This window comes from Netta rufina (assembly GCF_964035555.1).
Source record: "Netta rufina genome assembly, chromosome: 1".
Taxonomy (NCBI): domain Eukaryota; kingdom Metazoa; phylum Chordata; class Aves; order Anseriformes; family Anatidae; genus Netta; species Netta rufina.
The window spans coordinates 1452551-1943544 of NC_140123.1; the positions used below are offsets into that span (position 1 = coordinate 1452551).

The following is a 490994-nucleotide window of genomic DNA, read 5'->3' on the forward strand; positions in this document are numbered from 1 at the left end:
CTCAGGCTGGGATTTGGGTTTGTAAACGGGGTTTTTTAGGTTTGCATGTGCACCGAGCGTAACGCTAATGTATAAAATGGTAAAATATGAGTGAATATGACCCAGGAAATGTTAAACTGCATGGTTTGTGTGGAAAAAGGCTCTGTGCTCCGCAGCGCAGAGCTTATAACCTGGTCTCTGGGGAGTCCCTGGGTGCCTGTGGGCGAAGGGGAGTCCAAAAGGGAACGCAACCGGTGGATGCAAACAGAAAAAGGGACAGAAAAAGGCTTTTAATAAAGAGGGACTGTGTGCGGTGCTTTCATCACTGGGGCAGCGTGAAGGGAGCGCCCTGAGGCGAGCCGCGGGCCACGAACCCCAACCTCCCACCGCGGCCCCGCGGCCGCTGACAGAACTCGGGGGCCGCCCCCCTCTTCCTTATATCCCCTCCCCTCATTAATATTCACGAGGGGGCGTGGCCGCCGCCTCATGAATATGGAGATGAGCCCCGGGCGGGCGGGGCCGCGTCCCCTCCAAGCGTGAGAAGATGGCGGCGGCGGCGGCGGGCCCGGGCGGCCGGGCCGCGTTGGGACGAGGGCGGCGGCGACCGGGAGGGCGACCGGGGCCGGCGGAGAAGCCCGAGGATGAGGCGATGGCGGCGGAGGAGGCGGTGGCGGAGTGCCCGGCGTGCCGCCAGGCGCTGGCGGAGGCGGTGACGCCGCCCTGCCGCCACTCGCTGTGCCTCGCCTGCTTCCAGCGCTGCCTGCAGGGCCCCGGCCACCGCTGCCCGTTGTGCCGGGGCCGCCTCGCCGCCGCCGGTGGGACCGGAGGAGGAGGAGGAGGAGGAGGAGGAAGCGGAGGGGGGGAGCAGCAGCAACGGGCACCGGACCCAGGTGCGGCGGCGGCAGCGGCGGCAGCGGCGGCTCCCGCCCCTCCCCCAGCGCCAACCGCCGCCGCGGTGGCTGAGGGAGGGGGAGCGCGGGGCGGGGCTTTATATAGGCGGTGGGCGGGGCTTGTATGGGGAAAGGGGCGGGGTTTGTGGGGAAAGGGGTGGGGCTTGCGGAGGTGGGCGGGGCGTGAGGGTGTGAGGGGAGTGGGGTGGGCAGTTGGAGGGTGGAGGGGCGAGGGAAGGGGGGTGTTTGTTGAGGGCAGGGGGTTGAGGTAAAAAATGGGGGGGGTTAGGTAAAAAATGGGGGGTTTAGGTGGGAGGAGGGGGTTATAGGGAGTTTAGGGAGGTGTTGCTAAGGGATGGGGGGTGGTGGCATGGGTGGTACATGGTCCCAAGGGGGCTTCCCAGCCCTAATGGCTGCAGGGTTCTCTGAAATTCCTCCAACTCTGACTGGGGTTCACTGAAATTCTTGGCCCTGAGGGTGGTGAGGCGCTGGCATGGAGGAGCTGCGGATGCCCCAGCCCTTGAGGTGTTCGAGGCCACGTAGGATGAGGTCCTGAGCAGCCTAATCTAGCGGGTGGTGTCCCTGCCCATGGTTTGGGTTGGAGCTGGGTGGTCTTTGAGGTCCTTTCCAACCCAAAACATGCTATGAAGGGGCCACGATTGCCTCACCACCACCAGGGGACATGGGACATAGGGTTCCTCACCCCTCCAGCATGAGAACCAGCCCAAGGTGAAGGGCATCAGGACCCCATCCCCTTCCCTGGGAGCCCCTCAGTGGTGGCACTGGTAACGGGAGGGATGGGGCAGCATCGGGTCACCTCACATCCCCACGAGGTGCCACCAGACCATCCGATAGGCAGCAGGCAGTTATTTTGGGCATAACACCACCCAAAAAATTAATGGTTATGGAGGTGCTGGCCGGAGGGATCAGTGAACATCAGGCAGGTTTGTGCTTGGAGAGAGGAATCGTGGAGAAGTCCTGGTCCTCGCTGACAACGAGTCCATCATCGCTGAGCTTTTTGCATGGAATTTCCTCCCCGTCCCAGCTATTTCCTCATGAATTTCCTCATGAATTTCCTCATGAGCTCAGCACCACCGGCACGCTGCTCAGCCCTGGTGCTTCTGATGACTTTTTGAGGGGCTGCCTGGAGGGGAGATGCACGGCGCTGGGACAGGAGGGCCAGCCACCAGCCCACCTCTTCGCCTCAAAACCTCCCAATGAGCTGGTCCTTGCTCCTCGCTGGTTGTTGGCCCTGCTTGGTCTGCCCTTGCCTGGAACATCCACAGTCCAGCAACACTTATATTTGATGAAAAAATGAGTTTGGGCTCCATGCTGGTCTCACGTTGTCTCAAGATGTGTGAGCTTTGCACCTGGTAATCGCCTTGGCCCTGCAGCCACCTTAACCACCCCGGCAGGAATCCCAAAAAGCGTTTTCGGTGTCGCTACATTTCACTTTGTGCCCATTGCCTCTTGTCCTGTCACTGGGCCCTGCTGAGAAGAGCCTAAAATCATCGAGGCAAGCCCCGTCCTGCTTTGCCCTTCGTAAATCCACGGTGGCTGCTCCCGATCTCCTTCTCCACGTGCCTGGAGGTGGTTTCCAGGATGAGTTGTTCCATCACCAGGGATCGAGGTGAGGCCTTCCTTTTTGGACAGGGGCAACGTTGGCTTTCTTCAGAGCACCAAGGCCCTCTCCTGATTGCCGTGGCCTTTCAAGAGCGGCCTCCCCATGACGTTGGCCAACTCTTCGTGTGGGAGCACGAGCAGCGTCCCCCAGGGGTGCCCCCAGGTTCTCAGCAAACACTGAATAAGCTGACGCAATTAAATCACTTGAAATGATTTAGAAAAATACTTTTCATGGTTTTTTTTGGTTGGTTGTTTTTTTGTGTGTTTTTTTTTTGTTTGTTTGTTTGTTTGTTTTTTAAACACGAGAGATGCTGCATGAAGCTTCCAGCTCAAACTGGGCAACCAGCACTGGTTTTGAGCCTTGATTTCGGTCCTTTGCTGGGATTTGAACACAGCAGTGGACTTGTGGAGACCCTGGCAGAGCTCAGGGATCGAGTGCTGTACAAATACACAGGAAGACAAAGTCCTCGTCGTGGCGCTTGCCAAACAAAAGGGGACGGAGGTGAGCGGCGAGGAGGCGCCCGCTGCCCTTTGAGCTCCTGTTTCCTCCCCCCGAGCACCCGTGGGTCCCACGTGGCAGCTGGAAAAGCTGGAAACGTGCCCCTGGATGCTGGCCTTGGCCTGGATTTGGGGCAAAAGTAGCCGAGAGGAGCAAAGATGCACGTGCTACCTTCCTGGAGAGCTGCTCAGGCCGAGAAATAAGAAATTAAGGATGCTCATATTTCTCTGAGGATGATGGAGCGCCCTGCAGCGAGACAAGGGGAATGAAATTCGTGGCAGGAGAGTGAGGAGTGAAGCAGGAATTCAGTTTTCCAGGGAAGAGGCTTGTTACGCATGGCAGGAGCTGGGAGCTGCTCGCTGGGGACATGGATAATACACGGCTAATTTCAGCAAGAGACCTGCAGGTGGTTTTGGGAAGCCATGGGGAGGTTGTTCTGCCACACTGAGGTCAAAGTTTGGGAAAACATCCCCAAAAAAAGGAATTCCACAGCCATGTTTGTATAACAACCTAAACACACGCTTTCCCTCTTGTCCTGCCGGCCTAGACCAGTCAAGCTCTTGAGCGTTTCCTGGTGATTCCTTAATTTCCTTCCACTTCTGCTTTCTGTAGCCTGTCCCCAGGTTATTTTTTCCTCCAGAGCACAGCCCTGTGAGCCTACAGACAACACTCCTGGCGAAGCACTGCATGAAAAGCAAGGATTCACTCCAAAAACCCAATTGAGAGCTGCAGCATCGGAGGCTTCAAGTGACTTAATTAAGCACATCCAAGGAGCACCACCTTCCTCTTCCTCCTTGTTGTGTTTAATCATCCAAGCTGCTAATGAAGGGACTGGTTAGGAGCAGACCTGAGCTAGTCCTGGTGACGACGTGGGATGCTCTCCTGGCTGTTGATCGTTGGCTCTTGGAAAATAATTATTGAGTAAATTGGGCATCCTGCTGAGAAGTGGTTGTAGCCGGTTACGTGGATGGGTTTTTTGTGCTTCTGAATGCAAAAGGTGGCCTTTCACCTGCTTATATCCCCACAAGCCCCCCGAATGTTGTAAACCCTCACAGAAGACCTGTTCACAGCCACCAGGAGCCAGGGAAACCACACCAGTGCCACAAGCAAGCAACAAGCAGGAAAGCTCTTCCAAAACGCCTTCCCTTCTTACATCTTCGTTATTTATAAATTGTGTCCAATGCTCCTGTTCATTTTGCAAAAAAATCTATGATCACAAACGCCGAAACATTTCATATCTCCAATATTTTCATATTATTTCACCGTCTCGTTCTTTCTCCGCCCACTGTTCCCATTCGTTGGTGGATTTCTCATTTTCCATCCTCCTTTTATTGCGTGCATGGATCTGTTTTGTGGCTTTGTGTGCCTCTACCAGCTCCCCTTCGGCTTGCAGGAGGACGGATGGGGAATTGAAGGATTTCTGCTCCAGGGTGACCTGTTTGGGGTCTGTTATTCCACCCACGCTGCTCAGGAGTGCAAATGAACGGCACCTGGCCACGATGCCCCCTTTTTTTGGGACGAAATCGAGAGGATTTGAGGCGTCGAGGGGTGTTGAGGCTGCACATCAAACGCCACTTATAATGAGAAATGATGCTAAATAATTAGGAAACGTGCTGTCCTTTCATACGGTGCAGGAATCGAGGACTTTTTGAGGCTGAGCACTGCAGGATGAGGCCCCTCTGCCAGCTGCAGGAGCTGGGAGCTGAGGTTGCCCTGGCACGGGCACCGGCCCCAAAGCAAGAACGGGATTTTGGAAAGAAGAGGGCTGGGAAAGCACCACTGTCCCTAAACCCTGTGCATCTGGGGGTAAAACATACCTTTTAGTGGTGAAAATAAGGTCTGAGCTGAGCCCCAGGCGCTCAGAGGTTGCTGTAGGAGCATCGCAGATGGAAATTCAACCCGATAATGCCCGCGGGGAGCTCGGGGCCACGACCAACACCGCCTGTGGCTGTTCTGCAGCACGGGGAGGGCATTTCTGTCCTGGCACCAGCTCTTACAAGGTGAAGCAGCAGCTTTTTTTAGGGACAACACGGCCTTTTAGCCCATATTCCACCGCAGGAGGTGTGTTTGCCCTTGGAGCACGCGAACCTCGCAGAAATACAGCGCGATTTGTTAAATTTGGGAGCTGGCGGCGCGCCTGCTCCCTCTCTTACCGGGCTCCTGTTGGTGAAGTTAGGAGAAAAATGGGGGCAAAGAGGGTTTTTATCAGCTTTTAGCCTGTGTCATCCACCTTAGACTGCGTTGGGGTGCCCGTGGGTACGAGGCTGGCAGGCAAAGGTCTGCTAGAGCTGCGGGAGGTGCTGGGCGAGCAGTGGGGCAGCGAGGCTGAGCAGCCCCAGCCACCCCCACTAAAATGCCCTTCCTTCTTCTCCTTCTCCTTCCAGATTTCATATTCCGAGCGCCCATTAAGCTGAGCAAGCCAGGGGAGCTTCGGGAAGAATACGAAAGCCAGCTGAGGAAGGTACGGTACTTTTTTTATTGTGGTTTTTCTTCCAGGATTCCCAGCAGGAACGCCATCCCACCTGCAAGGACGATGAAGGGATTTCAATTCCTGCTCTGGAACAACGTCCCATTTATCCCATTTCTCTGCTCAAACGGTTCAGGGAGGTGCTGGCAGCTATCAGGCATGCAGGAGATGGTTTCTGGTGCCGTGAGCTGCCTTGCAGAGCCAGGAGATGGGCACAGACCGTCCGTGGTGGACCTCACACAGCCCTGGGTTGTGTGGGGTTTATCAGAGCATCCCTTCTTGTGGATAAAATCCCATAAAAAGCCAATCCCATAAAATGTTTTGCAGCATAAGGCTGCTTCTCCTTGCTCCTGGAGTAACATCCTTCTCCTTAACCATCCTTCCCAAACTCGAGCTTTCTGTCTGTTCTTGGGCAGGAGAAGACGTTATTGAAAGGCAAAAATTAAGAGGGGGAGAAAACAACTTTTCAGCTATTTTGGAATTAGAATCTGGGAAAATATTTTCTATCTTTAAACTAGGGATTGATTGAATCTAAACCATCCAGTCCTTTATGCAAGCTGGCTGCTTTGTAAGTGAGAAATGTTGCAGCGAAAGCAGCGGCTGCTGTAGCAGAGTGGATAAAGGTTCAATTAAATCAAATTTGCTTAAATCCCACATCCTTAATCCCATCCTGTGCCTGGACTCATGCGTGGCCCTGCCGGAGCAGCACCTTGGTCCTTGTGGTGGTGTTTTGGGGTGGTGTTCTGGTGTTCAGGTGGTGTTCTGCCAGCATCGAGGCTCTCTGTTGAAGCAGAGGTGGGTCAGGCAGGTGCAAGAGTGGGCATGGAGAGACAAAAGTCTGGTTTATTAATTAACTTGGACGTAGATTGCTGTATTGGGCAATTTATTTGCACTGGGACCCGGAGGATGAGTGTACTCGGGGTGTCGTTGGCTTAGCAAAGAAATAAAGCTGCTCCTTGCCAGGTCTGGGGGTAATGCCTGCAGGAGCAGCTTTATAAATCTCACTGGGAGATTTATGAATTTATAAACCCTCTCCAAGTGGGAGACTTCTTTTGGGAGCCAGCCCCTGGTGCTGTGAGGCTCAGAGGAGCAACCTGAGCTCTGGTCGGGCTGCAGCAACCCGTAGCAGTTCTGGCATCTGCTGCTGGACCTCAACAAGAAGATGCCCCGTAAGCAAGCACCAGCACTTCTCCCTTCCCCACCCGCCAGGAGGAAATGCTTGAACGTCTTTCTGGCATTTTGGGGATGGTTTTGTCTCCTTCCTCTTCCCCTTTTTGCTCGCCCCAGGGAAAAGGGCAGCGTGGCCTTGCCGGCAGCGCGGCGCTGACGATGTGCTCCAGCTTCTCCCTTGTTCCAGGGGGGAATTTTGGCTGCTGCTTCACAGGAGGAAGAGACTCCTGGTGCTGGTGCTTTGGGGAACCTGAATGAGGCAGAGGACTCGGATTTGGGAACTGAAGCTGGCATGGAACCGGGCTTCCCTCGGTGTCACCCAGCGGTGCCGTGGGGACTTCTTCCTGAGCCTTCAAGCAGCTGCTGCATCCCCCAGACGTGTGAGTTGTTTTCCTGGCCCTGCTGCCCAGCCTTTTGCACTCAAAACCAAGCAGTCAGTGGAACAGCACACCGAAGAATATTTATTCAAAGTGGATAACCTCGTGGTGGGTTTTTTTCAGCACCAGGGGTGACCTGGCTCTCGGAGGAAGGTGAAGGGTTTGCTGCCTACGCGCAGGATAACAAGAATAATTTTCCTTTTACACAGCTCTCTTGGTGCTCTTGTGTTTTATGTGCTTCCCAAGGAGGATTTCGTTTCCATGTGCTACAAACAGAGCTCATCCTGCTACGTTATCCTGTCGTGAGTGGCCGATTGCTTGCAGTAGGGAAGCTGCTGCCAAGGTGCGTGCTGATGCTCGGCTTCGTGCGGCGAGGAGGAGAGGTCAGGCGTGAGTCTACCAGACTTTTTTTCAAGCAGCAATGCTGAAATTTCCACATCTTGAGCAAAAATTGCCATTTAAAAATCAAGCAGTGGCTCGTACGGCACTTTTTAAGTGCCAAATGTGATACCTGAAACGGCGACGGGAGATTAAAACCCGGTGTGATAACCCTGCTGCGGGCAGCAGCTGATGGGGCAGCACCCAGGAGTTCAGAGGTGCTGCAGAGGTAACGTCAGGTACTTTTGGGAAAGAATCACAGAATCAGGTTGGAAAAGCCCTCTACAATCATCGGGTCCAACCTCAAACCCACCGCTGCCAAGTCCACCACTAAGCCACGCTACCAAGCTCTACATCTCCACAATTTTTGAAGACCTCCAGGGAATGGTGGCTCACCCGCATCCCTGGGCAGCCCGTTCCGGTGCCTCACAACCCTTTCAGGAAAGAAATTTCCCTTAAAATCCACCCTAAACCTCTCCTGGTGCAGCCGTTCCCTCTGGTCTCATCGCTTGGTGCTTGGGAGAAGTTTCACCCTGGCTTGCTTCAGTTCCCACTCCTCGTGTCCTAGCACGGTGCTGTAATGTAATCACCTTCTCCAGGAGATAATCTACACGAGGCTGCTTGAAGTGATGTTTTAGGATTACTGTGCCTCTCATCGTTAGTGCCTGGCTTCGTTTGCAACCAGCAGGGACAGAAATTTGGCCACAAGTCTCACACAAGATGTCCAAGGATGCTGGCACGGACCCACTTGCTGAAGGACCTGCTCCCTGTTGTCTCCAAAGCTGTCTGTCCACGGGTTTGCCTAAAATTAAATATTCCCGTGCATTTTTATGTGTGCTTGTGGCTTCACATTTGGGAGCTGAGTATAATTTTGGACGTGAGGAAAAAAAAAAAAACACAGAAGACTTCCACCTAGCCTCATTCTATAAAGCTGAAAGCCCCAGCAGCGTTGGGTAGGACCCGGCCAGCCCAAGAAGTCATCCTCACGACGAGCCTCGATGCGACCTCTTCCTTCAGATCCTTCCTGAAGGCCTCTGGAAGCGCAGAAATATTGCTGAAAGCTCACGAGATGTGCAGCAGAGCTCTCCCCACGTCTAAATCACGTGGTGATAATCTCTTCAGCAGATGATGTGTTGTAGTTCTCGCTTCAGATGGGGAATAGATGGGGAATTTCAAGACACATCTTAAAGCATTGCTCAACCAGAAGTAAAATCTGCCTTTGAAACCGTTTGCTGAACACCCACAACCCGCCAAATGATGATTTTTTTTACATCTTTTTCTACCTTCTCTTCTCCTCCTCTCTCCTTCGTCCCTAGGGGTTTGGATTTTGTAGGGTTTGGGTCCTTCCTAATCTACAAACCCCGCTGTGCTGTTCCTGTAACACACTGAACTCCGTTTCCTTTCTTTTCACATTTTAGGGTAGCTTCCCTTGCATGTCTATGCTTTTTTTTTTTTTTTTTTTTTTTTTTTTCTCCCCTGCAGCAGGGAACGAGAACCCTGAGTATTTTTGGCGAAGCGAGGAGCTGTCGCAGTGTCACCCACGCTCTTCGTGCGCGGCGCCGTAGGACGAGCACCCGAAGCTCCCAGCAAAAACCACCCGTGCCCAAAGGCAGTGCCCCGGGAGAGAAGAGGGAAGCCCCCAGAAGAAAATAGGGGAAATTCGGGGCAGCTCCTCGCTGCCAGAGCCTCGGCACTCGGCTCGAGCAGAGCTTGGAGGTGTCGGTGCTCAGGTTGAGCGGCGCGGTGGAGCTGCAGCTCTCCGAGGTTGGGGCTGGTAGAGGAGGATCACCCTTCACGGAGGTGGGTGGAGGAGGGAGGAGCAGGTCCCTGCACGTACCTACGGGGTTTATTCACGGCGTTACGTGCGAGCTGAAGCTCGGGGAGAGGTGAGAAGCTGGGCAGCCAAGGGAGGAGAGGCGAGGGTGATGCTGCCCCGGGCGGGCTCGGCCCCGCGGTGGTGCCGAAGGCATCTGCAGATCTCCTTCGTCGGGAAGAGGTGGTGGAAAGGAGGAGAAGAAAAGCTTTGTTGGCTCTCAGCAGAGCCCGTGGCCACGTTGGGATAACCCCCGGGCTCGGGAAGGCTGAAAGCTCTGCGCCAGGAGGAGCTGCTGGAAAACAAAGGTCGGCCTCGGGTAATTGGAGGTGGTCGCTGGGAGGGCTCCTGCTTTAGCCAGGAGGGCAGGGGAAGGGCTGGCACTCCTCTGAACCCCACTGCTCTTCTTCCTGGGCTGCACAAGCTCCGAAATGGGGAGGTAAAGGAGCATTTGGGACTGGAAGGGGCATTTGGGACAGCATCGGTGCAGGGCACGGATGGGAGATGCTGCTGGGGCTGCCCTGATGTTCTGTGGGATTTCTTGTTCAGTGATGTTCTGTGGGATTCCTTGTTCAGTGATGTTCCTTGGGATGCCTTGTTGAGCCTTCAGGCTTGGAAAACGCGGCAGTGCAGCACGTGGGGATGAAACAACGTCACCTCGTAGCCTTTTGGAATTGCTGCCGGTGGTAGAAGCAACCTGAAAACGTCTAAAACCACGTGAAAATTAGAAAGAATTAAAACTTCAGGCCTCCAGTTGGAGATCTTCGGGCCTCCAGTTGGCCGTCAGAGGGTTGGACGATGTCTTTGGGTCTTTATCCCAACACATCCCTGGAATTTATTGGAGAATTGCTGTAACCAACTTGAAAAAGACTTAAAAAAGACTTAAAAAAACACAAAAAAAAGAAGCGTAGCTCGCGTGAAATTGTTGCATATGTGCTTTGCCTTGCATATTCCTATTTCTCGTATGATATCCCTCGTTGACAGCCAGGTGTGGCACCCGAGACACTCCGATGACTCTGTCTCCTTTGTCGTTGTTTTTTCCAGATGAGGGAAGAAAAACTACAAGAAGAAAAAGCGTCGGAGGAGCTGATCCACAGGCTCGTGCTGGATGACATGGACGTCGGGAAAAGAAAAACGGAAGAGCAGCAGAAAAAAGACGAATCTGCGGTGCTCAAAGCGAGCCAGGAGTGTGTAAGTAAGCTCGGACTTGGCAATCCACATCAGAGACACTGTCTGGGGGGGTGAAATTACTGCTGAGATCCAGTCGTGGGGCAAGAATTGCTTTTTTTTTAAAGCCTTTCTTCCTTTGACACTGGATGTTGACGCTGGGTGCTTTCCAGGATTGACTTCTCTATAGCCTCGAAGGGGATGAGCTAAGAGTTTATAAAGATCCGTGCTATTGAGAACTATTTTCCAAGTTATTTTTATGACTACAGACGTTCTTCTGGGGGTTTTTCTCCCCTTCTGCTCACCCCGCTCAGGACTGGAGCTGCAGCTCTCCCAAACACATGGGTGAAACCTGCAGAGGTGCCCACTTTATTTTGGGTCCTCAGGCCCACGGGTGTTCCTGTGGGCACATCTCCTGCTGAGTGGTGCCAGTTTCTCAGTTCAGCTCTGAGACTCCACAGGAAACGCTCTGAAGAATTAGGGATTGGCAGCGGATTATGTGGGCACTGAATCACCTCCCGTAGTAGTTTTTGTGGAGGGATTTTCTCAAGCTTCCTGTCCATCCAGTGTCTGATCACTAAATTATCTTTGTTCAGTGAGTCACAGCTCTCCGGAGGAGCTGCGTGCTTATTTTTTGCCATTATTTATGCTTCTGCAACCAGCCTCTGAGCTGTTACGGCTCCAGTGAAGAGAATCCACGAGCGTTTACCTTGCTGGGAGGCTGCTTTCTTGGCTTATTTCCTCTAGGTGTAATCACAGCAGAGGCTTTTGGAGTCTTTAATACCTCTGCGAGAAATCCCTTTGTTTTCCAAGTGATTTTTTTTGTCGTACGTGTCAGCTAACTCTTCCTTGGTTGACTTCAGTTTCCCGAACGCCTCTCGGATTCGGAGAATGAAGAACCCTTCCAGGGCAAGCAAACGCATCGCTCAGCTTTCGTGTCCAAGACCAGTGCCTACTCCTTTGCCTTCCTTTCAGGGTAAGATGCTGAGGCTTGATTCGAGTTTATCAATGTCCATCACAGATGTAAACATCTTGTTCTCCTTGCTGTTCTTCTGTACATACCTGAGAAGCTTTGAATTTGTTAAAATCCGATCCAAATCCAAAATAAGCAATAACTTTTCTCAAATTTTAGCATTGGTAAAGTGTCTGACTTCCTCCTACCTGTTATAAAATCCTGGGGGTCAACACATTTCGTGTTCATCCCATGATGCAGAAAAGTCATTGACTATATAAATAATATAAATATATATATATAATAAATATATATAAATGTAAATATATATATATAATAAAGTCATTGACATTATAAATTACAAAAATCATTGAAGAACAGATTTTTTTATGTTAAACTCAAGCTTTTTGTCAAACAGCTCCTCAGTGAGACCTCACACAAGCAGCCCATGGGCTTCTGCAGTGCTGTCGTTAGCTCTGACCTCAATTAACTACAATTAGGGGAGGCGTTGGGGGGTTCAGTGGGGAGACCCTGACCACACACCGGGGCTCTGGGGTGTTGTGGTCAGGAGAATTCATCCCGACTGCTGCTTCAGCTCCCTCGACCCGAAGGTTTCCCTGCCCAAAACCCTGGGCTCAGCAGCTCAGCGCTGCGGCAGCCCCAAGGAACGATGCAGGCAGGTCCCTTTGGTCCCTATTTCTGCCTAATAGGGAATAATTTGGCTGGAAGGGACCTTCAGAGATCATCTAGTCCAAGTGCTTTTATCAATGGCTCCATTTTCAGTCTGGTCTGGCTCGTGGTGTAGCCACACGAGGCAAACCACGGCCACGAGGCAGCGGGGATGAAGATGATGAGGGTGGGGGACAAGGATGAGGTCCTGGCACGGGGGTGGGCAGCATCCAGCTGTCCCAGCAAGCTGGATTTGGGGCTCTGTCCACAGGGACGTGGTCAACTCAAGGCTTTTTGGGTGTCCTGTGCTCAGCCCCAGCCTCTCCCGGGACCGTTCATCGTGCCGGTGCCGAGACGGGGAGTTCACATCGACTCTTATCAACCCTTATCTCGTCTCAACTGCTTTCCAGGAACCTCACCTCCAAGGTGGAGAGGAGTCGCAGCTGCACTGACACCATCCAGGAGAGATCAAAGAGCAGGCAGAGGTCAGCCCCAGCCAGCAAAACAAAGGTACGGCCGCTTCCACGGCGCGTGGCGGGGCGGGGAAGGCTTTGATGTCTTCCCTGCCCTTATCTGAGGTCATCCAACGCCAGCAATCTGCAGATACAAAGTCCTGGTGCTCTGGGGTGTTGCTGGGGCCGCGTTGTTGCCCTGAGGCTGATCTGCTCCCTGCAGCTCACAGCAAAATCCTGCGAGGTCGGGAATTACAGAGCAGGAGGGTTGGACGGCTGGCAGAGCTCTTTGTTGGCTTTGTGGCGTAATTGGAAGGGCTCTTTCCCTCCTTTGTTTGGTAATTCGTTTTCTTGCCAAGGCTGAATCTCCAGACAATTAAAGAGATTATTATTTTTTTTTAAAGTTTAGAAAAAAAAATCCTCTTTCTCCCCTATTCTTTCCAAAGCTGTTTAAGAGGAGCAAAACTCACTGCTCGCCTGGTGCGAGCGCGCTTTCTTTTGCGCTTTCACCGAGCTCTCTGCCACGGGAAGAGTTGGCCAGGTCCTGCTTCCCTCAGATCCCAGAGAAAAAGTGAATTTTCTGGTGGCTGCAGCTTTCTCAAGGGTCCTGGTGGCTTTGGGCAGTGCAGCTTAGCAGGGGAACACCGGCACTGGGTGTCACCACATCCAAAATGGGAGATGTGGGGATACAACGTGCTCCAAGGCCATGATGCCATGACACCCATGAGGTTTTCTCCTCCCTCAACCACTTTCAGAAGGTCAGCTTGGTTGGGGGATGACATTTGGGATCTGGTGACATCCCCGTCAGTACGTGAGGTTGACCCCAGTGGGCACCTGGCTGGCGTCCCCAAGGTTTCGGGCATGGACCTTGGTCAGTCCCGTGTTAAAAGCCTGGTCCAGTCCCTGGGGAGGTTGACAGAAGATAAATTGAGCTCAAAACACGGGATCTGTAATTCCCCTGCCTCCCCAGGCATTTTTTTTTCCTCTTCAAGTAGATGTTTCGTGGGCCTGGCCAACGAAGAGTTGCCCTGCGAGGGTGTTCCACAAATCTGTTTTGACCCCAAAATCATAGAAACCACTCTTCCTTTGGCTGCAGCAGGGCAGGGCTCCCAGGTTAGCAGCTGGGATAAAATCATTTCACCTCGAAAAAAAATAAGAATGCCATTTCCATCAGTGCGTAAATGTATTTGTGGCTGGGTTCTGCCGCGTCCCGGGCGTAGGAGCAGCAGGAGGTGGTGCTGGAGATGCTCCTCGTAAGCTCTGCCAGAGCCCTTCCCTCCTGGTGGTTTGCTTAGGAGTGAGATAAACCCAGGCTGAGTATTTATTCCTCCTCTCCTGTGGGTTCACAGGGGACAAAAAACCCTTGAGGAGCTTCCCTTGAGGAGCGTGGCTTCCTCCAGCTGCCTCTCAGCTTCTCGCATTGCTTCAGGCGTGGGTTTTTTGGGTGGGATTGCTGCTTGTGTGCGCCCAGCAGCCCAAAGAGCAGCTCTTATACTAAAATAAACTCAAACCTTGGGTTATCCCGGGGTCTGGTGCCCCCTGCTTACACCCCACATCCTCCCTGCTGTGCCGTAAGCCGCGGCGGTGGCCGCTCCTCTCCCTCGCTTGCCCAAACCCTCCTCCCCGAGCAGCTTTGTGAGCGGTGCCGCCTTCCTTTGCAGGTTCCCCCCGTCACCAGCGCCTCGACGCCTCTGCTGGGCGTTTTGTCGTCCACCCAGAACCACCGCTGCCTCTCCGCCCCCGACCTGACGGCCGAGAAGCGCCCGGTGCTCAGCGCCGCCTCCTCCCTCCCTGCCCTGCACAAACCCGAGCGCTCCATCAGCCCCGAGAGCAACGACAGCATCTCGGAGGAGCTCAACCACTTCAAACCCATCGTCTGCTCCCCTTGCACGCCTCCCAAAAGGCTCCCGGACGGCCGGGTCCTCAGCCCTCTCATTATCAAATCCACCCCGAGGAACCTCAGCCGCAGCCTGCAGAAGCCGACCACCTACGAGGCCAGCCCCAGGATCCTGAAGAAGTGGGAGCAGATTTTCCAGGAGCGCCAGGTGAAAAAGACTCTCTCCAACAAAGCCACCCTTACGTCCTCGGCTTCGGAGCCCGGGGAGGACCCCACGGGTCCCGACGGGTCCAACCTGTGCCACCGAGAGCCGCCAGCGCTTCAGGATGAGCAGCTCCCCCCTGATCCATCGGGAGCTCCTCGCCCCGAGCTGGATTTCTTCCCTTCCATCAGCCAAACGACGCCGGGAAGAGGGAGCGAGAAACCCCGAGATCCCCAGGCCTTACCGACGGGCGACAGCCTCGCCTCCCTCCCCCCGCGCCTGCCTGAAGCCCCCGACCCCAAAACGAAAGCGGCGGTGGAGAAATCCTCCCTGCCCCTCGGCCCCAAAACCCTGAGCAGAAGGCTCATGGGGGTGAGCGCCGCGCTGCCCGACGGCGGCGCCCTGCCCGTCCCCGTCAAGCCGCCGGGGAAAAAACAGCTGAAATACCTGAGCAGCGGCGAGCAGATCCACGTGAAGAACAGCTCCTTCGAGGGCATCATCGGCGAGCAGCCGCCGGCGCTGCGCCGGGGGAGGAAAAGGCGCTGCAAAACGAAGCACCTGGAGCACAACGGCACCGTCAAGAGACTGCGGCACGCGGCGGGGGACGCCGCCTTGGCCCCGGAGGAGAGGCTGGTGAGGGAGGTGGAGCAGAAGCTCCAGCAGGAGGAGGAGGACAGGAGGCTGGCCCTGCACCTGCAGAGGATTTTCGACAGCGAGAACAGGACGGTGGAGAGGAGGAAAGTCCGGGTGGACCGCTACCTGCTGCGCTCCAAGAGCACGCTGGGCGCCAAGTAGAGTAGCGCCGCCGGGCGCCGTTGCCTTTCTTAGAGGACGATGAGGTTTCTGGGATTGTCTTAGAGGAAAGCTATTTTTTTTTTTTTGTCATGCTTCCACCCACGCCGTTGTTTTGTTTCTGTTTTTGGTTGTTTTTTTTTTTTTTGGTTTATTTTGGTTTGTTTTTTTTTTTCGGTTTTCGGTGGTAAGGCGTTTGGAGGTCCGGTTCGGAGAGGAGCCAGAGTCCTTACAGATTTCAAGAAAAAGGGGAAAAAAAGAAAAAACACAAAAACTCCTCCAGCCTTGGCTGGTCCATGGGTCTGAAAGAGGTCCCTCAGCCCCCCCGAACACACTGCAACGCGGGTGCCTGTGGGGTTCCCCTAACAAGAAGGGTTTTATGGGGTCCTGGGTCCTCAGCACCCCGCTCTGAGCAGGGATTGGACCAGACGGACCCAGAGGTGCCTCCAGCCTCAGCCTCTGGGCGAATATTTTGGGGTTATTATTTATGTTTTGAGGTTATTGAGGTTTTTCTCACCCGAAGGACCTCGTCCAGGCGTTGCCTCGCCATCCCGCTGTGCCGGGAGCACCCGGAGCTCTGCTCGTGGGGAGGAAAGGAGGTCCTGGGAGGAGCGAGCTCCTCTCCGCCTGCCCCTTTCTCCTGATGCTGCGGTGATCAGATTTAATATTAGCCGAATATTTGTGCATCCTGGCTGGATTTAAGCTGAAAGCAGGCGGGCTGTTGGCGAGGGAGGCCTGGCTTTGTGCTGCTGTAGCAGTGACAGATGAACGCGCCTCGCTGGCTGCACGAGCCGAGGTTGCTTCATCAAGTAGGAGGCCAAAATGTAGCAGAGAAAGGACGTAAAATCAGGATTTTACAGGACATTTTATGTTCGTGGTCATGACAGCGGGAAGCTTGAGCTCGTGCAGCTTTTCTCCCAGGGTTTCTTCTCCTTCCTGCTCAGGGATCCAAGGGGGAAGGAAGGGAGGAGGAAGGAAGGGGGACGCTGGCCCTAAGGAGGAGGTGGCGGGTGCCCTGCAGGCTCTCGGCACCCCTAAGCCCTCTCCCAGCACCCGATGAGTTCCTGGCAGGGGGTTTGGGGGTACACAGGGTGAAATCTGCCCTCCTTGTGCCCCGAGCTTGCCACCCACAGGTTGGAACCACTACGAGAGCTCAGGCGAGCGATAACACTACAGATTTCCACCTCGGGGCACGAGGTCGGGCACGTCTCTACCCAGACGTGGCCTCTGGTTGCAGCCGTCCTCCGGGCTCTGCTTCCTTTCACCTCTCTTCCCCATCCTTCGGGGTGATTCCTTGGGTTATTTCTGGGAATCGGGCTCTAAAAGTGCTTGCAGTGTGTTCGCTGGGGACCCTCGGTGCCAGGGGACAAGGGACATTCCCAGGATGGAACCAAAGCACGGGTTGAACGCCCCGTGTCCACGGCACAAAGGGGTTGTACAGACCCAGAAAATCATCGTTGCCCAAATTCCTCCCGAATTTATCTTCAAAATGGCCCAATTTCTCCCTTTTTTAAAAAAAAGGGAACTGGTTTTCTTTTACTCTCCCAGCACGCTCGTGGTAACTGCAAGGACCCTGGCGCGTTTTCCGCCTCGAACTGGATTTTTTTTTAAAAAGGAAAAAAAAAGAAAAAAAAAAAAGAAATCTTATATTTTAATGGATAAAATTTATATATTTTAAATACTATATTTCAACAGATCGACACTTTGGTTTTGAGAAATCTTATAGCAAGGATTCCGTAATATATATCTCTATCTATATAACCCTGTATCTCCTTACACACAAACTACTGGATGGCCGAAGCCGAACCCAGCCCCGGTCGCTGCCCCCTCGCACGGTGCTGCCGCATCAGGCGCAGCTCTTCGGACTCCACCCGAATCCTGCTCACGTACCTGGAGGTGAATTGGGATGAAAAGGAGTCGTGAGAGCCCGACTGGACCTAGGAGAGCGGCGCGGAGACGAGGAGCCGTGGCCCGAATTCGCCCTCTGCAGCGGTTTCTGAAGAACGAGCTCAGGATGCAAACCCACAGCTTTTACCCAGAATTTCTTCTTATTTTTTTTTCTCCCCCCTGCTGTTTTAACTTAAAGCGTGCACTTCCTGAGTCCATCCAGGTTTATTATCAATCATACAAATCCCCTGGGCTCTGCCCTTTGCCTGCGGTTAATCCCTTGAGCCCCCAGCAGCCTTCCCTCGACGGTTTTCTCCTTTCTGGCTGCGCTGGTTCCCTCCGTGCCGGTGCTGCCAGCGCTCTCTGAGCAAGCCTGCACATCCCAAACTACGTTTACAGGGGGGTTACACGCTGAATGTATCCTTTCCCCCTCCTAAAAACGATTTTGAAGTCCAATGCACCAGGCCAGTGTCTTTAAATATCTTTTTTTTTTTAAGAAAAAAAAAAGGAAAAAGGTTATATAAATATTTAGGGGTTTTTTTATGTTAATTTTCTTGACCTCTCGCGGAGCTCTGTGCCTGCAGGATCCCAGCCTGCTGACTTCAGCCTTCGGAGAAAACCACGGCTCGATGGCAGCTGCTTAAAGGTGGAGGCAGAGGCTGGCAAGGTCCCGCTCCCCATCCAGCTCCCGGCGAGCTGCTGGCCTCGAGTCCCCCCCACGTCGCTGCCAGCTTCGGGGATTCGGGGTGGTTTGAAGCGACGACGAATGTCTTCTTCATTTAACGCCGTGTGAGGTCATTGGAGCTTGCACAAAAAAATAAAATAAACAAAGAATTGTACAGAACTTCACGTGAAAGAGCAGAGATTCCCAGCCTCGCGCACTGCAGCGGGCAGGCGCTTCCTTTGCGTGCCATCCAAGAAGCAAAATATTTCTTGCTGGATGCAGCTCAGGATCTGCAGAGGCCCCTAAGGTGACACCGAGGGTTTCTCGATGCTTGCTGGGCAGCAATTTCTCACCCTCCTCCTTCCTGCAGCCGCCTTCTCGCCGGGACAGAGCCGTCCTCGCCGTCCTCGGGCGCTGCGCGTCCTCCCACCACGTGGAGCTGTCCTCGATATCCCACTCCTAGGAGCAAAACCAGGGCAAAAGCTGGCTCGAGGCACCCCCCCGGGGCTCGAGGCACCTCCCTGAGACCCGAGGGGGCGATAACCCGGTGGCCAAATCTGCCAAAGACACCACCAGACTCCGCAAAAAACACCTCGGACTCCGGGGAGCTCTCCGCACCACCAGTAAAATCCCGTGCTCGGAGGCGGCCAGGACAGCCACCCGAAGGAAAAGTGCCAAAAAAAAAAAAAAGGCTTCCCACGAGATGATTGTATGATGTTGTTCTATAGGCTCAGTATTTTTATTTTTCCTCCACCTGCTCTTGTACATGCCGTAGTCCTGCAGCATCGCCTGAACCCGCGCTTCTGTGGATGTGAGCGAGGGCAGCAAGGGGGAGGGCGAAGCCTTAAAGACTCGCTCCCCGCTTTCAAACCAGCTGCTCTGAGAACCCCGCGGAGCTCCCAGCTCCTCGCTGCTCAACCAAAAGCCTTCCCCTCGCTCCTTTTCGGGGCTCGGAGGGATTGCTCCTCGCCGGCGGCGGCGCTCGGCGAAGCTGGGCCGTGGCAGCAAGCTCCAGGCGCAGTGCAGCTCTGATAAAAACGGTGCAAAGCTCCTAAAAAAACCTTTTCCCCTCACCTTTTAAAGCACGGCGAAGCGCCCGACGGCTCTCGAATTAGCTCCTCACTATGCAAACAGGGAAATCTTTGACTGCTGACCAAGGGGGAAGGGGGGGGGGGTTGCGTCTGCCTGGTTTTTCTCGGTGTTTCCTGTCAAACTGTTAAAAAAATAACAAAAAAAAAAAAAAACAAAGCTAGATGTTGCTGCACTTCTCTCCCACCGCGCTTGCAATCGTTGTGCTTTAGTGTTCTCAGCTCGCCGTCGGGAACGCCGCTGCGGTGAAAGACTGCGGTCGGTTTTTGGGGTCTCAGCTGAACCCCCTCCCCTCCCCGTGGCTTCCCCCAAATGTTTTAAAAGTGCTGGAAGTTACCGGGAGGCCGTTCACTTGCATGTGTAAAACGTGGGTGCGAAACGCCAGGCGGGCGTCCGTCACGGCGTCGTGGCTTCCGCGGTGTGGAGCCGAGCGAATCCTGCTCGCGGGCGCTCGGCCCCGCGGACTCGAAGCTGCAGGACGGAGGCAGAGGTCGAAACGGAATAAAAGCAGGTTGTGCCAGCGAGCTGCCTCTTTCTGCTCGAGTCGCCGGGCGGGGAAGGCAGCAGCATCCTCCTGCGGGCTGCTCTGAGCGGGTCACGGGTGGTCCTGGCTGGGTGAGGCTGTTGGTGAATATTTTGGGGGAAAAAAAAAGGGGTAAAGGTGAGTATAATGACATAATCATCGTGTAGTTAAGCAGGCAGGGGGTGCTGCTTATCCTCCGCGTCTCCCCTCGTTCCTATTAGCTGCCCGACCCCTTGGTTGCATTGATGCAGCTCTTTTTGGGCTAGATTTGGGTTTTTAACGACTGGTTTTGGGCTCAGCTCCCCAAGCACATTCAGGTCCAGCAGGCAGAGCCCCGAGGCCAGCCCTGCTCTGGTGACAACAGGGACACGGTGACATTCAGAGCAGGCAGGGCGGGCACCGTGCTGCTGCTCGGAGCTGCCAAAACCTCCCTGCAGTGCCCAAGGAGCGCAGCAGTTCTCCTACAGGTCGGGTTGGTGCAGGGATGGGGAGCACGCACCTTATTTACAGGAGCTGCAGAGCATGACAGCGAGCAAACAGCTTTCCCGTGCCACCATCGAAGCATTTCGGGTGTTTTGGTGAGGTGTTTTGGGTGCTTTTAAGCTGGAATTTGCTGGCTGAGAGCCTCGGGTGAACCTTTTCCCCGCTCTCGATTTTCCAATCTCAGGAGGGGAAAAATGATTCCAAATAAATTATAAAAAAAAAAGAACAAATTTATCCATGAAGGCAAAGATCTGGGCGCTTTATTCAAGCACTGGCTGTGCCGCAGCCTTCCTTTTGGGCACCTTCTTGGCCCCTTTTTTCCCTCGCAGCTGCAACTTTTCAGGGTTCCCCTGCTTGGAAGCTGCCTCCGCCAGCAGAGCTTTGATCACCGGCACCTCATCCAAGAGCCTGGCCGTGCCCGGGGCCGGCTCCTCGCCGCTCTCCAACACCTCCTGGAGCTCCTCCATCAGCCTCAGCGCCTCCCGGTACGTCCTGGGGCTGGATTTCCTCTTCTGCAAAGCAGACACTGGAAAAAGTGGGAGCAGAGCGATGAATCCTGCCAGCAACTCCAGCCCTGGAAACCCAGGGGGCTCAGGGAGCGGGGCTGGGAGAGGTCCTGAGCAATTCCAGAGGGAATACAGGTGTCTGCGTGGCCTCTTAGAGCCTAATTTATTCCCTTTTCCACTACTCTTTCCCCAATTAGTGCAGGGGGGAGGAGCCAGGTAGGAAACATGGGCTCGTGATAGCAGTTCAGGATCGTGCCACCACAGGGGCTGGGACAGATAAAAGTTGGCCAGTGCCCAAAGACCCAAATCCTGCATCATCTCAGGGGCAAATTCCACGATTTTTTTCCCTCGGAGACTTTTATTCCAAGATTGTTTCCCTCGGAGACGGGTATGGGTTACTCTAATTGTGGGGTTACTCCCAGTTGTGGGGTTACTCCCAGTTGTAGGGCCCAGAGCCTCCAGCAGTGTCTGCTCTGCGTTTCCTCCTCCACAATCCCACAGCTAGAGCACCAGGGGCAACATTTTGGGAGGTCGAGGGGCTCAGGGACGTGGGGTGAGGCTGCAGCAAGCAGGCGAGCCTCCGTTCCCAATACCCGCCAAGCTCGGGGCCACCTTTTTGCTCAGATCCTGCCCCAAAATCTGCGGTGAGGTGAAGAGGAGAGAGTGGGAGGGTGGGCACGTACCCAGGGGGATGCTGGTGACGGTCGAGGTGTTCCTCATGGCCATCAGGATCCCTTCCAGCACCTCGGCTTTCGTCTTGCGGGCGGGAGGGCCGGGCATCCTCCCGTGCTGCAGGGAAGGAAGAGCAGGAGGCTGCAGCGTGCCTGACGGCCGGGGACACGATCCTCCACCTCCTTCTCCTGCTCCCTCTCCCAAATTAACACAACCCTGTGCTTCTGCAGGAGGTGGGTGAGATGGACTCTAGTTTTTTGGGCCGAGCTGGGCCATTTTAGACACTGAGCTAAGATGATTGATGTGTTAAGCAATACTGGAGCAGTTTTCCACCACCCCAGAGCTGCAGCGTTGCTTCAGGGGCACTTCCAGACACCAACAATGCTGTTCTTCCTTCCACATCTGCTCCCTTTACCTTTTTTCGAGGCACGTAGGGCTTCTGCAAGCTGTCCAGGCGTGGCTTGGCATCGCGGTAAATCAGGGGGTGATTCAGGATGTAGTAGAGGGCCTGCACGTTCTTCTGGATCCCTGTGAACCAAAAAGGGGACAGCAGCAGCTTTTGCTGCTCTTTTCTTGCTCAGAGCAGACCAAAGCCCTCAGCAGCCTGCTAAGAGCCCTCTGCTCTCCTCACTCACCAACTGGCTCGATAAAATCGGGGTCGGTGTCCCCCCCGAGCAGCTCCTCGTAGCCCTTGTAGCGCTCTGGAACAGCCCAGGGGGTCTCTTCCTTGCTCTGCTCGCTCCTCTTCTCCAGCCTGTCCTCTGCCACGGGTCGTGGCCGGGGCCCAGACACATCCTCCACCTGGGAGAAGTAAAAAAAAAGAGTTCACAGCGGCATTTTCAGCAGGAAAAATCAACCAGAGCCTGCCCTGCTGGGGTCAGAGAGGTCTCCTGGTGGCCCTGAGCCACGCAGCCACGACCTCACGGTGGGAGCAGGCACTGGGAGGGGGAAAAGGGTCCATCCCCATCCTCTGCAGACACACACCTGAGTCATGAAGAAGGCTTCCACCTCCTCCGGGGCTGTGCTGGGAGGCCTGGAGCTGTGTTTCTGGTGCCCCAGCACCCCCAGCTTGCTGCTGCCACCTTCCCTGCTCAGCGCTGTAGGTGTGGGGTCAAGGGGGGGCAGCAGTCGGGGCAGATTCGGAGGCCCAGCTCCTCTCTCGGCTGGCAGAGGCTTCAAGGTTTCAGCAGGAGCTTCCAGCAGCTGCTTCTTGACCTTGGGGAGATGCGACGAGACCTGGAGGGACACGGAGGCAGTCAGGGGACAGCCCGGCAGCAGCTTCAGCCCCCCAAAAATCCCTCAGATGAGGCCAAGGGGCAGAATTGGACCCAAAAACACAGTTACAAACCTCATCTGGGCAATGAGGGAGGAACTGGGGGTTGGACACCCCAGCCTGATGCAGAATAAAACCCCTCCAATCCTTCCCTCCACCCTAACCAACCCCACTGGGGTCCTGAAAGCTCTTCCCGTGCCCCCCAACCCCCGCCCCAAAGACTGCAGCCAGGGTTTTGTCCCTGCCCTAGGACAAACCCCATTTTCCCTGCCTCACCTTGCGGCTGGCTTTGAGAGGGATGGAGAAGTGCCAGCGCCCCGCAGCCAGGCTCCTGTGGCGAACGAGTTTAATCCCCAACCTCTGCTGGAGGAGCCGGGTCAGCAGAGGAGGCTGCCCTGTTGGAGGCAAGGGTTCATCAGGATTTATCCCCTTGGAGGAGGAACCTTGGATTTTCGGGGGATAAACAGTATTTGGGGAGCAAAACTGAGCCTGAAACTGCATCGTTGCAGTCCTGGTTGGGATTTTAAGGGCTTTTAGGGGCCAGGAGCAGCAGCAGGGCATTGAAATGGTGTTTGCAAGAGCCCTGCTCATGGAGTTGCTTTTTCACAATCAAAGCACATTTTTGGGGGCCCTGGGCCAGCAGGGCAGGGGTGTCCAAACACCGAGTGACAATGACAAAGGGGTTCCTGTCGCAGAGAGGGGACAGAAGGAGGGACAGGAGGGCAGGAGCACCCCAGGGAGCCAGGTTCCCACCGTACCGCTCCGGGTGGTGGTGAGGGGGTTGTTGTGGAATGTCAGCTCCTTCAGCCTCGGGAAGAAAGCCACGGGTAAGAGGGCTGTCTCAGCTGCAATCTGCAAGAGAAAACGATTTACCACTCAGCTGTCACCAAATCGGTAGAGTTTCACCCCAAAAAACACAGCCCTCCAACACATCAGGACCCCAGCACTGCGCAGATGCATGCAGCAGGGAGGAGAGGAGGAGAAGGGAGGTGGCATCCCAAAACCAGAGATGTTTTGCAAGCAAGCAGAGCTGCACGATCACACCGCAGGGGGTTGGGGTGGTTTTACCCTGTTGGACAGCTCCAGGTTGCCCAGAGCGAGGCAACTCACTCTGCTCTCTCACTCAAAAGGGAGTGAAAAACTGTCCTCAGAAGAAGAGGGGAGGGAGAAGAAAGTGTGCTGGGAAATAAAAAAAAAAAAAAAAGAAGAAAAGAAGAAAAGAAGAAAAGAAGAAAAGAAGAAAAGAAGAAAAGAAGAAAAGAAGAAAAGAAGAAAAGAAGAAAAGAAGAAAAGAAGAAAAGAAGAAAAGAAGAAAAGAAGAAAAGAAGAAAAGAAGAAAAGAAGAAAAGAAGAAAAGAAGAAAAGAAGAAAAGAAGAAAAGAAGAAAAGAAGAAAAGAAGAAAAGAAGAAAAAAAAGAAAAAAAAAAAGAAAAAAGAAAAAGGCTCATGGGTTGAGATAAGGATAATTTAATTAAAGGGAAAGGAAAGAGGGGGAAAAAAGGAGAGGGAGAAGGAGGAGGAGGAAGACAAAGAAGAAGAAAAAGACAAAGACAAAGAAGACAAAGACAAAGATGAAGAAGTCAAAGAAGAAGAAGATAAAAAAGAAGATGAAGACGAAGAAAAAGACAAAGGAAACGAAGAAGAAGAGGAAGAAGATAAAGCAGGGGTTTAGACAATCTGAGCACAATTCAGCTGCCTTGCAGGTGTCCTGTCCCACCTGAGCAATGCTGGATGCCTGAGATGTCCCCGTCGGTGGCAGATGGACACCAGGGAGAGCTGTGCCCCCCTGCCTCAGGGGCCAGGATATCTCCAGGGGAACTAACCTGGGGCTCAGGCAGCTGAATCTGTGCACCCACGCCGAGCCACGGGGCCCAAATCACCTTGTTGAAGGCCAGGCTGAGGCGCTGCAGCTCTGGAAACGGAGCACAAATGTCTCTGCGCGCGGAGGGAGCAGGCAGAGTCTTCGAGGCAGGTGGTCCCCCGTCCCTGGAAACACCCTAAAGAGAGGAAAAAGAGGGTGAGGCACCGCTCCAGAGGCTCTGCAAGACACAGCAACACCTCCACGAGCACTGAAACCATTAATATTGGTGCTTCCCCAACTGCTGCCTGCTGTGCTCCAGAGCTTGGGCTTGTGGTAAAAGCCTCTGAGGCAGAAATCAGGTAGAGAGAGGCAGCACGTTACCAGTCCAAGGCTCCAGACAGGCTGGAAATTGGTGTCTCAAATCACAAAATCCCTTTATAACCACGGTAAGGTGGTGACTCTGAGCCAGCTGGTGGCAGTTGGGTGGCAGCTTTGTTCATTCCACAGCTGGTGGCAGATTGAGAAAGGGCCTTTAAAATATTTCCTTAGGAAACCAGTGCCCGCTCAGCAGGGACACGGCAAGGGGAAGCCAAGAGCTCTCATTCCCTTCCTGCTCCCTGCTGCGTGCCTCGAAAGCCCTCAGAAGCCTTCACGTGAACTCCAGGCACCTGAGCTTCGGTCCTTACCTGAGCTGCAGAGCTCACTGCCCCCACGCAGGGAGCCTACGTGTGTGTGTTTGCATGAGGAAAGAGCTCCCCAGCTTCCATTTGAAAGCAATGCAAGTTTAAGCTCAAATATTTAAGGAAAAACTTCTTTATGGCAGACAATAATTACTTTTAGCACCCAGAGTCTGGGCAGTACTGGTGAGCTTAAAAAAAGGGGGTTGAAGGGAAGGGGAAGGGAAGCTTTGGAGCCTACACCCCAAACCACAGCTCAGCCAACGGTTCTTACCAGCACCGGGCATCCCTGAAAGCCAGAATTAAGCAGGACCTCTGAAATAAAACACAAAGGGAGGGTTTGGGTGTGCAGTGCATGAAGCTGAGGGCTCAGCTGGCCCCGACCTGGAAAAGCCAGGCTTCAACCGAGCCCTGTCCCACCAAAACAGCCTCAGCGAGGGCAGGGAGAGGCGTGCACTGCTCACCCCTCCTGGCTGGATCCCCGTTGTTCCGTGATATGAAATATTCAAGCTGCCCTTTCTTCCCTTCCAGCTCTTCTGGCACCTCCGTGCCCCGGTGCTGGGGCTGCTGCTGGAGGCTGCTCAGGGACTGGTACCACTCTGCCCTAAAAGTGCCATCGTCCAGCACGGGGTGGAGGAAGAAGTGCCTGCTCTCTGCTTGGTGCAGGTAGGGGACCGCTGAAATCCCGTTTCTGTCCAGATTCAGTTCCCTCAGGCTAGAGGAAAGAAGAAATTCACACACACAGAGCCATCTGCTCCTCCTGGCAGCCGCAGGGCAGGGAGCTGGCCCTCGAGCTGCTTCCTCGCTGGGAGCCCAGCAGCAGCTCAGAGCCAGCCCAAAACCCCCATCCTGCTGCCCCAATCCCCTCCTCTCCTGACGCATAAAATCCAAACCCTGGGTGTAACATCACCACTGGGGCCGCAGGAGAGCTCAGGGAAGAGCAGAAACCCAAAACTCTGCACGCCACTCCCCCAGCCTCAGCTTCTTTTGGGAATATCCTGGCAGAGCCAAGAAGCCAGGCCCCATTCCCACCTCCAGGTCACCAGGTGACATCAGGACCTCCCTGCACCCTACCCAAACCCTTCACAGCTCAGCTGAGGGGCACATCACTGCCCCCTTTCCTAGTGGCTCCTCTCTGGCTGAACCACGAAAGCCCATGTTAAAGAACAGGAGCTGATCCTCAGCCTTTCATAGCACTGCTGTGCTGGAACTAAGGACAAATTGGGGCAGAAAAGGGAAAACGGAGAAAGCAACTGCTGTTTTCTCATATCAGACCTGGAGATCAGCAGACAGCCAGGGCAGGATCTGATTTAGCAGCCATCTGCTGGGTTTGGCCGTTTGCTACCACTCAGTAGCATTTGGGTGTACTCAGGGAAGGACCCGAGTGAATCCCAAAGATTTGGGGTTTCTTTTAAAGGTTGTTCCTGTGCGGCAGCTGATGGAGGGAGCCGCCAGCCCCCAAAAGCCAGCGCTGCTGCTGCCAGGTGCTGGCTTACCTGCAGAGATTAGAGAGGCTCAGGAAGACGCCCGGGTCTGACAGGTGATTGTCATCCAGCACCAGGACCTCTAGAGATGGAAACCTTAACTGAGCAGCGCTGTGAATACAGAGAGGCTCGTTAATAGCAAGAAGAGGCTCGTTAATAGCTCATTAACAGCATACTCAGGCAAAGAGGGGTGAAAAACACATCATCTGCTGGGGGAAGATGTATCTTGTCCCTCCTCTGAGAGACAGGGCTGGGGCTGTCAGCATTTTTTGAAGAGGAAAATGATATTCTCCCCTAAAAGCAGCTAAATCCAATCAGTCTGAAAGGCCACCTTGCTCAGAGCCTTATCTCTGATAGCTGCACACATGCGGGCAAGCTCCATGGGAAGGGTTTAATTAATGAGGAATAAATGAGCACCCTGCTCATGGTGCTGAATCACTGTCTGGAGGTCCCTTTCTGGGTGAGCCATACCCTGGGTGAGCACAATCCTAGCTCAGGGCACCAGGGCAGCCCCACAGCTCCATCCCCTGCTCACCCAGAGCATCCCCTGGGCACACCAGGAGCTCCCAAAGCCCCGTCTGCTGCTTGCACTCACTGCCAGGAGCCTGCCAGGTCCGGAGGCAGCGTCCGAAGCCCGTTGGCCGTCAAGCGAAGGATCTTGAGCTGGGACAAATCCCCCAACGTCCAAATATCCTCAGGGGATAAGTTGTTATAAGAGAGATCCAGGTCCTGAAGGGAACAGAAAAGAGCACCTGTTGGGGCAAAGAACCCTGGCTTTCCCCAGGTGGATGTTAAATCCTTACAGAAAACCTTCCAGCACCTCCCACCCCACGGCCAATGGCAGCGACCAGGCTGCTCAGGCAGAGGCACTCAGGGCTGGCCAGGGTCCAACCCAGCCTCACAAGCCTTGGAAATTCAATTCCAGCACCTGGGCTTGTGCTCACGGACTGAGTCACACGCTGAGCGAGCTACCAAAAGCACATCGGAGGCACTTTGGAGACGCTCTCCCACGTCTCGTGGGTTTTGAGACCTCCCGAAGCCTGCAGGCAGGAGGGAGGCCAGGACCACAGCAGCGCGGTGAGCCAGGCTGGCAGAGCCTGCAGAGCCGACCGCCAAGCCACAAACCATTCTTCTGGATGAGCCGAAAAAGAAGCTTTTGAAGGCAGAACTTTCCAGCCAGCAACAATCACAAACTGTAAACAGTGAGAGAGAAATCCAGGCAGGGTCACCTCCCTGAAGAGAGCAAACCTCGGTGAGGTCAGGACCACTCCAAGCTGGAGGGAGAAGACAACGTCTCGGGCACATATTTAGGATCTTTTTTGTCCCTTTTTACTTTTTTTTTAAACAAACAAGCAAAAAAAAAAAGACTTTTTTTGCTGTAGAAAGGCAGCCTGTAACTCAGGGATACTGCACAAACCTACCTGGAGAGGAGGACAGGATGCAGGGAGGTAGAGCAGGGCATGGAGGAGGATGGGGATCTGCCAGGGATCATACAAAATCGGGTGAAGGATGCCACTGGTGACTGAAAACCTGCCTGGCACTGCCAGGATGAGGAATAAAAGAAGGGTGGAGGTGAGGAGGACAACAAGGTCTACTGTGGGGAGTCTATGATGGGCTGAGTGGAGAGGATCCCACAGCAAAGGGGGTTGGCACGTGACGGGGAAACAAGGAGTAAAGAGCCGAGTAGTGGGCATCTGTGAGAGGAAGCAAGATGTGAAGGTCCCTGAGACAGCAGAAGAGATGTCCTGGTTTCACAAGGAAGAAGGACGAGAGGATTACCCTACAATTTAAGAGAACTCACACTGCAGGGACACACGTTAACACTCCGCGTTAGGCTTCGGTGCTATGCTAAGAGGGAGGAGATGAACAAAGTCTCAGGTCCCCCCCATCTTACTTCTAAATGCAGGAAGTCTCCAGCAGTGATTTTCAGATTTCTTAGGCCGTTCAAGGAAAGTTCCAGCTCCCGCAGCCCCGGAAACTTCCGAAATGGCTCTGCAAGAGGAAACAGTCCAGCGAGTGAAGACCAGCAGTAACAGAACAAGCCAGGTCCCACCCGGGTCTGTCATGGACCAAAACCAGCAGGAACAAGCAGGACTCTGTAATATTCTACAATTAGCAGTTGGCAGATTTTAAAACAAAATGCCAAATCAACTAGACAATTGTCCCTACCACATATAACGCCCCAACAGCCCACTCCTTAGACATCTGGTTTGCTTTCGTGCATTTCCTTCCTCCCCCAGCTGGATTGTTGCTCAAAGTTACTGACAGCACATTTAGCTTATACATTTTACTAGCCATAAACAGATTTCCTTCCTTCTTATTCAAATTAACTGAGCCCATGACTGGATTTGGATTCACCTCCCAGCTCCCCCATTAGCCTTCTGAGCCTCTGGGACAAGTTGTTTCATTATGCCATGTTTCTATATATTAAGTGGGGATTTTCTTTGTAAAGAGCTTTGTTTCTAATAACAAAAAGGGTACCACAGCGGCACGCGATTATCATCACTAAAGAGGGAATTAGTGCAAGGATTTCAGCTCAGTAACAGAAAGGAAGCGATTCTGCAAAGAGCTGTATGTGTACCTGAAAACTCTGTAAAGCTCTAGACCCGAGTTTAGACAAGCTGCCCTGGCTTGAAAAGCAATATCTGCTTTTTGGTAATGCAAAAAAAGGATTTATTTTTTACCTTACCTAATGTCAGCAGGTTTTCAGCAGCATTTATAAAAGCAACACAATCAAATTTCTCAAAATCATCTTCTTCAGCCTGGAAAAAGAAATAGATACGTATATTAAAACCAAAGCAAAACAAAATGAAACAAACAAAAGCTGTGAAATGATCTGAAACGAGTAGGTCTCTCCGTGTCTCGTAATGCCTAAATCATAGCACTTTGTTAGGTCTTCCTTTGGTTTTCTGTCTAAGGAGAGCATTTAAAGCACAGCTGAGTTGGTGGCTGGCTTCCAGAAGACCTGGATTAGCTGAGCCCCAAAGCAAAGCCCCCTCTGTGCCCCCACTGCTGACCTTGCTCCCCTGCATGTCACAGGGCTCCTGGACCACAGCTGATGCCCACAAGTTCCGAGGTGTTTTCTCTGATTTCTGGACTAATGTAGTATTTTTTTTTCAACTTTCAAGGCAGTTCCCTAATATTTCTTGAGCCTCTGATACTCACAGAGACGAGATTTTGGCTGCTTATGTTCACGGAACACAGGTCAGAAGGGTTCTTCAAACAGTGGTGCTTCATCTGGAAGAAAAAAATAAAATAAAAAAAGGAAATGTTAAGGCCTGCATCACGTCTGTAAGCAACCTCGTATGTCTCTTCCTGGGACCTGAACCCCAAAACCAGGCCTCAGGTGTCCCCCTCCTCACGGAGGGATACCCCCAGGTGAGGGTAGCATCTGGAGCCTTGCTTGGGTCACAGCAAGGGGGAAGAAAGTAGCAGGGAGATGAGGAGGGAGAGGCTCTTACCAGAAATGGCTCATCCAGGACATTGTCTTCATTATTTTCTTCCACAGGGGCAGAACGTGGGGGCTTTCTCCTCTGCTGTGCTGTCTCCCTGGTGGTTCCTGGCTCAGCCCAGGCCCGCGGGGTGGCGATGGGTGCCAGCAGCCAGCGCCCAGCCCCTGGCACAATGAAAATGCACAACAGAAATGCAGGGATATAAAATGCTGAGTGACCATATATTTAAAATAAGAACATGAAAGCTGCAGCCACAGCCACAGAAGAGGAGACGTAGAAATGTGGGCTGAAGAGCCTTCTGGAGGTCTCCAACCCACCCTCCCACCCAAAGCAGGACCATCAGCAACACCAGATCAGTGGCTTTGCATAGCAATTCCTCCACCTCCCAGGCTAATTTGGCCTGCACCTCCTCCTAGTGCAGCAGTTTCTGCTAGCATCCAACCTAAACCTGCCAGGCTGCAATTTTTGGCCTCTTTGTACCATCTGCCACTACTCAGAGGAGTCTGGCTTCGTTGTCTTTGTAGCTGTGCTTCAGGCAGCTGTAAGCTGCAATCTGGTCCCCCCTCGAACTCCTCTTGGCAAGACAAAACAAGCTCAGAGCCCTCAACCTCTCCTAAAAGGTGATGTGTTCCAGCCCCTTGACCTCTCCACTATTTCTCAAATACTAGAAGGCATTTCTGCTATTCCTAAGCATTTCGCAGATGTGACTCTCAAACCCCAGAGATGAAGAAGCTCTGGCTCAGAACTGATGAAGAACCATGCCGTGCTATCCATGTGCCTTTCCTGAAGCTTAGATGTTGTTTCCCCCCTGCCACAACGTTGAGATGCCTGCTGGAGCCCTCACTGAACAGATGCCTTAGACATTCTGCCCTCTTCATTTCACTCTTAAACAATTTTAAGACTTTTTAGGCCAGCTTAGGCCTAAAATGTATCTGGCGTGGCTGGTGGATCTGCCCTATGGGCACGCCATAATTCTGCAGCACTCAGCATCACCTTCCTTACTGCTGTGCAAAATGTTTCTGGCAGGAAAGCAGTTAGTGGCATAATTGCTTCCATCACCCATTTTATAGAGTCCCGTTGTAGCCATCTCGACTGCAGTATTCCTGGGAAGAGTGGGAAACAAACAAATGGGTTAAAATTTTGACTGCCTCTAGCATTGCTTTGCTGTACAGAGGTAGGCACAAATTAAGTGTCAGCTTGTATGCAAAGGAACGCTGTTAGTGACACATGAAGAGCATTGCTTCTAAAATGGAGAACAAAATGAGGTGATAGGCATATGTCTATTATTTTCCATCTCAGGAGAGCAAAATGCAGACACCAGAGAGTGTGGGGGTCAGGCTGTGTGGACAGTGAGTCAGGGAGTTTCGGCTTTACCCATTCCTCCTTCCCCCAGCTCTTTTCCATTGCAATCTAAGGCAGCTCTGGGAAAAAAATCACACCCCTTTTAACCCCTGGAACTAAAGTTCAGAGGTGCTACATCGTTAATTAACTGTAGCATGAGGCACAGCACCAGCAGTATGGGTGAAGATGGTGCCTCAGCACCCACAGAGGTGCTCAGCGTGATGCTGCCACTGCTGGGGTCACAGCAGCGAGATGGTGGTGGCACAGGGCACACCAGGGGCATGCAGTGACACATGACAAAATGCTTTTAAATCTCAGGATTTCTGAGGTCTTGCTTCACGGGGGTACAGAGGAAGAAGGCTGTGAATTTGGCATCACAGGAACGTGAGGGAAGTCAGCCAAAAGCAAGGGTAAGGTATGGGTGTGCTGGAAATTAAGTGCCTTGTGGTGAGTGGGTCACGTTAGGAAATCTCTGAGGTTCGGGTGTTTGTGAAAAACACGTGAGACTTGCTTCTCTTTCAGCTTGAGGTCGGACGAGGCGAACTGGGAGAACTGGAGAAAAGGTGGCTCAGGGGCGGCCTTACCGCTCTCTACAGGTACCTCAAAGGAGGCTGTAGCGAGGTGGGGGTTGGTCTGTTCTCCCATGTGCCTGGTAACAGGACGAGGGGAAATGGGCTAAAGTTGCGCCAGGGGAGTTTTGGGTTGGATGTTAGGGAGAACTTCGTTACCGAAAGGGTTGTTAGACATTGGAACAGGCTGCCCAGGGAAGTGGTGGAGTCACCATCCCTGGAGATCTTTAAAAGACATTTCGATGTAGAGCTTAGGGATATGGTTTAGTGGGGACTGTTAGTGTTAGGTCTGAGGTTGGACTCGATCTTGAGGTCTCTTCCAACCCAGAAATTCTGTGATTCTGTGTTTTTCCAACCTAAAAGCTTTGGTGTGTCTCTGACCAGCACCCCCACATCCCTGCACCACCACACCCCACGCACACCCCTCACACCCCACCTTGCACACACATCTCCCTCAATCCTGACACACTCCTAACCTGTCCCCTACAGCATCCCAGACCCCCAGCACACCCCAGCACCCACATAATACACACACAAAACCCACACAGAAACACACATACCACCACCTAAACACCCCCACACAACTCCCACAGCCCCACACGCGTCCCAGGCACACGGTGACATTTCCATCCGTGCCCCCGCAGCCCTCATCCCCCGCTCCTCACCCCGCAAGCCCTGCGCCGCCCGCCCTTTTCCCCCTCTCCCCCCTCAGCCTCCGCGCCGCGCCCGCCATTTTCTCCCCCTCCCCGCGCCGCGCCGTCGCCATGGCAACGGGGGGGCGGTGGAGGACTACAACTCCCAGCATGCATCGCGCGATCAATCCGCTGTATAGAGCGGGGGAGCGTAGAAAACTACAACTCCCAGCATGCCTCGCGCGGCCAATCCGCGGCGCCCAGGTCGGCTGAGGAGGAGGAGGAGGGAGGCGAGAAGATGGCGGCCAAAGGCGGCAGGAACGGGCTGCTGGATAAGGTGCGGGGAGGGATGGGGGAGCCCCAGGGGCTCTGCCAGGGCTTGTGGAGGGGGTAGGAAGGCTGGGGAGGGGCTCTTGGTCAGGGCTGGGGGGATAGGAGGAGGGGCAGAGGCTGGAGCCTGGCAGGGGGGAGGCTGCGGGGGGGCGTTGGGGGGGATTCTGCCCCCTGAGGGGCTGGGGGGGCCCAGGCTGACAAGACTTTAAGGTCCTTTCCACCCCAAACCCCTCCCTGAGCCTCATTTGAGCAGCAGCTTTGGTCTCAGCTCTGTTTCAGGTCTCGTGGCACAGCCCCTTTGTTGTGTTTTTGGGTTGTTGGGCCCCTCTGGCAGCTCAAACTCAACATCTGGGGGCTTTTTATTCCATTTTATCCCCCAGAAGACAAAAGCAGGTGCCTCTGTGTCAAGAAATATCTTCTGAGACCTTGTCAGAGTGGTTTACATGGCATCTTCCACTCAACTTCAAACTAAGGATGGCTGCACTTGAAAACACTTCAACCCTGTTTTCATCTTTTTTATTTTTATTAATCTTTACATACTCCTAATTCCTAACGAGCGCCGTTTCCTCACGTCTGATGAAGCTGAAGGCCCCCTCGCAGCGTTATCTGTTGAGGTCGCCCTTACCATATGCAGCACCTGGTGGCGTCCCTTGAAATCGGTCGCTTCACCCCCTGGGTAAATGCTTTCAGGGGAAGGCGCCGATGAAATACCTCAGGACATCTCCCAAAGGTGTGCTCAGAGGTTTGAAACGAGAGCGTTTTGTGGTTGTGCTGCAAGTGTCACGCTCTGGAGGCATCCCCGCGCCCTCGGCCACGTGCTGTGTGCCCAAAGGGTGGGTATTTCGGAAGGAAAGGAGGTTGCAGGAGCTGAATTGCTCTGGAAGAGCTCACTGAGAAGTTTTATCAGCGCTTCTGCACGTGCACACTCGAGGCTGCTCTGTTTTCAGCTCCCTTTCTTCTCAGTTCTGATCCAGGTGCCTCCATTTCCTCCCCCTCGATGACTTAAACAAAATTTGGCCATTTTTGGGAAGTGGGCTGTCCGCTGCAGAAATATTCCTGGAAATTTGTCTTCCCAGTCCCTAATTGCTCAAGTTTTCCTCAAACAAACAGCACCAAGGCTTGAAAGTCCTACAGCAGGCTGCTTGTTTCGCACACCTCTTTGTACTTCCCTAATAAGCTAAATCAGGGGGAGTTTAGGGAGGCAGGCACGTTAATTACCTTCTTTTTTCCTCTCTTTTTGTCCTTCTGGTGTTCTTTCAATGTCCCTGAAAATCAGGCAGCTCCTCCTGTAACCAGGGCCACCCCGGGGCTGACTTCGGGGTGGCGTGGCAGCGACCCTCAGGCCCTCAGCACCTTGAGGTTTCACCATACTGTTTCAGAACTGAGTTCACAACCAGGGCCTCGGCCCCTTTTTAGGGTTTGCAAGCCACATCCTCGTTCCCAGCCACTGCGGATGTGCCTTCAAGACCCGTTAGAAGTCCCTGACTGTCGGGTTTAAGAAGGGGAAGCTGCTTTCTTTCCCCCTTCTACTAGAAAACACGAACCAGGTGCAATTCAGGGTGTTGGTACAAATCTTTTTTCTTTTTATGACTTCGTTGTTTACGTGTGCAATGCCCGAAGCCTGCTGTAAGCTGCAGGGTGATAATCAAAGCCACGGGGTGTGAACGAGGCTGAGAGGAGAGCAGAAGGAAAGAGGCAGGGGGGAAAAAAGGTGAGGTTTGTGCTGTGCCTCGCTTCCGAGACGTCTTGGAACTTCCCCCAGGGTTTGTGTCCTGCTTAGGAAGAGTGAGAAGGGGTTTAGGGGAAGGGGAGAGCTTGAAAAGTGAGCTGTGTGTGTGCTCGGAGCTGCTGGGACGTTTGCTTCCCCTGGGGAGCTTCCCCTGGTGGGGAGGAGAAGTCAGGCCTCTGTTTTGGTGCCTTTTCACTCGATTTTTAACTGAAAGCAGTCAAATCCCGCCTGCTTGCCGTCTCACACCGTGTTGCTGTGCTCTCGTGGACCTTTTTTGGCTTCCTTTAAGCGCCTCCCTCTGCTCCTCTCCCACAGCCTCGGCCCTGAGCGCTGCCCGCAGCCCCAGCCCTGGCTTCTTCGGCCCCGCAGGTCAGCCCGAAAGATTTAGGGAGGAGTAACCTCAGGGAGCACCGAGACAGAGGTAAAGGGAAGGCCAAAGCTTCTCCCGGGCTGCAGATGTGTCCCCGCTGCGAGATCCTTTAGTTAAAAGCTGTCACCAGGGCTTCACGTGTCACTTCTGGAAGTCCTGCTTCTCCTCCCGGGTAGGGATCAATATCAGACGCTCCCCTCTTCACAAATCCCTTCTCGAAGCGTAGCGTTAGCGGTCCCGTGCCTCCAGGGATGGTTTGCAGGCACCTGTAAAATCCCTTTGCAAATCCTCAGGCTTTTACTAACAAGCCCGGGGCTTTATTTTGAGTCATTTCCCAACTCCTGAGCTTTTCTCGTTGATATTTTCCAGCTATTTTCAAACCTATCTAGCGAGCTGCCGGCTTTATTTCAGAGAAGAAAGGCAGGAAGCTGAGCCGGCAGCACTGAACCCGTCCTCTCAGGCTGTAGGGAGAAGAAGCAGAGCTCAGCAGACAGATTAAAACCCCCCCGAGGCCTGACAATGAGGTAGATGCACCGGGCTATGATGCCGGGCAAACTGCTGTTGCCAGGAGGCGAGGCTTCACACCGAGAAAACCCCATCCCTGAGGTAAGAGGAGATCAGGGCACGGCCACCAAAGGGGACACGGGGACATTGGGACCTCAGCAGGCTCCCGGGGTGCTGGGTGTTATCCAAGCTGCCCGTTCCTCTTGTCACAGAGCACTTTGGCTGATTTTAGGGGGTGATTCCCCAGCGAGAGCTCTGCGGACAACTTCAGAAGGTGTCAATGCAGCTCCCTTTTTGTTTAAATTCCCCGGAGAACCTCTGGCTTCTCGCTCTCCTTTAGGAGCAAGCCTGAGAGTGCCGGGACGTTTTCCATCAAGGCTGTCCTCTCGTAGCTCTAGAAACGTGGGAAAACGTTAATCTCAACTTTGGCTCAGTTTTTACTTCTTCAAAACGATTCTTTCAGTGGTCTTTGGGGAAAAAAAAAACAGAGCTGCACCTCAAGGTAGGTCTGGTTTGGGGAACCTGCCGCTGGCCCGCTCAGGTTCCTGGTGCTGGGAACTCCTCCCCGTTTATTTTGTTCTTTTTTCTCCACAAAAAGCAGCAGGGGGAGGGGTTGGCCAGCTAGAAAGCCTCTTTGGGAGGTGTTTTCCCAAGAAAAAACATCGGCAATAGGAGAAAAACATCGGCAAATAGAAGAAAATCGGCATTTTTCCCTCTCCCTACTCTGTCTCGTGATACTTCTGTCCTTGGGAGTTGCAAAGGGCGAGGCATAAAGCTGCTGTAGGTGCTTTTAGAAGGACAAACCAGCATTTGGAGGAGTTCTTCTGTATTTTCTCATGGAAAAGGGTTTGGCTTTCGGTTGTCCCGTGTGCTATAACCTCAGAAAGTGGCTTGAAAAATGCAGCCCAGCAGCTGCCCGAAATATTTCGTAACATCCACCGACAGGAGAGCTTTTGGTTGTCTGTTTCAACGCTTCTGGCTGGTTCTTTTGCCCCTCGTAAACCACCCTTGGTGGCGTTTACTGTGCCCCTCATCGTTCCTAGCATGGATCCTGGGAGGTGAGCGCGCTCTTCCCTGTGTGGACACGGGGGGGAGCAGGTCGGGTTTTACATCTGGTGGTAAAACGGTTTCGTTTGTGTTGATTTCCAGAGGAGGAAACAAGATTTTCTGACAGGTAAATCCAGCCGGGGAGCTCCAGGAGCAGGAAATAACACGAGTGAGGTTGGGAACTGCTTCCAGCTTTAACCAGTGGGTTGAAATAATGGACCCCTAAAAACGAAGAGGGCTCAGACTCACGTGTCTGACTGCGGCTAGAAGGAATTGCCTCCAAAAATAATAAATTTCAGAGGAAAACTAAGGCCTTGCAGCACCTGAGCCCTCGTGTCTGGGGTTCCTTGTTGCTGCAGGACCTGATTCTGCAGCCCAGTCTGCCTGAAACTTCCTTTTTTTGCTGTGCCTTTGTATTTGTCTCTCGTACCCAGGTTGCTGAGGGTCCTTTGATGTTTTCCTCTTGTCTTCCACCCCCGAAGGGGTCCGGCTGTAATTTCTTTGCTCAGAAGCGCTGAGCCCTCGCTGAGCTTTTTGGGGGTGACAGCAGCAACACAGCAAGTCCCGGTTAGACTCGGGTCCCAAACAGCAGCTGGCCTGTAGGATCTTCGGGTTTCCTCTTCCCTTTGTGCTCCCGACAGGAACAAGGGTATTCAGATGCAACCCTAACCCCTCTGCCAAACTCTCCAGGGGCAATTAACTCCCTTGGCTTCCCCTTGCAGTGGAAGATCGACGACAAGCCAGTCAAAATCGACAAATGGGACGGGTCGGCTGTGAAAAACTCCTTGGACGATTCTGCCAAAAAGGTACGTCCTGCCTGGAAACACCCCGGCCTGGAAACACCCCCAGCCTCTGCCTTCTGTAGTTCTAATTCTGTGGTTTGTTTCTTGATTCCCGTGGATCTGAATTGCTAAAGCAGCATTTGTGCTTGCGGCAACAGCGATTATCTGAGCAGATATTAATTATGCACGAGGTTTCTGCTCAGCTGACCCGCACAAAACAGGTGGTTTTGTCTAAAGCCCTTTCAGAAGGTTGGTAAAAACGGATTAAAAAATGTATTAAAAAGCACAAAATCAACCCGGCTGCACGATTCGTCCTCAGGTCCTCCTGGAGAAGTACAAATACGTCGAAAACTTCCGCCTGATCGACGGGCGCCTCATCATCTGCACCATCTCGTGTCTCTTCGCCATCGTCGCTCTCATCTGGGATTACCTGCACCCCTTCCCTGAATCCAAGCCGGTCCTGGCGTTCTGTGTCGTCTCATATCCTTTACCTTACTGGGATCCCATTTAGGATCCCATTTAGGATCCCAGGATATCCCAAATCGGAAGGGAACCCCAAGGATTATCGAGTCCAGCTCCAAATTCGAGTCCAATCTCGAAGGATTTGGACCCGATGATCTCCTGAGGCCCCTTCCAACCCTTCCAATTCGGTGATGCTGTGGAATTTGCACCAAAAGGGTTTTATTTTCCCCACAAATGGTTCCTTCTCGGTATTCCCACGGGAATCCTGCTGCCTGTGGCGTGGTGATCAGCTGATTCCCAGCCCTTTTCCGTGTGACGGGCAGCACCGTGCCCGTCTGGGTGGTCGTCACCTGACTGTCACACGCTTAAATCGGGGGATCTGTGTGCCATGGGGATCCAAACTGCTCCTGGAGCAGAGGTTGGGCAGCAATTCAGCTCGCTCCGGAGCACACAGCAGCCTCTTGGGCAGCTGAATCGCCTCCCTGGCTGCACTGGGCACGTTTCCTAAACTGGAAATCAGCCCTGAACTCCAAAATACCAAAAAAAAATGAAAATAGTGCTCCTAACGTGGCACTGCTGGGTGTGTACACGCACGTTTGGGCACTCAGGGTCAGCGTGCCACCAATTTCTCCGCAGCTCCTGCAGGAAAACAGATGTCTGTGGAGGTTTTATGACATAAATCGATGTGGAAGAGGTTTTACAACACAAAAGGATGTGCCAGAGCTGCCCACAGGGCTGCTCTCAAGGGCGTGAGCTCTGGGATAATTCATCTCACAGCATTTGGGGTGATTTCCTTCCAAAAAATGAGGAAAACTGCTTGATGAGTGCCCTGTGCCAGTGCAAAGATCCTAAGGAAGTGCCCCAATAATTATTTAGCTCCCCGTGCTCGTGGGACTTCCACCAGAAAGCTGGCTGGGAATGAAAACACCACGAGAGAGGTGGTTAAAAGGCGCTGTTTCAGGGGACCCCAGCTCCTTTTCCTTCAGCGTCTCGATGTCCTTAACCTTTCCCAACATATTTTGTGATGATGGGCATCCTGACCATCTACACCTCCTACAAAGAGAAGAGTATTTTCCTGGTAGCTCACAGGAAAGACCCAGCGGGGATGGACCCCGATGACGTGTGGCAGCTCTCCTCCAGTCTCAAACGGTACCGGTGCTTCGCTTTGCCTGTCGTTACCCCGTGCTCCACGGCGGGGCAGGAAAGCTGCATTTTGGGTAACTTCAAACAAAATGGGGGAAAACGCTGGTGTCACAGCACAGGGGACGCGAGTTTTCAGCACTGGCTACTGTATCGTGCTCTTTGCTGCTTCCCAGCAAGCCCTGGTTAATATTTGCCACAAAATTACTCAGAATTACTCAGAGCAGCCATGAGTAAAGCTCCTGCCAGTCTTGTGTGGGCTGTTTCCATCCGTGGCTCTGTGGGATCATCCAAAATATTGTCCCTTAGTTTTATACCTACAAATCTCTTTTACCCCATGAAGATCCCGTCCCTACAAATGGGAGTTGTCTGAGCAGTTCTCTGCCACGAATATTCACGTTTTGCTTCTTTTTAAATGGGGAGGATCCCTCACAAAGAGGATAAAAACCCTTTAATTGTGTTATAATTCGGGATATTCTGTGATAATTAAAGCCTGGGTTCGTGCTGGGTGCTGGGACCCCTCCTGGGGATTTCCTCGTGCCAAAAACGAGGTTTCCCCGTTGGCTTCACCTCCGATTTGGGCCCAAATCAGCCAATTCTCTGAATTCTCCCCGCTCCGCCCGCAGGTTCGATGACAAATACACCCTGAAGCTGACCTTCATCAGCGGGAAAACCAAGCAGCAGCGAGAAGCCGAGTTCACCAAATCCATCGCCAAGTTCTTCGACGCCAACGGGACGCTGGTGATGGAAGCCTACGAGCCCGAAGTCTCCAAGCTGCACGACAGCCTGGCCCTGGAGAGGAAAACCAAATGAATCCCCCCCCGCCGCCGCCGCCGCCTGCCTCCCCGGATCATGCTAAATTAATACCAATAAAGTCCAAAAGCAAAGCTGATTGCCTCGGGTTTTGTCCTGAAATCCTATTTCAGTCCGGAGGAGCCCCCCCGCTACGTGTTTGGGGGCTGCTTCATCTCGTTGGCATCGCCTTTTCGCCGCCTTTTTGCCTTTCTCCTGATGAGCCCTCGGTAGGAATTCAGGACAAAACCCACGTAGGGAACCACAAATTGTCCACCCGCAAACGAGTTTTCTTTATTTTTGTATTTAATTGGGGGGTGGGGAGGGGATGGGGGGGGGATTGTTTTATATAAAAGCCTTGTATGTGTTGGGAGGGGGGGGGGGAAAACAAACGCTCTGCTTCCGATGGGGCAGGAGAGCTTGCAAATGAGGTGCAAATAAAAGGAAAAAAAGAAGGAATAAAAGGGTTTTTGGAGCTGGGAACGGCGCTGTGCTGTCCAGCTGCCCCCCCCTTTTTACCCCCCCTCCCCGAGTCCCCATCCCACACCTCCCGCTGTACCCCGGCTCCTTTTCTAAACGGATTTTTTTGCAATAAAAGGGTCGAACCGCCTCGAGCCTCTGCCTGAGCATCTCTGGGGTGGGTTTAATTTTTTTTGGGGGGGTCGGGGAAGGTCCTTTAAGGGCCCCCCCCTCGGTGAATGGGGCCGGGCGGAGCTAGGGGCGGAGCGGGGCGGGCTCGGAGCGGAGGAACCGGGACGGGAGCGGTGGAGGGGGGGGACCGGGAGCCGAGAGGTATTGGGGGGGGGTCTTGGGGTCCTGGGGATCAGGGGGGGAGCCAAAAGGTTTGGGGGTGCAGGGGGGTATAGGGGAAATCGGGCCCGGGGGAGGGAGGGGGCAGGGAGGGGGGGTGCGAGGGTGTTTGGTGCCGGGGGGGCTGGGAATTGGGGGAAATTGGGGAAATGGGGGGGGAAAGGGGGGTGTTTGGGGAGGAATTTGGGGGGAATTGGGGAAATGGGGGGGGATAAGGGGGTGTTTGGGGAGGAATTGGGGGAAATGGGGGGGATAGGGGGGTGCAGGGGGGGTACGGGGGTGTTTGGGGAGGAATTGGGGGGGAATTGGGGAAATGGGGGGGATAAGGGGGTGTTTGGGGAGGAATTGGGGGAAATTGGGGAAATGGGGGGGGATAGGGGGGTGCAGGGGGGGTACGGGGGTGTTTGGGGAGGAATTGGGGGAAACTGGGGAAATGGGGGGGGGTTAGGGTGGTGCAGGGGGGGTGCAAGGGTGTTTGGGGAGGAATTGGGGAGGAACTGGGGAAACTGGGGGGGGATCAAGGGGTGTAGGGATGGGGGGAGTTCACCCAAAAGGGGTTGTGGGGGTGTTTGGTGTGTAGGGGGGGGGAATTGGGGGAAATTGGGGAAATAGGGGGGTGGATTAGGGGATGAAGGGTTTGGGGGGAGTCTGCACATGGGGGTGTTTGGTGCCGGGGGGGATAAAAGGGGGGAATGGGGCTTATAGGGGAGTGGGGCCGGGGGGGGTGGCAGGGGTTATGGGGGCCGTACGCAGGTTTTGGGGTCTGGGGGATGTAGGGGGCTCTAAATGGGGCTTGGGGGGGGGGGGTTTGGGGACGTCCTGGGGGACGGAAGAGGCTTTGAAGTAATGGGACCGAGGGGCTCTGACCCCCTCCCTGCTCCCACCCCTCTCAGGTCCCTTCGGGGACAGGGACACGGAGCTGCCACCATGGCCCAGGCCGTCACCTGGCTCAAGGTGAGCCCTGTCCCCAACCCTACAATGAGGGGGGGCCCACGAGGAGCCAGCCCCATCCTTTTACAACCATTAAACCCTTTTCCCCCCCCACCCGCCTCCTCCACGTTCCTCCCCAGCGGCTGTGGGGGTCCAGGGAGCACCCGCAGCCCACGGGGACCCTACTGAGCCCCCCCAAGGAGACCCTATTCAGGCAGGAGGCGGGCGGGGGGGTCACCTACCGCATCCCCGCGCTGCTCCACGTCCCCCCCCGCCACCTTCCTGGCCTTCGCCGAGAAGCGCTCGTCCACCCGCGACGAGGACGCCGAGTACCTGGTGCTGCGGCGGGGCCTCCGCAGAGGCCAGGCGGTTGAGGTAAGGCCCTGAAAAAAGCAAAAAAATAATAATAATAACAAAAAAAGCCCAAAATATTAAAAACTGGGGCTGTCGGAGCGGGGTGGTGTTGAGCGCGGCGAGTTTGGGGTTTCGGCGGCGGGATCCCAACCCCGTTGTCCCCACCACAGTGGGGTCCCGTGGAGGAGCTTTCGGGGCTGGTGCTGCCCGGCCGCCGCACCATGAACCCGTGCCCGGTGTACGAGGCGTCGAGCGGCGTCGTTTTCCTCTTCTGCATCTGCGTGGAGCGGCGGGTGACCGAGCGGCACCAAATCCTAGCGGGACGCAGCGCCGCCCGCCTCTGCTGCGCCACCAGCCGCGACGGGGGCCGGAGCTGGAGCGCCCTACGGGATCTCACCGACGAGGCCATCGGGGCCGACCTGCCCCACTGGGCTACCTTCGCCGTGGGGCCGGGCCATGGGGTGCAGCTGGCCTCAGGGCGCTTGGCCGTGCCCGCATACGCTTACTACATCCACTGGCGGCTCTTCGGGGTGCCGCTGCCCTGCTGGACCCGCCCGCACGCCTTCATCTTCTACAGCGACGACGCGGGACGGAGCTGGAGCAAGGGCTCCTTGCTGCGGGGTATGCAGACGGGTGAATGCCAAGTGGCCGAAATCAGCTGCGGGGATCAGGGGACGGTGTTGTACTGCAGCGCCCGCACGCCGTGCCGCTGCCGGGCCGTGGCGCTCAGCACCGACCGCGGGCTCCGCTTCGGGCTCCCGGCGCGATGCCCGGCGCTGTGCGAGCCACTGCAGGGGTGCCAGGGCAGCGTGGTGAGTTTCGACGCGCCCGACGGTGCCGAAGACACCCAGCACTGGCTGCTCTACTCCCACCCCACCGACCGGTGGCACCGCCGCGACTTGGGCATCTACGTCAACACCGCGCCGCCGGATGAGGCGGGCTGGAGGCACCCGTGGGTGCTGCAGGAGGGACCCTGTGGGTATTCCGACTTGGCCGCCTGCCCCAAAGGCGTCTTCGGGTGCTTGTTCGAGTGCGGGGCCACCAGTGCCTGCGAGGAGATCGCCTTCTGCCTCTTTGCCCTGAGCACCGGTAGCGGTGCCGATGCACCGTGCCATGGGAATGGACCCGTTTTAGAGGTTTTGTCCCCAAGGGATGGAGACGATGGCGGGGAGACCTCAGAGGAAGTTTTTATGGGTGTGACCCCGCAGGAGAAGCGGGGTCATGTGGATTTTAATTGATGTATTCATTTTTTTAATGGGTGATGTGCATCGTTGGCCGCCGTGGGGTTGGTGGGAGCTGGGTGTGGTGGGACCCCGGCGTGGCACCGACCCGTGCCAGGACCCAAAACACTCCTCAAAAATCAGCATTCCCCCTCATTGTGGCAAAAAAGCACAAGATGGCACAAAAAGCACCGTGGGGAAAATCCAAACGTGAGGTTTTAGTTACAAATTCCTGCCTCCCTCACGTGGCATGAAATGATTCCTCTTTTTTATTTTTTTTCCCCCAGTTTTGCATTCCCTGAGTTTTTCCTGCAGGGGAGGGCGCTCAGGCCTGAGCCCAGCCGCAGGGGACAGGCGGTGGCTTTGTCCTTGGGGGTGATGGTGGCAGCTCAGCACGGGCTCACCTCCCTCTGCCACCAGCAAATAAAATCCTCCAGAGATGGGTGGAATCCGCCCAGTTTCGGGTGACAGAAGGAGGCAAACGGGACAGTGTGAGGACATGGGAGATGGCGTGAAGGGACGTGGGACGGGGAGAAGGGGACATGGAGTGATGGGGACGTGGGACATGGGGTGAAGGGGACGTTACCCAGACCCTGGAGCAGAGAGGCTCACAGCGATGCCCATCATGTCCCTACACCCATCGTGCACTTGCAACCATCGCAGTCCTGAACCTCCCCACTTTTGCAGAATCACCGAATCATCCAGGTTGGAAGAGCCCTCCAAGATCACCCAGCCCAACCTCTGACCTAACCCTAACCAGTCCTCCACTAACCCATATCACTGAGCTCTACATCTAAACGTCTTTTAGAGACCTCCAGGGACGGGGACTCCCCCACCTCCCTGGGCAACCCGTCCCAAGGCCTGACCGCTCTTGCTGAGCAGAAATGTCTCCTCATTGCCAACCTGAGCCTCCCCTGGCACAACTCGAGGCCGTTCTCTCTGCTCCTGGCCCTGGTTCCCTGTGAGCAGAGGCTCCAGGGCCTCGATGTCCTTCTGGGAGTGAGGGGCCCAAAGCTGAACCCAGCACTCGAGGGGCGGCCTCAGCAGAGCAGAGCCCAGGGGGACGAGCACCTCCCTGGCCCTGCTGGCCCCACTGCTCCTGCCACAAGCCAGGATGCTGTTGGCCTTCTTGGCCACCTGAGCACACTGCTGGCTCATATTCAGCCTCCTGCAGACCCTTCCTGCCCTCGAGCAGATTGACACACGCACCTAACTTGGTGTCATCTGTGAACTTACTGAGGGTGCACTCAATGCCCTCGTCCAAATCATCGATGAAGATATTAAAGAGGACCGGCCCCAGCACTGAGCCCTGGGGGATGCCACCAGTGACCGGCCTCCAGCTGGATTTGGCTCCATTCACCACAACTCTTTGGGCCCGGCTATCCAGCCAGTTCCTAACCCAACGAAGCGTACACCAGTCCAAGCCCTGAGCAGCCAGTTTCTTGAGGAGAATGTTGTGGGAAACGGTGTCAGAAGCCTTATTGAAGTTAATGTAGGCCACATCCACAGCCTTTCCCTCATCTTTGTCACAGAAGGAGATCAGGTTCGTCAAGCAGGACCTGCCTTTCATAACCCCATGCTGACTGGGCCTGATCACCTGCTTGTGCTGTAAGTGCTGTGTGATGACTCTCAAGATAATCTGCTCCATGAGCTTCCCTGGCACTGAGGCCAAACTGACAGGCCTGTAGTTCCCTGGGTCAACTTTCCAGCCCTTCTTGTAGATGGGCGTCATGTTTGCTAGCTGCCAGTCGATGCATGGATTATGAGGGCCACATCCTGCTCCCCATCCCCTTCCACCAGCTCAAGAGACTGAGTATCCAGAGAACTGCTCTTGCCGCTAAAGACTGAGGCAAAGAAGGCATTAAGCACCTCAGCCTTTTCCTCATCTCTCGTCACTAAGTTTCCCCCCTCATCCAGTAAAGGCTGGAGATTCTCCTTACTCTTCCTTTTCGTGTTGATGTATTTATAAAAACATTTTCTGTTGTCTTTAACAGCAGTAGCCAGATTGAGCTCTAGGTGAGCTTTGGCCTTTCTAATTTTGTCCCTGCACTGCCTTACATCCTGATAGTCCTCCTGAACAACCCGCCCTCTTTTCCAAAGGTCATAAACCCTCTTTTTTTTTTTTTTTCCTAAGCTCAAGCCACAGCTCTGTTCAGCCACGCCGGTCTTCTTCCACGCCGGCTCGTCTTTGGGCACGTGGTCTTCTCCTGAAACTTTAAGATTTGCTTCTTGAGGAGTGCCTCATCCTGGTTTGGTGGCCTATGACAGACCCCACCAAGATGCCTGCCTTATTGGCCTTCCCCCCGATCCTAACCCATAGGGACTCAACCTTATTGTTCCCAGCCTCGAGTTTTACGACACCAAAATACTCTTTGATATAGAGAGCCACACCACCACCCTTCTGTGCTGCTGCTGAGGACCAGCAGGATGGGGAAAGGATGGGATGGGGACAGGCAGGAGGGGGACAGGGGAGAATGGGGACAGGCAGGAGGGGGACAGGGGAGAATGGGGACAAGAAGGGATGGGGACAGGATGGGATTAGGGACAGGAGGGGATGGGGATGGTAAGGAGCAGCAGAATGAGGACAGGATGGGATAGAGACCTGCAGGAGGTGGGGGGAGAGAGAGGCTGGAGGTGGGTGGGACAGGACAGGAGGAGATTGGGGACAGGGAGGATGGGGACAAGGAGGATGGGGACAGGAGGATGGGGACAGGGATGATGGGGACAGGGAGGATGAGGAGGATGGGGACGGGGAGGATGAGGACAAGGAGGATGAGGACAGGGAAGATGAGGATAGGGATGATGGGGAGAGGGATGGTGGGGACAGGGAGGATGAGGACAGGGAGGATGAGGACAGGGATGACGGGGACAGGGAGCACAAGGACAGGGAGTTTTGAGGACAGGGATGATGAGGACAGGGAAGATGAGGCCAGGACGGGATTTTTACAGCCTGGGGACAACCAGGAGGCCCCAACCACACCGGGGCCAGCCAGGAGGGGCCGCCAACACCACACCGCCACCGGCTTCCCCCCCCTTAACCCTCCTCTTTTCCCCCTTTTCCCCCCCTCCCGGGGACCTCCCCGTCCCTCCCCAGCCTCCCCTCGCCGGCCTCCAGGCGGAGCCGAGGCTGGAGCCGAAGCCGGGGGAGCGGGGGGGATGCGGGCTGTGGGGGTGCTGGGGCTGGGGGCACTGCTGGCTTGGCTGCCCCCCGTCCCTGCCGACACCTTCTCGGCTCTGAGAAGCGTGAGGCAGGCTCGGGGGGTCGAGGGGAGGCTGCTGAGGAGGCTCCGAGCCTACCTGCGGGAGGAGAGCGCCCGCCTGCGCCGCCTGGGCAGGTAGGGACCCCCCAACCCACCCAAGGGACCCCCCCCATCATCCCCTTGGGACCCCCCAGGTGAAGGGTACCCAAGGAGCAAGGCAGGGATGCGCCGAGGCGATGCTGAAATTGGGAGGTCGGGACGTGGGGGCTGCGAGAGGGGAGGAGGCTGCGAGCACCCATGGGTGGCACCGGGGGTGCCGCGGCACAGGGGTGGCCCAGGAAGGAAGGAGACCAGGTCCTGGAGCTGGGATGGTCCCGAACGTGGGCCAGATGCTGAGGCTGGAGGCTCTGCCGTCCCCACCAGGGAGGACACTTTGGGTCTTGGCCCGTTTTTCCCAGCAGTTTTTGGGGCAAATCTGGGTTTTTGGGTGGCCGCGAGTTGGCGCACCACCCGGAGCCTCATCCCTGTAGGTTCTACGAGAAGGTTCGGGCGCTGCACCAGGACCCCGGCGCCTCGGTGGACAACCCCTTGCTGGCCTTCAGCCTCATCAAACGCCTCAGCTCTGACTGGCCCCGCTTGGTCCACAGCGACGAGGCCGCCGAAAACACCCGGGGTACGGCACCGCCGCTCCACCTGGGGTCCGGCGGAGCACCCCAAGATCTATTGGAGAAGGCTCGCAGCCTCCAACCACCACTGAGACTCCCCCCTCACCTTCTCCCCAAGCTCTCCACGATGGTTTCGAGGAGGTGCAGCAAGAACTGCCCGGAGCCGAGGACCTTGAAGGGGCGGCGAGGGCGTTGATGAGGCTGCAGGACGTCTACGGGCTCAGCGTCAAGGGCATGGCCAACGGCGTCTTCCAGCCCGCCGGCACCGGCCGCCCGCCCCTCTACAGCCCCGGCCTCCGCGTCGCGCTCTCCGCCGACGATTGCTTCCACGTGGGCAAGGTAGCGGTGCCGTGCCCTTGTTTCGGGGAAGGTTTTGGTTTTTTTTTTCCCCCCCCCCCCCCCCCCCCTTTCCCGCACGGAGGCGATGAGGCCTCTCTGAGTCAGCCCGCAGGCATCCCGCGGCTCCGGCCCAGATCCGCGGGGTTTTTGCTGCCTCAGGGTTTGGTGTTACAGGGAGGGTGTCTAGACCCCAGTCGGGGGGTGAAAGGGGGTCCCCAGGAGGGATTTTGGGGGTTTTGAGGGAGGTTGAGACATTCTCGGGGCAGAGTTCCCACTGCGGGGGCAGGATTGAGTCACAGAGCTTGGGGTGGGATGGGGGGGGTGAGAGGGGCAGGGGGACGGGGATGGGATGGGGATGGGGAGTGGAGATAGGGGGTAGGAAAGAAAGGGATGGGATGGGGGAGGGATGAGGAGGAGGATAGGAGGGAATGGGGATGGGGAGGGGACTGGATATGACAATGGATATGGTGGATGGGATGGGATGGGATGGGATGGGGATATGGGATGGGGATGGGGATGGGGTGGGGATGGGGATGGGATGGGATGGGATGGGATGGGATGGGATGGGATGGGATGGGATGGGGATGGGGATGGGATGGGGATGGGATGGGATGGGATGGGATGGGATGGGATGGGGATATGGGATGGGGATGGGGATGGGGTGGGGATGGGGATGGGATGGGATGGGATGGATGGGATGGGATGGGATGGGGATGGGGTGGGGATGGGGATGGGATGGGGATGGGATGGGATGGGATGGGATGGGATGGGGATGGGGATGGGATGGGATGGGATGGGATGGGATGGGATGGGGATGGGGATGGGATGGGATGGGATGGGGATGGGATGGGATGGGATGGGATGGGATGGGATGGGATGGGATGGGATGGGATGGGGATGGGGATGGGATGGGATGGGATGGGATGGGATGGGGATGGGGATGGGATGGGATGGGATGGGGATGGGATGGGATGGGATGGGATGGGATGGGATAGGATGGGATGGGATGGGATGGGGATGGGATGGGATGGGATGGGATGGGATGGGATGGGATGGGATGGGATAGGATGGGATGGGATGGGATGGAGATGGGGATGGGATGGGATGGAACAAGATGGGTTGGACAGGTATGAAATAGGATAAGAAGGGGAAGGGATGGGACAGGAGGGGATAAGAAATATGACAGGATAGGAAGGGGATGGGACCGGGACCAGGACCGGGACCAGGACAGGGACAGGGACAGGGACAGGGACAGGGACAGGGACAGGGACAGGGACAGGGACAGACCAGGATGACCCCACGGGCAGCTCCGAGCACCGCCTGCGCTTCCTCGCAGGTGGCCTACGACACGGGTGACTACTACCACTCCATCGCCTGGCTGGAGGAGGCCGTCAGCCGTTTCCGCCTCTCCTACGGCAGCTGGAACCCGGAGGAGGAGCGGGGCAGCCTGGAGGACGCCCTCGACCACCTCGCCTTCTCCTACTTCATGGTACGGCCCCCGGCCCCCTCCCCAGCCCCACGGAGCCAAACTATGGGGCTGGGGCTCCTCACACGCTCTCCGATCCCCTCCAGGCTGGAAACATCTCCCACGCCTTGACCCTCTCCAGGGAATTTCTCCACTACGGTACGGGGCTGAGCTTGGTTTTGGGGTGTCCCCGCCACCTCCGCATGGCACCCCTCATTTCTTTGGCATGGTCATGGGAAATCTCCAAGGACCAAAGCCGAGGAGGTCGGTGCTGGGGATGTGGGGCTTTGGGTGATCTCCCCCCTCCCCAGCAGACCCCAGTAACCAGAGGGTGACGAGGAACGTGGCCAAATACAAGAAGCTGCTGGCATCGGGGGGGGACCGAATGGGGAGCCCCCTGCGGCGCCCCAATGCCACCCGCCTGCAGAGCCGGGACGCCTACGAGGGGCTGTGCCAGAGCCTGGGGGCGCAGGTAGGGCTGGCAACGGGGATCCCATAGCCCCCAGCCCACTTTTACCAGCCTTTTCCCCAATTCTCTCTCTCCCCAGCCGGCCACGGAGCGGCCCCCGCACCTCGGCTGCTCCTACGAGACCAACGGCAGCCCCTACCTCCTGCTGCAGCCCGCCAAGAAGGAGACGCTGAGGCTCCAGCCCTACATCGCCTTGTACCACGATTTCATCAGCGACGCCGAGGCCGAGACCATCAAGGGGCTGGCGGGGCCCTGGGTGAGCTCTAGAGGGGACGGGGATGAGGTTTCCCCCTCCCGGAGGAGGATCCCCAAGAGGTGGTGGCTGGTGGCCCAACCCTGAGCAGGCAGAAATGGATTTGAGTTTGTTTTAAAGCAGGGCTCAGCCAGCGCTTCCCGTAGGGTGGTGAGCCCGGCTCGGCTCCATCCTGCTGCCCTGGAGCCCCCCACAAATTTTTGGGGGGACAAATCAGGGTCTGGCATGCACCTGAACTCCCTCCCTGGTCTCTGGTGGCACCCAACGCGCTGCATGGCCACCGTGGTGCCAGCATCACCCTCGGGGACTCCTTGGGTGGGGATTTTTGGTCTAAACACCACAGTCTGGTCCCCAAAGGGGGTCCCCGCTCGGGGGGTGACCCTGATGGCGGCAGCGTCCCCTCCCCGTGTCCCCCACAGCTCCAGCGCTCCGTGGTGGCCTCCGGGGAGAAGCAGCAGAAGGCCGAGTACAGGATCAGCAAGAGGTAGGCCCACCAAGTCCCCTTGTCCCCATAGCAGGGCCCAAAGTGTCCCCAAAAGAAGCTATGGGGGGGATTTCTGAGGCCGGGTGTCCCCGCAGCGCCTGGCTGAAGGACACGGCCGACCCCGTGGTGCGGGCGCTGGAGCTGCGCATGGCGGCCGTCACCGGCCTGGATTTGAGGCCGCCCTACGCCGAGTACCTGCAGGTGGTCAACTACGGGCTGGGCGGCCACTACGAGCCACACTTCGACCACGCCACGGTCAGGAAGGCTTGGGGTGGTCAACGGGGTGGTCAGCGGGGTGGTGGCTTGGGAGGGAGGTTTTTGGGGGGGACCCGTGGCGTGCGCTGAGGTCCTACGTGGAATAGGAGCCGCGGTGGCGGCCCGAAGGAGGAGGGAGAAGGAGAAAGGGGAGAAGGAGAGAGAAGGAGAAAGGGGAGAAGGAGAAAGGGGAGAAGGAGAAAGGGGAGAAGGAGAAAGGAGAGGAGGAGAAAGGAGAGAAGGAGAGAGAAGGAGAAAGGAGAGAAGGAGAAAGGAGAGGAGAAAGGGGAGAAGGAGAAAGGAGAGAAGGAGAAAGGAGAAAGGGGAGAAGGAGAAAGGGGAGAAGGAGAGAGAAGGAGAAAGGGGAGAAGGAGAAAGGGGAGAAGGAGAAAGGAGAGGAGGAGAAAGGAGAGGAGAAAGGGGAGAAGGAGAAAGGGGAGAAGGAGAGAGAAGGAGAAAGGGGATAAGGAGAAAGGAGAGAAGGAGAGGAGGAGAAAGGGGAGAAGGAGAAAGGGGAGAAGGAGAAAGGGGAAAAGGAGAAAGGAGAGGAGGAGAAAGGAGAGGAGAAAGGGGATAAGGAGAAAGGAGAGAAGGAGAAAGGGGAGAAGGAGGAAGGAGAGAAGGAGAAAAGAGAAGGAGAAAGGGGAGAAGGAGAAAGGAGAAGAGGAGGTGGAAGGAGGGAGAGGGGCTTCCATGGGGACACCGCGGAGCTGTGGGGTGTGACGGGTGTGTGGGGCCGCCGGGTTGAGCGGAGTCAGCACAAACCTGACCTTCTCCACCTTCTTGCTCTTGGGGCAGTCCAGGAAGAGCCCCCTTTACAGAATGAAGTCCGGCAACAGGATCGCCACGGTCATGATCTACGTGAGTCGTCCCCCCCGGGGTTTGGGATGAGCGAGGTTGGGCTGCGTGGCCGTCAGTAGGGTTCAGAGTGAACGGGGTGGCGGAGGGCTGCGGGCGGCCCTAAATGGGATCGCGGCGGGGTATTAAACAAAAATCCAGTGCTGGGAGGGAACTCATGGATTTGGGGCATGGATAACACCTCAGGGGGGGGGACAGGGGAGGGCTCGTGCCTCAGTTTCCCCGTGCTGTGCCCCACGGCTCACTTTTGTGCCCCTTTTTCCAGCTGAGCGCCGTGGAGGCTGGGGGCTCCACCGCCTTCATCTACGCCAACTTCAGCGTGCCCGTGGTTAAGGTGAGGGGGAGCGGGGCATGGGGGGGGACGCACGCAGCTCTGTGGGGTCGCATCTCATGCAGGCAGTCGTGGCTGAGCCCATCCCGCTGCCCCAAAAACCCTGACCTGCAGCTCCCCGATCATTTTGGGGCTCCAAAACCTAACCCCGGGGCTTGTGTCTCCATCCTAATGATGCCAAACCCCAATTGTGGGGCTTCTGGCTTTGTTGTAGGGGCACGAAACCCTAATCCTATAGCTCCCAGCCTTGTTTTGGGGCGCCGAAACCCCAACCCTAGAGCTTCAAACCGCTTTGGGGCGCTGATCCTTAACCCTGGAGCTCCCGCGGGTGTTTTGGGGTGCCGAGACCCAACCCCAGGGCTCTCAGGGCTGTTGTGGGGTGCCAAACCCGGGGCCGTGCCCCCTTTCTGCCCTGCAGAACGCAGCCCTCTTCTGGTGGAACCTGCGGAGGAACGGGGACGGCGACGGGGACACCCTGCACGCCGGCTGCCCCGTCCTGGCTGGGGACAAATGGGGTGAGACTTTGGGGGGTGACGCGGGGCTGGAGGGGGACACGAGGCGTCGGGAAGCGAAAAAATCCTGGATAAAGGGGAAAAAAAAATCACCAATATCAGAGCTGGGGGGGACGGGACGTGCCTTTGGGGTGCACGGGATGGGGGCAGCCGGGTTCTTTGTCCCCTCCAGTGGCGAACAAGTGGATCCACGAGCACGGGCAGGAATTTCGGCGGCCCTGCAGCCGCGATCCCCGGGACTGAGGAGGACGTCGGGGGCTCGAGGACGCAGCTCCTGGCCTGGACGGCGTCACCGCCACCACGGCGGGGAAAAGTCACCCCCGGGGGGGGGGTTATCCAGGAGAAAAAGGGGGTGGCAGCGCCGGGGGGAGGATGGTTTTGCTCCCCTGCGAGCCAAAAGGGGTGAAAATAAAATCGAAGGAGACCGGAGTGGAGTTTGGGGGAGCCAGCTCGGCGTGGGATGGGGGCAAGGTTTGGCACAACCCCAGCCCGAAAGGGCCCGGCACAGCTCCGAGAGGGGACACGGGGCAGCGTGACCTCCCCCCGATGCCATTAACACCCCCTCAGCTCCAGATAAAAACCCTAAATGACTTTTTAATCCTAAAACGACCCTCACCCGGAGACACGGCCTTCCTAGGGCGATCAGTAGGCTTCAGAGTGAACAAAGGGATCACGATGGCCCCGAGGAAAGCCCCGATGTCAGGTTTTACCCAAAGGAACCAGCTCAGAGGTACGAGCGCAGCGGGGTCAGTGCAAAGCTGCTGCCTTCCAGCCTCCCTGGCCCCCAGCCCGCCCTGGCTCGGCCCCGTTCCCCGGGGGCACCGCGGACAAGCTCCCTTTCTCCGGTCGACCGCAGCCCCGACGTGACTGGAAGGCAAAAGAGGCTCCCGGGCTCCCCGGCAGCACCTGGAGATCGGGCAGGGACCCCACAGCGCTCGCCTTGCCCTGAATTAATCCAGGGGACAGCCCCACAAAGGGCAGAGGAGGCTGATATTTGATTTATGGGATCGTGGTCAGCCCCCGTCCAGGAATTCCCTGACTCGTGGGGAAGAAATTAAGGAGCTGTCTCACTGCCACGGCTCTCGGGGCTTCCTTGCAGGCACAGGAATGTGCAGAACATCAGATATTTCAGCCCCAAATCCCAGTTCTGGAGCCTGCCCTAAATTCCAGACCCCAAACCTGCAGCAACCCCAGCACAGCACCATTTATTATTTTCAGCTGCTCCCGGCCATGTGGGAGCGATCAGGCATGGAGGGGAGGGGAAAAGCAGGAGCAGGGATGGGGCAGAGGCTGTGCTGGTCCCAAAAAATCAGCTCAACACCCTAAAACAGAGGAGTTCCCAGCCGAGGCTTTGCACAAATGCTTTATTGGGAGGCGAGAGATGGACACCAAACGAGATAGCGACAGGGAAGCGACGGACAGGGACACATTTTCCTTCGGGGGGGGGACAGACAGCGATGACAAGAGGGCACCTGGGAGCTCCACCCGGCTGGAAATCCTCCCACGGGGCCAGCATTCCCCCAGCAGAGCTCGGAGTAAAATCCCAAAGGGTTATCCCAAGGATTTGGGCTGCTTTGGGGATGCTGGAGGAGCACGGGGTAATGGGGTCTGGCCCAGGCAGCCAAAACAGGCAGGTTTGGGGCATTTGCCAACACAAAAAATTGCTTTTCCAGCTCGTGAGCAGGGCACCGGGCACAGGGACGGGTGTTTTAAGGCTCCAGGGCCACGTGTGGTGGGAAATGGCAACCCAGGCTCGTTGGCAACCTCATTTTTGACCTTAAAAAGCTCCAGGTGGGGATTTTCAGGGGGTGCTGAGCACCCCTTGAACCCACGGGATTCCTCAGACACTTGTTATCTCTCCCAGCCCTTCCACACCCCAGCTAAAAGGCAAGAGTGGAGGGGAGGAGAAGGGGCAGAGCAGCTCCCCTTGGGGCCGTCCTGCCCCCTGCTCACCCCAAGGGCAGCAGAATTTGTAGGTTTTGAAGCCCTGCTGCCTTGGGATGGGCTCAGCAGAGCAGAAACCCAGTGGCTGTGCCCTGCAGAGACGGGAGAAGCTGGAGGGGCGAGAGCTGAAACCACACAGGGCAGGACCAGGCTGGCTTGGGGTCACCCTGTGCCAAAAAAAAAAAAAAAAGGAAAAGCAGCTGGGATTCTCAAAACCCACCGTCTGGCTCTGGGGGAGGAAATCCAGCTGGGTTTGGGATCCTTCCAGCCCTGAGGGCAGCCCGCAGCCCTCTGCACTTTCATTCTTCACCACCAGCGCTCATTTCTTCGGCGTGGCAGAGAAACCGACCTCTGGTTGCAGTCAGCACCGCGATTTTTAATTGTTTTTTTTCGGGAAATCTCCTCCTTGCTTTGCTCCTGAAGGCGTCTGACCTGGGTAAGCCGAGCAGCAAGGCTCCAAAAACGAGGCTGGGAAGCAAGCTCCACGCAGCGAGGCGGCGCGGCAGCCACCTGGAGAGAAATTCCAGCCCTTCAGCCGTGCGTCAGCCCCCAGCAGCAGGGATTTGGCCACACAGCACAGAGCTTAGAGATGTGCAAAGACACCCAGCGTGCTCCCAGGATCTGCATTCGAAGCAGAGCAGATATTTTCGCTCAGGAAATACCTCCTCCGACAGCCCCGCCGCTCCGGGAGCCTGCGAGCCACCGAGGGTTTGGTCCGAGGCATCTGGCAGGATCCAGCCCGGCTCCGGCTCCGAAAAATTCACGAAATCAACCCGCCAGCAAACCACATCAGCTGCTCCTGCCAAGCCCGGGGATTTTTCCATTGTGAAAGTTTCCACCGATGCTCCCTGCAGCCGCTGGAACAAGGGCAAGGGGAGATTTGTGAGGGATGGAAAGCTCCCGGAGTGGAACCCGCGTCCTTTCTGTTCAGCCTCCTCCTGTTTAGGTCTAACACCACGAGAAAAAGCTCTGAGGGCTGTGAGAAAGTGCAACGAGCTGGCAACCGAGGGTTTTTTTCCAGATTTCCCCACTTTTAAGGAGTCCAGGACACTTCTCTCCGCAGCTCCTTCTGCTGTTTGCTGCGTGATCCTCACCCAGACACCATTTATCACTGCCTGTCGCTCCTTCCTCCCAGGAAAAAAAGAGAAGAAGCTGCAAGAAATCTTTCAGACAGAAGCAGACTCTCAAAAATGTTCAGCCCAGCACAGCAGGAAGGGATTCCCAGCCCTCCCACTGCTGCCAGCCTGGGGTTACCTGCTCCGAGGCCAGCACCGCTCCCGTCCCCAGATAGACACGATGCCAGTCCCCAAATTCTGTGACAGTCAGGACCAAGAGCCTGGCGTGGAGTGTTGCCACATGAAAAGCCTGTTGAAGTATTTATTTCTCATCCACTTCTCAGAATTAAATCTGGTGTTAATGTACGAGGAGCCCATGGCACTCACAAACAGCCGTTCCACTTCCAAGGGGGTACTTCTGCAGCAAACTCATCTTTTTCTGCTCAAATGGAGGTGTTTTTTTTCCCCAAAATTTCTCTCAAACCATCAAAACGAGGGCAGCAGACACGAGGAGCTGCCTCAGCGAAGCGCTCCGAGCCAGCTCCTCCAGGACACGAAGCAGGGAGGAACGCGACTTCACCCACATCGCTCACGAGTCTGACAACACGCTTGGTTTTCTCTGCGCGCACGCTGCTGTATTTTAGCCTCCCAATTATTCTGAGCACCAGAGCAACGAGGAAAGGACTGGGAGTTTTGCTAATCTTCAGGTCGCATCTGGAAAAGTGATATTTAGCATCTCGGCTGGCGAAGCTCCATTTAATCCAGCACCAGCTAGCCCGGGGCTGGCTGTAACCCCAGGGTCGCAGTGAATTTCTGCGATAATTAACACAAACTTACAGAGAGGAAGGCCAGGAGCCAGCAATTACTCTTCTAACGGTGCCAGTGGCCTGGCAGAGAGCAGAGCGCTCTGGAATCGGGTGTTCTTGCCTCTAATTCTGCTTTTCTTGCCCTGGTGCGCTGGGGAAGGGGCCACGGCGTGATGCTCTCCCCAATTCCCCGTGCCCCACCTGCAGCAGGAACTCATCGTGGCTCGCTACCCGCAGCACGCCTCAGCAAAACAGCCTTCGAAATGCTGCTTCCATCATACAGCACGGGTGGGCGACGGACACGAAGCCAACCAAAGGAGATTTCAGACGACCACCAGCAAGGCAGCGAGGTCACAGCTCCAACACGCGCCCGCTCCTAGGCTCAGGAGGGATTTTTAAAGGGAGGTGAAAGCAAATCGGACGAAATTGTCTGTGGATGATGAGCCCTGAAGAGAAGTTCTTGGTACAACTACTGATTTACAGGGGAACATGGGAAGCAGGCAGTGGAACGATCTAGGAAGGGACAGGGAACACGAGATCTTTCCTCCAGTACTGGGGGAACACATCACAGCCATCAGCTGCCTGCACCTCGGCGGCATCCACGTCAGCAGGATTGACTCCAAGCTCTTCCAGGATTTATCTACTGCACTTCTTGCATCTTTTTCATCCCAAAGATGCCGATCTCTGCTCAGTCATGTGTAGCAGCTACACAAAGGGAAGCATAAACACATTCCAGAGGCAGAGAGCAGCCAAATAGGCAAAGTGCCTGTTATTCAGGCTCTTTTTTCTCAGTGAGAACTCGAAAATGAACATTAACAAAGCTGCGAGGCTCCAAAATGGAGCTCAGGGTCCCCCCTCACCTTTTTGTTTCCCAGTCCTGGCTAAATTGGCACAGGAAAGTAGCATCAGGCTCCTGCCACAGCTTAACCCTTAAGGCTGACACCGGTGAGAGGAGACTCGAGCTCCCGACGAAGCCAATTCCTCCTCTGCTTTGGAGGGAAACATTTCATGTGTTAAAAAAAAAAACAAACCTAAGGGGCACTTCAAAGAAGTTTAGATGATTCCATGGAGAAATCCCGAAGCCTTTGGATACGCTGCAATGGCCTCGGTGGATCTGGGCTGCCAAACAGCCCCTTTGCAGTTGGGGCCAAGAAAGCCTGAGAACGGATGGAGCTGGGCGCGATCGACTACTTGGGATTTCAGGAGGTTTTTTCCTTGCGGCAGCAGAGAGGAGCCCACTTCCGAGGGTCTGAAGAGCTTTTCACGGTCTTCAAGACGAGCTGCTTCCCAGCAAGGAAGTCCCTAAGCGCTTACACATTCTGGAGAACTAGTTCTAAGGGACGAATCTCACACCAACTTCTCACTGCTGCTGAACCGGAGAGATGAAGAGATATGGAATACATCACAGTGGCCTCTGGTGCAGTTTATTTACAACATGACTCAGTGCTGGAGAACACCAGGGTATTAACAAGCAGGAAACACGCTAGGAGGGAAAAAAGGAGAGTGGGGGAAAAAAAAAAAAAAGGTTACACGTTAAAAAAGGTGTTCCCTGAAGATATTTGGCTCTGCAACGCTCTGATTTAGTAGATTAACCCAAGTAAAACACAGCCAAAAGGAGCCTAACGTGTAAAATCAGCAGTGATAAACTCAGCAATAACTTGTAAGCTACATAATAGTGACAAGCACAAGACCTTAACATGTTGCTGTCGATGGCTAGCAAGCCACCTCACTTCCTCCAACACCATTTCCTTTTATTGAATTTAAAATATGCAGCGCACAGCCCTTCGTTTCTACTGCTTCATCCCTAAAAGCACAGGATAAAGGGGAAAAATATCATTCAGCAATACCTGTTTGGTGTTGCCAGTCCTGCAGCATTAATAAATTTTGAAGCTTAGAGCTTCTGTTGAAGAATTCTTAGCAAAAAAAAAAAAACAGGAAGACTTCTCTGGACTGCTCACTGAAACCTGAAGGATGATCTCGGAGCAGGTTATTACCTTCTGTGAGCGTGGCCCAAGCACTGGTTTAACGATTACCTTTATGATATTGTAGCTAGGACTTTAGGAGCTTTCCAAGCAACCTTATCAATTATAACCCACTCGTGGCTGCATGGCTAATGCCAGAGGGCTGGCTTCTTAGTTCATCATGATAAGAAAAGACAGGAGGTAATTATCAGAAGCCTGCAAAGCGAAGCAGGCAGCTTTACCTGCCTCACCTCACCAGCATTTCCTGGCCAAAGCAGCGTGGTACAAGCTGCTTCCAGAGCACAGGGCCTTGATTATTTACATAAAAACCTGTTTACTCTGAATCCCACAAAGCTTGCGGTTCTGCCTTCTGGCAGGTTATAAAGAAAGGAATCAGCTGGGTAAGATCTGCCTTCCCTCCAAGGAAGGAGGTTTCATTAACACAAGCGAACACCCGAAAAGTTGACAGGGAACACAGACACCAAATAATTACTGGCTGTGATTCAACGCTGTTTGTTTACATGTGGTTTCAGCATTATGCTGAAACTCCGAGCTGCCTCCCACACCGAAAGCCACAAGCACACGGGAGGAGCAAGAGCTCTGCCCGAGGACTGCACAGCCTTGTACAGCACAAAACCTTACCACTGGAATCCACCGATGGGCTCTGTAAACCTGTGACGGATCAGGAACGTCGCAACAGCTTCAGCAACCTGAAGGAGGGAAGGAAAAACCAGTCAGGATTCAAAGGGATGCAAAGCCAAGAAGAAATCCAGGCAGTTCTCACAGGCTGCAGCAATTCCAATTACAGCCCATGGCTGTAGGACCCTCCTGCTGAATCAAGCTTGCTCCTTTGAAACTAAGAGCTCTGTACAACAGCCTCAGGTCTAAAAGGAGATGCGTGCTTCCACGCTTCTACTTCTACTCTAAAACTGATCACACAATCAAGAAGTGACAGAAATTGTCACCATCTTTCTGTAATTCTAAAATAAACCAAAAAAAAAATCACATTAAAAAAAAAAACAACAACCTCTTAAGTTTAACACCAAAAAAAAAAAGTCAGGTGACATCATGACATTATTCCTATGAAGGATAAATCAGCGTCTTGACTCTATTAATACCACTTAGAAGCTTTATTAAAAGGAGCAACTATTTAGATGAAAATACTGATTTCACACTGGTAAAGAGAAGCACTGACAGCCTGGGTTTGGTATTCACAGCGGTCAGCGTCGAACAAGCTTTAAAACCAGCTCAGTTTCCGACCACAGGCTGCCCTGGCTGTGCCACATTCCTGCTGCTGTCAGGACAGGAATTTCAGCATCACAGAAGCAGCCCTGCTCTGTCAGGCTGCACGCTGCTTCAGCAACATTTGGTTCCTATTTGGAAAATCTGAGCCGCCCCAACTCAGCCAAACAGAGCGACTCCAAAAGCTGGGACGAGTGGAAAGCTTCGTGAGGGAAGACAGAAGGTTAAAAGTGATCCACGCCCCATGTGGGAACAGTTAGTTCCATCACCACCAGCCTGACAGTTACAGCTATGACCTAGCCAAGCTCTGCATCTCATCTAACATCAGGCTTTCCAGCTAGCTTAAGAAATCTGGTTAAATCCAAGCTATTTTACAAAAAAAACACAGTTATGGGATCATGCCCAAAAGGTTCTTGCAGTATAAATCCCTGTTCCGTAGTAAGCAGGAGCCCTTTTTGTATTTAGGCTGTGAAGAGCACGATTTGTGCAGCTTCACCCCCCAGTGGAGCTCACCTTGTCTGGAGCATCTTCATGGACTGCGTGGCCGCACTGTGGCAGGACTTGCATCTGGAACTTCCCTGCAGACCAAGAGAGTCAGCGTTGGAGCTGCTTTTTAAGTGGCCCTGCTTTCTAACAGCAATGTTTTAGGCAAGTAATTCTCGTGGGTACAGGAAACAGGCACCGAAACCTCAAAAGGGCTGTGAATTTAGGAACTCTTATTAGGATCTGACATTCTTTACGACCTCGCTACGCCATCTGGTGAAGGGGGAGCAGGGAAGGCAGAGTCTAAGGGAAATTGTACAATCTGCACAACAGCCAGTTTCAACAAAATGCAAGAACTGGATGCTAAATTCATCTTCCCCAGGCATAACTAGAGCAGGTTCCCAGGGGTTCCCAGGAGATAAAACAAATCCAAACTTCTCAGAGGTTCCTGACACAGGTTAGACTAACCTTTCACAGTTCAAACTGTTATCAGATCTACCCTAATTTATCCTGTTGCCCAGTACTACTTTTCAGAATCAATCAACACGGAAATCTATGAAAACTGGGACCAGAAGAACAAAAAAATTTACGTTAATGGGGATGCTGCTAGAAACACCGGGAAAACAGACAGTTTTGGGTGGTCCCAAGTGTTCTAAGCTAGGAGCATCAAGAATCTCACTAGAAAGACAAAAAAAAAAAAAGATAAAACTTATTAAAAAGAAAGCCTCAGAGAACACATTCGCCAGGAGAAGTGTGGCAGACCCATTGCTGGAAACATCAAACACTAGACTGAACAAAAAGCACGGTGGAAGCCTTTTGTGGCTTCTAATTCAACCTTTTCCTTCTCAAATTCTCCACTTTTCCTACAATCACACAGCTAAGGAATATTTGGGGATTCACAAAGTCTTTCATGCCCATTTGTTTTGGTACAATCTGTGCCTGGTAAGAGGCCGTTCCAGCTCTTGTTCGTGTACCCATAGCAACAAGCTATCACCCCAAAGGAGCATTCCAGTAAGGATATTAAATATTTACCTTGCATCTGTCCAATTGTTAGATCTTTATCCAGCCTGTCAACACCTACAATCAAATAAACAGATGTATTGGAGAAGAGCCAGGGAGAACACGGCTGTCTAAGCAGATCTTTACTGGGCGTTTTGAAAGAGACATTTGGCATAAAAAAAACGTGAACCAAACATCAGCTTTGACATTCGCTAGGGTGTTTCACTGCTGCACCTTAAGAGAGTAAAGTGACAGGACAGAATTCCAGCCAAAACTGTAGGAACTCATCCTTTCTACAACTTAAAAGGATGCTTGTCTTGGTTATGCATTGTATTCGCTACCGTGACACAAAAAGGGCCCACAGCTGGCTGTAGAATATTGATAATTTAACTTTCAAGTGAAAATTCATGTAGGAAAATACTGTATTAGCAGAAGCTATCTCGATACTAGAGGATCTGAACTGATTCCAGATCTCCACAGTTCAAATGGACTCGTTTCTGTTTCATGATACGCAGAAAAGCCAGGGTGGAGGAAACAGATCCACTGTTCTCAGATAAAACCATTAGCCAAATGCTGATCTTGTTTTCTAAAATACAAGCGGGGCACCACTGAAGTGAGCCACTGCTGAATTTAAACAAGACACTTACCAGCTAAAAGCAAAAGCTTTGGAGTTGGACAGCTTAGGAAGAGGTTAGATAACCCCCTGAACCAGCCATCCCAGTACTTTTCTGTTTTCGCCAGTTCAATTCGCCACGTGTATAAGTGCTCCTTCTTTGTCTGCAGGGAGGAAGGAGAGAGCTCTGCATTAGTGATCAGTGAAACAGCTGAAGTGAAGCTCAGTGTCACCTGGAAATGCATCTAAAAAAATACTGGCTCCCTCTGGTGGATTACACACTGCCAGCAGGCAGCTCTCGCTCCTTATTTCTTCTCCAAATCACAACCAAAGTACACAAAAAAGGAGCAAGAAAATCAGCAGGAGCTACACCTACAGATTAAGAGAAGACTGCAGCTTTCAGGGCAGTCAATTTTTTATTATTCACTGGCACAAATAGCTCATGCACTGTCTGAACCTTCAGATTTGCCTCTCAAAAACAGTTAAGTGACACAGAAATACAAGGGGCTAAGCAGGTTGCAATGATTTTCCGTAAGGAATTTACATTCTTAGGTTGCAATTGAGCAAAAATACCATGAAGGCTCAGAAAAGAGCAGTCCTCATTCACTACTTAAGCCCCATTTCAGATAATAAGCACTAAATCTGAGAGCATCCGAGGAAAGAAAACCAAACACACACACTTCTAAGTGACAACCCAGGATGGAATCAGTGGAATGAGACCAAGAAGAAAAACACGAGTCTCGATATAAGTTTTCCACTGGAATTGCTCTCATTTATATCAGAGAAAAATTATATATATTTATATCCAAATATATTTATATTTGGATAACTATTGGCTACTTTTTGTGCAGGGGAATATCATGCAAACACAAGCTGAAACACAGCAAGAAACTCCCCACCTCTGTGTCATCTTCCTTCTTCCTTTTGTTGACAGAGCCACCCCCTTCGTCATCCTCTTCCTCCTCCTCCTCCTCTTCAATAATGCCCTCCACTATGGCTTTAGGACATTCAGGACTAGCAGCTCCCTCGCACCTGTGAAAATAAAGCCAGGAACTGATTCCCCTTCCAAAATAAACAAAAAAAAATAGCATGTTTTAAACCTAAAGCGGTCAGAAATTTCTTAAACACTGGCTGAGAAAAATGCCCCCACCAGTTTAAAAATAGCTGTGGATGAAAGAGTCACTAAGTGCCTCTGCAGCACGTGCGTCCCTGTGCAAACAGAAATGCAAACAGCTATTTAAAAAGGACAGAAGTGGCCAAACAAGCAACAACACCTCTTCTTAACAGGGTATTAGAGACCTTTGTAAAGGTTCCAGGTATGTCACGGATTACTGATCCGTGTGCTATGGCTATGATTTGTTGCTGCTGTGGGTATCAAGTGGGATCAAACTAAAACAAGAAATTTATTTTGGTAGAAAGTTCAAGAGCATTTATGCTCTGCAGGGATGGTATTGCAAAACAGATAGGAAGACTTTAAGAGGTTTTAGGAAAAAAAAAAATATCAAAAAGCAACTTACTGTTTGACTTGACCGACCATAGAAACTCTAGCAGATTCAAGATTTCTTATTTGTCCACTTTTAACACTAGAAAAAAAAAGTGAAGAAAGGCAGAAACAGTTACTAAATGTATCAGTGACTAGCAAGCCCAGAAACAGAAGCAAAAACAGATAATTTTACCCAAACCACCTGGCTCCCAGCAGGTCGCCAGGGCCTTTCCTGCACCTCTCCTTGCTGCACCCCAAGAGGTTCCTCCCAGCCCACCTCACCCTCCTGCCCAGGGCCCTCTGGAGAATCTTCTACTCCCCCTATTTTGCACAGCTGGAGAAGTGAGAGTGAAAGGAGGAAAACTGACAAGTCACATAAAGTTTGTGCCTATCAGGAGTCGAGCAAAAATGGCAAGAGATTTTGAGTCTGCATAAGCTGACGCCTTACCTCCACTCGATTGCATTCTCAAGCGACTTGAACGTTTTGGGACGACTCCGTAAGAAGTTCTGCATGCTGTTCAATGCATCCATGGCCGTACCTAAAACCAAATACTTTCACTTTATGGCGTGTAGTGGAATAATTACTGTGTTCATTTACATAGAACCGGCTACCAGGGAGTGCCCTCAGAGAGAGCTGGGGCTCAAAAGGGATTTAATGCAGCTAAGGGAAATATAGCTTAGTGTTCCTAAGCCTACAGCTGTACCTGCTCCCCCAGCAGAGAATTAATATTAGGGCATTCAGAGAGGAGGAAAAAGCAGTAAGCACACATCAGCACCGTGTATTAAATAAAAAAGCAGCCTTCCTCTGAGCTAACACCAAAGTATTGCAACCAAATGACGAGTAAAAAGAGGGGTCCCACTGCAAGGACTATTTTACGTAGGTAATTTCTGTTAGGAGGGTGGAATTAGCTCAGGTTTGTGGGTAAAACCTCCTGCGTTCATGGATTTGGGGAGAAGAGAAAGAGAAGAGCCATGCTGAGGGTACTCAGGCTTACCTTCCACAACGTCTATCATGCACAGACCCAGTAAGCTCGGCACCAAGTTGGCGACCGCCGTGTGCACCGCAATGGCACCCCCCATGCTGTGCCCAATGAGCATGATGGGGGGAGGGAGGTCCCCGTACAGGGCTTCAACCACGTTTCCAACATCTCTGCCAAATGAAGATAAAAATATGGTCAGCACCTTTATTTCTGAAACTGTTCTGGACCAGGGGAGGAGGACGTACAGATCCAAGACAGATGTCTGGCTCCAAATCATCTCTGCACGCTTATTTAACCCCCAGATTGTTGGGACAAGATTATTCCCTTTCAGTTTCATTAAGGCACCAATACAGGAAATCTTTTAAGCTAATACTTCACTGAACAAGTGTGTCATTTCCCTTTTTATAAACAGAAAGTGTTTTATTTCTTTAAATCCCTTAAGCAAACATTTTACATTGGCATTAGGTGGTGGGAGTTTTAAATAAAAGGTGAGAAAAGCATCACATGGAAAAGCACGGAAGCGTAGACTAAAAAATTCACAGTTCTGAAAGGAGAAACCTTCTGCAATCAAACAGAAAAAAATAACCAAGCCCTACCAACCAAGGCAAAGAGGCACTGAACACAAGCAAAGACTGACTCTCTTGGGAGCACAGTTACTAAAAGGCAAGCAGAGGTTTCCCCTTCTCTTTCGTAAGGCTCCTACTTTAAACTGAAGCTGTCACTGCAGTATGTGAATTTTGGCTGGCACAATTCACAAGAAAAAGCATAAAACAACAACATGGCTAAAGACTGAAACCTACTGAAGCGCACAGTATTTTAAGACAGCCTCGAAGATGCCAAAATTGTCTGTGCAATTCAGAGGAACTGAAGACCTGAGCAGCATTGCATCTAGTAAACAGAAAGCGAGTCAAAAGAAAAGCTAGCTTGTTTGTTCTGTCAAGGAGAAAACGATGGGAGGATTTAATAAAAGATGAAAACTAGCTATAATTTAAGGCTCCCGTTAAAAGACTAATGAGGAATAACTTTCAAGATCATTGCTAAGAGGAGAACGAGGTTTAAAAACAAAAGGCAACTCGTTTTCCCCCATAGCAGTGCTGCTGCAGATTGAAAACTCCCAATTATTTCATACAGCACCTCCTCGGGACGCTGACGGATCAGGAGCTGACAAGCTGTAAGCAGCAGCAATGAGGTATACAATGGGAGCCAGGATACATTTCACACATGGCCTCCCCACAACAAATCCAGCAGATTTGTTCATGGGAAGGTTACAAAGTCCTTCGTGCTTTAATTGCAGTCACAGGAAAGAGCCTCTTTGCGTTAAACGTGGACACAACGGGATGTACTTAGCTATTTGCTGCTCACCCAGCTTGTCAAGAAGAGGATTTGCATCCCAAAGCAGGTCGTGAGAATTTGTAAAAGCAAATCCCTCGGTGCTAGAGTCTCAATTCTTGACCCACACTTTGGGGATGCTGCTGGCCCAAGGCAGGTGCAGTTTGAACACTCACTGAAAGAGCAGGAGAACGACCAAACTGGTGTTTTCAAGCTAAAAATGCCCAAATTATGCCTGGGGAAAGCTTTCTCCCTTCTATTCGGAAATCTCTGGCAAGTGTCATTGAGTGTTACAGGTGTAGTGTTTACTACAACGAAGTCACTGATCTGTAATTTGGGTTTAAAACTGATGGGACCTAGAGAACAAGACCACTTTGGAATATGACTAAGCTGACAGAGCTGATAATTTATTCAAAATTAATTTTAAAACTGTCCTAAAATGTTAGGAAAAGAAGCGATAGCTGCCAGAATCACGTGAAATGAAACCATTCTTCCAGCTCCCTTGAATGAAGGTTGTGTGCCCCCTGGAAGTGCAATCAATAAATAAAAATAGATGTGTGAGAAGTGAAATACTGAGGGGAGCACATAAAGCTTCCTTACTTGGACATCGTCTCTGCAGACAGGTCTTCAGGATTCCTAACTTTTGTTTCTCCTGAAAGAACAAAAAAAGCGAAGTTCACTGAAGCTGAAAACCTTCAGACCCCTGAGGACTTCGAGCAGCAAATGCACAAAGCTTTTGGGCACAAAGAGCCCACTTCAGTTAACATGAATAATTAAGAAACCCAGAATTAATAAAAACGTTTGGTACTTTATCACATTATAGCTTAGGGGTAGGAAACACTCCCTGTGACTGTTCCCTATTAGAAATGTATCTTAAAACTGAACACCACACCTTGTTTCTACCAGGAAAAAACACTTTTAGGTCATCAAAATATAGAGGAGGGGGGTGAGGCCAACAGGTAGGAAGGAACAAGTCCACCACTGCCCTAAATAAAGGCACAGGGAGTCTCAGCTGCTGGCACATGGGGTCAGGTGGCTGCAGAGCTCTACAAACCCAAACTTTCCCATCCCTGCCTTGGAATAAAAATAAGGATGCCTTAAGGATGATTTCTCAGCCATTTTGGGAGGGATTCGTTATATCTCCTTTAAAAAAAGGGAGCATGCAATGCGCTCGTGTGATTTTAAATCATACTTACCATGGCCCCGGAGATCTAAAGCCACAATCCTACACTGAATCCTGCTAATGATTGCAGACTGCAAGAAGGGACAAAGACAAGATCATTTGCAAAGCCACACACCTCACCTAAAAAAGGATTAGCAACATTAAACACCCACTGAAAGGACAGCAAAGGCTAGGACTGACAAAACCCTCTGCTGTCAACGAAGGGGCTGAACCTGGAGGTTCAGGTCCCACAAATGATATTCCATTTAAGCTATCCTTAATTAACCAAAGCTCCATCCTTTCTACCATTGTTCACACCATCTCCAAGGACGTTTATTTAATTGTGTGTTAAGATATTACATGTGTTTTCTACCGAATGAGGAATTCCAGCTCTGTAGCACCCCTGAACCACAGCAGTGGGATTACAGATGCTGAAGCAATGCCCCCCCTTTCCCCAAGCCCAACGTGTTCCAAAATTAGCCTCGGCTACACAGCAGGCATGAAGATGAAGCAGCTGCTTCGCAGCACAGATTCAGTTTGCTCTTAAAGAATGGAATTTTACAGGAAAGCTGGAACATACAAAATTGATTAGCCCAAAGAGGTTGGGAGGGAACAAGCGAGGAATCTTTTTAAAGTAAGGCAAGGCTGCCATAGGATGATGCCTCTATTTGTCCCTGACAGCTCAATTTGCACAAGTTATTTCAGGCATCACAGTGATTAACCAGCTCTCTCTGCTGAAAGGAAGACTTTTGTGTTAAGGAATCACTGATGATTTAAATAATGACCCCGCAGGGTTGGGAGAATTTGTTGAGGGACTGTTAATAAACCACCTACGTAATGGGCAGAGATCTGAAAGCTAACCTGTCCTCTTATTTTGGTTGTTCAGCTATTTAAATCCTTAGTGACTGAGGCACTTGCTTCCCCAACAACCTCTGAATCCACAAGTTAATATTTTAGACCCCAGAAGTCACCCTGAAACCTCATTTTGCAAGGTGCTTATGCACCCAAGCAATAGTTTACCTAGTCAGATGAACAGACGACTGCTAAAAAATCAACCTGCTGTCACCAGAGAGCAAGGAAAGAGGGTCGTCAGCGTGATGTGACAGAATGGGAAACCTTCCAGTGCTCTGAGTTTTAGCCAAACAGAAATAGTTTGGGCAAGAAAAGCACAGGCACATCATCCAGGCATTTAGCAGGCCAATAAAGAGAAGAAAGCAGCACCCCTCCCTCCGCAGGCTATTATTAGATGGCTGCACTCAGTGCTTCCCAACTGGAGAGATTCTTCTTTTTCTGTTGTTTCTGGTTGGTTTTGCCATAGTTTGTTTGGCATTTTAAAGATTGTTTAAGCTCTGGTTCATTTATCTTGACTATTAGAACAAGTCCAGAGGAGGCTACAAAGATGCTGGGGAAGAGGAGGCCCCTGCCAGGGCCTGCAGGGGGGGGCAGGAAAGCTGGGGAGGGACTCTTGGTCAGGGCTGGGGGGCCAGGACGATGGGCAGCGGCTGGAGCCTGGCAGGGGGGAGGCTTTGGGAAGAAATTGGGAAGAAATTCTGCCCTCTGAGGGTGCTGAGGGCCTGGCCCAGGCTGCCCAGAGGAGCTGGGGGTGCCCCAGCCCTGGCAGTGCCCAAGGCCAGGCTGGGGGAGGGCTGGGGGCCCTGACCAGGGCAGGGGGTGGAATTAGGTGGGCTTTAAGGTCCCTTCCAACCCAATCCATTCTCTGATTCCAGGTCTGCTTGGCACAAACCTGCTTTTCAAAGCATGCACAGGCAGTGATTTAATACCAGCCGTGCAAAGGCACGAGCTAATTGGGGCAGTGGCTCTCTCCAGATGCGCAGGCAGGTGCAAGGCACAAATTTATGCAAATCTTCTGTGTTATCTTTGTTAGCTGCCAACAAAAAAAAGCCAGTAACTGTGAAGTACAGTTTAGAGCAGGTCCAGAGGAGGGCCCCAAAGATGCTCAGAGGGCTGGAGCACCTCTCCTATGAAGAAAACCTGAGAGAGCTGGGGCTGTTCAGCCTGGAGAAGGCTCAGGGTGACCTTAGTGCAGCTTTTCAATACTTAAAGGGGGCTTATCAAGAATATGAACACCAAATTTTTGCTTGAGGAGACAAGGAAAGGACACTCCAAAGGGAAATGGCTTTAAACTAAGAGAGGCGAGACTTAGATTAGATGTCAGGAGGAAATTCTTCACTCTTCACTTCCAATCCCTGGATTATAAAAGATCCCAACTAGAAATCAAGAGCTGCAAGTGGTTTTTCTTTACCTGCAATCCTTCCAAGTTTCTCTTCCTTAGCTCTGGGGTTTTTGTTTATTTTTAAACACCTTTTAAGCGTTAACGCTTAACGAAGTGCTGTGTGGAAGTTTTGGCCACTGCTGTATAATTAAAGCCTAGAAGATAAACCTTTACCTATTTAATACATATACTTAGACAACTTGAGTCAGGTACATACCAGGAGATCATAAGACACAGCTTTCTGAATTCATCTTCCTCATGCTTAACACAGCTGAACGATCAGCTGCCTCCCATGCTTAGAGGACCACGTTAGCCTGCACGTATACCTGTAAAAGTCAGCAGCTTACTTACAGTAAACACAGCCCAGGAAAGAGCAGAATGGCCTCCACCGTGTAGGAGCAGTAAGACAGGTCCCTCCGAGCCACTTTTGTAAATTCGAAAAGTGTATGAACAGTTAAGGACGTTTCAGAGAGTTATTTGATGTTACTCTGCTGAATGTATTCTGGAGTCTGCAATAGCCAACAGGGTTTTGTTTCCACCCTCGTGTACACAAGGCCTCAATTCTTCCTCTGAGCAATGGGTATATGCAAGGATAAAAGAAGCTAAGTTCTGTACAGGTTAAGAGTTCTTTTCCTATTGTCCACATCTTCTCTATAACCTACACATCTCCTGCCAGCAACCTTTCTCTTCCTTGTGCAGCAGAGAAGAGAACTGAGAGAAAAACAAACCATTACCAGCGAGCGCTATGGAGCAGGTAGTTTTGATTTGGCACATTTTCCTGTTAGATCCAAGAAAAAAACGTCAGGTAAGCCAGTAAAAAAGATTCTTAGGGCAGTCTAACTATCTGGAATATATACTGGTAAAGAAGCTTCAGGATGGTAGCTGATGTCTCCTTACTGCATTTATTTAGACACAGAAAAAAAAATCAGTTGAACTATCACTAAAAGCATTGGGAAAGGCACAGATCTGGGAGTCGTGAGATCTGCATTTAGTGCCCCAAACTGTGACCAAGTGATCAGCCAAGTCACTCCACCTCCTTCTGCTGTTCTTCCTCTGTTCTTAGGGTGCACAAAAGTGCCCCCCTAAATCTCACCACGCTAGCTGAGGGTACTGACCAAGCTGTTCATCGTGGTTCTGCTGAATACTGGAGTGCCCTTAAGATTTCTGTCTATCACCTACCCGAACAGGTCCATTTTCCTTTTTATTATTTGTAAAGCCTCAGGGGTGTGTGCAGCACTGCACAAGGAACACAAACAAGGTGCACATCGTGACCAATTCATAGCATCAGTTGGCACAATTAATGAGAACACAAAATAATGACAAGGTGAATAAAACAAGGGAGAGAATTTTGCTTATTTTAAATTAACACATGCAGGGAAGTAATTATCACTGATATTGGGGCTGAAAGAGCTTGGAAATTTGGTTTTCTTAACGGCCTCCAGCAAGCTGGGATATACATGCTTAAAAACAAAGCAACTAATAAGTTACAGGGTTGTGTTATTTAACCACAGAAAAACATTTTCATTTTGCAGCTAGCTCAGAAGACCTGGAAGTACCTCTCAAAACACTTTTTGTCAGAGCTGGTGGGTACAGGCAACCAGTGAATGTCACACCCAAAGCCAGCTGATGGCCTCTGCCTCAAACTGAGCACGTTAAAGAGGATTACAGACATCAGCTGCACTGATCAGTAACTGGAAGACCTGCAAAAAGGAGTGTGCTTGAAGAGAAGCGTAAAATCAACATGAATATTTGTGAAGGGGGCAGAAATCTTGGAGATAAATTGTTAAAAAGCTGGTGTGATGCAGCCAGAAGTCTCCCTGCTGGCACCACCACCTCCAGCTGGGCCAGAGGGAGAAGCCTCCCCACCTGCACAGCAGCTAGTGGGCTTGGATTTGGGGGGCAACAAGTAGCAACCCACACTTTTTGGGGGTGCACACGACTGTGCTTGTGTGTTTGTGCATGTGTAAGGGAACAGAACTTCCTGGGATCAGTTGTAGAGGGCCTTGGGAAGTTTGTAGTGTTTATTAACGTGTAGATATTCAGTGCTGGGGCCTGGTTTTGGACCACTGATGCTGATTCTGAACACTGACTGCCAGTTAGCTGCCTGTTAATAAATAAATAATAATAAACATATACAGATAAACAAAGAAGATGAGAAGAAATACGTGGAAAAGATTAAAAGAACCCCGATAAACTCAAAGACAGGACACTGCCCCCCAGTCGTTATGGAAAAACGACTGGCAAAAAGGATATATCCTTGCCAGTTTCGTTTTCTACCACAACGTCCTCCATAGACTCGAAGTACTGGCTCCAAAGCACCGGGGAGAAATCACGCTTTCTTCCAGGGCTGCAAGAAAAAAAAAAGATATTTTGGTAAGTCTTTCATTTAAATTGGCACACAGGGGTCACGGCATCCACTGAAGAGGATACACCTGTGTTACAGAACAGTGTAGAATTAGAAGAAAATGATACCTAAGTGAAATTCTTATAATATTAATGAATTTATAGTCAGTAAGGAAATCCATCTTTTGTTTTCTTAATTGTTGTTCCTGTTGAGATCACAAAAATGCACAAGAAAACTAACGGAGACACAGTGAGAACGCTTTCCTCATGAAGCGATGCCAGGGAAGACTGAACAATGGTCACTGAGACTACACAAGACCTAAATCAAGGGAAAATAAAAAAAGAACAGGGCAACGTAGAGATGCTGCCCCCCTACAACCTCCCAGTTTGCAACAACCCGCAGCTCACAGCCTTCAGAGTCAGAGGTGCCTTTGTTTGTCACGGTCCTTCTCTAGCCCCTGCTGCTGACACGACTGGGAGCACTCCAGTGCCTGGAGCGCAGGAAGCCACCCCGAATTTATGACTCAGCCCATGAATCATCATCAAAATAATCATCAAAGCAGCACGTCCCTCTCAGAAGTCACCTTGACACTACACGCTGTAGGTTACTGCCAGTCTGGCGAGGATATAAAAAATTAAGCACCTGATTAAAGACAAAAGGAGTACTTGCCACGAGAGTGCAACGCTTTCCTAGAAATCCCCTCTGATTTTCGGTAGGGGTATCGTTCAAACAAAGTGAAACTGCCCCAAAAGCGGGATTTTTCAAAAAACTTGTATTTTAAATTAAGGACTGTAATGACAGGACCGCGTAATGGATGCTGACAGCTCTGCCTTGGAAGCACGGGCTTCCAGGCTTCGGTTTGCTCCAGGCTTTGCACTTATTAATTTAAGCCAGGTTCCTTTTTCTATCAGATCGTGTGCCAAACGTAGATGAAAGAGCACTGCACCGGGCCCAAAAATCATCCTGGTGGGCAGCAGGGCTGTGCTGTGTTAAAATCAACTGGGGATAAACGATTTGGGGATGGGGGCTGCCCCACCTGCACCAGGGCTGTCAGCAAAACCAAGCGCCACCCCGCTTTGTGCCCTACCTGGGGGGTTTCCTCCTTTCTTGTGGCATTTTCCTGCCCCTGCTCTGCAGGCGAAAGGGAATAACATCGAGGAGAGGCGCTGCCTTCCCCAGTAACACCCCCAGAACACCAGCTGGTATTCCTCACCCGCAGGCTCACCCCCTCGCTGTACAAAAGGCTGGCTGCTGCAGCTCGTTGACGAGCACATCACGAAACTGCTGCAAGAAGCACGCCTGAAATTAGCGCCACGGATCTGGCACCCTGAGAACAAAATCCCCCTGAATTACGGGGTGAGCACTGCCCTTTTCCGCAGGCATCACGCAGTCAGGGCTCTCAGAGGTGCCCTGCTGACAAACCCATTCGTTTTCTGGTTCCATCAGCTCGATTCAAGCCCAGCACCACGCAGGATGAGTAACAGCAGCGCAGGGCTCCGCTGCCTTCCTGCTCCTCGGCTTCTGGGGGAGGCGATCAGCACGAATATGGAAGTCAGGCCCGGGCGTGGGGGGCAAGAGACCTTCACAGAAGAAAATCTCCTCTGCTGAAGGAGGTTTCCCCTCAATTCCTGGCTTCCTAAGGAACAGACAAAGCAGCTTTTTAGTTCTGTCGAAGTAAAACTCCGATTTCCCCTGGTATTTCTAGAAAATGAACCAGAAAACAACCGCCCCCGAACGCTCCAAATTCGCTTCTGTGGGTTCCCAGACTCCGGTGTTGTTCTTGTCGAGCTTCAGTTAAATACAACGAGACGTCACACACCTCCACAGAGCCAGAAAACATTCCTCTCTGCCTCAGCTTCACCTCATTCTTCGATGAGCTTACAAATCACCTGGTTCTTTCAAAGAATGCCGTAGCTCAAAAGGAACAGAGCAAGAGAACAGAGATGAGAAGCTGCTGTAGTATCAGGAAGAACCAAGCACGGGTGTCCAGGTGTTCAAGGAGAGGAGGCCACATTTGATAAAACATCACCAAGATGCCAGCAATCGAGGGTGAATTGGGGAACCTGCTGACTTGCCATTTCTTGAACTTGCTGTGATGGAGCGAGCGGCCCACGGCTCGGGTAATTCCTCCTCTCCTAGGATGAGCAGTTAACGACAACAAATTCCATCATGATTTTAAAAATGCTGCATTTCAGACTTTTCTAAAACGTGTTGCTGCTGAGTTCAGGTTTGATTGTCCCAAAGAGATCCGTGTGATTAATAAATATCACCACCTACCCGGCTGCAACTTCCCAAATAATTCACAGAGCTGCTGAACTGCAGGAACTCCCCGCAAACTCCCCTTTTGTTGTGAGATCTGAACGTTTGAGGGTGGTTTTTCCTACCCAAAACAGAGGCAGAATTCCCACAGGAGCTGCTGGATGATCCTATCCCGCCGGATGAAGGTTCCTGGTTGCGAGACAAATTCCTCCTCTTGTGCAGACAGGGCTACAGCAAGCATCACACAAATGAGAACCAAATGAGACCCAACAGCAGAACACCCCCAGGTAAATTACTTCACCTCCGTTGCTCTTGGGGTCATTTTTTCCCCACCTCTCTCAAGCAGGTCTCATCTTCTGGAGGCCCTGGGATCATTCTGAAGCCTTTTGGAGTGACCTGATGCAGCTCCTCCTCCTGGCAGACACTGGTGGAAGGGTGCTGGTTGGACCACAGGACCTTGAAGGTGCTTTGAACCTCGATTTTAGGATTTTATGAGCTGCTGCAAGCACTCGTGCAGTCACCATAATGCAGGAGGAACCTGTGCTGCTAGAGAAGATTGCTGCCCCTTCGTTCCCCTCTCCTTACCATCTAACTGCTCCCTGAGAAACAGTTTTCCAGGAAAAAGCAAAGCAGAAAAACGAGGGCAGAAACTAGAGACTTGTTTTAACATCTCCACGCCCATTCCTGGTAGCAGAAATCCAACGTGAGGTCTACTGCTAAAGCTCTGGAAGGTCCCCAGACCTCCTCCTGCTGAAATACTCCTGCAGGAGGCAGTCAGATGCTAAAACCAAGATAAAACCCCGAAGGATAACTCACGGGTTGCAAGAGGAGCCCATGAAATCAGAGCTGAGCCGCTCCCTGGGAACTTGTCACTCTGCTTCTTGTCCTGTTTTTGAATTTTTGGTGTTAGTAAATGCTTCAAATTCAGCTTAATAAGAGTTAACACCTCCAGAGAAAACATTAGGGATTATGTCAGAGGGATGAAGTGTCTGGGACCGATACATCCTGGAACTCCTGCTTGCAGGGGAACTACAGCAGAAAGCAGAAAGGACCTGGGAGTCAAGAACTGTTGTCACCTCTGATGCAACTCCATGCAGACCGATTTAAAATCACAATACTTCCCTCCAAATAACGCTGGGGAAAATGCAAGGGGCCTCCGATTTGATCCCAAACCCCAAACAGGGTAAAAATAGCCGTGGAGTTTTCCACAAGACAGCTGGTGACTGCAGGAGACTGGGCAAAGACTCATTTAAAATTAAAAAAAAGGCAGTGCAGAGCTACCTGAACCTGATTTTGTCTCATCTCAAAAGAATTGGTACCTTCCATTCATTCTTCTTCTAGAGCTGCTTTTTTTTTTAGGGCTACATTGCCACGCACCACGTCAGAAGCAAGCCCAACAAGCAGCAGCTGCAGTTCTGCACCTTGCTACGCCGCAGCAGCACTTTGCCGACCAAATATTTAAGCTGTCAGAACTAATTACTGCTTTTTAAAGCATCCGGCAGACCAAAACAGAAGCGGCTCCACCACAATAGGTTTCCGAGAACGAGCCTTAGACTCGAAGCCAGGCAGCCACCACACGGACCTGGAATCCCAAAACAAGTTCTGGGCACGCTCTGCTGCTGGTTTTGGTCTCCTGTGCGGTCTGCCAGGGCACCAGGAGCTCACGTTCCCCCAAATTCCTCATCAATCTGCACTGGGTTCTTCCTTCAGCTATCAAAAAAATAAAACAAGAGTTGTATCAAGCAGGGAGAAGCAGTTTTAGAAATTAATTCCCTTTTCTGTTGACCTCGACTCCGTATTTAGGACTACAAAAGCAGTAACAGAACACAGATACTTAACCCCTGCAGTATATTTGAACCTGAGCAAAATAAATTAAATATAAGCTATTTAGGAACTGCCATGGCTGACAAGTTGTATTTTAAGAAAAAAAGATCTAAAAATTGGCAAGAACAGCGTGGTAAGTTCTGCATAGGGCACTGAATGCACAAAGTGTTTATTAAAAAAAAAAATCAGGAGAAAAAATGATTAAAAAAGGGAGAAACCAGTCACAATTGTCAGGATCAAATTAAGCAGATCGGATTCAATCAAGGCCTTCCAGCTAATTAAAAGATCCCGGAGAACACGCACCATTTTCATTCCCATGCTGGAAAACAGCAGCACACTCTTTGTTTCCAAATCTCATTTGGATGCTCGGCTCTGATTAAGCTGGGTCTGGAAGGAAGCTAATGAAGAACTTCCAATTAAGCTGGGCCTAGAAGGAAGCTAATGAAGAACTTGGAGTAAGATGCACACGCAGAAGCTGTTCCAGCTGTCAGGAGCTGCTTCTGGGGGGGTCTCGACCCCTCACCAGTGGTTTTGTAAGCTCCATTTTGTCAATCCAAGTTGGATTTTATTTCCTTTTCAAGCACACGACTCAAGACCTCAAGATATGAAGGCAATTAGGGAGATCTGCTCCTTGAAATAAGCAGGATCTAAAAAAGGAACGTGAGCTGCTCTCACTGGGGTGCTTTTTGTGCACTGCCCTAGTGAAAGAGAAGCACCACCTCCCTCCCCACAGCTGAACAAAGCAGCCAGAGCGCTTAAAAGAGGAATATATCAGGGCAGCAGCTCACGTGCAGCTGGGAGGGGGCTGGAATTTAGAGGAGAGGAGGCAGAAATCGAGGCAGCGTGCTGGGAGATGCAAAAAAATCCAAGCGTGCACCTCGCACAGCTGCAGGACCCGTCTGAATTCCGTCCCCGCAGCCATTTCAGCTGCCCAGAGCCGTGGTTTTGCTGAAATTTTCACACCGGCGTTGCACAAAAAGGGAGGATTCGGTCTCCTTACTGCCTCACCGTGCCTGTTTGCATCTTCCCGTGCATCATTTCCTGATATACAACGGGAAGAGAGGAGGAGCCTGCAGGCACAAGCAGGGCTGGTGGAGGAGCAGAGCTCCAGCCAGCCCCACGTGGGCACAGCTCAGCCGTTTCGGCCCCTTGGATGACCTGGACGAGACTTCCCAAGAAAGAAACACAAGGAAAATGGCAAAAAAAATAAATAAGACACAAATCTATTCTCACCTACGTGAAGGCAGCAACCGGTGATGTTTTATCTCACACTATAAATATTAATCTTAACAGGGCACGACAAAAAGGCTGTGAGGATTTGTTGTGGCTAAGAAGTCCTCAGCACTTCTTCAGCAAACCTTTAATCCCAGAGGAAGCTGGAAAATGATGGTTTTTTGAAGGAAGCATCCTGCCTACCTCTGTAATTCGCCCTTCAAGTCAGGGGTGGCTGCTGCTTGAGACACCTCGGTGCTGCAGTAAATTTATGTGCCCGAAGCAATCTCACCTGCTCCTTTCCACTCGCCCTCAGCCACCCCATGGAGCCACGTTAACACTGCCTGCCTGGCTGGTAAAAGAGAAAAATTTGAAAGTTAGGGTTAGAATTAAGTAAAAAATGGAATTAGGGGAAAAAAAGAGAACCCAAAACTCCAGTCTGAGGCCTGGGGTATTCGAAGCAAAGCGAATCTGCAGGGAAACCAGCTTGCCAGTGCTGCTGGGTGTTAAATGAAAAGAAACACCGATGGCCCTGCTTCCACGTTAAGAAATTCAGAGCCCAGGAACAAAATGGATTTATGAACACGAGATGATAAAAAGATCAAACAAATCTTCTTCTAATTCTAATTCTTTTTGTTCCCCACAGAAGTTTGAATTTTACAGGACTATTTTGGCATACCTGGGATATTTGCCCGGGCTCTAAGTCGCACAAAGCTTTTCCAATGCCTAAAGTTATGTAGAAATACTTCACACAGATGCAAGCAGCCACGCAGCAAAACTGCAGAAGACAACCTGAGCCGAGAGGTAATCACAGCACTAATAAAAAGAAACCACCGTGCTGAGGTGTGAGCATGAAGTTACCACCCAAAAACGCCCACCAAATTTATCTTTCCAGTCCCCAGGCGTGCGAAAGCCTCTGCTGAAATCCCAGTCCCAGTTTTGGGCCGCTGCCCGAACCCCAAAAACATCAGCTGGGATCTACGGAGAGGTCAGAGGTCTCGAGGGGAGAGGAAACAGTTCCAAGCCAAAGCGTCTGCTACAGCACCGAGACCAGAAGCCATCACCCAGCCCACGTTATCAGACATTATTGGAGCTCTCTGCTGCGCCACCCTGCCCGCCTGGGACGTCCAAAACACATTTAAAAGCTGCACCAGATCTGCTTTGCTCTGCTTTAACAACCCCAAAGCCCTCCTCAGCACAGCAGTTTCGCCTCACCGCTGCTCTCCTCTGTCTGTTGTGCCTTTTTTTCACCTCCTTTTCCTGTTTCAACTTCAAATATCGCCGTGCGAGGCCGTTCTTGTGCCAGGTGTGTGGTGCCTGCCCAACAGGACGCCACCTGTAGAGGGATTTACTCAAGAGTAAACCGAGGATACAAAGGCACGCTGCAGCTCCAAGAGGACTACAAAACACTCCCTGCTGCTTCTAAGGGGAATTTTTGATGCTCATCCCAACACCACACTTCGTGTCAGCGTTTCTGGAAGCATTTGAACGGGAAAAGAGAGGTTGATAACGTCATAAAACAACAGAAAAATGAGTTCCCTGCATCATCGCTTCCCTCTCAAACACAAAATACTCAAAAACCCTCCGAAGATGGGGAAGAATTACATGAATTACTGTATGGGATTGCTGCTAAGCAGCACTCCACCCGCCTAAATAGCACCGAGGTGTGACACTCCCCACAGACACAAGCACAAAAACTGCTCGGCTGTGCTTTGTTCGTTTCCCTGCCACCAGGGAATGAAGCAACGAGCATCAGGGGTGCAGCCTCAGCACCTCATTAAGCTGGTACCTTAACGACCTTCTCTGTGTTTCCTACCCAAAATGACCAGGAGCCCGGATTTCCAGAAGCAGCACCGACGTGGAAAACGCATCCCACGGCACAGCGAAATTTTGCTGAAGAAGCCACTCGCTTAGAAGAATAAAAACCAGCCCGGATCTGCCAGCTTACCCATCCCGAGGTCCTGCAGCAGCCAGCAGATCGCCTGACGGGGCAGGAAAATTAATTTTTGACTTCTTGTCCTTACCGCGGAGGCACCTGGCAGGAGCTGACAGCAAGACAAACCGGGAACTGATTCTCCTCCTGGTGAAAGCCACCTTAACACCAGCATGGGAAGCAGTTCTATTTATTAACGAAGTACGAATGCTTAATTGAACAGGCGGTGAGACGTGGTGTCTATTTATAGTGCCATCGCTGCTTTAAGGGAAGAATTAGGGTGCTGGCGAGGTTTACAACCCACGAAACCACTATAAAACACTTTGAAAACTTCACAAAATAACCACAGAAGGTGAGACTGAGCTCGGCAGGATAATGAGAGGAAGAAATAAGAACCATTTCTTCACCTAAACCAGAAAAATTCTCTGCTTAGTCCCATTTTAAAGGGAGCCAGCAGGAGTAAGTAAGATATTTAGCATTAAATCTAGCCTTGTGGGCACCAGGTCACCTTGAGCAGGCTCCTCTGGAGCACGAGACCCTCCACAACACCTGCGGGGGAACTTTTTGTTCAGTGACCCGTGCACATCTCCACCACACAGCACGACAGCAGGAATCAGAGCCCTTCTACACGGCTTTAAAATAATCCAAATTAAAAAAAAAAAAAAGAGAGAGCATTTAGTGAGCATTTGAGGCTCAGAGTCTGACTCCTAATTAAAGAGCAAAGCTTTTGCCAAGGCTGTCCTTGCCCAGCCGGTCCCTGACAGCTCCCGTCCACGCAGCCCGACGCCAGCCAATCTTCTCTGACACTTCCAGAAGACGTTCTCACTCCTGCTTGGAAGATTTCACATCTTTTTTACTGTCTTGCACTGTCCCAGCTGAAATATTGCCATCACCTGAAGCACCGACTCGCCCTCCGCACAGCTTCACGCAAGCCGGGTAAAGCAGCAGGTACAAGGGAGTTATTACAAGGCTATTTTTGCACTTTTTCCCTTAAAAAGGAGGCAGGCCTAAGAAGACCGGGGTGTGCTCTGGCTCTCATAAGTCCCAGTACCCACAAGAAGCCCCCCCAGCACAGAGGTGCCTGGAGAAGCCTGCTCAAGGCTTCCCTGGGGAGGATCTGGGCAGGAATTGGGCTGGCCTGGGGGCTCGCTGGGCTCCCACAGAACCTCATTATTCACCTTCCTTCCGTGGACACCCACCTCAGGAGGGCTGCAGCCCCCCCAGGCACACCCACACACAAAAAGATCTCTCCTCCACCAGCCCCCCAGCAGCAGACACCTCAAACCCCCAAGGTACACCCCAAACACCCATAAAACCCTTCTCAAAGCTCCCCCAAGCCCCTCAGCACACACCCCAAGCCCCTCAAACCCCCCAAAGCACACCCCAAGCCTCTCCTAAAGCACCCCAGACGCCTCATCAAAGCATCCCACAAAGCAGACTTGAAGACCCCTCAAATCATCCCCCAAGCACCTAAAACACCCCAAACCTCTGAAAGCACACCCTAAGCCGCCCCAAAGCAACCCCACAACCCCAAAATACCCCCCAAGACCCCCCCAAAACACCCTAAACCCCCTGAAAACACCTCCTGAGCCCCCACAAAGCCCCCCCACACCCCCAACGAGCACAGACAGCTCCCAGAACCAACCCCATCGGGGCAGAAGACCCTCACCTTACCCCAAAAAAAACGAGGCCTCACCTCCCACACCCCAAATCTCCTCAAACCCCCCTCAGATCCCCTCGGCCCCCCCCCTGCCCCCATAGGCCCCCCATACCACCCCCCAGCCCCCTCCATCGCCCTCCCATCACTACCCTGCCCCCCAAAATCGCCCCCCATGTACCCCCCCGTACCCCATGCGCATCTTGGAGCCGGCCTGGCCGCCGCCGGGCAGCGGGGGCCGCGGCGGGAGGCGGCCGAGGTGCAGCTGCTTCTCCAGGGCCGACATGGCCGCCAGCACGGCCCGGCCCCGCCGTCCCGCCGTCCCCCTTCAGCCCCCGCCGGAAGCGCCTACGCGAGGGCCGCTGGGAAATGTAGTCCGCGCCTCCATAGGGGCCAACGGGAGCGCGGTGCACGACGGGAGGTGTAGTCCCGGCGGCGCCCCCGTGAGGGCTTCTGGGAAATGTAGTCCGCGCTTCCACAGGGGGCAACGGGAGCGCGGGGCGCGACGGGAGATGTAGTCCCGGAAGCCGCCGTTGCTAGGCAGCGGCTCCATGGGGCCGCGGAGGCCGCAGGCCTCGGGCCTGGCCCCGGGGGGATCCCGGAGGCGGCGGGGGGCGGCCGCTGGGGCCCGGGGGGGCTCCGAGGGTCGCCCCGGTGAGGTGGCCGCTTCCACCAGCCTGCCGCCGCTGGTGCGGGGCCCGACGCGCTGCTTCCTCCGCTGTACGCTGGGCCCGCTGCTGTGGGCAGGCCCCGCGCCCCCTGGCGCGGCCCTCGTCCGCCTCAGGTGGTGGGGGGAGACCTCGGGAGGCACCGTCCTGAAGGTCGGGGGGCCCGGGGGGCAGGGGGCGGCCAGCAGCCGCTTTGCTGTCCGCTGTGGGCCCCGGCAGCTCGCTGCCTATCTGACGGGTGAGCATGGAGGTCCTGGAGGGTGTCCGGGGAAGGGGTGTGAGGGGTTTGGGGCACGAGTCCTGTGAGGGGCTGCTGAGGGACCTGGGGGGGTTTGGGCTGGAGAAGAGGAGGCTCAGGGCAGAGCTTATTGCTCTCTGCAACTGCCTGAAAGGAAGGGGTGGGGAGCTGGGGGGCGGCCTCTGCTCACAGGGAAGCAGGGCCAGGAGCAGAGGGAACGGCCTCGAGTTGTGCCAGGGGAGGCTCAGGTTGGCAATGAGGAGACATTTCTTCTCAGCAAGAGCGGTCAGGCCTTGGGACGGGTTGCCCAGGGAGGTGGGGGAGTCCCCGTCCCTGGGGGTGTTCAAGGAGAGGCTGGACGTGGTGCTTGGGGACAGGGCTTGGTGGTGACATCGGTGGTTGGACCTGATGATTTTGGAGGGCTTTTCCAATCCTAATGGCTCTGGGATTCTGGATCAGGAAGGTTTTGTTGTCGCCCTGGGGGCTGGCAGCCATCCTGCTGGCGGTTGAGGTTTGGGCGGGTCTCCAAAACACTGCCGCCGCCTGTCATTGCGAGGTCAGGCGGCTGTTAGTAGCATATTTCCCACGTTAATTATGCATTTTAATTTCTAAGAGTGTGAAGAGTACAAAGACATTCAGATGAGCTTGTGCTGTTACCAGGGCAGTGCTTTACCTGCTGCCTGATGCCCAAAGAACTTCGTGCCCAGAGAACGGAGCTGCTGAAGGATCTAAGGAACAAGGCTTTTTGAGGAGCAGCCGAGGGAGCTGGGGTTGTTTGGCCTGGAGAGAAGGAGGCTCAAGGGAGACCATGTTGTGCTCTATGATTGCCTTGGTTGGTTGTAGTGAGAGAGGATCGGGTTCTTCTCCCAAGCACTGAGTGATAAGACAAGGGGAAATGGCCTCAAGTTGTGCCAGGGGAGGTTTGGGTTGGATTTTGGGAGAAATTTCTTTACTAGAAGGGTTGTGAGGGCTTGAAACAGGGTGTCCAGGGAAGTGGGTGAGTCACCATCCCTGCAGGTCTTCAAGAGACGTTTAGATATAGAGCTTGGCGACATGATTTAGTGGTTGACTTTAGGACTAGATAAAGGTTGGGCTGGATTATCTCAGTGATCTTTTCCAATCTGACTGATTCTGTGATCCAATTTCCCAATCTTCTAGAGCTTTATGTTAACCTCCAGAATCTCGTTCATTTTACCCGACAGCTTTCAGTCGCGTTTAATCGTGGCCTTGCCGTGTCACTGAAGTGAAACTCCTCCTGATTTTTGCAGATATGGGCGTGCTTGGCCTCGAGGTGATGACCAAACCCGACCACCTTCCGCTTGGCAGAGTGCAGATCACCGAACTGCCCCAGCTCTCTCCCAGCCACCCGATCGGCGGCTTTTTCACCATACTTTCACCGACATCTGAGAAACTGGGAGAGCTGCAGGTAGTCTTTGCTCCCATTTTTGTTGTCCTATATAATGCTATAATGCAGAATAATCAGGTGTCAGGACCTGGTTGTGCTCTGTATACACCCTACAGACCTGCCCCCTGCCCTAAAACATTTACAGATTAAGGTAGGAAATAAAAAAAATGAGTATTAATGATGTTGACACCGTTTCCATTAGAAGGATGTGTGGCATTGGTAGTTCAGTTTCAGTAAGAAAATGTTTGGACCCTACAGCAAGGGTGAGTTTTTAACAGTGGATTTAAAAGTAAATAGTTCTGGATAGTTTCTCTAGATAGTTCTGATGTTTCTCTAGAGCCTCACAGGGCTGATATTTGTAAAATATTTGGAAATCTGGAGAAAAGAAAGTGCACTTCTGGTCTGCAGCCCTGGCTCTGGCTAATTTACGCTGAAAGACAGTTGCCCGTGGTTTGGAAACGTGGAATGTGAAATAAATAGCTGTAGATATGTCCGGGTTTCAAGATGTTACCCAGCTGAATGATAGAAATATCGCTTTGTGTGAAAAAGTGAGAGCTTTCCCTATCATGAATAGTGAAATTCAACAGAGTATGTGCTGCACTTAGTTAAGAAATAGACGAAATGCTATTTTCACATTCTATTTTTCAGGTTTCACTGGTTCTCGAACCTCTGTCAGAAACCTGTGACACCGGCAGCTCTGTCCCAGCCCCAGATGGAAGGTTGGGTACCACTCCTGCTCAGGGAAGCAGCAAGCCCCAGTTTCTTGCTCCGTCACCACAACCTAAGCACACACGGATCCCTGCTGCTGGCCAGGAGCCTGCTGACAGTAGCAGAGCCACAACTCCCAGGTATTTTTTCTTTGCCATAACAAAATTCTGCCTCGCTTTGCACTTCACACTTTTCTTAAATCAGTGAGAATACACTTGTGGATTATGGAAGAGTTGATTTTCTTTGAACACGCCTTTTATGAACTCCAGAACGTTCAGCTTTTAAGAGCCTACAGGGACAGTTTCTCATCTGGTATGAAATTGCATCCTGCAATGACTTAGTTCCATCTATGCTAGTTGAGGTGCCACGAGTCCTTTATTTACAGCTTGAGTCAGTCTGGCTGATGGGATGAGTGGGAAATGAGGAGTCAGTAAAATGAGATGGCACATTTCTTGTTGGAGTGGGTACAAAAGGGAAGCAGCTGCAGCGCTGGGGAGAATTTGAAGAGGTTTGAATCCTTTCACTGCTCCACTTCAAATGGATCAAATACTGTTTTCTTTTTCAATAGAGGAAAGGACCATTTATTCTTTCAAGAGAACTCTGAAAACATAAAAGACATCTCTCCTGCTTCCCACCACCGTCTGATTTTACCAGATGAACATTTAAAAGCGAATCCTTTAAAGCAGCAAGTGTCGTTTCCCACCAGCACTGATCCCGATGCGCCTCCCAGAGCAAACACACGGGTGTTCTCTTTGCATAACCCAGCTACAAAGGACCTGCTCTCAGGTTTGTATGCAGCTGGCAGAGAGAGATGTAAGGAAAAGTGACTCTTGCATGCTCTTGCTGTATTACCTCAAACAGAAAAGGGTAACAAAAAAAATGTTTACTTAAAAAAAATAATATTTTAACGTGCCTGAGCCCTGACCTGGAGGGATAAAGGAAAAGGAGGTTCAGCTTCGCAGCCTGTTTAGTCATTGCCATATCTTCTGAGATGGCCATCAAAGGTGCCACTCCTGCTCAAACAGGGATTGGGAGGGTTTCTCTGCCATTTTCTGATGGAAAATGGTTTCTTTTCCATCGCCTGCTAATTAATTAGCATCCCTTTTCAATCATGGACTGGATTCAAATGAGCAAGTTTCCATATGCATAGTCTTTGGTCTTTGGAGTTTTTATATTTTATCTATTTATTGAGAAGACTTTAAATTACACTGCTGATGAGGCATCCTAAGGTGACAGGCTACTTTTCCATAAATTAATCTTGCTACTGTTTCTTAATTAACACCCTTCTAATGCCAGCCTTGTGTGTGCAGATGAGTTATTTGTACAGCTGTGAGTGGGAGACTGCCAGAGGATTGCTGTCACTCCCAGCTGTGCTTTATGGTGTATGGCATGCACTGAACCTCTATTATGTCAAGATCTCTGTATAGTAGTATAAAATAGAAGGTTTGTGACTGTATCCAGCATGTTTACTGTGTTTACACACAGCTTTTAAACTGCATTTGAATGCTGAGGTTTCATCCTTCCACTTATTTCTCAGCTCTTCTGGATCAAGGCAATAAACTCCGCGATGCCATGGTTGTTTCTGCAATGAAGTCCAGCCCGGACATGGAGATTGAACTGAGTGAAGTGCCTCCTTTTGTGGAGACGGATGGTTTCAAAGCAGCAGCAAAGTAAGCTTGGGAAGGGGGAAGTGAGATTTAGCTCCAAAACGTTAATTTTTGAGGCCTTAGCAGGAAAACTTGAAAAACTGAGATTCACGTGATGTATTTTAGCATTCTCAGTCAAATGGGAAATTAATGTCTTCATCAGGAAAAGTTTCCATTTTGTAAACTGATTTTAATCATTGTGTAGTAAGCCTTGATTTAAATAATTCTGTTTTGCACTGTTTTTATATATAGTACAGAATTATTTCATAATGAAATATCAAACGTTGGTAAAGAGTAGGAGTATGATAAAGAACATAGCAAATTAAATGTTACTTGCTCACAGAGAACAGGTTTTCAAAGAATTTTAAGTAATTAGTGACACAAAGTGAGTGCTTTTGTATATTCTAATTTGCTTCTATTGGTGCCAAAACACCCATGAAAATTTGCATCTATACCTGTGTTCTCAGAGTTAGCAGTCATCATTTATTTATATACAATATTTATATAAATATAGAATATTTATAGAATATATAAATATAGAATATTTATATAAATATATTTATATATTTATTTATATATAAAAATTATCGGTGGCTCATCTTTTGAAGTGTAGATGTGCATACGTGCTTCCTGTGCGATGAATTAATCAGGACAATTACACAAGTTAACATTCGCCATGCACTGAAGAGCTCAGTCTGTAAGAAAAGAAGTCCTGGTGTTTTTGCTCAAACTATTCATTAAAAAAAAAGATGATTTGTTGGACTCTACAGGAAAAATTCACAGAGTGTCACTTATAAACATCTTGACTTTCTCAAGCCCTCTCTCTTCTTCCTTGCAGCAACTGTGTTTAAACTGCAGGATTGGGCCATCTTGACACATTGCAAAGTGTAAGATTTTTGAATGAGAAACGTGACTGGCAGCAGACTGCAGGGTTGTAGGAAGTTTTTGTGTACCTGGAGGTTAAGCTACAAATTGGAGAAGGAAAATTGAATTGGAAAAACCTTTGCTCTTTGCCCTGTTTGTGACTGATATCCTGAGTGTGCCAGAAAGATTTAATACCTTTATTTTTCCTTTTACTGCTCTCTGTGCTTGTTAACCAGGAGCCCAAACATCTTGAACTCGGGTTTTGTGCCTGCTCCTGAAGATCCCCATCCCTTCACATCTGACATCACAAGTCAGCAATTGGACCTCAACTCTGAGGAGAGAGCAATACAGTTACTGCTGGGCAAGTGAGTGTAATGCACTGAAGATTACTGTAGAATTGCCCTTTTTTGTCCACTTTACACTGAAAAATGCCTTTTGACCTTCATATTCTCCACATTTCTTTATCAGCTTGCACTCAGCTTTAATATATGACAACCTGGGTGGCTCAAAGTCCCTTGCTCTAAAGAAGACAGGAAGATTAATCACAATCTTTGATAAAATTTAAGTTACTTAAAAGTTGTAACTGTTGTGTCCTAAAATATTGAAATGGAAGTAAATACAGTGTTTCTGTGAAAAACTTAGTCTGTAAATTAAAAATAGAGAGGACTATTAGTTATTTTTAATCTTTCTCCAAGTATTAAGTTGACCTTTCTCTCTTATTTTGTGAAGAGTAGCAAGAGTACAACCAATGCTTCCATTGTCTCTATTCCAATCAGGGGTAGGAGGCATATGACTTCTGTGTCAGATGTGGTTCAGAATTTCAGTTCCTATGTCCTGTTCCCTGCACTTATTTTTTCTCTGTGATTGCTGGGTAACAGTGAAGAGTTTGCAGGTCATAAAATGGTTTTGAACTTATAGCACAGATAGAAAACACTTAGAAACCAAAAACTAGAAACCAAACAAAACTCAATTTGCTCTAACCATGCTTTAAAGATAGTTTTATTTATGTACTGAAACACAGTTTGTGTTTATTTTTGATTATTCTTAAGAATTACTGAGAACTTAAAGAGACCCAAAAGGTGTACAGAGCTTGTGAATTAGTATTATAGGTAGCTGTTTTCAGATACCTTTCACAATGAGGGTCATCAAGCACTGGAACAGGTTGCCCAAAGGGGCTGTGGAGTCTCCAAGTTAGCAGATATTCAAAACCCAACTGGACAGTTTCCCAATTTCCATGCTCTAGCTTTGAGCAGCGGGTTGGACTAGATGATCTCCAGAGGTCCCTTCCAACTTCAACCGTTCTGTGGTTCTATGTGCATGTATTCACATGTTTTTTATTTCAGATAGGTCCAGAGGTGGTATTGCAAGGACTGTTAGCTGGGCACAGTGCTGCGCAATCATAGTTTGGCTGTTTCCAGAGGCAGTGTAGCACAGATCCTGTATAAAATAGCCAGTATTGCCAGAATTTGCATGAAATGGACTGCAGAAGTTGCAATGCTAAGCTATGTTTGTTTTTTTTTTCTCTTGTGTCCACAGTGCTGACTTATCTCCTGTGCATTTCTGGGATCAGACAGGTTCCCTTTGGGATTCTCTGTCCATTGGGAGCGAGGTGTATGACAGCGAGCTCAATGACCCCCACTACGACCAGAGTCTGCTAGAGAGTCTTTTTTACACGGCTCCTGTAAGTGCAAAGCAAAAGGAAGGTGCTTAAGATGCAGTCCCTAAGGGGAAAGAAAATCAGGAGCCTGTATCACAAATAAATTAAAAAAAATCAGTAGTAGTAAAGTTTAATAAAGTATCGTACAGAAACTTGTAAGAATGTTGCTTAAAATTAGTAATATTAATAATATTAATACTATAAAGACTAAAACGTCAGGTGTTGAATTTGGAAATCGTGAGGACTTAGGCTGTCCACAAAACCTTGTTTTTTATACGTCTGTGAAAAAAAAAGTTACAATATTATTTGTTTCAAATTATGCAATCCATAAGCTGTGGGTTGTTTTTTTCTTTTTGTATCCCTTTTTGACAATAGCTGACTTCTTATTTTGCGTGCATTATTTCCATTTCAGAAATCAGACTCCAGTTTAAGTGATTTCCTCAGTGATGAAGACGTTAACCCTCCCAAAGAAACAGGCAAGACAAAAACTGTGAAGAAAACTGATTCTGCGAATCCCCAGAAGGATTCTAGTGCCTTTGATCAGGATCAGAAAGTGACAGAAATTAAGCCCAGGTAAATAGTTGTGACTCCTTTAGCAGCATCTTGCTTATTGTAAGCTGCTGTTGGCAAGGATGTTATGCTATGCTAATGCTATAACTGTGTTACCATGCTCTGTCATTATCACACAATTTACTGAATAACCATTTTGGTGGGGAATTTTCTTAGCATTTCTGGGAATGATAGAATCCAGGGGTAGCTGTGTGGTTACAGAAACTGTTTTAAAGAGGTGTAATTAGTGAAAATTGCGAGTTTGACAAAAATGCAATGAGCCTAATAATATTTTGAACTGTTAAAATAGAAATGCTAAGGTCTGAGCGAGTCTTTTGAGCTCTCACCCTGTCTTTTGGAACAGTAATCACTTTGTAACCTTCACCATAAATTAGTCCTTGTGCTGGAGAAAGCAGACTCCAGACCAGCTGTGTACAGTCCTGTGGCCTTGTGTATGTACCAGATATGAACAGCTCACATCCTGTGATCTGTCTTTGTGTAGCATTTCTAAGTGTGTAAAACATGAATCCACTTCACAGGAACAGAGATCACAGCAGCAGAGCATGTTTCACTGCTGCTCTGTGTTCTCTTCTATATCAGTTGTAATAAATTTCTTCCATTCTGACCTTAGCTAAATATATTTTTTTGTTCCCTAACACAGCACCAATAAAACTGCAGAATATTCTGGGATCAAAATTACTCTTTTTCTCTTGTGCTTTGACTTTCCCCTAACTTGGGTGAGGAACAAAGTTCATTTTTGGTTTTGTTTGTAGTCAGATACACTTTTGGCATATCAAGTAATTACGAAACTGCACATGCCACAAAGGAGCAAATGTCATGTAACTTAAATGCAAACCAAAAGCCTGAAAGCCCTTCTATTAATCACAGAATCACACTGTTGTTAAGATTGGAATGTACTTTTTGAGATCATCCAGCTCAACCTCCTGCTCAGGCAGGGTCAACTAGAGAGGTTGTCCAGGACCATTTCTGGTCAGGCTTTGAACATCTCTGCAGGTGGAGGCTCCACAACCTCTCTGGGCAACCACTTTTGGTATTTGACCACCACCCTCACAGCAAACAATTTTTTTTCTAGTTATGATCAAGCTTTTTCAAAGAAAGCTAACTCTTATGAGATTTGAAATGAAATTTCTTTAATGTTGAATATATTTTAAAAGTTTACGCAGATTGCATATTGTCACATGTTTTGTTTAAATAAGTAAAAAAGCGTCTGGTTATTTTATGTAATTTACAAAAAGAACCAGTAGCATTATGCTTCTTTGTTTGCTAGTTTGCGTGCATATGTACAAAAGATTCTGGATTCTAGCAAACAGACAGGAGAATTACAGTAAACAACAGTGAATTAGAAGTTTCTCTGTTTTATGTGCTTGTAACTGTGTCCTTCAAAAATCTGGTTATCAAGATTTACTAGTACAACACCAGTAAGTATTAAGGTTTGGATTTTTTTTTTTTGTCCTAATACAGCTCCAGACAATTATTTCTAAAACTTCTTACAAATGCTGCTGTTTTTATATTCAAGTAACATTCATATCTCCAGAGGCATCAGTACAAAACCATTTCCAAGTCAAGCCTTAGAAATACATTGTAAGTGAGATTATAAATTATGACAAAATTCCTGCTGCTGTTCCTCCGCAGCAGTGATGGATCCAAGCTGTTTCTTCAGCTCTTGTGTAGGACATGAAAAAAGCTTTTCTTTTTGAAGAGTTCACCTGCAATAAGCATCTGTCAAAACTCCAACAGCATGGAACGTGCTTTTTTTATTTATTTATTTATACTGCTACTAGTAGTATATATACTACTATTTTATTTATATTTATTATTGATGCTGCATATGGTATGATTTCTGTTACAGAGACCACCAAATTTGTTGTAAAAGGTACATTAAAATGTGTTTTTTAATGATCCAAGAGCAATTTTTAAATAACATCCTGCCAGGCTACAATTTTCCCTTCACACAGTCATGTTAAGAATGTTTGTGTAGACCTGATTCTCAGTTTTGTCTCTGCAGCTGCTCTCCTACTAGACAACTCGCTCCTCTGGATGTTCACACAGAAGAAATTCATGTCGCTTCCTTGAGCGTAGACAAGTTGGCTTTGCTGGGGAGAATACACCTGGCCAGAGTCATCATTGAAAGCTTGAGAATCCCTCCCGAGAGCACCCAGATTACCCCAAGAAAGAAAGGTTTGATGGGGAAGCCTCCAAGGCCTGCATCAGTTAATAAGTGGTAAGGGGGATTGTTTATTACCAGCTTCTTACCTGTGCCTTGGAGGTAGATGTTCCTGAGGTCTGTTTTGTCTCCAGTTTTACCTAAGCTCTTCAGGCTTCTGACGTCCTCCCATTTCTCTGGTCGTCTCGGCAAACTGTATGCTACAGATTTCTAAAAAGTAGAGGTGGGAATAATTTGCCCTGATGCAGTCTCACTTCAGGCTGTATTATTTCTAGTATTTTGGAAAAGTACAAATACAAATGTGCTTTGTACGTGGCTGTACACTGAAAACAAAAGGCATTTTTTAGAGGAGAACCAGACTTGCACGTAACCTATTGAAAGAATAAAATAGTTTAATTCTAAGATAATAGAGTGACTTAATAAATTGTGAATACAAAGTTTGTCTGCTATGTTTAGATTCATTATGTGCAATAGACTTGAGATGGAGTGTGATCACCCATTCACTTTTTTACTCGCAGTACCTTCTTCGTTGAGTACCACTTTCCTGTGGGAGCCTCCAAGAACGAAAAAGGACAGGTCTCTGTGACCACAGAAGTAGTTCGAATAGCTTCAAGTAAAATCACAGACGGTGGTAAGCCCATTCTTTTTCCCCTCTTGTATTTAGTCTTGTTGCTTGTGACATCAGTTAGAAATTAGTAGCGTTTTCTTTGCTGCATGAAAAATATTCTGTTTTGTATTATGATTGGTGGCACTTCCACAAACAGAGTTTGTGCACTGCAGGTAGTGGAATGCTCCTCTCTGGGAAGAAGAAACTAAGTGATTTTTGGTTTTCTTTCAAGAACTAATCACATTTTTTTTTCCTAGGGACCAAAATAGCAGGTCAGTATGTCCATTCCTTCATGTCAACATAAACCCAATATCCTTTCTGCAATAGTACTGAAGGTGATAAAATCTCAAATAAATTAATTAAATAAATTTTTATCTCAAATAAATACCCAGTTTCTCCAGGTACTGAAATATGTCACGTAACATGCAAGAGCTCAGAGTCTCCTGGATCCAAAAGCCCCTAACGAGTCCTACGCTCCAATCAGTAGATGTTCATCTCTTTACTGAGTTACCCCTCCTTGTATCCCTGAGAATGTTTTCGGTTACGTTTCTGTCCTTGATGAGCAGAAAATGATGCATTAGCATCATTCTTTGCCCAGTCTTCCCAGAAACTGGAATTCCAGGGTGACTTTCAAATGCCTTCCCAATATGGTCATTCACTGGCTTCGCATCTTTCTCTATTGAACTAATTCTGAGTTCTCCACCTGTGTACAGACAAAACTTCTGAACCTTGGCTGTTTGTAGCACAGGGCTAATACAGGCTCCTGCACTTTGTCTTGTGTAGGTAGATTCCAGCTCTTTGGAACTTAGAAAAATTGATGAGGCCAGAAATAATTTGAAGAAGCCATCTAGGCAATCCAAAGTCTCCTCATCTTTCCTGAGAGCTGCTTATCTCATTTGTTCAAGATCCTGAATGAGAGTGATTCCTTAGCCTCCCCGGGCAAGCTACAAAAGCGCTGCCCTTCCTGTCAGGAAGCTTTCCTTATATCTAACCTGAATTTTTGTCATCATAAGAATACTTATTTTATTCACTGTGAACAAGGAAAGCATACTACTTGATCACTGTTATTGTACTTCTCTTTTCCAGACTAAGCACCAATCCGTTCAGTCTTTTCTTGCAGATAATATTTTTCTCCAGAACCTGTGATTATTCTTGCATCTCTGCTTTTGACTCTGTCTTTATTCAAAGTGAGCCAAAACTGCCTTCCTGCTATTTCCTGGCCTTAGAAAATAAAGAACAGTTTAATTTGGGCTTGATGCTACTAAGTAATGCATAATTAGATGATCATGTGTATATCGGAGGAGTGATTATCTCCACAAGGAAGTCTATTAGTATTCAATTAATTTTGAATATTTGTTGCTCCTTTGAGAGAGGAAAAAAGTTAATTACCCACTGACTCGCAGCATAATTTAATAGGTTCAAATGTTGAGAGGTTCTTGTTGAGGGTTCTAGCAACAGCTCTTCCCATTTCAGCTTCCAGCCCTTCCTAATCTCTTATTTTGGCAGTTGTGCAAATGCTCTCTGGGTATTTGTCCATCATTGCTGGAAAAGCCATCACTTTTCCTCTCCTGCCTCCTGAACTTCCTGTGTCTCTATTCACCCTGCATATTCTCTGCAGAGACTGAAGATTTCTCTGTTTCTGATTCACTTCAAAAGACAGGTATTGATCCAGCTAAGAGCTCACAAGTCTCTGTCTTCCTTGCAGTGGTGAAATTTCAGCAGCGGTTTGTGTTCCCTGTTCGTTTCGGTGGAATGATGATAGAGCACTGGTGGAGCTCTGACCTTGCCTTTAAAATCTACATGAGAAAAAGCACCCAGAAAAAGGTACTCATTAAAAATTACTTATACTTTGTGTCCTGAAAAGCAAAAAAATACAGTCTTGGTGTTTCAGTTTCCTCCAGATACTTATGTACACTGTGTAGTAGCTTCAAGTCTTAAGCAATGCTTCTTTTTGATTGCTGACATCTCAGCCATCAGAGGCAAAACACACAAAAGCAACGTGGCTTGACTGAGCAGCTTCTTAACCAACCCTTGTAGGTGTTATGTAGGGAAATGACACTGTGCAGATTCTGTAAGTTGAACTAATTGCTCTTGAATCTTGTCACCCAGCTAAATGATTTGCTGAGTTCAAGACAAGCAACAAAAAAAAAGCCTTTCCCTTATCTTTACACAGCAAGAGCTCAGTTTTAAGCATATTGGATCAATTACAAACCTGAGTCTTTAATGAGAGCACAGGTAGTTTAGGTACACACACTGAGTGAACGTGGGTGCACTTGGTATTGTTGCTGTGATCAGGGTAAGGGGAATAATGTGAGTTGTGAGAAACTGGCATAACTTGCGCCTCTAGGAAAAAAAAAATCTTTATTTTGGGCAAATAGATGCAAGTAACCATATTTGCATAATCATCTGCATGTGTTAAAAGTCAGTTAGTAGTGTTAACTCAGCCTAGGTTTTGTTTTCATCACCGCCAAAGATATCTGTTCATCAAAGATATCTGCCCATCTGTTCTAAAAGGAGCTTTTCTTAAAATGAATTAATAAATTTTGTCTTTAAGTATGGAAATCTTGCTGAGCAGTGAGGATTTGGAATGTTAATTTTTGTATTAATCTAGAATTGTTTACAGTAGGTACTGCAAGAATTTTCCTTACAGTTTTCCTAGTGACACTTGAAATTGGAACTAAGGGAAACTTTCCTACAAATCCCTGTAGGTACCACTAATAAAGGTGGGGAGGATGAGTGGCTGACCATGGCTTTCCAGCTCTTTCAGAAGTCTTTTGCTTCACAGTATACTCTAAATTGTTTAGCCCTGACAGAAAGCTTACAAAATAATTTCTTTTTCTACCCTCAGCCAGTGGCCATTGGCTCAGCAGTGCTTCAGCTGTGCAAGGTTATTCAGTCGGAGTTGCTCACTGTCAGCGACGAGATACCTGTGGAAAAAGAGGGAGATCAGATACAAGTTGGACCACTAAAGGTATGGGTTTTACTACACACAGTTTGAATTAAACCACCCATTGTTAATGAATTTGGCCAGATGTTCTCTCTTCTTTTTTCTCTCCCTCTTTCTTTTCTGTTAATTTGCCAGGTCTCAGATATGGAAGTCTGTAAGGCCAATACAAGATCACATGAAACTTCCTTTTTCCATGGGGTTTTTGGAAAAATATTTAGCACGTTCTCCAAGTCTAAGGATTTTGGTGTGTGAAGTTCCTCTGGCTGCAGGGTGAAACAAGAGTCAATAAGCTAGGGTTTGGGTACAGAAACCAATCTGCTGGCAGACTTTGAGTGGCTCCAGGTCTGGGAGCTTTGGCAAAATGAGAACAGGGACACTGCAGCTGGACTCAGCTAATGAGTCCACATCAAACTTCTTCGGCTGTTTCTGACAGATGGTCTTGAATGCCTCTTCTTTGGATGTGCCTTTAATACCCTTTAGCAATAGATACTGTTTGGGATCTTTTCCCCCAATCTCTTGCCTCATTCCTCCTAATTCTTAGGCATTTTTAGAATTCTTAATTCTTGAGTCTGGTTATTTTATTTCCCTTAACTGGGTATTTTATGGCTTGAGTCCTTTCTTTATCATGCTGCCTTATCTTCTGAGTTCAATTTGTTGTTCTTCCTGTCTTGTCATGTGAGGAAAAAATAGGAGCCCAGAGAAGGGCAAGAATTTAGGGCCAGCTGAAATCAGCAAGGAATGCAAAGGTGAAAGAACAGTGAAAGAACTTTGATAGAGAAACACTTCTTTTTCATAATTTTCCTTGAGCAGTAATTGCTGTAACAAGGTGAAGATAATGATAATTATGATGTTTTGTCACAGAACTTTTCACCTTGGCTAATTAAATGTTCAGCGCACTTTTCAGCCACATTCGTGACTGGTTTTACTTTTTTCCTTTATTCATCTGCACTTGTATATTTTTGTACTTGGGTTACTGCTTTATCTGATAAAACTGGTTATTTATCAGCTTATTTTGCAGTTATTTAACAGTTTATTTTGCACTCAGAGCTGTAGCTTGTAGCCAGCTGCATCTAAAGGTAAGCACTCTGGGTGATGATCTAACACAGTTCTGGAACAAACCACACAATGCTTTTTTCTGAGTTCACGTTGCAGTCTCTTGTCTTGGCACATCTGATCAGCTCGCTCTGCCTTGTTCCATACAGGTATCCTTAGAGCTCGCTGCTGACAACAAAGACTTCACCAGCACCACTGCCAGGTCAGCAGCGGCTGCGCAGCAAGTCCCAGCTCATGCCGTAAGAAGTCCCCGGCTGGAATTCCGGGAGCCCAACAGAAATGGTGTAAATGCAGAAAGCTGTGTGAAATTCAGCAGCCGTGAGGACCTGCAGAAGACAGGAGCAGCCAGCACGAACGTTCGGTGGCCACCACAGGCTGTATCGGCCTCTGGGGCCCGTAATCTGATGGCACAAACACCTGCATCTGAAGATTACGGGTTATTGCTGCACGTGCTGCTGATGGTGCCCGATGGGAAGGATTTTATTGCTGAGCAGTACGGGCTCCACTCTTCTTGCAACGTGTATTTAAACTGCAAGCTGCTCAGCACAGAGGAGGCGACAAGATCTGCTGTCATATGGGGCACGACACAACCCGCCTTTAATTTTTCTCAGGCAAGTCACCTTTCTTCCACGTTAAACTGATTTAAAAGTGCTATTCCACCCCGACACCTGTTTCAAAGATGGTTTTCTGTATGTAGGAACCTCTGCTTGGCTCTGTCCAACACACTAAAAGTACTTTCAGCATTGTTTTGGCTGCTTTGCACAGTTTGAAATGCAGCTCCTTGAATCACCCAAATAATAAATGAGACTCGAAATACAAAAGAGAAACAGTTGGAAAAGTTTAGGTTAAAACTGGGCACAAAATTTGATGTCTCCTTTCTCTGTCTTGAAAAGAAAGCATTGAGGATGGCATCCTAATATGTAGATGTAGATTTTTTTTATTATTATTATTTTGTTCCGTTGCTTTGTGTTCTCCTTCTTCATAACAGATTTATCAGCACAGAAGTGGGAGTTTCTATCCTAACATGGGCCAGAGCCTTCCCACAGCAAACAGCAGAATTTCAGATATTTAATAATTCGAGTCTGTGATATTTTCCTGGACATATTTCCTTGGAAAAGTCAGGATGCTCAAATGCATTTGCTTTGTTTTTAGCAATGCCTAGGGATTTGTGAGACTTCTCACTCTTCAACTGAAAACGTGAAATGTACAAACAGCACGAGCTGTCTGAAATAGTTGTGTGAAATGATTTAGCTGTGGTTTAGTAAGTAGGCGTTAAAGCTAAAAGCAATTGTTTTTAAGGTAGTTAAAATTTGTATAAATTGCCTTTATTTTCCTGGCTTGCTCTTTTCCAAGCCTACCAGTTTTCTGACACTTACTGGGCAATTTAATTTTTAATTTCCATTTCTGAAGAACACAGTTCTGTATGCTGTGGAATAATACAGTGCTACCAGAACTCTCTGCACAAAACAAGTAACTTCCAGTGTGTTCTGTGTCTTAATTCTAAATTAAACTCTTCCAGGTGATGCCTTTTTCATTGACTTCCAAGCATTTGGAACGGCTGAAGAACAACGTCATGATTATCGAAGCATGGAACAAGATGGGAAGCCCTGGCAGTGACAGGCTGCTGGGATTAGTGAAACTGCCTCTTCATCAGTTCTACATCTCATTCAAGTAAACAGCTTTGTTCCACGTTTCAGTGGGGCGGAAGAAATTCTAACTTTCAGGGAAAGAAGAGCAGGATGGCATCTGAGGTGTTGTGGGAGGGTTCTTAATCATGATTTATAGCAAAAGGCGTTTTTGTCACGCTCGAGCTCCCTCTGACACTTCTACACTGATCAGTGTCTGCATAAATTATAGTGTCCTGGTACAGAAATAGAAGCAGACAGTGAGAAATAGACCCTGCGCTGCACCAGGCTGGGATCCAGGTTAACTTGTGGATCTGTGAAAGAGTAAAACTGCAAGAGATCACAGTGACTGCCCAGGAATAGTGATGCCACTGGTGATTTTCCAAGGCTGTGACTGATGGAGCGATTTTGTTCTTGGTTCTACTCCGCATGGATCCAATTGTTAGGGATGCTGCCAGTTTGCATGGCACGGGATCGTGCTTGTGGTGTCAAAAACCTGTCTACTGCACGTGTTAATTGTTATTTTATCCAGTGGGTCTCTCCAGAGCTCTTCATTCTTTTTGCTTCAGTGTTTTGGCTTCTTGTTCAGTCAAATAAAGTACCCACTTAAAGTAATTTAAATTAATAGCAATACTGGACAGAAAAGACTCTTTCTAATAGAAGGGATCAGTTCCTTTTATTTTGTTCAAAGTAGTCATAGGTGGAAATCAGCTGGTGCTGGAGCTGGCTTGCCACCACTTTATTAATTGTTAGTGTCCCATTTGTTAGTGGCTGGGGTTTTTTTATGTGTTTTTTTTTGTTTGTTTTTGTTTTGTTTCATAGAGTCATAGAAGGGTTTGGGTTGGAAGGGGCCTTAAAGCCCATCTAATTCCAACTCCCTGCATGGGCAGGGACATTTCCCACCAGACCAGGCTGCCCAAAGAAGGAATTTAAATATAGTTCATGCATATATTTTGCTTGGGTCTATCTTCAGTGTGTTACTAAAGGTTTTTGCATTTCTGCAGGAGATTGTCCCCATCCCTGCTTGTCTTCCTGCCCAAGTCCATCCCCAAAAACATATAACTACCTCCTAAAAATCATATGTGGCTACAGTAAATTAATTAGTGCTGCAAACAGCCTTTTCCAGTCAGCACAATGTGGGGCTGGGCTTTATGAAGGCTGTAACGTGATGGAGCTGAATTTTTGGGGGAGAGAAATAGATTGGTTTCTAATGACATTGAATGTTCCATCTAAAATGAGTTGTGTGATTGTGTTCAAATACAGATGGCTCACTCTCACGCTTTGTTGTTTGTTTGTTTTAATCTGTTCTAGGGATCCAAAGATTTCCCACCTGCTCCTGCAAGCTCAGTATCCCGTGGTTGCTGTGGACAGCTACATGCCCGTGATAGATGTCTTTACGGGCAGTAAAAGTGGAAGCCTGCGGGTCATTCTGGCGATGGGGTCAGCGGATCAAATAGTGGCACTGCAAAGGCTAAAAAACGAAGAAGGAATGGTGCCTCCCATCACCCAGCGCCCTGCCCACTCTCTGGACCCTCCTCCCCCAAAGCCCACAATGGTATTGTTTACTAAATTCCCCTTTTTTTTATATATATATTGCTTTTTTATTTTTTTTTTATATCACTTACATTACTTCTAAGGACACGTGAAAAGAATTTTACCTTTGGGTTCATCAATAGACCAGTGATCCCCAATCTTTTTGATTTGATAACCAACTTAGTTTTGGATAATCATGTTCTGTGCAAAATTGCATTGTTTGTACTCCTTTCTCATCTGCTTTCTCTCCAGTTTGGACATTACTCCCCTTCTTAATGCCCTGCACGTCCACCCCTTCTATTTACATGAAAAATGCAGTAAAAAAATCTAGAAAATTTTAATTTTCGCAGCCTAATTCTGTACCATACAGCTTTTGCCACTACATTGTATACACGTAGACTTTCAAGCTTTTTATGTGCTGTGGGTTTTGGTGTCTGCAGGAAAAAATGCTATCAGGCTTTCAGTATTTCTGTGAGCTTTAGGGAAAAAATGGCAGATGTCTGAGCTTCTTAGCATCTCATGTTCCTAATCCTCGTGTGCTCTTTCCTAAACAGTTTTCCTTTCCGTGTGCATTTTATTTGTTTTATTAGCTGTTAGAGAGAGAAGGGGAAGAGCTGATGGAGCACGTCTTTGAGATTCACGTGGAGAGCGTGAAAGGACTCACCCCCCTGCAGTCCACAGTCTGGGGAGAGGCTGACTGCTACGTGCAGTACCATTTCCCAGTGCAAGAGCCTGGCTCTGGTGCATTGCAGGGAACCGAACTGCACGAGGATGGTAAGTTTTGTTTTATGACACCTCCTTATTTAGAGTTTTGGTTAAATACCTCCTTAGAGATAGCTGAGTGCAGGTACTGACCTTCTAGCACTTGGGTTAGGTCAGTAAATTAAAAGCTTGCTTCAGCTGAGGCAGATGGCAGTTTCCAGCAAAAAAGGTGCCTACTTTTCAATCTATTCACACAGTACAGTTTTGAACAACTTTGCAGGGAACACTAGGACTGTTTACGGTTAAATTCATCAAAGACTTTACATGCACAAGCCTTCTGAGATACTCATTTTTATGGATATGCCAAGAAAAAAACACCTGTTTTAAATCCTTGGGAGCAGCAAGGAGTATTTAAATAACTGCAGTTGTAGAAAAGGACTGCGTGGGCACTGTGTACTTTAAATCATTAATATATGCTCTGTTAAATCATTAATATATTTGCTCTGATTTTGGCCAGGCTTTTTAGCACGTATGTGACACTGCATGAATGTGGCCTCATTGCTTCCAGGTCCAGCACTGCTTTCCTGTCCCTACACAGGTCTTCCCAGCACTTCTGATTCTGTGTTAACTTCCCCAAAACCAGTTCAGGTGTTTGAAACTTAGGCTGTGATTGTCTTCTGATTCTCTGCTTGGATTTGAATTCAGCAGTGGCTGTTTAACCAACTCTGTTTGACTCGTAGGCATCAAGTTAAAGCCTTTTCGCACAGCGACTGCTTTGTGCATTCCCGATCCTGTCTTTAATGATGAGCATCACCATTCCTTGTTGGTTCCTGCCGATGTCCCAGTTCAGAGGCTCCTGGTCAGTGCATTTATGGCACCTGGAGCAGTTGGAGGAGGAATCCAGTTTGAAGTCTGGTGCAGGTACAGAATAACATACATATTCTTTGTAGATGTCGCAGCAGTACAGATGGAGACGTGTCTGGTATTGAAAAATCTCTAGCTGTGGTTATTGGAAAATAACCACAAGGTTAAGGGAAAAATTGGATAACTCATCAGCATCTGGTGATGAATATCTGCATTTAATATTGTTTAAGACATTTGAGCCCTTTTCCACTAAAACTGCTGATTAGCCTTTTCTTCTTACAAGCTCATTAGCAAGAGTGTGCTAGCTAATAAAGCTGTAACAAGGAAAGGGTAACACAGGGTAAGATATTTTGTTATTTTTCCACTTTATTACCAGCATGTTAGTCTAAAAACAATGTTGAAATACTTGGCACATCTACGTTTTAATAGCACCCTGGCAATATGATTGCATTGTTTTGGTCTTTTTCCCTAATACAAGTCACTGGCTTCAGGAGAATACACACGAAAATGTTTATATATTTTATTGTTTTGTATTTCTAATATTCTTCTTAGATCATTGAAGAGTGTTAGCCTATGTTTGTGCCTGTTTGCACAGTATTTCATGATACAGATAAGAGGAAATTGTCTCATTTAAGCAAAGTTCAAATCATCATTTCTTTGGCAACTGAAGCTAATTACTAGAATCAGCAAGTAGAGAATATAAAGATGGGCAACTTTAAAAAAGCCTAATTAAAATAACTATCATCTGTTCATTCTGTAGGAAATGAGCCAAGCTATTAAAAATTCCCAGGTTCATTATTGTATGCTGGATGTGTTCACATTGATGTTGGTAATGACCAAAGCAGCTGAAGTTACAAACTGTTAGTTCCTGGCATCCCAAATTCACACTTTCAGGACTTCAATTTAATCTTGCCCTAATCACTCTCATGTAGTGGCTAGTAGAATTAGGCTCTTCCAGGACAAAGGAACAAATTAATGAGCTGGAAACTTTTTAAGAATTATGTAGACATCTTCTTGCCAGTTTGCAATATTTGCAATGAAAAAAGCTTGCCAACAGATCCTAGTAATTAGGAGGGAGCTTAGATACTGATTACAAGATTCCAAATCAGAGAGTTCTTGCTATGACACCATCAGCATCTAAGAATTTCTCCTAGAAGCATGGCGAGGGTGGGAATAGAAACCAGCAGGTGTACTACAACAAGATGTTGGGACTGAAGTCAGGCAGTGCTCTATTGAGGGCTCAAACAGTCTATTCATTACCCCAAAATGCAAAGAGGAAACCCAAGTCTATGTCACTGCTCCTGAAAACACAGTGGATGCCTTTCTCTGGTCTCCTGGTTCAGTAGATACGATGCCAATACTGTCTTTAAACTGAGTGAAGCAGAGTAGCCCAGTTAGAAACTGTCCTGAGTCACTTTACACACTCACAAACTGGCACCATAAATCTGTTCCACAAGTAGGATTTTGATTTACTAACAGACACTGAGAGTGGAGAGAATATTTTGTGTTAGATCCTTCTCTTCTTTTCCTTTAGGATGCCAATTTTGAGTAGAGTTTTTGATAACTGCCTTGCTCCGACTAGTACAAATGGACGTGTTTAGCATTATCTACTCTGAGCACTTCATCTTTTTTTTCCTTTGGGAATTCACTTATGAGTTTATCCCTTAGCTCTCAGGAGACTAACAGGTCTTGTTTGAAGACACACAAAATAGAGTGGACTTGTGTGTAATTTTGAGAGAAATGATCACTTCATCGTTGCCCAAGTAGCATGACTGATGCTGCTCCTTCGTGTCTTCCCAGGTATTACTACCCAAATGTCAGAGACCAGATGGTTGCCAAAGGGACCTTGCCTCTGTCACGGCTGTGTGCCATGGTGACGATGCAGCATCGCGAGCAAATAGGCATACAGACCTTTAATCTTCCCTTGGTCCCGAGGACTGATTCCTCAGAGGAATTTCACCTGCGGTCTTCAGGTGAGGAAGACTTGTGTTTTTTCTCTCATCTATAAGATGAGAGTCTGCATATTTGCTGCCATAAAATAATAATAAATATATATTATAAAAATAATAATATTAATAATATTAAATTATGTATTATATATTATATATATATTATTATATATATAATATATATATTATATATATTATATATTATATATATATTATATATTATATTATATATATTATATTATATATTATATTATATATTATATATATAATATATTATATATATTATATATATATTATATTATATATATAATATATATTATATATTTAATATTAATAATATTAAATTAATATTAATATATTAATAAATATATTAAATTTATTAATAAATTAATATGTAGTTGTGTTGACAACTGATAATCAACCAGGGGTGGTTTTCCTCCCAAATTTCACTGGACTCTTCACCTAGTGAGAGTTGGTGAGAAATGTGAGTAACCTCAACGTCCTAGCAAACTTTAAATAATAATAATTTTAATAAATAATTAATTTAATAAATAATAATTTTAAATTTTAATCGTTTAAAGTTTAAATAATACTAATTGATAATAATTAATTGTAATTTAAATAAGCCACAGTTAGGGTTCCCATGTAAGGTAAGGAATGGGAGGTCTGAAGGAGGGCTGTGAGTCATATTTGATATGAGCAGAGACAGCTTTCTGTTCTGCAGTGGTTCTTTCAAATAATACAAACATCAGCTCTGGGAAGGCCACTGAGGAAATCTCTGCAACCTCTTTCCACCAGAGGTTTAGCATTAAGTGTAAAAATGAAAAGCAGCTTCCTGGAAGAAGTGGCCGTAAGAAAAATGCAAAGAAAAGCTGTGGTCGCAGAGGAAGTGCAATATGCTTCAGTTATTTTGTAATAAATTAGCCACATCAGAAAATCTCATTGAAGCTTTTGTCACTGCAGTGCTATTAAAAAGATCTGTTGGAACACTGCAGGAATATATTTTAAAACTATTACAATGAACGCACACATGAGGGCGCGTCCGGGTTAAACAGGCCGTCCTCGTTTTACTAGGTCATAAATTTGGCAGTGAGAAGGAGCCATTCTGACCATCTGATCCGACTGCCAGTAGGCCAGGCTGCAGGATGCAGTCCTTAAAATCTCCTGTGCCTCCTGCACCAGGCCATAAGGAAGCAGAGCACTTTGCACAGCCAGCCTTAACAATCTTGGATCCCCAGTTAAACCTCTCTGTTTTTTTCCATGTGGCTTTTTTAATGCATTAATAGAGTAAGTTTTATATTAAGAGTTATAACAAAGTGTTGGTTGTACTGGATGTGCAACTATATAAAAAGCTGACCATTTCCGTGCTTTCTTTCTTTCACTGAATCCAGGCTTGCTTGATGTGAGCGTGAGATACCACCGTTTTGTGAAGACTGCAGGAATAACCACTCAGGCTGTTTCTCTGTCTGTACAAATACACAGAGCAGCTGGTTTGCAAGCAGCAGCCAGGTAAAACCTAGTCCTAAAAGAAAGGTTATTTTTTTTTTCTCTTAAAATAACTTTATCTGGAGGCAGCGGGCTGAAACATTAGATGAGAACAAATTGTAACTGGTCAACTTTCCATCTGCAGAGACCACGATTCAACCTGGGTTCTGATCAGAAGTGAAAATATCTTTATACAGGGGTTATTTTTGTCCCTTGAACAACAGAACAATGTAGTAGTATTCGTTCTACAGAAGGCTTGAGACTGTAATATTGAAAATTAAGTGATTTAGACTTGCAATGCTTTAGCAAAACAAAGAGCTGGGAAAGACATCATGTAGTATTCTCACAGGCAAATCTCTAGCCATAGCTTTTGGTCCCTCAGCCTTTTGTGCAGTATTTCTTCCTTCCATGTTTTCCTACACTGCAGGGTGATATCAAATGGTGTCTATGTGGGCTCTGGATCCTGGTGTTACTGATGCTATTTAGAACCTAGCTAAGACTTGTTTTCTTGAATTTGACTGGGGAAGCGTGGGTAAACTAACTGGTAAATGACACATCTCTTTCCCCCAGAAGGCTGCTGCTGTTACTGCATGGTATCACATGAACTTGGTTCTTGAAAATTGCCTGTACTAAGTATAAAGAAAAAAAGAGGGAGTCAATTCTGTGAGATAAGAGAGGATGACTCCTCTTATTCTAGAGTACTGCCCACTGATCTTTTTTTAGTGTTGCTGAGCTCCTGATCCAAATTAATTCAAGTAGAGTCCTTACGATGAAGATCACTACCATATCATGCTTGAAGTTAATTTTGAATGACCTCCAAGCTCTTTTTACATCAGGTGTATGGCCTGAATAATACCTGGGTCTGTTCTATTGTAAAACACCCCATCTGTTAATTTCTCCTCCTTTTGCTTATCAGATGTAAAAATAATTTAGCTTGGCCATTTACTTCCTTCTGGAGTAGGTTCTCCGGGAAGTTATCCTACAGTTTTGTCTACAGTGTTGGATGTTTTTAAAGGTGCTGAGTACTTTCTCAATGACTTCGATCTCAGATCCTGACAAGGTTAAGAGCACAGCCACCAGCGTTGGACCTCGTCATAGTTACTGTCATCATTTTGTATCTTTTCCTACTGTATTCAGATGAAAAAAATGATGAAAATAATCTGCAGCCAAAAGCATATGTTGTTTTGTCTCCTTTTTTGCCACAAAGACCTGAAAGTTTTGTATTAATCGATTAGCTAATTAATTGAAATTCTAGATTTCTTGTACTTTACATTCATTCTCATCATTGTTTTCTTTTCACGTACTAAATGAAGAGCTGTGGCAGAAAAAAACCCTTCGGTCCAGTACTATGCAGGCGTGGGAGTTAACGCTTATGTCTCCGTGCACCTCTCCTTCCTACCTGAGACAGAGAGGCGCAACACACAAGCTGTGGCTCGTTCTTTCTGCCCAGAGTTTGAGCACCACATGGAGTTCCCTTGTAACCTCATCGTTCAGAAAAGCAGCGGAGAAGCCTCTTGTTTGGGAGAGCTCTTGCAGTCTGCCAATATCGTCTTCTCTGTCTATCATCAGAGCGTGAAGTCAGGTAAGGAGAAAAACTGATTATGATGACTAAGAGGAGTTGCATAATGGTCTAGTCCCTTAATTTTCAGTGTAGAAGACAGATTCCGTGCAGTTGCTAATAGATGTAATTACCTAAATGGTCTTCAGAGAAGGCTTGGGGAGGTACTGTTTCCCTTACACAAAGAGTTAAGGCTTCTGGTGCTCCAGTTGATCAAGATCACCTTTTAAATGAAAAGATAACAGTTGAGAGTAATAGTTCTTAACTCTTTAAGCATGCTGGCATTGTATGTGTTTGCCTTATTGCCTTTGCTTTATGAATGAGGTCATGGAGGTTCAGAGAAACGACAGCTTAAAATCCTCCAAAGATCCTATATCAGATAAGCAAGATTCTTTCATAACACAACAACATAGTGTAGAATTATTTTATAAACAAAAATTAGCTAAAGATGATGTTGTTTCTTATTTCTGGGGAAGAAAATTTACAAGTGGCATGTTGTTAGAGTAGCTGAGTAGTAATGTACACCACTAGCTCCATACTCATTACTTAATGCTCACCTATGGAAACATTCCCCAAAAGCTTCTCCAAATTCAGTGGTGGTGGAGCACATATCCTGTAATTAATGTGCATTGAGAACACTTACAGACAAGCTTTGTTGACACCCCTGGTTCTCACTGAATTTGGCTTCACATTTTCTGCACCATTTGTTTTGTATTTTTCCTTTCTGCAGAGGTTTAAAGCCTTTCCAGTCTGACAGGTGAGCTGTTTGCTGTTGATGTGACACAGATTTCTTTCAGAGCTTCTCAATCTTTTGTTCTAGCTTGGTGTATTTACAGAATTATTTGTTTTCCAGCCACTGACACGTTGGCAGCTCGGACATCAAGAGATTATCTTCTTGGGACAGTTACAGTTCCAACCAGAGACCTACTGAGAAGAAGATCAGGTAATGCAGCAGTGTTACACTACCAATGTTCCATGTACGTGCTATTGTGATTGCTTAAAACAATTTTGATTCCTTTGGTATTTTTTAGACTAAAGTTCTCTCAGATACTGCACATCTTCATTAAAAATTCCGTATTAGAAAGCTCATAAATGAGATGTTGTTTGAAGATCAGTTTTTAGGGTGTAGGATCTGACCGTCTTGTGCATGAATGATTTATACTCCGTGTGGGGCAAGCTGTTGAACTCTGTGATGAGTAAACTTTATATTGATAACATGGATTTTTTGGAAACTGCAAGAGAGCAGCCAGTTGCACCTTATTAAGAGTAAGGCACTGTACACACTAGAAACTGGAGAAACTTGTACCCATCAATTGACAGCTGAACTGCCTGAAGGAATATTAACCTGCTTAATATTTTATTTGGTGCTCTTCATTTTCAAGTTTATGATGGAAAGTTTAAGAGTTGTAGTGTTCAGTGGAGGACCAACTTTTGAGACATCAAAGCTAGAAACAAAAGCTTAGATTAGAAAGCAGTTGAATTAACTTTTTTTTAAAAAAATAAATGTAAGATACAAACTAACGTTAGATAGAAGAGGTAAAAACGATGTGTAATATCTTTATTATCTCTCCCATAGATCAGGTTGCTCAAAGCTCCATCTAGCCTGGCCTTGAATGCTTCCAGGGATGGGGCATCCACAACTTTTCTGGGCAGCCTGTTCCAGTGCTTCACCACCCTCTTAGTAAAGAACTTCTTCCTTATATCTAATCTAAATCCACCCTCTTTAAAACCTTAAACTCCTTGTCCTATCTGTGCACTCCCTGATAGAGTCCCTCCCCATCTTTCCTGTAGGAAATGATGTTTTCATTATCATAATGATGATTTTCATTAACATAATGATGTTTTTGTTATCATCTTGTTTATTTCCACTTTAATTTCAGTGTTGTACTCATTTTCTCCAACCATGAAGTCTTATTTTTAGGAAAATAGGAATGGAAATTTTCAGGAAAATGGGAAGAGAGGAGGAAAAAACTGAGAACACCTAATTTTATAGCTGGAGATTCTTGGGATATAGTTTCATTGTAAAATGAGTATTGTTAGTGAAATGGAAAGTAAAATGCATTTTGGATCAGCACTACCTGTGAGGTTGTCTGAGGTCTAACATTTTGCTGCTTTTTCAGGCTAGAAATGAATTCCAAACTCACAAGAAATAGATGCTTCGAGTACTGGTTCTTGACTGACCAGAGCGCAGAAATTCTTTTGCTGATGTTTTCAGAGGGTAGGAAAAGTCTAATGATGATCTCTTCTCCTGAAGGTATTACAGGCTGGTACCCCGTTACCCTAGCTGAAGACGCGATGCCTTTGCACCGCACGAACATCATGCAGGCCATTGGGGGAGGACTGGAGCTTTCTGTGACTTTTGCTCGTCACGGTGACAGAGAGCGTGTTTTGGAGGCCGCTAAGCTTCTGGGATGGAACAGCGAGGAAAGCCCTGAGGACAGTTTGGATGAGAGTGACGAGTGGGAGCAGAGGGACAATCCGGTGGCTGTGACCATTTCAACCCCAAGAGTGTGGCTGCCTGTCCACTGCGTGCTGCTCGCAGGGCAGATGCACCTGAACAGGAGCACTTACTGCTACCTCAGGTATAAGCTGTACGATCAGGAAGCCACGTGGACGTCACTTAGGAGGCCAAAACTGAGTGAGGACGCAAAGAACGTCACGGTGAACTTTAAGAAACCAAACAAGCTGACCCTCAGGAGGAGCCAAGGGCTGATTTGGTTCTTCAGGGAGGAGAAATTAGAAATCCAGGTGTGGTGGGCATACGGGAAAGAAAATGATGTGGAAAGACCACTCGATACAGATCGTCTCATCGGATCCGCCTATGTTGACCTCGGAGCATTAGCAGAGAGGTCAAGGGCAACACTGAGTGTTGGTGGTAAGTTCATAAAGAACATTGTCACGTTTTAGTCTTCTTTACTTGATGTTGCTTAAATCCATAGTCGAGAAAAAACTGTACTTACACCCTTTATGTCCTTTATATATCAACTCTTCCTTGAAGATAAACAAGGTTCAGATTGCTTGCCCCTCTGGATTCAAAACCTAGCAAGTTCAAATGGGTGCAAAATTGGTAGCAATGATTGATAACAGGGAATGCAATTAGCCTAGCTGGATTAATGAGGAGTGTTCCTTGAGAGTGGCAGTTTGCGCATCGTAGTGGAGTGAGAATAAAATATCTCAGGAAGGCTGAATGTTTGTAGGCAGAGCAAAAATGCAAAATAAATCAGAACAAAAGCAAGAGAAGTTCGTGTGTATGCAGAGGTGCTCTTCACAGGACTCTCAGGAAGTTGACGTGTTTTAAAACAGCCATCTGAACTACCAGTGACAAAATGAAGTGCACCAATTGGAGGTTTGGTCATTATTTTTACCTTTCCAAGCTGAAACTCTTCACTAGGTGATACCTTCCTTAAACGTTACCTTGAAAATCAAAATTCATTCTGCTGAGAGATCTTAAAACAATGAACTGGACCAGCTTTTTCAAGATCCTGTCCTTTGTTTCTCTTCATTACATGGTTGTTTGTGAATTCTCTTGCAGGAGTTTACCCGTTGTTCAGATGCAATGCTGCAGACCTAGCAGGGGCTGCTGTACGTGTTCACATCGCCCTTTCTTCCACTCCTGCTGCCCTGACCAGCAGACTTCACTGTGCTGAGGAGTACAGCAGTGGTGAAGATGAAAGCACAGAGAAAGCACCCGATCCGAGCCAACAGGTCCCTGAAAATAACTGTCAGAATCTGGATATCGTAAATTCAGAAATCAGCAGTGAGAAACCACAAGAAGGCGATGTGGAGTTTCTGGAAAACACAGTTGCTGTTAATATCCTCGTGGAAAGAGCAATGCACCTAAGTTTAAAAGGTAAACCACCACCAGCAGCCTTTTTGTTGTTGTTGGCTTTGTTTTTTTTTTTTAATTTCTGTATGTGTGTTTGTGTTTTTGTTTGTTTCTTGGGTTCTGCTCATTACAGGTACTGCAAGGAGCAATTTTCAGACAAAAAGCCCAGGAATTTTCTTCCATCTTACTCCAGGAGTGAATAAATGCAGCAGGTTTTGATCTTGGCTGGCCGTATTGCAACCCTGAGACCATTGCATCATAGTATAAGTACAGGGGAAGCAGGAATTTAAACTATTCAGCCTATCTCTATGAATAAAAACCAAACTATAAATGATATAATGTTCACTGTTAGAGCTGACAGCTGAATTCTGCAGTTAAGAATTATCTGAATAACTTAACCCCGAGCTCCTCCTGTCTCAAAGACTCTTGCCAATTTGCATTTTTAGCAGATCATCAATTTGAAAAGCTGGCTTATTTGTGCTATCTGGAGGCTGCCAGCCGCAGCACGGAGGAAGGGCAGTGTAAGGGCAGAGCAGTGTGAACTCCCCCAGGCTCGTCACTCTGCTCGGTGGGAATTACAGCGAGGTGGCCACTCACTGTGCTGAGCATGACCAAAGAATTTCCTTTGCTTTAAAATTTATGCTAAGCATACTAAAATATTCCTTCCTAGCGAGCGATGCTTGGTTCTGGATGCAGTAAGGTAAGGTGGGGAGTTTCCAGTTTCGGAAGCCTTGTTTGCCTCAAGTTGCAGTCTATAAATGAATCCTGTTTATTAAAGGTGAGAAGTGTCCCACCCTTCACCTTGGGCACCTTTAATGCTGCACGACTTGCTCACTTTGTGTTTGCTCAGCACTCGGAGTGCTCAGGTTTCTTTTGGACCATTAACATACAGATGCAAATATGCAGTGTTACCAAATATAAATAAGGGACTGACTCGAGGTGAGCTTACTGGACTTGTCTCTCTTAAAATCAACTAGTTCCTAGTCCAGGTGACATGCCAGAAAAAAGTCCTCACCATTTTCTGGTCTCCCAGCTAAAGAGAGTCAAATAGAAGCCATAATTTAATTCATTCTGATCCATAGTGAGCCCCACAGGTGGCTTTTTTATAATCAACAATTCTATAATCCTTTAGAATTCATCATCTTTGGAAACTTGATGCAACATTATTTGCTACTGCAAAGTTTGGGGAGTGATAAGGAGGTGTTTTTTGATGGTGTACACTGTGGCAATGTTTCTGTCTTCAAACAAATTATCTTCTCTTGCTATTTTTGCAAGCAACTCCCTGTGGAGACAATGGATACACTAGAACAGTGCATATAAATAAGCTGGTTACAACAAGAATTGGCATTCTTCAGGATAAACATTTCATTACCATGTTACAGATAAAAAGGCTAGAATACGTTTCCAATCCAGTAGGCAATGGGTGCCAAACTTCCTGCAGTTTTGGAAGAACTGCAAGATGCACAATTTACAAAAATTGAGTCAAGTTACAAAATGTTTTCCCAAGTCTCTTGATATTTTTCTGTATTCTGAAGTCACTTTTCCTGTTTTGTTTTGTTTTTTCTTTTTTATCCATCTTCCAGAAATACAAAGAAACGAAACTAAATTTCATAACATCAGGAAGGAATGAAATTCCTTCTACTTTGACTACAAAAAATTGATTTTATTTTTTTTTTTTAGGTCTGCCTTTACATGCAAGAGGCAGTGAGCTGGTCTAGACAGGTCCTGCTCGTGTCTCTAAGCTGATCTCACATAACCCACGCCTGTGTTTGACTTGCCATGTCTATACTCTTGCCAAACTGAGCAGAGTCCTGTGTGGCATGTTTTAACTGAAGCCATTTTTCATATTAAAAAATAAAAATCAAGAAATCCTCTTCTTAGGTAAATCTTTGTGATTAAGCAAGCAGTAACTCCGTGAGCTACAGCAAACCAATCGCATTTATTTTCATGGCGAATCAGACTGCAGGAGAAAAAAGATTTTTGTAGTTAAATGAGGTTCATACTGGCAGGTTTTGATCATTTTGGGCAGCAAAGTCTTAGGGAAGTCCAAAGCCACATGCAGAGTCCTTGGAAAGCAGAGCCGAGGAAGCAATCTGTAACAAGGGGGCGGTGTTTGGTGGCAAAGTGTGACCTCGTTTCCCCTTGGCTAAATCCTTTTCTCCTAGCAGATTTTGCCGGCTACCGATTCACCATCTCAGCGGCTCCATTAGCAGTAAAAAGCTTCCACAGCTCTGCACCCTAACGCACTGCAGCAAATTAATCCCACTCAAGTGACAGTGACTGAGAGGGACCGAGCCTGGAGGCAGGGTCACATGCAGAGAAGTAGCAGGGAGGTAGAAATCTTCTGATTCCTTCTCTGAATTTCCTTGGCATGTCACTGTCCCCCGCCGAGGCCCTGAGGTTCCTTTTTGAGCTGTAATTCAGTGCAGGTGACTGTGTAATTTCTGCATCTTTCATTCAATGCTTTCTAATCCATAATATCCAGCAGCATCTAGGGAATAATGAGCTCCATCCCTTAATTTGATCCTGTGATCCTCTGATTATAAACTACCTGCCTCTAAGTGCAAGCACAGCCAATTATATCAGGCTAGCTCATTCATTACGTGTTTTCTCACGAGTGTTTTCCCAGCTTATTTCAGGACAAAGGAGGGAGAAAGTGGCCATATATCCAGCCCTGAGCTATGCTTATGCAAGGAATTTCCTAAAGCTTTCATAGGTGCATTGCAGAGTGAATTGCAGCCCTAGCTGCTCAGCTTAGCAATCACAAAGATCCAGTTTGGGTATGGATTAACACCAAATTATTTAAAACCAAATTAAGTTTTTGCTGAAGCTACTTCATACAACTTCAGCTGTGTAGCTCCCTGGACTAGGGCATGAAGATGATTTATTTTTCCTTCCTTATCTTTTGATGTTTTGACCAGAATATTAAGGCCTCATCTACATGAGATTTATTTATTTCATTTTTTTATCAAATTTCCCACTGATGCAGTAGCAGGGCTGGTGGGAGCACACAAGCACTTCCTTAGTAATCAAGTGCTGGAAGAGGGTCCCAGGGATCTGGGCATTATTCCTAGCTTTGCTTCTGACTTCTCAGATGATCTTGGGCAAACGTTTTCTCTGTTCCTTCCATAAATATTCCAGTTTCTGTTCTATGAAAGGCTCATGTAATGTTTGCCCCTTTTTGTAAACATAAAGCATTATCAGCTCCACCAGTGAAAAGGAGCATTTCCTAGATGCTGAATTTACTTGTTAATGAACAGTTTTTAACTGCTGATCTACCTTTACTTATTTTCCACAGAAATTATTAAGAAGCTTTTTATCCTTTGGCCAAATCTGAATTTAATTCCGTGTCATTTCAGGGAGCCCTCTCACAGAGCGTGAAGTAACAGCACCCAGCAGCTGTGTGACCTTCGCTGTTGCTGGCGCGGATGCTCCAGTAACCACCTCGGTGATAGAAAACACAGACTCACCCGTCTGGGATTTCCAGCAGCAAGCCAGGTACGAGGTGTGAACTCGCACAGACGTGCTCACAGAGCCTCTGGGTCTGACAGCCAGTGGCTAAGTGTGAAAATAACACACCCAGTTAGGGGTGCCTTTCTGCTTACTGCTTTATTTCCTGCTCGTGGGTTTTATCAGCCTTAAGCTTAGACTCCCTTTCATTCAGAAGCTCCAGCTTTTTGATCCAGCGAGCTCCAAAAGGTGCTTTGGCCAGCTTTGAAGAGCAGTCTTGTTCAGCTTCTCTCAGCTACAAACGCTTATTTCCATGTTTTACAATTGCCACATGCTTACCCTGGGTAAAAAGTTACGTGAGGAAGCTTGATCTTAAAGCTAACATGAGGAAGGGCATTTTGAACCGTGGCTACACTCCATTTTTCACAGAATCACAGAATTTCTAGGTTGGAAGAGACCTCAAGGTCATCGAGTCCAACCTCCAACCTAACGCTAACAGCCCTCCACTAAACCATATCCCTAAGCTCTACATCTAAACGTCTTTTGAAGACTTCCAGGGATGGTGACTCCACCACTTCCCTGGGCAGCCTGTTCCAGTGCCTCACAACCCTTTCAGTGAAGAAGTTCTTCCTAACATCTAACCTAAAACTCCCCTGGCTCAACTTAAGCCCATTCCCCCTCGTCCTGTCACCAGGCACGTGGGAGAACAGGCCAACCCCCACCTCGCTACAGCCTCCCTTGAGGTACCTAAAAAGAGCGATAAGGTCACCCCTGAGCCTCCTCTTCTCCAGGCTGAACAAGCCCAGCTCCCTCAGCCGCTCCTCGTAGGACTTGTTCTCCAGGCCCCTCACCAGCTTCGTCGCCCTTCTCTGCACCCGCTCAAGCACCTCGATGTCCTTCTTGTAGCGAGGGGCCCAAAACTGAACACAGTACTCGAGGTGCGGCCTCACCAGAGCTGAGTACAGGGGGACTTTTTGCAGCTTAAGACCTTGGTGAGTCAGTTTGCTTCCACTCATCTGTAGTTTCTCCATCTAGAGGAAGGGGCTGGCCATGGCTAAAGGTCTCTTGGGAAGATTCATTAAGATTTGATCAGGTTTATTGGCTTTTTCTGTACATTTTACTTCGTTTCATGCCTCGAAATTACACCCTGCTTCAGGACCAGAGCTCTCAGGTGGGATTCACCTAATTTTTTGTATCTGGAAGTTAGGTTTCTGACTCAGAGTTGTTCACCCTTGGCTTTCTGTGCAGTCACAGAGATGCGTACACCTCCAGTCAGTGTGTCACTTCACCTGTGTTAGAGGCCAGTCTTAGAGCAGGATAAAATTCCTTCCAGGAGCCTCTTTCTCTCCTGTGACTGCAAATCAGTACAGCAAACATAGCTCAGATGGCTCAAACATATCAGAGCCTAGGTTGGAGCAGGTGAATTGACCACTCCAAAGCACCTCAGCTGATCAATTTATACCTAGTAACAGTCAGCAACAAACCTGTGTTTGCAATCTTGCTTCTCCAGTGCTTCTATACCACATCTTAAATTAATGCCAAAGCAACAGCCAAGAGTTTTTTCTAAACTAGGTGAAACAAGTCAGATACAGGCAACAAAAAAGCATATTCAGTTTATTTTGCCCACCACAAAATGCTTGCGAATCACTCAGTGCTTGCAGTCCCTCCTGTGACTGCCCAGGAGTGGGCTTTTTCTACCAGACTGAGTCGGGTTTTTGGCTTTAGGGAATTGTAAGATGAAGGTGAAACCATTGCAGGACTGATAGCTGAAGATGAACGGTTTGTTTCAGAAGTTGCTTATGCCACAACTCGTATCTGAATTGCTTTAAGCAACTTAAAAGCTGCTCTGCTAAGATATCTGTCATTTCATTGTTCAGGGTTTGTTTTGGTTTGTTTTCCAGAAATCAGTTTCAGATATTACAGCTTTCAACCATAACCCCAGTGTTTTGCTGTCTCTGTACTTACTGAGGCATGAGACTGTTTCTCTTTCCTAAGATTCCTTGTGGTTTCCATCTCCTAACTTTTAAATCTACAACAAGACTGAGGAGAGGGAAATAACTTCTTGAATAATCAAAAGCCCAAACCACGTAAAATAGTTGAGGACTTGGCAAATTCTTACTTTTTTTCTGCTCCAGGACGAAACTGATTTGTCTGGGTAAATACAATGGCACTGAATCTTCAGAGACATTTTACTGTACTTGCTCTTTTTCCTACTTCACATAACAAAATATCATTTTCTTCTTCACAGATTATCCAAAGAACTTCTGCTGGATCCACAGCAAACCTTGGTCTTCAAAGTGTGGCACAAAGCAGCAGGTAAAATATGTAGGGCTCTGCTGAGAGGAGAGCTTTTCTGCATCCCTTTCCTTGGGTGACTTGAAGTAAATTAAAGATTGGAATTGTAAAAATACTTTTGGCCTTGCTCTAGAAGAATGTTGTAGATAAATGCACATTGATTTCCTGCCCCTCAGCATCCTTCTTTTCCCTATTTATCTTCTGGCAAGGTTTGGTTCATTTGCATTTCCATTTTTTTAATTTGACAGCGTTTTAGAGGCTGGATTTTCCTACCGAACATACATTCTTTACTGTGTTTTTCATCTGCTATTGCATTCAAATAACGTTATAGTGGCATGGGTATGTTTTAAGAATTATTTTTGTTTCCAGTATTAGCAGTCACTGGGCCAGTTGGAGGCCTAATAACAAATACAAGCTTTTTGTAAGCACTTTTACTAAACCTTCTATGTATTGTTAAATGATAAAAGTTCCTGCTAACGGGTCAAATTGGTATTTTCTTGTCTTGCTGCTAGCCTAGATACGTCAATATTTAATGGATACCAGCCCAGCACATGTTTAAAAGTCTGTGTGTTTATTGCTGGGAAGACAGCCCTACTTCTTTACTTCAAACATCTAAAATGCAATCTTTAAAATCTGGATCTTTTCCCCCATTTCTTTTCATGTATTAAAGTTCAGCTGGCAGAATTTTTGCTTCAAAAATAAACTTCCTGTGTTACTCAGCCTTTCTCTGCTTTATGCAGAGTGCTGTGTGTACACAGCGATCCTCCTGCCAATCCTTCTCCCTGCCCTGGCCTTTCATTGTCTCTGCAGAGACATTTTTAGCTGAATGCAATTGCTAAGATAATCCAAATAACATCCTCTTCTTGGGTAGGATTGTTTGTTCTGCACTTCAGATAAATTTGCAAGACAGAAAAGACAAAATGCTGCACAGGAAATGAAACAGTGTAATGCCAGCGGGCATTTTTTTGAAAGCTTAGGCAACACGAGAAGGGAAGAAATGTGAGTTTCTGAAGTGAGAATGCAATTCTGGAGGCAGAATGCATTTGCTGAGGTCATCAGATCAGCTTTTGGGTTCATTTTTACAAGCCTCTGGCTGTCTTTTATTTCTAGTCCATTTTCAAACTGAATATTTTTCACTTCATTCTAACCCTTTGTTAACTAGTCCTTCTGATAAAGTGCTTCATAGACTGGGAACTACCTTCGTGTCCTTCCTTACACCTGCAGCGAGGCCCCTGTTCTGCTGTGAGCTACCTGTGTCAGCATTCACGTTATCAACAACCACAATAGGGACAGACATTTTGGTTTATCTGCAGGGACAAAGCTGTTTTAATTGCTTGAAACAATTTTTTCTTCTCAGCCAGACACCGTAGGTATCTTAGTTTGAAGGCTGGTAAAAAAAACAAATCTAAGGCTCTTTGTAGTTTCTTAAACCCTATTCTTAACACCACTTTTTTTTTTTTTTCACTCTTTTCTTGTTCTTTACCTCATGAGAGCTGTCAGCCTTTAACCCTTTTTTCTTTTTTTCTTGAGTTTCATGAGATGTCTTTCCCTTTCAAGGCCTGTATAACTGACTTCTTGGCATTTCTGAAAATGTTTCACTTTCATACAGCTTAAATTAATATGTGCTTTATATTCTTCTTCCTCAGAGACTGAGCGGGTGATAGGATTTGCATCTGTGGACCTTTCTCCTCTTCTTTCTGGCTTCCAGCTGGTGTGCGGGTGGTACAATATTACAGACTTCAGTGGGCAGTGCCGAGGACAGATCAAAATAGCAGTTTCCCCCCTTCAAAACATAAATAACCTCAAAGAAGAAAAGCAGGCAAGGATTCGGACCCAGACTCCAAATTCTTCAGTATGTACCTGACTTTCTTACCCTGTGCCTAGCTGCTTAGATTCCTAATAATCAGCACTGACTCCAGGTTTCTAAAGAAATGAACAAAAGACACAAAATCCATTCTTTAAAAATATGCCACATTTCCCTTTTTATGCCTGCTTTATGCAGGAAGGTTGGAACTTTCCAGTTCCGAATGTAAATTGGAAGCTGTGGTTACAAATGAATAAAGGTTTAAAACAGCCTTCCTGTATTTTGATATTTGAATCTGCCTCCTAATAAATGTCTCTGAAATAAGAGTGTTGTTAAGAGGTATTTTGGCTCAGTGATGCAAAATCCTTCGAAAATTAAAATTCAGAAAACTTAAGTTTTTGTTTGTTACCTCAGCAAGACAGTACTTTAATTTATTTATAATTTATTTATTTTCTTACTGTGGAAATCTCACCTGTGGTGTTTCTCTTTATTCCAGGTGAAAGACAGCTTCCCAGTATCTCCCAGTAATGTTTCAAGCTTTTCCAAGCAGATGTCAAATACCTTGTCAAAGGAAGTTAGCGTTCCTACTCGAGAACCGTAAGTCAACTGGCTGTGGGTCTTTTTGATCATTTTGGGGACTCAAAAGTCCACGTATCTGAAAACATAAAGCCCTGTCAGAGGTCTTTTCCTGTGTTTGGACTGAAAGATTTTACCAAATTCCCTTTACCGGTGAGCGGGTAGCCCAGGAGATGGCAATCTTGGGGCCTTTCTACAAAATCCACATCTTTTTCTCACTGATGATACCTGATTGTTGCATTTTCAGCTTTCTGCTTTAGGATTTATCATATGCCAATTCTAAAATTGGCAGTTATTTCTTCCAAGCCTTTATAAGAATATTTTTTTTACAGTAAGAAGTTAAAATTGAGTGTTACTGGTGTATCCCCTTAATTTTGCCATACCTCCTGGCTGGTGAAATGTGGTATTGCACATTCCAGGACTAGGACTGTGAGATATCCTGCAGAAATTCTGCTTAATGTCCCTTAAAACAAGCACCAGCGTGTGTTTATGTAGCTAGCAACATGCGAGAGAGCATGTTAATTCATGCTTGATTTATTTAGCATATGTAAGAGGTGATATTTCTCCTGTACATGCCTTTGAAGTTTAGAGGGTCCGTGGGCCAGCATTATTTGGCCTGAACAGCCAGACTGACAGCTGCTGGTGGGTGTTGTGAATCCCCTATCAGCTGCAGGTTTTTTTTTGTTTTACTGTAAATCTGAAACACTCAGTAAATCCCATTCTTGATGACATTTGGAAAAGGTAGTTTCACCCACCGGTGGCTCTTTAGTGTGCTTAAAGCTGTTGCATGTTTTTAGTGAGCAGGCTTCCCAAAATCAGAGGTTTCAAACTGCTTTTTGTGGTTAAATTGTAGGCCTGTTCCGAGCAGAATTAATTCCCCTAAGACGCACGCACCTCGTCATGAAGAGCATATGCAGAATGTGCGCAGATTTCACGAGTCCTTGCAGCAAGCGGAGGGAAACGCACAGCGGGCAGCCAAGGTGGACTCGTTATCGCTGTCATCACGTGCTTCTCTTCTAACTGCTCTCAGGTAAGGCAGAGCTGTAGCCAAAATAGTATTGCAAAGCCTTAGATTTGCACAGCGGAGCTTGAAACTCAAGAATTCTTGTGTTTTAAGGGAAATGAAAATATACAGTAACTGATTAAAAGTTATCAGTGAAATAGCTGTGATTTACAGCAGGATGAGATGAAATTGGAAAAGCAGGGACTGGGGGGCAACTCAGCATTAGGACTGAGGAGCTCTAGCAATGCAGTGAGTCTCCAAAGGGAAACAGTAAGAGCAGTGTTTTCAAATCTAGATGGAATGCTTCGCTTTATCCATCTCTGTTCATCTGCAACGCAGCACACACTGTTAAGCCAACAGTCCTTTGAGTTTCTTTTCAAGGATAGAAGAACGAGCCTGTAAGCCCTTTCATCGTGTGTGTAGCTGGATGTCCTTTCCCAGCAGGATGCCTTTATTCTTCCTAGAAGCACCTATTTTCCTTTTGACTAGGTTCCAGGTTTATAAATCAGGTCTAAATTTTGGGAGAAAAAAATTCATTATCTGTAGGAATATGGGACTGAAGGAGACTGAGTCATTCCATCCCTTCCCCAGCTACCACAAGCAATATATCATAAAATCCTTAGAACTTCAGCAGATATAAATCCTTAGATTTTTATCATGCTCAGTCATAAAGTCAAAGTAATAACGTTGCCGTTAACACTTCTGCTGGAAGGTCATTTCCAATCCAACTTTCTTTGAGTGAGTACATTTAAAACTAGCTCCTTTTTTTTTTAACTTCCAACCTAAATTTGTCCTTGAGAAAGCATCCTTTTGCTTAGGTAGAGCAACCTCAGCATTCATCTACTGATCTATTTTTCAGTAATAATCCTTAGTCCTGTGTTTGCTTATTTACTTGCAGTTGACTGGAATGATACAAATAGAACCAGCCTGCCGTAGGTTGGTTGTGGTTTTGGGTTTTGCTTTTATCAATTTTTTACCACTGCTTCCAGAAACAACTTGAGTGAGCTGGATGAGGTTCAGAGGTACTTCAGTCAGAAGCTGACCAGGTCTTTTCCTGACTTCAGTTACGGTAACACACCCAAACCAAGCCACGAAGAGCAGGAGAGTGATCATCAAGGCGTGAGGAGCCGAGAAGCACATCCCAACGGATACCATCTTCTGAAAAAGTCGAGTCAGTTGGTGTCTCAGGTCAGCAGCCTCATCAATGGTAAGTTGGCACTTGGCCTGGAATTTTTGATCAGCAGCTGCCTTAAAATATCTTCAGATTTCTCACGTAATCAAGACCAATCCCTGGTGTTGGTCACCAGGGATTAGTCCACTGGGGGAACACTCCAGAGAGATTTTCAGACCTCTGTCAGTAATGATAGCATTGAGTTGAAACACACTCAGAAGTCAACTCAGAAGTCAGGTTAGATGGGAATGAAGGCCCTCACGAGATACAGCCTAAATTCTACCGAAATTTTAGCATCTGTTCAGAAAAAGGGGTGTCCACAGGATGGTTCTGAGCTCAGCCTGTGGCTCTTTGCTGAGAGGAATTGGCATAGATCTGTTTGCACATGAAATTTATGCCCGATGATGAACAGCAAAAATAAAGCTCTTATAGTAGGTGAGACAAAGCTCTCAGTAAGCAGCTTATTTTCTATTTATCATACTCATTCCATTTAGTCCTTTACAGGCATCAGTGCAATTAATTTTCCATATTATTAGTACACAGAAAAACATTCTTAATAAGGCCAGGGGATGACACAAAAGTGAAGGAAGTCATATCTCTTTGTATGCCTTGTTTTCAGATCTATATTATTTTTACTTTGCCTGATGTTTCTCCCAGCTCCATTCTAACTTTCTTCATTAACTGCTTCCTGATTGCACTTAATTTATTTTAGCGTAACCACTCAAGCCACTGTGATGTTACACCAGAGAGAGGCACAGTGAAGAGTAAAACAACTAGGAAACCAAATCAATGCTATTACTTCTAAAATAAAGAAGCTGTGGCTCGGGGAGCTGCCAGTTGGAAAGCTGTTTTGTGCTTTCTGCCTCTAGCTGCCTGCAGGGCAACACCACTTCCAAGAGGTGGAGCTGGAGGGCACGTTTCTGTTATGCCAGAACCTGACCTTTTTGTATTGGCACCTTGATTTTCTCATGTTTTCTTCTCCAGGATTTTGCTTTTTTGTCGTTCTCCTTCTCATCTGTTAATTGTTTTTACTGCTTCTTTACGTACTCTCCTCTGCAATCTGTCTCAAACTCTTCCTTCCTTTCCAAATGTCCTCCCCCCCTTGCAGTGCCTCGTGGCAAGACTTTTTCACTTGCCTCAGAGTAACAGTACTTTCCTCTTTAACCTAACACTGGCAAACTAATTTTTCAGAGAATTTAAGAATTGAATAGGAACTGTTAACTAGGCACCTAAACCAGGTGATTGTGGCTTTTTAAAGAAATAGTAAAATCCCCCGAGATTTCCAGGATTTATATTTTTTTAATGTCAAGGCTCCTAATCCAACCATCTTTTTTCAGAACCTGTGTCTGGAGCACAGGCAGCTCCTCGTTTTCAGTCCTTTTAATTTTGCCACAACAACTGAACAATAGTCTTGAGTGAATTTCTGTTTTATGAGTATTTAATTAATATTTGACTGTCATTTGATCAGAGTTGGTAAGTTGAACTGATTTTCTGCAGAAAGCCCAGGTAAATCAGCTGCAAGGTGAATGGTTGCCCTGTGCATTTACTGATGCTGTTTTTATTAATCAGATTTACAGACTATCACTAAAAATAGTAAAGATTCTTCTACTGGGCATCAAGACAACAGCAGAAAGCCGAGTGCTGCTCGTGTTCCCCACCAGAAGGGTGGAAAAGCCAGAACTGAAGTGCACCAAGGCCAGGGTGAGTCAGACTCAATGAATTCTTGCAGCGATACGCAGCTGCCGTGCTCTTTTGGGAGACACATATTGCAGGAGTTGCTAGACCAAGCTGTCCCTGAAAGCGAGCATCCTTTGCCAACGGACTGCATCCGGAGAGATGAAGGTGTTTTTGGCACCCAGCCCCACAGCGAAGAAGAATACGAGGAAGATGTTATAGAACCACGAACTCTTAATGAAATAACGACCCTGACGGACAAAACCAGTCCCTGGTCCAGCGTGCTCTCCGAGGTGGAACTGGGCGCTGAGCAGCAGCCCCTAAACGTGGGGCCTGAAGATCAGGGGAATGCAGAGTGTTTGCAGAAAGGGAACAGGAGGAGGAGCAGCTCGTTGGCCAGCGTACCACAAGGTGACAACCAAAGCGTGCTCACCGCTCTTAGCTCATGTATTAGCCCCTGCACAGAGCAGAGCAGTCCTTGGGCAGGAATAGAAGGCTTGAAGAGCTTGAACGGTGTCACAGAAAAAACTGGGAAGGAGCTGCTGTGTTCTGCTCGTTTCTCAGAAGTGCATCGAACAGTTGGTGGCCCTGTAGAAAATGGAAGTTGCAGCTGGGATAGAACGTTTAATGCTAAGCAAATAAAGCAAAATGCAGATTTTCGTGCAGCCTCCGAAGAGCTTCTGGAATTTCCAGGAGTCTTTGGTTTGACCATTCCAAAAACCACAGCGAGAGAGAAGGAAAATGGTGAGGTTTTAGGTGAAGATCGTCAAGATGAGGAAAAAAGTGGTTCCAATGAGATCTGTGCAAAAAGTGTATCTGCCCGAGCAGGCTCAGAAGGAAACGTTGGTGCCTTTTCTGAAGACAGCCATGAAGACCCACCACCAGCAGAGTCAGGAAACTCCGAGAAACCAAAAATTGTTTTGTATCCTTCCCCTTCCTTAAGCACACATTGCATTCAAGGAGCATATCTTACTGCTTAGTTAGAGTTGTGTCAGCCTCAGGAAAGAGAAATTCACTGTGTGGAGCTCTCCCCTGTGAAATAAATCCAGAACTGATGGCCAGGAAAGGTCTGAGAAGTCATATGAAGGATGGTTTGGGTTGGAAGGGGTCTTAAAATCATCTAATTAAGTCCTTGTTGTGTTTCAGGAGTGTAGTGAGGACTTCCTTGCCATTTGTAACCAGTATTCAGTGTTCAGAATGATAGCATAATGATTAAAATTAACGAGTTTCACCATCAGGGATCCACTCGGAGCTGTTACAACGAGGCTCATTGCCCGCCTGCAGCCCAGCCGAGCTTTGTGTGGTCACACACTGCCAAAGGTTGTTCCTTAACAGCTCTGCTCAGACCTGAGCCTGTTGTTGTTCCCAACTTCTTCCTTCCACCCCAGCAGATGGAAGCCTCCATGAGGATGCTCAGCATTTCTTCTCGTCCTTCCACGGTAAGTACGGGGCGTCCTTCCCTTTTTTATCCCAGCTTAACAGAATCCAACTGTTCGAGCAGGAATGGAAGCACTTCTCCCTTCCTTTGCCTGTCAGTGCTGAGGTTAGAGGTCGTGACAGCTGCCAAATCAAGGAGAATCTCTCTGATCTCTCTTCTCTCAAGGAGAAGCATTTTCAAATTCATGATTCAACATTGTCAGTGACACTTGTGTTTGTCCGTGTAGTCAGGGGGGTTGCTCTTTTCCTCCCCTGGAGTCGGTGGAATTACCAGGTGCTCCTCACTTTCTTGTGCTTTATCATGATATAGGGTGCCTAATTTGGGGGATACCTTTAATTATGACTAATTTATACCTCTTAAATTGGGATAAAATAGGGAGTTTGCAGCAGAGAGCACCTCCTTGAGAGGCATTGACTCCTGATCTTCGATGGAGGGAGAGGGAGTAGTAGAAGTATTTACACGGGCTGATAATTGCTTTTATTGCTTCATAAATGTTTTTGTTTGCATAAACATTCACTTGTTGCAGGGAAGTAGAGACCGTTTTCTTTCCAGAAGGTTTGTGGCTCGGATGTTTTGGGGTCTAACTGTTATTCCTGTGCAGCCTCAGCAGGGCTGTGGATGTGGATCTCGGTGCTGCACCATGTGGGCCATTTGTTTACTGCTCCCAGAACAGATAACACGTTCGTTCCCCTCCCTGTGACCTATGAAACAAATGCTGTAAGGAACATTTATGTAATCAGAAGCAGCTTGCTTGATCAAACAGAAGAAAAACAGGCAGGGTCTAATAGCTCCGGAGTAGTGGAAACTATTTGAAATTAATGAACATGTTTACAGGCAGGTAAAATGCATGGATTTTTGCTGTTTTGCGTAGTTAAAATGATCTTTTTTCTTATTTACACAAGGCTTATCCTTTTCTAAAGCCTTTGAAACTTGTTCCTGATGAAAATACAGAACTCTGTCAGAGCAGTCGCAGTCACAGTGTGCTGTCAGTGTCCTTGGATGTAGTTTGACAGTAACACCTAGGCTGCAGTATGTCTCAGTGCTTGTTAAGCATACTTTTCGTGCTATATCTAAACACTTCCGATAAAACCCAAAGCAGATCAAATCCCAAAACCCCAAGCAGAATCTCTGCCATGTTTCTCCTGGGGAATCTCCTTTGAATTCCGTGTTCCCCTCTCTCCATACCCCCTTACTCTCTAATTCACTGCCTCTTCCACATTTTGCTTTCTCTGAAAGCTTCTGCTTCTTCCTGGAAGCACCCTGTCCTTCTCTGCATCAGCAAAGCAGAACTCAGACCTACGGTTTGATGTTAATACCAATTTTATTCTAATTCATTCTTGGTGCAGTGCTAAGCTTAGTGGCTAGGAACACACCCCTAAAACTGATCGATAATTAGGGAGGATATTAGTAAGGCCCCGTTTTGGATATAGCTGACCTTAAACCAGCTTAATTCCAGGAGTAACTAGAGCTAATCTTTTGCAGTATCACTTTTTAGACATCTGTTGAGACAGGACTCAGTGCTGCCCCACACCATCAGCCACCATCAAGCACCCGATGTGAAGAGCAGGAAGCTTTACACTTATGCCCACGTTACGCCGCCGTTCAGGAAAGCTGCTTTCTCTTATTTTTCTTCCTAGCTAGCGCCGAGGGACCTCAGTTTCTAAATCTGGGTTTGTTTAGTTTCCGCACAGTTCAGCAAACGCCCAGCGTGACGGCGAGGCCGAAATCTGAGCTGTTATCATCTGAAGATCAGCAGTCCCCTGTCGCTCACATGGCGCTTGGCAAGTCTCCCTCCTGGCCTTGCTGGCGTTCCTGACACCTCTCCCCGTGGTGCCTGACTCCCTGCTTTCCCTGCCTTTCTCCACAAAGCGAGGAAAAACCGGTGAGGAGGCGAAGCAGGTGGTCACCTCAGAGGAGATGGCAGCATTTTGAGACAAAAAGGTTTTCCCAAGTCGTGCTGCGAGGACTTGTGGGTCTGTGGTGAGAGGTGCTGCAGCAGCTCAGGCCACGTGGCAGGGACCTGAATTTTTCAGAGCCTCACAAAATGTAAAAAAAACAAATGTTTGACCTTTTTTCCTCCACCACATCAGATTCATGTCCAGTTTCTTGAGGTCCTTCCCGGCTTTCCCATTCCACTCTTGTCACCTGCTGTGACCCAGCAGGCCAGGTTCGATTTCTGCCCCGTCTCAAGTTCAGGGAGCAGCTTTGCACTTGTCTCCACTCAGCCCTTTTCCTGGCTGGTCCTGATATAACCTGGGGAAAAACTTTGATGCTAAACTTAACAGCATCCAGCACTGTATTGTGGTTACTTTAAAGCTACAACTATTTTTTAATGAATCAGAGCCATTGTGTAGGTGGCCCAGATTATGGTCCAGATCTTCTTAGTGACTGTAACCTCTGGCCTTGCTTCTCCTCCCTCTCTGCCTGAACTGCATTCATATGTTCTGTGCTATTTTATATATTAGTGATGAGTTTTTGAGGCAAAAAAGTCTTTTTAGATAACATCCACTCACACGGAGGGCACTGCAGCGCTGATTCTGGTTAGGGTTTCAGGTAATCACACGCTAGAGCAAAAAATTAAAACATTATTGCAATGAGGTGCTAGCTGGGAAGCCCGTGTTAAGGTTTGCTGCCTTTCAGAGTGGCCCAGTCTACTGGTGTGAAGCTGTCTGGGGGGAAAAACAAGTATTTAAAACCAGGAGAGTTAAACTTTGCATTAAAATATCTTTATTTTTTCCTCACTTCTACGAAAAGGATAAGAAACTTCCATTGCAACCAATTTTACACAGCATAAGGAATTATTTTGTATGGCTGTACCTTCAGTGTAGACTAGAAACAACACTTTTATAACACAAACTTAGCACCTTTGAGGTGTTTTAAAACTGCAGCTGGCCTGCAAAGGTCCAAACATCCTTTCTTGGTTTGTTCTTGATCTGCTCCCCTTTCAGTTTCAGCCGTGAAAGCTCTTTTTTTTTTTCTCAAGCAAGTTCCCCAGAGCCAGTAAACTTCTCCTCTTAACCTGCTGAACAGAAATGCTGACGTTCTTCTTCATTTTCGTGATCAGAAGCTGTGTTCCCCACGTCTGCCTGGGACAGGGCATGCTGTCTGCGTTGGGACACGAAGCTTTTGCTGTCCAGAAAGCAGAAGTAGGTGCAAGGTCACTGCGTTGTAGCCTATTAACACAGATCTGCTTTCACTCCTGCGTCAGCGTGCAGACAAAACTTGTCCTGCTTGCTGAAAGCAAGGGCTGAAATGCTGCTCGCTGCCAAGGTGCTTACCCAGATTCTCTGACCTTGAAACGAGCCGACCCCCAGGACCTCCAAAATGCCAATAAATCCCTGTGCTTTGCTCGAACCCCTGGCGCACAGCAGGTAGGTAAGCCCAGGCTGGTTTAAGTGTCCTGCCGTATCGCAGCCTCTTCTATAAAAAGGAAAGCAAAGCAGCCTTCTGTGCCTAAGTCCTCTTCTTCTCACATTTTTCCGAGGAAAATGCACCCTAAATATGCAGTGCTGAGGCCAAAATGCTTTGCTAAAATCTGTGTGTGTAGGGAATTTACATATTTCAAAGAAAAATGGCTGTAAAGGGAAGTACAGGAGTACTGGAGCAAAAACTGGAGCAATAGGATTTGGGGCACCTCTCTCTGTCTGAAAAACCGTGCAAGTGGTATCTTTGCAAGCCCACCTCGTTTACTGGCAGTCAGGAGTGTACAAACCACTACCCATCGCCTTGGTGTCATCTAACAGCAGCAGGCAGCTGCTCTCCTGTGGTGTTTTCAGTTTAAGAGCACGGGGCTCTTTTGGGGTGAGCCATCGCACCAGGAGCTTCAAAACATGAGCTGCAAAACACGAGCTGCTGCATCTCCCTGGCAAGCTGTGCCCAGAGAGTCTGTGTACAGCACAAATGCTCGTGAGAGAAGAATTTGGGAACCAGTTTCTAGAAGGCAGGTTCTGCACTGTCCAGGAAACTTTTAGTTTCAGTAATGAAATCTCAAAAGTTCTCCATCAGACAATAGAAACCTGCTCCAATAGAAACCCGCATCTCCTGTAGCATCGCACGTAGCTCCCACGTGGGAATTCCTTGCTGTGTTTGGGTTGGTTTGGCTTTTTTTTAGGCCTTTCTGGGTGAAGGGATGAGGCAGTCCATGTAAATTCTTTGCAGCTACATAAAGCTGGTGGTCAGGAGCGGATGCTGCCTTGGCACACTGACATTGGAAGCCTTTCACCAGCCCTGAGCTCTCCCTGTGAACGTTTTTCTCCATGAACAGCTAACGAGTGCTGCACAGAGACCAGAGAGCCAGCGTGAGCCAACACGGAGGTTTCAGCTGTTTCCCAAACAGTTTGCTCAGGGAACAGGGTGGGAAGGAAAAGCTGCTGACCCGTCTTCTCTGGACAGCCTTGAGCAGAGTAAAAAGGAGGTGGGGTGGCCAGCGAGCACCTCTTTTTCCTCGCTTTTAAGCTCCTGATGTTGCCAGGTGTGTGTTTAATACCTCTCAGCTTCTTACGTTTGGTTTAGGCAAGGTTATCCTAGAACAGAGAGAAAAACAAAGGATTCTTGTAAATATCAATGTATATTTTTCAGAATGATAAGAATTGATGCTGTTTTTAGAGGATCACAGGCCCTAGCTGTTTTCCTGGATGGTCTGAAGTCTTTTGAAGCACTCTGTGTGTCATTTACATCATTCACAGTACAAAACGGGGACTTGGTTTTTAGTTACGATAATTTATAGCTGGTTTGTTGTGAGCCTTTTCTGCACTGCTGGATGTGAAGACAAGCGAGCTGTTCCCACCCGTGTCATCCTTTTTATGGACCAGGCAGCCCGCGAGAAGCGCCGTCGTCTCAGTGAGCATTACCCAGCACAAGAAAAAACCAGACTGCTTGCTCCTAAAAAAGCCGTTTTCCTCCCCAAACATCGCCTTGAGGCGGGGATGGAGGAGGCAGCCCGGGGATGTGGGCCAAAGGCCGGGCTGGTGTCAGCTTTCGGAGGCAGCGCCGGCCTCCTGGAGAGCCTCAGCCCTGTGGGCAGCGAGGTCCCAGCCCCGCACCGCACATCCCACACGGGCACCCGGGGCTGGGTCCTCAGCTGCCTCAGCACCCCAAATGTGGGGCTCGTTGGTCTAGGGGTATGATTCTCGCTTAGGGTGCAAGAGGTCCCGGGTTCAAATCCCGGACGAGCCCTTTTCTTTTGGGACACCAAGGCCAACGGCATCGGGTTTGTGTGGCCAGCAGGGCCTCTGCTCACAGGGAAGCAGGGCCAGGAGCAGAGGGAACGGCCTCAAGTTGTGCCAGGGGAGGCTCAGGTTGGCAATGAGGAGACATTTCTGCTCAGCAAGAGCGCTCAGGCCTTGGGACGGGTTGCCCAGGGAGGTGGGGGAGTCCCCGTCCCTGGGGGTGTTCAAGGAGAGGTTGGACGTGGTGCTTGGGGACAGGGCTTGGTGGTGACATTGGTGGTAGGGGGTGGTTGGAGCAGGTGATCCTGGAGGGCTTTTCCAATTAATACGTTAGGTTTTCACTGAAATGGGAGTTTCTTTGCGCGCTAAAAACCCATGTTTAGTGGCACTGGGACATCTGTGAGGAAGTCCAGCTGCTGGGGGGTCCAACCCCCTACCAAAGCAGTTCCCTACAGCAGGCTGCCCAGGTTGGCATCCAGACGGGCCTTAAATATCTCCAGAGACCCCACAACCTCCCTGGGCAGCCTGTCCCAGTGCTCCGTCACCCTCACCTCTTTTTTCGTGTTGGTTTTCTCTGTGATTCTGTAAAGAGCAAAAATCAAAGCAGCACATGAGGGATGGAAACATTTAAGGGGAAATTATCCAACTGGTTACAGCAGCGAGCTGTGGTGGGGAGCATCAGTCCTCCTGCCTGCCAGGCCGGTGCAGGACCAGGCCGGGTCAGCACAGCCGAAGATTAAATTTGGGAGATGTCGGTGTGGGGTGACAGCCTCTTGGCCTTGTCTGTGTGTGGGAAGTGGAACTGGTGTTAAAGCAGCTTTAGGCTCTTCCCGAGCCTCTCATCCCTCACCCTGGGCTCCAACAAGCACAGCTACACCCAGCCCGTGCAGGGCAGGCCGTGTTTTGTCCCACAGACCTCTTTTCCTTCACCAGCAGAGCTGTCACAGAGCTGCTGCTCGGCGTGCTCGCTGTCTGAACCAGGCAGAAGAATAAAACAGACTGCTTGCTCCTAAAAAAGCCGTTTTCCTCCCCAAACGGTGCCCCTCGAGGCGGACAGAGTGCAGGAGGGCAGGGAGCTGCTCACCTCGGGAGCCCTTCCTGCTGTGCTGGGGATTTCTGTTTCGGTGGGGATGGAGGAGGCAGCCCGGGGATGTGGGCCAAAGGCCGGGCTGGTGTCAGCTTTCGGAGGCAGCGCCGGCCTCCAGGAGAGCCTCAGCCCTGTGGGCAGCGAGGTCCCAGCCCCGCACCGCACATCCCACACGGGCACCCGGGGCTGGGTCCTCAGCTGCCTCAGCACCCCAAATGTGGGGCTCGTTGGTCTAGGGGTATGATTCTCGCTTAGGGTGCGAGAGGTCCCGGGTTCAAATCCCGGACGAGCCCTTCTCTTTTGGGACACCAAGGCCAACGGTGTCCGAAGTGCTCGTCCCCCTGGGCTCTGCTCTGCTGAGGCCGCCCCTCGAGTGCTGGGTTCAGCTTTGGGCCCCTCACTCCCAGAAGGACATCGAGGCCCTGGAGCGTGGCCAGAGAAGGGCTCCGAAGCTGGGGATTTTTGTTCAGTGGTTCTGTTTGAAACGGACACTCAGGTATAACCTGGGAAGGAGAAAATGGGGATATTGAGAAGGATGCTGAGATATTTCCAAAAACGAGGAGCACCCACACCCAGTCCAGGCATCGATGCCTCTCAGTGTGCAGGGTGAGAAAAAGCCCTTGGAGGAGAACCAGTGAGCAAGAAAAAACCTCAGGAGGGTGATTTCTGCCTATCCAGCTGCTCACAGGCTGCAAAATGCACATCCAGCACCGGGCAGAGCTCCCAGATCTCTAAAATTTTGTTCCTTCTCTCCCCAGAGCGGACGCGGAGCTGCGCTGGGAGGGATCCCCTACCGAAGGCCGAACCATCAGAGGCCGGCGCTGGCCCCAGCAGCGATCTCAGAAGAAGAAACCCAAAGAATCGCCCGGATTTTCTCTGCTCAGCTCTCCAAGAAGGATTAGTGAGGGTGAGAGGCCGGCCGCAGCAGCTGATGTCCAAGCCACGGCTCCTGCCTGCCACACAGGGAAAGGCTGAGGCCTCCGGGGGAGGAGAAGGCAGCAATTGGCTTCGATCTCTGATATTTAATTTGTCTAATTGGGGTTAATTTAAAGGGAGGCAGAGCCTGGGGGTCAGCCAAGGGCAACTGAGGGACTGCACCTCACGAGGCCAGCTCCCAGGGTGGCACCTGCTCGATTTCTGAGCCTCATTCCTGTGAAATTTCTCCAAAAATTTCTCCACCCCCTTTTATTTTATTTTATTTTTAACCAGCTGGGTGAAGCGCCCCATTTTGGGGCAGCTCCTTTGTCTTCAACCAGAGGAGGTTGAAGCCATTAAAACCATTAAAAATACCTTAAAAATCGGCCGTCCCTGCGGGGAGCTGAGGGCTGCTGCCTCCCTGCCCGCGTGCGCTGGGGACGGGGAGAGGAGATGAGCTCCCTCCCCGCCTCCTACACCCCAAAATCGCTGCTGGGAAGCAGTTTGGTGATCCTGTGAGTGCGAGGTGCTCGTGTAAATACAGACCAAGGGGTCCTGTAAATTAGTGGGGTGTGTACAGAAGGGTTTTTTCGAGCAGTGTGGCACTTTTATAACGTAAATTATTTTTGTACCTGTTTGATAACGGCTTTGATGCAAACCGAGCTAAGTTATTTTTGTACCAGTCCTCGACCGCTGTTTGTGTTTCAATAAAATTAGGATTTCTTCTCTCCGGGTGAGCAGGGCTTGATCCTACAGCAGCCTCGGGGCCCTCATGTGTCCCATAAAGGTCTGTGCTTTGCGAGGGGACAGCATTGCTGCCTTGCCCAAGGCCGTCCTCTCTGGAAAAAAAGCTGCCTTTAAAACCCCACTTTTGGGGTTTTGGGGTCAGGATGGAGGGAACCAGTTTCATCATCCCTTTTTCCCCCCCTTTTCTACACTTTTGTCTTTCATGGGCCAGTCCTAAAAGCGTAATTCACCACCAGTGTCTCTCTCTTTGCCCCTGCGGGGAGGTGAAACCATTTCCAGAGCCCCTTGGGCTGCGCTGTGCCAAACGTCCCCGTACCACACATCCTCAGCTTCCCCTGCAAGAACAGGAGGGCCACGAGGGCTTCCTCCTCCCCAAAAACCCCAGGGTGGGGTCGGGAGCACCGTGCCAGCACGGCTGTGAGTTTTAAGACAGCAGGAAAGGGAAGAAAAGGGATAATTGTTGAGCTTTCATCCCATCCTCGGCCTCCAGCACTGTCCTGAGCTGCACCCCGAGCCTTTGCCCAGCGGGGTTTTGTTGCACAGAAAGGTTTTTGCTTCGGGTCCTTGCCCTGGGGTCGCTCCACGTGAGCTCAGGGGCCACGTTGTGGTGGCTTTGGTGTAGGAAATCCCGCTGGTAAACACGCTCAGCAGCGAATCCCAGCGGGGCAGGAGCGTTTTTGGAGCAGGGATCGAAGCGCAGCAACCCCCTGGTGGATTCCAGGCAGCTCAAATGCCACCGGGGGACGGGGTTTTGCTGTCACCCGACGCCGGCGGCTGCTGGAACGTCCCCGGGTGCTATATAAAGGGAGGGCCAAGGAGCTGGCTCGCAGGGCGATGGCTGCGAGCAGAGAGGTGTGAGGAGGCAGCCGGGGACGCGCTGCCCCCACGGTAAGGCCCCGGGTGAAGAAAAGGGGGAAGGATTTGGCTTCTGAACCTGTCCCAAGGCAGCCGGAGCCACTCTGGGAAATTGTCACCTCTGTCCCCAACCCGGGAGCCTGGACCGAGCCCCTCCGCCTTCCCTTGCAGCCCCTGTGGCCATGGTGGGCCTGAAGCCCCCCGAGGTGCCCCCGCCGGCAGCCGTCAAGTTCCTCAGCGCCGGGACGGCCGCCTGCATCGCCGACGTCTGCACCTTCCCCCTGGACACCGCCAAAGTGAGGCTGCAGGTAAAAATAAAAACATATAAAACCCCCAAACGGGCTCGTTTTAAGGGGACGGAGGGGGTTTTAAGGTGATGCTGTCGGCGCCCTACAGATCCAGGGTGAGGTGCGGATCCCCCGCAGCCCCAGCACGGTGGAGTACCGGGGCGTTTTGGGCACGCTGAGCACCATGGTGCGCACCGAGGGGCCCCGCAGCCTCTACAGCGGGCTGGCGGCGGGGCTGCAGCGCCAGATGAGCTTCGCCTCCATCCGCATCGGGCTCTACGACTCGGTCAAGCAGCTCTACACCCCGAAAGGAGCCGAGAGTGAGTGCGGCGCCATCCGAGACTCCCCCCCGTGTGGTGCCGCGGGTGCAAACCCCATCCCTGAGCTCACCCCGGTGGTGCCCGACCCTAAAACTCATCCCAAATTTGACCCGTGTGTGAATTCCCGCAGGCACGGGGCTGGGGGCGAGGCTGCTGGCGGGCTGCACCACGGGCGCGGTGGCGGTGACGTGCGCCCAACCCACCGACGTGGTCAAGGTGCGATTCCAGGCCCACGGGGCGCTGCCGGACAGCGCCCGGCGCTACAGCGGCACCGTGGACGCCTACAGAACCATCGCCAGGGAGGAGGGAGTCCGAGGGCTCTGGAGAGGTAAAGGGGTCGAGTTTGGGAACGGGAAGGGAAGAGGAGAAGGGTTTGGGTTGGAAGGGAGACGAAAATCCCGCTCAGCCCAGTCTTGGGCGCTGCCAGGGCTGGGGCACCCCCAGCTCCTCTGGGCAGCCTGGGCCAGGCCCTCAGCGCCCTCAGAGGGCAGAATTTCTTCCCAATTTCTTCCCAATTTCTCCCCGAGCGCCGTCCCCGGTGCCACCGCCCTTTTCCTTCCCTCCCTCCCAGGGACACTGCCCAACATCGCCCGCAACGCCATCGTCAACTGCGGGGAGCTCGTCACCTACGACCTGATCAAGGACGCGCTGCTGCGGGCGCAGCTGCTGACAGGTGAGGCCGGGGGCAGGGGACGCCGCTGGGCGCCGTCCCCGTTCCTAAAACCCTCACGGCCCCGTTTTTTTTTCCTCCCTCTCGTCCCCAGACAACGTCCCCTGTCACTTCGTGGCCGCTTTCGGGGCCGGGTTCTGCGCCACGGTGGTGGCGTCGCCGGTGGACGTGGTGAAGACGCGCTACATGAACGCCGGCCCCGGGCAGTACCGCAACGTGCCCAGCTGCCTCCTGGCCCTACTGATGCAGGACGGCCTCGCCGGCCTCTACAAGGGGTGAGTTTGGGGGAAAAAACCCAAAATTGCCACATGCACAGGCACCGGGGGGTAAAAAACGCAATATTACGGCACGCACGGGCACCGGGGGGGGGCTCAGCACCTTTGGGATGCCCCCAGAAGGGTTTTGGGGTTTCGGGGACGTCCCTTTCAGCCCCGTTTTGCCCCGTACAGGTTTGTCCCCTCCTTCCTGCGCCTCGGCTCCTGGAACGTGGTGATGTTCATCTCCTACGAGCAGCTGCAACGCGCCGCGGTGCTGGCCTGGCCGGCTCCTTCCTGAATCCCTCCAGCTCCTCTCGCCAGCGTGGGCGAGGTGCAGGATTTAATTCCCCTAAATGCTGCGGCAGAAAGGGGGCAGCGAGGCCGAACCCCCCCCGGCACGATGGGGACGATGCCGAGGACCAAAAGGGGCCCCGAGAGGGACCAGCGAGGCGGGCGGAGGCGCTGCAGGCGGCCGCTTGTAGGGACGTGGGAGAAAAGGTGACCAGAGAGGAGTTTAGAGGGGAATTAAAAACGTTTGTAGGGTTTCCAGCCCGGAGAGCATCGCTCCTAGGGGCAGCGGGGACGAGAAGAGTGGGATGGAGAGGTGTGGGCAGGTGGGATGGCGTTGAGGGATGTGGGAATGCGGTGATTCCTGGGATTTCCTCACTGATTCCCCGAATAAATCACCCCTATGGGGTCAGAGCGCAGCGGGACTCGGGGTTCCTTCATCTTACAGAATCGTTAGGGTTGGAAAAACCCTCCAAGCTCATCTGGTCCCCCTACGACCAACATCAGGATGTGAGGGGTTCTCCTAAGGAATAACGAGGAGCCCGGCACTCCTGCTCCCCTAAATCTCCCCCCTGACCCCACAGCAGCGCCCCGTCCCCACAAAACCCCCTGGAAGCCGGGTTTTGGGGCAGAAATCCCTCGTTTTCGCACCGGTCTGGGTGCTGGCAGCAGAGCTTTATTGCCTAGGAGAGCAGCGCGCTCTTCAGGAGCATTTTCTTCTCGGGCGTGAGCTGCCTGGGGAAGCAGATGTTGAAGGAGATGAGGAGGTCGCCCCTGCGCCGGGGCTCTTGGGGCAGCGGCATCCCCTCGCCGGGCACCACCTTGCAATATTTGGGGCTGCAGAGCAGAGGAAGGGGGGGGCTGAGGAGCTCCTGCTCCCCAAATCTGCCCTTCCAGAGCCCCCGCTGCTTCTGAGCGAGTTGCTGAGGAGCAGATTTGCTCCCCCCGTGGTTTATTTTCCCCTTTTCAGCTCCGTCCCTGGAGGCAGGCTGCCCCACCCGCCCCCTCCTCACGTATTTTTTTCCCTTTCAAGCCCCCCTCCGTGCCTCAGAAGCCCCCCAAAAAGAGGCGAGGAGCCCCCCACGGGGTGCAGGAGCACGACTCACTGCACGATTTCGTTGATGGGGACGTTGAGCAGCCGCCCGTCCAGTGTCCTCACCTCCACCGTGCAGCCGACCAGCGCCTGCGAGACACAGCAGAGCCCCGGAGCTGCATTTTTCAGCCCCAAAGGGATAAAAAATACCCTTTGAAATAAAATAATAATAAAAATCCCCCCACCAAGCGGCCTCTGCAGCCTCCCAGCACCCAGCAGCTGCTCTGCACCCATTTCTGGAGGTTTTTGGGGCCCCTCAGAGCGCAGGAGGAGGCGGCAGCTCCTCACCCGCTGGCTCCTCACCTTTCCCAGGGGGATGGTGGCCACGTAGCTGAGGTTGTCGTCGGCCCTTTTGAACCTCAGGTGAGGTTTCTCCCGGACAACGAAGGTGATGTCAGCTGGGATGACGTTGGGACCCTGAAAGCAAAGGGGAAAAAAAGGGAAATGGAGATGGAAAAGCTTTAGATAGGGGAAGGTGACGTGACTGCTTGCTCCCTGCTGGCTGGGGAGAAAAGAAAGGGATTTTCGTCATTTAGGGGGAAAAAAAATGTCTTTATCAAAGTCTCCTGCTGAGCCAAAAGGCTAAAAAAATTAAAATCTTTAATATTAAATATATATATATATATTAAAAAATATTAATATTTTAAAAAATCAACTTTTGCAAAGGTGAGGACAGACGGAACGCTGCCACTTTCGGTTCGTTTTATCCGAAGGAAAAGTCAGACGGAAAGAAAAAACAGAAAGAAAAAATGGCCAGAAAGAAAAAAATGGCCAGAAATTAAAAAAATGGCCAGAAAGGGCTCTTTTTTATCAATTTTTTGCTGTGTTCCTGAGCACAGCAGCACTTCTCTGCTCTGGAGGGATCCGTCGCTCCCCTGCGCAGCCGTTACCTGGTCCCCTTCCTTCTCGAAGGTGATCCTGGTGCCTTGCCTCCAGCCTGGCCGCACGTCGATGGTCAGGATCTTGTCCCTGATGGTGCTCGTTTGGCCGTCCTCGTTCATCACCTTTGGGGGCAGATGAGGGTGAGGAAGAGTTTGGCGAAGCAGCAGAAACCCCTCTATAAATTCAGCCCTTCCCGTCGGAATTCCATCATCTTTTGGGCTCAATTCTTGGTTTTTTAGGGCCCGTGGTGCAGGCCCAGCCCCAACATTTTGGGTTCTGCGAGGGGAAGTCCCCACCCTGCTCATCACGAGCCCTTACCCTGCGGGAGATCTTGATCTTCTTGGTGCAGCCGTGGAAGAGATCCTCGAGGGAGAGGTGGTGGAGATCCCGCACGATTGGGGGGTCCCTGCTTCAGCACGCCGCGTCCTCGCAGCCCCCCGTAGGGCACAACCACCTCGGAGCCGTCCTCAGCGAAGAATTCTGCAAGGGGGGGGGGGTGAGAGGAGGGGAAAATCAATAAAAATAAAAATAAAGTAAAAAAAAAATAAAAATATATAAAAATATAAAATAAAAATATAAATATGAAAATATAAATATAAATATAAATATAAAATATATAAAAATGAAAATATAAATATAAAATATAAATAATAAGCATAAAAATGAGCATAAAAAAGAAAAAGAATAAAAATTAAAAAATAAAAAAATTAAAATATAAAAATAAAAAAATAGAAATATAAATATGAAAAATAAAAAATATAAAAATAAAAATATAAATATAAAATATAAAAATAAAAATATAAATATGAAAATAAAATATAATATAAAATATAAATAATAAGCATAAAAATAAAAATAAAAATAAAAATAATAGAAATAAAAAAGAGGAAGCACCGAGGGAGGAAGAGGATGGAGGAGCAGAAGCAGAGCCCCCCTGGGCAGCAACCCCGGGGCACGTGCGAGCAGCTGGGGAGGGAAATGTCCCCAAAAACCTCAAGATTTTGGGGGCTGGAGGTGGCCTCAGGACCCCGCGGGGAGCCCCCAGAGCCCCACGTACCCGCGAAGGGGTTGTCCCCACCGAAGAACTCCCTGAAGACCTTGTCGGGGTTGTTGTGGAACACGTAGCCGCCCGTCAGTCCAGGAGTCATCATCACCGCCCTCGAGGGGGACGCCGCCTTTGAGGCCTTCTTCTCCAAACCTGTCGTAGACGCCTTTCTTCACAGCTAGGGGACGAGGAGAGACATCAGAGTTTTGTAATTTTATTTATTTTGGATTTTTTGGTGTGGATTTGGGGTGTGGCTCCAGCCCCCCCAGCACTCACGGTCTCCGAGCACGTCGTAGGCTTCGGCCAGCTGCCGGAACCGCTCCTGAGCCCCCGGCTCGCCGCACTTCAGCGGGTGGGAACGCAGCGCCTGCAGGCGGTAACTGCGGGGAGGGAGGAGGAGGAGGGTGAGGAAGATGATGGTGAGGAGGGAGAGGAGGAGGGAGATGGTGGTGAGGAGGGAGATGAGGAGGAGGAGGAAGATGGTGGTGAGGAGGGAGATGAGGAGGAGGAGGAGATGATGAGGAATATGAATTTGATGATGATGATGAGGAGGAGGAGGAGGAAGATGATGGTGAGGAGGAAGACAGTGGGGATGAAGATGGAATATGAGGAAGATGATGAGGAAGAAGGTGATGGGGAGGAAGATGATGGTGAGGAGGGAGATGAGGAGGAATATGAAGATGAGGAGGAGAAGAAGGAGAGGAGAAAAGGAGGAGGAAGGTGATGAGGAGGGTGATGAGGAGGGTGATGAGGAGGATGATGATGGTGAGGAGGAGGAGGAGGAGGAAGACAGTGGGGAGGAAGATGGAAGATGAGGAGGAGGAGGAGGAAGATGATGGTGGGAGGAAGATGGAAGATGATGAGGAAGAAGGTGAGGAGGAGGAGGAGGAGGAGGAGGAGGAGGAAGATGACGGTGAGGAGGGAGATGATGAGGAATATGAATATGAGGAGGAGGAGGAAGATGATGAGGAGGGTGATGAGGAGGATGATGGTGAGGAGGATGAGGAGGAAGACAGTGGAGAGGAAGATGATGAGGAAGATGGGGAGGAAGACGATGGGGAGGAGGAAGACAGTGGGGATGAAGATGGAAGATGATGAGGAAGAAAGTGAGGAGGAGGAAGATGGTGATAAGGAAGACAATGGTGAGGAGGAAGACAATGGTGAGGAAGATGGAAGATGATGAGGAAGATGATGAGGAAGAAGATGAGGAAGAAGATGAGGAGGAAGATGATGGTGAGGAGGGAGATGATGAGGAATATGAATATGAGGAGAAGGAGGAGGAGGAAGATGAGGAGGAGAAGGAGGAGGAAGATGAGGAGGAGGGTGATGAGGAGGAAGATGATGGTGAGGAGGAAGATGGTGAGGAGGAGGAGGACGATGATGAGGAAGATGATGATGAGGAAGATGGGGAGGAAGACGATGGTGAGGAGGAAGACAGTGGGGATGATGAGGAAGATGATGATGAGGAGGAAGACAATGGTGAGAAGGATGATGAGGAGGATGATGATGAGGAGGAAGGTGATGGTGATGAGGAAGACGGAAGATGATGAGGAAGATGATGAGGAAGAAGGTGAGGAGGAGGGAGGTGATGGTGATGAGGAAGACGAGGGTGAGGAAGATGATGAGGATTATGAGGAGGATGATGATGAGGAGGAGGAGGAAGATGAGGAAGACGATGGTGGAGAGGAAGATGATGGTGAGGAAGATGACGATGAAGAGAGCTCATCCCAGAGGAGGATGAAGAAGATGAGGAAGATGATGAGGACAAGGAGGAGGAAGAGGAAGATGAGGAAGACAATGGTGAGAAGGAAGATGATGGTGAGGAAGGAGATGATGGTGAAGAAGATGAGGAGGAGGAAGACGATGGTGATGACGAAGATGATGAGGAGGAAGATGATGATGATGAGAGCCCATCCCAGAGGAGGATGAGGAAGATGAGGAAGAGGAGGAAGACGATGGTGGGGAGGAAGACAATGATGAGGAAGGAGATGATGGTGAAGAAGATGAGGAGGAGGAAGATGAGGAGGGAGATGACAGCGATGAGGAAGATGACGATGAGGAAAATGACAACGATGAGGAAGATGACGATGAAGAGCGCCCATCCCAGAGCCCCACACACCCCCCAAACCCCCTCCCACCTCCCAGCCCCGACCGACTACAGCCCCCCCAAGCCCCGCAGCCTCCCCCCCGACCCCCCCCAAGCCCCCCATGCCCCCCGAGACCCCCTCACGCCCGCTGGATGTCGGCGGTGGAGGCGCCGCGGCCCAGGCCCAGCACGGCGTAGTAATCCTGCCCCATGGCGGCCCCGTTGCTAGGGGCGCGGCGCGGGGCATGCCGGGAGTTGTAGTTCCCCCCGTGCTGTGGCGCCGCCGCCATCTTGTGCCCCTTCTAACGGGTTTAGGATGGAAAAATGATTAAAAAAAAAAAACAAACAAACTGCATTTTCAGCAGTCCCAGAATAAAAATCCAGCTGTCCCTGCTCAACACGTGCAAAATATATTCTGCGTATGGTTTCATACGTATTTAGGAACTGACTGTGGTTATTTCAGTGAGCCTCAAGCTTTACGGGGTTCAGGGTGAGATTTAATCATGGCTCTGTGTCAATAGATAGAAACTCACGTATTTAGCCCCAAAACTGTGAAAAAACAAGGAAACCCTGACGAAAATACAGAGGCCTGGAGCTGATGTAGTCTTTTTAGCTGAGAAAATAAGGAAGCAGACAGGTAGCCAACAGAGAGAGGTAGCCTTGAGCTAGCAGAAGCAAGGAAGATAAGGGATTTAAGTTAAAAAATAAGGAGAAAAACAAGCTCCAGACTGACCTGAAACAGCTCCAGACTGCCCTATAGCAACCTTTTTCTCATTAAGGGTCAGTAACGTTTTATAAATTACACCCATCAAAATGCAAATGTGGAATTTGGTGTCATTTCCCCTCCCCCCAGTCCTCTGTAATGTGTAAACTCAGTAGCAATAATTGCGCTGGAATAGCTGATCAAAAGTAGCCTAAGACATCGTTTTCACAAGTTTGCTGTGTCTAAATAACAGTGATCGAAGTCAGAGGTGTGCTTGCTTTGCAAAAGATCACTAAGCACCTGACTCTGCAGAATTATATATTTAATTACTTAATTGAAAGACCTTCATGTGGATTCTGACTGTGTGCTTATTGGCATGAGGCACACACCTACAGACAACATCTCAGCCAGAGCTTTTTTTTTTATTATTATTATTTTTTATTTTTAAAATTCTCATGAAAACATTGTTCCCCAAGTTACCAAAGCAGCTGCTTTATTTCAGTCCATACCACAGTACAGTCACGGCCACCGTGCCCAATCCCAGTTTAATCCCCCCCTCAGAAACAGCAGTTTTTAACAATAGTTAAAAAAAAATGCTGCAATGCCAAGAACCTAACACCTCAGAGCCACTCACCAATGAAAAAAACACAGTTATCTTCTAACAGGGATCCCCCTCCCACCAAAAAACTCCCAATTAACAGCCTCAGACACTTCTATTTACACATCTCACACGCACTGTACAGGAACATAAGCTCGGAACAGCTATTCCAACACAGCTCTGCTAGTCCCTGCTCACAACACCTAGAGGTCAGAAAGCTGGTATCTCCTCACTACCCCATCTCTGCAGCATGTGTAAATCTGCTTCTCCCAAGAAGCCACCTGAAAGGGAAAAAAAAAAAGCAGTATTTAAGCACAGGATCCTTCACGTAACAGTTAAACATAAAAGAAGAGATGGCCAACACCCTGCAGCTTCTCCAAGAAGAGCCTGGATGTCTAGAGAAGATGTGTGCCACCTTAAACTTTCTCTCTCAGAACAGATCTCTTCCATCAATCACCAGTCACCACCATCTGGCAGGAAGCGTTTCCATCTCCCCTCGGTACCTAACAACTCACTGAAGGACATTCACACATACAGGAAGAAGTTTTTCTTTCCCTCGGATTTCCAGACAGCCCAAATACCAGATTTACAGGCAGGCTTGACAACCAGCTCTGGCACTTGTTGACAGAAATCAGATTTCCTTTTGGACTTTATTTTTTTTTAAACCAGAAGGAACAGCAGGTGACCACCTCCTGAAACAGCATTAGCAGGTTTGAAAGGACACTTCAAGACTTCATTCATCTCAGAGATGAGCAGGAAAGCGCTCACATTAACGGGTCTTCTGTTAGATCTGAAGGGGAAAATGGGTTTTGCTCATACAGAGCCAAATTCTGCAAGTCAATTCAGCCTCAGAGTGATGCTGCACGGTAACCTTGTGTTTAGTAGGTCAGAGGACTGTGCAGCTAGTACAGCATAGAACTAGGAGCTAATTTCCATCAGTAACACAAGGTTCGGAGCCCAAGGAACCCCAAAATTACTCTCCCTGATCTGTGCAAGCTCAGCAGGGCTTCTGGACACAGAATTTCACAAGTACCTTCCAGGCTCACACTGCCAAGGTGAAGACAGGCAGCACTGTGCCACCAACTGTTGCTTTTACCCTGCTAATCTTCCAAGCACAAATCAATTCCAGCTTCCCTACAGAACCACGGCTCTGTAAGATCTACTCCAACAACGAAGTTTGCTGCTGCTGCTTCAGTTTTGCTCCTGCACAGCGGAGATAATGCTACCCCGGAGCACAGAGAAATGCTGACGGGATTTGCTTATGCAAAATATTCAGATTATTCAGCTGGGGAAAAAAAAAAATAAGCTGAAAAGTCAACTGCGTGGAGGAATACGCCATGTGGGCTGCCAACTCCTGAGATAAATCAGAGGATCAAATAAATATCAAATAAATGCAGCTGAATGCTAGCTGGTGTCTCCTTCCCCAGCACCTTTTACCTTCGTTAATGTACCCAGCTCCTTACCTTGTACACAGGGTCACAGTCAGCTTCTGTCAGGTCGATGACATAATCGAGGTCTTGCTGGATGATAAAGCAGGTTCCGTCACCTGGTGAAGCAGAGGAGATACCAAGCAAGGAAGTTTTCATGGATTGCTGAAATAAGCCACATTCCCTTTTACAATCAGCACGACAGGCCCAGCAGAAATGCCCAAGAAAAGGGAGCCGTGCTGTGAGGGCACCAGGGAGATGGGAAAAGGCTCTGATGGGTGAGAAGCACCTTGGAGACCCCATTTTGGAGGAACACGAGAAAAAAAAAAATCAAAAAGCAAGCACATAATTCCTACTGCAACCCCTTTGTGCCATGGAAACTGTCCTTCTAGCAGCTGACACCCAGCCAGCGCCCAAATATGAGGGTAACACAGCAAGAGCACAGCACTGCTCGGTTTCATTACACGATTTGCACTGCCACGACACAGCACCCCGGTTACCTTGGCTGGCAACGAATCCATCCCGGTACGGAAGCAGAGAAAGCACTGGCGCTCCTGATCTCTGAATGACCTGGATTGGAGCACTAAAAAGAGAAGCAGAAACAAAGAAAAATTACGGTTTGTAGTCAAGAACACATTGCAGCGCGTCAGAACTGAGCCAAGAACGTGAGCTAGGAATTAAGATATACGAGCAGAAGACACGGGGACTCGATCAGAAGTTAGCAGCCCGTTGTCTAGATGCAGAAGACACAGCACAGTTGGACAACACTCAGAAATATGGTTTAATTTTGGGGTCCAGGAGTTGGATTCAGTGATCCTCGTGGGTCCCTTCCAATTCAGGACATCCCACAAGATCACCCACACCAGCAAAAGCATCACCCTCAGCGCTCCCCGAGAGAAAAAAAACATCTGCAAGGAGCTCAAATGCTCTCAGTGCCATTTTTTGGGCTGCATCCACCCTTCAGAAGAGGCACCATCTGCCAGCACCCGTGGCCTGGTTTTCCTTCCCAGAGGAAAACAGAAATTTGCCGTTGAAATACCCGCAGCCCCAGGCGGGCACTCACTTTGTGTTTCTCACATCCAGCTGGTAGATGTTCCCATCCTGAGTCCCCGCCAGGAAATAAGTACTCGAGAGGAATGTGCAGCAGTTGAAGGCGTCGGAGCCGACAAAGAGGAACACCTGCGAAGGGAGGACAAGGGTCAGGGCCTCACAAATGGGGACAAAGCAGCCAGAGGACGCAGAGGAACAGGAACTGAGTTATTTAGGAGGTCAGCGTGGCTGTTTCTGTGTCACGGCACAAACCAACACGTGGAGCAGCAGGACCACTCCTTTCCTCACACAGCTGTGCCACACGCTCACCGAGGCTGCTCAGCGGGATCTCCTCCGCCCAATTTTCACTCCCCAGAAACCCCACAAGGAATGAAATCTGCTACAGGAGTTTCAGTCCTGCTATCGGCCCTGGTATCAGCCCCCGAGGCCTGCCAGCTGCCTTGCCCTTGCTGAAGGAGCACGCGAGTAATTCTTATTCCTCAAAACAACGGGCTGGGGCCCTGGAGATGGGTTTGTAAGAGCAGTTTTGTGTCTCAGAGCACTTGCAGCAGTTGGAAGCAGCACTGTGTGCACATCACAGCTCCGTGCAGACCATCTCCTCCTGAAAATGGGATATTTTGAAGAGCACGACCAGATCTCGGGCTCCTTACCGGCTGCCTGCTCTGCAGTCCCACTCCCTGAAGCTTCTTGTCTTCTCGAGCCAGCAGCAGGATTTTCCCTTCTGTCCCGATCTCGCGTTCACCTGGCAAGAGGACAACAATGAGCTCCAGCAATGTCCCAGCAGGGAAACTCAATAGCACCAAAGCCTGACGGTTGCGACCACCCCTGCTGAACCCACAGCAACTTTCCTGCTAAAACAGCCTCCAGGATGCAGCGAGGTGGGCCAGTAATCAAAAAACCCTCAGCTTTAATCACTCAAATTGCTTGATAAAGCTCAATTCCTCCCCAGAACCAGGGCACGCTACTCTCACAACCCTCGCGAGGGCACGCGGCAGCACGCCGTGCTCTCAGAATTGTACAGAATCGTACAGGGAAGGAAAAAAGAAGAAGAATAGAGATGAATTTCAGAGAAAGCTCCTCACTGGGAGTTTTTTCGGGGGCGCCCAGGTTCACCGAGTTGTCAGCAGTGCCCACGGCGATGCCGTTGACAGGGGAGCCGCAGTCAGCCAGGACACCCAGGCAGGCGGATTTGCCGCAGTCCCAGAGCCGGGCCGTGCCGTCTCTGGAGCAGGAGAGGACGTTTCTTCCTCGGTCCACAATGGCAGTGTCCAAAATCCCTGCAGCAGAGCAGAATCCACGTTCAGAGACAGCACAGAGGGCAAGAACATATCTGAGAACATCTCAATTTCTCAAGGCACTCGAGTGTGAGCCCCAAGGCGCCGTTCCCAGGGTGCCAGCAGCAGATCAGGGCAAGGAGGCTGCACGCAGGCAAATCGTGGGGGGTGAAACGTGGGGCATGGAGCCACAGCTGCCAGGTTTCCACCTCCAGAACCATCCTCTCACAAGCAGAGCCGTGAGATTTGGTCAGGAAGGAGGGAATTTGGGGAGGGTTTGGGCGTCCGATGCTGCACCCCCAGCTCCTCGAGACTTGCTGATGAAGCGTTCAAGTTTGTAAACGGGATTAAACAGCTGAAGCCTTAGGATAAACCCAGGCTGCTTCCGAAGGAAGGGTCCTGGAAACCAAATCCTTTCAGAGATTACATCAAAGAAAGGCTCTGTCCAGGAACTTGTTCTCAGGAGCCTTTCTGCTAGCTCATTTTCCATCCCTTGGAGCCCTTCACCGCCCCCTGAGCACAGGGAACAGCATCCTTTATGCAAAAACGCAGGGAAGGTGAGGAATTTACTCTGGTTTAGTTTATTCCAGCCCTTTTTAAGGAATAATCGCTTAGGCACAGCACAACTGTGCCTGCCCGAGGCCTGCACGCCCCTAACAAGCTGCTGGGTGCTTTTGGGGGCAAGGGAAAAAAAGGAAGAGGCTCTGGGTGGAAATATGATGAGCTGGGAGCGAGGAGGAGGCAGTCCCAGTGCAGCAGAGGCCACCAAATGCAGGTCAGGGCTGCATCCTCCCCCTCTACGCCTTAATCCGGGAAGGAAACGCAGCTCAGGAAGACCTGGGATCTTTTTATTCACACCCTGGGGGTTTAAAAAAAAGCTCCTTGGGACTTTTGCACAGCACAGAGTGCAGCAGGCTGGTGATCAAAGCCCTCAGGTACGAGATAATCAGCACAGGCAGCACCAGAAGCCTTGGGGAAGGCCGAGCACTCCCTACCTCCTCTGTGACCCTGGAAGGTTACGGCGCAGCTGGCGTCTTCCACCGACCAGATCTTTAGCTGGGCGTCCATTCCCCCGCTGAGAACCACGAGGCCCGACGGGAAAAACCTGCAACAATTCACATCATACACATGGCCTTCCAAAAGTCTCTGGAAAAACAAAGAGCTCCGTGCTAGTTCCGTCGTCGTCACCCTCGCGTCAAGCAGCTCCTGAGCTCGCAAACTCAGGGGAGGAGCTGGCAGCTACCGTCAGCACCCCGGCTGTAAATCCCAACCACCCTTCCTCATTTTCACCCCGCGACTCTCCCCCTCTGCTTGCTGGGCTTCAATTCTTTCTGGAGGAGGCGTGCTTGCCAGCAGACACCCCATAAAACCCCCGAGATGTCAAATTTCTAAGAGCTTTTCAAGCAAAAACCAAATTCTTGCTGGCCCCAGGGCACAGGGGGCGAACAGCCTGACCAAATCCACGGCTGAGTGATTTTAGTAACGGCACAGGCAGGGTTTAAAACACCACAGCCACCCGCTCTTACTCTGATTTCTCCGTTTGCAGCCTGCCAGATTTTCATGGTCCCGTCCGTGCTGGTGGACACGCCGAGCCCCCCGCCGCTGGAAATATCCAGGCAGGTAACCTGCAGGAGGACAAAACAACAAATTTCAGTTTTGGAGGATTCTGTACGCAAGTATTTCTGCTCAAAACCATTTTTTACACCACCTGGAAGTTTCCTTACCCCTAGCTGAACGTTTTCAGCCTGAAAACGGTCTCCTAATGTTTAACATCCTTCAGCCAGGACTCACAGGCTCTCCCCCCTCAAATTCTCAATCCATTTTTTGAGGTTTTAACTAAGCTTTCCCTTAGGAAATCAAAACCCAAGCGGATCCTGAGCGTCAGGCTTCCTCCACAGGAGAGGGACAGCACAAAAAGCCCTCCCCGACTGATCTCCGGGCTGAGCTGCAGCCAGCGGGACTGGAACCCGGCCCAAAATCCCCCAGATTTCCTGTAATCGCCACCAATCTGACAAAAAATTTGCTATTCCCTGCCTGTCTCTCTGCAGAGATCCACAAAGCAGCGAGGGGAAAGGAACGCTGAGTCAGGAGCCTGCAGAGAGAGCAGCCGTGTCGTGGGTTTCCCCCAGGTGAAGCAGGAATCGGGATATTTCTACAGAATCCTGCAGGCAGCCACGAAATAAGCTGGAGAAGTTTCTGCAGCATCCTTTAAAAGCCATCCCAGCCCCGCAGAGGGACAGCTGCCAAGTTTTGCAGGATTTTAAAGGTGCTGGATCCGTGCTTTATCACCTTGAGAAGCTCCCCGGTGATTCTTGATGCACTTTGTGGGGTTTTGCTGAGAGGTGACAGCTCGAGGCCCCAGATTTAAGGAAGATGCTCTCAGGGAGGCCTTTTTAGGAGGTGTGCCCGACTTTTTCAGGCACAAGTTCCCCTAAATAAGCACGAATCAGCCCGAACTGCTCTCTGGGACAGCGATTGCTCACACCACGGTGAATTTAAACAGGGCCCAGCTCAATACTCAACCTCCATTTAAAAAAAAAAAGAGGGATTTGGGGATGAAAACAGGAGTTAGAAGCACGAGGTAACGGCTCAGCCATTACAAGAGCCATTAAGCACATTTACTTACAGACTGCTAACGTTTTCTTTAACCAACCTGTTGCAATTTGCTCCCTCTCAAGCAAAAAACAGCCTGGGAAGGAGGTTTAAGGAGGAAAAAAAACCCTCGTGGACTTTTGGCATGTCCACAAGCTTCCAGGAGGACTAAGGAAGCACGCAGGAGTGCTGAGAACAGGAGGCAGCAGGTAAATAGGATTTATTTTTTTATATTTTTTTTTATTTTTTTTTCCACCTCGGGTTAAGCACTCAGCAAACTCAGAGCGCTTCCCAGCAGGGCCCAGCTACGCCTCCGAGTGAAAAAAAATAATTTTTTTTGGTGTGAATTGGCCATTTTGCAGCACCATGAGCGAGGAGCTGCACTTGGTGTATCCCCAAATGAGTCCTGTGGTTATTGAAACGTGAAGAAATGCAGGAAAATGCTCAAAAAAACCTGCAAGTGCTGCAAAAATCACATTGGGTGCCTGCGGTGATGTGCAGCCTGAGTTTTTGGCCAGAAAAACAGTTAAAAAAAATAAGAAACCAGCCCCAGCAACCTGTTCTGGATCCCAGAAATGAGAAACCTGCCCCATTTCTGGATCCCGCAGCTCGCTGCTGTCTCCTCAGCCCTGAGCCCCGCTGCTCCCAGGGGAGGCAGCCCAAATTTTGAGGGCGCTGTCAAAAACCTCAGCCCTGCACCTCTTGGGTTTCTCTAGTTCTTCAGCTGCCACCCTCAGATTTCTCTATAATTACTCCTCTACTGCATCCCCTTGCAGGAACCCTCTAAAATATAACTCAGAGCTCGCCTCAAGACTTTAACATGAAAAAAAAAATACCAATATCCTAGGATATTCAGGGGAATTGGGATCTTTATGGCTTGAAATCACTCAGAATTTGTTAAAAAAGGAAGATTTTTAGTCACAGACCGAAGCCAGCCCTCGTTATCGGTCCCATCTGAAGGTTTGGTGTCTTACTAGTTTCATTTTTGAAGCCTGCAGTGCCCTAGAATCATGCGCATCACGATTAGTTATGAAAAAAAATGGTTAGTTTTGGAAATCCAGACAAGCATCGAAAGGATCTTGGGCTTTTTTTGGGGAAGTTTAACCCAGATCGTGAGGCTGAAGGCTGGGAGGTGCCGTGAGCTTACGCTTTTCTGGTGGATTCTGGAGAAGGTGGTGAAGGGCGCCAGGAACTTCGTGGAGACGTTTTCGTGAGGGCAGGAAACGAGGATGCTTTTCTGGGGGAGGAGAGGGGAAAAACAGAAGTGTGTTAGTGCTGCTGGGATGCTTCTGAACAGAGGGGCTCCAAATCGGAGCTGGGAGACCCCGAGCAGCTCAGGATCCCTCAAGAGAGGGATTTTGGCTGCCCTAAGACCATGCTGCCCACTCGGCCTCCCCCCAGCCCCGGCACCTTGGTGATTTCGCCGACCACGAAGCCCTCGGAGGCAGCGATGTCGGGGACGCCCTCGGTGCTGAGTCCGCGGCGGGTCAGGCTGCCGTACAGCGTCGGCTTCCCTGCAGGGAGAGGGGCTTTCAGCTTGACCCTGACCCCCCCCAGCCTACAAGGACTCCCCCAGCCCCTTTACAACCTACAAAGCCCCCCCCAAGCCTTTCAGGACCCCCCCAAGCCTTTCAAAACATCCCCTAAAGACCCCCCAAGCCTTTAAGGCTCTCCTCCAGCCCACCCCCAACCTTTAAGACCCCTCTTCCACCCTCCCCAACCTTTCAGGCCCCCCCAAGCCTTTAAGTACACCCTCAGTGCCCCCCAAGCCTTTAATACCCCTACTCCAGCCCCCCCACAAGCTTTATGGGTTCCTCCTCCCCCCCCCAACCTTTAAGGACACCCCCCAGTACTCTAGTACTCTCCCCCTTCCCCTACAAGGACCTCCTAGCCCACAAGGACCCCCCCAGATCCTCTCCAACCTTAAACCCCCCCCCAAGCCCTTAAGAACCACACCCCCCCAGCTCCTAAGCACCCCCCAGCCCCCAAGGCCCCCCCCAAAAGCCCTAAAGACCCCCCCACACCCCTAAGGACCCCTCCCCAGCCCTTAAGGGTCCCCCCTAGCCCCTAGGGACCCCCACAAGATCTCAAAGACACCCCCCAAGCCCTTAATGACACCCCCAAGCCCCTTAAAGACCCCCTCAGCCTTTAACGATCCCCCCCAGCCCCTTAAAGACCCCCCAAAGGCCCTTAAAGATCCCCCCCAAGCCCTTAAAGACCCCCCCAAGCCCTTAAAGATCCCCTCCAAGCCCCTTAAGGACCCCCCAGAGCCCCTTAAGCCCCCCCAGCCGCCCCCTCACCCCCTCACAGCCCCCCTAACCCCTCCCTCAGCGCTCACCCGGGCTCCTACAGCTCAGCCAGGCCTCGCCCTCGTCCCTCCTGTGGAAAAAAAAAGCATCGGGGGTGAGAAAGGGGCCGATTTGAGGCGGGGGGGAAGGGTCCGGGCCCGGCTCCCACCTCAGGGCCCGGCTCCAGTCGCTCTGGATGCGCAGTGCTGCCGCCATCTTGGCGAGGCGCCCTCCTCCTTCCCGTCAGCCCCCGCGCGGCGGAAGCGGGGCTGCGCCGTCCAATCAGCGCGCGGCCACCGCCCCCCTCCTCCCCTCGCCGGCGGAGCCCCGCCCACGGCGCGGGAACCCGGAAGCGGGACTTAAAGGGGCCGCGCCGCTCTTCTCGGGTGCGGGGGGCACCCATGGGTGCATGGGGGGGAGGGTCTCAGGGGGGAATAAGGGGGTGCTGAGCACCCATGGAGAGTGTATGGGTGGTTTGGGAGGTGCTGGGAAGCCATGGGTGTAAGGGGGAGGGTGCTGAGCACCTATGGGTGCCCTGGGGGGTGCTGGGTGCCCTTTGGGGGTGTATGGGGAGTGCTGGGTGCCCTGGGGGGGTTCTGGGCACCCATGGGTGCTCTGGGGGGTGGTAGGTGCCCTGGGAGGTGTACGGGGGATGCTGGGTGCCCTGGGGGGGGTTCTGGGCACCCCTGGGTGCATGGGGGGCGTTGGGTGCCCTGGGGGGTTCTGGGCACCCCTGGGTGCATTATGGGTGCTGGGTGCCCTGAGGGGGTGTATGGGGGCTCCTGGGTGCTTGGGAGGTGCTGGGCACCCATGGGTGCCTGGGGGGGACGCTGGGTGGCCTGGGGGGTTCTGGGCACCCATGGGTACATTATGGGTGCTGGGTGCCCTTTGGGGGTGTATGGGGGGTGCTGAGTGCCCTGGGGAGTACGGGGTACCCATGGGTGTATGGGGAGGGTGCTGGGTGCATGGGGGGTGCTGGGCACCCATGGGTGGTGCTGGGTGCCCTGGGGAGTGCTGGGTGGCCTGGGGGTGCTGGGCACCCATGTGGGGAAAAGAGGAGTGCTGGGTGCCCTGGGGGGGGGGGGTTCTGGGCACCCATAGGTGCACGGGGGGTTCTGGGTACCCTAGGGGGTGCCATGTGGGAGTGCTCAGCACCCATGGGTGCCCTGGGGGGTGCTGGATACCCTAGGTGGTGCACAGGGAGGTGCTGGGCACTCATGGGTACACTAGGGGGTGCTGGGTGCCCTGGGGGGTGCTGGGCACCCATGGGTGCATGGGGGGTGCTGGGTACCCTGGGGAGTGCTGGGTGCCCTAGGTAGTGCACAGGGAGGTGCTGGGTGCCCTGGGGGGTGCTGGCCACCCATGGGTGCATGGGGGATGCTGGGTGCTCTGAGGTGTGCATGGGGGGTGCTGGGTGCCCTGGGGTGTTGCATGGGGGATGCTCAGCACCCCTGGGGATACAGGGGCTGCTGGGTGCCCTGGGGGGTGCTGAGCACCCATAGGTGGGGGGTGGCAGGGTGCTGGGTGAGCGCCCCCAAAATTTAGGGGAGGCAGCACCCCAATGACCCCCACCCCCTTCACCCCAAGCCCATCTCCAGCAGCGGGGCGATGGCGAAGCCCGGACACTCCTGGAACCGCCGCAAGTCCAAAAAGGAAGAAGAGGAGGAGGAGGAGGAAGGCGAGGACCCCGTGGACGCGATGATCGCGCGGACGGGCTGCACGGCGCAGCACTGGGCGCTGCAGGAGTGCATGGCCGAGCAGCGCGACTGGCGGCGCTGCCAGCCCCACGTCCAGGCCTTTCGGGACTGTATGGCCCAGCGGCAGCGCCCGCGCCCCCAAGACCCCGAGCAGCCCCAACGCTCACCCCCAGGGGACTGAGACCTCCCCCAGGGGCTAAAATCCCCCCTTGGGATCCCCTCCCGGGCACCAGCACTACCTCCGGATGAGGCGCCCCAAAGACGGGGGCTGTGTTAAATCATATATATCTGATTTTTCTATTTTTTGCTATGTTCTACCTGTTTTTTGTTCAGCGGGTTGCTGGCGTGGTTAAATCTGTGTTTAATTTGGGGCCAGGAAATTAAATTTTGATGTCGTTCATCCTCCCGGCTCGCGTCGTTCTGCACAGCTCGGGTGTGGAAGAGGTCATGGCGCTGTGGTGATTCAGGGCTGAAACTGGGGGTGTGATGCAGATTTATAAAATCCCAGAATTATTGGGGTTGGAGAAGTCCTCCAGGACCATCAGGTCCAAAAACCCACCACCACCAATGTCCCCACCAAGCCCTGTCCCCAAGCACACGTCCAACCTCTCCTTGAACACCCCCAGGGATGGGGACTCCCCCACCTCCCTGGGCAACCCGTCCCAAGGCCTGACCGCTCTTGCTGAGCAGAAATGTCTCCTCATTGCCAAGCTGAGCCTCCCCTGGCACAACTTGAGGCCGTTCCCTCTGCTCCTGGCCCTGGTTCCCTGTGAGCAGAGGCCGCCCCCCAGCTCCCCACCCCTTCCTTTCAGGCAGTTGCAGAGAGCAATAAGCTCTGCCCTGAGCCTCCTCTTCCCCACCCCAAACCCCCCCAGGTCCCTCAGCAGCCCCTCACAGGCCTTTTACTCAAAGATTTTCTCAAAGCATTCACTTTGGGGTCGCTGGCGATGAGGCATCCCAAAATGGCGGGCTCACACCAGGCCATGTGGGAGTTTGGCGCTGCCCTGCTGTGGATTTCCCTCCTCTGCGCCTTCCTGAAGCTGTTCCTGGTGGCAATAACCTCGTGTCTTGTGGGACAGGGATTTGGGGGATGCTACTTTTTGGGAAACCCCAAGAGGGAAGGGGTTGGGGGCTCTTGTAGGGCCATGAGCCTTCCCTCACTCCTCAGAGCGCAGGAGTGTGAGGTGGGATGCCTCAGCCCCACAGAGCACCACCTCAAGGCCCAAAAGCTGTAAAAATCGACTCAAATCTTCCCCTATAATGTTGAAAGGGGAGTGTGCCCCCAGCTTTGGCCCCGGGTGAGCATCCCAAGGAGGGGGGCTGCAGAGTGGCTGTATTTCAGCAGCCCAAACCCCAAAACTGGGGGACGTTTTTCAGTCCTGGTCAGGAAACCTTAGTGAAGCCGGTCAGCTGGAGGCAGGAGGGCACTGCCTGCATCTGCTGCTGGAGATTTCTGTAGGGAAATGGTTCATTTCCCACTGAAATGTGTCAAAAAACATATATTTTCCTAACTTCCTCTTCGCATCCATCAAATCAAGGGCTCAGACTTGGTTGTAATATACCTGAAAGACGACACAATCAGATCCCATCTCAGCCTAACTAAAAAAAAAAGCCTTCACCACTGGCTTTCGGAATTAGAAATACAAGGAAAGGAGCAAAAACCTCGCTGCTGGGACCTGTTTGCGGGCTCTGGGTTTTATAGGATGGCAAAACGTGGCCAAATTCGGGACAAACCTCGGTCCTGCATCTTGGTGGATTGCAGCGGCGTGGCAGGGCTGATCAGTATTCCTGTGGGGGCGCAGAGCCGCCGGGCTGTGGCTCTGCAACCAGCTCGGAATCAATTCCCTGCCTTTCCAGCTGCTGCAGGGCTGAGATCCTCAGCACCGGGAAAAGCAGCCTGATTTTCACAAGCGTGCTCATTGTAACAGCAGGGCTGAGCTTATGGGTCTGTTTTTGAGGTGAACTCGGCCTAATTCTGCCTTCACAACAGCAGCACGAAACCCCGAATACACGAGAAGCTTCCCTTGCACAAAACAAACACGAGAAGGGATCAAATTCAGATTTTACTTGCCCCCCCTGCCCAAGCATGGATAAGAGGCACTGTCCTGGGAAATTCCCCAACCCGCTTTGCATTTGGTCCTTCCAAGGCAGGCTGATTTCTCCCCTTCCAAAGGGCTGTGGTAAAAAGGAGACTGACTTCAGAGATCCAAGGGGAAACGCGTCCTTTCCGGCCGTGAAAGGCAAAGCAGAAACGGAGGAGGGATTTTGCATACGGCTCCAACCTTCTTGCCTCTGCCCTCCGAGGCTTTGTGCTCTTCAGCAGCGATTGTTCAGCTGCTCAGGGATGATCGCCCCCAGCCCTCCCAGGGCTCTGAGGCTCCATTCATGTTGGCAAAGCTCTGATTTAAGCAGCTGTCCGAGAATAACACGATGTTCCAGCCTTCAGCTGCAGAACAGAGCAGGATGGGCCCTTCTGCATCAGTAGCATCTGGGAGAATTTGCTTGCAGCGATGAGAGAGCGTCTGCAGGAGGCTGTTGGGGCTGGGAGGACGGGCTTCTCCTCGTAGCAAAGTCCCTGCTGGCTGCCACCTTTCCCAGACTGATAAAAAAACAACCAGCTCTCCAATTCTGGATCTCTGAGTCTTGAAGTTTAAGCCCTCAATTCTAAATTTGGGCAGAGATTTGCCTCAGCAGGCAGCGCAGGTGAGCGTAATGACCTAGCGCTTTCTCCAGGGTGCAACCTGCAGAAACACTCACAAAAAAAGAAGCAAAACATGCAGAAAAAGCAGAATTGAGAAAAGTAAAATGAAATTTCACTGTGGACCCTCTTCCCCCAAAAAGAAAAAAAACAGTTATAAACAAGTGTATTTCTCTTTATTAAGACGAGATGCTTGACAACAGTGGGAATTTCTTTTAAGTCACAAATTTATCAACACGGCGCTCGTAAAGCCACCTTCTGGAGGCTTGAGCAGCTGAAGAGGAGGAAAATGATGTTCTCAGGGTGGCTCTGATATGGACGGAGTGTTCTTCCTCCTCTCAGCTCATCTGTGCTAGCAGCTCCTCGAGTTCGGGTCGGGCCTTCAATCGGCTCTTGAAGTCAGCTTCGGTGTGCTGTGGAGGGAGGTGAAAAAACAAGCAAGTCAAGGTCACCTCGAGTGCTTTTTTCAAGTCAAATGGAAGGTAAACCCTCTCCTAAAGGGAATCAACAAAGAGTAAAAGGAAATACAAAGACGAGGCAAGCAGCAGGCCGCGCATCATCACCGTGCGGCCGCTCTGCAGTTCAGCCTTGTCGGCTCCTCCTCACCCAGAGACCTGCTGCAGTGCTGAGGGAGCGACCAGCTGGGGTTTAGAGCATTTACCACACCAAATTTTGGGGTGTAAAGACCACACAGCAAAGAGAAAACTGGGGCAAGCTTTTGACCTTGTGTTAAGTGCAGCTACCAAACCAAAATACGCTTTCTTCAAGAGAAAAATTCCATTTTGGAAGAGCGAGCGTTGGCATTGTGCTCAAGAAGTCAGCTGAAGACGTCCAGACCTGCCTCTTTCTCCTGAATTTTAGAAGAGCATCCCGAAGCTCAAATCTCTTCGTTGCCAGTCTCCCAGAGCCAGCTTGGGTCTTTCCCAAGGGCTTCCTGCCTCAGACCGCAGTGACTTTGCAAATGGCACAATGTCACGGCGCTCCCTCCAGAGACAAAGCCATCAGCCAAAATTAAAAAAAGAGAAGAAAAAAAAAAGCAGTCCTAAGGCAGGGATGGGACCGTGACCAAAGCAAAGCAGATTACTGGACTCGAGAGACCTCCTCCTACATCCCACTTTGCAGATATGGAAATAATTAAACATCCTACAAAGGCCAGTGAAGGAAACTGTTTTCACGTTTGAATTTAGCGTGCTGCTTTCCCTTTCCTGCTGCAAAATCTGCTCCCTGAATAAAAAAACCTCCCCTTCTGCAGAAAAGAAGCAGAACCCCTTCTAGAATCCATCAAAACGGGGCACAATATTTGGCTTTCCCATCTCAGCTTTGCTGCTGACTGCTCCACGCGATTCCTGATCATTCCCAGACGAGTGGCTGTGGGTTCTGACTTGCAGGGAATCTGCCTGAGCGAAGGAAAATAACTGGGAACTTGCCATCCCCTACAAATCTGTGGGACTGGCTGGGAAGGCACCTTCTGTAGCACTAATTCTAGAAGGTTAAAAGGGAAATAAAACTCTCAGCAGGTGTTAGAGGGAACAGTTTTTGATAAATCAAGTGAGGGCCTGGTTCTGGGAGATCTTGGGTATCTGTAAGTCTAGAGCAGAGCTGGTGGCCTCAGGAACAGGTCCTGTGCTTTACAAAGCAAGCTGATAGCACGCGTCACACCCGCTTTGTCAACGTGGAGATGTCAGTAAATGAAACCCACCTCTTTCACTAACAGGTGGACCCCTTCAGGCTGGTTGCTCTGAATGATTTCCAGAAGTATGGGAGCAAACGTGGAGCTCAACCCGCTGACCTGGAAGAAGAAATAAAGCACTGCAGGGGCAGAACTCCAAACACAGAACAGATCTGTTCTACTAACAGCACGGGAAGAGTCCACTTGCACCTAGAGTCCAGCTTGCACCTAGAGCAGGCAAGCACTTCATCACGGAAGCAGGCTCTTGTTTTGTTTCTCCCCTGTGAATGTTGTGCCTCCAGTGCCTCTCCTCTACCTGGGTGACAGCTTTCACCACTTCAGGCTCTACTGTGCTATTCGTTCTCTCAGTGGAAGCACATTTCTAGCCCCTTTTCCACGTTGCATAGATGCAAAGAGTCTTAACCGTGCACGGAAATCTTCTTTACTTCAGGTGAGACTAATAAAAAGCTGCCACGGCAAGCCTGCAAGCTCCAGCATTAGCTCACACTGACTCCCTAGAGGAAAAAGTCTGCCTCAAGGTTTGGAATGTAATTCAGCAGAGCAAGGAACACACTATGAAAGAGGCACAGAAATACTTATCTCAATTAATTGTACAAATTTAAACTGATGCTAGTGGTATTTTTACATTTCATCAAGTTTGCCCAATTGTTCCTCCTTAAAAATGACTTTTCTACCCCTTCTATCAAGCACTCTGCATAAAATAGGTAATTTATGTAGCTGAGGTAGACAATCCAGGAATCCCTTCACTCTCTTCTACTTTCTGAGTAACCTTTAGCAAGAAATCTAATTTAGACTTCTTTGTGCTTCAGTTTATGCACAAATTAGACAAATTTGGGACTTAGCTCCTGCTGTCAGTGGATTTTGAGAGCCTGGCAGAGGAGGTGCTGTACACGGAGCGCAGCACCAGGAGCCAAGCCCAGCTCGTACCTGGATAACCCTCTGGTGGGTGGTAAGGACGGCGTCCAGCTGCATTTTGGAACCTCGCTCTTCCAGGAACAGCACTTCGTTGGTTTTGGTGGGCATGGCGTAGCTGCAGGAAGCACAGGTCAGGGCTTAGGACAGGGAGAGGGGCACTGCCTCACAGGAACGAAGCAACTTCCAGCAGCAGAGAACGTGGAAGGAGATTAACTTTTCATGAGAAATTAATTATGCAAACGATGCATCTTGCAAATCAAGCACTGGCAGAAGCCGGGGGTTTTACTGGAAGGAGATAAGGGAGAAGCTTGCAGCACTAGAGCCAGGAGAAACCTCTTTCAGCTACAAACATCAGCCCAGGAAGAGAACTTTGAATTTCTTTATCGTTGAAGGGGAGCTTTACAGCAAAAATTCTGGCTGAACCACCACACCTGCTCCTCATCTCCCACGCTACTCTGAGCACAACCTCACGACCTCCACCTGCTTCAATTTTTCACCCGGAACATTTCCTTCTCCCCCATTTTGCCTCGCCAATTGGGAGGCTTTTAAAGCACAAATCACTTCTTTCTGCCCACACTGAACTTCTCACATCAAGTCCAACCTCAGAGGGCTCAGGCACGACGCAAGGCAAAGACACTTCACGTTGGAAGCGCTTTCAGTAGCCTCAGGCTGGGGGATTTCCCTGATTTTCCCTTTCAAGCACATCACCGCTGACAGAATTAGAATTTCTGCGTATCCTTCTTGATAGATACCTAGGAGTTGCTGATGCGTCACAGCTTTTAGTGCTAAAGATGTCACAGAGAGACTCCAAACAAGCGATCTGCGGGTACAGCATCTCAGATCCACGTCTGACAGTTCAGCAGAGTGGATGAACAGAAAGAAAAATGATTTTTTGATAGGTTTAACCAGCACAAAGCCGGAATCACTGCTTACACTCAGAGGTGCACTTAAAGATGGACGTTTCAAATCAGCACCACTAGTATTTTTACTTCCTTACAGCAACACAGTGCTTCTCCCCGTGACTACAGAGGCACTGCAGAAGCCAAGGAGCTCTGTAATGCTCTCAGAACTCACTCAGACCATCAGAGCTGCTATCAGGTCTAGATCTGCTTCAGGGATCTGCTGTGCAACTGAAGCATCCTTTATTAAACCACCCGCTACCAAGCTAGCAGTGCTGGAAGCTCTCCCAAAACCTTCACCCTGGGTTTCCCAAGCTCATGCTGGTTTGTTTAGTACCACCTGCTTGTTGCACAATGCCTGGATAAAACACTATAAAGAAAAAAAAAAAAAAACAGCAGCAGAAGTCAGCAATATTTATGCCTGCACCCATGTGCTTAAGCTTTTTTCTCAAAGGAATGAAGCTACATTTCCCTGAGATTTGTTCACTCAGTGCCCAAATAATTCTGTTCCAGCCTTCCATAAATAAAAACTCCACAGACAAACGAGGGAGCTAAAGGAGAACACCAGGCAGATGACATCAGATGTGGATTTGTAGGTGGGAATCGATCACAAAGATTCTCTCCCGCCCTTTACTGCAAGGTACCATCATCTACAAGCCTCACACAGCAACGTGATGGCGAGGGATGACAGAAGCACAGAGCCACGCTCTTTATACCTTTCGCTCACTCTGATGGAGAACTGGTTGCAGAGTTTATGCACGTACTGAGCAAAATGCTCCACGAGACACATATCATAGGAAGTCATCTGGATATTGACATCTCCGTACTCGTGTTCGGTCCCAACGTTTATCTCTTTCATCTGTACTTTATCCTTTTTCCTCTTTGGAACCTGTATTAAGGAAAAAAAAAAAACATATTTTTTTCTGAACGCAGCTGGAAATAAAACGCATTAACCCTTGCCAATCGCAGGAGACTGCCCTGCTCTCATCTGACAGAGGTTTGCTGAACACATCGCAGCCCATCTGTGCTCGTGTTCCCTAGCTATAAAACTGGGCTGACACCATCTCAGCAGATGTTCTCAAGTGGAGCAGTTCAGCTCTTGGATGGCAGAACCACAGAAGTCACACAGCAAATACGTGCCTACCATGATTGATTCCTTCCAGGAGAAGCCAAAGATGAGAAAACAAACTGCTTTTAGTTCAGCTCCTGCCTCCGAGGCAGCTCCCGGGATGAGTTATCGTTACCTCATTTTGCAAAAATTGTCTTCCTTCCAAATTTTCAGGCAATGTAAAAAGTTTAAATGCAAATAAGAGTTGCTCACAACGTTCAGCAATAGTTTGGAGTTGGTTTGTCAAATTCATCATCAGGAAGACATTCCTCCCTCCCCAGCTACTCATTAATTTAAACAGGAGTGTAGTGGACAAGAGAAATTATTTCTGCAGTGCTGAACTTCATGGGTTTTAACACTTTTCACTGAGAGCTGCAGCAGTAAACTGTTACCTGCCTCCATTTTAATGTGGTTCACCAGCCACAGATTTAATAATAACATTTTAATCAGCCTGTAAAGAGATGGGTCAGTGAAAGCAAGGACAGGAAGGGGGTTTTCATGCCTACCTCCTTTGGGAGCAGATGTTTATACTTCCCAATGCCGTGTGTAGGTCGGGATCTGTACTGTCTGTGGCAGCTCACAAGGGCACCACCTTAAAATCAAAGCAGAGCAAACACGTTTTCTCTTGAACAGCACACATCCCTTCTTTCAACAAACAGCCACGGGTGCTGCACGAGCCCAGAATCCTTTCTGGGGACAAGAATTTGTCCTTAGTTCTTTGAGGGAAGGCAAAAAGCAGACCAAGGCTTCAGCGGTCTCTACCCCACGTGAGCAGCCCGTGTATCCCATCATTGGGACAACTCACAGCTGGTTACGGTGAGCAACCAGTAAGGGAGGTAGGGATTAAAAGTGACTCATTTCCCAGGCAAGTTCTCAAGCAAACAAAACAAAAAAAAAGAGTACAGGCTTGTCAGCACCAGTGGATGGTGAGGATCCTAATGAAACATTACATCTGTCTCCTCTTACATGACAGCAGTGATGTTGTTATGATGGATCTGAGCCCGCTTAATTTTAAATCCAGCCTGTTCAAATATTCATATGCTAGGAAGCCAAATCAAAATGGCATCAGCTTTTATTTATACTTCCTTCTCCAGAGAAAAATGAAACCCTCAACAGCTTTCATTTTAATAAACGAAGCTCAGAACAGCAAAGAGAAACTGAGCACCACGGCTCTAAGCCACTTGGTTACACTTTGCCTCCACGTCAAAATCAAATTCTACTTCAAATTTAAACAGAGGACTCCACCAGCTCAACAAATGTTAAAGTAGAACCTCCTGTGGGTATAACAGCAACAGGGGCTGGCTGATGCCACCCTGAACAGGAGCACCTGCTCAGCCAAGAACAGGGAAACAGGACAAGAGGTTAGGGAAAAAAAAGGTAAAGGTGGAAGCGCAACAGCACGCGCTCGGGTTATTTAACCAGCCAAAATGTGACTGAAAAAAAAAATATCAAAAGGAGATGTGAAGGCTCAAATGTGAAGTATTTGTGTAGATAAAGTTTGTCTTGCATGGGATTAATGAGAAGCCTTACCTGCAGCACACAGACGGCTTTCTTGGGGCGTTGCTGCTCTGTAGGAAACAAGACAATTATTATCTGTAGGAAACAAGATAATTGTTAAAACTCCAATCTCACACAGCTATGGAAACACTACAGGTCTGGCTGATCTCCTCAACAAAGGCTCACATCCTCAGACCCATCAGCCACGGATCAGATCCTGCGATCAGACTCTCTCCTCTTCTCATCCTAGAGGTCTTGCAGCTCCCAGATACCAGCTGAAAGTCCTCCCTCCACAATTAGAACACTTTCCTTACCTAGAAGTATTTTTTAAAATCATGTATGCCTTCTGACCCAGTCTGTAGCAGCGATTAAGTGTTCTTAATCCGTTATTCTGTGTTTTATGAAATAATTTGATTTCAAGCCACTCACCTGCTAAGAGCAAACACCTGCTTGAGCAGCATTCCCTTCTTCCAGCAGAGCACCTGCACCAGTCAAAGCAAAACATGAATTTTCAGCAGCACATCCCAGAACATACCCCTCAAAACAACTCCCCAAACCCTCTAAATCTACCAACAAACCTCCCAGCCCACCCACAGCTATTGCTCCCCAAACCACCACCACCACCACACAGAGGAAAGTGATGAGGAAAGGGGAGGGTGATGATGACTACAGTGAGTTTCTCCTGCACCCCCTCGCCTTCCTTTGAAGGAATTGGGGTAGGAGATCGTCCTCCTTGCGGTTACAGATCCCACAACAGATCCCACAGATCCTACAACAGCCACACCACCACCCCCTGGGCTCGTTCCAGCTCCACGTGGACCTGTGACAACGCAGCTCATCCATGGTGGAATAAAACAAGGAGAGTGGCTTTGCTGTCACCACAACCCCGGTGGGCTGAATGGGGCCAACACCCTCACCTTGCCACCACTGAGATATGGGGTGGGGAGATCTGTAGGGTCCCTGATGGCGGTGATGGGGCAGGGGCTGTGCTGCACCCTGTGGCACTGGGGTGGTCCCTGGGCTTCCAGGGAGGGGTGGGGGGGCCCTACACCTCCAGACCCGCCACCAATAACAGAATCAGGGCCTGTCACAGGATCCCAGAGTCATTAGGGTTGGAAAAAGAGCTTCAATGTCACCACCAAGCCCTGTCCCCAAGCACCACGTCCAACCTCTCCTTGAACACCCCCAGGGACGGGGACTCCCCCACCTCCCTGGGCAACCCGCCCCAATGCCTGACGGCTCTTTCAGAGCAGAAACGTCTCCAATTTTCTCCTAATTTCCCCAAATTTCCACCCTAACCCCCCCGCCCCATTACCTTGGCCCCCGCCGCGCTCATCCCTGCGGGGCCGCGTCCGCCGCCCAAAGCGCTCCCCCCGCACCCTTCAGCCCCAGCCCCGCGTTCCGCCGCCCTTCCCTTCTCTTTTTGGGGCGTTTTAGGGCAAAACCCCGGCGGTGGGAGAGCCTTAGGGGGATGGAGGAGGGAGGATGGAGGAGGGATGGCGGCAGCGGGGCTGTGTGGGGGAAATGTCTGCTTGTGCTGACGGGGGAGGGCAGAGACCGCCATAACGGGCATTTGTTCATGTTCAGGAGCAAACAAGGGAAAATTCCTGCAGCGTGGAAGGGAGGACACACTGTCCTTGACCCTATCTTTGCCCCTGTCTTTGTTTTTGTCCCTGTCTTTGTCCCTGTCCATGTCCTTGTCCCCACACCACTGCCAGCGCGGCGCACCCAACCCTGCCCGCTCTCCGCTTCGCATTGCTACCTTCTGCCCGCCTCCGCTCTCCGATTGGTCCTCCGCCTCGCTTCTTGCAGCCTGATTGGTCTTCCCTTCTAATCTCGCCATCCGATTGGCCTTCCGCTGTGTCCATCAAATCCAACCGGTCACCTTTGCGTCGCGTCGCGGCGGCCATCTTGAGTGTGGCGCGCTGAGCGCGGCCCGCCCAACCCCGCCCCAGCGCGGGGCGGCGGCCATCTTGAGTGTGGCAGGCGCGGTGGCCGCCATGTTATGGCGGCGCAGGGGCGCTGTGAGGGGAGCGGGGCTGTGGGGTCGGTTGTGGGGTCGGCGTTTGTCAGCCCTCAGGCGGCCCCACTCCGGCTGTAGGATCACAGCCAGCACCCAGCAGGCTCCCCCCAGCCTCCTTCTCCTGCCTGAGGGGCGCTTGGGGTCGTCCTGGGCTGAGGGGAGCTGAGGAGATGCTGCTGAAGCTGCTCAGGGCAGCCCTGCTGCAAATCGCCCAGAAAAGTTTTATTTTTTAGGGCTTGCAGAGGCAGGACAGGACCTTAGCCCTTAGCAAACATCCACGTAGCGGTTCTAGGGTCAGCTGTGGCCACGCTGGCAGGAGGCCAGGGCCCTTGAGGCTGAAGGAGGGGTGAGGCATTCGGGGCCTGCAGCAGGCCCGCGTGTGGCTTGTGAGAGAAATAAGCAGGATTTTGTTTTATTTTTTTGAAGCAGGGTGCTCTGCTGAGGTAAATCCTGCCTTATTGCCTGTGCTTTGATCCCTGTTGCTGTCCCTCTCAAGGCAATGCCCTAAAATAATTTAAATGGAAGGAGTGGGGCTGGCGGGAGCCTCTGATTTCTATATAATGTCTGTTTATCGCCAAGAGGAGGTCTGCATGGTAAAAATAGCACAATCAGACCTTGATTTCTCTTAAACAACAACAAAAAAAATGGGTGTCAGCTCTTTAGAGTGTAATGGAACTGGAGAAACCCTTGCAGGGTCCCTGTCACCCTCCTTAACCCTCTGCCGCTCCTCTTCTTCCCCAGCCCATCTCCAACCCAAACCTTCATTTCCCCTAAGCTTTTCCCCACACTTTTCCCAATAATTTCCCAATTTCTACCTGGCAGATGCTCCTGGGGCTGAGCCCCCACCTCAGTGCCCTCCTTCCCGGGCAGCAGCTGCCTGGCAGCGTGGTGTCAGGTCAGGATTTAAAGCCCCGGGTTACTGATTGCTGCCCCGATTGCTTTTGGCAGGGCTCATGATTGACTCTCTCACTTTCTCTTTAGGGTTTATCAGCTTTCATGGGCACCCCAAGCCTCCACAGCCAACTGCATGCCTTCTTTCTGCCCTCTCATCCACCCTGCCACCCCGTGTCCTTGCTGGCTGCGTGCACGGAGCTCCCAACGTGCTCTCGACACCACAGGTATGCACAGAAGGAGGAGAAGGAAGGTGAGAAAACAAAATCCACGCAAAACCAGAGCCCCTCCACGCACAGCCTGGGCTCAGCACCACCTTTGCATTCAAATTCAACCTCCCTGCGTTGCGAGGACGCAGGCTCCCGGGTCTGAGCCGTGTTTTCTGGCACTCCCTGGCCACGACAAAGCAGCTCACGGGGCCCAGATGTTGTCCTGCCCTTTGATCTCTTCCCCCACACTGGGGTTTGTTTGATAACCCCAAGGCGCTCGCAGCCAGGAGCGCTGCTGGAGTTTGAGCTGGCTTCAGACCTCCGCTCCCCTTCCGCGAGGGCTGGGCTTCTCCTCAGGGAAACCTTCAAGCAGCGGAGGCAATGCCGTGCTTGAGGAGGGGCAGCTGTGCCCAGAGGACAATTAATTGACCCCATTAATTTATGGGGTGAGGCCGTGACGAGCGCTGCAGTTACAAGCGTGTCGTGCCCACGGTGGTGCTTTGTTTTATGGCCTCAAATGCTTTGTATCCCTAAAATGCTTTGTATCCCCCATCCCTTAACGGCCTGCGGGTCTCGGGGAAACAAAGAGCCCACCCCGTCATTGCAGAATTTCCACGAGGTCTGCCCGAGAATGATGAATTTTAAGGCCGAAGGGGGCTGCTGGATGACGTCATCTGGTTTCCTGCAGGTTGCAGGCTACGTTTTTCTGCAGCCTTGCAGCTGTGTGGGAGCAGATCACCCCTGGATTCGACGAAAGCATCCCTCTCACAACGGCTCCCGCTCTCCATTTCGCTGCTCCCGGCGGCGTTCTGCCAGCCGAGAACGCTCTCGGCTAAAAAACGGGGAGCCAAAATGGGGAGAAATGGGCAAAAAACAGCTAAAGGGAGGGCTTGCCCCAGGTCAGCCGGATGCAGTTCGTCCAGTAAAAGAGGAAAAAGGGAAAAAAAATGACCCGGATTTCCATTTTTTCCTACAAACAAAGGTGAAACCAGCCAGGGGGGGCACCCACATCCCTGGTGGCCGCCTCCTGGAGAAGCCTCGAGGTGTTTTGGGCCGTGTTGGTTCCTCGGGACCTGGAAATGCCGAAGGTCACCAAAAGCTTCCTGAATTTCCATGTGGTTTGGGGCCGCGGCGTCACTCGGGGCCCGGGCACCGGCTCAGGCTCCCCTCGCCATCATTAGGCTCCAGAGTGAACACCCCCCAATATCCAGCACCATCCCCCAGCCCCCATTAGGCTCCAGAGTGAACACCCCCAAAATCCAGTACCACTGCCCCCCCACCATCATTAGGTTCCAGAGTGAACACCCCAAATACCCAGAACCACTGCCATCATTAGGATCCAGGGTGAACACCCCCAGTACCCCGCCACCATTAGGTTCCAGAGTGAACACCCCCAGTATCCATGACCACTGCCCCACTCCCAGCCCTCATTAGGCTCCAGAGCGAACACCCCAAATACCCCGGACCCCCACTTCCCACCATCATTAGGCTCCAGGGTGAACACCCCAAATACCCAGCACCATCCCCCTGCCCCCATTAGGCTCCAGAGTGAACGCCCCCACCCCCCTCAAGCCCCGCCCCCTACCCTCAAACCCCGCCCCCGCCCCCTCAAGCCACGCCCCCATCCCCCTCAAACCACGCCCCCTCCGCCCCCTTCCGCCCATCTGATTGGCTCCGCGGCCGGGGCGCCGAAAGGCGGGGCGCTTAGGGGCTGGGGCCGGCGGCGCGCATGCGCAGAGGAGGAGGCGGAGGGGGCGGTGGCGACAACGGGCGGGGCTCCCGCGGCTGACTGCGTGAAGGCGGGGGCGGGAGCGCGGCCCTGAGGGGAGCGGCGGCGCCTCCAGCTCCGGCACCTCCCGGGAGAGGGGGGGGTGGGAGAAAAAAAAAAAAAAAAAAAGGGGAAAAAAAAATAAAAATAATATACCGGGAGGAGCAGAGAGCTCGCTGGGGGGGGGGAGAAGGCTGCCGGCAACGGCACCATGTCGGCGGGAGGCGACTTCGGGAACCCGCTGCGGAAATTCAAGCTGGTCTTCCTGGGCGAGCAGAGCGGTGAGGAGAGGGGATTTTGGGGATTTTTGGGGGATTTGAGGGGATTTTGGGGGGTTTGGGGCTGATCCGTGTGGGGACAGCCTGTGGGGGGGGGGATTTGGGGGGGTGTTTGTGAGGGGGGCGCCCCCTCTGAGGGGGTGTTTGAGGGGGGCTGCCCTGAGGAGATGGGGTGAATATTGAAATAATTTACAATTTAGGGATTTAGGGGGTTACTTTTTTGATTTATTTGCTTATTTGTATGGGGGGGGGCCTGTAATGGATCCTCCAACCCCCCCTCTCCGCCCCATATCAGCTCCCTTTATGGGGAGCGGGGCCCGGCTGCTGATTCATCAGCCCTCAAAATCCGTCAAAATCCTTCAAATTCCCCCCAAAATCCCTGAAAACCGAGCCAAAAGGGCTTATTTTCCCCCTGGCCTTGTGCATTAAGAAATAAATAACCGTGCTCCTTCCTCAGGAGAGCCCCCCTATGATGTCCCCACGGCAGCGGGGAGTTTTCGGGGTGCCCTCAGTGGGATCTCGGGGCCATCCCCGCTGATTTTGGGGAGGAAAACACAAAATCTGCCACTGTCAGGGTGGGGTGCCGGCCCCCCCAGCCACCTTTGGTCTGTGTGGCAGCAGATGACGAAACACCTCAGCTTTTCTCCCCCAGCGCCTCACAACCTGGCATTTCCTCGCTCCTTTATAGGTGAGCCCGGCCGTGGGGCTGCTCCGAAACCCCAAAAATTTCATTTTTCACCCACCCTTTAACCCGCTTCTTAATTTTTTTTCCCCTTCCCCTTAGCCATTTGGGTGGCACGACTTCAACTGGGTGCTTTCTTTTTGGAGGGAGTCGCCGGCTCGGCTGCTTGGCCAGCCATTTTCTGAGGATTTGGGGAAAGGAGCGTGTAGAGGGGCTGCCGCCGGCTTTATTTCCATTTCCCTTCCGAATAACACCGTAACGCGAATTAAAAACCCGCCGTGCGTTCCCAAAATCTTGCGTTTTAGCGTGTCTGAGCTTCAGTCGGGGTTTGGTGCATCTGAAATCTCAGCAGCCCTCGGATTGCACGTGAATTTCTCACCCAGCCGTTCCCGCAGCCGCATCTTCAGGCAGCTCCTCGCCGTGGTTTGTTTTTTTTTCCCCCTTCCCAGCTAATCGTTTGTGTTTATACCAAGAGCTCTCCGATAATTCCCACGGATAGCCTCAAATCTGAGAGATCTGAGGGGAAAGAGACGGGGTTTTATGGGCGTAAGATGGAAAAAAATCCTGCTAACTCAATCCCTGCTGCTGGGGCCGGCGTGCGGATGCCTCCGAGCTGGCTTTGGGGTGGCCCCGCTGCGGTGTAGGATCGAGACCTGCCTTTGTCTGGGCTCTGACTCCCTCCAAAGTGCTGCAGCCTGGCCCTGCTCCCTGCCCCGACGCCGTTCTGCCATGAGAAAGGGGAAAAAAAAACCTAAAAAATGGCTTTTTCTTTTAGGGCTGAATCTCTCCGGGCGGTGCTGGCGTGATGTAATGCTGTGGGTTTTTTTTTTTTTCCTGGTGTCCAAAGCGTTGAATAGCTCCCCTTACCGTGTGGTTCCTGGAAGAATTCAATGTCCTCAGCGTGCTCCTCTGTGTCAGGGGGGTAATTCGGGAGCATCCCTCCTTCTGCCGAGGGATTTTGAGCGGGTTTTGCTCCCCTGGACCCCCCTCACCCGGTGCCGTTTTGAAGATTAAAGGAAAAAAATCTCAATTTTATTTATAATAATAGAATTTTCGTCAGCCTGCGCGTCTCTTTGTACAACTGTTGCTGCGTTCCCTTCCTGTGCAGCCCAGAGCTTGCCTGCCCTGCTGGAAGGCCCTAATTAAAGCTCTCCCCCTGCTTTTGGGGTGGGTGCTGGATGCTTCAGGGACCTCGAGGTGGCAAAGGAAAAGCTCCCGGAGGGCCACACCGCTAAACATCTGTGTTACAGGGCAGAAACCCTGAACCGAGCCGCTTCAGGATTTTCTCTTCCAACCTCGATATTTCCCCGGTGGCGTGGCAGAGAGCAGGGCCTCGCCGTTTAGGGTCTTTTAGGTTTTTTTTTTTGGCTGCTTTCTGCTGCTCCCCTCAGCCATATTGCGGGTTCTCGCGCCGACTGCGGCGATCCTCCCTCGTTCCGCAGCTCGCCGCTAGCTGCGCATCCTCTCCCCTGCGCTGCCACGGTGATTTTAAGAAGCCTTGCTCCCCTCCCCAGCCTTTTTCCTCTCCCCTGCCTGCCCCTGGCTTTTTATTGTCTGCTTTTTCTTGCGCCAGCTCCTCCGGGCGGCTGCCAGCCCTCTGCAGGGAGGCAGGGCGCTCCCCCTGGGATTTCCTGCAAGTCATCGCCTCGGCCGGCCAGCGAAGCTCTTGCCGCATGCACCGAGGCTTCATCTCCTGCAATACAACCTCCAGGAGAAAGGAAAATCTTCTTTTTCCCTTTTTTTTCGTGTTATAAACTCGTAGTACGAGGATACGGCGCCGGGCGAGGAGGCGGCTTGGCCACCTCTTGCCTTAATTGAATTCCTTTTTTCTCCACGATTGGAGATTACGGAGTTTGAGTAGTTTTAAATATGCTAATCTTTGCTGAAAAGGCAGAGAGCTCTGTGCCGGGGGATTAGATAAAGCTGTGGTGTAAAAAAAAAAAAAAAAACCCAAAAAATGGTGTGCTGCTCACCGCCTTTGATCTTGTTTTATCAGGTGCCTTCCATCAGCCCCAGTGCCTCCAGCTTGAGGGATTCGGATTTCTGGGGCACGTCAGTGAGTGCACACAGCACCTGTGCTGAGGTAGCTGCCCGTAAATGCGGTATTTATACCCAAATCCGACACGTTTAGGCTTATTTTGCCCGCGAGCACGTCTCCTTCCCTCATTTTTTTGGGGTGGAAGGGGCAGAACCGGCCGCTGGGGCGCTGCGGGAGCGACGTCCCCTCCTCACGTGGCTTTATGATGCAGCTTTTATTGGCGAGCGAGTCTGAAGGGCACGGGCACGGACGGAAAGCAAACGAAGGCCCCGGTGCCTCGTGCTGCGTTGCGTAAAGTCCCAAATAAATGAAAAATAAGCCCAAGTATCTGTTTTTATCGGGAGCTGAGAGGTTGGCACCGAAAATGATGGTGTAAGAGCAGGTAGGATGCGACTGTTTGGAAACCAGGCCGTGATGGGCAGTGCTGAGCACGGTAATTAATTAGATAATTGGAGAATTGGAGGTGGTTTGGGTGCGAGGCTGGCCCAACGCTGACCACTACCTCCAAGACAGGCATCCTTGGGCAACTTGTGGCTGGTTTTTGAGGAGTTCCCTGCCTTGCAAGCTCCTGGCAGCCATCAAATTGTCCCCTTTTCACCCGTTTATTTCCCAGGGTGTTGATTTTCTCGGCCGTGTCTTTGTCTGCTTGGTTTTGCCTTTGGGCTGGACGCCTTTTTCACGAGTCACCGGGCTTCGTTTTCTTGGGTTCTTCTCAATGTCGTCCTCCTCTCCTCCATCTCTCAAATAACCTCACCGAGGAGTGTGCCAGGCCTGGAGAAGGAGGTTGGAAATCTTGGCGGTGCCTTTTGATTCCTGCTTATTTGTGGGAGGAAGGAGCCAAATCTGAAGGAGCTGGAGCTCTTTGCAAAGGGAAAAGAGCTGCACCTCTGCACTTCAGTGGGTTTTTCTCTCTGTATCACAGAAATAATTTGTGAATTTAGAAGAATGGGGTCTTCTGATCACTTCGGGGTAAAATAACAGGGTTTTATCTGCAGTTCTTCATTTGGTGCATGCAGTCCAGGTTCTGTGGGGCTGATGGTTGAGCCTTTTGCTGAAGATGTAAGTGGGGCTAAAGGAGGAAGGGTGAGGAACATCGCAGCCCTATGGACCACACAGAGTTCAGTTCAGGTCTATTATGGCATCTGCTGATGGAAACCAACCAAAAAATAACCACCAGAACAACCAAAATGCCTCCCAGTGGTGTGAAACATGGCTTGAAAATCAAATTTGCTGTCTTGACGTGAACGCTAAAAGACTTTTTCCCCTGACAACACCTGAAACTCATCATTTGGGTCCTGTAAGCTGCAGGAAAAAGGTTCCTGGTGACAGCTGAATGCTTCTGAAAGGGTGTGGGAGCTCGTTTCGCTCTTCTGCTGTGGGACAGGGTAGGACAAAATAAAAAAGCTCTTTGGAAACGAATGGATGTAATCGTAATTACGAGTTTTACGTGTTAGTGTAAATTATTTATGCGATAAATAGCAAAAAAAAGGGGCTCAGCAGATGACTGACAGCCAACCAACACGTGGACTGGGAGGGAAAGTGGGATTTTTCGGGTTGGTTTTCTGGATGTGTTTGCTGAGTTTATGTAGAGTTGAAAGCTAAATGGGTTCTGTCCTCGGCACAGAACAAACTCTGCTGGATAAGAAAATATTGAAGGGCCCAGGGACAGTAAATAATCAAATTAGTGTACATCAGGCATTTTCTCTCCTGTTTGAAGCTGGCTAGGCTGAATTTCTTTTAGGATATTCAAATAATGTGAATTGGGGTAGATTTGGAGTGCGTTTCCTTCAAATTCTTCTTACCTGTATGAGGCTTAGTGCATCACAAGGGGAACAATGCTAACCTGGGAAGGAAATAACGAATGAAACTGAACTTAAACGAGTGGTTTTCACCTGGGGGAACGAGATACGGGTTCACACAGCTTCTGGCTGCCTCCTGCCAGCTCTCCTTGGCACAGCCTGCTCCTCAGGTGAGGAAGGAAATCCTGGTTCAGCCGTGAAGCTCAGCAGCAGCTGCGTTTCCTTAATTTGCCTACAGACCAAGGGTGGAACTTGCCTTTGTTCCCAGCCAGCCCTTCTTTCTGCTGGCCTCCTGAGTCAGAGCTGCCCGAGGGCTGGTGCGTGGCTTCCCACCTCTGGAAAAGCTCCTCCAGCTCCTGCTGTGCCCAGGGAACACCACCAGGTTCAGAAGCTGAGGTCAGAGCTTTGACTTTTAGAGTAATTTTTTTACAGAACCAACCCCCAAATCCTTAATTCTCAGTGATGATGAGAACCAGGTAGAAGGAGCCTTTCTTTTTGGGGCATTTTTGGCCACGTCACGACTTCTTTAATCCCATCGCCGAGACCGGAGCTGGCTGGGTGGATCCTGCGTGGCTTTGGCTCCTTGCTGGAGCTCCTTGCTGGCCACTTCAGCGCCTGGGCATCCTCGTAGGAGTTTCCAGAGATGCCACTCAGCCTTGTGGGCTCGTAGCCTTCTCATCCAGACGCGTCTAGGAGTCATCAACACGCAGGATTAAGGTTTTGGTTGAAATCTGAAGCGTATTTACCCAAATCTGAAAGAGCCTGGAGGAAATATCAGCCGTCTTGGTGATCCTGCTGCTGAGAAAATGGTCTTCGCTTCCACTTGGCCTCGCCTAGCTCGTGAATTTCCTTGAACCTTTGTGCTGTTAATGCTTGTGACGGGCTAAACGAGCACTGCTCATCCCGCTGAGTGGTGATATTTAATGATTTGCTTCTCGGAGAGCCCTCAGCCTTTTTCTGCAGCACAACCCCCCCCTCCCCCGTGCTCCACCGTTCCTGTAATTAACTCAGGGCCGGCTTCTTGCATTTCTCCAAACCCTTCCTGCTCGGCTTCCTCCGTCGAGGTTTGAGTTACGGCCAAGGCATTTTCCTAATGTCCGCGATAGGGGCAGCACAAAAGGGAAGGGAAATTCAAGCTGGATGGGCAGCTAAAAGGAGAGGGGCCCTGGCAGGGTGTAGCCTCGCTGGCGGAGCTCCCAGCAGGGGATTTATCCCTGCCAAGGGGTCTGAGGAGCTGCCTCTGGGTTTAGGGAGCAAATTCCTGCTTTAGGGAGAGAGCTGGGGCCCTGCAGAGGCTCTGAAGCTGTCTGCAGAGAAACGGGCAGGCAATATATTAATTTCAGTGCAGAAACATCCTTGCAGCTCTTGGGGAGCTTCCTTTTGTTTTAAGGAAGACGCCGGCTGCTCCGGGAGGAGAAAACACTCCATAAATTTCAGGAAGAGGGCGTTCGGTTCGAAACCCAGGTAAGTGGGGAACATTTTCTTTGGGAGAGGCGACTGGAGCTGCTGGTGATGCTTCCTGCTGCTGGAGGCAGAGGAACAGGGCTTAACTTCCACGGGCAGCAAAATTAATTGGCAGCGAAGCCCTGTGCTCATTCAGAGGAAGCTCTGACCTCTTCTTGCCTTTCCTAGACGGGAACAGGCACATCCTCCTGCTGCAGCTTCGTGGCCTTGTGTTTGTGTTGTCTGTGTGAGATGATTTTATTTTTTCTTTCCCCCTGGTTTCAGACTGATGCGCTTGCTCTTGAAGCACTTCTCGAGCGCCGCGTGTCCTTGGCGCTCGCAAAATGGCTGAAAAAAACACTTCATGGCTCCAGAAAAGCTGCAGCGACTAAAGCTGAGCTTCTCCTGCTCGCTTGGGTGAAGGCAGGAGCAGCTCGCAGCGTAGCAGGAGTCGGCTCGAATTAAAATGGCCACGGAAAGTTTGGCTTTGGCCAGTCACCTCCAGGAAGCGCCGAGCTGTTTTGCCTCTCCTCCTCACCTCCGAATGCCTTGTCGGAGAAAATCCCGGGTTGGAAGGGACCCACCAGGATCACCGAGCCCAATTTCTGTCTCCGTGCAGGCCTGCCCAAAAAAACAGAATTCAGAGAATGACAAAAATGGAAGGAATTGCAAAAAAAAAGGCCTTACAAACAAGCCCCCTCAGGCTCGAGCTCTTCCAGCCCCAGCCCCCAAATACCTTCACGTATTTAATTCCTGATCATGTTCCCTTTCTCTTTCTTCATCCAACTTTCTCATTTTTTTTTGAGTTATCTCGTTCCTCTTTGCTAAGCAGTGAGCCGAGTGCCTTTTATCCGCCACCATGCAATTAACGTGGTGGCCGCGCTCCTTTCCCACTTTATTTTTAGCTGCCTTTAAACCTCGATGGCCCTTGGAGAAGGGGAAAATTTGTCTTCTCCCGAGCCTGCACGAACAGTAGGCAGCTCATCAGGCTGTGTGCCTTAAAACTTACCCCTTTATTTGGATGCTCCAGCGTAAGAGACTTGAAAAAAGCTTTTTCTCAGGGAAAATATCACAATATTGCAATCATTTTTTGGTTTGCTGTTAAAAATTCTCCCCTTTTTCCATGCAGGAGTGCAAGAGGCCGATAGATCACATCTGGTTAGTCAGATCTGCAGGCTCTGCGGGCTGCTGAGGCAAGTTATTTAGCATTAACACAGCCTTGGCATTGGAAATTCCCCAGTTTTGCTTGAAATGACACAAAAGGCTTTTTTTCTTCGGTGAAATAGAGCTGGATTTGTCACTGAATCATCTAAGTGGGGGATATAGAATAAACTTGGGAGCTCTGCAGGATTTCTGCAGGTTTCATCCCAGGAAAAAACAAGGCTTTTGGACAGTGGAGGAGGGAACAAAGCGCCCTGGGTGAAGTATTTCAGGAGTTTCACAGCAGCTCCGTGCTTCTTCCACTGATTTGATGCTTCCCAAGCACTTGCAGGTTCTTGAATCGGGCATTTTAGGCTTTATTTTAGGCTTTTTTCTGCTTTTTCTCCAAGCTGCTTTGATCAGAAGAAACTTCTGTAGTTGGGAAAAGTTTTCTGTCTGTATTTTGGAGAATAAAAATTAAAGCCTGAACTAGTAGGTGTGCTTCAAGCCCTTGGATGAATGAATTTAGCATCGCTGTTCCTCTGAAAAATACTGCAGGAGGAGAATATTTCAGGGTACTGCACCACAACTAAAGCGTAGATAATTCTCTTATAAAGAATTCCCTCCTCCAAACCCAAATTTTCGTATAAATGCTTTTTTTTTTTTTTGGCATCGACTCCTATAATATTCTTCTGGAGCAAACTTCCTAGAAAAAGTCAGAATTAAAAATAACACCCGAGCACTTGGGGCCTGTGTCTCACTTCGGAAGTTTGAGAGGCCTGCACGTTGAAAGGGGTGGCAGCGGTTGTGCAAGATTTTTATTACTTCCTTCGCCAGTTTGACTGTTTTTTGCCCAAAATCTGTCTTCTGGAGGGCAGGGGGAGCAGTGCCAGGTGCCCGTGCTGATGGCCTCGACGTGGCCAAGAGGTGGGGAGCTGGGGGGCGGCCTCTGCTCACAGGGAACCAGGGACAGGAGCAGAGGGAATGGCCTCCAATTCTTGAATTCCTAATATCTTAATTTCCTAATACCAAGCATTTATGGCCCTGCGGTGTCTGAGGAGCCAGGAGCTGCTCTGCCTTTCTGCACATCCTCAGCTTCTGTTGCTAGAAATGAAATATCTCAGTGTTTTTTTTTTATTTTGGTGGTGAAATTTTGGAGCCCTGCTGCTCCTGTAACACACACGGGTGTACACGCTCTGCCCCGAGCTCCTTTCCTCCTGCCTTGCTGTGGGGTTGCATCATTTAGGCCAACCTCTGAGTGGATTTTTTTTTTACCTCCCTGGTTATTTTTGCAGCAGTCCCCAGGTATTCTCCACCTCCACGCTTGTCAGCTTGGATCAGCGAACGCCGCCGGGATGCTCTCAGGGTGTGCTCGGTGTTTTTCCTTCGGTCAGGACTATTTCAGGACCATCTTCAAGCTTCCTTCTGCAGAAATCCTCGCCCCTGTGTCTGTCTGAAGCATGAATTTGAGAGGAGAGAGCCCTGGTGGGAGCTGTTCTGCTGCTCTCACGTGGAAAGAGTAAAGCTCACGTCTTAATCCTTCCTGAGCCCCTTCCTTCTTGCTGTGGGGAGCTCACTTCTCTCTTTTTTTTCCTCCACTTCTTCTCTCTTCTCTTTTTTTTTTTTCCTCCATCCTTCAGGCACGACAAAAATCGGTGCAGAGCTGCCTTTGGGGCAGCGTAGGGTGGTCACAAAAGGAGGGAGCAGGAGATGTGTCCGCCTGCTTTCCAGGTGAATAATGGTGGTGGGGCAAAACTTAAATCTGGTAGGAGATGGAGGGCAGGGAAATCATGAGGAAGTAATCCCTGGGGTTTTAATAGTCTCCTGAAACTTGTTTAATTATTGCTCCAAAGCCTGGAAAGGCTGACTTAGCGTTACTCTTCCTTGTTTTTTAAGGGTCAAATATATTGAGGAAGGCAGTGATCGTGTTCCTTTCAGCTTGTGGCGCAGGGAAGTGGCAGCTGGATTCCTAATCCTAAACCTCTGCTGGTTTAGTTTGCATCAGAACAATGTTTAGGGTCGAAAAGAGGAGAAACTGTTTCGCTCCAGAAGTGTGCACTCGGGTGGCCGCCCATTTTATCTCCTCCTTCGTGCAGCCGTGCTCTGCCTGAGGTTATTTCCACCCTCACATCACTTCCAGGAGCTGCACAAAGTCTCACCTCGTGTACCCTGACACCACCGAGCAGGAATTTCTCCTGCAAGCCAACCCATCTTCTCTCCCCATTGCAGTATTTTGGATGGGATTTTAGCTATTTTTTTCTAACCTCCCCGGGTGGGTTGCATCTCATAGCAGTGTTTTATTTGGATTATTTTAGATTTGAGCTCATTAAACTACACAAATAATAGCTAACACAGGACAGGGGCTGGGAATGCAGAGGACAGAGATTGGGGATTGTGCTCCGCGTGCTCATTTCGAGGGGAAACCGAAAGATCCACGTCTGAAGCGGACTGGGTTCGGACTCAAAGCTCTAACAGGGAGCAGGATTTTTATGGCAGGCTTCCTGTTTACACAAACAGCTGCTGGCAGGAAGGCTGCTGCTTTCCCTGTTTGCCTAGCTCCCGGTCGGGCTGACGAAACTTTCTGCGTGTGCTGCTAGCCCTGGAAATCAAGGGATTGCCTCAAAGGGGTCTAGGAACTGCAGAAATACGGGGTCAGGTAATTGTGGCTCGGGGGAGCCTCGGTGAGACTTGGTGGGATGGGAAGAAAGGGTAAAAATGGATTAGGGCTTGAGCACAACGACAGATGTAGGGGTGAAAGCTGTCCTAAATCTGTGTTTTTAGGAGGGTTTTATTAGGAAGGAGTCATCTGCAGGAGAAGGAGATGAACCAAACTTCAAATCATCGAATATCATTCCCAATTATTACTGGGAAGGGACTTCAGGCTGAAGATGTGTGTTCAGCTGCCTCTGCAGAAACAGGACGACTTCTCCGTGCCTTCCCCGATGGCACCAAGGCAGGGAAAAACAGGTGGGCTGCGCTTGGAAAACTCACAGCAAAATCACAGCAGTCAATCGGAGTCTTCAGAGGGAAGATGTTGAAGCCAGAAGAGCTTTTTTTAACTTTTTTTAACCCCGAGTTGAGCGTATCGACCTGGAGACCCCCTCCAGATGGCAGGGGATGGAGATGCCTTGACGCCAACGGCGCCCATATGGCGCTGAGGTGTGGGCAAGAAGCTGGCTGTGGCTAACCAGGAGGGAGTTCAGAGGTGAGAAAGGGAGAGGATTTCTAAGAGAAACACTTGGAAAATGCACAGAAGCTTCTGGATGCTGAAACAATCCAGCTAAGGATCTGGGAAGTGCTTTTGTTTGGCTTCTGCAGCGGGGATGGTGTTCCTGTGAGTGATGGGCGTTAGGAGGGCGATGATTCCTGCCAAATCCACGTTGTTTCATGGATTTCAAGCAAGGATCCCTTCAACAACGGGCATCCTTCCAGACAGCTTTCTCCAATCCCCTTCCTCGGTGGAATTGTGGTCTTCAACACGCACAATTCCTTTATTCCTTGATGAATTGTCCTAGCACTCCCTCTCCAACCCCACAACTATCCAAAAAAAAGTGCAAACTTTCCATTTTACATCAATGAGGTCCTACCATGGGGTCTTTAGGAGTGAATTAGTGATCTGTTAGCCTACAAGACCTTCTGGTTTGGTTTCATTTGCCTGCTTAGGATCCTTCCCTAACAGTTGCTTGATTCTGCTTTTATTTTCTTGTCAGTTTACTTCCACCTTCATCTGGCAGAAAGTTTCAGGTTCTGAGCCGTGAAGGAGATGGCGAGGGATGCTTCGTGGTCCAGAAATACGTGGGTGATTCAGCTAAACGTAAGGCACGTAGCAGTTCACTTCGTTAATTTAGGAATGACCTGCAGATGCAATAATTAGCTAACTAATGGGATCTGCTTGTCCCAGCGCCTGTGGAGGTGTCCAGAAATTGGGGCTGTGATGCTCCTGAAGACCACCCCACTGACCTTGCTTCCACGGAGCTCTTCCAGGTTTTTATTCTCAGCATTCAGTTTCCTGATGCACTTGCCACTTCTAATTAGTACCCGTCTAGGTGTTCTGTAGCTGTAAACACCTCTGATGATGAGTTAATTAGTCAAGTCTCAAGCTGTTTATTAAACAGAGGCGTTTCCCTTGCCCTGTTTGCAGTGTCTTGTGAATACTTCCAGTGGGAATCTGCTTAGATTTGTCAAAATCTTTGTGCCAGTTGGTGCTGGAGCTGGTTTGCCTGGATAATTTTGGAGATAAAAGGGTATTTCTGTTAATAAAGGATAAACTGCTTAGTCTCAAAGTCTTTACAGCATTTTGAGGACTTCATTTATAGGTTCATGAAAAGGTTCATGAAAACAGTCCAAATAGCTGTCACCTGTTGTCCTCTTTCTCCCCCAGATGAATTGTTTTCATGCAGTCTAGCTCAGGAGCAATCCCAAAGCCACACCTCCACGTTATTAGTGCCTAATAAACGAGCTTCCTTCCTTCTTTAGGATGCTATTGAGTGCTCTTCTGAAAGCTGAAGTTAAAGTTCTGTTTTTAGAAAGCTAAGTTTTGCTTGGCAGTGAATATTGAACTTCATCCTGATTTCTCTGCTTAGTTTTTGGCTATTTGTATGGTTTATGGACAATTTCTTGGGAAATTTCTTGGGAAAAGCCATAAGCATTGCATTAAAGGCTGAGTTCAGCCTTCACTCCTAGTTAAGCAAACGAGTTAATTTGACAGCAGCTGAACGTGCCCTCATCATCAGGAGTTCCCACCAATGTTGAAACAGGTGAACAGCACTCATTGGCTTTCAATAAATGTAGCGTGAAGAGACTTAATAGGGGGCAGGCATTGGTAGGCCTTTGGCTGCAGAAAAATCTGGGAATTAAAATGATTTTAAAGCTGGATTGATTTAAAAAATGATTTTTAAAGCTTATATAACTACCTAGACTTTGCAATTACTTTGAAAAGTAGATTCATGCCTTGGTCTGGAGCAGGCTGCGCAGAATTTTTGGTGATGACTTGTTGGGAAGAAACCTCAAATACGTTTTCTCAATGGTCAGTCTTGTAATATTTTAATTTGTGATTAAACACTTGATGTACAATGATGTGGTTGTGCTCCTAGACTGCTCAAGTTGTGGTTTATCCTCCTCAAATTAAAAAAATGCAAGGCCACTGGGGTTGGGATGCTCTGATTATGGTGAAATCCAACCAAATGAGTGATGCAAAGCAAAACTCGGGATTTCTGAACGTATTTGAGCACTTCTGCCTAGGAAAGAGGAATCTCCCTCCTTGCTGTATCATGTTCCTCATCCTGTGAGATTTATTTTTGATGGTGGCAGGGAAATGGGCATTACTCTGTGGTGCCTCACTGCAGAGATGATGAAACATGATTTTGCAAGGCAATGTCACCGGTGCAATAGGATTTTGAAGAATCTGGAGGAGAGTTTCTTGCGTTGATGTTGTTGTAGCCGATCATTTTGAGCTTGTCTTCGTTTTAAAATTAGTTTTGGAAGGCATGGAGGGTTTATGTGCAGATTCTTGTAGAAACTGGCTGTAAATATAGTTCGTTTTGGAAACAAATACTGTGCTAAAGGTATTTAAGCTAGAAATTTTTGATTATCTTGTATGCTTCTTGTTTCCAAAATGTGGAGGCAATTAGTTTCTTATATAAACTGATGTAAAAGTGGCAGTAAAATTGGGAAATCTGCTTGAAAAGCACATTTCCTCTTGATCCTTTCCCACTTCTTCAGTAAATATGAACGAATATCTATCTGATAGGTGCACAGGCTGTACTTCTTGCTGATACTCCCCTAAAGCTGCCTAATTCTGGAGAAACAGGATGAAGATTTGAGTATTCTTACTCCTCACGCGCTCATTCCCAAACCAGTTGTAATCACACAAGGAGGAGACGATCGTGTTGGCCCTGGCTTGGTACCCAGAGCGTATTTCTGCAGTAGGAAGTGTCATTTTGATGATGACTCTTATTTTTCCCAAATCCTGTGAGCAGGGAGAAGGAGAGGAGCTCCTGACTCTTCCCTTCGTGCAAGAGGACGTCGGTGCAGCACCGGGCACACCACCAGGACCGTTCCTCCAGCACAAAGTGCCTTAATTACCCTTGAGCAGTACATCTTCCAAGTGTTTTAAAGCAGCTAATTAGGTATTTAAAACACTGGGATGTAAAAATTGGAGCCGATGAAGGATTAATTACTTCACCTCTCCTTGTGGATTTTTGCTCGGCGTTGCGCTTGTTTTTAATAAGGCGTCTGAAGGCCAGAGCCCGAACGTAATGCAGGCTTCAAGTGAATTTTTCTCCCCAGGTTTAACTTGTATCAGCTTTTTTTTAGGTCGTGTACAACATCTTATAAGACGTATACAAAGTTATAATAAGCTGCCCCTGCATGACAATAATAAAACTAAATATTGGCTGTAAAAATGTACCTCAGTCAGGTCTGAAATTCTGAGGGAAATTTTATGTAACATTAATGCATAAAAGTAGGAATAAAACAAGTGGAAGCTGTCTGTGAGCTGTTATGGAAACAAGAGGCGGGTTTTTCTTTGTGCTGCTGTAATTGCCTTTCTGCCTGGGCTGAAGGCGTGAGGCTGAGGTGTCTCTAAAAGCCTTTAATTTGTCTCAAGGTGCTTGCAGGAAAGCCGTGGTTTTGGGCAATCTGGAGCGAAGTTAAGCAGATAGAGAGCAGATCGTTGTTCTGAAACATCAGCCCAAGCACCACAATCCAAAATGGTGTCAAAAAGTGAATTACCAAGGAAATCCATACCAAAATGTTGCTGGGACCTCTGAGGCACTCACTGAGCAGGCTGTTAGGGTAATAAGTGAACCTTGAGGAAGGTGCTGCTTTGTGTTAGCAGTAGTTATGCTGAGGCTCGAGGAGCTTCACTGCTGAGGCATCCACGTCCTTTGGAGAACGTTTTCAGCCTAATTGGAAACTCGTTCAGAAAAGGTTTAACTACATAAGATGAGAAGGAAAGCTGACTTGAGGCGGTTGTGAAAAATATCTGTAAGAGACTCTATATGCTGTTTTTTTTTTTTTTCATTCCTGGCAAATAAGAAACAACTCTGCAGCAGTCTTTGAAATGCAAAGGTGACCTGTGAGTACCTTTGGTTAATTAACTAGGCTGTATTGCTCCTTTTCCCTGCTCCTTTTCCCCCTGCTTCTCACACAGTGAGCTAGAAAGCCAGGAATGGAATTTCTTCCCCAATCCATTTCTGGGGGCTGTAGCTGTGGACAATTAGCGAACTAATGCAGACCATTAGAGGAGAAAGGAGCCGTTTGCTTCTGGCTGAGCAGATTTCACTCTGAGATTTCACTCAGAGCACTCTAGCATCAATCTTCCTTGTGTTCATGTCCTCGGAGGGATCCCAGGTGAGTGCCCGAGTGCTGTGGCCAAAGCTGCTTCGTGTCATCCCGAGGACAGGACACAGCGTGGAGCCCTCGTGACTCCTGGGTGTTTTGGTTTTGTGACTTCTGGGCTGTGTTTGTACCACCTCAGTGGCTTTTGTGCCTTATCTCAATTTGTTCTTCCTCCGGTCGTTTGAATGAAGCCACATTTACCACAGCGTGTAGCAATAGCGCGTGCAAGTCTCCCAACCCTTCTTCTGCTGATGCTTGCTCGTTTGCACGTGTTTAGCTGCCTACTTCATGCTTAGAGTCTCAACATCTTCGTTACAGGTCTGTACAAGATTATAAGAGCCTTTTCCAGTGATAAAAGCTCCTAGCCTGCTCTGCTGTAGGCAGTACAAGACAGTTTCTGACTTCCCCACCAGCTCACAGGGTGTCAGTCATCCAGAAACAGTCATCTTTCTGCTGCTTCAGATCCGGCTGCATTTCAGTTTAGGTCTTGGCACCGTTCAGCTTCCGTTTTCTCTGCCTCCGAAGGATGGTCTCTGTACCTGCAGGAGACAACGGGATATTTAGCCTCCTAGTAAAGGCTGGTGGAAGATTCGGAGCTCTAAACGTGAGCAAAACCAGCTGTTCTAATAGAAAACTGGAAGTACCGAATGCAAAACAGCATTGTGTAACTTCCCAGGTGCTTGGTGCTGCACCAGCTGAGGAAAACTGAAATTGCCAGAAGGCTGGGGGCTTGTGACACTAATTCTGGCTCTGGTGTTTTTAGAAACCCTTTAACCATTGAAACTAGCATGGGCTGTGTAATGTGGCTGGCTTGGACCTGCAGAAAACCAGACAACTGACTTCATCTTCCCAACACAAAGCCTGTGCTTTTAAATCTGTTCCGTAGCATAGATAAAATTTCCATGATTTTTTTTGTCTTGACAAAATAATTCTTGACAAAATAATCAAACCATCACATTTTTTTCTAAAATGTTCATAAACGTACAATTTTTTTAACGGATTCTTTGCTTTGGATCAGGATGATCCCAAGATGGACAGGTAGTAAGCGGCCCTCAAAGTCTTTATGTTTTTCTTTTTTTTTTTTTTTTTTAAATGTGGAAAGTTATATAACTGCCTGAATTTCAGCAGCAGACTTCTGAAACGGCTGAGCACAGGGGAGCTGTGAGTGTGCTTCTGATTTAAGCAGCTCCTCGGAGCACCTACCTTCGCTTTGGAGTCCACCGTGATTGAAACTGTGCCCTGGCAAGGGGGAAGAGAGTACGAGCTGAATATTCCCTAGAAAAGAGGAAAAAAAGGGGTAAAAATGCAGCACAGACGTATGCAAACCTTTCTCTTCCTGCTCAGCAGCGAGCATCTTAATTGTTTTAAAAGAAAAATCAGTTTTCCTTTGTGCTCTTTCCTGTTTGGGGAGGAAAAGTAATTACCAACAAGAAACCCTCCCCGGATTAACGAAGCTCTTCATTGCCATGTATTTTTGTCACTGTCACAAGGGAAACTTTGCCCACCCGTTACTCATCAGAGCTGCATGGTTTCAACTGCACCAGCCCTTGTTAGGATTTATCTCACATGAACCAAAGCCACGTGGTGATTAAAAAAAAAAAAAAAAAACAGGCACCAAACTCCAGGTAAAGCTAACCTCAAGGAAATCTGTCTGAAACCAAACAAAATGGGCTTCTAATGTGTCTAAGGAAAGCAAGCAGCTAATGTTGAGTCAAAAAAAAAAAAAAAAGCTAATAGAAATTACATTTTCCTGCCTACTTCTTTCCCCTCTAGCTACTGCCAACCTTAAGTACAAGTGACAATTCCTTGCTTCTCTTGCTGGTCTTAAAATGCCTAAGAGACAGCCGAAAATGCATCCATATGGCAATGAGCGCTGAGATCAGTGGCACAGCAGATTTTTAGCCAGTCATCCTCCAGCATCGAGCTGTCAGCTGTAAAAAAAATCAGTGGTTTTTTTTTTTTTTTTTGGTAGCGTGGCATTTAGCTCTTGGTGGCTCGGTTACATAAAAGGTAGGATCCTTTGGGAGAAATGCTCCCCTGCTTGTTGAAGGCGGCTTCTTGCCCGTTTTGTGTCCCTGGGGATCACGAATGTGAGGTTTAATGTAGGCTTAATGCTATTTAGTTCAGCATATGCAGGTTTTTGAGGAGCTGCAGCATCGCAGAGCCTCGCTGGAGGAAGATTTGGGGTGTGCTCGTTCAAAATGACCTCAGGATGTTCCTGCAGGTGTTGTGCAGAAGGACCCTGGTGCCAGAAAGGATGGTGTTTCGTGCCCAGCCACGTGCCAGGACAGTATTTCTCCCACCTTCTGTGCCCCACACATCCCCAGAAGGCTCCTGGAGATATTAATAGATGATCTCCATCGGAAGATCCTAGTTCAGGGCACGAAACGCTCGAGCATACGCTGCTTTAGAAGAGCAGTGTGAAAATTTGAGCAACCTGGAGACGCTTTGCTGTGAAAATAGAACAGCGAGCCAGCCTGGCTGTGACGTGGAAGGAGGCTTCTAGCAAGATGGAGCCAACAGATTGCTCTCAGAGCTTTTATATCGATGATTGGAGCAGGATCCCATGTGGAAGGGAGGTCTGATCTTATAAAAAGGGAAAGCAACCACGTTGGTACCAAGTCATTTGGTAAATACGTTCAGAAAACTGCAATAGTGTGCAACAGGAATTCTACTGAGAAAAGGTAGAGTGCAAAGTTGAGAATAAAACAAGAATTTAAGGAAGAGGAGTGGTCTTTTAATCGCTGTCGTTGTCTAGCTGTGTGTTCTGCACCACAGAGACAAAGGCATTAAGAGGGTTCAATTAGATTGAAATGCAAATGTGCAGCCAGACTGGAGTGTTTAGCTAATTTAAGGCTGAGAGCCTCGCTTCTGAGACGTGAGCCAGCCTTGAACTGTTTAGATTCTGGAAATCTTTTCTACCCCCTTTTTGGGGTGGATAAGGAGGGGTAAGAGAATAAATTTCAGGATTGTGGAATGGGTTGGGTTGAAAGGGAGCTGAAGGCCTCAAGCTCCGCTGAATTTGTCTGCATGGTGCTGTCAGCTTTTAGTTAAACACGAGGCAGGGCAGAGTTTCACAGACAGGATATTTCCTGCCTATCTCCTGGAGTAAAACCTAGAGGGTTAAAAAGTGGAGCAGAAATCTGACACAACCCAATTCTTCTGTTGGCAGAACCTCTTAAAATCCCCTCAAATACATGCACGATTGTCTCGAGGCAGATTGAGCTCAAAGGCCAAGTTTCTTACAGAGCACGGTACCCCAAAAAACTTCCTTTGGTTCATCCTTCTGTGAAAATCTGTTGCAGATTCCTTCTGGAAGACAGTCGCTGTGGCCAAGGCAGCTTTTCAGTCCTGGGTTTTGCTTTGCTGTAGTCCTGATCCCTCTGAATGATGCACCTGGAACAAATTCATGTATTAGAATAAATTGTCGGCTGTCTGCAGGGCTTTAACTAATGAATGAGTCTCGTTCCTCTGCAGTGGGGCAATGAATGGAGCGGCTGCTTGTCCCTGACAAAATACATCAAAAATCACGCTTTGCTGTTGAGATGACATCCTGTCAAAGTCAGCTGGTGGTTTCCAAGCAGGAATGTAAAAAAAAATGGGAAGAAACTGGAAGTTTCTGCTTTTGTGAGTCATTGTCTAAGCAATGCAAGCATTGCTGGTCGTAGCCGTGAACAAAACCCTGGGAAAAAAGCACTTTCTAGGTCAGAGAAATGCTTCAGCTTCCATTTCCTTCTGTTTTGGGTGAAGTGCTGTGGTGCAAGCAGGGCCAAGCTGCGTCTGGTTGGAAACTAGCACCGTGCTCCTTCTCTTCTGAGCTACTCGGAGAAAAGACTGAATGAAAATGAATGCTAATGAAGCTTTTTTTTCAGGCGAGCCTGTATTTTCGTAGGCAGCCTTTTTTATAAGGCGGTTACTGGAGTGTTAATCATTTGATTACTGGTTGTTGTAGATGAGGGAGTAATTGGTCCCTTTTTGTAACTTAGGGGAATGCTTGACAGGAGAGAGCAGCGGGCACGACAGCTCTTGTTGGCGTGGGTTATTGCCTGACCTGCACCCCTCTGCTCTGACACTGGGGTTGTGACAAAATCGGGTTCCCTGCTCGCTTCTCCGAGGGCAGGGGCACGTCTTGCATCAGGATCTCAAATGCTTGCGAAGCTTTCCTCGTTTTGGCCGGGGCTGGAAACGCAGATGCAGCAATTTCTGGTAGAAGCCATTAAAAAATTAATCTTTGGCTCGGGGAGAAGGGCTGAATCTTCGCCTCCTGAATGACAAATAGCTTTAGTGTGGTCTCTGCTGTCGGAGGGCATCTCACTGAGACAAAATGGACTTAGGGAGCTGCAAATTTCACTGCCTTCCCGGGGCCGTAACCGAAATAGATGAATATTTTTGCAGGGACTCTCTAAAATCCTTTTTGGAGGATCGTGTCGTGCCCTCTGCCTCGGAGAGGGAAAGCATCAGGTGTAGCAGCAACGTGTGTGAGATGCGGGATCACTGCACCTTCTTTATATACTTACTGCTGAAAATTTCTACGGTGGAAGCCGGCTTGCTCCCTTTCTTTGTGTCCCTGCCATTGCAGCATGCGAGAATAAGGCGCAGATGATATCAGCCGTTCACATAATGGCTTTCTGTGTGCTCATCTGCTGGGTAGGTGTCATTCCTTGTTAGATCATGCCATTTCACTCGGCTCCCTTGCTTCCCTTCCTGCTGTTCTGCACCAGACAGTCATAAATATTCATGCAGGCTTCTTAACCATCCATTTAGGCTTGTATACCTAGCTCATGGCCTCCTCGAGTTTGTTAAATGCAGGTTTTTTGTGTGTTTTTTATTATACTGGAGTGCTGAAGGCTGTCTAGTGAGCTAAAAGGCTGATGTCACAGCTTCTCGGTGGTGGAGCTGCCGAGGTAGCGAGGCTTTAAAATGGTTCGCTCGGTTCTTCCGTGACAAATACTCGACTGAAGGTCGAATGGCAAAATGAAAGCTGAAATTTCCTCGGCAGCAAGCCTTCTGGCCCTGCTGCCGCTCGCTTAATTGCAGCACTAAGTACGACCCCTCTTCGGCCCTCAGCTGGAACAAAAACCGGCTTTGCTTTGGGTAGAAACTCTCTAAGGATTCAGGTAATCTAATTCCCAATGAGAAAAAAAGCAATGCTTGTTGCATTTTTATTTCATGCTTCAAAATATTCAGGGCTGTGCGTTGAGGAGGGAAGGGTCAGGTATCGTGCCGGCCATTTCACGGTTTGGTTCGCCAGATGCTGGATCTCTGAGTTCATCGCTGTCGTGTGCAGGGCTCTTGGTTTTCTTACCTGGGGCAATCCTATTCCTGCTGAGCCGTGGGGTGTTACAGCCTGTGTAAAAAGTGATTTTGGAAGAGGCTGAACCCCCCAGCACCTCACCTGGAAGAGAAGTGGAAGATGAGCAGTGCGTCTAAACCTGAGCCTGAGGAACGGGTGTTGATTTTACTTCAGGCTACAAATTTGGGGTTTCAAGGTTAGCAAAAATGTCGTAATTCTAAGTAATGTCCAGTACTATGGCCTGAGATTAAAAAAAAAAAAATATTGTTGTGCTTGTGGGATTACCTCAGGCTTCTGGAAGTCTCTTTTTTTACCTCAGGCTTCTGTAAGTCTCTTTTTTTACCTCAGGCTTCTGGAAGTCGTTTTTCTTCCATTTGATTAATTTCTGTATTTTTTTTTTTTTTTTTTTTAAATTGCCAGTGGTATAATAGTCTTTGAACAACTGTGGTAATGGCTATCCTATGTTACTTCGTATCATTTTGTCAACCTGTGACTAACAGACAGAAAATACAAAAATGCTCGGTGCTCTCTCTTCCGTACGGTTCCCTAAGGTGGCTGCAGGACTGAATTTCAACTGTGGGATTTCCTGGGGTCCCATGAGTGTTTAAAACTCCAAATAAAATGTCCCATCACGCTGGGGGGTGAGAGATGTCCCTGCTACAGCCCACAGGTGGATGAGAAACATGTGTAAGGTGAGGTGAAGGGGAGCCCAGACCGGGAAGGGGATGTCCACAGAGATGAGGAAAGAAGAGGTGGTGGAGCTTAAAAAATCCCGATAGACCTCAAGCTAGTGAACTTCAACGTGTTTTACTAGTGGATTAGTGCCTTGATCTGTCACTCTTTTGATTTGAGGAGGGAAAGAAAGAGAGGAGGTGTCGGAACAGGGGCATGGTGCTGGCCGCTTGAGATGGCTTCCCTCACCTTAGCTGTAAGAGGCTGCTCTGAGGAGGCAGTGTTTGGTGTGCAGTGGCCCTGAGAGAATCCCAGAGTCATTAGGGTTGGAAAAGCCCTCCAAAATCATCAGGTCCAACCACCAATGTCACCACCAAGCCCTGTCCCCAAGCACCACGTCCAAGCTCTCCTTGAACACCCCCAGGGACGGGGACTCCCCCACCTCCCTGGGCAACCCGTCCCAAGGCCTGACCGCTCTTGCTGAGCAGAAATGTCTCCTCATTGCCAACCTGAGCCTCCCCTGGCACAACTCGAGGCCGTTCCCTCTGCTCCTGGCCCTGGTTCCCTGTGAGCAGAGGCTCCAGGGCCTCGATGTCCTTCTGGGAGTGAGGGGCCCAAAGCTGAACCCAGCACTCGAGGGGCAGCCTCAGGAGGGGTGCGAGCACCTCCCTGAGGGGACAGCTCTTCTTCAGCCACCTCCTTCCTTTGAGCTTGGATCCCAAGGCACCCATTGCCATATACCTGCACCTTGTAGGCCTCACAGTGCTGATTCTGTGCTTTTTTGCCTGCTTGTAACCACTGATTTTTGGTAAGCAGAGCGTGCATCCCTGGAGTTCTCCAGCAGCACAACAGGGCGGGTCACAAGCCAGTGATTCTCCAGTTGGGAGCTGCTGGCAGTCCCTGAAGCCAAGGGAATCGATCCATTACTACGTCTAACAGTTCTCGATAGTGCTTTTAATTAAAAAAAAGAAAAAAGGGCATTATTGGGGTGGTGACCTGAAAAGAAATTAAGGCTTGGCAGCGATTCGTTGGCCCAAAAAGGCCCCGTACAGCTGTCTGACACTGTTATCGATCACATCCCCCTTTCTAGAACTGCTTTTCAAGGTAGGATGCCATAAAAGCTGCACACGTATTGCCAAAAAAAACCCTTCTGGACTGGTGGTTGGGCTGTCTGTCCTCCTCCCCCTGCTCAATAACGTACAAACCACTGCCAGCAGCAGCCTTGTTGCTGCTTTTCCCCATTTGTGTTGTTCACCTTCTGCTTTCTGCACCGCTGCACAGGGGTTTGTGGCACCCAGTCATGCGCTGCCTGCTGTGCTTTTAAATTACTTTTTGCGTTTTAGAAGCATCCTCGTGATGGACCACAGGTTCTGCTGAAACACCAAAGAGTACAAGTAAATAAATATCAGTGGTTCGCATCAGCAAGTTACCTGCAGATCCTTGCTGGCCCGTAATACCTGTCTACAACAATCAAGTAGCCACTAATTTTGTCCCTCAAAGAGGCTACAGTTCGAGTGACAAAGCTGCCAGGATTGCATTAATTAACTTTCTAATCAGAGGATGCCTGCTGTTCAGGGCTCTGCTATATTTTGCTCGATCTGAAGTTGAGAGGTTCACTGTACGTATTTCAGTTTCCCTCACTGATCTCTGTGTTTGTGATCTGGGTGCAAGCTTCAGTTCATTATTCATTCAAGTGAATATCAAAACTATAATCAATTAACATCAAGGTGAGTTGCCTCTGTTCTCTGGGATAAAGGGAACAAATACGTTTTAAGTAGAAAATGGTGGAACATATCTTAAATTACTAAAATTACTTAAAAACCACCCTGGTCTTTGTTTTTTGCATCTCATTTGTATCGTTTTCTCTCTCTAGATACTCTGAGTTAGCTTCCTAAAGAAAATCTTAAACTCCTTAAAGATGCAAATCTGTTTAAAAGGATGAGAGTATAATTTATAAATTAAAACTTAATTAGGCTGGGAATAAATGATCTTAGAAGAGGTTATTGGAACCGTTTTCTTTGTGCATAAAGAAGCTATTGCTGCGTTGGAATAACACAGGGACCACCAAAGTAGTACAGAAGCACAATTTTTGGAGTGTTAAGAGCACAAAATATTCTTATAGCCTGGAATTAATGGGGCAGCCATTCCCTTCCAGCAGCAGGGCTGGGAGGGCATCCGAAGCTCTGGGTAGCCAAAACAAGCTTTGAAAACGTCTGATAAATGCACACGTACTATCATACGTCCTTTGCTCTTAAATAAAATAAAAGCTATGTGGCTTTGTGGTTCTGCTAAAAATAACTGATCTTCTTTTTTTCCAGCCTCCATGTTTTCAGATGTAGCCAAAGCTACTTACTGAGGAGAGAGCTGTGGGGTTTTTTAGGGAGGTTTCTGCTTTGCAGGCTTTCTTCTGGTTTTTGTCCCGGATTTGTTTTGATTTATCGGACACTTAAGGATAGAAAATATTGGATTTGATGGTCCTTTGGCCTGACCTCGTCTGGCATCGCGCATCAGGAGAGAAACGGCAAAATAAAAGAGGTTTGACAGCGGAGCACAAGTGGAATCAATGGAGAATACTTCAGGGTAAACAGTTCTTTAATTACAGCCTAGAGGCAGCACGAGGAGGCGAGGCTGCACCAGCTCCTGCTTGTAGCTCTGCTCTCTGCAGCTGGACCTGGTGCTGTCCCCGAGTTCCTCAGCCCTGTTTCGGGTGGATCTGATCTCACTGAGAAGCTGCTGAAGCTGCAGTCTGGCTCCGTTGGTGTCTTTGGGATGATGAATGAGCTCAGTTTCTTGCGCTGGGCGGACCGGTTAAAATTTCCACAGCACGACAGCGAAAAGCAGAGGAGGATTTTTCTTAACGAAGCTGCTTTAATCACTTTAATACAGCATTTCTGTTTTAAGAGCTCAGACTGACATATCTAAAAATACCCCTCTTGATTACTGGTTCGTACAGATCATTTTAAGTACGAGCATCCTTGTTTCAGGGCTTGGTCTTAAATAACAACCTAAAAATGGTTTTCAGGCATCCATAATCCAAGATATTGTTCTCAGCAGTGTTTTTTTTGTCGCCATGCCTTGGGTTGTTTTTACCAGAGCTGGACTAGCACGTTCACAGATCTTCAGCATTCAATCCTTGAGTTCCAATGATTTTTAAGTATTGGGTCTCAGGCACCAACAGATCAGGTCTTGGAGCTGCCCTGCCAGCTGCTTTGAGGGCGTTTTTACAGAAATACTTCCAGGGAAGATTTTGGGGGGAGCTTTGAGAGAAAGCTGCGTCGCTGGGATTTGTCCTTTAACCAGATTTTACAGGAATCTTGCAGATTTGGGGATTATACTGTTACCGTCTCTGTGATGAGAAGCTTTCTTCATCTTCCTCTGCCTCATTTATCCTCTTAGAAAGCTGGAGCTTTGTTAACTGGACCTGCCACCGAGAACTCGGAAAGGTTAAGTGCAGATTTTTGGCTTTATAGTGAAGAAGCTGGATGGATTGGTGATACTTTGGATTTTTTTTCGCTTTACAGATGTTTCTTTTTATTGATTACGATTTGAAAGAGCTAAACAACAACTAGATTAGTAGGAACTCAGACCTCAGTGTGACTTTTTTGGAAGAACCCTTGGACCAGACGCGACTCCCCAACATACGAGGCAAGCCCTAAAGCAGCAGTGCCACGATCCCAAGTCCTTTTTCCTTTGTAGGTCACTCCTGAACGTCTCCTGAGCTCTTTGCACACCCCGCCTGGTGCCAAACAACCTGGAAATGCCACGTTGGTGGCGTCCTGTCCCTAACCTCCTTCCCTGGCTCTTGTAAGAGTCTCCCTGGGGACTCGTTACCTTAAAGCCAGCAGTAACCATCAGCAGGTACTCCACAGGCTCTGGCACTGAGGATTTGCCTCTACCCCCTATTAATCAACGTCATTAGCAGTGCCTGGTGCTGGATGCACCAACCTCCAGCACAGGAGGCTCTGGCAGCAGCAGAACCAAATGAACGACCATCAGGAATCAGATGGACGACCTTGAAATCTCGCCGGGAAGTGCTGGCAGATGAAAAGTCGCTGGAGCTCTGAGATGAACGCTATCGATCCCATCTCGCAGACAAATGCCCGGCCTGGAATAAGCGCCGGGCAGCAGCTCAGGGCTTCCAGACAAAGAATATTGATCAGGTCGACTCAATTAGCTGCTGAAGGCTTTGCATTTGGCCCCCCTCCGTCGTTAGCGGCAATTTCACGGATAGAAACTTCACAAGTTCCCATCTTTTAACTCAATTATGTCTCTCTTTGCTCTTAGCCACCGCTGATTCGGTTGCTGGTTTGGAAGGAGGCTCGTCTTTGCTCGTCTCTGTAACGAAAAAAGGATCCAGCTTCTCTTTTTAGGAGCTCCTTATTTTTCTGTAGCAGCATAAAAGCTTTCTCCCTGTCTCGTGGGATATTAAAACATTGCAGTTTATCAAAATTAAGGCAGATTAACGCTTCCACTTATTGTCTTGTGCAGCAAAACGCTTCTCTCCCTAGGAAAAAGCACCCCACAGGCTGTGTTTTTTGGGTCTGATTGTTCAGGGAATGGGGTTAGGGAGGCAGCTGGTGAGAAAGCCCAGAGCAGGAGCCACCAGACATCCCTTGGACCAGATTTTTCTGGAGCTGGTGTAGCTGAGGAGAAACCTGCCAGCAAGTCAGAGAGCCCCGAGCTTAACCAGCTCGGAAAAGCTTCCAGGGTTGATGTTCAGCATCGGGACAAACGAGGTTTTTTGGTTAACCACTATGGTGCTCCTCTGCTCCCCATCGCCTTCTGGTCATTGTGTGATCCGTGCAGGCTGAGATTTCTTGCCAAAAAAGCTCTTTCTCAGCTCCTGAACCAGAGTTTCTCCTCATTTTCCCCTAACAGAGCCATAAATGCCTCCAGCAGAAGCTCCCTCTGCTCCACCAGAGCCCTGCACGAGGGAAAAAATCCTTTCCCTCTCTCCTTCCCCACCTTTATCCCTCCAGGGATAACCTTAACGCCTTTTTTTTCCGTGTCCCAGCAGCATACCAGAAATATTTTGGCTTAAAGGCTGCTGCCTGCCACTGTGCTGTTGACTAACGCTGCCCTGGACGTGTTTGCATCTTGAAATTTTTCCCCGCTCTGGGGGAGAAATGGCTTAGAGGTGAAACACTTTAAGAAACTCCATCCAAACGTTGGCTGAAGCAGGTATTGAAACGTGAACGAGCCAAGCTGCACCCCGTTTCCCTCCTCTGTGAAACGGGTGAGGGTAGGAGAAGAAGCTCAAGGAACTCATAGACACCTTTTAAAGATTTTATTTTCTAGATTTTTAATTTTCTAATTTTTTTTTAAATTTTCTGGATCTTTATTTTCTAGTTTTTTTTTTCCTAGATTTTTTTTACTTTCTATATTTTTCTAGATTTTTTATCTAGATTTTTTTAATTGTCTAGATTTTTATTTTCTAGATTTCATTTCCTAGATTTTTTAACTTTCTAGAACTTTTTTCTAGATTTATTTTCTAGATATTTTTTTTTAAATTTCTAGACCTTTATTTTCTAGACCTTTATTTCCTAGATTTTCATTTTCTAGATTTTTTATTTCCTAGATTTTTTATCTTCTAGATTTTATTTATTTTCTAGACTTTTTTATATTCTAGCTTTTTATTTTCTAGACCAGGCTCCCTTCGAGACGTCTCAGTGTGCGGTGGGAAGGCACACGATCTGCTGCAAGACTTCCAAATGAAAAAGTGATTTCCCAAAGCAAATCCTTCCATGGGTTTGATTGCAGATAATTCAATTTATCAGGCTGTTTTGGTGGCCAGGTGAGGAAGAGCCACCTTGTTTGGTGCTGCAAAGCCGGCACTAGGATTTAGGAAGTGCTGCAGTGGGAAGGTGTGGGATTTCCTCATCCTTTTCCTTCCAGGTTCTTGTTTTTGCTGGGTTTGGGGTGAAATCCTTGCAGCCCGTGGCTGTTTGTCCTGCAGCAGCTTGTGCTGCTGATCATCGCAGGGCAAAATTGAGCTCTGGCTTCGGGAATCCTGCCTGCCTGAGACACAGCACTTGAGGCCAGCACAACCCACCCAGCTCCCCCTGCTCCTCTTAAGTGCCTGGGAGCTGGCAAATCCCAGCTGCAAGGAGGCCAGAAGACAACGGGAAGGATTTATGCTTGAGGAAATTCGTGTCCTAAATAATCTACGTGCAATTAAGGGGCTTTAAAGACATGAAATTGAGGCAGCTTCAGGTGTTTGGTTCCTGAACATCTCTGGGTGAAGGTGGGACGGGGTAGGGAGATGTCTGGTGGGTGTGAGTGAGGCTTTCTCCTGGCTCAGCTGGGAGAAAAAGCATGGAAAATAACTGTGTGATGGTGATTTCTCCGAAATGAACCTCTGGTTTCTTGGTTTTTAAGAAAAATGGGATTACGAGGGGGTCTGATACCCGGCTGGAGGTGTTTTTAACTATATATATGTGTGTGATGTATATATCTGCGTGTATACATATATATATGGACCTACATACACATAAACACGCAGCTGATGCAGATCCTGGTTATGAAATGAGAACTTGATGGTTCAACACACCTGAGATTTAACCTGGCCGAGCAGATTTGCAATTAGAGGAGCTGCAGCACCTCAAATGGCTGCACAGAGCAGGCCTTACCGGGGTTTTTTTGGCTGCTGGCTTCCAAAATCTGCAAACCTGGCCTGGCACCACGTGGATTTACCAGCTGCAGGGGTGGGTAATGGGGTTTTAACAACAGATCAACCTGCTTGTGCAAAAAGGAGTTGTGGACATCTCGTTAAAGGAAGGGTGAAGGTAATGGAGCGGTGAGGATTGTGTTGCAAGAGCCAACCCTTTCCAGAAAAACATGCACATTAATGAATTTGCATTGTAAAGCCAAATAACTACTCTTTTGTTTATAGGAGGTGTAATTGCACCATGCAGATCTGCAGGACTCTGGGTAAAACTCAGCCCCAAACCATTTTAAAGTCACTCGTTTAAAACTTTTGCTGAAATAGCTCCTTGAATCTGTGTTTTCTTTTTTTTTTTTTCTTGTAGTGGGGAAGACTTCCTTGATCACCAGGTTCATGTACGACAGCTTTGACAACACCTACCAGGTAAGTTAATCCGTATTATCCCCACCTTTTGCTGCCAGACCTAACGCCTCTGCGGGGAAAATGTAGCAGGTACCCGACTCCTAAAAAGAAGAGGCAGAAAGCTGAACTGCAAGAGCTGAACTGCAAGAGCTGGTGCAGGGGGGCTGAGCAGGGACTCGAGGAGCAGAGAGCACTGGATTGTAGGGTTTGGTGTGTTTTAGGACACCATTTTATGCTATCTGCCAAAACAAAGACCTCAGACCTGGTTGTTTTGGGTTGTTTTGGGTTGTTTTGCACTCGTTCCCTGCCCCTCTCCAATTCTGTGACCGTTTACTATGCATATTTCTTAATTAAACCAGGTTGGGGTTGCGAGGTTGGGGCTGGAGCAGTGGTTGTCCTCTTCCAGTCGGCCCTGCAGCCCCGTTGCTGGTTAAGGTTTGGTGACAAGTCCCTTCGAACTGATGCCAGTTGGATTTTGAGGAGCAATTTTTGGCACCCGCTCCCACATTTTGTAGCTTGCCACCTTTCCAGGCTCATCCTAAAAGTACTTTAGTGTCATAAACGGAAGTGTTGAAGTATAATTTCATAAACTAAAGTGGGTCTTCTCCAAGGGAAAGCTTGCTTCGTGGCTTGATGGCACTTGGTGATGTTCCATATTCACTAAATCGAGAAAATCTGTTCCCTGACGGATGCGAGGGGTTTTTTAGGGGAGGTGGGAGGAGAAGCTAATGGGGAAAAGACACAAAAAAAGCCGTGTTTCTTTTGTTACTTAGTGGCTATCCGAGAATCTCTTGATTAAATCTCTTTACCCATTAATGATTTCCTTCCTGCCTCCTCAGTAATTCCTCACTGCTGCTGCTGGGCAAGTTGGGCAGAGCGAGCTGGAAGTTCTCACTTAATAACAGGAGAAGCAAAGCTGCTGTGGTGTAGGAGGGCAGGAATGCACATCGCTGCTCCCAAGGGAGCAAACATCCTTTCAAATTCTGCCCACTGTAATTACATGGACATGTGAATGCAGTTCTTTTATTTAATCTGTGTGTTTTTTTCTTATCCCCACAGTATTTTGCTTTCAGGTCTACTCCTTTTCTCTGCGGAGCTCGCGTCCTAGTTCTTTCTTGAAGAGGTTTGACCCTCTGTGCTGTGTGATAATATTGCAGTCTCCACGGGAAGCCGGTGTGACATAATAGGCTAAATGATTGCAAAATGAGTGAGTGGGGCTTAAAACAGTGAGAAATCTTGAGGGTTTACCAAACACGTGCGCTTATTTTGCGTGTTAACGTACTTGGGATGGTGCCATTCATCCAAACACCTCTCTTCTACTCAAGTCATGACCGAGGCAGGGAAATGTCTCCTCTTTTGATGCAGCTGGAAGAAGGAATGAGTCATGAGAATTGAAGCAATTCAGCCAACATCACGTCACGTTAGCATCAGCTCCGTGCCCAGGGCTTTGTAGAGACCTCTCCAAGCCAAGCACTCGGCTGATAACGCCTATCGAAAGCTGTCCGTGGGTAACTGCAGCTGCAGGTTAGCTGCTGGCTGATTTTGCTCTTTCTGGACATTTCTGATAAATTTTGAATGCCCGTTTTCCGAAAGCTGCCACAAGCTATCATTTGAACAAGGCTTTTTTGCGTTGGGCTGGTAAAAATAGAAGGCTGCTGTTTAATAAAATCTCTGCTGTACGTTGCTTTCCTTTTTGCTAGATAAAAGGAGTTCAGCTGCTGCCCAAATAGCTTATTAATGAGCTGTTTTCGTGAAAGCAGCGCTGGTGAATGAACCAAGAACTCGCTGTACCGTGTCGAGCCCAAACGCCTGGAATAAAATCCTGCCAATTTGGTGTTTTCTGTTTCACCAGGAGAGATTCTTCCCCGTGGCCGTGCTGGGAGAGGTTTTCCTTGTTCTGTGGCGCCGTGTGCGGTGCATAATGAAAGCCCAGCGGTGGCAGACACGGCGACTCTGTGTTGTGCAAGAGGAAAATTAGAAACCACGCTTCCCTTTAGCTTCAGCCTCCTGGAGGAGAAGAGGGGAGGACGCTGCTGAGTTGGAGCCCTGGCCGGTGACTTGGCCTGGTTCTTGCTTTGCCTCAGGCTCCTCGCGTAGCCTTGGGTTGTTGTGTGTCAGCAAGGATTGTCCATAAGGTGGTGTCCTTCTTAGCAGGGATGGGAGGAGAGCTGGATTAAAAGCTGTTCTGATGCACGTTTGCACAAACCCATCCATAACGTGGCCCACCTGAGCATCTGTGCTGGGCCTGTAGCCTTGAAATCTCCAGCTGGGCCTTGCAGCACCTCTCAGCCATGCAGAGAGCATTCCGAATTATTGCTTGTCCTGTGTACACAGCGTTAAACCCTCTTAATTAGGGTAGCTTCACTTCACAGAACCATTTGTGCCCGTGGTTTTGTGCCCGTGTCTTCTGTCCTGCCAGGAATAAGTCTTTTCCTCCCCTCGTACATTGCACAGCTCTTCATACGACCGATCTGTGACTATTTCCCAAGCTTTTCTCCTCCTTTTTGTCAGGCCTGTGACAAAATGTCTGTTAGTAGCTTACCTATTTTAGTACAAGTTTGGGCTGGGGAGTGCCTGGATCCTCTCCTTGCCATCTGCTCCTGGTTCTTCTCCACATCCTTGTGAGCTGGTCCGAGCAGCACAGGTGGACAAATGCATCTGGCTCTCAGCTGTGGAATTCTTGAGTGCAATTATGAAATGTAATTTAATATTAACAAACCTCATGTCATTCTTAAAGGTGCTAGGGGCTTAGAAACAAGAGCTTTGTCACAGCCTGGAAGCGAGGGACCTGCCGGCCTGTTTTTCTCAGCACGATCAGCGCAAAAATTTTCAGGATCTGAAGTGAGTTCTGAGCCTGGCCTTTCTGTCCCACCTCCCACATTTTTGGTGTTCAAGTGCAGGAGTCTCGCTGCCCTGAGGGAGCTGTGCAGCACTCAGCATTTCCAGCAGGCTCACGGGGACTTGATACGGCCATGAGGAAGCGTGAGGTAGGGGCTGAGGCAGGTTCAGATCCCGAGGTGTGAGATCCAAAGTGTTTTGTAGCTTTTTTTCTTCATAGACAAATCAAGGAGCCACAAGGGAACACAGAAGGGTCTTTGAGGCAGTCTTAGAGGAGTACCCTTCACCCAAACCATACAACACAAAAGCAGAAGGGAGGCACATTGCTCTGTTAGCCTCCTAGGGCTCTGTTCTTTCTTCCTACCACCTAAAATACCTGTCAGAACACAGGGAATTAATTATATGTAATAATACAATAAATAATAACAATATATAATGATGGCATAATAGAAGTCTAACAATATAAAGCATAAACAGTAAAATAAACTCTCCATTAGAAAACCCTGCTTCATCATGGGAGTGCAGGGAAGTAGCCTCAAGTCTCTTTGCCCTTGCTGACACTTTGCCCTTTATCTTTTTTAATCAATTCACTTGATTCAATAAATATTGAAGTTGCTGAGGGTGCAGCTGCTTGAGGTGCTCGGTGTCCTGCTAAATCCTGGGCACCCCTTTAGCCTCAGCTCAGTTGTGTCCCTGATGCAAACGACCCCTTTGAGCTTGGATTTGCTCAATGCAGCTGTGAAATACGGGGAGAAGATATTTAAAAAGCAATTCTTGAAAGCACTTAGTTGTGGTTTCCTCTTTTTTCTTTCTCTTAAACACATTTGGAGGTTCGACACGAAGCTCCCACTGGTGTCTAGCAGCTGGGATGCAGTCATGCTGCAGTGGGCTTTAGGATTAGCTGAGCATTATTAATAAATTATTGGGGTGTGGGCTCTCGTGCTGCAGCAGGCGTGAAGCTGCCCACCTGAGGAAAAAGGCTTAAAGGGAAGGTACGTGGTTCAGCTGATGGACACCGAAATACTTCTACAAGAATCCTTGCTGATCCCCACATGATTGTGAGGATTAAACTGCCAGTAAGAAGAAGTTGAGGTTAAGCTGAACAACTTTTGTGTTTCAAGATAATGTACCTGTTAGGGATATTAAGGAAACTCCTAAATGAATCCTAAAAGTAAGAAAACACTTTTTTTTCTTGCAGATCCACTCCAGTTGTGGCAGAAATGCTCGCTCCCCTGCAAACTGCTGCCGTTATTCCGGTGCTTCATTTGAAGTTCTTTTTTTTTTTCTTTCCCTCCAGGCAACAATTGGCATCGACTTCTTATCGAAAACCATGTATTTGGAGGATCGAACAGTGAGTAAGATTTTCCTTGGCACTTCTCTGTGTACAGTAGGAGCGAGGATCAGCATCTGCTGTGACGGTGCAGCGCGCGCGGTTCTGGGATCGCTTGGAAGGACAAGCTGAGCCTTCACCCACCAGCTGCTTCCAGACTGACAGAGCTGTGCAGGGAAATCGCTTCACACTTAACCCCTTCAGCTTTTGAAGGATACAGAACAGTTTTGCCAAATGTTGCTGGTTTGTAGCCGGCTCGTTAGTTCTTAATTTGACTTATTTAAATAGAAAAAGGTTGCCCTCAGTAGTAACCCACAAATTACTCCTGTTACTTAGCTTGCTGCAGCTCTAGTTCCCGAAATGAATGAGATCACTGCTCTCTGGAAGAGAGTCTGTGGTTTAAAATTAGCTCGGATCCTTCATTAAGAAGTTCCCTTCGTTAAGGAGTTCAGTTCAGCCACTGAGCTGTTCGCAGAAGCAAGCTGAGCAGGGCTGCATAAGCTTACGGTTCTGTAGGAGCCCACAACGAATGTGATTGCATTAAAAGGGCTTCAGTGCTGAGAGCTGGTCTTCCCACAGCAAAACGACTCCTGCACATCCTTCCACACACGTTGCTTTTAGGATATTTTGCCTTTTTCTTTCAGAACCCTGATGGTAAGAGACGTTAAACCTCATCTGTGTGCATGTTAATTTAAAACGTGGCTAGGGCTTAAGCACAGAGCGTAACTAGCGTTTTATCCTCCCTGAAAAAATCACGTTAGTAGCTTTTCCTGTGCTTTGACAGCAGCTGAAGGTTTTTTCCTTTAAAAATGGGGTGTGGGGCCTGATTCTTCCACCAGCAACCGGGCTGTTGGAGAGTTAGGTGCTCGAGTCCCGAGGGAGGATAGCAGCAGAGCATGAAAACCTTGTGTAGGCAGAACTGCAGGTGAATATTATTTGCCTTAGTTACCTCCTTGCTCCTTTCCCTTTGAAAGCTGAGCAATCCTCTCTCTCCCCTTCTGGAAGGGAAACATTTTTGAAGAGATAAGGCAGCAGAAAGGGCAGCTGGGTGCACACACCACGCCAGTTTGGCTACTACAAGTGCTTGGGAGAGATCTCTGTAAAGGAGGAGACAGTTGGCAGCTGCTCCCAGCCCCCAGTCATCTCCTGCATGAGTTTATATTTTCCTTGGGCTTTTTCAAAAAGTGCGATTTATTTACTCTTTTTATTTTTTAGTGGCAGTTTGGCTTTTTTAATTTTCTCCCACCCACAGATCAGGTTGCAGCTGTGGGATACTGCGGGTCAGGAACGTTTCCGTAGCCTCATTCCCAGTTACATCCGTGACTCTGCTGCTGCTGTAGTAGTTTACGATATCACAAGTAGGTATATTGCACTGGGTTTGACCTTTTTTCTTATTTTTCTTGCTTGTTTGACTGATTTTGTTAGGTACGGTTGCAATTATGGGACACAGCAGGTCAAGAACGGTTCAGGAGCTTGATTCCTAGCTACATTCGTGACTCCACTGTTGCAGTTGTTGTTTATGATATCACAAGTGAGTGGGGGGAATTCTGCATTTCTAATCCTCTGCCCTTTCCATCCTTTAGCCTAGCTTTGCATGTCCTATCACAGCCACGTGCTTGTTCTTCATTCTGGCATGACAAAGAAAACCTTTTCTTTCACCGTCGTTCAGTTTGAAGCTAGCCACCCTCTTGTAATGTATGAACTGTCCCACGAACGCCCTCGTTTCGTAACCCTTTCCTCTCACATCCTCCCGAAGCCTTGAGTCCTGGCTGGTCTCGTTGCACTTTTTTTTTTTAAACCCCATTTCATCAGCTTTTCGATCACGGGATGACCTCTGATTTTTGGTCCCAAACACCTGCCTCATGTCCGTCGAGGTCTGAATTCTCCATTTAGACTTTGCACTGGTAGCCCGAGCTTGCTTCACTCCATCTGCCCCCCCCTCCCCACGAGGTTTGGGCATGGGCTGGGGGGAAGGTGCATTAACACCACATTTTCATCGAATCAATCATCCACGTTTTGCAATTTGTGCGACTTTAACCCCTGAGCCCTTGCCCTTTAACAACTGCTCTTCCATTTCTTACTAAGGTATGTACATTTTTGTGAACTAAAATATTAGTGCTTTCTTCAACTCTTCTCCTTCTGTCCCTCCCCTCAGTCCAGAGCCCCCTGATTTAGTAGGGTTCAGCGTTTTAAAAGAGCAGAAATTTGATTTAGAGGAATTAAACCTGTAGACATTTCCAGTTCCAAACCAGAACTGACGGAGAGCGATGGCCTAGATCTATACAAATGCAGAAGAGCTTGTCCTTTGCTTTATAAATATTAGAAGATTATAGCAGGAATGAGGGCTTTACCTATAAAATCTTTAATTGTTAAAAATAGCGCTTTCACTTGAGCTAAAATTGCAAGTTAGCCGTGAACCTTGAATTTTTCTCTTACCGACCGAGCAAATTCAGTATTACCGAGTAGTAAAGAGACAAATGAAGACGCTGGCAAATGATCAAGCCTCGCCTGTCTGGCGTGCAATATATTACTATGCAGTAGAAGCCATTAAAAAAAATCAATAACTGTCGAGAGCTGCTGCAGAGCCCCCATTTTCTAAGTGCTGAAAGCCACGCAGGCAACTCGGATGCTCTCGCGTGGCTAACTGGCAAATGCTGGGCTCTGGGGCAGTTTTCCTTATGGGAAAAGGAAATTATTTTTACTAACATGCTGTCTCCTCAGAGCAGGGTGGCTTCCTAAAACTCTCTTCCCTCTTTTAAGGAGGTGTCGTTAAGAAAAAGTTATTATGGATACGTTAAATTTTGTCTTTCTTGTTCCATGCTAATGATCAGGAACTGTTTGGAACTCGTTTTTCAGCAGTGCAGGAGTTGCTAGGAGGGTTTTATAACCCGGATAATTCCTAGGGAGAACCCTAAACCTAGCCAGTGAGAAGTGATTAAGCTGTACAAACCCATAGCTGATATGAAATAGCTTTGAGAAGCAATGAAACAAAACGGGAACTGGTCTAAAAGAGCAATAAGATTTCTCATTTTAGATGCTGTCAAGACCAAGTTAGGGCTAACTCTGTTCATTAGGGGTGAATTCCAAGCCAGGGAGTGAAGTTTGCCCATCTGAAGTCACTGCCAAAGCTTTCCTACACGTCAGCGTGGGGCACGTAGGGTCTCGCTTGCTGGTTCTTCATCACCTTATTGTGCCAATTCCAGAGAAAACGAAGCTTCTATATGAGACTGAGATGTGTTAGCAGCGAAACGTGAAGAATACCTGCAGTGATAATCCTCTCCCCTGTTCTCTGCTAGATGTAAACTCGTTCCAGCAAACAACAAAATGGATCGATGATGTCAGAACGGAAAGGGGCAGCGATGTCATCATCATGCTGGTGGGAAATAAAACAGATCTAGCAGATAAGAGGTACGGAGGAAGAACTCCTCTTTTGAATGCTTTTCTTAGCCTGATGCTATTTTCTCCAAGATGATGATTTTAAAAGGAACACTTCTATTTCCTTCCCAAATGCTCAAGTTTGTTTTAACTGGAGGTGGCTGTGATTAGATAAACCCAGATCTTTAAACTCCTCTCTTTTGGGCAAGCCCAAATTTGCAGCACAGCGCTATGAATGAGTGTGAGAAACTGTGACCCACTTGTTCGGGTGTCAGGAGAGAACAGAACGTTAAAAGCAACCTGCAGCAGTGAATGAATGAGCTGAAGTGGTTACAAACACTCAGACTTCATAAATTTGCTCTGATACAAGTGATAGGTGCAAGTAATCCTCCCATTTAAAGGTCTACAAGGTGTTTTCCTAAGCTGGCAGACTTAAATACTTTTATTAGAAGATAAGCATCCTCAGCTTTAGCTGTGTACTCTGTTTATTGTGTACTCTGCTTATTCTGGGTTTATGGTACTGCTAACACGGAGTGAAAAGCCATAAAAGTATAAAACTAAAGCATGAAATGGAAGTATTTTTATTTGGAAGTAATGGAAGTATTCTGTATTTGTTTGGAATCCACGTTTTCTCAGAGTAGCTTCGCTTGTGACCCTTCAGATTTATAAAATCTGTTATATAAAATCTATAAACATCCTATTAAAAACTGTTCTCTCTCTCTCACTCTCACACACGCACAGATGCCTCATGATTTTTGTTCGGAAGCTCTTGAGACAAAGTTTTCTCCAGATTTAGCGGACTGCTTAATGGGTGGGACGCCCAGGTTGGGGTGAAAACAGCAAAAAGTGATTTGATATGAGATGGTTTTGCTTGGTCCTTCCTTAAAATAGTGCTGTTGTCTGCAGTTTGATGATAGTTATTGGGTATCAAAGTCTTCCAGTTGCTGCCTTTTCAAGCATAAAAGCACAGCTTCCTGGGCAGGGACTTGAAGGAGTCTCATTTTCCCTTTCAGCTGCTTTACTCTGGGAGCCAGGTGTGCTGCTGAAGTCCATCTAAAGGGATGAAATGGTTATCCTAGTGCAGAGCTACACTCAAAATGTGGCATCTGTGTGCAGGGAAATGCTTTGAGAACTGTAATGTAGGAGCTGTTTCCTTGGGTTAAAGACAACAACCTTAATTCTCGAGGTGTTTTTTTTTCTGATTCTGTGTTATCTTCCCCCAGACAAGTGTCCATCGAGGAAGGAGAAAGAAAAGCCAAAGAGCTGAATGTAATGTTCATCGAAACTAGTGCAAAAGCAGGATACAACGTAAAACAGGTGAGTGCCGTGGTGCCTGCATCCAGCATCAGACATCTTCTGTTAGTGCACACCAGTGTGGAAATGAGATCTGCTCCTAGACATCTTTGTGTAGGGTGTTAGAGGGACGTTTGGAGTCTGTACACAAAAGGCAGCATCTTGGAGTTAAATTGTTGGCTGAAGGATCCCTGACCTTGCAGCAAATGGCATGGAACCTCTTTCCTCTTAGAACAAAGGATTTAGGAAGAAGCTTTGTGGGCACAGCATCACGCCTTCCCAAATTCTTGTTGATGCAGCCCCTAACGGTGTCTGGATCGAACAGATTCAGGCACCAACCAAAGCCTGTTCGGTGAATGAACGTGGACAAACCGATGTAGGAGGAGTGTGATGGATTAAAATGCTTCTGCTGGATACTGAGACAGTGTAAGCTGGTGTTCCTGCTCTGTTGGAAGGCACTGAAGGCTCGAGCAAATGCTCTTGGACGGCTTAAGCTGTTTATTTTCGTTAGCTGATGAGCTGCTTTTGAATTAGGGGAAGCAGGGAGATGTCTCGTGAGCTGATGCAACAGCAGCGCAACTCGGGGTTTGTGCTGCGAGACGAGTCAGAATTTAATCAGTTGCCTTAACGAAGATAAAGCGAGCTGGTAAGAGCAGTAAACGCTACACGACTGATCCGGTGTTTACATGACAGAATTGTTTGTTTCTTGTTAGTTATGTCAGCAAATGTGCTTACTGGGGCTTCCTGAATACGCAGCCAGAGCTGTGCATCCCTCCCGGCTCAGCGGGGTGCTGCTTTTTCATTGATCTGGCAATTTCTCCTCTGGAGCCCATGACCACTAAAGCGTTTGGCAGGCGGTGTTATGGCAGGAGGAAATAACCACTGCAAGCTGCAGGAGGCTTTCACCCTTGGGTATCACCACAGAGCGAGCACGTGCATGCGTATGCATAGATTTTTAGGTAAAAAATATCAATCTGCATCTTTTAGAATCATAGGGTCAGGTTGGAAGGGGGTTTATTGTACAGATGCAGCTACTCAAGTAGCTCGTGTACAGGATTTTGTGAGGAGCTGCTAAAGCAGGTTTGTAAATCACTTTGAGTGTATGTTACAGCTGGGACTAAAGGGTCTGTTATTAAAAGGTCCCTTGACCTGGTGTCTTAGCAGCAAAATGATTCCCCACCTAATGGAATGATTAGAAGTGTTAACTCGGCGCTGCCTTCCCGTGCATTAGCGAGCCTCAAAAGCGTTCGGTTCCGGGGGTCCACCAATTACCATGCCACAACACAAAGGCTGCCTTGTAATTAAGGCTTCGGTTTCCTGCTGCAGCCCTTGGTGTTTGCTGGGAGTATTTGGGAGCAGTGGCACTGAGAGGAGTGCTGCTGCTGCTGCTCTGCTCCTTTTTTTTCTTGAGGGAGCTGCCCTGCACCTGCCACGTTCCCAGAAGCGTGTCCAAGCCTGGAAAAGGTAGCTTGGGGCTTTTTGGGGGCTGGTCGATGCTGGTTGGGTTGGGAACCTGATGATTTGAGACGTGAGGAGGAAAATCTAGCATGCCTGTAGCCCGACTTAGCACAAAATACTGTAATTTAATAAAACCTGTGCTTTGTAAAGCCTCCCCTGCCTGGTTTGAGGACGGGAGCTGCATTTAATACGTTACAAAGGAGCCAACTTCACCTCCTTGGGTTTTGTGCCGAAGCCATTTAGGGATTGTGCTAATGAGCTTGTCAGAACATAAAGCCATTTCGGTAGCTGGGGCCTCACTCGCCCTCTCTCCAGAGAAAATTCGTGGCTGTGTAACGGAGGTCCAGACAAATTATGCCTGATTTTAATTGCCGGGTTACATGCTGTAAGGCTCCATCAGTAAGGCTTGGTAATTCAGCTCCAGCAAAAAGAAAAAAAAAGGTGTTGGTGAGTAACCTGGGGGTGAGTTCCCTCTGTTAAATCACAAATTGGGTGTGCAGAGAGGCAGTTCTTGTTCTTCACTAACATCCAGCAGTATTACCCCAAAAAACTCGGGGCTGCTACACATCGCTGCATCACAATCCATAGCGTGAGGGCTTGGCAGAATTGGGCAGGAGACAGATTTTCAGTGACTTTATTCCCTGCAAGATATCAAAACAAAGGATGGGAGGACTTATTGAAAAAGAACGATGAGTGGATTTTCCTTCTAAATTTCAGTGGCCGTATTGCAAGCATAGACTGTGATTTTTAGGAACTTCAGAGCTATTTTATCCTGTAGAATCTTCGAAACTTTGATTTTTATTAGTTTACTAGGCAGTTATTGAAACAATTCTCAATGGATAAGGCTTAAAGCCTCTAGAAATCTAGTTCCTTATTTTCTTTGCAGCTTCTCTGTTGAACAGTGTGAAATTATTTTACCAACTTGCCAACCAAATCTTCCCCAATGAAACAGGAAAGCATGGGGACAGCTGCAGAACGTGTACCCTTCCCATAACCTGTACAAAATCTTCCATTAATGAGCTGAGTGCAGGTTTGGCTTTCCCATAACGTGATAACATCGTTCCGTAATGCATCCTGAGTTACTGTCCGAGGTAACTTTCGTCTGGGATTTTTAATTCCTATCAGATTATTTTGGAAGGGCTCCACGTTTAACGAGTCACACTGATGTACAAATTACGATCGCTTCGTGCTGGCTATCAAATATTCATGTGGAGGTGGATCTTGGGCCAGCGACAAGCCATCGCTTTGTCCACTAGGTTATGGGTTAGGATTCAGCAATTTTCTGAGATACGAACTGTTTTTTTTCCCTTCCATGCAAAGCTCTTGTCTGTCAGTATTGAAACTTCTCAGGCTGCTGAGTGAAGCACCGACAACCCACCAGGACAGCCCAGAAAACTCAATAAAATGCTGATGGCTCCCAGCACAACGTCCGTCTCCTGGCCCTAAATGCTCGGCCCTCTTTTAAAGGTAGCAAACGGCACAGTGAGAGTTCATGCAGGAGATTTGGGATGGAGCTGGATCCCCAGTCCTCTGCTCTTTGTTTCTTCGAATCTTTACCCTTTCATATTAAGCTTTAGGTTTCTCTGCGGTGCTGGATGTGTACATCTTGATGTTACCAGCTCCAGATTCGTCTCATTTCACTCATTTCCACAGCCTCCTCGCTTCCCATCCTCTCCAGCACATAGCTCTGTGTGAGTTCCAGTGTCACTTCTGTGCATGAGTCCTTAAGAAATCACTTGCAGCCCTTCTTCCTCCTCTGCCCAGTGCTGTCTGCAAGGTTTCCACATCAGTATTTACCCCACTGAGGACACAGAAGAAATTTAATTCCTTGTCCTGCTTGGGGAAAATAATGGCCATGATTTTTTTTTTTCACTTTCTTGGCTGTGGCACTGGTTTGCTGGCCTTCGTTCAGCACTTTTGACCTTGGGTGCTGCTTCTGGCTTCTCCTTCATCCTTTTCTGCAGGAAAACAGCACTGAGAGGAGGGAAGGGTGCTGAGCTCTGAGCTCGCTGCAGGCATCCCACAAATCCAGGATGGTTTTATTGCCTGGCTCTAGAAGGTGGGTCGCACCAACACACGTTGCAATGCCAGGATCTTCCAGCAACAGAGGACGTGCTGCCCTCCTGTACTGCTGGACCTCTGAATCTACAGGGACACCGAGCTGCTGGACGCTTCCTGCTCCTTCTGGCTGCAGGGAAGGGGTGTCAAAGGACAAATCAGAGTGAAAACGGTGATATTATCGTCCTGGGGTTAAATAGGTGCGATAGAGGGGAAAAAAAATGGCTTTTGGATCCTCTGGCTTTCAGCTGAGAGTGATCCAGGAGAGCCTTGACGCTGAGACGCTGAGATTCGTGCTGGATTTCGGGGAATCTTCCCGTTACTTAGTCTGGGGGCTTGGTGCCCAGAATCTGTCAGGGTTGGTTTCCCTCTCTTGTGGACAGAGAAGGGGAGAGGGAGAGCCCTGGGGGCCTCCTTCCAGCAGTACCTGGCACACTTCACGCTTCTCAAACAGCCCCGGGCTGGATTTGGGTTTTGGCAGGAGAACTTTCTCACGGCTGAAGGACTGTGGCCCCACAAGTAACCCTTTTTTTTCATCGAGCTGCCTGCATCCAGCAGCTCGGCTCTTTTTCCCCCGCCATTTGATTTTTGCCTGCTTGCTGGGCACGAATTATTCAGCATTGCAGAGCTTGGGGAATGAGAATGAGGGAGGTGTTTCTCTCCCTTGGCTCTGGGGAATAGGTTTTGTGTGGCTCTCAGACCTTCAGACAGCTGCATTTAACTCCTGCTGTGGAAAAAAACCCCAAATCCTCACCAAAACGTGCGTTTTGTGTGTACAAACACATGCACAAATATATAAGCATGTGCACACCACCTTATATCTGCGTATGGCCTGTGACATTTTCCAGGGAGATAAGGGAGCTGGCGTGGGTCCTGCAGAGCAGTGGGGTCCCTAAATAGAAAGGCAGCTTTCTGCCCATCCTAAACTTCCCCTAATTGGATTTGTTCGCCTATGCCGTCGCTGATAAGCAGGAGGTTAATAAGAAAGAAAGTTGATTTCTCCTCGTTGCCAAATTCCTCTTTTTACTCGAGTAATTTAGGGGAGAAGTGCAGCTGAAGGCGTCGGTTTTATTCCTGGCCTTAATGTTAGAAAAAAAAAAAAAAGGATTATTTTATTTTAAACAGCCTTTCTGTCAGCAGTTTTGTCTAAATGCAGTAATTCCGCTTGGTTCCCAGCATCTCAGGGCTTTTTTTGTTTTAAAGGTCTGGTGCTGGGCGTTGTAAAAAGGGGGCACAAACGGTGATGTCCCCGCTGAAAACGCGAGCAAAACTATTTCCTGCAGTGCTGTTTCCACCTGGGATCTCCAAGCAGAAGAGACGTGAGATGTTTTTCCTTCTGTCAGGGCAGAGATGTGGAGCGAGCATCCTCATTCAGGCACAGGACTCTGCCAAACCTCCATACCCATCCTTAAAACGGATGGAGGGCCTCACAAAATCCATAAAAATGAACCTGAGATCACCAAATATCGAATATTTGGGGAGTAGAAGTCATTTTAGGGACAGAGCTCAGTAAAGGAGGAGGGTCAGAGCCTTCTGTACCCACACGTGGTGGAGTTGGGAGCTTTATTAAAGCTTGGGGGATTTACTGAAGACCGTTCAGCAGCTGGAATTTAGACACATCTGCCTTATTTTCTCACTGAATTCGCTTAAATTCTTCGCCGAGGCTGGGTGATGCTTGGATGGGAACGCTGAGCTTTGAAATCATTTGAAATTTGAGCTGGAATCAGCAAAATAAATCAAGTTTTGGCTCCTCCAGACCCATAATCTAGGCTCGGTCTCCGTTTCGGTGCGTTGCCGCTGGTGGAAAAAGGAGCGAGGATGCTGGAAATGGTTTCCCAAGCAGGTTTGAGGGAGATGATGGCAATCGCTGGGGACCGTGCTCAAGTGGTGGGTGAGTGCCTGACTCCTGTGGGGTTGCAGGAGCCCCCTGGCACCTGATTTTGTCCTGTTTTACACCCATCTTGGGGCTGGAAACAGGATAACGATGCAGAGGATACCAAAAGCTGAGGGTGCTAGGAAGGGATTGGGCAAATTCCTGGAAAAATAGGTGTTTTTTCTGACTTTTGGGTGCCTGAGCCACACGTACACGGAGCCTGGAGGGCGACTTTGGGGTTTGTCATTGCTTGTGGGCCCTATTCTGATGTTTTTGTGGGTGCCAGCCTGGCCACTGCCTTTACAAATCCTGCCCCGTGGGGGTCCGAAGGCTGAATATGGGCAAGTTTTGGGGTCTGGGTAATAAATCCGTGCCAGAAATCAGGCTTCCAAGCAGCAGAAACACAGAAATGCTGAAAGGTTTGGTGCTTGCAGGCTGCAACATCTCATCTCCAGCAACAAAACCCCGCTCTGCCGCTCACGAGGAATAAAGGTTATGTTTGGTGCCAGGCTTTGTGGTGCCAGCAGGACGGAAGGATGCATCAGCTCTTTGTTTGAGCTGGATCAAGCAGGGTGCACATCTTAAAGTCCGATTGTTTTGATCTGTTCCCTGTCTTTTTGTTTTTTTTTGCAGCTTTTCCGACGCGTGGCAGCCGCCCTGCCTGGCATGGAAAGCACACAAGACAAAAGTAGAGAAGACAGTATCCTTTCCCTGCCCTCAACAGGGGGTGAAAGCCTCACTCAGCTCACGGACATCCCAAAAAAAAAGAGGGGCACCGAGGCAAACAGCCCCCGAGCTTCGAGCGAGGCTCGGTGAGGTGGAAGGCTGGGGCGACAGGTAAGGGTTGGAGGCTGCTGGGGTGAAGGGAAGGAGGCAGGGAGTGTGAAAACGAGGACGGCTGGATAAAGCTGAAGGGAGGAGGACGGGAAGGTGCAGAGGGGTGCAGCCAAAAAGGATTATTTGGGTGGTTTTGGGACAGGCTGGGTGTGGAGGAGCTTGGTACAAAGAGATGAAGAGGAGTGGCCGTGGTTGCTCGGTGTAGCTCTGAAGGTGAAATTCCTGAGCTTCTTCCCACGTTTTGCTCTGCTGGGCTACAGATTTCTCCTCTTTTTGGTGAAAGGAGGCGGTGGAGGAGCCAGAGATGGGCTCCTGCCAAAACTATTTCCTCAGGCAGGTCACCAAAAGCTTAACGAGCAGCCACCCTCGTTAAGGAGGGGATGAGGGCAGGCTGCAGCATCGCTCTGTCGGGGTTTGATCACCGGTCCCTACACGGGAGGCTCAGCAGGGCGCTTCGAATCCAGCGTCCTGCGGGCTGCAGATAGCAAAAGCTCGACGAGATCGTCTCCAAAACAGCTGCCTTGGGATTAGGGGGGGGATTTTCCACAGGGTTTTGTCACAGAGCTGAAGGATCTCGAGCTGCCTGTGCTCTGAGGGAGCTGCCGGGGCTCGTTTTGAGCATCTCCAGCTCAGCACATGGCCAGGTTTAAAGCAGCCACACAAACAGGGCTCCTGTTCGTAATAACCCCTCCTGCTGGGTGCAGACATAGATATATAAAATAAAATAACCCCAGATAAATAAAATAACCCCTCCTGTTGGGTGCAGACAGCCCCGAGAAGGGATTATTTGCCCAGCTGGGGCGAAATGTAGGGGAGCAGGAGTTTAAGAGGTGAGCTTCCTCCAAAAAAAAAAGGACCCCGGGGGCTTTCTGGGATGGGATCTGACCCTGCCGTGTCCCTAAACATCTCGTGGGAATGGTGCCGGGACAAGAGAAACCTGCAGCGTGGATTTTGGATGAAAATGGTCTTTTTGAGAGCACAAAGAAGCGTTTTAGTGGGAAACGGGGGGCGCTGAGCCGAAAATCCCAGTAAAAACAAAAAAACCAGGTAGGGAGAGCGAGCTGAACTCTGTTTGCCTTAACTTAACTCCTTCCAGTGATCGACATCAAACTGGAAAAGCCTCAAGAGCAGCCTGTCAGTGAAGGAGGCTGCTCCTGCTAATACCACGTGGCTTCTCCCCTTTCTCCAGAACATCACAGCTTCCCCTCCCTTTTACTCTTCATTGACTGCAGTGTGAATATTGGCTTGAACCTTCCCCTTTCAGTAATAACGTATTGCAGTTCATCATCGCTGGCTGTCTCGTGGAGATGATCTATTAGCTTCACAAGCACACACACACACCCACACACACCCACACCAAGAAAAAATGTCAGTGTCTTCATTTATTTATAAGAAAAAAAAAAAAAAAGCCAAAATATTCCAGCGTATTCTAGTTATAACTTGAAAAAAAAAGAAAAAAACGAAAAAAAAAAAAAACAAGAATAGGTACAATTTCTTAATATTTGTTCCTTTTTTTAATATGTTAACAAGATTGCACTTTGAAACGGTGGGAACCCAGGAAGTTTTGAATTGGGCTTAGACGAGCAGTAGGTGCGGAAGAAACGCTTGCAAAAACCTCAAACACCCGGCGAGGGCCAGGCAGCAGGCGGAGGGTGAAGCAAACGCTGGCCTGAACCCCTAATAAAAGACAACGGCGACTAAAAACAAGCTCTAAATCCTTCAGGGTAGTCCGAGGGGTTTCCAAAACCCAGGAGCTTTTTTTTTGGGGGGGGGTTTTGAGAGCAGGCCGGGCTGCCGGGAGCTTTTAGTTCTGGCCGAGGCGAGGCGAGCGCGGTGGCGAGGCGGCGTCCCGCAGGGGGTGGCCGGCTTGCGAAGGGATTTTTTTTTTTTTGGTGAGGGGGGGAAAGGTGGAAGGCGAAACACTTGCAGGAAACAAAAGAAAAGAGGCTTGGAGTGCAAGATGAGTTTTTTGTTTTTTTTTTTAAAGAGCATTTTTTTTCCTTTTAGGTAGAGCCACCGACCGAACGGTGACTGCCCGCCGGGTGGGAGCGGAGCGGGGCAGCCGCGGCTGGGGGGAGAAGGAGTTTGCTGCTTTTTGAGTTTTCTTTTTTTAAAGATAAGGGGGGAAAAAAAACCTTACCCCGGGACTGGGGGCCGCCGCCGAGCCCTGCCTGGGGCCCTTTTCTTTTGGCAGAGGGACGCGGAGCGGCGCCAGGCCAGGCGGGGACGGGGAGAGAGGGGCGGCCAAAGGGGGCTTGGGCCACGCAGAAACGTAGCTGGAAGAGCGTAGAGGGAAAGGAAGGGACTTGTAGGATGGAAACCAACTTACGGTTATGCAGATTAATGCCTTGATTTTTTTTTTTTAGCTTTTTTTTGTTTTTTTTTTTTACGTTCCGTCTTCCGAGTTGGGTTTAGTTTTTTTTTCACTAGAGCTGTATAGTTTGGGTGAATAACGAGTAATTTAGTTTCCTATTTAACTAGGCTTACAATTAACCGGTTTTCTTCGATATTTATTTCCTTGCTTAATTTTTTTTTTTTTTTTTTACGATTTCCAGTATATATATATATATATTTTTTTTTTCCCTTTCGTTGCTGAGGAATCCGTGTAGAGCTTCGCTGGCGTTGCGCGATGTAGCTACCCGATGAAACACAGAGAAGCGAGCACGCTCGAAGTGCACCCTTTTAACCTTTACTAGTCATTGTGAAGTTGCTGTGTAAGTTCCTAAACACAACTTGTAAATACCTTGTTTGCTGGGCGAGTACGGCTGGGTCGCAGTGCAGGAAGGAATTGGGCGAGCCTGGCTTGCGATTGCCACTCCGGGAACAATGGCAAGCGAATATTCAGGCTCCTCCTTCGTTCCCTTCTGCCCCTCTACCACCTAAAATTACCAACCGGGGAAGGGAAGGGAATCGTCCTCATCGATTTTCACCGGGAAACGGGCACGGGAAGCTTTTTGGAGTTCTTCAATCCCGAGACGAACGCCAGGCGCGTGCCCTGCCCTGGGTGTAGAGCAGCTCTGCACACCGATAAGCGAAAGGCAGAAGGAGATGTGGAAGTGCTTTTATTTTTGACGTGGCATGTCTTGAAATAAACATCGACGATATGTGACCAAGGATCATTCTTTATTTAAAAGAAACTCTCGAGGGGAAGGAAACCTGGCTACTTTTCCTGTATTGTACTATTCCTAACTCTGCGAAAACCATCCATCTCGCTGCTTTTTTTTCCCCACGTTGGTCCTTCCATTGCTTTCCACGACCACTTCCATTTGTTTTTTTTTTTTTGGGCTCTGGCCTAACCCAAACCCGACGTTTCCTCGCAGCTCTGAGCTTTAAGCACTGGGTTTGCAGGGCGCTGGCTCGGGGATGTGGGTTTTGGTGATCAGGTTCGGGAGGCGTCCCCGTTACCACCCTCGAGCAAAACCCTTGCAGGGGCTGCGCCCAACACCGCGGTGGCTGCAGGCACGAGGATGAATTTTTGGTCCCCGAGGTCTGCTCGGCACCTCCAGGTGGGTTTCAATTTTGCTGGTCCTGCAGCCAGTGCTTAAGGCGACAGCAGGGCTCCCTCCTGCCCTTCTCCTTCCCAAAATAAAAACCTCTCCCAGGCGAGCGCAGGAGCAGCAGTCTGCAACTTGCTTGCGCCCTGATGCCTCCTGCCATCTGTCTCTTCGTTTTTTTTTGTTTTTTTTTTTTGGCTTCTGGTTTGATTTTTGCTCCATCAGCATGGCCGGTAGGGACCATGGGACCAGGCTTCTGTTGCGACGACTTTGTTTAAAAAAAACACAAAACAAAACAAAACAAAAAAAAACAGCGAAGGTTTCTGCTCTGTTTCTTTTCTCCTCCCCGCTCTGGCTTGATTGTTGTACAGTCCATTCTGCGGCTACCCATCCCTCACTTTTTGTCTTGAATCCGAGTAGTGGAAGAAATTTGTTCTAAAGGGGAAAAAACAAAACAAAAAACAACAACAAAAAAAAAAAGGTTCCTTTTCTTCATGTCGGAATGTCACTGGTACCTCAGCTCTGTTTGATAATATGAAACAACGACGAAATCCTTAGCGCTTGAACTAAATAAATCCCTGTCTCATTGGAAAGCTCCGGCTCTTTTCTCTCTCTCTCTGTGGGGTCTGGGTCAGACGGGGAGCGTTCATCCCATTGCAGGGTCAATTCTTGATTTAGACGGGCGCTGCCAGGTAAATTTGGGCCGGCCCCAGGCTTGGCAGCCTCTCCCCTCCCAGCACAGCGCCCTGGTGCCTCCCAGCTCCCAAATCTTTAAGAAACGAGGCAGGGAGGGGGCTGCCTGGAGCAGCAGCCCCCCTTTTTCCACGACGACCCCAAAAGGAAGAGGAGCAGGGGGTGGGTATTGAAGGTGTAAGATGCTCGCTTGTGGGGTGAGCACGGCAGGCAGGACCCAAAACCACCTGGAGGGCGCTCAGCCTCTGCTTCCCTGAGTTGTGACTGCAGCCGGGTCCCTTTTTCCCCCGTTTTTAGCCCCCTTTTCCTTCCCCGCCGTGTGTAAACCCCAAATGCAGCTTTTTAGGGGATGGATTGGGGATCCTGAGCACAGCCACGAATCCCAGGAGCTAAACCCTGCTGGGGCTGCTCGGGGCTTTTCCTGCTGCCCCCACAGGGCTCCTGCCTCCAGGAGCTGCCGTTTCCCGACCCCCTTCCCATTTCCCAGGCTAAATTTGGGGATAAAAAAGCAATTTTGAGCACTCAGGCATTTCCCTCACATTGACCCTGCCACCGTGAGGGACTAATTAGCGGTGAGGCTCCATCAGCACTAATTAGCAGTGGCGGAGAAGCAGGCTGGTGGCTCGGGGTCCCCAGCGGAGGTGGCTTGGCCCCACTGGTCCCAGTTTGGGGCTGTGCCTCCCGCTGCCTTGGGGACCCCACAGCGAGGTCCTAAAGAAACCGGGGACGTTTCCCCCGGTCCCACGTCCCCCCCAAAACCACCCCCCGGCTCCCCCCGACCCGCTGCCCCCTCCTCACCCTCACGCGCCCGCAGAGCTGGGTCTGGGTTCGGCCGCTTTTATTCGTTTGCCTTTAGGGTTTTTTTTTCTGGTTTTGCCCCAAACCTCGAGGCGCTTCGCAGGACGGGGGTTGCAGCAGCAGCAGCGACGCGAGGGAGGCCGGGGGGGGGACATTTGGGGACGTTCCCGACCCCTGGTGTGGAGGAGAGGGGTTGGGGGGGTTTGGGGCAGAGAAAGCGAAGCCCCCCAGGAGCTGAAGCAGGAACCGGGGCGCTGCTGGGTTTCTAGATTTTGGGTTTCTAGATTTGGGGTTTCTAGATTTTGGGTTTTTTCTCTTGGTTCTGTGATCCTCGAGCTCCTCGTTTCACGTCAGAGGTGGCTTCAGGGCGAGGGGCCACGTCCCGGTGTCCGCCTCGTGCTGCCCCACGCAGAAAGGAGACCCCCCTCGGTGCCACCGCCCCGCATTTGGGGACCCCAAAAAGTGGCCGTCCCCACACCCCAAACCCTTTTTGAAGCCCAAAAAGGGTTTTTGGGCCTCGGGGCCCAGCGAGCGGCGCCTTCGCCCCCTGATGCTTCCCCTTCCCAAAAACCTTGGTGCTGCGTGTCCCCTGTGTGGTGCCGTCCCCCCCAGTGTGCCCGGGGGCTCTTCCAGCCCCAATCCTTGGGGTTTTGGCCCCAATTCCCAAGGGTTTGGCCCCAATTTTTAGTGTTTGGTGCCCGTGTCCCACCCCGGTGCCCCGGGGGGGGAGATTTGGTGCCACAAAGCCTCCCCTGCTCCGGGGGAAAGTGGCGCTGAGCATCCCGCTGCGGTGCTGGATCCCCTTCAAAAACCCTCAAAAAATAAAATAAATTAAAATGAAATAAAATGAAATAAAATGAAATAAAATGAAATAAAATAAAATAAAATAAAATAAAATAAAATAAAATAAAATAAAATAAAATAAAATAAAATAAAATAGCAATTTTGCAAGAAAATGTCACCTACCTCCTGGAAACTGCTTTGGGGGGGGGGCAGCACCCCTCCCACCGTCCCCAAACCCCAAGGTTTTTGCTCCCGGCCCCTGGAGGTTTTGGGGTGCAGAGCGGTGCCGAGGGGGGGGCAGATTTGGGGATTTGGGGTCCCTGGAGCCGCGTGCGGGTTTTGGGATGCAGAAGCCGGGATCGGGGGGGGGCTGGGGAAGCGAAGGGGCCGCGTCTTGTGGGGTTGGGGGGGGTTAAAACCAGCACGGCATCCACATGAAGGAGCCCAGGGCGGCGCCGGTGGCGGCCCCCGCCAGCAGCCCCAAAGCCATCTGGTCCCCGGAGACGCGGTAAGGGTCCTCCCGCACGATGACGTGGGTCACCCCGGGGGCTGCAAGGCAAAACGGGGCTGAGGGGGCACCCCAAAAAGGCGTCCCCCACTCCGTACACACACACAGACAGCGCCGAGGCTCCCCCCGAGCACCCTCATCCCCCAAACCCCGTCCCCGTAGCACCCGGCTCGCGCTCAGCCTCCCCAAAATCCCCAAACCGGCCCCCCCCCAGCCCAATTTGGCGCCCCCAAACCCCAAATTTGTGGGGTGAGCGGGGTGCCGGGGCCACCCACCTCCGTACTGGTGGCCGTAGTGGCCCGAGCTGATGTAGGCGGTCTGGTGGGAGTCGATGGGCACGGCCTGGTAGTAGTCGTCGTCGTAGGGGTCGTAGACGTGCACCTGGAAAAGGGGGGGACACGAGGCCGGCACCCCGGGATGTGAAGGGTTTTTTTTTTCCCCAAGTGGCTGGCGGGGATGCTCACGGTGCCCAAATTTTGTGGGGAGTTGTCTCTGAGGCATCCCGATCACCTCCCTGCTCTTGGGGTCCCCGTCACTCTAAGCGCTGCCTCCGTTCCCCTTAACTCTGCCCCTGCTCCTCTTAAATCTGCCCCGTCCCCTTAATTCTGTCCCTCAACCCCTTATCTGTGTCCCCATCCCCTTAACCCTGCCCATTCTCCCCTTAAATGTGTCCCCATCCCCTTAATTCTGCCCCGTTCCCATTAACTGGGACCCCATCCACCTTAACCCTGCCCATGCTCCCCTTAAATGTGTTCCCATCCCTTTAACTCTGCCCCATTCCCGCTAATTCTGCCCCCATCACCTTAAATCTGCCCCCATTCCCCTTAACTCTGCCCCTGAACCCCTTAAATGTGACCCCACTCCCCTAAACTCTGCCCCCATTCCCCTAAACTCTTCTTCCATCCCATTAACTCTGCCCCATCCCCTGAACTCTGCCCCTGAACCCCTTAACTGTGTCCCCGTCACCTTAACTCTGTCCCTCATCCCCCTAACTGGGACCCCATCCCCATAACCCTGCCCATCTTCCCCTTAAATGTGTCCCCATCCCCTTAACTCTCCCCCATTCCCCTTAATTCTGTCCCCACCACCTTAAATCTGCCCCCATTCCCCTTAACTCTGCCCCTGAACCCCTTAAATGTGACCCCAACCCCTTAACTCTGCCCCCATCCCCTTAATTCTTTCCCCATTCCCCTAACTCTGCCCCATTCCCCTTAAATCTGCCCCATTCCCCTTAATTCAGCCCCCATTCTCCTTAACTCTTCTTCCATCCCATTAACTCTGCCCCCATTCCCCTAAACTCTCTCCTATTCCCCTAAACTCTCCCCCATTCCCCTTAAATCTGCCCCCATCCCCCTAACTCTGCCCCCATCCCTTCACCCCATGGGGGCGGCACCGATCAGCCCAGACCCCCGGGCTCACCCCCACATTTATGGGGCTGCGTTTGGGGCCACCTGAGCCCCTTCCCTAATACCCAACCCCCTTTTGGGGGACGTTTTGGGGCGGCGGGAGCCTCACCGGGGTGGATTTCGCCTCCAGTAGGGCCAACTTCCACGCCCTGCGAACGAAGCAGAGGGAAGAGGGCTGAGGGGGGGGGACACCCGGTGGCTCCCCTGATCCCACAAATCCCCCGTTGACCTGGATTTGTTAATTATTAATTCCTAATTAGCCGGCGTGTGGGGTTGGGGTGGGGACGCCCCATCTGCGTGAGGCAGGGAAATGATGCCTAAATTGGGGGGAAAAGCGGAAAATTGGGGAGTTTCCATCCAGCTGTGATCAAGATCGGGATCCCAACACTTTCCTCCATCCCCTTTAAGCCTATTTTAAGGGTTTTGACCCCAAAATAAAAGTAAAAAGGGATCAGAGCTGACCGTGGGTGTTTCCTTGTGCAGGGCACGGCCCCGATCCCATAAGGATTGGCACCATTTACCGACAAACCCCAAATGGAAACGCGGCCACGGCCGCTCGCGGGTGGCCGAGGGGTGGTTTCTCACACCACCGAGGCTCTTTTAGGGTCGGGATGATTGTAGGGTGAGGGGATTCGGGTGCTTACACGGCGTCGTCCTCGCTCTCGGCGCACAGCGAGGTCTTGGAGGCGTCCCGCAGCACCAGGCTCAGCAGGCACTCGCGGCTCTTCCCCTCGGGGGGCTGCACGTCTGGAGGGGAAAAAGGGTTTGGGGACACGGGGTTTGGGGTCACGGGGCAGGGACGGACTCAGCGAGGGGTAGGGGTGTCCTATAAGGCCCCACAGGGTTGCCCAAAGGGAGCGGGTTGGGTTTTCATCCCAAAAACCACGCTCGTAATTTTGGGGTTTGGGTTTTTTGGGGTTTCCTTCTCTGCTCGGGTCGGGAGCTCGGGGGTTGGGTGTGAGAAAGGGTTGGGGATGTGGGGTTTGGGGTCATGGGGGTTTGGGGACAGGGAGTTTGGGGTCATGGGGTTTGGGGATAGGGAGTTTGGGGACGCAGGGGTTTGGGGCCGGGGAGGATGGGGATACGATTTTTGGGGACATGATTTTTGGGGACACGGGGGTTTGGGGATGGGAGGGGAGGGTTTGGGGACAAAGGGTTTTGGGAACAAGGGGTTTTGGGGACAGGGGTTAGGGGACACGAGGGTTTGGGGATGACACGAGGTTTGGGGACGTGTAGGGTTGGGGACACGGGGGTTTGGGGATGACAAGGGGTTTGGGGACAAGAGGGTTGGGGACACGAGGGTTTGGGGACACGAGGGTTTTGGGGCATCGAGGTTTGGGGACAGGGAGTTTGGGGACACGGGGTGTGGGGACATGAAGATGAGGACACGGGGTTTGTCAACACAGGGGTTGGGGCCAGAAGGTTTTGGGGACACGAGGGTTTTGGGGCCAGAAGGTTTGGGGCCAGAAGGTTTTGGGGCCAGAAGGTTTTGGGGCCAGAAGGTTTTGGGGCCGGGGGGAGTTGCTCGCCTCGGCACTCGGGGCCGGCCCTGACGTCGCGGCAGCCGTGCTTGAGGTGCAGGCGGCCGTCCATGTCCCGCTGCGTCTGGTCGTGGTAGTACAGGAGGCTGCCGTCCACGCAGAGCACGAACCAGTTCCTCTTCCAGCGCCGTAGGATCGAGCCTAAAAGGGATCGAGCATTGGTTGTAGGATCGGGGCGGCCCCTCCCCGTTTGGGGTGCAGCCAACGCCGTCCCCAAAATCCCCCCCCGGGGACGCCTGGCGGCGGCGACGACCCCGACGGCGCGGCCAGGTGGTTTGGGCGATGCGCTTGGACCAAACCCCAAAAAGCTGCCAAAAAAAAAACCTATAGGATGCCTCCGTGCTGCTCTGTAGGATGCGGAATGGCCCCATCCGTGCTCTTGGGGCTCCTCTCCTCTCCGGGATCCCCCTCCCGGCACCCCAAAGCTCCCCACTCACTCTGCCGCCAAAGCCAGCCGCTCTTCACCAACGCCATGGCCACGGGGAGGTTTTTGGGATCTGTAGGGTCGAGGTGGAAACAGTGGGGTTAGGGGAGCAGCTCCCTGTTCTTCCCTTGCACCCCGTTCCCTGTCCTCCTTTTTGGGGTTTGGTAATCCGGGGAGCGCTCGGGCGGGGAGAGCTCCGGCCACCTTGCTCCGTGCCCCTATAATCTCCTTGGGATTTAGGGATTATCATCCCGAGGAGGTAACCACCCCCCTTAATCCCCCCCCTCGGTAACTTTCCACGGCCCCTGCTCGTTTGTTTTCCCTGCCTGGATGGAAATTAGTCCTTAATGAGGCCGTGAAATCATCGCTCCCCGGGGCCCCGAGCACCACCCCATATCCCCATCCCCCTGTACCCCACCCCCTTGTACCCCCACCCCCTTTTAACCCCATCCCCGGTACTTTTATCCCCTTTTACCCCCCCCCAGCACCCTCACCCTATTAATCCCAGCCTGATCCCACCACCCCCTTATCTCCCACCCCCTCGTACCCCATCCCTAGCACCCCTATCCCCCGCTACCCTAACTCCTAGGACCCCCATCCCTTTGAAACCCCATTCCCGGACACTTTTATCACTTTTTACCCCCCAAAACCCGCTTTTTACCCCCTCCCCATTTTCCCCATCCCCCTATCCCCCATCCCTTTCCACCCCATCCCTTTCCACCCCATTCCTTTTCACCCCATCCCTTTCCACCCCATCCCCTGACTCTCCCCTTCCCTCTCCCCATCCCAGTTCCCCCCCAAAACCCTCCCAAAACCCCAAAAACCCCCTTGGGCACCCCTCACCGAGCGGCAGCAGCACGGCGGGTCCCCGCTAAGGGCTGCGCTCTGCTCCCGCTGCCCGTCCCTACCCGCACGCACGGGGTTTCGGGAGCTGTAGTCCTGCTCGGGGAACGCGGCCTAAAGAGCTGCAGAGTCCCCAAAGGACCACGATGGGTTTGGGATCAGGTTTTGGGGTCGCTGGGCACGGTGGTGCTGCCAGCGGGGATGCCCCAGGGATGTTGGTGCAGGGGGGGGATGCTGCGGATGGCCCCCGCATCGCCTGCGGCCCCAAAAGCAGCTGTGGGGTCGGGGTTGGGTTGGGATTCGCCTCTCCCGATGCGAAATCCCAAAAAAAAGCAGGGCTGGGAGGAGCAGGGGATCCATGAGGAGGTTGCGGCTCCAAACCCTGAGCCCCCCCGACCTGCCCGAGCTTTAATCCCCCCTGCGGTGCCCGTGGGGAAAAGCTGGGGAAAAAAAAACCTAAAAAACACTGAGCTCGTGGCATGGGTGCTGTTTTTTTTTTTTGGGATCTGTTGCTGCTGCTGCCACAGGTGGGGGTCCCGTGGGTGCCATAAACACAAATTTGGGGTGACGGAGAGGGGGCGGCAGCCCCAAAACCCAGCTCCTCTTATCCTCTGCTCCTCGTCCATAAAAGCCATACACACACACATAAATCGTGTCTATTCCCACCATGCAGGCATTAAAATCCCAGCCAGGTGATTTATAAGCGGGGTGATAATTAATATTAATATAGAATTAATATATGGGCTGATAATTAAGATGTTTATTAAGCTTTCGGCAGCCCTTAAGGCAAAAAAAAATCATCGATTCCGGCTTTTTACTATAAAAACCTTTCCCCTTCCCTCCCTCCAGCGCTGGCTTTACAGCCATAAATTGGTAAAATTTGTTCGGCCATAAATTGGTAAAAAAAAAAAAAAAAAGACTTTCTTAGGTCGAACTTTGGCTGAAAATTTAATTAATTTGAGGCCGGTGTTGATCGGACCCTCGGCTGGGCACTGCGTTTGGTGCGATCGAGCCCAAAAGGTTTTCTTTTGTGCACCGTGAGTTCTGCCACAGGGATTAGGATAATTTGTCTCCTGGACAGCCAAAGGACTGAAATAAAGAAATAAATAAAAACGATATTTAAAACGGCAGCGGGTTTTCACGGAGTCGAAACCCCCCCCAGCGCTGCCCTAATGGCTTCTGGCTGGCTGCAGCGCCCGGCTGGCTGGAAGAGGAGAGAAGTTTATTCCGAGAAAAGACAAAAAAAAAAAAGGTGGAAAAGAGCAGAAATAAAACCTGCAGGGAGCAAAAAATCAATGCAGCAGGATGCCGTGGCAGGCATCGGGACCTTAAAACCAAAAGCAAGGCCATAAAAACCTCCCCGAATCGCTCAGCTTTCCTCTGGGGACGAACACGGTGGTGGTGCAGGATTTGGGGGGTGGCTGATTTATTTATTTTTGTTGCAAACTGTCTGTTTTTTGGTGTTATTTTTGAGCTGCCTGGGATAAATTTGGGGCACGCTGGCTGGAAACGGTGATTTGGGGACTTTAAGGGGTTGTTTTTCTTTACAGCTGGCAAAGCTGGGAGGGTGGGAGAAGGGAGGTGGCTGTGGGATGCAGTGTGGAAACAGCCTCAAATGCTTGTGGAGGAGGACCAAAGCGTGGCTTTGCCCAAATTTTTGTAGTAATCAGGTGGAGCTAATTAGGAGAAACCCACTTGGAGACTTCCAGCTTGCTCTACCTCCAGGTAGGCTTCCAGGAGGCGCCTGGGGCTGCGTTAGCGATGCTTGGAGTTTTGGGTGTAAAACAAAGGATTTCTGAAACTGTTCACACATCTCACACGACCAAGTGGAGCAGTGAAGGAGCAGGGGGGGATTGGGATGTCGTCCCTTGAAGAATTGCCTTTGTGCCGGCTCTTTGCACCCCCAAATTTTGCCTCAGCCTCCTTGTACCCCCCCAGGAGCCCTTGGGCAGGAGAGGAGGGGATGGGAATGGGCCTGAGGACCTCGGTGAGGCCAGGACACTGCAATATTTGCTTTTTTTTTTTTTTGTCACATATCTTTATAGGTGATTTGGATGAGGGAACTGAGTGCACCCTCAGTAAGTTTGTGTATGGCACCGAGCTGAGGTGCTCGTCCTCCTGGTGAGGCCGCCCCTCGAGTGCTGGGTTCAGCTTTGGGCCCCTCACTCCCAGAAGGACATCGAGGCCCTGGAGCCTCTGCTCACAGGGAAGCAGGGCCAGGAGCAGAGGGAATGGCCTCGAGTTGTGCCAGGGGAGGCTCAGGTTGGCAATGAGGAGACATTTCTGCTCAGCAAGAGCGGTCAGGCCTTGGGACGGGTTGCCCAGGGAGGTGGGGGAGTCCCCGTCCCTGGGGGTGTTCAAGGAGAGGTTGGACGTGGTGCTTGGGGACAGGGCTTGGTGGTGACATTGGTGGTAGGACCAGATGATTTTGGAGGGCTTTTCCAACCCTAATGACTCTGGGATTCTGTATGTTGGGACAGGTCAGTAACTGGGAGTGAATAAAACCTATGTGCGCCCATAGTGTGCTGTTTATGAGCCCCCATATCAGACTGGGTGCTGCTTTGATACAACACTCGGCATCACCCCAGACCAAAATCCCCTGAAGGAACATTTTGGGAGGGCTGGGAGCTTCGGGCAGGACATGGGGACGGGGACATCCCCCTGTGGCACCACAGTCCCTGCACTGGGGTCCTGAGGCAGGTGGCGACCTGCAGGGACTTCATTTCCCACCTCCTGCATGCCAGCACTTGCCAAAAAGCATTTTGTGTTTGATTTTTTTTTTTTTTTTTTTGTGTGTGTGTTTTGTGTTGTAGGAAAGTGCTCCAGCCCTAAAAGTGGGGTGCTGAGTACTGGGGTGCTGTGTGATGGGGATGCACTGCACCGCTGCTGCTGGTCCTTCCTAAAAGGATTTATTTGTTTATTTATTTATTTATTTATTTGCTTATTTATGTATTTATTTGCTTATTTATGTATTTATTTGTTTATTTATTTATTGGTGCCCGCTCCCCCAGGCACGAGACCCCCCCCCCTCCCCTCAGCTCTCCCCCCTCTCAGGGCTCTCCCCGCATGAGGCGATGCGGGCTAACCGCCGCACGGGGGGGTTCAAAACACACTTTTCCTCTTTATTTTATGCTTCTACTTGATTTTACACGCCTTTACAAGCCTGCCCGGCCTCCCTGTGAACCGGGCCGGGCCGAGCCGGGCTCACTGAGGCTGCCCGGGGGGCTGTGGGTGATGGGGCCCGGCCTGACGGGGCCCCTCACAGCCCGGCCACCCTCAGCGGCCTCCCCCCCCCTTGAACTACAACCCCCAGCATGCCCCACGGAACTACAACTCCCGGCATGCCTCGCTTCACCCCCCCCCCACTCTCCGCACTACACCTCCCATCAAGCACCGCGCCTCCCCACCTCCCCCCCTCCTCACGTCTACCCGCGCCGGGACTACGCTACCCATGGTGCCCCGCGGCGGGCGGCCGGCAGGCGGGCAGCGCCCGCGGCGCGCGGGGCATGCCGGGAGTTGTAGTCCGGGAGGCGGCGGTAACGGTCCCGCTGCGGTTCGCCCCCCCCCTTTTTTTTTTTTTTTTTTTTTTTTTTTTTTTTCGGTCCCCGCCTGCCGCCGCCGCCCCCTCCTCCCCTCAGCGGCTGCGGGCAGAGGCAGGAGGCGCCGCGGAGGCAGCGGGAGCCGGGGAGGGAGAAGCCGCAGGTGAGATTTGGGGAGGGGGGGGGGGGGGAGACAGGGAGGGGACCCCCCCTCCCCCCTGAGGCGAGGGGGGAGGAGGTGGGGGAGGGGAGGGGGCGATATGGGGTGTGAGGGGGCGATATGGGGTGAGGGGGGACGTGGTGAGGGGGGAGGAATTGGGTTTGGGGGCTGTGAGGGGTTTGGGGCCAGAAAGGGGCAAAACGGGGTCAGCAGCAGCCGGGGACAGCACCCAGGGGTGCTTGGGGGGGGGGTAAGGGGTGGTGGGGGCACCTAAGGGGGTGCTGAGGGCACCCAAAGGGGCTGGAGGGCACCTGATGGGGTGCTGGGGGCACCTAAAGGGGTGCTGGGGGCACCCAAGGGGGCTGGGGGGGCACCTAAGGGGGTGCTGAGGGGGTTGGGGGGCACCCAAGGGGGCTGGAGAGCACCCAAGGGGGTGCTGGGGGCACCCAAGGGGGTACTGGGGGTACCCATGAGGGTGCTGAGGGCACCTATGAGGGTGCAGGGGGCACCCAAGGGTGCTAGGGGACAGCCCTGGTTTACCCCAGCAAAACCCCGCTGGGATTCCCGGCCCCAGCGGGGTCCAAGCCCAATTTCGCCTCTTCCCCTCGTGCTGGGGGGGGTTCTCGCCTTGGTTTGTGGATGCGCCCAGCCCCGTTTGGACCCCATAATTTGGGTTCGGGATGTCGGCACCGCTGGGTGATTCGGGCAGGCTGCGGGATGCTCCCAGCTTCTTAAAATCACCCCAAGGGGCTCGCCGAGCCGGGAGCGCCGCTGATGCTCCTCTCCGAGCTCCTTGCCGAGGTTTTGGGGCTCCCGTGACGCCACCACGGGGGTGACACGTTGGGGACATCGCCGCAGGACGTCCTTAGCCCGCAGGGCAGCGAGACGCGAGGCCAGGAGGGTTTTGAGCCCGTAGGATATAGGTAGGGGGTTGTGCTTCATTTTGGGGAAGGTTTGGGGTTTTTTTTCTCCTTCGGGATCGTTGCTTCAGCGCTCGGTGCCTGGCGTCGTGGTGTGCGCTTGAGTTGGGGGTTAATGACACCAGGGAGGTGCTGAGCAGAGGAGCCTTGAGATGTGGAAACGAGAGAAATATCCCTTATCGATAAAGGTGCTGGAATATGTTAGATTTTATTTATTTATTTTCCATTTTTCTCCCCTTTTTTTTTTTTTTTCTTCCTTTCTGCTCCTCACGGTGACAAGCTCTCGGGTTGTGCCTCGTATTCCCGTACACCAAATTCCATTCAGAAAGCGTTTTTTTGGTGCTGAATTCCATCAAATGTAAAAAATCGAGCAGGTCGAGTGCTTTTTTTTTTTTAATTTTATTATTATTTCTTTCCTGGACAAAGGCACGTTGTACCAACCGGAGAGAAACCCCACGCGATGCCGTTTGTCTTTTAATCCAAATATGCTTTGGGATGCAGCCGTGTGTTGGTTCTCGCCCCTAAATAGGGATGGAGGAAGCTGGAGCTTTATTTATTTCTTTACGAGCAGTGAGGGCGATGAAAACATCTTTAGGGAAACGTTTTGCTGGACCCGTACGATTTCGGGAAACATTAACCATGAAGTGGTCGTCGATTAGGGCTCAAATCGAGTAGGGAGGTAAAGAAAAAGGAACCAAAGCTGGGAGATCCGATGCTTTTTTTTTAAATATTTCTTTCTGATGTTGAATTTTAACAATTCCTGGGGTTGTCTGCACCTTGATGGCTGAGGACATGAAAACAAACCCCCCCTCCACAACTGTGTGCTGGGTATTTATCCCTGCTAGTCGTTAAAAAGACCGATAGCAGCTGGCTGTGTATTTTTAAGGCAAAATATACATTAAATCTGAATTTCTTCTGGACGTTACAAATATCTACTTGCCTACTTTTTGCATTTTAATCTATATTTTTTTCACGAAAGGCAACGTTGACCATTTTTCGGAGCGAAGGGGTGGGAGAAGCAAGACCGTGAGAGGTTTTTTTTTGGGGTCTGTTTGATCATAGGAGACATCTCACGGGGCGGGACGCCGAAATGACGCACCCCAAAATCCTGTGAGCGCCCTTGGGGTGGTTTTTAAAGTTCATCTTCGCAGCTAGGTTATCGAAATCCCCCCCGATTTCGGCAACCCACCGCAGAGGTCACGGGGAAAGCAGGAGGAAGGTGCTGCTGCTGCTGCTGCTGCTGCTGCTTCCAAATCGCTCCTCGGGCAGGTGAAAATGCTTCGCAGAAGCACTTCTCTTGAAGGCCTCCTGTATCTCAGCCGAAAGCGTAATTAAAACCCTAATTCAATTGTGTCTAAATTGAATTATCTGAGCTGTCTGGAGGAGCTCAGAAGCCTCCCTTTGGATGCCTGAGTGCTCAAACGCCCGCTGTCGGTACGGGTGGCGTGTGTTTAGCTCAGTTTAGTGCCTGATTTTGGGGTGCTGTGGGTGTGACACTCGTGGATCTGCCTTGACTGTGCTCAGAGGAAGGGCTGGGGCACTTTTTGGGCTCACCCAGTCCCCTCTGCTGCTGAATTTGGCAGCGCTGGCACGGACACGGCCCAGCTTTGGGTCAAGCTGGCGGAGGACTGAGACCTTTGTGCCTCCCGTGGTAAGAAACCTTCCCGTTTCCACCCCTCAACTCTCTGCTGATTTCCAGCCAGTCGCGAGCAGGAGCTGATGAGGTTGTCCAAAGGGAAATACAATTTTTATTTCTTCCTTTCCGAGCCCGCTCTTCCCTTCAGCCTGGGCTCGGGCTTTCATTTGTCTTCCAGTCATGCCTTTTGGGCTTGATTGTATCCGCAGAGGCCCTGATTTCCTTTTCCGCAGCACAAGTGCTCTGTGTACTTTCTGTTTCCTCTGTAATTCAGAAAAGCCTCTCCTTAAACTCTTATTTTCTGAGCCGTGGATTGCAGCGAGGGACTGCCTCTGCTCGTGTCCTGCACGCTGCCCGGTGGCAGGAAACCCCTTTGGATGGCTGAGCCGGGGGATCACAAGGTGAGAGAAACACCACGGCGAGCCCATCTCCTCCTCCAGATGCTGGTGTGACAAAAGGGACCCCTCAAAAACCAACTTATTAACCAGCCTGCTCAGGATTGACCCCGGCGTTGAGTTCAGGAGCTAGAAAAGCACAAATAACTGGTGCAAAAACCAACATAATTTTTAAGCCACGGTGCTGGCTTTCCTTTACTCGAGGTGAGATTGTGATTCCAAGAAAAAGCTGGCTGGGAAGGAGAGGTTCTGGCCACCACGTGCCTTAGATGCATCAGTCTCATTTCTTAATTTACCGTCACCTTATCAACAAGGCTACGTTTTGCTGCTCGAAGGTCATCATTTGTGTTCTGCCCCCAAAAGCCTTGGATCCAGAGAGATTTAAGGAGAAAAGTTCTATTTTACGGTATTTTTCAAACTTACCCAGACAGTTTTCTGCTGATTTCAGCCAACGAATCTCTCCTGATGTTCCCAGGTTGCTGCACGCCCTCGTGGGTCCGTTCAATAAAACAGACGAAGATTTTGTTTCCGTGAAAACAAATAATCCACCTAACCATTTTTTTTTGCCCTTAACTCCTCGAATTAAAAACTGTTGGCTTAATCCATCCCCGTTTAGAACTGGGAATAAATTTTCAGGAATTATTTCCATGTGACTCCGTTGCCTGTCAGCGAAACAGATGCAGTTCTCCAGAGGTGTCTGAATGGCTCTACCTTCTTGGTAAAGAAGGCAAAGAGTCAAATCTGGGCTTCTACCGAGGGAGTGCAGGTGATAACGCTTCTCCTTGTATTTTTTCTGGCATCCTGGGCAGCTCTGTGATGTTTGGAGCCCTTTGCCAAACCAAAAGACAGGGGCTGTGGAAGGAAATTTGGTAGAAGAGAAGTCCTGAGCGCCTGGGGAGGAGCTGGAGGTGTTCTGGAGGTGGTGGTTAAAGGTTTTTGTGTAAAAATTGATAGGAAATGCGTGCTAGTCTTGTTGATTTTTAGAAGAACATGTACAGGGCATATATTTTGTGTTACTGTGTGCTGATGTATTGACGCTTTGCTGCACTGGGTGGGTGATCTTGATCTGGAACCGTTGTTTTAGCTCTTGTTGGTTGGAATCACCAGCAAAAGAAAAAGCTGGGAATTTTCAGGGATTTTTTTTGCGTCTCATGCCTGCTTTGCCGTGGGTTTCTGAAGCAAAAATCCCAGACCCTTACCTACAATCCCAATCAGGGATCCTATTTAGGAGGTACACAGAGCGTTTATCAGATCCCCTGGAAGCTGTGGGAGCTCTGAGCATGAACCAGTTTTGAAAACCAAACCTTTCCTTTCTTTTTTTTGTGTCTCGGGCTCCAAGCAGGAACACGAACGCCCAAATCTGAGTCATTTCCAGCTTTCTGGTGTGTCTTCTCTCCTTCCTGGTGGAGCTCCGGGGGGGGAAGCGATGATGGTGGTGATGATGATGTGATATTTCTCTTTCAAAGAGGCACGCAGGGAACGAGGCTCTGCTGGGGATGACGGAGATCCATCGGCTTCCTCGCAGCGTGACTGGGTCTTGAATCATTTTTTTAAGAAGCCCTGAGCGTTGTTTGGTATGGATGTGCCAAAATCCCTGAATTTTGAGGGACTTTGTGCTTTCTGGGAGGAAATCTGCAGGTCTGGTGGCACTCCACAGCAACCCAGGTGGAAAATTATTGCTGTAGGATTGGTGAAAGCTCAAGGAACGTGCCCCGTTCCTCTGCTGGAGATGCTGATTTGCGTTTGGCTGTGCTCTTTCCTTTCTTTTTTTCGTCTTTTTGAGTGAAATGGTCACCTGGAAAGCTGGCAGGTGGGGAAAACGAGCAGGCAGAGCAGAAAAATGGGGTTTATCGTGGCTTTCTTAGGATAACTTGCTCAATAGGCAGCTTAATGTCGAAGGATGATTGCAGCCCGAAAATTTCTGGCTTCCTTGTCTTCGCAAGGGGGAGAGATTTGGGGGGATTATCGAAAGCAAGCTCAGAGTGTTTCAGGAGAGAAGAAGGGAAGGATAGATGCCATCGTGCCTACTGGGCACGTCTAATTCTGTGCTAAAATGGATGAAGACTGCAGACTGCAGCAAAAGTTAAAACGGGCTACAGCATCTTGGGTTCTGCAGTTTCTTTTTTTTTTATTTCCTAGCTTCTAATTTTCCATTGAACTTAATCAAAAAAGATCTGGCTCTTCTGTGGCATCAGGCTGTGCTGATTGCCTGTCAGGAATTAAAGCACGGCCTCTGAGATTTAATGTTTTTTGGGGGTTAGGTACACAGCTCCCTAAATATGATCGAAATATGGATGTTACCATGTTTTATGTTGGAAATGGATGATGAGGACTGGTGAGGAATTCAGGGCAAAGTCTCCCTTTTCCTCTTTGCCTTTTGGTTCTTTATGTTTGAATGTTTATGAGTCACAGAATCACGAAGGTTGGAAGAGACCTTTGGGATCATCTGGTCCAACCATCACCCTACAAGAGGGACAACTCACGTTCATGAGGGATGAGCGGATTTCCACGGTTAGTCCCAACCAATTTCTGATATTTTCTGGCTCTCCAACGATTAATTCAGCTCCAGTTCTCCGGGCCATTCTGTTCAGTGCAAGATTTTGGACTTACCTCCACCCTCCATCTCTCCATATGTATTTTATATACGAGACAACTCAGCTTTTTATTCATGGAGAAGGCAGATGGAGAAACAGTCCCTGACAAATGGCCACGTTAAACGTCCCTAGACGTTTTAAGCTTGGCTTAACCCCTCTCTTGAGATGCTGCTGCTAACTGGAAGAGGTCTCCAAGAACTTTTTGGGTTTGTCCTGCCCGTCAGGTGGCCGAGGAAGATCACTCAGTACTCTTGCTGATCTTTCAACCAAGATGAACGTGATGTCGACACAAACGGGAAGGCTCCGAGGGCTTGTCCCTGTTGAAAATATCCTGAATTAAGCTTGGGAGAATTCAGAGTGCAATTACTTCGGAATAAATGGTATTTATGAAAGGAGTTATTTATTCCATTTTACGGAATGAAATGTTTCCCATGTGAACGTTTATCCTCCGGTCGTTTATTCTGCAAATTATTTGCTTTAGCTTCCTGTGTAGGCACGTCGTAACTTAATAAGACCTTTAAAGGCTTTTGTGAGAACTGCAGCGTATTCCACGCGTTTCCCAGGCCCGGCGTTGTGCAGTATAGGCACAAAATATAATTCCCAGTTAAAGGACATCCAGTGCGTTGGTTGGAGCCCGAGTTGGCCCTCGATTCGTCTTAGATTCACAACAGGGAATGTTCAGAGTCTTAAAATGCAGTGCTGTAAAGTGGAGAAATCTCTTTTCCCTTTTTCCCTTTTTCCCTTTTTCCCTTTTTCCCTTTTTCCCTTTTTCCCTTTTTCCCTTTTTCCCTTTTTCCCTTTTTCCCTTTTTCCCTTTTTCCCTTTTTCCCTTTTTCCCTTTTTCCCTTTTTCCCTTTTTCCCTTTTTCCCTTTTTCCCTTTTTCCCTTTTTCCCTTTTTCCCTTTTTCCCTTTTTCCCTTTTTCCCTTTTTCCCTTTTTTTTCCCTTCCACGTCCCGCTGCTGAGCTTTGCTGCGTGGCCGAGAATTCTCATGGGGAAGCTCAATAAATCAATAAATACCCAATTCTATAAGTTTTAGCTTTTCTTTCTCAATTCCTGGAGGTTTAGCCAAACGTTTGATTTTCTGTACATGATTGTTAGAGTTACCATCAAGAAATAACATCTTAAATGGCTTGAAGCTTTGCAGATCAGTCCTACCTAGAGCTTTGCTGGCTCGTCAACCAAAGCCCTCATTTTGGAAGCGAGTAAGGCTCCTTCTGTCCCAGCTTTTTGGAAGGTTTTTCATGCTGATATTGTACGGACGGGCTAGCTCAGGTTGGACTGGCCTCCTAGAAACCACAAATCCTTGGGTTTTCCCTCACAGTAACCATATTTTGGGCTCCTGTCTCATTTTGGTTTGAAGACGTCAAGTCGTGAAGAACCCGCCACTTCTCTTGGTGTATTTTCAGCAATTAAGTACTCTCTCTGATTAAAAAAACGAGGTCTAAATTGAATTAGTTTCCAACTACTGCTCTCAAAAGCCTTTTTTGGGCTAAATTAAAAGGTCCTTTGATACCCAGTAGCTTTTCCCTTTGGAGACAACGCCGAACTCCCTAACCAAGTGGCCTTTCAGCTTTTATTTTGGGCCAGATAAATGCGTGGGGCTCCCCGGGTCTCTCTGCGGTCCTTAAATGCTCATTGCACCCTGCTCATTTTTCACGATCCCATTTAAATCGTGGGCTGCTTCTGCGACGGTCCCGTGAGGGGACTCTTACCCGAGCAATCTGCGGAGGCAAGATTGCTTCTTTTATGCCTGAAATAATTTTTCAGATCGATAGCGGACCTCTGAACACCACCGGGCTCTTTATCAAGCCCCACAGACCCTTTCTGCAGCTAATTTTGGTGGTGATTTTCCACGGGTGGTTGCTTTCAGTGATCTGTTGGGTGGCCAACTTGAAACCCACGTAGCACGCTGCGTTGACACAGTGCAGTGCTCATTTTTTAATCAAAACGCTCAACAAAAGCTTGTTGCATTGCAGTGATTGCCTTTATCCACCCAATTTTGAATCTCAACTAAGGATAAAATCATCTTTTTTTTCCCCAAGACCTATTTTCCATAACATCGTGTTGACTGCCATGAATTTTGTTCCTGTTCTTTCGAATTCTAGATCAAGTCTGATTCGTTTTTCCTTTGCTTTGCCCAGAGCTGATGGCTGGCTAACTCTGAGTTACTCAACTCAACTTTTTGCCCTCTTCTAAGGGGTATTATCAACTTTGAGCTTTCTTCCACCTTCCAGAAAAGGCTGAAGAAGAACTGTCAGGGCCTCAGAAGTTGGAGGACTCTTTGAGGGCTCTCAGGTGACCCATCCTGAGTCCAAGACGCTTCTTGTCATTGAATCGTGGAGCTGGTAGAGCACTTGCAAGACTTCCTGGTATGTTCTCGTCCTCAAGGCAAGCTAGCATCTCTCTAGAGCACCCCTAATGGGTATTTCTCTAATTTTTCCTTAAAATAAAAGTTCAGAAGGCACTCCAGCCTCCTCAGATGGATGGTAGTTGTTGCTTGGCTGCCGGTTTCGTGAAAAGCTTTTCCACTTGGCAGTGTTTCTCTGGCAAATTCAGCCTCTTCGCTCCCGAGGACGTGAGAAATAACCCGGCTCCGCTGCCGCCCCTGGACGCGTGCTGCGTTCTCCTTCAGCTTTCTTCCATCTAGGCTGAGCGGAGCCAGCTCTCAGGGGTCGTGTCGCTTCTAAATCTCGCCATATTTCTGCTGCTTTCCTCTCTTTGGTTCCCTCTGTACGTGGAATCAGCACTCCGCTGCCTTGTCAGCATTATACAAAATAAAGCGATGCTATTTTCCACCTATCACTACTAAAACAACTTGAAATGCCTCCTCCCTTTTTTGCAAATCCATTGTATCGTTGATTTATATCAATTTGTGATCCGATATACCCTCTTTAAGTTATTTTCTGGTTGTTTTTCTCCACCTGCACCTTGTGCCCAGCTCCTGCACTGTTTTTTTTATCGACTTGGACCTGGCTGTTTTGCTTTGGCACAGTTTGATCTCGATGTACCCATTTCATCACGTCCCGTAGCTGCTTCTATACAGATTACTTCATAATTCCTCTTGTATCTTTCCATTGATTGCAGGGAGGGTTAAATCTCTAATTTGCTTTCGAAGCTTTTCAGAACTCGGCTACGTCGCTGTTTCCTTTTTTGATCCCAAAAGCACTTGGAGGGTTTGCGAGCGACCAGAAGTGGATCATCTATATGCAAATTCCTTAATTTCTCCTCCGCGGAGTTATATTTGTGCCAAATCAACGTCTCCGAAGTGACGCCTCTTTTCATTCTGTTGATATTTCATGAGGGTGATAACCGCAAAGTACAAACGTCAGACGAGTTGAAAATCAATTATTTAAATCAGGACGTTCTGAAGCCCTGATTGAATTACTGGGCGCAGCCCTGCTGAAACGCAAGCCCTGCTCTTCTCCTCGGCTCTCGAGGCTTCCAGCTCAGCGATCACCGCAGCTTTATGGGCTGTAACGAGGTCCCAACCGGTTCCTTTGCGTTTGGATTCAGTCGTGATACACAAAATGTCACCAATCATTTCTGGAAACGAGTCGTGTGTAATTAAGTGCTGCACGAGGCTTCGTACCCCTCCTGTCTCCTCCGTAACCCCACGTCTCTATTACCCCTTGCTTCTGTGCCTGAGGAGTCCCATCCCGGAGCCTCCTCCTGGGCTCCTAGCACGCTGAATTTCTGCTGAGATCCTCCAGAAATTCATTTCAGTTTGTGGTCATCACAGATTGCAATTTCAATCTCAATTAAAGAGGAGGTAAGCCTTTTTTTTTCTCCTCTTTTGGAGATACGCTGCAGCCCCCACTTCTTTTTTTTGCATCTGAACTCCTGATTTTCAAGTCTGGTCACACATCCATCTCACCAGATTTCATTTTTTTTCTATCTGCCAGGCAGAAATGTATTCGTTCTTCGTTCCCTCTTGTTACTCAGAGCCCTTGCATCCATATATAGCAACAGAAAATGCGTTTTCTTTACAGACCCTCTGACTTTGAGCCTCGTTTCTCCTTCCGTGTCCTTCTCTCGCGTTCAGTTCCTTCCTTTCCTGGATGCATCAGCAGTTTCCTCCGGGAAGGTGTCTTTCTAGTCGGAGAGATGCTGGCTCTGCACTTCATGATCCCCGTGTTCCCTGCGGTATGCTTCAGTCTCTCACACCCCAACATCCTCATCGCTTCTTCGTTTCTTTTGCCTTTTTTTCTTTACCTTCTCTTGCAGGCAGCAGTGGATGCTTCAGCAGCCTCAAGTTGTGATTCCTCAGCCTCCCTGAGCTCCCTGCTCAGCAAAAGCCGTGGTGGTGCACGAGAACAAGATGCCATTGCCGAGCAGATTCCCACCCTCTCGGGAGGCAGCTTCTCCCAGCTCCTGCTAGGTTTCTCTTGGCACGCTTCAGCTGGAGCATGGGGAAGAAAAAAAAAAAGTCTGGCACGGCACTGTCGAAAGACTGCCAAACCTTGACTTAAGACTTTCCTTTTCGGTTCTTTTCCAGGATCCTTGAAATAGATAAATATATATATTTTTTTCTCATCTGCTCGGTTCCAGCTGATGCAGAGCTGCTGGCCCCGGCCTGAACGCTTCCTTCTTTCGACCAGAGCGATTAGCCAATATTTGGGATCGTCTGTCGAGGGAGGAGATCGATGACAGTCAGGTATTTCTTGGAGGCAATCTTGCTGATTCACAGAGGCCGTTTGCAGAGGCTGGCTTCTCCGAGCCCGGCCTGAATCGAGCAGCAGGAGAAGATTTTGCTCTTGGTTTTCCAAGGTCGTTTTTTTTTCCTGCCAGCACTAAACACACGCGTGCCCGCACGTGCACACATGTACACGCACGCTGCTTCTGTGCCTGACACCACGGGTGTTTCTCTGGCTGTCCTTGCCTTCCTCGTGCTTTCCTGATGCTCTTTGTTGGTGTTCCTGGCCGTGGCAGCACGCCTGACAGCGTGCATGTTCTCTCCTCTCTCCGTGCCTTGCCTAATTTCCTCCTCTACCAAAACAAAGCCTGACGCTCTGGTGTTCAGCCCCTAGGAAGCTTTTTTGTCCAGGCTGGTTTCTGGCCGGCCTCTTTAGCTTCAACTTTTTCATCCAAAAGTGTTTTCAGTGGAGATTTGCTGGGCAAAACGGGTTTTGAGGAGCCTGGTGCTTTGCTTTCCCGTTCGGGTTATGGCAGGAAGGGGTGACGGTGTCTGCCCTGCCCAAATGGGACAGCAAGGGATAAAGGAAACGTTGGAGGTGCCCTGATACCCACAGCAATGACTTCCCTTCTCCTCCAGGAATCAAATAAAGGAAATCTTGGTTGTGGTCACCTGGTTGGGGTCCTCCAGTGTGCTTTTTACGGACTTTTTCTCTTAAATTTTGCACAGATTTTTAAATAGTGCCAAATATGCTCCGCGTGCATGGAGATGGCTCTTGCAGAAGATGCCTCGTGCCAGCGCTGCAGAGTCTGTCCTGCTGCCTTGCTCCTTTTGGTTTCCAATTCAGGCTGCCGCCGCCTTTGATCTGCGAAACTCTCGATTTGAATCTTATCTGCTCGGGAGACCTCTTTCCCCGGGATTGTGCTGGCAGTCAAGATTAGCCAGGGCTTACTGGGTTGGCAATCTTGGTTTTAAATCTGCGAGGGCTTCGGCAGAGTTTTCTCCTGGGGCTGGGGGGGGGGGGGGGAATTGATTCTGGAATATGTTTTTCTCGGTGTTATCAGGACTCGCTGGCTATCAAGATAAGCTGTGGGGCTTAGGGATCGCTGCATTTCCTTCCTCTGGTGGCGACTGAGAGGAGCGGCGTCTCTCTCTAGCGGTTTTGGGTTTTTATCTGACCTTCCTGTGATTTCACCTTCTTATTCTGCTTCTTATTCTGCTTCTGCCTGCCCTCCTGAGAGGCTGGCACGAGACCAGGAGCACGGGCCCCGCCGAGGGAGGAGAGAACAGCGGGGTCAGCCTGACTTCTTGCTTAGGAGCAGGAGATCTTTGTCTTCAGCATTCAGGGCTTGCTGTAATCAGAAAAAGAGGCCGGAAAATCTGGAGGACCAACACGGCAAATTCTCTGTGAATTTCGTAACTGCGTGGCTGTCAGAGCTAATAACCATGAACACGTCGGGTTCTGTGGGTCTGCAGGGGCACTGGGCTCTTTGGGAGCGAGGTCACCCATCTACAGGGTTAAATTGATGTCCTTTAATATTACGTGTGGCTGTGCTACGTGCCAGCAAGGAAAATGTAAATCCTTAGCACCCAGTGGACAGAAAATACTCATTTTCTTACTCATTTTCTTACTAGCAGCCTTCCAACTTGTCCAGCAATGAATTCTACCTGAAGAATAAACCATAAATTCGATGACCACAAAGCCCTAACCCCGAGATAACTCGGTGCAGAGTGAGCTCAAAGACAAAAGGACCTTTTGCTGCCACCTGAATCTGCGTTGCAGCAGAGCGAGTATCACGATTGTCTTTCAGGGCTGCGCATTCCTCAACGCCGGCAACCAAATCCAGCAACCCTGGCGCTGTTGTTTGAAGGCAAGAAGTTTTGCGTGGGTGTCTGGCAGTAATTTTAGCTCCTTTCCTTGAAGCAGCACCTACCCTCGCTGAACTAAGGCTATTGCTTGCCTGCTGCTGCAAAATGCAGCGTGCTCCAAAGGCTCTTCTGATAGCCAAGTCTCAGGAGAAGGTATTTTTATGAAGCAGCATTTAGAATACGGACTAAAAACACTCCAAGTGCTTCTGTGGCTTCCTTATTAGACCATCCAAGCCAGTTACAAACTGCATTTAACATCGCAGTGCTTTCATGAGGTAGAGAAGTGGTGTTTACCCCAGCTCCCCACTTGTAAATCGTGCATCAGATGGGCTCAGAGCCTGGTTTCGTCGCGGGCTGAGGTCCTTGGTGCTGCAGGAGATGATGTTCTGCCCTCCCTCCTGCGGCTCACACCAAGGCACCGTGTGCCAAGCGGGTCTTTTAGTGAGATGCTGACGGCACCGACTGTACTGTTCCTTCTGCTCGGAGCTGCCTGGTTGTGTTTCCACCTGGTGCGAGCGTCTGGTTGGGAACACACGGCCGAGGAGAAGGGAAGGAAGGTGAGACCGAGCCTTCTGGGAACAGTAGGGACTTCAGTTTGGCTTCGGGAACTGAAGCAGCATCCTTGGGGTGCTTGGGCATGGTCTTGAGATGTGCTGGAGGTAAATAAAGGTAGGAGCCACCTCTCCGCCCCGTTTCTGCCCACGCAGCTGCATCCCTTGCACCATTGGATGCTCGTCTGGCTGCATGGTGAAGGGACTGAGCACAGCGTGCTGGCAGGGCAACAGCCCACAAAATATTTTTCCAGCTCAAGAAGGTGGCCACCAAGAACTTGGGGATCTTGCTCTTTGGTAAAGAGGGAGTGGAAAAAAAATATGGAGGTGAAATTGTCTTAAAATGTGTTCTCAGAGTGAAACGTGGATGCTTTGCCGGAGATCAGTAGTCTCTGCAAATCTTTTTATATAGGAATAATTGAATGGGAGTATCCATTTTAAGATTATTGGGGAGTATCCAGAGTCTATTCCTGGTGCTTGGAGCGGAAATCTGTTTTAATGGCAGCAGATTTCTGGGAGCCGTGCTTCCTGCCAGAGTGGCAGCAGTACGAATGATCGGCAGGCTGCGAGATTATAAACCCCCCCCAGGCATTTTACATCCATTGCAGGTAACCTGAAATGCAGCAAGAAACAGGACAAAACCCAGCAGCACCTGGAGAAACAGGCAGCGTTCAGGAGATTCAGACTGTACCAGACCTGTATCGCTGGGGACACAGCTCCTGGCTTCGCCTTTTGTGGTTTTTATTGGACATCTCACAGAGGAACAAAAAAAATCCGTGCTGCCACAAATAGCACTCGAGATCGCTTTGTTACTTATGTAGAATTAGCGCCGATGGTTTCTTCCTGATTTGGTTCATTTCCGTATTTATAGGCAACGTACAGGAGCGAAGAAACAAAAGCAATTAAAACTAGGAAACGATGACAAAATGTTATCAGATGGTCCGGGGAAGTTAGATAACTGGGAGCCTTTAAAAATACTTTTTTCAGGACAACTGTGTCCCTCTGATTTCAGGAGAAGGAAAGCATGCAGGTACTTTATTTTTAAAACCAATTCTGTTTTCCAGAAGGCCTGGAAAACGAAGCTTAGCCATCAAAAGTATTTATTCAGCAGTGACCTCTTTAGAAGTTTTTCTTGACAGGGAGCCCACAATACAAGTGAAAAACAAAACCTCAGAATTTTGTTCTCGGTAGGTGCTAAGATGAAGAGGAAAATAGAGACTGTATTTAAATAAAAATTCAGGTAATCTGGGATGGCGAACAGTAAAACATCCCATCTAGCAATATGTATTTGTTACCAGGGCTGTGACCTTCATTTTCGTACCCTCGGTATAGTTGGAGTCCTTCTAAAATTGACCTCCAATTCTCATTTTCCTTAACTTACTCTGTTTATTTTCAGACTGATCACACTCCCTCTAATGCATCTGTCCAGAAGCTGCTGATTTTTGTCTTAAAGCTGCTTTCTGTCTGCTGACTGTCTTAAAGGCAGCAGCAGTGCGATGTGTTCGTACTCCCCGAAACTGCAGCTGTTTCCAGTGTCACGTACAGACTCATTAGCAAAGTGATGCTGCACAGTCGCACATTCCTGGGCTAAAAGCATATTAAGGTTTAGCAAGGAATAAACTGCAATTTGCAGGGAACGCTCTAATTCTTTTTCTCCTTATCAGTCTTGAGCGTGCTGGATTTTTGACTGTATTTTTCACATTTGATGGGAGAATCAGCACAGCAAAATAAACCTGTTTTAATGCACGCCCTTATGACAGACACTTTTTTGGGGAATTCTTTTAGCAGAGCACAAAGGGAGCGATAAGATGGAGGCCTGCACTGCAATTTCAGAAAAACTGAAGGAAATTATCAGCCGCTTCAAACCTTGCTGCAGGAGGGGATGAAACGATGGCCGCAATAACGCCGCTTATCTGATAAGGGCTGCTTAAATAGGATGTTTGTCTTAATAAACGGCCTAATTTGCAGGGCTCCAATTACCGTGATTTTATTCTCGTGGAAATAACGCTGTTTGCCCTCGCAGGTCTCCTCTTGGGATTGATTTTTGCGGACGAGGGTGTCGAGCGGCGCCGGGCTCTTCGGTTTGAGTTTTGGAGCTGGCAGGTGCTTACCAGGGAACTAGTTGGCCTTGGTGAAAGTGCACAGAATTGCTGAGAACCCATCATTAAAGGTTAAACAGCTCGTGTTCTTCTGTGGATTTTCCCTTCCAGCCCTTTAGTTTCTCGATACTTGTTACGTTTTTAAAAGCCGTAGAGAGGGGAGGTCTGAAAATCTGTTTCCTAAGTTGTTATTTTCGACTGATTTAGCCAGGATTCTGCCTTTACTGTGTGCCTACGTATAAACAGCTCTTAAAAACATCCTAATATCAGCACATCGAGGGAAAGCCAAACTTCAAATAAGAAAGGAGCGGTGAAATGCTCGCACTCGGTCTTGTTTCAGCAGTTCTGCTTTGCAACTCGCCGTCAATATCAAGCAAATATTAAGTTAATAATGAAGTAGGTTGCCAGTTGATTTCTTTGCTATGAAATTAAATCAGGTTTGGCTGTACTCAAGTTACTGTTTTCAGATTAAGGGGCTGGAAGGAGGGCGGCGGCGGGGAGGAGTAACCCTTGTGCTGCTGGGCCTGGCCCTACAAAACTTTTGGGGGTTCTTCTGGCTGCAAGAAACTGAGCCCTTCTTGGAGTGATTTCCCAGTGAAACCAGTGACTTCGGAGGGATCTTAGTACCGAGTGGTGTTGTGATTAAGAAAATGGGTGGTGTGGTATGAAATCATCGAATTGGAGAAGGAATTGGAAGGGGCCCTAAAGCCCACCCAGTGCCCCCAGCCCCATCCGGCCTGGCCTTGGGCAATAAAGCTGGCAGTAATTGCATTAAGACTAGCTGCTGGATTTTAAGAAATGACTGTGGACAGGTGATTGTGGTCAAATGGATGTGGTTTTAGAAAGTTTTTGATGGATTGGCAATGGCCCCACACATCTTGGGGAAGGGAAGGCCCCAGGGAGAGCTGCCAGGGCCTGCAGGAGGGGCAGGAAAGCTGGGGAGGGACTCTTGGTCAGGGCTGGGGGGCCAGGACGAGGGGCAGCAGCTGGAGGCTGCCAGGGGGGAGGCTTCAGGAAGAAATTGGGAAGAAATTCTGCCCTCTGAGGGGGCTGAGGGCCTGGCCCAGGCTGCCCAGAGGAGCTGGGGGTGCCCCAGCCCTGGCAGCGCCCAAGGCCAGGCTGAATGGGGCTGGGAGGATGCGTCCCTGTCTATGGGATGATCTTTAAGGTCCCTTCCAACCCAAACTGTTCTGTAATTCCGTGACTGAGCAATGTTTTCTGTCAGGGTTTCTGAGGTAGTGGCACTGTTGCTGTTTTATAATGAGCTGGCACCCAGAGCTGGGGCAGCTGGAGCCCGGTCAGCTCTCGTGCTGAGGTGAGCCCAGCGAGAGGAGCTTCTCATTGCCTGCTGCCTTGGGCCTGATGCTTTTTGGTTTGATTTAAGCCATATTCAAGCAAGAAAATAAAGCAGACATGAAGCAAAACTGCTGGAGGGAAGAGCCGCAAGCCCCACTTACAGAATGGGGGTGAGAGGGAGGATGGGGAGAGCTGCATTATGAGTGCTGGAAGGGATTATAGGGTCAGTGGTGGGCAATGCAGGACAGTGTAAACATAGGGCTGATGCTTTAGTGAAAAAGGAGGAAAAAAAACACCAAAAACATGCATTTCCTTCAAATTTTTGAGCAAGAAAATGTTTAGAAGAGAACAAACGTGTGTTTGGCACGGGTGACTTTCATGCAGGAAGGCTGGGTATGATTTCCATCTCAACATCTTGAAATAGCTCTTGGATGAGTTGTAGGGGAACAGAAGAAACACAAAAATAATCTGAGGATCAGAGAAAACACGGCGCCGAGAAGCTTACAGCGAAGTCTGTTGAGCTTTTCAGAGAGAGCACTCGACTGCAGAAACACCACAGGGAGAAAATGCCAGGCGCTGAGTGTGTCCTCCTGCATCTGAGGAAGGCGTACCTAAAATCACTGTTTTGAGAGGAAAATCAGGCAGTTCAGATTGAAACAGAGGCACGGTTTTATTGGGGAGGTGGGCTGCTCATCGTAATAAATAATCAAAGGAAAATGTGCAACTTCTGTCTCTATAAATTTCCATATTTGATAGCTTTAAAAAAAAAATACATAGAGGTTATGTTCTTGTCAAGCACCTTAGGTTTAGTCTGTGGGTAACTGGGAGGTATTTAATGGTATTTGGTAGGTGGGAGATGAATTTCAGTGAAGCTGTGATCTCTTTGGGCCTTTAAATTGATGCATCACCGAACACATCTTTTCTGGGCAGAACGAAAGAATTGGAGGAAGGCACCGGGCGCTGTTAAACAGCGAGGTCGTGGTAGGAGGCGATGCGGTTTGCTAATTGCAACATCACTTTTTACCTAATGGGCCAACCTTTGCATTAAAATTACCATCTCGTTCTAGTTAAAACATCTCCGTACAGGATGGCACCGTGGTCAGGGCGCTCTTGGGCTCACGGCTCAAATTAACAAGGAACTGAAGACAAGCCATGAAGACATCGTAACTATTGGAGTAGAATTGTGCTGCTGTGAGAGTTCAGGGTAAAAATACTGCATTTATTTGTAACGGGGAATCTCTGAGAGCTGTAAAACAGCTTTGGAGGCTTTTTTGAAATGCAGCCACCTGCAAAACTGCTGCTTACAGAGCAGCTGTAAACTTTCTTCTTCCCCAAAGTGATCTCATCCTTGGTGTTTACCTCTGGCTGTCGTGCCTTTGGAAAATAAGCTAGAGAAACTCATAGCGATGGAGCCTGAAGTGCGTGTTAGCACCAGCTCAAGTGATGCAACAAGAAAACTGGAAAGCACGTGAGCAGCGAGACAAAGACTCTCTTTAAATCCGCTGGCTCCGGGCAACGTATTACAGTATCTGGGTGTTTCCAGATGATTTGTTCTGGTCATTAAACCCGCGCTCCACCAAGGTACTGGTAGGACCCCGTTCAGAGCAGCTCTCAGAAAATGTGACACGTGCATTGATCAGTCCTTGCACGTGAAGCCTTTTTCTGCCAGTTCTGCCTTGCAATCAAGGTTGCTGATTTGAGAGAGATCTGAAGTGGTCTAAGAAGCCTTCAGCTGTATTGTCAAGGAATTCAGTGCTAAATAAATTCTAGGAAAGATGGGATCCCAGCAAGCGTTTGGGTAGCATAAGCAAGCTTAATGGTTTTCACCTGTTTTCTGAACAGAGGGACAAGTTTGATCAAAGAAAAATAACTTGGTTCAGTGGCTTCTCGGTGCCAAAACTACCAAGAACCGAAAATAAGCAGTTCAGGTAAGAGAGCCAGGGCTTGGGGAAGAGCCTATGTGCTGGAGGAGTCGGGATGGGAGGCTGTGAAGGTACAAGCTGACAGATTTGCCCTGTGGATCTGTATTTACCCCTAGGGATCTGCCGTGGAAGATGTCTGGCAGGCTAGTGGAGCTTGGGTAGTTACTTTTCATTTTGCTTTTTTTTTTTTTTTTTTTTTAAATCCAGTAAAGAGATCATTCAGGCATTGGTTTCAGAGGCCTTTATGGTGCTGTAAAGAAGAGCTGAGCTCCTCGAAAGCTGGTCTGCTTCGCTCTCTGGGGAAAAACAGAGCTGAGGAGGTGGAAAGCTGATCATCGCGGGTAGGTGGCTGTGTGCGAGTAGCCTTGGAACAAGCACAAGTGCAAATTGTTGTGTGCTTCCCTCCCCACCCTTCCCATCTCCTGCAAGTAACGTTTCCTGCAATTCCTGCCCACGTTTGCTCCTCAGGTAGGGATTCAGGAGCTTGTTTCCATACTTAATTCTCACGCAGGGGAGGAAATGTTGAATTTCCCAATGTTTCAGCGTTACCTGGAGCAGCAGCAAGTAGGTTTGGTGCTGTGGTGCTGATGGAGCTTGCAGAGAGGAAAGGTGAGGCTGGAAACGAGCAGGGGAGCGTTCAGACACGGTGGCCGCTCAGAGCTGTTTCCTCAGAGGCATTTTAGCTGCGTGCTTTTGGCACGGGGAGCTGGGACAGACATTTCTTGGGGCATAAACATAAGATGGAGCGGGGAGCTGAAATACACAGGGCACTTTTGGTTGCAGCAGCGTGAAGGTGGAGCTGGGAGAACAGAGCTGTGGTGTGCAGACCTGGCTTTAAGGGGGGAAGCTGATAAAGGCTGTGCTGGCACCGGATTAACTGGGCTGTACAGATGTTTGGAAGCAGATTACTGGGCAGCAGCACGCAAGGAGTGAGTCAGCCCTGCTGTCAAGGGATGTGCAAAATCCCTTCCTCGGAAGGCAGGTCCGGTTTCGAGGGCAGGATGGGGCCGCTTCGAAAGCAGGAGGGTGCTAAATGAATTCTCCTGGAATGGGTCCCGGCTTTACAAGCGGAGGAACCGAGGTCTGGAGAGAGGAGTTAAGTATTTGTCAGAAAAAATATTTGCTCAGCAGCACCATGTGATGCCCAGGGCGTGTGTTTGCAGAGAAATCTCTGCATCCTCGCAGCACGTCGGGCGTTCACTACAAAAGCTCCGTGTTGACCGCAGATGCGGCTGTCGGGTCTCAGCATCTAAATGGCAGATTTGGCCTCGAGTGTCCAGAAAAATGAGGATTACACATTTTAGTTAATCAACTAGAAGGCAGTGCTACGGCGAGCGTGGCAGAAACTAGGGAAGACCAGTTCCTCGGGGCAGTGTTCGTCCTGATGTGCACCAGCAAGACCATACTTGCTGCTCCTGCAGTTCCTTGTCAGCTGAGCTAGATGCCATCCAGCTTCTCCAGCAGCCCTGCAGCCAACGATTTTATTCACTTTTAAGGGTATTTTGGTCCTTGGACTGATTTACGTAGGTGTCTATTATTTTTTTTAAAGGGACTGAAACGCCGTTCTAAAATATGTCGTGCTACTTCTGGAATTTCTCTTTGTGGTGTTTGGCTCAGCAATCACAAGTGTTTGTTCACCTCGAGCTTTATCTAATGAACTGGAAATAAGAAAAATCAGAAGTTACAGTGTGGAACTACATTGATCCTTAGGATTTTAAATAGGAAGTACAGACCTCGGACATAAATAAGCAGTGTGAGGTTGGTACGAGTTGTGTGAAGCGTTGGAAGGGACTCGTACTTTTTGCTGTTTCTTACTGTTTTAATTTATTTAGTGCTGGAGGCTATCAGGTTGGGAGCCATCCTAAATTCTGGGGACCAAAGAACAAAGTGATGGGGAAACACAAGGACCCTGCCTCTTGAGCTTGTGGGGAGGGAGCAGAGGGCCCACTGCCTGCGTATGCAAAGTGGCAGAGGAGGATGAACTATTCTGGGTTTAATTGTTTAAATTAACACGTAAAAGCTACAGTTTTCATAGGTCTGTTATCTGGCTGTATTAGAGCTGATTTTTCGTAACGTAGTTAAAAACATTCCTTTAACTTTGCTTGGTTTTGCCTAGTCCTTTTTGGCCAAGTCCTCCAGCCAGTTTTTGGATACAAAAGGGCCGGACCTTCGTCGTGTCAGAAGAAGCAAAACAGTTCCAGTTGCTCAGAGCTGAATCCCAGCAAAATACATCTCGAGGCAGACACCAGAAGCAATAAAAATGCCTCGAACGATTAAAAATGCATTCAGCTTGCAACGTCGACGATGCCGAGCAATTGGAAGTGGGAGGCAACCTTTGCTAAAGTTGTTTGTAGCAGCTCCACTTCGGGATACACAAATCTGTGGACATTTGTGAGTAATGCATTGAGAGATGCACGTTCACTCTCTTTACCCAGAGAAACTTGGGTACAAAAATACCGTACTTGATGGAAATGTCATTCTTTGAAGTTAAATTTTGCTGTTCTGCTTGCCGAAGCATGTAAGAGAGAGAGAAACCTAGGAAGACGTTCCCACGTTCCCTAGCATGGGTTTTTTTTCTTTTTTTGTTCCAGCCTCTGTATGACATTGCCCTTGACAGGCAGCACAAAACGGTAAGAGATGCTGCGCTGGCTAATCTGACGGTGCTAGCTGGAATGGGATTTCATTTAGCTCAGTCAAAATATCACGGCTGCGTGCAAGAGAAACAGTTTTATGGGAGTGTTTCAGATAGCATCTACCTTGTCCTTAACACGTTTTTGAACTTAACCGTTTGTGTACACACGAGTCCAAGCACGTGCTCCCTCTTGGGATGGCCGTAGGCTTCTCTTCGTGCTTTTTTCTACCTATCTGCCTGTCTATCTATTTATCTATCCGTTGTATTATGTTAAACAGGGATCAAAAAGGGATTAAAGATGAAAAAGATCTTTTTTCCTTCCTCCTGCCTCTCTTGAAATTGTGTAAGATCTGGGGAGAAGTTTCCCGAGTGAAACCCTCGTCCCTGTTTTGAAGAACACTTGGTATTGAGTAGGACAGCGCGCGCGAAGGAAAACAGAACTAAGTAGTGGAAAATACCACGCCACGAGGCAAGAATTAATATTGCTTACGTTCTGTGGTTTGGAAATATTCGTTTGTAGTACCAGAATAGCCGCTGATCAAAGAAGAGAGGAAAAATTCATGGCTCTTGGAGGAATCTGGGCTCAGGCCCCCAGCCAGGTTCAATTTCTTCTTCTGTCTCCAGGTAAGCTTGGATAGGAAAGGTGGGCCAGCTTCCCTTCATCTGCCTCTTTTTGCTGTCCATCTTCACTCATTAATGATCCTACAACCACGTAGGTCCCGGACAATGGGTATGTGTAACGTGGTCTTGTGTCGCCGAGGTTATTTTAGTTGGTTAAGGTAATCTTTGAAAATACACCCAAAAAAGCATCTGTGTAGGAATAAATGAAGACGTACTCCCTCGATACCCATGCAGAAGGTTGTTCTTGAAGGAAGCATCGAAGAAGAAAGATAACTTAAACCTTTTTCACCATAATTTGTGGAAAAACTGGGAAAAACGACGCGCAAACAGCCATTACTTGTGACCGCTTGCTCCCAGTGCCAGTTTTAATCTGAATCTTTTATAAGCCACTTGATTGTTGAATATCGCAAAGAAACGTAACCCTCTTGGAGGAAATCGAAGAGAATCCTGCTATTGAGTTAATTGGATACAAATTTGAGTGTGTTTTTTATGAAGACTAAGTGATCTTTTTGAACTATTTCAGGCTCTACTTGAGAAACACACACCTGTGTCTGGCTTGCAGAGGCTTTTCCTCATTAATTAAGAGCACTTTCCTTGTGTTATTACTTAATTGGGTGTCACAGGGAACCTGATGAGACAATGAAGCGGTCTTAATTGCATACAAACTAAATGCCTGATACTTCACGTACTGGAGTGTTACATGGCACGACCCACGGCTAGTTATCACCTAACAGTGATAATAATTGCTCAGGAAAAATAAAAAAAGAGCCTGTTTGGGTCAGTATATTGTCAATTAAGCACTTTTTTTTACCTGTTGACAACTTTTCCTATTAATATGAGTTTTCCAAGTTAGACAACAGGCGGTTCTTAAATGTCTAAATGATCATCGTGGGGTGGAGGGAGCGATGCTTTAGCCCAAGGATCCATTTATTCCCCTCCACCTTGCAGCTGCTGGGGCCACGTGGTTTTCGTCCCCCCGTCTGAACCCCAGCAATCCGTTTTTATTCTCTTTCGCCGGAAAAAAATCAACTCTTCCCCGTTTCATGTCTCTCCCTGATCAGCTTTCCCGAGCAGCAGGTAGGTGTGTAAATGCCATGCATTATGGATTTAGCTCTTGTAGCCCACAGAGCTTTGAATATCCAAGTAGAATTAACCACTTTTAGTCTGCCCTAGACAGGAGAGCCACCGATGGCATTGGAAGAAACCAAAACCTTCACTTTTTAAGTGCTCGTTAAGCCTTAGAAACAGATTCTTCCCTTTTCCTCACCTGATTTCTCCTCTCTCCTTAGACACCAGGTCTACCTGTAGGCTTTGGGGCTGCTTCCCAGTAGTTGACCAGCTCTGCTTGGGAAGTTAGTCCTGAACAAAACTAAACCTTAACAGGGAGGAGCTTCCAAACCCTTCCACTGTGGAAAAACGTCTTGTTCAACGGGGTATTTCCCTTGAAAGGAATATAAAAAATTGAGGCTAAGTATGTTGCCTGTCTTGGAAACGAACTCTTTCTCTGTCTACTGAGGTTATTTTTTAGATTTAAGATGAAGGGAGGCTTCATCAAGACAAGGTAAAGACAAAATCATGGCCTGTGATAACACAGAAGATGACTTCTTGCGTGGCTTTGAACAAGAGCTGGAGCTTGTCTGGATTTCTCTTTCACAACGTGGTACGATTGATATTTCCACTGCCAGGCTCTTTTTTAGGCTGCTCAGCTAAAACCTTTGAATGGAAGAGTTACACAGAAGAAAAGGCTTAAGTAGCTCAGGGTTCTGGCTTTGGTGCCACTTCAAAAAAAAAAAAAAAGAAAAGAATTGGTGAGAATTGAGGAACAAATTGGCTTTTGTAGTGAAGTCCTTGAGTACAACCAAAGGCAAGAAGTGGCAGCGAAGCCGCGTTTTCCACCTTCTTCATTTTACTACTTTGGATTTTTGTTAATTCCAACCATCAACATTGAAGGAGGTTGATGGGGAGGAACTGGAGAATTTCTTTTTTTTATTGTTTGTTGTTTTTGTAGCCTGCCTAAGCGTTCCTGCTGGAGTTTTGCCGTGGTCTGTGTGACTGCCTTCTTGGTGGAGAAGGGGGATAGAGTTGGATTTTAGTGATTTTAGCGTTTACTGTCCTACCTGAAGTGTGTGTGTGTTATATTTTGCCTTCCTTACGTTGGTTTCCCTATATAATTATTGGGATTATGAGGCTATTCAGTGTCTGACACACTTAGTCCATAGGTGTGCTCCCTTTTACTTGCCCAAAACACGACGGTGCCATCCCGGGGGACAAAGCAGGAGCTCTGGTTGTGCTGGGCTGCCTCCTCCATTCCATCCCCCGTGTCCCTTCCCATCGATTCACACATCTCCACGGGCTTTGCCAGAGCTGTGGCCCTCTTCCCGTGCCCTGTTTGAGGGCTGCAGGCAGGGCAGAGTCGTTCCCCTCCCTGGCGAAAGGCATCGGAGATGAAAAATGATTGCGCGAACGCTTCTCTAATAACCTTGTCGGGGAGACTTGCCTGCTTCTATTTTTAGGATTATTGCATTTTGCATGAGAGAGGGCCGCAGCAGCCATGATACGTTTCTTAAATATTGGATTTCTCTTAAAATTCCCTATTTATTTGGCAAAGGGGATCTTGGAGTCTCGCCTGCTCGGGGAGGAAGTGATTATTTTCGCCTGTCCTTCTTCACCTCATTTTTCAGACGCGTTCTGTGTGTCAGAGCTTGCTGTTTCGTCCCCTTCATCTGTCCTTCGGATTCAGAGGTGCCTTCATCTGCGTCTCTGGATGGAGTTTAGACTTCTTCTTCATTTAGAAAACGCCGTTTTTTCCTAAAAAAAACATCTGTGCCCGTAGATTGTACCTGGGCATAAATGCAGCGCCTGCGGCTTGACGGAGCAGGTGTGATCAGACCTGGAGGCATTTCCTTAGGGCGACTGCTGCTGAGTCTTCAGGGTCTTGGTTTGTGCTTAAAAGCGGAAATCTGTGGTGCTGTGTCCTTGAAAATAAGCTGTGCCAGGAGGAGACGCCTGGTGCAGAGCTGCCTGCCCCTGGGTTTGGTCGTATCCCAGATCTTTCCCCGTACGCCGAGGTATGATCACACCAGAAAGGTCTTTCCTGGGAAAGCTGCGATGAGTTGTGTTACCTGAGAAGCTGACACTGCACCTATTTATGGGTATTTATAGGCTAATATCAATAAAATTGATTTTTAGCGCTGGTTTTAATCGTATTTAAGTTGAGGATTGCAGAGCGCCGGGGTAAAACATTGGGTTTAAAACTTCTTTTTTTTTTTTAATATCTGTACTCAGATGTTTTCCTAAAGGTTTGTGCTCCCTGGTTGGTGTAGCCTGTCAAATATTGGACACAAATTGCCCTTCCATCGCAATCAGAACAGCTTTATTTTGGCCATTGCTTCTGCCACTTTTTCTTTTAGCAATATAATAAATAATTTGAGATTTTCTTCACTACGGAAGAAGCAGAGGGTAGGTTTCAGCGATGATGTGTGCAGGTAACTGGTGTCAGGCTTCCCTCGGGAGCTGGAATTGGGTTTAATTCACGGAGGAATTCGGGTGGTGGAGCTGCTTTCCACGAGGGATTCCTGAGAGATACAACAGAGCTCTCCTGAAGCAAGCTGCTACGTTAGCAGCAGGTAGTGACTTGACAGAGACGTTTCAGGTAAGAGATGCTTCAGGTTTTAAGTGTTTATGGGGTAATATTTTCGGAAGATATCCTGTTGTGCATCCGTACAGCTTCCTTGGGTATCCATGGGGTGTTTTGGCCATGCCCCCATGCTGTGAAGAGGATTTTTCCTGCGTTTCACTGGCTGTTCCCAAATGTCCCTTACTCACTACTCCACCCACTGCAGCTTTGCTTGTGCACCTTTGCGTGTGCACCTGCACACCCCAAACTCCTCGGGGTCCTGCAGGCGAAGCCTTTTCGCCCTCATCGCTGGGCAGATGGTGTCCTCACTGCTTTTGTGGGTTTGGGACTGCTTCAGGAAACCAAGGCTGCATGAAAGCGCCAGCCTGCCTCGGCTTGTTTGGTGCCGAGATAAACATCAAGCTCGTTCAAATGAAAGTTATTTTCTTCTTTTCCCCTCAGAGGTGCAAGCTCTCTCTTTGCACTTGGACTTCGTGCAGTAATTATATGTTTTTTGCATCCTTGAACATTTACGTGCTCATTTTAAGGTTTTTACGCCAGGCTGTGAGCAGAGAGCTGGGCGGGACGGCGGCAGGATCATGGTGAGGAACGCCAGGCTGCTGAAGAAAAGCTCCAGGCCTTGTTAGGAGGGATTTTTCTCAGCAATAACAACCACCACGGAAGGCAAGGCAGTCGGGTGCCGTTTCCCTTTATTGACACCAGCGATTCCTGCGAGCACAACGCGGAGCAGAAAGCAATTTCAGCATCTGTTTGAAATGCAGCGTGCGGCTCTGTTTGGCATGTGATTCATCCAGCCATCAAAACCCGGGCTGGGGATTTGTCTGGGCTGATGGCTCGTTTCCTCCTGACGTTCTGGGAGCTCCGTGGATGCTTCCAAGTTCCTGGGGCTTTTTTAGGGTCCGGATCTCTCATTTACACCAGCGCAGAGAAGGCTTGGAGTCGTAACACTGCAAGCTTTTGTGGGCTGTGCACGAGTCCCGAAGAAGAATTCATTTCATGGGTTTTGTGGAAATTAAGGTCAGAGAGGAATATTGGATCATCGGGGCTAATTACGAGTTAATTAGCTGACACAAATTTGGAGGAGCAAACCAAATACACGCTTTGGTCCTTACGGGCTAAGCTGCGTCTGAAATAAATGATGGGAGAGGAGAGGGTCAGTCCCAGGACTGCTCTGACAGCTGAAGATGCACTTGAGCACAGCTCCTGCTGCAGAAGAAGAGGGAGAAGGATTCCTTCCTTCTTTCCTTCCTTCTTTCCTTCTTTCCTTTCATCCTTCCTGGACTCAATCTGACTTTCAGACTGATCCTGAGCGTGCTGAGCACAAAGCTCTGGGGGTGCCCAGGGTCACCCCACAGCTCTGTCATCTTTGTGGGTGCCTTTTAAGCACCTGCAGAGCGCGGTTAGGTGATCCTCAGCTCCTTCTTGGCCAGACTAAGCAAGCCCAGATCCCTCAGTTTTCATCCTGGTAGCTCTCTGCTGGGTTTTCTTCACTTTATTTAATGTCCTGGCAGCACGAGGGTGTCCCCCCGTGCTGCTGCTGCCTCCCCAGCCCCACATCGAGGGCGAGAATGACCAGTTTTAAATCCATCTCGACACTTATCCCTGATGGTACTGATTGCCTTAACACGTAGTTGCAGATGATTTAGACGTGATGGGTGTCTCATTAAGAAAAAAAATAGTGATGCAAAATAGGCTGACTTAAATTTACAGGTCCTGAGATTGAAAGGGGCTGACGTAGTCGTGGTTTTAACTGGAAATAGGTGAAAAAATGGAAAATGGGAGAGGAATAAGTTGTTTATTATTATTATTATTATTATTATTATTATTATTATATTTAATATCCAAGTAAAGACACGATGCTTTGCCACTCCGAATAGGCTTTCATCTGTCACTCCTAAGGAACTTTTCTCAGCATTTACCTGCTCTCCCTCTCCTTTTTAAGGAAGTCCCAGAAAAAGAAAGCGAGCTGCTTCTGGCAGAAGGGAAAGGAGCTGAGACTTCCCCGGAGCTGCGTTTCGGACAGGAGAACTGCAGGAGAGACTTCCCTGGCCTGCCGGGGTGGAGTGGCAGGGGCTGATGCGAGATAAGTAAGGGTGGGAAGGCGGAGAAAGTCTGGAGCAGGGTTGAGGAAGAACGGGGAGGAAACGAGAGCGATCCCGAAATGAGTAAGGAGCTGTGCGGGGGCCTCGCTTCTCAGGGAGCAGGCAGGCAGCTGCCGATGCCTTCTGCCAAGCCAAACTTCATGGCAGAAGGGAGGAAGCGCCGGTGCTGCACGATGGAGAGGGGAGGGGAGAAAGGTGCAAGCTTTCACCCTTCTCCTCCCTCCTGCCTCCTTCTAGGGAGGTGTTTAAGATCCATTAACTCATCAGGTCCTTCTGATGTATGCTTGGAAAGCTCTTCTGTCTTGGCTCTGCCTTTTATCTCCTGAGTCTTCAGATGCTTACATTTTTTTTTTTTTTCTTCTCATGGACTTTGTAAAACTCCAGCAAGCCGTTCAGCCCAATTTCATGTGTAAGAAAAATAAAAAAGCATGGTTTGGTTTCAGCCTCAGTCAGGCAACGGTTAGAGAAGTATAATTAGATTTGTAATTGGAGTGTGTCTTAGACAATTAGTTTCTGTAAATGTGTGTAATTTAGCCCAAAGGAAAGGGTCGGGAGGAACTTGCTGGGAAAGGAGTGAAGGAATAACGTGCGTTATTTCTAGGTCTTAATGCCTGACACAGCTGGAGAGGAGCGTGTCCACCTTGTCTACAAGACCCTGAATTAAACCTCCAGAAGCCCAAGGAGTATTGAAGGAGCTGAGCTGTGCTGTTTGGGATCAGCTCCGATCCCAAAAGGGACGCAGCATCGGACCCGCACGGTTACCTAATGGCAGCCTGGCTGTTTTTCTTTCCCCAATCCTTTTGTTAGGAAAGGGGGCAGCCGTTCAGCCTCAGAGGTCAGCCCAGGAACGGGGGCTGCTGCTCGCAGCCATGTGTTACTCATTTGCTCGGCATTTTTGAGGCCGCTCATTACAATAGCGTGCAGCTGCGAGTTCCCAGCCCCTCGTTTCGGGGGTAGGACTGAAGGGTAAGAGAGAAACGTCAAAACCTCTTACTGGAATCGCACCACACCACTTGCACATGTAGTAGGGGGAGCAGGGAACGCGTTCCCAGGCCATAAAAGATCCTGCATCATTCCTACAACCTTTCTAGCTGTAGGAAAAACAACTCAGAGTCCGAAAGAACTGATCAGTGGGGCTCGGGATCGGCTGCACCTGGCTTTGACCGTAATTCTCAGCCCATTATTTATGGTTCCCAGCCTGCGCTGTGTGTGCCCCACGTCCTGTCTGCACAGATGTTGGGGCTGGTGATGTATTTCATGCAGCTTCTCCTGCAAGGAGGCTGGCGGCACGAGCGCACGGCGTGGCGGTGGCTGCAGCACCCGAACGAGCGGCTTCTTATTTATTGCGTCGTGCTTTAATAACAGCAGCAGGCCAATGGTGTGATTAACAGCCAGAGTCCGAAAGCAGCAGGCTAATAAAACGGCGTGGCTTTCAAGCAAAAACCTCAGCTCCTCACGGCTGGGCACCGGGTAGATGGTAGCTGCTGACCCCGCTGTTATTCGCGACCCGCCTTCGACCAACACGTTTTAAGAAAGCGTTTGGTTGAGGCTTAAATAAAACCAACAGCTAGTAATTAATAGAGCATATCGAGTTGAGGTTTGATATATCCCAATCGTGTAAAAATTGATAAGCATTTTCTGCAGAAAACGTCATCAATCCCTCTTGTTTTAATTCTTCCTGCTAGCGAGCGCTCGAGGTGTTTCTTCTTTTTCCGCGGCAAATAATAATAATAATAATAATAATAATAAAAAAAAGCCGTAACCTTTTCTATCACGTATCTGATATTTTATAGAGCAATCACAAAGGGTAGTAAATTGAGTAAAACATCCTCTCCTTGGCAGGATTTCCCTTCTGACTAAATTCAATATGAACAAAGAGGACAAGGGCAAATAACTTCACTTATTCAGGTCATTTTTCATAAGAATCATAAAAGTTAGATAGAAAAGGCCTATTAGATTATCTCGCCTCTCTTCCATCTTGCCAGCTCCGGCTTGTTCTCTGCAGTAACCTTGTGAAATTTCCCTTGTCCGAGTGGAAGGAAGATAATTTGCCGGCTGATGATTATTTTTTTTTGAGCGGAAGGGGATGGATGGATTTCTATCTGGGTTAGCAAACGTTTTTGACACTTCTCGCAGGGCTCATTTTTAACTCCTACAGCTGTCTTCCCTTCAGGAGCTCTGTGCTACCTCTTCCGAGCACCCTGATCTTATCGGGAAGCCTGTTTCCTCCTCTTTGGCCCAGGTTTTTATTTCCACCCCGTTATTCTAGTTGTTCAAGTATCGGAATAACCCTCAGGCTATCTGTAACAATTTCACCCCATTGTGCTCCTGCCCTTCAAGTGCTTGCCAGGATTAGTGTAGGAACAACAACTGATTGTTCCTCCTGCAGAATGGGGAATGTTTATAGTGCTCTTCAGATTAAAATAATTTAAAATCCTCTTAAAGATATATATTTCCCCCTAGGAGAGTTACCAGAAAAGTGTCTACGAGTGCTTCAAAACGAGAGCAGCAACAATCTTCCACCCCAAAAAAACAATCAGACAAATGAAGCCTGTTAACTAACGGTGAAAGAATGTGAGTAATTTGATAGAAACTTCTAAGTTAGGTAAATCTGAAGCTTGTGCTGTGCAGCTTTCAGTCACAAGCGTGTTTAATTCAATTCCTACGTTTTAATTGCTCTGCAGCTAACGAGCTCCTCAGCGCTTGCCTGTAAAGGTAGGAGTGGAACGGTTTAGACATTTGTTGCTCTAAATTACGGAGGTTTCTGTAGCATCAACACGTCCAAAGCAATGCTAAAATTGAGAAGGGCTTGGAAATAATTCACATACAGGAGGTGAACCTGCTTTTCTGCCAGTTAAAATGGACTGAGGACGGAACCAGTGGTTTCTTCAACCATCCCCGTGTCGTGGTCCTGTAGAGGTCCTGGTGAAAGGAAGGATCTCATCTTTCCATCGACATCTGCCTGTGACTGTTCAGGGAACGGGGACGTGCCTCGGGACGTGCCTCGTGTCTCTGGGAAGCAGAGAATCTCGGTGGTTTGATGCCCTGAAATTTTTTGGCACAATTTTGGGGTGTACACCATGCGGCGCGATCCTCTGCCAACAGGTCCGGGGACCACACGCACGGATCTTAATCCCTTCAGTATCTCAGCTGTAAATGGTTTGGGGGTGAATTTTAGAGGGAGAACGAGGGGGAGGAAGGCATCCAGCTTCCAGGAAATAAGGTGCTTGGTTTTAAAGTCCTGGCCTGTCCCCTTCTGGCACCCTGTGTTTGGGTCTCTCCGGCATTACTCTGGATCTTTGCTTAATGGTAGGAAAATCAGGCAAGTCTATAATTTATCGACATGAAATGTACTGGGTTTGGCAGTCGTTTGATGCTTCCCAACATACAGCAGCCCTTCCCCTGTCTCCAAACCTGGTTTCCCCCAAGCAGAGGGTCTCTCTTGGGGTATTTCTGCCCTTCAACATGAATTAGGGACTGCTGCGCTCCGTGCCAGCAGGCAGTGGCTTTATTGAAGTGTTCCTTTTCTGGGAGAGCCGTTTAATTGTGGGGTGGAATGAAACTGCGACGTCCTTTCTCTCCACCCTCCGTGAAGTACATGTATGTAAGGGTTACCTTGTACAGGCTTGCGATCAATTAATTCTGTTTGCAAAAACGCTGTAATTACACAGCTCTCCTGCCAATTTGGCACGGGAGGAGGAGTACAGTCTGAAGCGGAATGCTTTCCCCGTGAAAAGTCTTTCTGGGCTATTTTTCTGTAGCTCGAACCTATTAATCTGATGGGCAAACCTCTTTAAACCCTGAATTGCGTGGCTAGCAGCACGCAACGCTTACCTGGAGGGGATTTATCTTTTGGATTTCTTTCTTTATTTTTTTTTTGCACAGGCAGGAGAAAAGCAAGCTGTGTGCCACCGAGAGCTGCTCGGGTCGTCCTCGTCGGGGGGCTGGCAGGCTGCAGTGACCTGGAAGGCGCCCAGCTGGTGCGTGGCCGCACGGTCCAGCCCCGTTCCTGCTCCCCGTGGCAGCTGCTTGATTCTCCTGCCAAGGAGAGTTTCAGGGGAAAAAGAAAAAAAAAAGAGCTAACAGCAAAGGAAGGAATTGTTTAGAGTATCGGCTCTAAACATAGCTGGTGATGGTGATGGCTGGTTCCATTTTTAGCCCAGCTTTGTAAAGAAATGAGGCTCGCGCACCAGCTGCTAGACTGCTGGCTCCTCGCAGGTTTTGGGTCAACTTCCACCATGTTTGGGTGAAAAAATAGCTTCTGCTCCAGGTTTTGGCATTTAGGGGCTGGTGACATTTGAATTAGCGCTGCCCCTTCAGGGGAAGGGCAGCCCTTCGAGTGCAGCTGAGGTCTGTGGAGGTGAGGAGACGTGGAGGAGAGATGGGCTGCTGCAAGCAGGGGCTGAGAAACGGAGCAGAAAGTGGCTGCAGGGAGGTGGAAGGAGCAGGAGCTGCTGTGGTACGACCCCAAGGGTAAGAATAAAAATGAGGGGAGAGCAGGACCCCATTGTCCCACCACTCGGAGGGCAGCCTCCGGGGTGGGGGCCACCAGAAGGAGCCCAGCTCTGGTCCTGCAGGAATATTTGTGGGGTTGTGGCTCCTTAGGGAGCTCTTCTGGCCATGCTGCTTGGAGCTAAGGTCACAAAGCGATGGTGAAAGCATGTGAACGAGCAAAAATTTGAGGAGAGGAGCATCAGACAGCACCTTTACCTAAACCCAGGTGGTGGTGGAGTCTTGCAGGGACTGCCTGAGTCCTCCTGGTTTCTCTTCTGTTCCTTCCTGCTCTGTTCCTCACCATCCAGCCCGTGAACTTCTCCTGCTAAGCCCTGGCTTGCAAAGACCACGTTCTCCTCCTCTTTCCACCACCAGAGCTGCTTTGCAGGCAGGTGGCCTGGTTCCTCCACCTGCAAAAAAGCCAAAGAATTGTGTATTTAGAAATCATTTCTAATCTGGAGAATCAGGGTGCAGCACGAGCTCCGCAGAGGACTTTGTCTGGGTTCTGGCGGATGCAGAGGAACATTTTAAGGGATTCTTGAGACTTTCATAACAGGGCAGCAAGCTGCTACGGCTGCAAAGGATTCCTTAAGATGCCCTCTCACAGTCTGCTGGGAGCTCTCAGCAGAGAGAAGTGAACTGGTGACCTGGAAAAAGAAAATGAAGGAAGCAAGATTAGTCTGCTCCGCAGGGAGCGCCATCATGGGATTTATTTTGATTCTTGTGCAGGTGCCATTCTGAAAGACTTACAGAGCGAAATTCTCCGTTTTATGGTCAGGGAGGAAAAAAAAAAAAAAAGCATCTTTTTGGTATATATTTTTTATATAGGGGTGTGGGGAAACTGGAAGTGCTTGGGGGAGGCAACCTGAGTTCAGGCGCTTCAGTGAGCAGCGGTGCTGCCGGTCTGCGTGATCTCTAGTGATAAAACCCGTCCTGGGAAACGTCTGAAATCCAGCATCATGAAATATTTAGCGGGCAGTTCACCGCTAATGGGCTCCAGGTCGGCAGCAGGAGCACGGGCTCAGCAACCGAAGGCTCTGCGTACCGATGCCGAGTTGCGTGAGACTGATTTTTATTTTTATTTCTGTTTTTTTTTCTAATTTCAGTGTTTGTCAAAAGCAAACTCGGAGTGCAGCAAGGGCAGGGTTTCATCAGCGAAACCCAGCAAAACCTGATTTTGTTTTTCCCAGCTTGCAGGAGGCCTTGGCTGTGGTGCACAGACCGTATGCAGAAGCGAGTTGTTGTGTTTTTTTTTTTTCAGCAGTAGATAAATTGATGTGAGAAAAAATACACAGTATTGATTTTTCTTTTCCTGTGGCTTTTGAGAGGTTGTTAATGCAGCGAGTACACAAGAGCACTCATATGTCTGTCTGCACAGTAATCTCTAATAAATTGACTTTTTTAGAAACCATTTTTAGTCTGTATTTTCGGTGACTTGATTTGTGGAGTAGATGATATCTCCTGGCACATAATTACTCATTTTGGGGTTGTGTAAAAGGTTGGAGGATAAATTTTGATGCATTATCCGGAGCTCTAAACATCTCTCCTATTACTCACACAAGTTTTTCTCTCTGCTCTTCCCTGTTGGAGTTGAGCAGCGAGGTTTTGGGGATCTTTTTTTTTTTTGCTGGTTGGAAACCCTTTATTGTACAGACACTTCCCAGAGCTGATTCTTGGGTGTTACATGACTATAAGGGCGATGATTTATACCCAAGGAGGCTAAATATTTCTTAGTCTTGGGGCTAAGTCTTAGTCTTGGTCTTAGTCTTGGCACTGCAACCTTTTGGTTCTTGCTTTCTTTCGGGAAAGAAATGAAAATGTGCAGCAGGAAACGTGGCAGGAATCGTATTATTGGTGAAATGTAAGCAGTTTGATAACCCACAACAGACTTTGACATCGAAGGAGCCGCCAGTCCGGTGGTGTTAATGACTTGAGGATGCTGAGGCAGGCAGTGGGCAGATGCAGATATTCGGTCACATGAGATGTTTGGCCGTGGTTCGGCCATGTCATGTGTTGGATACCCACGGGAAGCACTTCAGGGATGGATGACCAGGTAGGGTTTGCTGTCCCAAGCCTTGCCATGTCTTCCTGTTTTCAATTCTGTGCTCTTCTCGTGGTGGTGCTCGAGGTCCTGCCAAATCACCGATCTCCACCTGGAAGCCCATCCATAAGGGACACCCACTGCCTTGAGAACCTTCAAAGGCTTACAGGTTGATTTTTTAGGAATACGTAGCGTTGCCTGGGCTTAGAACTGAGCTGGGACCAGCTGAAGCCAGACCGATCTGTTAGCTGCAGAACATGGATCCCCCCAAAAAAGATGAAGGAAAAATGCCAGTGCTTCTGCCCCTGGTAAAACGTGGAATATGGCTTTCATGACATGTGCTATCATCAAAACTTCAAGTGATGCAGTTAAGTCCACCTTATCTCTTTCCCTTTCGTGTTCCTGCATCAAGAAGGAACCAAAGGCTCAACCTGGGATGCTTCGGCATCTTCAGGTCACCCACACCTCTTGACAGAAGCTGCTTGAAGTGCAAGACAACAAAGGCTTCAAGAACCCAACCCACTGATTGCTGAGAAAGAAGGAAAACTGGTTGCTTTTCCAAACCTGTGCTCCTCTGGGACATCTACTCTCCAGGCCACAAGCAGACCTTTTGCCAGGTTCAATTTGGCCTTATTGCATGGGATCATTTTCTTCCCACTAGCCAGGGGCAGGCAATCTGGCTGTGAGTACCACTTGCACACAGCAATAAAAGTCTGCAGGCTCTGACAGAGACCTTTTCTTATTGCTGGTGCAGAAGAGGAGTAAGACAAAATATTTCTGCAGTGTCCAGATAATTTTGGTGGTGGACAGGCCTTCAGAATAGCCACCGAGCATACCTGGTAGGCTTTACCCTCATGCATCTCTCTAGCTTCACGTTTCTAAATGAATATATTCAGGACTCCAGCTGATTGTACCAAAATGTCCATTTCGTTAATTCACAAATTAACGTTATTGGTACCAGATGGGAAAGTGGGCATTTTTCTCTCCTGCTTTCTCCCTTCTTGTAATCTTGGATCCAGGAGACTGAGTTTTAGAGCCTTGCAACTTACCTTCTGTACACAGTCAATTACACTCTTTACATTTTTGTAAGGAGATGCATTTTTTTCCTATTATTTTATTTTATTTTTATTTTTTTGGACTCGGATGTGTTTGTCATGGGGAATTCTGTGAGCAGAATTCAGCGAGGACGGAGCTTCTGTCTCATACGCTTTCCTCCAGTGCTTGCACTGGGTTCTTGGGCCCTGCTTTGAAGTGCTGCCTGAAGATGCTTCCAGCAATATTATGCAGGAATGTTATTTTACACGTGTGTTTATCCACCACCGCCCGGCGCAGACGGGGCTGGTTGTTCACCCCTTGTTATTAATACTGCTCTGAGAAATACATTGGAATTAATACAAAGCCTTGTAGTTAAAAATGGAGCGTGCTTGATGTCTGGAAAAGGCTCCGCTTCATTTGTCCTTTCCCAAGAACCCACAAAGATGCGTTTTTATGGCTATTGGTACTTTTGAATGAACTTTTTTGGAGGCCCTTTTGTGCTTTAACAGGCAAATGCCCGACCTGTATGCCTTCTGTTTTCCTGCACTTGTCCTGTACGATCCTTCACCTCTCTTGAAGCTGTTCTCGCTCCAGTGCATGTTCATCTCTGTTAAGGACCACCACTTTTTGTCATCTTTCCCTGTTTTTGAAAGTCTTGATGCACTGGATGCAGTACTCACCATCAGAGTGTGAAGGACACAAGGCTGAGCTTCTGGTATCATGTTTTTTTTTTCTTCCAGGACTCAGCTTTGGTAGACCAGTAAACCACCAGAGTGGTGGCAGTTCTGTGCATTACTTTCTCCCACCTGGCTTTTGCTTGGTATGCAGCAGTAAGAAGTGCTTTGTATTTCTCTGAATTGACCCCAAAACCAGGCTGCAGAAGGTCTCATGGGGCCAGGATAGCAAAGGTTGATGCAGAGAAGCCAAGCAGCCTTCCCGTCCTGACTGATGGGATGTTACATCAGCCTGGAGCACCTATTTTTGAGACATAAAATTAAATTTCAGACTTCTAATTCTTGCGACTTGGTGGCATTTCTTTTTACATTTTTTTTTCCTGAAACGCTGATTTTTATTTTTCACTTTTTATGTACTGTTTAGCAGGTAACGGCTTCCATGGGAGGGCCGTGCACGTTTGTGTGGCAGGCTTTTTATTGCGGCAGGCTTTTAGTAGGTCAAGCAAGTGCACATAGGGGGCTCTTAAAGTGGACTGCGAAATCATAATTTGGCTTAGCTTTGTTTTATCACTGCTTTGACAAATCTTTTTTCTCCCCTTAGATTGCAGCTTCCTAAGCAGTGCCAGCAAAGCAGCAATGAGCTGCCAGCGCTGCTAACTTCAAGTGCAGCACGGAGTGTAGTTAATTCAGGTGGTGTTTGTGCAGAAGTGCTTGCTTTTTACAAACACTTATTGCCGTATCTCTTGTCGACGGTACCTTGATGGTGCTGGGATGGGGATGAGCAGCTCTGGGTGTTGTTTCCTTAGAGGCATTGGGGTTTTCCACGTGGTCTCGGCCAGCATCCTGCGCTGAGGTGGGTGGAAAATGGGTTGCAGAGGTCGGTGGTTTGATGGAAGCTGAGGTTGGTTGTGTGTGGCCTCCCTGAGGGATGATTTTTGGGACCCTGAAATTTTAATGTCTTTCTTAAGAGCTTGGGATGGGGTGGGATGGGATGAAGCTCTGTGAAATAGTGGATGTTGCTGAGTTGGGAGCAGTGCTTGTTGTGCTCAAGGGCAGGACTCCTGCTCGGAAAGGATTTACCAAGCTGAGGAGTAAATCTGATGGAAACCCAACCAAGGAAAGGCAGGTGTGGAGTCATGAAATCCCAGAATCATTCAGGTTGGAAAAACCCTCCAAAATCATCTGCTCCAACCACCCCCTACCACCAATGTCACCACCAAGCCCTGTCCCCAAGCACCACGTCCAACCTCTCCTTGAACACCCCCAGGGACGGGGACTCCCCCACCTCCCTGGGCAACCCGTCCCAAGGCCTGACCGCTCTTGCTGAGCAGAAATGTCTCCTCATTGCCAACCTGAGCCTCCCCTGGCACAACTCGAGGCCGTTCCCTCTGCTCCTGGCCCTGGTTCCCTGTGAGCAGAGGCTCCAGGGCCTCGATGTCCTTCTGGGAGTGAGGGGCCCAAAGCTGAACCCAGCACTCGAGGGGCAGCCTCAGCAGAGCAGAGCCCAGGGGGACGAGCACCTCCCTGGCCCTGCTGGCCCCACTACTCCTGACACAAGCCAGGATGCTGTTGGCCTTCTTGGCCACCTGAGCACACTGCTGGCTCATCTTCAGACGTCCTTCCCCTTGGTTGGAACAACCCCATGCAAGAGGCTCCCTGGCACAATGAGGGCAGTGAGGGGCTGAGGGGAGACGAGCAGGAGCCTACAGGTGGCTGCGGGCTGGAGCGTGTGGTGTTAGAGCTGGGTCTGCCCCATCTGGAGAAGGATCCTTGTTTCTGTCTTTTCTGCCATCACCTGGAGGGCGGGTTACAGGGAAGATGGTGTGTGGTGCTCGGAGGTGTGCGGTGATAAGATAAGGGGTGGCAGACACGAGCGTGATATGGGTTACGCAATGGGGTGAGGGGAAAACAACCACAATCCCTGAACTGTTGCCTGAGGAAACACGGGAATCCCCATCAAAAAGGTTTCTAAGAACAGGTTTCAGAAGCACATTTGCCAGGAACAGCTCCAGTTGTTCCTGCCTTGAAGCAGGGAGCGAGACGAGGGCTTTTTCCCCGTTCTCCTTTTCCCATAATGGGCCTGTGGGAGCTCCATGAAGAAAGTCTCATCTCTGCTCCTCAGAAAACAAACAAAAAACCTGATCCAAAATAAACCAAACCCCGACACAACCCACAAAACATCCCAAAAATGCTCTGCACATCTGTATCTGTGTTATTGGTACTTCCAGAACTGGTCGGGCTCTTCCAGCGCGTCAGGCTCTTTGCGGAGACCCCGGTCTACAGGACATGAAAACCTTGGATCCAACTTGGAAACCACGAGGGAAGGATTCGTTCAGGCTTCTTGCTGCACAGCGAAATACAAACAGCCCTCCTTCCCTCCCTCAAGAAACATTCGAGCCTATTTGGAGGAATAAAAGTGCAGCGCAACATTTTAGTCGTAAATTGAAGATTTCCAGCACCGTGTTGACTTGGAGCATATGTTAGCGAAACGTGTCCCTGCTTCGCAGACAGTTTTTTGTGCTGATGCTGTGGCAAGCATGTTTAAAACAAGCAGGGGGAGTGTGCTGCCGGGAACAATCCAGCGGTGATGGTAGGGTCATTCAGATGACTTAATAGGTCTCTCTCTTTTTTTTTTTAGCTATCTGTATTAAGTCAATGATTCATCTAAATGATGCCGAAGGGAGTTAATTGTTATTATCCGGTATAAAAGTTGCCAAACTAAGGGTAAAACTTGCAGGGTAGTGCATGAAATAAAATGGAGTTATGATTTCTGGAAGCCTGAAGGGGCCAAACCTTTACCCCTACCTACAGCAGGAGCTGAAAATGTTGCCATGAAATGGGAACGGAGGAATTTTGGAGGCCGAGGTTGGGAGGTCCTGGCACGTTTGGAAGTTTTGGCACGTTTGGAGGTTCTCCAAAACATGCAGCAAAAAATGAACGTGAAATTAAGCTTTCTCCCCGACCTGGGTACGTCTCCGTTGCCCAGATCTGCAGAGGAATTTAGGAATTTGACTTCGTTGGTTCAGTGGGAGTTGAGCTCCTGAATATCTTTGAGGGATTAGGCGTCTATGTAATGTGGTTTATTTCTTATCTCTACAAGAAGGGCACCGCTAACGTTCTCTCTTGCAGAAATGTTATAAAGAAAATCACTTCAGATGTTTTTTTTGTGGTCAGATCTGGTGAAGATGAGGCTCCGTGGGTATCTTAACGAGGTAGGAACGGGTTTGGCTCAGAATATGATCTGTAGGCACATTTTCAGGGCTGTTTGGAGATGAATTTTAGCTTCTCTGAGACAGGGCACATCACGGGTGTTGAGCAGCCAGTCAGGGCACGTATGAGATGGCAGTGCTGAAAGTAGTGAAACTCAGCACTCTTGGTCACTAAATAATTAATAAGGGATAATTTCTGGCCTGCTCAGTGACCTGGCTGATTGCACGTAATGCAACGTGGCGGTACAGACTTGAGTGCTGTCTGACTTGATCTTTGCTGTGAGGAGCTGGTAGAGGACCAGTAAATAATTCAAGTCCTTAGCAAAAGCTGTTACAGGGCTGGAAGAAAGCTTTTTGTTTTTCTCTTACGTTATCAAATATTTTAAAGGTTGGACGTGGTGCTTAGGGACACGGTTTATTGGGTGACGGCGGTGGTAGGGGATGATCCTGGAGGGCTTTTCCAACCCTGATGATTTTGGGAATCTACATTTATTTATTTTTAATCCTTCTGCAGTACTCGGGGAGGCGAAACACTTGCACGTGTTCGGGGGATCCTTGTGATCCGTTCCAGAACTGGGGGATATTGCTCTAAATTTGGGCTCGCTTCGTCACTGGCACTGCTGCTGTAAAACTCCGCGTGGCAAAGGGAATCAAGCGGAGAAAAATTAGCTCTGTGGTGACAGCTGTGGCTAATGACTTCCCGAGGAAGGAGAGACTGGGACTGCTTTAAACAAGTGCTTAATAGCCCCTAGTGAAAGAAATGTTGACTTAACTGGCTTTTAATTGCTTTTAAGCTTATTTAAAAATGAGTTTGTTATTGAAAAGCAATCAGTCCTTGAAAATTTGTGGCGGGCTTTGGGAACACCTTTATGGAAAAGCAGTTACCCACCTTAACGTTATTTTTATGGCTACCTAATCCGTGTGCCTGGCTCCATAAATTACTTGATTAAATGTTGTTCAGTGCAGGGATGCTGCTCAAGTCATCGTGTGTGCGCTTCGGGCATGGTGGAAGACAAAAGATCTGATAAATGGTCGATTGCTGCTTATGGAAACTTTATGGATAAGTGAAAAATCACTTTTGTGAATCACTTTTTCGACCAGAACTCCTTCTCCCAAGACGTAGCATGGCAGGATTGGGTGTAGGTTCTCGAGACAGAAGGGTCGCTAGCAAAATCATTTGGTCAAAATCATCTGTACTGGCAAAACAATGATTTCCTCACTGCGCCTTGGCTGGCTTTTCAAATGGAAATAACTGAGAGAAGTCTCTTCATCAATACGGCAATCTGCAAATTGATTTTGCTGTCAGGAGGACGGCGGAGAACAGATCACAGGCTGCTTTATGTGGTTGTATTAGCAGGACATGGAGACGAGATCAAGGTCTACTTGTAATGGGTAATTTCGTTGTGGAGTTTGACTAGAAGCCCTTAGGTGGCTTGACAGGACAAAGGATGGATAAAACCATCAGGACTGGTGAGACCTGCTCTTGTTTTATCTCACTGTCCATAAACAGAGTGTTCCACTTGACAAATAAATGTCGAGACCACTGAGGGACTTCATCCAGCACCCTCAGGGCATGGTAAGGAAGAGTCAATGAAAACCAGGCTCTAGAAGCCAAACCTGAGAGTAAGTTTTAGGGACATCTTCTTGTAAATTTGTGGCATGGGCTCTTTTAGGAAAAGTGTACCTGCTCAGAAAGACTTCATGAAGCTTTACAGTTGGACTCGATGATCCTTGTGGGTCCCCTCTGAGTTGGGATTACTCCATGTTGCTAAGCCCACCACGGGCTGTGGATGCTGAATTTAATAGCAAGGTGCTGAGCGTGGCTGTATTGCTTCCCTGCTCTCAAGAGGGCCACAACATCAAGTTGGAAGTGGCAGTAAGTGAAAACTAAGCCTAAAGATCTGGAAAAAAATAATAACAGAAGGTTTTCCTTTGTCTTTGTACTCTATAGATACCTTAAAGGAGGCTGTAGCGAGGTGGGGGTTGGTCTGTTCTCCCACATTCCTGGTGACAAGACGAGGGGGAATGGGTTAATGTTGTGCCAGGGGAGGTTTGGGTTGGATGTTAGGAAGAACTTCTTTACCTAGAGGGTTGTGAGGCATTGGGATGGGCTGCCCAGGGTTCAGTCACCATCCCTGGAGGTCTTCAAAAGACGTTTAGATGTAGAGCTTAGGGATATGGTTTAGTGGAGGACTGGTTAGGGTTAGGTCAGAGGTTGGGCTGGGTGATCTTGGAGGGCTCTTCCAACCTAGATGGTTCTGTGATTCGGTCTTTCCTTTCATCTGTGGGCTCAGAGATGACTTTGGATCTGTGCTGGATGGCTCTGAAGCCTTCCCAGGGCCTGCACCTGGGACATAAAGAGTTGGCCGAGGAAGAAAAAATGGAAGAAAGTTGTGATGGATGAAAGAGGTGATGCTGATAGTTGGGATGACAGCTGAAACACCTTGCTCCTGAGCTCTGGCTTCACCCAGCCTCCCTCCTCAAGGCTGGAGGACTTGAGGCTGAGACCTCTTTTTGCCATCTGGTTGGAACTACAGCTGGGAGTTGTCTCTCTTGGCTTTGTTTTTGTGGGAATCCGTGATACGTGGATTCTTGCAATGCATTTCATGTGAGAACGCCACTGAATGGCATTCAAACACACGTGGACTTTTGTCCATACTACATTTTATTTAGCAGCCTCCAGAGAACCTGGCTGAATCGCTGTCCAGTTGCACTCAGACCTTTAAGATCTCAGCACCTTCATTGCTTTTTGTTTATTTTAATGCATTTATCTACAGAGGGACAACAGCTGTAAGGATGTTGAGGTGGCCTGGCTGGAATTATTGCGGTTTTCAAGGGCAAACCAAAGGTAATATTTAATGTTAAGGCCTCCAGTTTTTCACAGGCTCTTGGCAATGGTCTCTTGATATTTAGGGAGTTGCTATCTCCAGATGATAATTTTCTGCTTTCAAAGCTGCATCTTTTAAACGATGGTAAACACGTAATGTTTAATGTCTTGAGAGGATGAAATCCGACCTTAGAGATCCTGGAGGACTGTGCAAATACGAAAGGAGCTCTTTATTTCGCTGTTTACTGCTTTAATACCAATTTAATAACCAGGATAATTTAAATATGTGTTTGAACCCTACTGCTAGGCAGCGTGTCGAGCCTTGTTACTGCGATAGAGTTTTAGAAATGCAAGAAGAACCTTTCTTCAAAGATGGACTGACTATATAAGCTGAAAGTAGATTAATAAACCAGGCTAGAGCATATGCTTAGAATAGCAAATGGCATTAAAAAAGGGAAAATTGGGTGTTTGAATAAATGTGTTTGTCTCCAGTGTGTATCTTTCTGGATTAAAAAATGAAGCAGGCGTAGTAACATTTCTTTGCAAACTGGCACATTGGAAAGACTGACCTTAGAAGAAATAGTCTTTTTTTTTAAGATGGATTTAAATATAAATGCAAACCAGATCTCGCTTTGTTTATTGAAGTTTTCTTCATCTGGGGATGAGTCCAGATTGGAATAGCTGCCTTCAATTTCTCAAGCCCACCAGTGATGCTGCCGTGTGGGATCCCAGGTCCTGCACTTGGGGGATCCTCTTTGGGGCCGACATCCCAAGCAGAACAGCAGCAGGAGCAGGCAGAACATCACTGGGGTTTCACCAGCAGTTGTCTTTTTACCAGTCTTTGCCTCTAAAGACAACTGCTCCAGTTTGCCCATGGATTAGGCTGTTATTTTTTTATCAGTAAGTGGCAGAACAGTGCAAACGGGGATGTGATTTACCTCGTTTCCTAATCCTGTTCTGCCTTAAACTTCGTGAGAAAGGAAATCTTAACACTACAACAGAAGTGATGTCAGAGGGAGGTGTGGTGGGCTGATATTCAGCAGTGAACGCTGATATTTATCACCTCTATTTCCTTAAGGCTGCAGGCTGGGACGATAGGATGATCCCGAAGGATGGATGCTGCCCGACTTGGCTGCTTTTAATGGCTTCTGCTCTTTTCTTACCTCTCAGTTTCACCCTGATACCCTGTAGGTAAAAAACACAAAACCACAAAAAAAGAAACCCAAACCACACAGGAAAACAAGCAAACAAAAAGAAAACAACCCGAGGTGTGTTTTCATAGTGTTTAATACCTGTAATGGTAGAAGGCCATCGCGTGCCCGGGGATGGAGAGCGTGCACGGAGGCGTGGGGCATCTCCTGCGTGCTCTCCAAGCAATCCTGCTCGAAATGCTTCCCATTTTTTCCATCAGATCCCACCAAAACGCTTTCCCTCGCTCAGCCCTGGCTCGAGGAGCTGTGCTCCTCCTGCTCCTCCTCGGCTGCCTCTTCCCACCTCTGAGCTACCTCGCCGGTGCCGCTGCAGCTGCCGGAGGGGCCATCTGGCGAACCAGCTCAGGCAACAGCAAAAAAAAAGGTTATTTTTAACCCAGATCAGTTCTTAATCTGGTTTGCTGCACGGCCCCTTAACAGTTGCGATGGCACGAGGATGGCAGGCAGTTTTGGGGGAGGAAACATGAAAAGCCCCATGGAGGTTTCCTGTGATGTGCTTGCTCTGTGTTCCCAAATTATTTCTTTCCATGCCTTGCTTTCCTGCTAGGTAGTGCCATGGATGTTTTTGGCTTCCGATTCCTTCAGGTGGATTTCATTTTATTTATCTATATCTATATATCTGTGTATCTATATATCTATATATAATTTTTTTGCCAGTACCACCAGTTTCTCAGGGATTATTTATTTACTTATATATATGTATATATGTATATATATGTATATATTTGCCAGTACCACCAGTTTCTCGAGGATTTTTAAATTTTCATTCGTTTATTATTCTTTTTATGCATCCTGAGAAGAGCTAATCTCTGCTCTGCTCTGGATAACCCGTGCACCTTCCTTAACATTTCACCCCTTTATTCCCGAATTCGGATACTGAATACACAAAATGCTGTGACAAATATTTCTGTGTGGTATTTCCTTGCTCCCAGCTTAATGCCACACCTGGGATTAACACCTTGAAGCTGCAGTCTGTAGTTACTCGCTGTTGGAGTGAAGGTTTCACGAATTAGCTCTCAGCCGTGCATCTGAAGAGGTCGGAGCCCTGTCAGCGCTCGGCCTGATGCCCGAATAGATTGCCTGTCATGTTCTCCTTAATCCCTCTCCTTTAATGCCACGAAGGCTTGTAGGAGAATGTTTTCCTCGGCTTTTTGTATTTTTCTGATAGAGATATAGGGCCAGCTGAGGCTGCTCTAGCTGTAAATTATATTTTTAGTTTTTAAGGTGATTGCTGCATTTTCCTTTTTCACGCTGTTTTTTTTGTCCCGTTTTCTTTTGACAATTCAGTATTGTCCGTGGTGCCATACGTTGTTTCAATCAACATTATTTTTCTCTAATTAACTTATTTCTTTCACTACAAAGTTGTCTGTGACTTAGAAACCTCTAAATGTCCTAGAATATAGGAACTGTACAAGAGAGGGAATAACAAACCCGGAGTGCCGTGGTTTCAATACTTCAAGAACTGCTTTTGACAAATGGATGAAAGCAGGAGGTAGGCAAGTGCTGGCACCTATTTCTGTCATTTTTTGGGATTTTTTCCTGCCTGGGATTAGGAGTGGTTGAGGTAGGGACACAGCTGGGTGCAGGAGGCTCTGCAGGAGCGGAGCAGAAGGGTGGTGATGCTCCAGGACAAAACAGGGTGCAGGTATAGGAAAGGGATGACATGTCCATCCAATATTATCCAATAAATTTTACTTATTTGAGCCCCAAAGTTCCTTTTCTGTGGATACTGAGGGTTAAACTCAAGGTATTATGCAAAAGGATTTAGGTAAGGTGCATGCTTAGGTGCCTGGCTCTGCTCGAGCATCGTTAGACCTCATCCAGCTGGATTTTTAGCCCCTAATGTTTTTCCTCTCCTTCCAAAATCCCAGTCTTGGTGAGTGTCCTGATGGATGGCCGTGCATTTCAGGGTCTCAGTATGGTCTTTGAGACATAAAATTGGCTCACGAGGGAATCTGTGCAGTGCTGTCCGACTGAATAAAGTCATTTCCTTGGCTGTAGATTTTTTTTTTTTAACCTTCCAGCATGTCAGACACTTAGCGAGTGTTTTTATCTTCACTTGATAAGTTGTGGAGAGCATTTTTAACTGAATCGTGCTAACACGAGTTTATCGTAGCAATCTGCAATCTCCCAAGGCGAGTTTTTTTAATCAATACCTTCTAATTAATTCTTAATCTATTTTATAATCCACGTGCCCAGCTCCTGCCACTGGAGCAGGAGGTCATAGGAGGGGGGAGGAGGGGAACAGAAGGAAAAATCTTCTTTCCCTGCCTGAAACACCCCTTGTAGTTGATGAAGATATTAGGCAGCAAGTTCTCTTCCTAAATAGCTGCAGTAATCTTAGGCAACATTAAAGGATTTGAACTTTTTCACACCAAGAAGAAAATGGGAGGGAAGGGAGGACTTGGGGAGTAAGCTGCAGGAATCCTTTGTTAGGTTTCTTTGCTCAGCTCGATAGAGGTAATTTGCTTTAAAAGCTCGAGCATGTAATCTAATAATTAGGAAATTAGAAGTTAATGGGAAACTCGCGCGAAACGTATTCTACCTCGGCGCTAATGAATTTATTCAGCAGGTTTGGAGCAACTTTGGCTCTCCAGAGAAGGCGTGAGAAGGGGTGGGAGGAAGGAGTTGGAAGAGCTTTGACCCTAAACCGAGGGCTTTCCACGTGCAGAAGTCTGGCACTCCAGCAAAGGAAGGGAAAATCTGTGTCCACCAGCTGAAGAGAGAAGGCTTAACGATGCCTTTCCCAGTTTTTTTAACGAGCTGAACAATGAGTTAGGCTTGCCAACAGCCAGGAAAAGAAGAATATTAACACTATGGGGAGGAGAGCCTCCTCCTGCCCTAATGCTCTTCGCCAAGGAAACATTAATAATATTTATGGGCTAGTGTTTGTGGCAGGATAACTAATCCTTTTGGTTATGGGATGGCTCGGATGAAAGCTTGGGCTAGCTCCTTGGGGAGGGGCACACAAATGCTTCAGGTGTATGCTGAGAGACTTTTACACATTGCCCAACGTAGACTTGTAATTAGAAATGCAGTATTCCCATTTTTACATCTACCCCAGGCTCCTCACGTGTCGTATTTTCCCTCGTTAGAATACATTTTTTTGTCCAATTCTCTAATAAATGTCTTTCTGCTTCTACCTGGAGGCCTGGGTTGGGCCTGGCTGTGTTTCTCTGCAAATCCAGGTAAATTGTACACGTGTGGCAGCCAGCCTGACTGCTGGTCAAGAAAAAAGCAGAAAAGGAATAAAGGAAAAAGAACCAAAAAACCCAAAACCCAACACCGAAAAGGGTGACTGTGCTGAGTCGGATGGGACCCAGATTGTTTTTTTCTGTTTCTTCCTCGCCGCAATTGGACTCATTTGTTTAATTTCACAGAACGGTACTGGAGCTTTTTGGAACTGAAACTGCAGCCCACGTCTTCTTGATAAATGACTGTGTGTATTCCTGGAAGGAAGTTAAAATGGGGCTGTGTTATATTTGGTGCCTCCCGAAGCACCGAAGCTACTCGGAGAACAAAATGTGCTCAAAGAGAGCCTAATTTGCCACTGCAGAGCTCGATGTGATGAGACCTGTCAAGGCGCTAGAATTCACTTCTCCCTTTTCTCTCCCTCCTGGAGGCTGCTTGCTGATGAGTTTTAGGGCTGGTACCCACTGAACTGGGAGGCCAGAAAGACAAATCAGGAAGCCTAAAGCCACGATCAACTTCCAAGCAACAAATATACTTGTTATAAGGTGAAAATACAGCAGGAAAGTGCCCGCACAGCAGCTGGATTCCTCCAACGTGGCACCAACCTTTGACTTGGTTCCTCGGAGCCATCTCGGATGGCGTGGTGGGGTTTTCCTCTAGCAGCTGATCCCAGTGAAAACCTTCCTGGAGCTGCAATCAATATTCTGTGCCCGTTTTCTCCCTGTTTTTTTGATTGAAGGGGAGCTGAGGCTGAAAGAGTGGTTAGTGGTAACGCAAAAGGGTTTCATGGAAACCTCTCGGTCCTGGGTTGATGGAAATAAAGAAGCCGGGCAAGGCTGGAAGGGTCCTGGGTTGCGAACTCAGAAGGAGGTTTTCTGTGCCTCTGCCTAATGCAGAAAGCATGTGGAGCTGCTCGGGAGCCTTTTCTGTGCTGCGTTTTGGGCTGTTTCATTTTCAGTTCTCGGAGTTTCTGTCTCAGCTGAGATGGGAGGGGTGTTGGAGAGCCGTGTAAAGCTTTGTTTGCCCAAAACCTGTTTAGTCTACAGTCCTGACAAATGGCTGGCTGGCGAGTAATTAAATAAAAGATCAGATTCCCTTCTTTCCTCCGCTTATGAAAGCCGAGGAGAGCCTGGTTGTGATTTTTATCTTCTTCTGATGCTGTTTGTTTCTAGTTTCTATGCAAACCTGCAGCAGGATGTCAGGAAAGGAAGGACGTGGAGGTGATGGAGCCTTTGTGCAAGTTTTCTGCCCCAAGTCCCAGACCGTATCCCTGTAGTGTGTCCCTGCAGAAAGGTGTCGAGCCTTGGAAGGATGCAAATGTTGAAAATCTGCCACATTTCATCCTGTACCTGTAGCGCTGCAAAATCAGTTCTTTGAGTTTTTGGGGGCTCCGTCCTCTTCCTCTTTGTATCCTGCAGCTCTGCATCTGTGCTTTCTGTCCTGTGGGTTTGCTGGCAGAGCTTCACCCCTCTCCTCTCTCTCTCTCTCTTGCAGCTGAGGACTTGTGGAATGCTGTGAAGACTCCCACTGCCCCGCAGCCCTAGGCAGATCACCGTCGGGATTGTCTCCACCCGAAGGAAGTTCGTCCACGAGAGGTAGCGATCGATTTGTGGTCTTCTGGTTGCCTCGAACGCTCGTGTTTTGGTTTAAATATCCTCCAAACAACTCCCAGACCAAAAAGATTTGGGGGAATAGGGGATGGGGAACCACAAGAGCAAGTGCAAACTGGTGAAAAAGTGTTGGTGTTTGGTGTGGCTCGGAGCCTTGTCTATGTTAAATGAACTTCCATACAGGATCACATTAGATTTTAAACTAATTATGTGATATCTGGGTCAAGAAATGCAGAAACTGCAACTCCAGTAATGCTGCGTGCTTAGCGTGTTTTATTGTGTTGATTTATAAAGTTAATAAGCCCAGGGTAATTAGCAGGCTGGAATAAAATGCGCAGTAGGTACATGCTGCTCCTGTAAAGAATTGAGAGGGTTGCTTTTTTCAGTGTTTATTAGTCTTAATATCATCTTAGTAAATAATTAATTTTTGCTTTGTATTAAGGCAAAAGATACTGCTTGTGTTCGCTGGTGGGTTGGCAGAAGGGGTGATTCCTGGTATAAATTCCCTGGTATAAATTTCTATCATTTGCCTGCAGGCAGTTTTCTACCAGCTTATATTGCAGCCTTTCATAAAGGAAAGGTAGAAATAGTTTTAAAAATAGTTTTAAAAATAGAAACTTCGTAGTGTCATGTTGTCTGTAAATTGTTTGGGGCTGGTTTTATCTTAATTGTTTCTTTTTTGTTTGATGTCTTGCATTGTGAACTGGTCAGGTCCTCTAGGCATTTATGTATAAGAAGATGTGTTATAATAGGGGTATAACGTGATATATAGCTGGCTATTAAATATGAGCACACCACTTCAGGAAATCCCTGAGCTGTTCCAGGCTGGAAAATGTGCTGGGCAAGTGTCACGGCGTGGCTCTCCCGTGCTTGCATTTTCCCCAAGGTGTTCTCAATTCTGTTGCTGCTGCAGAGAAGAAGTTGGGGCAGCCAAAGCGTTGACCTGACCCACTCCAGCTGTTCTCCTGCAGAAGTAGGGAAAACACATTGTTGACATTTTTTATTCCCCTCCCCTTTTCCATGTTTTTTTGCTGATTGCTTAGTAACATAAACTGCCAGGCTACCCGCTGAGTGTTCTGCTCCCACTCAAGGCAGATTTGCCGAAAACCAGCTGTGGGCAGACGACAGCAGTGCTGATGGATGCTCCCCGCTCTCGGATCCGCCGCGTTACGCACGCATCAGGCACTCAGGCATGCAGATCACCCTTGTCTTCCCAATATTTTAGCCTGCAGAAGTGCCACAGCCCATCCCTGCCCTAATTAGATGCCTGCTTTTGGGGTATGGACAAAAGCAGCCTGTTGGTTTCTTCCTCTTCCCACCCTCCTCAACTCCACACGTCTCAGGTGGGATGGGACAGAAAGTGCCAAACGCTTCAGAAAAACTTGGCTTTTGGCAATCCTGCAGCAGCAACAACGACGGGCCCCTTTCTGTTGAATATCAAGCTGGAAAAAAGGATAAAGGTGGGGAAAAAAGGGGCTTTGGTGCTGCTTCCGTCCCCTTTTCCTGCACAAGGAGACACAGATGGGGCTGTGCTGCTTCTGCAGGGTCAAAGAAAGAATTGTAGGGCTGCAGGAGGACTGGAAGGTAGGGAGGAGGTAGGGGTGGGGGCTGAATTGCTGAGAGATTGGAAAAGTGATTGGAAAATTGATGGAAGATGAGGAAGACGAGGTGTTTTTCAAAATGAGAGCAAGGTAAGTGCTGGCTTTGTATCAGAAACAGAGCTGCTGGTCCTGTGGCTCTGTCCGATTCAGCTCCAGATTTAAGAAGCTTAATCTTCAGCTTTGTGCTCTCTGGGTGTCTGAGCTCCCAGTGGGCTCAATGAACATCCTGGGGGAGGAATTGATGGAGCCTGGGGAAATCTGGCCGTGAGCTGCCAGCTGCCTCCTCTGGCCCCATGGGGAATGCCCTGCCCGAGGGTCTCTCCGTTTCGGAGATTGACTTTTGGGTGTCTCAGTCTTGGGCTGAGCCTCCTCCTTCGAGATTCAGGACAGTAAAAAGTGCTCAGAAATCAAAAGATGGAAGAAATTCGGTCAAACTCTTGATGTGTGTGTGTGTGTGAAGTAAACCTCGTAACTTGGTTTACTTAGGTTAGGTTCTTTCCTGCTCGGGAAACAACCCCTCATCCCCTTCCCCTGACAAATCCTAAGGGGAATACCAGCAAATAAATAGTTAACTGTAATGTGGAAAGTCCTTGTGTACCTAACAATACTTCACTTATCTGTGCAGTAGCCTGGTTTGGTGTGAAAGTTTTCTTTTTATGTTATACAACGTGCCTGAATGGCATTTGGATGTGGCCAGGTGCACTTGGGCTTCCTGGAGTTGCTCCCTTCACCTCAAAATTTCAGATCTCACCTGGAAAATTTCTGGCCTTGAGTCTTGGGACCACTCGTGCCAGGTCTGTGGGGTCCTCCTGGGAGTATGTGTGATATGGGAGATGGTTTCCGGAGAGCCAGGCTGTGTAGGGCAGGGGGATCCTATGGGACATCTGAGAATTGCTGGAGGGCTGAAGGGAGAGGGCCACAAAGATGATACGGGGCCTGGAGCATCTTCCCTGTGAGGAGAGGCTGAGAGACCTGGGGCTGTTCAGCCTGGAGAAGAGAGGATTGAGAGGGGATCTCCTCAGTGTGTATAAATATCTGAGGGGTGGGAGGCAGAGGGATTTGGCCAACCTCTTTCCAGTGGTCTGTGGGGACAGGACAAGGGGCAATGGCCACAAAATGGAGCCCAGGCAGTTCTGCACCAATATGTGAAAGAACTTCTTCATGGTGAGGGTGACGGAGCACTGGGACAGGCTGCCCAGGGAGGTTGTGGGGTCTCTGGAGATATTTAAGGCCCGTCTGGATGCCCACCTGGGCAGCCTGCTGTAGGGAACTGCTTTGGCAGAGGGGTTGGGCCCGATGATCTCTGGAGGTCCCTTCCAACCCCTACAGTTCTGGGATTGTGATGGTGACACCAAGGACAGCTATTCGTGTTCCCTTCTTTCCTCTGGGAACAAATGGGTCATATTGGAACACTGTTAATGTTTTAAAAGGCAGCTTCTGTCTTCCCAAAAGGGAAGGCTCAGAGGGACGCGGTGGCTCAGAGGGATGTGGCAGCTTTCTTTCCTTGGGGACACTTCTTTGGCGGTGAGGGCAGCTCAGAGGAGCGATGTGTCCCACCACACCACGTAACTCACCCCATGATGAGCGCGAGATGTGCTTGGGCACCTGGCCAGGATGCTTGCAGGGAGCAGGAGCAGCTCCATCAGGTCCAGTGGATGAAACAGGAGAGTTGGATGCTCTTGGTTGATGGTGGAGAACATGGGCACCCTTCTTCCTCTTGGGCTTCATCTCCTTCATCTTCCCGTGCTCCCAGGGAGTCGTGCCATAGCAAGGCATCTCCTAAATGTGCCTCAGCTAGATCCTGAAGGTGCTGGGTTTGGGGTTCCCTTTCTTCACTCTCCCACGGCAGTCGCAAATAAAGGTGTGGGAGGCTCCGGGACCTGTGGTTACTTCGCCCATCCTTGCTTCATGGGAATTTTCACTTCCTGAAAAGACTTTTGTGCCTTTCTGGACAATGTTACAATGCTGTTTGTGTCAGAAAAGGGCAGGGAAACCCCCCTCCAGTTCGTACCCAAACACACTGCGATAGGTTACATAGGGAAACCTTTTCCTGTATCTTAAAATATGATGAATTTATGAAGAGAATTTCAGCTGAAATTAATATATTTAATGAATGCAGTGAAGCATGCTTGCAAATACTTTCCTTATTCAGTTCTACTTCCTTAAGAAATTCTCTTTTAAACATTTTTGCCTCGGTATTTTGGGGTGGTTGCTCACCAGCTGATGACACGAACATCAGCTATGCCTGCAGCTAGAGGGATAAGGAGGGAGCCATCATTAGGAAGATGGCATTTCCCAGAACGAGGGGAGAAAATCCAATGTCAAAAACTGATTTATAAAACAAAAGAAGGTTTTAATGAGACTTACTGACAAAAGCAGCAGAGAGGACCTCTGACACCAGCCTTTCCAGGACGCTCAGGACTGAATTCCTACTGCTGATCTCTGAGTTTATGTGGCATATTAAATTGTGCTGTAGCTGCTGCACCAAGGTAGGAGCAGAGCGCCCCAAAAAATGTCTCGTCCATCTGCTCAGCCAGAAAGGTGAGGTTAGGGTCTCTTCTTCTTTGAGCCTAGGAAGTGAATCGTATCTATATCGCTTCTTAAAAAATATGTGTGTCTATTGAAAGCTTCGTGGCCCCGGCTTCTTTTTGGGCTCACGTTTAGTGTCAGGCTTTTGAGTCATGGATTTCCAAACCAACACAAAAACGGAGATGTGCGTTCCACAAAACAAAACCCCAACCACGTCTCTTCAGGTGCCACGCCAAAACCAGAGCAGCATGTGATGGAGAAAATACGGAGGGACCGTGCCAAGTAAGTGATGGCAGGGGATCTGCTCGAGCACCCCTTTTCTGCTCCTGCTGCAGCCATGTGGAAGCACTCCCACTTCTTGAAGGCCACGAGATCAAGGTGGGACACTCAGCATGACCTCCACACCTCTCCGTAGCTCCTTCCACATCTCTGCACTCACAAGGGCCCTGCTGGGGCTGCTGGTCCTTCCCTCAGAGGTATAATTTACCACCTCCTCCTGGTGTGCCAGCCTTGTTTGTGCTGCTAAACGAATGTTCCCTGCGCCCAGGCTGCAGATAACGCTGCTCGGTGGCTACGGTGCTGCTCCATCTACCTGCTTCTGATTAAGCACGTTTGAATTTGCGCCTTTGGTTAATAAGCTGCACCTTTCACGGGTTCTTTTGTTTGCTCCTAAAAGCTGCGTGTTCTGATTTATAGTGCCAAAAGGGGTAAACTGACATTAAAAGCATTAATTAGTCTTGGTTGACTGCACAAAGAATGGAGTTGGTGTGAGCCAGCTTTTGATTTAGCCCTTTGTGGGCCTTTGATTTTGCCTAAGCTTGTTAAAGGGCCTAGATCTCTGGCTTTTTCATGCTAGATTGTATAATTAGGGTTTAGTGTGAAATAGTGATTTGGGCTTGAAGAGTGAGAGCCCTGCGCAATTATAAGCAATAAAGTTGTAAAGCAGTTGGCCAGAACTTTACATGGATTTTAATAGAGCAATGTTCTTTGTTAACTCCTGGGTATGATAACGTCATTTGCAGGAAGGATACCAAAGGATTTATCGTGAGCTTTGGGCACCCTTGATAAACCTTGGAAATGATATTCTCAGGATCCTCGGGTTGGCCCAACGAGCAGTGCTTCAGCAGCATGCCAAGGTAATGGAAGTGTTGGAAACCGTAGCGCAGGTTTCACTGTAGGATTTGATGTTTTTTGGTTTTCCCCATACCTTCACCTGTTCCCAACAGGCTAATGGAAATAGGAATTTAAAAGTCGCAGCATTGCCTGGGCTTTTCACTTGGAAATCCTATGTAATTGCGAGTGTGTGCCAGCGTAGGGTAGTTTCTGTAGGACTCAGCTCTGCCCATCAGTTCTCTATACAGAAGTTTGAAAACGAGTTGAAATAGTTATTCTATATTCAATAGAATAGAATATAGAATAGTTATTCTGTATTCAATTTCTATATGGATAAAAATTGAAATAGTCTATGTAGACCTTCCCTAATTATACGTGTCTGCACCCCTCCACCCCTCCCAAGAAAAAAGGTAGAATTGTGATAATTGCCTCTGGTTTGTGTTTCTGAATTCAGATTTCCCTCTGCCCATATAAAATTTCCTTCTTCCTAAGATATTATCACACCAACTGCTAGATAAAAAGCTGATAGATAGATAGATAAAGTCCAGCTTCAAGGCTGGACTGCATTTGCATCCCAGCTGGCTAACGCTGGCCATCAAGGAGCTACCCCTTGCCCTCAACGCTATCTCCACTGCTGCCTCCAGTTCCTTTGTGCAGCAACAGCCACCTGGGGTGATGCTGGCAATGCTGACCCACTGCAGAAATGCTTTTTAAACCTGCAGACATCCACGGACCTGGGAAAATCTACGCCTTTCCCATTGCTCACAGAGGATTTTGGGTCCTAGGTGAGAGGGAGCGGTGGGATGAACCTGAGTTTCCTCAGCTGGGCAAAAAGTGCCTTTGGTTTCGGGCACATCCATGTTCATAAAGGCATGCTGCTGTCCTCTGGGGTGAATGGTGTCTTCCCTCTGAAGTTATCTGACGTTCTCTGTAGGCCATTTCAGGGTTTGGCAGTTTTAAAAGCCGAATAGTGGGTAATTTCCTTCCCCTCACTGTTGATCGTAAGCAGAAACCCCACAGCAGCTGGAGGCGTTCCCTGCAGGTAGGTGTGAGTGCTGGTTTTGGTCCAGGCAGGTAAAATCCTCCAGGCTTTGGGGATTTGGGCACACTGCGAGCCCTCATCTCCCTTGGGATGTCCCCGTGCCCACCTCGTAAACCTAAGGAGGACTGTTCAAAACGTGTCCTCGTGCTACCTTTTGGCACCATGGCTGAGATCTGGTAAGTGAAGGTGGAAATGAACCTCTAATTTTTGACACTTTAGCAAAGTTATAAGGCAACACCAGGATGGGATTTGGGATTTTTAAAAAACATTTTTTTCTCTGGTTCAGAATCCTTGCTTGAATCCATTTATGGCTTGTCTTCCCTGGCTGTCACGGAAAATGAAAATTTTGCCATGGCAAAGAGCTGTGATTATCATTCTGTCTGGTCCAGTGAAGGGTCGGGGTTAGAAATGAACCTGCATTACTTGTTACATGATAAATTGGGATTGCTTTTCACTTTTTTGGGCAAGTTGTAATTTAAAAATTGGACAGCTGTGCAAATTGTTACATCTCCAAAGATTTAACCACATGTCAAGCGTGTACCCAGGCTGATACCACAGCTTTCCAGACCCTTTGTGGAGCTCCTATGGCAAAGGGGCCGTGTCCGCATCACCCCGAGCTCTGAAACGGGCAGCTGGGAGCTCACTGCTTGGGCAGCACTTCTGCCTTGTCTTGGAAATGGTCAGGTGCCAAAAAGAAGCACTTTCAGAAGAGGATGTTGCCATTAAAATAAAAAGCACGGCCTGCCCAGTGCCTGTCCTAGTGCTGGCAATCGCATGTGCTGCTCCACCACCAAATTAATCTTTGTTCCTGGAGGATTTTTGCTAGCGGTTGCCTGCTGAGTATCATCCTCTTGCTCATTAACATCGTTGTTTCCTATTGTTTGGGCTTTTTCTTACACAGTGTAAACAATTTCTAGTGGTTCCTTCCTCCTCTGCTACCAAGTAATGGCAAAGGAGAAAATTAGTAATAGCTGAAGGCTTATTTTTTATGAGGCAGGCTGAGGTTTCTGCTGAGAAATATTTCTCCTTGCCTGCTCAGTTAGGACATTAATAAAAAATTTGTCATCTTTGCAGTGTTTACACTTCTGAAAGTTTAAAGTGTATTAAAACTTAAGGTATTGTGCTTGCTCGTGGCTGTTAGTGTAGAACAGTGCACGTGATGTCTTCCCTTTTCTGGGAAGCTCGTAATCTAGAGTAGACGATGGGAACTAGGAGTCAGAGAATCATAATCATAGAGTGAGTTGGGTTGGAAGGGACCTTAAAAATCATCAACCCCCCATGGCAGGGGGGTTGGAACCAGGATTGGGCTCACTTCTTTGCATTTTGGGGAAAAGCCAGTCTTTAACAGGGATGGAGGGAATGCTGCAAGGCAGAAGAGGATGAGGCAGGGAGAGGACATTGGCCAGTAGAGCCATGGGATTGTCTCTTTGCAAGAAGGTGCATTTTTTTCCCTGTTATCCTTGTAATCCCTTTAAAACAAGCTATCCAATGGAAAATGGGTTTATGCCTCATGCTGTCTGTGTGAGCATTTCCACTCTGCAAATTTGGGAGGCCTGATGAGGGATGGAGAGGTCTCAGAGGTGGATGGATTCCTCCAGATCTCATCAACGTTGCTGCAGGCTGAGGGAAGAGGACTTTTTGTAAGGTGGCCAAGTGAATTCCCACACAGGGAACTGGAAGATCTGCAGGGATATCTTATCTCATAAATGCCCAGCCACAGGAGAAGCTTTGTTTTGAGTTTGTGCTTGTCACCAAAGTCAGTCAATGTGAGAAACAAAGCCATGGGAAAACAAAGGAGCTCCTTGTTTCCTATTTTGTCTTTTGTTTTTTGCCATTGATCTGATTCCTGTTATATTTTACAGCTGCTTCTCTAGGGGAAGAGGTACAAGAATATTTTGAGTGAAGAGGTAGATTATGAGGGTTAGGACTGGGGTAGTTGCGTGTTATTTCAGAAGGGTTTTATCCATTCAAAATACTTACATTAAGGTTCGTGGACAGTGCATTTACTCCTTTCTTTCCTGTTAAAACTGAAACCAAGACCTGCTGCTTGGCAGTTTGTCCAGTTGTCTTCAGGAAAGGGCAGTGAAAGCAGAATTTCCATCATTGTGTTTAATGGGTTTAATTAGGCAGGATTAGGGAGGACAGGTGGCTGGCTTTGGAATTGGTTATAACAGGTCTGAGACAACCTGGAGGGAGCTCTGCCTTTCTGCCCTGCTTTCGTTGATGGTTGGGGGTTGTCTATTTATTTATTTACTTAAATTAAACTGATTTGGTAAATTCTGTAGAGCATTTATACCCCAGAAGAAATTCTGTGTTTGAATGGCAGAATATGGAAAGTGAGGAACCTGGAAGCCAAATACTCACCTCGAGATGTGGTTGTGGAGGACTCTGGAGCATGGAACTGGAAATGTCCTCTGTGCCTCAGGGAAACCGGAGCTACCTTGGCATGGCATTTTTAACACAGCTAGGTTGATAACAACAAGCACAGACAGACCAAGATGAGAGGTGTCTTTAGCAGCACACAGACATCATAGAATCACAGAATCAACCGTCCCCCTACCACCAATGTCACCCCCAAGCCCTGTCCCCAAGCACCACGTCCGACCTCTCCTCGAACACCCCCAGGGATGGGGACTCCCCCACCTCCCTGGGCAACCCGTCCCAAGGCCTGACCGCTCTTGCTGAGCAGAAATGTCTCCTCATTGCCAACCTGAGCCTCCCCTGGCACAACTCGAGGCCGTTCCCTCTGCTCCTGGCCCTGGTTCCCTGTGAGCAGAGGCCGCCCCCCAGCTCCCCACCCCTTCCTTTCACTGCTTCTTCCCTCACGGATCTGTCAGCTTGTGTGGCTCCCACATTTGTTTATCCTGGTACAGTTGATAACATTAGCACTCAAAACAGGGTAGAGTGCAGCTCCTTGACCCGGGGCAGTCTCTGTTGATGCTCCTGGCTGGCAAAGACACAAAATCCTCTGGGCTTGAGCTCAGGCTCTGACAGGTAAAGGCCTTCCCATTCCCTTGCAAGAGCCCCATGCCCTTCTCTCCTCCCTGAAAGCCCCTAAATCCTTGGGGCAAAGAGCTGCCAGTAGCTGCCTCGTTCAGCAGACAGATTTTTGGCCGTGAATGAAAGCTTTTCAGCTTCCATTTTGTCTATTGCTGTCAGTCAGCACATCCCTAGGTCCACCAGCATGCGGCATGGCCGGGACGACATGAGCCCATCATCTGGGGCACGTTTGTTTCCTTCCCCACTTGGCGAAAGTGGCTCTTCACACCATTAGAGGCATTAAATTGCCTCAGCTGGTTTCTTTGCTGAAGCAGCCCTTTGAAGCGAGTCTTTGAAGTTTCCGATAGGATCGGGGATTCGATTAGGCTACTTTTATCCCGCAGTCCCATAACACAGAGTTTATTTGGAAGAACCTCACCGGCTATTTCAGCTCCGACAGGTATAATTGGGGCCGTTACCTGCTCAGATAGCGGGCTAATTGAGGGAGTGGAGTCATATGGAAGCCTAATGAAAACAAGTTCAAATGACGGTGGAATCAATCCAAATCCAGGAGGAGAAGCCCTCTTTTTTGAAAGCATCCTGTGAGGTCCACTCTGTGCTTCATCCAGAAATCTGTCTTTAGATGGCTGCTTTCAAGTTGAGATCTTTAATTACCTAGAAATGCCAGGTATACAACATATTTAGCTTTATATTTTTTTTAATGTGAGTGGAAGGAAGGAGAAGGCTTTTTTAGGTCTGTCACTTTTGATCCTAACTCGCCGAGTTTTCAGCGTTCACTTTTGATGCTTCGCTGGCGCTCGAGCATACCGACGTTATGGGGTCATCCGTGGTATCAGCACAATCTCTCTGGTCAGCTTTTCGAGGCATGTCTATAGCATTAAGTCTCGAATTGGAAAGGTAATCCCCTCTGGAGGCTTGCCCTAGTCTCAGAATTACTCTCCCCTGCTCTTTGGAGCCTTTGGGTCCTGTTCCAATGTTTTTTCCCCTTTGTCAAGACAGCTTCCTTAATTGCTGTGACTGCTCGGCAGAAATCTTACTCTCCTGCCTTACAGACCTCCTTTTCTTTGATTCTCCTGTAATAAAGTAGTTCCTGGAACGTCGCCAAGCCTTTAGCCCAAAATGTCTTCGAGCTTTCATATCAACCAAGGAACAGCGCAGGCAGTTTTCTGTCCTAATCCCTCTTCCTGAAGACAAAGAAGTCGGCGCTGTCTAGACACCGGTGTTCAGAAGATTTTACTCGCTTTAACACGCGGTAATTTAAGGCTGAGGGTTCCCTCTTTCTCCTTTTCATCCCACATAAAAGTCCCCAGAGCCTCCAGTCACTAGAAGGATGAAATCCTGCACAACAGGAGCCTGCGATTTGGGAGTAGCCCCGTGCCCCTGGAGAGCAGAGTTAAGGAAACGACACGCAGTGGGTTTTGGCTGGTGGCCCTCGTGGTGTGGGGACCAGGTATTTGTGATTTAAAAGCTCTTTTTCATATCAAATGCTGTGTTCAGTCATGAGATACTACACAACAGGTGCCAGCTGCTCTAAAACATTTATGCTTGTATGGTTTGCTTATTGCAGCAGCCTTTTCGGGGGTCCACATTGTACAGCTTTTGAGTGGGGAAGTGGATCCTGACACGCTGGAGCTTTTAAGAAGGAAAAGCTAAAAGCAGCTGGTTTCCTGGTCCTTTGAAATTTTCTTTCTGTTAATGGCAGGTTTTGACCTTCTTTTTCGTTGGCAGTGTTCTGCTGGCAAGTTTAGCTAATGAGAGATCATTAGGATCCTAGTTAACCTTGGACGGGGTCTAGTTATGTAATGAAGAAGAAGCCAGGTACTAAAATATTGGGAAAACTGAAGAAAAATTGCTAGGGGAGCAGAAGTTGCCTTAAGAACATTATCCCAAGTTCTTTTTGTCCATGTTCTCCCTTGGAGATGTGTTCTTTACCTCATTTTTACTTAACAGTTTGTGTTGAAGCATGGAAATAGTGGTCTCCAAGTGAATCAAAACAGCCACTGGATTCTTTTGCAGACGTGAAATGATTTTCCCAGTTTCTCAGCCTCCCCGAGGACTGATGGATTGGATCCTTGGAGGTGCTGGCCATCCCGTTCCCACACCGAGACGTGTGTCTGGCACGAGCCTGCAAACCAGATGTGAGATGCTGAGAGGAAGAAATGCAGCTAGGTGAATGAGGTGCTGCAGTTAGGCATCATAAAAACATAAACGGGGAGAAGACGCACAAACTTGAGGCCATTTTCCATGTTATTTCAGCGCGTGCCTTTTGCCTGTCAGTATTTTTGGATATCACAGCTGGGGACAAGGAGAAACTTTGGGTTTTGTGTCTTGTACATCTTGTACACAGCTGAGCCTGTAATTTCTAGTTGAATAAAAGCATGCTGTCAAGATTATGAGTTCAAAAAGCGAAGTGGAGCTGTACATCACTAACTGCACTTTCATTTTGTTCCGTACGTACGTAGAGCTTCGTCAGCGATATTTCTGTCCAGATTTCTCTCTCTAAAAACATCGGGTTGAGCGGTAGGGTGATGTTGGGGGAATGAATTTCTTCTAACTTTTATTGCCTCAAAGAAAAGCATTTCTTTGTGTCAAAATGGGGTGAATTTGCCTCTGAAGTTTCTTGTAATTTCTTGTATGTGGGAAGTCTGGACCACTAGTGTCACCTAAATACTAAAAATTTAAATGAGTGAAGTTAGGGATGATGAACAGTACCCTGAGAGTCTTGCCTGCACTGGCAATGACTTTGCTATACACACATGCTTATTATAAGATCCTTAATCAATTAGAGTGTGTCTACTTTATAAGAAACTCTACCAAGTGTTATAGATCAAATGATGACTTTAGGGATTGTACGTTGACTTTAACCTGTTCTGGGTGGTCAGAATCTTATTTATCTTGTCTTAAAGGGGGCACTGAGAAGACATTAATCTTGCTGAAGGAAGGAAAGCTAATCATAAATTAACTTCTCGAATACAGGGTCCTCCAAGAGCTGGGCAAGACAGATCTTTGACCGTAGCTTAAGCAGCGGTCTTGTTTCTGAAGGGACTTAAAAATGGTATAGGAAGGTGGTATCGCCTTGTTTATGGGCAGGTTGGATTTGAAAGGCGTTTCTTCAGCAAAAGTGCCTGGGAAGAGACTGAAAAATCCCCTTTTCATCGCATGTTGACAGTCAAATGGCTTGTTGATGGGCTGCAAGGGCTGTTTTCACAGGTGTTACTTGAGGATTATTATCTGTCAGTTCATTAAAGGCTTTGATGGGCGTTAATGAATGGATAGGATGATGTCTCTGCTCTGTTTTTTTGGGGATACTCATTTGGGGTTACTAAATACTTTGCATTTAATGTTGGTAGAAGGTGTTACAGGGATTGCAGAGTGTGTCGGCGGCTCTCCTGTTGAGCTTAAAAGGATTACAGGCATAAAACTCGCAGACTACGGAAAGCAATCGAGTGGAATGATGTGGGATAGGAAGACCACGGCCCGCATGTCACAACTGCAGCTTATTTACAGTCTCGGGCTTCCCTTAATGCCTCCCTCCACTTAGGCTCCTCCACTGCCTGATTTACAGCCCCAGCGTGTCACCGGAGCATCCTCATCCCCGACCGACAGCGCGGAGGATCGGCGAGCTCCCCTCGGCAGCAGCCCCGCTCGCTGCCTTTCCCCAGCGTCTCGGCGTAATTCGGTTATGAATCATCGCTTTATTTGTCACGTCAAGCTCCAGCAGGACGGTTTAAAGTGCTTTTAGTCGGCAGTAATTTGAGGCACTCTGCCAAGCCGTTCAGTTGTTGTCAGAGCCGGCGCTGGCTGCAGCTGATGCGACGATAAAAAACGCGTTCAGACTGCAGATTACCGCCGTGGTGGCAGGAATGCTGTTCATTTGTACGTGTGGCAGGCAATAAGAGCTAATTAACAAGCCTATGAATTTGTTGGGTTTATCCCTCTGGGCTGCCGAGTGGGTGTAGGTATTCAAAACCGCTAATGTAGGTATTTTACCGTCTTTTGTGTTTTTAAAAATTCGTTTTCCTGAGTGGTACTTTACGCCGGGAGCGCATCACCAAAATCTGGGTCTCTGTAGTGCAATCGGAATATTTTCCACACGAGAGGAAATATGTATTAAGTTCTTTCTCCTCAAACGAAAACAATTCGTTGGGGAAAAAAAAAAATAACTTTATGTTTTTTTTTTTTTTTTGGTACGAAGGTTTTGTGTCTGCTTGCAGGATCCCAGCTAAGTGCAACGTAGGAATCGGCTGCTGCCAATGCTTTAAAAAATGAGGATTGCGTCGGACCCGAGGCCGCGGCTGCCTGGAGCACCTCACCCAGGGCTTTCGGTGGGCAGTGGGATGGAAGGAAAAGCAATTCCTTCTCTCCTGACTGTTTCATTAAATGATTTTACAGCGGGGAGACGTGTGTCTGTAAAGGAAACCCAGGCGGGTGTTGCTCCTGCTGTCACCTCGCAGCTGCGGCCCTCGCCGTGCCGCACGCCCTGCGGTGGCTGCGGGCTGAGCTCCTCCTCTCTGTCACTTTGCTTCAGCTCTTTCCTTCCCTTCTTGTTAGCTTTGTCATCCCGTGTCCATCCTTTTCTAATTTCTTTCATCCCACCTGCGAAATAGGCGTGGTTTTAAAAAGAAGGAAGCCCGAACGCGAGGTTTGGATCTTGCATCGCTCAGCCCAGAATCGCCACAGCCAGGCCTATCGGCTTCTCCTTTTGCAGAAAGATAAATTTAAAGCAAGGGGGATTAAAATATAAAGGTAATGCATCTGGGAAGGGGTTTCTCACCTCTGGAAGAATTGGTTCTGGCTGGCTGCAGCGGAGCTATTTTATGATAACCAAACGTGCGCTTCAAATGCTGCCGTCTGCTCCCGTTATCTTCTCAGCGGTGACACAGCCCAATCAAAACAACAAATTTGGTATTTAGACTTGGAAATGCCTGGTATGTGATGATGATGCGTGTTTGGGTTGCTCTGTGGGGCTGTTTTCCTGCCTTACAGGGCTAAAGGAGCCGGGGCAGTTCACATCTCATGCCGAAGAATAAGGCACAGCTACAAAAATCTTCAGGCTTAGTGTCTTTGGGAGGGCAGAAATATTAGGGAAGAAAAATGCCTTTTTGTGAGCAGCCTGTTGAGCAAACATGGATAAAATTTTAAGGTTTAGATTGCACAACACATCCTCAATCTCCTTTTTCCCCCACCTCTCTGTGGGCAATGCAATGTGCAAGCACGTGGAGACACAGGGCAGCGAGGTGCGAGGGGCGAACCTCTGCTGCTCCTCCCCACTTCGCGAGAGGTTTAATGCAGAAATCTACTGATTTCTGAATAAAAATCAAGTGCAATGCTTAACATGATTCTTTAATCGCTCCTTTGTCTGGCCACTTGAATTTTGAAGACCGAAGAAGCCCCATCAGGAGTGACCTCGGCATGAGCAGCTTCTGGGAGATCTTTTTGGGATGTTTTATTTGGTGTGTGTGAGTCCCGATACTTGAGAGGTTTCACCTTTAAAATGTGTCTGCGCACGGGAATTGCTTTCAACCCCCAGCCCTCTTTCTGAATCTCACAAATCACAGAATCATAGAAGCTTTTGTCCACAGTGTTTAGGAGCGAGTTTGTTGGACCTGGAGCAAAAATTGGTTGCGTTTTATTCTTGCAGTGTGTGCTGGGCAAATAGTGGCATTTAACTTCATTTCTCATATCCTTGCTTTCAAGATACTGCTCTCATACATGGTATTTTTCTCTCAAACCAGTACAAAACCTTTTTTTTCTTTTTTTTTGGCGTGTTACACAGCCCCTTTGGTCGGCGACACTTGGCTTCCTCGTGTTGCCTTCCACGTCCTTCGTCCGCTTCTTGTCAGCGTTGCTTAACATCTCCGTGTTCAGAAAAGCAATTATTTGGGAAATTCTGTTTAAAAAGAGCCTTTTGTTGTCAGAATAAGAAGCCGCCCGTGCCAAGAAGAGGTATTGCAGCATCATGTGGCAGGATTACCGTGTGTGAGCTGGAGCGGCGGCCTGAATCCCCGACCTTGTACCAAGTGCGAGGAAGGGCAGCGAGATCCAGCACCACTACGGGGACGTTTTCCTGAATTCTTGGACCCCATTTGATTATAAATGATTTAATCTCTGCAAATATTGCCTTATCTCTTCTGCTCTTCCCTGGTTTTAGTGCCGCACACGAGGATCTGCTGCTCCTTCTAAGGCATCCTGGAGCACCTTGCTGAGCCCCTTTTGGCAGCACAAAAATCTGATGTTTAATGCTCGACTGTCTCCAGCTTAGCTGCTTCCTAATCCCTTTTCCTCATATCCTTAACTTTAATTTTTAGCGGTGTCTTGCTAGGGCTTTTCTTGATATCTTTTTGAGGTCACCCTCCCGCCCCTCCACTTCTGGGCTCTTTAGTTATTCCCGTATTGTCACAATCAAGGGATTTTGTCGGAGCTATTTTGCTTCCCTCGCTGTGTCTCTTTATGTGAGTGTCGTAGGGCCGTGCCTCGTTACAGCCACGTCGCTTCCCGCGAAATAAGGCATTGGGTAATTCCCTGATAATCCTTAATACGCTTATTGAAGACAAATACAAGTCTTCTGTTGTTATGTAATGAGTGATGTGAAGAAGCTAGCATATTTTTATAAATATTTTGGAGAGGTCGTGCTATTTTTTTCCTGTTTTTTTCCATGAACAATTGTTGGATTTACTGACTTTTCTCTAGTCTGTGTTTATTCCTCCCATCTTGCATTTCTCCAGTAGCTCCTTGGTGATGCCTAATCTTCCTATACTTGAAAAATAATAGATATGGAGTAGATTTCTAGATTGTTCTTTGCTTGGTTTGGATTTTGACGGGTTTGCTTCCCATATTCTTGTCTTTTAGTGAGCTTTCTCCTCCCTCTGGAGGCTCTGGTGCAGGATCTCCTCAGGTAGACAGCAGAGCCTGTTGTCCCTTCATTTTCTCACCTTTTGACTTAGGGCTCTTCAGTGCTATTATCCTTATTTTAAAATCCTCCTCCAAATGAGTGCATCACATTTCCAGGTCACAGAACTGACAGTCGTGGCTTCCGTGACACCGTGGCTGTCACCGCTCGGTGGCCGTAGCTGTTTCTCAGATTCAGTCTCGTAATTTGTGGTGGTTCTGGACACGAGGTGAAAGTGGCCTCGATTCTTTAATGCAGCAGAAATTGCTGTTTCAAGAAACACTGCTGAAGTAACTGAGAATTTGCTGCTCTGACCTCTGCTGGGGCAGCTGACACTGTTCACCTCGTCCCACGTAAACCCAATCAGATCTTGTGCAAAGAGGAGGTTTTGCCACACCTTACAGAGTCACAGAACCACTGAATGGTTTAGGTTGGAAAGAACCTCAAAGCCCACCGAATTTCAGCCCCTGATGTGGTCAGGGGCTCAGGGAATTACCCGCACGTGTCAGTACTGCTGGCATCCTTCACTGGGAGCGATGGTTGCAATACGTGAGGTCTTGGGGACAGTGCTCGGCAGGCTGCAAACTCAGCCACGAGTCGTGGCTTCAGAGGCATGGAGGGGGAAAATGGGCTTCTGGATTAAAAGATTATTACCTTTTTTAAAGAAAAAAATGTTAAAATTTAGTTTTGAATTGAAAGGTTTTGAAATGGAGGCATTTTATCTTGCTTCACACCCAAAAAGCTTCATGCACAAGCATCGAATAAAGGTGGTTGTGGGGACCAGAAAGATACACATGAGATGGTTTTGATGGTAAATGAGTGATATTATAAGACATAACAAGACAAGTTGTGTTGTAAAACTGTGACCTGATGTGTCTCTTGTCTCAAAGACCTTGCAAACAACTTCAGCTGCAGTTTTTCCTTGTCCCGAATAGCCTTTCACTCTTGACAGTAAGGATCTGAATTCTGTTTGTTATCAGGATTTGCAGTGCTCAGCCCTCTGTTCTCATATTAAAGATAGTTCTTGCTATCAAAAGCTAGATAACAAATCCAGAAAAAGCAGGGAATGTACGATATTCCCAACTTAGGAGCAGCACACGGTGCTTTAATGGTAGAAGTGACGTCTTTCAGATACATTGCAGCGAGAGCTGGAACATTTTTTTTTCCTTCTTCTTTTCCTACTCATCCAGAAACACTTGGAAACAAGAAATTCCACTTATGATTCGTGTCGATTGCTGTTTTCTTCTAGTGTGAGGAGGAAAGAGTTTCCACTCACATCCTCCCAATATCTCGCAGGGACATGGAGCAGGTTTCCATCCGCTGCTCATGGCCAGGGAGGAAACCGTGGAAGAAACGTGGGGAAAGCTGGGGAAAGAAAAGGAAAATCTTAAATAACTTAGAGCACGCACTGTGATGTAGCTAAAAGCTCCTCGTTTTTCGTGTGGCAGTGATGGGAAGGAGTAAAGCAGTCCCTGTGCTGGGTCCCACTGCCAGAGGTGCGTCGGTGCAGAGAGTTTTTGCTTTAGGCTGGGGAAATACCTTACAGCTGATAAAACGCCGGGCTGCAGGATGTTGTGATGTCTTCTGTAGCCATGTCAGTTGTTAATGTGTGTATTTGTAATGTTTTTAATAACAGAAGTGTCTTGGGGAATGAGGTCTTTCGGCCAGACTGGTTGTACAAAGAGATAAGGTCAGTACGAAGCACTGAATGTGCTAAAAGCAGAAATATGCCCATCCTTCCTATTTTTGAACCTGGAAAAAATTCAGTAATCTGGGTGGTCTACAGCTGGTTGTAACTGCCTAAACCTTTTTTTTTTTTTTTTATTTAAAGTAAAAGAAATTTCCAAAATATGGAGGCCAAACGTTATTTTCCCTTAAGTATCATGTTCTCTTAAGCCCTGCTAAGTGATGGTCCATTGGCAGCGCTAGGACTAATTTCATGACTCAGAGCTACCAATGCAAACAGAATGTCTGCAGGATCAGGTTTTTAAAAACGATCCTAGCGAGGTGTCTAGCTATTAAAACAGCACATGAATATTTAAAAAAATAATCAGTAGAATGGGTTTTGGGGGCTCCCTTTTCCCCAGAGCTGTTAAATCCCTCTCCCACAGTATCTGTAAGCTCTCTGTGGTTCAGATCACCTTCCAAAAGGGGAACTGTTGGATCAGATTTTCCTTCTGCAGGATCCTGTTAACAACTGGAAGCCCTTTGGAGTTTCCTGGTGGCAATGCTGCAAGATATGTGCGTGGCAGAGGGACCCAGCAACCTCCGGCCTTGGACAGCCGGAATAGTGAAAAGGCATAAATAAATTTGTTCTTGAGATCCCATTTAAAATCTGGGTTAGGCAATTTTAATCTTTAACTCATTCTGCTGTTAAAATTTGATTATGAATAGGTAAATTCCGCATAAGGAATCCAATTTTCTTCGAGTTCTGCATTACACAAGTTGCTGGACTTAAGCCGAAGACTTAATATTATAGGCTACGTTTATGAATTATTTTAAAAACATTAATTTGCATAGATTGCACTTAGTGTCTTTCAGAAAAACGGAATTGCACACCCCCTGCCTCCAGCTGGGCCTATCTATGATTAAACAAACGCAAAAGTGGGATTCAGGCTTTTGGGAAGATGTGCTTGCCAGACTCTCAAGTGAATTGCCAACAGCAGCTTTGGGATGGAAATTAGTCACGCGCTTGCGGTCTGGTTGTGGGAATGGATAAATGCAAGTGAATTTCAGTCGTGTCGTCTATTTTTCTGGTAGTTTGTATGAAATGGGCATCTAGTGAACATTAAATTGCCAGCTTAGGACTCCTTCATGTGTTTTGTGTTGCTGGAGCTTCAGGGTGATTTACTTCTTGATATAAAATTGGACATTGAAATATGGTGGCGGTGGTCGAAACGTATGACGATTACTCTTCAGCGGGACTGGTTTTGTCCTAGAAAACATCACCTATTTATTTTGCTGAAACCTCTGTCTAATCCTTTGGAAGTTTTTGGGGTTTGACTGCACGAGAGCAGTTGTATCTATGCTGCACAGCCACGATCAGCAGCACTGGGCGTCCTGGCGCGGCGGTGACCGCTTCAAAGCCGCACTGAGCCAACGTCTCCACGAACACACAGAAACCTTGTACTGCCGAGGGTGCCGTCTGGGAGGTAATGTGGAAATTTTAGTTAACGGTGATCATTCAGAGCAAATTCCAGTAAAGCCTTGAAAATCCCGAGCCCTTTCTCAGATTACAGCTGGTTTCTGAAATTGGGAACGGGAGAATTATGCTTTTGGCTGAATTTGTCTTCTAGTTGTATTAAAGCTTTCTTTAGTGTGTGTTTTAGAATCTTAGACTCGTGGCAAATCCTGAGTTGGAAGGGACCCACGAGGATCAGCACAGTTACTTGCAGATGACTCAAACACATGGAGACCAGGGCCAAAAAAAAGCCTCAGGTCCACTGCTCCTGGGAGCCTGTTCCAGTGCCCGACCACCTTTCAGTGAAGAAGCTTTTCCTAACATCCAATCCAATTTTGCTCATATTTTTTTCTACTCTGCCAGTCTTGGAGAACCAAGATTACTATGAAGAGAATAAGAATTAATTGCATAATGATTGCATTAATATTATACACAAGAGCCTCTGTCTTCATTGATGCTGGAACACCAAGCAGACAGGCCACAAGCAACCTAAGGCAGCTTTGAAGTTGTCCCTCATGGGGTTGGGGGGTAAGAGAGGACCACTGCCCGAGGTCCCTTCCATCCTGAATTATTCTGTGAGTCTTGATCCAAACAGAATTATTCACTAAGCTCTTGTTTGTTTCTCTGCAGCCAGGTTGGAGATGGCAGCACAGGTTTACCCGCCGGACTTTTATTGACTGTCGATGTTGAACGCGTGTCTGCATCTGATGGGTGGGAGGGATGGGTGCCTTGGCTCTTGGGTTGCAGAATGGACTTGTGCTAGCAATTAAAGTTTTATCTGTGAAGACGTGACCCCTGTCTTTCCTCAGTCTCAGTCCATGTAGTGCTGCTCTTCAGCAGTACCCCAGTTTGTTCCCAGTGGTGGCTGTATTTTAGAAAAGCAGTAATTCCGTCTATGGGCCAAAACTTCAGGGTTTTGAATAAAATAAAGGAAAAAAAAATGACATACTCAGCACTTAAATGCTTCCTGTTTGCCAAGCATGCTTCTCTTCCACAATGGTTAAATATCCTATTAATGAGGAATAACTGACTCCGTTGTTAATGTTAGAATATGTCGGTGGTTGAATGGGTGCAATCCGTTTGGCAGTCGTAGAGCCTGCTGCCTTGAATAGTCTCAGCTCTTTATTACAGGTCGTCTGAAAGCGGTTCATCCGAAGTAATTTAGTTGTGATATGACCTGGCTAGTCTCAAAATGACACTTCCAAAGAAGTTGCCAAATAGAGCCATCTGTTTTCTTATACTCTAATTGCTCATTCAGCCCAAACAGCTCAGCAGATCTAAGAAACCAGTTAGCGGGGAGGGCCAAGTGTTGATGGGCTGTTCTGAAGCTCTCTCCGTATGAATTAGGACTCCTTGTCAGGAGCTCAAATCCAGAGCCTTAGAGTCCTTTCCTTTATTTTTTTTTAATACCTCCTGACTTATCTGGTTGTGCTTCTGTTCACATCACCTATTCCTCTCCACAGATGAGGCCACTGGGTTTTATTGCCTCCCCTGCTCTCGGAGAAGTGACCTTTAAATTACTTTTCCGGCGGCTTTCTGGGCACTGCCAGCCTCCTCTGAAACGATGTGAAGCCTCAATTTGTGAGGCTTTCAACCTCCTTCTTAGGCCCTACGTGCATTGTGGTGTGTATTGAGGGGTGTTTTAGAAAGGGCAAAACCCCCGTGCGATGCTGTGCTTTGTAATAGCACCGAAGCCAGCGTCCCTCTATAGGTGATGGGTTGCAAGAAAAGGCACCTCCCAAGGCAGGGATCCTGTGGTGCCAAGAAGCCGTGGGGGCTCTCAGTGGGCTCTCCTGTTACCACAGGCGGAGAGAGGGATTAAAACTCCCCACGTTTCATTTTAATTCCTCTCAAAGCAGGGGAGGGCAGGACAAGGTGCAGCAGTCAGCCCCAGGGATCCCCCACGTGCTGTGGGGTTGCTCATGAGGCCTCTTTGTTTTTTTCTGTCACAAATTAGGCCTCAGCCCGTAGCTCCCTGCTGTGCAATGTTTAATCTTTCCTTTCTTTCTTCTGGGAACAAAGTTCAGTGCTATTTTTTTCCACATTGTGCAACATTTGGTGCAGTTTTGGGTGCCGTCAGAAGCGATCGATCAGACTTGAACCGAGGCTTCATGGCCCTCCCGGCGGGACAAATGTTGTGGGAGCAACTCTCTGCAGGAGGCTTTAATCCAGCAGAAGCCCCCAGGGATGCCACAGCAGAGGCTGACAACACTTCTTGAGGACATTTCAGTGTGGAGGGAAGCATTGAGAGGGAGAAGAAAGGTGGAGGTCCTCAGGACAGGCCTCCCGAAAGGAGGTGGCGGGCAGCAGGCCGCCTGCCCCACGCCACCTCAGGTGTGACATTTAAACCAAGCCAAAAGGGCTAAAGAAGAGTTGTTCACTCAGGATATTGTCATGGTTGTGCTTTTAGCAAATGCCCTCCTCCCCTGTGCACGAAATTCCTGTTGCAGACTGCTCTCAAAGCTTTGTTTCGTGACGCAGTCTCTTCTTTGGAAGGGATTTGCTCAGGTTTGGGGGCATCTGCCCATGCTTGTGTCTGTTATGAGTGGAAAAGGTGTCTCTCCTTCCACTGAGCAAATGCTGTTAGCACAAATACTGGGATACCATAGTACATACACCCTCCTGCCATGTCTGAAGGCTGTATATCTATGAAGTCCCGTGTCAGATAGGGAATGTGAGTGATCTTGATGGCTCTTTGCTACAAGAACTGGGGGACGTTGAGTAAAACTGGCAGCAGTCTCCTTAGAAAATGGAGTAGTTCTTTACATACGTGCAGTTTAATTCATAGCCATTGTGAGTTGCGGAGGATAACAGCTTTACATAGGTTAATAGGCAGTGAGAAAAAATTTATAGGAAAGATCTTTGTGGGCTGCCAAATCCCTTCTTTCTCAGGGCGTCTGTGAAGATCACTTTGCCAGAGGTGAGGGGCATCATGGCACACTCATCCTTTCCACATCTCCTTCCCTGCTCATGTGCCTGGCCTCTGTTGGAGAGAGGATGCTGTTTACTGGACTTATGGTGTCTGATTTCCTTGTTCAGAGCATTCCTAGATGTTTGTGCTCCTGTTATCCTAGCACTGGGGTTCAACATGAGCAGACACAGTTCTTCATTGAGGTCTCCTTGAGGATGCTCAGCCCTGTTGCTTCAGGTTGCCTTAATGAAGTCCATAATGACTTCGATGGCCTCCAGAGCCTCTGTGTGGCTGGAGCAGGATGGGAGCAGCAGCAGACTTGGTGCTGCACTCCTGGACATCACTGCAGTTACCGTCTTGTGTTTAGTTATTCCCCAGCTCACTGACGGATTTTGGTTAGGATACTATTTCTTGAGCAGCCTCAGCCCTTGTTAGGAGCTCCTCCAGGCTGCACCTGGGCACCAGGGCCCTGGAAACCTGGTGTGGATGTCCAAAAGCAAGACTTTGGTATGAGGTCAAGCTGCATCCTTCTCCTGTACCACAACACTGCTTGTGTGCTTGAAGTACAACGCCTGCAAGATCAGACGTGGACCAAAATGAAACACCTGAAAGTGCAAATCAAAATGGAGTCTGAGCTCCTGTTGCTGCCTGATACAGCCTATTGCTTGTCCAGGAGAATTGCTGGCATTCTCGGCAGTCATTATTATTATTATTTTTTTTTCTTAAAACCTTGTTCTACTACTCAGAAATCATACCTGTGTTATAACAGAAAGCAGTAAGGACGTTATTTGTGTCTCTCAGTTTCTGCTTTCTGAGCTCATCGTTTTCCCTGCAGCTCAGGCTGTAGCCGCCGGGAGCCCAGGTCCATTTCATTCCCTTTTGATGTGTCTTTTCTTTCAGCTCAATCTCGGACTCAAACAGCGGTTTTGAAATTTTCACCTGAACAAAGGGAAAACGGACGCGTTTCTTGAAAAACAATGTGAAAGACATTTCCTCCCAAGCTCCCCAAATGCAGGACTGATCCAGCCATTTCCAAACACAGAGCTTTGGGACGAGGGAGGCAGGGGCAGCGGGTCGGTCGTTCAGTTATTGTGCTGAGATGGATTTAAGCCTGGTTCCTGGAGCTGTCTGTATAATTCCTCTTGCAGTCTTTCTTTCCTGGAGGCAGTGAAGGAGCTGTGGGATGTGCAGGGCATTCTCTGCTTGAAGAATATGGAAGACGGGTGGCAGGGATATGGTAAGAGGCCCCCTTATCACCTGCAGTAGCTCCAGGAGCTGACAGATGTATCTCAGCCCAACAGGAGCTGCTGATTTTTTTAAGGCTGCTTGAGAGCTCTGCTTGCTGCAGGAGGCTGCGAGTTGGTTTTTCTGAGGCTGCTTTGTCACTGCTCTGCTTCTGAGCTCCCCCATGTCGCAGGTAAAACAGTGGCTGATGCTGTGCAACAAGGCGTCTGTCCTTGACGGGATGCAGCACAGCTGCTGAGACTCTGGAGTGGAAACGGGATTAGTTTCTTCCCAGTTTAAAAGGAAAATGATTCAGTCCTTTGGCAATGGTTTTGCCAAACTACAAGTTTGTATTCCCAGACAGATCTGATATGTGCCCTCCTGGTGATGCTAAATGGTGTCTGTGGCCCATGGGGTAGGTTTGTTGTGTGATGAGTGACTGATCACTTTCTGGATCTTGAGATTCTCCAAGAATACGTGGGGTTGGAAGAAAAACTGGCTGTCTGGGAAGCTCCAACCCTCCTCGTTTGGCCTCTTCTGCCAACTTCAGTCATCTTCCCTGTAATCCTGTTAACCCTCAGGGAGCCTGAATTTCCCTTGAACAGAGAAACTCTCCCACGGTATCCTCTTTTTATTCCCAAACTGCTCATACCCCTTTTTGGGAGGTGCACGACCTCCTTACAGGGTGTTTGCCAGCTTTAAGCCTTGAAGGATCTGTTAATACCACAGGTACAAAGCTCAGCAGAGCTTTAGCTGGGACTCTGTGGAGCTCCAGGTGTCTGCTCCGAGTATGTCTGTAAGGAATTGCCTCTTTTATCATTCCACGTGCTCTTAACATCTTTTGCAAAAAAAGCTTCCCTATCTCAGAATTAAATGCACCTCTGGGAACTAAACCTAGATCCCCTACGACAGTGGCATTTTAACCTTAAATCTTCCTTTTTCTGTATCTTTTCTGACAGAGGTGGAACTTCTACCTCAGAAGGAGGTACCTGACCTTAGATTTTACGGCAAGGCCGTTTGGATGGTAACGTGCGTGTTATTACCTGCAGCTGGCCACCCCCCCTGTATATAGGAACAGGGGAAGGTAATCCCATTTGTCATAGCTGCAGCTCAATGCTTGAGAGGTGATGCCTCTGCTTTCAGCTGGACAGGGCTTGCAGGGTGAGTGGGAGGAGGTTGCAATGTTCGTGTTCGTTATTTTGCATTTTTCACTTGCAGATCTGCTAGCTAAGAGGATAACGCTGGTGCTCCGTCACAGAGATAGTCTAGGAGAGGACTCTCTAAGGTGGTTTCTGTCCTTTGGACTGCAGGTATCATTCCCTTCCCTGTGCTTTGACCGAGTCATCTCTCCGTTTACATGCCTCCTGCTGGCTTTTCACACACAGCACTTTGCAGTCTCTGTGCCCTATGCGTTTTTTCTCATTCTGTGGGGGAGGCTGTTGTCCATCTCCAGTTATCCTTTGATGGCAGCCCTCCTCCTCCTCCCTCACCACGTGATTTCTCCAAGCACGTGCTGAAAAGAGCTACCTGTAAACACCTGCATAACTGCTGCTCCTCCTCCTCCTTGCTGAGAACATATCCCTGTCTGTGACGCTCGTCAGAGCCTTTGCAAGCGATGGTGCCGGTGCACGATGATTAATGCTGGTTGTGATCCCTGGAGCCGCCTTGTTTTACTCTTGGCTACTGCCTCCTGTAAAGCTGGGACGTGCTTTGTGTGTGACAGCTGTCACACCGCTCCAGAACTGGGATGCGTGGCACTCGGCTAACGCAAACTCAAATAAGTGCAATTTGCTTTGCTTTTCATGCCTTGTTTAATAATCAGTGCAAGTCCACAGTTCAGCAAGTGAAAAGTTTCGCAGCATCAGATCCAAATTGAAAATATTCATAAGCTTGTAGCAGAGCCCTCTAAAAGAAATGACTGAGCTCTGCTTTAAAAATTGCAGAAACCAGACTGCTCCTAATGGGGTAGTTTATTTTGGGAGACAGATTAAAAGGCACGCCGATGATGGGACATGATGTATTTCAGGGCAATGCTGAGAGGAGAAATTGCACTTGTTGTCTTCCTACTGCATCCAGCTCTGGAATTGCTTTTATGGTGGTGAGATACCTGCACTTGGAGGGCTGCTGCTCCTGCCAGCCAAAGGATCTGGAAGATTGGAGCTGGAAAAATGAGCCTTTGTTCTGAAAGTCCACGGATCCATAATGATTCATCTTCAGCTTGTTTGCAGTTTAGGGAGCAGAAGAAGGCCTTGACAGTTGCTGACAGCGAGCGTGGGTGAGCTGCCGAGGCGCACTCAGTTGTGTTCTTTTGCCTCAATTACAGGGAGACGTTCCTAGGTCTCCCCACTGATCAGCTTTAATGGGTTCAATAGGTTTTGAGAGACTTGAAGACCTCATATCTAGCATGACTTCTTCTCAGCCAAACAGTAGAGTGCAGTAATGTCTCCATCAGACCTGTAGCTCCCAGGTAAACTAATACACATGCTTCACAGAGCTCTGTACTCTTAATTTATTACATGTTTCCCCCCCAAAAGGAAAACATGACATGATTAAATCAGTCCCAGTTCCTGGGACTACAACTACTACTTCCAAAATAGATTTGGAAGCTTTTGATTAACTTGAATCCTTTGGATTGATCACTGATGGGTCTGCTAGGAATTTGTACCTGAAGGTCATTCCTAAATGATTCTGTGGTTGTATGAAGTCTCCAACCTGTCAGGACATAAATAGGACATGGGACATGGACAAACAGGACACGGACTTAACCAAATCCCATCAAAGCCACCCTAACGAGTCAGGTGGGAACTTCAGCCACCCTGGCAGCCATTTCTATGCTAGCACAAGCTTTGAAGAAACTACCAGCAGGTCAAAACCACATTCTGATGGTAAAAGAGACACATCCCTGTCCATCCCTAATGCAGGGGAGCTAGAGATAGCCAGGGATAGCTGCCAAGCCTTAGGACCGTGGTGGACGAGACGCGTGCGTGCTGTGAATCTCCTGCTTCTGCTGAGCTCAGCAAGAGACGCGTGTCTCGGACGGCGAGGCGCCGTTAAGCACTCGTGAAAGGGGCTGTGGGAGCAGACCTCGAGTTAACAAAACTACAGCAAATTAAGATGTATGACTGCGAAGGGTCTGGTGTCGGGAAAGCAGCGATGCGTGGCTTCACTTTTTTTTTTTTTTTTTTTTTCGGAGCGCCGTAATTAACAGCCGGAGAATTGAGTTACAGTTTGTCAAAGTCGCGCGGGGTAAGAAGCACGGAGAGCAGGCCTGGAGAGCATGCAGGGAAAGAGGTTTGCAGGAGATTATCTGACATCGTGGGCTGCTTCACGGCCGTCTGCTCCTACCTGAAAAGGTCAAAGCCAGCCTGACGGCTATGGACACGCTTCTTTTGTGAGCCCCGTCTTTTGGGGAATCCGGAGAGTTCCTATAAACTTTTCTTGATGGATACTTCAAAGACCTTTCTGTAGCACTCTTTCTTCAGTTTCCTTACCTCTGGAAGAATAAAACACCAGGGTTTGTGCCGCCTTCATCTGAAACCTTACTCTGTGAAAAACCACCAAAGAGCCTTTAAAGAAATGCAGCAAGCAAGAAGCCTTTTCAAGTGAAGTAAGTTCTAAATACTGGACTACAAGATTAGAAATAATCATATTTTTATGTTACTCTTTTTTTTTTTTTTTTTAATTTCAGGATTATATTTAACAAAGGTCCTCTTCAGCCATACCAGTGTTTCATTAGCTTTGCAAGCTAGTGAGCCCACAGTTTTTCCTACTGTGTTAAATTCCTTAAGACTACGTCTTTCTCTCCACGTTCAAGATGGAATTTCCCTTTTATCCTCTTTAGTATTTCATTAACCTATTTCGGGAGTGATGCTCCTGGATTTATACCAAGTGGAGCTGCCGTGACTCAGCTGTGTCTGTGCCAGGTTTTGGACTCGGAGATCCACGAGTCCAAAAAATGCTTCTAATCCAGTCCACTTGTGCTCCCCCATGGGTGTTCTTTATCTTTAAGCGTCTTTGCTGTTGATCACGGCGTTTTCAAGACTGTCACAATATTTTAGAGCTCGTCCATCACGAGAAGAGTTCAGCACCGGCGATTCGCAGAATCCGCTTCGCCATTGGAATTTCATGAAGCCCTCACCTGGCATTTTAATAACACAAATGTCAGATTTGGATCCGGAGGGTGGTAGGTGAGTTGTTCCCATTCTCTAGGGAAATTCTCCTCCTCCACATCTCACCCGTGGAGGGAAGTTCATCAGAGCCACGTCCATGGGCTGTCGGCTTTGGAACTCCATTGCGGGTTTGGTGACGGTTCCTGTCTCAGCAGGAAGGATCTTCCCCCGGGTATGAAGTTATTTTCCAATTTTTATGTCTTTACTTTGAGGGCAGGGTGAATTTAACGCTGAAATCCTCAGTGGTGGCTGACCTAGAGGTGTGGAAGCTACGAGGTGCTCCTGGTGTTGTGCAGAATCCGGGCAGGATCGCGGCGCTTTCCTCCCCGCTGACCTCAGCCCTGCCTGCGTGCTCTGCTCTTAACTGCCACTAAAGGGGCAATTACTGCCCGTCGCGGATGCGAGCAGCTATTTACTGAGATCTAGGCTGAAATCATTAACTCATTTCACAGCCTGGTCGATATCCATGAGATGGAGAGGAGCGGGCTCTGCGCGATGCGACACCAGTGCAGAGGGACAGAGGGAAAAGCTCACGGGAAGCTGCCTGTTGGTGATGTCAGCTCAGGTTTGAGTGGTGGTACAGGGGCCAGAGAATATTTTTACCTCTCATTTTGCCAAGAACTGGCGGCACAGGCTAAGCAGCTCGCTCCCACGTTACGTTTTCTGCATCCTTCCTCCCCTCGATGTCTGCAGAAGGCTTTCAAAATCAGATGGCGACGGTGAGTTGCGAATCAGGAGCTCAGCGTTTGTCGTTCCAGCAGAAGGAGATTGCAATCCGGGGTCAGCAGATAGCTGCACGCCCCAGCTCCTGCTGCAGAGAGGTTGCTGCTGGAAGGGGTGAGAGGGAGAGGAGCTCGTGGCATCACCCACCTGCTGTTCTGCTGGGTTCCTTCTCCAAGGTTCCTTCCTCAAAAGACGTTTCGCCTCTGCCGAGATTTCGCATCCTTCTATGAAAACGAGAGGAGGTTTTGCCTCTCTGCAGAACGCAATCCTTCAAAAAACGTCACTCCTCCTCTTCTGTGTTGCACCTTTCCTTCTCTTTCAGCCGGTGACAGGCAGTTTGCACCAGATGAAAACGCAGCCGAGGTGCGGGCGTGGGCTTCGTCTTTTTTGCCGACGCTTTCGGTGTAGGCTGCTGGGAACAAAGGAGAGATGTGAGACCACTGAGCATCGCTGGCAGCCTCGCCAGAAAGTGGAAAAGGCCCGGCTCATCCACGCTAGTCTGAAATACCTGCGGTTTTGTATGCACCCAGCGTGGTGGCACGGTAATTTGGAAACGAATAGCGCTAGCTGGGGGAAACCTGGGCTTCCTCTGCAAAGTGCTTTAACGCCAAAGGAACGCGTTCAGCTAATTGCTTGCCTGTGGCAAACAGATTGCCTGAGGGTGAAGCAGAAGTGCCACTCCTAGAAAGCTTCCTAATTACATCGACGTAGCCTTCAGCCACGTTGGAAGGCAAATTATTATTTTTTTTATTTCTTCTTTCTGCAGAAAGTGGTGGGGTGCCGGCAGCCGCGGCACGAAGCACCCGGCTTCGAGCACCTTCCCCTGTAATTTGGGGGCGTTGGAGGGGACCCCTTCACCCCGGGAAATTTATACCTGTGATACCCCACGACGTTTCATTTGCTGTGCTCCGGCTTCTCAACACGTGTCCTGCTCTATTGAAACGTTTTAACGTATCCAAAGAAATCCGTGTTACGAATGGAAAAGTAATAGCTAGGGTATTTCAAAGTTAGTGAAAGAAATCTGTTTGGGGAGGGGAAAAAAAAAAAAAGGAAAGAAAGAAAGAAAGAAAGAAAGAAAGGGGAGACTTTGGAGAAATGTCTTGCTGTGTAATGCTGGCTCTTTATGAAGTGTATATTCCCAGGCTCTCCAGATTGCAGAGGTCATGATTACTCTCACAATTTGCCCTCCTCTTCTTTCCATCAAGGACATTTTTTCCCCGCGTTGCCTGGCAATTCATGTGCAGATCTCTCAGGTCCTGCCCTGTGCTCTGCCTCTGTTTTCTGTGCTGGTCACACTGCCAGCACCTCCGGACTGGCCTGCCCGAGGATGCGCAATTCTGGCTTGCTAACGGGACCTGCTGCCTGCTGGGCTACGGGGGATTTTGCTACGCTTCCTACAGTTCAGAGATCACAGCTCCTTATTAGCTCTCCAGAGGTCTGTCTTCCTAGGAAGCTGTCTGTTAAACCTGAATTGCCTGGGAACTGAAAGCAGGAACCCGATTTCTGTTGTTTTTAAGGAAAAAAAAGCGCACCCCACCCGACGTTTCTCAAAACGCTGCCTTGGAGTATCGAGCTCAGGCTCTGAGCATGCAGAGACGAGCGTGCGAGCTCATCAAAAAGGGATTGGAGATGGAATCAGAAAAATAAAAGTCCCCTGCCAGGCTGTGCTTTTCATCCCAGGTAACTTGAGTAGGTGGCATGCACCTGTCGGATGATTGATGCAGTTAATTTAAGATGTGAACTGAATTGTTTTGAAGAACGATGGCAAAAAGCTTGTTATGTGCAGAGATGTTTTTATCAGCCTGAAAAGAAATGTCTCAAATCGGTTGCAAATTAAGGGCCTGATTTCTCCCTCCCCCTCAAAAAAAAATTGCATAAATAAGGGGTGTGCATCTCTAAGTCATGCAGTCAGCTTTGTCTGATGTGCCCGGATCTTTGCAGAATGCACACGAATCTTAGCTCCGAACAGTTTTTAAGGTAAAAAAACTCCTTTTTGCACATCCGTTTGTGCAAAACCAGCTGGGGAATGCACCTGAGCATGCCAAGGAGCATGTCTACAGCCAAGTGTAAAATGGCAGCAGTAGTTAATTCTGGGCACAGTTAATTAGAGGTTGCAGATAACACCTCCCGTATGTATCTATTTGGACATGCACAGGCGCTGGATTTGGGATGGAGATCAAACCACTGCTGTGTCCATGCACAAGGCAGTGGACAGCACATGCTTTGGTGTCTTACAGCTGATATGTTATTTATTTCTGGTACGGAGACTTAGATGCACAAGTTTAATGTCACTGTATTTCAGAGAAGACGTATTTTACATTCTGTCTTCAGCCAAACTTTTGCCTTTGCACCTGTAATAACATGGAAATGATACTAAAAATGCAGGAAGCTTAGGCAAGCTTACAATTAAACAGATTCTGTAGACAGTCAGAGCTGTGGTGGCAGCATGTGTGTAAGATTTGGGATAATCTGTTGACCGTAGATGACCTATAAAAACCAAATTCACTGAATCGGTAAAATTACAAAATTGATTTCTTTATCATAACTAATAGCATGCAATTAAGCCATCGTGTGGCAGATTAAAACTTTCAGACTTTTTTTTTTTGTCCATAGCATCAAAGGGGCACCAATAGATCAAAAATCAGATTTTTATCACTGCTCTGGTGAAAGGCGTTGTAGCGGCATCCTCCGGCATCCTTCGAGCCCGAGCAAATGTGAATGTCAGCTTCGTGAATTAAGGTGATAGCATCTTTGCTGGATGCCCTCCTAATGTTGCATCATCCTTTGACGAGTGAACGTGTTGACTTTTTTTAGTATTTTATCAAAAATTTCAATATTTGCACCTGAAACCGCTGCCTCACTCTTTGACACCGAGTGCGTCACCCCGTTGGATTTGCCGGGGTATCCCACTGCTCACCTTGAAACCAACCACCACAGGTCTGTTTTTTTTATTGCCTACATTTGGATCCCCAAACCCTGATTATCCGAGTGCTTCCACATCTCCTCGGCCTTCCACTCAGGGGGAATCCACTTGAGGCCAATGGAAATGTGTGCGTGTGAAGGCAAATATTTGCTTAGCTGCCTCGGGACGGCAGCCGACAAGTCAGCGTTTCCTTTTCAGCATTTCTGAGAGGCCTGAGCGACTTTTTTTTTGGTTCAAAGCACGAATGCAGTGTCATTTTAAGAAAAAAAGTTAATGACTACTTGTCTCTTTCTTTCTGCCGTGCCATTCAGTCCCCAAACTAGCTTGTATCCCCCCCAGATGGGAAACAGGAAAGCAAAACTGGGCTGTCTGGCCAGCCCTTGTTGAATCAAGTCTTTTTTTTTCTTTAAACTAAGAGTGCTGATATAAACTGCGAGCCATAAGCTCCTTCAGACTTCATTGAATCTCTTCCCACTCTTTAGTTTGGGAAGGAAAATCCGGAAACCTATGAAGAGCGTTAATTGTTGACTTGCTGTGGCCTTTCATCCCTCTTCTTTGTGTCGGCTGTGAAAGCGCGCCTGGCGCTGGCCTCCTGCGCCGGATATATTCACTGGAAACCTGAATGACTATTCAGGTGAATAAAAGCCCTGCAAAATCCTCTGGAATGGCAGGCTGAAAACGAACTTGGCTTTTGCAGGGATTATGAAACGAATATTGGGGTTGACTGCGTACTGCGCGCGTCGTGCGGCCATGTCACGGGCTCGCCGATCCAGGTCTCCTGTCTCTCCTTGCACATGGCTACAACTAACCTTGGTAAAGTCCCTGCTGGATGTTTGGTGTGTGTTACAGCTCTGTGAACATGCATAGCCTTCATTTAAACTCTTCAACAGGTTGATCGTGGTCATCTGATGTCGACTTTCTTTTTCTTAAGCGGGTTACGTGCTATTTCCAAGGTACTTTTGCAGCATCTACCCACAAAGTCTTAAGTTTGCTTGATGTATTGGAAATACCAAGCAGTAAACAGGTCAGATATGATGTGCATTGGATATTTTCTACAGCAGTGATCCCCAGCAGCACTGCTTAACCTTCAAACTAAAGCAGTGCAAGCCTTCTGTGGGCAAGGGCAGAGGAGCAAGCTATAGACCACCCGTTTTTCCACTCCACGCTGATATTGGAGAGGTAGAGGTGGTTAAGTAAGTATTTAGCCTTTAAACAAACTAATTTATGTCGTATTTTCAATGTCAATTATCTGTATATTGATGGCTTTTAGTAATAATTGCATCTCTTTTTCACCAACTGTCCCATATGCCCATGGGAAGTAAAGCACCTGCCTCAGCCTGGCTGTGATTGCTGTAAACGCCTAATTTTCTTAGCCTGAGTTCTGTGTGTTCATCACTTGGCAGCTTTTACACGAAAAGCCCAACGGGCTTCTTTTTTTCCAAGTGGTAACCCCTTTTGCAAAATATGTTAGCCGGGTATTTGCAGTTTTCAGTAGCACCAGGCACACCAGGACCTGGGCTCTGCTCTCCTTCCTTGCACGCAGCTTCCCAAGGAATAGGAAAGGCTTCCACTCTCCTGGGCACGTTAATACTGTTCCTCTTGCCAACGCAAACTTGCAAAAAGAGGATGAGAAACAGACCTCTTGCCAAGGCTCCCTTTCCGCTGACAGATTTAGCATGTGCTCTCCTTCGTCTTGCCTGATACAGCTTTGTTTTAGAACAAAGATTGCAAAATATTGAAGGGAAAAGGAGCTGTTGCGGAGGATCAATCCCCTCTCTGTGCACAGTTCATCTTTTTTTTCCCAGTCTCAATATCCTTGTCCTTGAGGAGAAAACAGAGAGGACAGGCAGGGACGTGGCATGGTGCCCACCAGGGGATGTCTCCGTTGTTCTCCTGCCCCTTGGTTTTCAGTCTCCAGCAGAGAAAGAAGCCTGCGACCACATAGCAGGACCTGGGAGAAGACCACTGGAGGGCACAGAGGAACAACCATGCCTGGAAGTCCTAAACCACACAGCCAGAACCTGCAGCACGATGGATTTCAATGCTGACCCAATAAAACCAAGGGGATTCTGTCCTATATATTATTTATAGGACGTCTCTGCTCTTGTCTGCTTGTAATTCCAGGGATATTGTATTTCTGGTGTTTCAACTTCGTCCTCCATTCAGAAACAACTTCAGATCTTTATCCCGTTGCAGCGTGTGGGAAGGAAAGATGTTTTCAATATTCAGGATATGGCTGGAAGGCGATTCTCCCGTACCGAGGGGAGTAATTGCTACAATCGAAGGCAGGCAATTAGTGGTAGTGGTTGGAAATTTCGGAACAAACGTAAATTAAAACACATCTTGGAGGATAACGTGACTTTTTCTGGTATTGATTTTTTTTTTTTTTTAAATCAGAAGTTGGTTAATACAGTTTAGTTTGAGCCAGTGGAAAAGAAAAGAAAACGCTATATTGTAGGCTGGAGGGAAAGGAGGAGTTTTGTGCACATCCACTGCGATTTGGGTGTGTGGTTTGCAAGTGAGAGTGGATTCTTTGCCCAATCTGAGTCCACATCTCCGAAAAATGCTTAATTACTTGAGTCACCCATATTAAAAACAATGTGCTGATGGCAGCACGTGTCATGCTCTGGAGTTTACCTGGAGCAAGTCACCCCGCTGCTCTCCTTCAGGCTTCTTCTGCAAAAAGAAGCTTGCAGGGGTGATGGATTATTTAATATATTTAAAGAGGGGAAGCTTATATTTACTAGTACATAAATTGTGTTTTACAAATATTATTTTCGAATATTATTTTCGACTAGTTTTATATCTGGCTACTAAACTGGCACTCTCTTAGGAGAAGGAACAACGGCTGGCCGTGAGCAAGGTCTGAAGCAGCTCGAGAAGTCTCAGATGAGAAAGATAACCAACAACATTATTCTGCTTTTTTTTTTACAGTGACAGGATGAAAGTCATCACGGTGATATAGGATAGGAGTTTAAAGTTTCAGTAATTTTACGGTAGGTCAAATTCCCCGCTAGGTTAACTAAAAATGTCAGATACTATTTAGGGCTTGTTTGGCATCACAGCTGATGTGGTAAGTCAATTTTCACGATCTCGGGAAGCATCTTAAAACCACACGTTTTATGGATGAGCTTACAGTATAAATAGTGATAAATGGAAATGTGGAGGCACCAGTCTGTCCCCTGCTGCCCTTCCAAGGCTTCTGGTGTCCAACCGAGTACCAAAAGGTCTTTAGAAAGCAATTAATATCTTTAATATCTGTTTAATATTCTTATTAATGATATAGACAGGGGGATTGAGTGCATCCTCAGCAGGTTTGCTGATGACCCTGAGCTTTGTGGTGTGGTCAACACGCCGGAGGAAGGGATGGCATCCACAGGGACCTGGGCAGGCCGAGGGCTGGAACCTCACAAGGTTCACCAAGGCCAAGTGCAAGGTCCTGGACGTCACATCCAGAGGCTGCGAGATGAGATGGAGATGTGAGAAAGGGGAATTAAAGCACAGACTACTTGGAGCTGGAGCTTGAGTTGGTTGGAGAGGTCTCCAGAGGTCTCCAAATGCTGGCTGGAGACCTCTAGAGCCAGTCCCACCTCATGCTCACTGCAGGGCTCACACCAGCACTGGGATGGGGCAACTATATTACTGGGACAAGTCCAGAAACTCCCTTACACATCTGCGGATCCCCTGGTCCTGCAGCACCCTCCTCATGGCCAACCCAAATCTCCCAAGCCTTCGTTTGTGCAGAGAAAGAGGCAGAGAGAAGAGGCTTCAAGCTGCGTGTTCGGGGAAGGCTTTTTAAAGCAAAACACAGCAAAGTCAGGTGGCGAAGATAAAAAAATCAGGATAATCACCCGGGGGAGGATGTGGCTGAGTTGGAGAGCAGAACGAGAGCACTAAATGCAGGAGTGCAGCGGGGCTCGCTTCAAAAGGAAAAGCCAGCAAGGTCTCCAGTTAAAGAAATTAATAGGAATATATCGGGAAAAAGCATTTGAGAACTACTGAGAGTGTTTTCTGGGCACGCAGGGACAGATATGTTAGATATTTTTGAAAATGCATTTATTTGTTGGCTACCTGCAGGTGAAACCCATCTGTCTTGTAGATATAAAGCGAGGAATTTATAGTGCAGGATTCATCTGCACACAGACATTTTGTTCTCTGGATGCAAGCTAATATAACAGCTTTTTTTTTTTTTTTCTTTTATTTTCCTTTTTTTTTTTCCTTGCTGCAGTTTTGTTGTAGGGGGGCTGGTTTCTCATCTACTGAGGGCCAGGCTGGTGTTTTTCTAAGCTCTGCCTAACACAGATAATCAGAAATCCAGCTGTGGTCTTTTTCCTACATCATTTTTGGGCTCGCTGGTTTGTTGTCACCAAGTGTGACACCTGAATTCAGTAACCATCTGTTCCTTGTTTTTTTTGGGCCAGGACAAGGGTTTCTTTTACTGTGTTTTTATATCCTATCTAGCCTAATTGAATCGTGAGTTCTGTGGATCCTCTGGCTTTTAAGTAGATCATCACTTTCACCAAAGGAAAGGTCAAGTTTTTTCACACCTAAGCGTTTATTTTGGGGCATCAGGAGATCCAGAAGATCCAAACTCCGGAGCTGCTTGGTGCTTATAAATTACCCATTAAATTTTCCATGCAACAAAGACCCCCGAGCTGCGCGAAACCCCTTGCTCCATTTAATTTCCAGGTGCTTCAAGCCTTGCCCTCCATCACAACGGCGTGCGTTCAGCCTGCCTCCCCACTTCAGGCTTCACGTGGGTTGGTCACGTCACCACGTGGCACGAAACACAGGTTTTGGGCATTAATACCTTGCTGTTTCTGTGCTCTCTGCCCAGGTACCTGCTGACCGAGCCTTAAATTGTGAGATTTGTGGCTGGGGACAGCGGCTCGCTGCCCCTCCTGCTCCCAGCACCTCGCCTTCCTGAGCGCCCCAGTGGCGAGACACGAGGGGCCTGCAGGGATAATAGGCTGCCACCCTAATTAACGGGTAATGCAATTTATTCCCACTCAGAACCTCCTGAAAGGCCGTACACAAGCGATGTTGTGTTAATCACTGGCTCCATTAGACGTGTCACTGCATTAAACGCCGTCAGCGTTCATACAGGGAACTGGAATTGCAGCAGGTAATGACTGGGCTTCACACACTTTTTTTTTGGTATTCTCTCAAATTGCGATCTAGTGAACAGAAGGGATATTATTTAAAGCAGAATTAATGGTTTAATCTAAACCAGAACTGGGCTGGAGCATGAAAACACTCAGCGCCTTCCCTCTGCAGATGGCCCGTGCGTGCAGGATGCTGACACCCTGAGCGCGTCCTCCCGAGGGATGCCGACGTGCCAGCCAGTGGAAATCTTCCCCAAAAAAAGGGTCCAGGTCAGAACTGAGAGCAAATGAGCCAGCCCCAAATCAGCCAGATTAACTACGGTACCTGGGGTTACGTCAGGTGAAATAAGGCCGGAGCAGAGCTGAAAGTTGCTTTGAAAGTGAGGCCGATGAGTTGGTGTAGATGAAAAATGGGGAAAAAGGCAACAAATAATGAAATAATTGAAAGAGCAGTCAGGCCTTGGGACGGGTTGCCCAGGGAGGTGGGGGAGTCCCCGTCCCTTGGGGTGTTCAAGGAGAGGTTGGACGTGGTGCTTGGGGACAGGGCTTGGTGGTGACATTGGTGGTAGGGGGTGGTTGGAGGGATCTTGGGGGTCTTCTCCAACCCTAATGATTCTAATGTTCAGGCTGAAGAACGATGCTTTCAATGCGTTTCCATAAAGTCAAGGTGTAGCTGAAATACAGTCAAAGAGATTAAAGTAGACATTGTTTTGTATAATCAAGACCTACTGTTAATAATTTCCAGCTAAATGAAGTCTTCAACTTTTTCTGGAGCCTGGCCTTCCTTTGGTTCCCCTAGTTATACCAACTCATCTTTTTTTTTTTTTTTTTTTTTTTTAAACTGTATTAATAAAAGACGAACCGAAATGGTGTCAATTTTGACCAGATTCTTTTATAAGGTCTGTGATGGCTTAAATATATTGAGATGAGCTGAATCAGCTTCTAGTTAGGGTGTAAGCAGGAGGTGGTATCTGTGAAAACGAGATTGTGCTGCAAACCTCTGAGACCACGCGTGCTGTCACAGCAGAAATTTTGGGGGAGAGGTGGGACGTGGCCCTGTAGCTTGCCCGAGTTAACCTTTAGCAGATGAACGGGATGGTAATTGAATTATTGTTTGGTGGATCCCAAGTGAGGGTCAAGCTTCAAACGACTTAACTGGAAAATTGTCGGCAAATGATTGCGATTTGAATGTCGGATAAGGTCAGGAGGTCTTCTCATGTTCAAAGGGGCTTTGGCTGAATGCTATTAGCATGTGATTTGTGTAAAATGAATTTTAAGCAGCGATGTGCAGATCAGGAGAGAAATAATATCTTTTGGGTTTGTCTTTTTTCTTTGTTCGCATCCTCTAATATTTGGACGTGTGCTGTCTTTTGTACAAATAAATAATTCCTGGTAGCTACCTGCAAGCAGAGGAGACAATAGCACTCCATTTCGAAAGAAAAACACGAGGAAAAGGTCCTTCAGAAGCACTTATGTGCTGATTTCACAAAAGACTAGGGCAAATCACAACCAAACGCCGGGGAAGGCTGAAAGGTGAGGCGCTGACACGAGGACGAAAGCGAAACACGGTGGAGGAGCGCGTTTCATCCCGAAAGGCTCGCCTGTGCGTTGTTTACTCTCCTCCTTGCAATTGTGCTTAAATTTAGATCAACCGTTCAATCTCTCGAGAGCATGAAGGATGTGCCTGTCACGGTTAGCCTCCATCTTTTGAGAAGGCTGTAAAATATCTTTATTTCGAAGTAACTCCGTGTTTATAAATTACTTATATCGTTATCTTTGCGGACTTGGTCTGCAAAGAAAATGAAAAATAGCTTTATAAACTTCCCGAAGCTTGCACGCCACGCTTGTTCTTTTCCTGTAGGATTTTTTACATCTCTTTCCATGTCATCTTTCTATTCCCCAGCTTCTGTACGGTGGGAGTGGGAACTGTCTTCAGATCCGTGCATCGGAGTGGCCGAGGAACGTAAGATGCCACTTCCACCAACGCCTGCATAGAAATACTTGTGTTAAAAACTGTTTACGTGTAAAATTGTTGATTTCCCTCGATGTTTGAAGGCTCAAAGCCTTCAGCTTTGGGAAGCAGCAGAGCTGGTCCCCCACGGAGCTTTTCCACAGGCGCAAAACAAACCGGTGACAAATATCTGGGTGAGGTGTCCCTCGTGCCTTGCGTTTATGGTAATTTCAAGTGACACCAGCCCTGTTTTTAGTTCTGAGTGCTCCCTAGGAAGAGGATTAAGCAGCTGGTGTCCTGGGATGTCACCAGGATGGGGGACAGAGACCTGGGGCTGCTGTGTCCCGTCCTCGCCGTGGTGGCAGCAGGACGGTGCTGTCCAGAGACACGCTCTTGTTTGGCTCACACTCATTCTTCACCATGAAAACCTTTCCATTTTGCTTCTGATGCAGCTTAGTCTGAGCTCAGTGCTTGGCAATCCCCGGTGCAAGCCGGATTTGAGCCACACGTTGGCCGCTGACCTCCCTCGCTGCTCCTGTTTGCCCTTCATCTGGAGTCGTCCCCCGGCGTGATGGGAGCGTCTCGTGCACTTTCATGGGAAAGACAGAAGAGATCCAAATGTAACCAGGTTACAGCCGGGAAGCATCCCGAGACTGTTTGCTAGCAGCAGCTTCCCATGGCGTTCCTGCTGGAGCTGCTCCTTCGGCTTCGTGGTTGAGCCTCAGCAGCTTCTAAGCAACTCAGCATCCCTGCCACGGGGATTAGAAAGTGGTGGAAGCGTCGTGCAGCACAGAAATACTTTGTCTGTTTATAATTCATTTCTATTAGTCTTTTTGTTGCGTATTCATGGCCACGAGCAAGTGCTGCAAGTCATTGTGGCGAAGGAGGTTTAATTTTGCTAATCCTGTTTTATTCCCATTTCAGGGCGGCTGTTCGAACGCCACAATGCGGGGCCTGTAATGAATTTAAAACGGGTTTTTGAATGGTATTGTCTTGCAGATTGTCTTGGAAGCTCGTCTGAATGTGTTTTAATACTAGATGCTAAAAAGGAGGAAAATCATCCAGCTGAAATGCTGTTCGCATGGCTGGAAATAATGCCCTGCATACCAAGCAAGGAGGAAGCACAAGCCTCTTCCTCACAATACATTCATCCCCCTAACGCAATTATCATCTTTTTATCTCAGCTAAGAGGCATTTTCTTCCATCCTTCTCAATAAGTGTGTTTTGTGCTGTTTGGCACAACACTTAGTGCAAGCCAGACATACGCAGCAATAATTTTCACCAAATCATCATTTATTTCTACTCTTTACACCCAGAAAAGCTCAAGTGAGATGATGGCTGTGTTGAGCAGGGCTCTGTAGAAATGCAGTCGTGTCTCCATCTGCCCCCTGTCCTGTTAGGAAGGGACTTGCTGAGATGAACAAAGCAACCAGCAGCCCCTTTGGCTTCTTCTGAACCTGCAGCATTTTTTTTCTTCTCATGCTCCCAGCCACTGGGGTTATGAGGAAAGGTGTGCAATTGCTGCCTCTCCACCTTCTCCAGATCCTTTATTATTATTATTTTTTTTAATAGGTACTTTATTCCCTGCCCCACTGGGCATTTCTTGTCCAGGCTGAAGTGTCCTGCTAATGATTTAATGGTTAATTACGGCCAGGGAATCTTTGCAGCCCTCTGAATCTCTCCTCCTGTTCTCTCAGGTCCTGCTTGTGGCACCTCTGGCATAAAGCATCGCGTGCAGGTAGTAATTCATAGTAGTAATTCGTGTGTAGTTATTTCTGTGTACAAAGTGGTTTTGGTGTGTGTGGGGGGCAGGTTTCTTTCCGAAGCTTCACCCCAGTTGCCCATCACCTTTCCTCCGACCTCTTGCGGGACGGAGAGGCTGAACCCACTGAAGGGCCTGCAGGTAACTTCAAACCATGCGCCAGGTGGGGACGTTCAGAGCAGAAAACCAAATTAATCCTGCTCCAAAGGAAACCCTGAGAGTGCAGTGTGTGGCTGGAGGAGCCTCGGCACAAAGTGCTGTGATCTCCGATCGTCCCTGCTTGCACCAAAGGGTTTGTTAGGGTGGGCACATCCCGGGATTGTCGTGGTGCTGCCTCCTGGCAGGGTGATTTGTGGCCATTAAGAGTCTGAAACACCCCCTTGCCTTCGGATATGGAACCTGCATCGCAGGGAGATGAAAAAAAACATCATTAATGGAGGCGTGGGCAGGGAATTTGGGTGAAAAGGAGGCGGTTTTGGCTGCGGTGGATGCAGCTTCTTGCGCGCTGAGCTGCGCCGGCACTTTGGGGAGCACATTCCCCCACTTGGCTGCTGTCAGATCATCTCCTCATGCTTCCAACTTACTTCTTCAACTACCTGCTCAGAGGAGCAACATCCTACGTCCTCTGGGGGCTCCTTCGGACTCGTTTTATTTTGTCCTGCTGCGTGTGGCGTGGTGGAGAGGTGAGCAAACACATCTGGAAAGGCGCCACGGCTGGGCGCTGCCGAAGGTGTAAATCCTTCCCTCCTGCTTTACAGCCCCGGTTGCTTCTGCTTTGAGAATTGCTCCTTCTGTGCTACCTTGGGGGAGGAGGGAAGGTTAATTAATTAAGCAGTAATTGTTGTCAAGTCGGTTGTTGCCAGCATTTAACATTTGACTTGTTTACTATCCGGAGGTATGGCGGAAGGAGTTAATGATCTATCAAATGGTGCATCCATCATCAGAGGCTTGTTTGGGAAGGACGGCTTTATTTATGAGCTGTAAAACAATGCGTTTAAAAACCCCACGTTTTGGAGAAAGATTGTTGGGGTTCATGTTTGAAATTGTCACTGGGTAGCTGTGGAGACAAATGTGTTGCCTAATAAAGCCTAATGACTGATTTTCCCATTAATCAGAACTGAGAATGTGCTTCATTAAGATAATTAACTGAGCAGTTGCTTAACTGACAGTCGGTAGGCACAAATTCCCTAGTTACTTGCTTTCCTCGAAATGAAAACTCCCAAGCAGGGCCGTGCCAATCTCGCCGTCTGCGCCGTGTCCGTGGGCACCGCTGGGCTGCTCGGCGCATCCGTGTGCAGCGCCCAAGACCTGGGTACGAGGTCGTTGTCATCAGCTTGAGCTGCTCCGTCTCTCCAGCAGCAAAGAGCCTTTTATCTGCTGATTTCGGAAAGGCCAGACCTTATTTCTTGTTGTTTTTGCCACCCTCACAACATCAGCTCCTCCAAGGGGAATTCCTTGCCTGAATTTTCAGCTTTTTTCGCCGCGCGCTAGAAGTGGGGTCGTGAATGCTGAGCCCCACGAAGGTAGGGTTGTGTAAGATGAATCCACTCTGGGTGTATTTGTAGGCAGTATACGCCAACAGTGAAGAAGTTCAGAGAAATAGCTGAGGGATCCAGAACTTGAATTCCTAAATACGCTACCTAGTCGTAACGCCTGGTTGTAAATCCTTTTCTTTGCAGCTCCCCGTGTCTTGAATTATAACGTGGCAATGCGAGCGTGGAGCACAGCTCAGAACCTTTGAACAGAAGCCTTAACACAGGCACTTTTCTCAACTCTGCTTTTCTTTTGTCTCCAGAGTTCCCGGTCTTCCACGATGAACCCTGTTTACAGCCCCGTTCAACCTGGGGCTCCCTACGGAAACCCGAAGAACATGGCTTACACAGGTAGGTCTGGCGCTCAGCGGCTGCTTGTGGACGTCCACGTCTGGTGGTGAGAGCAGGGGCTTGTTAATGAGCCGTTAAACCCCTTAATTAAGGGAGAAACAGGATTCCCACTCGGATGGGAATGCAACTCTTCGGCAGAGTCGGTGCAGTAAGGTTAGCGAGAATAAAGAGACCTCGGTTCCTAAGAAGAGGGCACCTTGGAAATCTGAAAGAAAAGGAACAAAAGGGTGTATATTTAAACAAACAAATGCCCAAGAAATTTCTGGGGCAATCAGCTGAAAACTGGAGGCTTGGCTCCAGAGCTGAACTGAGCAATTTGGGTGCACGTGCTGGAACGGCCCTGCCACGTGCAACGGGGACCCTGCTGCAGAGAGTTGCTGTGGAGGACGTGAAGTTGTTCTGATAGATGGAGGTTTAAAGTGCATTGCTGACTGGTTTCTTGGAAATGAAGATTTAAAGAGCATTGTTGGCTGATTTCTTGTTTCCAGATTGCGCTTTGGTTGAGTTAATCTCGTGTTGGACGGCGCGTCTGATGGTTGGTTGAAGTCCGTCTTCGGAACGGAGGGAATTGTCTAAAAGTGTCATATTTAATACTTGAAAAAGGCACTGAAATTTGTTTACCAGAGTTATGTAACTAGCAGGAAGCTCACATATACAAATACGGAAAGAATTTAGCTCAGAGAGAAATTGTGCTCTGGGAAAAGCAAATCTCAACCTAGGTGTACCTGTGCTCTTCCCTGTGCGTGATGTTTACCCGTAGGTGCTCTTCTGATCTGGTAAGCCCCTTAAACGTCACCCTTGGAAGACTCCCCCTGCTAACATGTTGTTGGATGTAATTAGCCATCAAACGTCGCGTTGCATCAACGCTGCCTTCTTTGTGTTTGCGCCGCCTGTGGTGTGCGTTGACTTGAACCGAACGCGTGAAACTGCTCGGGAAAAGGCTTTTGTGAAGCAAAGTGGTCAACAGCAAATGAAAATGAGCATAAATGCTCTCAGCTACTTCATTTACAAAATATTCTCGTTGACTCTAGTAGCTGTTTCTGATCAGTCGAGCCGGCTGTATTGCTCGAGGAAGCCTGTCTGATACTCTGGAGCAGAGAGTTCCTCAAAGAGGTTTTGCCCCGTTTTTATTCACCCTTTCTTTTTTTTTTTTTTTTTCCCGGTCAAATTTATGCGTGCTGCTTTGTTGGAGATACTGCAGCTCAGGGGAACTTTGGTCTTCCAGCCAAAGCACTAGAGGCTTAGAAAAAAAAAATTCGCTGTGAATAATCATCTCTTCAGGAATATCACCATTGTAAGAGGACTGCAGACTCCAGCAGTGCTGGGGTGATAGAATGAGCTCCGAAGTGCACAGTTATTTTCCTGCACTGGAAAGAGCAGCAATCTTGTGCTTTCCAGAGCATGGATGGTTTTGACAAGAGGCTACTTCTCCCCCACTTTACTTTCTTCGCACGTGTTCAAAACTCCACGCTAATATCCTTTCGGTGTAGGTTTTCCCTGTCTGCTTTCCAACAGTTGGATGTTTTAGAAGCTGCCTTCCTGGCACCGGGTAAGGCAATTTTATTGAAATATCGAGGTTCAGGCTGTGTACAGTTCGTACATTGACCTTTCTGGAGGGAGGAATTTAGAGGGTGGTTTCTATTTTAAATGAACCGAGTCTACATGGCTGCTTTCCGAATAAGTCAGATGGTGACATTAGAAGGAAATTATCTTCTAAAATAACCTGCTGGTTAAGCAGCGTGAAGATTATGTTGTGTATTTCAGTATATGAAGCCATTGTCCACCTCCAGCAGGTTGTGCCAGCCCTGGTCGGTGGCACAGGAGGGAGGACCGGAGGGCTCCAGCCGCGTGTCCTGCAGGGGTCGTGGTGATGGAGGAGGCGGCGGTGGACGATGACCTTGGAGAAAAAAAATCAGAGGCAGATCAGACTTGAGAAAATGTACCAAGGTCTTTGGTTATGTCAGTGAATGCTCCAAAAGGGGGAGATTGGCGTGGCTGCACCGAAGCAGTAACTGGTCCATGGGCTCTGTTCTTACTCCCAGAATGGGTGATAGGCTAAAGGACATGTAAACTCAGGGATATTTTCTTTGCTAGGCAAATGGTATTCCAGAACTTCTTTTAAAAATGAATTTGCTTGAATATTTGGTGGGAAAACTAAATGATATTGTGAAAAAAGGGGAACAAATAAAATGATTTCCTTTAAATAGCAAAGACAAGCAACTGTGGAGGGCGTTCTCAATGACTGCTAGCAGAAGGCTGCCGTGACTGTTGCGTTAGAAATGCCAGGTTCAGCCTATCTAACGCTTGCTTTCTGTCTGAGATTCATTTGCAATGCTTTAACTTGCATTGTTCACCCATGTAGTGGTTTATTTACGTAGCCACAAGCTATTCTGGCGGATATTAAAACTCACACAGACAAACCAAACAGACTTTTCACAGGAGAGACATGAAGCTAAAGGGTTGGTAGGTATTTTCTTCTCAAATTGCTTGAAAATAATAGCTGAGGCGTGTGAGGTGGTAGATCTGGAAGGGACGTTGCCTCCCGGCCCTTGCTCAAAACCTTTCCGTGCCCCAGGAGCTCATTATGGCTTTGAGGTTTAACGAGTTCCTGGGTTGTGATGGTGCCTTGGTGGCCGAGAGCCAAGTGGCAGAGCTCCTTGGGTGCCCCTCTGTTGGAAATAGCAGGGAAGCGAGCTCTGGAGGTCTTTCCAACCCTTATGATCCTTCCTCGAGACAGAGCATGTGGTGTCTGTCCTGAGATTTTTATCTGAGACACAATTTGGGATACGACGCGTAATTTATATAATTTCTGTAAGAGTTAAAAAATTCTTTTTGGAATAGTAGAGGACACTGGAAAAAAAGTAATGCTAAAATAAAATAATGCTAAACTTTATGTCGGGCAAGAAATGGAAATCAGGAAAACCACTGAAGTGTAATAACGTTGAGGTAAAGGTTGACAGCCCTAAGCGATGTTCTCGGTTTGCTTTAGAGTTCAGCTTTTTACCCCAAACCCAGCACAGCACATGTATTACTTCAATTTTTGTCCTGAAAGTTCATGCATAACCCATTAATTTCTAACCTTGTGGAGTACAACTCCGGGGGGATGTAGGCTGAAAAAAAATACAAGGGTGGTAATCGGGATAACGGCACCTTGAATTCTTCTCTCTTGTGGCTTTTCAGTGCTAAATGCAAATTCTTTATAACAAATAGATTGCTTTTGGTTTAAATCATCAGTTTTAATCTGATTTTCTTTTCCTTCTCACTTCTTTGGTATTTTCTGTGCTTGTGAGAGACGTCTATTTTGAGACAAGCAAAACTTTGGTACCAGATTGGCTGTTGTTTGTTGGGGAGAAAGGGGAAACCCTTGGCACATGCTCAAGTACTTGGTGTACATCCGTTCAGTTACTTTATTTTTTCCATTCAGCACTTCCTTAAAGAAAATGTAAAGGGTAGCTTATTTCCTAAGTTATTATTAAAGTGCATTAGATGACTTTTTTTTCTGGAAATTATAATAAAATACGAAAAAAAATAGCAGAAAACCAAAGTTTTGAAGTAGAACTGCTAGGTGAAACAGTCAGAAGTGTTAAATTCATGTGAGATGTGTTTATCAAAACATCCTGTATTTGAAGTAGGAGATTTATTAAATAAATCTTCTTTCTGATTAAAGAAATAAATCTATTAGTTTCTTCTGTAGTTAGTAAATCTAATTTTCTGGGTCCTTAAGAACCACAGATCTATTGCATTGCAGCCTCCTTGTTTTTTTTTTTTTTTTCTTTTCCTCAATTGAAAGAGGCGAATAAGCCTGGTGCATTTTCCAGCTGGTTATGGAGCTGGTCCCAGGGGACACGGGCAGAATATTTTCCCTGAGGACGGGGCTGTGTCTTCCCTCCTGCTCCTGCTTCCCAGGTGCTCGTCGCCGCTTCCCCTCCGCAGGTTCGGCTTGCTTGAGAGCATCAGCAGCAAGCGGTGTTTGAGTATCGTCTGCTGTTTAATTAAAGTAGGCTGTAATTAACTCGGATCTTAATGTAAGCTGTCGTTTTAATTGAGGTTAACTCTAAAATGCGTTTAAGGACTGTCATTTGCTTTTTTTATTTATGGAGAATCCACTTTGCCTATCCCAAACGTGAGCCGTTGAAATGCCTGGTTCTTCTTTGACGCATTTACCTGCTGTTAACTCCGAGTATTTTGCAGAAGGTCACGAGCCTGTTACCCCCTTAACATGCACATCGGTCCAGCAGCCTCCTCTTGCAGCCCTGTGCCACGTCGTTGACTGCAACAAGACCGTGCCATGCGCCCAAGTGCTGGTGATGGGATCCCTTTCAGTGCAGAAGAGTCTCCAGCAGCTGTTAATGCCGTATTCTCAATCCTCTCAGCATCTGGGGATGCCAGGAGATGCTTAATACTCAGAGGAGCCGTGCTACCACCACTCAAAACACAAATGGAGTCAACTTTGGGCAAGGCGCATGTCCTTGGGGCGCGCCAGTCCTGCAGCAAACAGACGAGCTCGCTGGTGTGGCATCAGGGATGAAGAATTGGTCTTTCCTCTAACTTGTTTGACTTGAAGCATGAAACTCTCAGAGTGCTTGTACAAGCTCACACCCTTCTTGTTTTCCCTCTCACAAGCTGATTAATATGCCGATAAGATACTTCAGGAGCCTTGGGTAGACTGACCCTGTATTCACTGCAATCATTACTAAATAATAACTGATAGGAAAGGGCAAGAGCCTGGAGATGGGAAGCTGGTGAGTGAATCTCCACTTCCTTTTAGGTCAGTGAATCTCCACTACCTTCCTTGGAGAGCCTTGCTCTGCACTGCCAGGTCTACAAGGAGCTCACTCTTCCCCTTATTTTTCCCTTGGAGAGGGCAGGAAGGTAACACCCTCCGTTGCCCCTTCTCTTGCTTTTCAGGGAAGATCAGGCAAGCCCTCTTCTGGTCCTGCTGCTGCTGGCCTTGCTCCATCCCTGCAGCTTTTCATGCCATGCAAAGGCTTTTTCTTCTCTCCCCCAGCTGGCAAGGACCTGCATGGGTACGGAGAGCTGGCCTCGTTTCACCAGGAGGAACCTGACGCCTTTTAATAAAAGCCTTTGTGCAACTGGGTTCTGTTCAGTTGCCTTTCCAAAGTGGATTAGCCTAGACTGCCCAGAGGCACTTCTCGTGAGCCACTAAGGTGAAATAAATATTCCCGGGTAGCTGCTCAGCAAGTTTGATCCTGCGCAGGATTCACCAAGAATCGCATTTGCAATTCATCCGTGGTCTGGCTGCAAGACCCAGTAGCTTTCTTAGATGTTCCTCCTGAAGTAAGGATTGCTGCTTCTTCAGCTTAAATAACAAAACAGTCTTATTTCTGGTGATTTAAGGACACATCCTAAGCACTTTGTCATTTGTTTATCATGTCTCCCCATGTCACTGTTGCTCTTTTTGCGCTGTCTGCAAGGGCTGGGTTCATTTCCTTCCCCAGTTAATTGATTTTCCGGCTTCTTCAAGTAGCACCCTCTCAGAGAGATTTTTTGAGAGCCCTAAAAGAAAGATATGATAGTAGCATAATTTAGATTTACAGTGTCATGCACACTTGTGGTTATTGCTCTAAGATTGTGGGATAGAGAACGGGCACGGCTGGTAGGCAAACAGCTCTGTGAGTCGGTGTACTAATTGCTCGTTTGTGTGCTGGTGGAAAGGCATCAGTTTGATTTTTTTCTTTTCTTTTTTTCTGAGTTCTTGGAGGTCTTTCAGGGGGATCCCCAAGAGGGTTACGGAGTTGTGCGAACCGATGCTCGTAGAGTTGTGAACCATGCTGGCACGCGGCACAGGTCTGGAAGCCAAAATCGTGCAGACAGCGGAGCCTAATTCTGTTTGAACAGAAATCCCTTTCCATAAATGCGAGTTCAGCTGTCACGAGGAGACAGAAATCAAACCACTCCAGCCCCGAATGAAAATTATTTTTCTCTGTAAAGGTCTGGGAGGATGTGAGCGAGAGATGCGGAGAACTGCAACGTGCCCACACAGCCCTTGCGGAGTGTGAATTTTCATAGAACCACCGAATTTGGGTTGGAAGGGCCCTCAAATCTAATTCCAACCCCTGCCATGGGCAAGGACCCGGTTTTGTCCCTTTTCCCAAGGTGAAACCACAGCATTTTCTCTGACATAACAACCAGTAGAGGGAATCGGCATCTTCCAGCCATTGGTTTTGTTGGCAGGACGAGACATTTTGGGGCTCTTCTATGTATTTTTTATTTTTTTCTTCTTAATTCATGTATTTTGTGTTGGTCATTGAACCTTGGGCATCGCTGCTGTAGGAGAGCTGACCCGATTTACACTGTCAGCTTTGCTCCTCGTTTAATTTACCCATATGTTGAAAGCCAGTAGCCTCTGATTTTGTCAAAGGCGAAAGGATGTTCAGATAGGATTTCTAGTCGGCCTTTAATCCTCCTTTGCATACTCTTTGTGAGACAAAGATAATTCCAGGCTTGATTTCAGCCTTTCTTAATAACTTAAAATTAAAAACTTGCCGTATTATTCTCTGGCAAGGCTGTGCCTTTGATAGCAGATCAGTTCTTCGGCCAAGAAAACCGAGTTCTTTCAGAATTTTCTGCGTGTGAGGAGGATAAATGAGACTTTTTCCTTTCTTTTGGCGTTGCTCAGCACGTTTGTGGGGAGTCCCAAGGAGCACGAGGCAAACGGCCGTGATGCTGAAGGAGGCAGGGATGCGGCGTTCCCCTCTTTGCCTTTGCTTGGGCTTCTGCATGCATGCCCACCGCTTCCATTGATTGCGAAAAGCCATCTCTGGATTTAATTAGGTGATCCACTGCTTACTGGTTCTGTAAAACAGGAATTTTGAACTGCGTTCAGGGCGTTGAATTGATTTCAGGGTGATTAAAAATGTATGAAGTGGGTACAGTGAATATTTTTCCTCTGGCGTTTCTTCATGTTTATTAATTGGTGTGTATAGAGCAGCCAGGCAAACCGTACTTGACTGGGAGAGGAATGAGCTCTGACTTGTGTAGGCTCTTGTTATTTTTATGTTTAAATGCATAGTTTTTGTACAGCAACACTACCAGGCGACTCGCTGAATTTCTCAGTGCTGGAAGCTGATGGAGTTTCGGCTCTGCTTAGCCGATCACCGGTGGCTAATTCATCGTAATAAATTAAATCGAGGAGTCACAGCAAGTGTAGGCCCCCTCAGGGAATGAGGCACAGGTTTCCCTCTCTGGGGGAGAGACGGAGGACAAAGCAGGGAGCTGTCGGTGAGATTTGGGGTATTTGTGAGCGTGCTGATGTCTGTATTTTGGGCACATGGTGGCTGTGATCCTACCACAGATAGCAGCAGGGCTGGGTGATGGGCAATTGTGTCCCCATGTGCCAGGACGAAAGGCTTCCTTCTTCCCTTTTCATGCTAGAGAAGGAGAGTGGGCACCAACCGATCACCCAGGGCACAGCAAAACATGGAAATAGGGATTGGGACGGATCCTTGCAGGTACTTGTAAGCTCAGCTCCCTCGGAGGTCAGTCCAGCACCGTCAGCCTTCCCCGGAGCATCCTTCGCCCCTCGCTTGGCGTTGCGACTGTTTGCATAAGGCTGGACGAGCTTCTGAGTTTCCCCGTGCTGTAAATAACCAGAATGGTCTCAGAACTTCAAAGCAAACACAACTCAGGTTCTGTGTTCCTCAGTGAGCCCATTGTGTGCCTTTTCATCCCATGGGCTCGCTTAGCGCAGGGAGCGGTTCGGTGCTGTGCCGCGCCGCCCGGCTCCAATATTGATTTTGTTTTTTCCTCGTAGTGAAAAAGAAATAAAAAGATTAAATGACTGGGGCTGAAGCAGACACGTAGAAGGCAGAGAAGAAAAAAGACAAGAGAAGGGAGAAAGAGGTGGCCTTGGAAGTGTATTTTGAAGGAGAAAGTGCCTCTTCATTTAAAGGACATAGGAGAGGAACAGAGGATTTTTTGTGTTGGCCACTGCTGTAGACTCTAGGCATATAATCAGAAGCTCTTCACTCGCTTGGGGAAAAAATAAGCTTTATTTTGAAGCATGAGCTCTGCTAAAGCTCTGTCTTACGTAGCGTGTAGAGAAATTCTCACCAGCGATTTGGGCTTTTACAACGTGTGTAGAGCGTTAAAATTGGTGAATGTATTTTTTTTCCTTTGTGATTTCTTAGAATTAAATTATTTTTTGTTGGCCTTCTTTGTCTGCAGTGTGTTTGCAAGCAAGCTGCGCTTTGGCGTTCTTTGTGCAGTCCTGGTTCTGTGTTTTAGCCCATTTAAAATGTCTCTTCCTACATGTTACTTCAATGCAGCCAGTTGGCTCCGTCTTCTTCATTGCTAATGTTTATGTTTCATCCTTTTATGTTTTTTTTTTTTTTTGCCACATCGATCTGCCTGTTCTCTTGATGACAATTATTTTTCTCTTCCTGAAGTTTTTCCATGCCTTTCATGTAACTAAAGTGCCCAAATCAAAACGTTGAGGGTCTTTCCAAGGCTGATGATGTTGGAAAAGCACCATCACCTTTGCTACTGCCCAACAGAGAGCCTGTAAATGCCATCAAAAGTTCCTGCTGGCCATCCCAGTACCCTTTCTCCAACACCGTGGGCCTTCCTGCCACAAGTCATGCTTGATTTGCCACACATCAAATCTTAAAATTCTCTTAGCCTTGATGCTTCCCAAACCCTCGTAATTATTGCCCTTCCCTTTAAACTAGCTCTGGTTGTCCAGTTTGCCCAGTTGAGAAGAACACACGACCTGGTAATGGTGTGAATTTGAGATGAGGATTGGTAATAAAACAAAATGTCTGCTAGCCCTCAAACCACACGCCTGCCTGGAATCTCTCCGTTGTAAGTTAAACTCTCACCGAGTCTGAAATATATGCCTTTTTTTTTCTTTTTTTGCATATTTTTTTTTTCTGCCATTTCCAGTTTGAATTCATATCCTTTCTTGTTTTTCTCGATGCATATTTCCACAGCACACATTCAATACCTCCTAAATCCTCAGGTGCTTCAATTAAATGACTGAAAATAAACTTCAGTGCTGCCTTATGATCAGCCCAAAACACGTAATATTTGCTGCCTTTGCTCTCCCCGCCTCCGTTTTCTTTTTTTTGCCTGGCACAGCAAATAAGCGGTTAGGTATTTGTTGTTGTATTTTTGTAGTCTGAAAGTAATAAATTAAAATTTTGTGGCTCGACTTCTGGAAACGTGTCTGTAGATTAAATATTGAATTTTTCTCCTCTCCTGGTGCACAATTATTTTTTACACCGTGCGCAGTCAATGCGACACAGCGCAGAGGTCTGTCTTTATGTACAGAAATGTGATCTGGTATGGGGTCGTAAAAGACTTTTATAAGCTTCAGAAATAGTTCCCCGGTTTGTACCAGGTCTGAAAATTACCGCGTCTATTTTTCTACTGTGCTTTGTACCAAACCTCATGGTTTTAGTTCCGTGCGGATCCGCTCTCCCAAAGTGGCGTGGTTTAGCTCTGCCTTGTTAATCTGTTTTGCTGTTTTGTTTGCTTTCTATTTAGCCCCAGCTGAAGCCGAAATGGGGAGTTGCTTATATGCAAAGACATTCTTACACTTATTTTAAAGTGCGTGTGCCTGCCTCTCCCTCTCTACACGCTTGCTGGCATTCGGCCTCGTTTCATCTAATGCAGTACTGGGCTAGAATTTTAATGTCTCTGCGGCCAGAGATGATTTATTAGATCCCAAAGCCCTGGCTCAGAGTGCAGGAAGAAAATATTGCATCAGTGAGCTTGCTTGGCACTGTTCAAATAAACCAGTCCTGAAAGACTCTTCAGTGTTAGGGCCTTTTTTTCCTTCCCTTCCCCTCACCCACCCCAGCCCCCAAATTTTTCCTGATACAGAGAGGTGCTTGCTCCTTGCAGGAATGAAGGCTGCACATTAGCCATCTCCAGATCTTGCCACGATAAATGTGTTTGTCAACAGCCTCATCGTAAAGCTCCTTAAATCCCCGCAGCCACAGCGCAGGGGGCTGGGACAGAGCTGTAATTCCCAAGTGGAAAAAAAAAACGCCGCTTTTAGGACAGGCTGGGCTCCGGGTGATGAACTGTCGGGAATGCAGCATCGTGGCAAACGTAGGAGGCTGTCCCCTGCTCCTTGTTCTGGCCGTGGATTTGGGGTTCACACTGCTAGAGCAGCCCTGTGCATCTCTGCTGCCTGGGGCCCAGCTCTCAGGACCACATCTGGCGGGTATTTACCTGCTGTAGGTTTTCAGTTCTTTGGAAAAGATGTTTTTTTTTTTTTTTTACTGAGCTTGCAGTATCCAATACATCTTTGTTCAGCTGAGAGCCAAATTGTGCTGCTGCTTACACTGTCCCCGCAGGTCAAGGCGTGCTGAGTTGTGCGTTGCAAGTCACTGCATTTCTTTCCTCTTTCATGTGCTGTTGGAGAGGTGACTTAAGAAAGACCTAGGTTTGAGTCTTGGTGTGAAGAAGGAGAAAAGTACCTCAAATAACAGGGAAGTCAGGCTGAGAAGAGGAGCTCTCACAGGACTTGAGATGTGGGCAACAGATACTGGACACGAGGGTTGGAGAGGGAAGTGCAAGAATGAAACCTTGGGGTGATGACAGGTGAAGACCTTTGTATCTCACAGTGAATTAAGTCCCTTTAGTGAGTAAACAAGGGCCTTACACTTGATTTATTGCCATCCGTTTATGCTCAAAAATGAAGTTAGCATCTCTTGTTATTAGAAGCCCAGTGCATTGCAGAGAAGAGCATCCATCTCTAGGGAGAAGGAGTTGTTGGTTGTGGTGGCATTCCCAGGAGGTGCAAAGCACATAATAACCGTGAATGAGATCAGATAGGAGGAAAACAAAAACTAATTTGAGCAGCCTGACAATGAGCTGTTGCATTCAGGAATACTGGAGTGTGTACGCATCTGAGCTTCTGTTTTCCTCTAGTTTCTTCTTATTTCAAATTAGTAACTATTTCCTGAGGTGAAGATCATTTCTTATTGCAGGTGAAAGGTGTGGGTAAAGGGTCGTGTTCTGTTCAGGAATTCCGTTGTTAGAAAGGCTTTTCTTTCCTCATAAACTTTGAGAGAGCTGGGGGTGGTGGGTCTGGGGAAGAGAAGGCCCCGGGGGCAGGAAAGCTGGGGAGGGACTCTTGGTCAGGGCTGGGGGGCCAGGACGAGGGGCAGCGGCTGGAGCCTGGCAGGGGGGAGGCTTCAGGGAGGCCTTGGGAAGAAATTCTGCCCTCTGAGGGCGCTGAGGGCCTGGCCCAGGCTGCCCAGAGGAGCTGGGGGTGCCCCAGCCCTGGCAGCGCCCAAGGCCAGCCTGGGGAGGCTTTAGGCCCCCTTCCAACCCAAACTATTCTCTGATTCTATGCAAATAGGTCAGGAAGCAGTGGTATAATTAACTCCCATAGCAATTTTGAGGTGGACAGTGTAATTTTTCATAGGTGAGAACACAATAATGGCCACATAGTCTTTCAATAGGACATGGCTTGCTTTGAGCCTGAGGCAGGGACCTCTCATCTTGCTTGTTCTGTCCTACTCACACTCCCAAGGTGAATATATTCACAGAAAATCACCCACATGCTGGATGGAGAGTGAAGGATGTGGCCACCAAATCCTCGTCATGGCTCCTGGGCTGGCAAAGGCAGACGGTTTGGTAGTGCCACTGTGCCCTAGGGGATCTGGTGGCCATTGAGAACTTTCCCCTCTTCATCCTGCCTTGCCCCTTGCCCCTTTTCTCTCTATCTGGGTGTTTTATGGCCGTAGGACTTTTATCTTCCCTACTCGAGATGCCTTGAGAAACTGAACATTAATTTTTAATGTGCTGTGGTCTTAAAGACTTGCTAATTGTTGCAGGCCGCTAACACAGCTGCCAGCAGCACGTGCTTTTCTCCTAACCACGCTTCCGCCGTTCCTTCAGCAAATCTGGGCCAGCTGTGCTAGGAGCAGACGCTGGGAGCTGGACACTGCGGCGCTGGGAACACCAACCTCTTGTGTGCTAAGAATGGGGATTTGTTCCTCCAGGCGGGGTGGTGCCCACTCCGCCAGGCACGCCTGCTTTTGGGTTCCCGTTGAAAACAGCAGCCGGACTCTGGCGGGGCTACTCCTGAGCTAGTGGTTGGCAGCATCCCGAGATGAGACAGAGTCTTCAGTGTTTCAAAATGCACCGAAAATGGTGCAAATAAATAATACAGTTGTGAAAAGCAGCGGGCAGAGTGCTGGAACCGCAGCAGATCCCAACGCCAGTGTCCTGAAAAGTGCAAATAGTCTGTGTGAAGGGGAAGAGCTGGCGATAGCATGGCCTAACTGGCTTGGTCCCCTTCATTTTTCTCCATCAAAACAATAACTCGTTCGTGATGCTGCTTCCCTGAGCACTAGTGGTGCTTCAGCCAGAGAGTTTGGCCCAAGGGGCATCCCTGCTCCCTGCCTAAATTATCATTAGTGACTTCTCTTGAGTTGATTTTTCTGCTCCCTGCCTAAAATATTGTGTTGAAGGGCATAGAGGAACGTCTCCCTCCAAAGGCACAGCACACCTCTCAATATATTTTCATCTCCAGCTTCTTTTCTGTCCTAACAGTGCTTTGGTTTGGCTGTGGAGTTCTTTAATTTCTTTCATTTCACCGGACAGTGCATTATCCCTCCCTTGTCTCTCTCCCCAGCTGCCTCGGTCCTTCAAGGCAGCGATGTGTAATTCTCCCATTGTGGACGCTAGACCCATGCTGAATAAAGATGAAGTGGAAGCAGAATGCTTTCCCATTAATTTAAAACTTTGGTTATCATGACAACAGGTTACAACTCTTTTCATTGCCATGACAATCTCCCGCAAAATTGTTAAAATGCCGCCTTTACAGTTATTTTTAGTTTGTCCTCCATTCCCATGGAGACCAACTTTTACTTGAGGCGTTTGATGCTTTGTGCCTGGAGCTGTTAATGAGCCTCGCAGAAGTCTGGAAGTCAGGAACGGAGACCCCCGAGGTCTCCCATCCCTCCTTCAGCCCTTGCATGGACGGGCCGTGCACTTTGCTTTCCCGTTGCATTGCTCTGGTATGTGCCCTCCTTTCTGTTACCTCCCCTCGTGTGACTTTTAACATTTTTTAACATTTACATTTGCTGTTGCACCAGCAAATGCTGTGTTCTTCTTTGCCTACGGCCCTAAAATCCTTCAGGTTCTGCAGAGGACGCTAAGAAAAAACATCTACAAGGGAAGAAGAAACTGTAGGAGACCCTGAGAGCACACTTAAAATGGTCATTTGCTTTTAGCCATGTAGTTAGTTTTGGAAAAAGAGGGGTTTTTTTTTAGGCAAACCCCAGAGGTAATGGGATGATTTCGCTGACAGCACAAATGTAGAATTGCGCTTGGGTTTTGACATGATGAAAAGCTACCTGGTGCAGAGGGGTTCACACCAAAATCAAGTTTTCTTTGTGTCCATGTACGGTTTACAAAGGAAATTTTACTGGAGTAAGGTTTGCTTGATCAGCTAAAAAATTAGGAGCATATCATGGAATATAAGAGCTTAACTCACCTTGCGAGTTTCCCTTTTTTGTGCTTTTATTTTATTTGTATCTAGCTAATTCGTGTAATCATGGGAATCTCCCCCTCGTCAGTTGGAAATAGGAATTAAATACAAATAAATAGCCACAGCCAGTGGTGGCTTCTTTGCCCCTTTCTGCTGGGGCCAGCCCTGGCTGTCTCAGAGCCTTCTGAAGCCATCCTCGGTGCCTCCTTCGCTGTATGGCTGAAATTCATGGTGTAACGTGTAGGATTTTTATCGATGGGGCTTTTCCTTTTATTCCTCTCCAGTGGATGCGAGCACGGCTGCTCCAAAATCAGATACCGTGACATGGGGAGGGCGCCCTCGTTTGTGCTGTGCTAGAGAGGTGACACCACGGGTTATCACGGATGTATTTAAGGCTAGCTGCTTTTCCCTAAAATTTCAGAAAATAAAAAAAAATCCAATGTCAGGGAATTTCCCAGCTATTTCTTATCTATGCTGTGAAGATGCAGATCATCCGAGCATCACGTTCCTTCCACAAAGGTTGCACAAGGAGGACGAGGTGCACGGGGTCTGTGGGCATCTCCTTTACCTTCATCCCCCCCAGAGTGCTGGCGGTGGTCGTCGTTCCTGCTTCTTGCCCTAAAACTCTTTGTTTTAAGAGATGGTGTGGAGATGCAGATAATATTTCGATCGATAATTTTAGCCTTGTTTAGCTCGGGAGCTTATCGTCAGCACCAAAATGTTCTTTTTTGGTTGTTTAAAGTCTTTCCCTCTCCGAGATAATTAAATCCTCTTGCTGTGTAAGGTCACTCTGAATCTTTGTACAGCAGATAAGAGCAATCAGAAGAGTTTTTAATGCGCCTTGTTGGCAGGATCAGAGTCCTTTTGCCTTCTGGTGTGGTCTGACTTTGCATAAAGACTCAAAAAATAACATTTTTGTGCCTTAACTCGGCCTCAGCTCCCATTTTGCCATTACACGGACAGCAGCATTAATTGGGAAGGTGAATTTTTTCCTTCTGCTTCGCCCCGGCTGCGAGCTGTAGGATTTAGCATCCACTTGTGCAACCCAGACAGCGTATGGCACACGGTGCCAGTGAAACCTGGCCATCCAGGTCTTTAACGAGGGAAATAATGAGCTATAAAGCCCTTTGGTAAATTATTCACACTACCACTTGCAGAGGACATTACATAACCACCCGGCCATTACTCACGGAGAGCTCCGTGTGCCGTAAGGTGCGTGACTACCTCTTGAGATGTTCTCCAAATAATTTCTTGGCTTTTTTTTTTTTTTGGCTACGAGAGGGCATTCAGCACTCCCTAACAGCACTTGTTCCTCTAATGGCTGCCTTCACTATAAAATACATATGCCTAAAATAATTTATGTGACTTATTAATAATACCGCTGCTGGTGTTTCTGTTAAGCAGATTTTGTTCCTTGGGATTTTTATTTGCTGTTGCATTGTTCGGTTTTTTTTTTTCTTTTTTGCATTTTTGTGACCAGTGGAGCCCTTCTCACGACGTGGTGGTTAGTGGAGCACCTGGCGATGCGTGCGCTCGCTCAGTTTGGGGCCAGCAGCTCCGGTGAATCACCCGACGAAATCTCCAGGCACATTAAAATCCAGTTTCCTTCCTCTCTCTCGCTTAGCAGGTGTGGAAAAGGCGTGTGGTAATGTGTTATTTTAGCAGGGAGGAGGAAGACAGGGTTCTTCAGATTTCCCTGCTGGAATTCATCTTATTTAAAGCAGCGCAGGAACAAATTAAGTCTGCTCGGTTCCCTTAGTAATGCGAGGGGGCAGACTTTTCAGGGTTTTGTCATCGTAGGCTGTCCTTTGGGGCTCAGATGGCAAAAGACCTCGACCTGCAGCTGGAAGAGCCCGGGCTTGGCAAATCCAGGCTTGTGCCTGGCCTGAAGTGGGGCACCAGCCACAAGGAACCGGGCTCCCTCATGCCAAAAACGGGGCCAGGAGTTTGGGTTCAGGCTGCCCGGGATGCTGAGGGGTCCTCCTGCATCTCCCCTTTCTGACAGCGTGGTCGTGCGATCAATGAAGACTTTCAGGGTGAAGAGAGCTGTGCCAAATCCTTTCCTCATGGGAAGGTTTGCTCCGTCTGCTTACACACCAGCCGCGAAAAGCTTGTCTGGAGCATCGGCTTGCGAAGATTTGGGAGAAACGTAAACTCTCGGCAGCTATTTCCAATATTTCTTGGAAACAACACGGTGTGATGTGCGCGAGCTTCGTCTGTCAGTAAACAAGGATGGCAAACAGCTCCAGGCAGCTGGGGAGTTTTGGATACCAGAGCACTCATCCCAGGCAGGAATCCGCTCTAAAATAATTGTATTTTACCATAATAAACAGATCTTTGAAGCCTCGAGATCAAGGAGCAAGCAAAAATGTTGAGTAACTTATGAAAGTATTACGTCATTCGTGCCCCTCGAAAATACTGCTGGTATTTATTATAGTAATTTTGTGCTAACGGGAGGATTTCTCATCTGTCTGTGGCTTCTTTCACTGCTCAGATCCCTGGCTTGGCGCTTGCAGTGATGGTTTTAGGTCCTGTCCATGCAGGGGCATTTTATTGCCCTTGGCTCTGAAGATACATCGAGTATTGAAGTGGGTCTCGAGCCCAGAGCCTTACATCTCCCTCTTCTTTCTGGATTCCCATGGAAAACCCAACGTGCTTCATCAGAGCTGCTAAACCTGTGGTCGTCTTCAACCCAAGCCTTCATGGAAGCTGTCTGCTTCCTCTTCTTTCCTTGTTTTGTTCTCACTTGGTCCTGAAGAGATTAAACCTCAGTTTAAATAAAAGACCCCCAGCTTGGCTTTCTCACTTGCCATTTTTTGGTAATTTACAGAATCAAAACAAGTCACATTTTGCATCTCGAGGAGACATTTCCCACCCTTGATACTGACTGAATTGGAGATAACATCTCCCGGAGCTCGCTGAAGAGCCTCAGTAAACACAGAATGGGGGGGGAGCAAACTCTTGACTTTATTTTTTAGTTTTTTTTTTCCTTGCAGGATGGTTCTCACTGCTGACTTTGTTGCATTTTGCTGAGATAAACGAGGGCAGCTCACACAACCTCGGGACACCAGGGAAATAGATGGCACACAGCAGACGGAGCTTTTCAGCTCTCCCTCACCACTTCAGCTGCCGTCCAGGCAATTTTGGGGACGTGTGGCTCTGCAGACAAGTGGTTGTTGGCCTGCGTGCACTGCGTGGGTGGCGTACGCAGCTTCTATTTTCTCTGCTAAAGCAGGAAGGGACCTGGCATTCATGTGAAAGAAGCATTCAGCATTGTGGTCTGCTCCGAACGAGCAGAGGGAACGCTGGAGAGAGCGGCGCGAAGCAAGCGGAGGGGAATTCAGGAGGCATCTGCCACGAGCTCGGTATCAAACGCTGCCAGGCACTGACTCAGCAAGCACGCAGCTATCGATTATCCAGCGAGTCGTCCACTTGTGAGCCTTCCAGCTCCTGCATTAACCCGTGGTTAAATCATCCCGACAGCTCCCTGGGGCTCCCTTGGCTAATTTACCACTCGAGGCGGCACGGGGAGGTCCCTGCGGGCATGTTCCTGCAGCACACGGAGCCCACCTGGGGCTTTGGCCGTGGAGAAACCCCTTTTGCTTCCCCCAGAAGAGGACTAGGGTCATGGGGCAGCCTTCAGCTCTGCCCACGTGAACCCAAGCCACAAGATGCTCCCCGTATGATGTTTGGAGAGGTGTCCTTCGGTTGTGGGACAGACCGAACGCCTCCTGCTGCAACGCACCGTGTGGTTCTTCATCATCATGCACGTACTTAGTGGTCCTAGGAGGCTTCAGCTCCTGGCAGATCCCTTCAAAGCAGCTCTCCAAAGAAAACAGAGAGCAGGGCAGCCTCACCAGGCAGGGCACGACGCCCCAAATTTCCATAACCGAGCGGCAGGGCTTGGCATTCTCCTTGATGGAGACGTTTGGTGGGTGTCATGACTCCTCATGGTGCTGGCAAACAGGGCAAGCTGCGTTTATTTGACAAATTTGGATGGGTTTTATTGCCTTATTTCTAGAGACATTTTTATGTTGCTCTCCTGAAAATCAATGGGCTTCACAGGGAGGTCTCTGCAGACCACAGCATCCACGTGCATGCGGACATCGTGCCGCTGATGCCCGCGCTGTTCCTTCTTGCCAACTACAAGCCTTTGCTCCCTTGGACTGCCCGTCCAACACATTGCATCGGCCGAAAAAAGGTCGCTTAAATCCTGCAGGTGAACAGGAGACGTGCCGTGTGCCAGAATCAATACTGATTTGGGGGACGAGGAGGTCAAACCCTGAAGCGCCGGCTTTTCCTCCAGCCTCGCTCCTCCCGCGTCCCCGCGGCTGCTGCGTACAGCAAGCAGATTTATGCAGCTCATTTGCTGCCCCTCCGTAATCGTTCTGAGCTCTGCATTAATGTGCTGAGCAAGTAAAACTAGCTAATGAGAGGAGGAGAAAGGCATCTTTTTGTAGGTCTAATGCTCTTGTTCCTGGAAGCGGAGGGGAGTAATTAGCATTCCAGCAGAGGAAGCAGTTACTATGGCAGTGCGTATTGATGAAACGCAGTGGATACAAGCGAGCTAATTCAAACCAGCCCAAGGCCGTATGTTTAGCTCCGTCTTTGTTATATAACAAGTTTGGAGGTCTTTAAAAATTGCTGGGTAGAAATGACCTTCAAGGAGCCGTTCCAATGAGAAAGCCTTTTTGTTGCCGCTGCGCAAACTCATTAGTTACATAAACAGGACGAAGGGTTTTAATCTCCTTTGGACGTTATTTGCATATTTATGGAGACTTAGCGTGGCTTTTTGTTTGGTATTCCACTGATCTGAAAGTGGAGGACACAGACAGCCGAAAAACCCACCGTGTTTCCCTAAAGTTTCTATTGAGGTAGGTCATCAGTCCTTGAGGTGGGGCAACAGGGCAGCTTTGCCGTGAAATCATCGAAGAAGGAATCTCGTGGTATTTATATAAATATTTATTTACGTGTTTTATTTCCATTTATTTGTATTCCTTGTTAATCCTTAAAAGAAGCATTGAGGCAAATGCTCTTCACTCCAAATTGCCACGGAGAACAGATGTGAAGAAGCCAGGACTGCATCTTGCCCCGTGTTTGCCATCAACGCCATCACTCTGTGATGGAATTGGGATGGTTTGGTGACCGAAGGCGATGTGGGAGCCAACGATGTCCCTGCTACACTCTGCTGCTGCTCCCTGCTGTCCGGAGAGGCTTCCTGTTGGCGTTCCCCGCAGTTCTGGTTGGAGATGCTTCGCTTTGCACGGCCACCACCTTCAGCTGTATCACACCGGGGCACAAACGCGTGGCTTCTGGAAGTTGGAGGCATATTAAAAACAAAACAAAGCTAAAACCCTACACCGAGTATCATTTTCTTAACCACACGTAGCCAGAATGGAAATTGTAGAGACCACAGGTAGGGGAAGGTGCTAGGAACAGCAAGGGATGTAATTAAATCGCACGGTGTCCCTGAACGTGGGCTATTGCGGTGATTAATTTTAAATGCTGTCCTGTAATTATAATCAGACCATAGACTCTGCAGCAACCTTTGTGCACAAGCAGCAAGGAGCTGTTCTGCGTTATTGACTTTGGAGTAGCTGGAGGAAATTCAAAACATCTTCATATAAATTACATTTTGGTCATGGTCCGCTCGTCCACGCTGGCTCTGCGGGCTCCAGCACTCCCAGAATCACAGAAGGGTTTGGGTTGGAAGGGACCTTAAAGCCTACCTAATTCCACCCCCTGCCATGGTTAGGGACGTGTTCCCCCAGCCCAGGCTGCCCCCAGCCCCATCCAGCCTGGCCTTGGGCACTGCCAGGGCTGGGGCACCCCCAGCTCCTCTGGGCAGCCTGGGCCAGGCCCTCAGCGCCTTCAGAGGGCAGAATTTCTTCCCAATTTCTTCCCGAAGCCTCTCCTTTTTCAGTGTCAAACCAGCTGGGGTGCTGTTTCCATCATCATCTCCCACTCCTGGTACAGGTTACAGCGGTGATAAATCTGCTTGGTCTCATTTCTGAGTCCCAACTTTCCCCAGTTTTCTCACTGCTGGGCTGCCACTGGGGCTTTCTGCTGCCTTTGTTCTTTTTGTACAGTTTTCTTTTCCCCAGTTTAAGGGAAAAAAAAAAAAGTAATTAGGGGAATAACCAATTCCCTAGCCACGTGTTTCTTACGGGGCCCAAGGGATGTCTTTTTTGAGGACAGGCACCCTTGCCACCAGCCGTCCCTTCTTGGGCTCCACGTTCATCTCAGCACCCAGGTGCCACTCCTTGGGTTCCCGTCGTCGTCTTCAAGTTTTTCTTCATTTTTTATTTTTATTTTTTTTTTAATGAAAGAAAAAGGAACTCGGGCAGGCTCCGTCGCGTGTCGATCTGGGCAAGTGTTCCTAATAAAACATTCATAATGTTGCGCTCTTTTACGAGCAAAATGGTGGCCTCCATGCTTTTACGAGCACTGCTGTACGAGCCGTCGTAGGAAATATGCGCTCATTTAATGCATTGTAATAAAGAGCTCTTTATAGAGAGGTTTCTTTATAGTTTATTCATCTCTATTTATGTAGAATTCCCTTGAGAGTCTGCGAGGCTTTGGCGTATTCAACCTTTCTTGGCTGTTCTGCCACGTCTCGCTCATCGAGGGGGTATTTACAAGGTACTTAATGTTTATTTATTTGGTGAGCACTGCCAAGCGCTTTGGTTTTGGGATAACACACTCTGCCTGGCTGCTGGGGGAATGGGTTTGGGGGGGATTTGCCGATGGGAGGGCTGCAGTGAGCCCTTTGAAACCCCGATCCTATGGATAAAGGGAGCTGCTGAGCCTCCTGCGTAGGATCCTAGAGTCATTAGGGTTGGAGAAGCCCTCCAAGATCCCTCCAACCACCCCCCTTCCACCAATGTCCCCACCAAGCCCTGTCCCCAAGCACCACGTCCAACCTCTCCTTGAACACCCCCAGGGACGGGGACTCCCCCACCTCCCTGGGCAACCCGTCCCAAGGCCTGACCGCTCTTGCTGAGCAGAAATGTCTCTGCTTTGCAATGCAAGTCCACGCTTCTCTTACGTATGAACCATATTAAATTCAGGAAACGTTTGCCTGACTCTTAAGTGCTTTTCTCTTTTTTTTCTTTTTTAAACCATTGGCCCTTTTATTGCAGAAGCTCAAGCAGACGTCGGAACCGCATTTGATTTAAAACAGGCGAGCAAACTTAGTGCGTGCCGTAAAAGCCAGCTCTGTGTTTATTGCAGGGCTCGTCTGGCTGAGCAGAATTCACCTGCCTTTCCGGGGAGGCGCGTGCCACGCCGGACCCAAGGCTCGGGAGATAAATCAGGGCGCTGGGACGCCTGGCTAATCTCGTGGAGGATGCCGCTGTGATAAGATAACCGACGGGTTGGGCTTGCTGGAAATGATTGTGAGCGCTGGGAAGAGCGGCGTTGCAGCACGCAGGCTGCCCAAAGCAGCAGATAACCCCCTGCACGCGTGGCTTCCTATCCTGCTTTCATGATTTTGGGTTTTCCGCACGTATCAGGGGATAAATTAATGTTTTTAATCACCGTGTAAAAAGCCCAAAGGTCAGATATGTTGTCGTAGATTGGGTTCTCCAAACCCTCCCCGCAAGGGCAGGCGAGGAGGTTGCAGGACCTTGCAAGTAATTAATGCTTTCAGGGGGACCCTGGGGGCTTTTCCTAAGGCTGGGCTGAACCCGTTGGTGAATTCTCCTTGAAGACTCGCAGGGTTTGTAGCAAGGACAGGAATCGAAGCCTGCTCTGGGCTTGGCAGGGGGTTGAAGGACGTGCCGGTCACGCTGGGTGTCGGGATGTGGGCAGCAGAAGGCAGGGAGCTGGGAGTTGTGAAGATACGAGCAGAAACACAAAGCAGGGATGTTTAAACAAATCTGAGATGCTGGGGGACGAGATGAAGTGCAAATTCAGCAGCAGAGAAGAATGGCATGGAGCTAAAATAAACCCAAAGCAGCTCGGGTCGTTAAACGGCCCTTTTTGTTAGCATCTCTTTGTGTCCCTTTCCTCTCCCTAGCAGGTTATTATTATTACTTTTTTTTTGATTGGAACAAATAGTCAGGATTCTGTTAAAGAAAAGAGCCCTCCATAGGTAAAAAAAATAAATTCAAACTGCGGGTTAAAAATGGGTTTCTTCCTGTAACAATACTTCAGGTGTATTCACCAGGGTGGGGGCAGAAAGGGAAACGTCCCAAAGGAGCGAAACCTTTGCGGTGATTTTCGTGAGGAAGCCAAAAATAGCTGTTTTTGGGCAAATAAACCTATTTTGCTTCCAGTTGTGGCTCAGGTGCCCCAAATTCGGTCCTGGCTTGTGCCACGTGCACGACCCGGGTGCTGCAGGATGCTCCTGCTGCTGCCCGAGGTAACGAGGACCATCCTAATTAGCACCAACCTGCAGCCTTTTGGCACGGCTTCTGCAGCTTTCCCAGGGCTCCCGTGAGGTTTGGGTCTGGGATCCAGGCTTGGGGCCCTTTATGGCCCCATTTTGTCCCCATTTTCACCCCCTGTTCTGCCTGCTCCTCCTCCTCGGTGCGGGCTGCGGAAGCAATGTTTCATTTGGCAGGCGAACTGAAAACATAAAAATAATTCCATTCAGTTTGACTAATAATTAATATTTATTCTTCCCCAAACACCCCGCTTGCCTGCCAGCCAGTCTGGTTGCGTTTAATACGAATTATTTCATTCAACCCCAAATGTTTAATTTCCATCATTTCTGAGAAAAAAAATAAAGGAAACAAAGAGCGAGGAGAGGAGCTAATTTTCCCCTTCAATCCCGTAGTCCCAGGGCGAGGGTTTTCATTCGGGATTGGGAAGAAACAGCTTCAGTTCTGAGAAGATCTGAGACCTGTATGCTCTCATTTTAAGAGTGATCACCACCAGGCTTGAGGATATTTTGGGCTGTTTTTCCTATTTATTTATAGTCTAGTGGGTTTGCAAGATTTCCCCAAAAAAGTTCTCCTGACTCCGCTGCCAGGTCATGAAAGGATAAGAGCAGTGGAAATGGAGAATTTCAGCTTTTTTTGTGTGTTTTCCCTTCTGCTTTTCAAAATAGGCTTCTGAGATCCGGTGAGGAGCGTGAATAACATGCCCTGCATGCACCGTATGGATTCAGACAAGCTCCAGAAATAAAAATAACACCAAATTTAGGATGGGCACAGTGGAAATCAAACAGCAGCACTGTTTTGTACGGGAAGATTTAGCATCCTTTGCTGCACTGTTGGTCCGAACGCTGGATTTCTCAGTTTTTTTCCCCAAAGTTTGTAGGATTTGCAGACAAAAAGTTTCTGCAGCTGGTGCTGCTTCGTCAATGGACTCTCACAGCCTCCCAAATTCCTGATGGTGAGTCACCCCGCAGCGAGGGGGAAGGAGAAGCAGCGCTGTCTGATTTCAAGCACGTCCCCATTCATGCCGCTGCGCGTGTTATGTATGATGAGCGTTACATGGCTTTGTTTTCCTAGAATGTGCAATTAGCAGAGATATAAAAAGCTGCTCACAGTTTTCTTCGGTGGCAGGGTGAGAATGAAACAGCTGAAAGAAGGCAGGACAAGCAGGAGCTGCTCAGGGCTCTTTCCTCTCCTAGGTTCGTCTTGGCTTTTCTGCTGACCTGGCTTCCACCAATGCGCCCTTCCTATGAGACCATCGCCCAGAGGTTTTCCTATCTCACCTCATAAAGCCCACCTTATTAGGGTAAATATATACCAATTAACAAAAGTTCAGCTCAGCTTTCTTCCTGGAAAGCCGGCTTGGTCTTGCAGTGGAGCAAGTCTGTGCTGCAGTGTCCTAATTAAATGACGTTCCTCATAAGAAGCAAAAAGTGAATCAGAGCAAGCAGGTGGTGATCATAGCAGCTCCCCGCATCGTGTCCCAGGTAAATCACTAAAGCAGTGCAGTGTGATATTGTCCTTGACTAACTGTTGCACAAAGTAGGAAGAATAATGAGTAAAACTCATCTGTTTCAGTTAAAAATGAACGCACAGTAAGTAGCGAGCATGCTACTATCAGGTCATACATTTTCCTTCCTCGCCTGCGTGTATTCCCCTTATTTTCTGACTATTTCGACAAGAAAAAGCAGCAAAGGTAATTTACAACATCAAAAAATTCAGCTTTCACCTTGTTACAGACGTATACTGGTGCATACATGCCGGGTTTTAGGTTTTGTGCCTGGACTTCTGCTACATACTCATTAATTGCGTGCGTACAACTCAACCTCTGGGACTCAAAGACCTTCTTGAATATTCATGGAATAACTCCTGCTAACGTCTTCAACTTGCATGCCTAATCAGGTGATACATTTACTTTCTTAATCCCTCCTGACCCCCTTGCATATGTAAATGGCACGATCTGAAAGCAGCGCCGGGCAAGAGATCCCTGCCTGCTCTACCAGCAATCGCAGTGCCTCTTCCCGAAACCTCTTGGAAAAATCCTCGGTCTTAAGTCTCGCTTGGCCAAGCTATGGCCCTGACAACTCATAAATTAGTTTTATCCCATTTCTGTTCCCTTTGAAAAGGAACCCACATCTACATTTTCTTTAATCTGCTGAAAGCCTGCACGACTTACACCAAAAAGCTTTTTGGAAAATTGCTTGAAAGCATTACCAAACAGGTAGGAAAACAACTCACAATCACGCTAATGTCTTGGAACTCTTTCCTTTTAATTCTTTTGTGAAACGTCGAGGGTCTGTTCCAGTAAGTTTCCCTAGACATCCCTAATGCCACCATTTATTTAATGCGATTAAATGGCACTCCTCGTTATTTATAAAGCAAACCTGGCTGAGCTAGAGGAAGGGTCTCAAAAGCAAAGGAACCATTTGAAAGTCACAGCGATGAGAGCTTGAGTAATAAGAGTGTGTAATGCCATCGCGGCCTTTCCTCAACTTTCAGGTTACTCTGTGGCTTTAAAGTGAAAATGGAGGTGAGATTCTTTAGGACTTATTTATCTATTTATTTATTTATTTTCCCAAATAATACTGACCAGGCTTCTGGGTCATGATTTTAATCCACCGTGGTTTGTTGGGTTGTATCTTGCCCCTATGGGGCCCTTGGCATCCAGCAGGACCATGTCAGTCTACGTAGACATGCCCGGCTGCTTTTGGGGTTAGAGTCACTGTGGGTTTCAGGGATTTGTGTTGCATCGATCCTAAGAAGACATTCAGGCAGATGCTTCAAATGCATCCCTATTCAGGAGAAATTGCAGCATGAGCTTGGGTACTTTGCAAATCATTTGTTCTTTTTGGACGTTGATGCATTACATTAAGAGGGCAAACTCTTTCACAACGGCAGTGGGACAGCTGTGTGGCCACGAGCAGGATGAGCTGGTCAACCCGTGTTGATATCATGCTTTCTTTAGGGCTTAATAATTGGAAAACCACCCTAAAAAGACAATGAAAAAGATTGTTTCAGAATAAATGGCTAGTGCAGGTTCCTTATGCGACAGCGCTCGAAGCTGAAATGTGTTTATTAGCTCTGTAAGGCTGATAGGTGTATATTCAGCTTAGTGTCTGGTAAAAAAAAAAAAATTAAAAAAAAATCAAAAAAGCCAAACTGGTGTCAGCTGGGAGCTGGGCTCTTCTCTCCTGGCCCGAGTGGGTGTCAGGACAGAGGGTCTGTGCACGAGCCCCCACCACAGGCTGGAGAGAAGAAGGATTTGCTTGTGGGTTGCTCATCCCCACAAAGGTACGACTATCAGGTGCCATGAACCTCACCCCACATAATTAGCTAATCATAAATAATTCATTTATATGAAATACGTTGGAGGTGAAGGCGCGTGAACCTCTGTATAATAACTGATCGTAGACCTCCGTGTAACGATATTTAATTTGGCAAGCCTGTTCCTCGGTACTACTTCTGATCAGAAAAAAAAAAACACACACACAAAAAAAAAAAAAAAAAAAAAAAAAAAAATAACCTGCAAAAAGGTGCACGGGAGATAAAATTGTGGGGTGATGGGTGCGTGCTGAGGTTTGGACTCAAAATGCCATCTCTCAAACTACTGCAGGCGAATTTACGCTGTCATGGAATATGAATTCGGCCCTGTGACACTGATTTCATTATACACTCCAATAAAACAGGTTATTGAGTTACATAGGTTATATATAGTTCTGGAAGACAGCTACTGTAAGGAGTACAGCACTTGCTCCTCTTTCTCTCCTGCGACGGCACATTTTAAGGCAGAATCATCCCACACACGGCAGCTGAGCCCTCGTAGCATCTTGCTCAGGTGAGATGTCAGGACTCTGAGATACGGAGCCATTTGCAGAAGTGCCCACAGAGAAATGCCATCTCCTCTTCGGCCCGTGGTCACAGAAAATAATCCTGACACCGTCTCGTGCCTGGTTCCAGGCCGTGACTACCAGCCCAGCTGTAATTTCCTATTGAAAGAAGGCAGTGTATTTTTTGTACTGGGAGAGGATAAAGGCCACGACAGAAGCTGGTGTCACTTGGCCGGGACATTTGATGGCTTGGTGCTGGGAGGACTGACTACATGAAGCCTGCTCGGTGTTTACGTGCTGGCATTTAGAGGAGCTGGTCCAAAATATGGGCTTAAAACTAGTGGAGAGGTTGAGGTGGCTGATGAATCTCTGGGTTCAGACGTGGCTTAGCTCCTACTCCAGTGAGTTTTCTGACTGCACATGAAGTTCAGTGAAGTATGTGGCAGGGAAAAGAAATGTTCGCTGACCTGTCGGCTCCCGTGAAATCATCTTGCCGGGCTTGGCAAGGCTGCCATGGGAACTGTAAGGATGAGCAGAGCGAGCTGGAGGTCACGTTTGGCACCTGTAATGAAGGAGAGGAGAGAGAAGGAAGAAAATTAGACAAAAATACGAAAGCTAGATTTGGGGTGATGCTTTTAATTGGTCCGTGAGGGTGCTCCTGGGGCGAGAGAGGCCTGGAGCACCTCTGCCATTAGGAGAGCTGGGGCTGCTCGGCCTGCAGGGGAGGCTCTCAGTGGGGGTGCCCCCAGCCTCACAGTCACTGTAGGAGGACTCTTTGCTTATGCTGAAGCTCTTCAGATCTTTACTTTTATGTCCCTTTTCATAACCTTTTTATCCTCCAGTGCGTTTGGGAAATAAAACACTGGGAGGATCCTGCAACGCTGCCTGGAACTATATGAAAAGCAGTTGCCCTGTTTATTGACCTCTGCTGGAAAGCTTGAAAGCGTACTTCATTTTTAGATGTGTTTCTCGTTTCACCACCTATAGTATTTATAATAATCATGTCTTTCAAGTGTGGGACAAGCTGAGAGCCCAGGAATTGCTGGTCTGGAGCAGGTCCTCGTGATCCATCTGGTTCCTCCTCCCCATAGCAGGACAAGCACCAGGTGCTGCAGAGACCCGGTGAGAAGACACGGAGGACTTTTCCCTCTCCAAATACATAGATATTAGATCTCACACTGGGCTCTAGTATTTTGCTTTAAGCTTTCTGGTATGAAATCTTCCATCTCTTTCTATGGCGGATGAGTTCTTCACTAATTATTCACTCAGGTACCTGAGATATTTATTAAATTCTTGATGTAGGTTGCGTAGCCTGGAGAGGACTTCCAAGAAGTGTTTCTTACAACTGCTTCGGTATTAATCACCTTTTGTCTTCATTCAATGGTGCCTTGTTCATTTTGTGCCAGGCTGGGAATTTCGTCTCTACTATATCCTTCTTTCTTGTCTCCTTTCTAAAGTGAACTGCTCTCGAGTTACCAAGGTCTGATTGTCACTGAGCCTTTTCTTGTGCTTTTGCTGCCCTTCCCCGATCCCTGTTAATTTTGTAATACTCCTTTAGAGCTGAAGAGCCTGGCACCACACAGAGAGCCCAGAGGAGAGCAAAGCACTGGTCAACAGAGGCATTGCACTGCTCGCTCTGCTCCCCAATGCCTTGCCTTGTGCATTGTAAGGTCTCATTTGCTTTCTTGGACCCCAGCTGCTCACTGAGCAGACGCTTCCCTTCATCCTGGCACTGCCGAGCTAGTCTCTTCCCTTGGACATAGTTCATTCAGTACTTCAGATGTTCTTTTTTTCTCCCAATAGGCATTGGTTTACACTCATCAGTAGTGGATTTTGTTTGTTGTCATTGCTTATTCACCAAACTTTGTACATTTTTCCCCCTCTTAAATTCCCTACGGTCCTCTCTGATCTGGCTGATTTTGTTAATACATGTTACCGGCACGTTTCCTTTCATACTTCTCACTTTGGTTTATTAATACATATATCAAGCAATTGTTAGTGGCTTTTCATTTTTCTTCTGACGACTAATAGAGAGTTGGGGCTGCAGCAGATTAATACAAAACAAATTAAATAACCTCCTCCATGGGCAAAGGGATATTTTCATCTTTCCCAAGTGTCACAGGCCAGCCCTCCTCTGTGCCCACAGGGCAACTCCTCAGTGCTACAGCGCATCACTGCTGGCTTTTATGAAGGGCTGTGACCTCCTCTGTCCCTGGCCACTATCGCTGAATCAGGACAGCAAGACCAAATGTCCTTTCTTGGCCGTGCAGTGCGGGCTGTTGTTATCGATGCCTCACAGCAACAGCACAAATCAGTTCCAGTGGGAGACAGAAAGTACACCCTGTCCAGGACACCGCGCCTGGGTCGGTTCAGGCAACGCGTGTTTTCCCCCTCGTTAAAACGGGCAGTGAGCTGCTATCTTTTAATTGAGTGCTCAGCGATAGCAGCAGCATGTGTGCTGGGACATTTGGGGTCCGGGAGCGGACAGGGATGCTGCAGAGGGCAGATGCTCATGTGCCTTCCAGCGTGCTGTGCGTTTACTCTTCTACCCTTGTTTTGTGTGAGTTTCCTTCATCCCCTGCCAAACGATTAATTTAATAGCATTGTCATTTCACTATCTCTTTTTTTTTTTTTGCCTGCCAGACCATCTACACTTGATTTGCAGTTAATTTTCCAAAGTGCATGCGGCTCCTTGGACAGGGAGAGAAAGGCTCTGATGTACGATCCTCGCATCGAATCATAAAGCTCCACTTCACGCTGCTCGCTGGCAAACGTAATTCGCCGGGGGAATTCTGTTTGTGGTTCGGGTCCTCGGGTCTAGGACAACTCTGTGCTGTAAGTCATTAGCAAACAGTGGAGAAGCTCTGTTGCTGACTGACAGCTCTGTGTGCCATCAGTCCGCTGTGGTTTATTTACCTATTTCATTAAGCTTAGGCGTACAACTGCCCACACTGAAAAAAAAAAATAGAGTAAATTAGCTTCAACAGGAATGATTAAAGCTATTACCATATTGTAATTTATTACCTATTACCAGGCAAATGAGTGCAGACTGACTTAGTGCTTTCCCTGCACCGTGCACTCTTCATTGCCAGCGTTCCTCCTAATAACGGGAGGTACTTGACACCACTCGCAGCGCAGTGCCCAAAATGAATCCAGCACCTCTTAGCTTCCAAATTCAGGCGAAAAATAGGAGTGCTATCTCCTGTAAATTTCATATAAAGCCATGCTTGCTTTAATTGCAAGTGTGGAATGAAAAGATACCATTTGGAGGGAGAGAGGGAAGACAGAAAAAGCAGGGACTGAAGTGCAGGAGAGGAAGAGAGAAAGCATAAAATAGCAATTATTAAATAATTCTGTGTCAGAAACTCTCTGGCTAATATATTAAATCCTAGAATAATTTAGTTTAGAAGGACTCTCTGAAGATCTTTTTTTTTCCCAGCTCCTGGCTCAAAGCAAAGCCAACTTCAAAGTTAGATGTGGAGTCGTATCCAATTGAGCTTCAAATATTGCCAAGAAGGGATATTTCCATACCCTCTGGGCCGCTGTTTCACCCCCCCGTGGATGTTTCTTCCTAATATCAAGTTGAATTGTGCTTGCAGCAACCTGTGCCCATTTTAGCTCATGCTTTCGCTGCGTGCTTCCAAGCAGAGCCTGGCTCCATCTTCCCTCTAAGCCCCCAGCAGGGAGCTGCAGGTGATATTAAGGTCTCCCATTTGCCTTCTTTTCTGGCAGAGCAAAGGCAGCTTGTAGGCCTCCTGAACCATTTTTTAATTCCCAATTCCAGGAATTACAGGTGCTGGAGTCAGGATGCTGCGTGCTGTGCTCTCATCAGCTGCTGAGCCAGTTGTCTTACTGGTGAGGGCATCAGTCGGGCATGATTTGTGCTTCCCAAATCCGTGGTGGCTGTCCCCAGTCACCTTCTTACCCTTCACATGCCTGGTTATGGTTTCCAGAAGGATTTGTTTCATGGATACAGAGGTGAGGTTGACGGGACTGACGTTCCCAAGTTCCTCTTTGCCCTTGGTGAAGATAAACTCAGACTCATTTAGGTTGGACAAGACCTCTAAGATCATCAAGTCCTACCGTTAACGCTGCCAAGTCTACCATGAAACCAAGTCCTTAAGTACCACTTCAATATGCCTTTGGAGGAGCTCCAGGGATGGTGACTCCACCACATCCCTGGGCAACCCGTTCCCATGCCTCACAACCCTTCCAGTGAAGAAATACCCAACCTAAACCTCCCGTGGCACAGCTTGAGGCCATTTCCTCGATGGAAATGTCATCAGATGGGTGAGCTGGTTCCCTTTTCCCCATCATCAGGGACCTTCCACATTACCATTGGCCTTTGGAGGTGACAGAGAGTGGCAGAGACATCACCCAGCTCCCTTGGCACATCTCAGACACATCTCTGGGCTTGTTCCCTATGGAATTCAGCCTTTCTTGATCGAGGGTCGTACTCGAGTCCTTCAGCCTTGGCCAAGACAACCTGCTCTTGGGCACGTGGGAGCAGAGCTGCTGGTAAAGACACAGCGAAGTCCACCCTGTGACATTAAACCAGATGGGACTGCAGGGATTGCAAAGGGACTCCAGGCAGGAGAAGTCAGGTAAAGCAGCATCTGGAAGGGAATGAGGGTTTTGGTGGGTGAAGAATGCAGGTTTGGAGGAAGCTGAGGGGGGATGCAGTGGAACTTGGCCACAAGGCAGTTGCTGACCGAAGAGGGCTGCCCAGAGGAGCTGGGGGTGCCCCAACCCTGGCAGTGCCCAAGCCCAGGCTGGATGGGGCTGGGGGCAGCCTGGGCTGGGGGCAGGGGTTGGAATTAGGTGGGTTTTGAGGTCCCTTCCAACCCAAACCCTTCTCTGATGCCAAGAAGCTCACCGGGGCTATGGCTACGCAGTTGCAGGTTGACCTGTTGGCTTTTCGCTATTCCGTATCACTTAATTTATTTTGCAGTTGGTGCCTGGCTGATACCTCTCAACTTCTTCTCCAGGAGACCAAAATAAACTCCCAGGGGGAGCTGGTTAACATGGGGAGGGATGATTTTGGTGTGAATTTCCAATCCAGGTCAAGACGTGTGAGTCTTGTGCCGTTGAGCGATGTCCGTCCAGGCGCGATCTTTTCCTTGATGCTTCTCAAAATGTGTGATGCTTCTGCTTCTTCACTGAACTTTTTTTTTTTCCCTTCTTTCTCGGTAAAACTATCCAGCAATGAAGTGCAAGAGGATGTAGGAAGCAGATTGGTGTTTGCTGTCTTCAGTTCATTTCCCGAAAACAGCTGGTAGCCATTTAGGAGAACGGGACAAATACTGCAACTGCTGCCACGCTGAAACTAAACACATGATTAAGGCAGAATTGACAGCTCCTGTTTCCCAACTGATTATTTGTCATCATGCTTTGGTGAAGGACATCGAGATGAAAATTCATTGTTCCTGTGTGCATGTAGATATTATTTATTTGTACTGGCAGAGACTGGATTCATCTGTTTGCCTTGAAAGTGCAGCAAGACAAAGCGTGGCAGTCCCGGAATGCTTTCTCAGCTGGATTCTTCCCAAATAGTTCGTACTTATCATCCACAGATTGAGAAAGTTAACTGTATTCTCTTGTGGAGGGGGAAACGAGCAGTGTTTATTTGTCCTAATTGTGAAATTCAGGGCGATTTATGGTTCGGTGGCTGGAGGTTGGCTTGCACAGGCTGATCCTATGATTCTGCCCCTGTAGTTGCACCACGGGTCTTATAAAACCATCCCAGAGTTTCCATTTTACAAAGCATGAATTCAGACAGCATTTTCGAAAAAGCAGGATATTAAAAAACAAGCAAAACTCCAAAATTCTCCGTTTTTCTTTCAGCAAGACCCTTTTTGTAGGGAGCGAGCCGGTGGCTTCTCTTTGCGTTGTCTGGCTCTTGGGCAAGTTAAGACTTCACGTGGCATCTGCGAGCTATTAACATCTTCCCCGTGCTAACAGCAACAGGATCGCGTGTGATAGTTGTGAATTAGTCCAAAGATTTATTTTTTTTTCCCCAAGAAATTGTGATCTTTTCGAGAACTCTGCCGTAGCTCGTAAAAGCGTTGGCTGCTCCGTGGCTCCGTTTCAAGCAGAGCGGCGTTTCCGATCCGTGTTTGTGCTGCAGCAACATCAGGTGAAGTCTGCTTCGGTTTTAGCCTCTGACAAGGGAAACCAGGGGGTTCTGCCGCTCTCCTCCTCGCTGTCTGCCAGCGTTTACACGCAGTTAACCTCTCCTGATAGATCAGGCCACGTGCCTCGTGCCCGCACCAGCGATGTTTTACATGAATGGGGATCATCTCGCAGATGGGGGGAGGCTGGAAGCGAGATAAAAAAAATCACAGTATTAATTTTTTTTTTTTTCTTCTTAATTCTGAAGGACGACAGAACTTCATTATCCAATATGCTTAAAATTGAACGACCTAATGAAATTTCACACCCACTAAATTTAATCATGGATTACTCATGTGGGATTTGAATCAGATAAAAAGGATGCCTCGGATATTTGGTAGCGCTTGCATAAGGTAATAAAAATCCGCAGTGTTCTTTGTCCTTTTCAGCAAATGTGAATTGCTTGACCTACTTTTTTTCTTCGCTTTTCTTTACTTTTTTTTTTTTTTTTTGGCATTGACTGACCTGAGCCTGACTTCCTCCTGGGCATCAGAGAGCAGGCAGAGAAGCAGAGGAGTCTCAGGAGCGCTTCCTCCTGGATGCTCTTAATGCACGGCGGCTTTTTGGTTTTGCTGCAGTAGTCTGAGGCCAACGCAGGCTGGGAAGATGAAGAAATACATTAGCCTGTGTATAAAAAGGCCGTGCTGATAAGAGGATGTCATCCGGAGGAGGTGAGAGGTGGCTGCTGGGCTCAGGTTGAGCTCAGGGCCGTGTCTGTGGCAGCTGAATGATCTTTTGCAGATCGTTCTCCCCCTCCAAGCCTTGGGTGTGTGGAGCTCGATGGCATTTGGCTCCCAGGGATATTCTGAGCCCAAAGTGATGAGCGGCTGTTTGTCACCACTGTTGCCAGTCCTGGTTCGAGGAGAAACCAGAGCTCACGCTCACAAGCAAAGCGAGATTTGGGGGAGAAAAGGAGACGAGCAGGATGACTGGACTTGAATTTCTCAGGGATCTGCTTGGTGCTTGCACACAAAGGACTGAACACAGCGGGTGCTGTCTTTTACAGGCAAGTTTCCAATCAGTAGCCACTGGGGTCTCATGATTTAGGTGCAGGCTGATGGTCCTGGGTCCTGTCACTGAAAACTTTTAAGCAGGTAGTGAATGAAAGCTAGTTAGCAAGAAGAAATAAAAGGAAAACCTTTGGGGTGAACCTCTTCAGTCCTTCCCATTTCTAAAATACTAAAATAGTCTTAAAATAGATACGCGTTTCTTATTTCTAGTAGAGGAAAGGAGAATGGCCTGGAGAAAGCCAGGCGCTGAGGATGTGGGCTTTGTGGTGATATTCTGAATACACAGAGATGGAATAACAAAGGTTTTCATCACAGCTGGAAGAAAAACTGCTGTGCTGGTTGGGATGTGAGGTGGGAAGGGGGTGGCTGCATGGATGGAGGGAGAAGAAGGCCAAGTTGGAAGGACGCTCAGCACAAAGACTCGAGGACTTCAAACGAATTTGGTGCAGAGAGGTCGCAGCTGAAAGGCAGCGATGGATCTGTAAATGTGAGTGCCAGGGATGGTGCTCGGCACGGGCAGTGCAGGAGTGATGAGACAAACCTGCAGAGAAAAGTCACGTATTTCTGCTCTGAGACCTTCAGCTGACAGGTGGGCATCCTTGACACCCATGAGATGTCAAGCTGAAATGTTATTTGGCAGGAGGAGCCAGGTCTATGTTGGACATCTCATGAGTTTCTGGGATTTAAGGTTTAGATTCCCTTTCTGGAGCAGCTGAAGTTGGCTAATGAAAAAAAAATAAAAAATAAAATAAGGCTGAGAAGCCAGCACAGTCTCCACTTTTTGACAGATGAGGATTCTGGCTGTCCACAGCACGGCAAAGCCATCAGGCCGGCGTCTTAAGATGGAGAAAGAAATGCCCTTTGTTGTCGAACAATTATTCTGAAGCGTGCCTGGTGTCCACTGGGTGCCCTTCATCTTCAGAAAAAAAAAGAAAAGGAGCTTCTGCCTTGCACACGGCTATATAAAAGGATCCATCGGCAAACCGAACAGCAGCTTCAAATGTTTCATCAAGGAATATGAAATCTCATCACAGCTGGATTACCCAGAAGCTTCAAAGTCCTTTAAGGTCAAAACCCAGCTAAATTGTACAGAGCAGCGTGAAACAAGGGCACCGAGGCTTCCTCTGGAGGCATGGAGGGGCGGCTTGTTTCGAGTGCTGCCTTCAACACGGGCCTGCCACGCTTTTGTTCATGCACACAGCCCCTAGCAGCGTTTTTTAGCCGTGCTTTCCTCCCCCCAAGCCTTTCCACACCACCAAAATTAAGGTGAGGGAATTTTCCGGTGAGCAGAAGTAAGGTTATAAAAGTCCTCTGCTGCAGGACGAAGCGTTTGGCTGCAATTCTTTGTTTGATACGATCCTAAAAATGATGGTGGTGGCAGCCTGCAGGGTTTTCAGGCTGTGCCATTATTTGGCTGGCCGTGAACCAAAAGCAAACTGGGATCCAGTCCTTGCCACCAGCCACAATGAATCTCCTGGCTTCCAGCTCTCTGCCTGACGTTTTTGGGGGCCTGCATGTTTGGGGAAAAAAGCAGCCCTTGAAATCGGGTCGGTGCCTGCCACAGGTTTTGTGGTCCACGAAGGAGGAGGAGGCCAAAGGCTGAAGGAGGTGACGGATCGCTTGTAAAGCCCAAAGCTTCTCCTTTTCATGTAAAAAAATGAACGTCCTGCCTCGATGGGATGCAGATTATTTGAATCAGCCTGCAAAGTGTGCTCAGACCTGTGCTGAAGCACCTCGTGCATCATCACGGCCGTGGATTTGCAGAGCAAGGAGTTGGGAAGTGGCAGAGGTGAGACGATGGGGTGGCCGGGGCTGAGAGCAGGGTTTCTTGATAGGCATCTTCGTTGGCTTTTCTATGGGATTTTCCCTATCCCTCAGTATCATTTAGGGTCTCCCTCCAAAAAAGAGTCCTTTAAAAGAGATTCAGAAGCTTCAAGCAGGGACTGGCGTGGAAAAGCATGGAAAAGGAGCTGCAGCAAGCGAGATCCCAGTTATGGCACAGGGAAAGGACACCGAGCCTTAAAAGCCAGAGTGACCGGAGGAAGGAGGATGACCAGGAGCTGCGGGAGAGGAAGATGAAGGAGAACCCAGCAGCGCCCCTTGGGATGGGTGCCCTGAAACATTCATTTTCTCCAGAACCATTTGACTTGAATTTAGGTTTGAAATCTGCCTTTACTCGTTACCGACAGGCTGATGAATGCCAAATCAGTTCATTGCTTTTGGAGTGTTTCTTTTTTTTTAAAATCCTGTCCCATTATCCGGGGTTGCTCCGATCCTGCTCATTCCCAGTTGCCTTTTCTGGCTCTAATTGGGCTCGGGCAAGTACGGCACTAAATGAAGTGTTGATAACGAGAAGCATTGTTCATCTTTCCAAAGATAGTTGAAGATTTTTTATTTTTTTTTCCTTTCTCTCTCGCTCGTGGCGTGCTGAAGGCTGCTCAGCAGTAATTGTTCCGAGCTCTGTGCCTTCAGATGCATTTCATCACTGTCAGTATCTATGGACTGGATGTACCCTCGCTGCTGGAGCACAGGATCTGCAGGAATTTGCCTGCAGAGCTGAAGTTTTTCTCTCTTCGGTTCCTTGGGGCTGGTCCTGAGGCTCGGCGGAGGAGAACAAAATGACCTTGGTACCTTTGGAAAGTTAACTACCGTGTTTGGCTCAATAAGGCAGAAAGGAAATTACTTTCCCTTCCTAAAAATATCTCCTCTCCTGCTGGAGGAATGGGGGAGATCTCCATTTATCAAGCAGCTGAGATCAACAGGAAAATGTTGCCGAGTTCCTGCTGTGCTTTTAATAGAAGATGGAGGCAGTGCCCTGAAGCTTTTCCGTACCCAAACAAAATGTTGGGTAACCCTTGTTAATCTAGCCTGGCAGGGCCAGGGACACCTAGCAGCAGAAAATGTCACCAGAGCCGGCTGCTAAAAAAAAAATAAATTAAAATTATATCATTTGTGTTCCCACGGGAGAGTTCAGGGAGTGGAAATGAAGAGGGCGAGTGGGGAGTCGAGCGAAGGCTGTGCTTAGACTTGAAGGAGGTGAAAAAACGTTCCCAGGGAAAAAGAAAACACATTTCCCTTCCCAAATGTGCGCAGTTAATAAAAAGGATATGCCACGAAGAGGGCACGGCGGTAGAGTTCGAGACCTGCCCTCCTGCAAAATCGTACCTGGGAGGGAATATAGGAAGAAAACCAGGAAGGTAAGAAGGAAATGGTGAGCAGCGTGTTATACCTTTACAAAAAGTGAATGATTTTGTGAATGATTTAAGAGCATCGCCTTTCATACAGCACAGATTCCCCTCTGGATGTGCTACTCTGAAGGTGCCCGGGTAAATATCCGCAGCCCTTGTACCACTGGGTGCCTGCTGCACGTGAAATTATCACCGTGTGGGTTTTTTTTTTTTTTTTTTCTGCGGCACACGCAGCTGAACCTCTGATTTTGCAGGAGCAATTTCAGCCTTTCCCGTGCCTCAATCAATTTTTAATGCGACCAGGCCTGGTGCTCCGACGTGGTGTCTTTATCCTAAATAGCCTGCCCCCACCTCTTGTCAGTTTAAAGCGCAGCAGCTTGGCCCCAACCAGTCCTCGAGGGCTTTCTGGCTCTACACGGAGCCATTTCATTCCTGTGTCTGCTTGAAAGTGTGCGAGAGGGCTTTCAAGATAAAATGCGGTTGTCTCCTTTTCACTCCTCTCTGGTAGTCATACATAGGAAATGCCTTTGTTTCCAGGCGTAGCTGAAGAGCTGCAATTCCATTTGAAAATCCCATTCATCTCCTGCACCCAATGGTAGCGTTAACAAAAAAAAAATAGCAGCCTGGATGGTTTCTCTTCCACGGGCTGCCTATTATTCAGCCTACACCTGCGGAGCCATCGAGCGGGGCTTCCTAAATACTTCAGAGAGAAATGGAGTAAAATTTCCCAGGCTGAAGCTCGCCAGGACGAACCTTTTCCACTCCTTCTAAATCATCTCCTGCGGATGGATGCTGCACTCGCTGGTGGCAGGAGGGCTGGAGCTCTGCGATTTGCCTCTACCCAACCTCCAGCCACGACCAGTGGTGCCCACATCTCACCTCCTGCTCCCCGTAACTCAATATTTGGGCAAATTTCCCTCGGATGAGTTGCTTGTGGCAGCCAAGGAGATGTCACGAGACCTCAAACGCGAGCCAAGGTTTTCATCCTGTGTGCTGCCAACGCGCGGCGGTGTGGAGGAGCTCGGATCACGCACGGGAAAAGAGAAATAAACCCCACTAGAAGTGATTTGGAAACAAACTAAGGTTCTTCGCCCAAAACAGCCCCGTATTTATCTCCAAATTCTTCATAGCACACAAAAGGAAAGAGCTGGCTAGCGATATATTCCACAGATTTGCAGCCATTAGAAATTCAGAAGGGTCCTGGGGAAAATTTGAACTTCAGCAAGAAGAGATTGGAACTGGGAACAAATTTAGCCCTAAAGCTTGGGGCCGTGTGGTCTCATTAGCTTTTTTTTTTCAGATGAACTTATGTTCACCGTTCTGTGGAGGTTTAACTCTCTTTGTCTTCAGCTTGAGCTCTTTCTTAGCTATATTAATCTCATCTTTCCATCAGAAATAGATTTTTTTTAGATATTGTTAAGCATATTCTGCCCCGGTTGGAAGACTCGGAGAGCTGCAAGCTCTCTCTTGTTGCTCTTTAGATATATAATTCCCCAAAGATAAAGTAGTATTAGGAGCAGTCCCCAGTTTTCTCTTGAAAGTAATTTCTGATTTCCATATTAATCAAAAATAGCTTTACCTTGGTACTGCCCTAATCCTAGTAACAACAAGGAAAGAAGATTACATTCTGGAGATGTCAGAAAAGCAATTAAAATTTGCACACGAGGCTTGAGAGGGGGGGAGGAAGATCACCTCTGCACTTCTGTGAGCCGAACGGGGAAGTACCCTGACCTCGAAGTGTTTGTTTCCCATCGGCACCTTTCCTTTTCAAGCACACGATGGAAAAGTCTTTAATATTCAATATAAAATCTTAGCGTTTGGGTAGAAGCAGAGGGTTACCTGCGCTGAGCAGAGACATTTTGGGGAGGGTGAGGAGTGGCTGTGAAGGATATTGGATTCGCAGAGCGAGGTGAGTGGCTATGGCCAGCTCTGTCCCAAACAGATATCCGTCGATCTTCAGTGATGGGCTAAGAAAATGGATTTTGGAGAGCAAGGTGAGGCTGCAAATGCCGACCCGCAGTGGGGTGGCCAGCTGGTGATGCACACATTCGCATGGCTGGATGGCAAGGGATGCATTTTGGAGGTGTTGAGCAGCCAGGATTTGGAAGTTTGAGGCACGGGTGGGATATGGACAGCATTGTGGTGCTCCCCAGGGTACCCATGTGGTGGGAGAGCTCTCGAGGGGGATCTACTGGGGCTTAGCCTGGTCCTCCGTAGGTGCCCCCTGGACAGGGATGCTCGGGGCACTCTGGGGGCTAAGGGGCAGGTCGGCAAGGTTTATTTGCACAGAAGTCTTATGTCCATATCCACTCTGACTTTAACTTAGCTGTGATAAAGGTTTAGAAGCTGGGGAGAAGGAAAAGCAAGGACAGAGCCATGGAAACCCCATGGAAGCTGTGAGTGGAGCACGTAGGTGTGTGTTACTGCGACGTGGACCTTGCGTATGGGATGGGGACTGTCTTTGTCCTTGGTCATCAACAGAGAGAAGCAGCTAGTCTCACACATCTCTTTTTCTCCATTTTTTCATTTTACTAGAGATTTTACACCGATCTTCTCCCGTACCTCGTGTAGTACACGGCACGACAAGGCCCTGCAGATACTGCTCGGCAATTACCGAGCCCGTTGAATTTATTTTAGTCAACGTGTGTAAGTAGCCTCTGGGCTGTAACATCCCGTGCCCGGTAATTCTCTTCCTGATAACGTTTCTGCTGCTCAGCAGAGCCACTGAGAGGCTGACGGGTTGCTCCCACCTGGCTAATCGCCTTGCTCCAGTCCAAAGCATCGCTGCCAAACCCTCCTGTTGGATCCCAGCAGCAATTTCCTTTGAAATAAAGAAGCATTTTTCGTCAAACGAATTTCTCCAGCAACTTGTGTTGGCCTGGCGAGTTCTCTCCACACCTGCAGCCCCTTTTTTATCACTTTCCCTGTGCACAACTGGTTCAGTGATGTTTTAGGTGACGGAAAACATCCAATTTCTGCTTGCCCCATCCCACTGATCCCTACTGTAGGTTAAAATTCATGGCGTTATGTATCAGTTTATTTTATTTAGGGAGAAAATCTGCAGAAGGAGGTGATGGTATCCATGCATTTTGTATTGTATGTTGGGAGGAGAAGTTAAAACCGACTCAACGAGAGCTTGACAGTGACAGACTGGACTCGGGTCATTTCTTCTCCATGACATTAGCAGGGCAGACAGCTGAGAGCCTTCAGCTGCCCTTACCGTGCTGCCTTGCCTTGAAACCACGTGGCAGGAGGACTTCAAATTTCACCATGATGGTCCATCCCTTTCGAAGGTCTGGACACCAAGGACACCAGCCAAAAAAAATCCCGACATGCCAAAGGAGAGGGGAGCTGGAGCATCGCTTCCTTTAGCCGCAGCCAGGTGGGAGCAGAGCTGGCTGGATGCTGACAAGTTAAAGCCTCCTCTGAAACAAGAGCGGTCCGAGAGAGGCAACCAAAAGGGGACAAGGCCATCCTGGAGATGGTTTTCCTTCAGAAAACGTGCTGGTGCAAGCTTTGGCCAGGTTGGACAATGCAGGAGAATAGCGAAGCGCTGCCAAAAATACATCAATGCCTACAGGCATGCGCGTAAAATTGGCAGATAAACAGCTCTTTACACCTCGTAGTTTCCTGTGCTCCATTTTAAGGCTGTGGCCGACTCTAAGGGAAGCCACCGACAGCACGTTGAGGAAATGCAGGCATTTGTGGGTTCTGCAGGACACAGGAGCTGCTTGCAATGGTGGGAAGCCAACGGGGAATGGTCCTTCCCAAAGGCTGCTCATGGAGCTTGGTCACCCCCAGAGCCAAATCTCCAGAGTGCATGGTTGCAAGAGAGAAAATTTGGGCTTGAAGAAGCACGTTTTTTAAAGGAAAACAACGTAAATCTTTATTTTCAGTTCTCTTTATCAAGAAAGAAAGTATCTAGTTGGGAGGATTTTGATCCCATGGATGTAAGCCCTTTGCCCATGTATAGTTGGTCCTTCATGGGACACTGAGAAAATGCCAAGGGCTAGGAAGAAATTTCGGGGGCAGAAAAGAGAATAAAAAGAGCCTCTTTCTGAGACTTCCAAAATAATTTTGTTGGAAGCCACAGGTTGGGGGGAGATGAGAAATGGGCCCAAATGCATCCCTTACACCTGACTGTAGGGAGATGTCTTCTGGGACTTGTCCTGCCCGAGATGGGCGCCCTGTTGGCAATTCATCAACTAGTGATGTAGTCAGTATTAGCCCATAATTTCCCCTCCTACACCTGGGTTTCACAGATTCACTGTCGCTTTTCCATGAGGAAAGTACAGACCCAGTGCAGAAATGAAACTCTAAAAAATTAGTGTTTCCGTTCTTGTTATATTTCTGAATTTCTTTGCCATTGGACATTTCATTTTCATAGAATCCCAGAAGCATTCGGGTTGGAAAAGCCCTCCAGGATCATCTGGTCCAACCATCCTCCTACCACCACGATCACCCACTAAAATTGTGAAAACTTTTCTCAGTCCCCAACTTCTTTTACAACCATAAAGTTTCTGGATGGGTGACTTGGTGATTTCGTTGTTTGCTTTACTCGATATATCAAGTACAGAGAGTTGACAGAGTTTCAAGGTTCAAAATGTTCATGTTGACACCTAAAAGACCATTTATTTTGGGTGGACCTGCAGATGTGTTCATGTAGGCACTGGTGACTTCTCAATTCTCCACGGCATGGAGAGGCTGCAATACAGGGGAGGTGCTGAGGGTCTCCAGGTTGGTTCTCGGTGCCCGTTTTGAGTTCAGCACAAACCCCAAAATCGCGGTGCCCTCACACACAACATCCCTTTGGATGCTGGTTTCGTGGCGTGGCTTTGGATAAGAGGAGGTGAGTTGTGCCAGCCTGAGCTCCAGGAGGCAGAGAGTGGGGTTATCGAGAGCCATGGCACAGCTCCTGTGAACAACAGCTGAGTTTGGGATCTCTGAGCTTTGCTCAGTGCCTTAATATCTCCTTTTGCTTTATTTTGGGATGAAAGCTTGTGTTTGACTCACAGTGACGAGGGGAGGCAGGGGAGGCGTATTTTAGAGTTTCACCTAGAAAATGAAGCTATTATTCACCTGAGGCTTTCCCTACCACTGCTCGCCACAAGGAGCTGTTGCGAGGTGATGACTCGGTATAAATTAATTGTAACGCATCGATTTTGCACTTGTAAATCTGCACAAGTTCATTAGTATCGAGCCAGGCTGTGTGAGCACTGGCTGACCAGGCACCTGGTGGTTATTTGAGCAATCTGCAGCCTGCAGAATCCAAAAGGGGGGGGACTTGAGCATGGCTGAGCTGTCCCCGAGCACCAAGAACTGCCCTGGTTGCCGTGATGTTGGCCAATGGACCCAGGATTGCCACGTGCTCCTGTCTAGAAAAAGCAGCAAAACCTTTTAAGAGAGTTTCATGAGCATAGAATCACAGAATCACAGAGTGGTAGGGGTTGGAAGGGACCTCAAGAGGTCGGAAGGGACCTCAAGAGATTGGAAGGGACCCCAAGAGATTGGAAGGGACCTCAAGAGATAGGAAGGGACCTCAAGAGATTGGAAGGGACCTCAAGAGGTCAGAAGGAACCTCAAGAGATCGGAAGGGACCCCAAGAGATTGGAAGGGAGCTCAAGAGGTCAGAAGGAACCTCAAGAGGTCAGAAGGGACCTCAAGAGGTCGGAAGGGACCTCAAGAGATCAATTTGATAATCTCAAATTCCTGTAGGAATCCCGATTGCTCATTTCTTTATGCTCATTGATTGCTCTTTTTTTTTTCTGACGGGTCGTGTGTTTTGTTTCACTTGATGCTGCTAAAAACTCTTCCTCGTTTCTGGTGACATTTAACTTAACGAAGAAGCGTCCCCTTGGGTTTGAAGGAGCAGCCTCTGCAAACACGGACTTTTTTTTTTTATTATTGACTTAATTCATTTGATAAATAGGAGGCTGACTCCAGCTTTGCTGAGGAAAAGAATACAAATTCAAAATATCATCAAGGTAGTCGGTCCCCTAAAAGCTCTGCTGCGAAATTAGCCACTGGTTTGTATAGTTATGGTTAAAAAAAAATATTCCAGGGGAAATAATGTAGCACGAGGGTATTTTTAATATCCATTTTGCAACCATGTGAAAAAAAAACGCTTCCCTTATAAAGGAACTAGCTTGGTGCATATTTGTAATTTTGTAGGTGTGTATTAAGTGAGTATCTCACATCTTATAAAAAGATCTGGGGCAAGATCTGCAATTGGGTATCGTTGGTCCCGTTGGGCTTTCATCTCTTGCAGACCCTCGTGCCTTAACCCAGCTCCCCCCCAGGATCCTCACTGCCTGGTGCCCTCTCAGCCCCCCTCCTCTGCTCCATCCTTGTCCCTGCAAGCCCTGCAAACCCCATTTCTTTTGGCAACACCGCTCTGCTCCTACAGTCTGGGCCCCTAGCTCCAAAATCTTGCATCACAACAACCCTGCAGAAGCCGGGAGCCAGCCTGGTGCTGTTGTGAAGCACACAAACCCATTCAGACTTTGGAGAGATGAGGAAGGATCCTTAAATGTTTCATATCCCCGAGGCTTTACCATAATTTTAATGCATTCTTTGCACATAGCTTTTAAAAGGACCATCGCCAATGAAATCTATGCGGTGTGTTCTTGCCCTGCTCAGAAGCAGAGCGGGGTTTTTTGCAGATGATGGAAGGTGGAGTGGGAGGAAGGAGCTCGGCCACAGGAGGATTTGAGGGGGCCCGAGGAGCAAGCAGCAGCGTTGCCAGCCTTCTGCGAGGGACTCTGTGCTGTGCCGGCGATGCTGATGTTGAAAAACCGTGCCAGGATAAATACACACTCGTCACATTTCAGCTCTTTTTTTTGTTCCAAAACGCAGGCAGCCTCAGCTGGCACATCGTTTCTCAGCTGCTGCCCCTGACATCCTGCCGCGAGTTTCGGCTCCTCCATCACCTTGACTTCACGCGGCCCCTCTCGAAGGCCACGCAGAACTTCACAAATTTACAAAAGCGGTGTAGAAATGGGAACGAATTCTTTAAAAACGTGGGCGTTGAGGCTGGTTTTGCAGCACTCCCTGGCTTGCAGCACCAGCAAGGAGCCCATCCATCACCCAAACCCACAGTCCGGGATGGTCCCACCGGGACCAAGGGGTGGGCACATGTGAAAGCAGCGTTGTGTTTGGCAAGCCATAGAAAAGAGACCCTTTTGCACCGAGTATTCTGCGATAGTTGTAGGAAAAATCTGTAATTATGCAGATTTATTGCTGTTTTTCCAGTTTCAAGTGCCTCAAATTAGCTCTTCTCGAGCAGATTCTGCTGTGATGAATTCGAGGCAGCTTGCGACTGTTGGCTCTTCTCGGAGCAATATTTAACAGCGTCTGAGAGACTCCTCTGGACAGCTCCTTCCTCTCCTTCTCCTCATTTAAACCCTGGGGTTCTGCTGCTAAATCCGAGGCGTGCAGCTATTCCGAGCCCCTTACTGGTGGCTTTCCTTTTCCTGAGCTCATCGGAGCAGGAGGAGGCTGATGCAAGATGTCTGATTTGTATTTTGCGCGACGCAACGCCTGTCGCTGCTCCGACTTCTGGGGGATTTATTTTTTTTCCCCCTTTCCCGTTTCCATCCGAGCCCGTCGCTGTAATTTGCTATTCCTGGAGGGAGCTGGTGACTTCTTTTTGCAGTTTCCCAGGGTTATTTTTAAGGCAGCCTCACTACCTGCGGCGCGATGACTCAGTGCGGATTTGCACGGTCCCCAGCATTTGTGCAGAGAAGTCAGCCTCTGGATTTAATTCCCGAGGGGATAGTTAGGAGAGCAGCCTAAAATCCCCAAATCCTTTAAGGCTGCTGAAACAAAGTCACCAAATCATCCCTAAATACAACGCGACCGTCTCCCTTCCTAAAATTACGGGGCATAGAGAAACGGGAAACTTGTATTGGCTTTGGTGTGCTGGACCTGTACAAACACGAAAAAATGGGCTTCCTTCAGCTCCAGACCCGTGTGATATAGGGAAAATGCATTGTACCTGATTAGGTCTGGACTTCGAGGACTGCTTTTGGTCATTTGGGAGTCAGGATTGCATGTCGGAGGGATGCAAAAATGTGAACAGCATCAATACTTTGGCACAATTCGGACTCGCTGAAGCCTTGCACTTGTGGGTCCCTTGCAATTCGGGATATTCTGTGATCCTGTGATCCCGTGATCCTGTAATTCTGTAATTCTGTGATCCTGTGATTCTACAATTCCTTGAACCTTTATCGATCTGATGCTGGATTTCGGCTGCTGGGCTCGTGGCATCGTGAACGCGCATCTACCACCCCTGCAGTGCCCACACGGATCTGATGTATTTTAGGAGAGCTTGTTGCGTATCCAACGTTATAAATATTTCAAGATGTGTTACTAAAATCCCTCCCGTTCTCCCACGTGGATGGGCAGCCCTTATTTCAAAAAGCCAGAGCTTTTTGTGGTCTGCTCCTGTGCTGGCTGGGCGTGATGATGGAGGGCACGCTGCTCTTCTCCATGGCTCCACGATTGCCATCCATCCAAGATTTCCAGTTTCCCCGTTTTTCCACCCAAAATACTGCCCCACGTGAGCCTTGGGATTTTTCAGACGAGCCCGATTGCTTCCCCGTGTCGAAAACAAGCAAAAGAGGAGCTGCCACAGATTTATCTCATCTGCTTGAGCAAACAAGAGAGCGCACCTCAACCATAAAATGTAATCTCCTTAATTAGCTGTAATTGGTTTTCCAAGTTGGACTATGATGGAAATCATTGTTTTACGGCAAGCGAATGAAAACGGGGCTGTGCCGAAAGATCCCTGGGCTGTGGTTTTTAATAAGTTTGTAGTTTCTTCTGGGCAGAAGCCTGCTTGTAGGGAATAAAATATTTACAAGACGGGGCGAGGGATTTTTGTTTGCTTTTTCTGTTTCTTGTAAAGCTTTTTTTTTTTGAAGAGAGGCTCTGCTGGAGCAGCTGGTGCAAAAAACGTGACTCTAATTAAAACGTTTGCTGAAATGAGTTTCCGTTTTCAGAGAGGGATTGTAGGCAGGAGCATGGTTTAGACATTTCTTTAGGAAGTAGTGGGATTGAAAAATTCACTTTGTGGAACAAGAGGGGTAGATCCTACAAAACCATGCCACCTCCGTGCCATTGCTCGTCCTGCCTTGCTGTCGGGGGCTGTTCTGGGCTGCTGGTGGCTTTTTTGGGATTTTGGCGCAGCGGCCGGGGACCTTGTCATGGAGTATGGATAACAGAGAATTTGGGGTAAGTGGCCTTTGTGGCATCACTGTACTTCTCCTCTCTCTTGGAGAGAACTTTTGCACTTCCTACCTGGCGAAATTAAGCTTTATTTTTGCTACAGCCTCTTTTTTTTTAAACACCGAGGTGGAGTTTTGCCCATTCAAATACTGCGTGTCCTCAGCTTCGCCCCAGCGCAATTTAAATCTAATCTCCTGGCCCAAATACATGTGAGAGACCCGTTAAGCCTTTTAACACCCAAAAACTGGTTTTGTTAATATTCCGCGTGTGCTCCATCTGCTGCTGTGTTTGCCCAAAGCCGATGTCTTTGGGAGCGATTCGCTCGCTTGGTCTACGGCCAAAATGTCCAAAATACCATATGGACATTTTAAAGCGAATTAGCATTGAAAAATTAAACCACGAATATCAGGGTGCTGTGAACCCTAAACCCGTGACCTTCCTGAGTTTAACTTAAGCTGGCTGGGTTTTTTCAATCTTAAAATATTTTAGTTTTTATCGGGGTAACCCTAGCGAGGGAACATTTCCAGCGGATACGGCAGCGGGACAGTGGCGCCAGGCGTCCCCGCAGCCTGAGGATGCTCCTGGTCGCTGTCACCTGGATGTTTTTACTGAATTTTCTACTGGAATGGCTTTGGGAGAAAGTACCCACACCCCTGTTAGTGCTGCTGGATCTTTGTGCCTCGATGGTGCTGCTCGCCGGAGTACAGCGCTGCGAGAGTGGCATCCGCGCACAGAGCCAGACCCGTCCTTTGGCCACGGAGAACTGGCCTTTTTGGATAATAATCTGTTTCCGTAACACTATAATTTACTAGAATTAATTGAAATTGCAGGTTCGGTGTCCCCAGAGGTCTCGTGTAAGGGTGTAAATCCAGGTTAGCTGCACCGGAGTCAGGAGGGAGATGCCAGTGTCAGAGGAGAGTGTGGGCTGCGGAAAGCGGTGTGAGGAAGCGCGAGGCTGCTCTTGCATTAGGAGAGGCTCAATTACGGGGCAGTTCTTGTGGTTTTCATCCCTGCGTCGTGCCCTGGGGATTCCCAGAGGGCACAGAAGCAGCTGGGGAGCTGGGGCTGGGCAGCACTCCCGGAATAAGGTCGGTCCCACACCGGCAAATTAAATTAAAGCATCTCGAGGAAGAACTAAAAGTAACGCACGGGCAGGGTAAGGAGCTTTCTGCCATCACTCCTCTTTGCTGCAGATCCTGGAAGGTTACCGGCGATGGAGCAAAGCCTGGTGGATGGATGCTCCTCCTGCTTCTGGCAGGAGTTACTCGGTGTTCAGCTCTGCTGATGGACGAGGTGCTGGTCCCACGGCATCTGCAGGTGTTTGCAGCCACGCATCTTCCTGCGCAACTCGCCACAGAAAATATTCAAACTGCGTGCTGGAAAGTGGCATTTCTGTAAGAAAACTGCGTCCTGTAACACTTGGAGGGTTGGGGAGCAAAGCACAAGGGCAGTCCTGTGCCAAACAGCCTGGGCAGGGCTGTGGTCGTCCTCTGCTCCCTCTCCATTCCTGGGTGGCTCGTGGCGAGCTCGCTTCTTTCTCAGCACTCCCTGGCTGTGAACTGGAGCACCCCCTGCTTTCTCCAGCCTTTTAAATCATTTCTTCACACTGCACACTCGCGGGGACAGGCCTGTTTCTGACACATCTGCAGGTATCCAGCTGCTGTCATAGAAACCAGGAATATTTTGGAGCCAGCTGCAGCAAACACACCGAAGGGGCAGGTCGGAACAAAGGAGCGGCAGCAGGAATGTCACACGAGCGTGAATTTCCATCAGGTGCACATGGAAACCTGTTCCCTTCTCCCTGCCGGCAGCGCAGAGGTGTCACGTAGGCTGCACCTGGAACAAAATGCCAAGACCCCAAATTAATATTTTTTTCCCCCGGTGCTGCGGCATACGGCAAGGGAGGTGAGCGGAGCTGGGACGGGTGCGTTGGAAATCGGCCAGGTGAACAACTGCAGCTTGGAAAACACAAAAAACTCTGTTTTCTGAGCAGTCATTAGAGAAACCCAGTCGGTAACCTATAACCTGAGGGCACGGAGAGTGTGTCCTCCTGCTCTCAGCCAGGGAGAAGTGCCTGGCTGCATTTACATTACAAACTACTCCAGAAAGAGCCTACCAGGAATCCTTTTTTCACCCCATCCAGAGTTGCCATAGAAACTCTGCTGCCTGCCTGCCAGAGCAGAAGGGGACCGGGAGCTCCTGCTTCAGAAAGCTCGGCTCTCCTGCCCTGCCTGGGATTGCAGGGGGACGGGGAATGAAGACAGGGAATGAATTATTGAGCTGCATTTGCACTTCTGGAGTGCCGCGCGTGGAACTCGAGCGACTTGCGGGCGGCGCTGGGCCGAGAGCAGAGGAGGGACGTCTCGGGGGGCAGCTCTCTGCATCCCCTCCCAGGAAGGATGCTCTCCCCACCTTGGCGAGGGAAGGATCCCAAGGAGGATGCACTGCTTAAAATCTACCTCTGCGTCGGCCCCGCAGCAAACCTCCACGTGCACGCGGAAAAGGAGAAGCGGAAAAATCACGTCCCCCTCTTTCTTTCTCTTTCTGATCTCCCCACATCTCACTTGACTGCAGTTTTTTTTTTCCCTCCCAGCCTCTGTCTGTCCTGTTGGTCTCTGCACGGCTGCAAACCACCACCACCTGCCTGTAAACCTCATTACAAGCGCAAGACAGAGGCTGGGAAGCGGTGTCCTTGGTCTGGGACAGGGGACAGCACGAAGAAGGGACAGAGTGGGATGCCTTGGGAAGGACAGATGGACTCTTTCCCCTCAAACAAAGAAATAAATATTCATTATTGAGCACGTTAAGTAATTATTCCATTAAAGATACATGACTCGAGCTCGCTCCAGCTCGCTGTCCCTGGACCACAAGGCATCTGTAAGGCAGTGAGAGCAAAAGGCTCCTTCTGCTGGTGATGGAAGCAGATTTGACACTGAATACACCCGGGAAGCCGAGTTTTTCAGATTAAAAAAAAAGGCAACCCAGTCGCTTTTCTGACCATAACCTGACTTTAATTTGTCAGGCTGGATTTGTTCAGCTGCCGTCTCCGAAGCCCTGCTGTGGCAGCCCATCACCTGCCATGCACTCACGCTGACCTTCCAAATGTTACAGCGGCCCTGGAAAACGCTTTCCACGATATTCAGGAAAAGACAGATGAAGAAGCCTCCGGACAGGATGAAAAACGAGCTTCTTATAGTCACTGTCAGCGGGAAGAGGAGCAGTTCCTCCCTTCCCGTCTTTAAATCTAAGATATTGGCTGAGTTCAGGGCCTGATTCAGCTGTTATGCTTCACCCTCATTACTCTGCAGAAAAGCAAAAGGTACTCCTTTGAAGTAATGATTTTTACAGCAGAGTAAGGAGGCAAGAAGTAGGTTATCCTCGGGGCAGTGCGTGCCAGTGCCTCACGGACCTGCTGCAGCTCTCCAAGCACCTCAGGAGGGGGGCTGCGTTTCCAAAGGGGTCAGCGAGGACCCTCTGCAAGGATTTGTAAAGAAACCAAACGTGATGGAAGGAGGGAGAAAGGCCTTTCCAGGATAAGAGATGTATTAAATGATAAAAAGCGGGGGTGGGAGTAAATAGCTTTGCTGGTGCAGGGGGCTGAGCTTTCTGTTCCCACTCAGGAGCAGGGGCCCGGACCAGCCAGCGCTATGGAAAGGCCGTGATTATGAGAGGTGAATAAAATCATGGGTGGCGTGGTCGATAAAAATCAGTCACTCCACACATCTGTACTGCAAGAACGAGGAGGCAGCATGTGAAGGAGCGGGACTGCAGCAAACCCGAGAGGCAGCTCCTTCAGCAAGTCATCGGGCTGCGCAGATCCGAGGCCCAACGCTTACATAATTCAAGGGAAGACTTGACAAGACCACGGGAGAGGAGTCCACTGAGAGATAAATAAATAATAAATAATAATAAATAGATGCACTGGAAACCGTATCTAGCACAGGAACTCCCTGAGCTGCAGATGTGTGGAGTCGGGGAGTGCACTGGAGGGAATTGTAGGCCTTTCATCTTTCTTAATCTCCTCTCCAAGCATCTGAGGCATAGTTTTGTGCCAGGCATTTTTTTTTTTGTGCCAGGGGAGGCTCAGGTTGGCAATGAGGAGACATTTCTGCTCAGCAAGAGCGGTCAGGCCTTGGGACGGGTTGCCCAGGGAGGTGGGGGAGTCCCCGTCCCTGGGGGTGTTCAAGGAGAGGTTGGACGTGGTGCTTGGGGACAGGGCTTGGTGGTGGCATTGGTGGTAAAGGATGGTTGGAGCAGGTGATGTTGGAGGTTTTTATAACTTCCATGAGTCCTTCCAGCCTGAAGTGTCCCTGGGGGACATTACTGGGTCAGGAACAACCAACACTGGCTGTCCCAACGCAAGGCCTGGGCTGTAGGGCTTGGGACACAGCCCTATGGGGTCAGACTGAAGGGCTCTCACCCATCATCCTGCCCCTGACAGTGGCCATTGCGATTTGGGGTTTAAAAACCCAATGCAATGGCTTCGTTATGGAGGGCTCACGCTTTCTTTGGAGCAACAAACATCTCTATTTTCTCCTCAATAAAACACTGTTCATATCTTGCCTTGGATTACTCAAACAGAGGATGAAGTAAATAGTGGCAGGGAGCACTAATAGCGCCTGACCTAAGCAGTTTTCTCCCACTTCTTGTCTAAAAACGGGGGCTGTGACACATATCTCTTGCCCAGGAGTTATAGTGATTGACGGCCTGTCAAGCGCTGTCGCCGTGCTGTATTTATAGGATGTGACTTAAATACTCCCAACTTCCCGGGCTAATATTTTCGGACAGTTGCTGCCGGATTTCAGGATGAGTTTTCCTCATGCAAACGCTTCCTGAAGCCATGCGGCGAGGCCTGGGAGGTTTCTGGTTGTTGCTTTATCTTTTGGTCACGGCCGGGATGCAAAACCAAGGGGAACGGTCATAAAAAGAAAATATTTCTTTAATCTATTTTTATTAAAGAGAAAATATTTTTATGACCGTGCTTGATGGTCCTAAAAAGAAAATATTTTTGCCGGATTCGTGTAGTTTTTTCTTTTTTTTCCTTGCATTTTTCCTTTTTTTATACTGCAGGCTGCAGAAGTACACTTGTGCCTGTGATGCCTGCAGAGCATCTACCCAGGCAGTCTCCAGAGTTGTGCTTGCTACGTAAGAAAAAACCCTTCAGAGAGCTTGCACACGGATCACCAGCACCTTTTGGGTCACGTTATGAGACAAACTGTGTAATAAAAAATGTGGGGGCCCTGCCACGGGGCCCTCCTGGGGCAGGGGGCGAGCAGCAGCACCCAGGAGTGCCCCCAGCATCACCCAGCCTGTGGGGCTGCGATTTTTCCTTCGAAGGCTCCATTTTTTTCCAAAAACCTTCTTTCGATAACGCATCCCATGCAGAATTTCGCACGGTTTGTGACCACTGGTCTGTACTGTGCTTAAAAACAGGAACCACCACCAGAAAGGCTGCAGGTGCCTTGAGGGTCCCCAGGACGAGTGGCTCTGCATGGCCATGGGTAGCAAGCAAGAAATAAGTGATGCTTATATAAAAAAAAAAGGATGTATCAGCTGGAAATAGAACAAAAAAAAAAAAAGGTCTGCAGGAAAGTGAGCAGGTCGTCAAATGCTAGAGCTAATCTTTTTTAAAGCGGTTTCTGTGCCTGGCAAATCCATGTTCGTTTGACTGCTCTGCTCCTGGTCTGATGAGGCTTGAAACAGTAATAAGGGGGTGGCACTTTTTCACGGGAATGAATGTATTTATTATCCTCGGAGACCTGAGAAACGCCGGATTCTCAACCATCCATTAACTCGCTCTTCAGAACGGTTCCACCCTTGCTTTCAGCTTTTCCTCTATTTTTACAGCCAGTTAGCACGAGTAGGATGGAGTGGTTCCACGGCAGGGCGATGAGTGATGGGGCAGCAGGAGAAATAGGGGATGCCGTGTGAAACCTGGCCCCGGTGCTGCCATGATGCTCATCCCTCACCATGCCCGACATTTGGGGAGAGCTCGCCCCATAAATTTATGCCATTGCTCCGTTTCTGTGGGCTTAGAAGAAGAGAGAAGGTTGTGGCATCCTTCAGATTGTGTGCTGTCAAAAAGGGCATCCCCTAGATTCGTGTCATTTAATATGTTAGGCGTGAAAGGGAGTAGAAATCGGTTTGGTGGGGCTTCAGCTCTGCCCCGAGGAGGTGTGGACTGCGCCTGGATTTAGCTTTGATTTGGAAAACCCTGTAAATCACGGGTTGTACACTTTGAGTTTCGGTACAGCAGCTTTGCCTTTCAAAATCCAAGAGGCCAAATGGAGCTCGGGGGGAAGTGAAACCTGATGGATGAGACCCGTCTTGATATTTTAGCGTCGAGTTTGACCCGAGTTCCAGCTGAAGGACAGTGACACCTTTTAAAACACACTGCCAGCCTCACGCGCAGCCATTTGGTCAGCTTGTAGCACCCTACAAGCCCTGAGCCACTTGTGACAAAGGGCTCGCCACCAAAAAATCGGGGACTGAGCTGTGCCAGGGCTGCAGAAGGGAACGGCGTCCTCCCAGTGAGCAGGGGAAGCTCACGGAACAGGAGGACAAAATTTCTTTAAACCTCTGAGCCATAAAGGATGAGACACGATGGGTGGACTTAAAATACCGACGTGTTTTACAGGTGGAAATATTTTGCCTTAATATGGCTGACCCGAAGAGGTGGTCATAAAGACAAAATGTTCCCGGACTTATTGCAGCTTAAACGCAATCACTCAGCGGGAACAAGCTGGCAGAAGGTGTTTAGGGTTTTAAGAGAGAGAAGTAATATAACGGCCCCTGAATTTATCCGTCTCGGAACAGCGAATTACACATTACGGACAGTTTTGCCTGGCTGCCCGGGTTTTTAGTCCCTTGGATGTTGGTCATTAATTGGCTCTAGAGATAGCGCAGCGAGTGTCTGAACCGGGGTCCTTGGTGACAGTGGTTCGATGGGTTTTATACGGAGCCTCGTCCTGCGCCCAGATAAGGGGCTTTGTTATCTGTCCCCGTACAAATCCTGGCGCTACAGCTGCCATTAGGGGCGTATCGCCGCCCGAGCATCGCTGGGAAGAAGAGCGAAGGGGAATATTTCGTCTTGTAAATTAATTTGGGCTGCTCGTAGCAATTTAAGCCGTAATCAGATAACGGCCAACAGGACCTATTCTCGAGAAATTAAACGGCACGTTTTGGAAATCAGCGTTGGAAGTGACAATTAATTGAGCCGATCGTCAGTGGGAGGCTGAAACAAGGACCTGGCTCTCCGGGCTCCCTAGCCAAAGAGAAGCAAACTACGTGTCCTTTCTTCTCCAAGAGATTCAGGAGTATGTGAGTACGTCCTATGGAGACCTGGCACTAGTATGGCTGGCACGTTATTTGGGTGCTCCCAACACTTCTGATCTGCTGCATGGCGCTGAGGTGGGTGCACCGCGTGGGTGCTGCTGGCAGATGCCAAACCCTGGCCTCATGGGCGAGCTCAAAACCACCCAGGTCCAGTTAAAAAGGACTTTGGGACGAGACAGCCAGACCTGCTCAGCATAATAGGCTCAGATCATGTTAGTGGTTCCTTTTTTAATTAGCCCAAAGTGTTTGCTCCGCTCCAGTTTTTAACGTCTGGGGCGGCTGAGCTTGCCCCCACCTTTGGTTGTATTGTTTTAATATTAATTATTAATATAATTGTTTTAATATCAATTAATTAATCCACAATATTCTTCACTATTTTGAGTGTGTTGCAATTTTCCTCCTCTAACTTGTGCGTCCTCATCAAGGCTAGATGGAGCCGACCAGAGGGACGCCAGGGTCCCTTCCACCCTCACGCACAGCAGGTGACACGGTTAGAAGCATCAATGAGATGCCATTTGGTAGGGGCGAGGGGAAACGTGGCCAAAAGTGGCCAAATTCCAGCTCGATGCCACCTGAAGCCTGCAGAGGCAGCCTCGCAGCCTGCCCGAGGTGCTGGTTAACCTCAGAGGAGCTCCTCCTTTCAGTGGTGTCATCCTAAGCCATCCCTTTGGCCGTACCGACGTGCGCTACTGACGTGCAGAACTGCATCGGCCGCAGGGGAACGGCTGCCAGGAGGGGATAAACCATCCCAGAAGGCTGCCAGGATGGAAAGAGCTGTCCTAAAACCCCCTCCAGACACGTCTCGTAGCCTGCGGTGAGCCTCATGTCTCTGGTTGCGAGCACAGAAACACAGGGCTGGAAATAAAAACAAGCCGACTGCTTTGCTAGGGCTCTTCCCAGTGTAATCACAAAGGGGCCTGGGCTAAACAAAGCTGTTGCTTAAAAACATTTGGAGGTTCTGCGAGCCACGCTTTATTAATTTATTCCCTAAAATCCTTTCCGAGCACGTCTCCTGAAGGTGTGTGCCTTAAAAAGGGAGAGGATAGCTCGGGCTTGGAGCCTCAAATCTGTGAACCAAGAGCGGCGTTGCACCGAGGATGGAGCAGAGCTGGAAATAATCTTACAGAAACATTTAGGGATACATGAAAAATTAAAGGTTATTGCGTCGTAATTTTGACACTGGTTCAGTCGGTGCTGCGCAGCGCCGGGGTGCTGCGTGTTCTCCTCGGGGAGAACATGAAAAGAGAGCTCGGTTTCCTGCTCCTATCGATTGTGGAGAGGATGTGAAATTAAAATAAAGCAGGGAAGCAACTTTTGATTTCTTCTCTGAGGAATCTAATAAATCCCGGTCAATGTGGTTTCATCCGATTTTCTTATCGCTGCTGCGATGGGGCCCCAAGCCCCAGCAGAGCTGGGGGTCCCATCACGTGTGGATCTGTACCAGTACGAAATAAAGGATATTTTCTGTCCCTGACCTTCCCATATCTCCAGCCGCAGCCTCCGGCAGGAATCCCTTGAAGATCATCAACACCAAGCCAGCGGTTTCCCCCTCTGTGCTGCTGATTTTGCAGATTGAAGGTGATGAGATGAGGCAGATATAGCAGGGTCACCAGCAGGGACAGGGGTTTAGGGTGGCCACGGGGCAATCAGAGCAGGATGCGGCCACTTGGGCTCCCAAAAACCGCTCCCAAAGCCCGGTCACCGGGGCCGGGCTTCGTCGTGGGAGCTGCAGCTGTGGCTTTCCTGAGGATGTTGGCTCGTGGTCGCTTCGGGGAGGAAGAGGAGCCAACAAACATAAATCGTGACGGCTCGAAGAGCAGGAGGCAAATACGGGGTAAAAATGTCCCGTGTATTTTTAAACCCGGCGATTTCTGAGCGCCGGGGGCTCACAAACACGCTTCCTCTCGCCCCAAATTGCCACGGTTGTGCTGCTGCTTTCTTATATTTCGGTGTGTCCAAAAAAAGGAGCAAACCACGCTCATTTCCCTACCCTCATGATGGAAAGGAGAGGTGTTGTGCTGGAGGTGGGCACGTGGTAAAGGTTTTGGGGTCAGAGTGGACGGCAGAGCCGAGCTGAGCCTCCTGCATCCTTTCACATCTGAACCTCCTAAAGCTCCCTCGGCAGAAATGGCATTTATCTGAGGCGAAATTATGCTGAAAATGCCCATGACTTTCTTTCAAAACAACGAAAATCAGCAAGAGGCAGCCCTGCGGAGCAGAAGTTAAACCCCAAAGAGAGAAAGGAGACGTGTAAATACACGGTTGTCTCCGCCTGCCCGAAATAACCACGCGGTCTTTGAATAATTGGCTGTATGGAAAAGATTACCCAAAGCCACAGCTTTCCTGTGCAGGCCCCTCCCCAGGCCCCCGAAGGAACGTGGTCTGATTTATTTCAGGCTGGTTTTGCACGTATAAACCTAATGTTGAACGCGTTGGTTCGTGGGTTCCTCCTGCGCCATTCGGGCCCTCTTTTGGGGATAAACTGTCAAGAAAAGGGGAAAGGGATTGGTTTCCCCGTGCAGCCATTGCTCATCATCCATGTACCAACCACAAACTACGAGTGAGGGGCTTTGGAGATGCGTGGGGAGGCAAAACCCAGTGGTCGGGCTCTCGGGCTCGCAGGGCAGGGGGTGAGCAGCAGCACCCAGGGGTGCCCCCAGCCTCAGCCAGGCCACGGAGCTGTGAATAGCTGCTGTGTAGAAATGCAGTTTGAGGGAATAATATGGAAAATACGCCTGGTTTGGAGGCAAAGTGGGACTGCTGAGGTCAGGCTGGCCACAGGAGGACCCCGGAGCGGTGAGCGCAATGCAGAAAGCAGTGGTTATCCTCCAAGGAAGCAGAGGGCAGGCAGGGATAGTTCTGATTTAATATCTTCATCATTAAAGCTCTGCTTGCAATCACTGGATCTGCAAATAACTTTCCGAGGAGCTTCCTGATTGCTAAAAGGCTCTATATTCCCGGCTACGTTGACAACGTAGTTTTATGTAGTCTAAAAAAAAAAAAAAAAAGAAAAATCTGTTGCACTGCTGCTTATCCAGCATTAACCACAGCAATTTTTAATTAACCTGATTTAGAAGCCAAATATATCACTGATGAAAATGAGAGGGTAGAACACACAGTCATTTATTCCAGTACAGTGGTCATGATTGTTGAATTAGATTTATTTAAATGAACTTCAAAATTTTGCTGCAGCAGTCGGCGGCGTGCCGGGTTTTGGAAACCTGCGTCTGGTCGCGTAACAGCGTGCTGGGGGCACAGGGAGGGGGAGAAATTGCAGCGTGTTTGTCTTGCTGTTGGGGAAGAGGGAGGAAAGATCCATTCTGGCTCGTATTTAATAAAGCAAAAAAGATGGGGTGTGAATTGCGTGCTAATTACTTCCTCCCGGTCTTTGCTGGCAACCAGCAGCCAGTGGAAGGATGTTGGAGGTTTGTGGAGTCTGCTGTTGAACCAGTGCTGCCTTGGGAAGAGAATAGAAGGGAAGAGAAGGGAAAAGAGGCAGAGAGAAGAGAAGAAGGAAGGAAGGAAGGAAGGAAGGAAGGAAGGAAGGAAGGAAGGAAGGAAGGAAGGAAGGAAGGAAGGAAGGAAGAAAGAAAGAAAGAAAGAAAGAAAGAAAGAAAGAAAGAAAGAAAGAAAGAAAGAAAGAAAGAAAGAAAGAAAGAAGGAAAAAGAAAGAGAAGAGAAGTAGAGAGAAGAGAAGAGAAGAGAAGAGAAGAGAAGAGAAGAGAAGAGAAGAGAAGAGAAGAGAAGAGAAGAGAAGAGAAGAGAAGAGAAGAGAAGAGAAGAGAAGAGAAGAGAAGAGAAGAGAAGAGAAGAGAAGAGAAGAGAAGAGAAGAGAAGAGAAGAGAAGAGAAGAGAAGAGAAGAGAAGAGAAGAGAAGAGAAGAGAAGAGAAGAGAAGAGAAGAGAAGAGAAGAGATACCCATGTCCCTTTGGGTCTGTTTGAGGGATTTACACATGTAGGAAGGGATGGAGTTATTTGAGTGTTACCGTTTTCGCTCTGTAAAAGCCTTATTTTCCCTTGGCTTTGCCAATTTGGCCAATTCTGCCTACTTCTCCAGCGCAGCGTGCCCGCGGTGTGCGGTGGTTTCCTACCCACCGGTGATTCCAGCTGCCCCAGCCTGCACGTAGCTGCCTGATTTCCCCTGAACTCCCTGTGACCGACCCGACTGAAGATGATGGGAACTGAAGATGCTCGGTAACCTGCTCCAAAGTTGCCCATTAAAACCTCACGGTGGCTTCAAAGGCTATGCGCTGCCGTGCGTGTTCCTTCCAGGTGGCTTGGCAGGTAATCGGCTCCCTCCCCAGGATGGCAGCTGTGCAGTGAGGGGTGAATATAAGGGCTGGCATGTTTCCCTGCGACGTCCTTACCTCCCCTTTAGCAAAAAGCTCTGCCTAATGGAAGCACCGAGCGCTCGGGTGGGTGCTGAGCTCTGCTGTCCGGGTGCAAAGTGCTCTCTGCTCTCCGTGGAGAGCGCTCCGCAATCTGGCACCGGGCTGTGGAGGAGTTACAGAATCATTTCCCAGTTTAGGTTTGCTTTTTAATATTTTTAACACCAGGAATTGTTCGCTTCCTGCCATTTAGGGTTAGCTAAACCTGCGAGGCCGAGGTTAAAGTTATGATAAGTGACACTTCAAGCTACCATGGCCGCAAGGAGCCAAGGAAAACCTTTCAGCTCCAGCTGTGCCTCTGGTTTTTGGAGCTGTATTCGGTGCGTGTGTTTTCATGGTAGCTGTCTTCAGAGCACGTCGAACATGCCCATGACCTGCTTTCTGGTTATTGCCCTCATTTTCTAGGGAAATAAAGGCTGTATGTTGATGATGCCACGTGGAGCACCTCCATCATCCTTCTTACACCATGGCCAACTGAGAACACATCAGTGCTTCACCTCTCACCTGTGCCGATGGCCTGTTTGCTCACACCGACTGTTTATTCCTTTCCAGGGATGCTCTCCTCTCCTCTCTTGCTGCTGTTGTTGTCAAAAGCGTGATGAATTTCTCTCTCTTTCTCTCGTTGCAGGTTACCCGACGGGATATCCCACCGCGGCCCCAGCCTACAACCCCAACATGTACCCAACCAGCAGCCCCGGCTACGCCCCAGGTAAAACCACTTTGTGCATGGAGACCCTACAGGGCCTGCAGGAGGATTTGGTGTACAAACCCCAACACCTTCTGTGTCCTTCTTTCCAGGGAAGGGGACTGGGTTAAGCTCTTCCCTTGATATCTCTGCCCTTAACTTCACGCCGTACCTTGGGAATGCTTCTCCATGTTGCAAAGTGCTTTTGAATGAATTGTATCCCACAAGTTTTATCCTACTTGTAGGATTTTTGTAATAGTAGGATTGTATCCTACTACTCATCCCAGGAATTTTACAGTGGCTGTGATATCTGCACGCTGACAGCTCTTAATATTTCTTGACCATACCGTGTGTTATCTCCCCGAGATTGCCTTCCCCTTCTTGCTGCTTATCTTTCTCCCCTTTCGTGTTATAGCTGTAGAAATGGCAGCAACCGTGCCCTGTTCGGTGCCCTCATCTCCCATGCCATGTCTTCGTGTCCTTTCCCCTCCCTGCTGCTCCCCATCTCTCTGGGAAACCTTACATTTGGGTACAAATTTCGGTCCCATCCCTGCACCCAGGCTGTTCCCTGCTGCTCCTCTCATGGAAAAAGGGTTCCCCATCATCTCCATGAAGAAATTTCTTATAGGAATTCCTCCATCAACCCCTTTATTTTTTTTTTTTTACCCACGACAAGATCTGCGTTCGAGCCCAAACGTAGAAATCTTTACACAAGTCTTTCTTTGGAGTTGAAGACTTCTCTTAGGCTCCAATTCGTTAAATAATTGAGCTGAAGTCAAGCCCATTTTTAAGTGTCCCAGCCCGTTGGAAGGACCAAGCAACTGCCTTCGTGCTGCTGAGTTTTTGGAGCATGGTTCAATTCCCTGCTTTCAGCAAAATTATCTGGGGCTGGGAGCCTCTTTGCATGGCACAGGATGTTAGAAACCCAAGTGCTAAGGGGCACTTCCAAAATGTAACTGGTTTGTGCCCGTATCTGGAGGAAATGAAGTGAAGTGCAGTATAAAAAAAAAAGGAAATATCCTATTTAATAGCAGCCTCGAGATCAGAACATCATTTATTAGCTGTGGGTTTTTTAAGCTGTGGCGTGCTATCAGAGCGTTTTCCTCAAAGGATGCGGTCACACAGGTCAAATCCAAGCTTTTGCAGTGCCTGAACTGTGACCTGAAAAGCGTTTCTGAAATCAGGACTGGGCCTTTTTTCACGTTTTTTATGAAAAAGGGCTGAAAAAAAAAAGTCTTGCTCACCCATCTCCACGCAGACTTTGGAGATGAAGAATTAACGCCTCGTCTTTGGGGTTGATTCCCTGACTCCTTGGCTGTCCGAGCTGTTTATTCCGAGCACGTTGCCTCGAAAGAGCTGAGGGATTTTAACTTTGCACCCTTTCAGCGGCGTGCTCGGTAGCCGGAGGGAAATGGATGCTCGTGAAACCAGCGCACAGCAGGACTTGGTGGCGGTCCCACTAAACCCTTCCTCCTCTCCAGCGCCAAGTTTTCGGGCTCTCGGCTGTCATCAGATCGGTGGGTTCCCAGGCTCGGGTGCTTTCCAGGGCTGATGAAGCAGGAATGAAGGGTTTCTTGCCAAAAAAACAACTTCTGGTGCTGTCTTCTGCACATCGCTGACGGCCTTGGGTTTGAATTCGCTGCTGTTATTAAATGGAGCCGTGAAATGAAGGCTGTGAGGGGTCTGTCGTGTTTCTGTGGTTTTCTTGTGCCTCTAGGACAGCCTCTAGGTGATGTAAGCACATGTTGCCCCGGTCATTATAGAAAAACGAGTGGCTGGGGAGCAGCAGAGGGGTTTCTGCAGGCTCCTCGTGCAGGCAGCAGCTCGAGGGGATGGCCAAGAGGTGCTTTGTGGACATCCTTGGCACCCTTTTGGGATTCTGGAGCTCCCATCAGGAAACCCGTGGGCACAAACCCCAGAAATGCCGCGTGGCTCGCCAAGGAAAACAGTTTTCTTTGCAAAAACTCGTTGAAATCCGCACGTTCCCCTGGAAAGTTTCTATTTCGGCTCCGTTTAATTTTCCCAAATTAAAAAAAAATAAATAAATTGGAAATCTTCAACTATTTTGAACAGCTGCAGCCACTGCCACGTTAGGGAAGATGCAGCTGCCTTTAGCTGGATAAACATCAGGTCTCCAACCTCCCCAGGGGGGCATTTAGCCCATCCGTTTGGGGACAGACTCCCAGGGGCGTCCGTCTGTCCTACAGGGAGAGCTTTAGACGAATCCTGCCTGGGGAATCCCTCGTGTTCACAAGAAACAGGAACCCAAAGGGGTTTGGGAAGCACTTTCAGATAACTGATACAGTGAAGATAGGGAAGGGGCCATCAGGGATGATGTTTTATGGGATGTGTTTTTAGTAGGTTGTCGCTAAACAGCAGGAACAGCCGGAGAAGTCCATTTAATTAATGTTGCCCAGCAGAATGAGCATCACAAAGATCCAAAGAAGGAAACCAAGAGCAGACCCAGGGCGAGGGGCTCCGTCCGTGCCCAGATTTTCATGGACCGACAGATTTTGGCAGATTTTGGCTCAAGGGACGAGCACTGAGCACACACCGCTGCGCCTTTTCCAGGAGCAAAGCGTTTTCCTGAAGGGATGCTTCGGTGTTAGGAGATAAAATATTTCCTCCCGCCCTCTTGATCAACACGTCGGGGCTGCTTTGAGTCTGAGCAGGCAATTTTTAATTTCCCAGAGGGGGCACAGGTTGTTGCCTGGACGTGTGAGGATGCTGAGCGTGATGGGGACGGGAGGAAAGCCGAGGAGGGTTGGCTTTGTAGTCCTTGGTTTGTCCTCCCCGAGCATCCTCGGCTGCCCTACCAGACCCACGCTGGTCTCTTCTCCCCAAAACCAGGCAGATCAGCCTCAGAAGTCCCCTTGCCATTGTTCGCCGTGGAATAATCTGCCCCGAACCTCGTTAGTCCGCTGCTTTCACAAGCACAAAACCACGGAGACTTTGATTTTTCCTACCTTTGTGCTGGCAGCCGGGGCTGTGGGTGTTCTCCCTTTCATTAAAGATACTTAACCTCCCCTCACTTTGATTCCGGCTGGATTTTATCACTACAATACTTTGCAGCAGGCAGTTCTGCAGATTAATTAAGGCTTGAGTTACCGATTTTTTCTTTTTTTCCTTTTTCTTTTTTTTTTTTTTTTTTTAAGCGATGCAAATAATCGTCTGTTGCCTTAGATTTGCATGATGTGAAAGGGGAAGCGAAAGCCCTGGTCAATCTTCTTTGTGCCACTCAGCCTTTTGTTCACTTCCCGACTCGCCCGTCTGAAGTGCTCTCCTAATCTTTGCCGACTTTCTTTCTCGAAAAAAAAAAAATAATAATAAAAATCCTCTGATCATTTTTGTCACCCCCTCGCCGGATTCTTTTTGTTCCGCGGCTTAATGTTCCGTCAGGAGCGCATTCGCCGCCGTCGTGACATTTCCATTTTCACTTCTCTGTTTATGATTCTTAAAAATGCTCTTAATAATTTCCAGATTAGAAAGATCCCGGAGTCCAGCGAGCTGACAGGCCATTTTCCAGCGAGAACAAAAAACCTTCCAGCGCCTCGCAGCGCGCTGGCAGAGCAGGGCTGAGCGCCGCATTAGCGAGGAAATGGCGCGGATTAAAACCGGAGCTGCTCAACCCAGCTCCTCCGGCTTGGAAATGTCCGTCCTCCCCCTAAACAACCTCAAAATTGAAATATTTTAGTGCTGTGGCAGTGGGGGATCACGGGATTTTGGGATTGATCTCGTAGGAGGCTCGGTTTGGAGCCCTCAGCTTGTTGGTGTGCACCTGGGATGAAGGATGCTCTCCGCAGACCCGCAGCTCGGGATGCTCAGAGCAGGCCAGCAAGTGGGGAAAAGACATCCCCAATCCCACGAGGGAGGACCTTGTCTTTCCACATAATCTTTTGAGGCAGAGAAAAGGCTGCAATCATGGCTCGGACCCTTCTGAAAAACGTAGAGGGTGGCGCATCCCATGCCAGCAGCTCCCAAAAGCAGGCACAGGCCCTGCTCAGCACCTCCCAGCACCCCCCCCCAGGTCAGCAGTCTACAGAAAACAAACCTAAAGGAGAAAATGAATGATTTTAGAGAGACAAACAAAGCAAAATAAGCTCTACAAAATATCCCATCGGTGTGTACGTGTGACGGCGTGGGCGGCGTTCTCGGCTGCGTTAAATGGAATCTAGTGAAAGCAATCGTGTGGTTCGGTGGCTGAGCTGAACCCAGCCGCCTGTGTCAGTACCAGGAGCGGTTCCTCAAATTGAATCAGCTGCTGTCACCCAGGAGGCTGGAAATGTGAGAAATCAGTGAGATTTTCCTCGCAGAAACAACCCGGCCGCAGAAAGGAACGTGCTGCCAGGGTCCGTGCCGAACACACTCGGGATTCGGAAAGAATCGATTTTATTTTTAAAATCTGCGATTTTCGCAAACAGCAGGCTAATTCCAAATACCTTTTTAAGAATTTTTAGGCGCTGAGCCTTTAGCTGCCTGGCTGCAGAAAGCAATGCTGCGTGTTCCCAGCAGAACCGCTGCTCCCCAGCGCATCCCAGCCGCCAACGAGGCGCTGCTGTTCCAGGCCTCCCGGGCTGGGTGGTGGCTGTGCGAGCTGGCAGAAATCCCTTGGGATCATTAAAGGAGCAATCACAAAACCGAGTTTCATCTGCTGGGGTATCTGATACTCTTTATGGAGGTTAGCCATGCAAACGTGCCCCTTAACGCTGCTTGGAATATAGGTTGGAAAGGGTGGGGAGAGCATCCTCGGCTTGGGGCTTCTGGATTTGCTGGGTTATCGCTGACAGAGGTCCACGGAGATGCTGGGATCCACGTGGGAAATCAAACGATTTAGCAGCCCAGACATTTAATTCCCTTGGGTGGAAGTGCAGTGAGACCTGGAAAGGGACTTGGGGAGGTCTTGAGACCCCTTGGCCCCTCCGGGTCCAACAACAGCAGGGAGAGGAGAGGAGTTGGGTAACTGGAATTGGCCTTGAATCCTCCGTCCATCAGAGTCAGGTCTCTAGTGGATATTTGTTAACATTTGAGTGAAGTGTTTGCCACCAAAGGAATGATAAGTTCTGCACCAATTTGTTTCAAATCAGTCCTTTCCAAGGAATAGATACAGACAGCGACTGCATTGCTTGCGAAGCTCAGCAAAAGGAGCCCCAGTCAAGCAAGGGAATGAATTTCTTGCCATCGTGGCTCATTGAAATGACACGGTTCTACTTTCTTCCTTGCTGCATGATTTTTCTTTCCCATTTTTCAATATTTATTAGAGGGAGAGACACGAGGAGGGTCACAGGATGACTGTGAAACACTGGCATTGCAAACCCCGGTGCTTGCAGCAAGCCTGGCTATTTCGGACGGTATTGCTGCAAAAATCCCTTTCTAGTATGGAAAAACGAGCACCTAAAATCACTCTACTGCAGAGACACAAGGCATGCCAGTTTTTTTTTAAAAAGATAATGTATGTCTTCATTAAGCCGTGTGTCTGTTCCCTCCTAGGCATTCTGTCTTCCTGAGCTGCTTGTTTTGTTTTAGCTTCCTTCATTAACGTGCGCTTTTTATTTTCTTGAAAGTAGGGCATGCACTTTTCGTGTGGAGACTGGCTCCTGCTTTAACTGTACCTATTAATAATGCAGCAGGGAATAATGCTTCGTGTCCATTACCGCGGTGCCCTGACTGAGCAGAGCAGACATTTCTCACGTCAGCCCAGGAAATCGCGGCTCCGTGTGGCTGCCGTCGGCACGTTGGGGCACAGGATGGAGGCTGTGAGCTCTCCATTCCCCTGTTCCTGCTTCAGGATCCACCCAGAAGGAAATATTGCTCCGCAGGGGCAAAGTATAGGCATCCTCCTTCCCCACTGAAGTGCTCTAACCACCCTCTGGAGACGCCCGTCCTCTCCCTGCCGACTATTTGGGGCCATCAGTAGGTCCCCTGGGGTGGGCGTCTGGGGTCTGGCGGCGAGAGCATCCCGTAGAGCCTTGCAGGGCTTTCCAAGAACAAATGCTCCCACCATTTCGAGGCACTCAGGCACACAGTGATGGGACCACCTGGGGAATTGAGCTTCTTGCAGGCTTTGTACAATGCTCAAGGCTATATCCATCACAAATAAGGGAGGGGAGCAAGAGGTTTATATACTCTATATGCCATATCGTCTGCTTGGTCCTTTCCTTGCAATTCTGCACTCAGTTAATACACAGAATTTTCTTCAGGAACAACTGGTTCATATTTTTTTCTCTTTTCCACTTAAAACATGCCCTGAACATTGCTGGAGGAGGCTGGCCCCAGCACTACAGAGCCCCACGCTCAGCTGGCATCACTTGCCCCGCTCCCACCAAGAGGTTTGCCAGCAGATAACGAAGAAAAGATCTTTATTTTGCGATGAATAGCATCTAAAGCAAATCCAGAAGATACTGGCAGGAGGAGACAGACCTCAGATGATGTCGGATGGTCATGGTTGGATCATAACTTCCGTGAGCTGTAGCTCCTGCGTAGGACCAGGAGATATTATTGTGTTGAGGTGCCTCCGTAGCTCACTTTTTGTGGAGTTTTAAGTGATGGATTCTCTGACGATTGGTGATTTAGTGTAAAGGACAGGCTCCCAGCCACATCGGGCCCAAATTGCCGTGACTGTGATGTGGGTCTGATGTGGAGAGGAGAAATCGCCGAGGAAGGCTCTGTGTAACATCGGAGTAAATCGTCTCATCGCTTTCGGAGATTAAATCCTTTGTGAAGCCGGGCAGCAAAAATGAATCAATGAATCTGGTTTTGAATAAAAGCGTAAGGGAAATAAAGTTTCATCTCAGAGCTGGCGGCGTGCTGAAGATGGAGCAGAGCAGTTGGAAAGCTGCAATTATTTCTGCAAGCCCTTGCAAGGGGCTGTGGGCTCAGAGCATGGCCAGTCCTGGGGTGATGGAGAAATCACACCCCGAATCTCTCTTCCCAGAGCCTTCTGCTTTTCTTGGGAGGAAGGTAAGGAGGGAGGAGCACATTTCTATGTCTCCATCAAGACAGGGGAGGATAAGGACCCCCCGTCCTCCCTCAGGCCACGGTGTCCTTTCTAAACAGCTCCTCTTTCTGCCCCAGACAGCTTCGTCCGAGCTTGGCTGCTTCTGCTGTCACAGTTCCCTGCCTATGAAACCACAAAATCACATCTCCGTTGCCCAAAGTTCCTTTTTTTTAAATTTTTTCCCCCCTCCACGAGGCTCTTGACCCAGAACCCCTTTACTGAGTGCCTGGAGAGCTCCGGGAGCACTTGTTAGTGGGCAGCGAGCCCTAATCAACCATTTTGTGTCCATAAAATCAAGCAGCAAAGTACCCCAGGGCTTCATCTTACCTTGGCTCCCTCGGGTCCCCAATCCACTCAGCACACACACGAGGGGAGCAGAGCTGGCGTTGAGCTCTGGAGACCTTGGGGAATTCAATAATTTGGTGTCGAGCGAGCGTGTCAACAGCCGAGCTTCCGATTTTCGCCCAAAATACCTTTAAAGAAGACATAAATTGGAGATTTCAGCTGATTCCGGCAGCTGCCTCATTTTGTCTTCTGCACTCTCATCGGCTTCTGCACTGATCGGCCCTCACCCGCTCTGCTTTCCTCAGCAGCTGGGTGTGTGAAATACGTACCAAAAACAGAAAACCTAGAGCTTATTTCTTTTATAACAACAGCTGGATCGACTTGTGGAGGGGCTGAGCTGTGAGGAGAGGCCCTGCCGGGTGGTTGAACAGAGGCTGGGCCTACCTGAGGGCCGCACACCCCCATTGAAAGGAAACGGGAATTAAATGCCCTGAAAGGAGAGCAAACGCCCAAATTTGAGACTAGTGGGAACAGAAAAATGGTGACAGCTCCACCGTTTCAGAAATAAATGAGGAAAAGACCTGGAAAGCTTGGGGAAGGATGAAGGCAAGGTCGGGCTTCTCCATAGACGTGCTCCAGACAGCCCTAAGCACAAGGGCAGTGGCACTGGCGACGTATTTGGGTATAGGATAAAGGCATAGCATTGAACCAAGGAAGGTTTGGGTTGGATATAAGAAGGAATTTCTTCATGAAGAGGGGCAAACGTTGGACTGGGATGCCCAGGGCAGTGGTAGAGTCCCCGTCCCTGCGGGCATTCAAGAGACGTGGCATTGGGATCGTGGTTTGGTGATGGGACTTGGTAGGTCAGGGTGATGGACTTGGTGATCTTGAAGGTCTTTTCCAGCCTTAAATGATTCTGTGATTCCGTGATCATAGAATTAGCATTATGGTGGTTAAGTCCAAGACATTTTCCTCTTTCAGAAAATCAAAGACCCACAAAATAACCGAATGCCGGTGCCGCCTTCTCCAATCCAGCAACATTTGCCTCTTGAGATTTCTCCTGGCTTGTCTTACGTGGCTCCATCAGTACTACTTCATTAATCAGGACGAGCTTCCCACCGTTGCCTCGTGTTGCAGGTTGCCTTGTTTCAGAGCCCCCTCAATCCTGTAGGGTCGGGGTGTCTCTCTAAGCATCTACTGGCTGGAAGTCATGATTTCACATAGGCTTATGGTGCAAAACCAGCGTTAGCATGCTGCTCCAAAAATCCCCCTGTCCCCAGAAATGTCCTCAAAGCCACCCATGCTGGTCGTGTACCCCGTGTAGACCAGCCACACATGGGAAACAAGGAGGAAAAGGGAGGAGGGCAGCCAAGTGGCTCAAATGTGACACAACTGCGGGCTGTTGTGCCTTCGGTGCTCTAACATTTCTTTTCTTTCTCTGCTCAAGCTACACTTCTGATGAAGCAAGCCTGGCCACAGACCTCCTCGTCCTGTGCCACGGAGGGCACCTTCCACCTCCCAGTGGACACTGGGACCGAGAACAGAACTTATCAGGCTTCTTCTGCAGCATTCAGTAAATAAACCTTTCCTTTGGGGTTTTACGTGGTTGTTCCGTGCCCGTTTGCCTCCCCTCCTTTCCTTGTGCCTCTGGGAGGGTTTGTTTGGGATGGGCTCATCTTCATTTGCAACCGAGGGGGTAATTCTGGGGTTGTGCACGTGTCCTGCCCCAAGGGCTGAACCCTGGAGGAGGGATGGGTGCTGCAGGTCCCTGGGGTCCTGAGGATGGGAGCATCGCTGTGCTGCCACGCAAGATGTCACAGAGGTCTGGATTTCTGTGTGTCCCTGCTCCTTGCTGTTTGCACTTCTTAAAAATAGGAAGGAGTGTGAAAAGGAGAGCCCTGACCCTTGTTATGCTCCTTAGGAGGAGGAAAAGGCACTTGGAGAAGGGCCAAGGTCTTTGTTTTGGCTCTTTGGTCCACACGAGAAGCCTGAGGTTGCTTGCAGGTGCTTACCTGTAGCTGTGATGCTCCTGCAAAGCATTTGGGCACAGCCTGGATATATTCAGACAAGCCCTCTCGTTATTTTAGCAGCATTCCTTGTGTAGCAAAACCAAGGGGAGAATATTTCTTACAGCTTTTAAAAGCGTGCAAGAGAATTCCAAAATAACGCGTGGCTTTCCAGGAAGCCCGGTGAAATTCCCACCTTGTAAATCAAATGGCCAGAGCGGAGCTGGGAGGAGAGGGAGTTGGTTACAGATCACGGGAGGTGTAATTTCATCCGTACGGGGCCGAGCAATTCCTCCAGCAGAGGCATCACACTAAAAACACGGATAGCACGGGGAACGCTGCAGGCGTGAGGCAGGACCACGCACAGGGGCAAACTTCAGGTAGGAAAAGATGTAAAAGAAACCACTGGTGCCTCTAAACACCCTTGGGGCTTGGAGAAACTCCCAGGCTTATTTGGAGGAAAAAATAAGGTCTGTTAAGTGACTCGGTGAGGTTGGGAATGCTACAAACCAACCCCACATGGGCTGAAGCATCCAGGGTTGAGGGTCTGCTCCGGGCTGCTTTTGGCTGCTAAATTAAATCAAAGAATGAGTTTAGGGGAAGACCTATGGCTTCTTTTTGATAACAAGGAAAATATTAAAAGCACTGGGAAGGCAGGGAGGTCCCTGCTGTACTTTGGAGGAGGAACTGCAGGTCTGACATGGGATGTGGGCTCTGTGTCCCACCTAATTAACGGGGTTACAGGGAGCAGTCACTCATCTTCTGGTGCAGTGTCTTCATTCCGTGGTGCCAGCATCTTCTCCCCACAGGACCCATTTTTTCAGCAGTTCCTGGGGCTCTCCTCCAGGACCGATGCAGGAGATGCAGGGGAAGAAACGGGGCTCCTACCCTGGGTGCTGGGATGTTGCTCAGGGCTATGGGATCTGCTCCTCGTGCCCTGTTGGTCCTGTTACCATCCTGGCCCTGGCACACTTTGGCCATTATCACACGCCGGGGGCTGTTCTTTGGGCTTAGAGCCACGAGCTGCAATAAATAGGGCAGGCTCTGTAAATTCAGGAGCAGTTCAGATGGGGCACCCTGAATCAATTTGATCCCCCCCTTGCCCAGGTTTTCTCCGAACCGGGCTCTCGAGGGACGTTGAGAACTTTCTCGTGGGCATCACCAAAGAGCCTGAGCTGGATGGAGGAGAGCCACGGGGAAGCCTTGGATGGTCCTGGGGTGAGCAGTGCCCACAAATATGCACTGGAGCCACTCTCTGAAGATGGATAAACACAGATTGATAAACAGGAGCTGCTCAGTACCTGCAGAAGAGGTCCCAAGGGTTGGAACGGGCTCCGAACCTGCAGTGAGAGCCTTGTTTAGGGGCTGGACACGTGCCTCCATCATGGCTAAGGTGTGAGTATCCACCTTCTCCTGCTAAGCAGTATTTCTAAAAAGCTTCTTGTTGCTGGAGGAAGAGCCAGGCTGGATGGAGGAGGGTGGAAGAGGCAGGACCAGACCCCAGGAGCAAGCTGGAGACCACGCAACCACGAGGGACCTTGCAGGCACGGAGCCATCGTGTCACCTCCAACCTGTTGCAAACATCCGTCCATTGCATTTGGGTTTTATTTTCTTGCACCTGCAGGGCGACAGCGCTGCAAAATTCAGCTCTGGACAACGTATGTGGGTGGTGCAAGGGGAATCTCTGCTCCTAAGCAAACCCTAAAAGGATCGAGGCCATTTTATGGGGAACACAGGCCCTGAGCCCCAGACCTCGCTGCTGCATGGACACCCAGCATTTACCAAATACCAAAATACCTCTTGGATTTCCTGAGAGCCCATTTTGATGCTCTTCATGCCGAAACGGGAGAAACCTGTGATACAAAATTCATCACAGAGCTTTTTTTTATTTTTTTTTTTTCTTGCTCCACCCCCGCACGCCGTAGTGGTAATATAGGAAAAAAATTACCCGTGCAATTCAGCGCACTTCTCCCGTGCGGGATCAATAAGGGTGAGATTCCTGGAGTGGCACGAGGGATTTAATCAGCAATTTTAATAGGAGCTGCAGCTTAAACGCTTGCTCTTGCCTTTAAAATCCCAGCCTGCTGCTGAACCACAGAGCGGCGGTGGCACAGGCCACGCGAACTTTCTAATCCTAATAAGGTGTTAGATGGTCGTAATTAGGCTTTACAATTAGCTGTCAGACGTGTTTTTCTGAGGGTGGTATAAATCAGCATGTGCCATAAAACTTCAAAAAAAAATACACACATACATAAAACATAAAAACATAAAACAAGTCATTTTTACCTGCAAACAGCACAAATTGTTCCATTTTTTCCTGATTTATAAAAAAGGAAGACTGAACCTGCCCAGATTATTACTTTTAATACCCTATTTTTTTTAACACAGCAGCTAAATTGTTCATGTTTCAGTGATGGGGGAACCACAGCAAGGTCTGTGCTCAGAGTGGTAAGCGTGCAGCGCTGAGCTCCGGCAACGAAGCGTGGTGCCGAGAACTGACAGCCTCCAAGGTCTGTGCTTGAAAAAACGAGATGAAAACAGGAAAAAGTCCCTCGCAGAGAAGAGCTGGAGGTTGGTCTGCAAGTGCCACTGTGGTGTTTCTGGAGGATTGTGATCGAGGAGCCTCCAGTTCTGCGTGTTGGATGTGGAGAGAGGCTCTTGCTTGGGGAAGGCTTTGGAGCAATGCCCTGAAGGTGGTGACAGAAGGCTTTCCGAAGATGATTTCCCCACTCTGATGATGCTTTCCAGGAGCTGGCAGGGGCTGGTGATGCTCTCAGTGCTTCCTGGGGGCTGTCAGGGTCTTGGCGAGAGACATCAGGAATCGGCCGCGTGGTGGAGGCCGCAACCGGGACCAAGCTGTTGGGTTCAGAGTCACCAACGGGGTCCCAGCCCCTCTGCTCCCTAATTAACACATTTCTCCCCATCTGTGGTCATCAGGAGGCAGCGAGAGGCTGTTTGGGAGCTCCTGGAAAGCTCCTCGTTATCTTCAAGCCCTTCCAGCACTGGGCGGATAACGCGGCGTTATTAGCGGCCTCCAAATCTCGTCCTTCGTTAATTGCTGCCCTGAACGCTGGTTGAGTCAATTAGTTCGTTATCTTGGAGTGTTTAGACGTGTTATCGCTGTGCCGAGCCTTGACTTCTCCTCTCCATCCTGTGCAATTTTCGGGGCCTTTTTTCTCCCAGCCGTGGAATCTCCTAAGTCCAGGGAGGTCCCTTAAAAACCAGACAAATATCTCCGACGTGCCTCAGAGCAGCGTGAGCCGATAACACCGAGTGCTCCTGGAAGGAAAATGTAACTCTGTAAGCCTGGGCAGCTCACAAATTGATGTAAATTGTGCTAAAATACCCCAAAGTGACACCTCCAGCCATCGGGTGCCAGCCCAGTTGATGCGATCGCGTTGTCCTTTGTTTGGGATGGACACAAAGGTGGTGGAGCAGCACCTATTAAAATAAGGTGACCTCCGTAGACCCACAAATGACTCTTGGTGAGGACAACCCAGTCTGGAGAGCCCCACTGTGATCTCTGGGGCATGGGGAGAAGAAGGGGACGCTTCTCCGAGTCACACAGCCCAGCTCGCCCCGAGCCACCCAGCCCGTAATTAAGGCAAAAGGGCATCATCGTTATGGTTTTAGCCCTATTAATTGAATCCCTATTAATTTAGCCCTATTAATTTAGCCCTATTAATTTAGCCCTATTTATTGAATCGGCTGTCTCAGCATCTCGAAACCCTGCCCCTAACCCAGGCTGTTCGTGTCTCTTTGCTCCAGGGTACACTGCGGGGACCCCCTACAAGGTCCCACCGACCCAGAGCAACAACGCGCCCCCTCCCTACTCTCCGTCTCCGAACCCGTACCAAACGGCGATGTACCCCATCAGAAGTGCCTATCCCCAGCAGAACCTGTACACCCAGGTACGTGCCTCGCTCCTCATCTCGGGTCCTGGGCAGCCGAGGATCCTACGGGGCCGTGGCCGTGGCCGGCAGCGACGTCCTCGAGGGATGGAGAGGTTGGGTTGGGATGAGCAGTGGGATCAGCGGGGTGACATTGCTGGGGATGGGGTCTGTTCCCCCGAAATTACACCCCTGGGAGTGGGGGCTGTTCCCCCAAAATCACACTGGGGCTCAAGCCTGGCTCTGTGTCCTAAATCAGCCCAGGTGACCCCAGGGTCCCCGTGCTGGTGGCGTCGCACTCGAGGTGCCTGCCACGTCCCGTAGAAGTGTGTCACCTTCTTGGTGACAGCATGACCTTCAGGCATGACCCAGATTTGTGACCTGGGATGAGCTTCCAGGGCCATCATCCTGCTCTTTGTGCTGCCTCCACAGGGCAGTTGGCCCCCCAAAATCCCCCGAAACCTCCCGAAAATCCCCTTGCTGCCCCTTTACGCTGCAGATCATGCGCTCCCCGGAGCAATCTGGCCCTGCAGCATTTCCCTTCCTTTTTAATGCCAAATTCAACTCCTCCTGCAGCCACAAACTGATTTCTCCATGCCCGGCTGGGACTGGAGCATCTCCTTTTCCCTGTTTTGCTCCCTCCTTTGTTCTGATCCCTCTGATTTTTCCCTGTTGGTATCATGGGGACGCTGGCGCTGCCTGCCCCATGCATCTCTTGCCCTTGCGCCTCTCACATTTCAGGCAGCTCATTATTTAGGATGTGGGGCTTTCTCTGTTGGCTCCTTTATTTTGTTCCCACCCGTCCTTTCCCCTTGTTTCTTCCACCTTTTGCTCGTTTTGTCCACCAGCAGCCAAAGGATTTGGGGCTCAGACCCCGTTTCATCCCCCCAAACCACGCGCCGTGGCTCGTCCCCTACCCGTGATGCTGATCCCCACCCCACTCCCGCTGCAGGAAAAAAACAAAAAAATGGTTGAAATGATCATTGGGGGAGCTCTGAAAGAGTCAGAGATTTACAAAACATGAACAGAGCAGGAAAATTTGTCCAAATTGCTTCTTTTTTGGGGTTCGGTGCCGCCGTAGCTGCGTGCTGGTGGCGCCCGCTGGGCGCAGGGCTGCGTTTGCCCCTCTGTAAACCCCGCCTGGTGCCGGGTGCCAAAAAAACCTCCCTGCTTTCCTTCTTCTCGAGCAGGGAGCTTACTACACCCAGCCGGTGTACGCGGCGCAGCCTCACGTCATCCATCACACCACCGTGGTGCAGCCCAACAGCATCCCGTCGGCGATCTACCCGGCCCCCGTGGCTGCGCCCAGGACCAACGGCGTGGCCATGGGCATGGTCGCGGGGACCACCATGGCCATGTCGGCAGGTAAGAGGCTCCCCCACGGTCCCACGAGGTCAGAGATCGTGGCTCAAGTGGGACAAACCCAAAAATGACCCATGCAGGAGGTTTTCCTGGCCGTGGGCAGCGGTGGTGCCTGCCCCCAGGGGACCGCAGCGAGGCGAGCGCGTCCTACGACACCCCCAGGGAAGCACAAAGCAGCTTTGCCTCATGGTTTGCTGCTCCTTTGCAGGCAAAACACAATTAGTTTGCACCAAATCTTGATACCACTCCCATTTTTGGGGTAGCACAGGAGACCTTCCTTCCATTTGGCCCCCACTTGCATCCTGGAATCTATTTTTCTTCCCTCTGTTCCCTGAATAGAGAAATAACCGAGCTCGTCTCCAAATACTGCTGCATTTCTGTCCTCAAGCTCCTTTGCTGAGATCCTTTCAAGGTCCTTCTGCACAAATGGACAAAGTTAACCTTGGTTTGTGCATCGTTGCTGAGCCCTGAGTGCCTCATGCGTGGGGTTACTTAAATCCAGGCACAAACGTGATTAATTGAGAGCGCATCAAGCACGGATATGGGGTATGATAGTTTTTTTTTTTCCCAAAGCCTCTATTTCTCTCAACAATTCTCGTTGTTGTGCATTGAATGGTGCAAAGAAAGGCGTTATTCACCCTTCTGCATCTGCAGGAGCTGTGAAACAGGACTCGGCTGAGGGAACCACTCTGAGAGAGATTTATTGGTGCTTGTGCCGAGAAGTGGGAGATGCAATTCGTGCGTGGAGGATGCTTTCAAGTTTCAAGTAGCCCGTTACGCCTAAAACGGGGAAATTTGGGGCTGTGTTCGCCCTCCTTGTGTCTGCTGTGCAAATTCTCCCCAAAAATCTTGATGTACATCAGCTGCAGAGCAACACAGAAGGGGCTGGCACCAGGCTCTCTGCCCTGTAACTAGCAGAGGACGCTCGTGGTGCGTCCTGAGGCACCAGGAACATTTATTTTTTTTAAATAAAACCAGGGCAGGGGGCGAGCAGCAGCACCCAGGGGTGCCTCCAGCCCCAGCCAGGCTGTGGCTTTGGCTCCGAAGCTGTGAAATGGCCATCACACGAAGAATTCCTCTTTTTTTTTTCCCCTTCCAGGAACCTTGTTGACCACCCCACAACACACCGCAATCGGAGCACATCCAGTTTCCGTGCCAACGTACAGGGCTCAAGGAACCCCCACGTACAGCTACGTACCTCCACACTGGTAAACCCACCGGCCAAGTCATGTAAGTGCCACCCGAGAGCTTCCCCTGCTCTGTCCCCATACAGAGCTGGCCCTATAACAGGGCACCGAGGGCTCTGGCACGACCCCGTGCGTCCCAGGAGGGTCTTGGCTGCATTTCCAGCCCTCTTTTGCTGGATGCTCCAGCTGCTGGAGAAGGGTTGGAGAAGGAATCCTCCTTGCCTTCATGCTGGGAGGTTTGGGATGCTCTCACATCACGGAGCAGAGCTTTCCCTGCTGAAATGTGTCGGGAGAAGTCCCCTTTTCCTGCCTCTTTGGTACCAGCCAGGCTGCGTGCGGGTTGGCGTGGTCCTTGGGGGTCCCCAAAATTGGAGCACCGGTGATGGGGACGCAGAGCAGGTCCCTCCTATCCCATGGGTCACCCTACATCTCTCCATGCTCCTCACATAACATCAGAGAAACCCATCCCACGACAAATTGCCCGGTGAAATTAGATGGCCACGAGCTTCAAGCTCTCTGCTGGTGCCCCGACGCTTTCTCAGCTCCCTCCACACCCCAAAAAAACCTCCTGCAGCGCGAGCCAAGGTTGGAGCCCGACCTCGCTTGGCCTCCCCGGTGCCCCCAACCCTTCCGTGATGTCTCTGCTCTCTTCCAGATCCAGAGTCAGACATCGTATGCAACTCCACAAGTCTTACATCGGGGCTGCGGCCGCCGGACTGCAGCACCTCGTCTGTTTGTGAGAACAAAAGAAAACAAAAAAAAAAAAAAGGAAAAAAAAAAAAAAAAGTGCAAGGGTCACTTTATGCATTCTTTAGTGGTTTTTGTAAAAGCTGCTTTTTCTAATCTTCTGCCTCTTTTTTTTTTTTGTTTGTTTGTTTTCCCCCCTCCCCTGACCCCCATCAGTCGTGTAACACACATCCTGACACGGAGCAATAGTAAAGGTCTCTCTTTGGTCCCGTCGTCTGCAAGCTCAGCATATTTCACTCAGATCCCCCCTCCGTTTCTCATTCTTTTGGGTTCTTTCCGTGTTTTTTTTTTCTCCATTTCTTTCCCTTGTTGTTGTGGTTGACAAGAGCCTAGGTTTTCCTTTTGCCTAGTACGAGTGGTTTGGTGTTCAGGGTACGACGTGAAAAGCACAGCGCGGGTAAGGCAGGCTTGTTCCCATTCGCTCGGGTTTTTTTTTTTTTTTGGGGGGGGGGGATGTTTTCAGTTGAAGAACATTAAATTATTTAATCTTCCGTAACACGTTACAGGAAAATTGGTGTCTTCCAGGTAGCTGTCGTGATAGATCCTAACGCCTGCTCTGCGGTGAGGTGCTGAGCTCGCCCTCCTCGCTTGTAGGACGTAGGAGGACCGCTCGCCAGCGGGTCTGCTGTGACAAAAAGGGGCAAAAAAAGTGTTTTGTGGCACGGGAAAGGGCAGCCAGAACCCCCCAGGATCCTTTTGGGCATGGTGAGAGGTTCCCCAGCCCCTTCTCAGCCCGGCTGGAGGTTGGGGAACGGAGCGCGGAGCCCAGCGGTTTGGGGACGGAGGCTGGCTGGTGAGGGGGTGCCCCTTGCCCCGTTTTTTTTTGGGTTACGGACGAGGTTGGAGGAGAAATGCTCCTCCAAGTGGTGAAGATCCAGCCAGAGATGAGGGGCTCGTGGATGCTGTGAGGATTGGGGCCGTTTCTGGGCACTATTGGCTCGCCCATGGGCGCAAGGAGGGGCGGCACGGTCGGTGGCACCCCGCTCGCCGGGCTTCCCCGAGGTGCCCGAGGGCTCAGGGGGCTGTCTCGAGGGCATTCCCGCTTGTAGACAACACCATTTGTAAATTCTCAGCAAAAACTAGATTTTTCTTCCTTTTTCCTAAAGGGAAAAAAAAAAAAAAAAGATTTTGGATTTTTCCCTCCAGCGTGCCAAAATATTCGTGCTCGCCCCGCGGCACGCGTGCGAGTCCCGCAGCTCCCGGGCTCTGCGATGCTCCTGGAGCCCTCTGACAGCTCCAGCCCCTCGGTGGGAAGTGTCCCTGTGGTTTTTGAGCCTTGAAAAGCACCAAAATGTTCCTGCTGTGTGCTCTGTGTGGCCTCACCGAGGTCCCCGAGGTGCCCTAGAGGCCAGAGCGGGGGTTTTGGGGTCTTTTGGGGGTTTTGAGCCCTGCCCGGTGTGGTGTCCGTGCCGGGGGCTGTCTGTCAGTGCTGTGAGGCTGTGAGATGAACTCGTTAAGCAAATTAACAGCCCCAAAACCATGGCTGGTGGTGCCCAGGGTTGCTCCAGGGGCAGGCAGGCACCACTGCCTCGGTTCCCAGCCCCGGCTCAGGAGGTGATGCTGGGCTTTGGGGTGGAAGGAGGAAAAACGCTCAGTTTGGGGAGGAAAGTGCCAGAAATGGTGCAGAGCTGGTGGTTACGGAGTCTCCTCCTCACTGGTGGGATCTGATGAGGTTTGGGTGTGGTTTTTTTGTTGTTTTAATTCCTTCCCCTGGCTCAATGGCACCCGCGGAGGGCGAGGAGCCAAAACCTTTCCTGCCCGTGGGGGCGAGAGGCTTGGGCGAGCCCTTTTGGCAGCCAAATTTTGGTGTTTTGGTTGCAGAAGGGTTTCCATCATGGGTTTTGAAGGATTTCCAGCCCAAACCCAGCGCTCTGCCACCTTTGCAGGCACCCACGGGGAGAACCGGAGCTGCGGGGGACCCCGGAGAGGCCAAATTTTGGGGTGGGGGCTCGCTCCTGGGGCTCTGCCTTTTCCTCTGCCCATATCCACGGTGAGAAAAAGGTGCCCAGGAGGTGGCCGCCGTGCTGCTGTCCCCACCAAAGCCACCTCGGAGGTGGTGGGGAGAGAGCAAGACCTTGCTAACCGGGCTGGCCTCGCAAGGGGCGGTGACGTTTTTGGGGACGCAGCATTTTGGATGGGAACAGAGAGGCCAGGAAGGAGGAAACCTCTGAATCTTGGAGGAGGTGAAGGCTGGGGAGGTGGCAGGGGGGTGACACCGGTGGGGGGACAAGCGTCGTGTCCCACCAGAGCTCATCTGCCCTTGCTTTTATGGGAGGAAATCCAGGCAGGAGGACAAGGTTTAATGGGCAAGAGGGGTTAAAATCCCCTTAGAGGTGATGGAGCCACTTTTCCAGAGGGCAAAACTCTGGGAAAAAGGAAAGTTTTGCCATGAAAATCCCTTCCCAGCCACGGTTAGGACCGGGACCTCCAGCCCCATGCCGTTCTGGCCGAGGCTGATGAACCCAAATCACGCAGTAAAGCTTCGGTGTGGTTGGAAATTTGTAATTTCAGCGCTTTTTACCCTTCTGTGTTCTTTAAAGTTTCCGTTCTGCTCTGGTTTCACGGCGGACGTTTGCTGTAGAGGCGAGGAGCGCGGCGGGCGAAGCGACGCCGGCCGCTTTTGGGGGCTGGGGGCTCTGCTTCTGGCTTGGGGGAACACGACCCAGCCCCTAGCGAGGAATTTGGCCCCGAGGAATTCCCCTTAGCGAGGAATTTCCCCCCTGGAGGAATTTGACCCCCGTGGCACGGGGTTGAGGAGCCCAGATCTCGCCCGGAGAGCGAAAATCCTCGCGTTCGGGGCTTTATTTTTGAAGCTAAAATCCAACCAGCTGCAGATAGCAATAAGAGCCGTGGGGTACCTGTAAATCCACTTTTTTTTTCCTTTCTTCTCCTTTTTTTTTGTTGTTGTTAAACTGCTCTTTCCAGTCCGAGTGAGGGCTGTGGCTCCTTCCCCTCCCTGCAACCCCAGCTTTTGGCTGCGAGCACCCAGCACCGACTGTCCCCAGTGTGCTCCCTTCCCTTCCCTTCCCTTCCCTTCCCTTCCCTTCCCTTCCCTTCCCTTCCCTTCCCTTCCCTTCCCTTCCCTTCCCTTCCCTTCCCTTCCCTTCCCTTCCCTTCCCTTCCCTTCCCTTCCCTTCCCTTCCCTTCCCTTCCCTTCCCTTCCCTTCCCTTCCCTTCCCTTCCCTTCCCTTCCCTTCCCTTCCCTTCCCCAACCCAACCCAACCCAACCCAACCCAACCCAACCCAACCCAACCCAACCCAACCCAACCCAACCCAACCCAACCCAACCCAACCCAACCCAACCCAACCCAACCCAACCCAACGTTTCTCGGCTGTGCCCTCGCGACTCTTTCCCGTGGGGAAAACAGGCAAAGCCAAGCCTGGTAAGGAGCCCGGGAGGCAGGAGAGCTTTGGCACGGCGTGCCACAGACTGACCCTTACAAATCGTTGGGTTTTGGGGATTTTTCACCCCCAAAAAGCAGCAAAAAACGGGGTCTGATGACCGCTTTTACTGGCCAGGCTGTAGGAAAAACCCCGATCGACCCACAGCATCCCATCCCTTGGTGCAGGGCGAGCGGCAGGAGCCACGGGGACAGCGGTCGGCAGGGCTGGGGGGCCTCTGGGCTGCATTGAGGAGGGGGAAAAGGGGCGTGGGGGCATCACACAGACCCCAAATCCTCCCCATCCCACAGCATGGAGCCGCCGAAACCCAACCCGCGCGCCCCGTCCGCCTCTCTCCATCGGCGTTTTAATTCCTTTCGACCAACAGCACGGCTCGGATCAGCTCGTTTTTAGCTGTTATTGGAACTCTTAAGCAAAAAAAAAAGATTAAAAAAGATTAAAAAAAAAAAAAAAGAAATAAAGATGTCTTCCAATCAGTCTCCCAGGTGTGTAGGGAACACGGCCTCGAACCGACGCGCTGGAGAGCCCCACGGCCGCAGCTTGTGAATATAAAAGTGTAAATCTGGCTTTTTCCGTTGTTTTTTTTTGTTTGTTTGTTATTATTTTTTTTTTTCTCTGTTCCCTTTACGTCCCGAAGATCAGTCCGTGATCTCCCTGACGGGTTTCAGCCAAGAGTTTGTAACTGTACGATATTTACTGTAAGATGTAGAACATTCGATAACTATTAAAAAATGTTTCCAAAAAAACCCACAACCCCAAATCGCCCGAAACACGACGCAGCCCGCGGGGGTTTGGTGCTTTTTTGGGGCCGCGATGGAGTCCTGCAGGGCCCCACACCACAAATGTGCTCTGGGAGGGTTTGTGGGGGATGAATGGTGCTGACTTGAGCCCCTGGTCCTAATACAGCCTCGCCACCCCAATGTTCTCCGTGGTGGGGTTTTGGATGGAGCCCAGCCTTGGTTGGGCGCACAGGGGGATTTGTGCCGTGCCCCGGGGGACCAGCATGGGCTGAGATGCTGAGCACTGGGTTTTGGAGAGATATCAGCTCGTGGTGACCCCAAAAAGGTCTGGTTTCCAACTGGGATGTCCCCAGTGCCCTCCCAAAGCCACCTCCTTCACCCTGGGGGTGCCACCCCTCCAGCCCAGGTCACCAAAACCCTCTCCGTAGGGGTCCCCATGCGGTGGCTTTGGCAAAATCATGGTTTGGAGAGCAGAATGGGACCTCCCTGCTGGGTCCCTGCCCCCTTGCTGACACCCATGGGTGTCACCATCCCCCTGAGGCCACCTCCAGGCCGGGTGCCAGTTGGAGAGGACAAGGGACCAACAAGGGACCGGGCACCTCTCTGGGTGACACGGGATCGTGCCCCCCTTGGGACCACGTCACTGAGTCCCCCCCCCAGGTCCTGCCTTAACCCCATGGAGGAAATAAGAGAAAGAATAAAAAAAACCCAAAGAAACGTCAAAGCCTAGGTTCCTGCCCCAAAACGGAGCACGTTTATTAACGTCATTTCCAGGAACAAACCTGGGAGGCTTCAAATAAAAAAAAATATTTAAGAAACCACGACACAAAGGGCTGGGTAAATAAATACAGGGGAAAAAAAAAAAAAGGGCAATGCTGCCCCAAAACGGGGTGCTGGGGAGTGCCAGCGCTGGTGCCAAGCCTGCTGTCAGCAGTGAGGCTGGGGACAGGGAGGGGACACGGTCCCCTACGTGACCTGGGGGGTGTCCCCGGTGTGAGTGACTTCGTTTCCAGGAATTAACCAAAAGAGGCTTTAAAAAATAAAATTAAGAATCCATCACCCGACGGCCATAAAGGGCCCGGGTGGGGTGAGTGAGGCGGTGCTGAGCCCCGGTGAGCCGCGGTCATCCTGGTGCCACCAAGCTGGGGACATCCATGGGGAGGGGGGGACACCATGGTGGCACCCCCTTCTTTGGCTGCCGTCACCCCAGGCGGTGCTGGGGCACCCTGCGGGGTGCTGAGCCCCTCACCCTGCAGCAGGGACGATTTGGGGACCCCCGGGGGCGTCACATGGCGAGGGTGCTGTCCCCAAGCCTGGCTTCCGAGGGGCTGCCCTGAGGGGGGGGCAAAGGGGACCGTGGTCACAGGGGTGGGGGTGACATCCATCCTGTCCCGCTGCGCTTGGTCCCCATCGCCCAGCACCTCCCAGCCCGTGAGCCCCTTCCGAAAAAAACCCTGTTAGGTCTGGAAAAATAAATCCCAAAAAGTTTGCGCCCCGCTGGAGAGCCCCGAAAGCGCCGGGCAAGGCCGAGAGCTGCCCTCAGTAGGCTTCAGAGTGAACAGCCTGGCGCAACACCACGCCGTTTCCCCCAGGAAAAAAACCCCAAAAGCAGAAGGGCACCGAGATCCCAGCCCCTCCCGGAGCCCTGTGCCCCCCCCTCACCTCGGGGTGGCTCTCGGTGCTCTTCAGCCACGATGGCCTCGTCCCGCTGCCAGCGGGGAGGGGACCCCGGGATGGGTCACCCCCGGTCCCCGCTGTCGTGCCGGGCTTCTGCTCGGGGATACGGGACACCCGAAACCTGCAGGGGGACACCCTGTGAGCACCGGGGGGGGGACACACCCAACAGGGACCCCCCCACATCCCCGTGCGCCCACCCCGCGCTCACCTTCCGACGGAGAGGATGGTGATCTCGCCGGGGCGGCCGGCCTTGGCCCCAGGTTTGGTGGCCTTGGTGGCATTAACGGGGGACGGCAGCACCTGGGGCCACTTCTTTTGGCTGCAGCGGGTGCAGGGGGGGTCCGAGGGGGGGTCCGATTTGGGGGCCGGGCCGTGCACGGTGTGCAGGTGCTGCTGGTGCCGGCACGCGGGGGGAAACTGAGGCAGGAGGTGCAGCCTGTGGGGGGGGACAGGAGATGCCAGGTACATGGGGGGGGGCTCAGTGGGGTTGGGGGGGCTCAGTAGGATTGGGGAGGGGCTCAGTAGGGTTTTGGGGGGCTCACTTATAGGCAGGTTTGCAGCCCGGTGCCATGAGCTGCGCGTTGTGATGCTCCTTCAGCAGCTCCTCCAGCGCCGCGGCGTTTTCTGCAGGAGGGGGGGGACAGCAAAGGGTCACCTCGGTGCCCCAAACCCTTCCCCAGCTATTTGGGGACCCCCCCGTCCCCCCTCGAGACCTTTCTTCTCCGTGATCAGGCGCACCAGGACCCCGATGGTGTCCTCGTTGGCGTCCTCGATCTGGTAGACGGAGCTGGGACCTGGAGGCACAGGGAGGGGGCTCGGTGACACTCTGGCCACAGGGACAATTTGGGGACCAAAAGCCACGGGGATGGGCTCGAGCAGCGTGAACTGGCTTGGGGGTGACCCCAACTCAACCACGTCCTGATCTGGGACCATTTTGGGGTCCAAACCCACCCCACAACGGGCTTGGGGTGCAGCAGCACCCCGACCCCGGGGCGCACGGGACCGGGGCTCACCGGTGCCGACCCCAGGCTCGGGCTCCTTGTGCGCGGTGCAGTGGTAGCCCTTCTTCTTCAGCAGGTTGCAGACGAGGATGCCCAGCAAACCCATGGCACAGAAGATGGGCACGATGGCCAGCACGGCCGACTGCGCCGCCGCCGCCTCCTCCGGCCGAGCCTCCCTCGTGCCGTTGCTCCCCCGTGGTGCCGCCGCGCTCCGGGCTCGCCGCCGGCCTGCTGGAAGCACCAGGAGCGTTTTTTTTTTGGTTTTTTGTTTTTTTTTTTGGCAAAGCTCCCCCACCCATGCCACAAGCAGGAGCGTCCTCAGCTGCCGCCGGGTGGGCAGGATGTCACCCACAGCCCCCAGGTGGCAGCGAGGTGGGGTAGGGGACGGCGCGCACCCATCCTGCCCGCGCTCCAGCACAGCCCCGCGACGCAGCAAAGCTGAAATCTCCCAGCCCGAGCACCCGACGGTGCCACCCTGCACCCACCTGGGCACCCCGGGGTGCTGGGGGGGGCGGCGGAGCAGGGCAGGCACCGGCCCCGGGGTTCCCTCTCGCCATCAGGGCTGTAAAACCTGCGGGGTGCAGCGTGATGGTCAGGGCTGGGGATGGAGCGGGTTCACGCAAACCCCCCCAAAACCCCAAAAAACAGCACCCTAAGGAGCAAACCCCGCTGAGGGCTCACCCATGCACGCAGCCTCCGCAGAGGGTGTCGGTTGCTGCCGTCCCTGGTGCCAGGAGGAGGCGGCTGGTGGCGTGGCAGCGGGTGTGCGGGGCGCACGGCGCGTCCCCCGGGGAGAAAGCACCGGGGGGGCACGGGCGGCACGAGCCGCACGCCTGCAGGGGTGGAAAAGGAGGTGAGGGATGGATGGAGCCCGCGCGGTGGCCGTGCCACGGTCGGCTCCTGCCTTCTGGGATGGAGATGCTGCTTTTTGTGCTTCTTACCCCGATGGGTTCCTCCCCGGGTGGGCATCGCGGCGCCCCGCAGCCTGCGGTCACTGCGCCGGGGCCACTCAGCACCTGTGGGAGAAGGAGGGATGGGTGCTGAGCCCATCGCAAGCACCGTGGTGGATGCAAAAGGCGTCGTGGAGGCAGGATTGATGCAGAGGCATCGCACGCACCGTGCCGCCAGCAATGGGGTGGGTGCGTGCGGCGCAGCAGGTGCCAACCCCATGCTCCCAAAATGCTGGGCGCAACCCCGACGCCGGGGCCGTGGTGGATGCAGACCCATCGGGAGCAACGTGCCAGGCACCAGCCATCCCATAATACACACCGCAGCTTGATGCAAACCCCTCGCAGGTGACGGGGTGGAGGCAAACCCACCAGAAGCAAAGCACTGCAGCAAGCGCAAACCAGGAGGAAAAATAAAATAAAATAAAAATAAAACTCCCCAACCCCAACTGGGCACCCCTGGCACAGGCATGGGGGCAGGGTGGCTGTCCCAAAGCTGTTCCTGGCCCTGTTGGTGCACGGGGGTTATTTTGGGATCACCCCAAGCACCCTGGGGTATTTCCACTGTCCCCAAGTGCCCTGGGCTGACCCCTCTCAGCCCCGGGGGGGGCAGCAAAGGCTTTGGGGACAAGCAGGGGACAGGGACAAGCAGCGAGGGGGACGAGGCCATACTCACCCCTAGGACGGTGACAAGCCACCAGCGCATCCCACTGCTCCTTGCCAGGGGACACCTGCAGGGAAACGGGGCCAGGAACCCCCCTGCTCCGCACCACAGGGATGGGAAGGGGACGGGGACCCCCCTTTCTCCCCTAATTCCTGCCCTGGGGACAGCGAGGGCTCATCGTCTGGGTGCTTTTACACGAGCACCCCCTTTGGCAGCAGTTCTAGGAAGCAATCCAGCTGAAAAAAATAAAAAAATTAAAGAAAATAATACAAGAAACGGTAAAAGGAACAGAAGAAGGGTATGGCACAGCCAGGGCGCTCCCCAGCCCCGTTTGCTGCAGCAGGGCAGCTTTGGGGTTATTTCCCAAACCCTAAAGTTTCCCTCATAATAGAGCAAAACACCCTCAAGACTGGGAAAAAAAAAAAGTCCCAAACCCAAAAACCCCACACATTTTGCAGGAGCCCCTTTTGGGCGCAGCTGAAGCCCGGCCTTTAGTGACTCAGCACCCAAAGAAATCCCAATTGTAGCTTAAAAAGCCCCAAAACCCAGCCAGCACTCGCACCTCCCACCCCCTTCAGCGCCGCTAACACAACCTGCTCCTGCTCGAACCCCCCCGGGAGCCCTGTGTGCCCCCCTCCAAGCCCCCCTCTCCCTTCCTGTGGGGGAAAATTTGGCAAATTTGGGCAAATTTGCCCAATTCGACCGCAGACAAAATCGGATCGGGGGCACCCGTGCCTGTGCCCCCTGCCCCGATGCTGCCAGCTCATCTCCACGCACTCCCTGCAGCCTCGGTGCGTTTAATTAAAGGCAAATCATTAAAAGGCAACTGGAAGTTTTCCCAGTTGGGGCAAAAAAAGCTTTGGAGAGCACCCAGGCGCCCTGGTGCGAGCTCCGAAAATCCCAAATCTGGGCTCACAAGTTGGCAAAACAACGTGCCCATGGTGGCGCCCTCCGCGCCCCGTTTGCTGCTGGATCCTCAAGGTTTGGGCAAGAAGAAATTGCCAAAACCCACCAGTTTTACGGGGTTAGAGCTTTATTTTTGCAAGGCATCGGCTTGGCACCGAGGGATGTTTCTGCCTCCAGTGCCACGAAGCAGGGAAGGGATTTGGGGTCCCAGAGACACCCCAAATCCCCCCGGGGCACCAGGGCCATCACCCCACGGCCCTCAAATTCTGCAGGTTTTCAGCTTCAGCTTTCGCAAAGGGTGCTAAATTTCAATATAATTATCCATAATAAATCAATTAAAAAAAATAATCCACAGGAAATAAATGAAGATGGGGTGGGGGAGTGGGGACAACCCCTCTAAAACCCGCCCCCGAAGTGCTGGGGGTGCTGCTGCTGAAGGGGTCATTGTGCGCCGAGGGGGGGGTTGGCACCGTAATGAGTAATTAGTGCCCGGCAGTAATTAGTAATTAGCCACCTGGGATGCAGCTGGTGCGGCAGGAGCCGTGTCAGGGTGTCCCAGTGCCTCCCAGTAGCTCCCAGTCTGTGGGGGAGCGGTGACCCAGTGGGGGCAAAACGGAGCCTGGAGAGGGGGAGGTGGCTCCCCAAACCCCCCCAAAGAATCCCCAAACCCACAGCCTCATCCCCATCACCCCTCCCTTACAAAAGGCCCCAAAATCGACATTCCCAGCCCCAAAACTTGTCGGTGGGGCTCCCCAGCCCCCCAGAATTTGGGCAGCTGCCCCCCCCTATATGGGAAGGGAGAGGGAAATCCCGCGGCAGCACAGGGTGCTGCAATGCAGATCCCCGCGCAGGGCACCCCGAGGTGACTCCTCACCCGCCGTGAAGCCCTAAAATCCTCCGGGGAGGCGGCGTTCGGGGCTCTGACTGCTCAGGATTTTGGGATGGGAGACGTTTAAATCCCTTTGGGGGTTTTGCTGAGGTTCCCGCCCCCAGGGAAGGATTTGGGGTGGAGAGGATGAGCAGATCCGAGCGCCGCTGCGGGCACCCATGGGTGCGCACCCCCCATCCCAGCCCTGCTTGCACCGAGGTTCCCCCGGCCCCCGTAGGGATTTTGGGGAGCACCCAAGGGTGAGCAGAGCCCGCACATCCCAGGACACAAACTTGAAGGGTTTTGGGGTAAGGGGCACGCTGTGAAAAGGGTTAACAGCTCCAGTAGGACCAGCCCCAGGCGGAGGACACTGGTCCCAGTACGTGCTTCATACTGGGGATGGACGCTGCCCTGGGATGCTCGAGCTACGGGGGAGGGATAAAGTTTGAGGACCGGGGCTCTGCCTGCTCCCGGCCACCAAAAACCCCAAAATAAAAAAGTGGAAACCAAACCTCCAGTCTCACCAGCACCAAACTCGGAAGCTTTTTGGGGAAAAGCTGACCTCTGCTCACCCCATATCCCCCCAACACAGCCAGGGGGCAGGTGGGCAGCAGATTTGGGGCCAGCAGCCCCCCATAATAAAACAAATCCTTTATTCCTGCCCCCCCTTAACCCAAAGGTGCCCACAGGGATTTGGGGCAGGGTTTCCCCTCCCCATGGGTTTCAGCCGAGCGAAAAAAAAAGGAACTGTGCAGAAACCCTTTGGGAACACGCTTGGCAGCACAAGGGGGGAGTTTTGGGCCCCCATTTTTGGGATTTTCCACCTCCATCCAAAAAAAAATTATATAAAAAAAAGAAGAAAAGCCCAAATCCCACAGTTCCTACCCATTTTCCCAACCGGTTACCGCAGAGTTTCTCATAACCTACTTTCCCCCCTCCTCTCCTGCCCTATATTCCTGCTGCAGATGAAGCCGGGGGGGCTCCAACATGGGGAGGGGGGCTCCATCCCACTTGGGGGGCAATCAATACACCCCCCCCCACCCCTTTTATAATTACTTTTTTTTCTCTTTTTTTTCCTTTTTTCCCCGCTTTCCCAAGAAGCACAGCACACAGAACCAGCCCCCAAAACAAGCATCCCCCCCCAAACCCCCAAAATCCCCCCCAAAATCCCCTCCTCGCCCCCCCGGGGGGGGGAAATTCCCCCTTTACAACCCCAACCCGAGCCCCCCCGCCCCAGAAATCCCCCCCCCAAAATACCCACGGGGGGGAGGGGGGGGCCGAGGGACACTCACCTGTGTCCCCCCCCCTCATGGGGGTGACACTGGGGGGGTGGCACCGGGGGGGTGGCACCGGGGGGGTCCCGTCGGGGCCGCCCCGTCGCAGGCGGCGCCCCCGCGGCCGCTGCTTTATGAATGGAGCCGACGGCGCGCGCCGGGGCCCCCCCCCCAGGCCCCGCCCCCTTTCCTGACGTCACAATGCGGGGCTCCCCCCTCTTTGTGACGTCAGCGCCCCGCCCCGAGGATCCCCCCCCCCCGCCCTTTCCCACGGGCAGCGCCGCCTGGCGGGGGAGGGGGAGTGGGATCGTGGGGGGGGGGGATTTTGGGGTAAAAAATAGGGGAAAAAGTAAAATCGGGGTGGGCGGAGACGCCACGGGGCAGGGGATTTGAAGAAAATTGAGGTTTTTTAAATGATTTTTGCCCCCAATTTTTTTTTTTTTGGGGGGGGGGGGCTGCGGGGACACCCATGGGTGCTGGCCCCCACTGAGCCCCCAAATCCTGGCCCCTTCCCCAGGGGTGACACCCCTTGGCCCGGCGGTTTGGGGTTTTCTTCCTCCCACCGGAGTCTTCATCGCTGCCGGCCCTGGGGGGCTTTGGGAACCCCCCCGGGGGGGTCCCCATTCTCACCCCGTCCCAAGGACAAGCCCGTGACCATTATAGGTGGCAGAGTCCCCACAGGGCAGAGCAGGGAGTTTTGGGGTCCTTGGTGGGCAACGGGGACCGAGAGGTTACAAAACCCCATAGGAAACGTGGAGAGGGGGCAGAAAAAAAATATATATTTTTTCCCTTCCCCTCCATGATTCCCGCCCCAAAAAGCCCCAGTGTGTCCCCAGAGTGTCCCCAGCACATTTATGGGGTCCAGCAGTGATTTGGGAACCTTTTCACCCATGTCCCAGCAGGTTCTCAGCATCCGAATCCCCCATTCTTGGGGGGAAAAACCTGCTCTGAACCCCAAAATCGCCTTTTCCGCCCCCATTGTGCACTCCAGCTCCTCTTCCCATTTCTGCGCAACCCCTCCCAAAAATAAATAGGGCTATTTCTATATATATAATATATATATATTTAAAACAAACGAACAAACAAACAGAGCTATCTGGGTGCTGGCGATGGAGCGAGCGGGTTAGCGGGAGGCCCGGGGGGGCCACACAGTCCCTGGGGCGGTCCCGGAATAAGTGGGGAGGGGGTCACCGCCTTGCAGCAGCCCCCCCCATTTTTATTTTTTATTTTTTTTTATTTTTTTTTAACCCCCCCCCCCCCAAAGCAGGCACACACAAAACCCGGGGAGAACGAAGCAGGGCGCCGCTGTCCTCCTGCCATCCATCCCCCGGGGATGCTCGTTAAAGGCTTCGTTAGCTCCTTCCCAAGCAACCAGGTGCCCCCTACCTCCCCCCAAAAAAATAAAGCAGCGCCCCGTGGTGGGGGGAGGCAGCTGGGGGGGGGGGGGGTCCATCCATCCATCCATCCGTTCCCCCCCCAACCACCAGAGCACACAGAGAGCAGCCGGGCTGGAGAGATGAGACGTGCTGGGGGCAGGGGAGGTGGTCCTTGAGAGGAGGAGGAGGAGGAGGAGGAGGGGGGGGGGGGGGGGTGGTCCTTTGGGTGGGCGATTTGGGGGAGAGGGGGGGGTCCCCAGGGTGGCTGGGTGGGTGGGTGGCTGGAGGGGGGGGGTCCCCAGCCCCTCACACCCGCCAGAGGAGGAGGTGGTTGGTGCTGTCGTCGCGGCCCACGGTCTCGCTGCTGCTGGTCAGGCGGAAATCCTCGTAGCCGTCGCCGCCGCTGATCACCAGCATCTTGGCTTTGGGCAGGGCCAGGCTGGGGGCGCGGGGGCGAGCGGGGTCCCCCCGGGGTTCGGAGTCGCTCGGCTGCTCGGGGCCTAGGGGTGGGAGAGGGGGGGCGGGGCACGGAGTGGTGGGAGGGGGGCCTCTGGTTGTAATGAGCCCCTCCTGCCTCGTAAATGGCCCCTCCTATCTCATCTAGCCCCTCCCACTGCAGATAGACACGCCCACTTTGATTAGCCCCTCCCACCCCAATTAGCACCTCCCACTCCAAATAGCTTCCCTGGCCCCGATTAGCTCCTCCCACTCCCATGTAGCCCCTCCCACTCCCATATAGCCCCTCCCACCCCAATTAGCGCCACCCATTTCCATTTAGCCCCTCCCACCCCAATTAGCCCCTCCCACCCCAATTAGCCCCTCCCACTCCCATGTTGCCCCTCCCACCCCAATTAGCCCCTCCCACCCCAATTAGCACCTCCCACTCCCATGTAGCCCCTCCCACCGCATTGTAGCCCCTCCCACCCCAATCAGCCCCTCCCACTCCCATGTAGCCCCTCCCACTCCCATGTAGCCCCTCCCACCCCAAATAGCCCCTCCCACCTCAATTAGCGCCACCCATTTCCATTTAGCCCCTCCCACCCCAAATAGCTCCCCACCCCAATTATCCCCTCCCACTCCTAATTAGCTCCTCCCACCCCAAATAGCCCCTCCTATCCCCATGTAGCTCCTCCCACCCCAATTACCCTCTCCCATCCCAATTAGCATCTCCCATTTCCATGTAGCCCCTCCCACCCCAAACAGCCCCTCCCACTCCCATGTAGCCCACCCCAACCAAATTAGCACATTCCGTCCCAATTAGTCCCTCCCACTCCCATGTGGCCCCTCCCATCCCAAATAGCCCCTCCCACCACAATTAGCACCTCCTGCTCCCATGTAGCCCCTCCTACCCCATGTAGCCCCTCCCACCTCAATTAGCCCCTCCCACTCCAATTAGCACCTCTCACCCCAATTAGCACCACGCATTTCCATTTAGCCCCTCCCACCCCAATTAGCCCCTCCCACCCCAATTAGCCCCTCCCACTCCCAATTAGCCCCTCCCACCCAAATAGCTCCTCCCACTTCCAATAGCCCCTCCCACTCATTTAGCCCCTCCCCTTGCAATAGCTCCTCCCACTGCACATCATTAACCCCTCCCCTTACCCATAGCCCCGCCCACCACCTTTAGCCCCGCCCACTCATTTAGCCCCTCCCACTTTTAATCCCCACCCCATCCAACCCCACCCACACTCTATAACCCCGCCCACCCCTTTAACCTGCCTACCCCTAGCCCCGCCCACTCCAATTAGCACTGCCCACCCCTTTCCCACAAGCCCCTCCCCTTACCCAAAGCCCCGCCCACCGTAGCCCCTCCCTCCCTTTTAGCCCCACCCCCCTCCCATTATTCCCACCCATCCCTTTCACCCCGCCACCACGTTAGCCACGCCCCCTTACTCAAAGCCCCACCCACCCCCTTTAGCCCCGCCCACCCCATTAAGCCCCTCCCACCCCGTCTAGCCCCACCCACCCCCTTTAGCCCATCCCACTCGCTTTAGCCCCTCCTACCCCATCAAGCCCCACCCACTCCCTTTAACCCCACCCACCCCTTTAGCCCCTCCCACTCCCTCTAGCCCCGCCCACCCCATTAAACCCCTCCCACTCCCCCTAGCCCCACCCACTCCATTTAACCCCTCCCACCCTTTAGCCCCACCCATCCCTTTAGCCCCATCCTCCCCTTTAGCCCCGCCCATCCCATTAAGCCCCACCCACCCCCTTCAACCCCTCCCACTCCCTCTAGCCTCGCCCACCCCTTTAGCCCCTCCCACCACCTTTACCACCTCCCACCCCCTTTAGCCCCTCCCACCCTTTAACCCCTCCCACCCCCTTAACCCCACCCACTCCCTTTAACCCTACCCACCCCATTAAGCCCCGCCCACCCTTTAGCCCCTCCCACACCCTTTTAGCCCCACCCACCCCATTATACCTCTCCCACTCCCTCTAGCCCCTCCCACACCCCTTAGCCCCACCCACCTTTAGCCCCGCCCACCCCTTTAACACCTCCAACCACCCCTTTAGCCCCGCCCACCCCATTAAGCCCCACCCACCCCTTTAACCCCTCCCACCCCTTTAACCCCACCCACCCCATTAAGCCACTCCCACCCCATTAACCCAACCTATCCCATTAAGCCCCACCCACCCCATTAAGCCCACCCACTCCATTTAACCCCTCCCACCCCTTTAGCCCCGCCCACCCCCTTTTAGCCCCACCCACCCCTTTAACCCCTCCCACTCCCTCTAGCCCCGCCCACCCCTTTAGCCCCTCCCACCACCCCTTTAACCCCACCCACCCCATTAAGCCGCTCCCACCCCATTAACCCAACCTATCCCATTAAGCCCCACCCACTCCCTTTAACCCCTCCCACCCCTTAACCCCACCCACCCTTTAACCCCACCCACCCCTTTAACCCCTCCCACCCCCCTTTAACCCTTTCCTACCCTCCTGCCCGGGCAGCGGGAAGAGGAGGTCGAAGCCGTCGGGCAGGGGGATGGCGGCCAGGAAGCGGACGTGCCCCGTATGGCCCTGAGCCAAGCCCACCAGCACCGGGGCCGCCTTGGCCGGCAGCGCCAGCGTCAGCACCACGCCGGCGCTCGTCCCGATCCACAGCAGCTCCTTGCAGGCCAGCAGCGCCGTGATGCGCAGGCACGCCGCCTTGTGCTGCCGGATGATGGCATCCGAGCCTGCAGGCGGGATGCACCGTCAGCGTTGTCCCCCCACCCCACAAAAAAAAAAAAACTCAGCCCGCCCCGCGCAACCCCACGTTTGGCGGCTCCCCGCATGGTTTTGCGTGGGATTTTGCAGTTGTTGCATGGTTTCTGCAAGGTATTTTGCAGCACCCGCTCTATTTCTGCACAGGGTTTGCAGATATCCAGGGGTGGTGCATTGCTGCATTGCATTTTGCAGCACCCACTCTGTTTCTGCATGGCATTTCCTAGCACCCACTCTATTTCTGCATGGCATTTTGCAGTTACTGCATGATTTCTGCAAGGTATTTTGCAGCACCTGCTCTATTTCTGCATGGGGTTTGTAGATATCCAGGTGTGGTGCATTGCTGCATGGCATTGGGCAGTTCCCTGCATGGTTTTGCATGGCATTTTGCACTTGTTGCATGGTTTCTGCAAGGCATTTTGCAGCACCTGCTCTATTGCTGCACAGGGTTTGCAGATACCCAGGGGTGGTGCATTGCTGCATGGGATAATGCAGCTGCCCGCCTGCTTTTGCGTTGCATTTTGCAGCACCCGCTCTTCTGCATGGCATTTTACAGCTGTCCAGGTGTGGTGCATTGCTGCATGGCATTTTGCAGCACCCACTCTGTTTCTGCATGGCATTTTGCATCTGCTGCCTGATTTCTGCACGGCATTTTGCAGCACCCACTCTATTGATGCACAGGGTTTGCAGATACCCAGGGGTGGTGCATTGCTGCATAGCATTTTGCAGCACCAGCTCTGTTTCTGCACAGGGTTTGTAGATACTCAGGAGTGGTGCATTGCTGCATAGGATTATGGAGCTGCCCACCTGCTTTTGCATTGCATTTTGCAGCACCTGCTCTATTTCTGTATGGCATTTTGCAGCTGTCCAGGTGTGGTGCATTGCTGCGTGGCATTTTGCAGCTCCCTGCCTGGTTTTGCATGGGATTTTGCAGTTGTTGCATGGTTTCTGCAAGGTATTTTGCAGCACCCGTTCTATTGCTGCACAGGGGTTGCAGATAGCCAGGAGTGGTGCATTGCTGCATAGCATTTTGCAGCATCTACTCTGTTTCTGCACGGCATTTTGCATTACCCGCTCTATTTCTGCATGGGGTTTGCAGATACCCAGGGGTGGTGCATTGCTGCATGGGATTATGCAGCTCCCTGCCTGGTTTTGCATGGCATTTCGCAGTACCCACTCTTTCTGCATGACATTTTACAGCCATCCAGGTGTGGTGCATTGTTGCATGGCATTGGGCAGCTCCCTGCCTGGTTTTGCATGGCATTTTGAAGTTGCTGCATGGTTTCTGCACAGCATTTTGCAGCACCTGCTCTATTGCTGCACAGGGTTTGCAGATACCCAGGGGTGGTGCGTTGCTGCATTGCATTTTGCAGCACCCACTCTGTTTCTGCACAGCATTTTGCAGTCCCTGCCTGATTTCTGCATGGCATTTTGAAGCACCCGCTCTTTTTGCAGCTGTCCAGGTGTGGTGCATTGCTGCATGGCATTGGGCAGTTCCCTGCCTGGTTTTGCATGGCATTTTGCACTTGTTGCATGGTTTCTGCATGGCATTTTGCAGCACCAGCTCTGTTTCTGCACGGGGTTTGCAGACACCCAGAGGTGGCGCATTGCTGCATTGTATTTTGCAGCACCTACTCTATTTCTGCATGGCATTTTGCAGCACCAGCTCTATTTCCATACAGGGTTTGCAGATATCCAGGTGTGGTGCATTGCTGCATGGCATTCGGCAGCTCCCTGCCTGGTTTTGCATGGCATTTTGCACTTGCTGCATGATTTCTGCAAGGCATTTTGCAGCACCAGCTCTGTTTCTGCACGGGGTTTGCAGATACCTAGGGGTGGTGCATTGCTGCATGGGATTATGCAGCTGCCCACCTGGCTTTGTGCGGCATTTTGCAGCACCCACTCTATTTCTGCATGGCATTTTGCAGCTGCTTTCTGCATTTTGCAGCATCCCCTCGATCTCTGCATGGCACGTTGCAGCAACCGCTCTGCTTCTGCATGGGGTTTGCAGCCATCCATGTGTGGTGCATTGCTGCATGGCGTTGGGCAGTTCCCTGCCTGGTTTTGCATGGGATTTTGCAGTTGTTGCATGGTTTCTGCACGGCATTTTGCAGCACCCGCTCTATTGCTGCAGAGGGTTTGCAGATAGCCAGGAGTGGTGCATTGCTGCATAGCATTTTGCAGCACCTACTGTGTTTCTGCACGGCATTTTGCATCTGCTGCCTGCTTTCTGCAACGCATTTTGCAGCACCCGCTCTATTTCCATACAGGGTTTGCTGCCATCCATGCTTGGTCCATTGCTGCATGGCATTGGGCAGCTCCCTGACTGGTTTTGCATGTCATTTTGCAGTTGTTGCATGATTTCTGCAAGATATTTTGCAGCACCTGCTCTATTTCTGTACGGGGTTTGTAGATATCCAGGGGTGGTGCATTGCTGCATAACATTTTGCAGCACCCACTCTATTTCTGCACAGCATGTTGCAGCTGCTGCCTGCTTTCTGCATGGCATTTTGCAGCTGCATTCTACTTTCTGCATTTTGCAGCATCCCCTCAATCTCTGCGTGGCACGTTGCAGCACCCACTCTGCTTCTGCATGGGGTTTGCAGCCATCCTGGTGTGGTGCATTGTTGCATCGCATTGGGCAGCTCCCTGTCTAGTTTCGCATGGCATTTTGCAGTTGCTGCATGATTTCTGCAAGGCATTTTGCAGCACCCGCTCTATTTCTGCATGGCATTTTGCAGCTGCATTCTGCTTTCTGCATTTTGCAGCATCCCCTCAATCTCTGCGTGGCATGTTGCAGCACCCACTCTGCTTCTGCATGGGGTTTGCAGCCATTCTTGCGTGGTGCATTGCTGCATGGCATTGGGCAGCTCCCTGCCTGGTTTTGCATGGCATTTTGCAGTTGCTGCATGGTTTCTGCAAGGCATTTTGCAGTACCCGCTCTATTTCTGCACAGGGTTTGCAGATACCCAGGGGTGGTGCATTGCTGCATAGCATTTTGCAGCACTCACTCTGTTTCTTCATGCCATTTTGCAACCATCCAGGTGTTGTGCTATTGCTGCATGGCATTTTGTAGCTGCCCATCTGGTTTTGCATGGCATTTTGCAGCAGCTGACTGATTTCTTCATGGCATTTCCTAGCACCCACTCTATTTCTGCGTGGCATTTTTCATCTGCTTTCTACTTTCTGCATTTTGCAACATCCCCTCTATCTCTGCATGGCACATTGCAGCATTCACTCTACTTCTGCATGGGGTTTGCAGCATTCCTGGTGTGGTGCATTGCTGCATGGCATTTGGCAGCTCCTTGCCTGGCTTTGCATGGCTTTTTGCAGCAGCTGCATGTTTTCTGCATGACATTTCCCAGCACCCACTGTATTTCTGCACAGCATTTTACAGCTACTGCATGATTTCTGCAAGGCATTTTGCAGCACCCACTCTATTTCTGCACGGGGTTTGCAGACACCCAGGAGTGGTGCTATTGCTGCATGGGATTATGGAGCCACCTGCCTGGTTTATGCATGGCATTTTGGAGCTGCTGCTTGATTTCTGTGCAGCATTTTGCAGCAATTGCTTGATTTCTGCATGGCATTTTGCAGCTACTGCATGATTTCTGCATGGCATTTCGCCGCACCCACTCTATTTCTGCATCGTGTTTTACAGCAACTGCTATTTCTGCATGGTATTTCACAGCACCCACTCTATTTCTGCATGACATTTTGCAGCCATCCAGGTGTTGTGCTATTGTTGCATGAGATTTTGTAGTTGCTTTCTGATTTCTGCATGGCATTTCACAGCAACTGCTATTTCTGCATGGGGTTTTGCAGCCACACAGGGATTGCCCTATTCCTGCATGGGGTTTTTCAACTACTTCACTATTACTGCATGGGATTTTGCAACTGCATCCCGATTTCTGCATGAGGTTTTGGTACTGATATGTTATTTCTGCATGGAATCACGCCACCACCCAGGCATTCTGCTCTTGCTTTTTAGGATTTTATTATCTGCTACCCTATTTTTTCTGTGGAACCTTGCAGCAACTGCTTTATTTCTGCATGGGGTTTTGCAGCTACCCAGGGATTGCCCTATTTCCACTTGGAGTTTTGCAACCATTATGCTATTCTGCATGGGATTTTGGAGCTGCATCCTCATTCTGAAGATTTTTGCAGCTGCCTTGGGGTTGCCCTATCTGTGCTTAGGATGCTTTTGCATCTGCTGCCTTATTCCTGTGTGGGATTTTGCAGCTGCCCAGGGGCAGCTGAACTCATTGGGTTCGGTCCCTGAAGCTGGCTGAGGATATTGATGCATTTCGCAGCAGCGGACGCTCCGGGGAGGAGCGCGTTTTTAAGAGAGGCGATGCGCATGGAACAGAAAATGGGAAAAACACCCGGAAACGGAGATTTTGGGGGCTTACCAGCCAGCATCTTGTGCACGGGGGGGGTGACGTCCGCCTCGGCCAGCTGCTCGTAGCTGGTGGCGTGGTAGAGGCGCACCTGGGCGCTGCCCTGCAGCGCGACCCAGACGCCAGGACCGGCGCTCACCATGCAGGTCACGCTGCGGCCGCTGTCCTGCCCCACGTGGAGCGTGTGCTGTGGGGGACAGAGCCACACCGATGCCACCCGGAGCCTCTGGGGACCGTCCCCAGTCCCCCCTGGCTCGGGGTGTCGTCCTTGTCCTACCTCCTGCACCAGCGTGGCCGTGTTGAGGACGATGACCCGGTTCTGGCAGCCACACCACAGCTTCCCTGCCACCGCCACCATCTTCGTGATGGGGCTCCCCGGGGAGCCCAGGGACAGGGATTTGGAGTTTTGGGGGTCCCAGAAGCGACCTGTAAGGACATTGGGAAATGGGGAGGGTTTATAAAGCACCAAATCCCCAGCTTGAGCTGGTTAGGGGGGGAAGAGGTGGCTGGAAACGTCCTTGTGGGATGCTGATGGATCCCCCTTTATAGGGCAGGTGGTGTCCTCGTGGGGACACAGTTGGCAGGGTCCATGTGCTGTGAATTTGGGGTTGCATCCCTCGAGGGATAGCCCTCCCTGGGGACACAGAGGAGCTGCAGGAACCCAGAGCATCCCCTGCTGGGACCCAACGGCCCCAAATCCAGCCTCACCTGCCTCCCGCTGGTACGCGATGAGCTCCCCGTTGGCCAAGGACACAAAAACTTGGTTATCGAGGTATCTGCGGGAAGAGACCAGCTTTGAGAGCCGCTGCCGGGCCGCCCCAAACCCATCCCAGGGGTCCTAAAACCCTCCTGCCCGCTTACAAGATGCACATGACGGAGGCGGCGTGCTGCATCTTCATGCTGTTCTTCCTGTTGCGGATGTTATCCGAGGACTGGTACACGTGGATGCTGCGGAGACGAGGCAGAAGGACGGGGTTGAGGCTCCCCTAAAACCCGGGGGAGCCTCAAGCGAGGTCCCTCCTCGCCGGGCACGCACCAGCCGTCCTCGGTGCCCAGCCACATGGAGCTCTGGTAGGCTTCGGGGTCGAGGCTCAGCAGGTCCTCGAGGCTGCCGCGGGTGAAGGAGCCGCGGCTGGAGCGCCGCAGGGCTCGGCCGTCCGTGGGGCTCTCGCCGTGCCGGCTCTGCCCGAAAGTGGTGGCGAGGGGGAGGAAACCAGGCTCCTGCTCCTCCTCCGAGCTCGTCGTCTCTGCTGCTGCCTCCTTGCAGCTTGGGATTTCCTCGTCTGGAAGGGGCGAGGAGGAGGAGTTGGGTGGTGAACACCCAGCGATGGCCACGGGGATGGGGAGGAGAGCGCGGGACGTTGCGCCCCGGGTGTGGGGAAGGAGGGATGGATGCTGACCCCAAAACACACCAGAATTTACCCAAAACGGGGGACAAGCTGCTGCCCCAACAGCATCACAGGCTCCAAATTAGGACATCCCTATCTCTTTTCCCAGGGCTTCTTCAGCTTAAAAGTCAACGGGAACCCCCTTTTTTTTTTTGCGATGTGCAACAAATGCAAGGCAGAGTGGGGACCGACTGCTGGGACAATCAGCGCTGCCCATCGTTTTGGGGCAAACCAATGTATTTTCCTTAATTAGGGGCCAGCGGGGGCGACTCACTGCCGAAGCTGGAGGAGATGGTGGAGTGGCTGGCCTGGCTCTGCAGCGTGCCCGAGGGGCTGGGCGAGGACTCGTCGTCCGTGTCGTCGCTGTCGAAGGGCACCAGCTCCCTGTGGGCGCTGTCGACGGGCTCGGAGAGCTCCAGCGACGAGCCCGAGATGGAGATGTGCAGGCACTGCTGCGGCCCCGAATCCTCCAACTGCGCCGGGGCCGGCTCCGAGGACGGGCTGGCCACGGGCTCGGCGCGTTCCCTGCCGCGGGGACAGCCGCAGCTCCAGCACCGGGACGCGGTGACGCCGGTGCCGAGGGCGCACGGTGCCGGTGCCGTACCTGTAGGCTCGCTTGAGGCCGGGCACGGAGGCGATGCAGAGGATCCTGGCCGAGCAGACGGCGATGCACGCCTCGACGGTGGGCTCCTTGCGGATGCTGAGCAGGCAGACCTGCCCCACGTAGCCGTCGCTGTTGCACACCCAGACCTCGTGGGCGTTCTCTGGGCTGCTGTGGCTGGGAGAAGCACAAGAAAACTGCAAGGGGGCAAAAGACAAGGAGAGGTCACTTGGGAAAGGCAGCAGCAAGGTGGCGGCAAGCTGGCATCCCCGTGGTCAAGGGGGATGCTTAAATAAACCCTCCCGGGGGGGGTCCGGGAGGGGCAGGAGGACCAACCTGCATCCCGCTCCTCGTCTTCATGATGGGGATGGCCTTGAGGAACTCCGGGTCCAGGCAGTTTTTGCTGGAAGCTGGGAAAATAGGGTGAGAAGGAGGTGGTTCTGCCGATGTCGGGCATGGTGCTGAGCCCATTTGGGCGTCCCACCCCGCGTCCCGGCGTTACCCAGCTTCTTCTTGGCGTCCTCGAAGGCTTGCTCGAAGCCGAGCCGCGCGTCGGGGTTGGGGAACTCGAAGATGAAGGACTCGGTGCCGTCGGCCTTGGCGGCGCTGAGCTCCACTTTGTTGGGGGGGAAGGCCATGCTGAAGGACAGGGACTGCTTCTCCGCCAGCTCCCGGTGGATGGCGGCCATCAGGTCCTTGATCACGTCATCCAGGCTCTGGGCAGGAGGACGATGGCATCAGGATCCAACAAGGCCACCCCAGCCATGTGCCCACGTCACATCCTGAGCATCCTCTGCAGGGCTGGTGGCAGCTGGGTCCTTTGGCCATGGCCACCAGCCCTCCCAAGGTCCACTGACCATGACAACAGCCCACCCAACGTCCTTTGACCATGACAAAAGCCCTCTCAAGGTCCTTTGACCATGGCCACCAGCCCTCCCAAGGTCCTTTGACCGGTCAAGGTGCTTTGACCACAGCCACCAGCCCTCTCAAAGTTATTTGACCACAGCCACCAGCCCACCCAAGGTCCTTTGACCAGTCAAGGTCCTTTGACCACAGCCACCAGCCCTCCCAAGGTCCTTACACCAGTCAAGGTCCATTGACCATGGCCACCAGCCCTCCCAAAGTCCTTTGACCATGGTCAACAGCCCTCCAAAGGTCCTTTGACCAGTCAAGGTCCTTTGACCACAGCCACCAGTCCTCCCAAAGTCCTTTGGCCATGACAACAGCCCTCCCCAGGTCCTTTGACCATGGCCACCAGCTCTCCCAAGGTCCTTTAACCACGACAACAGCTCTCCCAAGGTCCTTTGACCACAGTCAAGGTCCTTTGACCATGGCCACCAGCCCTCCTAAGGTCTTTTGACCACAGCCACCAGCCCTCCCAAGGTCCTTTGACCAGTCAAGGTCCTTTGACCACAGCCACCAGCCCTCCCAAGGTCCTTTGACCACGGCCACCACCCCTCCCAGGGGACATCCCAGCGGGTCCCATGGGGGACACCACCACCGTGGCACCGTCCCCATACCTGGTGGGGGAAGCTGAGGGTCTCCGACAGCTTGCTGACTTGCCCCAGCGTGTTGAGGTCCTCGTCCAGGCGGCTGATGCTCTTCTGGATGCTCTCCCGGTTGGTGGCTTGCGAGGCACCTGCGTGGGGACATGGACACACAGCATTAACCCCTTCCTCCCCAGCACCCCACACGGGAGCCTTGTCCCCAAACTCTTTTAGCCGGAGCGGTGCCACCTCCAGCTATGGGATCCCTTGAGCCCATCACCTTCAGCTGGGGGTGAGCAATGGGTTTTGGGGTGTGGGGATGACAGCAGGCAGTGACAGACCTTTGACGATGTCCACGTCCTCCAGTGGCAGCTTCCAGAGCAGCTTGTACTTGCTGGCGGTGTCAATGACGCTGGCCGCCGTGTACCTGCGGGGCAGGGGCTGGCTGAGCCTCGCCTGCGCCCGGGCACCATCCCCAGCACCCTAAAACCATCCCAGCCCACCAGGGACACCCCGAGGAGGTGGGATAACCCCAGAGAGCTGCGATGGGAGAGGGAACCGGCTGGGTGTGCCCCCGGCCACGGGGCGCCGGGGTGTCCCCCGCGCCCGGCGGCACTCACAGGCTCATGGAGCTGCGGCGGAGGGAGCCCGACTTGCGCTTCAGCGTGGTGCACACCAGCAGGTCCGTGAAGAGGAAGAGCGAGCGGTCCTTCTTCCCACCCACCGCCTTCTGCGGGGGTGCAGGAGACACGAGGGTGAACGCTGGTGGCACCCACCCCTGCCTAAGTTTCCCCAAATTGTGCTCAACGGAACCCATGGGATGCCAGGACCTCTGGGGTCCCCACCTTCAACCCCACTGTCCATCCCTGAACCCAGGCTGCTGCAGGTTCTCCCTGTCCCAAGCCCATCTCATCTTTCCCCATGCAGTCAGGGAATTTTTTGTCATCTCCTTCCATACCTCCCTCCATCCATGTGTGCGTCCATCATCTGTCATTCATCATCCGTCCTTTCCTCCACCCATCCATCCCTCCATCTCCATCCATCCATCCATCCATCCATCCATCCATCCATCCATCCATCCATCCATCCATCCATCCATCCATCCTTCACCCATTTCCATCCTTATCCATCTCCATCCACCCATCCATCCACCCACCCACCCACCCACCCGTGGCTCCCCACACACACTCAGCCCTGCTCTGACCCACGATCCCAGCCACCCCCTGCCCCGTTTGGTGCTCAGCACCACTCTGCTGCCCAGGCGGACACGCCGTGGGGACAAGGGACATGATGCCACCTCGTTCTTACCACTTCCACCACCATCTCTTGGCGCAGGAACCTGCGGAGCGGGGCCTGGAGCTGTGGGGACGAGGAGGCTCGTGAGTGGCTTCATCCCTGCCCCTGCACCCCCCTGGCACCGAGCTGTCACCCTGTCCCCTTCCCAAACCTCCCGGCAAGTGAGGATGAGGAAAGCAGGACCTGGACGAGAAAAGAAGTGGCCCAACCTAGTTCAACCCATAAAGAGCAGAAATGGCTCATTTTGGGGCAAAAGGAAAGACCCACCCCATTGGCGTTTGGTGCTGGGTGTAGGTGCAGCACCCTTGGGCGCAGCAGGGCTGCGGAAAGGCTCGGCCAGGCTGGGTGTCCCCACTTCCCCGCAGCTGGCACCCCCATCACCCTCGCCCACGGCCACCCAGGACCCCACACCGAGCCCCCCCGTCCGTACATCCTCCATCCCTTCGATGTGGGACTCGATCTCCTGCACGATGCGGGCGTTCCTCTCCACCTCCTCGGCGCTCTTCATCCCCTTGTTGATCCTCTCGGCCACCTGCTTGATGTTGCGCTGGGCGTCGATGAGGAAGGGGTGGTCGGGGTGGTCCTCGGGGGTGTGCTTCAGCAGGTCCTGATGCGGGGACACCGCCGGGATGTCACCGCGGTGCCACCCCCTCGCCGAGCCCCCCCGCCCAGCCACGGCGGTCTGGGGGCGCACCGAGCTGTGGATTTCGTGTCGAGGGAGGGAGAAAGGGCTGGGAGGGACGGGACGGCCCTAAAAGCTGCCCTTAACGAGGAGGGGGGGATGAGCCATGGTCTCACCCGCTCCCAGGACGGCACGGACCCCGTCCCGGCGCCGCTCCTCCTACCTTCACCAGCAGCTCGTACCGCGGGATCCTCTGCACGGGCTTGATCATCAGGTCGGACAGAGCCTGCTTCTCCTTGTTCTCCCGCATGCTTTGCTGCAAAAACAAGCAAAAAAAATAAATAAATAAATCAGTGGGGACAAGGACGGGCCCGTTAGGTGGGACACACGCCGTGACACCAGCCTTGGACCTGCAGCAACAACACTTTGGGGTCTTGGGCACTCCTTTTGACATCATCCAGAGTGATGCTGGCTCAGCCCAGACCACACTCCCCACAACAAAAGAGGCTGGAAAAATCCCAGTTTGGCCACGGATCACCAGTTTAATCCCATTAACCCTGACTCTGCCCCACCAGTGGTCCCCACACCCACCTCCAGGAACTTGATGAACGCCGGCCGTGCCTCCTTGGCGATCCGGACGGCGTCCTTGGCGTTGAGGAAGTTATCGATGTAGGCAGAGTAGATGTTCACCAGCACGTCCTTGGAGAACTGGGGAGGATCGGGGAAAAAAAAGAGGCAAAAAAAGGGGCTTGGCACGGGGTTCCCCCACACCTCCGGGCACGTTTGGGGCCGGAGGAGTTGTCCCAAGGGTTAACGGCGCCCGTGTGGGATCTGCCCAGGCTCAGCTCCCCGCCTCGATGCCTGAGCCCTGACATTGCTGCTCGAGGCAGAAACGCCGAGCTGCAGAGCCCCCGTTAAGCTAAAGCAGACCGAGGGCCTGGAGATCGTCTCTCCCCATCCCCGACGTGGTTTGCCCGTCCTTCCGTCATCCCCCTGCTCCCCGCTCCCGGCTTTTTCCCTGCCAAAAGCAAAGCCTGGGCGCAGGGGGGGGGAGCTTCGGGATGGACCCTTCTCATCCCCACCCTGCTACAGGATGGGGTCGGGCCCTACCGACTGCACCAGGAGGTCGCCCACTTTCTGCTTCTCGTGCCAGTTCTGCACGCAGTCGTGGATCTGCTCCAGGAACTGCTCGTGGTGCTCCAGCAGCTCGGGGATCTGGTCGAAGATCTCGTCCACCAGGGACGGGTCGCACAGCAGCGAGTTCTCCGGCTGCTTCAGCGGCTTCATGTAACCCTGCAGGGAAGGGTCAGCGCTGGGGCACCCACAGATTTTTTGTTTCCACCTCCCCAGGATTAATTGTTCAACCCATTTAAGCACCGGGAACCACAGCATCCTGCAGCAGGGGGATCCCCAGGGAGCCCAGACAAGGCTTGGGATGCCAGAGGAGGCACCAACCCTGGGTCCTGCACGACTCTGGGGACCCATCAGAAGGATCAGACCAGCAGTTTGGGCACCCCACTTCTCCTGGACCCCATCCCACCCACTGTATCTCCATTTCAGTATCGGGTTTGGACAAGGAACCTTCAAAGCACTTTGTCCTCTGTCCCCCAGCCATGGCCTCAACGGCCTCCAACCCTTTGCTGTCATGAATTTTGGTCCCCTCTGCGTTATCCAGATGGGAAATCGGGGCAGAACAACTGAACCTGCTGGTTCTTGGTGGGATTTAGGGTGTTTGGGACCAGGAGGGGCTGAACCAGCAGGGTGGATGTGCTGGGTCAAGCCCTGGAGCACCACCTCGCCCACCAACCTCTCTTGGCAATGGCCAACAAGTGATGCTCGGGGGCAGCAGGGCTCTGCAAAACCAATTTCCAAGTGGTTCCACTTTCTCAAGCCCTCCAGGACACGGGGAGCTGAGCAGCGAGGCCAGGACCCACTCGGTGCTGCTTCAGGTGCCCCCATCTGAGCTGGAGAGGGAGGAATCCCCACCAAGGATGAGGTTCCCCAGGCTGATGGTGGACATCTCACGGAGACCCGAGTTAGAAGGGTCAAATCCTTCCCAAAGCTCCAAACCCAACGGGGCCAATACCTCCAGAGGGAGCTGGGCTGGGCCAGGTTTGGTCCCCGCACCCCACCCAGCATGAAACTGGGTGAGTGGGGGACCAGATGGGGAGAAGAGCACGAACAGTTCCCAGAGACCAGCACAGACACGTTCTGACCATGAAATGTCCACAGTTCCCCCAAAATAAGACCCAGACCAGGCTCCTTTCGCCCCTCCGAGCCAAAAAGAGCAGCCTTGAGGGGTCCTCTCCTCCTGCGCACCATCTGGCAGGGCACATCTGGATGGGGACTTCTTGGGAACCCCAAGCCAGGTGTTGGGATGATGCTCAGGGGTTGGAATTAGTTCGGTTAAAATAAAAGGGACCTAAAAAAGTCCCTGGCCTGTGGCTGTGGGAGCTGGAGCAGAGCAGAAAATGAGGGGGGTGTCGGGGATGGGGTGGGTTTGGAGACCCCCGGCGCAGGACGCGCACCCACGGTGGCCCCAGGAGGTGCAAGGGAGGGGTTTTGGGGAGCGAGCACGGGAACAAGCTCAGGGACACGACACTCCCCAAGTGACAGCTGATCCGGAACAGTTATGGGGTTGATTTGGGGGTGGAGGTGACCCCACACCCCATCCCCAGCAGTGCTGCTTTCCATATTTCTCCCACCACCGGTCCCGCTGTCCCCAACACTGCCACCGGTCCCCTCCCCATCCCAACACCAGGGCTCCAAATTCAGGTCCAGGGGACGCTCACGAGGAAGGGACAACCCCGCTGTGACACCCCCGGACGTCCCCAGTGGGGTTTTTATCCCCGCCGTGCGCCCCGTCGAGGCGGTGCCGGGGCCACCGCCTGTCACCCACCGCCCGCGCCCCCGCCGCGCCCCCTCACCTGCATCAAGGTGCGCAAGGACTCCACGTAGGACTGCTCCGTGTCCAGCAGCGTCATGATGACGTGCTTCCTCATGTCCTACACGGGCGGAGAGAAGCCAAATGAAATCGGGGACGATCCGAGGGGCCAGAAGGGGAACCCGGCGGCTACCTCGGGGCACCGAGGCGTCCCCTCCGGTGGTGGCGCAGGGGGGGCTGTGCAAGCGCGGGAGCCCGGCGCTCGTCCAGCTCCCTCTCCACCCCGATGGAGGAATCCAGGAGGATTAGGAAGTACATGACACCGAGCGCACAGACGCCTGGTTTCCTCCGCGCCCGCGTCAGGAGCTCTCACAGCCCTACATGGGTCGGTGCCGGCGGCCTCCTTCTCCCCGCGCTCGGCGCGGCCCCGCGCCGCGAATTCCTCACGGCCCCCGGGCACCCGCGCTGCTCCCGGCCGGCCCCAAAGCCCTGCGCCCCAAAGAGGGGGCTCAGAGGGTGCAGGGGGGGCAGGGGGTGGGGGTCCGGGTAGCTGTAGGGCTCAAGGACCCCCCCCCCAAAATGCAGCACCCATGGGGGGTGTCCCTGAGCGCAGCCCTGGCTGCAGCTCAGCCTCGGGGCAAGATGGTCCAAGGGTCCCAAGTGGTGACACCCCAAAAGTTTTGGGTGCAGAGATGGTCCAAAGGCACCACACACCAAAATTTTAGGGTTTAAGGATGGTTCAAGGACCCTGCCTGTGAGAAACCCCGAATTTTTTAGGTGCTGGAGTGCTCCAAGGACCCTTGGTGCAGACAAACCCCAAAAGTTTTCAACGCAAAGCCACCCTGAGCACTCTGGTGTGAGATACCCCAAAAGATTTGGGTGCAGAGATGGTCCAAAGGCCCCACGCACCAATATTTTAGGGTTTAGAGATGGTTCAAGGACTCTGCCTGTGAGAAACCCCAAATTTTTAGGTGCTGGGGTGCTCCAACGACCCTTGGTGCAGAGAAACCCCCAAGGATTTAGATGCAAACACACCCCGAGGGCTCTGGTGTGAGATGCCCCAAAAGATTTGGGTCCAAACATGCTCCAAAGTCCCCACACCCCAAAAGTTTTGGGTGCTGAGGTGCTCCAAAGACCCTGGGTGTGGAGATGCTCCAACAGATCTGGGTTCAGAGACATTCAAAGGGTCCTAAAGAGCAACAAAACCTTTGGGGTGTTAATGGAGACACCCCAAAACCCATGGGGGCAGGGACCCCCAAAAACCCTGCCAGCGGAGCTGTCCCAGCCCTCTCCAGTGCCATCCCTGTGCACCCCCAAAATTGGAGGGATTTAAGTGAGGATTTATCTCCCCTCTCCCAGCCCCAAACTGCGCCCCACAGCCCCAAACTGCACCCCACAGCCGATGCCCATTCCCTGTTCCCCACGGGGACACAGGCACCCCAAATTTCCAGGGCATCCTCCCCAGGTGCCAATCCTCCCACCCCAGCCACCCAGCACCTGAGGACGGAGCCGTGCCTCAGTTTCCCCACCCGCGCTCCAGGCTGGGTTCACCCCTTCTCCACCAAGCAAGGAAGGAAAACATTATTTAGGGCCAAATATTTCGGGGATGGGCCTGATCCTGCCATGGGATGGACAGAGCAGGGTGCTCACCCCACAACCCTGCCTCATTTTCCCCCCTGGCAGCTCGAGGTGATGCTCCGGGACATTTGTCCTGTGGGATCAGCAAGCTGAACAGGCTCAGCACAGCACCAGGGGTTTCAGTTTGGGGGATTTTTCACCTGGGGGATGAGCCCCAACCATCCCAAAGGGGATTTTTCCAGCTCTTATGGTTGTTATCCCGGGGGGAAATTCCCGCTGGGATGAGCAGGAGCTGGGTGCAAGCCCCCATCCTGCAGGACCAGGCAGGATGTGCCCTGTGGGGTTTTGCCCTCCACCTGCTCCCGCTCCGATCCCAAAACCCCGACCTCATCCTGCATCCCCCGGAGCTGCTCAGCACCCTGGGGACCCTCAGCACCACTGCCAGGGGATTCGGGGGCACCTCCCCGGCACCGCAACCCCCCCTCCATCCTCATGCACATCAACGTGGGGGTGCGTGTGTGTGTGTGGGGAGGGTGCACGCATCCATCCCCTATCACCCCCTCCAGCTTTTCGGCTGGGAGCCCCCCCAAAAAGCGGGGGCGGCGGGATGAGGATGGAGGCACGGTTGCCACGGCGATGGTGGGCCAGCCCCGGCGGCTTTCTCCCCACGCACTCATCCCCACCGTGACGCAGCCGGACCCCCTCCCCAAAAAAAACCACAACCCTCCAGCATCCCCCAAAGGGACCCCAACATCCCCAAACCCAGCCCCGTGCCGGGGTGTAGGGGCACGTAGGGGCACGGAGGGGTCCCCCCCGATCCCCCCCTTTTGTTGGCATCACCTCGGGGCCCCCGCGGCCCTTCTCCGGCAGCTCCTCGGCGGCCCCACCGAGCCCGGAGGCGGCGGCGAAGGCCGCGTCGATGCCGTCCCCGATGTCTCGCATGTCCTCCAGCGCGATGGTGAACTGCGCCAGAGTCCTCACCATCTGCAGCATGCGGGTCCCGGGGTCGGTCCGTCCCTCGCGGCCCAAAAAAGGGGGGAAGGCAACAACAACAAAAAAAAATCTGGCTCTACCACCCCCCCCCAAAAAAAATAAAAATGTTTTCCCTCCTCCCCCTACCCCTTCAAAAATAATAAGGGTGACGCCGCGGAAAAGCCGGAGCGCTGCGGCGCGGAGGGGGATGAAGTGAAGTGAAATAAGGAGTGAAATGGAATGAATGAAAGAATAATGAAATGGAATAAATGAAACGGAATAAATGAAATGGAATAAATAAAATGGAATGGAATAAATAAATGAAATGGAATAAATGAAATAAATGAAATGAAATGAAATGAAATGAAATGAAATAATAAATAAAATGCAATACAATGCAATACAATAAAATACAATGCAATAAAATACAATAAAATAAATAAAGCAAAATAAAATAAAACAAAACAGAACAGAACAGAAGAGAGGGGTCTATTTATAGCGAGGCGATTCCGTATGAAAAAAATCAAATAATAATAAATAATAATAAAAAAAAAATGGATCCCTCCCGCGGAGAGGCTGCAGGCGGCGGGCGGCGCGTAGCGTGCGTGCGTCCGGGGGCGCGTGGCGGTGGCACGCGTGGTCCCCGGCCCCAGGTGGCGCCGAGGCACCGGCAGCAGCGGGGAGCGGGGTTGGGAGACGGGGGCTGAGCCTGGCGCTGTGGCCGTGCCCACTGGCGAGGGAGGGGGGTTTGGGGATGATGCTGGGCTCCGTCGGAAGGTTTTCGTGGGGTTTCGGGGGGGCGCTGGGGTTGGTTTTGGGGTTTGGCACCCCCACTTTGCTGCGTTATGGGGTTTCCGTCATTTCCAAGCAGGGTTTGGGGTGCTGGGTCCCCCTCCCCAAGCGCAGCACCGATTGCAGGACCCATTTTCTTCCCTCTCCCCCCCCCAAAATAAATAATAAGAACACACAACACCCTGTAGCACCCGCAGCCCCGCTCGCCAGGCGATGCAGCATCCCCGCATCCGCTCGCAGCGCACTCCCCTCCTGCTTCGTTAATTAAATCTAATTAGCCGCTTGCCCGTTCCCACAGCAACGGCGTGCAGCAGGGCTGCGCCCTACTGCTGCAGGCAGGAAATTTCCTCCCGGCCCCGATCCCATAGCACCGAGGGGACCCAGGGGGGGGGACCGGGATGGGTGCGTGGCAGGATGCGTGCCAGCCCTCAGGTGGCCGGGGCTAATTAATCGCGTTTGGGGTAATGAGGCTGTGCGCAAGGTAGATCCTACGGCCACTTTTGCAGCTCCCCGCTCTTGCTGTCGGATCGTTTTGGGTGAGATCAGGGCCAGCCTGGGGACATCTGGGTTGTAAACCCGTACCCATTCCTGTTGTAACCCCAGACACGTTAGGATTATAATCCCAGACCCCTCTGGGTTGCAATCCCAGACCTATCCTACTTAAAACCCTGGACCCCTTTGGGTTGCAAACCCAGAAACATTTTGGTTGAAATCCTGGACCCATTTGGGTTGTAATCCTGGACCCATTTCATTGGCAATCCCAGACCCACTGGGGTTGCAATCCTAGACCTATTGGGATTACAATCTTGGAACCATTTCAGCTGCAGTCTTGGACCCATTTGGGATGCATTCCTGTACCCAAATGGGCCGCAATCTCAGACCCATTTGGGATGCAATCCCAGATGCATTGGGATTATAATCCTGGACCCAAATGGACCGCAATCCCAGACCCACTGGGGTTGCAACCTTGGACTCACCCGGGCTGCAGGAACGGACCAGTCTGAGTGGCAACATTGGGGCCATTCTGGTTGCAATATTTGGCCCATTTTGCTTGCAATCTCGGACCCATTAGGGTTCCAATCCCAGATCACTGAATCAGAGAATCACAGAACGGTTTGGGGTGGACGGGACCTTAAAGACCATCCCGTTCCACCCCTCCTTCCATGGGCAGGGACACCTCCCACTAGATCAGGTTGCCCAAAGCCCCATCCAACCTGGATCCATTGAGGTTACAACCCCAGACCCATTTCAGTTACAATTTTTGACCCGTTTCATTTTCAATCCCAGACCAATTGGGGTCACAATCCAGAATTCATTGGGGATGCAATCCCGGACCCACTGGGTTTGCAATCCCAGATCCATTGAGGTTGCAATCCCAGACCCGTTGGGGTTGCAATCCTAAACCTACTGGGTTTGCAACCCTGGACCTACTGGAATTGCAGTGTTGGACTCATCTGGGTTGCAATCCCAGACCCATTGGGGCTGCAATCCCAAACTCACTGGAGTTACAAGACCAAACCCACTGGGTTGCAGTCTTGGACTCATCTGGGTTGCAATCCCGGATCCATTGAGGTTGCAATCTTGGACCCACTAGGGTTGCAATCCTGAACTTGCTGGGGTTGAAATCTCAGACCCATTGAGGGTTGCAATCCCAGATCCATTTAGGATACAGTCCTGGACCCATTTTAGTTGCAACCCCAGACCCATTTCAGTTGCAATCTCAGAACCATTGGGGTTGCAGACTCAGACCCAGTGGGGTTGCAATCCCGGACCCACTGGGATTCCAGTCCTGAATCCATTGGGGTTGTAATCCCGGACCCACTGGGATTGCAGTCCAGGACCTACTGGGGTTGCAATCCAGGACCCATTGGGGTCGCAGTCTTGGACTTGGCTGGGTTGCAATCCCAGATCCACTTTCCGAGACCCACTTCATTTGCAATCCCAGACCCACTGGGGCTGCAATCCCAGCCCCATAGGGCTTGCAATCCCGGCCCCACTGGCGTTCCAACCCCAAACCCATCAGGTTGCAACCCCAGACCCATTTCGGCTCCAATCCCCGACCCCTCCCGCCTGCGGCCCCATTCCCACGTGCGCTTCACTCCCATCCCTTTGCTCCCCCTGCAGCAAATCCCTCGAGTCCTCCCCGGCATCACATCCCCAGGACCCCCATCAATTTATTCAACCCCATCGCAGGCTGCATCTTCCCGCAGGAGTGGATTCTCCGCTGTCTACTATTGGGGTTGAGCTGCTTGAAAACCTCCCAGCACGTTACGGGGGAGGGAGGACAGGAGGAGAAGGGCTCAGCCCCGTGCCCAGCGAGGGAGCAGGGGAGGAATGGGGCCGCATCCCGCTCGCTCTCAGCTTTGGAAGGGAAAACCAAAGGCTCGGCCCGGCCGTCCCCGCCGGCTGCCCAGCCCGGACCCCCCTGCGCGCGGCCCGCAGCCCACAGGAAATTCCTGGGAGTGTTTGGCCACTCGAGCAGCGCAGCCTATTTTTAGGGACGTCTAAAATCTGAGCCGGCTATTTTTAGAGCGGCTTCTTTGTAAACACCTTGAGACTTCCTCTCGGGTGAGCTTTTTTTTTTTTTTCTTTCTTTCTTTTTTCCTTTTCGGAGCCCGGCGCGTTCGATCCGCTCGTGCCCTCCTTCCCCCCGGTGCCTCCTGCCCAACCCCAAACGCTCCAAATCCTCCTTGGCAAACCCGCTGGCATCCCCCCAGCTCTTCCCTCTGCCTGCAGGGAGCGGGCTCCCCCCTGCTTTGCCTCCTGCCGAAGCCCAGGAGCTCTCCGAGCCTGCTCTGCTTCGTTTTTTAATGCTCTGATAGCAGCTTTGGGGGGGCACGATGGGGCCAAAGGGGGTCTGTGGGGTCTCAGATCTATGGGGCAGCGTGTTCCAGCTGGGCACATCCCTACTAACACCACCCCGCATCCCTCTGCCAAGCCCAGCAGCCAAGGTGCCAACCTCCCCGTTTTGGCACGGGGGAAATCCTCGTGGAACAGCACAACCCTGGCCAGCAATGTCAATGTCCCCAGCAGCAGCCGGCCTCCGAGCTCTCAATCAACCCGAAACCATCCAATTTTCCAGAAATTGGTAAAAACGTGAGGCCAGGTACCACCAGCAGCAACGAACCCTGCGGCCCCTGCACATCCCCATGGTGCCAGCTGCCTTTGCACCCTGTGTGGGGACCCTGCACGTCCTGCAAGCCTCACTTTGGGGCAAAATGTCCTGCTTTGGGTAAAAACGGAGGGTTTCAGACCGTTTCAGGAGCAGGGTTTGTTGCTCAGGGCCTCCAAAGCCGTGCTGAAGAGGAGGGAGCCCTGCGTCAAGAGAGGCAATATTCCTGCCACCCCCGCACCGTGTGCCAAAATTAAAAAGCAATGGAAGAGGCGCGAGGTGCCCCTCCCCGCTCACAGCCTGTCCTCAGCTCCGCAAATAAACCGGGAACTCTCGAAAGAAAAGCAAAACCGGAGCAAAGCGACCCGAAAACAAGCCGTCTCGGCACCTCGAGAGTCCCAGTTTGCAAGGAACTGGTGGGAACTGGGAATCCTGCACACCTCCGCTCTCCCCGGGGCGGGTCCCACTAGAGGGAGCTGGGACACAGCGAGAGCCACCGGCTTTGGGGACAGTCCCCTGCCCCGGGGAGCACCCCAAACCTCCACCTGCAGAGCTTTATTAATCCTTTATTTCCCCAAAAATATTGAAATAAAATAAAATAAAATAAAAGAGGTTCAGAAGCGTGCTTCCAGCCAACTCAGAGCCCTGCACCCAAGGGCATCTCCCCGGCGCGCTCAGCTTGCTCGCGCAGCTCCGAGATGCCCAAAGGCGCTCGATGCACGCTGACAGCCCCCGTGCCAGCAAAATAACCCCAAATCTCCACCTCCAAGCCCCAAGTTTGTTTCCATCAAGGGATTTCAACCACCCAGTCCTAATTTTTGAATAACGAAGCTGTTTCCGTCCCCGGCTGGATGCCGACCCCTCGCCGCCTTCTCTGCCAAATGCTCCTGCAGTTTCTCAGGCTAACCTGAAGGCCAGAGAAGGTTTTTTTTTTGTGTGTTTTTATTTTTCTGGAGGAAAGTTTGAGGGTAATTCAACGAGCCGTTTACGGGGCCGGTGGTTTGCAGTGATGTGGCTGACGTAGAAACCCAAATAGCTCAAGATGCTGCCATTAGGTCCGATCCCGTATTTCCTCCATCGCCCCGTTTCTGGCAGGAAAAGCGCTTGGAAAAATCCCGTTACCTCCTTTCGGGATGCCCGGAAACAGAAAGTTTCACCGGGCTTTGTGGAGCTTTTGGGGTGAGCCCTGAAACCAGCCCAGCCCTTTGCTGGCCCATCTCATTGGGATGGGTTTCCCGGAGCCAGCAACGGGGCAGCGGCGTGGGGCTTCCCGGGGAGCACGAGGGGCCGCGTGTTTTGCTGCGAAAAGCTGCAAAATTGGGGCAGGGAGCTGGTGGCCAGCATCATCCACGGCCCTACTATCCATCCGGGGGCTGCCTTGGCTTCCCGGGGCGGCCGCTCGCCGTTCTCCCACGGGTAAGAAGCATCCCAGGCGCTTTTGCGGAGCGTAAAAGTCTTGAAAGGAAACGGGAGCATAAATCAGGAGCCCCGCTTCGGCTCAGCCTCGGTTACTAATAATACCCCCGTGTTTATTCGCGAGCCCTCGGGCTGGAGATGTTTGCTTTTGCCTCTCGGCCGCGGTTTTTCCCAGGCTCTGGTGCTTTTTGTGCGGAGATGCTCCCATGTAGAAAGCCAGCGGCCGGCAGCGGGGCCGGGAGGAGGAGGAGGAGGAGGAGGAGGAAGGAAAAGAGGAGGAGGAGCAGCGTGGCTTCGGCCCCTCCGCCAGCAAATGGATGCGCTGCGAGGTCAGCTGCTGAAATCCCACTGAGCAGCCCCAGCCCGCATCCTGTCCCCTTTTCCCAGGCAGAGCCCTGCTGAAAAATCGCCACTGCTTTTGCTTTTCCCAGCTCAGCTCCAACCACGCCGCTCTTCCCTTCGCCTCCCCAGTCCCGTAGCCCTCCAGGAGGCTCGTGCCCGGGCTCGGCGTCCCCTTTACCAGACAGAAAGGATTGCAGTTGTCGGTGGTAGGCGGAAAAAGCGCCGCTTTCCCGGCAAGGCCCATGTGATCCCCAGCCATAAATCGCGGGGAAGGAGCTCGCATTAATGAGGGAGGCCGGAGGGGCTGGCTTAGCTGCTCTTTTCCCTTCTTTGACTGCTGGGCTCCGGTGATTCATCCCAGGAGGACGCGGCCCGGCTGTCATTTTTCTTTTGAAGTGTGAGAAAAAGCCAGATTTAAAAAAAAAACAACGAGATGGAGCAATTTTGCCGGGATGTGAGGAAGGGCGCTGAGCACCCCGCGCCACCCCGGTGAGCCGGGATGGGGCCGGGGAGAAGGAGGGAGGCTCATTTCCCGAAGGAACAAAAACTCATCAGGCAAACACGCGGCGGGGCAGCAGGGCTTTTCCCACGTGGTTTTAATTGAAATCGGGGCCTGCCTCGCTGGGAAGGGCTGCGAGGGGTCCTCCTGCCCCTCTCCAAAACTTCGGCGCATCCCGCGGCATCCTCCCGTGCCGTACCCGCGCCGGGACCACCGCTCCATCCCCAAATCCAGGCTCCATCCCAAATCCAGGCTCCATCCCGTCCCATCCTCCCGGCCACTCCGTGATGCTCATCCCTTTTTCCACCCCCGGTGTTTCTCCCCACCACGCCGAGCCTTCCCAAAACTCCCTGCACGCCAGCCCCCTCGGAGCGGCCGGGGCCGGAGGGGCGCCCAGAGGGTTAAGCGTGCCGCGGGGGGCGAGGGCTGCCGGGCCCTAGAGCGCCTTTCACCAAATATGGAAGGTTTTTGCCTCAAGTTTTAGTCACGCAGGCCGGCCGGAGCCCAAGAGCGCTGCTTTCCAGATGCTTAGGTCAGACTGCAACAACACGGCCCCGCTCCCCCCCTGCCGCCTCCGGCCCCGAACGGCGCCCAGCCGGGCTCCCTTGGCCCCAACCCGCCAGAAAAGGGGCAGCACCGGTGCTGTGTCCCCCCCAAAATTCATTGCTGAGCCCTCCTTTGGCTCCTGGGTTGGCGCAGGGACCCGGTGCAGCACCCTGCATCCCTGGTACCCCGTGAGCATCCTCCTCCTCTGCCCCGTGCAGCAGGATGCGGCTCACCCCGGTGCCATCCCCTCCGGAGCAGTGCGAGGGTGCTGGGCCTGTCCCTTCCCGCTGGCACACGTGGGTACAACACGGCCTGGGTGCACGGTGGCACGGGACAGGGTGCCTGGAAAGCTGGGGGTCCCAGGAGGGTCCCAGGAGGGTCCCAGGAGGGTCCCAGGAGGGTCCCAGCCTGGTCCCCAGGAGCTGATGAGCACCAGGAGTTCCCCAGGAGCTGATGGACACCCAGAAACCAAGAGGCACCCAGGAGCTAAGGGCCACCAGGAGTCCAGGGGTGCACAGGAGCCACCCAGGAGTCCAGGGACACCCAGGAGCTGATGGGCACCCAGGAGCTGATGGGCACCCAAGGGCCACCAGATGCTGATGGACAGCCAGGAGCAACCAGGAGTCCATGGACACCCAGAAACCGATGGACACCCAGGAACCAAGAGGCACCAGAGTCCAGGAGCTGATGGGCACCCAAGGGCCACCAGGAGCTGATGGGCACCAAGAAGCCACCAGGTGTCCACAGACACCCAGGAGCTGATGAACATCCAAAAGTCACCAGGAGCTGATGGACACCCAGGAGCTGATGGGCACCAAGGAGCCACCAGGAGCTGATGGACAACCTGGAGCTGATGGGCAACCAGAAGCCACCGGGTGTCCATGGTCACCCAGGAGCTGGTGGGCACCCAGGAGCCACCAGGACCTGACGGACACCCCAAAACCCCAAGCAGACCTTGCCCTGCCCCAACCCCAGCCCCACACGTGTCCCCCTGCCCCAACCATGCCCCAACATCCACCAAGAGAAGCCCTCAGCTGAACCCCTCCTGCCACCACCCCCAGCACCACCCGCGCCCCGCGGCCACCCCCAGCCCCCCTGGCACAGCAGGGCCACGGCGGGGAGATGGTGCTGGGAGGGTGGTGGGGGAGGAATTTTGGGTGGGGGGGAGCACGAGACCGCCCACAGCACGCGCCGCGTCACGGCGGGGCGAGAGGTGACGCCTTCCCCGGCGTGTCATTGTCACATCATTGGGTGAGGGGGGGGGGGGGACACAAAAGGATGCTGAGGCATCTACTGACCTGCGTCGGGTGCGGGCGGCCGGGGGGCGGCCCCCGTCTCTGGTCCCCGAGGCTCTGAGCCATCTACATCCCATCGCAGCGGGGCTTTGGGGCGACCGAAAAGCGAGAGCGAAAAGAGCACCTCCGTGTCCCGGTCCCCTCCCTGCCCCGTGCACGGCACCGGCTCCTGCTGCGCGCCGTCCCCGACCGATAGCGACAGGATCGCTGCCGGGGGGGTCAGGATGAAACCCGTTAAATAAAAAAAATAAAATAAAGAATTTAAAAAAAAAAAAAAAAAAAAAAAAAAGCAAGGAGAAGGATGCCAAATCAGGGCAGGCCGGCGAGTCTCCTGCTATCCCGGCTAAAAAAAGCAGGAAACCATATCCCGGGCCGGGAGATGCCAATCTTCCCATGCAAACAACTCCCTGCTTGTTTTCTTTGGAGAGTACCAGCGGGCCGGGGAACGTGCGGTCACAAATAGCAACCCCGTGGCCCTGCCAGGGAAATATTAACCAGTCCTGCTCGAGCCACGCTGCTGGGCTGTCCCCCCCCGGCCGTCCCACTGCTGTCCCCTCGCCGGTCCCGCTGCCAGCCTGCTGTTGGTCCCACGGCTCCTCCAGGAGGGACCTGATGGGTGATGCCACCACGCAGCGCCGCGGGTGTCCCTCTCCCAGCGCATCCCTGCCCTGATGCCAAGTCCTTGTGGGGTCCCGTGGTGGCTCGGATGTCACCGGTGTCACCCCTGGTTCCCAAAAAGGGACGAGCACCGGGGCGCACGGGCAGGATGGAGAAGTCTCCCCAGTCTGATCCCTCAGCATCACCCCCAGCCCTAAAATTGTAAGGATTCAACTTAAAATGAGTATGGGTATCGGTGTAAGACTTCTGGGGGGACGCAGTTTGGGGTTTGCACTGCTCCTGGCCACAGCCACGGGGTGACTGGTCCCAGTAGCTGGTGTGGACAGGGACTGGGAGGCTGGGCACCAGAAGGTGAGCAGCTCTGCGCCCTCTCCTCCAGCACCAGCGAGCCGCTGGAATATTTTTACCCAGATGCTGATTTTCGCTCTCCCTCCGATTGGCCGGGCCGCGGTTCCCAAAGACCCAAAAGCAAACACGCTATTTATAGAGAGAGTTCATTTACTGGAGCCTTTCCCTTTGAAATTCCTCACCCATCCTCGCCATGGAAACCGAGAGAGCCCGGAGAAACAGCCCCACCGGGACCAAACATCGGAGCTTTAAAAAGAGCCGGGCTGGGGGGAGCGGGGGTGGAAGCGACCCGTGTTCTTCTCCGGACACGTCCTGGGCTGGAAAGAGCATGGTGGAAATCACAGCTCCTGTGGGTCTGGCTCTGCAGGCTGGGCTTGGTGCCTTCAGCTTCTGGGGTCGGGGAAGGTGGAGAGTGGATGCTCCGCGTGGGGCGTGGAGGGGCTGGGGGTGGTGGGATGGGGTAAGGGAGGGAGGTGGGGGGAGATGGGGGAGATGGGGGGATGGATGGAGGGATAAGGATGGAGATGGATGGATGGATGGATGGATGGATGGATGGATGGATGGATGGATGGATGGGTGGACGGACGGATGGATGGACGGACAGATGAATGGATGGATGGATGGAAATAGCTGGATGGATAAAGACGGATGGATGGAGATGAACTGATGGATGGATGGATGGGTGGAGAAGGAGATGTTTGGATGGATGTTTGGATGGATGGATGGATGAAGAAGGATGGAGATGGATAAGGATGAAGATGGGTAGAGATGGATGGACGGGGGAAAAGAGTGGAAATGAATGGAAATGGCTGGATGGAGATGGGGATGGAGATGGGGATGGAGATGGAGATGATGGAGATGGATGGACGGATGGATGGATGGATAAGGATGGAGATGAAGATGGATGGATGGATGGATGGATGGATGGATGGATGGATGGATGGATGGATGGATGGATGGATGGATGGATGGAGATGGGTGCACAGAGGTGTATGTACAGATGGAGATAAGTGGATGGAGATGGATGGATGGATGGGGATGGATGGAGATGGATGGAGATGGATGGAGATGGATGGAGATGGATGGAGATGGACAGATGGATGAATGGAGATGGATGGAGCCAGGTGGATGGAGATTGATGGACATGGGGGAGGAAGGAAGGAAGAAAAGAAGGAAGGAAGGAAGGAAGGAAGGAAGGAAGGAAGGAAGGAAGGAAGAAGGAAGGAAGGAAGGAAGGAAGGAAGGAAGGAAGGAAGGAAGGAAGGAAGGAAGGAAGGAAGGAAGGAAGGAAGGAAGGAAGGAAGGAAGGAAGGAAGGAAGGAAGCTCCCATCTCACCTTGTGCCACCACCTTCTCCACCCACAAGCTGGTGAACGAACCAGAAACCTCCTCTTGCACCCAAATTTAGGAGAAGTCCCTGACTGGACTCCAAGGTTGGCGCTACACTGGTGTAATTGGGACTGGCCGGGTGCTGCCTATGGTGGTGGGGCTGTGCTGGGCAGGTGGTGGGGCTCGAGGAGGACGAAGAGCTCAAGGTGGATCGGGCTTGGGGCAGATGTTGGGTCTCAAAAACGAGCAGAGGCCCAGGAGTCTTCCTTGGCACAGACACACGAGTGCACCAGCACCAGAAAAAATCCCCCTGTGTGGGGATTTATAAGGGCAGCACAAATGGGGATGTCCCCGTGCACCCCTGCACGTGCACCCCAACACCAGGGAAGTCCTCGTGCACCCTTGCACGTGCAAGCCAGCACCACAAATCCCCCCTTGCACGTGCAAACCAGCACAACAGACCCCGCTGTGCACCCCAGCACCGAGGATGCCCCCATCTCCATGCCCCCCCAGCACCAGGGGACGTCCCCGTGCCCCCCTACGCGTGTCCCTAAACACCTGCACGGGGCTGGGGGCTGCTGGGCGAGGCTGGAAGCGGAGCCCCCGCCCGGCCCAGCCTCCCCACCCTTTCTGCAGAATCGGGGCTTCGTGCCAGGAGCCTGACCTTTGGGTGCGCAGCTGTGGGCCAAGGCCAGCCCCCGGCACGGGGCCCAGCCTGGAGCTAACCCTCTCGCTCCGGGGCCGGATCCTGGGCCCCCTTCATCCTTCAGGCACGAGGGGTGGTTGCAACCCAGCCCGAGAGCCGGCATCCATCACCCTTCCGAGTTCTTTTCCTAATTAATTACAGGCTTTAATTACAGGGAGCGCAGGCGCTGCTGAGCCGCAACCGGCGGGGTGCAAATAGGGTGGGAGTGATGGGTCTGCGCTGTGCACGGGGGACGAGGGACAACGAGGAGGGGGTGACACCAAAAGTACCCTCTGGTCTCTGGGTCAGCACTTCCCGAACCCCAAAATGCACATCCCAAACCCCAAATGTCCCCAAAACCCCCAGACCACACAGGTCCCTCTATGCTGATGTCCCCAAAGGGTGACGAGCCACCCTTCCCGAGCTGGTGTCCCTACAGGCCGTGCCTGCTGGCACGGGCACAAACCAACCTCAGCAATCCCAAAATACGGCTCCCTTCGCCATCCCAAAACCACACGGCCACGGGAATATCGGCTGCGGGGGTAAAAATAGCCCAAAGCTCGCTGCCTCCTCGTTAGGGATGCTTCATTAGGGCTCACCAGCGGGGAATACGGGGCTGCATCCTATAAGCCATGGGGTGGGATGCCAGGGGGCTGCACGGCCCCGTGTCGGCCCTTCCCGTGCCTCAGTTTCCCCTGGAAAAGAGCCGGGATAAGATTCGGGCGAGCCCTTGGCGCTGGGGAGAAGAAAGCAGAGATTCACCCACCCCCCCTCCCACCCCGGCCGTGTAATTATAGATTTCCAGAAATGCCAAAACCCGAGAAAACTCCCAGCCGTGGCCCAAAACCTGGTTTCTATGGAGATCATCGAGGAGGGAGGTGGGGTAAAAGGAGCAGGGGGACGAACGGGTGCCCGGTGCCCAACTCTGTGGAGGAAACGTTACCGGTGGGACAACGTCCAGAGGACTTTTTGTGCTTTTTGCTGCAAATCCTTGCTTTTTTTTTCCCCAGGACCAATTTCACTCCTCGTCCCTGCACCCAGAAAAAAGGCAAAAAGCCCCCGATGGGACAGAGCTGTCCCCAGGGGGGACAAACTTGTGGCTGGGACGAGGATGCTCCCGAGGGGGTGTACCAAAACCAAAAGATGCTCCAACCACCGAAACCCCAATGCAACCACCTTTACACGACGCATCCCCGTCCACCACCCAAAAATCTGCCCCCTCTCCACTTTTGGGGGAAGAAATCAACATTTTTGGCTCCCTCCATCCCATCCCATGCCCGGTGGGGAGCAGCAGGTGGGGAAGGCAGCGGCCGGGCCGCTCGGGGGCCACGTTCCCATGACTTGTCCGGTCCTGCGAGGTGCTATATTGAAGTCAACATTTTCCTGTTTAATCCGACGGCTGCTAAGTCAACAAACAGAAGCGTGGCAGCGAACAGACCTCATTTTCCACCCCCTTGGGGCGCTGCACATGCGTGTGCATGGGTGTGCGCACACGTGTGCCACCCGTCCCGGCGGCTCACGGGATGCCGCCGGGCTCGGCGGAGCCAGAAAAACTCCTTTTTTCTTCTCCTTCTGATGCGTTTTTTTTTCTTTCTTTCTGCCTCGAAAGCAGCATTTCTTCCCGCATCCTCCACGCTGCGAAAGGGTTTTGTCATCCCGCACGGCGCAGGGGGGATAAAAACCTCGTGCCCAGGTTTCGAGCGCGGCCGGAGGAGCTCTCCGGCACCAGGGACGCCTTGGCCGGCTCCGGCCCCACGGAGAATCGCTGGAAGGCTCCCAGGACAAACAGTCCTGCTGCCGAGGGAGAACAGCACGTTACAGCCACCCGCCGGCACACGCAGCTCGGGAAAACGCCGGCACAGCGGCGCTGCCCTGCTCCGAAATCACCGGTGCAGCGAGGAGCCGGGGGGGGGGTGTTTGGGTAAAGGTTGGGTTTTGCCGTGCTGAGAGCAGCCGGAGGGATTTGGTCCGTGTTTTGCTTGGGATTGTGGATGTCTGTGCCCTCCCCTTGCTCTGCGTATGATAAATAAGTTGGGGGAAAAATTAAAAAAACAAAGCTGGTGGTGTTGGGAAGGGTGGAGCGCGCGGCGTGCCGAGCCTGCAGCACTGCCAAACGTGCTCGAGGGGGATCCTGGATGGTGAGCATCAAACCCAGCGTGGATTAAAGTGGGTGCTGAGCCCACTGGGAGCACAGGGGTGGGTTTATTTGGTGCTTCTGGCCACCTGGGGACCTCGCTGTCCCCGCACGGTGCCAGCATCCTCACCTCCGCCGGGCACCGCGGGGAGCACTCGTGCATCCAGACCTCAACAGGAGGAGAGTTTTAGGTTCGTTAACTGCAAGCCCTAACGAGCCAGGAGCAGGCAGAGCTGCAAACCGGGAGGATATCTCGGGGGAATAACGCCGCAGGACTGCCAGACCCCGCTGTTACTCCCTGGAGATGGAGACCAGCACGGACAGATGGCACGACGCTTCGGATGCCCCCAAAGTCCCCATGGAGCGGCGACAATGTCACCAAGCAGAGCACCAGCCTCATGCTGCTGCCGCAAGCCAGAGCCCAGGCAGGGGGAAATAAATAAAAAAATAAAGATAATTTCTTCTCCGAAGGTCCAGGAGGGCGTAAATCTCCGCTCGGTCCCAGGTTATATCCGGCCTTTGGTGCTCTGCCCTGTAACGAGAGCAACTCGGTCCCCCTCGGCCCCCCCGGCCACAGCTGGTGCCATCTGAAGTAAAACATCCCAGCTCCGCTCTCCAATAAATCAAAGGGGAAATAAAATACGGGTTTAAGTTCTCTTATGGCTGCGGCACAAAGGAAGCCGAAGGCAGGAGAGAGATTCAAAGATACGGCTGCAGCCTTGCCCTTAAAAGGAGAAATTCGCCCCCTCGGTGCCGAGTCCGGCGGGTTCAGGCAAGGTGAGGAGCATCCACCAAGGGGTCCGGCCCCTCCGTGTCCCGTGCTCCCAAGGTGATGCTGAGCCAAACTGGGCTCCCAGTTGCTCGTGACTGGTGCTGGAGTTGGTAGGCTGGGGGAAAATCCCCCCAAAATGAGCCCAAAATCGATTCGGATGCTCCCGACCAGCTGTGCCAGGAATCGCCACGCTTGATGCTTTTTTTCTTTTTTGACGCCTTTTGGCACACTTTTTGCCCCGAGATCTCCAAGTCTCTCACAAACCATTAATCACTCCCCTGGGAGCCAGACCCTCGCCCCACCAGGCGCTTGCTCCGTGTCAGCGTTGGCCAAAAACAGGGCAAAATCACCCCAAAATTTACCCCAAACCCCTTTCCGGGGATGCTCTTCCCGCATCTCCCCGAAGCTCCTCGCTCTTGGACGGCTGCAGCAGCGATGGATAAAAGGGACGTGTGGGAGGAAGACGAAGCAGTCGGGGTGCTGGGGTCCCCTCCTCGCCCCCGGCGTGGATTTTATCCCAGGATTTTGCCCCCTTCCAGCTCCTCTTCCCTCCAACCGGCGCCGGAGGCGTCGACCGGCTCCACACCAAAAATTTTTTGTGTGCAAACGAGCGTGCAAAAAAAGAGGGCGCCTTGCAGCTGCGAGCCGGCCGAGCTGCTATTTCGGCAGCCTGGGGCTGGGAAAATAACCCAGCCTGCAACCACCCGCACCCATCTGCGGGGCTGGGACGTGACGCGGCACCCAGCACCCACCCAGACACCGGGGCTGGGTTTTCTCCTCTCCTTTCTTTTCCAACTGCTGGAGAAGGAGGCAGGGGGATGGTGAGGGCAGAGCCCACCCGACTGCATGGAAGAAAAAAGGGTGGATTATGCAGAAAATGGGTGCTGATAAGGGGAGTTATCGCCCACCCTCGCCCTAGGGCACGGATCAAAGCTGGCGCTGCTCCATCCCAGCGCGGGGCCGTGGCACGGAGAGATCTGTGGGACCGCAGTGGGATCAGCAAATCCTACATCCCCTGGTGTCCCCCCATGTCTAGGGGGATGCGGGGAGCCCTCCAACCCCGGCACCATGGGGATGGAGCGTCCCATCCAGTGCTTTGCCCTCCCGGGGCCAAACCATCCCCTTGGGATTTGCCGAGAAGACGCTGGGGAGATGCCGTGGCCAAGATGCTCCACCACAGCAGTGGGGTCAAGTCCCCAATCCCTTATCACAGCCCTTATCGCAGTGCCACCAAGACCCACAGGACATTGGGCCAACCCAGGTGTTCGGAGAGGGGATCCAGCTCCAAAAAAAACCACCAGGACCCCAAAACATTCAATTTGTTGCTGCTCGGGGATGAAGATGGGGAAAACACCCGAATTTTGTGCACACACGTGCGCCACGGATAAATCTCCCTGCTCCACATCTCAGCCCGGCCAGGAAGGGTTACGCTGCCCGGGCACTTCTCCTTTGCAGGGGATTCGCACAATCCCGGCCTCCTGGCCACCATAAATCACCACCGAAATGGGATTTGGCCCCCCGTGGGTATTTCTGGGCTTCGCCCCGGCGCCGCGCGTTGATGTCAGCCCACGGGGACTCGTGCTGAGTTATTAAAAGCCCGGTGGGCGCGGGAGGCGGCGGCGCTTGCGAGCGTGGCATCGCTTTTCCAGCAGCTTCGTTCCCCCCTCATCTGTGCTCCCGTGTCCCCGCTTGCACCGGCGAGCAGGGAAGACCCCAAAGCCAGCGACCCCAAAGCTGACCCCTTTTTCCCCAAAAACCCATCCCCCTGAGCAGCATTAATTAAACGTGGTAATAAAACCTTTACAGACACTTTTTTTCCCCCTTTTCCTTTAGTTTTTAACGTGCACTTTTCTGGTAAGCCATAAACCTCAGCTTGGTCACCACGAGCCTTGAGCTGAAAAGTTTTAGGGGAAAAAACCACACTTGCTCTCGTTCAGCACATTTGCACGGGGAACAACTGCAAGACACGGCACTTTTGGGGTCAGAAAGTGCTGGTTTGCTCCAGCAGGGCAGAATATCAGGAATATATTTAAAAAAAATACAAATTAAGCCCCCTGCCATAGAAAAAGCAACTTCTGGTTCAGCGTTTCAGGCAGAAAATCAGCCCTGGCCGGTCAAGAGCACACCTGTTTCTGGGAACCCCATAGAGCATCGCTGGGAAATGCACCAGGAAGGCAGCCCCGGATGTTTGGTGCTGTTTGACCCAGAAATTGGTTGGTTTCCACCCCAAAATCACCTACTTCTGGGGGTGGATCCCACAAGGACCACCCTCAGCACCAGAAAGGGCCAGCCCCTGTTTTGGGCCATCCAGCAGCGCTTCTCCGCGCCAACGGGAAGACTTTGGTCCCCAAAAGGGCCACGCGGTGGGGAGGGGACCCCAAAACACCCCCGCCACCCAGGGGGGGACAGTCCCCACAAAGCCAAACACCGGGGTTTTGGGGCGAGAAGGGCACTTACCACTTGGGGCTTGCTCCTGGGGTCGCTCTGCCGAGGGCACCGGGCGGGCTCGGGGGCGGTGGGCGTCGCGGGCGAAGAGCGGGGTCCGTCCCCGGGGCCGGGGGACGTGTCACCGGAGTTGAGGGCCAGCATGTACCGCTTGGTGACATCCTCCAGCGACGGCGGCTGCGGGGCAGGGAAGGTCTTGACGGGCAGGCGGGTGGCATCCGGCACGGGGAGGTGGGCATGGTGGCCGGCGTGCGGCTCGGGGACCGAGATGGGGACGAAGGTGGCGGGCTCGCTGGTGTGGCGCACGTGCTTGGTGGCCGGGCGGGCCACCCTGGAGAGGCCGGGGGGCACCGGTGGAGGTTGGTTCTCCTGGTGGGACGCGCGGCTGGAGCGCTTCTTGGAGCTGCGCCGGGCGCCGCGGGGGGACAGCACCTCGGCGAGCTTGGGGTCGAAGCCGTAGCCTTCGTGTCCTTGGGGACGCGCCGGTGGAGATCTCTGCTCCGAGAGGATGGGCTCGCTGCTGGACGGCGGGATGCTGCCCTCCAGCTCGCTGATGGCTTCACCAGGACCCTCGAAGGCGCCGGCGGCCAGCTCGCCGCGCCGGCTGGGGTCGCTCAGCGACTTCTTCTTGATGGTTTTGCCGTTGCCCTTCTCGTCGATGACTTTGTCCATGGCTCCGGGCTGGCTGACGATGGTCTGGATGAGGCTGCTGTAGTCCCGCAGCCCGTCGCTGCCCAGGGACAGGTCGCTGCCCGCGCTGCCCGCGCTGCCGGCCAACGCCATGGCCGCGGGCTGGGGGATGCCCCCCTTGGCGCTCAGCGAACCCAAGAGGTTGCTGTCGACGGAGAAATTCTTCGCCTCCTCCGCCACCGGGCAGCGCCGGTGGGGCATGGGGTCGCTCAGGGAGCGGTAGGGCTCGCCGCTGCCCTCCCCGATGCCGCTCTCGGCCCCGTTGGCACCCACCGAGGGGAATTTCCGCCGGCGCCGCAAGCTGCTGGGGGTGCTCGGGGCCTCCAAGGGCGCTTGGGCTTTGGTGGCCACGGGGACGTCTTCCAGTGCCATGGCTTGAGCCGGGGGCAGAGGCGGCTCGGTTGCAGTCTCGGTGGCATCAGGCAGCTGCCAGGTGGCCACGGCCTCGTGCAAGTCCCCCAAGGCCACCCCAGCAGGTCCCGGCTCCGGCTCGGTGACGATGCCCTCGTCCGTCACGCTCGACTCGTGACCCAACAGCTCCTCCACGGATTTCCTTCGAGAGAAATTCTCCAACTCCGCTTCCTTCAACCTCCGCGTGCTCTCCGCCTGTCCCCGAAGGGCCACGTCCGTCCCCATGGCGGGTGCCACCTCCCCGACGCCCTCCACACCTCCGCTGTCCTTCTGCTCGGCCGCCAAGCCGTAGTCCTGCTGGGAACCCATCCTGCTGATCTTCTCGAAGACCTGCCTGGCCTCCTGGATGTACTGGTCCTGGATGACCACGGGCAGCGCGTCCTCATCCCCCCGCCGCCCGCCGGCCGCCGGAGCCGCCGCCTCGTGGCTGCCGGCGGTGGCCAGGAGGAGCTCGGAGGAGCTCTGCTTCATGGTGCTCTGCAGGAAAAGCCGGCGCGTCCCCGATTTCTCGGAGCAGGTGAAGGACTTGGCGCGGCGCAGCGTGGCCGTCAGGTCCTTCAGCGTGGGCCGCTCGCCCGGCGCCCAGCGGCTGGGGGGCTGAGCGGCGCCGCGGTCCCGGGGGCCGGCCGGCGGGGGGACGACGACGTCGCAGCCCCCCTCGGCGAGGCCGATCCTCACCCCTTTCTTCTTCACTTTCAGCTCCGACAGGTCCGACTTGAGGAAGCTGAGGAGCGTCAGCGTCTCGGTGGCGATGTCGGGGTTGGACAAGGACTTGCGGTGCTCGGCCCGCTCCCCCGCCAGCTGCGGGCCCTCGCTCCCCAAATCCGGCCTCGCCTTGGCCGTGCCCGGCGGCACCTTGGGCCGCCCACGGGTTTGGGGTTGTCCCCAAGCCACCCCATCGCTCGGCCCGAAACCGGGCGAGCGGCGGCCGCCGTGGAGGACCCAACAGCTGCCCGGCTGCTCCTCTTCCTTCAGCGTCTCCGTGCTGGAGTAGCGGCTCCCGGCGGGGCTGCCGAAGGGCAGGATGCTCACCTTGGCCACCCGGGCCACCACGGGGGCCGCAGGGGCCAGCGGTTGCCGGCTCCCCGACTTGGTCGGGCCCTCGCCGTCCCCTTGGCGGTTGGGGGCTCGCAGCAACCCCTCGCCCTCGCTGCCCGGAGAACCCCGGCTGCGGGGCGAGGAAGAGGAAGGCGAAGAAGAGGAGGAGGAGGAGGAGGAGGCCGGGCGGGCCGAGCTATGCCAGGAATGCGGGCCGAGCCCCGGCGCAGCCCCGCGGGGCGCCCGCAGCGCCGGGTGCGGGACGCGGCTGCGGGGAGGCGGCGGCGGCGGCGTTCCCCGAGCGCTGCCGCTCCCGTTGGCTTTGCCGCTCCCGTTGGAGGTCCCGATCCCTTTGGCGGTCCCGTTGGAGGTCCCGATCCCGTTGCCGGTCCCCGGGGGCTGCCGCCCGATCTCGCCGAAGAGTTTGCGCATCGCCGGGACGCTGGGCCAGCGCGGCTCCGCGCTCAGCGCCGGCCCCCGAGGCGGCGGCGGAGGAGGAGGAGGAGGAAGAGGAGGAGGTGGAGGAGGAGGAGGAGGAGGAGGAGGCGGCGGCGGCCCCGCATGGGCCGGGCCCGGGGGCTCCAAGCGGCCGAAACGCAGCGAGAGCTGCCGAACCGACGGGGCCAAGGCGCGCGCAGCAAAAACTTGGCCGCCCGGGGAAAAAAGCGACGAGGAGGAAGAAGAGCAGCGGCAGGGCGACGACGAAGGCTGCGAGGAGGAGGAGGAGGAGGAGGAGGAGGAAGAAACCCGGCCGCTGCCCCCCTCCGCCATTGTGTGCCCCCCCCCGCCGCCTCCTCCGCCCGCCCCCCGGCCCCGCCGGCAGCCCCGGCCCCGCTGCCCCCCGCCGCAGGCACCGCCCGGCCCCGCTCCTCCTCCGGGCTGCCAGCGGGCTTCATCACGCCCGCTTTGTTTTCTCTCCTTTTTTTTTTTTTTTTTTTTTATTCCTTCCTTTTTTTCCCTCCCTCCCTCTTTTTTTTTTTTTTTTTTTTTTTTTTTTCCCTCGCCCCCTTCTTTTTTTATTTGTTGCATTCAAATAAACTTTCCCCGAGAGGCGGGGTTTCCTCCTCCCGGAGAGGGGGATGGTGGCAGTGGCCCTTTTGGGCTTTTTTTTTTTTTTTTTTTCCTTCTTTTTTTTTTTTTTTTTTGGCGAGAGCAGCAGCAGAAGGAGGAGAGGAGGGAGAAAAAAGGGGAAGGGAAGGGAAGGGAAGGGAAGGGAAGGGAAGGGAAGGGAAGGGAAGGGAAGGGAAGGGAAGGGAAGGGAAGGGAAGGGAAGGGAAGGGAAGGGAAGGGAAGGGAAGGGAAGGGAAGGGAAGGGAAGGGAAGGGAAGGGAAGGGAAGGGAAGGGAAGGGAAAGTGGCACAGAGCTGCTCAGGACGAGCACCAGGCTCCCCACATCCCCCATCTCCCCCCCCCCCAGCTTTTGGTGTTTATTTGATATTTTTTTTTGGTGGAGAAACAGGATAAGGATGTGATTTTGGGTCACCCTGAGCTGGAGGGGAGAGCCCCCTTTTCCCTTTTTTCCACCTGGGTCTCTCCAGCCACGCTTTGTGGCTCATCCAAGGCCGGGCACCCCGTCCCCACCTCCCCAGGCACCCCAGCAGCATGCTGCCCCGCTGAAAGTTTTTCCTCCTTACTTTTTGGGTCCCCAGTGCTTGCTACTTGCAGGCAAGAAGCCCGTTCCCCCAAAACAAGACAGCAGATTGACCTCCGGGAAGTGAAAATGAATGGGACGACCCCGCTTTGCAGGGCTGCACCACGTAAAGGACGCTGCTATCTGTGTCTCTGGGCCCCAAACCCCCATAAATGCATTTTTTTCAAGAATTAAAAGCACCTCCGGCAACGCCGTGGATTCCTTCCCTGGCTCTCCCTTCCCTCCCACCACCTTCCTGCCCCGCTGCCCCCAGGGCTGGGTGGCTCCTGGGCCTGTTGATGACGTCCCCAAGCTGTCAGTGGCATTTGGGATGGAATTTAAGGCAGAACCCTCCCGGCCCCATCCCCGAGGTGTGCCCATCACCGTGGCTTTGGGACCTGGTGGCACCAAGGGACCCACTGATGGGGCTTGGCAGGAAGGAGCAGACCCCCGAGGCCAGGAAGACCAAAAGTGGAAAAACCGAGCTCCAAGTGCCTCAAAAACATCCCAAAGTTGGCGATTCCACCTCCTGGACCTCTTTGGGATGTCCTGGATGCCCCTGCCCCAGCCCGGGGTGCCCCCAGTGTGTCCCCAAACCCCTCCGAGGCACCCAGGTTCTTGCACACCCCATGAAGGTGGCTTGGGGCCATTCACGTTCATGGGCAGAAAAAAACAAAATACATTCCTTTCTGCCTTTTTTGGACTTCCTTGGGGCTTTTTACAAAGCTTTTTGGGGTCACACCCGGCTGGGTGTCCCCCTCCCCGGCAGCCCCACGGCCCCGCCGCCTCCCCGCAGACATTTCCCAAAACGCGAAGTTTTTGCGCCCTCTCCAAACCTGAAGATTTTGCGCCCTCTCCTGGGTCCGGGCGGCGTGGCCGAGCCCGAACCCCGGCGTCACCCCCCCCGGCGCCTTTCCTTTGTCCGGGAAAACTTGGGGACATCACCGTCCCCGCGGGTTTTTCCCTCCGACCACCGTGTTTTTATTTTTATTTTTATTTTATTTTATTTTTTTTTCCGCAGCACGCAAAATTGCGGGGATGGGAGACCCCAAAAACGCGTCGGAAGAGATCCCAGCGCCGAGAGCTATGGCCAAGGGGAACCCCGAGGCCACCCCTGCCTCCTGCACCCCAAACTCAACCCCACATAGGGATTTCCCCAAGGTAAAGCAAGGGATCGTCCACCCTAGGTGCTGGCGGGGTTATTTGGGGCTGGCTCTGCCCTTCAGCCCTCCCTGAATTCAGGTGTGTCCGGATGCGACCACGGGTTTGCGACGAGGGATCTGGGATTAACGGGGTGCTCGGCCAGGTGGCTTTGTGCAAGCAGCCAGGCTGGAGGGCTGCTAATCCCCGAGATTTGAAGCAAATTGCTTCAATCGACTTAATCGACGCGATTACGGCCCAGAGACACCTGCGGGTATGGGTTTGCAAAGTGTATTTGGGGTTGGGGTGGCTCCGTGCACAACGTTGCCCCGCTCGGATGCGTGCATATATACGGTACATAGCGTGTGCAGGTCCTCGTGCAGGACCCCTATAGGTATAGGGGAAGGTTCAGTCTGTACGTCCTATATTATAGGGGACTGGCAAAGCAGTTAGAGGTACAGCCACGGTGCCCAGCCTCTCGGTGGCCTTGGGATCGGCTGGGCTCCTCGTGTGGGTAAGGTGCAACCCTATAAAACGTGATGTGTTGGTTCATCCAGCAGGCTCAGCCTTGATGTCCGGTGTCACCCGGGTGCTGGGTGGCAGTGGCAGGGGTCTCCCAGTTCCTGGCATCGTGTCCGGGTGGGAAATATGGCATCGGTGTCCTGGTCCCCCTCACTGTCCCTCACCAGCTCCCCGTCTGGCCAGGGATGCCCTCACACCCTTTCGAAGCACCAGTGGCACCAGTGGCCCCATGTCTTTTAGTGGTCTGGTCCCATTCTGGGATACACCGGTGTTACCCCAAAATGTCCGTGACACCCATCTGTTCCTCTCCTGGGTCCACAGAGGTGCCAGAAATGGTTTGTGGGGGCTGTCTGTGTTCAGGACCCCAAAACTGCCCCATGATCTCGGTGGTGGGGCACAGAGCCATGTTCCCCAGGTGAGTACAAGCCAAAAACTCCTCCCCAGATGAGGGAAAGCTCAAAACATCTTTTGGGGGCAGGAATCCCCCCCTGAGCAGCCCACCCGGGCGACCCCATCCCTTCTCCCCACGCTCCCACCGCCTCCTCCGTGGTCCCCCCAGTGGTTTTTATTGCTTCGGTGCTTCAGCCTCCACCAAAAGGTGGCACAAAGCAGCTAAAAAAACCAGGACGGCGTCGAGCAACCGGCGGAGGGCAGCCCTCGGAGAGCGGGGACACCGCGTCACAACCCCCGTGGGCTGGAAGCAAGCTCTGGAAGCTCAGGAGATGTCCCCCAGGGCGCGTCCCCGTCTCCGCGCCAGGCGGCTTTGAGCCAAAAAGTGCTCCGGTGACACCGAGGTGGCCTCGTCTACCTAGGAGCCGTAGGTGACGCAGTGGTCGTGCCGCCACTTGGAGCTCATCTTGTCGAGGAGGTAGCGGGTGCTCTCGCGGAACTTGCGCTGGGTGAAGTAGAAGAGGATGGGGTCGAGGACGCTGTTCATGCTGGCGAAGGGGCGCGTGCACTTGTAGGCGATGGCGAACGCCTCCAGCAGCGGGCAGGGCAGGCCGGGCGAGGAGCGGACGATCAGGTAGATGGTCTTGGTGAGGTGGAAGGGGAAGAAGCTGATGGAGAAGACGATGACCACGATGACGATCATGCGCACGGCCTTGTCCTTCTTCTTGTGCACCGCCAGGCCGATCAGCTCGTCCCTCTGGCACAGGATGCGGGCCATGCTGCAGTAGCACCCCAGGATGGCCACGAAGGGCAGAAGGAAGCCGGTGACGGTCAGCGTGATGCCGTAGGGGAAATAGGAGGCGGAGAGGTCCGGGGGGCTCAGGTCGTAGCAGACCGTGCGGTTCCTCTGCGTGCCCGTGGAGGCGAAGACGAAGGTGGGCAGGCACTGGGCGACCACCACGGACCAGACGGCGGCGCACACCAGCCACGTCAGCTTCTTGCCTTTCTTTTTGTGCCACGAGGCCAAGGGGTGGCAGATGCCCAGGTAGCGCTGGACGCTGATGCAGGTGAGGAAGAGGATGCTGCCGTGCAGGTTGGTGTAGAACTGGAAGCGGACGAACTTGCAGGTGAAGTCCCCGAAGGGCCAGTAGTCCTTCTGGGTGTAGTTGTAGATGAGGAGAGGGAGGGAGCAGACGTAGAGCAGGTCGGCCGTGGCCAGGTTGAGCATGTAGATCATGGTGCGGGTCAGCGCCTTGCGGGCCAGCCAGATCTGCCCGATGACCACGGCGTTGAGGGGCAGCCCCAGCAGGAACACCACCGAGTAGACCAGGGGCAGCAGCACCTGCTTGAACTCCTCGTGGAAGGTGCACGAGTTCCTCCCGGCTGTGACGTTGGCCATGGTCATGGTCCCCTCTTCACCGGCGTTGGCACCTGCGGGTGACAAAAAGGGGACACTCGGTGGCTTGGCCATGGGGTGACACATCCGGGATGAACCCGGATCAGTGCATGCAACCCCATAGCCTCAACCTTCCCCATCGTGGCTTTTGGGGTCTGTTGGGTGGAAGGAGCAGCACTGTGCGGGGTGGTGGCCACTTGGGGACAGCGCGGCGGCCACCGCCGCCGCCGCCCCGTGGTGCTGGCACTTTGCACAAGGCCAAGCTGCTCTTCTGCCGGATGGGCAGAGCTGCTAAAGAGGAAATTGCAGCAGAGCCTTCAGCGACGCAGCGAGCTCAGCCCTTGTCCCCTGGTCCTCTGCAGGGGGTGCCAAAACCCTACAGCAAGCCACCCGTTTTGGGAGCCGCCACCAGTGCCGAGGGACGCGCGGATGTTTCACGGGCGCTTTCATCCGGGGACGGAGAGCAGCACCTGCCTGGTTCTGGAGGTTTTGGGGTCTTGGGGGTGATGCCAGCCCATCCAGGTGGCCCCTGGGCTTCTGGGGACGAGGCCACCCGCTCCGTTATGGGGCTGGGAAGCTGCGTCCCTGAGCCAGAGGCTGCGACTGGAGCCTGCTCTGCCGGGAGAGCGGGTTGCGAGCAGGCAGTGAAAGGAGGAGGAAATAAAACCCCACAAAAGGCAGCAATCACTACAAAACCGCAGAGGCCCCGTCCCCCACCCTGCCACCGCCACCCCGCCCATGTCGCTTCCCCGGGGCCCTCGCCTGGCACCCATGGGTGCTGAGCACGCCCGAGGTGGTTGGAGCGCCCGTGGCAGCGGCATGCGGAGCGGCTTCTCCTGCCTCTCTCAGTTCCTCCCCGGGTCACCCTCATCCTGCAGACCTGTCTGCGACCTCAGCACCCACTTCCCCTCTTTGTGACCCCCCCGGGGCTGTGCGGGAACCAAAGGGACACTGAGGCAGGGAGAGGATGGTCAGGCTCCCTTATTTTTTTTGGGGGGGCACCAGGCTGGAGCATCAGCTCCCCTGCTGCCGTGCACCCCCTGCGTCCCCCCCTACCCCACTGCCCTCCCCCGGGACCCCAAGGTGGAGCAGCACCCACCCCTGGATCCTCAGCCATCCCACAGCTCGTGGGGATCACTGCTGGGAAAAGGGGGAGAAGAGAAATAAGGGACGAGGTGGCCTGCGAGGTGCTGGGGGCTTACCCTTTGGGGTGCCCGCAGTGCTGGGACCCGCCGCCCGCTCCGGCTCCTGGGTGCGTCTGCAGCCCCGGGGGTTGTGCAACGCTTCCCCTTCCTGCCCCGACACAGCACCCCGGTGCTGAATGGGGAACTGAAACTGGGGTGAGCAGGGTGGGCACAGCGGGGTGGGCACGCACGGCACCGTATGGCCCCGCAGCACACACAGGTGTCCCCGCGGACACACGGACCCCAAAACAGGTGTGTGCACCCCCAGCACACCTACAAACACGTGTGCACCCCCTTTACAGACCCCTGTGCACACACATGGGCACGTGTGCGCCCCTATGTGCACCCCTTACACACGTGTGCACACCCTACACACGCAGGGACACCCCCTACACACACACCCCATATACCCCATACCCTAAAAACTCAGCACCCGGCCACCCAGTGACATTTGGGAAACGCCACCGGGGCAGGGAGACGCGCCCGGGTGGGGATGTGACAACGGTGCCACCGTGCCACCAGCACCCATGGGTGCCCCGGGCCACCTGGGTGGGTTTTGGGGCTGGGATCTAGGGTTGGGAGTTAAAGAAGAAGAATGGAAAAGGGCAGAGGCTGGGACGGGGCAGCTCCAGCTGCCACCGGTGCCACCTGTGGCCACCGAGCTGGGACTGTCACCAGAGCATTCCCCTGGGTGCTCAGCGGGACGTGCTCCGTGCCAGCACCCTGCCTGCCCCGGGAGGTGTGATTTTCAGAGCTCATTACCCTCTTTACCCATTTTTTCCCCAAAAATACCCCTCCCAGGTGGTGCAAATCACAGCCGCGAGCACAACCTTTCGATTAGGCACCAGAGAAGCCCCCCCAGCTGCCCAGAACCCCCCATTCGCACCCCGCCACCTCCCAGCTTCCAAATTTTGAGCAAAACCACAGCAGACGCTCGCTCTTTCCCATCCCCTCCACCCTCTTCCATCGGTGGCTGATAACACCAGGACTTTGCTGGCCCATTTTCGGCTCCGTTCCCGCATCCCCGCTGCCCTCGCCCCCCTCCTCCTCCCTCCCCAAACCCCACCTTTTATATTTCTAAACCTGGCTCAGCCGCGAGCGGAGCAAATCCGTTTGCCTCCCCGAATGCTGCGGCTGCTTCCCAAATCCCTCACTGGATGCAACGTGGGATCCTCGCAGGCTTTGCCACTGAAATGACTAATATTTACTAAATACGCGCATCCTTCCCCCAAATAATGCAGTGACTACGCCTGCTCTTCTCCCTTTCAAAGCAGGGAGCTGTCGTCATGCCCGGCACGTGCACGCCGAGCCTGTTCCTTCTTTTTAAACCTAAATTTGTCTCCCCTCTTACAGAGGAATTGGATGTTCCCCCTTGCTCTTTTCCAAGCAGCTCGCTGCTTTTTTCAAGAAAAAAAAAAAAGGCCACGGATGCGGGCGAAAGCCTTGTGGCACGGTGCCGGCCCATGCTCCGGGCTCGTGGCGAGGGACGATGTGACAAGGGTCCGGGTTTGTCCTTCCCGGCACCAGGGGTGGTTCCCGGATCCATCCCTCCTCTCCGGGAAGTGTTCCCGAGAACAAAGCGGGTCGGATGCGGACGTTTGGTTGGGGTTTTTCATGAAATAGGGGGCACAATCATTGAAAGAGTCCCTTCTGCCCCAAAAAATACCCGAGTTAGAACCGGCACCCTGCTCCAAGAGGTGGGCTTTTTGCCCTCTTTAGCAGATTTTGCCCCAAAACCACCTCTCCCAGGAGCGATTGCGAGAGGATGCTGAGGGATGTGCCCAAGGCTACGTGCACATACGGTGGCAGAGCGCTCCCGTCCCAAAATCAGCAGCACCAAAAGCACCACGGGCAGCCAAAAAACAACCCCAAAACGGGCTGCCCTGACGCCACGGCAATGGGCACAGGGCAAAACCCGGTGCCAACGGTGGGGAAGGGGCTGCCCCGTGCCAAGTGGGAGCTCTGCAGGGTGGGATTTATCACTGTGGGGTGGGAGAAGAGGGGAGCAGCACGTGGGGAGGGCAGGAAAGGGAAGGAGAAGTGGGGTGCTCTGCGGGCAGACGAGGAAAAAAAATGGGGGGGGGGGGAGGCCACGTCGGGGAGGCTTCTGGTGCTGCGCCGCCGTGGAAGCGAAAGCGGCGGCTCAGCAGATTTGCAGCCCTGGATGTGATGGGAAATCTCCAATTATTGATTCCCGGAGGAGCTGGGAGATCGATGAGGCCGGTTTGGGTTTTGGGGGGCACGGCTGGGTGCTCGCCCCGTGCGCACCCCGGTGTCCGCAGGCACCCCCCGCCCCGCTTCTCCCTCCTGCCCGTGCTTTGGTGCCCCAGCTGCAAAATAAACCCAGAGACAGCTCCGGGCTCGAAACCCGCTGGGTTGCACACCACACCTCGTGCAATATAAGTGGAAATCAGGAGAATTTGGGGCAGAATGGCCTCCGGCACCCCTCGCTGGCAGCGTTTCCTCGAGACACCCCAGTGTTGTTACAAACCCTGCTTGGGGCAGCTCCCAGGAGCATCCCACGGGTGGCAGGACAGAATTAGGGACACGAAGGGATCCCGCAGGTTCGACGTGGCCAGGATCACCCCTTTCTCCCCGCACCCTTTTTCCCTGCGTGGGGAGGGAGAAGCCCCTTTTGCAGGGATGCTCTGGGCACGCCAGCCCTCCCCGTGCACGAGACGCATTTGCAAACCCATTATGCATGAAATAAAACAAATCTGCGCCGCCAGAGAGGGCTCCGGGGAAGGGATTAAGCAAAGCAGGTTCGGGAGGTGATGTGAGAAGGGGAAAACACGTAGCTCGGGGCTGTTTTCCTGCTCAGGAAAACAACCCCACACCTCCCGTGGGCTTTTTTTTTTTTTCGGGTCTTTCCTCCTGCAGCCCCCACGGAGCGGGATTAGGGGGCAAGGAGCACGAAGGGGAGGTTTTGGGACAAGGACGGGGCAGCTCGCAGCCCCCACCGGGTGTAGGGTTTGTACAAACCCGTGGGTGTTTACCCACAATGGGATATTTACACCCAGATGCTGCCCCACATGTACACACAAACATATAGGTGGGTCTATAAACCCATAAATACGGGACTCACTCCCCCCCCTTTGTATTTACAGCTCGATTTAAGCTTCTGTCCCCGTTTATACCTCTGTCCCTACAGCTGTACGTACCCATATCTGTATGGGTACGTACACAAAAAGGCTCCCAGCACCCCCCAGGTGGTTTTAGGGCAGATTTTAGGATGCTCCGCGTGCATCCCCGGGGACCCCAAGCACGTCCCCGATTGCCCATGCTGTGGGAGCAGAGGGATTGGGGAGCATCGGGGGGAACCCGTCCCGCTGAGCTTCACCCCTGCTTTTGGGATCACGGAGGGGTTTTCAGCCCCGCTCTGCAGCACCAGCTGCTCGACCTCCCCAAAATCCCATATCCACCGGGGGACTTGGCAGCTGCTGGTGAGGTGGACACGTCCCTGCTCAGCCGGATCCCTGAGATGGGATGGGACGAGAGGGGTGCCCGTTTTAGGGAAAACACCCCCAAACCCCTGATCTGGGCTGTAGGGGGGGAGCCAGGGAGACCCCAAGACCCCAACCTGGGCTGTAGGGGGGAGCAGGGGAGACCCCAAGACCCCAATATGGGCTGCAGGGGGGAGCAGGGGAGACCCCAAGACCCCAACCTGGGCTGCAGGGGGGAGCTGGGCAGACCCCAAGACCCTGACTTGGGCTTAGGGGGGAGCAGGGGAGACCCCAAGACCCCGACCTGGGCTGCAGGGGGGAGACAGGGAGACCCCAAGACCCCAACCTGGGCTGTAGGGGGGAGCCAGGCAGACCCCAAGACCCCAAACTGGGCTGTAGAGGGGAGCAGGGGAGACCCCAAGACCCCAATATGGGCTGCAGGGGGGAGCAGGGGAGACCCCAAGACCCTGATTTGGGCTGTAGAGGGGAGCCGGGGAGACCCCAAGACCCCGACCTGAGCTGTAGGGGGGAGCCAGGGAGACCCCAAGACCCCGACCTGGGCTGCAGGGGGGAGCCGAGGAGACCCCAAGACCCCGACCTGGGCTGTAGGGGGGAACTGGGCAGACCCCAAGACCCTGATTTGGGCTTAGGGGGAGCCGGGGAGACCCCAAGACCCCGACCTGAGCTGTAGGGGGGAGCCAGGGAGACCCCAAGACCCTGATTTGGGCTGTAGGGGGGAGCCGGGCAGACCCCAAGACCCCAAACTGGGCTGTAGAGGGGAGCAGGGGAGACCCCAAGACCCCAATATGGGCTGCAGGGGGGAGCAGGGGAGACCCCAAGACCCCAACGTGGGCTGCAGGGGGGAGCCGGGCAGACCCCAAGACCCCAATATGGGCTGCAGGGGGGAGCAGGGGAGACCCCAAGACCCCGACCTGGGCTGCAGGGGGGAGCCGGGCAGACCCCAAGACCCTGATTTGGGCTGTAGAGGGGAGCCGGGGAGACCCCAAGACCCCAACCCGGGCTGTAGGGGGGAGCAGGGGAGACCCCAAGACCCCAGCCCACTCCCCACGGGTGACGGGTGCAGGGACTGGCCGTGCTATGGGCATGGGGCTGGGGGGCTAAAGCCAGCCGTGACCCCCCCTAGGTCCCAAAAAGAGCCCTCCCGAGGGACCTCAGACACCCTTGGGGTGCCCACTATCACCCCAAAAAAAGCAGCGGGGGCAACCCAGGACCAAATCCTTCCCCCCCCCACCCCGATCCCTCTCCCACCCTGACCACTCCACCCCGATCCTACCCGGATCCCTCTGCCCGGGTCGGGTTCGCTCCCTCCCTATTTGGGCTGGATTTGTCCCGATTCAACCCAAACCTCCCCTGGTTGGCCTCATCCTGCCCGGCTCGGCTCGGTTTGGGTTTTTTTTTGGGGGGGGCACTTACCAGCAGCCGGGATGCTCCGGGGTGGCGGCGGTGTCGGTATTGGGAACCCGGGGGGGGCCCCGCTGCTGCCCTCCGGGTCCCCGCTCCGCCCCGTTCCGCCCCGCTCCGCCCCGCTCCGCACCATCCGGCACCTGCGGGGGGGACGGGAAAAAAAGGAGGGGGACACGGCTGGGAAAGGAGGGAAAAAAGGGTGGGGGGATAGGTGGGGGGGGGGGGCAGACGGATGGGGAAGAGTTGGGTGGGGACCAGATGGGTGGGGGCGCAGGGCTGGGTGGGATGCGTAATGGGATTTGGGGTGTGTGGCTGGATTTGGGGTGTGTGGCTGGATTTGGGGTGTGTGGATGGATTTGGGGTGCGCGGCTGGATTGGGGGACAGACTGATGGGGGTCACAGCTGGATGGGGAACAGCTGGATGGGGGAAATATTTGAATGGGGTACAGCTGGATGGGGGTGCACAGCTGGATTTGGGGTGCACGGCTGGATTGGGGGAAATATTTGAATAGGGTACAGCTGGATTTGGGGTGCACAGCTGGGTTGGGGAACAGATGGATGGGGGAAATATTTGAATGGGGTAGAGCTGGATTTGGGATGCACAGCTGGATTGAGGAACAGATGGATGGGGGAACATCTGGGTGGAGAACAGCTGGATGGGGTTGCGCAGCTGGATGGGGAACAGCTGGATACGCAAGGACTGTGGGGTGGGGGGCACATCTGGATGGGGCAGCACAACTAGATGGGAAGCACAGCTGGAGAAGGTTCCCCATTGCCCCCGTGCAAATATCTGGGTGAAATGGGGTGTTGGGGTGCTCCTAAATCCCACCCCAAATGGGGTTTGCAGGGTGAAGGTTTCCTGCCCCATCCCACAGCTGGCTGACCCCATCCAACAGCTGGATCACCCTATAAGTGTGGCGAGCAGCCGGGCATCGGGGTCGGGTTTTCCCCACGGTGCTGGTGAGCGGGGCTGGGGCTGCAGCGGGGCGAGGAGCAGAGGAGGTGGCAGCACCTTCACCACTCATTAACCCGGCCCTAAAGGCAGCAGCGTGCTTCCTGAGCAGGGCTATTAAAGGGCAATAAGGAAAGGAGCCCGGGGCACGCGGGTGGTGGGAAAGAACCCAAGCATAAAGAGCCCGAGGATGCTGGTACCCCATAGGGCGGTGGGCTCTGTAGGATCCTGCGCTCAGCCCAGTTTTACCCCATAAATTGTCCCCTTTTCTTCTTTTTATGGGGTTTCATGGGGGTGGGTGCCTGCCATCGTCCCAGGTAACGGGACACGATGCTCCCCACGGAGCTGCGCGCCCCCACTACGAGCCGTAGGGTTTGGGGCACGGGCTCCGGCTGTAGGATTGGGGCCGGGGAGACGGAGCAAAAGCGCCTGGGTTCCTGCTGGCGCCTGCACCGGCACGGACAACGCGGGCTTTCATCGATCCTGGCGCTGCAGCCCTGCAGGGAGATGGGCTCTGGCAGGAGAAACCGTGAATATTCGCAGCCACAGCCAGGCTGGAGCCATCCAACTCGGCCCCGGGGCTGCCCGCGCTGGCGGGGATGGCTCGGTGCCCTGCCGAAAATTCCCATCCGCCACGGGGGGAGCAGGAAACTGGGGGAAAAAGTGTCTGTCTGTGGAGCGGAGCAGAAAACACGCCTTGCGCAAACACGCCCGGCAGCGTTCTGAGGAAACCCCAAAGTTTTCCCTATGAATTTGGGGGAAATGGGGCTGAGAACGGCCACAGCTCGCTCCTGCGATGGGCGGCAGGGCCCCTGTCCTGCCTCCGTCTGCGGGGCAGGGGGAGAAAAGCTGAAATCCTCCCCCCGCGCTTGTCCTTGAGGGTCCCCAAGGTGAGCTCGGCCGTGGGGACATGCCGTAAATAGGGCGAGGAGCCTGAAAAACACCGAGGAGCAGCCGCTCCTGGCCGCCCGCCAGCCCCATCCACCCCATCCCTGCAGCAGCCGGGATAAACAGGAGCCCCAAACCCCAAACAATTCCAGGGTTGAGCAGGGATGAAAGAGGGAAATTGTGTTTTTTTCGCCCCAATTTCAGCTGCACGCCAGCAGACACGATTATTATTATTTTTTGCTTGCAAAACCAGAGGGTTTCTGGCCCATTCGGAGGTCGGTCGACAAGTTACGTGGTTTTTTTTTTTTTTTTTTTTGGCCGTGCTTTGGGTAATCAAAAGAAATTTCCTCCTGGAGATGTCGTCGCTGATTACAGACGCGCAGACGTCTCTGGATGGGACCTGGCTCCTTGCAAACACCGCCGGGCCCCGGGTGAAGCGAAGGCTCACGGCCTCCGAGCCTCGTCCCCGGGCTCCCCTTCCCTCTGCCTCCACGAGCACCGGTGATTTGGGGCCGGGAAATTTCAGATTCAGGGAAATGAGCGTTTTTGAGCCAGGCATTTTAACAGCTTTTTTTTTTTTTTTTTTTTTTTTTTTTTTTTTTTTTTAATGCAGGCACAGAGGAGAGGAAGCTCTCTGGGGGAATTAACGGGGGAAAGCGAGCGGGTTCCTCTCTGCCTGTCACCAATCGAATTAACCCCTGGCAGAACAGCCTGGCCTGGTGGCTGGATTCGGCCTCACGAGACTTTTGGGGCCGCCTGGTGTCTGCCCCTCTGGCTGGATGCTCCCAGTAATCCCATTACGGGTGCCCTTGGTGCCTTCCCCACCCAAGGGTGGACCAAGCACCGGGGGCTTGCACCTCTCCAGGACAGCCACCACGGGCAGGGGACGTCCCCACGAGGGGTACCAGGGTGTCCCCATGCTGGGGACGAGGACCAGCTGCCCCCATCCTGCCTCCGGCTCCTCCAGCTCACCAAACCGGAGGCGGCTGGCGCGAAAAATCTCATTAGGCCGAGCTATTTGCAATGGAAATGAGGCCGGTTCCTCCGTGCCCTTTTCCTGACAGCTCCAGCCTGCCAGGTGGCCGGCCTGGCCGAGCTCGCTAATGGCGAGGCGATGTTTGATCTCTTTTTTCTCTTTTTTTTTAGCCATCTTCCAGTAAATTCTTCCCCAAGGCAGTGCAGAGATTTGCGGCCATACGGACACCCCAAATCCCAGCAGGAGCTGCCTGCATTTGGGCAGGGTGAGGCCCCAAATGCCATTTTTTTGGGCAGGGAAGGCGTTTGGTGGAGAAGGTCCCATCCCTTGAGGGGTCCCAGGGCCATATTTTGGGGGATCCAGCCCCAGCTCCCCGCCGGGGGGTGCTGAGATCCCCGCAGCAGCCTCGAGCCCGACGCTCCCACTCCTCCAGGGCTCCGTGGGAGCCTGGCAACCTCGCCTTTCTTGGGAATTTGGACAAAAAAAAAACGTTGATTTGGCTCCTGACGTACAAGGACCTGCCGTTCCCATGTCTCAGCATTTCTCAGGAAGCGTGTTTCAGACTGCTTTCTTCCCCAACCTGCCTCCCCAAAGCCCCGGGGACGTCAGCGGGGCAGGAAGGTGGAGCTGAGCCTCTCCTTGCCCAACGCGATGATGATGATGATGATGGGCGACTTCATCTTCACAGGCGTCCTTTCCTTTTCACGAGCACACCCAGACGTGTCTTGGAGACTCGGGGCCACTTCCATTTCGCTTTTCCTTTCTCCACAGCCCTAAAGGAGCTGAGCAGGGCACGGTGGGGGCTTCGTGTCTCCCATTTTACCCAGGATTTCAGCAGAGGGAAGGTGCTGGGTGCTTGGGAGGCCAGCTGGGTGCCGGACACCTCACCTGGAAGGTGGCTTTTGCCACCTCGTTGTCACAAATCATTTCTCTTTGTCCCTCCGAGGACAGAGCTGGGGTCGTGTGGCATTTTTGGCTCGCCGCCTCCGGGCTTCTCAGCTTTCCGCTCTGTGTCCATGGGGAAAGATTAGCAAGGCAAAGCACACGAGACCCGCAGATACCTCCACTGTTTCCCATCCGGGAAAGACTTAAAATAACTTCCCCTCTACTTGTTGCTGTTTCCTCGATCACTTGTTTGCTTTGGCTGGCTGGCCAGAGGCAGGTCTCCAGCTGCAGAGCTCTCCGGGCAGTGGGTTTTGGAGACGCCAGCCCTTGGGTGCCACCGTGCCACCAGGATTTGGGCACCCCCAACACCTCCGGGCACACCTGTAGGGCAAAATTTGCTGGGTTTAGGCTGAAAAAAAGGCATTTAAGGTACGGAGCACTACAATGGGCTCTGTGATTATGGCTCAAACCCATAACCAAAGCGTCCCACCGCGCCCCGATGTGCTGCCGAGGTTGTCACCCTCCTGGGGTCACCCAGCGCTTGGGTCTTAGGGACGGGCTTGGCCAGGCTGTGGGGACAGCCAGCTGAGCTGGGCTGCTTTCCCAGAAATTAGCCTGATTGCTGTTAATCAAAAGGCATCGTTTGAGTTTCCTCCTGGATCTGATGCAGCAGCCGAGGGTGAGAACGGGGCAGGCTGCTCCCCCGGCTCCCCAGGAACCCTACAGCACTGCCACGAGTCCCAAGCACTTCATGGCAATGATGATGTCCAAATTCCACAGCAATAGGCAGAACAAAAAGCCTTAAAATACAACAGGCAAAGCACTTTGAATTCCCACACTGCAGATTTAATGCTCTGCATTTCAACAAGGAGATTTTTCTTTGCCAAGGCGCTTGGCAAGGGCGGCCCTGCACCAACACTCCTCCGTCCTACAGACAGGACCACCCGGCTTCCCAACCCCAAAAAAAGCCCAACGCGATGCTCCTGCTGTCTTGGCAGCTCCCAGTGCCTCTTTGGGGCAGCTCCAGCTGGGGACCCTTGAGGTACCCAAATTCCAGCCTGGTGTGGGGTATCTCAACCCAAAACATCCCATGGGGGCGATTTGGTGCTGCTTCAGAGCCCCTCCGGGGGCTGCATCTCCCTAAGGGACACCGTGGCAGAGCAGCGAGAGGCAGACAGGGGAAGAGCCCGTTGCAAAGGGGACCAAACTGGACGTTTCTTTTATTTTAGGAACGGAAATGAGGAAAACATCTGCTTCGTGTCCGGCACCACCAAAGGAGAGCTCTGCCCACACGTTCGCGCTTCTCCCTTTCGGTTCTGCTTTATGGAAAAGCACACCAGGCCCCGTCACACGGGGCGAAACGGGAAGCCCGGTCCCAAGGGGGGCTTTTCAATTCCAGAAGCTGACTCTCTTTCTTCCAGGAAATCAATTGTGATTTTCTGGAAGAGGGCAGAGTGACAGAAACGAGACAGGTTTTAGGAACAAGCTTGTCCCTTCCATCAGCGGCAGGTGGGCAGGCTCGGCACAAACACTCAGGCAATTAAACTGAATGCAGTTTTAGCATTTTATAGGAAGATTTTGGGGATAAACCTGATGCCAACGCATTGATTGGTGGATACGAGGTTATTCTGTGCTGGCTGATGGGCAGGGACCAAACCACTTTCCAGGATGGACTCGGTTTTTGGAGGGATGCGTTCCCCGCTTGGCAGCGCTCGGAGCAGCATCAACCTTGGCAGCATCTTCCAAACAAACCTCGGAGCAGTGCCGGTGCCCAGACGTTTTGTACAAACACGGAGGTGAAACTATAACAAGGGAAATACAGTCCTGGGGGGTCCCAGCCATCAGCTGTCGGGGTTGGGCAGCCCAGGCACCGCTGCTGCTCCTTCCCTCTCGTCGTGGGGGTTTGCGAGGCTGGGCTTGGGTCCCACCTGGGCTTGGGTGCTGCGGGGAGGAAGGTGGTGTTTTGGGGACATGGGGGGGATGGCCAGGCTCGGGGAGATGTGCTTGGCTGACGTGGAGCTCCCTGGAGGATTTAAGAGCATCCTGGCTAAAGCCCCGATGTTCCCATCACTGCTGGCAGGGGGAGGTTGGACCGGGGATGTCCTGAACCCCATCCAGCCTGGCTTGATGAGCCTGTGCCCATGATACTACCCCAGATTTAGGGAGAAAACTCTAAAATAAAAGGAGCAGAGGTGAAGAAAGACCCCTGGGTTACCCCTTGGGAAAGATGGCCACGAGCAGAGGGAGGTGGGCTGCAGCCTGCGGTGGGCTCAGAGGAGGTGAATCCAGCTGCTCCCCTGTGCTACTTGGCCTGGGCTCTACGGCTCGGTGATGGGTTGTGGACATTGGGTCAGGCTCAAAACACTTGCAAAAATATCCTATTGCCTGCTCAGAGCCAGAAATATTGCTGTGCTGCTCCCCATTAGGGTTACGGCTGGATGCAACACCAAGCTGTGGGTGGAAGGGCAGACATCACCTGGTGGATCCCGGTGTCCACGTGGGACAGGAGCAATCCGTGCCTCAGTTTCCCCAGCTGCACGCAGGGACGAGTGCCCAGTTTCCAGCAAACCCCTAAAAATGCACCAGGGCCCCCAAAAGGAGGTCGCAGCCCCAGCTGCAGCTCCTGGACCCAGCCGCCCTCAGCCAGCCCCGGACCTGCCCAAGCCAAAAATGCCCAAGCAGGTCCGTCCCGTTCGGGATGTGTTGCACAAACAAGAAGGCAGCGAAATTCTCTGCATTGGCGGGGAGGGGGAGGGAGGAGAGGAGGAGGGGAATTTGCCGGCAAACGAGATCAGCTTGTTCCCTGCGTGTGTCGGCAGGCAGCGCGGGCAGCAGTGGGTGGCCTGGCTCACGACACCGCGCTCACTGCACTTTCTGCAGGGCACCGGTCTCTCCGATGGCTGTAATTTTTCATTCTTCTTCCCACAAATAGCTTTATGCATTTATTTTATTAATTTCATTGCGTTGCATTGGATTTTTATTGCATTGCATTGCATTTTTATTGCATTGCATTGCATTTTTATTTCATTGCATTGCATTACGTTGCATTTCTTTGCATTTACTTTCCTTTCATTGCATCACATTGCATCGCATTTCCTTGCATTGCGTCACGTTGCATCACATTTCCTTGCATTTACTTTCCCTGCCTTTAATTTCCTTGCGTGGCACCTCATTGCACTGCATTTATTTGCCACGTGGGCACTGACAAACAGCTTAGACCCGGAGCCAGGCTTGTGGACAGAGAGCCGTGAAGCACTTGAAACTCTTTCTGCAGGCTGCAAGCTGCTGGTGGCTGGGCTCCTGCCTTTCCGTGCACGTCGAACTGATCTCAGCAGGGTGGAAGCTGCTCTAACATAAACTTTAGGGATAAAACAGCCAGATATAAGATCAACAGAAGGTCGTTTTCTTTCCAAGGGGGAATGGAAGAAAGCAGGGCAGCTGGTGCTGGTAAATCACGGCGATGACTCCGCTCCTGGGTACGGCTCCGTGGGCTGGACACACAATAGCAGGAAGCCACGCTGCTTTCAAGCAGGGATTGAGCAGCCGGGTGACACCGGCAGTGGTTATCTGTGATCAGGAGCTTTGAGGCAGTGAATTTGGATACAGATGGCTCCTCTCACCCCGTTTGCGGTGCTATCGTGGGTCTCCTGCAGGTCACCGCCTCCCAGCTGGGTCTGCAGCAGCCAGGATGTGGCAGGAGGATTGCAGCCTTCCTCCTGGCAGGGTGACAGCCGAAATGCACTGAGCTGTACGTGGTCATTATTGATCCAGTTTGGAATTGCTTTGAAGCCCAGGTGGGCTCCAGTGTTGCTGATCTGCTCTGGAGCCCCTTGCCCCAGCTCGCACTGTGCCAAAAATGCTAGAAATTATTCCAAATCTCTCATTTTACATCACTCTTCTTCCTTCCACACCCCTTTCCAGAAGATAAACATTGGGGCTAGGGGAAGCACCTTCAGCATAAACAGAAAAAAATCTTGTGAAATAGGCTTAATTCAACATATCCAGTAACCCTGGGCATTCCTGCTTCCTTCCTGTTATTATCTGACACCAGTCTCTATTCTTGGATGCTCAGAAACGTGCATTCGAAGGGAAGCTGAACAATAACAAACAGGATTAAAATAAAACAGAAACATTAATGGGGATGGTGTACGAGAAGCTGGCTGTATTTCCAGTAAGTTTGGAGGCGAAACTCCAGCACGGGGACGTGACTGCGCCGTGCTCCAGACCTTTTTTTGCGTCACTGTCGGAGGAGAGGTAAGTGTGGTGCTGGCTCCAGGACCAGCTGAGAACAGAGAAGCTGGCAGGCTTGGACGTGTTCGATTTAAGCTGGTCCATCGCAGCAACGTGGCTGAAACATCACACGAGCAGTGGGGTCTTCTCCAAAATGGTTTGCGCTGGGCTCCAGCCCTGAGACGCATGGCTCTAAGTGGTCATCCTTGTCTTCCAGAGGCCAAGGGCATAAACTGCTACCAGGGGGCTACAATTAAGCATGACATTCATTAAATCTCTTTCTGCCCAGCACCTTGACTTACGTGTTTTATCTCAGACTTAATACAAAATGTTGGTTTCTTAACACTGAGTTAGGAGCGGGTGCAAACGCCTCTTAGCTAACCAAAACCTTTGGGCGTGATGCACTACGCAGTCTCCTCTCACCTTGGGGCTCCTGAATGTGCCTCTCTGCTCAGCCCCTGGGTGAGCTGCATACCATAAGGCTGATCTGTGCCTATCTGAGTCTCTAAATGCCCCAATCCCTCGTATTTTCAGGGTATCATATGGTCCATAAGTCAATGCAACAATCACCTGTTTTGGCCATTCCCATGTGGGTAGATCACAGCCTCCAGAAACAGCACCTGCCCCTGTAGTGTTTGCATGAGCAAAATGTCCTTTTGTCTGCAAAGAACCAGGAAAACCCAAGGGCTTGGTCCCACCCTGCCAGCTGCCAGATGAGCTCCTCCGTTTGCTCTTCTCACTCGTCCTTGCTCTGCCTTTCAGCAGACCAGCCCTGCTCCTCCCTCCTCTGCAAGCCCATCTCTTCCCAGGAGTTACCACACATGAGAACATCTCCTCTTTTACCAGAGATGTCACCAGCTTGCTCTGCACGGACAAGTGTCCTGGCGTGTGCAGACTGGTTGATTTATTCGGGCATCTTCCAAGCAGATGTCTCCCATGGGTTGAGTTCCTCCCTTGCATGCATGGCAAGTCCCTGTAGGCATCATGCAGGGCTTGAGGAACTCAGAAATGTCCACATAAGTCCTTGGACTGTCACGTAAGTCCTAGGGCTGTCACATAAGTCCTGGGACTGTCACATAAGTCCTAGGACTGTTGCTTGGCAAGAGGAAGACGTGCTCACACCAGCAGGGAATGTGAAACGTCTTGGTGTGGCGGTGTTAGCACCGAACTGACTGGTTTCTCCTCTTCTGCCTTCTCCTCCTCCTCTGGCAGTTCATTGATAGGGATTACGAATTAACTTCCCTCTCCGAGATTCAATAGAGCAAAGACTGGTCTATCAAACAAACAGCAAGCATCTTGTGACTCACGCTATGGCCTTGCTCCAAGGCAAGCACAAAAGCAGAGGCCTGAGACAAGCTTTCGGAATTTTTCAGCATTAAAATCCACGTGGCCCCAAAAAAGAGACCAGACGGGTCTTCCCCTCTAAATTTCCCTGGTGCAGATGAAGAACTTCTCCCTTTTTCCAGCCCAGGTGCCCATGACCTCCACCCCAAGCAGTGTGGAGCCAGCAGGACGTCCCAGCTTTGGTGGGATGCTGCTGAGAAGGAAAACCTGGGAGGAATGGGGTGCCAGAGGGACACGGTGTCCCTCCTCTACACGCCCTACATCTTGCCTGCCTCCACACAGGACAATACAGCCCCGTCCTGCAGGCTCCCAAGTCTATTTTTGAGCGAAATGAGTAAGAGTCAATTGTTCTTTTTTTGGTAGAAATGATTCAGGAAGTTTTAAATAGTAAAACTGTCCCTCCTAATCACTATTTCCCTCTTTACTCCTCCTTTAGGATGCCGGACGGTTTGTATACATCTGTTTTGACATCTCTGGCTGAATATTTCCTTTTGGCGAGCTCCTCACACGTCTGTTTCCATCGAGATTCCCATACAAGGAGAGCGGGGAACCCAAATGCCTTCATCCCCCAGAGGCTGCCCAGAGCCCTCCCGCGTGTTGGGATGGGGCTCAGAGGAGCTGGGAGCGCCCCGAGGTCCTGGCCGAGGTGAATCCTTCTCTCTGCTGCTGCCAAGCAGGGGAAATATCTCCCAAATTTGCCAGAGAAAGATCTGAATGAAATAGAGGATCGGTAGCAGAAAGGAGATCTCCAGTATCCTGGGCTCATTTTGGGTGGTGCCTCAGCTGGAGCTGGTGCTGCTGGAGGGGAGGAACCGACCAAAGCTTCTGTGCATGGCCAAACCAGGAGGGAAAATCCCTTCTTGACCCCTCATCTCATGCCCAAAGCTGTTGTGATCATCAGCACACCACCAACTCTCACCAGCCGACCCTTCAAGAGCCCTGGGCCACGTCCATGTCCTCATCTGTCCCATCTGCTCCCTTCTTGTCATCAGCCCCGCTCATTTGGGAGGGAATTGATGAGCTCTGGGGGACTGAGGACTCTAATTTGCTTTATTTCCCTTACCTGGTATCCTCTGGGGCCTCTTCCCACCCTGCCCATGGGACCAGGAGCCCCATATCAGCTCAGCCTGGAGCCATCTGTTTAACCCCAATGATTCTGTTGAAGTCCTGCTTGGTCATGGTTGCCCAAAACTTGGCCCCAAACGTGCCTCATCACCATGAATTTGCCCCATGTTCAGGGCTGGGAGCTTTCCCTGGCTGTGCCCTATTAAGATCTACCCTACCCTTCCTATGGTGGGCTTGGTCCTGGCTGGAAATCCGCATTTTTGGCCAGCCCCTGTGGCTCCCTGTCCTTTAGGAAGCCCCAACAAAAGGAAGGGGAGGTGATATGGAAGTGGTCATCAATGTCTACAAGTACTTGATGGGGTGGGAAGAAAGAAAACAGAGCTGAACTCTTCCAAGTGGTGCCCATGGACAGGGTGGGAGGTGATGGGCACCAGCTGAAGAACACAAAATTCTGTTTAAACCTCAGAAAATGATTTTGTTACTGCGAGGGTGGTCACGATCGCTCACTGAGGTTATGGAGCCTCCAAACCCAAACCCAACTTGATGTGGCCTTGGACTTCCCCATCCAGGTCATGCCCAAGCGTGTGGTGGGACCAGGTGGTCTCCAGAGGCCCCTGCCCACCCCAGCCATCATGGAAGGCAAGGGAGGAGAGGAAATAAAACCTGTCTGCTTGTGTGGGAAGGTGAGGACCTCTCCTTGCCCAGAAGATGGCCAGGAAATTCCTTGAAGTCACATTTTTGTGGTAACTGGGGCATGCCCTGGCTCTGTCTGCTCCTGTGCAAGGTGGAGGGGCAACAACCAGGCACCTTGGCAAACAAGAAAGCAAATTTTCCTTTTATCCTTAATTCCTTCCTTCAGTGGTGGTTTCTAAACCATGTAATTAATGTGTGTGTGCCCTTCTAATTAGCAGCCAGGAATGATGCAGTCCCCCACTGCCTTGGCTTTACAGACAGGAAAATCCCAGCCTGGGCTCTCCTGGCCCCAGGGGTGGTGGTATCCTTCCCACGGACTTGGTTTCGCTTTCTCTCTCTAGGAAGCTGAATAAATGCCAGAAACTTGCTCTGCTTCGCGGGACCTGATCTACAGCTTCAGAGCAGGCTTCAGCTGTCTTCTGGAAGTGTCCTTCTCTGCAACCCTGGAGGCTCAGCTCAGTCCCATCTGACATTCACCTGCTGACACCAGCACAGATGAGCCCCTTCCCTCCAGGAGAGGATCCGTATTTTTCCATGTGCTTTGCCATCCTGGTCACCTTTAATATGTTCTCCAGGCTGTGGAAAACATCAGCTTTGAAGATGTCAAGAGAATTGGGTCCCAGTTCCCATAACCACAGTTCTGGAGAAGACTCACTCAGAACATCTCACACTCATAGAAGATACGAGGTTGATGATGAGGATGAGGATGATCACACAGAATCACAGCATCATCTAGGTTGGAAGAGACCTCCAAGATCACCTAGTCCAACCTCTGACCTAACACTAACAAGTCCTGAATGATGATGAGGATGAGGTTGAGGATTAGGATGAGCTCCTTTAGGCATTTCCTCCCCAGGCTACGGCACCTCCACGGCTGCCGTTATTGCTGTCAGTTTTCCTCCTTGCTTAGACCTGGGTACCCTTGAATCTGGGGACTGGTGGCTTATGTGAGCACAAAGAGCCAACATTAGCTGGTTTAGGGGAAAAAAAAAAATAATAATAAAAAGTGAAATAATGAGATGGTGAGGCACTGCTCGGTTACATGCAGAGTGCAGAGGGATTTGCTGCTTTCTCAGGGCCTTGAGCAGCTCTAATCAGCCTCTCCTTCAGCCCAAACATCCCCATTCCCACCGCTGCCTGGCTCCAGGCTGTGCTTTGCCTCTCTGTCTGCTTTGCTCAGCACCCTGGGGGGCATCGGGCCCCTCTCACCCACTGCAGATAAGCAGAGAAACAGAGGCCACGATGTGACACCGCAGCCCTGCCTTGCCTTGTGCACGGGGGTGAAGGTCCCTCTGCACCCACAGCACCTCCCGGAAAAAAAAAAAAGGGAAAAAAAATGGATAAAACCCATTTACTGCCCCAAATCCTCCTTTTGTGCCACTGTGCTTGTCCAGCCTGCAAAGCCAGCGGGCAGGGATGAGATGTGCTCCCAGTGGATGAGCACAAGGAGCGTGTTTGGAGGGAGATAAGGGCTGGTACAGACATGGGAAACCCACTGAGATAAGGAGCTGGAGGATGGCCATCAGGATGCAAAGCACGAAAATATTTCAGCTGCGACGAGGGCTGAGCGACCCTGGGTTGTGCCAGAGATAGGAGAGCTCTGGAAGCCGCCAGCCTTGGGGGCACGGACGTGCTCTGCCCCTTCTGGGACCAACAAGGTCCCAAATCACATCCCTTCAAATTATTTTGGTCCCTCTCCTGTTCCCCACAGCCCCATGGTTGGCTGCAAGGTCAAGCTCAGGAAGGGTTTTGTGTAGCTTATCCATTCTCCCAGCGCTGAGGCTTGCTTCCAAAGGAGCTCTTAATGCCACGAAGTGTATCAACCAGCAACATCTAAATATTTGGGAACAAGGCCGATTATGCAGAGCTCTGCTGCCTACCTCTGAATTACAGCGATCTCCCACGATCGGCGGTGGTGCCTTGGAAATATTGCATGCACACACACACAAAAAAAAAGTATGAAAAGCCAAATATTTGTCCTTTTGCACTGCCCCATGGAGGGATCCTCCAGCAGAAAGCAGAGCTGTCCTGGCACAAAAAAAATAAGGGGAAGGGGATGGGGAGGATGTGCCCCATGCTCCCACTTTGCAGACTGGGAAGTGCTGATTCCCAAGGTTTTGGCTTTCTGGCCCCTGTGGGGATGTCTAGAAAATGCAGGATAACCCTGGGATTCGAAGAATAAATAGAAATAAATAGAATAAGTAGAAAGAACCTAATGACGGAGTATTTATAAGAAACCCTTGCATTCCCAAAGGGAGTCATGTTTGATTTCGCTGAGTCATTCCCAAAGGGAGTCATGTTTGATTTCGCGGAGTCCTAATAGTGGCTTTTCTAAGAAACTGTGATGCTCGTGAGCACGTGGAAGTGCGTTTCTCTGGGATGAATCGCTCTGAGCCCATGGGTCCTTTTGCTCAGACCGGGAGGAATGGGAGCAGCTCCGAGATGCTCCCACCAGAGAACCCCCCTGTGATAAAACCCTGCAGCTTCTCCAGCTCCACGGGCAATCCTAGGACCTCAGGCCCGTCGCTTTTCCACCTCTCCAGCTTCAATAACCCCATCTGAGGAGCAGAGCCTGGTGAGACGTGGCCCACGAGGTCACCCTGCCCTGGCCTTGGTGTCCTCGTGGCTGCCCAAGCCACCTGGTCCGCAGCCAGCTCGACACTGCCACCAGATCTGAAAACCTCCCCCTTTCATCCTCCTTCCCCTCATGCCCTGGGGGATTTCCATTTTTGCTTTCTCTCTGGCTTGCACCCAAAACCTCAGGCCAAAGAGAGCAATGGCGAGGGGACGGGCTGGTGGCAGGGAAGGATATTTAGGGGAGGATGGAGCCGTCCCCATCCGTAGCCCACCATTCACCCTGGAAGAACAGGGCTGGCTCTGCTCCGGGGATGCCTGCAGCTTCCCCTAATATTTTTTGCACCTAGAGGAGGGTTTTTGGGGTGATGCAAGAGCCAGTGCCTGGGACATTTTTGGGGAAAAAAAGGACTTTAACTTGGCTTAGCGGTGCAAAGCTAAGCCAACCTTCGTAAGTCCTGGATCTAGCCAAAATTTGTAAGTCCTGGCCTGCCAGAATTTGAGGATGTTTCTCCTTAGCCTTGCTCTTTTCTCCTGCAGCAACCCCGGGCACAAGCTCCCGGTGCTGCCGCCGGGCTCGGAGCAGCCAAGCGGTGACGGACGGGGTCAGGGCAAGGCGTTTGTTGCGCTCCAAAAGCCTGCCCCGAGCCTCCAGGGTTCAGGCTGGGAATTTAACAGCCTGGCCCGCGGCCAGCCGCTCCGGGCAAAGCCAGAACAAATATTCCTCTCCGACTAATTAGGCCGGGGCTACGTGTCGGGACAGTCACCGCCTGCCCGGAGGCTGCTGGCTGGAGCGGCGGTCGGGGACGTCGTTCCTGGAGGAGCACGGCCACAGGGCACCATCATCACCACGCAGAGCCACCACGTCATCTCCCCTGGGAAAAACCTAAGCCCCACGCTAGGAATGCCCGTGGAAATGCTTTGAAGCCCCCTTTGTTTCCCCCCAGTCCCGGGTCTTTCTCTCTGTTAGGGTTAGAGGCGAGGTTTTTGGTGGAGCCCCAGCTCAGCCAGGCTTTGCTGCCTCCTCCAGCATTGCCCTGGGGTGATGCTGATGGTGGTGAGATCCCTTTGGCTGGGAGTGGCCAGAATCACGATATACTTGGAAAAAAAAATACATTTTCTGCAACAGCTTTTGCTTTTTGATGATTTCCTCCCGCCCCTTGATAGCCAGAGGTAGAGCGTGTCCATGGGTTTGCTGCAAGATGCTGTGGGCTTGCCCTTGCGCATATCCTCAACATCTGAGAATGCCTTTAAAGCTTTCAGGTCTTGAAATCCTTCTTGAAATAGCCCCAGGTGTGTGCTCCATCCTTGGAGGGGACATCCATATGGCCAACTGACCGTGCTTGGGCATTTCCTGATGGGTTTGAGCTGCCCCGGGCTGAGCCTGGCTGTGGTTAGCAATCAGTGCAGATACACAGGAGGACATTTAGTGATTGCAAAGTATTTGCAGAGAAAAAAAATGTTTTTACTGCAGTGTTTGGCTGCAAAAGGGGAAATTACAGAGAAATGAGGATGCATCTCGAAATTAAATGTCTGGGCTCGAGGATTAAATGTTTGCAGGCGGAGGGGAAGTGAATTTAGGACGTAATGCGAAGAGCTGATTCAAAAAGGTTCCCAGAGCAGCCAGAGCAAAAAGCTGGTGAAAATTGCTGTGAAAGGTGAAAAAACTGCATCCAACAGGCAGATATGGAAGAGGTTGCATTTGGGAAGCAGAATGCAAAAAAAAAAGCAGTTTGTAGGATAGATTTTGGGGAACTACAAACCAAAACCCACAATTAAGAGCCGGTGAGCCCCAAAGGGGGATGGAGATCCCCCCGTAGTTATTTGGCTTTTCAAAGTCCTCCGAGCCCCAGATTGTCACTGCCAAGGGAGGGAGCATGGGTGTGACGGCCGCTGCAGCTCTGGCACACAAAGAAATGCAGCAGCAGCCCTTTTCAGCGCTATTAAAGCACGTCGCTAAAAACCCGAGATTACCTGGGGTCAGGCTGCGCCGTGCAGCGCAAACATTTGCTCTTCCTGGGAAAGGATTGCTTTATTTTTCACGGCTGGCCTCAAGCCCTGCTTTCGTGAGCGCTTTAATCGGCGGGGTAGTGAAGCAACAAAGTCTTTCTCTTGCTTTCTCTTTTTTTTTTTTTTTTTTTCCTACTAAATCAGGTTTCTTACAGTCCTCTAATTGATTCCTCTTCCCACGCAGGGTCGGCATCGAGCGCGCGCCCGCCTCTTGCACAATCCTGCCATTAACTCGCGACCAGAGGGAAACCCACAGAGCCGGCCCGAAGGCCAGGCTGGGGCAGGAGGCATTTCTTGACTGGGTGGCTGAACCAAAATTTGGGAGGAAAAAAAATGATGCCGGTCACAGGGAGGTCAGAGCAAATAGTTTCTGTCTGGCTCTTTAACTCTTTCTTATTTTGGTTTGTTTGAGGAGAGAGAGAGAGAAGAGAAGAGAAGAGAAGAGAAGAGAAGAGAGAGAAGAGAAGAGAAGAGAAGAGAAGAGAAGAGAAGAGAAGAGAAGAGAAGAGAAGAGAAGAGAAGAGAAGAGAAGAGAAGAGAAGAGAAGAGAAGAGAAGAGAAGAGAAGAGAAGAGAAGAGAAGAGAAGAGAAGAGAAGAGAAGAGAAGAGAAGAGAAGAGAAGAGAAGAGAAGAGAAGAGAAGAGAAGAGAAGAGCTTCCAAAAACAACTCCTTTTGAAATAAAATAATTTAATAGCTCCAAAAATTATGATGTTTCCCATTGCTCTGCAGTTGAATTGTTCCCCCCAGGCAATCTCCAGCCCCTAACCTTGGTCCCCGAGCAGCACAGCCACTGTTTGGGGATCCCTTTCTCTCCATCCAGCCCCATTACTCCTCGGGTGTTCGCCCACCCCGACCCAACCTCCTTGCACATCACTGGCCGAGCCTATTCTTTGGGGTCAAGCCAGCTCCAGCTCCGGGCCCCAAAATTTCCAAATTTAATCGGCACCATCACTGGCATCGCTTGGGGTCGAGGTCCCCGAAACAACTCCGTTTTGGGATGCCAGACTATGGGGTGGACGTGGCCACCTGGGTCAAGGCGGTGAGGGAGTAACCCTATGGGATCCGTCACCCCGGGGCAGAAAATGGGTCCTGGGCTGTCAGGAACCTGCACAGAGTTTTCTTATCCCAGGACCTCTGGGATGCTTGGGCTCCTGATCTTTGCCTTGTGGCTGCTGGGGCTTTGTGTGGGTCATGGCCAACGTCTTTGCGTGGACAGGGATTAAATTTCCCAAACCAGGCACCCCATAAGCAGAAATGGGGATCCCCAGAACCCCGTACCCCTCTGAGCTGCCCTGCTGGGCTGGGGAACCCAAAGGGGTGAAGCTCTCTTCCTCCACCTACGGGCCACCTGGAAGAAGAGCAGCCACTGCAAATTCCTTTTTCCAGCACTTTTAGGGGATCCCAGGACATCCCGAGTTGGAAGGGACCTTCAGGGACCATCGGGTCCAACTCCTGGCTCCACACAGGGCCACCCAAAACCAAACCCTATATCTGAGCGTTGTCCAAGTGCTTCTGTGACCATGTCCCTTGGGGTCCTGTCCCAGTGCCTGAGCACCTTTGGGTGCAGACCCTGTCCCTAACACCCCGGGACAAGGAGATTTGGTGCCAGAGGGGCTTGCAGCAATGCGCTGCTCTCCGCGCTGCTCCCGAAACGCAGCGATGGCTTGCAACATCTGGGAAACATTGCCTGCTGGGGTTGATGAATTTCTAGGAAATGATCCCAGAAAGCCTGGATGAGGTTCAGGAGAGCGGGGCATCGACCACAAGCTGGAGCTGGAGCCGCGGCATCGCCCCTATAGATCCATCTGGGGCTGAGCCCCCGGTGCTGGAAGCATCGTCCTCGCTCCCCACCCCAGCTCATCACCCCCAGCTGCAGGGGGGGGGGGTCCCCAAATCCAGACCACCCAGCTGGGAGCCCACAGCTCGTTTGCTAACGAAGAGCAGATGGGGAGGCAGCAGGGGGGGGAGGGGTGCTGCTGTGGGGCTTTAGGGTTTTCCTTGGCAACCCCCCAAGGGATTTTTGGCGGCCGCGGTGCCCTGGAGCGGGTTTGTGACTGGCACCGGGTGGGTTTGGGGAATTTGCAGCTGATGTTGGTGACAGCGTGGTGACAGCAGGGCCTCTCTCCCTGCTGTCCCCATTAATTTTAAGTCCCAGCCCTGTGAGCTAATCCTGGGAGGATGCTGGAGGGGGAGACGTGGGAGCGTGGGCACCGTGCTGAGCTGCGGAGGCTTTTTGGGGCCGGTTTGTGTCATTTAACAACTCCCAGCTGGCTGGCCAGGCTTTCTTGAGCATGGATGGAGAGGAAACAACATTTTGGGTTGCTTTTGATTTGCCACCTGCTCCTCACAGAGGTGGAGGCAAATCCCCATCCACGATGGGGACACACCGAGCTCGTCCCCACTGCAGATCCCAAAAGATCGTCACCTCCATCCTGGCAGCTGGGCTTTATTTGGGCTCCATCATTAGCACGAAATTTGCTGAAAACGGTGCCCCGCTCAGCCCCACGGGCTCTGTCACCCCCCTTGCATCCCCCAACCCCTTGGGGACCCCCTTGTGCCCCGGGTGGGTGCGTGGCCCCCCAGCTCCCCACTGCCACATCCCCACGGTGCCAGCAGAGGACTCTGCTGCAGCAGGGTTTTGCCAAGCGAGGAAAATGGCTCGAGAATTAAAAAACCACCGGGATATTTATTCTGACCATTTTTATTTTATTTTATTTTTATTTTTTTCGTGTCGTCAGCCAACCCCCCTAAAAAAAACAATAAAAGGGTTTTATTGCCCCGCTGTAGGGCTGCAGCCAGCCCACCCTCCCGGGGCAGATTTGGGACCGCAGCAGAGGGCAGGGGCTGCTTGAGGGATCCTCGAGCACATCGTCCTCGGTGGGATGGGGGAAATAAAAGGGATTTGGGGGTTTTAAGCAGGCTGTGGGATGCAGCAGGGTAGGGAGGGAAGAAAATACAGGTGTTGGAGGCTTTGCTCACTCATGTGCACATCCCAGCCTCTCCCTTTCAGCAGGAAAATCCTCCTTTTTTTCCCCTCTTTTCTGGCTTAATCCATATTTTACCAGGCCCTGAATGACTGGCATAGAGCTGTAGATACAGGGGGAAATAGATTGGGAGGAGAGGATTTTTTTTTTCCATTTAATTTCCACTTTTCCCCATTTTTTAGATGGGAGCTTGGAGTGTAATTATTTTCCTTTCCTTCAGGATGCCGCACTACAGAAGGTTTGAGGTGCGGAGAATTCACGTGTGTGAGCCCTAAACTTCCCTCTTTTCTCTATTATTTATTTATTTATTTATTTATTTTAATTTTTACACTCATTATTTCATCATTTCCTTGAGCTCTAAAAGCTGTCAGGCGTGTGAGTGTGAAAACGTCCCGAGATCTCCCTTCATTTTGGAGGAAAAGCAAATGCTCAGTAAAAGCAAAATGCTTTTCTTCAAAAAAAAAAAAAAAAAGAAAAAAAAAAGAGAAAAAAAAAAGAGAAAAAAAAAAAGAAAAAAAAAGAAAAAAAAAAAAGAGAGAGAAAAAAAGAGAGAGAAAAAAAGACAGTTTTATCCCAAAATGACAAATGGGGCAGGGCAAAAGTTTCGGGTTTCAGGAGCTGGTTGTTGCTCTTTTCTCTCAGGGGGGAAGAAAAATGGACAAAAAAGCTGGAAAAAAAAATGCAGTAGAAAAAGGAAAGCTGCACATTGATGTAAATTGGGGGGATTTAGGGGCTGGTCCAGCAAGTCCTTTGCTGAGAAGCAGGAGCTGGTTCAGCTCTGAGCCTGTGTCCTCTGGCAGAGAGCTGAGACCTTGTGGCTCATCGCACTGCTGGAGGATTTGGAGAATTGTAGGTATTTATATATAAAAAATAATAAATAAATAAAGTTATTTCAAGAGAGCCTTTCAGGCTTCCCATTTATTTGCCAGGGTGTCTGCAAATACCGGAGTTAAACCTGTGAGAACCTTAAAATAAACTCCCGACAAAGCCGGCTGTTATTTCAGACACCACCAGTTTGTTTGTTGTTGTTTATTTATTTTTTATTTTTTATTTTTTTATTTTTTTTCCCCAAAGAAAACGGTGCTTTGGGTTTCAGGGAATTTCCGCGCTAACGATGAGTTTGGGAATCTCCCCCTATTGGTCTCAACCCACTGCGGGTCCCCTGGTCGCCTTTGGGACCCCATGCACCACCCTTCCCCGATGGCACGACGAGCGCCGTCCCAAGCCACCGCAGGCATCAGGGCTGTGGGTGTGGATTCTTTGATGTCTAATATAAAGGTTGAGCTGGGTGAGGGCTCCTTTGGCTCTTTCTCCTTCCTTTTTTTTTTTCTTTTTTTTTTTTTTCTTTTTCTTTTTCTTTAAATTAAACTTGTAGGAGCAGAAAACCACCGGGGATTTGTTCCTCTGTTGAATCGGCTGACGGGTTCAGAAACGATTCGGAGGGGAGACGACCAGACTTGTCCCTTAGAAAAAGCCAGCCTTGGAGAGGAAAACCAGAAGTTACACGATCCAGGGCTCCCTGAAACAAGAGAATGTGCCAAGCAGCTCACAGCAAGGCACAGCCCTGCTCTGCTTCCCCAAAAATATTGGGAAGGGCCAGCAGAGCCCCCCAAAAGCCTTATTCCCACCCATGCCATGCGGCGGGGCTCTTGGTTTAGCTCTTCACTTTCTCTTCCTGCTCCCCGTGCCAGGAGGCATTTTGAAAAAGTGGGGGTTTGGGGTTTCTTTTTGTTCCTCTGAAGTCGCTCCGCAGCCTCCGTGCTCCCCATCCGGGGCTGTGATTCTTGCTTAATTCTCATTCCTGGGTTTGGCGACTCGCATGAGTCAGTGCTGGCAGGAGCTGCAGAGAAATTACGGCAGGAAAAGCCTGGGTGTGATGCTGGAAAGCCCACGAGTGAAAGCTGTTCACGTGCAAGCCCTTCATCCTCATGGCATTCACCCTCGGGTGGGACTCCAAAACCCGGGCTGAAAACCAGGAGGGCTTATTTATTATTATTATTATTATTTTTCCCTGTGGTTGTATCTCAGAGACACCGCGGGGGCACCACGTGCAGCAAAAAGGCACAAAATTAATCTCGAGGCTGGAGAAATCGGCCTCGGGATGAGAACGAAGGGATTCAAACCACTCGGATTATCGCAAGGCAGATTTCGAGGTGCTTTGGTAATAAATTTATTTATTTATAATAGATGCATCAAATGCGGCGACTGTCCTAGGAGCCTCGTTGTGTTGGCAGGGAGAGGCACAGCCAGGGCCAGGCTGGGAAGCAAGCAGCAGATAAATAAAATATGTGTTGTTTTTTTTTTTCATGGGGACTGTGGTTAGGCACTGGAAACCCCTCTTTTTTTGGTTTCTGGAGAGGAAAACGAGAAGCCTCTGAGAACGGGACGTTTCGTTCCAGCACGAGCTGTTGGTGGCCCCGCGATGTTGCTGGGTGAAGCAGAAAGAACTTTATGGGGATGGGAAGCTAATTACCTAGACACTCATCATGGCCTTAATCCAGCAACATCTGGTCTCCAACAGGAGCAGCCTAGGAAAAGCTACCCGCCAAGCCCGGGGAGATGTGTGACACAACCAAAAAGTCCAGCTGTCCATGCTACAAAAAACAGGGCTTTTTTTTGGCCCCTATAAAGCCCTGCAGTGGCCCTATATTTCTCTCTGCCCCTGTGTTGTTTTTTTTTTTTGCCAGAACTGGTTGTATTGGGCCCAGGACAGCGTTGACCTCAAGGGACATCAGTTGGGGTCGAGGTTCAAAGAGAAATTTTTGTGTTTTTTTTTTTTGGCACATAGACCACAGGAGCAGTGGGCTCTTGCAGGGCATTTCCTACCCCACCCGACCCCTTCCCAGACCTTTGGGGGATAAATCTGAGGTTTGGGGTCAGCCTGTTGCAGTTATGGGGCAGCACTGGATGGTCCAATGCCCATGGGCACCCTGTAGATCGCTGCAGGACCCCCCTTGGGCTGGGTTAGGGACAGGGCTGAAGCCTCCTTGGTGGCTTTGGAGGTCCAAAGGGACACTTGGGTCACCTGTAGGGATGTGCTTAACGGTACACATCGGAGGAGACGGCAGAAGAGAGCTTGTTGTAGAAATAAATTTATTTACTCTAAGAAATCTGAGATGTCTGGCATGTTACAAAAATAAAAATGTACAGTTATTGTCACAAAACCCGCTTTTTTTTGCTTTTTAGTATAAGTTAGTGCCTCGACAAACAAACAAAAATTATATATATATATATTTAAGTTTCCAGTTGGGACCCCTCCGACTGCTCTCCAGCAGAACAGAGCAGGACGAGGACCACGGAGGGACCCCAAAGCGATGGTCTGAAGCCAAGGTGGGCTCACCGAGGGCCGCAGGGCTGAACTTGGAGCCCGTTTTCTTGAGTGATTCAGAGCACGCAGCTTGGCGTTCACGCTGCTTTTTTGGCAACGGCGGGAGGCCAGGCAAGACCTGGCCTGGAGAAACGTTTGTACCTGCTCGGCGTTTCGGTCGAGTTCACTTCTCCCCGTGATTTGTCTCGCCTCGGTGACCCCCTGCAACCCTCCCCATGAAGCCAGGCTCCCGGCTCTCCTCGAGGAAAAAAAAGTCCTGCCACGGTGCAATGCCTGCCTGAACCCAACCCCTCCTTAAAAGCTCGCTCAGGGATGAGATGAATCACCCTACAAATGCCCTGTTTTTCTTTGCTGATGGTGCTCAGGACTGAGACAGTCCCCTCCCTCGCCTCCTGGGGCCGTGGCATTGCTGGTCAGGACAGGAGCCCTCCAGGGGACCACGACTCCACCGAGCCGGGACCACAGGAACGTCCCAGTTAGCCCCGAACGGTCCCAGTCACCCCAGTTGAACCCGGGCAGTTGTGTCGTGGCACGTCTCTATCTCCCCCAAGCCACTTTATGGGAAGGAGGGACGGGAGAAGCTACGAAAAGCTCGGAGGAACTGCCCTAAACTGGGACCCGAAGTGTTTGCTTAACCCTAAAATAGAGCCAGGGCTGTGTTACTAAATGGGACTCGGCCAGCTCTTTTCATTTTTTGGGGTGAGGAATCAGCATCCTCGTGGCAAAGCTGGGCAAGGAAACCACGGGCCTGGGCTCCCAACTCCCTAACCTAGCAATTAGGGAGGAAGACCACGTGGACCTCCTGGGGAAGCGCTTTGTGCCTGCTTTCTTTGAACTGGCCTAACTTTGGGGTTCAGACAGGACTAGGGTTAAGCTCAGCACCACGTTTATTGGCATAGATCCTGGACACAGGTCTTAGCACCCGAATTATTCCTGAATTTCCAGGGTTTATTCCCGAATTTCCCAGGGAAAGACCACGCTGTCAGTAAGGGATGGGCCGAGCGGCTCCAGAGGGGAACTGGGATTACTGGGATCACAGGGAGCAGCAATGGGGACGTGGCAGCATTTAGCCAAGGGGCTGGGCAACATCTTTCACTGCTTTGCTGGAAACACGAGACCCTATAAGAGGGCTAAAAGCAAGCCATGAGGAGCTCCCCCTAATTTTTAATGATCTGGAGGTGATAATTAAAGGCACCAGCCAAAATCGGCGAGTCCCTGTAAGTTTTTCAAAGGTGGATGTTGTTGGGAAGCACCAGCAGGTCTCTGGTAGGAAGTTGACCCCACTGGAGACCCTCCAGGGGACCCGCTTGCTGGCACCAGTAACCCCAGTTAAATGGAGCACCAGCACCCCAATTAATGGGAAGCGTTTCTCCAGGGATGCAAAGCCGGGGGAGTCCCGTCCCCGCTGCGGGCGGTAATTGCACTTGCCATTTTTATCGACCTGTTTATCAAAACCACAGCTGACGCTCCTCGGCGCCCCAAAGCCTTTCTTCCCTTGCCAAGGCACGGCAAGCCTGATAAACGCCTGCTAATTACAGGCCAGGGAAGCTGGAGGGAGGCAGACGTTTCTTTAGGGGACCTTTTGCACATGGTTCTGCTTGGGAACACGATCCAAGGTATCCACGGCGTGACTTTTCAGCAGATGTTGTGACCGTGACAGAAGGTCACCCAGCCTCACAGTCGGAGAGGTGCCACTCAGTGACGAAGAGGCACAAGCACGGGCTCTGTCCGTACAACCTCAGCAGCACCTTCCCGAAAAAAACACTCCCCAAAACGCCGACGTGCATAGGAGAGCGTTTATCCCAGACCACGCCGAGGTGGGTGCAAACCCCAAAAGCCACGGGCCCTGGAGCATCCTCATCTCCCGTCACACGTGGGACAAACCTGGTGGCCATCGTGCCGTGTCGGGGCAGATCTAGGACTTCACGCCCTTGGCTATGGTGTCCGTGTCGTTGCTGGTTCCCAGGGGACTGTTGGGCATGATTCCCAGGGCCATCTCGTTTTGAGGCTTCCCCGGCATTTTGTGGCCTGCGAACTTCATAAACCTCTGTCCCGCTAAGAAATACAAAATGGGATCCAAGCAGCTGTTGGTGCTGGCCAGGGGCCGCGTCACCTTGTAGGCTAAATTTATGGCGTTCAGGGTCTGGCAGCTCAAGTCCCAGCTCCGGAAGGAGTAGTACAGGGTACGGGTGACGTGGAAAGGGAGAAAGCAAACGATGAAGACCACCAAGACGATGATTATCATCTTGACCGACTTCTTTTTGGATCGGGACAGCCGGGAGATGCCCCACGTGGGCTGCAGGAGCCGCCGGGCCATCAGGCAGTAGCAGACGATGATGATGAGGAAGGGGATGCAGAAGAGGAGCACCAGCATCACCGAGCTGTAAATGACAAACTGGCCAAAGAGGTCCTTGCTGGAGGTGTCGTGGCAGGTGATGGTGTCCCTCCTCACACTGGTGGTGACGAAGAAGAGCACGGGGGACTGGCACACCACCGTCACCACCCAGACGACGACCGAAACCCGCCGGGCGTAGCGGACGTGGCCCCACCGCAGCGACTTGAGAGGGAAGCAGATGCCCAGGAATCGATGGATGCTGATGCAGAGGAGGAAGAGGATGCTGCAGTAGAGGTTGGTGTAAAACAAGAAGCGGACTATCTTACACAAGCCCACGCCGAAGGGCCAGTTGTCCCCCATGGCATAGTAGTACACCAGGAGGGGCAGGGAGACCACGTAGAGCGTGTCGGACACGGCCAGGTTGAACATGTAGGTGGTGGAGGCGTTCCAGGTCTTGATCCTAAAGATGAAGCCGTAGAGGGCCAGCAGGTTGAGGAAGAGCCCCACCACGCACACAATGCCGTAGGAGACGGGCAGCAGGACATACTTAAAGTCCTCGTCAAAGATGCACTTGTAGGTGTCCTCCACGCCGCCCGGCCCCGAGGAGCTGTTGAGGACTCGGGTCCAGGCTGGAGTTGTAAGGTTGGCCATCACCCTGGGGGGGAAAGAAAGGGCTTGTGAGGACACGACAGGGCGAGAAGTCCCCAGGGGAAGGTGAAGCAAGCAAGGAAACCCCAGCGTGGTGGTGCTGTGACATGCACATGCCTTTTTTTTTTTTTTCATTGCCACATTTGCACCTTTTCCCTCTCCTCCCAGCCGCGTTGCCAGCAACTTTTGGCTTTATCCATCCGAAAGTGACCCACGGACATGGCTCATTAGCACAAGTGACAAGGACGTGGGAGGTGGCAGCGCGTGCCTGGTGCCATCACATCCCCCTCAGCGCGTTGGGTGTGGATGCAAGAGAGAGCCCCGAGCAGGGAGGACTGAGGGCTGAGCTGATAAAGGGGGTTCTGGTTATCCTCCTCTTGCAGCTGGAGGGGGAAACCAAAATTGCTCCTTGTCAGCAGCGAGCCCCAGGCAGCCCAGGTCATGCCCTGAGCCTCCCTTCCCACCAGGGTCATGCAGAAATTTGGTCTCCCGTGATGCAGAGCAGCAATAACGCCCCGGCTGTGCTCAGACATCCACACGAGTGATTTCGGCTAAGATCGTGAGAAGTAGGTCCTACCAAAATGTGGGTGGAAAAGGCAAATAATAAAAGGGAACTGTGCTCCTCAGTGAGCAGCCCCTGCGACTGGCAGGGCCCTGGCTGCAGAGGTCCTCAGCACCTTCTGGACTGGCCCTGCCTGGGCTTTGGAGGACAAAGTTGCTTTGTTGTTGATGACGATGGGTTTATAATGCCACGGGTTTTTTAATGCCACGGGTTTTGCTTGTGATGCTGATGGTGGGCATCTCGCTGGGCCTGCTTTCTGGCCCTGAGAGCTGCTCCTCCAGCACCACCACCACCACCACCACCACCACCAGGTCTGCCCATGCTTGCACGAGGTTGGTTTTTGCCCGGGACCGAGCTGCTGAGGAGAGAAACAAGGACCAGAAAGAGCCTCCACAGACATACGGGGTCCGGCCCTGGCTGTGCCAGGAGGCACAAGGGCCCCTTTGTACATCCCACGGCCCCGCCGACACACGATCGCTCGGCCGGCCCGCCAGCCAGGAATCCAATTAAAATGGATTTGCCTCATTTCCCGTCAAACGAGCTGCCCCAAACCTCCGGTGAAACAAAGGGCTGAGGCTGCACCCTGCGGCAGGGGAACGGGGCCACGGGATGAGCCCAGCGTGGAGCTGCTGCATAAAATGAGTTTTGGTGAAGCTGCCTTCAAACTGAGCACCAGGGATGTGTCCCGACCAAATCCCATCAGGATTTTAAGTGAGAGCAGACAAAAAAAGACCAAATGTTGGCTCTACCCAGCTCTAACCCTGCACCACCTCATGTGGGATGGCGTGGACATGTCCTTGTGCACAAATGCTGCCCCGACCCAGAGGTGTCCTGCTCCTGAAAGGTTGGACGTGATGCTTAGGGATGTGGTTTAGTGTCCTGAGCCTCGCAGACCTGCAGCCACCACTGCTGTAAGCCACTCTCCTCGATGTACCAACACGCACATCCTCATTTTTGGGAAAACCAGCAAGCAGGGCTCTGTGGCTGGCTCCAGCAGGGCACCCAGACACAAAGCCCCGCTCACAAAGCAGCCTTGTCCTCGCAGGCATGCTCCCCCTCCTCATCCTTTTTGCAAATACGTTTTTTTTTTCCTTTTCTTTCTTTTCTTTTCTTTTCTCCTCAGTTTTGCCCGGAATCCCTGAAACAAACCCTTTAGTGTCTGCCACCAGCCCCTTGCCCCCATCGCATCCCCGGCTGAGGCGAGGGATGGTGCCAAAACCCGCGGCTGCCCGGGGCACGGTGGCACCAGGGGCAGCCCTCGCCGTGACACCTCAAAGGAACCGAGCTGGAAAAATCCTTCTGATGCCCACATCCCCAAAATCCCCTGTAATAGGATCTGCCATGGCTGGGCAGGGGACACGGAGGTATCCCTATGGGGCAGCAGGAGCGCACGCACCAAGGTCACCCCAGTGGCACTGGCAGAATCGCCAAATCCAGCTTTTAGCCTCATTTTGCAGCCTCCCCATTGCTCCTGACGGCTCCGATGGCCCCGAGGAGAGCGAGTGGGTGTTTTTTCTGCATTTAAGGGACTCGTCAAAACCCCTGCTCTGTACCGGGACCTGCTCGAGAGGCTGGGAAGGGAACAACCCGGTGTCACTCGCTCTCCTCTGGGACCGAGGTCAAAATCCTCCGCAGCCAAAAAACCAGACAGATTGCACGGACACTGCCGAGCCTGTGGGGTCGGGAGGGGTGAGATGGGACTGGGTGAAATCGGAGCCCTGCTGAGCGGTGTGGTTTTCATCTGCCCTATCCATGTGGCTCCTTTTGGCTCCTTTCTCCTCCGGTGAGGAAAGGAGCCAAAAGCCCTCACCATGGTCCCGTGCCTCAGTTTCCCCTCCTGGCCCCTGGAACCAGAAAAAAAGGGGCTTTGGGGAGTTTTGGTTTACTAGATTTATATTTTTTTAAAGTAATAACTTGACCCAAGATGAAAAGGGGAGAATTTGGATAAAATATTAAATGACTTAATAACGACTTAAAAATGACTGACTCGATGTCCCTCTGCTCCCCGGGTGGTACCGACCCCTCCTGCGGGGAGGACGGCCCCGGTTAGGCGAAGCTGAGGGTTATTATTTAGGGAATGAGCAGCACAGCCACTCGTGTGTAATTGAAGCTACCAGGTCAGGCATTTCTCGTGGGTCGGGGGGAAATTTCCTTCTGCCCCAACTCAGGGAATCACCCAGACGTGCAGTAACCCCTGGCAAAACCCAGCGGGAGATAACCAGGGGGGAAGCGATTATCGGGCTCGCCCACAGCACCGGTGGTTGTTACGGGGCCAAAGCAGCACCGAACCTACACAAAACCCTACAGGAGGACAGGGGGAAATCCTACACACGGGCTGCCTCGTGGGTGTAAAAGGGGGTTTGCCCCGCGGCTCGTTCGCTCCCCAGCGGGGGATGCTCAGCGTGAAATGGGGACAAATTTGGGGTATCCCCCTCTCTCGGGCTGAAGGATGGGGTTCCCTCTGCAGGCACACGAATGAGGAAGAGGAACTCAGGAGTGTGCCCGGCTGTGATGAAGCAACCAACTTTCGGAAGTCACGAGCCCTGCATTGGGGTCATGGTCCCACCGCTGGGGGAGGCACAGGAAGGCAGCCCGGTGTGCGGGGCACGATAAGGAAACCGGAACAGAAAGAGAAAGGAGACGTTCACCCCAAAAGCTGCCCCCCAGCACCGGGGCAGGACGGTGGTTTTGGGGTTAGGGGTTCCCAAAGGGGCATCGTGGGGTGGAAGGTGGGGGTCTGGGTGATGCCGGAGTGAGCATCCCCAAAAAAAAGTGCAGGAAGGAGAGGAGGGAGCGCAGAAATCCTACAGCAGAGGGGGCGCGGAGCACCGACAGGAGCTGCCCCAAAAGCTGGGCTCGGGGGGCGTGCCCCCAGCTCACCCCGAACCCCTTGAACCGAGCCGAGACAAACCAAACCGAGCTGAGCCAAACCGAGCCGAACCGCCCTGGCTTTGGGTCAATTTTTCTCTCTTTTTTCTTTTCTTCATTCCTTTTCCTTTTTTCTTTTCCTATTTTTATTTTCCTATTTTCCCATTTTCCTTTTCTTTCCTTTTCTTTCTTTTTTTTTTTTTTTTCCTTTTCCATTCCTTTCTTTTCTTTTTTCTACTTTTTCTATTTTTCTTTCTTCTTTTTATTTTTTTTTCTTTTTCTTTTTTCTTTTTCTCTTTTTTTTTTCTCATTTTCTTTCTTTTTTCTTTCTCATTTTCTTTCTTTTTTCTTTTTCTCTTTTTTCTCATTTTCTTTCTTTTTTCTTTTTTTTTCTCATTTTCTTTCTTTTTCTTTTTTTTTCTCATTTTCTTTCCTTTTCTCTTTTTTTTTCTCATTTTTTTTCCTTTTCTCTTTTTTTTTTCTCATTTTCTTTCCTTTTCTCTTTTTTTTTTTCTCATTTTCTTTCCTTTTCTCTTTTTTTTTCTCATTTTCTTTCCTTTTCTCTTTTTTTTTTCTCATTTTCTTTCCTTTTCTCTTTTTTTTCTCATTTTCTTTCCTTTTCTCTTTTTTTTTCTCATTTTCTTTATTTTTTTTCTTTTTCTTTCTCATTTTCTTTATTTTTTTTCTTTTTCTTTTTCTTTCTCATTTTCTTTTTCTTTTCTTTCCCCCTTTCCTTCCTTTTTTCTCTTTTTCCTTCCCTTCCCTTCCCTTCCCTTCCCTTCCCTTCCCTTCCCTTCCCTTCCCTTCCCTTCCCTTTCCCTTCCTTCCCCCCCTTTCCCCCCCCAGCCCCCAATTTGGGTCACTTTCTCTCCCTTTCCCCTTCCCCAGCTGCGCCCCGCTCCCCAACCCGGCTGCGTGGGGACCCCCCTATCCCCATCCCTCCGACCCTCCCGTGTCCCCCCCGACCCCCCCATGCCCCCCATGTCCCCCATGTCCCCCCGTGTCCCCCTGTCACCTGTCCCCGCTCCGCTCATGCCCGCTCCGTGCTCCCGGGGCCGCCGGGGCCGCGCCGCCGCCTCCCGCAGCCACCGGGCGCGGCGCTGGGCGGGGGGGCGGGGGGGGCGGAGAAGGGATGGGGAGGGAGGGACCCGGGGCTGCACCGCCCCCGGGAGGTGCGAGGGGATCGGGGCTGGGGATGGGAACGGGGCTGGACCCCCCCCGTGTGATGGGAAAGGGGATGGACCCCCCCTTTGGGGATGGGAGAGGGGCTGGGAGTGGGGCTGGACCCTCCTCTGGTGATGGCAGAGAGAATAGGATCAGGGTTGGACCCCCCCCAGTGATGGCAGAGAGAATAGGATCAGGGCTGGACTCCCCCCAGTGATGGCACTACGAATAGGATCAGGGTTGGACCCCCCCCTAATGATGGCAGAGAGAATAGGATCAGGGCTGGACCCCCCCTCTAATGATAAGAGCATAAATGGGATTGCGGCTGGAACCCCCCCCCAGTAATGGGATCATGGTTGGGATAGGGACTGGGACCAGGGCAGGATCCCCACACCTGGTAATGGGACCGTGGATGGCACTGGGGCCAGAACCCCTTAATCTATAGGATCATGGATGGGACTTGGTATGGGATTTGTTCTGGGACCCCCCACACCCAGCAATGGGACCAAGGATGGCCCCGCAGACCCCCCCCTTACACCCTGGGGTGCCCCAGGGCTGGCACCAGGCAGGGCCAGGAGCAGCCACGTGGGGGGAAAAGGGGTCCCAGGAGCACCCCAGGAGGGGAAAAAATGCCAAAAAAAGGCTGGATGAGGCCAGATGGGAGATGGGGGGGGGACCCGAGGTGACAACGGGACTTTGAGGCCACTCGGGCTCTAATTTTAGCAGTGCTGGGGCTCTCAGGAGCTGTTCCCACCGATCAGTCACGAGCTGTCACGACGAAAGGAGATGCTCCGAGCTCCCTGGGGTAGGGGAATTTGTTTTTCAGAAGAGAAATTTTGGGGGGGCCCGGTTCGTCCTGTTGGGAGCACGGCTTTGCAGACCCCACCTCCTCTTCAGCTGAGGGCTCCCCCTTCTCCTTCCAGTCCTTCACGGGTCCTCACGTTGCTTTGGGGTGCCGTGGGTGTGAGTTTGGGGCTCACCACCCCCATATCCTCCTTTATGGACGCGTTTTGGGGTCTGTCCCCAAGGAGCAGGACACAGCCTCCCCAGAAAGCTGCAGGGGATGCCCAAGGCCAAGTCCAACCCTAATTCCCTCGTGGAACCCATTCACTTGGGGTGACAAATCCCCCAAATTTGGGGCGCGGGAGGGTTTTGGGGCTGGGAAATGAGCCTCACCGAGGCGCACGCAGGTGGCCCGGTTGTTTTCCACCGCCGAGCGAGTCCCGGCGCTCCCTCCCGTATTCCCCCATCTGCACCCATGGGTGGAAGCCAGATCCTCCCCCGACAGCTGGATCCCACCCCGGGCGGGCTCCCCGAGCCCCCCAGCACCTTTCCTGGATGCGGCGGGGCTGCCGGTAAAGCCGGGAGCGGAGGAAGGGCACCGCTGCCATTTATTATTCACGAGCCCAAAGTGGCACGACGAGGATATGAGCCCTTGGCACCGAGCGCCTGCCGTGGGGCCCTCCGTGCCAAAAAGAAAAAAAAAAATAATAGTAATTTAAAAAAAAAAGCAAGGCTGTTTCCTTCTTCTGATGTAATTTGTTTGAGGAGGGAAAACAATGCATCACGGCGCAGCTATTCGGGGCTGATAAGGGAGGAAGGACAGGCTGGGTGCTTGCAGGGAGGGAGGGGGTGCCCGGGCAGAGCCCGGGTGCGAGGAGCAGGCTGGTGCCCTGCCGGATGACAGCGTGATCGGGGAGGGCAGCTGCATTAATCCCGTCTTGTTGGGGTTTAATTAGTCTTGGCACTGTGAGAGCACCGGGAGTGGGTGTGCAGAGAGCCCCTTGGTGGTGTGCGGTGTGGATGATCCCACTCTGTGAACCCATCCCTAGGGATCCAGGCTGTGCCACGTCGGGGGCAGCCCCAAAAGCCTTCATTCTGGCTCTTTCCAAAGGGATTTTGTGGATGGTGCCCAGAGATTTGCTGTCCTCAACCCTCAGGGGATCGCTGCAGCGGGGAAGTGCCCACCGCACTCCTCTTCCCGGCAGACTGGGGCATTTTCTGAATTATTTCACCTTTCCACTCGAATTCTTTCCACCTTTCTCCACTCGTATGCATGTGAAGGAGACGGGAGGAGGGTTGTCACCTCCCGATGTCCCCCGGCTTCATGTCCCCTCTAACCCACCCCACTCATCTCCACCCTTCTTCGTGCCCTCAGCCGGTGACAGTCGCCCCTTGCGCATGCTGCAGAGAGGAGACCCCCCACCCCCCCAGAACCTCCCCCTTTCCCATTTCCAGCCCCCAAAACATCCCAGGCGAGCCAAGCAGAGGCAGATGTTTTAAATCCAGCTGCAGAGCAGGGAAGGATCTGCACAGCTGCAGTCGCATGCTCCGATACCCATCGGAGGGGAGCTGGCCGGCGGCCCCGCGCTTCCCTCAACCTCTCCAATTTTTCTCCTCTTTTGGCAGCGGCGCAGGTTTCTGAGACGCTCTCAAAACATTTCCATGGTGTCGAGCGGGGAGGAATGCGGCCGTGCGTGGGGCTGCAGGAACGGGAGGAAGGGGAGGAGCGGAGGGCATCGTGCCCGGAGCTTCACCCGTGGGTGCAGGGGACAGGCTCGTCACCTCCACGTTGTGCCACAGCAGGGTGGGGATGGTGAACGCTCGTGTGAATGTGTCTCACCCTAAATTTCCATGCTGGTGATGCCCCAAAGCAGCCTGGCCACGTGCAGTCCATTGCTTCTCACGGTCTCTTGGCTTGTGAGAGGTGCCAGCACCTCACCAGGAGGCAGAGATGTGTCCTGCGTGATGGGCACATCCCACGGGGGCAGATCGGGGTGGCCACGTTGTCCCTCCAGGATGCTCTGACTCAGGACCACGAGCGATTTTCGAGCTGTATAAAGCAGCAAAAAAGCAATCCAGCTGGAGGATGGGGCACCTCGCCATGGTGGTGCCCCCCAGCAGGGTGTGCAGGGGTTGGGATTGGCACCGTGGGGCATTTTGGGGACACGGGGACACCCTCCTGGCAGCTGCAAGGTGGCACTAATGGGACAAAGAAGGCTTGGAAGTGGAATTGGGGCTGGAAAAGCTCCGTGAGCCCGTCCCTCTCTCTGACCCTGCGCAGGAGGAAGGCGAACCCGGTGCCCGGCACATTGGTGGGATGCTCAGGGCGTTTTGGGGCTGGCGTCTGCTTCCCTTCCAGACATCAGCACCCGCAGGGGCCGTGCTTCCTCCTCCAACTCCTCCTGTTGATAAAGCACAACTCTGCTGGCTGGGGACACATCCAGTGCTTTGATTTGGTGCTGGGTGTGCAAGGAGCTGGTGCACGTGGACATGCAGCAGTTCCGCGCCACGGCGGGCGTCCCACAAGCTCTGGAGGCAGCGGGGTTTGGTCCTTCCCACACCGCTGCAGCACATGAAGGGGCTTTTCCCGGCAGCTTTCGGCCACCTGGGCGTCTGGTTTTTGTTCTGAGCAGCGGTTGGGGTTTGTGCCTTAGCCCAGTTCTCGTTTCCTCCCTGGTGAGCACACGCGGGTGATGCCTCAGCCTCCTCCTGCCCGCTGCGGGGTTTGGAGCAGGAAGGGGGCACGGGGAGGGGACGGGGACAAGAACAGAGCTCGGGGGGTGCATGGGGGCTCCTGGGGACACCGTGGGACCCCTGTGGAAACCAAGGGCTCCATCCTGTCCCCATACAGCCAGGCTTTGAGCTCCTGCTTTCCCCCTAAGCCCCCACATCACCCAGGGTTGTGTAGGGCATCATCAAACAGCAGGAGCATCCCCCTCCCGCAGCAAGAAGCTCGCAGAGAAGGATTTGGGGCTGCCGTGGCCTCCCAGGTGGAGCTGAAGCACAAGGACACCGTGGTGGCCACCAGCTTTGCTCCATGTAAAGCCAAGGTGGTAAAATTAACCCGTCGGCACGGGCTACGTGTGCTGCGGGCTGCCTGGGAAACGGGGCGCGAGGCTGAGAGTTGGAAAAACCGAACCCAAAGATGCAAAGGCAACGCAGAAATCTTATCCAGGAGCTGTTTTTCTGGGGCTTTGAGCGAGGTGGAAGAGCTGGGGGTGCTGGAATTGGGGTGCGGGAGGAGCGATGCTGCCCTGGGCGCTGCTGGAAGGGGTCGGGCGAGGATCGACGGCGGCACCGGGGAGCTGGGGAAGGTGGTGAGAGCGCGTGGTGAAACCGAGCCCTCCTAAAAACAGCAGCAGTCACCCAGCCGCAGAGCTGTCCGAGCCCAAAATAGCACCTGGGGAGAGGCTGCCTCCAAAAGGGCTTCTTCCCCTGCTTGTAGGACCCCGTGGGGAGCACAGACCCCTTGGAGAGGCACAGAGGGACACGGGGTGCCCAAATTTTTTTGGGGGGCACTGATCTTAGTGGGTTGTTTTTTGGTTTTTGTGTTTTTTTTTTGACCTTCACATTAGCATGAGGGGTTTTGCACAGCCTGGGTTTGCTCCATCCCCCACGGAGGATTTGGCACCTGCGAGGATGGAATTTGGTTTATGGGATGGGTGGCAGGATCCCATAGCCTCCCACACCTGAAATCCGCCTTTTTTATCTATTTTTTTGCCAGAGGTTCAGGGCTGCAGAGATGCTCAGCAGCAAGTTCCCATTGGAGAAGCCATTCTGCAGCAGTTTTCTGGGTCATTTCTCTTGTTTTCGGAGAGGCTGCGGGGACCAGCACGGGTCCCACCCTGGAATCCCTTTGTTTCCAAAAAAAAATAATAATAAAAAGTTGTTCTCAATACAGGCCTCTTGAATTCACTTCCTTCCCCTCCTGCTCCAAAATAACCTGCTTGTCCTTGGGGATATTCATGGAGGGATGACCCAGGGCACGGGGCTGGACAGACAGATGGACACACGGACCCCGGCCAGGCTGTGAGACCCCCTGGATGCCACTTGTGCAGCTTGGCCAAGAAAATAAGATCTTCTGAGACATCCCCGTGGAGATGTTCATCGAAATGCATGTTTCAAAGGAGCCAAAGAACCTCTCCAGGTCCTTCTACCATCACGATTCGTTTCCCTAAATTTCCCCTCAAATTCTCCCGTTTAAACACCGATTAAACCCAAAGTGGTCCCGAGGAAGGCAGAGCTCTGTGACCTCCCCAGCCACATGAGGGGCATTTTTGGAGCTGGCAAAGTCAGCCTGAGAGGATTTCTCCGGGATTTGGGGAAACGCAAGGTGACGGCTGGGCTCTTTTTGGGATTTTCTTGACCCTCAGGTGGGGGAGAAGGGAAGGAGCCGCCTTCCCCTGCCCACCCCGCGATAACCCCCCAGCAGGGAGGCCGGCCCGGAGGCTCGTGTCCTTGTCCGGAGGCCAATATTGTTATCTAGGGCCTGGCTGGCCCTTCTCCCTTGGATCCTTGCCACGGCAGCAGCTAAAATAACTCTCCCACCACTCCCAGCTTCGAAAGGTCACGTTCCAGGGATTAATCCGGAGTCTCCCAGGCTGGCTCCTTGGCTTGGGACCGCCACAAACTGGGAGCACTGGGGTGCTGGGTGAGTGCTCCCCGTGCTGGAGATGCCCCGGGTGGCAGCAGGCTCAGCACCAGCACCAGGTTCAGTGTCCTCGGTGCACCGGGAAGCCTCTAATCCCCGAGATTTATCCAAGCAGAACCCGGTTCCTCCAGGTCAGATGGGTATTTCCTCGTCGATCTGCTTCTAGGGTTTGTCAGAGCCCTACTGGGAAGTCCAGATTTGCAAAACGAGCTTTGGAGGCTTTAATGTTTATTTGACCAACTGGTACAGTTGGTCCTGTGCTTGTTTTTTCTTCTTTTTTTTTTTTTTCTTTCTTTCTTTTTTTTTTTTTGCCTGGACAAGTTTGAAATCAAAGGACAGGGTTTCCAAGCTAAATACAAGCGGGGAGTAATTGAGTGCTTAATGAAGTTCATTTTGGTCAGGCCATCGTGAAACAATAACACCGACCTAAGGAGAAGAGGGCATGTGGACGAGGAGGGAGGGAAGGGAAAGAGAAACGACGAAGCTGAGGGCCCCAAGGAAAGCGAAACAGATGGTTTACAGCTCGTGAAGCACGAGCAGAGGAGGGAGGAAGGATGGTGGGACGTGCAGAGAGACACAAGCCTTCAAAACAGCATCACTTCGTCAATCCAGCGGGATGGGACAAACCCGTGGCCTCCAGCAGCCTGGGATGCGCACAGACCCCAAGCTCCTTCCCTGCTCCTTCCCTCCCGGTGCCGGCGGTGGTCCAGGAGAGGGGACGGTGCCAGGAGAGGGGACAGAGCCCCTTGGGACCGCTGCCTCCATCCTCTTCCCACGGCGAGGGCCAAGGCGGCCAGGCTGGGTGACTGGTGATTTTCGTGACAGCGCCACCGTCATCGCCACCACTGATAATTCAGCTGGGATTTAAGGGATTTTTTTCTGCCCTCAGCAGGCGGTGCAATGCCCATCCTTGGAGGTTTTCAAGACCCAGCTGGGTAAAGCCCTGAGCAAATGGCCTGAGCTGGCCCTGCCACGAGCGGGATGTTGGGCTGGGGACCTCCTGTGGTCCCTTTCCACCCCTCGGGTCCATCCTGACACCCTCTGATCAGTCGATCCCAAAAGATTTAGGGCTGGGTGAAGGTGTAAAGACACATTGGTGATGATCACAGCCCAAAGTCCATCCCAGCCTGGTCCATTGTGGCCCTGCTGCATGGCCCTAAGGCAGTGCCTCCAACCCCATGAGCTCCAGGGAGCTTTGTTGGGACCTGTGGATAACCAGGTCCTATTTTTTTTGGCTGCCACATGAATTTCACCCTGCAAACTCTCCTGAATTTCACCCTGCAGACTCTCCTGAAAGCCAGCAGATAGCACTTGGGTCAATCTCTGCTAGAAAACAGCATATTTTATATTAGAGACATCCACGGGGAAACCCCACTGTGTCCTTCTCATATGGTCCTGGCATTTGAGCACGTGTCTGGCTCAGCCATCCAGGGACCAAAGGATCCTTTGACACACAACTCAGGGCCTCATGCCCCATAAACCAAGCCTTTTTCTCTTTTTTTTTGGCAATTGGGGCAGGTCCTTTTGGAAAGGAGAGGCTGCGCTGACCTTTTCCAGGCTGCAGATTAATGGGGTGAAGGGCGGTCACCAGTAAATTGATGGGGCGTCCCCAGCAGGACCAATCCAGCTGCTGTCAAGTCAAGGTTTATGATGAGAAAAGGACCATGAATGAGGTTTCCCATGAAAAAACAGACTACGGCTTTGCTCTCTTTCAGGATTTGTCCCATCCCTGGTGGCGGAGCCCAGCAGGTTGAAGGATGTGCTGGGACACGGCCCCACCGCTCCCCACAGGCTGGTGGCTCACATTAAAACTGGGACCTGGGAACATCAGCCCGTCCCCTTGGCACCAGGATCTGCCTCCTCCGGGTTAGAAAACACGGCGAGGAAAGCCCTGCCCTCAGCCAAATGCTTGCAGGTGCTTCCTGGTGTTCCCAGGCGTGGGGATCCCTGGTTATCCATCAGCCATGTGAGGCATCGGGGTGTGCCTGGAGCCTCAGCAAGGACACCCTGTGACCTTCAGAAATAAAGAGGCTGTCTGATAAGAAAAGCCCAGGAATAGCTGTTTTCAGGAGCAGGTGTTTGCAAGGGAAGCGGACGGGGGTTTATCTGCAGAGGGGTTGCCACTGGGGAGAGGGATCGCCCCTTCCCTGTCCCTCCAGTTTCCATAGGAGTGAGTCAGTCGCCTTCCTGCGGCAGGACGAAACCCTCCCACTCGTGGGGAGCCTTATGGACCTTTCCTTTGTAAAGAAAAAGCTATTTTGGGATAAAATACCACCCTTTTTCCCATGTCCCAGTGAACCCCAGTGATCCTACGTACCGCTCTGGCTCCGTGTTCCCCATCCCACCATTTGATGGGACAGGATGAAGGGGATGAAGGGACAGGAGAGTGGGACCAAGCTGCCCAGGACATGAGCTCTGCCCTGAGCTTGGACCTCTGAGGTGCCCACAGGCTCTGTGATGGATAGAGATGTTGCTCAGGAGCAGGGTTTCTTTGCTCTGGGATGCAGTCGGTGATGTCCTCAGTCCTGTCACCCCATCACACCTCCACACCTCCTCGAGAGCCTAAGCCAAGAGCATGCCACTTGAAGAGGAATGATTTAATTGCATTAGCTAATTACATTTCCACGCAGTTTCCCCATTGTTTACAAGGACTGGGGAGTCACTTTCCACAATACTACGTTTTCCTGGCTCCGTTTCAGCTCCTGGGGCTCCTCCTCACTTTCGAGGACCAGCCTGAGAAGCGGGGTGACAGCAGCAGGACTGATGCTCTGGCCCAGGCACTGCCTGTACAGGCTCAAATACCTCCAAAAAGAGAGCCTTCCCCCTCTCTCAGGGCTCTCTTGCAAGGTTAGTCCTTTAAGGGGAATTTTTTTTAGGGATACCTAATGGGAATTTCCCCTTTTTTTTTTGATTTATGATTCGGTTTCTTTCATGGGCACCTCCAGCACGTAGCCTGTCCTCTCCAGCCTGGTGGTTCCCGAATTTGTGGAGCATGATCCTTCCCACCATGCGGGCTGTTGGGTGATGGAGGTTGTTAAAAGAGCAATTAAGCATGCCCAGGTCCTCAAACCCCCCGTGGAGCGTGCAGGAGAACGTTGCACAAGTGCTGTTGTGGTGGGACATTGTGTCTGCAGCAAGAAATTAGGGTTAACTCTTCCCTTCCCTTCCCCGTTGTTTGATTTCCTTCCCCAAAAACCCATGGTGTTTCATCATCAGGCAGAGATTTATGTGTGGGTTTGAGTTTTTGCTCCCCAGCATCCACACGTGCCGAGGTTTTATGGGGACAGCTCGGTGCTGCCCAGCACCTGATGCAAAGCTCTTTGTGGGATGGGGGCTCCGAGCCCTGTCCCACCAGCACAGAAGCATCCCCCTTCTTTTTAGGGGTTCCCAGGTGCCCCCAAATTGCCCTTCTAGTTGGGGTGACAACTTGGTCTGCAGCTTTGGCACCCATGAACGTGCTGATGGGTTCTTTCAGGTTGGAAGTGGCTCTTTGACACTTGCAAGGGGCTGGGGAGCATGGATTCACCCCAAACTCCTTGCAGACCCTCCCCAGGGTTAGGGTTAGGGTTGGGATTAAGGTTAGGGTTGGGGTTAGGTTTAGGGTTGGGGTTAGGCAATACTCCCTGTTCTCTGCTTTCCCAGGTCTTTATGGAGACCCTTCATAGATGCACTACTTGGGTGGTAGATGGCCACTGTCCCACAGCACATTTGGGGTTGTCCTGTCCCAATTTTTGGGCTCTTCCAGGGCCACATTTAGGGCTCAGCAAGCTCAGCAGCAGCTTGGCCAAAAGGGCTTTCCAGGCTCAATGCCTTTTGCAGCAGGAAAAGGGGTGCTCAGGAGGGGAAAGTCCCAAATTGTGGCAAGGGTGATGCTCACCCCTGGGGTAGCATCTCCTCCCTGACCTCAGCTGGCAAAAGCATCTCACCCAGGCCACGGGGATGCCTACAAAGTTCATCCCGGCTCTCCATGCCATGAGCACACCTTCAGGATCTCCTTCTGTGGTGCCTCGTGGCACGGTTTTGGAGGATTTGCCCCTTCTCCTGAGCACGCTGCCAGATGCGCATCCTCCCTCTATGCGCCGACGGGCTGTGATGAGGCTGAGCTCAGCTCCTGTTTACGCCTCTAAATGTTGGGACTTTCCGGACGTGCCATCTGCTTTTGTGAATGGGCAAAGTAAGTGGATTACATCTTTCACGGAGCTAAAAACAAAATAAATTCCTGTTTCATTTCCCTTATGACTCAGAGATGAAAGCTGGCTCTCCGGAGAGGCTATTGTGTAAGAGTGGGCTTGGTAAGTGCATTTTACTGTTTGCCCCTGTAACCTATCAACCGTTCCTGGAGAAGAAAAACTTCTCCAAGAGCACGGGGAAGGAGCTGGAAGCAGTGAAAGCAATTTGCTCTGGATAATGGTAGGCTTCTCCAGTGCGCAGGGGCTGGTTTTAGGCAAGAGGTGTACCAAAACTGCAGCCCTTCAGCAGCACGCCTGACCTGGGGTCTGTTTAGTGCTGTTGGGAGGTTGATAATCTACCATAGCTGAACAAATTTGGCTTCGGGAGGACAACATGGAGCTGTTCTGCCTTTGTACTGCTGAGAAATCACCCTGAAATGAGTATTTTATTTTTTTTTTTGTTGCTTTCTGATGTCCAAGCTGAAGGCAGCAACAGGAGCGTGCTCGCAGGGAAGGCTCGCTTCCCCTTGCTCTACACTTCTGTATCTTCACATTTGGAAGTCAAATTAGGGGATTACCTACTGCCAGAAATGCTGCAGCTCTGATTAGATCGGATCCTTACCGTCGCATCCGCTTTTCTCAGCGCGTGCTGTGCTCCAGGAGAACAAAAATCTCCGGGGCCATCGGGTTTCTTTAACTTCACACGGGACGGGGTTTGCAGTGCTCAGCATGTCCCGAAGCCTGGCCCCCAAAATAGCATCAGGACGTTGCTCCCACCGCTTCCAGGGGGCCTCGTGCTTTGCCAAGGAGGTTTCAGTTCCCCTCCCACGTGCCAGGGCGCTGAGCCCATGCCTCGCTGGGCACCCTCCTTCCGAGCAGAATGGGGAAAAAAATGCTGAATTTGGCTCATGCCATGCTGCCAGCTCACGGTTTCGCTTCCTTCCAAGCCTTCGTAAAGGGGGGGCACCATCAAGGTCTCCACCACACACAAAGGGGCGCCTCCAAGGACACCCGTCCACCTCCTGATGTCCCCTCCTCCTGCCCCCTTCCAGGTGGTCCCTTCAGGAGCAGGATCCTGTAGATGACCACAGTTCCCCATGGGATTATTTTAGGAGGTTCATCTCCGTTTTTCTTGCACGTGCTGGCAGCCAGGGATGGGATTTTCCTTGGAGGAGCCAACAGCGATGGGATCCTTCTCTGTAAGGATGCTCTTGGCTCCTACAGCCTCTTATCCAAGCAAGCAAAACCTCAGCGTGTCTTCATTTGTAATATTTTGTGTTGGGATCTCACCACTTCATGGGAAAGACCGAAAACAGAGGAGGAGGAATCGGGTAGCGATATTTCCAAGGAATGAATGAGGAAGGGATGTCAACGTTGAGTTGCACCAGAGAAGTGCTGTGGCTGAAAGCAGAAGAAAAAAATTAGAAGGAAGAAATTCCTCTGGTCCAACAGCCGCTTCGGTGGCTGAGATGACAGCAGCGTGCAAAGCATGAAGCAAGTGAGAAGGGAGGACTGGGCTTTTGGCCACGATGCTGGCAGGAAACCTGCCAAAGTCATCTTTGGTTTGGAGAAAGTGCTTTGGAGAAGGTGCTTTGGAGAAGGTGCTGCTCTCCAGTGTCCTGGGAAAAAGTCCTTGGAGGATCTGAGGCAACATCAAGACCCTAAAGCATGCAGTTCCCCTTGGCCATTCTCCTGGCCTTCAAAGGTGGGCTGATAGGGGGTGGAAGGGGCTTATAAGAGCGCTGGTTCTTTCTCCTTTCCTCCACAGTTGTAGGGAAGGAGATAGAGCAGTGAATGGAGAACACGGGGCCGGGTGAATGGAGAGGTGTGTGCCTGAAAGCCCCAGGGGAAACGTCCGTGCCAGGCTGCTGGGAATGGCTGGTGCTGATAACCGGGGCCGTGGCAGGACACGACCGAGTGGGGAACGCTGGAAACGGGCCACTGCCACCCAGCCCAGGTGGCCACGGGCTGATACAGCCCTACACGGCCAAGCCCTCGGCACGGAGCCGTGCTCTGATAGCAGGACGGGGTGGCGAGGTGCCAGCTGTGCCTGAACCAGTCTGAAAAACGATGTGCCTGCTCTAAAAACCACCCAGTGATGTGTCCAAGGACATCCACCGCAGGCACAGGGAGCGATCCAGCAGTCCCTTTCCTGCTGCAGCCAGAAAATATGGAGAGGAAGGGCTTCCCACCCTCGCCAGACCCTTAAGACTTGGGGAGCTCCCCAAAATGCCTGGACACGTTTTTGAAGAACCCCTCTCCGGGTTCCCCCTCTGAAGGACTTTTCCTTGGTAGCCCTGGAAGGACGCAAGGATGCAGGAAACCTTTCCTGGATCCTGCCCAGCCCTCCCCAGCCCGTGCCCTTCACCTGACACCGGCCACCCGCAGATAAAAATACCCGTGGTCCAAGCAGGCAGGGATGCACCCAGGAGGGAACAGATAATGCCGCGATCCCAGCAATGTCCCCGGGTGAGTTTCGGGTTACCCATTAACGGGGGAGAGCAGTGGTGACGCACGGCCGGGCAGAGGAATGCGCAGCAGGAACGCGAGGGGACGGCGCGGGGACGGCCCTGGTGTGCTCCTGCACGGGTGGCAGCTTGAGCACGGGGGATCAAGGCACTGAAGTCATCTGGTTTGGGTAGTAAAAAGGGTTTTTTCCTTCCTGGGTTTGTGTCGTGGCAAGTCTGTGCTGGTGGGAGCGGTTGGTGTTGCCTGCTGGCACCGAGTCACAGAATCACAGAATTTTAGGGGTTGGAAGGGACCTTCAGAGATCATCGGGTCCAACCCCCCTGCCAAAGCAGTTCCCTACAGCAGGCTGCCCAGGTGGGCATCCAGACAGGCCTTAAATATCTCCAGAGACCCCACAACCTCCCTGGGCAGCCTGTCCCAGTGCCCCGTCACCCTCACCGGGAAGAAATTCTTTCACATATTAGTGAGGAACTTCCTCTGATCCATTTTGTGGCCATTGCCCCTTGTCCTGTCCCCACAGACCACTGGAAAGAGGTTGGCCAAATCCCTCTGTCTCCCACCCCTCAGGTATTTATACACCTTGATGAGATCCCCTCTCAGTCCTCTCTTCTCCAGGCTGCACAGCCCCAGGTCTCTCAGCCTCTCCTCACAGGGAAGATGCTCCAGGCCCCGTTACCATCTTTGTGGCCCTCCACTGGACTCTTTCCAGGAGATCCCTATCTTTTTTGAAGCAGGGAGCCCAGAACTGGACCCAGTACTCCAAGTGAGGCCTGACCAGGGCAGAGCAGAGGGGGAGGATCACCTCCCTTGACCTGCTGGCCACGCTCCTTTTAATGTACACCAGGATCCCACAGGCCCTCTTGGCCACCAGGGCACACTGCTGGCTCTCGTGTCCATCACCTCAGAGCCCATGGAGCAGGAATCCTTCAGCCTGACAGCAAATGGCATCTTCAAGGAGGGTGTGAAGGACCTTGACGTGTGGAGAAGTTCTCACAGAGCTGAGGGGATGCTCCTACAGCTCTGGCCTTGCACCATGACGAAGACACGGGTTGCTAAAGATATAGAAACCGGCTGGAGATCTGCACCCCATGAACAGCACCTCCCTTTTTGGAGCCCACAGCTCAGCCTGGTCACCGGTGACCGCGCAGAGATGCCTCACAGGGACGTGTAGGTCTGAGCCAGAGCACGTCCTCTCACCCTGTGCGTGCCAAACAAGCACGGGAGGCTCTTGCAAAGCGACAACAGCTCGTAACACAACACACAAGGGCCTTTTGGTGCTTTATAAAGGGCCTGGTCCCATTGTTATCTTCACAGTTGCTGTCACTCGCCTCCACATTTTGCAATCGTAGTGCTCCTCCCTTATTTCTACAACCTGTCTCCTGCCTTGATGTCCTTCCTCTTCCCCAGTCCAAGCCTCCTCTCGCTGTCTCCTTTTTTATCTCCTCCCCTCAGGGCTTTTTTCCTTCATTTCATCCCTTTTTTTCTTGCTGTCCCCTACCCTTCCTGACTGCTGCAATTCCCCAACCTCTGAAGGTCTCAGCCAGCCCGGCACGGTGCCATGCCCAAAGCCACAAGGAAATCACGCTGCCTGGCAGCCAGAAAGCCTCGTGTGTGCCAACGGGGTGGGTGAGGCCGGGCTATCAGCACGAAGCAAAGTTCAGGAAGGTGAAGGTCACCTGCTGCCTCCCAGGAGCTGTGTCCCAACGCTGAGGACCCTGAACGTGCCCATGTCCCTGTCCCTGTCCCATGGAGGGGTTTGGAGGAAAGAGGCTGGTGGGGTTTTGCTGATGCCCCCAGCCCCAGAGCTTGTCGGTGACCCTCAGGAGACAGCAGGACCTCAGATCCTCTCCCAGCTCTGCAGGATTAGTGGTGGTAACTCCTGGTCAAACACAGACATGGGCTCCAGGAGTTATATATATATTATATATATGTTCCAGGGGGCATGAGGCCCTGCACCCAAATCTGGATGTCCCACGTCCTAGGGGCAATGTGAGCCCACAATGTGAGCCCACAAAGCCGTACCTGCTGGGACATTTGGGACAAGACACTCCCAAACTTCAGGAGAGTTGTTGGATGGTTTTTGGAGACTCTTCCTGTGCTTCAGCTACTCCTGTGACCTCCTCCTCCTGATACGCAGCGGAAAAACATCTGAAATGTATTTAATACAACCTGATGGGATTGCACGTCGTGGAGTTCGCTCCTCCACCAGACCATGGAAGCCCCACAGATGGCAGATTCACTCCCAACCAAGGTTAATACCCCTCGAGCCATCACTGGACATACTCCTCCTCTCCGTGGGTCTTCACTTTGCCTCCTCCCTCCACTCCCAGCTCGCAGGATGGGAGGCAGCAGCAGAGGCTGTGCAAGGACTTACCTGGTTTACACCAGCGGAGAGGTCACCTCCACTTGAAGGCACCACGAGGGTCCTCCTGGATGGACGTGGAAACCGTCGTCCTCCCACACCAGGCTAACATCACGTCCTGCTCCACGGAAGCTGATGCTCGTGGCTGGTGTGGGCAAGTGGCCAGCTGGTGGTGGAAAAAAAAACACAACAGCGACCTGCCCAGCCTCTCTGCTCCGAAATATTTACTCGTTGGATGCGTTCTCGTGAAAACGAATCCCGGAGCCGTCCCCCCAGGTATGGTAAATATTTACGAAGGAGGAACGGGGAGAGGCTGAGGGTATGGAGAACAAAGCTGCCTGGGTGTAGCGACGCTGCCTTCGCCGAAATGCGGTGGAACAAGCCTAAGCAGGACGTGGCAGGGCCACGCAGGCGCCCTCCCAGCCCGCGCTCGCTGCTCGGCCGGACCTCCGTCCCCGCTGGCAGTTTGGGCTCTAGGACGCTTCGTTCCACCCCAGCTTAACCTGGAGGAGGCTGAGTCATGCCCCGGGCTCCTAAAGAGCTACTTGAAGCTTTCTTCAACTGGCACCAGGTTATGGCAAGCTCCAAGGAGTGATTTTCCCTGGCTGGGGTCTGCCGGAGCATGCAAAAAGCATGCTATGCGGATATTATTTTACCTAATCCGTATAATCTCCTTTTTATGGTGAAGCTTGAGCTGTCTCAGTTGCTGAGGTGTTATCTTTTGCCTGCTCTGTAGCAGGCAAATCTGACACCAGTCAGATTTAATGCAGCTCTGTAAGGTGGGGAAACACAGCTCATAAGCGAGCAGCGCGCTCAGCCCAGCGGTGGATCCGCTCTTCGTGGCGGCTGACACCTCTCAGGGAATTAAAAACCATCTTCCAGCCAAAGAAACTTCACCTCTCAGACTAACGCTGGCTTACATAGGAGGCTCTTAATTAAGTGTTTCATCGCTAATTAAGGAGCAGCCCTCGATCAGGACGCAAAGCGAAAGCCCTGCAAGGACGAAGGAAGGAGGCAGGCTCGGAGCGCACCGGTCCCATCCGCATCCCCATGGCACCCCCGCGTGGGCAAAGTCCAGAGGCTCCACCAGCGGCCCCATGCTCCGTTTTTTGCCTTCTGCTGGGTCTGCAGGGCTTCCCGGGGAAAGAAAAGATGAGGCTGAAATGGAGAAATTGAGGGAAATTCTGCGTGAAATGGTGGATGCTCTGAGAAAGCTCTGCCAGGGCATGCAGCATCCCTGAACGAGCACTGGGATTTTTTTTTTTTGAGCAGTTAAAGCATGGCCAGGACCCGTCAGCCCTCCTGCTTTCCTGCCCTGACCATGGCTGTGGGTTGAGACAGATTTTGGGGAGCAGGAGGGAACCCCAGCCTGAGGTCTGCATGGGGCTGATGGAGCTGGGTGGCTCCAGGCGGGGTGAAAAACCCCGAAACCTGCCTCCATCTCATCAGAGCACTGGACTGGAGGGGAAAAGGAGGAGCCAGAAACATCTGGCAGCACATCTGCTTTGCTGCATAGTCCCAGCCTCAGTTTTGGGATTTACCTGCTCTGCAGCAAGGTCGGCTCCTGAGCTGGCCAAGACACAGGCAGGGAAAGGAATGGCTGGGACATCCCCCAGGGTATCACAGGTGGTTATTAGGGATAATTTCATTCTTTTGCTCATCCTTTCATTCATTTTTATTTCAAAATTTTCATTTCCTTTCATTTATTCATTTATTTTTGTCTAGCCATCCATATATATAGGCATCTATCTATCTATCCATCTATCATCTTTCTGTCCATCTATCCATCTCTGTACCTACCTTCTATCTATCTATCTATCTATCTATCTATCTATCTATCTATCTATCTATCTATCAATTATCTATCTATTTATCTATCCATCCAAGCTTTTTAATTCCTACATATCCCTATTTAACACAAAAAAGGAGGCAGGGATCCTGCATCGTCTCCATGGGCCAGGGGAGAGCTCGTGCGGGGCTGAGCCTCCTGCAGCTTGGGCCGGCGAGCAAATCCTCCTGCCAGGTCGGCGTCTGCCAATTCAGCAGCCAAAATCTGCTCTGTCAGCAAGTGCCTTTATTATGCTGGTGGAAGCGCCTGTCTGAGGGGACTTTTGCAGCCTGAGCTGCTTCACACATTAATGACCTGCCCGTGGCGTGGGCTAAAACGTGCCAGCGTGACTCGCTTTTGCTCCGAAACAGCACATCAGACATGCAGACACGCAGCAAAAAGGGAATGAAAACCATTTTTTCCTGGCTCGCTGGGAGCTTTTTGTACTTCAGGAGGTTTAAACTCCTTCGGGGACTGAGTTTTGAGAGGAGTAAAGGGGTAGAAGATGCGCGAGCCCAACCCGAAAGCCGTGCCTTTCACGCTGAGGGAGGATGGAAATCGATTGACCCGGATTCCTTGGGGCTCCTCTCCAAATTTTGCTTTTAGGGCCAGATTCTTCTGGTTCAGATTAGGGAACAGGCCTCAGTTTCAGCTTCAAAACATCAGCAGCAGCCAGTGCTTGCCCTTCTGGGTCTCCAGCCTTCATGTCTCATCTCTGCTGGGGCTTTCTGGGCACCCTGTTTTCAGGCCTATTCCACACCCCTTCCATTTAAAATGAAAACACCATTTATTTGTACATTTATATGCTTATTATATTAAAGCCACCTCAATCTCCTGCTTTTTTCACCTAACTCAGAGCTGCTCACGCCCACCTGATCCCTCTCCTTGCTCCAGTGCAGCCCCCTGAGAAGAAATTCCCCTTTCCCATGGGCATCTCCAAGAGGAACCAGAGCATGAACGCCCAGAGAGCCCTGCCGAGGGGAGGAGATCACTCTTTGCAAACAGCCAGTTTTACAAAAAAAAAACATTCCAGAAGATTAAAATCAACAGGCTGATGAATTATTTTCTTAACCGCTTGGGGCATCGCAGCGGTGGGGTGTTATTTCCCTCTCTGTGAGGGAACGGGAAAACCTCTCCAGGGTGCCCAGGGCAATTTCCACGTTGGCTCCTCGGTGAAGTGATGCAGAGCAGGCCCAGATTTGGGGTGAAAATGCTGAGAACACCCACATCTTGGTCTCCTTGGGGTTTCCCATGGCTGTGATGTGTCTCCTGTTGCCAGAGCCAGACCAGGATTTGGGGTCCCTATGGATTTAGTACCCAACTTGGGGACCCCAAATGTGAGGAGACGGATTGTGTTGCTGATTTGGGATGAAGGACACAAGGGTGGTAAACCACAAGGCCAGGAGATGTTCCCGACCCATTTCTGGCCTTCCTCCCACAGCTGGGAGATGGCCATTTGTCCCTAAACCCACAGCGTGGCCCCCATCCCTTTCTATTTCCTAGTAGAGGCATAGCCAAGACCAGCCCAGGGCACACTTGGCTTTTTGGGGCCGTCTTGGGGCCAGCTTCTCACCCACCCTTCACACGACGAACATCTCGAGCCACCCCAAAAAGAAGGAGAAGCAAAACCCGCTCACAACGGCCACATCTGCCCGCTTCCAGCACTAATTATTGTGTTAAAGGCTCAGGCAATAGGTGCTAAGAGGTTGTGGGTGCTTTTTTGGGGTATTTTGGGGTGTTGCTTCAGCTTTTTTTTTTTCCAGCTGAGGTTGGACGAGAGCACTGAGTCTTGGCTCCAGTCCCCTGCACAAGGGCACTGCGGGTGATTTCCTTCATTTTCCCTATTCTTGTAGCCCCCAACACCTCGCTCAACAGCTGCTGGAGCTTAAGTCCTTATACACGGACTTATCTTGGTGAGAATTTGGGGCTGCACCACCTCCAGCTGTGCCGTCTTGACTGCCTCCAAACAACACGTGCCTGTCCGAAACAGCTAAACGACAGCAAAAAAGAAAATTTAGCCCAGAAAAAAAAAAAAAAAGGAAAAAAAAAAGAAAAAAAAAGAAAAAAAAAAGAAAAAAATAAAAAAAGAAAAAAAAAGAAAAAAAAAGAAATAAAAAAAAGGAAATTTAGATATGCAGTGGACATTGAATATGCCCCACATTACTACTGGCCCTACAAAGACCCTGCCCTCATGGAAACCAGCAGCGGGTTCATCTTTTTGGAGGGCAGAAAAGCTCCGAGCCCTCATCCACACCACCGGGAGCTGTCATCAGCTTCGGCTGTGATGCTCAGGCTCAGCTGTGGAAATGAACCC

At 50.7% G+C, this 490994-nt stretch overlaps 19 protein-coding genes across 30 annotated transcripts; 9 read left to right on the plus strand and 10 right to left on the minus strand.

Moving 5' to 3' along the window:
- The first annotated feature begins 852 nt into the window (after window positions 1-852).
- RNF169 (ring finger protein 169) lies at window positions 853-18963 on the plus strand. The gene is made up of 6 exons (XM_084281569.1): window positions 853-869; window positions 5376-5452; window positions 10241-10387; window positions 11227-11339; window positions 12395-12494; window positions 14098-18963. Exons 3-6 carry the CDS (start codon window positions 10241-10243, stop codon window positions 15268-15270), a joined length of 1533 nt encoding a protein of 510 aa, XP_084137695.1. The 5' UTR covers window positions 853-869; window positions 5376-5452; the 3' UTR covers window positions 15271-18963.
- Window positions 17052-30865, minus strand: XRRA1 (X-ray radiation resistance associated 1; the record flags this gene model as incomplete). Its single annotated transcript, XM_084305607.1, has 20 exons — window positions 17052-17157; window positions 17421-17541; window positions 18172-18277; window positions 19245-19493; window positions 20216-20439; window positions 21103-21208; window positions 21507-21619; window positions 21727-21892; window positions 22076-22327; window positions 22641-22754; window positions 23118-23216; window positions 24245-24361; window positions 25263-25557; window positions 26339-26437; window positions 26922-27055; window positions 28221-28318; window positions 29016-29088; window positions 29492-29563; window positions 29788-29942; window positions 30772-30865. The coding sequence occupies 20 exons, from the start codon at window positions 30863-30865 to the stop codon at window positions 17052-17054; spliced, it is 2793 nt and encodes a 930-aa protein (XP_084161733.1).
- A 1710-nt stretch (window positions 30866-32575) lies between these two features.
- On the plus strand, window positions 32576-39787 carry SPCS2 (signal peptidase complex subunit 2). Of its 3 annotated transcripts, none has more exons than XM_084307050.1 (7): window positions 32615-32657; window positions 34698-34924; window positions 35122-35358; window positions 37026-37109; window positions 37405-37564; window positions 38561-38696; window positions 39314-39787. In XM_084307050.1, the coding sequence occupies exons 3-7, from the start codon at window positions 35281-35283 to the stop codon at window positions 39498-39500; spliced, it is 645 nt and encodes a 214-aa protein (XP_084163176.1). In that variant the 5' UTR covers window positions 32615-32657; window positions 34698-34924; window positions 35122-35280; the 3' UTR covers window positions 39501-39787. The 3 variants fall into 3 exon arrangements, with proteins under 3 accessions (XP_084163178.1, XP_084163176.1, XP_084163177.1); XM_084307051.1 differs by having other exon boundaries at window positions 32623-32657; window positions 34698-34803; window positions 35164-35358; XM_084307052.1 differs by lacking the exons at window positions 34698-34924; window positions 35122-35358 and having other exon boundaries at window positions 32576-32657; window positions 39314-39786.
- Window positions 39788-40236: 449 nt separating this feature from the next.
- NEU3 (neuraminidase 3) lies at window positions 40237-43308 on the plus strand (the record flags this gene model as incomplete). The annotated part of the gene is given in 6 exon segments (XM_084305642.1): window positions 40237-40271; window positions 41183-41243; window positions 41360-41500; window positions 41502-41594; window positions 41744-42662; window positions 43214-43308. Coding segments are annotated over 5 exon segments (1275 nt in total). The 5' UTR covers window positions 40237-40271; window positions 41183-41216.
- Window positions 43309-45949: 2641 nt separating this feature from the next.
- Window positions 45950-51867, plus strand: P4HA3 (prolyl 4-hydroxylase subunit alpha 3; the record flags this gene model as incomplete). The annotated part of the gene is made up of 13 exons (XM_084293243.1): window positions 45950-46128; window positions 46524-46666; window positions 46777-46997; window positions 48334-48486; window positions 48570-48621; window positions 48777-48934; window positions 49011-49187; window positions 49604-49668; window positions 49764-49923; window positions 50722-50784; window positions 51047-51115; window positions 51531-51627; window positions 51797-51867. 13 exons carry the CDS (start codon window positions 45950-45952, stop codon window positions 51865-51867), a joined length of 1608 nt encoding a protein of 535 aa, XP_084149369.1.
- A 1114-nt stretch (window positions 51868-52981) lies between these two features.
- On the minus strand, window positions 52982-79463 carry PPME1 (protein phosphatase methylesterase 1). 4 transcript variants are annotated; one of them, XR_014618835.1, is made up of 15 exons: window positions 79335-79463; window positions 70167-70261; window positions 68266-68357; window positions 65716-65773; window positions 65120-65171; window positions 63206-63360; window positions 62659-62749; window positions 62245-62310; window positions 61627-61759; window positions 60762-60891; window positions 60148-60192; window positions 59146-59210; window positions 58033-58100; window positions 55461-56912; window positions 52982-55337 (listed from the first exon to the last, which is right to left on the minus strand). XR_014618835.1 is itself a non-coding variant. In XM_084294903.1 (15 exons), the coding sequence occupies exons 3-15, from the start codon at window positions 70204-70206 to the stop codon at window positions 56894-56896; spliced, it is 1014 nt and encodes a 337-aa protein (XP_084151029.1). In that variant the 5' UTR covers window positions 70207-70261; window positions 74100-74227; window positions 74645-74727; the 3' UTR covers window positions 52982-56893. The 4 variants fall into 4 exon arrangements, 3 of the variants coding, with proteins under 3 accessions (XP_084151029.1, XP_084151028.1, XP_084151027.1); XM_084294903.1 differs by lacking the exon at window positions 79335-79463 and adding exons at window positions 74100-74227; window positions 74645-74727 and having other exon boundaries at window positions 52982-56912; XM_084294902.1 differs by lacking the exon at window positions 79335-79463 and adding exons at window positions 71346-71389; window positions 71472-71484 and having other exon boundaries at window positions 52982-56912.
- A 231-nt stretch (window positions 79464-79694) lies between these two features.
- C2CD3 (C2 domain containing 3 centriole elongation regulator) lies at window positions 79695-127919 on the plus strand (the record flags this gene model as incomplete). The annotated part of the gene is made up of 32 exons (XM_084294867.1): window positions 79695-80049; window positions 81318-81475; window positions 82103-82302; window positions 82731-82948; window positions 83700-83832; window positions 84909-85037; window positions 86209-86353; window positions 86742-86902; window positions 88905-89120; window positions 89582-89694; window positions 91376-91494; window positions 92519-92641; window positions 93820-94281; window positions 95190-95341; window positions 96607-96850; window positions 97419-97602; window positions 98271-98451; window positions 100195-100367; window positions 101735-101852; window positions 103142-103410; window positions 104240-104329; window positions 105641-106261; window positions 106919-107236; window positions 110572-110710; window positions 112911-112978; window positions 114604-114809; window positions 115258-115358; window positions 116191-116367; window positions 117330-117547; window positions 119081-120107; window positions 120531-120624; window positions 127637-127919. The coding sequence occupies 32 exons, from the start codon at window positions 79695-79697 to the stop codon at window positions 127778-127780; spliced, it is 7056 nt and encodes a 2351-aa protein (XP_084150993.1). The 3' UTR covers window positions 127781-127919.
- Window positions 127920-129272: 1353 nt separating this feature from the next.
- Window positions 129273-131636, plus strand: LOC311217294 (putative mitochondrial transporter UCP3). The gene is made up of 7 exons (XM_084299248.1): window positions 129273-129428; window positions 129567-129703; window positions 129792-130002; window positions 130133-130330; window positions 130574-130675; window positions 130767-130947; window positions 131122-131636. The coding sequence occupies exons 2-7, from the start codon at window positions 129578-129580 to the stop codon at window positions 131225-131227; spliced, it is 924 nt and encodes a 307-aa protein (XP_084155374.1). The 5' UTR covers window positions 129273-129428; window positions 129567-129577; the 3' UTR covers window positions 131228-131636.
- Window positions 131637-131777: 141 nt separating this feature from the next.
- On the minus strand, window positions 131778-136628 carry DNAJB13 (DnaJ heat shock protein family (Hsp40) member B13). Its single transcript, XM_084299291.1, is given in 9 exon segments — window positions 131778-132054; window positions 132324-132727; window positions 133201-133314; window positions 133511-133597; window positions 133599-133672; window positions 134250-134325; window positions 134327-134415; window positions 134514-134617; window positions 136468-136628. Coding segments are annotated over 9 exon segments (1248 nt in total). The 5' UTR covers window positions 136614-136628; the 3' UTR covers window positions 131778-131900.
- A 1138-nt stretch (window positions 136629-137766) lies between these two features.
- Window positions 137767-146611, minus strand: PAAF1 (proteasomal ATPase associated factor 1). Of its 2 annotated transcripts, XM_084299234.1 has the most exons (12): window positions 146425-146611; window positions 146306-146346; window positions 145378-145481; window positions 145115-145204; window positions 142902-143000; window positions 142371-142521; window positions 141184-141378; window positions 140752-140843; window positions 140115-140230; window positions 139552-139634; window positions 139088-139170; window positions 137767-137905 (listed from the first exon to the last, which is right to left on the minus strand). In XM_084299234.1, exons 1-12 carry the CDS (start codon window positions 146469-146471, stop codon window positions 137828-137830), a joined length of 1179 nt encoding a protein of 392 aa, XP_084155360.1. In that variant the 5' UTR covers window positions 146472-146611; the 3' UTR covers window positions 137767-137827. The 2 variants fall into 2 exon arrangements, with proteins under 2 accessions (XP_084155360.1, XP_084155359.1); XM_084299233.1 differs by lacking the exons at window positions 137767-137905; window positions 139088-139170 and having other exon boundaries at window positions 139376-139634.
- Window positions 146515-148352, plus strand: COA4 (cytochrome c oxidase assembly factor 4 homolog). Of its 3 annotated transcripts, none has more exons than XM_084299260.1 (2): window positions 146515-146641; window positions 147843-148352. In XM_084299260.1, the coding sequence occupies exon 2, from the start codon at window positions 147864-147866 to the stop codon at window positions 148131-148133; it is 270 nt and encodes an 89-aa protein (XP_084155386.1). In that variant the 5' UTR covers window positions 146515-146641; window positions 147843-147863; the 3' UTR covers window positions 148134-148352. The 3 variants fall into 3 exon arrangements, with proteins under 3 accessions (XP_084155386.1, XP_084155388.1, XP_084155387.1); XM_084299262.1 differs by having other exon boundaries at window positions 146521-146641; window positions 147854-148352; XM_084299261.1 differs by having other exon boundaries at window positions 146572-146641; window positions 147857-148352.
- Window positions 148353-150804: 2452 nt separating this feature from the next.
- MRPL48 (mitochondrial ribosomal protein L48) lies at window positions 150805-158124 on the minus strand. The gene is made up of 8 exons (XM_084302410.1): window positions 158075-158124; window positions 157189-157241; window positions 156793-156830; window positions 155769-155854; window positions 154871-155043; window positions 153268-153370; window positions 152350-152439; window positions 150805-151063 (listed from the first exon to the last, which is right to left on the minus strand). Exons 1-8 carry the CDS (start codon window positions 158093-158095, stop codon window positions 150989-150991), a joined length of 639 nt encoding a protein of 212 aa, XP_084158536.1. The 5' UTR covers window positions 158096-158124; the 3' UTR covers window positions 150805-150988.
- A 3615-nt stretch (window positions 158125-161739) lies between these two features.
- Window positions 161740-207573, plus strand: RAB6A (RAB6A, member RAS oncogene family). Of its 2 annotated transcripts, none has more exons than XM_084288987.1 (8): window positions 161740-161931; window positions 189365-189423; window positions 193538-193591; window positions 194996-195101; window positions 196867-196978; window positions 198169-198262; window positions 204261-204327; window positions 205561-207573. In XM_084288987.1, the coding sequence occupies exons 1-8, from the start codon at window positions 161862-161864 to the stop codon at window positions 205623-205625; spliced, it is 627 nt and encodes a 208-aa protein (XP_084145113.1). In that variant the 5' UTR covers window positions 161740-161861; the 3' UTR covers window positions 205626-207573. The 2 variants fall into 2 exon arrangements, with proteins under 2 accessions (XP_084145113.1, XP_084145112.1); XM_084288986.1 differs by lacking the exon at window positions 194996-195101 and adding an exon at window positions 194823-194928 and having other exon boundaries at window positions 161746-161931.
- A 1972-nt stretch (window positions 207574-209545) lies between these two features.
- On the minus strand, window positions 209546-214995 carry PLEKHB1 (pleckstrin homology domain containing B1). Its single transcript, XM_084306251.1, has 7 exons — window positions 214955-214995; window positions 214125-214184; window positions 213676-213828; window positions 212791-212893; window positions 212256-212295; window positions 211016-211121; window positions 209546-210781 (listed from the first exon to the last, which is right to left on the minus strand). Exons 2-7 carry the CDS (start codon window positions 214159-214161, stop codon window positions 210645-210647), a joined length of 576 nt encoding a protein of 191 aa, XP_084162377.1. The 5' UTR covers window positions 214162-214184; window positions 214955-214995; the 3' UTR covers window positions 209546-210644.
- Window positions 214996-218560: 3565 nt separating this feature from the next.
- On the plus strand, window positions 218561-382425 carry FAM168A (family with sequence similarity 168 member A). Of its 3 annotated transcripts, XM_084305999.1 has the most exons (10): window positions 218561-218656; window positions 265740-265840; window positions 290564-290655; window positions 307774-307861; window positions 365495-365575; window positions 374278-374403; window positions 378605-378747; window positions 379917-380091; window positions 381188-381318; window positions 381931-382425. In XM_084305999.1, exons 4-9 carry the CDS (start codon window positions 307792-307794, stop codon window positions 381298-381300), a joined length of 708 nt encoding a protein of 235 aa, XP_084162125.1. In that variant the 5' UTR covers window positions 218561-218656; window positions 265740-265840; window positions 290564-290655; window positions 307774-307791; the 3' UTR covers window positions 381301-381318; window positions 381931-382425. The 3 variants fall into 3 exon arrangements, with proteins under 3 accessions (XP_084162125.1, XP_084162124.1, XP_084162126.1); XM_084305998.1 differs by lacking the exon at window positions 290564-290655; XM_084306000.1 differs by lacking the exons at window positions 290564-290655; window positions 374278-374403.
- A 4599-nt stretch (window positions 382426-387024) lies between these two features.
- On the minus strand, window positions 387025-390624 carry RELT (RELT TNF receptor). The gene is made up of 10 exons (XM_084290403.1): window positions 390466-390624; window positions 389784-389858; window positions 389524-389675; window positions 389328-389413; window positions 388855-389070; window positions 388555-388635; window positions 388384-388465; window positions 388050-388277; window positions 387827-387962; window positions 387025-387497 (listed from the first exon to the last, which is right to left on the minus strand). Exons 1-10 carry the CDS (start codon window positions 390493-390495, stop codon window positions 387450-387452), a joined length of 1134 nt encoding a protein of 377 aa, XP_084146529.1. The 5' UTR covers window positions 390496-390624; the 3' UTR covers window positions 387025-387449.
- A 4468-nt stretch (window positions 390625-395092) lies between these two features.
- ARHGEF17 (Rho guanine nucleotide exchange factor 17) lies at window positions 395093-432552 on the minus strand (the record flags this gene model as incomplete). The annotated part of the gene is made up of 21 exons (XM_084305814.1): window positions 395093-395377; window positions 397812-398054; window positions 402495-402669; window positions 402760-402908; window positions 403191-403258; window positions 403344-403430; window positions 403519-403765; window positions 404145-404395; window positions 404475-404668; window positions 404808-404881; window positions 404974-405187; window positions 405992-406110; window positions 406300-406385; window positions 406579-406688; window positions 407267-407317; window positions 407685-407861; window positions 408100-408192; window positions 408468-408584; window positions 408987-409169; window positions 410804-410881; window positions 429655-432552. 21 exons carry the CDS (start codon window positions 432550-432552, stop codon window positions 395184-395186), a joined length of 5808 nt encoding a protein of 1935 aa, XP_084161940.1. The 3' UTR covers window positions 395093-395183.
- Window positions 432553-435881: 3329 nt separating this feature from the next.
- P2RY6 (pyrimidinergic receptor P2Y6) lies at window positions 435882-436868 on the minus strand (the record flags this gene model as incomplete). Its single annotated transcript, XM_084297355.1, has 1 exon — window positions 435882-436868. One exon carries the CDS (start codon window positions 436866-436868, stop codon window positions 435882-435884), a length of 987 nt encoding a protein of 328 aa, XP_084153481.1.
- Window positions 436869-464589: 27721 nt separating this feature from the next.
- Window positions 464590-472353, minus strand: P2RY2 (purinergic receptor P2Y2). The gene is made up of 2 exons (XM_084306108.1): window positions 472270-472353; window positions 464590-467831 (listed from the first exon to the last, which is right to left on the minus strand). Exon 2 carries the CDS (start codon window positions 467825-467827, stop codon window positions 466757-466759), a length of 1071 nt encoding a protein of 356 aa, XP_084162234.1. The 5' UTR covers window positions 467828-467831; window positions 472270-472353; the 3' UTR covers window positions 464590-466756.
- Window positions 472354-490994: the final 18641 nt, after the last annotated feature.

What these genes read in the sequence shown, in the direction of transcription:
- RELT (XM_084290403.1), bottom strand. Translation starts at nt 390,495, where the DNA reads ATGCGCTGGTGGCTTGTCACCGTCCTAGGG. An exon ending in ACCATCCTCTCCGTCGGAAG is followed by an intron (nt 387,963 to 388,049) that starts GTGAGCGCGGGG and finishes GTCCCCCTGCAG; the next exon opens with GTTTCGGGTGTCCCGTATCC. An exon ending in GCACCGAGAGCCACCCCGAG is followed by an intron (nt 387,498 to 387,826) that starts GTGAGGGGGGGG and finishes CCCCCCCCTCAG; the next exon opens with GGCAGCCCCTCGGAAGCCAG.
- LOC311217294 (XM_084299248.1), top strand. Translation starts at nt 129,578, where the DNA reads ATGGTGGGCCTGAAGCCCCCCGAGGTGCCCCCGCCGGCAGCCGTCAAG. An exon ending in AGTCCGAGGGCTCTGGAGAG is followed by an intron (nt 130,331 to 130,573) that starts GTAAAGGGGTCG and finishes CCTCCCTCCCAG; the next exon opens with GGACACTGCCCAACATCGCC. An exon ending in CTCGCCGGCCTCTACAAGGG is followed by an intron (nt 130,948 to 131,121) that starts GTGAGTTTGGGG and finishes TGCCCCGTACAG; the next exon opens with GTTTGTCCCCTCCTTCCTGC.
- PAAF1 (XM_084299233.1), bottom strand. Translation starts at nt 146,471, where the DNA reads ATGGCGGCAGCACTGCGCATCCAGAGCGACTGGAGCCGGGCCCTGAG. An exon ending in GACTGGAGCCGGGCCCTGAG is followed by an intron (nt 146,347 to 146,424) that starts GTGGGAGCCGGG and finishes TTTTTTCCACAG; the next exon opens with GAGGGACGAGGGCGAGGCCT. An exon ending in GACTGCAGAGCAGGCAGCCG is followed by an intron (nt 140,231 to 140,751) that starts GTAAGGAGCCCG and finishes CTCCCTTCGCAG; the next exon opens with GTGTTCCTCTTTGTCGGCTC.
- MRPL48 (XM_084302410.1), bottom strand. Translation starts at nt 158,095, where the DNA reads ATGAGCGCGGCGGGGGCCAAG. An exon ending in TGAGCGCGGCGGGGGCCAAG is followed by an intron (nt 157,242 to 158,074) that starts GTAATGGGGCGG and finishes TGACTGGTGCAG; the next exon opens with GTGCTCTGCTGGAAGAAGGG. An exon ending in CAGGTGTTTGCTCTTAGCAG is followed by an intron (nt 156,831 to 157,188) that starts GTGAGTGGCTTG and finishes TGTTTCCTACAG; the next exon opens with AGCAGCAACGCCCCAAGAAA.
- PLEKHB1 (XM_084306251.1), bottom strand. Translation starts at nt 214,161, where the DNA reads ATGGCGTTGGTGAAGAGCGGCTGGCTTTGGCGGCAGA. An exon ending in CGGCTGGCTTTGGCGGCAGA is followed by an intron (nt 213,829 to 214,124) that starts GTGAGTGGGGAG and finishes GATCCCTTTTAG; the next exon opens with GCTCGATCCTACGGCGCTGG. An exon ending in CTACGGCCACCAGTACGGAG is followed by an intron (nt 210,782 to 211,015) that starts GTGGGTGGCCCC and finishes TTTGCCTTGCAG; the next exon opens with CCCCCGGGGTGACCCACGTC.
- RNF169 (XM_084281569.1), top strand. Translation starts at nt 10,241, where the DNA reads ATGAGGGAAGAAAAACTACAAGAAGAAAAAGCGTCGGAGGAGCTGATC. An exon ending in TCAAAGCGAGCCAGGAGTGT is followed by an intron (nt 10,388 to 11,226) that starts GTAAGTAAGCTC and finishes GGTTGACTTCAG; the next exon opens with TTTCCCGAACGCCTCTCGGA. An exon ending in TCCTTTGCCTTCCTTTCAGG is followed by an intron (nt 11,340 to 12,394) that starts GTAAGATGCTGA and finishes ACTGCTTTCCAG; the next exon opens with GAACCTCACCTCCAAGGTGG.
- COA4 (XM_084299260.1), top strand. Translation starts at nt 147,864, where the DNA reads ATGGCGAAGCCCGGACACTCCTGGAACCGCCGCAAGTCCAAAAAGGAA.
- SPCS2 (XM_084307050.1), top strand. Translation starts at nt 35,281, where the DNA reads ATGCACCGGGCTATGATGCCGGGCAAACTGCTGTTGCCAGGAGGCGAG. An exon ending in GAGAAAACCCCATCCCTGAG is followed by an intron (nt 35,359 to 37,025) that starts GTAAGAGGAGAT and finishes TTCCCCTTGCAG; the next exon opens with TGGAAGATCGACGACAAGCC. An exon ending in TGGACGATTCTGCCAAAAAG is followed by an intron (nt 37,110 to 37,404) that starts GTACGTCCTGCC and finishes ATTCGTCCTCAG; the next exon opens with GTCCTCCTGGAGAAGTACAA.
- PPME1 (XM_084294901.1), bottom strand. Translation starts at nt 79,429, where the DNA reads ATGTCGGCCCTGGAGAAGCAGCTGCACCTCGGCCGCCTCCCGCCGCGG. An exon ending in TCTGCAGAGACGATGTCCAA is followed by an intron (nt 63,361 to 65,119) that starts GTAAGGAAGCTT and finishes TTCATTTGGCAG; the next exon opens with AGATGTTGGAAACGTGGTTG. An exon ending in CATGATAGACGTTGTGGAAG is followed by an intron (nt 62,750 to 63,205) that starts GTAAGCCTGAGT and finishes ATTTGGTTTTAG; the next exon opens with GTACGGCCATGGATGCATTG.
- FAM168A (XM_084305999.1), top strand. Translation starts at nt 307,792, where the DNA reads ATGAACCCTGTTTACAGCCCCGTTCAACCTGGGGCTCCCTACGGAAAC. An exon ending in GAAGAACATGGCTTACACAG is followed by an intron (nt 307,862 to 365,494) that starts GTAGGTCTGGCG and finishes CTCTCGTTGCAG; the next exon opens with GTTACCCGACGGGATATCCC. An exon ending in CACCATGGCCATGTCGGCAG is followed by an intron (nt 380,092 to 381,187) that starts GTAAGAGGCTCC and finishes TTCCCCTTCCAG; the next exon opens with GAACCTTGTTGACCACCCCA.
- RAB6A (XM_084288987.1), top strand. Translation starts at nt 161,862, where the DNA reads ATGTCGGCGGGAGGCGACTTCGGGAACCCGCTGCGGAAATTCAAGCTG. An exon ending in CTTCCTGGGCGAGCAGAGCG is followed by an intron (nt 161,932 to 189,364) that starts GTGAGGAGAGGG and finishes TTTTTCTTGTAG; the next exon opens with TGGGGAAGACTTCCTTGATC. An exon ending in ACAGATCTAGCAGATAAGAG is followed by an intron (nt 196,979 to 198,168) that starts GTACGGAGGAAG and finishes ATCTTCCCCCAG; the next exon opens with ACAAGTGTCCATCGAGGAAG.
- P2RY2 (XM_084306108.1), bottom strand. Translation starts at nt 467,827, where the DNA reads ATGGCCAACCTTACAACTCCAGCCTGGACCCGAGTCCTCAACAGCTCC.